Source organism: Delphinapterus leucas, chromosome 18 (genome assembly GCF_059928025.1).
Source record: "Delphinapterus leucas isolate spDelLeu-1000000601 "Yukka" chromosome 18, BTC_Dleu_Yukka2, whole genome shotgun sequence".
NCBI classification, from domain to species: domain Eukaryota; kingdom Metazoa; phylum Chordata; class Mammalia; order Artiodactyla; family Monodontidae; genus Delphinapterus; species Delphinapterus leucas.
The window spans coordinates 28582898-29109883 of record NC_143146.1 but is presented as its reverse complement, the minus strand read 5'-3'; the positions used below and the strand labels follow the sequence as shown (position 1 = coordinate 29109883).

Here is a 526986-nt window from a genome sequence, read left to right as displayed (position 1 = left end):
GAATCTGGCTAAATGTATCTAGCAGAGAATCTGCTGGATGCATGTGTCTGGGCACCAGGGAGGTGGGAGATTTCATGGGGCAAGGACAGCAGTTCTTCCACGGCCTGGACAGGCAGCTCTTAGCACCCGCTCCTCTGCTACTGACCAAGTGAACATTGCTAACTTAACTTCTTGGGGACCCTGATACAGAAAAGGGCTTAAATGGAAGACCCTATGGAATTCTGATCAATGTAAATTAACCAATTGGCATTCTGATTAACTCTCTGTTCTCAAATAATTTGGGTTAGTGTGAGTGAGCCCCCAAGACTCAAGTCAGTCATGGGTGCACTGATAAAAAAAAGACCTGCAAAACTGATAACCAGTCCTGTGAATGTGCTCACGTACCAAGGTGGGTCCATAGCTGATGTCTCCATGGGGCCCAGCCCCAGCTGTCACTTGATGTCTCTTTGTTCTCTCTCTTTCTCTCTGTCTCTCCCCCTGCTCTAATTTCATGAAGCAAGTTTTAGAACTCTAGTTTATCAACCATAAGGAAAATATGCAAACGGAGGACAAGGGGATAAAATCACTGAGACATCAGCAAAATATCCTGCTTAATGGCCTATGCTGAACTGAATGGGGGCAATCAAAGCCACATGTAAGACAAGAAAAGAATACGAAAAGTAGACAATGACAATTATTGGAAGAAGATCATCACACCTGAGAAGACAAGCCAAATGTACGGCACACCCATGGTCCCCCTCTGATGACTAAGTGACCACACAGGTCCCACAGGACCCCAGCACCCCTGCCATGACTGACTGGCCAATCAGCAGACACTGAACTAAGGAGAGAAATCTAGAGATTACCAGTGGTCTGGTGGTGGTTTGATCCAAAATTTCTACCAAAGCGAGATGGCATTGAGTAAACGTGAAGTTCTCTCTGTAGGTTCTGTGGTCTGCAGATTTTTTTTTCTTTTTGTGAGTTAAAACTGTAATATGCAAGCATGGCTGACCATGTTAGCCCTCATATATATATATATATATATATATATATATATTTTGCGGTACGCGGGCCTTTCACTGTTGCGGCCTCTCCCGTTGCGGAGCACAGGCTCCGGACGCGCAGGCTCAGCGGCCATGGCTCACGGGCCCAGCCGCTCCGCGGCATGTGGGATCTTCCCGGACCGGGGCACGAACCCGTGTCCCCTGCATCAGCAGGCGGACTCTCAACCACTGCGCCACCAGGGAAGCCCAGCCCTCATATTTTTGTATCCTGACCAGTACCTCTCACCTTAGCGAAGTTTGAGAACTACCTTAAGATCTGGCCAGGGAGGCCCCATGGTCTCCAAGCCCAGGAGTCATCATTCTAGATCAGGGGACTGAAGGGATGGAAGAGCATCCACCATAGACAGAGTGATGCTGCAGTCAAGAGACATGTCCCAACACTGGTGAGCTGTCTGACTCATGTGGGACTCATCATGAATAAACAGGAGGAAAACCAACAGCCTGAAAGAGAGGTACCAGATGAAGAAGTATTGTGAGTGACCCCAGAAGAAACAGGAAAAAAAGATTATTTTTTTAAATTTTAAAGTAATTTTCTCAAGAAGATTAACTTACAGTAGCCATAAAATAAGAAAATGATGCTATGTAAAATGTTAATCAGAGAACAATAAGAGTTCTTATAAAATAAAATTTTAAAAAAATTATTGCCAAACTAAGAAACTCATTAAAAGAGCTGAAGAGCAGAAGGGCACAAATGAAGACTAAATTAGTGATTGGAAGACCAGGCCATGCAGTCCTATCAGAACATTAGACAGAAGTGTAAAAATATGGAAATTACAAGAAACAAGTGGAGATATGTAGGATAAAGGCAAGAGAAACAATATCTACCTAATACATGTTCAGAAGGAGAATAGACAGGGAACTGAGTCAAGAAAACAACAGAAGAAAATTTCCTGGAGCTGAAGAAAGACTTGATCATCTGAAAAAGAGTCTCCGGTGTGAAATGGGAATATCAAAAGGAAATAACTAGACTTTTGCTGCTGAAATGCTTAACCACATTTCTTTTGAGGTCCACAACAATTCTAGCTTCAAAAGTGGAGGAAGTACTTAGAATCTATTTTGCCTGGTAAATGTGCATACACAATTTCCGAAGGAATATTTTTTAAATGTCTGCCAGATTTCTTCAGATAAGGCATCCATCCATTTTATTCTTCTTTTTGCCAACATCTGATGCAGAGCAATACAGCCTGTGGATAATCATTCAGCATTTACGAGTTAACTAAGAAATATTAACAAGCTATTTTGTGCTTATGAGAAAAGCTACAAACAATACTTTTCTTTGAGGTAGAGTGCTTTAGAGGATAAATTATACCCACCCTCAGCTTCCACAAATGGAAAAATGTTTTCACAAAAAATTATGCTGAGTCAATTATATTGAAGCGATGATTTTACAGCCACACATTCCTTTGCTATTTTGAAGTCCTCACTTCATAGGAACCTAATTCCTTCCTGAGCACTTTCAAAATTCCATCCAAAATTTAATAAGTTGGTAAAAAGTTCACATACACACACAGAGAGAGAACATATAAAGAACATATACACAAGGTAACCATTGACTCTGTGAGACATTCTCTTAAATATTGCTTTAAAACATTCTCTCTTGATGTCTTACTGAAGTTTTCACGTTAAAATTTGGTTTTATCTTATTGTCTAGGGCCTGGGGAAAATGGAACCAGAACAATGGCAGATAGATAATGGCGTAAGGCTTGGAGATTTTGATGGCTGTTATCACTGTGGTGCTGTTTTAAGGAAATTAAATACACTTTACCCCAAAGTTTTCTCCTTTACAAAACGTTCTTATGGTAAGTATGTTTCAATATCCCAAAGGAACTAACAAAGAACTAATCAGGGGAAGGAACCCTGGTTGCTACCACTGTGCTCTCTGATAAAACATAAGCGTTCCCCAGAAATGAAACTTAGTAATTACAATCTGGAGATTGACTCATCAGACTACACAGGAAGGGCAAAGCAGAAAAAGGAAAACCGAAATTCAAATATGCGAAATCAGCTATTCTGGGCAAAGTTGACTGTATTAAATGCTTTTTCCTTTTTAGAAATAGTCTAAATTCATTTGTTGTTTCAAATATTCCTGATTTACTCTGATAGCTCATGTTCACAAGCCATCCCGAATAGGTGGACCTCCTGTTGTCAAGAGAAACAGAAAGATCTGTTCATTGTATTCTACTTGCTGGCAGACCAGCACTCCACAGTAGTATAAAACCACAGACATTATAAAGAATACCTTCCTGACACATTTCCACTGGGAATAAAGAAGGATTAAATTTCATTCATGTGTTAGTATGATTGACTTATAGAAAGCATTGGGTTTCCATTAATTCATTCAACAAAAATTTACTGAGCACCTATTATGTGTGAGACTCTGGATGTAGTGATCAATGGGGTATATCAGTTCCCTTCCTAAACAGAACTTCCCTATCTAATAAGGAATATAAAGAGGGAAACTTTGTGCCCTATAGGTACATGCAGGTGAGCGTGCTGACCTAAACTTGACATGTTTTGGAGGCCTCCTAGATGTAACCTCTACACTTAGGTAGGGGTTTCTCAACTTCGATACCATTAACATTTTGGACCAATTAATTTGTTGTTGTAGGGGGCTGTTCTCCACATCGTAGGATGTTTAGCAGCATCCCTGGGCCCTACCCACTAGATGCCACAACTTGGTGAATGTCTCCAGACATTGCCAAATGTCCCTTGGGGGACAACTCATCTCCGGCTAAGAACCACTGACTTAGATGGAAGATGAGGAGAAGAAAGTTGTGGGGTGAGGGGAGAAGAAAGGAGTATGATGTGGGGAGAAGACACAAGAAGTGGGAGGGAACCACTGGTACAAAGGTCCCTAAGGCATGAAGATCTTGGCCCCTTGGGTGGCCCAATGTGAGAATGAAGAGAGAACTCAGGTCTGATCCTAAGGTCCCGTGCAAGGCATATTAACAGGTTGGAGTTTGTATCATCTATTACTGTGTAACAAATTACCCTCAAGACTTTTCCTCTTAAAAGAACAAACCTTTATCATCTTAACAGTTTCCGAGGGTCAGGATTCCTGGAGCAGCTTAGCTGGGAGGCATAGCTTTGGGTCTCTCAGGAGGTTGCAGTTAAGTTGCCAGCCAGGTCTCTGAAGACTGGGCTTGCTATGGAAAGATGCTCACCCAAACCCACCATTAGCAGGAGGCTTCAGTTCCGCCCCACGTGGGCCTTCATGGGACTGCTCTCTACACTGCTTCCCCTCCAGACAGTGACGGAAGATCAAATTTGCTTTTAAAAATAATCTGGCTTCTACTTAGAGCTAGGAGCAAGGAGGCAACTGGAAGCCATCAATTGTTTTTGATTAGAGAGGTGCCGGTCAATCTACAATTTATCATTTAAGCCCCTAGATAGTTAGAAAGTGATTCTAATTACAGAGGGCTTTTAGTCTTTAAATTGGTCACAGTTCCATAAAAGCACAAAGTAATTAAGCAAGCAAATAATTGAACTAAAGCGTCTTCGAATTCAATATTGACAAAAAGTGAGAGCCCAGAGACGCTACATGACAGCACTTCCATCAAAGCTCATCAGAGTTGATGAAGCTCATCATCACTTTATAAAGTTTTTCCATGGTGAGGCGGTTGAAGCCAGCATAGCCCATTCTTCACTTTCATGTAGAAGTGGTCTTAGGAGTCTCTAAATATCTAAGTAAGCTGAAAACTCCAGAACTCCCAACTGAGATAATTCTTAGAGAGTTCTATTTTGAGTGTTTTTCAAACTAGATGTCTGTTTCCTTTCAACTCAATGAGATTACTCTTAACACCAATTTATGTAAACTATCTACCAATAAATCACAAAATCTTACAGTACGATTGTTCTTACTTGCTGGAGTCTATCCAAATGGCCCCAAATACCCAACTTGCTCCCTATTCCCAAATATTCATTTTACTTTTGGATACAGAAATTCACCCGTCCACTGGAACCTGGGTTTGGAGTCCACTGATCTAAAACAGATTGTCTGAAATGGTACCCTGTTGCCCACAACCAATGTGGGTGCCAATACTGAGCCTGGCTCTGGGTTTCCCCAATCTGGACCATGGTTGGGAAGCCCGCCTCAGGCCACAGTTGGCTTAAGAAGAGAATCCAAACATCCCCCAGTGTCATCCTTTCAAGTCCCTCTTTCTTGTACCATTCAACTAGGTACAATCAGACCCCCTTCTTTTGACTTTTCTACTACTTAGGATAACCAAAAAGTACCTCCACCCCCAGTCTGCTGCCGGTCACTTCTCCCTCTGACTGGTACCCCCAGCCTTCTTTATGCACAAACAACCGCCCTGCCTTCACTCCCCAAAGCATGGCTGACACTAGGTTGTACTATGTAACAAACTTTCCTGAGGATGACAAACAATTATTATATTGTAAAGAAAAAGTTCAAAGTAGATATTTGATTCCACTGCTCCTTAAATCTGTCTGCCTAAGTCCTTCCACATGGGGGTCCCCACTGACCACCTCCCCACCTCCAGCCTCACCCCTCACCTGTGTGTAGTTCTGACTTATACCAGGGTATCACCCCCAACAATCCACGGGGATTCCCACCGACCCTACCCTTGACCCTGTCTCCAGAGCCCCAGACTCTTTCTTCACAGGCTCCAACAAAGAGAAGCAAACCACCTAACCTCTTCTCCTAGAGGTACTGTCTGACCACAAGAAAGACAGCCTTTTGCATTTTTATGCAGAGCCATTTAGTTTCTTTTTGTCTCAAACTCTCCCTTCTGTAACAGGATGGGGGTAGAGCCACAAGGCTCCTGGAGACTTCCTCTAAAATTAAAATACAATCCCCCCTCGAAGAATTCTGCCACTACACCTGGAACAAGCTCAAATTTTAAATAACCTGATTGTTGGTACCCACTGTAAGTACAAACCAGTTGGCCAGGACTAGACAGCCCAAGGGCAATCACAATTCCCTAGAGGACCAGAGCTGCATTCAGACTAGCCAACCCACAGTGACTGATTATAAACAAAAAGGCTTGGACAAGCTGTGTTGAAGCCCACTTGGACAACAGCAGGGCGGCAGGCAATAGATCCCAGAAGCCCGGCAGAGGACCAGCAACCACAGATCTGCATATACTGAAAAAATGCAGTTCAGGAACAGATCAAGGAACACCTGAGAAGAAGTGTGATTAATGCCCAATGCCCTTCTAAGTTCTTAATCGTAAGCTACCAGAAACTTCTGGTACTTTTGTCCCTTGACAATGGTGACTAGCAGATGTGAAATGGAAGGGAAAAATGAGAGTGTACCTTAAATACCGTACATGCCGTATTTTACTTAACCAAGCCACTATTGGGGGGGCATTTGATTTTTTCCAATTTTTAATATTGTAAGTAAGTCTATGAATTTTATTTTATTTCATTTGCTAATTTTTCCCCATAAATCCATGTCTATTTCCTTAGGATAAATTTTTAGAAGTAGAATACCTAGATAAAAGGGTGTGAATATTTTTCTGATTTTGACATATGGCGTCTAGGCACAAGATGCAAGCCTAGTTTTTTTCTTTGTTTTTGTTTTTTTAAATTTATTTATTTTATTTACTTTATTTTTGGCTGTGTTGGGTCTTTGTTGCTGCACGCCGGCTTTCTCTAGCTGCGGTGAGCGGGGGCTACTCTTCGCTGCGGTGTGCGGGCTTCTCACGGGGGTGGCTTCTCTTGTTGTGGAGCACAGGCTCTAGGTGCACAGGCTTCAATAGTTGTGGCTCGCGGGTTCTAGAGCACAGGCTCAGTAGTTGTGGCGCTCGAGCTTAGCTGCTCCGCGTCGTGTGGGAATCTTCCTGGACCAGGGCTTGAACCTATGTCGCCTGCATTGGCAGGCGGATTCTTAACCACTGCACCACCAGGGAAGCCCACAAGATGCAAGCCTAGTTTTGCCATCAATGCACTTTTCTTATATCTGTGAGGAATCATATGATCATCGCTCCCGTGCTTCTTAGGTTTATTTATTTAGTTTACTGGTAAGTTAAACAACTCATGGCAGAGGAAGTTGAAGTAAGTTTAGCTGGGAGGTGTTGAAATGGTGGAAATTTTCAAGTTAGAACAAAGTGAAAGAGAGTGAGTTTGAGAGAAGAGAGGAGTATAAAGACAGACAGCAACGAAATTTCTCCCCAATTCACTCCTGAGACAGACCTCCTCTTTAGAACAACATGATGCTCAAGGTATTGTTTCCTTTTATGTGGCTTATTTAAATTGGTTTTTCTAGCTTTCCTTTTCTTCTCGATTTCCTCAGTTGCCCTCTCCTTTAAAGAGCTACCTGCTTCTACTTTAAAAATGTGATTTTAATATTTCTCATAGCCTCTGGGTGGTCTAATTAACTGCATCTTGCTTTTTTTTATCAATGTTTTACCAAGAATAGACACAATTCTCTGGTATAAAATCAGGAAGAAAATGAATCATTATAAGTTCATAGGATTTTAACCTTCTTGTTTGGCATGTATCCATTATGGCATTGTCAGATTGCTTTTCTAATTATCTGCCTACTGTCCTTAGTGCCCTGGGGAAGATAAGCCTTTTGTGGTGAGAGCCATAACATCTCGGTTTGGTATTCTACAGTGCTTAGCACAGGGCAGACACATAACAAGAACTCCTGAAATATTTATTAAATAACTGCATATTTCACCTTAATTTATACATTAATCATAGTATTTTACTAAGAACAGAGGTAAATGCCAGGAGAAAAATCAAGAAGACCAAAAAGATATTTTAGAAATAGATGGGCACAAGGCTAAAGGCAGCTGAGCAGCTGCATGCTTATTTCCTACTGTTCCCTTCCTCAGGGGCCAGAAGGAGGCTGTTTGCTCTTTGGCACATGGGGTGGTGTTCAGGACTTTTCAGGGGGTCCATTGAGGCCCTACTTTCAGAAGTCACTAGCACCGTGGGATCGTGTGGATGGATGCCCCAATCACCTCTCGCGCTCCATGGTGGCGCCCTGCAAATACATGCTCCCCAGGCATACACGTTGCCCCAGAAGGCACTCCCAGGTCAGATCTAACCCTGAAGAGATGAACAGTCCATCATTAATTGCCTCCACTGTGGGAACTGTGGGGATGGGAAGAGAGGTCAAAAACAGGTAGTTTTGTTTATAAGAAAGGATCCAACCAGTGCTTGAATCTCTAAGTTTTAGTTGGCATATCATCAAGCCAGTTCTTTTCCCTCCTTCCCTTCTCTGTCCCTAAAATGTTTACCCAGATTTCTAGCCACATGAAAATCCAAGTTACTGTTATTCTCCACCCTAACCTGAAACTTGAATCCCACACCCCTTTCTCTGTTCCAACCATCTCCTCTCCTGCTTCCTCCCACGTCAGCCTCCTCTCATTGTTCTAGCAAAGCTTCACAGACATAAAAAGCAACCCATTGTTTCACAAACGGCAAGGTTTCCCTGGCTTGACAGCCTAGGGGTTGAAAATATAGGACAAGTCGACTAGTCGGTGGCCAGGTTGAAGGACTTTCAGCTGGGAACTGGTTCTATCTTTGCACCTCTGCTCTTGCACTGAGCTTAGCGTCAGAGAGCCCCAGACACCCCAGATCCTCTATCCAACAAGCCCCCACCCCCATCCTATAGCTCACGTTTTAAAATGAGTTATCTGATGTTCACAGAGACAAAGAAGTTGTATAATGACGCAATAATCAGAGCAGGGAAGGGAAGCGACATAACATTTACTAAGTGGTACCAAGTGCTAGGCGTATAGTGAAACATGAAAGGATGTTTTTAACTATGTAACAGACATGCTCTTTATCTGGTTTGTGGGTAGAAACATAAGGTCTTCTCGACTAGGATGCCCACACGCACTTCACATTCAACAAGTTCACTATGAGCCCAGCATCGTTGCCCAGAAGTCTGCTCCTCTTCCTGTGTTCCCTCTCACGGCAAATGGCACTGCCGTTTCCCCATCCAGAACCTGTGGCGTCGGTCTCTTACCTGTCCTGTCTACCCCTCCCCATCCATTCTCTACATGAGTACCTACAGAGATCTTTGCAAAACACAGTTCTGATCACGCCTCTTCCTCTCTTAAGACAGCACTACTATGGCTCCCTGATGACGTCACAGTCTTTAGCATAATATCACTTTCACCATTCGGCCCTGGCCTGCAAATCCATTCTCCCTGTCATCTCTGCCCCTTGCGGGCAGCCCTGCGGCTGGAGTTTGCCCAGTTCACGGCACCGCCCCGCACCGACACCCCCAAGCCCCAGCCCATGCTGCTACCTCTGCCTTTAACCTCCATCTTCATTCTCAGCACCTTCGTCTGGCTGACTCCCAGAAGTTTTCATAAGCAGCTCAGGTATCTACTCCTCCAGCAAGTCTCCACCAACAGAAAGAGCAGGCAGTGGTTCTCGAGTGTAATTTTAAAGTTTCCAGTAGCCATATTGTAAAACAGTAAGAAGAAACTGATGGGGCTTCCCTGGGGCTTCCCTGGTGGTGCAGTGGTTTAGAGTCCGCCTGCCGATGCAGGGGACACGGGTTTGTGCCCCGGTCCGGGAAGATCCCACATGCCGCGGAGTGGCTGGGCCCGTGAGCCATGGCCGCTGAGCCTGCGTGTCCGGAGCCTGTGCTCCACAACGGGAGAGGCTGCGACAGTGAGAGGCCCGCGTACCGCAAAAAAAAAAAAGAAGAAACTGATGAAATGAATTTTAATCATATATTTTATTTAACCAATGTACCCCAAATATTATCAATTTCAGCATGTAATTAATATTTTAAAATTATTAATGAAATGCTTTATATTCCTTTGTTTTCCTACTAAGTCTTCAAAACCCAGTGTTTATTCTCCTCTGATGACACGTCTCAGTTTGGACTAGTCACATGTAGTGCTCCATCACCAGATGTGGAGAGTAGCTACCACATTGGACATGACAGCACTACAGCTATCTTAGGAATCACTTAGGAATCACCTAGAGAGCTTAATGGAAACCTAGAACCCTGTACTAAGCTTCCTAATGTTCTGGTTCTGAGAAGGGTCTAATTCTGGAGGTGTGGGATGGAGAACCAGAAATGTTCATTCTCAGCAAGAAATCCAGGTTTCTGATGTATGTGTTCCTCAGGAAATGGGGGCTTAAGAGCTAGATGCATCGATTTTGGAGTTAGACCTACAGGGGTTTGTGTCCAGACTAACTAAGTTACAGCTGTGTGACTTGGGGACTTCACCTTTCTGGGTCTTGGTCTCACCTGCAGAAAGAAACTCACGATACATACCTAGAGCCCAGTGAGTATTAAGTAGACACTGTATTTAAAACATTCAGCTCAACACCTGGCACGTGTCTACCAGTGCCAGCTCCTACCTGTCTGAATGCACCCCACGCCCAGGCGTGCCCACATGGTGGGTGAGACGTCCCTCCCCTGCTCCCCCTCTGAGCCTCTGCGTGCCTCCACCAGAGCCCACCACCCAAGCACACATTATCTGCTTGCTACTCTGTGTCCTCCACTGGACTGAGGACAGAAACTGGCTATCGCTCATTTCCACATCCCTCTGCCTCACACATGTGTTCAGTACACATCATTTTTTTTTTTTTTTTAAGTTTTGGGAAGGATTTGTGACTTATTTGTTGCATGACCTTGGTCAGTGAATTTTAATTAATTTATTTTTTTATCTTTGCTGTGTTGGGTCTTCATTTCTGTTCGAGGGCTTTCTCTAGTTGTGGCAAGCGGGGGCCACTCTTCATCGCGGTGCGCAGGCCTCTCACTATGGCGGCCTCTCTTGTTGCGGAGCACAGGCTCCAGACGTGCAGGCTCAGCAGTTGTGGCTCACAGGCCTAGTTGCTCCGTGGCATGTGGGATCCTCCCAGCCCAGGGCTCGAGCCCGTGTCCCCTGCATTAGCAGGCAGATTCTCAACGACTGCACCACCAGGGAAGCCCAGTACACATCATTTTTTAGGAACTGAACTTAATTTAACCAACTGCGTTTCCTATAGTGGAGTATAAAGTCTTTGCATAAAAGTACCTCCAGTTCTCATGTAGAAAGGAAGTGTGTGAATACAGAGTGAGTGAAGCATTGTTCTAACACTCTTCCCTTTAAAGTCTGTCACAGAAAGCTTTGCCAAAGTGATCCACGGCTTGAAAGTGGGACACCTGACAGATCGTGTTATCCAGAGGAGCAAGAGGATGATTCTGGATACCCAGGGTGTTGGGTTCCTGGGAACCAGTACAGAAGTGTTCCAAAAAGCCAGGGAATACAGTAAAGTAAGAAGCTCAATGTCTACTTTGGAGCTAAAACCAAGTGTGCACATGCGCCTTTTTGTGAGGTGTACCCAGAAGCATGCCCAGGGACGTGCGTTTGTTTTCTACCGCCCTACTCTTCATTTTAGAGATAGTGCTTGGTGTATATAGCATTGTTGTATATAGTTTTATGCTTTTCTATGCTTTATTACCTGAGTCTTAATATTCACCCACACCCTCTACTAAGTCACTATCTTAAGACCAGTCTTAATCTTAAGGCTAGCAAAACCTCAAAGTTGATTACTAGTCTGACTGAAAGCACATTTTTACCTGAGAGTCTTAGCAGCCATTGCCCCAGCCCATTTGTTCATGCAAAGACTTCAAGATTCTCTGGAGAAAAGCCTGGGCCAGCACCCTGAGCAGAGAGTAGGTGATTACATGAGAGATGTAGCATCCACTCTCCAAAGAATATGCTTGGTCTATAGACGATGAGTCCACCTTTCCTAGTATTTATCCTCAAGGAGTAAATAAGAGTAAATTCAGACTTCATTCCTTGGTGCACTATGGATCACAGTCTGGGACTGAGCAACAGCTTCTCCTCTCCCTTCCACAGAAAAAGTTATATATTCTTCTACAAGGAAGAAAGAAATCCAATGACTAGGGCTTCAGTCTAGCACAAAGGGCTCAATAAGAAGTATCAAAGTAATGCCTCCAAACATGAAGAACAACTCTTGAAATGGTGACTTGGCATGTTGGGTTCACACTCTGTATCACTGATTGATACTCTTTTGTTTCAGATCTATAGTTCCAATGTATCCAGCACTGTTTGGGGCCAGCCAGACTTCAGGCTACCACCGACATATGCTGCTTTCGTTAACAGTGTGGCTGTAAGGAGATTTCCATGTCTTTGTAACTGTTCAACAATCAGAACAATTTCAGGGCCAGAAAACATCTCAGAAATTGCCCAGTTTCCATATCTTACTGATGAGATCACTGAAGTTCAGAGAGGTGAAGGGGCCTGCCCTCTCTCCTTGTAGTAATTTCAGTTTTCACGTTTTTACAGTGAATTGATGCTTTTCAAACAAATTGTGAAGTAGAGGAAATAAGAAGGAAGTATTCAGACAAAAATGTCCCTAAGGTATCTCAACTCTAAACTAAATATCCAGACTCAGTTCCTTGTCAGTTCTTTCTGTGGTGGGCAGTATCAGCTTCTATCCAGTAACCAGCCTTTCATTCATTCATTCATTCATTCAACAGATACTTATTGAGAAAGGAACAATGGCCATAAGGTGTCTACATTTTCTGAGTCGAAAATCTGCACTTCTCATCTGACAATTTTTATGCTTTTTCTGTGTGTCACGGGCAGTCTAAAAGGTATAATTTGGACATGAATCTGTTGGGATTTCTGAGATATTTTTATGGTTTATGGGACAGTTCAGAATATTGAAAGTCAAACCTAATGGTGCATTCCAAAGTAAGCATCCAGTAAGTAAGCAGTGGGAAAGGCACCAGCCACAACTAGTAGACAAAAACCTATCTTTAAATGAACTTCTGGTTATCACTATTTCGTATAAGGAAAAACCAAATGATTTTAAAATATAGCTTAATAGTTAAACTGGGTTCAAGAGTTCTTGCAACTTCTCCATAAGTTTGAAATTATTTATAATAAAAGGGTTCAAAAAATATGGTCTGATGTGGAATAAATGACATTAAACTTTTCATGTGACTTGTTTGAAAGGTGGAAGAGGGAGGGAGGGAGGAACAGCCACCTAATTCTACAGCTTTGTTTGTAAGGTAGATAAAGATCTTTCCAAGGGCTGTGGCACCTGAGTAAGAGCCAAGCTCCCTGTGGTTCACTAGCTGCTCCCCAAGGTCGCACCTGATCTGGACAGAAGACAGCCTGTCTAGTGCCAAGTCATGTGATTAAGAATCGCAGCCAGGGCTTCCCTGGTGGCGCAGTGGTTGAGAGTCCGCCTGCCGATGCAGGGGACACGGGTTCGTGACCCGGTCCGGGTGGGTCCCACATGCTGCGGAGCGGCTGGGCCCGTGAGCCATGGCTGCTGAGCCTGCGCGTCCGGAGCCTGTGCTCCGCGACGGGAGAGGCCACAAAAAAAAAAAAAAAAAAAGAATCGCAGCCAGTTCATAGGTTTAATTTTCAGAGAATCAGATCTAAAAATCTCACATCAAACAAGGTTATTATTGAACTAAACCCTGACTGGTCCAAAAGTCATTGCATTCATGGAAATACATTTAGGTTTTGGTTGTTGTTTATGTGTCTGTTCACATAGGTTCACTCAGTGGATTTTGATGACACGTGGTACCCTGCCACCCACCCTTCTGGAGCTGTCCTTCCTGTCCTCATGGCTTTGTCAGAAGCCCTGCCTCCAAGTCCAAAGTGTTCTGGCCTTGACCTGCTGCTGTCTTTCAACGTTGGTATTGAAGTGCAAGGCCGATTAATGCATTTCTCCAAGGAAGCCAAGGACATACCAAAGAGGTATGGAGAAACTGTGCCTCATCGTGAGGCGGCCACATTCCCCTTCATCTGTTAGTCGTTATCTCTGTAGATCTTTCTGACATAGAGGTTGGCTCAGTTGAAGATGTTGACGTTAGTGCTGGCAGATAAGTCAACTCAACCAGTCACATATCAAACTGTACATCCATATACAAAGGTGTGACCTCAGAAGTACGAGTGAAAAGTCTCCTCTGGGTTTAGAGAGCCTATCAAGCAACGAGGACCATGCACTAAATTGGAGCCTCTCACCCCAGGATGATCATGTCATTCAGGCCTCTGTGGGTACTCTGAATATCCCTCATCTCATCTCAAAGCAGAGTCTACTTTGGTATTTGCTAGGGTCCTTCAGACTAATGGGAACATTCAGAATATCCTAAACCCGACTGCTCAATCCACAGATCAAAAGTGGTCAAACGCTGACTGTATCATATGGTTCAATCGAATATTTATTTTGCCCCTTGGTCCAGCCTGCTGGGGGAGGAATAAATCAGAATACTGAGTGAACTTTCACGGTTTCTACAAGGCCCTCAATTGTTACAGTTATTTACATAGGCTTTCAGCACTCAACAACTTTTGCCTTTTGGCAATAATTGCAAAAGTACCATTTATAAATAATTTACTATGTCGGGCACTGTTGTAATCATGCAAATTCGTTCAAAACTCACAAAACCCTATGAAGTAGATACTATTATTATGACCATTTTATATAAGAGAAAACAGATACAGAGAAGTCGAATAACTTTTCCAAAACTCACACAGCTAATAAGGGGAAGAGCTGAGATTTGAACCTAGGCATTAGGGCTGCTCCATTAGCTAAGCTCCTGACCACTGTGCTATACTGCCCCCTGGGGGCTGAGGTTTCTAAGTCTCCAACTCTTGTGTTTTTTGTTTTTCAGATTCCATCCCCCCTCAGTGGTGGGAACTTTGGGTAGTGCTGCTGCGGCATCTAAGTTTTTAGGGCTCAGCATGACAGAGTGCCAAGAGGCCCTGGCTATTGCTGTTTCTCATGCTGGGGCACCCATGGCGAATGCCGCCACTCAGACCAAGCCTCTTCACGTCGGCAATGCCGCCAGGCATGGGCTAGAAGCTGCTTTTCTGGCAATGCTGGGTCTCCAGGGAAACAAACAGGTCTTGGACATGGAGTCAGGGTTTGGGGCCTTCTATGCCAACTATGCCCCCAAAATCCTTCCAGACGTAGATTCACACACTTGGCTGCTGGACCAGCAGGATGTGGCCTTCAAGCTTTTCCCTGCCCATCTGGCCACACACTGGGTGGCAGATGCAGCTGCATCTGTGAGAAAACAGCTTGTAAGAGACAGAGCCCTGCTTCCCACTGACCACATGGAGAGAATTGTGCTTAGAATTCCAGATGTCCAGTATGTGAACAGGCCCTTCCCAGACTCACAGCATGAGGCCCGACACTCCTTCCAGTATGCGGCCTGCGCCATGCTGCTGGATGGTGCCATCACTGTCTCATCATTCCACAAACACCAGGTCAACAGGCCACGGGTAAGAGAGTTGCTTGGTAAGGTAGAGCTGGAGCACCCTCAGGACAACCTACCAAATTTCAACACCCTCTACTGCGAGATAAGTGTTGCCCTCAAGGATGGAGCCATCTTCACAGAGCGCTCTGATACCTTCTACGGTCACTGGAGGAAGCCTCTGAGCCAGAAAGACCTACAGGAAAAGTTCAGAGCCAATGCCTGCAGGATGCTGTCCTGCCATACTGTAGAAAGGCTTATAGAGATAGTAGAAAACCTAGAAGACCTGGAAGACTGCTCTGTGTTAACCACACTTCTGAAAGAACCCGCTCCACCAGAAATAGTTTCAAAATCTCTCTAGCATTTAACAGTTCCATCATGCAATCTCTCCTGAGGCTTAACAACATCTAAATGACTTTATATTGGGGAAAATTCAATGCTTTGCTTTACAGAGCAAGGGTCTGTTCTTGGTCTGCCTAGGAATAAATGCAGCATGCTGAAGAGAGTCCAGACACAGAACTGGATATACATGGAAGAAGTCTTGTCCTGTAAATTTTGCAAGACAGTTCTAGTTACCTATAGCAAGATAATGGTGCAAGAAACACAGAGAAATTTATTTTATAAGCATTCATAAGGCTGAAATTCAGGTCACCTGTGATTTGCTTAATCTTTTCAGAGGAGTTATTTATGAACTTCAAGAGCCTCAAGGCTTGAGAGGGATTTGAACTTCTGCATACAACTTGCTGACAGAAGAAGGGCTCTGGTCTGTTGTGCCACCAATGGACTTCTTACACTATGGCTTATCAGAAGCCCTTCACAATGGAGGGGATGCCACTGGGTTTAAAATAAGGTCTTCATGGGTTCAAATCCTGCCTCTGCCATTGACTAGATGTGACCCTGGCCATGGTTCTGGATAACCCTCTACTTAAGTTTCTCTATCTTTAAAGCATAAATTAAAAATAGTCTAAAAAATAAAGCAGTTTGGCTCTAGAAGTCATGCTCTTAATCACTACAATATATAACCTTTAATTACAAAAAAATTTTTGAGACAAATATCATGGATGTAGAGTCTGAGATGTAATAAAGAATGACAGCCAAAACATAGTATATATGCGGGTAGTCAGATATATATTAAACTGTATAAAGTAATAAAAATGTCTTGTGGGGTTAAAAACTGCAACATTAGTATCAAATACATATTTTATATATATATATATATATATAAAAGCAGGGAGTTATTATAGTTAATGTATTCTAAATTCCTCATGTTGTTCAAGAAAAGGGCAACACTATTAACTCTAGACTTTGATTTGTCAGTATGTATGTTGACATTTCTAGGGTGACTATTATAAAACAGCAGTGGAACGTATCACTTCAGGTTAATAGAGAGAGAAATATGGAATTAGGAAAAAAAATAATCCAAAGAAAGGTAAGAAAGGAGGGGGAAAAGAAATATAGAAAAGGCAGGACAGAAAGCACAATATAAAATGATAGGAGGGACTTCCCTGGTTGCTCAGTGGTTAAGAATCCACCTGCCAATGCAGGGGACATGGGTTCGACCCCTGGTCCGGGAATATCCCACATGCCACAGAAAAACTAAGCCCATGCACCGCGGCTGCTGAGCCTGTGCTCTAGAGCCTGCGAGCCACGACTACTGAGCCTATGTGTCACAACTACTGAGGCCCACGCGCCTAGAGCCCGTGCTCCACAAGAGAAGCCACTGCAATGAGAAGCCTGCGCACTGCAATGAAGAGTGGGCCCCACTTGCCACAACTAGAGGGAGCCCGCGTGCAGCAACAAAGACCAAACACAGCCAAAAAATAATAAATTAATTAAATAAATAAATTTATTTAAAAATAAATAAATTTTTTAAATGATAGGAAAAATCCAAATATATGTATAATTATGAAGTGAGTAAATGAACTAAATGCTCCAGTTAAAAAATACAAAGACTATGAACACATTTTAAAATGTTTGTTTTAACACCTACTGTACATATCATTAATTCATCCATTTTACATTTTATGAGTTTTAGTAAATGTATAGAGTTGTGCAAATATCACTGAAATCCAGTTTTAGAATACTTCTATCACTTCCAAACATTCCTCAGGCCTGTTTGCAATCAATTCCCAATCTCCAGCCCTCAGCAGCCAATGATCTGCTTTCTATCTCTATAGTTTTGTCTTTTCCAACATTTCATATAAATGGAATCATACAATATATCGTCTTATGTGTCTGGCTCTTTCACTTAGCATAATAGTTTTAAGATTTTTCCACATATGTATCAGTACTTTATTCCCTTTCATTGCCAAGTAGCATTCCATTGTATGGATATATCACATTTGTTTATCCATTAATTAGTTAAAGAGCGGCTGGATTGTTTCCAGTTTGGGGCTATTATGAATAATGTTTCTATGAACACACACAAACATGTCTTTCCACGGACGTATCTTTCCATTTCTCTCGGGTTGATTCCTAGGAATGGGAATGCTGAGTCATTTGGTAAGTACATGTTTAACTTTAGTAAAACCTGTTTTCTATAAAGTAGTTCTATCATGTTACATTTCCACCAGCAATGTACAATGGTTCCAGTTTCTCCTTATCCTCACCAACCTTTGGAATTATCAGTCTTTATAATTTTAGCCAGTCAAGTGTGTGTATAATGGTATCTCATTGTGGTTTTAATTTGCATTTCCCTAATGACTAACTCTTGCCCATTTTTGCCTATTATTATAATTAGGTTGTCTTCTTATTGAGTTGTATGAGTTTATTTTATATTCTGGCCATAAGTTCTTGAACAGATATCTCTTTTGCAAATACTTTCTCCTAGTCTGTGGCTTGTCTTACTGTGATTTTAATGGTCTCTCTCTCTCTTTTTTTTTTTTTTTTTTTTGCAGTACGCGGGCCTCTCACTGTCGTGGCCTCTCCTGTTGCGGAGCACAGGCTCCGGACGCACAGGGTCAGCGGCCATGGCTCACGGGCCCAGCTGCTCCGCGGCATGTGGGATCTTCCCGGACCGGGGCACAAACCTGTGTCCCCTGCCTCGGCAGGTGGACTCTCAACCACTGCACCACCAGGGAAGCCCTAATGGTCTCTTTTGAAGAACAGAAGTTTTAAATTTTGTTCAAGTCCATTTTGCTATTTTTTAAAAAAAAGTTTTGTTCCTACTTCTGGTGTTATTAGAAGGCTTTTTTTTTTTTTTTGGTCGTGCCATGCAGCATGTGGGATATTAGTCTCCCAACCAGGGATTGAACCCGCACCTGCTGTATTGGAAGATTGGAGATTTAACCACTGGACAGCCAGGGAAGTCCCTAGAAGGCATTTTTAAAATCCAGTTATATACTTTATTCAAGACACACAAGGATGTAGAAAAGTTGAAAGTAAAAAATATAGGGGAAATGTGGATGGAATATTAACAAAAGAAAGCTAGAATAAATAAATGTTAATATTAAGCAAAAAAGAATTATTAGAAAAGAGATAATAATGATAAATTCAAGTCACCAGGTAACTAAAATAATTCTAAACTTCCATACATCTAAATACTATTAAACTGCAAGGAGAAACAGATAAATCCAACACTATACTGAGAGAATTTTAACATTTCTCTCTTAGTAATTTATATTTCAAGGAAACCAAAAATAAATAGACTATATAAGATTTAAACACAATCAACATGTCTTATCTAATGGACATATAGAGGACTCTGTACTCAAAAACTAGAGAATTCACAATATTTTAAAAATCTCACAGAACATTTACAAAAATTGACCAGGCATAAAGCAAGTCTCAGCTTTTCAAAGCACTGGATCATCCAGATCATTTTCTCTAATCACAGTGTAATCAAGTTAAAAATCAAAATTAAAAAGACAATTAGAAAAGCCTGAAATGTTTAGTAATAAACATTCCTCTAAATAACTCTTGGGTCACAAAAGAAATTACAGAGAAAATTATAAAGCATTTAGAACTAATCAATAACAAAAATACCACATATCAAAATATATAGAATGTAGCAGAAGCACTACTTAGAAATGGGTAGAATTTTTTACTGCTGGCTCTGTATTACATGGATTATATTGTTCCATAGGACACATCATGGTAACACTTATAAATTTGAGCAAGGTTGATAAAAGAGGAGATAGAAGAGTTGGTTTCTACCGTGACCTTGAGATTAAATTTAATTATCCTATCTTGATACATTTCAGAAGTTTCTAGGGTCAAGATCTGAGGGCCATTAATAATATCCTCAGATAACCCCTGTTATAAACAAGACAACAAACCCCAAATGGAGTTATGCTAAGCCCATATCCACCAAATCGAGACTAACTGAATTACACTTTTGGCTCTTCCAAAAATGGAATCTTGAACCAGCAAATCAGGAATCTCTGATCAGCACTAGTTAGGTAATCTGCCTGATAGACCCCTGCCATCCCCTAAGGAAAGGAACCTTGCAATAACCAATTTGTTGTTTGTTTGTTTCTTTGTTTTGCCTAGTGTAACTTCCTTGTTTCCACTCCCTTCTGCCTATAAAAGTCTTTCATTTTGCACAGCTCTTTAGATCCCCCTTCTACCTGCTAGATTGGGTACTGCATGATTCAAATCGATTTGTGCTCAACTAAACTCTTTAAAAAAAAATCTTAATATGACTCAGTTTAACTTGTAACACCCCCAAAGCTTGCTTCGGACCAATAGCAGGTGTTGGGGAAGACAGTCTCTCCTGAGGGGGACAACAGCACTCAAGGTGACCTTGATATTGGCTATTATGCCCACTGAGTTAACTGAAGGCAGGAGAAAATATGGGGGGCTATGGGTCTGTAGAGAGAGTTCAAGGGTCCTCCTCACTGACAACCCTGCACACCATCCACCCCCATCTTACCACATACAAATGATAGAGGAGAGAGAGAAAGAGAGAGATTGGCTCCCCACATTCTTTTCTAGATGATTCCTTTCAAAAAGCTAGGGCCACAGTGCTGGTGGAGACTCTGGATGGAATGAGAGAGTTAAAGCTGAGCTAGCGTCTCTTCCTTCCACGAGGCTGGGGAGCAAGGACAGCTTGTGAGCTATTCTATCCTGAGAAAGCCCAAGATGGGACTCCGGCAGCTCTGATCTGATGTCTAGGCATTGTGGCAAATGCTTGTTTCTTCCCTTCCTTTCCCTTGGGTACAGCAATGAAGGATGCAGCTCAGCCCACTGTTAGTGTGATAGGTCCTGTGTGTAGGCAAATGAGTCCTCCACATGGATCAGGCCAGACAGCCAGGGAGAAAATCCACCATGAGACTGAGACAAAGGCTCTAGCTCATAGAGAGAGGTTTATTCCAGCTCCCTCTCTGTATTTCTGCATCCTCAGCACATACTCATGACCTTGAGCCAAAGTGCCTCAGTCCCCAGGCATACTTTGCCCACTCTGGGGACCCCTGGTGCTCTAGCATATATCTGGGGGATCCCCAAGACCAGGCACATATTCGGGTGCATGCCAAAAGAACTCATGGGGCTCTGCATATAGCTGTGCTCATGGTTAAGATTTACTATAGTGAAAGGATACAGGATCCACAAGGGAATAAGATACAGGCAGAGTCTGGAGAAACCCCTGCATAGGCTTTCAACGCTCCCTCCCTCCAGGCTGAGGAGGGAGGTGAATGTGTTCCTTTCTCCAGGAGAGAAAAGTTCAGTAAAATGTGTTCAGTGCAAACACATGAGAGAATGCTCAACATCATAAATCATTAGAGAAATGCAAATCAAAACTACAATGAGATATCATCTCACACCAGTGAGAATGGCCATCAACAAAAAATCTAGAAACAATAAATGCTGGAGAGGGTGTGGAGAAAAGGGAACCCTCTTGCACTGCTGATAGGAATGTGAATTGATACAGCCACTATGGAGAACAGTATGGAGATTCCTTAAAAAACTGCAAATAGAACTACCATATGATCCAGCAATCCCACTACTGGGCATATACCCTGAGAAAACCATAATTCAAAAAGAGTCATGTACCAAAATGTTCATTGCAGCTCTATTTACAATAGCCAGGAGATGGAAACCACCTAAGTGTCCATCATCGGATGAATGGATAAAGAAGATGTGGCACATATATACAATGGAATATTACTCAGCCATAAAAAGAAACGAAATTGAGCTATTTGTAGTGAGGTGGATGGACCTAGAGTCTGTCATACAGAGTGAAGTAAGTCAGAAAGAGAAAAACAAATACCGTATGCTAACACATATATATGGAATTTAAGTAAAAAAGAAAAATGTCATGAAGAACCTAGGGGTAAGACAGGAATAAAGACACAGACCTACTAGAGGATGGACTTGAGGATATGGGGAGGGGGAAGGGTAAGCTGTGACAAAGTGAGAGAGTGGCATGGACATACATACACTACCAAACGTAAAATAGATAGCTAGTGGGAAGCAGCCGCATAGCACAGGGAGATCAGCTCGGTGCTTTGTGACCACCTAGAGGGGTGGGATAGGGAGGGTGGGAGGGAGGGAGACGCAAGAGGGAAGAGATATGGGAACATATGTATGTGTATAACTGATTCACTTTGTTATAAAGCAGAAACTAACACACCATTGTAAAGCAATTATACTCAAATGAAGATGTTAAAAAAAAAATGTGTTCAATGTTCCTGCCCTGGGAAGAGACTTACCACCCAAGGTTTTTATAAGCAGCTGGTCAGGAAGGCACCCTCTGCCCAGCAACAATGATAATTCCAAACTCCAAGAAGGAAAGCAGGTGTTCAGCATAATTCACATTGTTTGCACCGTCTAGGCAAAGTGGATCATTTTTATCAGTTAGGGAGTGGGTCAAGTGCCAAGTTCCCAGATGCCAGCCAAGTACCAACCCTGTAAAGAGGTCCTAATTAAGATAGTAGCCTCCAGCCTGCTATGTTCTCTCTTTTCTGCACATTTTGTCCCATCCTGAAATGCCTTCCATTCCTGTTCGTGTGGCTTTGTAGGGTAGAATAATGATACAGAAAAACTGGACATTGCCTCCACTTGAAGAACTGTCTCTGCCCTGTAGCACTTGAGGTCTATAAACGGTGTGTTTTATCATTGCATTAACTAAAACTGATATCTCCAGTAGGCTTAGAGCTGCCACAGACCAAAGAGCTGTAATCATTTTAACCCAGGCATTTAAAATGAGAATGTGAGTTTAAAGGGAATTTTTATATGTTATAACAAATTTACTTTGAAGTCCTATCTAAAAATTATCTCAGACAGACAGATAAGTCCCGTACGAAAACTGGGACCGCCTTAAGGTCTGTGATAGTTTATGTAGGGGAACCTCTTTGGGGATGTGAAGTAAATGGTGGGTGTCCATTCAATTCAACAAATGTGTACTGAAGGCTTAATATGTGCCAGAGGATGTGCTTGGCGCAGGTGATTAGAGCAGTGAACAAAATAGCAGTGAACAAAAACCCCTTACAACCGTGAGCTTACAACCTAGGGTGAGTACAGAGACAAGCAACAGGACAAAGAAAGTGCTCTGTGCCTCTTCTGGGCCAGCTGTGCTTCCTTCATTCCTCCCCTGGTGGGAATGTGAGTTTCTGGAGCCTGAGCTGGGTTCAGGGACCAGGGAGCCCAATGCATGTGAGTGAATAGCCCCAGTTCTTCCTGGGAGAATATAGTCTGTGACAACAAAGGAACTGTAGGGGTGTATCTTCCTTGTCAATTCTGGCAGGACTGCCCTGCATGGAGCAAAGCTACAGGGAACTGAAGGAAGGAGGAAACATCACGACCAGATGCACTGTTTTCCTTCCAGGAGAGCTGCACACGTCTGTGCGGGCACCCACCATGGTGTGGGGTCTCTTCCCACCACTGAAATCTATCTGCAGCACTGCAGTTTTTATTATGCACTAGTGAAATTGCCCTATTATTCCTCTCTTCTCCTACCCTACATTTTACAAAGTAGCTTAGTGATAGTTCACAGAAAGTGACCATTCAAAAGGCATCCAAAGCAGGTGTTTCAGAAGCCACTACTCTGGCTCCTGATGAAACCCTGCCCAGCAGTTGACAGCTGCACAGCACATTAAAAGAATGTATGATGCTTCAAGTGTTACGGCTTTATCTGAATCAGACAGAACAGAATAAATACCTTCAGAGAAATAATGAAAATTTGTCTAGTCGCCAAGTTCAGTTGCTAATGCAGATATCTACACTCAGATATCGTTGTCTCACTTAAAAAATTCTCCCTGCTCTTTGTTGGAGTTAATTCTAAAATCAAGTCAACCCACTCCAGTTACGGCTGGTGCCCACATAGAAGCCAACCTGGTGGTTCAGTAAAAAGCCTTTGCAGTGGCCCAATGACCAACTGTTTATAACACGGCATGAAAGTATTGCTTCCGACTTTAACAAATGAAAAATAAAAATGACAAGATGCTTGTCTAGAAACCACGAATATCTGGATAATTCAATGACAGTTATTTCATCGTTGAGTCACGATCCCATTGAAAGCACCTATCAAGTGGTAAAATGTGTAATTCAATTGGTTGGAGCTCAACTATTTTTACTTGAACAATTTCTTCCAAAGACTGTGAAGTATCACTTTTCAAATACATTATAAAGCGCTCCCCACATCATCTTCCCCATTCCATCACGATTTTCACGCGAGGGGCCATGCCACGAAGGCACATGTCTGCACCATCTCGTTGGTAGTATCCTGGCAGGATTCCCTCACATCCCCATAGCTGTGTTTGCATCTAGGCTTCTGGGAGGCAGTGGCTGGGTCTGCATCAGCAAACCTATCAGAAGAGGAGCTCTAACTGAGGGGGAGAAAATGTTTCTTAGGCACCTGACAGCATGACTGTGAAGAGAGTTAAAATTATCAGCTCACACCAGCCTCTCAAACACTACAATATTTGGAACAAAAGCTCACAAGCACTGTGCACATAAGAAATCTGTTCCAACATGAGGCTTCATTGAAATACCCAGTTAGTAAGAGAAAGGAAGGCTATATGGACTAGGGTCAAGAGGAAATAATTCAAGTAAGCACAATTGGATCCATGTAGCTGAATGACATCATACAAGAGAACTGCTACATTGAAACTGTTCCCTTACAGACTAAGCCAGAGTATTTTGTAAGAATACATCTTCTCGATGGTTCAATGCCACCTGGTCTTATCACTTTAAACCACAGCCCCTTGCCATGGCCGCCCTGACCTTAAGGCCAATCACCAAATCCTGCAGCCCCATCATGAAAGATACTTTGTTAAGCTATGAGAAAAGCAGTCACACATATTCATCTGGAAGAAGGGAAACAGGAGAGTGCTTACCTGATGGGAAGCTTTTCATCCTTTTCTTCTCCATCCACAATATTATCCTGACCCACTGTGACTTCACAAGCAGGAAGGTTTCAGCTGCCAGCACAGGGAAAGGCAGCACCAGCTCGTGGGCTTCTTAGCGCAGCGGAAGGGTTGAAATGTCCTTTACAGAACTGTTGACAATGCAGCTCTGGGTCACCCCAAAACCACCTGCAAAGACAGGGGGCCTGGGATTATTTGAGGCAGAACCTATGATCAATTAATTTTTAAGCAAAGAATTAAGGCATATAAGAGCAATAACACGTGAATCAAATGGCAGAAGAGCATTTCTTTAAAGTCTTCTGGAGTTGGTAATGACTTTGATTAATTCATTAACTTAGTTTTTAAAAAAATATTTATCTATGTATTTATTTGGCTGCACCGGGTCTCAGTTGCAGCATGCAGGATCTTCATTGCAGCATGCAAACTCTTAGTTGTGGCATGTGGGATCTAGTTCCCTGACCAGGGATCGAAGCCGGGCCGCCTGCATTGGGAGCCCAGAGTCTTAGCCACTGGACCACCAGGGGGGTCCCTCATTAACTTGGTTTTAAAGTCAGGATAGCAATCTATATTTGTCAAAGTGGCTCAGAGATGTTTTTGTAAAAGTTGGTGCAAAATGCTAGAACACAGACCTAATCATTATGGCTTCAGTGTAGCCCTTGTAGCAAGTGGACTTTATAGACAGACATAAAGGGTTTATATTAACCTAATAATAATAAAAATAATAAACATTTTGCATCAACAGTATGAAATTCTGAATCGCAAGCTGGAATACCCATCATGATGCTAATTTTTGCTAAATATTTCAAGTTTGGTACAAAGTAGAACTATATATATTTTTAAAGCATTTGAGATAATTTCATTTCTCCTAAAAACAAAAACCTCTTTTTAAGTGCTAGAATAAAAGAGTTTTTTAAAAATAGCAGTAATTTTTTTATTGATTTACAAGTAATACTGTCTTAGATGTGAACACACTAATTTTAGCATCAGACCTGCCAGGCAGTAATCTTTATAAAGTTGTCTTAGGGCAAACCTATTTGCAATGGAAGAAAAGAATAAATTGTCAAAACACCAGCAGCTCAAATACGATAATTTCCCTCACCCTCCCTGGGGTTTTGTAAATAGATATTTAAATTTGTTTATACATAATAAACTTGGTGTACACATAATGTGTAGCAAGTCTCCAAAGATGGCGTCCTAGTATCCATGCCTCCCAATGTTCATGCCCTTTTATAGTCTCCCCTCCTTGAATCTGGTCTCACTTTTAACCAATAGAATGTAGCAGAGATGATGCTGAGGAACTCCTGTGGTTTGATAGTAAGAGGAAAGCCTGGTTCTCTTGGAATGTTTGTTCTGAGCGATGCCAGCTCTCACATGAGCAACTTAAGCACCTGAGGTCTATGGGTTATAAGGAAGCCCAAGACTCCCACGTGGCCACACGCCAGCCAATCCCAGCTCAGGCACCAGACATGGGAGTGAAGACACCATTGTGGTGTTTTGCAGCCCCAGCTACTACCCGACTGCACCTGCGTGAGAGATCTTAAGCAAACCCAGCTAAGCCCAGTCAACCTACAGAAACAGGAAAGATGATAAATTACTGTTTAATCCACTAAATTTTGGTGCTGTTTTTTACACAGCAATAGATATCTGGAATACTGTAAAGGAGCAGTAAGCAACCAATTTAGATAGATAAGTATACAAATATTAGGGTTAGGAGCAACACACTCCTAATCTAAAACAATGATCCCCAGTTCTCACTGTGGGACATCTCCAAATTGCCTCCCAAAATATCAAGAATATTGTGAACGTTTAAAATAATCTTAGGGGCTTCCCTGGTGGCGCAGTGGTTGAGAGTCCGCCTGCCGATGCAGGGCACGCAGGTTCGTGCCCCGGTCCAAGAAGATCCCACATGCTGCGGAGCGGCTGGGCCCGTGAGCCATGGCCGCTGAGCCTGCGCGTCCGGAGCCTGTGCTCCGCAACGGGAGCGGCCACAACAGTGAGAGGCCCGTGTACCGCAAAAGAATAAAAAAATAAAATAAAATAATCTTAAAACTGATTTTAGCTGTTGAGTTTGAAAAAGAAATATATAACATATAGCTCCTTATGAAGGGGACTCAATTAAAAGAAATCAAAAATATCTAAGACAGTTATAGTTGTAAATCAATCTTTTATTTTAAAAGATGGAGTCACCTATTTATAAATGATTCCTGCACAGAAAAGGTCCAGAAACAGACAGTCCTCCACTGTGATTCCCAGAGCCCAAATGTGGGCCGCACTCCACGTGCCACCTGTCACCTAGGAGCTGAATCAGAATTGCAGTGTACCAAGATCTCCAGGTGATTCATATACTCATTAGGTATAGATTGGTGGCTCCCAAACTTGCTTGCATATAAAAATCATCCGGGAATCTTAATTCCAAAATCCAGGCCCTAAGGCCACAGGCCTTGATGGTTTTGAAGCCCACCAGGTAAGTTCAGGTGCAGCCATGCCTGAGAACCACTGGCCACTCTAGGTAGAGTACTGGTTCTCAAACTCAACCACATAGTAGAATCACCTGGGGAGCATCAAAAACCACTAATGTCTGTTTCTACCCTCAGAGTCCTATGTAACTGGTCTCAGGTGTTACCTGGGCATTGGGAGGTTTTAAAAATTCTCCAAGTGTTTCTCATGTGCTGCAGACCCAGAGCCTGGAACAGAGGTTCAAAATGGTAGCTGAGCCTGCACCACTCTTTCAGGAAGACAGTTTGGAAGTCAGGGAGCATTAATAAAAATGAACAGTTGGCCTCACAGTTTTCAGCTCACTCACCAGGTATCCTGACTGCATCAAGCTTGCTGAAGTTCAGGTCTGCCAAGTCTTGTGCATCCCCATGGGCCCTCCTGGCACTTTCCTCCGGCATATCTCTTTCTCTTCTGTTGGGCTCTCTTTCAAGTGATTAATAATGTGCATCTGCTCAACATTAGGAGCAAATATCTTCACCTTCAAAAATAGAAATAAAAACAAATGATGTCATTACCTCTATGAAAACAATCAAGCAAATCAATCTCAGATCCTAAACCAGAAAGGAAAGTCAGAAAACTACTAAGTAATTCTGTGTGTCTTCACGGCCAACACCAACTGCAAATATTACAGGTCAACTGCAAGGGAGAAATTGCAGGGGATTTCTAGAGGAAAAAAAAATAGAGCTATAAATTAGCTTCCAGAAAGGAAGCCGAACAGAAAGAGGTTGGTTGCCTGTATTGTGTGTGAGTGTGTGTGTGTAGTTAAAGCATATATATATGCTTTTTTTTTAAATTAATTAATTTATTTTTGTCTGTGTTGGGTCTTCGTTTCTGTGCGAGGGCTTTCTCCAGTTGCGGCGAGCAGAAGCCACTTTTCATCACGGTGCACGGGCCTCTCACTGTCACGGCCTCTCCCTTTGTGGAGCACAGGCTCCAGACGCGCAGGCTCAGTAGTTGTGGCTCACGGGCTTAGCTGCTCCGCGGCATGTGGGATCTTCCCAGACCAGGGCTTGAACCCATGTCCTCTGCATTGGCAGGCAGACTCTCAACCACTGCACCACCAGGGAAGCCCTACGCTTTTTAAACAGATGGATGAAAATATCCAATTTGACAGACCGGAACATATAGGGCTGCAAAACATGGGAGAATTGATTAAATCAGCCCTTGAAATATTTCCAAAGCAGTGATTCTAAACCCTGGCTGCATATTAGAATCCCCTGGGGTGTTTGAGGCCAAATAGACCATTTACATGGGAATCTTTGGGAGTAAAGCACTAGCCTGGGCAATGGTATGTCTTAAACCTCCCCAGGTGATTCCATCATTTGCCAGGTTGGCAATCCAGGATCTAAAGCAAGTGAGATATGAAACTCACAACCTCAGGGCTCTGCGTTAAAATCCCAGGGCTTTTAATACCAAGAGCCCAAAGCAGATTTGGAAGTTCTCACTTGCCCCACTTCTATCCATCTAGCCTCACCAAACTCTGGATTAACACCCACCCTGGCCTGCCATCAGAAACGCTTGGACGGGGAGGGAATCACTGCAGTTCCCTTGCCCCCAACCCTTAAGTCCTGCAGGGGCACTGATGGGGGGAGACATGAGAATTTGGAGGTTCAGGGCAGGCATCTGTATACTGGGGGACAGCCTTTGAGTCATACCTTCTTCACTGCCTTCTTCTCTACTCTCAAGCTTGAGGTCCAGTTCTTCTGGAGGTGGACAGGGCTGCTCTGAGTCAAATGTCCCCTGACTCTGAGAAGGCATCACTAGGGCTAGAAAGCATAAGGTCATGAGTCTCAGCCTTCTGTTACTAAACTTTGTATTTGATTAAAATTTATATTAATATTCTAAACATGCTCTCTGCTCCATAGTTTTGTTTTTACAAAATTGAGTAATATCTCCTACCTTTGATATATGTGAGAGAGATTCTAAACACATACATATCCCATTATTTGTGAAAAGACTTAGAACATTCTGAAGGGAAAGACAGATGCAAACAAACATGAACTGGTTTTTAAACCAATAATTCTGGAAACAGATTGGCCTGCAGTTGCTTCATGGAATTAATTGGATCCACCAGCCCAAGGTGGAGGTGAAGGTCAAACATACTTCTACCACTAGGGTGTCCCTTGGACCCTTTAACAACGTGTTGCATTGTAATCAAGAGTAAACAAGTCTCCAAAACCAAACAACCCAATCCAAAAATGGGAAGAAGACCTAAGTAGACATTTCTCCAAAGCAGACATACAGATGGCCAAATGGCACATGGAAAGATGTTTGACATCACTAATTATTAGAGAAATGCAAATCAAAACTACAATGGGGTATCACCTCACACCAGTCAGAATGGCCATCATTAAAAAGTCTACAGAGAAAGCTTCAAAATGGAGGAGTAAGACGTGGAGACCACCTTCCTCCCCACAGCTACATCAAAAATACATCTAAATGTGGAACAGCTCCTACAGAACACCTACTGAACGCTGGCAGAAGACCTCAGACCTCCCAAAAGGCAAGAAACTCCCTCACGTACCTGTGTAGGGCAAAAGAAAAAAGGAAAAACAGAGACAAAAGAATAGGGACGGGACCTGCACCAGTGGGAGGGAGCTGTGAAGGAGGAAAGGTTTCCACACACTAGGAAGCCCCTTCGCAGGCGGAGACTGTGGGTGGCGGAGCAGGAAGCTTCGGAGCCACGGAGGACAGCACAACAGGGGTGTAGAGGGCAAAGCACAGAGATTCCCGCACAGAAGATCGGTGCCGACCAGCACTCACCAGCCCAAGAGGCTTGTTTGCTCACCCGCGGGGCCGGGCTGGTGGGGGGCGGTGCTGGGAGCTGAGGCTCGGGCTTCGGAGGTCAGATCCCAGGGAGAGGACTGGCGGCGTGAACACAGCCTGAAGGGGGCTAGTACGCCACAGCTAGCCGGAAGGGAGTCCAGGAAAAAGTCTGGAACTGCCTAAGAGGCAAGAGACCATTGTTTTGGAGTGCGCAAGGAGAGGGGATTCAGAGCACTGCCGCGAGCCATGGCTATCAGCGCAGACAACAGAGACGGGCATGAGACGCTAAGGCTGCTGCTGCCGCCACCAAGAAGCCTGTGTGAAACACAGGTCACTATCCACACCTCCCCTCCCGGGAGCCTGTGCAGCCCGCCACTGCCAGGGTCCCATGATCCAGGAACAACTTCCCGGGAGAACACACGGCGCGCCTCAGGCTGGTGCGACGTCATGCCGGCCTCTGCACCACAGGTTCGCCCCGCATTCCGTACCCCTCCCTCCCCCCGGCCTGAGTGAGCCAGAGCCCCCGAAGCAGCTGCTCCTTTAACCCCGTCCTGTCTGCTTGAAAAACAGACACCCTCAGGCGACCTACAAACAGACGCAGGGTCAAATACAAAGCTGAACCCCAGGAGCTGTGAGAACAAAGAAGAGAAAGGGAAATCTCTCCCAGCAGCCTCAGAAGCAGCGGATTAAATCTCCACAATCAACTTGATGTACCTGCATCTGTGGTATACCTGAGTAGACATCAAATCATCCCAAAATTGAGGCAGTGGACTTTGGGAGCAACTGTAGACTTGGGGTTTGCTTTCTGCCTCTAATGTTTTCTTGGTTTTATGTTTATCTTACTATAGTAGTTAGAGCTTATTCACATTGGTAGATTTGTTTATTGATTTGGTTGCTCTCTTCCTTTTTTTTTTTATACGTATATATTTTTTTCTTTTTCTCCCTTTGTGCGTGTGTATATGTATCCTTCCTTGTGTGATTTTGTCTGTATAGCTTTGCTTTTACCATTTGTCCTAGGGTTCTGTCTGTCCGTGTTTTTTGTTTGCTTTTAGTATAATTCTTAGCACTTTTTATCATTGGTGGATTTGTTTTGGTTTGGTTGCTGTCTTTCTTTTATTTCTCATTACTTTCTTATTGTTAATTATTTTCTTATTTTTTAATTTAATTATTTTATTTTTTTCTTTCTTTCTTTCTTTTTCCTCCCTTTTCTTCTGAGCCATGTGGCTAACACAGCCTTGGTGCTCCAGCTGGGTGTCAGGCCTGAGCCTCTGAGGTGGGAGAGCCGAGTTCAGGACATTGGTCCACCAGAGACCTCCCAGCTCCACATAATATCAAATGGCGAAAGCTCTCCCAGAGATCTCCATCTCAACACTAAGACCCAGCTCCACTCAACAACCAGCAAGCTACAGTGCTGGACACCCTACGGCAAACAACTAGCAAGACAGGACAACAACCCCACCCATTAGCAGAGATGCTGCCTAAGAAAATAATAAGTTCACAGACACCCAAAAACACAGCACTTAGACGCGGTACTGCCCACCAAAAAGACAAGATTCAGCCTCATCCAGCAGAACACAGGCACCAGTCCCCTCCATCAGGAAGCCTACACAACCCACTGAACCAACCTTACCCACTGGGGGCAGATACCAAAAACAACGGCAACTATGAACCTGAAACCTGCAGAAAGGAGACTCCAAACACAGTAAGTTTAACAAAACGAGAAGACAGAGAAGTACACAGCAGACGAAGGAGCATGGTAAAAACCCACCAGACCAAATAAATGAAGAGGAAACAGTGGGTCTACCTGAAAAAGAATTCAGAGTAATGATAGTAAAGATGATCCAACATCTTGGAAATAGAATGGAGAAAATACAAGAAATGTTTAACAAGGACCTAGAAGAACTAAAGAGCAAACAAACAATGATGAACAACACAATAAATGAAATTAAAAATTCTCTAGGGCTTCCCTGGTGGCGCAGTGGTTGAGAGTCCGCCTGCCGATGCAGGGGACATGGGTTCATGACCCGGTCCAGGAGGATCCCACATGCTGTGGAGCGGCTAGGCCCGTGAGCCATGGCCGCTGAGCCTGTGCGTCCGGAGCCTGTGCTCCACAACGGGAGAGGCCACAACAGTGAGAGGCCCACATACCATAAAAAAAAAAAAAATCTCTAGAAGGAATCAATAGCAGAATAACTGAGGCAGAGGAACGGATAAGTGGCCTAGAAAATAAAATAGTGGAAATGACTACTACAGAGCAGAATAAAGAAAAAAGAATGAAAAGAATTGACGACAGTCTAAGAGACCTCTGGGACAACATTAAACGCACCAACTTTCGAATTATAGGGGTCCCAGAAGAAGAAGAGAAAAAGAAAGGATCTGAGAAAATATTTGAAGAGATTATAGTTGAAAACTTCCCTAATACGGGAAAGGAAATTGTCAATCAAGTCCAGGAAGCACAGAGAGTCCCATACAGGATAAATCCAAGGAAAAACACACCAAAACACATATTAATCAAACTATCAAAAATTAAATACAGAGAAAAAAAATTAAAAGCAGCAAGGGAAAAGCAACAAATAACATACAAGGGAATCTCCATAAGGTTAACAGCTGATCTTTCAGCAGAAATTCTGCAAGCCAGAAGGGAGTGGCAGGACATATTTAAAGTGATGAGAAAGAAAAACCTACAACCAAGATTACTCTAACCAGTAAGAATCTCATTCATATTTGATGGAGAACTTAAAACCTTTACAGACAAGCAAAACCTAAGAGAATTCAGCACCACCAAACCAGCTTTACAACAAATACTAAAGGAACATCTCTAGGCAGGAAACACAGGAGAAAGAAAAGACCTACAATAGCAAACGCAAAACTAAGAAATTAAGAAAATGGTAATAGGAACACACATATCGATAACCACCTTATATGTAAATGTATTAAATGCTCTAACCAAAAGGCATAGACTGGCTGAATGGATACAAAAGGAAGACCCATATATATGCTGTCTACAAGAGACCCACTTCAGACCTAGGGACACATACAGACTGAAAGTGAGGGGATGGAAAAAGATATTCCATGCAAATGGAAATCAAAAGAAAGCTGGAGTAGCAATTTTCATATCAGACAAAATAGACTTTAAAATAAAGACTATTACAAGACACAAAGAAGGACACTACATAATGACCAAGGGATCAATCCAAGAAGAAGATATAACAATTGCAAATATTTACACACCCAACATAGAAGCACCTCAGTACTTAAGGCAAATGCTAACAGCCATAAAAGGGGAAATCGACAGTAACACAATCATAGTAGGGGACTTTAACACCCCACTTTCACCAATGGAAAGATCATCCAAAATGAAAATAAATAAGGAAACACAAGCTTTAAATGATACATTAAACAGATGGACTTAATTGATATTTATAGGACATACAATCCAAAAACAACAGAATACACTTTGTTGTCAAGTGCTCATGGAACATTCTCCAGGATAGATCATATCTTGGGTCACAAATCAAGCCTTGGTAAATTTAAGAACATTGAAATTGTATCAAGTATCTTTTCCGACCACAACACTATGAGACTAGATATCAATTACAGGAAAAAATCTGTAAAAAACACAAACACATGGAGGCTAAACAATACACTACTAAATAACCAAGAGATCACTGAGGAAATAAAAAAATACCTAGAAACAAATAATGAAAACAGGGTGACCCAAAACCTATGGGATGCAGCAAAAGCAGTTTAAGAGGGAAGTTTATAGCAATACAATCCTACCTCAAGAAACAAGAAACATCTCAAATAAACAACCTAACCTTACACCTAAAGCAATTAGAGAAAGAAGAACAAAAACCCCCCAAAATTAGCAGAAGGAGAGAAATCATAAAGATCAGATCAGAAATAAACGAAAAGGAAATGAAGGAAACGATAGCAAAGATCAATAAAACTAAAAGCTGGTTCTTTGAGAAGATAACCAAAACTGATAAACCATTAGCCAGACTCATCAAGAAAAAAAGGGAGAAAACTCAAATCAATAGAATTAGATATGAAAAAGTAGAAGTAACAACTGACACTGCAGAAATACAAAAGATCATGAGAGATTACCATGTGATAATCTCAATAGATGCAGAAAAAGCTTTTGACAAAATTCAACACCCATTTATGATAAAAACTCTCCAGAAAGTAGGCATAGAGGGAACTTACCTCAACATAATAAAGGCCATATATGACAAACCCACAGCCAACATCATTCTCAATGGTGAAAAACTGAAACCATTTCCTCTAAGATCAGGAACAAGACAAGGTTGCCCACTCTCACCACTATTAATCAACAGAGTTTTGGAAGTTTTAGCCACAGCAATCAGAGAAGAAAAAGAAATAAAAGGAATCCAAATCGGAAAAGAAGAAGTAAAACTGTGGCTGTTTCCAGATGACATGATACTATACATAGAGAATTCCAAACATGCTACCAGGAAACTACTAGAGCTATGAATTTGGTAGAGTAGCAGGATACAAAGTTAATGCACACAAATCTCTTGCATTCCTATACACTAATGATGAAAAATCTGAAAGAGAAATTAAGGAAACACTCCCATTTACCTCTGCAACAAAAAAAATAAAATACCTAGGATTGAACCTACCAAAGGAGACAAAAGACCTGTATGCAGAAAACTATAAGACACTGATGAAAGAAATTAAACATGATACAAACAGATGGAGAGATATACCATGTTCTTGGATTGGAAGAATCAACATTGTGAAAATGACTATACTACCCAAAGCAATCCACAGATTCAATGCAATCCCTATCAAACTACCAATGGCATTTTCACAGAACTAGAACAAAAAATTTCACAATATGTATGGAAACACAAAAGAACCCAAATAGCCAAAGCAATTGTGAGAAAAAAAAAACGGAGCTGGCGGAATCAGGCTCCCTGACTTCAGACTCTACTACAAAGCTACAGTAATCAAGACAGTATGGTACTGGACAAAAACAGAAATATACATCAATGGAACAGGATAGAAAGCCCAGAGATAAACCCACACACATATGGTCACCGTATTTTTGATACAGGAGGCAAGAATATACAATGGAGAAAAGACAGTCTCTTCAATAAGTGGTGCTGGGAAAACTGGAGAGCTACATGTAAAAGAATGAAATTAGAACACTTCCTAACTCCATACACAAAAATAAACTCGAAATGGATTAAAGACCTAAATGTAAGACCAGACACCATAAAACTCTTAGAGGAAAATATAGGCAGAACACTCTATGACATAAATCACAGCAAGATCCTTTTTGACCCACCTCCTAGAGAAATAGAAATAAAACCAAAAAGCAACAAATGGGACCTAATGCAACTTAGAAGCTTTTGCACAGCAAAGGAAACCATAAACAAGATGAAAAAACAACCCTCAGGATGGGAGAAAATATTTGCAAATGAAGCAACTGACAAAGGATTAATCTCCAATATATACAAGCAGCACATGCAGCTCAATATCAAAAAAACAAACGGCCCAATCCAAAAATGGGCAGAAGACCTAAATAGACATTTCTCCAAAGAAGATATACAGATTGCCAACAAACACATGAAAGGATGCTCAACATCACAAATTACTAGATAAATGCAAATCAAAACTACAATGAGGTATCACCTCACACCAGTCAGAATGGCCATCATCTAAAAATCTACAAACAATAAATGCTGGAGATGGTGTAGAGAAGAGGGAACCCTCTTGCACTGTTGGTGGGAATGTAAATTGATACAGCCACTATGGAGAACAGTATGGAGGTTCCTTAAAAAACTAAAAATAGAACTACCATATGACCCAGCAATCCCACTACTGGGCGTATACCCTGAGAAAACCATAATTCAAAAAGAGTCATGTACCAAAATGTTCATTGCAGCTCTATTTACAATAGCCAGGACATGGAAGCAACCTAAGTGTCCATTGACAGATGAATGATAAAGAAGATGTGGCACATATATACAATGGAATATACTCAGCCATAAAAAGAAACGAAGCTGAGTTATTTGTATTGAGGTGGATGGAACTAGAGACTGTCAAACAGAGTGAAGTAAGTCAGAAAGAGAAAAACAAATACCGTGTACTAACACATATATATGGAATCTAAAAAAAAAAAAAAAGGTTCTGAAGAACATAGGGGCAGGACAGGAATAAAGACGTAGAAAATGGACTTGAGGACATGGGGAAGGGGAAGGGGAAGCTGGGATGAAGTGAGAGAATGGCATGGACATACATACACTACCAAATATAAAAAAGACAGCTACTGGGAAGCAGCCACATAGCACAGGGAGATCAACTCTGTACTTTGTGTCCACCTAGAGGGGTGGGATAAGGAGGGTGGGAGGGAGACACAAAAGGGAGGGGATATGGGGATATATGTATACACATAGCTGCTTCACTTCGTTATACAGCAGAAACTAACACACCATTGTAAAGCAATTATACTCCAATAAAGATGTTAAAAAAAAAAAGCCTACAAACAACATGCTAGAGAGGGTGTAGAGAAAAGGAACCCTCCTACACTGGTGGTGAGAATGTAAGTTGGTACAGCTACTGTGGAAAACAGTATGAAGCTTCCTCAGAAAACTAAAAATAGAATTACCATATGATCCAGCAACCCACTCCTGTTCATATATCTGCACAAAACTATAATTCAAAAAGGTATATGCACCCCTATGTTTATAGCAGCACTATTCACAATAGCCAAACCATGGAAACAACCTAAATGTCCATCAATAGTTGAATGGATAAAGAAGATGTGGTACACACATGCAATGGAATACTACTCAGCTACAAAAAAGAACAAAATAATGCCATTTGTGGCAACATGGGTGCAACTAGAGATTATCATACTAAGTGAAGTCATAAAGAAAAAGACAAATTCCATATGATATCACTTATATGTGGAATCTAAAATGACACAAATGAACCTGTCTATGAAGCAGAAACAGAATCATGGACATAGAAAACAGACTGGTGGTTGCCAAGGGGGGAGGTTTGGGGAAGGGATGGAGTGGGAGTTTGGGGTTAGCAGATGTGAGCTTTTATATATAGGATGGATAAACAACAAGGTTCTACTGTATAGCACAGAGAACTGTATGAGATATCCTATGATAAACCATAATGGAAAAGAATATTTTTTAAGAAGAATGTATATATATGTATAACAGAATCACTTTGCTGTACAGCAATAATTAACACAACACTGTAAATCAACTATACTTCAATAAAAAACAAGTAAACAAGTCCCTCTACTTCTGAGGAACTTCACCTCAAGGACAGACACCTGGGTTCATTAAACAACAGCAACAACCCAGAGCTGGTAGGATGTTGCCCTCCACCCTCTAGGAAGTCAATAACACCCTGTTGAACAAATGAATGAATAACAGCCACATAAATTTTAATACCCTTCAAGGTAAATAGGTGCTAGGTTTAAATGGTTTCTTTTCCTAAGTTTTAGAAGCAAGAGACCTGTTTTCTAAAAGGAGGAGCTTTGTCACTACCTAGTAATGACTTTAAGCAAGTCATTTTTCCTCCTGGGGAAACTCAGTGAGTTCCTCATGAATAGACATGTTCTCTGACTTCAAACTTCAAGTCTTGCAGTCAAAAAAATGAATGGGTAGCATATCTTAAGCTATTATTTAAAAGAATGGTGTAGCCACTGTGGAAATCGGTATGGTGGGTCCTTAAAAAGTTAAACGTAGGATTACCGTATGATCCAATGGTTCCACATATAGGTATATACCCAAAAGAATTAAAAGAAGGTACTCAGCAGATACTTGTACACCAATGTTCATAGCAGCATTATTCACTATAGCCAAAAGATAAAAACAACCCAAATGTCTTGGATAGGTGAACAGATCAATAAATGTGATATATGCATACAGTGGAATATTATTCATCATTAAAAAGGAATGAAATTCTGATACACACTACAACCTGGATGAGCCTTGAAGACATTATGCTAAGTGAAATAAGCCAGCCACAAAAGGACAAATATTGTATGATTCCATTTACATGAGGTACCTAGAGTAGTCCAATCCATGGAGACAGAAAGTAGAGTAGAGGTTAGCAGAGGCTGGGAGAGGGGGTAATGGGGAATTATTGTTCAATGGTAAGATTCCGCACCCAACTCCAGCCTGTCCAGGTTTTCTCCACCTGAACCGACAAGCAATTCTCATAACACCTGCTGGGTGTCCTACAATTCAACTCAATTCTGACACCATCTACCTGGAGATAGCGTCAGATCCCACAGGGTAAGGACTCACCCTACAACACTGCCCCAACTTCAGACACTAGTCTCAAGTCCAGGTTGTCACCTGTGCTTCTGACCAACCAGCTATAGATCAGAGACTCCAATGACCGCCCCCCCCCCCGCTTGGATTTGATTAATGTGCTAGAGCAGCTCACAGAACTCGGAGAAACATTTTACTTCCTAGATGACCAGTTTATTATAAAAAGATATAACTCAGGAACAGCCAGACAGAAGAGAAGCGTAGGGCAAGGTATGGGAAAGCCCTCTCTGAACCTTCCAATCTTCCCAAATTGCCACGTGTTCACCAACCCAGAAGCTCTCCCAACCTTGTCCTTCTGGGTATTTAAGGAGGTGTCATTTATAGGCATGATTGATTAAATCACTGGTCATTGACAATTGAGTCAACTTCCAGCCCTTCTCCTCTAACGTGGACATCAGGAGATGTGGGACAGGAAGTTCCAATCCTTTAATCATCTGGTTCGTTCCCCTGGCAACCAGCCCCCTTAGGTGCATCCAAAAGTCACCTTATAAACATAACAAAAGACAACTTTAAAGTTCACTTCACTTAGGAAATTCCTTGGGTTTTAGGTGCTTTGAGCCAGAAACCGGAGGATGACCGTATGTATATTTATAAAAAAACACAGTATCAAAAACGGGTACAGAGTTTCAGTTTGCCATGATGAAAATGTTCTGGAAATGGACAGTGGTATGGTGGCACAGAATTGTGGATGTACTTAATGGCACTGAATTGCACACTTAAAAATGCTTAAGATGGGGCTTCCCTGGTGGCGCAGAGGTTGAGAGTCGGCCTGCCGATACAGGGGACACGGGTTCGTGCCCCGATCCGGGAAGATCCCACATGCCGCGGAGCGGCTGGGCCCGTGAGCCATGGCCGCTGAGCCTGCGCGTCCGGAGCCTGTGCTCCGCAACGGGAGAGGCCACAACAGTGAGAGGCCCGCATACTGCAAAAAAAAAAAAAAAAAATGCTTAAGATGATAAAATTTGTTATGTATTTTTTACTGCAAGAAAACCCAAACCAAACCAGAAACACGCTGTTGGCCATGGGCAACCACGTGGAGGCGCCTGTCAGGCTGCTGCAGATGAAGGACGGGCCTCTTAGGCTGAAGCCCTGCCTTCACACTAGGATGGTTAACATTCCCAGGGGGCCCGCTTTTCTTTGTCTAAAGCGCAGTTCAGTAGCTGGCGACCGAGTGGAGGGGACAAAGGGGGAGAGTTGAATACAGTTCAAAATTAGAAAGAAGTAAACCGCACGAAAGGAAAAAGTCCTCGGATGCGTCTGCCCCGCAACTCCTCAGAGGGAAAGCGCGCCCTCCTCCTGCCCTCGGGCTGTCCTGACCTTGCCCTGGTGCCTCAGGTGCACCAGCCCCGCCAAAGTTTGATGGGCTGCCATAGAAACGCCACATCCGCCAGGACGAAGGTGGGACAGCTGAGCCTTGCTGCGCGATGGGACTGCAGCGGGCTGCACTCGATCGCCGCCTGGCGGCGGATTGGCCTCTCACACAGCCTGATGGAGAGGGAGTTGGCCAGGGGTCACCAGTCCGGCGGGAGAGAGAGCGCGCCTGATGAAACTGCACATCCGGACTAGGGGAAGCTGTAGCTATTGTTCTTTGTGCTGGCAAGGAAGAAAAGGTGTGCCAGGCAGCCATAACCCAGATTTTATTAACCAGAATGTTTCATTTCAAAATTATCTTTAAATTTAAGAGGGAAAAAAAATACGGAATCCTACCTTTAGCTGGACTAAAGTAACTTCCATGCAATTTATTCCAAAAGAGAACATCAATATTTTATATACAATAATTTAATTAAAAAAATTTCAATAATACAAATGAATCTATATACAAAACAGAAATAGACTCACAGACATAGACAACAAACTTACGGTTACCAAAGTGGAAAAGCGGGGAGAGGGATAAATTAGGAGTATGGGCTTAACAGACACAAACTACTATACATAAAATAGATAAGCAACAAGGTTTTACTGTATAGCACAGTAAATGCAACATCTTGTAATAACCTATAGTGGAAAATAATCTGAAATACATACATACATATATATGTATAACTGAATCACTTTGCTCTACACCTGAAACTAATACAGCATTGTAAATCAACTATATCTCAATTGAAACAATTTTTTTCATCGTGTTCAATAGATTTTTTAACTGCTCAGCTCCAAAGGCAGAAGTTGAAGTGGTGTTTTTGACAGAAAAAAACTGAACGAGAAGTGCCACTGCATCCTTTCATCTGCATCAGAGCTGAAGGACAAATAATTTCTTAGGTCACTTAAAATGGAAAGGTTGATGACCAGATACAGTGTGGACTGTAACTGAGAGCGGTGAAAGGAGGCAGTCTTGGCTAGGATGCAGTGCTCCTCGTGATATTTTGCGTTTCACAAATGTAGCAAGCATTTAGAAAGTCCAGTAACCATATCTGTAACCTAGTTTTCTTCTACGATCACAGGAAAGAAACAGCAAAGAATGTGTTTACCTTGTTTAGCTAGAATGCTCCCCGAGTTTCTTTTGTATGACCTCATATATTGACCAGATATCTGAAAGAAATTTAGTTTTGTATTATTAAAGGGTGAAATCTACAATCTCCATCAATTACATCTCTACTTCCCCTGTTAGATCTTTAAATTACTAACCCTATCTTCCTCCAACAAAAATTTACTAAGCCCTTGTTATGTGCGGTGTTATAAATAAAGGACTACATCTACTTTCAAGAAGAAACCTACCTTTCTTGGCCTGGAGATAGATGCTGGTCATAAGTCATAGATGGAAGATTGCAAACCCATGAGGCTGATTCTAACTCTTGACCCAGAAGGACATTTTCATAGCCTAAGACTGTCAGTGATGCCTAAATTTAGAAAGAAGAAGTGTACATGGTACCGACATCAGGCAGGGGAAAGAGCAGCTGCCTATGAAAACGCATAGGCATCCGCTCACATCACTGAGGATACGGAGGAACAGGAGAAGAAGGAGGAGAAGATATTAGTCAACTCGAGAAGCAGGATAACCTGGTGGCCGGAGCAAGTTCCGTGTCTGCCTGTTGGGGATCTACCTTGAGTGATGTTGTGAAAGTTACTAATATCTCTGTGTCAACACTTCCACAATCTGCAAGAGGGAAGTAGCACCTTTTTCACAGAGCTGTTGGGAGGATTAAATATAGTAAATGTCAAGTGTGTCAAAACCTTAATAATGGGCTTACCTGGTTGCACAGTGGTTGAGAGTCCGCCTGCCGATGCAGGGGACACGGGTTCGTGCCCCGGTCCGGGAAGATCCCACATGCCGCGGAGCGGCTGGGCCCATGAGCCATGGCCGCTGAGCCTGCGCGTCCGGAGCCTGTGCTCCGCAACGGGAGAGACCATAACAGTGAGAGGCCTGCGTACTGCAAAAAAAAAAAAAAAAAATTACAAAGAAAAAGAAAAAAACAAAAAACCTTAATAATCATGTATTTCTGCTCACTGAATGGTAGGCACTGCTTCCTTTTGCTTGATATACATGAAAGCAAAGAGATGTTTTTGTTCTGAAGCTGGCTTTCTTGACAATATTAGCAAACTGTTCATAACAGAAGTAAAAATGTATGCAATAAATAACTAGAAGATTGTAAAGAATTGTTTAAAAGATTTAATGTAACAAGTAAAAGAGTATAAATCCGGAATTTCTTGATTTAGAATTAGGGTAGAGGGTTAACTATAGCTCCACAGTCGTTTGTTTTAAAGTATCACATATTAAGTATGTGACACTAATTCCTTCAAGTGGATATAATGTGTAACTTTATTAAATTCACACTAAATTATACTTTTAAGTTATCTTTGACCTAAAATAAGTTATTCTGTAGGTAAGTGAAATGCCAATAAAAATCTGAAAATAGGGCCTATATATTGCTATATAGTTGATTGTATTTGTTTAAGCCAGTTAAGCACCTGTAAAACAGGTACGTGTACCCAAGTTTCATAGCTTTTGGGGGAGGGGGGGCTGTTAATGATTTAACATCAAGATACTATTAACCTCTTGCATTAAAATTAGTACAGGAAATTAGTGTGCCTAGGGCAAGGGCTCTTAACCTTTCTTCATGTTCCATGGATCTCTTTGGCAGCCTGGTTAAACCCCTTCTCAGACTAATGTTTTTTAGTAAGTAAAATAATATTAACACTGGATTTACAATATTGACAGTGCATTATAAGTGTCAATGAAGAAACTAATCAACAGTCTAAGAAAGAAATGGAAAATCTCATTCAAGTCAAACTGAGGATTATAACCCAGGAGACAGTTTCTCAGAGAGCTCTGAGAACGGTTCCAAAGAGTGAAGAGGGGAGGTCAGTATATATGTGATTCTGGGGAAGCCGGTACGTGCAATCAAGCACACACTTGGCAGAAGTTTGTTGCTAGTCACGAGGAACAGATATCTTAGTTAATGGGTTTTTTTTTTAATGTTTTTCTAAGTATGGGAAGATGTAAGAATCCAGGTTCATAAAATTTTTTCTTCTGAACATATCTAACTCTCTGAAGGCCAGTTCTGTCAGTTTTCCCAGAGCACAGAGTGCCTTATCCTATCTTCACCCTTAATTCCTTTTAGGGTGTATTGTAGGTCAGGGACTGCAGTGGCTAACAAAATGATTCTTGTAGAACTGGATGGTGGGCAACATTCTTTGTTTTCCAATCCCTTCCCTTACAGTCTTTATTTCAGCCAAGGTCTGGGAGGCATTTTGTGACCAGTTTGTCCCAAGGTGCTAGGAATGCTTATCCTCAGGTTAGGCAAGGATTTCCTTGGTAGGCCACTCAGTGTGTTGTTACTAAACTAGGCCCTGTTAACCATAGGCGAAAGCTTCTGCACCACCTGTTTTATTAGTCTGTTATGGTCCAGGACATGGTCCCCTCTTGTTGCTTCTTCCCATATCTACAGTTACATTATTACAATCATTGATCTTATGGAACTGTATATTTGGCCAATCATTTCAAGTCACATAATCATCATTAACTTTATCTGAGGCTCATCACACATTTGGTAATGCAAGAAACAATAATCTTGTAAAAGAGGCAGAATATTTACTAACATAGCCAGTGACATTAATAGGTCTTACGTAAGTATTTAAGCTAAGAACTTCCATTAGGTGCAGCCCAGGATCTCCCCAGGTCCTCTGACCAGTCTGTTCTGCACCAATCCCTATCTTTAAGGGAAATGATATATTGGCATTGTACATAAAGTTCATTAAAGATGTCTGCCCATACAAGGCCAGTGGTGAGTCATCGTGACCTCTTACAGGATTGAGAAAGGAATGATATCTTCTAAGGAGTTACAACATGGCTGGTGCCAGAAGGAGAAAAATTGATCTTTATGTTGAGCAGGTATTTCTGCCACCGGAGAGGTCTCGTTAACACATAATGCAGATGCACAGTGCACACTAGAGGGGAGAGAGGAAGCCCAGATGGAGAGAGAAAATATTTACGTTTAAATTTTTCTTGTCTTGCCTTAAAATATGAATTTTTATTTCATCATAAGTGAGAAAGTAAAATTAGCTCGGACTGTAAAAATCTGCCCTGCCATCCAGGAGCCTGGAATAAAAGGCTGATAAAATCAGTTGCAAAATTAACATAAAACAATATTTCTCCCCAAACAGAGCTGTAAAGTGTCATAACCACCTCCTGCTTTCTGACTCACTGAGAAAATTTGTTCTCTAAAGTTAAAGACTTAGAGAGTTTTTGCTGTTGGAAATTACATCAGTAAGAATGAAATATCTCACCTTTACCTGGAGATTCTCAGCCCCTTGACACAGATAAGCAGCTTCAATTTACAACCTTTACAACCCAGGTGCAGAGCTCGCAATAAGGGGTTTCTAGACACAAAAATTCCATCTGTATTTAAACTTCATAGTATCCAAGGAAATAGGACCCCAGGTCCACTTTGTCATCTAAGCTGCACATTGATTCTGTGTGTTGACACACAGCCTTGCTTTGAGCCTACCAAAATACTGCTCACTTAAATTTCACTTAAACTCCACCCTACCTCAGAATCCTATAACTCTGTATTTTCCTTTGCTTGGGGAGATGCCACGCAGTTCCTCTGTGCGCAACCTCCCACGATGCAATGGTTAATAAGCCTGATTTTAATAGACTACAGTATTGTTCCACTATTGTGGTCTTAGGCTAATTGGAAAAGCCTGCAAAATAAACCAATTGGATTAAAATTCAGTCTATTTGTTGGGTCCTCAAAGTTTAAAAACGTCGGACTAGAGAGAAGTAGCAAGTATGATGAGGGATCAGGCAACAATAGTCTGGAAGCATTCTTAGCCTGGGGTGCTAGGGTCATAGCCAAGAAGAACAGAAGGCAGACCAGAGCAGAGCAGATGGGAGCTACCGAGAGACTGAGTCAGGGCTAATATGAGGAAACGCTTTGTTAACCATTAGAGCTCCTTGCACACAGAGTGGAGAGACTGCACACCCAAGAGGGGAGATCCCCACCACTAACCAAGGTAGATCTGAAGCTTGGTTTTGTAGCTCTGGGAAATCCTGAGGATAGAAAGTTCCACTGTGGCCCTCTAGCGTCTGGTCTCCTCATTTGTAAAATCTATACTGTTTCTTCCGAGAACTGCTTCTTTTAGCTTTAAGCCATGCTCAAGTGCGGGCCCACTCAGAATCCTACAGATGCCCTTCAGATCAAGCAGTACCCGTCTGCTGTCACCGCTAGGATGAGTTTCCCTCTCATCTTGGGTGGGTCTTTGGTTTGGTGATTTTGAACTGGGTGGTGGTATACGGAGGAGGGCTAGGGTTGGAGCCATCTAAATGCTTAGGTAAGTGAGGGTTAAAATGAAGCCCTGCCTGAACCTCCCCAGAATCCCCAACCTGCTGTAGCAAGTAGGCAAAGGCGTGTGTGCGTAGAGGGGAACAATTCCCATCGACCCTCAGAAGGCCTGGCAGGCGTGGGGAAGCCAATGACGCTCCCACCTCTCACCATGCGCTCACCCCCGACCCCCCGCCCACCGGGTCACAACAGTCCCCTCTGGCCACTGCAGTCACCCTGCTCATTCCAACATACTTACAAATACTATGCTGGTTCACTCATGTTGTGGGTGACGTGAAAGCGTTGGAAAGCCCTGGTCTGAGTCCTGCAGGCCGCCCTCTTGTGAAACGAGTGACTGTAAGTGACCATAAGTGACTATAAATGATTATGTGTCTTTAATACACTATTTATTTATTTATTTTTGGCCGCATTGGGTCTTCGTTTCTGTGCGCGGGCTTTGTCTAGTTGCTGTGAGTGGGGGCTTCTCTTCCTTGCAGTGCTCGGGCTTCTCATTGCGGTGGCTTCTCTTGTTGTGGAGCACGGGCTCTAGGCGCGCGGGCTTCAGTAGTTGTGACACGCGGGCTCAGTACTTGTGGCTCGCGGGTTCTAGAGCGCAGGCTCAGTAGTTGTGGCCCACGGGCTTAGCTGCTCTGCAGCATGTGGGATCTTCCCGGACCAGGGCTCGAACCCTTGTTCCCTGCATTGGCAGGCGGATTCTTAACCGCTGCGCCACCAGGGAAGTCCATAATGCACTATTTATAGACATACGTCAACCTCTGTCTATGAGAGCAGGACAGGCCATGAGTGCATCAGAAGCAGGGCAGCTGATCCCATTTTTTTCTTCAGGTGGTTGAAGGGTCAAAGAAGACAGAGTAATGCAGAATCTCCTTCGCAACTGAAGCGGTAGATCCAACAAGGATGAACATTGACGGGGGGAGGTGGGTGGATGTGAGCTCCTTGTTAGTGTGGCCACTGTCTCACCGGCTTAGTCAGGTGAGGGCCAGTCACTCCCCCATCATTGTCTTCCTCAGTGCACTCACCTCCCCCATATATTCTCCTTCACTCAAGTGTCTGTCGTCTCCTAGTCTGGGCCCTGAGGGATGAGGTAAGAGCTCGGTGCTAGAGAATCCAAAAGAGACCAAAGCTGGACTTTCTGTTTGCTTGCTTGTGGTGACTGTAGTTGGGGGGACGTCAGCAGAAGCTCCAAAGAAGCGGTGACCTTTAAACTGAGACGTGAGGCCGAAAGAACTCGGCATTAAGAGTCAGAGAAAAAGAAGGCCCACGGCCTGTTTGGGCTGCTCGGGGGAACTGGACCAAAGCGCCTTCCGGGTCGGCCAAGTCCAGAAGCCGCCCGCGCTCGGGACGGGCGCGCCGGGCGCGCCGGACGCGCCGGACAGGGGGCGGAGCCGCCGTCGAGGGCGTGGCTCTGCGCATGCTCTGCTCGCCGGCCCTCCGCCGTCGCGGGGCGCGGGAGGCGCCGCAAGCAGCGGGAAACGCTTCATGGCGCAGGCGGGGAGAGCTGGTCTGGGGGCCTGGGGGCGGCGGTGCGCGGGCGGGGATGTGGCTCCGGTCTGCGCGCCTTGGCGCTGGGCCTCAGCGCTGCTCTGGCTGGCGGCGGCGGCAGCGGCGGCGGCGAGCGGCCCCTCCCGGCGCCAGTGGCCGGTGCCTTACAAGTGAGTGCGCTGGCGCGGAGGGGAGGGCGCTCGCGCGCGCGTCCGAAGTTCGCGGGTCAAAGGCGGGGGGGCGGGGAGGGGATTGTGTCCCGGTCGCGCGGTTGTGCGGGGGCGGCGCTCGGCGACCCTGAGGGCGCGGCGTTGAATGAAGTAAGAGAGCTGTTGAGTCGCGGCTGTTTGCTGTGCGCCGCCCTGGGGTCACCTCCTCCCGGGACCCTTGAGCCAGTTACGAGGTGACCTAGACTCAGGGCTGCCCCGAATCGTGGATGAAAAGGGAGTAATGTTATTTCGTCGCGTGCCTGTCGGATACAAGTCGCTGACACTTTTAATGGTTTGGGGAGACCTTTAATATCGCATTTATTACCGTGCCATGCCCTGTCATTTATTTATCTTGAGTGCATACATTTGCACGTCAAGTGTCCAGTTTACCCAGCTTGCCTGGGTTTGCCTGGGACTTCCCGTTATTTAGCACTAGAAGTCCGGCGACCCGGGAATCCGCTCGGCCCCTTGGTTGGCGACCTCGTTTGTCCACTGTCTTCAGCCTGGAGGTAGGACGCTGGTCATAAGCTGAGGACACGGAGACTGCAGATATGCGAAGCATATTTGAGCCTTTGAACTAGAACAGTATTTACATGGCCTAATTGTCAGAGATGGCTAAGCAGAGAGAAAGAAAGAAACCATGGTGTCAACATCAGGCAGGGGAAGGGCCAGCAGCTTTTGAAAATGCACAACTATTCTGGATGACGAAATAGTGAGTTGGGAGACAGGATAACCTAGGGGTCGCGAGTGAGTTCTGGGCTCCCACCACTGCGGATCAAGTCAGGCTCCACCATCACTAGCTGTGTGATCTTGGGAAAGTTGCTCAGTATCTCAGTGTCCACATGTCCTGAGTCAAAAATTAGGAACAGTAGTTACTTCAGGTTTGTTGGGGGGATTAAATCTAGTAAATGCTAGTCAGCTATTTTCAAACCTGAATACAGTATTGGTGTATTCTGCTCACTAAATGGCTCGCAGTACTTCCTTGTTTTGCTTGATATACATGAAAAGAGAAATTTGAGTTTGAAGCTGGTTTTCTGGAAAGTGTTAATAAAATGTTCAAAAGAAGTAAAAATTTAATATTCAATAAAACGAGGAAGAGATTGGAAATCCAAAACTACTTGATTTAAGGACAAGATATTGACCATGACTTCTTATGTTTCTTTAAAAGTTTGAAGTGTTAAGTACATGCCTTCATCTAATCCCCATCATAAAATTTTAACTTTATTAAGTTCACACTTAAATCATACTTTTGAAATTACCTTTGACCTAAAATAGATTTTGCTGTGGGTAAGTGAAACCTATATGTAGTTGCCCATTTGCTTAAACCAGGTAAGCACCTATAAAACAGTTAAGTATATCCAAGACTCATAAGCTTTTAGGAGGGGGTTGTCAATATTTTTGTCTAAATAAAGATTTTTTTTTTGGCTGTACCGCAGGGCTTGCGGGAACTTAGTTCCCTGACCAGGGATTGAACCCAGGCCAAGGCAGTGCAAGCACCGAATCCTAACCACTAGACCACCAGGGAACTCCCTAAATCAAGATTTTAACTCTTTAAATTAGAATAGACATTTTTGTTGATGCGTTAGGATTGTAAAACAATAGATTGGGCTAGAACCTGAGGGAATCTAGGATTTTTAGAGGATAGATAGAGGCAGCTACTTTCTCTTTCATCTTTCTCTCCAGTGAAAGGTGTGTAGTGAGTGTCTGCTGATCTGAAATCACCACAGTCCCTCCTCCCCAGTCCTACTGCCGTGGCCTTCTCAGGCTGCTTCCTTGCTTGTTGTATTATTGCTGTGACCTCCTCACTGCCCTCTCAGCCTTAATTTGGCCTTTCTCCCCACCCTTTTCTAATTCATAAAGTGAGGCTTATTTAGAGCAAATTCAGTTATATCACATCTGCTACTTCAGATCCTTTAACTGATCTCCCTCCCAGGCTCAGCCCTCCCCAGCTGTGGCACTCTAGAGGGTGCCCTTCACATTGTCCAGACATACCTCTCGTTTTATTGCACTACTCAGATACTGCATTTTTTACCAACTGAAGATTTGTGGCAACCTTGTGTGGTCCGATGGTAGTTAGCATTTTTTAGCAGTAAAGTATTTTTTAATTGAGGTACATACAATATGTTGGGGGTTTTAAGACATAATACTATTGCACGCTGAATAGACCACGGTATGATGTAAACATAACTTTTATATGCACTGGGAAACTAAAAAGCTCGGATGACTCCCTTCCCTTTACAGCGTCATCCGACGTATTGTGGTGGTCTGGAAGCGACCCACGCTGTCTCCGAGGTGCACCTGAATTAGGGCGAAGTGACAGTCCCTGCCTCCCTCTCCTCTCACCGCTGCTGCCTTGAAGCCTGAACTCCAGTCTTCCTTACCCACTTGAGACTCTTCCAGCGTGTCATGCTTGTCTTAGAGTATTTAGTGTTTTGTTTCCTTTTCCGTACTGACTTCCTAAAGTATTTTAAAAACCTAGGCTAGGCCTTCATCTCTTCCTTTGCCTCCTTACCCCCAGGCATCCCGCAGCAGGTAAAAATGATTTCTCCCTCTTTTGCACCCTCAGGCCTTTGTGTATTTCTTTGTAAGCATTCACCATGCTGCGCTTCATCACTTGTTTAATGTCTTACCAGCCCTCACCCAGAGCTCCTTGAGGGGAGGAACAGCATTTTAACTTTTGTTTCCCTCCTTTCTAGTATAGTCGTAGATCCTCAATAATATTGGTTGAAGGGGATGTCGGCTAATCCTCAAGAAAATAGAAAATGCGTTCTATTTAATTATGATTATCTTTGAATAATCAACATATGGATTGTTTGGGAAGTTCAATATCATTTGAAAGCTATTCCTTTATTCAGTAAATATCTGTCTACTAAATAAGGTGTGGAGCTATAAACATTTTCACGTGTGGTCCCTGTCTTCAGAATTCTCACAATGGGAGCAGGGAACCAGGAAGCATGCAATTATCAGTGCTTTCAATGTATCATTTGCTATTAAAGACATCATTGGAGTTTGTTCACAGGATAACATATAAAATGTGTATTTATACACTATGGCTGAGCTTTGGGTGTTTTTTCTAAAAATGTGATTGACAGTGAAATTAAAATCTGGATTCTACGATGTGCGAGAACCAAATTCCTATTAGAATCTAAGTTGATGATTTTTTTTTGTTAGACGCTTTTCCTTCCGTCCAGAACCAGATCCTTACTGTCAAGCTAAATACACTTTCTGTCCCACTGGCTCCCCTGTCCCAGTGATGAAGGATGATGATGTCATTGAAGTCTTTCGTTTACAAGCCCCAGTGTGGGAATTTAAATATGGAGACCTCCTGGGACACTTGGTAAGGCTGCATCTTGATCTTGTAGCTGGTTAATTAAGTGATTTGATTAAGTGGATTTGAGGGAATAATCTCTATTCAGTCACTAGTTTTAGATTATGTTTATTGGTGTTCCTCTTAGCGAATTTTAAATAAGTAGTCCAAAAAAATAATCAAGTTTTATGATCCTGACAATAATCAGTGCAATTGCTTTAATCCATTTTAATATTATGGATCCAAACGCAATTCCTGTACCCAGATCCTGGAAAGAAAGAAAGGAGGAGGCCCCGAGCAAGGGGCAAGGCAGGTGGGAATCACTTCTTCACATCCAGTTCCTGTTGTGCACACTTTTCCTAGGTTAGCTCACCATTTGAGCCTCTCATCACCTGAGAGGTACACAGACTTCCTTCCTGTGTCTGGGGCACGGAGGCTGCTCAACGTGAGAATAGCAACAGGGAAGGGGAATAACTGGTCTGCTCTATATGCAGCTGTGGTATCGCACTTTCTCCCATCTGGCTCCTGAACCAGCGGTTACGTCACAGATGCTTTGATACATGTATGATCTTTACACAGAAAATTATGCACGACGCCATTGGATTCAGGAGTACTTTAACTGAAAAGAACTACACAATGGAATGGTATGAACTTTTCCAGCTTGGAAACTGCACATTTCCCCATCTCCGACCTGAAATGAATGCCCCTTTCTGGTGTAATCAAGGAGCTGCCTGCTTTTTTGAAGGAATTGATGATATTCACTGGAAGGAAAACGGGACGTTAGTTCTGGTAGCAACCATGTCAGGTAAGTTTCAAAACTATGGCAGCATTTGATGATTGCATCAATATCCAAAAATGACAGAAATTACTTTCATTGAGGCCTCTCAGTAACGGTCTGCTCTTCAGAGGTCAACTTATAAAATACACTTCTGGAATCACTAACCTTTGATCCAAACTATTACTCATGCAAAACTTCACCTTATTTACAGATTATCTTTTCTATTTTCACAATAAAAATAAATGATATAAAGCTGTACAATTAAATTGGACTTTCTAAATAAAATAATAGAGGTAAATCTCTATTTTAGAGGTGACCACCAGTTTGTTCTCTGTATCCGGGGGTCTGTTTCTGTTTTCTTTTGTTTGTTCATTTGTTTTATTTTTTAGATTCTACATACCATATGAAATCATATGGTAATTTGCCTTTCTCTGTCTGACTTACTAAACGTAATATCCTCTAGGTCCATCCATGTTGTCACAAATGGCAAGATTTCATTCTTTTTTATGGCTGAATAATATTCCATTGTATGTACATGCCACATTTTCCTTATTCATTCATCCCTCGATGGAAACTTGGGTCATTTCCATGTCTTGGCTATTGTAAATAATGCTGCAGGAAACTTAGCGGTGCTTATAACTTTTCAAGTTAAGTGTTTTTTCTTCCTTTGGATAAATGCCCAGGAGTAGAATTGCTGGATCATATGATAGTTCTATGTTTAATTTTTTGAGGAACCTCCATACTGTTCTCCATAGTGGCTGCACCAATTTACATTCCCATCAATAGTGCACGAGGGTTCCCTTTTCTCCACACCCTCACCAACACTTGTCTTTTTGATGATGGCCATTCTGACAGGTGTGAGGTAATATCTCATTGTGGTTTTGATTTGCAGAATTGGTGTCTTTTAAATGTAATCTGGGAATCTTTTAACTATTTATCATGCTGTTTTCTATATTTCTTCCTATTTTCTAATTGATGTGCCCCAAACCATCCAACAATATAAAAGTCCATTCTCTTTTAGCAATGCTCATTGTGGTAAATAGCTATCCTTCTTTCATTCCAGGCCAGTTCACATCTCTCCTTTCTCCATTTCCACCTACCTCATTATCTACAAAATCTTCCTTCTGACATCAAAGTATGATCATATGAACAAGTGATCACTATTTTCTGTAGAAGAGTTTGCAATATGCTGGTACTTAAGTCTTTTAAGTTATCCATCTGCCTTGTGATTAATCCTGTTCATTGACCTTTTTTCACATTACAGAATAGGGTTTTGAAGCATTCTTATCTCTTCATTACAAGCAGTGGCTTTTCAAAGTTGAAGAACACTATGAACAGTATCTCCAGCTCTAAGAAAACAGGATTTATATTATTTCACCATTTTAATACCATAAAATTGATAAAAGCAGCTACTCTGTTCATTCTGTAGGGCTTTAAATATTGATTTTATGGACTCAAGCTGGAGTAACCTAAGAAAGATTCACACACAGTGACAAAGTGAAATGTTGGGGCCATGCTGTTTTAGGCCCAGATGTGGTTGCAACCATGCAGAGTATTTTGTTAACATTTGGAGAGATCCCTCTGGTCTGGTACAAGGTGGTAAGAGAGAGTGTTAGCCATCCCGGAGTCTGTATAATCCATGAACTTGGTCAAAAACATTTCCAGTTTAGTTGATTCACTGGAAGAATTTGTGTAGTGGGTAGAAAGGTTGTAAGCAGTAGCCACAAGTACAGGGAGCAAAGGGAGATACCAGATATTCAGGGTGAATGGGGCACGGTGCTTCCTTCTCAAGAAGCTGTTCCTCAGGCAGCCATTCATACCTTGCTTTGCACAGAAAAGCTTCGTGTTTCACCTTCCTCAGTTCTTCTTACACTATCTTTGCCTCATTCACTTTTTCCTCTTCCACAATTTTTCCCTTGCTTCTTTTTTCTCTTTTGCCTCTGAATCCAAGATTTGTTGAGTGGAGTAGAGAAAGAGGGCTTTCGCACATGTACAATTTAGCTTTTGACTGTAGCTTAAATGATTATAGAATTCGTATGTAAGACTCCTCTTTATACACCTATTATATCTAATGTTTAGTTCAGAAATACCTTGTGCCTTGAAAAATGGAACAGTAATTGGCTGAGCTTGGATTCCTTTTGTGAGATGCAGGTTTGGAAATTCAAAAACTGTTGTTTAATCATGTAGTCATGGCCTTGATCTGGTTAGAGCATTTTACTTAAAACTAACATGATTAGCTTTGATGTTCACATAGTGTTGTTGTTTTTTTGTTTGTTTTTAACTAGGAGACATATTTAACAAAATGGCAAAGTGGGTAAAACAGGACAATGAAACAGGGATTTATTATGAGACATGGACTGTCCAAGCCAGCCCAGAAAAAGGGGCAGAGACATGGTTTGAATCCTACGACTGTTCCAAATTTGTGTTAAGGACATATAAGAAGTTGGCTGAACTTGGAGCAGACTTCAAGAAGATAGAAACCAACTATACAAGAATATTTCTTTACAGTGGAGAACCTACTTACTTGGGAAATGAAACATCTGTTTTTGGGCCAACAGGAGACAAGACTCTTGCTTTAGCCATAAAAAGATTTTATTGTCCTTTCAAACCACATTTGTCAACTAAAGAGTTTCTTTTGAGTCTCTTGCAAATTTTTGATGCTGTGATTATACACAGACAGTTCTATTTGTTTTATAATTTTGAATATTGGTTTTTACCTATGAAATTCCCTTTTATTAAAATAACATATGAAGAAATCCCTTTACCTAACAGAAACAGAACACTCCCTGGTTTATAAAACCTTAATTCTACTGCTTTTTTTTTCTACTAGCACATCAGTTTTTCAGGGAGTGGTTTTACATGTGTGGATTTCTTAGGCCTTTCTTCCTTGGGACAGAAAGGTAAAAGACACATGGGCAGAATTGCTGCATAATAATATCTCGGGAATTTTTTTGGAAAGAAGCTGAAAACTCTTATTGTGTTGGCCAAAGTGAACCCATTAGGTGATCTTGATTTCAATCTCCAAGGCTTTGTTAATATGGAGAATTATATCATATCATCAGATATACAGGATCTTTGGACTCAGAATGTGAAATTGTGGATATGGTGTGCCAAAACTAAAAATACTGTCAGTGACATTGTCATGGTGGGAGCTACTTTTTGCAGATATGGTAATTACACTTTCTCATTTAGGTACTCTCTGGTAGTTTTGACTGACTTTACAGCCTTTGTAACTTCTAGAGCCAGTCCTAGTAGTTTGATTTTGTTCTATTCACTTAACCTTAAAGAGTAATTTGGACACCACAGCTGGAGTGGTCATGCTTCCAGATGTGGTAAAATCAGTGATAAAGAGCACAAGTTTCTGGCTGGCATTTTAGAACTAGCCAGTGACTGGTATTTTGTGATTTAAGCAACTTATCATTTCCAAACCTTAGTTTCCTTATCTCAAAAATGATTCATCTGTCACGATTGTTGTAAAGACTGAAGCCATGTATAGTTTGGCCTAGTAAGGTCACAGTAAGTGGTAACTATGACGATTAATCAGAGAACAAACTGCCATCATTGATCTTGCCTAATGTGGTTTGCATGCCAGCCTTTCCTGGCTTTGTAATAATCACCCAGACTCTGAGCGGGCAGCATAGTGCTTCTGCGGTTCTTCACACATATGGAACATGGAAGTATCTGACTGCAGGTACATCTGGGTGAACGGGCACCCTTTAACTAACTCCTTCACTGCTTCACACAGTCCCTCCGCCGCCCACTAAAGCTGCCAGCAGTGGAAGAAGGTACACTTCCCAGAGAGAGGGCAGGTTTTTGTCAAGGATCGCCAAGTAGCTGTGCTTCCATTAGGGCCATCAAACAAGGTCTCAACGTCCTTTAAGTGTCTGATAACTGAACACCTTGTTTCTATTCATGGAAAAAATACCTACCAGTCAGGAAAATGATGAGGCAGAGATCAGAGAAAACAGTCTGTATTTAATATGTAAATGTACCAATTCTATTCAGTTTCTGCCCACATTTGAGTGCTTCCTAAGAGGTTAGTACATTGAGTTCTCATAAAAAGCCTAAGCGTAGGTACTCTTTACGTGACTCAAATGAGGAAATTGAGACTTAGAAAGGTTATGTGACCTTTCCACAGCTACCCACCTAGTGGTAATGGAGCCTCATTTTGAACCAGGTTCTGCTGACTGAATGGGATGCACCATCAAGCAGGTTTTTCAGCGCTGCTCAAGTGTGGTCCTCAGACCAGTGCCTGGACCATAAGTTACTAACACCGTATGTTCTGGTCTGTGAGGAGGAACTCTTAAAGCAACTTGTTTGACTAATTTTGTTTCTGTTGAATCCAATAAAAAAAAAAAAACAAAAAACGGGGGCTTGTACTTTTGCTTTTATTTCGTCTAGGAATTTATCATTGTCTTCAAAACTACAGGCACTAAAACGCAGTCTAAAAATAAAAACCCAGCCCTTCAGCACAGATAGCATAAGAAGCACTGCATCATTATGATGCCTGCTGCACAGAGGATGTCTCACGCTCGAGCACAGGGAGAAGTGGCTTTCACTGCCTACAGTTTTGCCTTGTCTACTCATGTTAATAGCGCCAAACATTCCTGATTACTTTAACCTCTTTAACCTGCTAGTTGTCTTCAGAATATGTCACAAGAAAACTTGGATCTTTGCACTGGCACCATCTAGCGGCTAAAATCGGGCAATGTCAGCCTCTGGATTCAGGAAAATTGCTCTGGAAAAAGTGTTTTGGATTTCCAGAACTACATTGGGGTAACAAGCAGAAACTCCTATGCCAAGTTTGTATTAACTGTAAATCACAGAACTTGGTTCCATGGCAACAACAAATGAGGACATCCGTACATGGAACTTGAATATTAAAGCAAGAATCTACTAGTTACATTAAAAAGCGTTCATGATTTTCCACTGTTGCTAAGAATACTGATGTGAAGAAATTCTGAGAATTTGACATATAGACTCAGGATACTATAACAGTGTGTAGCATTCATATAAGTACTTCTTAAGAATTTATCAAACCTATCTATACTTACAAGTTGAAGTAGGGCTTTGAAGCAGAGATGATTCAGGAAAAAGCTTTTAAAATGGTAGCTGGAAAACCAAAACACAAGCTAGGCAGGAATCTGCCAATTAAATTTTGCTGTCCTTTGAACTTCTGTATAACTAACTTAAATGTGATTTCTGTTTTTCTTGTTAAGTTGTAAATGTATAAAATTTCCTCTACAAGAAACCATTAGTTGAAGTCTAAGTTATATTAGGGCTTTAGAATAATCTTATTAATAAGTTATTAATTCTGGCTCCATATTAGGTAAGTATACCCACAGTGTGTCATCAGTTGTAGGTACAGGAAAATAGGCAAAAGGTGAAAATAACTCAAACTGTATAAATATTTGGAACCCTCACTCAATATTGGCTCCTTATTAGAAATCAGAAAAATAAAATAAAAAATCTTAAGAAGTCTCATCCAGTTTTATAATCTGCTCTGGTGGCACTTAACGAATTCCCTAGGACTGTATTTCCTTTAAGATGACTTTTTTTTTTTAAAGAAATTGTTGGTATGTTACAAAAACAGCAACGTTCCCAAACCCCACACACGCTTTTCCCCTCACAGCAAATGAGTTGGCCAAAGTTTGTTTCCAGCATCTTCCTCGTATTTACCCTTTATTATCCAAATAGCATCCTGCTTCTTAAACCTTCTACATTTTCTTTCCCCTATTTAAAACAAGACAGCATGGTAATCATATATTCTTTTACTGGACTGATTATTCTAAGGATAAGCTCTTAATTCACTTTGGAGTAAAAGGCTTTGTGTTCTTTTTTATATATCATATGATATGTCCTTTTTTTTTTAAAGGAAAATTGGGTATCAGCAAGTAGGTAAAATTTTTCTGGCTGCTTGGTAACATTTAAAAACCAGCCCCACAGATAAACTGAGCTGGAATCTGTGCAAAGATTGTGCCCAGCTGTGTATGGGGTAGAGATTACTTTACAGCTTATTAAAGGACCTAGTTCAGGCCTGAGCCTTCTTCATACCAACCCTTGCCTTCTATCCTAAGCTTTTCCATAAATATAAAGAATTCTCCTTTGATTGCAGTAAATTGACTTAATCTTTAGTCATGCCTTTTTACTGATAATATTGTTAATAAAATAGCCCAGTTTAAGATTACCAAGGTAAACTGAAGTTACTTTATGGAAACTGGAGATGAAAATAATTTCAATAGTTTAAAAACTATTCTGATTGTATGGATTTATATAAAGGTCTTTCTCTCTAAAAATGCTAGCCGGGTTCAAGGATCCTGACTAAGAATTCTATTCCTAAACAATCTGTTTTTTAAATTCTTATTCTAAATGCCTAATCTTGTATCTCAGAAAAGCCACTCTACCATAAATATTTAATATTAAACATTACATCCATCAGATATGGATTTGAAACTAAAACTATAAATCTGTAAGTTTAACTTGCTTTAAAATCAAATAAGTACATCTGTTAGGGTAGTTTTAAAAAATAATACAACAGCATTAATAACTATCTTTATTCTAAAATTGATAAAAGCATTTAACATATACTTTACAGTATAAACAAGTGCTATGCATTTTGCTTAAGAAGTGACTTAAAGTTTTTCAAGCATTATATAATTCAATTTGTACAGAAAGTAAATTTCCAAATAAAGCTTTGGTTAGTAGAACTGATTACATACTGTCAAATCCATTTTCCAAAGCTGTTCAAAGAAAAAAGCTTCATCCACTAACACAGGTATTTCTTGTACAAAGTTTTTCACTGTTTAGTAAGAGGGAGGAATATTACAACAATTGCTTTTGATTTCCATGTCTGGACCAGCCTTTTTTCTTCTCATTTATATGCGCTCAGAATACCATCACTTTTGAAAGCATAAATTATGCAGAAAATCACCTTTTTACTTGATTCTTAGGAAGGTAATCTATTTTAAAAATAGATCCGTAAGACTGTTAGCTTCCATATCTACCAAGATGCTTTCTAAGTTTCAAGCACTAATACATCCCACTGGGGGTAAATCACTTCTAATTTCCCTTAGGAGGGTAATATCTACTAGCACTAGTGCTCAGAATCAAGTTTATAATAATATCTAAAAAAAACTAAATATAGCCCCAAACAATATTTTTACAGTTTCTACAATGTATGGATTACTTTTATTCATATGAAAGTAATAAAAATGCTGCCTAACTTAAGTAATATAAAATATCAGTTTAACCAAATTAACTATCACAAAACTGCAGACATTTTTCTATTAAAATTTTCCAGTCCACTGAGCAATATTTACTCAAAAATATGATTATGAACTTAAATATATGCTCTTTTAAATTTACTGTTTATGCTGAACTGTACATTGGTGCTTTTATGATTTTTGAAAATTCTACTTACATAACTATATAATTCCAAAATGTAAAAATAAGCCATCACTAAAATTCACTGGAGATGAATATTCTTTCATGGGAACAATTTATAAACATTTTAAAGTTCTACCTTTAATTATTTCAATTTGGCTTTTTAAAATAGATAAACTTCTCATTTCAATTATTGTGTAATACTTCAAAACTAAGTTTAAACAAAGATAAACCCAAGAAGAACTAGTAAAAGCATTCCTTACTTTACATATATGCCCCAAGTGCCACATACATAGTAATGTATCACAGAAAAGAATTTATATAGTTTAGTAGATTACAGAGCAATCCTAAAAGTTTATACAAAGCTAAACACTGCCTCCCTTTTATTCCACTCATTTTCTTTTAATTTGATCTTGGCTCTATTTATTATTATCTTTCTACAATAACCACTGTGTGACATTTATCAGTTTTTCTAAGTGTTCCAATTAATTGTATATACTTCTTTCAACAGCTTTGTAACATTTTAGAACATTCAACCAAACTTTTTCATTAGATACAATATATCCTACATTTTTCTCACAAAATGCTCACTTTCCTGAGCTATATTAAACACCTTATAACAGGTGTATGTATAACTGAAGACCCTACAATGTCAAGTTTACATTTTTAAAAAATGCATAGAGAACATAACATTTTGGAAAACCTATTAGTACCCACTTATCAGATATTACAATATATATGTTTTGTTTCCTTCAGACTGTAAAATGTTTAATCTTTACTACTTTCAGATCTGAATCACTTTTCTAATTTTTTGAGATTTAACTGCTATTAGGCTAAAGAAATAGATGAAGTTTTCTGACCAAAACTGGTCCATGAGTCTTCCAAAAAACAATCCTAATATACTCAATGAAGATATCAAATTTCTGTGCCACAAAATAGTAGAATTATATCAGACCTACAGGAAATAAACTTTTATTATAATACAATATGCTTAAAATTAAGGTGCTATTATTCATCATGCCCTATGTCATCTGGTCTTTACCAAGTGGGCATCATGTCTGGAAACCACACTCTACCAAGATGCTTAGACACTTCCCAGTGAATCTGCTCCAAACTATACTTTTGGTCAGGAATTAATACTTCTTCCATAATGGATAATTGAGACAGGCGGCCACCACACATCTTCACAAACTCAACAAAGGCACTGCATGAGACTTCGCATTCCCCTAGTCCAATAGCCGACAGATTTTTGCAACGTTCTGCAATGCGAATTAACTCTTCATCAAGTGGCCGTAATCCATTAGCACACACTACTAGCTCAACTAGTCTAGGACATGTCATTCCCACACGGCCAAGCACATCTTTGCTTACTGATCTCCCAAAGTAAAGATGGGTGGCAGGTATTTCATACCGAAAGAACGGATCAAATTCCTCTTCATATAAAAAAAAATACATTACTAAGTTCACTTTGGGTGAATGTCTGATGAAAGCATCCCAGCTGCTCTTCTGAATAGCATGGAAGTGTGTCTGTCCAGGATTCTCACTGACCACGTCAATGCGCAAATGTTCTAATCGAACGTGTTTTTCAGAAGATAGAGCAAGCAGCAACTCATCGCTTAGCAAGTGGTAATTCAGGGCCAGTTCACGTAAGCCATGACACCGATCTGCCACACAAAGGACACCTTGGAAGAAAGAAGACCCAATTACTTATAAAGTTTTCTACGAGTCCACCATCTCCAAGAATTTGACCAAGTACATGGCCTACAATAAAGTTTTACCACGTTTCATTACCACAGAGCTATACAATTTAAAATCTAGTTGTACTGACTGAACCAGCAGGAAGTCACACACATTTAAAAATCTATTACCAATTCTGTCCGTAAGAAAATGAGACCAGTTCTAAATCTGATATCTTAAAAGAAATGAAGCTCACTTACCAACTCAGAAAAATCTTGAATTATTCACTATCATCTAAAAATATACCATGACTAAATAAGACTTATCCCAGTAATGCACAGTGTCATATTTTTTTAAAAAACTGATGACTAACACTAAGTTTATAGGTTAAGCAAGAAAAATCACATGATCATTGTGACAGGCTAAAAGACATTTTTTTGAAATTCAAAATCTTAATGAAAAAATAAGGTAAAACCAGATAAAATGAGATTTATGTAACTAAATAAGACATTTGAAAAATTTTTAAAAAAGACTTCCATCAAATGAACAAAAAGTTTAACTGAACTGCTAATAATAATGTAACAAGCCTGTCAAATTTCTAAGAAAAAAATACCGAGATATCAACTAGATAGATGAATCAAAAGATAACTGCTCAATTCACATTAATGGAAATATACATTATGACTTTTAAAGCTCTAACATTCTCAGAAAGCAATTCCTTATATGGTTCCTTATACTTCGGGCACTATGCTTCAAAAACTGCCCAAAACCCCTAGCACAGGAGCAGGTTTTACCAAAGGTCAGTATCTGATCTCTGAAGTGGTCTAGTGTAAGAACTCTGCCGCAAAGAGACACACCCTGATACTACTTGATAAATGACCCACTCAAACCATTTCTTTCCTGTGTTTAGAAACAAGGATAGGAACAACAAAACAGACAACATATTATCTACTATTTATTGTACAAGTATGATATGTTAGGTTCTAGATATGTTATCCCACAAATACTCAAAAAAAATCTAGAAAAATAAGTGTCTTTTTTAGTTTGAAGTTGAGTCAGCTAGCTAAAGATAGCAAAGCTGGAATTCAAACACAGACTGAGCGACTCTTAAGTGCACGTGTTCACCTCCTGCCTAAGAAGTAACAAGACGGAGGTCACCAATAAGCCAAAGCTTTATACAGCTGTGGGAGGAGAATACAGGCAACAGAGTCAATGACGTGATAAACTGAATCACCAGTATAAGAGAGTCACCAGAAGAGGGAGTAAAAGACATCTGTGCTTCACTATTCAGCCACTGCAAAACTTCTGTTCTCCACAAGGTATGGATATACTTTGAAATAAACCCTGATCATCCAAGGTAACCTGGACACATCTCTGTTCTTCGCAATCCCATAAAGCCTGATATAAAAAGAAAATAAACACATGGGAAATGGTAACCAAAGACGCAAATAAAAGAAACTTTGAGGTATCATTTAATGACTACTAAAACAGTTGTGGCAGGCATAATTCTAAAAGCTGTCCTCAAGATTCCATGCCCTAACCTCCAGAACCTGTGAATGTGATAAGATGATCACTCCCATGATTTTTGTTATGCTATAGAGAGCACAGTTAGCTTTAAAGTAAGATTAGTCAGGCCATCCTAATCTAATCACATGAGCCCTATAAACACAGTTTTCTCTGGCTGGTTGCAGAAGAGGAAGTCAGATTCAGAGCTTCTCTAGCTAAACAGAGAAGCCTGCTGAGCCATGCCTCTAGCTCTGACCTACAGAATTGGGATGCTAATAAATGGGTGATGGTTAAAGCTGCTCAATTTGTAGCTGTTGCTTATGCAGCAACAGAAAACACACAGTTACAAGTGCTTAAATACTTAACACGAAATAGTGACAAAAACTGGTAAACTAGTACAACTCAATAATACAAAGACAAGTAACCTAATTGAAACATAGGCAAAGGATCTGAATAGACATCTCTCCAAGGAAGATATACACGTGATCAATAAGCACATGAAAAGACATCTGAGTCATCAAGAAAATACAAATCAAAACCACAAGATACCAGTTTACATTCACTAGGATGGCTATAATCAAAAAGACAAATAAGTGTTGATGAGGATGTGAAAAAGTTGGGAGCCCTCATACACTGCTAGTGGAAATGTAAAATGATACAGCTGCTTTGGAAAACAGTCTAGCAGTTCCTCAAATGGTTAAACAGAGTTACTATATGATTCAACAATTCTAATTCTTGTTATACACCCAAGAGAAGTTAAAGTGTCCACACAAAAACTTGCATATACATTTTCATAGCATTATTCGTAACAGTCAAAAGGTAGAAACCACCCAAATATCCATCAACTGATCAACAGAAAAATGTGGTATTATCCATAAATGCAATATTATTTGGCAATAAGAAGAAAAGAAACACTGATACATGCTACAACATGGATGAACCTTGAAAACATCATACTAAGTGAAAGAAGCCAGTCACAAAGGACCACATACGGTTCCATTTACATGAAATGTCCAAAATAGGTACATCTACAGAGACAGAAAGTAGGTTAGTGATTGCGTAGGGCTGGCTGGAATGAGGGTTTTGGGGAGTGACAGCTAAGAGGTACTTTTGGGGATAGTAAAAGTTTTTTAAAATTCACTGTAGTGATGGATGCACTACTCTGTCAATACACTAAAAGTCAATACATTGTAAACTGTATGATATATGAATTACATCTCAATAAAGCTGTTATAAAACTGGTACAGAAATCCACTGGTGGTGGTGTATAAACTTATACAACTCATGTTGGAAAAAAACACAGCAAGAAGCATTAAAAAAATCTAAACCCTTCGACCTAGCTCTTCCACTTCTAAATAATTTGTCCAAAAGAAGAAATTAACAGAAGCAAACTATATGCTAAAATAGTTCATTTTTTAAATCACAGCAAATAGTAGAAACAAGTTAAGTGATCAACTGTAAAAGAACTATGAGGCAAATGTTGGCCTATCAACAAGACAGAAAACTAAGTAGCTAAATGTTCATTAGTTCAGCTGATAATTAACGAGTGTCTTATATGTTAACAACTGGTGCTAGGATGGTAAAGAGTCAACAGAAACAAGACATCCTTATCCTAACAGAAGCCAGCAGATAATTAAACAAGAATGCTCTGGGTGTCACAGCAAGGAAATCAGGGAAGAATTTCCAGAACTAACACAGACCTACAGAATTTAGAAGGATCAAGCTAGGGCAAAAGGCGAGTAAAGAAGGAAAGAGAATAGCATTTCTGTGTGAATACTCAGACATGGACGAAAACACAAGCACTGTAAGAAATGAAGGGAGCTCAACATACAGTATGTAAGTAATAGAATATTTTAAAGGCCAAAATCCAATAGACAGGCAAGGACCAGATCATATGGGACCTTGTCAGCCTCAGTAAGGAGTTTGGATCTTACCTAAAGTATAGTGAGAAGTTTTGAAGGAAATTGGAGGGAAAAAAATCAGATGTATATGTTAGAAAGATTACTCTGGCTATACCATGGAAATCAAATTAGAGAAGAGCAAGGCTGCAAGTTAGGAAATCAGTTAAGAGGGTACTCACAAAGCCTACAGGGCTAGATTAGAGTGGACATGAAGAAAGGTAGAGTGTATTAGTTTCAGCTGCTTAACAGAATACCACAGACTGGGTGGCTTACACAATAAACATCTATTTCTCACAGTTCTGGAGGCTGGAAGTCCAAGATCGGGTGCCAGCAAGGTTGGGTTCTGGTGAGGGCCAGAACTCTTTCTGGCTTCTTGCTGTGTCTTCACATGGCAGAAAGAGAGATCAGATCATCTTTCCTATCCCTTCTTAGAAGGGCACTAATCCCATTTATGAGGATTTCTTCCTTATGGCCTAAATACCTCCCAACCCACTTTCAAACACTGGGGAGTAGGGCTTCAACATGTGAACTGGGGCAGTGGGTGAGGGGTGGAGGAGAACAACACAAACATTCAGTAAATAGCATAGAGATTCAAAGCATGTATCAGTGATGGAGTCACTAGACCTCAGTGACTAAAGGGATGTAGAAAGTAAGGGTAGAAGAAATCAAGGGTATCTGTTCGGTCCCTGACAACCAAACGAGCAGTACCATTCACTGAGACAGTAAAAAGGGAGAAGCAAAGAGATTTCAATAGGGGGAAAAGGAAGTTCATTAATCTGACGTACCAGTGAGACATTCTAGAGGCGCTAGGCCATCAGCAGCTCAACACATAGCTCTGGAGTTCCAGAAACACTAAAAGTAGGAGGTGTTAACATATAGAACATAACTGAAGCCACTGATGAAGCTGACACAGCCCAGAGTTTACAGAATAAAACAATAAAGGGCCCAGTACGGAACACAGTGAAACACCAAAATTTAAGGAATGAAAAGAGAAACTAGCAAAGGAAACACAGTAGGAACTATCAGAGAGGAAGGAGGAAAATCAAGTCACTAGTGTCAAATGGTGCTTAGAGGTCCAGTAATAGACAATTATAAGGACTATATGAAATGGGAAACATTTTTTGAAAAAAATTGAACTGAAAAACTGTTCAGTGAAGAAAAAGGCATAGAAAATTGCCCTTAATTACAACTTAGAGAAAGAAACTATCTAAATATACAAAATATGGATAGAAAAAAAATACACAAGTGTTAAATTTTAAATTAAATCCTGTGTTTATACTCTTAAATTAAAAAGTATTACAGGTGCTCTTTCTCTCCCCTTCCCAACAACTAATCCAAATGCCATTAAAGCTCAGTAAGACCAAGCAAGCTTATACTATATTATGAGCATTGATCTGTATATTTAATAAAAATAAATGAGCATGAGATGTACCAGGATAAAGAGAATAATGAGCTCAGTTTCACAGAGAAACCAGAGACCCAAAGGTTCTTGTACAGTGTGGTAAGTGCTACAAGCTATGTTGAGAGTGCTATGGAAACAGCAAGTGGGGCTTCTAAACCAGACGGGAGGAGGAAGAAACTGGAACCGCTGAACTAAATTTTGAAGGCTGGACTGGAGTTAGCCAGGTGAAGAAGTAAAAAAACATTTTTTTATAGAGGCATTCTCCAAGGTACAGTGTACTGGCCACACACACATACAAAGAACTGTTGTTACATAGGGCTCAAATAAAAGCTACACATGAGTAAAAAGCAAACAAGATTAAAGAGAGAGGTGGGGGTCAGGATACAAAGATCTTTGTACACTATGAAGTATGGACTGTACTCTCACAGGAACCTATATACGGTAGACAGTAAAATGTGACCACAGTCACATAAGGAGCTGCCAATGCCCGATCTTCTTAACTTCTATTTTATTTAGATTATCACCTTCAATGATAATCTAGAAGCGGCAGAAAAGGATAGGAAAACACTGCAATAGACCTCACCATTCCCATCACTAGACCCTCCGTGTGGGAGACATGGGAGGATAGAAAGTAATCTCCATCCAAGAGGGAATCATTTTCTAGGGGGAAGGCCAGGCTTTAGTTATGGCAAAAAGGTGGGAGATGTTCTGTAAAGAGATCAAAACAGGTTTCCCAAAGTAACACAGCAAAATGGTTGGGAGAGATGTCAACAGCTGGAGGGCAAGTCAGGAATGAAGCATCAGACTAACAAAAAGTGTAGGTTTATAACTGCTTTATAATACAAACCATTTGGAATTTAAATGCTCTCAAAGTGAATAATCTAGTAATGCTTAGTCTATACAAGAAAAGCTGGGAAGAGCATTAATAATGCTGCTCCTCCATTTGATGCACTCGGCTCTAAAACTCAACTTAGGAAAAGGACTATTTTGCAAAATGTAAGGCGATAACTTCAGCACAACCCCTCTCCCTCCACATAGCGAGACAAAAAGCAACTGTGAGATTTCCATGACTCAAAACCTACCCTGTTAGCTCAACCACAATTAGAGAAAATTCTACTTTACCTAAAGGGCCATCTCAGGCTGACCTCGCAGTGTCCTTTCCTTTTATTTTTTTAATTTATCCATTTTCTAGCACAGGTTGGACACAAATTGCCAAATAAAAAGATTAGAAAATAAGTTGAAAGTAAGTGTCTACACTAGGAATGCTACAGAATTTATGCTATTGTATTATAACAATAAAAATATTTTTATTCAATAGAGAGGAAATAATCATATGAACTCACCTTCAAGGTTAATGATCATAATTCTCCTTAATTTGATAAACACATCAATACATTTTACTAAAATATTATCTGGCAAAAGCCACACATACCTGCTGGAGAGACGTGAGGACAGCTGCTCATTTTTAGCAACTTGAGCGTATCACTGTTGTTGGCCACTAGTACTTTGAGGGATGGATCATCTACTGGGGTGTCATCTATCTTAAGGGAGGACAAGGACTTGGAGTTTACAAACACAACCGTCAGTGCAGAGATAAAGTGAGACTGAAAAACAAAAAAATTAAAACACTGTTTCAATTTTTACAAATGAGAACTGAGGGGTTTTCATATAATACACACATAGTTCATCTGAACCCTAATATATTTCACAACTGTTTTGGGGTAGCAGCCCCTCACTCTGTTGTGGGAATATGGTAAAAAAGAGAGGTGACTTCCCACCATCTTTGAGAACGACCTTTTTACGTGGGGGAAAAAAGATTTCAAACCTCAGGATGGGTGTCTCTGAATCACAACAGTCACTGGTAAGTAAAAAGAGGAACTCTGCAACCCAGAATGAGAATACCTCTCAGACACTTCACCTTATCTGGAAATCCTACTCCAGTGTATTATAACACTGAACTGCATTCTTTTTTGGTGATAGTAATGACCACTAAAATAGTTAATAACTATTAGCAAAATCATCAAAAATTAAAACAACAGTCAATCAACTTAGAAGCTATGAAAGACTTATTTGGAATATGGAAGCTCATACAAAATTTGATTCTAAAATAATAAAAATCATAACTAAAAAAAATTCCAAACTTAAAACTCCTTTAGGGACTTCCCTGGTGGTCCAGTGGCTAAGACTATGTGCTCCCAATGCAGGGGGCCCAGGTTTGATCCCGGGTCAGGGAACTAGATCCCACATGCCACAACTAAGAGTTTGCATGTCGCAACTAAAGATCCTGTGTGCCGCAGCTAAGGGCTGGAGCAGCCAAATAAATAAATATTAAAAAAAAAAAAAACTCCTTTAAATTTGCTAAATTATCTACAATTATCTACATGTATAATATTCTGTTGGACACAGAATCTGACCTAAAGACCACTGTAGGAAACAGGAATTAAAGCACAAAGTACGGGTCTCTGGATCAGAGCTAATAAGCCATAACCAATGGACTCACTACAGCAGTGAAAGGGAGGGATGAGGGCAGGCTAGTAGCCAAGAAAGTACAACGAAACATTATCTTCTTGGTCACATTCCCTAAATTACTTTTTTCCTACTGTGATTAAATAACTACTTAAATTTTGATTAAGTATCTGTTTAACAACTTAAATGTTAACATCTTTCTCCTAATATTTCCATATTAAATTCAACTATATCTGTATTAGTATATGCATGACTCCATCACTGACTTCTTTTTCCCATTTCCCTCAGAGTTAGCTCTGGTCAAATACAGTTGTTTCACGTTCTCTTCAGTTCTCCCAGGATTTCCAAGATATAGCAATATAGGCTTTCAATATTCTACGAAAGCCATAATAAGAAAAGAAAGAAAAACAGCATAAACATCCTAGGCCCATTTAATAAGGAAGGAAGAGTCCCAGATGCACCCATAGTTCCCAAAACCAAAATGACTGCATGTAAGTATAATACTAGTACTAGATATGCATAATGATCATCCTGAGTAATAAAAAGAGAAGGAAGTTATGTTCAACATACCTTTTACTATGGTATCTTTTACATACGGTATGTGTACTTGTATTTTAACTACAATATGTACACAGAAAAATCAATTCAAAATAATTCATTTCCCATATGAAGCTGGAACAAGGCACTACTATACCACATAACTCAGTGCTTCTTAGAGGGCCATGAACCATCTTAATCAGAACCACCTGGACTGCTCTTAGGAAAAGGAAATTTGGAAGGATACCCAAAACTTAGAAGTTCCTCAGATGATTCTTATGCATATTAAGTTTGAGAACCACAGTGATTGAACTCCTATACTTAGAACCTTAAAATGTTGACATCAACAGACTCTTGCTGATTTCCCTCATGTTACACATGAGGAAAACAATTTATCTCAAATGTACATATTTAATGAACCTTTTAAAAAATTAAGACTTTGAAATCAACTGGTGATACATTTGTTACTGATATTCCATTGAACAGCCTGGGTTATAATATAAATTCAATTTAGTAATACAGACGTACCTCGGAGATAGTGCAGGAATTGGTTCCAGACTACCACAATAAAGCGACTGTTACAATAAAGCTAGTCACACAAGTTTTCTAGTTTCCCAGTTCATATAAAAGTAATGTTTACACTACACTGTAGTCTATTAAGTATGCAATAGCATTATATTTAAAAACACAATGTATATACATTAAAAAATACTTTATTGCTAAAATATGCTAATCATCACCTGAGGCTTCAGCAAGCTGTCACCTTTTTGCAATAGTAACGCCAAAGATCACTGATCACAGATCACCATAACAAGTAAAACAATAATGAAAAAGGCTGAAATACTGCAAGAATTACCAAAATGTGACAGAGACATGAAGTGAGCAAATGCTGTTGGAAAAATGGTGCCAAGTGACTTGCCTGACACCCCACAAACCTTCAATTTGTAAAAAATGCATTATTTGTGAAGTGCTGCAATAAAGTGAAGTGCAATAAAAGGAGGTATATTTCTTTCTGAATCATCCTAGTAAATTAAACGATTAGGTGTTTAAAGGGGTGTCTATATTTTAGTTTGTGGCGTATTCTGATAAAATCTTACAGATTACTGCTGGATACTAACCTAACTGAACATGAGCTAACATACACAGGGATTTCATCAGCTGCCTTTCTAATAATGCACACTTCTTATTTTTCTATTTTAAGAGAATAGTTATTAGAGAAAGAGACTATCTTGAATTACATGCAGGATCATGTCAGAACATATATATGAATATAAAATTTATATAAATATAAATTTCACCAAAAAAAAAGTTTTCTTTAAGTAAAGTCTGTAAATTAATCTAAGCTGTACTTATACTAACTCTGCTCAAGAACAAATCTTTACACACTTACCAGAAGACTTTCTAAGCGAGCTCTACCTGCTCTTAATACTGGCACTGTCTACTTTTCTTTGATTATAATCTCACCAATCTGCTCTGAAAGTCCAAAATGGAGCATCTGTATGTCTCTTTTTTTCTAATACGCTTATTTCTCAGTTTTACTTAGTCTCTTTCAGTGCTTCCTATGGAATACTCTGCAAATTCACTCACTCTTTAACATTACCCATAAAGAAACACAAAGTTTTTAAAAAAGGAAAAGTGCTCTAAAAAAAATTCTTAATACTTAACATTCTAAATAGTAACTGGTTTTCCATTTTACATAGCACTTTTCTTACATTCTCATTATCAGTACAAGAAATGGGTAGGATTTCTCAGTAAAAGCTAATAAAACAAAACCAGCAGATACCTTTGGTAAATCCATAAAGCTTGGCCGAGCAGTTGAAATAAGTCCAAGTGTTTTTAAAGAGCAATTCACAAGTTGTGATAATATATCACAAGCTGCTTCAGCTGATTCTTTGCTGCTGTCCACCTGGGAGAAGAAAACATCCTTTACACATGAGTATGGTCGCATTTCTCCGTGCATATTTTAACTTTACAAAAGCAAGAAATACAGTTATTAGTTCACTGCATTATAATTTAAAGAATTAATATTTATCCTTTCAATCATCTACCCTCACATACAATGTCAAGCTTCTCTGAATCTCCCTGAAAAATTGTAAGGGCAACTGTCAAGACTTAACTTTCACTATGATAAAATATCTATTTAATGTTAAAAAGACATGGCTTTTAAGTTGACTTACTGCAAACAGACTATATAACCTAATGGAAATATGAACTTACAATCTTTGAAAAATAATTATATATTTGGCAGTGGATCAGATCATACATGTAAATACAGTGGCTATGGTACAAATGCTTCAAAACAAACTGAATGAGTATTTACTCAGAAGGTTCCAGTGAATCACAACCTGGGATTTACCATTAATGTTATTAATTGAAAGATGAATGTGAAGTGAAATGAGGGTGTCCAACTAGTCAAGCATGAAAATCTGAACCAAACGAGAAGTGGCTGCTCCCATGCACTCTTTTGCATAGACATTTCCTGGGGGAAGGGAAATATGGCCCAAAAACTCCTTAAGGAGGAAATATGGCCCCAAAACTGGCCCAAAAATATGGGGGAAGGGAAATATGGCCCAAAAACTCCTTAAGCTCCTTAAGAAGGAGCTCTTCTATCAAAAAGGAAGCTGTTCCCTGGGCTAAAAAGCATCTTAGAGTAGTTAAAAGTAATATTCCTTTAATTTCCAGATTGACGTAAATTACCTTAACCCAAAAATGTCCTGAAGAGCTCGTTGTAAAACTGATAAACCAATTTACATTACACAGTTTCAGAACTATTTTCAATCCCACCCTTTGGCTACGTTTCTGTACACCAGCGGTTCTTTTGAGAACTGCTCTGGTTCTGGACCAGCAGCATCAGCTGGGGACTTGGTAGAAATGCACATTCTCACGCCCAATCCAGACTATCCGAATCAGTAACGGAGCGCTGGAACCCAGCAATCTTTGTCTTAGTGAGCACTCCAGGCATTTCTGATGCACATAAAATCTGAGAACCATTGTTCTACATTAATAACTCTGACTATAAGACTCTGGCCTACGGTCAGTGAAGAATTAAACACAAATAGTATCAGGAGAGCTCAGAAGAATCCTGGGATGTGGCTCTTTCTACAAATCAGAAATTTCCTCAGAAAAATAATCCCTAATAAAAATGTTTAAGCTTATAGGACAAATGGTTTTGTGAAGGTTACACATGTTGGATACAGCTGAATTGTGTCACAGGTTAACACTGACCCAGCCAATCCACTGGATGGAACTGGTCTTTAGACCTAGGAGATTAATGTATTATACTCATCTTTTTATAGGATTTACCATTATAACACTTTTAGACAACTCAAAGATGACTGAAACCGAGGGGAAGGCTCTTCAGGTTTCCTCATGGGCAGGCGGAGAGGGACAACACATAAGGAGTTCCTGGATTTTTGTTTGTTCTATCCTCCCACTATTCCCCCACCCTTGTCCTCAGTTAGGTTGCAACATAACATCCAGGACATCCAATTAAATAAGTATTAAGTATGTCCCAAATAATGCCAGGGATACTTACACTAAAAATTATCCACTGATTATCTGAAATTCAAATTTAACTAGGCATCCCCTATTTTTATTTGCTAAATCTAGCAATCCTACACTTGGTGGCCTAAGTGCCTTTGTGCATTTTTCTGGAAAGACAGCCGTAATACACCCAACCATTCCCAACACCAGGTCTCTCTCCTCTTGTGACACATATGGAAGAATAAACAGGTAATCCCCATTTTAAAAGGAATGACAGGGCTTCACTGGTGGCGCAGTGGTTGAGAGTCCGCCTGCCATTGCAGGGGACACGGGTTCGTGCCCCGGTCCGGGAAGATCCCACATGCCGCGGAGCGGCTGGGCCCGTGAGCCACGGCCACTGAGCCTGCGCTCCGCAACGGGAGAGGCCACAGCAGTGAGAGGCCCGCGTACCGCAGAAAAATAAATAAATAAATAAATAAAGGAATGACAGTCTTGGAAGCAGACAAGACTTTAGTTTTGGCAAGGGATCTCTGGGTTAAGAACCATTGCTATATATGGGTTAAAGTGACCTGTTTAACAACAGCTGCATATGGCAAATCAGGTATTCATGTGTTACTTTTCAACAATAATTATCAGGTGTATTAAGGATTTAGTGAACATACTCACATTTCATTATTCAACCCCAAAACAAAACACTACAAGCCTCTGTATTCATACAAACCACTATGATTCCTTAAACTATTCTGGACATCTCAAAAAGCCACCCCTCTTCATTTATCTCATCACTACCTAATTTCCAGTATGTCCCTGCTGGCAATGAAAAGAAACAAACAGTTCTCTCTGGCATTCTTCCATGTACCTTTTTCTATTTCTCTCTAAAATATACTCATCCAAACCTTTTACACAGAGTTTCTGTATCTCTTTTTTCTTTAAAAACTCCATATCACAAAGCCATCAATAAGCAAAACTCAGTCCTATTAAATAAAAATAACAATTAAGTTTTAGTGAAAATTTCCACATCTTTTATTTATTTTACTGTATTATTTCTTTTGGTTCAAATTTGTTCACAATAATTCAATGTGACAGCTTTGGTATATGATTATGTTTATTTAATGGTTGCTTCCACTCTTTTAAGAAATTAGTAACATTTATAATAAAATGGAATAATTTAGCTCAATATAGTTATTTATGATAGCCTCTAAGGTACACGATTACTCTAAATCTTTCAGCACTTTCCCTAAAAAGGCAATAAAGACATGAGAAGATGTATTGGTTTAGGACACAAAAGCCACTAAATATGCTTTATTTTTAAAAGAAGGATTTAAAGTATTACCTTGAAGCTGACATATTGTAGATGGTTTGAATGTCTTTTAATAATCTGTTTGATCAGCTCTGGATGTGTTGCTTTCAAATAAGATGTAGCTGGCTGATTCAGTTCAAATTCAAAACATCTCCACAAGTCAGGCATGTGAAATACCTGGTTCCAGTTGCGGCAAACTTGTGAAGCATGAGCCCGGTCAAGAAGAGGCAGATACTTAAACACTTGGAGAATAATGTCCTGAAGGAGATTACCCCAATCGCAAGTCTGAGAACGCTCATTTGTAGTCCTCAGTTTCTTGGATTTCTCTGCTGTACCTTCTTCTGATGAATTATGGTCACTATCTCTTCCTCCTCCTCGTTTCATCCTATTCAGAAAAAATGCATCTTTTTTTATACTTTTGAATAGAAATAAATCCAAAATTCATTCTTCTGTCACTGAGATGTGTACACATGTGCTTACAAATACCAACAGAAACATGCAGGAAGAACTGGATCAGGAATTCAAGGAGAAGAATGTCAAAACAAAATATAATGAAAAACGCCAGCAGAGACCAACTGTCGTTTTACAAACTTATGTCTTTGGTAGGTGCTTTTAAACATTTGTACTGTACTACCTGGGGGGAGAAGTTGATCATAATTTTGAAGCTAAACCAAGAATTTATATTTCAAAAGTTGCAGTCAACTAGAAGGAATATAAAGAGAACCTACAGTGACACTTTCTCAAGATTTCTTAAAAGTCATCTAAGGGTACCTACTATATTTGAATTCCTGAATCCCAGGAACCTCCAGAGAAGACCTGAATTAAGTAATCAACAGATATCTCCACACTGGGTAGCCTGTGATATGTGTTACTGCCAGACCCAATCTCTGCTTAAAATGAGCAAACTCATCCCCACTGTGCGTATTTGGTCTGGAATGTGGCTGCTTCTTCCAACACATCACTTGCTGTTGCAATGTTTTATCCAAGTTGTATTTTCGAATGAGAGTTAAATGTTTATTCTACCTGTTTGTACAACCTTCATTCCATTTGATTTTTTGAAAGTAGTTTTGTTGTTGTTGTGTAAAATAGTAGTACGGTTAAAGAGAATGGGTTCTGGAATCAAGCTCCCTGGTTTAATTCCTGGCTCTGCCTCTCACTGGTTAAGTGGCCTTGAACAAATTACTTGACTTGCCTGTGCTTCAGTTTGTGAAATGGGAATAACAGAAATACACAGGGTTCTTGTTAGGAATTAAACAGTTATTAGGGCTTTTGAAAGGAGATATCGATGATTGCTGAACTCAGGTATAGGAAAGCAGTCTAGTATTAAAGACATTAAAGTGCAACACAAGAAGAAACGGAGGTTACCAACCGAGGGCAAAGAATGATCCTAGATTTGTTTTAAAATGAAGTGTGTATGAGAGAGAATGAGAATGCAAGCTTATGAGAAACATACACTGGAAGTAGATTACCACATTAATATAGTAACTATAATAGTGGGATTATATAATAATAGTGGGACAATAATAGTGGTGGGATTACAGGTGATTTTTTTTTTTGCCAGTATGCTTCCCTATATTTTACACGTTTCTTTTAATGTCAGTGAATTAAACTGCAATCAGATAAAAGGTCTCGTTTTGATTTGGAAAAATAAATATTGCAGGCTCTAACTAAATGGGGGTAACTGCAGACCACTCACTGGTATCCCTATTTAGTTTAGAGCCTGCAATACTTTTGTCTCTAGAGAGCAGTTCTGGCAGGGTATGGTTTGGATTTAGAGTCACAACTTTTTCACAAAGGATGGCTTGTAGCTCTAGCTCCCTTCTTCTGGCACATCAGTATGTAAGAATTCTGACTCCTGTGTGGGACAAATGTACACAAGCATGGCTCTTAACCAACTATGTCTCTGCAGACTCTCTCTCTAGTAGCTAGCTAAAATTGTGAAGGAGGATTAGGGGCTGGAGGAAAATGGCAGAGGACCCTGGCTTTCATGCCATTAAAATCAGCCCAGGAGGTCTTAGTACATGTGCAGTAAACCACCTATTCCTCATTACTCCTACTTCCAACTCTAAGTAAATTAAATTATGTATATAATATTGTGCAGGGGGAGAGGAAGGGAGAAAACAGAATGACAGAGGTGATAGCAAGAGGGTAGTTTTATAGAAGACTAAAACTTACATCTGAATCTAAGAATACATTTTTAAAATGTGTTTAGAGACAAGGCAGTATAATCTACAATGTCATATTTAATATTAAAAAAAAGTCTCTCCTAGGAATAATTCTCACTAGAGGTTGAGATAACAGTGTCATTATGACCCATTTTTCTGCTTTAACTTATCCTGAAAGCTTACTTTAGTTTTAGCATATAAAATCTGGGTCAAAGAACAAAGAGTTTGCTACTCAGGGCTTATAATTTCTCTTCTGACTACCTAAAACTACTCAGAATTTTGAGAAACAGATTAAAAACATAATGAAGTTATCTTTCTAATTTCTACTCCTTATTAAAGAATGCCGATCTATTTCTGGATAAAAGTCTTCTAAAACCAGAACTATTCAACTTAAAGACAGAATGATTCGGGCTTCCCTGGTGGCGCAGTGGTTGAGAGTCCGCCTGCCGATGCATGGACACGGGTTTGTGCCCAGGTCCAGGAGGATCCCACATGCCGCACAGCGGCTGGGCCCTTGAGCCATGGCCGCTGAGTCTGCGCATCCGGAGCCTGTGCTCCGCAATGGGAGAGGCCACAACAGTGAGAGGCCCGTGTACCGCAAAAATAAAAAAAAGACAGAATGATTCATTTTACTTTAAAGTATATGGCCATATAAACAAAAATGACAGCCTTTTTTACACAATTATCTTTGCTGATCCTAACAAATACCTTCTTTTGTCTGTTGCAGTCTTGTTTTAAATAAAGTATATTTCAATACCTTTCCAAATTGAAGGGAGAAAAAAGTTGACATATTAAAAAGAAGTATGCAACATTGAGGAAAAGTATCTCTTGGTCTAGATATATAACACTATATGATCACCAAAGTATATTTTAAGCACTTACTAGTCTATGACTAGCTGAACTAGTCTGTAAATTGTCATATATGACTGTAATATGTCAGAATTACAGTATTAAGCAACAGAAAAATAGTAAGACCAAATGCCAATATAAATGTCTCTGTATTATCCTCATGTATGCATAAAAATGTGAGCTCATAGTGGGCACCTAAGAAAAAATTTTAATGTCTAATTTTTTTCCACGATGATCTCATTTATTCATGCAAAAATTTACATTGCTTTCAAAAGTATTTTATTAAATCTATTTACACATGAAGCTCTGTTATACAGAAAGTTAAACAATTTTGAGCATCCACCAGTCTGCAAAGAATTTACTTCAATGGATTATCTTATCTCCTACTTTTAGTCAAAGTGAAAATACCTCTCACACCTGAACAGGGGTGCAGAGGAGAAGCTGGATGATCAACATCAGATTTTGTACAGCACCCGAACTAGGCCTCTTCATGCCTCCGGCAGTTCAGTTCAAACTCTAACTTTTCCAGGCCCCAAATAATCGATGCAACTTAGGCCCCTAAAAGCATCTGGTGAGGGACTTATACTGCTACGAAGCATCAAAAAGCAAACTAATGAGGAAAGACTCCAGCCTCGCTGAGCAGCACAGGGAATTATGCAATTTACTCTTCACATTTGCATACACTCTGAAAGAAGCAGTCCACTAGAACATCAGTTGAAGAGCAGCAGAAGAAAACACTTAGCCGCGTGCCCCTCGTTGTATTTTTAGTACATTGCACTGGTAGTAATTTTAAAAGCCCAGTTGCAGTTAGCTCTAAAAAGCCTGTTTTGGGCAACACATTTCCTTTCCATTTATGTTCTTCTTTGACTAATATCACAATTAATATGCATTCTTTGGCTGGAACACAAGACTAAAACAGCGCAAAGAGCTTAACTCAGGACTAGATGGTATCAGAGAGTGTGGTGGTGCGATCATTTGTAGATACTAGAAGTTGATGGCGTGTTTATAAAGATTTCAGGAGTAGAAGGAAGACGACTCTAATTAAAAGATCTGGGCCGTTCCATTGGACATGATCAGCAACAAAATAGCTCATCTCTTAGCCTGGAGATACAGGCCAATCATTTAACAGGCTGTTTTCCCGACCCCTGCACGCAACCCCATCTGAAAGGGGTGCTCTTGCTCAAAGCAGGCGCGAAGCTGCTCATCACAAGTTGACCAACTTTTCCACGTGGCTACGAGCGGCCCGGGCGTCCCCTCCTCCCGCGCCACCTCCACGGATTGGCTTTCCCTGACATTTCTGCTGCGCCCTACCCCGGGCAGTCTGTTTTGACATCTTAATGCCCCTCATTTCTCAAGCTACAAGCACGGCCTTAGCCGACGCCGGGAAGAGCCAGACAGAGCGCAAGCTCAACGGTGTCGGTCACCAGCCCCCGCCGAGGGTTAACAAAGTCGGGCGACAGGCTCGGAGGTGTCGCGGGGAGACTGCTGCAGGCCGCCGCCGCGCACGCACCACGCCTTGTTGACTTGTTTTGAAGCAGGCTCTGCGGGGAAATGCCCCGGGGCAGGGTCCGCTGTCCGGCCGCCGCGCCGCGCCCCGCCCCGCGCTCCCAAGGAGCGGCGCGAGCGCACCCGGGGCCCCGCGCCCCCCGGCCCGCCCAGCCGCCCGCCCACGTCGACGACCCTCCCTGGCCCCGCCTACGCCCCGGGGCTCGGGCCCTCGGCAGTTACCTGCTGCCGGGGGCGGCTTCCCCCACACTCCACCCCGGGCTCCGCGGGCGGCTTTGCTCGCGGCTCTCACATGAGGCCCCGCGCCTTGCGCTCCCGCCGCCGCGGCGCCCCGCGCTCCACCCGCATCCGAAGCGCTGGTCCCGGGGCGGGCGCCAACGCGGCTCCGCCTTTGCGGCTCTGGCTGCACAGGGAGAAGCCGCCCTTCTCAGTCCCGCGGCGTCCGCGTCCTTCTCCCAGGTCTCTCGTCGTCGCGCGAGAGACGCCTTCAGCTAGCCGCAGCCACCGTGTAGGTCCTCTACGCCGCGGGCCAGACACTGAAGCCAAAATGGCGCCCGCGCTCGCGGCCGCCCGCTTCCCCCGGCGCGTCTCCGCTGAGGGGGGCGGGCGCGTCTCCGCCGCGGCGCGTCCGCGGAGGGCGAGGCGGGGGGCGGGAGGAGGCCGCGCCCATGCGGGAGCGCGCGCCGCCCCGCGCGGCCGCGGGCTTCAGTCACCTGGTTCAGGCTGGAGTGTCTGCCGCTTTCCTCCCGGATACGTGACTGCGGCTTTTCGGGGTTTTTCGTCTTGAAACCGAAGGTGGGAGGGCTGGAGCCAGCTAGATGCCTAAGAGACTCTCTGCGGTGGAAACTGGAAGTTTAGGGAGGTGGAGCAGCGAGAAGAAAGAAGGGCGAGTCTCTGGAGCCGGCTGTAACCCAGCAACTGGCTCGGGCCGAAGGATAAACAGTAGATGCTGCAGCGGACACATCTCCGCGCGCGAGGCGGGAACTCCGATGGCCACACCTGCGCCGCGTAACCCGAGGGGGTAAAATACAGCTTGTAATAATACACACCATATAGACCATGACAGGTATAGCATAATAATATTCATCATGTATGCATAAGGTGTCTTTTAAAACTGCGGGGAATTAAAGCCGAATGGTGACAGTGTCAACTCTGGGATTACAGGTGATTTTTTAAAAATCGCCTTTATGAAGTAGACTCCTGAAATTTGTAAGTTGCTTTCTGAAACACAATGAGGAAAGTGTAAGGGAGTAGATGGCTATTTAAAAGAAAACTCTGGTGAAGCCTTTTGTAAGTGGAGGCATCTTTTTAACTGCTACCTGGTTAGCTTGTTTTAAACGTTTGGATTTTGGGGATGCTGGGTTTTCTTAAAGTTAGAACTGTCCTTAGGTGCAAAATCATAACTTGAATCATGCACCTTCCCTCCCTCAAAAATAAAGTAATTTTTCATCCAAACATAGATGTCTTTTCAAGGATCTGACCCATGTGTAAGAGACTAGAAGGCAGTGAAGCCCAGGCAGCCCTCCACAAAACTGAGCTAGGAAGCCATGTGCAAGATGACAGCAAGATTCAACGCGGGAAGATGCCACTGTTCTTCATTAGGGCCTGGCTCTCTGATCATCAGGTCACAAGGAACAAAGTCTCTAGCAACATAATAATGTGTACCTGCACTGCAACATTTTTTAGGTTCCTCCGTGACTGGCTGCTGAAGGACAATAGGAAGACAGGCTGTGATAATTATAAGAGGAAGAAAAAACAAGTCAAATACAAGCCCATTTATTGAAAGCTAGGTTAACAGAATAAATGATCAGCAAAACACATTAAACCAAATCAGCAAACATAACTAGTATATATTACATCACATTAAAATTTTCACACTCTAATTGTAGTCCCCTTTTAATTCCTCATTACAGTCTATCCTCTCTCTAAAGAAGGCAAGCATGGGATCTTAGCACACCTTGCCTATCTAACGCTTCCTTTTCTTTCCTGTTTTTGTTATTGAAAGATTTTATTTTACATTTTTGAAAAAAGCATCGTGTGCTTATTTTAAAATCATTCAATACCTATTTAAGTTTACCACTTGTGTTAGTCAATATCAGTCTGGAGGGAAGGGAGAGGGTGGCGGTGGAGTAGTGTGGTCCAACAGCGAAGAATATTTTGTTACCAACCCTGTTGGACAGGGTTGCCAGAATTGCCAGTGCAGAGATTAAGAAAATTTTTCTTGTATGATAGTGAAAATACCATATATATCAGTATTTGTGAAAAACATCTATGCTAACTCTTAGAGTGAAATTCGTAATTTTAAATAGTTACTCAGAAACAAGTACAATTCAACAAAAGCCAAATATTTAACTCAATAAATCACAAGAAAAAGCAACAGAAAAAATCCAAAGCATCAAGGATAGTATAATGTTGTTTACAAGATGGCTACCACCTATTCTTCCCTTGTGTGTGGTCAAATGCTGCTTCTCACATTAAGAGATGAAGTCCAGGGAATTCCCTGGCGGTCCGGTGGTTAGGACTCTGCGGTTACACTGCAGAGGGTGTGGGTTCGATCCCTGGTTAGGGAACTAAGATCCTGCAAGCCACATGGCACGGCCAAAAAAAAAAAAAAAAAGGAGAGATGAAGTCCAGTTCCCTTGCCCTTGAACCTGGGCTTGCCCTGGTGATTTGTTTCACCAGTAGCATGAGGCAGAAGTGACATTTTAAAACTTCTGAGGCTAGGTCTTAAGAAACCTTACAGCTTTGATTTGGGTCTCTTGGGATGCTTACTCTTCAGACAGTGTGCCAGAAGAACCAGTCACCATACCAGAAGAAAACAAAGCATCACAGTGCAATGCTCAGTGAACTCCAAGAGACAATAATAAATACCCGTTTCAGTCCAGTAAGGCGTTAAGTGGTTTGTCATGCAGTAGTAGATAACTGGAAGAGAATTAAATAATAAAGACAAGGACAGGAATCAACAAAATAGGGAAAAAAATAGAGAAGATTATCAAAAACAAAAGCTGGTTCAAATAAAAGTGAATAAAGTAGATACAACTCTAGTCAGATTGATTAGGAAAAAGAGTTGCAAATTAACAAAGTACAAAAATTTTTTGAAGGGGGAACAAATATAGCCACCGTAGGTATTTAAAACAATAAAAGTATGTTGTAAATAATTATTAGCTAATAAAATTGAAAGCCTAGATAAAACAAGTAAAGTCCTAGAAAAATACAAAATGCCAAAATTGGCAGGAAGAAGTAGAGAATTTGAATAGATCAATAAACATTGATGTAATTGGCAAAGCCCTTTCCTCCCAAATAACCCTAGACCCGGAGGGAGTTATAACTGAGCCCTACCAGACTCCCAAGTAAGTTAATCCTTTCTTCTACAAGTTGTTTGAGAAAAAGGTTGAAGAAGAAAAGCTGCCCAGGTCATTTTATGAAGCTAGTATAATCATCGCTCCCAAACCAAATATGGAAAAGAAAGGAAAACCGAAGCCCCATTTCTCTTCTGAAAATAGGTGCAAAAATTCAAAAAGAAATATTAGGTAATCAAATTCAACAATGTACTACCAAAACCAAAAAATAAAACCAGGACAAAACAGTGACAATAACACTCCGGAGCCCCCTTGACCTCTTTTTCCTTTATCACAGCACGTTATCACCTCCTAGCATATTACATATTGTATGTCTGTTATGTAATGTCCCAACTCGGATATAATAAGCACCATGAAAACATGAGTCTTAGTTGGGTTTGTTTGCAGATCCTAGGCTCCCGGAACAGTTCCTGGCTCGGTAAGTGTTTCTCTGAAGCGTGAAAGAACATGACAGGATGGGGCTTCTGTTTGTATTACATGGTGTAGTGTCCCGGATTTGAGCCATGTTGCAACTAAAATAAATCCGTCGTGGGGAGTAGATGGGCAGATAGATGTTGCGGGAGAGGGAGAATCCTAAAAGGTAAATGGGGATAAGCAAGTTTGATTATGGACCAGAGGCTCCAAATCGTACAAGGAACCCTGTGCTTTTGTGATTCACCAGTGTCACAAGTCCCACAAGGAACGGGGAGCCCCCTCACAGAAAACAGGAAATCTGTTAATAGAACAGGAGAAAGGAACTCTATCGTGGTCCTCCTTTCTCCTCCACTGTCTACATGGTGCTTGGTGTAACAGAGGAGGAAAGGGACAAGGTCTGTGTCCTTCTATAGCTGTCTAAAGGGATAACATCCACCAATGAAACAGAAAACACTTGTACAGCGATGTATTAATAAGTTCCTAATCAGGTAGTATACAAGAGTGCTGAGGGCACGAGATGCAGAGTAGAATAGGGATAGATGGGCGGAGCTCATTCGTTGATCAAGGTCAGTTTTGAATCGAATCTCGAAGAAAATAATGGAATTAAAGAGAAGAGAGGCAGGCAGTCTATCCAACTGGCAAGGGAAGCACAAGGCCAGGATTTGGTAAGATGATAGAATCATAATTAGAAGGTCATTGTGTTCAACTACTGCCCAAGACTGAAATCTGTAGTGAACACTTAGTTGTCGCCTAGTAGCTCTTTTGGGGAGAAGCCCCTCCCCATCTGCTTGGTTTTAGTAGTGGTTTCCTGTAGCACGTGAACCTAGGCCCCATCCATAGTTGATTGGTCCAGAAATGGACACGTCATTCAAGTTAAGACAGTCCTCCCCGCTGGGAATTTGGAATTAATACGGAAGGAAAGAGAGTATTCCCTTCCTTGGGTGTTTGGACTGGGAACATACAGACACAGGGGTTATAGGTGGTCACTTTCTACCACATGGCCTGGAAAGCAGAGAGGCGTGGTCTGCAGTGAGAAGGAAGGAGAGCAAGATGGATGCAGAGAGAGGACCTAGAGGAGAGACGAAACCACAGCCCGAGCGCTGGTCCTACCCTGTTCTCAAGACCCGGCGGTATCCCAGCGATTGCCTTTTTTCTGGCTTGCTGAAGTTACTCTGCATTTGCTTTCTTTTGCTTGCAACCAAAACTCCTTACCAGTGCGAACTTGACCTGGAAAGTCTCCTCCTTAGTTCTTCAATGTTTCCTTTTAACTGAAGGGCGATCATGGAATTTGTTCCCGCTGTGTCCTGTGTCTGGGAGTGAGGCTAGGGGTGGCATCTCTCCATAGCTGCCGTTAACCAAGCATGAGTCTGCCGAGTAACACAGGGGTGGCGGCTGGGGGTACGCTTCTCTCGGATGGAGTTCTAGGAAGATGAGTGGGCCTGATGACTGCCTCTTTTTGCAGGATTTCCTGCCTTCCATGTGGGCAGCTCAGACACAGATCTTGTATGAGAAAGATGCATGGAGTTCTCTTCTGAGGTCAGGTAGCTCTCCGAGGAGCAGTTGAGCTGGGGAGGGACAGAACCTTTAGCATTAACGTAGTCATCCCTTTGAATCACACAAGGGAAGGGCCTTGTAGATGTATGGTTTTATAAGGAGGATGCTCACAGTTTCTTTCCCACTCTTTGACCTCTTTTTCTCCTTCCCCAATTCCTCTCCTTTCTCTGAAGCTCTTTCCTTTCAGGTCCCCCAGTTTGGCGTTTCCCCACAAGAGGAGGAACTTGCATCTCCTCAGGCCTTTCTGGGGTCCTGCAAACTTGAGAGCTGTAAGTCTCCACTGCTCAGTCGAAGCTGCTCCAGAGTGGGATGGAGAAGGTCTGGCACCTGGGTCGGGGGCTCAGGTTTTGATCCTTGTTCTGCCTTTACTGGATATGCAAGCATGGACAAGTTACTGCATTTCTTTGTGCTTCAGTTTCCTCATCTGTAAAATGGAATAATAATAATGTTATTATTTTATATCTACCACAGAGTTGCCATTAGAATTGAATGAGTTAACGGTACGTGAAGCACGTACGTCAGTCGCAGGCACATAGTCAACGCCCAGTGAGTGTTAGCTACGTTGCTCTTATTATCACCACTCCAACTCCGCATATGAGGACACTCACGCCTCTGTGGCGTCTTACCTCAGCAACCCCACTTCTCTCCTCTGAGTTACGCCAGCATACCTCTCCCTCTCAGGCATATTAGCCCAATGAAACTACTTCATTTTAGGCTGTCTCTTGGAATTTTAACTCTATCTAGGGCTAGATTGTAGACTCCTCAAAGGAAAGAAGTCTGTTTTAAGAACCTGTGACAAGAACCTTTATCAACTCTTCCTGAGACTTCTCCAAGGGCAGTGTCTTTCAGACCACCTAACCTGCTTCTTGCGTTACCTTCCTAAAGCCCCTGTCTCTTTCTCAAAAAAAAAAATCCAAAGATGCGTGATAAAATCCAAACAGTTGAGAAGGAGATTCTAGGCCAGGATAGTTCATTTAAAAATATATGCAAGCCATATACATATAACTTAAAATTTCTAGACTCCACATTTTAAAAAAGCTAAAAAGGAATAGGTGAAATTAATTTTAATATTAAATATTTTATTTAACTCAGTATATCCAAAATATCACCAGTTCAATATGTAAGCAATTTAAAAAATTATTGAGATATCTTAAATACTTTGTCTTTTGATACCAAGTCTTTACAAAGCCTTGGGCTAGTTATTTAACCTCTGTGAGACTGGAATTGCCCCATCTGCAAAGGGAAAATAAGAGTTAATAGGTTTGTGGGAAGATGAAAATGTCATAATGCATGTGAAGCCCATTGTGTTTGTTTCTTATTACCTCAGACTTAGTGGCTTGAAATAACACAACTTTATTATTGCACAGTTCAGGGGGTCAGAAGTCCAAATGGGCTCCAATCAAGGTGATGGCAGAGCTGCATTCCTTCTGGAGGCTCTGCGTGAAAATGTTTCCTTGTCTTTTCCAGCTTCTAGAGGCTGCCTGCATTCCCTGGTTCCTGGCCCCTTCCTCCGTCTTCAAAGCCAACAGTGTAGGGTCTTCAAGTCTCTATCTCTGAGCTCTGCTTCTGTCACCACATCTCCTTCCGTGACTTTGACCTTCTTGCCTCTGTTTCCCATGTGAGGACTCTTGTGATCCCATCGAGCCCACCAGGTTAATCCAGGAAAATCTCCCCATCTCAAAGTCTGTACCCTTAATTACATCTGCAAAGTCCCTTTCACCATATAAGGTGACATAATTATACCCGCTGGGGATTAGGATGTGGCCATATTTGGGGGGCTGTTATTCTGCCTACCATACCCAGGCATTACACAGAGATTGACCACTGTAAGCCCTCAACAAATGCTCTCTCATATTTTTAGAAAACTTTGATTATAGTTCTTAATAACATTGTGTTACTTACATGGTTCCGTATTTGTGTTCTGTGGCCGTCTCATCCCTAGCACCTGGCCCAGTGCTGCATGTATTTACTAACTTGTACAGTTCACTTATCAGGCAACTTCTGTGTGTTACTCATGGTTACTAAGCAAGTGGGAACACAGTTCCCATCCTTGTGAGCATGTACTGTCAAGTGGAAATAGAACACGTGCTCAACTATTTATTAAATGAATTGATGAAGCAAAACAGCTTACTTCCACTTTGGAGGAACACACCAACACCTTAGTTTTCACCACACTCTCTCCCTGGAATGCCTTTTTCACTTGTGCCTCTCAAAACTTATCCGTCCTGCAAGACTAGGCTGAAATACCAGCTTTGTTCTTTTTGAGGAAATGGACCTTGTAAGTCCTAACCGAACATGCTTCTTGTCCTGCTTTGTTAACTAAGTTGATGCCCTTCTCTCTAGAGACTATGTAAGACTGTGTAACCATAGTTTATACAGTCACTTACTGGACACTCTCCTCTAACCTCAGCTTTGATTTTGTTTCATAATTTTTCTTCACTGTAACTCCCTCCAGTACTTCTTTTATAGCCTATGCATTTTTTTTCTTAGCTCCCTTATGTCGCTTGTGAAATGAAGCAGCCGTTAAGTCAGTCATTTAAAACGTATTATCCTGTTTCACTCAGCCAAGTCCTCTATGCCAAGATAAAGTTAGAAGTGCAAGGAATCTGTTGGGAGTGGTGCCTCTGAAAGATCCAGGTGTGAGGGGGCAGGAGTGGGCGAGGGAGCGTTCAGACTGCCACGCAGGTTTGGCATCCACCCCAGGACAGGGGGAAGGAGTGCCGGGCAGGAAAAGGCTCTGACTGCAGCACAGCTCCAAGGAACTTCTCTTGGCTGGGCTAGCCCGAGTCCTGGTGTACAGATGGCCCACAAAGGAGCGCTTCTTTGGGCAGACACGGCCAGGCCCTGGTACCCTGCCATGCTCTGTCACTGGCCAGGGCTGCAGGGGAAGAGTGTGGCTTTGGATCAAATGCTGTGGCGGATCCCCTAGGTGGGGCAGGTGCAGGCTGGCAGCTGACCCCTTGCTCACACCCGCCATGAAGAAGGTGGGCGCCGGGTCCCTCTGGATCTACCCTGCACAGTCCTTGAGGCAAAGCCTGTCTTGTTCCCTTGGCAATCTTGCCCATATTACCGGTGTCCAGTTTCTGTTTCATGAGTTACTTCTTTTCACAGGACCAGTTGGCAATGTAATAGTAATAGCATGATGGGGTAGGAAGAACTTGGGTTTGAGACACAGAAAGACCTGGATTCACATCGCAGGTTTTTTCCAGCCAAATCTGTATTAGATCAGCTGGCATCTAATGCAAGTTCTTTAACTTCTTTAAGCAGCTGAAATGAGATTAAAGTCATCTGCTGAAATGAGATTGATAACTGTTTTACCTACTCAGTTGTCTGCCTAGCAGCTCTTTTGGGGGAAGCAACAGAGTTGCTGGGAGGATTAAATAAAATGCTTATAATTCAGTGGCAACTGTTGAGGAGGCGTTGAATAAATGTTCTTCTCTTCTTTACTCTTCACTTTCAAATAATGCTTTACGTGGGATAAAGCACTTTTGTAAATGCTTCCTCAACTGATTTAGATTAGGTATTATTATTTCCAAGAAGTTGTGACCGAAAGGAATTAGTGGCTGACTCAAGGTCACACAGCCAAAACCGAGGCAGAATCAGGGCTTGAACCCAAGTCCCCAGGCTTCTGTTTCAGCACCGTTTATGTACTGTTGGCAGTTTTCAGGAAAACAAGAGGCGGTGTTCCATCTGTCAGAAACACGTGTGGCTAGGTACTGGTGGAATTCAGTGACAAAGTGGCCAGGGAGAAATGTTGGGCTGAAAAATCTGAAAAAGAAGGTGAATAAGTAATCGTTATATATGAGAAGTTAATAGTGAACTGTGTATATTTTTCAAGTATGCTTACTGATGGAGGTTTTAGACCTAAACACACTGGCCAGAAAACTGCCTAAGAAAAATGGCTTTTTCCAGGCCTGAAACTATAACAGGAAAAGAGTTTGTTTCCAGATTCCCCAACACCTGCTCTCATGATTCTGCTTTCTGTTTACTGCCTGGTATCCTGCACAGCATTTGAAACCTTTGTGCACGGTATGCTTGAGCCAAAAGTATGCCAAAGCCATCTGCCTTCTGTGCTTTGTCAGAACGTATCTATTCATAAAATGCTTTTCTGGTTTTGAGATGCTTGGAATATGACTAAAAATAGCTTCCTCATAAACGAAGATAAGCTGGAGTCATTGTGAGGATGTTTTAGGACTTTGCTTTTATCCCTATTACCAGCGTATTAATTTGAGACGGCTCATGACTGTCAAGCAATCTCCATAGTTTCCCTTTCTTTTTCCTTCCCATTTACACACTGCAGCTTACATTTCTCAAGTGTCCATGATGCCTCCTATCTGCATGGCATTCTCAAGGTTAGTTTCATTACTGTGGCCGATGAATTTAAGTCAGATATGTTCACAATGGCCTCATCACATCTGGTTTTCTGGGGTAAACCTACGAACTGCTTCTGTCTCTGACCTACTTTGTGTTTTTGGGAAACACTGAAAGCCAATCCTGAACCTGTGCCCTCAGTGTTCTCCCACAGGCTTGGGCATGAAACGAGATTACGAGATTACTGTGAAAGGCAGAGCTTTGCGAGCAGGTGCTGAGAGGTAGAAGCTGGGGCTGAGGGGTTGTCTGGGAGCAGTGTCACCATCCCTTCCTGATGCCTGTTGCCCAACATCCTCATGGTAGAATGATCGTTTTGAAGAAAACAACTGTGTTGCCCTGAAGGTTCTGGAACCTCTTTTGAACGTGGGTAGAGAATCCCAGCTAGCCCTTTGTCAGAAAATGTGTGTGTGTTCGGGGGGTGCGGGGGGGGGGATATAAACAAGCGAGTGCCTTTAGGACCCTTTTCTGTTTCTTCCTGAATCATAAATCCAAAGTATTCTGGAGATTGAAATTGAACTAGCCCTGCCTGCAACCCTTTCAGCTTGACTTGGGACCACCCAGAGTGCCCTCAGTAACAAGAAATCACTCTCCTCGCTTTTGAACCCATTGGGCAGTTAAAAATTGCTTGTAATTCTGGGGCATTGTCATAATAAGGAAGGAAGTTTGCATAATGTCCTTCTCTTGAGAGATTTTAAAAGAAAGTGTTATCATTTTCAGTGTCATCACTTTTTGATGTGATGTCATCACATCAAAAGTGTCATCACTTTTTCAGTGATGGTTTAGATGTGTCTTATTTAGATGGAGAGGGATCTCTGTACTGTTTCAAAGTCCTTTCTTGCTCAGGAAGGCCCTGCGCCTGTACATACAGTGGATCCACAAATTATATCATGAAGAGATCAGTCTTTGTGATCTTCAGATTTTTTTGTGTCTTTGCAGTAAGCTCTCCAACACAAGGAAAGTTGGACTATTCACACTGTTCTATCACATTCCAGAATTTTCTACACACATACCTTTTTCCTCCTGCCTTTCTCTACATCTCCACGCTTGAAATGCTACTTATTTTTCAAGGGAAAGCTTCAGGGGCCTCTTAGCTAACCACCCCCCCTCCCAACAACAATAACAAAAACAAAAAACCACTAATAACCATCTTTCCTAAACCCTGAAGCATTTGGTGTGGACATTTTTATGCAATTTATTAGAAGATTCTCTAAATAGTTATCTGTGCTCAGGCTAGATCTTTTCTTTATATTTTAAGTTCCTTCAAGGCAAAGATTATTTTAAATTTCTCACAAATGCTTAACAAAGTCATTAAAATAATGGTTATTGGGGCTTCCCTGGTGGTGCAGTGGTTGAGAGTCCACCTGCCGATGCAGGGGACACGGGTTCGTGCCCCGGTCTGGGAAGATCCCACATGCCGTGGAGCGGCTGGGCCCGTGAGCCATGGCCGCTGAGCCTGCGCATCCGGAGCCTGTGCTCCGCAACGGGAGAGGCCACAACAGTGAGAGGCCCGCGTACCGAAAAAAAAATAATAATAGTTATTGACAAATGATCTATTTTCAACAGTGGGAATTTAGAACAAAACTGATCAGAACTTTTGATCAGTCTGCCTCATGAAATAAATATAATCTGATTTATGACTCATCATAAGTCAACAGTGCGTCAATTTCATGAGTTAACTGTAAAAAACATCCACTAAAACACACAGTCTATAATAGATAAAGAAAAGACTAGTGATTCTGTTGATTGTTATACATGTTGAAAAAAGTGCTGGTTAATAAGGTGGAGGTTGTTGAATTTCCTAAATATTTTCTTCTATCTTTCGCATATGTCTGTTTATGAATATCTATCTATCCATCTCTCCAGTGTTAAGATTCCAACATTGTACTTCATTACTACTCTTATTTTCCCTAACAAACAGTTTTGAAGGTTATGATTGTGCTATGTTAGTAAATTTCTTTCCAAGGAAAACTGGACGGAGTTTTAGACCTTAGGTATTTAAATTTTGTTTCTCAAGCCAACACCTTACACACTTGTTAGACTTTATCACTGTATAAAAATGTACAGTGGTTTATTGACATGTACATTCCAATATGTTTACAGCTGCAAGATAATGAGGCACACTCAGTATTGCACTTCATTAAAATTTCAGGCTCAAACTTAACCTAGAAGTTTAAATGAAACTGCATTTGTAATTTAGTAATTCTTATACAGGACAAACATTGATATCTTTATATACAGTGTGATACTTATTACATTTATATGCCGTCCTAACACATTTTTTTTTTTTTTAAATAACAGTCTAGGAAATAAACCAGAATATTCCTCTTTTTATCCCCACCCGTGATGCAATTGTACAGGATTACAAAAAGGCAGTATACAATAAACAATGATAATTTTTCTCTTTTGCTTGAAAGCCAGCATCATTCTTAGTCCATGGGCATGGCAATTCTTTGATATCAATTATCTATAAATGTCCAATGCTTCACAGGCCAATGACGATAATGGCCACATGCAAACACCTCACAAGTTTCATGTCTTGGTTCAAAAGAAGATAAACTGAAATAATAGGGAAACTTTCCATAGCAAGAATTATGTACATGGTATTTGGCATCCTTCTTGCACTGTGAATGGTTCATTTTCATGGATGTAAAAATGGTCCCATCTTTATCCTGAGCAGAGTTTAAACTTCACCACATCTGCCTGGGGGGATGAAGGTATCTTTTCTCTCTGTAGACAAAGGAATCTGAGTGTTCTAAAAAGTGTGAGCATTTCTGCACACTCCACAACCCAGGGCAAACTCTTCTCCAGTGGGTGGATGCACAACATGGAGAGGACATTCAGTTCCTTCTAATTGTTTGCCTTTGGGACCTGTATAAATTTTGAAGGAGGCAAAAAAATATAATTAAAACACACAACACATACAAACCTAATGTAAATATTAATCACCTGTAAGTTACTTAGAGAAATAATGTGACTGTAGTTATGCAAATATAAAATTAAAAAATTATTTTCTTCTAACCACAAAAACAAAAACATTCACTATAAAAAATTCAACGTACCACATACATGCAGCAGGAAGGGATAGGGTCCCTATCCCAGGCCAGAAGGATTATCTCCTTCAACTTCTTAATCTGGACTCTTGTCCTCATCCATACAACACCGCCCCCTTTTCGCTCCCTTCCTTCGCTGGCCTCCAGCTCACCACCCTCCTCCTGCTCGTCCTGGCTCACGCCTCTATTCTGGCCATTTTCCTAAACACTCTAGCCTCACGTTATTCTCATCTTGCTTCTTTAAAGCTTCTTGAAAAGTCCTAAAGTACTTCTACTGTAAAGGAAGTGGAGGAAGAATAGTATAACAAATTTTACTTGAGATGAGCAAATAGAAAAGAGTAGCCGTACTTAAAAAAAACCCTATGTATCTTAGTATCCTTGTTTTTGAATAGATAATATACTTTACACGGTTTAAAAATCAAAATGTTAAAAAAAATTACATACAAAAAGAAGTCACCTTCCCCCCATTTTTATCCCATTTTTCCCTGTTTTCCCCAATAGTTAATCAGTTTTATTAGTTTCTTGTCAATCTCCCCAGTGGTTTTTTTAAATGCATATGAGTATATATTCTCATTTCCCCCTTTCTTACAAAAGGTGGCATACTACACACACTGTTCAGTAGCTTGATTTTTCATTTAACAGTGTCTGCTATAGATCTTTCCATATTAGTACACAGAAACTCCATCCTCAGTCACCTTCCTTTTTAATAGTGTGTAGTACTGAGTGTTTAACCAACCTCTTACTGGATACTTGCATTGTTTACAAACTTGTATTATTATAAACAATTATGCAATGGATAACCTTCATATCTGCTCTTTTTTATTTTTCTCACATATGTGGGTATATCCCCGGAAGTGGGATTGTTGAAGGGTAGGTATATTGGCAATTTTGAGAGGCACCACAGGGTTCTGCCATTTGCACTCTGGTAAGCAATGGATGAGACTGTGTGTTTCCCAGCTTTAACAACGTTGTACACTGTGGTGTATGTGCTCTTGCATGTATTTCCACTCGTTTCAGATCTGTCTCTTCTGTGGTCACATTTACCTCTCCTTCCACTCTTCTCACTTCTGTTAAGCCTGGTATGCCACCCCACTGTGATCACCAGCCTCCTGACCTCTTCCAATTTTGTCTCTTTTTGGTTTCATATTCACTTTTTCTCAGCCTGACCTCCATAGACAATCATCTCTCCTGTATTCTCAGTGGCTTCTTTAATTCCCTTGGCTTTCTGATGCTCACTATGCTGCCCATTCCCAGCCATTCTAGATCAAATCACTTGTCCATTTTATGGTGCTGGTTCCAGGCTTCTTAAAAAATATCATAGCTGCTCACAATAAAGGCAGATGTGTGACCAAAAAAAAAAAAAAAATCACGAAATCCTTTTAAATGGTTCTATTATCAATTTATAATTTCAAACTTCTCAGGGCCCTTTAGTGCTGAGCAGCTATCCTTCTACTAATCCTTAGCTGACTTCCTTCTCAGTCCCCACACAATTGCTTCTTACAGCTTTGAGTCCCTCGTTCATGATGGTCATCTTACTTTTTACTCCACTCAGAAAGTCAGACGCTTACAAGGGCCGAGGAATTCCCTTTGTTTCTTTAGTATAGTTTGAACTGGGTCTCTGCCACTTGAAACAAAGTGTTCTCATGTGATCATTAAACAAAACGAGATACCATATACATTATAGCCATATTTATGAATATTAAAAGCATACCTGCAGGACAGTGTGGTAGTTCTTCCTTAGGAATGCTGGTCATTCTCTGAAAATCATCATGACAAGCATTACAAAAATGTGTTGTTCCAAAACAGAAAAAGACTGCCACTGAACAGCAGTAGCGACATTTATATTCCAAAAAGTCTGTGCCATGTTTCGGACACATCTACAGCAAAAGAAAATAAATACAAGATTATGGCAAGTCTATTTCAACGATACCTAAGAAAACCATACACTTAACTCAGTGATTCATATTTTGAGAGTACACACAGCTCTCAAAACTGACTGAAAAACTGATGATACACACATTAAAATATTGAATAAATGTGTGGCTTGGCCCAAAAGGTTTGGACGAAGCCCCAAAATTAAATCCCAGCTCCATAATAACCAATATTATTTAATAAGCTAGCCATTTAATTTCCTTGTGAATGTTTCTTGGTCAGCCAAATTGAAAAATTAATAATATTTCTTCTATCTCTCAATCTCATAGATGTATTATTAAGATTTCACTGAAGACGGAAAAACCTAAAAGTGTGACTGCAGGTTTAAGAAAATGAAGTAAGTAAATTTATTACTTGTTGAAATATGGTGATTATCTTATGGGAGACAAAATTATAAAATGCAAATACCATCCAAAAGAAATAATATATACAAAATGATCTGGAAAATTATACACTGCCCTACAAACATCAGAAAGCACTGGGGAAAAAAAATGTACTATACTATCCCCATCATATTCGTTATATTATTATTTTAAAAACATAGAAGCTTAACATTTCTAAACTGTCCTTTCTAATAAAATGTTCTGCCCACCTGAGCCCTGGACACATCAGAACAGGCACCGCAAATGAGCTCTCTGGGATCATAATCATCTCCCTGTCCAGCCTCAGCATCGCAACGAGCTTCACCACCGAAATATGCCTAAGGAGGGAATGCATTCAGATCACAGCAGGAAACAGAAAACTCTGCCATGGGAGGTTCAGTGTGGGTGCAATGGAAGTGAGATCGAGAGGTCTCAGGAAATACTATTGTCTATTGACATTCCCTTGTAATGCCAAGTGGATACCCATATTGCTGCCTGTAAGAAATAGATCAGGGTATGAAATAAAGCTACTTCAGTTCTGGAATGCATTCATACTTACAGTAGAAAGTTCAGACATTGTACTGTCAAAGCAAAATAACAAAAGAATGTATAATATTCCAAATAAATATCAAGAATAGGATATTAAGTAGTAAAGAGAAGCTATGATTTTCCAGGGCCAAGTTTGAATAGTTTTTCTCTTTTTGAAATATGAAATAACATATTCCCCTCTACTATTCTAAATAAATGCCTAAAATAAATATTAGTATAAAATTATAATCCTGAGGCTAATGGGAAAGAAAAAAATCAATTTTGATCATATAAAAATGTTTAAAAAGGAAAGGCAAATTTGGATATTCTGTTCAGGACATTGCTCATACTTACAGAGCTTCACTACATGGAGGAACTCAACAGTATCTAATACAGATACTTGAATATATGAAGTTATCATCATGGGTAATTCCTCTCTATTTGCTCTGGGCACAAAATAAATTAGACCAATCATAACTGGGGCATTCTGCATATATAACATGTCTCATAGACAAAAAAACTATATCCATAATTGGGTATAAATAAGATGAGTCAATAGAAATCTATTATTTGTACTGGAAAAACAAGATGAAGACAGGCTTCATTGATAAAGAGGCTATAAATGGTCATCCACCAGCTAAATCAGGCCTCAGAAGTATTTCATTTGTCCTGGGGGCCTATTCCAGCTGTTTTACTTTTCTAGATTCCCTGCGTGGCTTCCTGGACATCTGACTGTCATCTGTGTGGTAGCGCAGTATTCATTTATGAGGTTCAGTACATTAAACACACAGAAGAAATAGTATTTTATTATTTGTAACAATTCAAGTTTCACAAATGTACACCATTGGTCTTTCCTTGGGTGTGTGTATTTGTCTGCCTTTCTGGCTACCATCTATCTACTTAGCCTTCCATTCATTATCTGTATTTTCTTTCTGTTGCTTCGGGAGACTATGCATCTTTCATATATTGATTCCTTCATTTATTCATTCTCCAATTAACTTAGTGTCTAATAAGTGCCAAGTACTAGAGATAGAGAACTTAAGAAACATAGTCTTCGTCCTCATGGAACTTATCAAGGGGGACAGAGACACGTGAACCAGTCACCGTTAATGCAGAATAATGAGCGCTTAGACGGACGTATGCGAGATGTCAAAATGGCGTGGCGGTGGTGGGGAGGTCGGGGCACGCTGCAGAGGAGGCGAAACCGGAGCCGAATCCGGAAGTGTGATTGCACAGACCTGGCCGTGCCTATGAGTGTGTGCGTGTGCGTGGGTGGCAAGTGAGAGTAAGATGCAGCGTAGGAGGCAGAGAAGAGCATTCCATGGACAGAAGAGCCCGGGCGACGGCGTGGAGGTGTGGGTGAGTGAGCCAACACGGCCCAGTTTGGGGCACTGCAAGTTGTTCCGTGTTCCGTTGCACGGGGCACAAGTGGTGGCATGCTGGGAGATGAGACTAGAGAGGAGGAGGGGCCACAGGATTAGAAGCTGAACAGTGACACGATCAGATCTGGGATCTAGAAATGTTCATCTGCTAGTGGAATTGTAAGTGTAAAGCATGGAACTGGAGAGGTTAGGGGCTCCACACAAGAAGCCCAGTAAGAAGGCTACTAATAATTACCAAAGAAAATGATTAGGGTTGCTAAAGATATAATACTAGAAAGAAAAAATAACTCAAGAGAGATCTGGAGGTAGAATTGACTTTGTTCATTTGTTAATACAGACTGGAGATTGAGAGAGTCAGAAGTATCTGTGAGAAATCTAAATGTCTGGTAGACAGTTGGGTATTTGTATCCAAATCTCAAAAATTTTGGAGGGTCGGAACAATACAGGTGGTAGGCAAAGGCATGGGTATACAGGTCACCAAAGGTGAGGAGGTATGATCAGGCAAGAATGGAGGGCTGGGGAAACAAATATGTAAGGAGTAGATGAATAAAAAGGAACTCTGTGAGGGGGGTAAAGACAAGTGACCAGAAAGGAAGGAAGATACCAAAGAGAGTCTTGTCCTGGGAGCCAAGGAGGTAAGAATTTTAAGAAGGGAATGGTCAAAAGAGTTAAGCAAAAGAAGTTTATTCCAGAGCCAACTGGATTTGGAAAACAAGAGGGGATTGCTGATGGGAAACAGCTTGTGTAGTGAAACACCTCATGTTTGTTTTGGAAATAGTCTGTATATGTTAAAAAAAAAAAGCGCCCCAAAACAAATTAAGGAAATAAATTCTACTTGAAGCACAGCACCGAACTTTCTCATTTTTAACTTTAGACTTAAAACGTAAGAATAATTAGACATCACTATACTATTCAACTTCTTAATCACACAGGTAATCTTAATAATTCGTAATATGATTAACAGCATACCTTTCTGCATTTGTAGCAGACATAATATGCATATCTATTCATGGCGTAGCCAGCGGGGTCATTATAAAATCTCACACCAGGGGTTGTGATAGCTTCGCTCTTATGCAGACCTTCATATTCCAATCTCATTAGGGCTTTTCTTCTGACATCCTCATAGAGCTCTTTTATAGGATCAAGCAGGTCTTTTAACACAATATGATTTATTTTGTTCTGCAATTTTGAAAAATGAACATTCTTTAACAGAATCATTTATTTATTAATTCAACAAACACTTAGTATTCACCTAAGTGCCAAGCACCGTGCTAGGACAGGAGATAACCAAACATTTCCTAAATAAAATGCCATTTAAAAATAATCCTGTAAAGTCCTCACAAGCCTATAGTTTCCCAAGAGCAGGGAAAGTGGCGGCAAGTGGGGCACAGAACACGAAAATTCCATTTGATTAGCTTCATATTCCTGAGTATGAAATATATCTCCTGCTGCCTTAGCTGTTCTGGGAATAAAGGGTTACCCTGCTGCCACAAATATCCCTCTGTGTGTGTTTTTGGTTCCTTGGGGGTGGGGCAGAATGTTAGATAATAGAAATGAACAAGTAGTATTTTCTGTATCACTCTCATCTATCATTTCCTGAATGTGACTTTTCTTTGTGGCAACAAATGAGAAGGGAGAGAAAATCCTATCATCTTTTTGAATATTGCTCAGTCTAAGCAATGACTGTGCTAAGTCCATGTTATACCCTAAACACCAGTCTGGCAGTACATTCTTAAACAAAAGTTTTTTGTTAAACATCATTAGCTTGCCAAAATAACCTGCTGCTTTGGTTCCTATCTTTGCAGGGACGTGTCAAAATGTCAAGAATTTTCTCATTTTACCGGAGCTCTAAAGAATCTGTCCTAATGGCACTTTAAAAAGTTCAGGTTTCACTCTTTCACGGCAGGTATCAGTACCTACAAGCACCACAGGCTCATTCTTCTTTTTGGTAGTCACCCACTGACAAGTCACATGGACTGAACTCTCAGCGGGTCTCAAAGCAGTGATGCATGCCCTTCAATGCATGATGATATCTAAATGAATTTTCTGATGCAACAGTTTAATTTAATCAGCTTTTAATGGACAATTAATGTCTTGAAATGTAGTATAATAGAAAGATCTTATTCTCAGGTACTACCTGGGTGAAGAGAGCAGAAACTGATGGGGGCTGGTGGTAAAAAGTAGACTAAGAAGGACACTGAGAGATGCTGCCATGTTTATTTTGAAAGATGAAAGATGAAGACAAAGATGAAAATTAATAGAAAGCAGATAATTTCCGATTCTTTCCATACCTTGCAAATGGGACAAGATATAAATCCAAATGTTATCCTTGGACCAAGCCATCTGTTTTCCAAAACTCGTCGACAGCACTGTAAGTGGAATATGTGACTACAATCCAGCTTAAATAAAGAAAAGAGAAGGATATAAGCGAATGTAATAACAACAAACACGAGTAACTGGCAGATTAGTCAATGTAAGGTGCTACTTAGGGCAGGTAAGAGAAAAATCTAGAAATTCAGTACACTGAAACTTCGGCACTTCTCTATTATTCATGTGACATTATGAACGAGATCTTCAGCTTCTCCCAATTTTTACCATTCATGTATTAACGCCACCTTATAGAGAGTAAGCTGGGCTAGGGAGAAATGTGAAATTATTCAATTTTGTGTCTCACAGGAAGAAAAGGAAACTACTGATTTAAAGATTTAAAATTTATTTTTGAGAATATTTATTGTCTTGGAATCACAAGAACTGGAAATATAAACAAACAACCAGTAAATGTTAAAAAAAACTTATTTAGCAAATTGTAACTTCTATAATATTACTAACATAATAGATATATGTATATATATTATATATAGAGGTATGTATCATGCATAGATCAATTACATAATGCTACAAAAGGCCATGCTGGATTCTGGAAATTAAGAAGAGAGAAGCTACTGGATAATCTATTTCTTTTCTCCCTTATGAACATTTTATACTTTCAATTATTATATAGGCTTACACAAATCACAGATTAAAGCTCACTGCACAAAATGGAGACAGAATATAAAGAGACAGCATTTGCTCTGTAATAAACTGGGGGATATTAGTGGGATATTTTCTCCCAATGGTATAAGAAAGATTCAGTCGTTTGTTTATTTGACATGTATATTTATATTTCCTATTGAAAAATCTAGGCACACTTAACACGTTAAAAGCGGAGACAACCTGAATGGCCGGTGCCGCGGAGAGCGCTTCTGTGAAACAGATCATGCACATGTCGTCAGCGTCCTGCTTCAGGGTTACGGCATTTTTATCACAGCCGTGTAGACAGGGCAGACAGCGCTCTTCGTTTTTAACACCTCCGCATGGATGGCCACAAGGATGCGTCTTGCTACAGGCTATCTTAGCATATTCCTGTTAAAGATGAATTACAACGGCACAGAAAGTATCAAAAAAGGCACACATCCTGGTAATTACATCCATTATATTAATTTTCCAAGGTACTTTCCCCCGGGAAATAGATATAAGGCTAAGTAACCACAAAGTAGTTATTTTTATTCTTTGTTTGCATATAACTTAGGATTATTAACAAAGTCTAATGTGATTTAAAAAAATTTCACTCCACATTAAAGGGAATGCTGATTAAAAAAAGTGAGCTGCGATTTTAATCTATTTGTTATCATGCATAGCCATGAAGCAAAAAAAATTCCTGACATATAATCATCCAATCACCACCTACCTCTCACCAAACTGGGGATTAAAAAAAATACAGGTATCCTTCACTATCTGGACACTATCCAAATTCTTGTTAACTAAATTGAGGAATCAAAAATATTTGGATAGCATGGAATGTGTACAGATGTTCATGCATAAACAACTTTAAGGAAACAAGTGAATAAAATGTGTAACAAGCAAAGAAAGGCAGCCCACAGATTTTTATCTGCTTCTAGCACAGAAGTAAATGTTAAATATATATGATGGTGGTAGTTGGGAAATACACACAAGAGACTGATTTGGGTTTGAGAGCTTTAACTGATCCATTTTCCAGCTTTGATAAAGCATTTAACTCTTGACATGGGTAATACACTAATTTAGAAAACAAAAGTGATGCTGAGCTCAGAGTCCTATTTATATGAAGTGAAGGTGTCATGAGGGAACACATGCTACTCCTTACATGATGGCCTAACTAACTATACACGCACCTGGCAATCTGCATCAGAACAAACACTGCCAACAGCAGACAACTCTGTTCCACTCCTGGAACCACAGAAACGGCATGCTTCCGAGCTACTTGTGGTGGGTTTACCTAGGTTCAAGCAGAAAAGGAAAGTCCTCCTTAAGTGTATGTTTTCTACATATTTTAATATAACTAACTGAAGAAAACAAATCAAGCAAGCAGGGATATGTATCAGTTGCTATCACTGAGAAATCAGCCCGGCAGTTTTGCAGCTGAAGGGTTGTAAGCTGCCCTAATTATAAAGTAGATAATCACACACAAAAAAGGATAAGAGACTAAAGAGCTACCTGAAGCCAAATAAATTATTAACTGATTTATTTATACTTCTTCAGTACACAGAAACCGACTAGGCCTCTAGTTAAGACAGCAGGTCGAGCAGCTATGGTAAGCCCCCTCATCACAAAAGCACAATGCCAGACAAAATATAACAACAAAAATTAAATAAAGATACATAGAAGAAAGGGAAATCATTAGGTACCTTTCCCAATGGCAACATTACAAGGTATAGGAGAAAACCTATCAGCAGAGAATATGAAACGTGAATAACAGAAGAATTCCCACCCAGGGAACTAAAGATAATAGAAACATTTCAAAAGGAATTTAAATATGTTTGAAATAGTTAAAGGAGGAATGGAATCAATAAAACAAAGAACAAAAGGAAAAAGAACAAGATTTGAAAAACACAGACCAAGCTCATTTTAAAACACAGGTACAAAATTCTAAATATGATAAGTGAACTTAGCAATATTTACAGAAAATGCTTTTTTAAAAAGGATAGTTTAGGTCATAAATACAATGATGGTTCAAACACTAGAACATTCATTAATGTAATATGGTATGGAGGGAAAATAGGAGAAAAAAAAATCAGCTGTGAGAAAAGAAAAGACCATGCTCTTGCAGCATGAAAAGTTATTCATATTTAAATTTGTCAGATTTACATCTAACACCAAAATCAGAAATTTGTGTCAGATAAACGGCAGACTACAGAGGTGCTGAAAATTGAGAATCTGTAAGATTCAATGTACCTTTAAGCTGGGAATACACCAGACTTTAGAAAAAAAATCAAAATGAAAAATGCATATTTTGGAGATAAAACGACTTGCCCAAGGTCACACAGCTAGTTCATGGCAAACCAACTTTCCCGACTTTTAATCTAATGTTCTACAATAGAACACTGAACACTGTCTAGTAAATATAAAAATACAGTGATCAATGATCTCATCATCACTTAATAGAAAACACTCAAAATTATTCACATTAAATAATTAAATTAAACATCTAGTTTAATCGTAATCAGTAGGGATGGTTCAATCTATTTGTCAGGCACGGTTCACTCTTAAATCCTTTTACCTGTGTGTTCTCGGAATTCCACCATTGCCTTCATGGTTTTAGAATCTGCTAGTGCCATCAACCAAAACAATTTGGTTCTACCACAACCTTCATGAAGGTCAACCTTTATAGCTTCTTCTTCTTCTTTGAAGACCTATTGTATCATTAAAGAAAAGGGGAAAATGTATCACTCTGAAAGAAGTATAAATTTTAATTATTCAATAATGAAAACGGCTTTTATTTATTAAGCAGTCTAAGAAATTCCAGGTATTTCTAGTCTTCTCTTTAATCTTCACAACAGCCCCATTTTTATAAATGTGGAAACCAAGTCTCAGAGGTTAAACAACATGCTTGATTTACACAGCTGGTAAATGAGACAGCTGGGAACTCCACCAGGGTCTTTGATTCCAAGGTTCATTTTTCTCCCATTACGCCAAGTCTCCTTCCCACATTTATTTCTTACTGAATATATTTTATGTTACAGATACTATTCTGCATGTAAATGCAGAAATTTTCACCTGTCTTTGATGAGTTTTGGTTCGCCGATGAAGATGAAGGAATCTGTCACAGTCAGTACATAAGTTTCCACATACGTTGCACAAAATGATTGCTGCAGTTTCACCGTCATCATGGTTATCACACATAGGCTAGAACAGGACATTTCCATACGTTACAAAAGATTAACAAGAAAGTCTTAAATACTCATACAAATTGAATGTGATTTATTTACAACAGGAACAGACTGTTACTCTGAACTCAAATAAGAATTTAAAATCTGAACATTAAACAAGAATTATGGCAAGTGTACTTAACTATAAAAGCCCTCGGGCTTCCCTGGTGGTGGCGCAGTGGTTAAGAGCCCGCCTGCCAATGCAGTGGACAGGGGTTCGAGCCCTGGTCTGGGGAGATCCCGCATGCCGCAGAGCAACTAAGCCCGTGTGCCACACAACTACTGAAGCCCGCACACCTAGAGCCCGTGCTCCGCAACAAGAGAAGCCACCGCAGTGAGAAGCCTGCGCACCGCAACGAAGACCCAATGCAGCCAAAAATAAATAAATAAATAAATAAAATTTATACATATTAAAAAAAAGCCTCAAAATCCCCAAATCAATGATTAAATGCACTATGGGCATTCAATGATTAACAAAATAAACATGTATACTCTTCTTAGCGACTTAAGAAAATTTCTCCCATTATATTCAAACATTCTGTATGCTAAATTAATAAATAATGCATTTTTGAAACTTGGATGTTAAAAAGAAAATGCTGCAAGGGCCTGTATAAAGTTTTTCCTTCCAGTGAAGCGAGGGATACTTATCAAACCCACTTTAAGTACATCTGTGAATAAATGGTATATCATGTTGTTCTCTTACTACTTTATTTCCTTCTTATCATAAAACCGATTACATTTTAGTACAAAATCTAGATATAGAATCAGAGTCTGGCTAAAACCAAACTTTGATATGATGCAAACATGACTCAGAGAAGAAGGGAACAGTTTTTTAATGTAATTAAATCCCCTAATATACTATGAAGAGGGAACCCTAAGTGAAATAGACTTGTGAGATGAACTTGGGCAGTGTGACACAATTTTTCAAGAGTTCCGCTAACTGTGTATTTTGCCACGTGAAGTCTTTTTTTTTTTTTTTTTTTTTTTGCGGTACGCGGGCCTCTCACTGTTGCAGCCTCTCCAGTTGCGGAGCACAGGACGCGCAGGCTCAGTGGCCATGGCCCAGGGGCCCAGCCGCTCCGCGGCATGTGGGATCTTCCCGGACCGGGGCACGAACCCGCGTCCCCTGCATCGGCAGGCGGACTCTCAACAATTGTGCCACCAGGGAAGCCCCTAGAGTCCTTTTTTTTTAAAGCTAAACCAAAGCTTACTGTAAAGAAAAACAAGCTAAATTTTTATAAAATAACTCTGATCTTACCATTTGTTTTTGTTGTCCATCCTTTCCCATCCACCTCCCTGAGGAGAGGCGATCCACGTGGTCCTGGTCGAGAACACACAGCGACGCCAGAGCAAGCCAGAGCTGCCGAAGGGAAAGGCTGTTACACTACAGAACGTGGGGTTACGCCTTACAGAGCACCCACCGCCACAGCTCAGTGAAGGCTAGCTGGACTTGAAAAGACGTAGATCCCCAGTGGCACTCAAGTCTTCCTGGTGTGGTACCAGGTACCCACGCCCTCTACTGTGTGTGCCATGCACAGAGTAGGCACTCAAACACATACTGAGTAAATGACTGTTGCTCTGATGAACCATTCTGTTGTCTACCTGACACATAAAATTAACCTTTATTATTCTGATATGTAAACAACATATCAATACATAAATTTACATATTTAATATACCAATGCCTTCTACACATTTTCCAACTAATATCTGCCTGAGGCATTACATTCCAAGGAAATCTCTATGCCTCTAACAGTCTAGCTCTATGCTGGGTACACTTTGTCAGAAATAAGTAAACATCTTACAAGCGTTAGAAAATTGCCCTCAAAAATACTTTAAAACTTTCTGAGGCTTAAAGAGCAAGCTTCATTTTTACATAGAATAACATATTTCTTCATTACTGAAAAACAGAAAATAATACTTAACTGTCTCAACTCTGAGAAGTGCATGTGAGCATCACTGGACATGAAGAGTAAGGGGGAAATAAAATAGGAAAAGAGAAGCCAGAAGAAAAAGTTATGCAAGGAGAAAGGGGAGAGCCGACTGAAGAACGAGTGCAGCGTATACGTGGTGGGAAAGGGTGACTGTCAGAGCTGTGCTTCAGAGGCACAGTCACTGGCAACATGGCATAAACTGGCTTTTTCTGCCCAAGGGAGATAAAATGTATCTTCTTTTTCAGATTTCTGAGGATTAACTTAAGCAATTTCTACCAGCTTTGACTTCTTCCTAACGCTGTCACAACTGCCCTGCTTCAAGGAAATCTCAAATCTCTTTTGGAAGTATATGGGACATAAAATTTGGTAGATTAAAATTTACAATAGATTGCATCTCATCTGAAGGATGCAATCTCACTTCCTAAGAGATTCTGCCCCATTGTGCCCTGGGCACACACTTTCTGCTTTTGAAAAGTAAGGCCTACACATTCAGTAAGTAGGCTACAGGACTCTATTTTAGGACAACTGAGTTATTACAGAAGGAGTAGGCAGGGGCCTTGCCTTTAAAGGACCTTCAGTCTATCACAACGTCATGCTGACACTAAAATTAACAATAAACACATCATCAGAAAGACAGTACACTTACATATAGGTAATTTAGCTTTTTTTAATGAGTATATCCTTAGCTCCCTAAATAATAACAAAAACAAGTGATAAAGAACACATAACAGTGAACATTAAAAATTACCAGGCTTAGCTTATAATTCAAAAAAGCCCTTCATACTTTTTCAATAAATACAATATTTGGTAAGAAAAAAGAGTGAGGTGGGTAGGGGAGGGATGGATTGGTAGTTTGAGATTAGCAGATACAAACTATTATACAGAGAACTGACAAACAACAAGGTCCTACTGTATAGCACAGGGAACTACATTCAATGTCCTGGGATGAAATATAATGGAAAAGAATATGAAAAAGAATGTGTATATATATATATATATATATATAGATAGATAGATAACTGAATCACTTTGCTGTACAATAGGAATTAACACAACATTATAAATCAACTATACTTCAATAAAATAAATTTTTTAGAAAAGTAAATTAAGCTGGCTTATTGATTTAAATTTGTTCAAATCTATTACTGAAAAAGAACATGCAACAATATAGACCAAATGAAAGGAAACCTACCCTAGTTGTTGCAATACATCTCACTGGAGATCTAAATTCTTCCTCCATCTTGGTCAAGGCAATGATGGTTTCTGCAATGGCATTTTTGGTCACTCGGGACCATGCTTCTGACAAATGACCCTAATGAGCAGGACAGAATAATTTAATAAACAACCAGAGAGGTATAATCAAAGGAGCAGATTCTGTTCTCTGAACATCTCTCACCAAAAAGGAAAATTTATTTGCTCGTGGAATTTTAGATCAAGGGGCATACTTTAATATAAAAATCCTTCACAACTATATGAACAATTCAACTTCTACTTACTATTTTGATGATTCAAAAGAAAAGTAAATAAAAATTTAAGTTCTCAATACTCCTCTCTTACAGTTCAAGGATATTTCATCTTACATGTAGATAAAAACATAACAAATACTAGGTTGTCTATGACTGAGAAATTCTGATCATGAAACCCTGTTATATGACACGGAGCTCATACAGCTAAGCTAAATGCTTTAGAAGAGTATTACTGGAACCTGAGAGCATAAATGGGTTTAAATTACAACTACCTTAATTTGCTAATGTGATTTTTACTGAACACCAACATGTTACTTCTAGAGAGTTTCAGTGTTCCTAAACATCTTTCATAAATATTTTCATCCAATGAAAAGCCTATTTACTCAGAAAGCCTATTTGAGAATGGAAAAAATTCTCCATTTCTCTGATTGAGGAAATGTCCAAACTGTTGGGAAAAGTGACAGAACTTCATATTTCCCCAGAATATCCTTACTCGTCTCATATCCACACGCTATCAATCTTTAAAGGGACAGTTCACATTCCAATTCCTCCTCTTCCAAAATGCTTGCCGTCTACTCTACCTCTCAGGAACCTATCATCCACAGTGTCCTGCCCTCCTCGGGCTGAACTCCTGGAAATACAATGGAATGTGAGGAAACTAACATGGAGCAACCAGTGAGAGCCAGGCACTCTGAGAAGTAATTTCCTTTCCTCTGCACTCCGGGATCTCCCTGCAAAAGCAACACCTAAAGACAGCAGTACAGGACATTCATAAACTGTGAGAACTAAAAGACAGCGAGAAACCTTTGCTCTGAAAAGCCCTTTTTTTCCTTTAGGCTCTTGGGCTCAGGCTGTTTTTTTAGGGTTCAAAGAGTATACTTTTTTTTTTTAAGTTTTAAAATCTAAGAAGACTTATGTGATAATTCTCAAGTAAATTAATTGGGAAGCTTGAAATGAACATAGTTTACACAAAGGGCAAATTTATCACCAGCTGGAAAGACAGATCGTGAGATAGTGAACCTACTAAATGGACCTTGTAAGCAAAGCAAAATAACATGAATGTTCTCTCAATTCAGCAGAATGATTATGCTACTCGTTTTGTTAATCAGGTTCCTACTGTACTTCACTGACATAATGATCAGGAGGATGGGAACTTACTGCCGCCATATCCTTAACGAGTTTAATGATGATCTCTGAGATCTGGGTAGGAGTTGAGCCCTTCATCCACCAGTGACTCTCACCTCGTCGGATATAACTACAAGAAAAGTCAGCGTTTGTAAACCAATCAGTGAGAGTTACAAATGAATAAGAAGAAAACTGTTATTTCAGCATGCAGCATTTTAATTTTTAAAATGATTCAACCAGTCAGGACATTTTAAAAGAAAATTAATGACAACATTATTCAACCTCTTCAACCCCAAGGGAGTAGCTATTCTGATATGTGTTCCCTTTCAAATATTTCACTGTTTACATATTATTTTTGTATGCATCTTTTAGAACAGTACTATTCAAACTAAATCAATAGAACACAAACTATTTGTTACCAGTCCACATAAAGATAAGAGCTTGCACCAGAATATGTCAACTATATCACTGAGCATACAGCAAGTCCCCTACATACAAGCCTTCAAGTGACAAACTCTGAAAGGTGCAAACGTGCATCTGGTTCCAGCAAGGAACCAGAACCTGTGCCATCAGCATCAGGCGTGAGTGAAATTGCAGCTTGCCCTCCGTCTCCTGTTGCTGATGATCCTTCAGCTCTACCACCTCCCACCTCCTCTCCCTCCTCCTGTCGGTAACTCTTCTTGTCTGTTCACTCGATGCCAGCCCATGTAGGCCTGCCAGCTGTTGTACTATACTACTGTACTTTTCAGGGTACTGTACCCGGTAAGATTAAAAATGTTTATTTTTTTGTGTTTGTTTGTTTTTTATGTATTATTTGTGTGAAAAGTATTGTAAACCTATTACAGTACAGTACTATATAGCCGCTTGTGTTAGCTGGGTACCTAGGCTAACTTTGTTGGACTTAACGAACAAACTGGACTTACAAACGCGCTCTTGGGATGGAACTCATTTGTATGTAGGGGACTTACTGTACTACTGTTTAGTTCAGTTCACATTTTTTTCCCCTAGGAAGACTATCCAGATGAAGGACGCAATATACTTATTTACATTCTAGTGCTATTTGCTTAATGTTATGACTTGGCTCTTTGACTAGCATTATTCCAGATGTCTCTAATCTTCTGCTGTTACACACAATTCTATAACAAACAGCCCTGTATATATATCCTTCTGCACATGTATGAACATGTTTGAGAGAAACAGTTCTACAGAAGTAGAATTGGTAGGTCAAAGGATATACACATTTTAAATATAGCGATATGTTATCAAACTGACATCCAAAAAGGTTATGGCAATTTACATTAGATGTCATAAAAACTGTCTATTTCTTCATAATTATGCCAATGCAAAGATATTTTACTATTGTTTCAATCTACATTTCTCTGAATACCAGTGAGGTATCTTTTCATTTACTTATTGGCATTTGTAACTTTTCTTCTCTGAAGTGACTACTCTTGGCATTTATTTTTGTATCAGTTGTTTGTCTTTTGTTTTCATCGATTTATAGTCATTCTTCTAATATTATGACTAATAATTCATTGCCTACTATATAAGTGTTAAATATTTTTTTCCAAGTCAGTTGTTTGTATTTTAAAAGTATTGTCTATCAATTAATTTTCACTTTTATGTAGCCAAATCTCTGAGTCTTTTCCCCTGTTACTTTTGGGTTCTGTGTTTTATTTAAGGACGCCTTCCCAAATTGAAGATTACAAAAATATTCTTCTATAATTTGTCCTACTAGAGTGTAAAAACAAAAATATACAAACCTTTAATTGATCTCATTTATTTTGTAATGGTGTGAGGGCCTACAGTTTGGTTTTTTTTTTCTTTTGTATTTGGGAAGTACTCTAACATCATATAATCAGCAGATTTTCCTTTCCCCACTAATTTTTTTTTTTTAATTAAAAAAAATTTTTGGCTGTGCTGCACAGCATGTGGGATCTTAGTTCCCAGACCAGGGATAGAACCCACGCCCCATGCGTTGGAAGGCGGAGTCTTAAACCACTGGACCACGTGGGAAGTCCCTCCTCCCTAATTTGAAAAGACACTTTTATTATACACAGCATTCTCTTTCATACATGGGCCAGTCATTTATGGCTCCTATTTCTGGTAAATAAGCAAATAAGAGGGAATTTGAAAGGTCTGAATTCTTCAAACAGTAGCTTACTCTGTTCTATTTTTGTACCAAAACATATGCAATGACCAACCTGGAATTGAAAATCATTGGAAGGGTAACTGTTGTAACTCCTTTGCCCACGGAGGTACCAGCTGTTCCTGTGATGGTGGTTCCTTTGGCTTTTAGCTGTACTGTGAGTGCTTTGGCAATGCATCCTAGAAACATGTCCAAGATACCTAGCTTATTCCAATCTCCTTTCTCTGTTGAATGAATAATATCACTGATATCTGCTGGGGGGAGGGATTTCACTCCTATAATGCTGGCCAGACGATTAGGGGTGACTTCAGGCAAAACTCGTCTTAGTAAGGAGGTCACCTGGTACGAAAAATAAAAGAATCCTATTTAAAGATTTGGGATTGACATGTACACACTGCTATATTTAAAACAGATAACCAACAAGAACCTACTGTACAGCACAGGGAACTCTCCTCAATATTCTATAATCATCTAAATGGGAAAAGAACTTGAAAAAGAATAGAGAACGTATATATGTATAACTGAATCACTTTGCTGTATACCTGAAACTAACACAACATTGTTAATCAACTATACACCAATATAAAATAAAAATTAAAAATAAAAAGATCGGTGTTTTAAAGTTTTCATCTTTTTCAATGAGTCTAGCTGCTGTTCTATGACTTCAAAAGCTTTGAGAAGGACAGAGAAATGATTTAAACATGATTTAATTTCTCAAGTGGTAACTACCACTCCAGGGCAGCAAGAAAAAAAACCGCCTCTTACTTGGTCATTATATACATTATATACCTCACGAATAAGATATTCAGTAGCAGAATACTCTTTTATCACAATAACACATTACTAAAATGGAACATATTTTGTTCTTCCATATTCTCATTACAATGAGTCAAAAAGAAAAAACATGGGGTTAAAATACAATCCAAAAACCAAAACATAACAACAAAAAATAACCAAACAAAAACCCCTGATTCTCTTTGCTAGAGTAATTTTTAACACTGTTTCAAGTAACAAAATAAGCCTACAGGTAAGTGGTGTGATCAGTCACCTGTCTCTGGACGCGTGGAGAGGCGGTGTGGAGCAGTGAAAAGAGGTCCTGGAGCAGAGTCAGCTGCTGGGCCAGATACTGCCGGCCCACGTTGGAGCCACTCAAGGCTAACACCATGGAGAGCAGCTCAAAGCAGTAGGCATCGGAGGAGGCATCTTCATCGTTGGGCTGCGAATTGGCATTTTCTTTGCTTGATATGGCATGTTCCCATTCTTCACGAACTCTGGTGGCTTCCATGCGAATAGCCTGGACGATGTGAGCACACACCTATTTGAGGGCAACATAAAGAAAATGTAAAAACATTATTTGTAAGGCCTAGTTAAAACCAAAACAAAACAAGAATACTAGTTGATAATTTAATGCTCTTCCTCCCAGTTAATTCTCCATCATACCATTCTCTTAACTCATCTTAAAAACAATTAAGGAAAACTAGGCAAACCATGATTAAAAATCTGAGTATTTAAATCAACTAGTATAGAAACAAATTATATACTAGTTACCAATTCCCCTGCCTGTGGTTTAAGACATGAAATGAAAACAAATCACCATATTTAATCACTTGTAAGGCACATTTCCCCCCACACGCTAACATTTCTATTCATAATGTGCTTTATAATTGATGCAATTCATAACTTAATTGGCAGCAAATTTTTTTAGCGATACATAAAATAACAGCACATTTTACAACTGGTAGCTTCTAAGATTCAATAAAATGCTGTTAAAAAGATAAAGCACACATAAATTTATGCGATTTATTTAAAAGATTTAATGGTGTTGAAAGTTAAAATAATGACCAATTTAAAACCTAATTCAAAAGTCAATATTTTATTTGACTTCTGAAGGGCTAATTTTGTTATGTAGGCACCCCTAAACGAACCCCCATTATATGAATGATCTAGGGCTACTCCCCCATCTCCTGATAGTTAAAAATATTAACACTGGTTTAGTTAACATTATAATTGCTCAGCAAAATAATTAAAAAAAAATCAACCAACAAACAAAAAAACAGGGGGGGAAAGGAACACAGGAAATGCAAACGAAATCTGATATAGCTGGGTACTTGACACCAAAATGAAACAAGCTACCTGAAAATGAGAAAAACAAAGAGCATCAAGGTAAGAAAGTTAACATTCATAACAAAATCTTTAAAGTGATGCAGGTATGCCAATATGCTCCTTCCTCTCTAGAAAAAGGCAGACACATTCTGCAGGACCTATGAAAGAGTCAGCATAGAAAAGCCTCCATAAAGTTTGGAAAATGCTTTACACCCTAAAAACAAACAAACAAAAATTGATGAAGACAATGAAATGGCTGTTAACCAACCTGTTTTTGTAGGTTAGTCAGTTTACTCCTGCTGAATATGATTCCAACCATATGTTCTTTCAGGTCAGCATCTGAAGTTGCCTTTATACAGCAAAAAGGAAAAAAAGGAAGCGGGCTCTTTCAATAAAATATGTATATTTGACATTTTGAAGCATCTTGAGAAATAATTATGCAGGTATTTTTACAAGGTGAATTTATTTTAAATGGAGATCTGTAATACTAGGACAAAGGAGAAAAAGCTTGAAGAAATCACTGTTGGCTAAGGTGGCTATAAAAGGGGCAAAATTTCTGAATTTAAGAAATCCAGAGAAGTATACTTCATGGATTTCTTTAATCTAGTCAATCTGTGTCAGTTTGATTGAATCTATTTCTCAACTCTGAACATTATTAGTTCATATCCTACATTTGGTTATTAGAAGAGCAACTCAGGAAAATGACATTTGGTTAAAAGGAAAGTGTCTTAAGAAAACTCTCTGATAACGGTGACCTTAAATCAAGCTACTCCAACACCAACAGTAAACAAAGAAGCATATCATAAGAAGAAAAATGAAGGTTGAAGTTTTATAGTGCTTAGCATGTGTATGGCACTCTCTCAAGTGGTGGATAAATATGCAAACACATAAATACACAATCTTATTTAATCCTCACAAAAACCCCATAAGGTAAGATCTGATGTTTTGCCTGTTTTACAGGTAAGAAAACTGAGGCAAACCACCCTTGTATTAGAATTAAAAATAACTCTTGGTTTCACTTTTCTGAGGATAGAGAAAGCCACAAGAGAATATCACTGCCACCTTAACAATGAGAAAAGCTGATAATCTACAAAACCATAACTTTTTGGGTGCCCATCCATCAGAGAGCTGAGATGGGCAACCAGGTAAACTAAAATCTAAAAAGACAAATCCATATAGTCGGACACTTCAAAATTCTTTCTGTACCTGACAGAACAAGAAAATGGGCAAAGAAACAAAAATCAGCAAGGTTCTTACAGACCTGAACAAAACTATCAGCCAACTGAATTAATCAATATTTATAGAACCCTTCACAGAACAACAGCAGAGTTCATATTCTTTTCCAGTGTACACGGACATTCACTAAACTATACCATACTATGAGTCAGAATTCAGGTCTTAACAGTTTTAAAAGGGATGAAATTATACAAAATTTATATATATATTTTACCGTGATAGAAATAAACTAGAAATCAATAATACAAAGCTATCAGGAAATCTCCCAAATATTTAGAAATTAATTACCCAGGGGTCAAGGAAGAAATCAAAACAGAAGTCAGAAAATATTTTAAATTTAATGAAATGAAAAAAACAATGCACCCAAATGTGTGACACTAAAGCAGTGCTTAGAAGAAGATTACAGCATTACTTATATGAGAAAAGAAAGGTCTCGAGTCATCATATTAGGACCTTAGGAAACCAGAAAAAGAACGAATCAAATCCAGAGCAAACAGATGGAAAGATATAATAAAAGAAGATACATCACTATAGAGTCTAAGGATAATAAGAGTATATTATGAACAACTTATGCCAATAAATTCAGCAACTTAGATGAAATGGGCAAATTACTTGGAAGACACAACTACCAAACCTCACTCAAAAAGAATGGGTAACTGCAATATCCCTGTATCTACTAAGGAGAGTAAATTTGTAGAATAATTTTTTTTTTTTGCTACTTAAAATACTAGTAGATTATACATTAACAAATGAATTCCTTTTAGATAGGATGGCCTTTTAGCTTCTTTCATAATTCATTTTGCTTTTCTGACATACCATACTATTCATTCATTTAAAGTGTACAGTTCAATGGTTTATATATTATACATGCACAAATCAGTGCAACCATCACCACGGTCAATTTTAGAGCATTTTCATCGCCCCCAAAAAAACACTGTGCCATTCGGCTATCACGCCTCTAGTTAATCTTCTTTTTTATTAAAGAAAAATAAACTGCATATAAGCAAATACAGCATATCCATTAACATACATAGCAATATATGGATTATTTTACTTAATAAAAGAAAATGAAAAAAGAAAAATACATAAGAAATCCATTCTGATAAAAATTCTCAGCAAACTAGAAACAGAAGGAACCTCCTCAAACTGATTAAGAGCAGTTACAAAAAAACTACGGTGAAAGACTGAATACTTTCTTTTTACGATCTAGAAAAGGAAGACTAATCTCACTACTTTTCTTCAACATGGTAGTGAAGGTCTTAGCCAGTGCAGTAACATAAGATTGGAAAGGAAGAAGTAAAACTGACTTTCTTTGAAGATTACATGATTATCTATAAAGAAAATCCCAAAGATACTACAAAAAAGCTTCCAAAACCAATAAGTGAATTTAAGGGGACCAGAGGATATAGGTTTAATACAAAAAGTCAACTGTATCTTTATACACTAGAAATGAATAACTGGAAAGTGAAATTAAAAATATCATTTACAATAGCATCAAAACCATGAAATGTTTAGGGATCAATTTAATAAAATGTGTAAGACAGGTACACAGAACTGAACTATAAAATACGGCTGGCAGAAATTAAAGAAGATCTAAATAAATGGACAGACCTAAATAAATATCATGTTCATGGACAGGAAGACTCAATATTAAGATGTCAATTCTCCCCAAACCGACTTAGCACTTTGGTGCAATTCCAATCAATATTCCAGTAGGTTTCTTTTTATTTATTTATTTATTTATTTGTTGGGGAGGAAGAAACTGACAATCTGCTTTTAAGCTTTCTATGGAAATGGAAAGGACCTGGAATAGCCAAAACAACTTTGAAAAAGACTTGGTTGGAATCTTATCTCATGATTCTCTATAAAGCTACCGTAATCAAGACAGCCTGATGCTGGTGTAAGAATATATGTGTAGATTAATGAAACAGAATAGGGTTCTTTTCATCAAATGGTAGTAGAAGAATAGAACATCTACATGCCAAAAAAATGAACCTCAACCGTTAGCTCATACTGTATAGAAAAACTTGAAATGTATATAGTTCTAAATAAAAGAACTAAAGTTCTAAGGTTTCTAGAAGAAAACAGGAGAAAATCTTTGTGACCTTAATTAGATAAGATATAAAAATCATGAGTCATTTAAAAAAATAGATAAATTGGACTTTATCAAAATTAAAAACTACCTCAGAACAGAATAAAGAAAAAAAAATGAAGAGAATTGAGGACAGTCTCAGAGACCTCTGGGACAACATTAAACACACAAACATTTGAATTATAGGGGTCCCAGAAGAAAACAAAAAGGGACTGAGAAAATATCTGAAGAGATTATAGTTGAAAACTTCCCTAATATGGGAAAGGAAATTGTCAATCAAGTCCAGGAAGCGCACAGAGTCCCACATAGGATAAATCCAAGGAGAAATACGCCAAGATACATATTAATCAAAAATTAAATACAAAGAAAAAAATACTGAAAGCAGAAAGGGAAAAGCAACAAATAACATACAAGGGAATCCCCATAAGCTTAACAGCTGATCTTTCAGCAGAAACTCTGCAAGCCAGAAGGGAGTGGCAGGACAGATTTAAAGGGATGAAAGGGAAAAACCTACAACCAAGGTTATTCTCCCCAGCAAGGATCTCATTCACATTCGATGGAGAAATTAGAACCTTTACAGACAAGCAAAAGCTAAGAGAATTCAGCACCACCAAACCAGCTTTACAACAAACGCTAAAGGAACTTCTCTGGGCAGGAAACACAAGAGAAGGAAAAGACCTACAATAACAAACACAAAACAATTAAGAAAATGGTAATAGGAACATACATATCGATAACCACCTTAAATGTAAATGGATTAAGTGCTCCAACCAAAACATATAGACTGGCTGAATGGATACAAAAACAAGACCCATATATATGCTGTCTACAAGAGACCCACTTCAGACCCAGGGACACATACAGACTGAAAGTGAGGGGATGGAAAAAGATATTCTCCATTCAAATGGAAATCAAAAGAAAGTTGGAGTAGCAATTCTCATATCAGACAAAATAGACTTTAAAATAAAGACTATTACAAGGGACAAAGAAGGACACTACACAACGATCAAGGGATCAATCCAAGAAGAAGATGTAGCAATTGTAAATATTTAGGCATCCAACATAGGAGCACCTCAATACATAAGGCAAATGCTAACGGCCATAAAAGGGGAAATCGACAGTAACACAATCATAACACCCCACTTTCACCAACGGACATATCACCCAAAATGAAAATGAATAAGGAAACACAAGCTTTAAATGATACATTAAACAAGAAGGACTTAATTGATACTTATAGGATATTTCATCCGAAAACAACAGAATACACTTTCTTCTCAAGTGCTCATGGACACTCTCCAGGATAGATCATATCTTGGGTCACAAATCAAACCTTGGTAAATTTAAGAAAATTGAAATCGTATCAAGTATCTTTTCTGACCACAACACTATGAAACCAGACATCAATTACAGGAGAAAATCGGTAAAAAACACAAACACGTGGAGGCTAAACAACACGCTACTAAATAACCAAAAGATCACTGAAGAAATCAAAGAGGAAATAAAAAAATACCTAGAAACAAATGACAATGAAAACATGACGACCCAAAACCTATGGGATGCAGCAAAAGCAGTTTAAGAGGGAAGTTTATAGCAATACAATCCTACCTCAAGAAACAAGAAACATCTCAAATAAACAACCTAACCTTACACCTAAAGCAATTAGAGAAAGAAGAACAAAAATCCCCCAAAATTAGCAGAAGGAGAGAAATCATAAAGATCAGATCAGAAATAAACGAAAAGGAAATGAAGGAAACGATAGCAAAGATCAATAAAACTAAAAGCTGGTTCTTTGAGAAGATAACCAAAACTGATAAACCATTAGCCAGACTCATCAAGAAAAAAAGGGAGAAAACTCAAATCAATAGAATTAGAAATGAAAAAGGAGAAGTTACAACAGACACCGCAGAAACACAAAGGATCATGAGAGATTACTCAAAGCAACTATATGCTAATAAAATGGACAACTTGGAAGAAATGGACAAGTTCTTAGAAAAGTACAACCTTCCAAGACTGAACCAGGAAGAAATAGAAAATATAAACAGACCAATCACAAGCACTGAAATTGAAGCTGTGATTAAAAGTCTTCCAACAAACAAAAGCCCGGGACCAGATGGCTTCTTCACAGGTGAATTCTGTCAAACATGTAGCGAAGAGCTAACATCTATCCTTCTCAAACTCTTCCAAAATATAGCAGAGGGAGGAACACTCCCAAACTCATTCTACGCAGCCACCATCACCCTGATACCAAAACCGGACAAAGATGTCACAAAAAAAGAAAACTACAGGCCAACATCTCTGATGAACATAGATGCAAAAATCCTCAACAAAATACTAGCAAACAGAATCCAAAAGCATCTTAAAAGGATCACACATTATGACCAAGTGGGGTTCATCCCGGGGATGCAAGGATTCTGCAATATATGCAAATCAATCAATGTGATACACCATATCAACCAGCTGAAGGATAAAACCATATGATTATCTCAATAGATGCAGAGAAAGCTTCTGACAAAATTCAACACCCATTTATGATAAAAACTCTCCAGAAAGTAGGCATAGAGGGAATTTACCTCAACATAATAAAGGCCATATATGACAAACCCACAGCCAACATCGTTCTCAATGGTGAAAAACTAAAACCATTTCCACTAAGATCAGGAACAAGACAAGGTCACCCACTCTCACTACTATTATTCAACAGAGTTTTGGAAGTTTTAGCTACAGCAATCAGAGACAAAAAAGAAATAAAAGGAATCCAAATCGGAAAAGAAGTAAAACTGTCACTATCTGCAGATGACATGATACTATATATAGAGAACCCTAAAGATGCTACCACAAAACTACTAGAGCTAATCAATGCATTTGGTAAAGTAACAGGATACAAAATTAATGCACAGAATTATCTTGCATTCCTATACACTAACGATGAAAAATCTGAAAGAGAAATTAAGGAAACACTCCCATTTACCACTGCAACAAAAAGAATGAAAATACCTAGGAATAAACTTATCTAAGGAGACAAAAGGCTTGTATGCAGAAAACTATAAGACACTGATGAAAGAAATTAGAGGATACAAACAGATGGAGAGATATACCATGTTCTTGGACTGGAAGAATCAACATTGTGAAAATGACTAAACTACCCAAAGCAATCCACAGATTCAATGCAATCCCTATCAAACTACCAACGGAATTTTTCACAGAACTAGAACAAAAAATTTCACAATTTGAATGGAAACACAAAAGACCCCGAATAGCCAAAGCAATCTTGAGAAAGAAAAACGGAGCTGGACATCAGGCTCCCGGACTTCAGACTATACTACAAAGCTACTACAGAAATCAAGACAGTATGGTACTGGCACAAAAACAGAAATATAGATCAATGGAAGAGGACAGAAAGCCCAGAGGTAAACTCACGCACATATGGTCACCTTATCTTTGATAAAGGAGGCAAGAATATAAAATAGAGAAAAGACAGCCTCTTCAATAAGTGGTGCTGGGAAAACTGGACAGCTACAGATAGAAGAATGAAATTAGAACACTCCCTATCACCATACACAAAAATACACTCAAAATGGATTAAAGACGTAAATGCCAGACATTATAAAACTCTTTGAGGAAAACAGGCAGAACAGTCTTAGGACATAAATCACAGCAAGATCCTTGTTGACCCACCTCCTAGAGAAATGGAAATAGAAACAAAAATAAACAAATGGGACCTAATGAAACTTAAAAGCTTTTGCACAGCAAAGCAAACCATAAACAAGATGAAATGACGGCCCTCAGAATGGGAGCGAATATTTGCAAACAAAGCAACTGACAAAGGATTAATCTCCAAAATTTAAAAGCAGCTCATGCAGGTCAATATCAAAAAAAAACCCCAAAAAACCAAACATCCCAGTCCAGAAGACCTAAATAGACATTTCTCCGAAGAAGATATAGATTGCCAGCAAACACATGAAACTGAGTTATTTGTAGTGAGGTGGATGGACCCAGAGACTGTCATACAGAGGGAAGTCAGTCATAAAGAGAAAAACAAATACTGTACGCTAACACATATATATGGAATCTAAAAAAAAAAAAAAAAAGGGTTCTTAAGAACCTAGGGGCAGGACAAGAATAAAGACATAGAGAATGGACTTAAGGACACTGAGGACATGGGGAGGGGGAAGGTTAAGCTGAGACGAAGTGAGAGAGTGGCATGGACATATATACACTACCAAATGTAAAACAGATAGCCAGTGGGAAGCAGCTGCATAGCACAGGGAGATCAGCTCGGTGCTTTGTGACCGCCTGGAGGGGTGGGATAGGGAGGGTGGGAGGGAGATGCAAGAGGGAGGAGATATACGTATATGTATAGCTGATTCACTTTGTTATAAAGCAGAAACTAACACACCATTGTAAAGCAATTATACTCCAATAAAGATGTTAAAAAAAAGACCATATTTAAAAAATAATAAAAAAATAAAAACGCTACTTTCTACAGGGTTCCATTAAATAACACCTGGGAAAAGGCAACATTATAGGGGCAGAAAATATCTCAGTGGTTGCCAGGGGCTAGGAATGAGATGAGGGGATTGAATGCAAAGGAACAACGGGGAAATTCTGGGAGAGATGTGTTTTAAAACTTGCTTGTGATGATTTCACCACTGTATACATTGGCCAAAATTTGAAACGATGCAGTTTAAAAAGATGAATTTTTTGTATGTAAATTTTCCTTCAAAAACCTGACTTATAAAATGATTCCCTTAAATGTTATGTTATCTCACCGCCATCAAACCACTAGCATAACCTTTCCTATTCAATCTTAATGCCTCAGCATACACTCTCCTAGAGTTAGGCCAGCCTCTTCAAGGCGCCCTTGCTCCCATCCTATTAATCTGACTTTCATCCATTCTCTTTCAGGTCTAACACAAAGTCTAATATCCCCCAAGAAGCCTTCTCTGACCACTCCAGGGCACAAACAATAACCTCAATGTACTCTGAAATCCTGATATGCAACTGACATGCAATTTTTCGCACATTTAATAAGTAGATTATATACTGTAGAGTATTCCTGTTGATCTGTTTTTGGGAGGGAGGGGATGGACTGTTCACATCTAAGAACAGAAGGTAAGCTTTTTGAGGGCTTGTTACCAGCTCGTAAGGTTATTTAGCAAAGAACTGACATTTGTTAAGATTCAGCTGATTTAATGAGTAGTTACTCAGTCTTGCAGTCATGCAAATATCTCCTAAAGATGCTGAAAAAAATCACCAGAGTTTATGAAATCCCATTTTTTTTTTTTTTTTTTTTTACAGAACCCAAACAGAAAAATGTGGATGATTTAGATGCTACTGTATCAGAAGGCACAGGGTTAGCCTAGGTAAGTCCTTGAAATTATCTTTCAAAGGGCTGTCAAGTTGATTATTTACAGCATCTAAAGACACAAGAATATGAAGACTAGTCAGGGTTGACCTCTCTTTTTGAAAATGGATGAGGTTGTCCTCTTAGATATAGTGCTTTAGTTTAGACCAAATAAGTTAGGCAAATGAATTTTAGAAGAAATTTCAAAAACAGTATAAAGAACAGGTTATTCCAATAAAAGTTTACTGAACACATGTGTGTTTATGCCATGGTGGATATAAAGACAAACCAGACATGTACTTGGTCTTTAAGAAGGTATAATTAAGTAGAAGATATAAAACATGTATACAGATAAACCTAACAAGAGAGAAACCAAGAAGAGACACAGAAATTACTATGAAGCTTAGCAGAGGACATACTACTTTGTGTCTTCTCCACAACCTTCTTTATGATTTCCCCTGAACAATCATAAAGGAGGCTCATGGAGAAGACAGTATTTTTGAGCTGAACCGTGAAGGATAGAGAAGATGGCGGAAGGCGCACAGCAGAGTCAATGATGAAGCTGATTTTACAAGTGCCAACATTTAAACACAACAGCCCAAGGTTTAGAGCAAATTTTGTTGTTACTTAAAATACCAGCTAGATCATACATGAACAAAAAGTGAATATCTTCTGGTAGTTCCTTCATCTTCTTTCTAAGTAAAGTAAAAACTATTAACTTTAGTTTTAGTTAAAGATACAGAAACTAGTATCCCATATACATTAAAATACACAGCAGTACATGGATTATTTCAGTGAACAAAAGTAACAAAGTGAAATAAGTATTTTTAGAATATAAATAAATACATTGTATACTTTTTCTTCTCCTTCAGGTGATGACAATAGTGCTTTTTCCTCTTGTTCTGGTGTGGGTTCAGCATCTCCAGAGATGAGCTTTCCAAATACCTGGTGGAGAAGAGAAGGAGGTGAGAACAACTCAATGGCAGAACCTCCTCTGAGAAGGCTAGAGAGGAGTCAGTAGCTGGCTCTGTGGGCTTTATGCTACTAGGCTATTCCTACTGCACACCTCTACTCTTCAGGAGGTGAATGCAAAGTGAAATACAAGAATTCAGGGCTATGAGAAGAAAAAAACGGGCCACGTTTGTAGCCAGCAATCTCTAACAAGCTTTCCAAAATATTCTGTTAACCTCTTGATATTACTGTTGAAGTAGTATATTATTTCAATTTATCCTGTGCTAGAAAATGTGTAGTAGGGACACTCACCTGTGATGTGATAAGTCTGAACACTCGTAGAGTCTCAGCTTCACAGTTCCTTTGCTGGGCCACACTGGCTGAAATCTGGCCAGCAATTTTTGTGCTTTCGCCATCCTTCCAGCCCAGAACCTTAACTTGTCGAACTCTCAGTGTATTTTCTGGGCCCTTTAATTCAATTTTGATGATGTGATTATCCCCTCCTGGAAGTTCACTTGTTACCCAACCAATGTGCCTGGAATCCAGATCGACCTAGGAGAGCAGAAAAGGGACAGAAACCTGATACAGGTGTACTACTATTTTATCACTGTCCTAGACTTTGCATTGATAACGGCGAGCTCAAATAACAAATAACTGTAGCCACAGAAAAGCTTATTAGATTAGTTCACACTGGTTATCTTATTTAAACCTTGTGAGGATAATACAATACTATAGTAGCTACAGGTGAAGAAAGTGAGGTTAATTGACACAGATGGCAGACGTCTAGTAAGTGATGGAGTTGAGAATTAAAATGCAGGTCTGCTTACTATATGGCTTCCGAGCACAAGTTACGTAAGTGAAACCACTGCAAACAATTTACATGACTGTACCCACACTGACTGTAAGTAGAAATACTCACATGATCAAACAATGAAGTCCTGTTTTGTGCATCTTCACATGAAAGCACATTTAAAGCAAGGATTTTTGCTGTGCAGTTACTTAATATATTTTACTTTTGAAGAAAAATTACATAATATGTAAATTCACATTGGTCATTACTTATTTCAGTATATTTCATTGAGAATACAACTTTTTTTCAAGGATTAAATTTCAGTGTACTGTAAAATGGTTTTTGACACTATTCACTCACAAGTAAGTGAGTTTATACAGAATCTCAGTCACATGCCCAAATAGGACTTAACTTGTTTCTTCTAGAGTTGGTTTGTAAATTGACTTTCAACCTGGATATAGTCGCAGTGCTGTAACGGAAAGATTTTCAAGCTACAAGACAACAACCTACATCTCAACCTGAAGTGTGGGTGAATCAAGGTGACAGTTGTGAAGCGGATCTATGATGAATTTTAAGGCACCCTGAGTCTCCGCAGGGGAGCAGGAGTCAGGGTGGAGGGCTATAGCACGGTGTACCTGCTCATCACTAGAGAGATTTAGGGAAATAATGGGTAAGATGTTTAGAACAGAGATGGTTGTAACTATTCCTATACATGGACCATTTGCCAATTGAGTGTTTTGTAAATAGACGATTTCCTATAATACTTGTACTTGGGTGGCATGCCAAAATTAGAACTCAACAGTGGATACTGAGAAGAAGAAATTTCTCCTTGGGCAGTAAAACATTTAATGACAAAGTTTTAATTACCTGCTTTATTCTGCACAAATCTTCTACTGCTTTGCCAGTTAAGAAGGTCATCGAGGTAACTTTATTCTAAAATAAACAATTCAAAATAGTTACTATGCCATGTTCCTGGCTCCAGAACTGACAGTGATTTCTTACAGCCTATCAATATAACATCTCTGCCTGTCTTTTATGGTCCTTCCGAACTGACTTCATTCCATCTGTCCAACCAACAACAGTTCCTACAACTCCACTCTTTTCTTATTCTCACAAACTCCATCTTGAATCTCACATTTCAGCCCTTCTCTATGGGCTCTGAGAGAGGAGGTTGGCATTCCCTCTTTTCATCCAAAGTCTAATCATTTAAATTCTATCTTTATCATGAAGCCTTTCAGCAACTTGCCTTGCTACTCATGTGCCATTTTTATCACATTATTCTCATTGTTTCCAGCTGTAAAAAGGAGGAAGACAGGTAGCTTAGGCAACAAATACTTGTGAGTATCATGATGGACCCAGACGGCCTTAGGGACTTGGAGAAGGATATATGAGAGGGATGGGTTCTATCCCCTCGAGATCCTAGGGAAGGAACATTAACACACAAAGTAAAATATCGAAAGAAATTCAATACCTTTAAGTACTGAAAAGAGTCACACTGGTACTAGAGCCAGAGACCTTAAGTTTGAGTAAGTTTTATGCCAAGCACATCAAGAAAGAGACTGATATACTAATTCCTTGGAGAGCTGCATACTTTAAGTGCTATAGGCTGATGCAATTCAAATCAACAAGTGCTGTGTTTAAGGCAGTGTGGTGGGCAGGCTGCGGGGACACAGAGGTATGTAAGTCTTAATGATGCATATAAATTAGAGGAGGTTTCCTAAAAGAAAAGCTGATGTCAGCATACATACTGGGGCTTTTAAAAATGAATATTATCATGATTATCTCTCATAAAAGACAAAAATGTCAAATTGAGTGCAACCATTGTTTTGAGGGAAAGTGTGTCCTAGCTTACAACATGCATCAAAGATAACACTGCACTGAGCAGTGAGTTCCTGACAGAAAAATGTTTTGATTTGTTATACCTGACTTCCAAGCAAGATAAAGTAGTTGTACCAACTGGACTGTTGGGTCTCAAGAGGAGGTAAGCTAGTGATGTATTAGCTAAGCCTTTATTCCTTATTCAATCTGAGCTGATGGACAGAAGTTGGGGTGACCGTGGATGGCAAGGAGTGCTCTGACTGCACACTGAACTTCTGTGGTTGGCGTTCTCCATACAGGAGACCCAAACCCATCACTTTGGCTGTCCCTGGGAAAGGAGATACACAAATGGGATCAGAGAAGCTTGGCAATGGCCCAAGGGGACTTATTAATACTATATCTGCTAGCAAGCCACTTCCATTCAGAGGGAAAAAAAATCCCAAGAAGTATTCTTCCCCAGGAATGGGGTAAAAGCGTGGGAGTTTGGTAGTTGGTGCTACTTTTTTCTCGGCTCTGAACACTCAAGTAAATAGGATGCTTTTTCCTCTTCAGTGCTTTTTGTAGAAGAGTGCTCAATTCAGTGGAAACATGTAGACAAGCTAGAGCTAGGGAGAACATAAAGTATGATTACTTAGGTTAGTCCAGGAACCTCCCCCAATTCCCTCATGATGGCTGGGGGTGAGGATTAAAAACTGAAAGCTAATTACACTATCGGTCAAAGTGTATTAAGTGCCATCAGAGTAATATAAAAAAGAACCCAGAGGAGAGAAAGAGTAATTTTTATAGATGAGGTTCACTGGGAGAGGATTCGTCTATCGGGTCTTAGATTTGGGAAGGATATGAAAAGCAGAGTTTAAGGAGAGGACTTCCAGGCCAAGGAAATAGCCTGAACAGGGGGCATGGAAGTAAAAAATCATGGAATGGATATTTATATTGCTTAGCTATAGCCATGGTATATTTGTAATCAGACCTTTTCTTAGAATTGGTATTCTACAGTGCTCCCAGTCATATTCATCTGTTTTTAGACTTAAGATTTATTTTAGAACTATAAAAATATAGTTTGGTTGGTGAATTCCAGATGAAAATCTCTTTGCTAAAACTCAGAAATGAGATTGCATGATAAATAAAGGTCTGAAAAGAACTAACGAACCACAAATTAAGTTTCCTTTCTTACCCCAAGATCCCGGGAATTGTCCACATGAACAGATACATAGCGGGCATTGATTCCTTTCACACAGTTGATGGTGACGTTCTTGGTTTTGTTTTTATCCTCATCTCCTGATTCCCAGAAGGTTTCTGTGGAACCATCTGTCAAACTGCCAATCATGGCAGGTCGGCTAGAAGTTTTTATGTCAACAATGCTGGTTAAGTCCTTTAAGCACATTACAATGCATAATTCCTGCCAGAAACAAATACACATAATTATAACACTCAAATGGACATCTCCCATGATAATAAAACGAACAGACATGAGATAAGAAATAGCAGCAAGAATCCAATTATTTAGAAGTAATTTTCAGTTTCTCCTTCAATACATCGTTGAGTATTAACAATGCTAAATGACTGACCTGACTCATAGCCTCAAAGCCAGACTGTATGCTGATGCTGAAACTCTCTTCACTGTCTCCATCATCTGATTTTGACAAAATATTGTTAATGTGATGAAAGACGTTGCTCTGATGGAGGAACTGGTGATCAGATTGCTTGAATTTCAGACTCCAGCATCTAAAAAGGCATAAGTAATACATTAAAAAATTCTTTTTCGGGAACCTCTAAGGGATTCCTGGGAAAAAAGCACTCTGTAGCTAATATTTCAAGAAATCTTAATGCTCTAGGTACAAAAAATACAAATTTTAAAAATTCAAGAAACGAAATTATTTCTACTGGCTTTTATTCATTCCTTTTTTTTTGTTTTGAGAAATAAAGGTCATTTCTTTCGAACAATATAAATTCTAAGGAAAGTTCACCCATTTTCAAACTGGATACATGAAGGTCAAGGCTACAGAAGGAAAAAAGGTAACAAATCAGTTTTGTAGACAAGTGTTACCCCAACTATAAGAGCCTCTTAAATGTATTAGTGTTACAATTCCGTACTAATCCATCATAGTATAACACACTTTGTACTTCAAAAATCTTGTGAGGAGGAAACAAAATCTCCTCTCTGCTGGTCTTATCGTTAGGCATGTGGGTAGCCAAAATCACTCCTTCAACCTATTTCTTATAAAAATCAGTGGAGGATTTATTTATATGTGTAGTCTAGTACACGGCTCTAATGACAAGGTCCACAATGTAAAAGTAATGTTGAATCTCAGCAGGTCTGGACTTAAAAGGAGGCGATGCTCTTCAGTGTAGTTTTAGGACTGGCTGCATATGACTAGGCTCTCTTTCTCTTGATATGCTTTTCAATTCAAAATCCTATTTTGATTTCTGTTTTTGAGATTTCATTCCCTCTCCCTTTTTGTGACATTTAAGACGGTACTGTTGAGTAGCACTGAGACACGTGACTTCGGGTAGAAGAGAGGGAAAAGTGAGGAAGACTGTTACAGACTGTGATAATTTAGAGGACTAAGTAGTATATTATCCACATTTTACAGAGGGGCCAACAGGCACGAACTAAGAAGAAGGACAATTCTAAATTATGACAGTCATGAGGGGGGCACCATTCACATAATGCAGGTATTCTTTCTATCTTACTATTTAAAGAGGTCTTTCAAGCATTTTGTGCTTTGACTACTCCACAAAATCCCTTTTCCAGGGTACCAACAATACTTAGATATAAGATTACCTCAGGGCCATTTGCTGTAACGAACTGCCGCTGGGGAGAGACATCATAAGATCAGAGATCGTTTGAAGTAAGCGGTGAAATGTATGTGGTAAAGGATGAGCAGCTTCCCCTGCAATCACTATATCTGAGAGTGGATGTTCACATACTCTTGTATCTTTCTCCTAAGACAGAAATTGAAAGCAAGTTGATCCATTTGCCTGCTGGAAGGAATTTTCCCCCCACACAAAAAATGTATACTTTAAGGATATTCATGTAACAGAAATGTAAACACAATCAAACCATACCCAAGGCATCCGTTAAGATTAACTATGTTTGTATTATTTTAAAGGAAAAAATGATAGGGTCACCTATAAATAAAATCACCAAACAAATAAATGCCACATATGAGTATCAATTCCAGTGTACTCACTAGTCTACCAGCAGAAATGAGCCGTTCCCTTCAGTTGAGCCTCACCCAAATTGCTGACCCACAGAGCTGTAAGCCAGTAAGCAAGCGTTTTCATCCACTGGGTTTTGGGGCGGTTTGTGACACAGGAATAGACAGCTCTCGTGAATGCGTGATAATCTCACATTGTAATTGTGGGGTTTTTTCTGTTTTTACTTGCAGCTCTGTTGATTTTTACTTCTTTAAAGGCTATATTATTAACTACAAACCTACATTAACTACACAGAGCTACTCTTATCATTTTGTAGAAAGCCTCTTTATCCCTACTAATAATTATGTCTTGAAGTCTGTTTTTTTTCTGATGTTCAACTAGCTAAGTTTGGTTGGTATTTACCCAGTATATCTTTTTCTACTTTTAATCTTCCTCTATCCTTATGTTTTAGATGTGATGCTTATAAACAGTATCTAGCTTTTGTTTTTTTCTGCCTATTCTGACAGTCTTTTAGATGGAGGATTTAGTCCTCTACTTTTTTATTCTAGAAATAGAAATGAGGCCCACAAGTCACAGCTACAGGGGTGGAAATGGGGCTGGAATCCAGGCTTCCAGGGTCCAAGTTCAATGCTTTTCCATGATACAGCCTGCCTCCTATAAAATACAAGTCCCTTCTAGCCAAAGGTTTTTGAATTTCATGTCCCTACACAGTATCATTTTCACTCTCTGTACCGTACAGTAATGTTGTAAAGTAGACTGATCTTCTCTGTAATAATGTTGCCCTGTTTGTCTGTCTTATACTGCACTGTGACAGTGCTTATCTTGCAGTTGATTGCTTCGAGGCAGTGATGGCTAGGGAGAAATCAGAATTGACTGACAGCGTTTTTGGAGACAGAAGACTTTCACTCAGCATAGTTAATATGTTGCTCATAGCACTGAAATTTTATTCCTGCCTTTAGGTTATATAATCTGTGAATGACCTCATGAAAATTACTGCACTATCTGAAAGTAGTTCTACTCTTCTATAAAAATATGGACAATTAAAAAAACCAAGAACCTCACTTACTTGTTCTGCATTTTCTTTGTTTGTTTTATTTTCCTCATCCTCTTCTTCTTCTGGTTCCACTGGAGCAGGAGTCAGTGACGCCACAAAATGCCACAGAATATCATGGAGAGAAGTTGTTTGGATGACATTACACAGAAGCCAGTTGAAAGCCTGAATAAATGATGGTTAAATAAGTCCAAGATAAAAAGAAAATACACGAGTGAACATAGCAGGACTTTTCTTATTCGGAAACAAAGAACCTTCCTGGACTAAGTCTTTTAAGGAAAGATACTAGGAAGTCTGATCTTCATTTCACTGAAAGTACACTGAACTTACACAGTCAATAATTTTGGGCCTAATTAAAAAATTAATAATAATAGGGAAAATAATACCTATGAAATGCAATACGAAAATACTTTTTATTTCAAAAATTTGTCTTCATATTAATTTACCCATGCACATTTTTTTTCCAACTTGCATTCAGGATCAACACAGAATGTTTCTTAAGTTCTACACAAGCTACCATTTACTTAAATATACTCATATTGCTCCCACTGATGAAATGGCAGGTTACCTCCTACCCATGATAAAGAAAAAAATTTATTATATACAAGTCTATGATATACAGCAATCCATTTCCAGAGACTCAAATAAGTTATTACTGTTAAATTTACAACTCAAAAGCGCACTTTTCATCCCCTTTGCAGGATTATTCTAACTGAAAAGACGCTGTGATTACAAAAAGCTTTTTTAAAAAGATATTATCAGGATTCAAATAATGAAGCAATGAAGAAATAAAGTTTTTTAGAGCACTTAACTATGAAACTCTAAATTCATTTCTATTCATAAACTTGAGTTTAATTTTGTTGCGAACATGATATTTTCTATTCACTGAAGTCTCTTAATTTGTCACAATTTCTGTTTGGTAGAAAAGTACATCATTAAATAGAATCATCACATGAACTGTATGATGAATGAATCAATAATCCTATTAAAGTATTCTTACCTCCATAGCAAAAACTCGACAAGCAGATTTCCTTAAGGCCTGTTTCATTGCTATTTCAAGACCTTCCAGATCATGATGCTGTATAACAAAGGCTAAAACTGGCCACTGGAAATTTCGTTCTCCTTTGGAAAGAGAGCTGTGGGCTGAGATTAGCCGGGAAAGCTCAGGAGATGGATGTCTCAAGAGGGAAGAACCAACTTCTATTTAAAGGAAAAAAAAAGAAAATTATTAACTTTTATAGGTAATACATATGATTAACGTATTTAAGGTGATATTAATGAATAGTATCTAGCTTATTCACTTTAGAGTCTTTGCAGTTTTTTTGTTTTTATTTTTGCAGGTCTGAATCTAAAGTCCATGCTTTCTAAAGCACTAAACACAAAGTGATTTATTTTCTCCCTAAATGGAATCTACATCTTATCCCCATCATTTTCTACAGGACTGCTTTATAACAAATGTTACTTCAATAAGAGCTCAAAAATACTTGTTGAATGAACGTATAAATCATTAATATTTGATTTATTAATAATATTTTCCTTGAAGATCTTCAATAAGATACATAATTATTTACCTATAAATATTAGGTCAGATCTTCATTTAGTAAGTGGTCGGCCTGATAAATCATTAACACATTATCCTTTTTTTCCTCTTTATTCTTGAGACAGAATCAATCAGCCCTAGTTTGAGGCTGTTGATACCAGTTGGTCCAGATTATCTAACATTTTTACTGATTAAGAGCTAGCCATATCCCCAGTTTTATTATCTATTGGAGTGGTAGTAGCTACTGGAGTTATAAGCTTCTATTGCGAGTGGGAAGATCACTGTGAAAGTGTTAAGCCATTGAAACTGCTGGTTCACTGAAGCTTAGTGGAAGGGAGAATGGTAGCAATATTTGGCTTAGATATCTAACAAGTAATGTACTTTAAAGGTCAATTTATTCTCAAATAACACTGGATGATCTCTGGGTGTCTCTTCCAACTGAGATGTGAAATTTAGAGAGGCACACTTATGGCTAAGTCACATAAAAGGAATGTCTACCACAGTTTAAAATTAATCCATTCCTCTGCCTTCAAAAATTAGATTTTAGGGCTTCCCTGGTGGCGCAGTGGTTGAGAGTCTGCCTGCCGATGCAGGGGACGCGGGTTCGTGCCCCGGTCCAGGAAGATCCCACATGCCGCGGAGCGGCTAGGCCTGTAAGCCACGGCCGCTGGGTCTGCGAGTCCGGAGCCTGTGCTCCGCAACAGGAGAGGCCACAATAGTGAGAGGCCCGCGTACCGCAAAAATAAATAAATAAAAAAATAAATAAATTAAAAAAAATAGATTTAAAAAAAATCTACAAATAAAACCATTTGGATCACTCAATCTTCTTTTTTATTTTATACTTACCAGTGTCTCCACTGTTAACTCTTCTTCTAGGAATGGCTTTAACTCGTGCAGGTAAAATGGAGTGTTGTTTATCATATTCAGAAGCAACAACTGAGTACGATCTTTGGAAGACAGTTCTCTTGGCAAGATCAGTATCAGTTATGGGACTGGTTTCCAAACTGCAGATAGAACAAGATGACAGATAAAAACTCAAGAGAAAAAGTGAATGACGTGACAACTATATTTATTTAGTTTTTAACAGTGTAGTCAAATACGGGAACCCGTATTTCATGTGGAAGAATACAAATTCAAAGCCAACTTGACAATCCCTCTCTAAATCATAATTTGATCTTTCCAAATGTAGCCACATTTTGACTGATTTCAGAACTGCATCTTAAAACGTCTAGTTTTCTTAAATCTACTTTGCATTTCAAATGAAAAAGAAGAAAAGGCTTCAAATGTTCTCAGCTCCTTTCAGAATCTAAAGCACCGTGGTGGAAGACGTGTGTCATGATATTCAGGAAAATCAGGCAGATATATTCATAACAGCACTTAATAGAAAGAAAATGGATATGTACATACAGAGACCTAATAAAATGGAAAGTGAAAGGACGCAATTTTCCTTTGGCGCTGAGTGTTCTGTGAGGTTTCTCATTCTTTGGGGGTGCTGCCCAAAGCCCTATCCAGAGCACGGCTGCACCAAAGTGTACTGAGAGGTGACAAACTGAATTCCAGTGTCAGTTATATTATACTTACATCCATATGAGAACTCAATGGTTTTCATGCGGGCTTTAGGAAACCAACAATTTTCTATTTACTATAGCAGCATTAAAAAACACTTGAAAAAGTATTAAGATGGTTATATAATTTCCTTTATTGAGACACTTTATAAAAAAGAGAAATACCTTTCTTTACTTTCTAAGGCAAATTTATAAACTATTCTTTTCATGTATTCTTTTCTCTGTCACCTCATTCCATATTGGGCTATTTTCGCTCTCACCCTGAGTTCTAGAGTTGTTTCTTTTCCATCATTCAAGCCAGGTTTAAAATCCTATGTCCCTCAGTAAAGCTTATATACTTTCTAGTAAGTGGCTAACGCCCTGGCCATTTTCTTTCCTCACTGCTGGTGTGTGTGCACATTCTTGTTTGAACAGATGATAAATGCTATACATAACTAACTGGGGTAAAGGTGCCTGGATGTCAGTTTCCGCTGTTTGGCTCCAGAATGACCAGAATATAGGGATATGTTAATTTAATTCACTTTATATATGGTGTTACTATAAAGCACAAGACATTTTTTCTGCTTTTAGAGGAAGTTTTATCTATCAACGTAAAAAACTGTTGTACAACCTAAAAAATAATGACTTGTTCTTATAAAATTGATCAAGCTTGTGAAGAAACTGAAGCAACACAAGAAAACCCAAAGGTTTCCTTTCTACTGACATCATGTTCACAGTTACTCATGCCTGAACTCTTGATGCTATCCTAAACTGATCCTTTTCATTATCCAGTCACTCAACAAGTCACACTGATTTTTCCTCCAAAATATTTCCTTTACCCATCTGTCTTTAACAACCATTGCCAACACAATCCGGTTCCACACACACAGCTGAAATCTTTGACTGAAATGTTCAGCTTCTCAGCTGACACTGTGAGACTATTTCTGCATTTGTACCATGTCATTCCTCCTCTAAAAACTCTCAGTGGTACCCTGCTTCCTTCTGCATTTTATATATATATATATATATATATATATATATATATGCTTCTCTTCAGTTTTCAAGAAGCCCTTTACTCTGATACTACAAGGGGGTAGGGTGGGGCCGGGGGGGAGCAGTGCAGGTAATAATCCAAGAAGCTCAAGATCTACTCTCAGTGCTACTTCTCCCACGAAACCTTCTCTAAGTACTGCCTCAAAGTGACCTTTCTCTAGTCTGATTTACTACAGCATTAAATGATATAATACGCAATGGAAATGGAATCCTTTATTACTTCACTAGTTGATCTTTTCTCTCCAACTGGATCTGCCTCTGCTGTCAAGGACCTTACCTGATTCACGAATGCATGCTTTTTCTTACTGCTCTAACAGTTAGCAGAGTTGACACAACTTCCTTCCCGAGATGGAGGTATGTATGAAAGAGCTTCTAGAGCATTCTCTTCTAGCTTACAGTCTTTCTTCCACCAAACACTGGACTCAACAGAAAGACAATAACTCAAATACCTGGGTGGCATGGACTTCATGTTGCTCTCTGGCTCTTCAAATACATTAGGACTCGCATCAGGAGTTACTGATATGTACGGGGCAGGTACAGATGTTGAACGCAGGTATCTCATCTCATCCTGGAATAGGTTGTCATCTTGATAACCCACAAAATTTTCATGATGATGCCTGCATTAAATTAAACCCAATAACTTAAAAAGTATGATGGCAATACAGATAACTTTCTATTTTTAATCTCCTTCATAAAAGTAAAAGCAACTCATTAAGTCTGTAACCGAGGATTAAAGTATTATAAGAGTTGTAGATGTAAGCCAAAGGAGATAAAAGTCTGATAATTTTACACATAGATATTCCTGGTACCATAAACATTTCAAATCCAAAATTGAATTTATTTTCTTTCCTTTTTAGAACTTTTCCATCTTCTAGCTTTAGTGAGTGATCCCACCAGCTATCCAGGTGCCTTACACTGAAGTATCTCGGTGTCACAGCAGGCTCAGCCCTCGACCACGACCAGTCACTTAGGCCTGTGGATACCAGGTTCCCTCTCACTATTCCCCTTCTTGTTCCCCATCATCACTGCCTTGCTTCAGGCTCATGACATTTCTTGCATGGACCACTAAAGCACAGGCGGTGACCGTTTTTTTTTTTTTTTTAAGAGTGAAATTTGAAAAAGATTAGATATATGAAATGTTCCATGGGTTAGAGGGATATCTATTCCCCATAGGGCTAAAAATATAAAATCCATAATTAGAGTATGCCAGCATTTTTTACATGTTTTACCATTTGATTCTATCCTTTTCAAACTGGAAGAGAGAGGTACTAGCCTAAGTACAGTAAACAGGTGACTGAAGCTGAAGGCTTGCTGTACTCGGCATTCCTGATGATTTCCCCTGCAGTCCCAAATGTACTTAGTCTCACATTTTCATTTTTGTTTCCCACTCGTTTTATAGAATAATAAGTACAAAAACAAACAAACAAACTACATAACTCTGCTTCTCAAAATGGAACTGTTGGTTGGTAAGCCACGGCAGCAGGCAATTTCTAGGAATCTTCATTTGTCAGCTGATGAAAAAAATCTGAATTTGGCCTATGAAAGGCTGTTTTAGAGTATCAGTGTACAATGCATGAACATATGGGTTGCACCAGCAAAGCCCAATATAGGAAAAACAGTACACTGTTAACAGGCTTCTCTCCATCTTCACTTATGCCCTTTGATCCGGTTTCCACATTAGCAGCAGAGTGATCTTCCAACTGCAAACCAGTTCACGCATTTCCCTGTTTAAAATTCTTCTTTATCCACTGTTTCCTCTATGGGATAAAAATCCAACCTCAGCATGGGCTACAGAGCCACGCATTACCTGGTCTTGGGAAACAACAATTCATATATTTCTCCTGGTAACCAATACTTTAATAAGCCTGTATTCCTTAAATGGGTAATGCTATTTCATTTGTGTCCTCACATATGTGGTTTATGTCAGGAATTGCTTTCCTCTCATTTCCTGCTTGATTGATTTCTAGTTATCCTTCAAGACTGCTAAAATGTCAGATCCTCTGGGAAACCTTTCCTTATTTCCTTGGCAAGATTCAGGTACTCTCTACCTTTTATGCTATGACGGTATTCTATACACACTTCTATAATAAGTACTCCTCACGTAACATTTTAAATGTTTCCTTTACATATCTGTCTCCACCAGAGTGTGAACACACGAAGTCAGGATTTTATTATATTCATCTTAGTGTAACACAAAGCTGGTACTCAGCTCACCAACATTTAAACGCTAACAGAATAATCTGAAAAATGAAAGGTTTTGGATAGCAAATATCGGTTTATTTCCATTTTAGCATTTCCCACTATTAACACACTGACGTCTGCCTACCAAAGAGTAAAAGATAGCTGAAGCCTTACTAAGACATACTGTGCATTAATAATAAGACAGATCAACATAGTATTTACATATTTTTTCAAATACCTACTACTCTAAAGTTTATACCTCTACCAGTCCTATTTCTGAGTTAAGGCAACTCAGAAAATAAATTCCTGGAGGTCACTTTACTGTATACAATATGTACTGTAGTGTGGAAATTCAGGGCATGATATTAAACAGTAGCTGTTAATCCAAAGTGATTTAAAAAAACAACAGCCGAGTTATATTACCTAGCTAATGTCTGCAGGTAGAGACAAGGCATTTTAACTGGAAGATCCTCAGAAATGCCCTCTTTCACGCTGGGAAGTTGAGACTGGAATGGCTTTGTAGGATGGTAACACAGAATGCTTGGTTCGGCCGCGCTGCTCAGGGACAGCAGGAAGAGGGCGTTGGCTTTAATCACTTGGTGAGCTTCCATAGTGGGCAAGGCACGAGGCGTCTTGACTTGCATTGGCTTCCTCCTAGATTGTTTGACCTGGAAAGGAAATTTGTACGGATCTTTTCCTACTTCTACTCAAATTTTAAATTTCTTAACCTAAATATTTCGAGTTTCCAATAAAAATTATTCAACACCGTAGAACTGCTTTAAAATAATAATAGTGATTCCCAAAAACAACATTCACTTCATGCTTCTCCTGAACTTATTAAAACTTATTAAAACTAATAGCAAACTATATTTTTCTCTTTCCTTGGGAAAGTTAAAAAACCTAAGTAGTAAAATCTAAATGTAGTTATCTAAATAAAAGAGTAAATAATCTGTGTGTGCGTGCGTGTGTGTGTATATTTGGCAAATATTTTTAGCTAGGTGTGTCACTAGTGTGAATGATCCTGACTTTCCATGAGTCCTCAACATAATTAAGGATTAAGAAAAAGAGAGAGGAGATAAAGAGTAGAAAAAGAAGAGGAAAAAGAGAAAGAGAGAGTTAAGAGAGATAAAGGTGAAGAGGGAAAGCTATATACATGTGTAGAATAGCAGACAAATTAATAATAAAAAATTACGCAGTAAACATCTGTCCATGAGGTATGTATGCTACAGGAGGGTTGTTTTGTGTTATCCCAAGATATAATTTGTTTTTGTAATTAAAAACAGCTGACCTGGTACATAAATTAAATGTATATATTATTCCTGTTATGAAGGCTGATCTTTAATATCAATTATGTGCAGTTGTCTGATAATATGATCATAAAAAGAGATTTTTATAAGGTTTATCCTTATCACTAACAGCACAGCCAGAACAAAATAAAAATACCTTCTCCCTTGCAGCAGCCTGTTTTTCACGGAGGTATTTTTCTCTACAGCGATCACACACCAGGTACCACGTGCTTCCCCCTATGCCACCATCACCACAGTTACCAGCCCATCCTCCACAAAAATGCCCAATGCTATTGTAACCTTGTCCACCAGCATACCGGCCACAACCTTGAAGTAAGAACATAAATAAAAATTTAACACTTTAAGTGTCCTTAATAGTTTGCTCCTTGCCACCTGTACATAAATGACGGCTTTTCCTTCTCAAAGTAAGCAAAATACTGAAGCAAATATCTAACCGCCACCTGGGCTGTTAATTACATCAGCAAAATTGCAGGTGTAACCAAAAGTAATCAAGTAAATGATGCCTAAAATACTGACGATACTCTATACAGGCAGATGAGAAGAACTGTTAAGATATGGGTACATTTAGATTTATTTAAGTATGCTAAAAAAATTGGAGAAGACAGGTATTGGGTACAAAACACTCTGTGAGAATAATATATTTTACAAATCATGTATTTTACAAAAGGTTACAGTGTAATATGTAGGAAGAGAAAAACATTTACCCAAATCCATAATAAGTGAATTTTGGAATATTAATTGTTACAGAAATCGTTACATTTACCTAAAACATAAAACTGTCTTCTGATGAAACAGTTAATATCTCTTCCACAGGAAAATGCCCAAAGAAATCAGTATAATCTAATTGAATTTGCAATTCTGAACAGGAAAACAATACAATCAAAGGAGACCTAATGTTGCAGTCTTTCCTGTGTGTATGGACATGTCCTTATTTCTATTGTGTGAAAGGACACCTCCTTATTTCTATTGTGTGAGACACCTTAACAGCATCCTTTGGGTAACACATAAAATATTTAAAAAGTTAACAGTATCTTAGAATGTGATACATTAAAATGAAATAGTACTTGATTGCCTTACCACCATACTATTAGATTTCTTTACCTATTTTTCATGAACCCTATACTGTATTGATAAAGCACTTTAAAAATTACATTGTAAAACACTATAAATTCTGGGCAAACGTTTCCCTGTACTTTAACATAATTCATGGAACAGCTTAAGTCAAAGTGACCTAATTTGTTTTTCTACACAAAGTACTTACATATATTCAATAACATCACTTACCTGGGTGAGCCTGTCTCATGTGGTATGTCACTGGGTATGGATGTGACTCTCCACAGAGCTCACAGATGGTGTCTTTCTCTGGTCCTCCTACCGCCAGCTGGGCCATTTCACCAAACAAATTACCTCTGGGCCGAACTTCCGTCTTTTCCTTTTTCTTTTTTTCTTTTTTGGCCTTTTTGTTCTCTTTCTCACACTCTTTCTTTTTAAGGACTGCACAAGAACCAGGACTTGGAAAAATCATATTCTGGGAAGCTGCTTTGATAGTAGCCAAAGAGATGTCTTCCCAAAAAGCCACTAAATGTTGCAGAGTCAGGGGGAGAGGAGACTTAGACTTCATTGGGTGATGCATGGACATTTCAAAAGTGGCCTCAGTTTTCCCGTCTTCACATTTTTCATGCAGAGGAGGTTCCTTAAGCATAGACAATACCTTATTTTTGTTGATACTACCCATTTTAGATATGTCTGGTCCATGAGGGGCAATGTTAAACATATTCAGTGCGGATGATATCTCCAGTGAGTGTCTATTTTTTAATTTGGTTTCCTTTTCTTCTGAAGGCTGCTGGCTGCTTAAGCTACTTCTTATAGGAGCATGTTCTTTGGAAAGGTCAGGATTAAATTTTAAGAAAGAAGAACAAGCCATTGCATCGTGTACTATGCCTTCGTGCCACAGGAAAGAGGCAAAGACGGCTCTGGCACACTCAGCCACGGAAGGGGACATGGCTTGCTTGGCTGGCTCTAAAGGTTTGGCTCCATCTCCTTTGAAGAGGAAGCTAGATTTTTCCTTCTTGGGCCTGGTGTGCCTATTAGCACATTTCCGACTTGTTTTGGGGGATGCTCTCGTTTCCTGTTCATCTTTCAGTGGTGCTTTTCCTATGCTGAAATGAACTTTATTCGGACCTTCATCCACACTCTTAAACTCACTGCTTTCATCACAGGTGCTGTCTGTTAGGCTATTCGTTTTTAAAGTACTTGAAGTGCAGACTTCAACCACCTCACTGTGGAGGTTTTCTTGTACCACGTGGGGAGAAGGAGCTCTATTTTCGGATCCAGGGGAGTCTTTAGAATCCTTTGGTACTGGTTTTGGTTTCGGTGATGTTGATCGTCCCCTTAATGGCTCTGTGAGGGGCATTTTCTTCTTGCGGAGGGTATCTGGATCAAGGGTGTAAGAGTCCGATTTGGAACGTTCCCGAGGAGGATCAAGTCTCGTCTTAACAGGAGCAGCGCTTTTCTGAGGTAGACTTTTATCATGAGGCGAGGAGGAACGTGTAGAGCTAGCACTGGATGCGCCAGACCTGCTGGCTGGGAGGGTCTTTGGCTTAGGAGATGATGACCGAGAACCTGGTCCTGGGGATTCGGCTCTGAAGCTAGAAGACATCTTCCCATCAGATTTTAGTGTCTGCAAGGTGTTATGGTTGGGGGATAATGACCTACTGTGAGAATCTGACCTCAACTTTGCAGCGTCGGATTTCAACATGAGAGATTCACTAGCCGACAGCCCTTCCGTACCCCTCTGCTTCTTCTGGTCAGCGGTAGTCCGGCTCATACGTCCATCGGGTTTCAGTGTTCTGCTGTGTTTGGAGGACAGTTCTGATTTTCCTGATGTACAGACGGGTCTAGAAGGTGTTGAGATAGTCCCTCGGTCACCTGTATGGTCCATTTCATAGTGAAACTTGTTAATATAATTATAACTTACTGATGATTTAGCCACTAAACAATGAAATTAAAAACATAGCTAAAAAAATTTGTATTGCTTGTCACAGACAAAAGTACTTCAAGAATAAAGAAAAAAGGGGGAATTCTCGTCAAATTTCGATTACATCATTTTATAATTCTAATATTCTAATGTTTGGATTAGAATAATTTATAATTAATGTATGAATGCCCTAAAGCTATTATTTAATTACAGGTAATGCAGGCAGTCTGTTATCTGTAAAGAGGTTATGTTCTAAAAGCTTGTTTAGTTCATAAGTTTAGCTGGTTAGAACTCAGAGCTTGAAGAAGAAAAATGGTGGGATCCTCAGAATTAGAATTACAAGTCTGAATTCTGGGGCCTTTCAACAAGGAGTCAGGAGAATAACAGAAACAAAAAGGAAAAAAAGAAAAATAATCTCGCTCTTTCCTAGGCAAAGCATTAGATGTTTCTACATGAGCACCACTTGTTTTTGGCATCCTGGCCCTCATTCAGTGTCTCTCCTTCCTACTACTTCATGCTTTCCTTTGAGGCATTAGAGCCAGGTCGTCTTTGCTGTCAGTCCGTGGTACAACCTTCAAGATTACCTTTCCTCCCTAAAATCAAAACTTCTACCCTCAGTGCAAGTGATACTAGTTCATTGGCTAGGAGGAAAGCAACCTGATTGAAGTGATTCAAGTGACATGAAAAACTGAAAATCCATAAACCTTGCTAGAAGCATTTATATTTTTTGAAAAAGGATACTTAGTAAATTGAGATGACTCTGGTTACACTGTAGTTCCTTCTTTTTCCTTTTTACAGGGATATGAACAAATGTGGATAAAGCAGAAACGTGTTTTGGGGCTTGCTTGCAATGTGTGTCTGTAGAGTCGCAGCCTAGTTACCTATACGTCAAGAGAGCTTTGCCGTGGCATCTGCCTCCTCACGGAAGGCCTGCAAGGGCTGGCATTTTTGCTCATTACTACACTCCACTGATGTCATGTCAAGAATGGGTCAGCATAGTAAGTGTTTTTGTTAAATGAGCAAACAAATTCCTATTTTCTTAGTTTCTTTCCCTTCTGCTAGTCACAAATCTTCAGATTCTCTGAAAACTCACTTTTTACTTTTATGGCTCCCACGGCCACAGGGCAGAGGCGACAGCAGCCATTGTTGTGTGAGGGTCAGATTTTATAAACCAATGTACTGTATTTGGTAGAATCAAGCATCAGCTTAGTCCTGGCCACTAATTTGGAGTGACTGATGTCTGGAGCACTAGCTTTCGTTATTACTCTGACAGCTGGAAATGCCTTCAACATCACGTTTATTTCATGAGCTGAACCATACATAATGCTGAATCTAGACAAATGAGCAGTAAATCTTTAATATTTGGCACCCCTCTCTCTACAAGATTAATTCGTGAATTGAAAGAGGTTTGCTTTGTAATTCATGATGCACAATTCCTCATAAAGGAAATCTCCACTGTGACTGGCTAAACAATTGAATCTTCCAAATATCAGGAACACCACCTGTCATACGCTAGCAAAAATGTCTGTTATATAGAGAAGGCCAGAGAGTATGGGCAGCTGTGTACCTTATCTCTATGCTTCAAGTAATGGTGAATATTTTTTTAAGATCTGTAAGTGGTGACAGCTGAATACCTGTTGGAGTCTAGGCACATAAATAATGCCAAATTATTTCTTCCCAAGATGTCAGATTACAATTAAATCCTGCCGAAAAAATTTACTTTTCCAAAATATATTTCATATATTTTTAAAAAACAAATACGTCAAGTTAGTTAAGTGTGGTAAACCCACATACTAACTAACTGATGTTCATCTTCTTCATTTGGGTTTCAAAAGTTTTGAGGCGTGCAGTAAGTATTACTAAAAATGGTCATGTGGCTGCTTTAAGTATCAATAAATATCAACACAATTTGTTAAAAAGCTTTAGATCGTAAAAACTTTCACATTCATCACTTTTGTTTAACGTTTATCATATGTAAGTTTAAGCAATAATGGACACTTTTTTAATCTCAAAAGATTCTAAAGAAAAAATAATACAGGACAGGATAAAAATGTAGTACATTCAAACAGATTAGTAAAAATATTAAATATTAGGTATTCATTAATAACCTGCATATTTTTATGCCAAAATTATAAATAAAAGGTTATATAATACCACCCTATAATATAATCATAATATAATACTACTGTAATATGATATGCCATGGTATATACTATATATCAGGTTACACAAGACTATATACTACAGAGATCAGGTTCTATAATTATACTACAATATTATACAGTATCACTGTCAACTGTACAAAGGAGAACTGTAAAACTGTTTTACTCATTTCTAGGAATACAAGATTTTAAAAGTTTAATTAAACATTACACTAAGACAAAAATATGTGACTAGGTATCTACAGTATTTTATAACACCAGAGCATATTTTAAAATCGTCTGGCATTTTATCAATTGTCAATAGTTTAAACATTTCTAAGTTTAAAGTATTAAAACTAAGCAGCTAAGAAAATACTACAAGGAAGACTCATGCCAGACAGGACAGCCCTGAAAAGGTAAGGTAAACTAAAGGATTTAATTATCAAACTGTTTTTCATAAAAAAACTAAAACAGGAAAGTGATTTTTACATTACCTAACAGAAAAAATGAGTTGAAGACTAACCTGTCACATGAGGTACTATATTCTTATAGATCACAATGTGCTTTACGGCTTACACATGTACCACCTCGCTCTGGTAATAATGGTGTTACAATTCCCCAAAGGCATTTAGTTCTACATACTTATTTTATTTAATATCTCATATAGGTTTGAAATTAAGCAAAAGTTCTATTTAACCTACATATAGTAAACAGGCATATCAATTAGGATAATCAATACAATATTGAACAGATACATCACAAATTACCCCAAAATACCAAATTTTAAATAAAATTATAAACTTTAATCTTAAATGGAATGAGATGAAAATGACTGAGGTGAACTAAAACTTCTTTCTTGAAACCTCCTAGGTTTATTAAGAATGGCCCATCCGTGAAGGCACGCATACCCACCCTTCAGTTTGTGAGACAGAGATGAGAGAGCAGAGGCAGGCCCAGCTACACCATAATTTTTGTAAATGCGCTCACGAGAAGCAAGGTTGCGAGATGGAGATTCTACAGTGGAAAACATTGGCAAAGAAGCAGCACAGATTCAATGGAAAAAAAATTTAGCAGAGAACACAAGCAGAAACAAAGCATTTCAAATGGTATGCGCGACTACTAACTTATGAAAAAGTTTATATTCTGCTAAATTTTCCAGCAAGTTTATTATTTCTCTAAAATTAAAAACTGAATACAAAGGTCAAATTAATTAATTTAGACTAACAACGACAGCGCCAATTGTGTTAGCCTAAAAGTTAAATAACATTCATAGCACTGATAAATCAAATTTGAGCATTTCTTTTCAGACTAATATTTCTTTAACTCAGTTTTCTTTAATTTGGTGCTCACTTACTTATAAATGAAAGTTTATAAGTAATTTTTTTTTGTAAATAGTGGGAGATAAAGAGATGTTACTTACAGTTTAACCTATTGTCACCTGTTTTTCTGTATGGACACATGACTATAATTTTTCCAGTATGTATCTCAGAATGGACCCAAGTTGACATTTATGGTCAACTACTTTTCTGAGTCCATCCTCAGTAAAAAATGTTAGTGCTAATCCCAATATTTGGTGTTTGTTTTGTCGATCTTATTACTGAGATACCAAATTCTGTTTATAAAAAGTCTCACAACACAAAGCAAAAAAGATTTACAAGTCACTGAAAATGTTAGACACATTAATGATTCACCATGCAGAAAATGAAGTACTTAAAATTAAAAAAAAATTATCTTTCTTCAAAAAATTAACAGAACCTTTAAAGTGGTCTTTCAAAAGCAGTATGCTAAAAAAAAAATCTCTATCTAAATCTGAAAATAAATCCACTATTTAAAATTTTAACTCATGGCAATGAAAATAAATGTAATCAAGTGAGCTGAAATAAATTCAGGTAATAAGGAGACAACTTTCTTAACATTATTGAAATTAAAAAAATGAATACAACACACAGTTTTCTCAAAACAGAAAAAGCAATAGTTGACTGATTCATTATTATGGCCAAGATTAAAGATGAACTATTCATAAAACCAAGAATCCTTCCATATAAGGTACTGAGTATGTATTATGTGTCAGACATTGTCCTAGGAATTGAGCATGAGATGATGAAAAGAAATGAAGTCCCTACTCTTATGGAACTTATCTTCCAGTAAAAGGAGAGAGACAATGAACAAATACACCCTAGATGGAGCGGTGATAAACCTGAGAGTAATAAGCACGCAGATTTTGGGCAATACTCCATGCCTGGATAAGACAACTTAGGTAGCAAGGCCTAGAAGAGACCAAACCCCTGGGACATTCCTAGGAATACAGAATAGAGGAGGATGTAGAAAAGAGATTGGACATGAAGAGCTGAGGTAGGAGATACCCAGCAGGCAAAGGAAGAAGGTGTTTCAAGGAAAAGAGAAAGATCAATCCTGTCAAACACTGCCAACAGAGCAAGTAAAATGAAATCTTAGAACTGACAGTTGAACTTAGCAAAACAAAAGTCAAAAACTGAATAGAGCAATTTCTGTGGATAAGGACAACTGCAAACACCCCCTGTAGTTGGTTCAAGAGAGAATGGTAGGAGTGGATGGAGGGATGGAGACACATGCCAACAAGTCATGTTCCTCTAAGTTAAAGAAATGTTAAAATTTTAATATTTTTGAGCATTCTTCTTTTTAAAGTGTGTAAAACTCAAAGGCACCAGGAACTGCAAAATGAGGTCTTATGCTATTTCAATCTCATATAATACTTACTCTGCAACTCTCACTGAAAATGTCAGTTAGGAGAGTGCCAGGTTTTGATTGGAATTCAAGGACGATTCAAACTGCCAATGTAAGGATACAGTCTCGTAGCTTGGTCACTAAAATCTGTGAAGACTGGGTTTAGCAGGAGGACACAGGAGCAGGAAATCAGATATTATCTTAATTAAAAGCACCCGTAACATAAATGTACGAAACTACATGGACACTTATTAGATAAGATGTTAGAGGTTTAAGGACAAACTCCTGGAAAAAGTTTTGAAGCCAAATCATCCTTAAAGTCTTTCCAATATGTTACAAAACCTAAAGAGACTGGAGTCCTAGGTATGATTCAGAGTGAATAAGATGAAAGAAACATCTTTTGAAAGTCTACAAAAGGCTACTGTTAAATGCCTAAGTACAGTAAGCTGTGATTTCGCACAACACTTGTTCTAGACATTTAATTTTCACAAGCTCATGTTTAAAATACTTTGAAATAGTTAACTTTTTAAAAGATTTATATCTTTCAATTTAAAAAGGGAAGTAATCCTTAAGAGATACTTTGCTACCTATGCACAGAAGAAAAAACTGATCAACTTTTAGACATCTGATGAAGATTAATCATGCTCCTTTTTACCTTGCTTTGTAGATAAAACAATCAATTATTAAATTAATGTCTGTAGAATTTTGATTTTTTTGTCATAATATAGTTAACTAAGGAGAATAATGTTTAAAACAATATAAAAAGCTGGAATTTTTCCTCCAGTACTCATTTGAAGTCAACGTTGTTTGTCTGGTATAAAGTATCCCCTTATTAACAAAATGGTTCTTTACATGTCATTTATTCTTTGTTTTCTTTGTTTTAAATCCCGAGTATCAAGTTCCCTGGGGTACTTCATTCATTCTCTGGTCATAGAAACTCTGAGCTCATTGTAAATTGTATTTAAAAAAATTGTTCCCTAGGCTAATGATAATAATAAAACAGTATAACTTTTCTTTTTAATAAGGAAAGCATTCTCATTTCAGTTGGACAAAGACAAATTGTGGTTTTGCTGCATCAGGACCTTGACCTTGTTATTGGGACAATACACTGGAAGAATCAAGGCACCTGTCACCATCTGGTGGCAGTACACAAAACTGCAGTTCTGAGATTTAGAAAGGGGCGTATACTCTTTCAGGTTTGAGTCAACAACGAAGTAATGATCTTCTTCATCCATTCATCTGTTGATGGCACTTAGGTTGCTTCCATACCTTGGCAATTGTAAACAATGCTGCTATGAACACTGGAGTGCGTGTATCTTTTCGAGTAAGTGTTTTCATTTTCTTCGGATTATACCCAGTGAATTTGCATTTAAAGCTGTCAGTCCTGGCAGCTGCTGGCTAGAGGACGTAATTATCATCACTATCACCTTATTCTAAATCCTCCAAAACATCAATAGACAGACGTGGGAATAATACTTACACTTAATTGTACTGATTCCTTATCTGCATGTTGTTTGGTTGCTCACATCTTTTGGCCAGGGTGAAGGTATAGTTTATATATTGTCTCCTCACTAACCAATAAACTAGTTTTTTATATTTTTAAAAATAAATAGTTTTAAAATATGTAATTTCCAGAATATCTGAATTATAAGTTAAGCTTAACCATTTACTGCCTGCTTTAAGAGTCTATTTGTCAAAATATCTGTAGTGCTATTCAGAGAAGAATGCAAATGTACAATTACCAGGGTTTAAATTGAGTGAAGAAAGTCAGAAACACTGTTCCTGTCATTCTACTATAAACTTGACAAAATGTTATTATCATTGTTTGTGAAGGATCTATAGAATTAGGTTTCTTTCTATATCTTAAAAAATATATACACACATAAATGTAAATATGTATAAGCACTAACAGAATGTGGAATCCTACTAAATGTATCAGAAGAAAAAGAGCTTAAGACACAGAATAGGAACTAAAATTTACTTATATAAATGTTAGTATACTACATGAATTATAAAAGAATGACAGCTAGAACAAAATTTCCAACTGAAGGCTAAAATAGAAATAAGCTTTTCACTAGAATATAACATTCATCCATATGATACAAATGCAGAAAGGAAGATGGATGAAAATCTGTAATGATGTATTTTCAAACTGTCAGTCAACAATGCCATCTTCAGTTACAGAAATGCTAAGTATGTTTCCCACATTCGAATTATATTACAGCTTACTGGAGGCTAAGTTACCCAACTGAACTCATTTTTTCTTAAAATCTGCTTTTTATTCTGTGTATTGGCATTGGGTAAGCATATAATCTTTCAAAACAAAGACAGAAAAATGGACGCCATTCTAGACTGGCTCCTTCAACTGTGATTAGCAAGTCCTGTACAATTTTACTGCCTACGTGTTTCTAAACTTGTCCCTTCTTCTATACGTCCACTGTAATTTACCTTAGTATAAGCCCTACTCAGCTCTTCTCTGGAATCCCTGCCTCTAACGCTCTCCCTTTCTCCAGAACCTTTTTCATAATATTTTTAGTTATCTTTCACAAATGTAAGACTGAGCATATCATTCTTTTTGTTTAAAATTCTGCAGACGTATATATGCCTTCATCTGCTCCCTCCATTTTACTCACTTTACTCACAGGACAAAGTCTAAACTACTAAGAGTGGCTTATAAGACCCTTCATGATGTGGCCCCACCCTCTCTAGTGTAAGAAACCGCCACTAGGACACTAACACTCTGAGCTACAAACGCGTGAAGTTTCTCAAGTGAATCATGTTTCCTAACATAATCAAATGAGTTGATTCATTTGAAGTGGTTAAAATGGTGCCTGTTATGTGGTAAATGACTGCCATGTGTTAGCGATTACCATTTCATATCTTCTCTTTCCTCAAACCACCAACACTTTCCCCATGCTAACTCTGAGCTGATGATGGCTTCCTATTTTACTGAGAAAACAAACAAAACAAAAAACAAATGGACAACATTCTCAAGCTGCTAACACTAAACATTCTTTCCTCTCCTGTTATGATAGATCACCTATTTCTGCTCCTACTTGGCCAACCTTTCCCCTTTGCGCTACATCCCATCCCCTCTCCCATGGATGAATACTGTTCCAGCAATCCTCCCCTCTCTCCTGCACTGGCCATTTTTCTCTCTATTGGATCATTCTCATTAAAAAACAACCCTGATGTTACCTTTTCTGCATTAAAAACCAAACCAAACAAAAATCTCTCCAGATCTCACATCCTCTGCCCTGGTTTCACTTTATGTGTCTTCCTTCCCTTTACAGTAAAACTTGACAAATTTATCTATAATAACTGTCTCCAATTTCTCTTCCCCCCTTTCTCTTGAACCCACTCTAATGGAGCTTTGGCATCTCATCCGACTAGAGTTGCTCTCATCAAGATCATCAGTGACCTCCACGTTGCTAAATCCAATGGTCCCTTCTCAATCCTCACTTTACCTGACCCATCAGCAACATCCGATACAGCTTGTCACTATTTCCTTGAAATACTTTCTTCACTTGGCTTCCAGAAACACCATACTGACTCGGTTTTCCTCCTATTTCTATGGCCATTTGTCAGTCTCTTTTGCTGACTTCTCCTCCTCTCTCCCATGTCTAAACCCTGAAGTGCCCCAGTGCTCAGTCTTTAGGCATCTTCTCTTTTCTCCCTATACCTACTTTCCTGCTGCTTTAATCCACCCTTAGGGCAACTCTCAAATTATTCTGCCATAAGCCAGTGAACTCCCAACTTATGTGTCCTGCCCAGACAGTTCCCATGAACTCCAGGGTCTTCCATCGATCTCAACTTGATATCTCCACTGGACTTAAAAGGAACCTCAAACTTAACATATCTGATCATTTGCAAACACAGTGACAATTATCCCTATCCCTGTACCATGCCCCTTTGCAGCAACTCTAATCAAGAAGTGAAGTCTATTTCTCCATCCTTGAACATAGGTGTCCTGCTTTGACCAACAGAGTATGGCATATGTGATGCTGTGTCAGTGTCATGCCTAAGCCTCAAAAGACTGTGCATGCTTTTGTTTTCGCAGAATCCTGCAATGTCCATGCAAACAAACCCAGGTTAGCCCACTGAATGACAAGAGATATTTGGCCTAGTCACCCTTTTCATGCCAGCCAATCCCCAAGGAAAAAATACCTGGCTGACCTACAGATGCATGAAGGATCCCAGGCAAGATCACAACAACTACCCAGCTGAACCCAGCCTACTCTGCTAACCCACAGAATTGTGAGCGAAAGGGTGCTTGTTTTAAGTCATTACGTTTTGGGGTGGTTTGTTATGCAACAGTAGCTTACCAATATAATGTCCAAAATTAAGCCTTTGTTATTGCCCTCTGGACCCAGTTCTCCTACAGTCCCCATATTAAATGGAAATTACATTCTTCCAAATGCCTAGGCAAAAATCTTAGATTTGCCCTCCACTATTTTGGTATTCTCATTGCTTATTCAATCTTTAGGCAAATCCTGTCGATTCCCCTTCAAAATATATCCAATATTCCATGATTTAATACCATCTCTTAGGCTACTACTCTGGTAAAGCCACCATCATATCTCACCTGGATTACTATGAAAGCCTCCCAAACTGGACTCTTTGCATGACCAGTACTTAGAAGAGTGCCTGACATGTAGATGGTGGTCAGTAAATATTTTTGAGTCAATGGATCCCCAAAACTTAGCTCATGCTATTCTTAGAGAGGAAAGACACCTGTAACCTCCTTCCCCACCCCCACTGCTGCCTGATAAATTCCTATGAGTCCTTCAACACTCTGATTAGGGGCCATCTCTTTATCTAATGCCTTCTCTAACCTTTCCTAGCTGAGTCAGCAGCTTCTTCTCCTATGTTTCCAATGCATCCTGTGAATATTGCTCCTGCAGACTTAAAATAATACCATCATTTTTTTCAACATGGCTGCCTTCCTCAGTATTCCAAAAGCCCTTCAAGATCAGTGATAATATTTTCTTTACGTTATTGCTCCCTATAGCCTAGCATACACTAGATATTTAACAAACGCAGGTAAATAAATGATGGAAGAATAAATGACCCATCTGAAGAAAAATGGTAATAAAGGGTGGAATAAATTTAGTAGCCAGTAAGGAGATGGGAGCAAAGGGAGAGAGAGACAAAAGGTCAGATCTGGTCAGGAGAAAGCAAACAGATGCACTCGGGCACACTGTCTTATAAACAACAGCAGCGTTCTCTGTGGTCTAAATTCCTAGGATGAAGTGAGGACTGATGAAGAGGGAAAGGAACATGGGTCGAAGCTTTCCTACCACAGAGAAGATGGAGACACTGAGTCAAGATAAATTCTGGCCCGTGACTGAAATGACAAGGATTTGTAGGGATGCTAGAGATGTTAGAGCCCAAACTGAAATAAATATATTGGCCATTGGGACAGACGCTATCGGTTCAAGTATGAAAAGTTTTACTGCACTTGACTATTTGGTTTTACGAAATCTTTGTTGATATCATCCTTTAATTTTCCTTAACAAAAATTATAAAGAGGAAAAGGGTATGAGAAATCAGCTTAGTGTCACAAAACTAACTGGAGGGAGCACAGAGATTAAAACACAGGTCTCCTTCCCAAGTCAAGGGCTCCATCCATGCCACAGCTCACACCAGGCAAGCAAATAAGTAGACAGATTCTGGGCTGGGATTATAATCCAGGATAAAAATGAAGTCTAAGTCTTAGAAAAAAACCTGGCTTTTATACTGATATTCATACTAACATCTGAATGTAGTGTTACCATATGAAGAATTAATCTCAAAGCGAATAATGAAGTTAAGCTGTGAAAATGTACTGAGGAGTAGCTAGGAAACCTCATTTGTGCCTTTCCTGCAACTCACTCCACAGAGAATAGACTGCTCTCCCTGAAACTGTGATTTCCTCCACTTTTCCTTGGAGCATGAGAGATGTTAAATGTTTACATCAAAAGGCAATATCAATATCAACAGATAACGTTTATTAGGCACCTCATGTTATGGATGAGGTAAAAAGGGCTCAGATGCATCAAGTAACTTAACTAAATAAGTGGCTGGAAAGGAAATCTGAGCTTAAGGCTTTCCATCACTACATCTTTATAAGCTAAGTAAGTAAACACAGTGCTTTAGTATATGTTAGTATTCTTGAACACAAACCAATATGCATGCAGATACTCAGGTGGACTCTTTTGTCACATTTAGCAAAAGTTTTGTCTCACTTGAGAAGGTGATTACGGGTATAACAGAAAAACTCGTTGCAAAGTAACCTAGAGCTCTCATATCTGGGCTTGAAAGTACGACATACTTTGATATATATATTATATGTTTACATATTTAAAATCTCTGGGAGAATCGTAAACTGTCTTAATGTTCTATTTACCATTTTTTTCTACAAAAAAAATAAAAGCAAATTATTTAGCTCCTTGGACAGTAGCTAGAAAATGTTTATATTAAACAGAGTCATGTGAAATACAGTTTTTCAGCTGGAGGATCTTTTGTAAAATTCCATCAGTATAAACTCAGAATTATTAGATATCACATCATCACATTATAGTTAAATTTAATTACTACTGAAGTATTCTTCCTCTATTTTGAAGATGTACTCTGAGTAAGGACAGGAATATCAACCATAAGATAACAAGAAACACATGATCTTAAACTCATAGCTTACACTGAAGAAATGATCATCTTAGGCATTTCCAGTCAATAAATACTCCCTGAATGCTTATGATGTATAAGATATTGTCAGAGGATATGGGACAAATAAAATGATGCTTTCAAAAGAAATGAGGAAAAGATAATGAAAATACAGAATGTAATATTCTTAAAAGAAAGCGGGCACCTATATCATTCCCCACCTCAGTCCACTAGAAACTTACTGCCAAATTGCTTACCAATTCTAAAACCTACATAAATACTTTTGAAATAAAAAAGTAAATTATGGAACAGTAAAGGAAAAGTTTATATACACATCTCTCTTCTCTCTCATGCCTTTGCACACATATAAATATGGTTAAGACAAGGAAACTGTGTGACTTTTATTTCTATAATTATTCTATTTCACTAGAATAACAGGTGAAGTAATTTCTATGTATATATGTATGTGTGCATGTATAAAATAATTTTGCAACTTAAAAAAATTACCAAATGAATTTAATGTGCCAGATTATTTTCATTTCCAAAGATTAATTAAAAAAAAAAACCCTATGCTTCAGGGGAAAAAAAAAACTAAAGAAATACTGATTAATAATGCTCATAAAGTTGACATGTAGAGCAGTTTATGTATGTCCCTACTTTATGTATGTCATCTACTTAGCTGGGAACTTGAGTTACAGTATTTAGGAAACCTTTTCCTTTTAAACCATGCTACATTCTTAAACTATGAAGGGGAAAATAACCAATCCAAACCAAGCTAATACTCTGGAGGCTAGAACCAAATGGAAACAGAAATGTAAAAACTATATATTAAAGAACAAATTTTTACATTATTTATTAGTAGGCAAAGCTAGATATTTAAAAACATGGCCTCCTTTGTAGTCAGGAGAACTGGGCTCATGTTCTGACTCTACCATTTACTATGTGTATTTCTAGGGCATATCATTTATCCTCTTTAAGCCTCCGTTTCCTTAACTGTAAAATGGAGACATTATCTCAAATGAGGATGTACTAAAGTGCTCCACAGTAGTAAGTACATAGTGGACTTATCAGAATAAGCAAGAACTAGTAAATACAGTCTTCTATACATAATATTTTATACAATATTTTAGAATCACAAAAGTGTAAGACAAAAATGATTCTCATTTTACTAATTAGTAAAGGGAAGTTCAGTATAAATAAGCCATCTTCTAAAGCAAGATGAAATGCTAGTGTGATGGACGGCAGTGAAATTCAGGAAAGAATATCTTACTCAGGTAGTTTTAACTCTGCCATATTTAATTTTCCTATGATGTACTTACTACAATTCTAATATATCTATAAAACATTAAACTATTTTTAGATTCCATACTTGTTTTTAGTTGTGCTAAAGATTAAGTCTTCTGGTTTCTGGAATTGGGTAGTCAAACTTCAGTGATATTCTGCTGAGAATAAGAAGTCTGTATCATTGGAGTACACGCAAGCAATGATTCAGAAAACTGGTAATTCTGAGACATTTCTAGGCCATGATTTCAAATTTGCTCCAAGATGGTGGTAAAGGAAGTGGTGGTACTGATAACACTTAGACACAATATGAACAAAATTATATTGACACAATGTCAGTTAGAAACCTATTATCCTTTAAAAGAGGCAAATCTGATTTTCTTATGGTCTTTACATTTTGTTTTACAATATTTTATTAAGTAATTTGGTAAAATAAAAACACTAATAAAAATACTTTTTTTTAGAGAAGTTTTCGAGAAGACTTGCAATAACCCTTTAGGTAGAACAAAACGGTTCTTATTCCTTAGTTCTCTTGTCTGCTGCCACTATGACATTATCAGGGTAATTTCTCTTTTACAATTTTATATTTAATATGAATTTTCTGCCTGGTTATGATGTTTTTTTCCCTTTTATTTCCTTGTCCTTACCTTTAAAACTTCCTGCAACCTGGGTACATCTAAATGTAAAGTGTCTGTCACTCCATTAAATGGGTAAACTAAGTCTTCACTTCTCTTTCATTCTTCTATAATGCTTATCAAGGAAGAAAAAACTATTTCACACACATGACACTATTATGTTTCCTTGAAATTCTTCTTTTAAGAGACATTAAAGTGAATATTACACACGAATAGAGATGATTAGCTAGAAATTGATACTTATATTTACAAACTAATTTCATTAATTGAACTTGCCTAATGTATAGTGCAAACCTAAAAAGTATACTCTTGTATACTCTTTTCCAAAGACAGGTAATAATATCATAATGAATAACATCATTTGCTAACTATACACTGCCCTGGTTCCTAATAAAAACTAAACCAGCTGGCATTCTCTTAAGTAATCCTAATAATAGCTATACAAGTATTTTTGTAGAAAAATAACTTAGATCTAAGTGTGGATGTGTCTTACTAAAGTAAAGCGAAGAGGTCATGCATTTGAATTCAAACAAATGGGTGTACAAGCTGAGACTTCCAAAAACTCTCTCAATTCAGTGAGTGCGTTTATACACTGTATAGCCAATATGTGAACTGAAGGCCAAGAAGAGCATACTGTTGTCATACTAGGAGGTTTGAGAAGTTTATGGGGAAGCCTCAGGAGCTTATTAAGAAAAAAGAAGACTCAGGTAAATGTAATTTGTTTTGGGTCTGTTTTCCAGATCAGTATGAATTACTATCATGGATAAAGGGCTAGAACGATCCTAGAAGGCAGAACTGGAATCAACTGATTGGCTTAACTTATTAAGAACAAGAACAAGAACAAGAACAACAACAGTAAAAAGCAAGAGAAGAAACAACACTGTGAGAACATTTGGAAACCTAAGCTGCTATACATTTCACAGACACCAAATTCACTTAAAAGAAACAAACAAACCTGCCCAGTACAGCCTCTCCTCCACCCACTGGTATAGTGAAATAGGTTCATTCTCTTGGGGCATCTCTAAGTAACAAAAATCCGGTGTAAAACAATGAAAGTTATCCTTATAACTGACGCTTACCATAGTCGTGCATATTATAAAAATTTTTTTTAAATCAATGTTTTCTTAATATATTTTATAGTATGATTTGCTTATTCTGGAATTAGAATAGAAAACATAAAAGTCATATTTTAATAACTACACTTAATAAAAAAATGTGATTAAAAACAAATGTCTTAGCTGCAGAATGTCGTAGGTCAGAATAGCTTAAGTGCTTCAAAAATGTGGGAAGGGATAACGTCCTCATTAAATAAAACCAGTTAGGTGAGTTGATAAATAATTAGTAACTGATAAACAACTCAGAACAAAGCTTCAGAAATGGTTTGATGAGGCAGGTAAGGCTGACAAGACTTACTCTGAAGCTGAGGCTGCTGGAAGGAAAGGGGCTGTCCGAACACAAATGGGCTGTGGACTAGGGAAGAGGGAGGTTTTGCAGCTTGATCAAAGATGGAAGGAGCTGGGAGATTGGGCCGTGACTGAATGGAATTCAATATGGCACTCAGTTGGTCACCTGCAGTGGGCAAAACAGTCAAAACTACAACTTGTTATTAATTAACATCCAAAATGGCAAAGTAAATGGTGCTTTATGACATTCAGATAAAGTTAAACACTAAATAAAACAATGCCAGTTCAGAACTGTTGTGGAAGTTGGTGACTGTTATTCTCAAATTAGGGACCGAATGTTGTATGTTGTTTTAATAATGGAAGCACCCCAACAAATTTTATATAATGGCCCACTTACAAAAACAAATCCATTTAAATTCATATACAAACATCTAGCAGCAGCATGAGAGAATACAGAGTCTATGAGGTTAAGTATGATAAGTTGATTCAATACCATACAAGTATAAAGGAAGATCTAAGTCGATGATGTCTTCTGTGCAGTACCTGACATTGACTATTATCACCCTGCCTCATACGCAGTACACTTCATGCAGAAAATATGCAAATAATATGAATAGTTCAATGTAGGACTGAAGGGAGGCAAAGTATATGTTATTAATTTAGTAATACATTTATACTACAGTTATAAATTAATATTTTCTTTTTTAAAGTTGTTATTGCCAGAGAAATTATACATTTTTAAAAGCATGAACTCTTTTGCTCGGATAGGCAATGTAAAAATTTATAAAAGACCTATAAGAAAAAAAGGTATATGAGGTACCTCATTTGAATAGTATCTCAGACATGAATTCCGATATTTTCTTCAAAATTAAATACAAAGGACATTAACAGAAAAATACTTTTAAAAATAAGAAATGATATATTGGATGGATGATAGCTCCCTATTTATGAGAATATAAATATTAAATAGTTTAAATGATGCTTTAGAAGAAGGGTTGGGGGGAACCATATGCAGACTAGCTGATGCAGAAACTGGAAAACAGTACCTTTCCAGGAATATTTTCTAGATATAATAAAGTTTCATAAATAAAATTTTAAATGAAACACCAACAAGAAACAGATTAATATGGAAAGAACTGTGCACATAAGCTACATCTCTTCACTTAAAAAAATTAATGCTGCAGATTAGAAAAGGATTTTAGAGGTGATGAAGAATTTTATAAAATTGTTTTAAGGAAAAAGAATTTTTGCAAAAAACAATTGCTTGATGTTGGATAGCATAAAGAGTTAAAGAAAATGGGAACTACAATTAAAGGTAAGATAATAAATAAAGGTTAGATATATTTAATCGGATGAAAGTTTCTTAATATTTCTTCACTCCATCTAAATATTTTAAAAGCCTATTAAGAAGTACATGCTATTTTTGAACAATATTAGCAATATCACTTTAAAAAAGTAATACATTATTTCTAATTAATAACAAATGTTCTCAGCAATGTTTGTCTCTATTGAAAGTTGGTTTTTATTCTTATGATGTTTTAACAAATTCTGTTTTAAAGACTGATTTAATGTGACAGCTACCAGTACAATTTAGACATTTTAAAGACTGAAAGCGTACAATTTGAATTAAACATGGCTTTAAAACAGATTACTATACAAGTATATAGTGGTCAGTAAACACTGAGATTTTAATTTAAGGACTGGGAGCGGCAGAAGGAAAGGGACGTGAAGAAAACACCACAAAGCATTTACCCTACTTGAGCATGAAGGTCTAGTTTAAGTTAGTTGAAATCTGAGCTCCCGGAAATGAGCAAGCAGATAGTACCCAAGCCTGTAGGATAGAGCAACCCGATGTAGGAGGAAGAGCCAAAAAGAAATCTTGTAGCTAAGGCTTCCTTCTTAATAAAATACTTTGTGGAAAGTAATAAAGGTATCAAACAGAAAGTGGTTTTATTTTAAACTGAATATTTCCTCTATACTGATGTAATTCTGTATCTTGTTGACTATTTCATTATTTCACTTGCTCTGCAAGTCAGGTATTAAAACAACTGTATTTGTGTCTGGAAATCAAATCTCATGAATTAGTTTAAATAACATTTTAAAGTAAAAGTATTTCCATGTAGGCTATCTTCTCCTTCCTACCCATTGTCCAGCTATATGCTACCTTCTGACAATATCGTCGATTTTGAAGCTAAGAGTTAGGAGCAGGTTCATAAGAAAGCATGTCAATGTGTCCAAATTTACATACAAATGGAATTTTGGATGAAATTCGAGCATAAATTACTCCAAAATAACTATAATTTGGACTGTCCATGATGCTGGTCTCTTCTATTAATGCAACCGAAACAAGTTGTATACATTTTATACCCATATGGCTTAGGGGTTTTGTTTTTCTTTTTACAATTTGTTGGTTTCATTATACATACCAAACCCAAAGCTATCATTTCATGTCATTCGAAATTAACTAAGATAACTTGATTAGACATTGAAAACCACACATGTTTAATAAAGCTGATGTGCAATATTACTTAAAAATATTACTTAAAATATTTTGATTTTAAATGGATCATTTTGGAAAGTTCGTTTTTGCTCATTAACGTTTAATAATAACTGGATGATAAAAGTTCTTCTGCTGGATATAGTGACACAGAATCTTTATGATGTGAATTCAAAATGAGTGTCTACAAAATAAGAACAGGTAAGCAAGAACTATAAACTTAAGCTAAAGTGGATAAAACCAATACTGTAAAAAGAACACTGTCGTAAACATTTTGATTGTTAGTTTTCTAGGAACAAACTTAAAGTTTTGTGTGTGAACAGTAATAAAAATGGTTATAAGAGAAGGTAATAAAAATATTACAGTTAGGTTAAGTAAAAGACTCACTTAAAACACCTACCTTTATTATTTCCGAGTCCATAATCAAATCCTTGGGCACTGCAACTTGCCCCTTTATTAAAAGCTTGTACTGAGAAAGGGCTTGGAGGAGGAGTTTGAGAATTTTGATCCAGAAGAACTTGTTCTACAATAAAAAGAACATCTATAAAATTAGTTTCTTATGTGCTATTCTCCATTTATAAAGAGAGAAAATTGCAAGAAAGATTTTTATGATGGTTTAATTTTAAAATAACCTCACATTTAGATTTGATAATAGATCTACCAATTAGGTCACTGACACCAACAAAGTAAAGTATATGACAAAATCTTTGTTTTCATCAATCAAAATCACTATAATATTTAGAAATGGGATATGCTCTTATGGAGTCAATTTGCTTTTATTGTGCTATTAACATTTGCTATTATTGCTTTTTTTTGCTTTTATTGTGCCATATATATATATATATATATATATATATATATATACGGCAAAAAATCATTAAGTGATCACAGAGAAATTTAAACTTCTCCCACACCTCTTTTCGGGTTGAGTATATATCTTAATAGAAACGATATCCTAATTTAAGAAGCATTTTATCTAAAAAGAACCTTCTACCTTCTAAGTATATGGGAATACAACTGCTAACCTTACCATCTGATAGCTTTGTTATTTCTTCACTTAGCTTTCATATAGAACTTATAAAGTATCTTCACTTTGTAAATGAGAAAACCAAGGCACAGAGATATTAGGTAATTTGGACAACTGAAAAGTTAAGAGCTGGCATTTGTACCCTGGCAGTCCAGTCCCAGAGTCTACTCTTACACATTATGCTCATTGCTAGTTAAAATGATTACTAAGCTAGAAAGACCCTGACAGTCACTTAAACCATTCTCAGATTATTTAATTATGTCTTATATAAAGCTGATCTCGCTTTAGGTTATTATCATTTATATCTGAATATCCCTATATAATGAAAATGTTTAAGAATTTATGAATATGTAATAATTATATATATAGTAAGTATACTGTAAATGGGAAAATTGTTTTGTAAAATGTCTGATTTACATGAAATGAAGACTTTTGCTTTTCAAAACATAATGAAGAATAGTTCTACCATCTCAGGATATTATTTTATGATGACATCACCTTTGACTAAGAAAAACTGGTCTGTAAAGACAAGGGAGGAAGTAGCTTCTCAAATTGGGTTCAGTGGATTACTGATGCAGTGTGGTGTAATGAGCACAGCATTTGAAATATGAATGAAGATTCTGGCTCAAGTCTTTCACCTGCCCTGTTTCCAGTGGTATGACCATAGGCAAGTCATTTTAAATTCTATGAGCTTAGAAATGTAAAATGAAGATTATATAACTGATCTCAAAGGCTTGCTGTGGGGAAAAAGGGGAGAATGTTTAATGTACCATGTTAATATATCTAAACGTACTCTGTCATTCACACAAATTCCAAACCTTTCTTGAATCTATTTATATACTATGGCCATATTACCTCTTGGATAATGGTTATTTTAACTTTATACTCTTTTGGATAAAGAAGCATATTCATTTAATTGTCTGACCCTCTCCTATAAATTCTGGGATTTGGTAGAAAAGTCTATGTTTGGTCTATCCACTCATTGTGATGTCCTAACTAATACTTCTGTGACTCAACTTGTATAGTTAGAAAACTTAGTGAGCAACCAGTATGTGCGAAAACTGCTTTAGAACTAGGAATACAAAGATAAAAAACCTCTGCCTGTCCACAAGGGACTCACAATCTGGGTACGAAGAAATAAAAATTAACTTCAATATAATATCAGTTTTGTTCTAGTGGTGAATTCAGTTCTTTAGGATGAGAGGTAACTCTTCACTCTGTGAGAATCAGTTAAAGCTTCACCTAAGTGATGACATGGTCTGAACAAGATTTCGCCACCAGGAGAATGAAGAGAAGAGGATAAAAAGGAAAATCTTTTATTAAAGGAGATCATTGTTGAAAAACGGTAAAATAAAGTTTAAAGCTGAAACTCTAACAACAAAATAGGAATCCCCCAGAAGAAGCTAAGCATATATTCAATGCTCCTTTCCTGAGACAGAATTCAATAGAATGAAATTGCCTGGGAGAAGTACTACAATCAGTGGTTTGAAAACTGAACTTCCATTTAGTGGTAGAAAGAGTAAAAGGTTTAGTCCCGAACTGGCACAGAAGAATTATCATTTAAATTCGTATTAATGAAATAAAAAGTATGTTTTACAAAGACCAATTCATATGTTTCACATTTCCTTCTAATTCTCTTCTTTTATGTGTATTCATTTAGTACCTATGTATTTTACATAGGAATTTTAACAATTGCAAGATTTTTAAACCTTTAGTTTTGATTTTACTTAAAAAGTAAACACACAAAAAAGCTCTTTACAACAAAAGAAATACAGTACAGTTTAAACTTCTGCACTGCAAAGGTAAATTGGAATAAATCACAAATTTAAGCCAACTTGCCATCTTCATGTCGGAGGTACTGGTTTCCGCCTCTGTCTCTAGCTAAGGACCATGCCTCTCCTTCATCACTCTCACAGAACTCTACCATGCTGTTCTTATCCAGCTGCACCCATGTACCTTCAGAATTGGTTACCTAGTACATAACAAAAAGCATGATTGATTGGCTTGATTCTTTCAGGGCATTCAGGCTGAAAACCAGCAAAAAGTTTAAGTGAGTAATTATTCCAATAAATCTCTATCATCAAATTAGTTTCTGAAATTAAGACCACAGCCTGAGGTAAGACAGAAATCAATAAACAGTCTTGTAAAATAATGCTCACTGATGACGTCAGTAAAAATATTTTTTTAAGGCACAGGATAATCCCTTAATAATTTTAAATGCTACTCCAAAACACACGGCTCTTTGTTTGGCACCTGAAATGTCCTAACACAGCATACTCTCTATTATTTAGGTTGGTAGTGCCTAAAATGCAACTTGAAAATAACCCTGACACTGAGAAATAGCATGACACACTACATCTTTAAGCTCATCAGCTGAGGCAAATGCCACAGTTGACTAAAGAGTAATGTTATTTGCTCAGGACTTCAGTGACACCCATATATGGGAACGAAGAAATGAAACCCTTTGAATATAACACATCTCCAAACTGATTCATAGCAAATATTTCAAAGTGCTGTTCATCCATGACAATACAGTACACATTTGCAATAGTGAAAAGATATTTGCAAATACCGAACATTTATATATACAATACAAATCACTTTGTTATATAAATATTGTTTTCACAAGGATAATTATGAGAATAAAATTATTAAAAAAGAAGCACAGAAAAATTGCATTAGTATTTTCAATACAGGTAAAGATAAAGAACATTAACATTTAAAGACCTGGGATGGAAATGGCAACCTTTGGAAGAAAGAGATGCTTTGGTTGTATTATATTAAAAACGAATATCTTAGAAGTCATGAAGCTACAAGAATCCATACCTCTCCCACTGCTTTGACTTTGTTTCCCAGAACTAACATTCCAATTGGGATACCTCTAAGGTTAGGGCAGCTTCTGATGTTGTGACCGGAAGGTCCCGTCTTCACTACCTTGTACATGCCTGGCCCTCCTCGCAAGAACGGCATATCCTGCTCTTGCATTGTTGCTTCCTGTGGGCAGCAGGAGTTTATGTCTTTGAAAAAGTCATCAGTACTAGTTTTAGGTTCCTGAAAATTTGAATAGGAAAACAAAGTAAACAAAATACAATCTATTATCACTTTCAACATCCTTCTTAATTCCTTTTACAGCAAGTCCATAATGCATCAATTAAGAAAAAGAACACATATCCAAAGATAGCTCAAGGGTTGGTTAATACTACTATTAAAGAATCTTTCAGTTATTCACTTCTGAACAATATTTAAAATAGAGTTGAAGAGAAGAAAAGATAGCAGGAGAGGAACTGAACCTCTAGCTTCTGTCCACCATAATTTGAGAAACACAGTAGTACTTGATTTTACTTTTATCTTTTAGTGAAACATTTAACAGTAGGATAAACAAAAATAATTTACTATATGAACCACAACTGAATAATTTTGAATCATTATTACTGCATTACTGCCTGTCGGTGTGGGTTAAAAAGTCTAAATCTTCATTTCCTTGTACTTTTGTTTATAACTATTAATAGAGAAAATAGGTATGAAGATTCTGGAGACTCATCTATAAACAGAGATAACGATGAAAAAATGTGCATGAAATATAGCTACATGTTAATATTTACTAGTTATGAATGAAATAAGAATGCTTATAGAATTTTAACAACTCACACTTTCTTAATACAGTACAAATAAAAATGCCTTGTTAGATTTGCTAGACCATTGTTAAACAGTGATATACTAATGCTTTTAACAGAAAAAGATGATTATATTTTAGTAGAGCGGAGAGATTAACATTAAAGATGTGGTTTTATATAAATATAATACATTTGGATATAAAAGAGTCACTTCTAAAATGAAAGAAAGGAACATACCCTAAATTTCCTGTTGAATCTGAATGCTGTGATGAAATTACTTCCTACGTGAATGCAATAAAGAGAAATAATAACCTTCCCATATTTGCTCTTTTTCCCAATTAAATGTAAAGGAAAGTTCTACACTGGAAATTCTTCCACTGTCATTATTACTTCTTTAAAACAGACTTCAACTGCATTTTTAAATACAGCAATATAGACTCTACAAATTACTTTATTCAAATACAGTAAAAGATCATAATGGGACACTTATTCAAACATTAGGTTAAAATTAAATTAATATTTAGTTATGTTATAAATAGGATAAAAATGAAAAAACCCACTAACATATTATGCAAGATAAAATATTACTGAATAGCTCTATCCCTATGAGTAGTCTCATTCCAAAAGAAATGTCCATTACATAGTGGAAAATTAAAAATAAAGTCATAAGGTTAAAAAAATGTGGATTCAAGAATTCTCCGTACCTGTGACTTTAATTTAATATATGGTTGGTCAGAAAAAATTTTAAATCCATTATTAACCTTCACATAATATCTTATAAATTTCATTGTGGTGATGAATAATCATCAATTTTTACTTACACAAATACGGACAGTATTTATTTACATTTACTATAATTACTGTACCATATTTGTCCAACATTCCTTATTTATATATTGGCAATTTAATGGAAAGGAGAATTTTAAGTACTTGAAAAATTTAGATTTACAATCTAAAATAAAATATGCATTTTATATACCCATGCATGCATATTTGTAAAAATTTATATATGTGTACAACTATATGAATACAAAGAAAGCACTCAAAATAAAAATGGAGAGTAAGGTCTAAACTTTAAATTGTGCTGTTTTACTCATGAGATTTTCAGTAAATATTTAAAAATGTCATTGTGAATGATCAATTTTAGCAAATACATGATGCTATTTCATAGATGGAAGAGTCAAATTAGTCATATGTACAAATGATCTTTTCAAAATTACATGGCATGATGTAAAAACTAAACAAATATTCACAGATTTAGTGAAAAAACAATTTCACTGGTCTTTAATGATACATCTCAAGCATTTAATTAAGTTATAACAATATTTCCAATTTGACCACTCAGGGTAACAGTGAGAGAAAAGTCTTGGCAAACACTAATAATAATTATAATAATTGCAAGTTATTCACTGAAAGGCAATATAGGAGAACTGTCCTAAAATATTTAATATTTTATTGATTAGTTAAAGAAACTATATAAATTAATAAATGCACAGCAAAGTCTATCCTTTTTCTTAATACTAAACAGTATAAAAAGAACTGATAGACCTAAAGTCACAGAACTGTGTCTGTTATTCTCAAGAAATCCTAAAATGCATGTTTTATTCTATACAGAAATTTAAGACCTGGGCACCAGCACATGAAATTGATGAACTGCAATGTTAATTTTTGCTCCCTGCAATCCCACCCCAACATTCAAAAGGCCACTGTGCAAGGCTAGGAAAAAAACAGAAGAGCCATAGGGTTGGAACTCTCCCACCTAAATAAGTAAGTTCTGAAAAAGCTAGACCTGTATATAATTGTTGGAGAAGCTAGTCATAAAGTTAGATATACCAAATTTGAAGTCAAGTAAAAGTTGAACTTACACTAGTAATACAGTCTTTGGCAGAATTAGAGGGGAAAGGTTTATGGGGAAACTCAATTGCAGAACTCTGTATAGATCGTTTTTGGTAAAAAGAAATTTTTTAAAATTAATCTTAAGTAAAGGCTTCAAAGATACAATGTAAAATTTGTTATACAAGCTGAAATACCTGAATAATGTATGACTGTTCCTTACAGTTAACTCACCTGGGGGAAAAAAGCTTTGGAAGTCCATGAAAATACGTCCAAATCCCTGACTCCTTGGCTAGCATTAAAGATATTCTGAGCAACAAAGTTTAAGAAAGAAAAATATCAACAAAGAAAGGGAACAGGATATCATCTGCAGAAGATGCGTTCACAGTAACAACAATGTTCTATACTCTAGCACCAGCACTGGAATATTATTTCACTAAAGGGAAACTGAAGCCACCTGAGTAAACCACACAGCAAAGAAATTCCGATACATAAGTTTTTGTCAAAAGCTCTCCATGGATATAGTGTGTCATGCCATTTACTACAATTAAGAGCCAGACATTGATTTAAACCTTAAGACAGTCAGTGCAAGAAGGACACCTTCAAACTCCTTTAAATGATGACGTGTCTATTCCAGTACAAGCCAGATTTCTTTTATGACAGAAGACAGTCTGCTGTTTTATAAAGAAAATGTGACTAACACAGATTGTATAGATAGAGCAAATATTATTATGAATAATAATGGCATGTAGTATATGTGAATTCGTTATCTCTGTTTAAAGTACAAAAAAAGTCAAAAAGAAAAAAAAATCGAAGTCATTTTTCAATTTTGCTCTCTTCTATAAATGAGAAAACAGTCACTTGGAAATGTTACTGAAAGCTGTTAGCAAATTTGTTAAGAAAAGCATAGAGAAAAAGCATACAATCTGAACTTTTATCAAAAGGCAGACCTAGTTTTCTCCATCTCAAAGTTTAGGAAATGCACAGAGCATTTAGGATCTCTACTTTAGAGTCTAAAAATATTTTGTTACAGAAAAACCAATTCACAGCAACATGGTCCCAGAAAAATCAACATTTTCACAAAATGTTTTCATAAAAATTAAAATGATATACATTTACATAGACATATCATCCTATTGAACATATTTATTTGATCGGAAATTAAAATCCTTCCAGAAACCAGCAATTACACAATTTTACTGCTTATATAAATACAAAAAAGAGGACATTCAAAATGTTAATGAAAGTTGTCATTATCCAAGACTTCAGCATAAAAGAAACAACACAATTCCCAACCAACTGTAAGCCATTTTAGATAATGAGAATTTATTTAATATTCTCCAATTCTGTATTTTCCTCATGTATGTACATGTAGGGACAGATGTAGATACAGACCCATATACATACATATATGCTAATACAGAAATATAAAACATATAAAAGCCAGAAAAAAAATGAGCTTCTATTAGTGTGCCTACAGATAAATGCAAAACAAAAGAAAAAAACAAAAAACCAAAGCCCCCTTCACATTTAAAAATAGACAGCAGACAGGGCACTTTCTCTTTAGGTGAAGTGGAAACATGTTGCAAAGTATTTTGAAATGCTATTTTGGGGGGAAAAAGATGTCCTTACTGGTTCGTCCAAGTATGTAAGAATTTGTGGAGTATTTGCTCAATGGTTTTTCTCCTTTGCAGAGAATAGCGGTGCAAACCTTTTGACATAAAACAATATTAATATTTTTTAGCATATTCTATTTTTTAGCATAAATTTTTCTAGCATCAAAAGCAATTGAAAAGCGTTGTAAAAAGCAATGCAGATGAGTTAGGAATAAAGAAGCAATGTGGTGACTGACAACTTTAAAGCTTGTATCTCTTATTTTTATTTTTTAAAAATTTCTGCTATGCTATGCAGCTTGTGGGATCTAAGTTCCCCGACCAGGGATTGAACCCGCACCCTCGACAGTGAAAGCGCGGAGTCCTAACCACTGGACTGCCAAGGAATTCCCTCTCTTTTATTTCAGTGTGAAAACTCAAGTGTTTCCTCAGTCTGAGGACATGAGTTAACACATACAATGATACCTTAAAGTGATGTAACTGCTAACCATGGTAACAAATTGCCAATAAAATCAATTTTGTACATGTTAATTATATGTGGATTCAAATTTGACTCTTTTTTGCTTTTGTTCTGCATTTGTAGAAAATTCTTTCTACACTGGTTTACTACAAGATTATTTTAAAAATGTGTTATCCTAATAAAATTGCATTTATCAAGTATCAGAAAAGCACCAGACAGAAAACTGGAGTTTAAAATTAAAATGTACTTGCATAGTTTTCTTTCAAAAATTTAGGAAAGTTTAGTCTAATGATACGAACATTCATGAAAATATTAATCTCTCCAAAGTCTCAATTTCTCACTATTAAAATATATAAATTAGCTTTCATATTGTATAATTTTATAGAATAATATGAACACCACTATATATGTATGTAAAAGTGTGTGTATATATATATATACACACACATATACAAATACACACATATCTACAATAATCTAAATCATTTTATTCTCAAAGACTATTGTGAAGGCAAAAAAGTTCTGTCAAGAAAATTAGAAACTGAAGCATGCTAAAAACCTAACTAAATTGATGAGCACCAAATTGCAACTCTAAGACAATAATCTTTCAAGGCATAGAAGAGACCAAATAAGCGAATAATTTTAATGGAGAAATACATGACCAAACATGCCAAATGCTCACGCAAAAGAAAAAAAAGAAAAAAAAAAGATAAAAAAGATAGTAATTGTTTCATTGTGCTGGATGATCACAGAGTTAAAAATTGCCAATTTTGAAGTGAAAAAGATAAAATATCTCAGAGAAATTAAACACAGCATATATACAAACAATTATAGTGTTATTTTAATAGAGGCTTAAATGGAATTTAAGCCTTAATTCCATTCTGTTAGGAAACTTAAACATCAAGCTAAAGTATGAAATGAAGCTTTTGATAACCATCTAAGGACAGCATATTTACTAATGGTGTATTAAGTAAATACTTAGTATTTAGTAGGACTGAAAAACAGGTTATGCACACATATACACACAAATTTATTAACGAGACAAAATCAAGAAATCTGGGGTATATTAAAGCTGTGACTATCAGGCATCATTAGGTATCCCAAAAGAATGAAACTGACATAAAATGCAAGAAACATTTGCTAATTTTACCAATTACCCTGAGTAACGTTATAAGAGAGAATACCAAATGATATCTTTCCTTCATCTCTCCCCCAAATCTTCAGAGCCCCCAAATTCAGAAAAATCAGCCTACTTTCTATATGTGAACACCAATCAGCCTAAGTAGGTAGAAAGTGGTTTAATTGCACGGTGTGTTCGTAGACTCAAGTTGCTTCTGCAAGAATTTGGATAATATGGGCATTATAAAGATATCTTTGAATACTTCTAATGAGGTATCATCTACTTTCCTTGACATAAACTTTCTCTACCACTCAACCTCATTCACAATGTTAAAAGACCTCATTTTTGACAAAGAATCCAAAGAACTGGGCCTATAAGTTTCAGATCAGTAATATCTCCTACTTTAGAAGCAAACTTGCTTTCCAAAAAATTTAGGCTCTATTATAGGCAGTCAAATGTCTCCCAGGTCATGTGCATAACTGATTTTCTCTCTCTTTTTAAACATATTTTCCTTGGTATCTGAAACATTCTATTGGCTTACATTTGTAGTTTCCAAATCTTAAGAATTTTAATTTAAAATCAGCCTTCCCCAGGTATACCTTCAACATACATCACGATATTCATCCTCATTCAGCCATTAAGGTTATTAGTATTCATATTTATTTAATTGTGGAGTTCTAGCTGAAGTAATATGATTCTTATAGCTAGATTTACTTTATCCTTTTATAACTATTTATCCTTATGGCTCCACTAGATTAAGGTAGACTAAACATAAAAAAATAGGCTTTGGAATCACATCACCTGGAGTTCCAGAGCTAGCTCCACTACTTACTACTTATGATCTTGGGAGAATAGCTCTCTTCTGTCACTGGAAAAATGAGAATGATAAAAACTTAACATCAAAGGGGCACAATGAAAATTAAATGAGAGAATTAAGGTATGGAGCATAAGAGGGTCAGAAATTATTTTAAGCAGTATGATCCTGCCAAATGCCAAGAACTAAAATTTAGTATTTAACAAATGTTGAAAGCCTACCACAAGCAAAATGTAATATTTAACACTCTGGAAGAAAAAATATAAGAAGGGATTCTGAATGAGCCCTAACCCTTGAGGAGCTTAACAGAAATAAGAGGTATATAAATACAAATGGGCTAAAGGCCAAAAAAAATCCAAACTAAACATTATGGGTAGTTGGAGAAAGACATTTATAAGCCTTTTCCACTTTTACAGACAAAGTGCTACCTGAGAAAGGAGAGAAAAAGCTAATTTCCCCAGTACTTATATGCCTTTTACCCGCAATTCTTGCTTCACACGTATCGACCATTTTTTAGTCCCCATACATAGCATGCGTCCATAACTTTGGACATCTGACTCTCTAATGTGAAATTACTTTACTTTGTCCTGGCAATTTTTCTTTAAGATTTCCTCAAATGTCACCTCCTAAGTAAAGTCACTCTATAACTTAACACAATGCAACTTAATTATCTGAATATTGTATGTCTATCCCATTACATAGTGAGTACCCCAAGATCAAGAACTGCACTCTTACTTATTTTGTATCCCTCCCCTTTGCCTCTCCACCCAACACCTATTTCCCAGCTTAGTATCTGGTACATAATAAGGATTCAATAAATATATGCTGAGTGAACAATTAATGAACTGATAACTACAGCATTATTGGGATGTACAGGGATGAGAAACGTTGACAGAAACTTTTGAGCCTGGCCAATTAGGAAAATATTAGAAAAGTTAGAAAAAAAAATGGAAGCAAAAGCATTTTAGGCAAATGAAACAACGTAAAGAAAGACTCTAAGATGTAAAATTAAACAGTGTGTTCTAAAAGGGGCAACAAGTTCTAAGAGACCGTGAGCACCTCACAAAAAAGAACCTGCACTCTTCATATTTATCCCTATTCTTCCCACTGATGTAAAAAATAGTTTTTGATTTAAAAATATTCTAAAAAAGACATAGTCATAATATGGATGTCTAATGCTATTTAATCTCTAAACTAGAGCATTACTAAAGTACTAAAACACAGTTAAAGTCATATTTGAACTAAGTTAGGATGTGATTATTTCTTAGTAAAGTAATGATGTTTAAATAGAACTACTGCTAGGTAGGCCAAAATTTAGCTAAAGTACTTATCTACAATGAAAATGATAGTTCTACAGTATGAGTAAATAAATAAGACAGTGCAACAAAAATCATTTTAAAGCTCATTCTAAATATGACTATTTATGGTAATCTTTAAAAAAAAATAGTTCATCAAATATTTAGTCAGCGTTCAATTTCCAATCCCTACCCCCATTCTCTCCAACAGTCTGTTTGAGTCAGGCTCCAAATAGGGTACACGCACTCATGTGAATACAAAATTGTTGTAACTAGAAAAGGCTGAAGAGGTTGATGTAAGGGCTGCTCAAGGCAACTTTTTGGTACTTTTGCATCTCTTTAAGTTAGTGGCATTAGTCCTCGATAATTTCTAATTTTATTTCCAATCTCCTAGCTTTCTCTTTTTAATTGAGTAGTGCTTCACAATGGTTAGCCATAATTTATAGTTGATCTACTCACAAACGAACTGAAGTATAAAAAGGGAGAATAGGTGGCCAGCATTTTTCTAGTAGTAAATGAAGTAAGAGATGTAAAGGAAAGAAGCAGCAAGATGCGTTTGTTTAGCTCTATTAGTTCCTTGAGGAGATGAGATGGAATCATTATCCCCTCTATGTCCTATCATGCTCTGCCCTGTAGAGTAAGGTACTCATTAAAAACTTATTGACTGTATGAGAGGCCTGTCCTGGTCCTTAAAATCAAAACCTTGGAAAACTAGCCTGTTCTTGCCTATGCCAGGCTCTGACTCCGTGGGTCCTCATATAACACCCTCATTGAAGCAACTTTATACCAGATCTATTTGAAGCCCTAGGCCAGTTGTCACACATCCCCTCTGTCCTCTTTGGTCACCACATAAAATATAAACCCTTGTGTCATCTACCTGTTCTCTTTTTATACCAAAACGACTCTAGGCTTCTTCCTGATCCAACATCTAATTATTCCCATGACTTTATATTGTATCTAATGGGACTATTCTTCCAATCGTACACAAACTCTCTTTCAAACCTTGCAGGTCACAGTGTTGCCATCACTGGTATGTCTTCGTGTCGATGTGGATATCATCCAACTGCCTAGCCTTTTAGTTCTTAGACTTGGGCAGTTCCAATGACCTTTACTTCCAACATACTTCAGCTGCCCTCTCACAGCCACATTAATGAGCCATTTCATTCAATAAAATGCTCTAAGTATGAAATCAAATTCAAATATGCTATGTTATCACAAAAATTGCCTATCTCCTTCCAGCTCTTCAAGTATAGCACACTCACTATATTGTTCTATTTTATTAAGTCCTCTAAGTCCCCTGGACCATCCATTTGTCCTTTCACATTTCCACCTTAGGCTGGATCCCACAGTTGGTGATCTCAATTGCTCTTTCATCAGCATCTGAAATTCCCTTTTGTCCCTATTTTCCTGTCATAGCAGCTCAGGAAATTCCAGCCAATGCTATCATCTGTTTTCCTGGCTCCTTTAATGCTGGATACTTAGGGCCATGGGAGAGGAGGGGTATCCAGAATGGATCTATCCAGTGGTCCCACTGGGTCCTCAGTGGCCCAATAATCCCCAAACAAGTAATTTTTTTGTCAGATCCTGCTCCTATTTCTCTCAAACATTACTCCAAATCTTTATGGCATTTTTAAACTCTCTAGCTTAACTCAATTGTTTCAATCTCAACAGATGACTTTTCTCCCTTCTATATGGAAATCACGGTCTCCTTCAACCTCTTCCCTTCCTCCCTCAACCCTAAAAACTTACCCACTGCCATACATACCCCCTCCTCCTTCACAGAAACAACTCTCCAATGTGCCCTCAATTCTATTTTCTCCTCCTCTTTCAGCCTTCAGGTTTCTTATCTACATCTTTAATGTCTCCCTTTTCTACTGGCATCTTTCCTTTAATTTGTAAGGATCTCAAGTCACTACCATCCTTGAAATAAAGGAACCAGAAAAACCTCAGCCTTCTTAATGATACCAGATACTCTGAGTTACTTAACATTAAAAGAGAACTCATGTCATTCTTCAACATAAAGACAAGCTAGAAAATATCAAAAACTACTTCATTTTACTTTCTATCTCCAGTATTCTTCATCTGGATTTTTCAAATAAGTCAGTGATAATCTCCTCATTCACATACCAGTGAAAAGTCATCAACGAGTATTTGTTCGGCTCACTCCATTTAGCGTTCCCTCTTACCTTTATTATGTCCTCTCTCTCTGACCTCAAGACTGCCTACTAAAAACTGTCTCTTGGCTAGAGTTTAAAAGCATCAAATAACAGAACAGCAGTGGTCCAAAATGAAGCCATGGGATTCAGAACTTCAACACACAGCACACTTCTTGCTCTTCCTTTCTACCTTTGTTTATTCTCTTGTTCTATCTGTGTGAATATCTTCCTCTTCCAAAACCACCTCCTCAAATGAGCAAACAAAGGAATTAGGAAGAAAATTTTGAAGTGGGGAAGGTAGTAAAGATAATATAATCTAATATAATGCCTTATTAGGGCCTTAAAATACACAAAACTCTAAATTGGTCAAAAATTTAAAAATATGCTGTTAATGACATAAACAAAATGGCTATTATAATTATCTCATTTAAAATATCATTTTCATAATCCTGAAGAACATTTGGTTACCATAATGAGAGGTGGGTTCAAACCATTTAAGGCCAACTTTCGAGCCACAGATGAAAAAAATCAAAAAAGCAGTAGACCAACACTCTCCAAACTTTCTTTATCACGCATCTATTTGTAAAAAGTATATAGATAGATATATCTCTCCCCACTGTACTATTATAAAACATATACAAAGGAAGAGAGAAAAGAATGAAATCAATAAATTTAAATAGAAGTTCTGTTATTTTCTTTCCCAAAGAATCATCTGTATACACCCCTTTGGAGAACATTACTCTGAACTATTAAGGAGAAAAACAAACAATATATTAAATGATTTGATATAAAGAGCTAGTTTTATATACTGATTTTTAAGAAATTCAACTGTTTAAAACACTAAGGTTTTTTCAAAATAAAAATTTACCTGTTCTATTCATTAGCAGTGTCATAAGGAATACATTTGATGGAAATGAAAAAGAAAAAAATCACATATTTCTGTTTAAATTATAAAAAGAGCTGTGGGTTCCTATCATATTTAGTGATATAGAAAACTTTTGAACACTCTAAGTATTCTACTGCACTGTCAAAGAGGCTCAGTGAATTCTCTCAGACACTAAGATTTAACTTCAACTAGAACACTACAGCACCACAAGTCTAAAAATCCACCTTATTTTAACATAGCAGTATCACATGCCAAGAAAGAAAGATTCAAACTTAAGCAACACAGAATTACAAAATGCCAACATAAAAAAAATACATTATACATATTTCTGAAATGGATAGTAACACTGAATTCTTAAATTTTAGTTTGGAATTCATTCCAAACAGTAGTGTGAATAAGAAAGGGGAAAAAAAATGTAACCGCTCTCGTTCCCTACCTCTGTGTAAGGAATTCAGCAGGCCTAGTTTTAATTTACTACTTCCTGCTTGTGATGGATCATAGTAAGTAGTAAGGTCCTCAGCCTTGCCAAACTCCCTCTTTATTACACAGAAGCTCTCAGAATTCAAGCACTTAAAGTTATTTAGTTGTGGTTTACCTCAGAACTGAGAAGCCTTAATTAAAGAAAGCCCTGTAATGAGGACAGAGTATACCTAGAAAGCTTTTTAAAACCGCCTTTTACTTACGTCAACAGGGACCAGAAGACTCTTCCCAAGATGCTGATTAAAAGAGAGGCACCAGGCTTCAGTGTAACCATTCATGTTAGGAACATACTTCTTTATCGTCTCATCATTCAGCCTCAGCCACACACCATCATCATTGTGGATCTACGGAATACACGCAACACAAACAAGCCACGCCCTCCTGTAACTCCTATGAGGGTAGCAAGGTCTGAAAGGCTACAAAGCAGGCAAATAATGCTGGACATGGAGATTAAGCATCTAGTTTTTGCAGAAGGTAAGAATGGGAGAAGCTTTAAGGAAAAAACCAGCAAGGAATGCCAAACAACATGATAATTCACATGGTGAGATTGTAAAAAACAATGTCACTTAGGAGTAAAAAGCACACAAAAAAATCACACTTTAAGATAAATATTTCAAACATAAAATCAGATGTTTCCCAAAAGAACTTAAGACTTTCTTTCCCTCAGTTTAGATTTTCATAATTGGAAGTTACTTGACTGTATTATTAGAAAAATGTACTGTCCAAAGTTAAGGCAATATAATAAACACATTCAAAAACAAACCACATTTTAAAAATTCAAGAAAAACTGTATTCATTTTCATTGAATCCTTGTACAGGCTCTGACTACCATGTTAAGTGAATTCCTTTTATGCTAAAAATATAATTTTAGTTACTTTTTTTATTGATAAAGAAAAATGAATGCAATGTTTGAAACTCAATGAACAGAATTTTGAAATTCTGTGAAATGATTTCCCAAACACTACCCAAACTGCTTAGAACACATTCTAACAAACAATTTAGTAAACTTACACTGTGCAAACAATGCAAAAACTTTCTGTCCAAAATTTATTACCAAGTGTTTCCTTACAAATTACCTCATCAATGAAAGTGATGGTTCCATTGACCTTCACTATGCCTATCTGCTCACTCTGAAGGGAAGGGTGGCTACGGATACGGAGCCCTGCACTGTCCTTGGCCACAAATCTTCGAACCTGAGAAAGGCAAAGACAGACAGGTGATACAGGGGAAATCACAGAACAGAGACCTTATAAGTAAGTGGTAAGAGAGAAAATTAAACAGAATTGAAAGTATAATTCTGAGAAAGTTTCCAAAATTATTTGTAGCTGGTTTCCCTGTGCAAATAACAGTGGTTAATTTATAAAAACAACAAGAGAAAACATTTATAAAAACAACATTTAAAAAAAATGTTGTTTTTTCAAAATGTGTAAAAATGTAAATTATTGAAAAAAAAATTATTAATATACGTTTATAATTTCTTTTCTAAACTGTGAAGACATGATAAAAAGGAGAAAAGAGCCATTTTTTTCCTTTCAGGAAGGTATATAAATTCTATTATCCACGTTTCATTTTTAATAAGTAGTTTACTAAAATTCCTATAGTGCTTACTCTTTAGATGTTAGGAAATGAATTTTTTCTTTTAACAGCACAGGATACGTTAACCTTGTCAACTTTATACACTCAATTTCGGTAGACGTTTTGTGAATTGTAAACTTTTGTTTTTAAAGGGTAGCTTTTATTTATTCATTTGGCTCCACCAAGTCTTAGTTGCGGCACGCGGGATCTTTCGTTGCAGCATGCGGGATCTTTAGTTGCAGCATGCAGGATCTAGCTCCCTGACCAGGGATCGAAACTGGGCCTCCTGCATTGGCAGTCCAGAGTCTTAACCACTGGACCACCAGGGAAGTCCCAATTGTAAACTTTCAATAACAGAAAGTACACAAGACCTATAAATTACTATAGCATTATACAAAGAAACCAAAAAGTACAGGTTCTACAATTGAGAAATGATTAGAATTACCATGAACTATTGTTCAAGTTCATTTAGGAATACTTAGAATTCGAATACTGAAATAAAGTAAACTATGAGGTGTTTGATGGCTACCTTGAAGCATCAATGAAGAAAATTAATAAATCTCAGACCAGTTCATGCTCTGATTTCATTCTACCCTAACCTTATTTGGTTGAGGCTCAGTCTTTGGTTTGACCAGCTGAGTTCCTGGCGGTATCATCCCTTTCGGCGGGTCTTTTACTTTTACTTCGAGGCCAGCATCTGTAAGAAAAGGAAGGGAACTGTAACTCTTGAGAACACAAGGGAGGGAGGACCCTTAAACCTAACTTAATATACATTCACAGGCTATTTTAAACAATTAAAACAAATATCTGAATTCTGTCCTCTTAAGGTGATTAATATTTAATAACTAAGAGAGAAATATCTGAAAAATGACCTTAAGATTCCAAAGGGGTGTCTCAGGGGTTCAAGGAAAAGAGGAGGGGCTATGGATTATGTAAAATTATACTGAAAAATTCAAAATAATCAACAAGAAACCCTTGTGTGATCAAACGTTATCTCATAACACCCAATCGGAACACTACTCGTCATCTATACCGATCATCTCATGAGTAACAGGCAGCACAGCATGGCATCTAAGAGCTGGGCTTCTCATGTTAGACTCGGCTGTTCCCACATCTGCCACCAACTGTTTGACTCTCTGTGCCTCATTTTTTTAATCTATAAAATAGGGATGAGAATAGCACCTATCTCACTGAGATGCTGTGAGAATGAAATGATTTTAAAAATAAATATATGTAAGGTGTGTACAAAATTTTTTAGATATATATTAAATGCTATTATCATTCTCCTTATTCTAATGAATTATTATCTGTCCTTGACTGCAGTCAAGCAAGATCCTAGTCTACTAACAGTTTGGTCACCTCTGGAGAAAGCTAAGAAGGTGGGGAACAAAATGAATGATTCTAAGTAACTATGAATCTTTTTCCTCAGTGTCTTTCCAGAAAACAAATATAAGTAGATTTTTCTTATCTACTTTGTATCAGTTTCCTTTACCCGCTATTAGCCAAGAAGAAACCATTCTTGACTATCTCCACTTTTGAACTGCTGTAATGTGTGCCCCTTGCACGTCACTACTTATATTCTACTTCATGTGATTTTGTTTGGCTGTTTTACCTGACAATCATCAGTAAGTTCTCAACACTTGCCAGGAACTGTCTTACCTAGAACAATGTTTTGCCCAGAACCAGTGAAAGTTTGCTGAACTAAAGGCTTTAAAGATATGCTGAAATAAAAGAGTGCAGCAAAGGCTGCCACTAAATGTCTCTAGGATGGTATAGATGAATCTAACATATCTGATCCTATAGTTACATTAATGTATATTCTATACATCTATGGTTACAACAATGTAAAGTACCTCTTTATCTTCACTGTAAAAACAAACTACTGAAAGTTTCCCAAAGGGTATTTTGGTGGAATGTTAATCAGTATTACTTTTATCTCTAACCTGTCTCCTCTTCCCTACATGTAAGGTTCTCAAGATAAGGATTAAACAAATTTAGAGAGGATTCTTAATTTCAAGACTTCTTAGAATCCCAAATATGATAATATGAATTGTATTAATGTCTAAGATGAGACTACAATATATTGGGCTTTCTAAATCTGCCTGATCATAGGAATCCTTTTGCTTGAGGAGCATTAGGAAAGACAGTGTTATAAGGAATTCATATTGATAAACACTTATTAGAGCTTTGTTGTCCTACTATTGTCCTATTATACGGATAGTTTAAAAATAAAGAAAAGAGAAAGATTAATGCCCAAAGGAAAAGCAGTATATTTTTCAAAGTTAGTGGTAGGTAAAAAAAATTCATCCTTTCGGCAAGTATTTATTGAGCAGCCATCATACGCCAGGCACTGAGCCAGACTGGGAGATCCAAAGATGAAAGAGGTGTCTGCTCACAGCCAGGAAGGGAAGACAGACATACCACGGGGTAGGGAGATGAGGCATGAATACGGTTATAACACAGCACGGAGGAGATCGAACCTGACCAGCCACATCAGGGAATGCAGGGAAGGAATCATGAGGGCTACAATGACCCATAAATTATTACAACATTTTAAGACCTTAACAATGCACGAATTAAGTACTCATTATAAAGGAGGATATGAAGCCCCCTAAAAGTTATGAAATCTGTCCATGTCTGTGATACATGTTAAAGGACAAACTAGAACAGAAAGAGGATTTTGATTCTAGTTCTTTGCACTAAGTAACTCACAACTTAAAAAAAAAAAAATACCTATTTCAATGCCATCGATTGTAACATGAATGGTGTAGAGTCCAATAGCCCCCGGAGTCCAATTTGCACAGTAAGTGCCATCGTTATTGACCCGAATCAGCATATTCTCACTGGGTCTGAAAGGAAATAAGATGGGTACTGCAACATTTACTTTTGGTTAAACAGCTGACATCATCATTAACATGTATCAGCAAACATAAAATTTCTGATTGTATTATCACAATGAATAGCAATCCTACTGTCATAGCACGTTTTCCTACTCTCCATGATGGAATTTACTTTTTCCTCCTCACCTCAAACCTCTAGCACCAGTCTTCCTCACTCTCAGCTGATCATGACCTCATCACTTTCTTCAGTGAAAAACAGGAGCAATCAGATACAACCTCGAAGTTGCAATCAGATTAAACCTATTTTCCTCTACCTCCTGTTACAATGGAAGGAGTGTCCTGGGTCTTGTCCAAAGCCAGCCACTCCATTTGTGCTGTGAATCTCATTCCGTCAGCACTTCTGTGATGCGATTATCTTGCTGTCTCTCATTCATCGTCAATTTCTCCCACTTTTCCTGGATCATTTCTATTTCTCTTTCCTTTCTATACAAACAAACTCAGAATCCTCCATCTTAAACACCTCCCCTTGATATTACAGCCTTCCCTAATATGGTCTCATATCTTTTTTCCCATTTACAGCAAAACTTATCTAAAGAATTACCTACAATCACTCTCCATTCCCTCATTTCCAATTCTCTTCCAAAGCTTATTACCCTCACTAGGCTTTTGCTCCCAACACTTCATTGTAATTGATCATGTCACAGTCACCAATGACCACCACGTCCCCAAATCCAATCATTGCTTCTTCATCCTCAGCAGTCTCTCAGTAGCATTTGATAACAACTGACAACTCCTCCTTTCTTGAAAAATCTTTTTTTTTTGCTTCTGCAACATTTTTCTGGTTTTTCTTGTACCTCACTGGCCATTCTTTCTCAGTGTTTTGTTGGCTCTCCCTTTCCTGAGCACCCTTTAACTTACGGAATGCCCCAGGATTTGGGTCTAGATCTTCTTTTTTCTTTCAGTGTCATCTCTCTAGTTGACCAGTCATCCATTCCTCAGTTTTAAATACCATATGTATAAAGATGACTCAAACATTTATTTCTCCCCTGAATTTCAAACTGGTATTTCCCGCTGCCCTGGAAATATCCCCACTTGCATAACTAAGAGGCATCTTGGCATCTCAATTTTAATATACCCAAAGAAGAATTATTATTTCCTCCTAACCCCAGCACCCAGCAAAACAAAACACTCTTGCTCATTTCTCAGACTTTTTGATCCTCATGAAAATCATGATACCAGGGGTCAGTAACATTTTCTGTAATGGTATTTTAGTCTACTGCGCCAAGCAGTCTTTGTCACAACTTTTTAACTCTGTCACTGTAGTGTAAAAACAGCCACACGTGATACATAGGCTCATGAGCAAGGCTGTGCTCTAATATGACTTTACAAAGACACGCCTGGTTGGGTCTGCCGGCCAATCTTGGCAAACCCCTCTTCTGCTGGATAATCTATCCTGCTGCTGAAGCTGAAGAAACTTACATTCACTCTTGGATCTTCTCTTTCCTTCACCTCCCATTTCATTGTAGCAGCAGGCTGTTGGCTTTACCTTCTAAGTATATCCCGAATCCATCCACCCCCTCTTCACTTCCACCACTAAGGCCCTTCCACCGCTAGTCCAAGCCACCTTAGAGTCTCTAACTCACCTCTCTATTCCCGCTCTTGCTCCCCTGAAATTCACTCTCCAGAGAGAGCAGCCACAGTGATCTTTTTAAAACTATAAATCAGATTATATCACTCTCCTGCTAAAAGCCCTCCAAATAAATTTCTTACAAGAAAACTCAAACTTAACACAGCCTACCAGTCCCTATGTAATATGGCCATCGCCTGGTTCTCTGATCTCATCTTCCACCATTTTCTTTCCTGCTCACTATTCTCCAGCCCCACTTTCTGTTCCTCAAAGACATCAAGCTCCATCTAAGCCAGATTTTCTCTTCCCCAAATCTTTACACAACCAACTACCATCTAGCTCTCCACTCAAATAACGCCTCCTCAAACAGCCCTCCCCTGCCATCCAATACTTTGGTGACCTATCCCATCCCCATCACTCTCTATCAAATACCCTTATTTATTATTACTATGTAGTTTACTTATTTATAGTTTGTTTCTCCACAGAAATGTATCTGCCATGAGAACCAGCACCTTCTCTATCTTGTTCATGGAAATATCCCAGTGCCTTCCAGAGTAGATGCCTAATAGTATTTGCTGAAATAATAAATGCATTCACTTTGACAAGAGACTTTTAAAATTGAGTTTAAAATGCCCAATGCATAGAAAAACCTATTTGTAGGCAAATGGCCAATTTGTTCTTATTTAACATGCTATACCTACAGAGTCCATATTTAGTTTACAAAAATCATATGCTTCCACTGAATGGACATTTTGTAACTAAAACTAAGCCAGAGACAAAATGCTACTTCCCTATTCCTAGACAAAGATACATTCTCAAAACTTCGCTATTTGGACAGAACACTTTCTAGATTGTGCATTAAAACTCTACTTTGCATACGTACCAGAGTAAAGTCATAGTAACCTGTTAATTTCTAATAAGTCATTGATATATGATAAATACAAGTACTTATGCTGTTTCAGATTCACTTCAGAGCTTTTTCTAAATTCTATGGAGGTGGTCTGTCTAAAGTACAATCCATCTAATAAGTTTTTCCAAGCAACTGTTTTAAAAAGTACTTCTCCTAACAAGCAACTAAAATAGTAAGCCAAAAACTCTGTTTCAGAAAATCTGCTTCAGTCTGGAGTTAAAAGAATTACCCAGGGGCTTAAAAATAAAGGACTTCATAACTGAAAATACAAATACAACATATACTGAAATCGCTCTGCCACTCATTAGGTGAAGGAGAGAGGGAAACAAAAAGAGAAAAAACAAACTAACTAATGTTTTACAAGCCAATTTATATACTTTTAGCTACTAGTTATTTCTTTATTACCTTAGTATTATGTAACATATTGGCAGTACTATAGTTCAATATAAATACATTCTACCTGTGAATCTACACATTATAAAACCTGTTGTAAATCTCTACCAGGGGATATGGGGATATATGTATACATATAGCTGATTCACTTTGTTACAGAGCAGAAATTAACACAACATTGTAAAGCAATTACACTCCAATAAGGATGTTAAAAAAAATCTCTACCAGGAATTTTTAAATCCTATATTTATTTATAGAAAATAAGGTTGGAACGCAGGGTGATCTTAGTTATAAGCAGTTGGCAACACATGTTTTGGCTACGCTTTGAGAAAATGATCCTCACCTCTTAGGAGTTGGTGATGCAAAACGCAGTTCTTCAAATGAGTAATTTTCATAAACCTTTAAGAAAGAGATGAGCAAGAATCACAAAATCATTAGAAACATTCTTAACTAATGCACTGATAGAACATTCAATAAGTGGTGCTGAGACAACTGGTTATCCATACAGGAGAAAAAGAAAAAACTCAATTACCTACATCACACCATTTACAAAAATAAATTCTAGGTGTGTTAAAGACATAGATGTAACAAATAAAACATCAACAAATTCAGAAGAAGAAAAAGATAATATGTTTTGAGCACATTAAAATTTTAAATTTCTCCAAGACAATGACACTATAAAGAAATGGCAAAGTTAAGCCTTCACCTGGAAGAAGGGGATTCGTAATTCATTTAACCTTAACAGGATATGAATCCATAATATATACAGAACAAATCAATACAAAAGACAGAAACAACACAAAAGAAAAGTGAGTAAAGGCAAGTCACTGAAGAGGGAAATCTGAAAGGCCAATAAACATTTGAGAAGTTATTCAACTAGACTGCGGATCAATAAAATGCAAATTAAAACAACAAGATGATCCTATCCCAGTCATCAAGTTGTGCTGGTAAGAACCAAATGCTGGTAGGAACATGAAGTACCTAGCATTTTGATACGTTGCTCATGGGCATATAAATTTTGGCAATATTTAATATAGCTGAAGACAGGTATGTCCTACTATCCAGCAGTTCCACTTCTAGATATGTATCTTAGAAAAACTCTCGCTCATGTGCAAAAGGGGACATATACGAGGATGTTTATTTCAATACAATTTACAGTAGTGAAAAAAACTAGAAACAACCTAAATGCCCATCAGAAGAGGAATGAACAAATTATGGAACAGTAATACACTGGAATACTTCAAAGCAGATAAACTGAATGCACTACAGCTACATGACTAAACCTTAAAAACAATGTTGGACAAACACTGGCAAAGTGATGGGTGCATATGATACCATTTTTATAAACTTCTGAAAAATACACAAAATTCTAAATACTATATTCCTTATAGATTAATTTGTACTCAGTAAAATACAAAAAAATGTATCTGGGGAAGAAGAACCACTAATTACCTTCAGGACAGTGGTTACCTCTAGGGAAGGGATGGGAATGGGTCCAGGGAGAAGGGTTTACAGAGGGTTGCAATTGTACTGTTAACAATCTGTTTCGTAACAGAAATAACAAAAAGATCTGAAAAAGTTTGGTGAAATGTAAAGATAAAAATGGGTTATAGGTACATGAAACTTGTTGCATTATTTCCAATACTTTTATATTCCTGCAGCAATTCCAAATTAACCTTTCAAGGTTCAGGTAAAGTTCTCCAATTGTTCATTCATTTCTAACTACTACTATACTTACAGCAAAGAGAAGCACACCCACACCACTCACAAGCCCCCTTCCTTCGCCCCACCCTCGCTTTTTTCATGAAAGTGATTTAGAAATGACCTAGCTTCTGTCACCTACTAAAAAGTTCCAAGTGAGGAAAATGCAATTTCAGGGTAAGTCTAACAAGATTACAACGGTGTTAATAGCAGGAAAACTCAAGTTTCCAGATTCACAGTACAATGGGTTTTCTACTCCAACAATTTCCCTCAAATACATATTATTCTATTTAACAATGAAAGGATAGATCATATCTCACTTTTACATCCTCCACCATATTTAGTTCACTACTGGGTAGCACACGGTATCTGTGAATGGCTGATATAAGAGAATCCCCTTTCCTGGAACGTGAATTAATATCTCAAAGAGACAGTTTGGAAATGGTATTCTGTAACTGCCTTAACCTGGGCCTCTCAGAACATTCCTGAAATACTGAATTCAGTTCTGGTAACTAGATTTTCAAAAGAAATTACACAAACCTAAGTATGTTCATAGGAAACTAAAAGAATAATTAGGGAGGTAAGGAGTCCAGAAACTAAATCTCTTAAAAAAAAGTTGAAATGAATGAGAATATTTAGCTTCAAATTCTTTAATCGTGGACAACGCATCCAAAACTCTAGCTTTTCAGTTCCTTTATTTCTTCAACCTCAATAATCTCAACTTCAACTTTGTTTCAGCCACTCGTACCAAAAGTCACAGACCTGTGATGTTACTCAGAACTGTTCAATCTCTGATACCAATATAAAATGGCCTGCTCCATTCTCTGCCTCCATAACTCCTACCATATCTATTCTTAGATTTCTAGTCCTTCTCACCTCCTTAAATTTCTCTCTCTGAATCCACTTTTATTTTCCCTTCCAAACCAGCTGGGTTCCGCTGTCTTTTCTTTAACCACCATATGCTCAACTTCCTTCTCAGTCACTGCTCTTTTGTTGAACTATCTGGCACAAGGTCCATGCCGACTCAATCCAAATGATTATCTTATTCGAGTTCATAAGACTCACGCTGCACTGTTAACACAGGATCTTCAATTCAACTGATTCTCCAAGGATGTCTGATAAGTCTTTTCTGATCAGTTTCTCTCCGTTCTCTACAATGACTATTTCATTTTTTCCCTTTGTTTCAAAATCTTGACCCTAAGATTAATCACTCCCATCTCCAATCTAAAACATATAATTGCTATCATAAATAATTCTTTGCTGCACAACCTACAAATTTATTAGCAATTGTATTAATTCTTTTCTTCTCCCTCTCCTGGTACAGTGAAAGATGCAATACTCCTCCTATGTACAGCCAATCCCTCCACCTGAGCAACAGATACTATTATTATCTCTTGGAGTATCTACATTGTTCCCTTCTTCTCAATTGTCTCCTCTTCAGTATTAAAACATGTCTTTCTATATTCAGTCTCAGACTGTAAAGCCTTCACTCAATCCCATTTCCTCTGTTCCTTTTTATAACCAAACACCTTGAAAGACTTATCTACATTCGTTTTGTCTTTAGCTATCTTCACTTCTTCTTCATCTACAAATTAATCAACTGACTATGCCTCTAAAGCTGCTCCTGCCAAGATCACTGATCACTGCTAGATCCTTTTCAGGACTTCACTCTGCAGCCTAACATTGTTAACCCATCTTAAACAGCTTTCTGTGACTTTCAGGACATGGCATAAGGTAGTTGGGGGAAGTACGAAAATCAAATCTGGAATCAGACTCTCCGTCATTGTGTGCCCTTGGGCAAGTTATTCAACCTCTCTGTGCTTCAGTTTCCACATGTGTAACATGGGAATAAGAAATAGTCATTTATAGGGTTGTTATGAGGATGAAATGAGTTGCCATATGCAACATGGGGGGAAAAGTGGCAAAGGTAAGAGCTGGTGTCCTACTTTGTACTAGCCCTTTGGCTAGTATTCTTGCCAATGTTGTTTCCATTTTCATTTCTTTTTTTTTATTTATCTGTCTTGTAAATCAATATTTCTCAAAGTATAGCTTTTGAACCTGAATCATTCTGCATATTTGTTTTATACGTGAATTTTGGAACCTCTTTTCAGACCTACTGAATCTAAATCTTTGGATGGTGGGAAAATCTCCGTTTTAAATAAGTGCTCCACGGGGTTTCCCTGGCAGCGCAGTGGTTAAGAATCTGCCTGCCAATGCCGGGGACGTGGGTTCGAGCCCTGGTGTGGGAAGACCCCACATGCCGCGGAGCAACTAAGCCCGTGCACCACAACTACTGAGTCTGTGCTCTAGAGCCCACGAGTCACAACTACTGAGCCCACGTGCCACAACTACTGAAGCCCGCATGCCTAGAGCTCGTGCTCCGCAACAAGAGAAGCCACCGCAATGAGAAGCCCACGCATCACAATGAAGAGTAGCCCTGGCTCGCTGCAACTAGAGAAAGCCCGCGCGCAGCAATGAAGCAATTATTTATAAAAATAAATAAATAAATTTATTTTAAAAAGAAAAATAAATAAATAAGAGCTCCAGATGATTCTGATGTGGACAAATGTTTGAGAATCACTGATATTGATGTTCCTCAGGACCCGGTCCTGGAACTTCCCTCTCCTCTCGCCACGTTAGATAGAGATCATCTGTTTCCATAATTTCATGAGTAATACAAGTACTGATGATTCTCCAATTCTTTTCTTGAGGTAAGACTGTGATCACTTCAGGTTTGTAGTTCCAACTTCTTTTTATATATCCTCACATGGATATTTCAGAGATATCTAAAACTCATCACATCAAAAGCTGGACCTGTTATCTTCCTCAACCAAAATCTGCCCCTTCTCCAACATTATCAATCTCACTACTCAAGCTCAAAGTGTGAACTCCATTTTTTATTTCCTACCTTTCTCTTTACCCCATATCCATTAGCCACTAAGTCTTAATCTATCCTAAATATCTCTTGAATCTACCCTAATTGACAACTCTCTAGTCCAAGGGATCAGTATATCTCACCAGATTAAGGCAACAGTCTCCTAAAGAGACTTAAACCAAACCATGTCTCTTGATTATCCTCCCAACTACATTCTCCATATTCCACCATGATCTTTATAAAACACAAATCTAATCATGCCATTCCTCCAACTGAAAGCCTTCAATGGCTCACCACTGCTCTCTGAAAATAGCATAATTCCTATCTTCTATTTCAAGTAACAACCATCTTGATAATTTAGACTAACATTGCCTCTAAAGATAACTAAAAAAGCTGGACAAAAAAAATTTTTTTTTTAAATCTATCTAAAGGCACCAAAGAGGTAAAAAGCCTAAAGAAGTAAGAAACCCAAAGAGATGAGTCTGGCATTTGGAAGAACCCAAAGTTAAAGGGGACCTAGGTAACTCTGAATCCCTGAAGGGCTATGTCCTAGGAGTACTGGTAAATTGAAAATTGACAAGTACGCTTGTAGGAAATGAAATCCAGTTTCCAAACATCTCAATCTCTGATTGAATTAACTTGATCTACAACTGGAAACCTCTCTAGACTTCTGCCAAAAACAAATGAAAATACTCTTTGTAGGAAAAGAACATTATCCTTAAAAAAACATTGCAAGTTTGACATCTATCAACAACTCTCTAGACCTGTGATTTGTATCTGAGTTTGAATCACTGAAATGTCTGTTAAATGAATGAATGGTGAAAAAATAAAATTTTTCTGATAAGTAAAACAAATTACCTTCATCATTGTTATGGCAATATATCGAGCCTCCTTCACTATCATTGGTTCATATGAAACATCCAGCTTTGGTGATGCCAGCCCACCAAAAGTCATGTCAGTATTAGAAGGTACAGTTGTTATTGCAGGACTGCCAGGAATCCTTTGAGGTTTCTTTACTTGCTCTTGTTGTAAAGATGTTTTTTTCTGAGAAACAGGAACGGCTTTCACTTCCACCTAACCATGATATTATAAAAACCAAATGTTATTATTATATAACTGTCCGTAACACATCAAAAGAAGCAATTTACACAATTGTAAACTCACAATCCTATACATTTTGTTACCACTAGTCCCTCTTGGGCATTCCTTTCAAAGATTATTTAACATTGCCAGAATGATCAAGATGGTTCCACCTCAGTAGGAATCCTGAACAAAGTGTAAAAGAGAGGCCTTGTTTTTGGGAATAAATAATCAAAAATATCAAAACACAAAATAAAAACAAAGGCAGCCATTAATAAAGTCCAGGAAAGGATAGTCAAACGAATCTACATTCTTGCAGGGACTAACATTAAATTATTTTATCCGGTAATTCAGGTATAATTACTTGCCAGCAATCTTCACATATTTTAAAGCACTGATCTCAATTTTAGCCATACTGTTTTGCAGAAGAAAAAGTACTCCATTGATAGGTATCTTAGAAATTAACAGCTAATAAAACAAATCTTATACCTAAAACTTAAAGATGTTTATTTACTCTGCAAAAAGAGTACTATTAGATAGTTTTGTCACCAACACAAACTATTAGAGCTAAGCAACCTATCGATAATTAAACTTTCCAACTCAGCTTCTTCAACAATAATATGGGGATATCTTTTATCTATACTTTACTGTAGAGATGCAAAGAACAGACTTCCTAAGGCATTTTAAAACACTGAAAGTATAAATTGTCTCATAAACAATATTCAGAAATACTTTCCAGAAATTATAACAAAACATTTTATTGTTATTTATTTGTTTATGCATTGGCAAAATACACTCAATCCCTAGGCAACCACAAAGTTACAAACAATTTAAATACCACTTTAGCTCTTTATCATTCTGAGAGTCACCCAAAATTTCTTCTGTTCTTTTCAGACACTACTTTTGCGGTTGGCAAGAACAGGTAATTCAACATCAAGCTCTTCACAGAAATAGAAAGGATTGCATAAAAGAAAGTGACAATATTACTTAAGTAATTGAGAGAAATGTGGAATGTCTTTTATGTGTATTATTCTTATTAATGCCATTCTAGGGAGTCAGTAGTTTGAGACTCTCAGTGTCTATATATAAAGTTAAGTGTAGCTAGCAAATACATTCCATTAAATAACCACAATCTTTAGTTGCGGTTATGAGAAATCAGTATTTGGGTTGATATAATGCTCTGAAAATATTAAAAACCCATCTTACATTTAAAACACAGAAGTTTAAAGATAATGGTAAAATTCTTCAGCTCATATACATTGCCACCATTAAAAGCTTTAAACTTAAATGTAATAAAAAGGAAAAAAAAAGCAAACGCTTCCAAATTCTAAGACGTTTGATTTTAAATTATAGCCACTATTTTTATAAATACTATTTTGATTTAATCTTTCTTTAAACTATATTTACCCTAAGTAAATTAACAGCAGAAGTACATCTGCCTATGTTCTACAAACCTTGAAGTAAATCACTGAATAATTTCATACTCTAGGAGTACTGAGATATAAAATGATAACCATTCTGCTTTCTTTCATAAACTGTGCTTCTTTGTAAACTTTGTTATTCTTTTATTTCCGACACAAGTTTCTCTTTTCATTAAATAAGATTTCCTTGGAATAATCATTTTATAAGTTAAAAAAAAACCCAATAACACTTGCTGCTTTAAAAAGGATTCTGGATCTCACTGAAATATTACCTGCAAACCAACTTCTTTGTTCCAAATAATTGGTTATTACTACATAAGGATACTTCAATAGTTTTTGAGAAGTCTAAAATGCTCCTAAAACTTCATGTGCTATCAGGCTGAAAACAAAACAGATTGAACTAATTTTGTTTTCAGCTAATATGATAATGTGATATAATAAATTAAACATCAAGAGGTATGCAAATCACTTTTCCTAAATAGTATTTACTGGAGTTTCCTAGATACGGTTTCTAAATTAGACATAAATCTGATATGAACTTGAGCATAATGAGTAAGAGATTTAGGGCTTCTCGCCCTCAAGAAGCAAAATAGGTAGGAAAAAAAAAAAAAAAAAGAGGAAGTAAAGAAAGATCATGTGGCTAAAAAAAGAACCCAAAGGGCTTCCCTGGTGGCGCAGTGGTTGAGAGTCCGCCTGCCGATGCAGGGGGCATGGGTCCGTGCCCCGGTCTGGGAGGATCCCACATGCCGCGGAGCGGCTGGGCCCGTGAGCCATGGCTGCTGAGCCTGCGTGTCTGGAGCCTGTGCTCCGCAACGGGAGAGGCCACAACAGTGAGAGGACTGCGTACCACAAAAAAAAAAAGAACCCAAAGAGGAGAACAAAAGATAAAGCATAAAGTCTGACTCTGAAATGTAAGATGTAAACAACCCAGGTACTAGAATGGAGTAAGAGACAACAAAGCAAGGTGGAAACACAGGAAAATACAGCTGAAGATACACTATAGGCATAACAGTATGAACATTAAAAAGAAATGAAATGTTATGCCTACCTGGAAAATGGTAACTACAACATAGTCACATGAATAAGGAACTTACTGTGGGCTCAAAGACTGGATTTAACAACTCACTACATACACTTAAGTGAGAAATTCATCAGTGAATACACAAACCCCTCAATATATTAATGTATATTGTATTGTGATCAAAACTCTGTCCTTGAGTGGAGTGATTTTTTGTATCACTTTCAGAATTACTTTTTTCTCTGTTCAATTTTTTTCTTATCATCTGTGATGCTTTTTGCATTCTAAAGAGTAATTCTTAGCGGGCCTGAAATCACTTTGATGGGGTGTGATCTTCCTTTAAAAAGTAAGATATAAGGGAAAATATAAGAGTGCAGCATACTGTATGAATGTGTATTATGTATATTGTATGTAACTAAGAGTACATACTCTTCCACCCTATATATGTACGTTTGGGTCGTAATACAAATCCTTGCTGGGGGTCATGGCCAAAACTTTGAAAGCCACTGGTGAAGAGCCTGATTTTTGTTTAGTATCAGGGTCAAATACTTTTCCATACAGTTTTACTTACTGGTCTTAAGACATGTGAACTATATGTCTCTTGTCTTTTTTTCCTATGAGTCAAGTTAGAGGCTCCAGTGGCACTGTGCTTCTTCATGGTACAAATCAAGTAGTTGAAATAGTTCTGGGACTTCCCTGGTGGTGCAGTGGTTAAGAATCTGCCTGCCAATGCAGGGGACACGAGTTCGAGCCCTGGTCTGGGAAGATCCCACACGCTGCAGAGCAACTAAGCCCGTGTGCCACAACTACTGAAGCCCAAGCACTAGAGCCCGTGCTCTGAAACAAGAGAAACCACTGTGATGAGAAGCTCGTGCACTGCTGTGAAGAGTAGCCCCCGCTTGCTGCAACTAGAGAAAGCCCACGTGCAGCAACGAAGACCCAATGCAGCCATAAATAAATAAATTTATTTATTTATTTACTTATTATTATTTTTTTTTTTTGCGGTACATGGACCTCTCACCGCTGTGGCCTCTCCCGTTGCGGAGCACAGGCTCCGGACACGCAGGCCCAGCGGCCATGGCTCACGGGCCCAGCCGCTCCGTGGCATGTGGGATCCTCCCGGACCGGGGCACGAACCTGTGTCCCCTGCATCGGCAGGTGGACTCAACCACTACGCCACCAGGGAAGCCCAATTTATTTATTTTTAAAAATAAGAAGAAAAAAAGAAATGGTCCACATCAAAAAAGTCTTAAAAAAAAAAAAAGTAATATTGAGGTAAAATCAGCTGCTCTGCGAGTAAAAAAGATTTTGTGGCTTAATCAACTCTAAGTTCCAAACAACCAAATCACTTTGTAATACAACTTTGGGGGGCAGGGGCGGCTAGGGATTGCCTATACAAATTTTCGTTCAATATTGACTATTTTCAGAAATATAATAAAAGTTTAAAATAAGATATTTAATTAATAGATTATATCACAAAGGACTTAATATCATGCATTACAATATGCTCTGAAATGTCGTTATTAATTCATGTTTCAGGGAAAAGGTATCCAAAGAACTATATCCTTCAATATAGCACATGACTAGCTCCAATCCTCACTCTTTTACAATCCAAATTTATGTATAAGTATCAATATTATATTTTAAAGCTTGTTTCAACAGTACCAAATGCAAAATGTATTTGAGTCTTTTAAAAGATAGGTACAAAATTTTTAAATGTATTCTTTCATTGATTTATTCAGTCACTTATGTATTAATGGCCTTCCCTCTGTGTGCTTAGCACTCTTTGTACGGACACTTTCTTATCCTTCCTTGGAACCACCACAGCACCTAGCAAAATGTAAAAAAACAAACCAAAAAATAGATACCTTGGAAAGTTGAGTACTGATTAATATAAACAAGCCATTTAAACAATTTTTTGGCTTCCTTCATTACGTATATCTAAAGAGGGTACTGCATATGGTATCTAAGCACTTGCCATTTCTAAAATTTTATTAGTTACAACAGTCAGTACATAGTTGTCTACTAATACAATCCCAATATAATTACCTTCATGTTGGGAACGTGTACCACATCCCCATACTGGTCTTTTGTTTGAACAGTGATGGTGGTAGGCCAACCACAACGAATATCATCCTTATTCAGAATCAAAGATGTTTTCTGAGGATCAGCATAGGAATCTGGCTGAAGCCACCTAGCAGTAATGAAAAAAACAAGTAAACAAAAAACCAAACATTCATCAACATCTTCAATGATTAACATGAAACTAAGACAAATGAATAAAACTTGTATCAAACAAAACGCTAAAGTGGTATCTTCATTTCTGATTCAGTGATAATGACCACAAGTGTATACCTTGGAAATAGTTAATGACAAATTCATTAAAAAATATGCTGAAGCATATAAGATTTCTGATGATTACAAATAAAATATAAATAATTGTAAAATCAGGAAATTTGAAATTTTAACTATAGCTGATTTAAAATAAGCAAGAAAATGAATTTAGGTTGCATATACTTTGAAGTCCCAAATACACTCTTTAAGGGAGGTCTGCTGAATTTGCCAACCTGAAAACCTGGAAAAGAGCAGGGTGTCTGTCAAAGCAGGGACAGAAGTGACATTCTGCTTGCTGGAGAGCAAGCAGGTTAAAGATATGTTGTCTATCTTCTCTCTTTTTTTTTTAACATCTTTATTGGAGTATAACTGCTTTACAGTGGTGTGTTAGTTTCTGCTGTATAACAAAGTGAATCAGCTATACATATACATACATCCCCATATCCCCTACCTCTTGTGTCTCCCTCCCACCCTCCCTATCCCACCCCTCTAGGTGGTCACAAAGCACCGAGCTGATCTCCCTGTGCTATGCGGCTGCTTCCCTTTACACAATTTCTTAACTAGCTTCCCTTACTACCCTCTCTTCCACGTAAATTTGGCCTATTTTCTGTATTTTGTGATATCCATGCCTGAATTCATGATCATCATATCCATGATCTACATTCAAGTTGTCCTGTGAGATGAGTAATGAGTAATTCTGCCATGCATTACATAAAAAGTCCATAAAGATAGCACGGAGGCTGACTTAAAAGATTTTCTAAAAAAAAAAGATTTTCTATTCTTCTCCAATCACCATTTTGGTTTTTAAAAACTAAAGAGTAATCTCTGTAGTTTTAAAATTAAAGCCAGAAAGAAGTCAGATTTCTACATTTACTAGTAAAATCACAAGTCAGCATATTTGTTCTTTTCATCTTCACAAAAAAGCAGACAGCAACAAAATAAATGAGAACTCCATAACCTCAAATGATTTAATTTAAATTCTAAATTTATATTTGTATTAATTGTAGATTTGGAAAAAAACATATTAAAATAAATATAGTGATAAACTTAGGAGGTTAGTACAGATATTAAATACTACCATCAAGTACACAGACTTCTCAATTTTACTAGGTGTTCTACATATTTTTAACAACTATTATATATTTTTAAAATACTTTGAAATATTAACTACCATTTTATACTTCGGCAAGTCCAAAACACATAAACTAGATTATCTTAGGCAGCACTGTAACATCCTAACGATTCCCCTCTCATTTCTCTTCAGAAATGAAGACTGAGGCAAGCCCTGAAAGGAAGTCATTGTAGTACTTAATATACATTACCTCGCAAGCCTTCCACCACTTGATCCTGGGACACAAGCAATAAAATCATCCAGAAAGGACTGTTCATTGCTTTGGATTTGAAGTGGTAAGTTTCCTTCTAGTGCTTCCAATATAGTTGGTGAATGAGAAAGCGCTAAACCCTTTCCAAGAATACCAGAATGGGTTTTGCACACCTGTTGGGTAAAAGAGAACATTTGCATATTTTATTTTTTAAATTTATTTTATATATATATATTCTTGTATCATATAACAGACTTTTTTTTCGAATTTTATTTTTTATACAGCAGGTTCTTATTAGTTATCTATTTTATACATGTTACTGTATATACATCAATCCCAATCTCCCAATTCATACCACCACCACCTCCCCACAACCCCGCTTTCCTCGCTTTGGTGTCCATACGTTTCTTCTGTGTCTCTAATTCTGCCTTGCAGGCTGGTTCATCTGTGCCATTATTCTAGATTCCACATATATGTGTTAATACACGATATTTGTTTTTCTCTTTCTGACTTACTTCACTCTGTATGACAGTCTCTAGGTCCATCCATGTCTCTACAAACGATCCAATTTCGTTCCTTTTTATGGCTAATACTCCACTGTATATAAGTACCACATTTTCTTTATCCATTCATCTGTCAATGGGCATTTAGGTTGCTTCCATGACCTGGCTATTGTACATAGTGCTGCAATGAACATTGGGGTGCATGTGTCTTTTTGAATTATGGTTTTCTCTGCGTATATGCCCAGTAGTGGGATTGCTGGGTCATATGGTAGTTCTATTTTCAGTTTTTTAAGGAACCTCCATACTGTTCTCCATAGTGGCTGTATCAATTTACATTCCCACCAACAGTGCAAGAGAGTTCCCTTTTCTCCATACCCGAGAGCATTTGCTATTTGTAGATTGTCTGATGATGCCCGCTCTAACCGGTGTGAGGTGATCCCTCACTGTAGTTTTGATTTGCATTTCTCTAATAATTAGTGATGTTGAGCAGCTTTTCATGTGACTCTTGGTCATCTGTATGTCTTCTTTGGAGAAATGTCTGTTTAGGTCTTCTGCCTGTTTTTGGATTTTTTTTTTTTTAATATTGAGCTGCATGAGCTGTTTATATATTTTGGAGATTAACCCTTTGTCTGTTGATTCGTTTGCAAATATTTTCTCCCATTCTAAGGGTTGTCTTTTCATCTTGTTTATAGTTTCCTTTGCTGTGCAAGAGCTTTTAAGTTTCATTAGGTCCCATTTGTTTATTTTTGTTTTTATTTCCATTACTCTAGGAGGTGGGTCTAAAGAGATCTTGCTGTGATTTATGGCAAAGAGTGTTCTTCCTATGGTCTTATATTTAATTCTTTAATCCATCTTTAGTTTATTTTTGTGTATGGTGTTAGGGAGTGTTCTAATTTCGTTCTTTTACATGTAGCTGTCCAGTTTTCCCAGCACCACTTATTGAAGAGACTGTCTTTTCTCCATTGTATATCCTTGCCTCCTTTGTCAAGATTAGTTGGCCATAGGTGCGTGGGTTTATCTCTGGGCTTTCTATCCTGCTCCATTGATCTAGATTTCTGTTTTTTGTGCCAGTACCATACTGTCTTGATTACTGCAGCTTTGTAGTATAGTCTGAAGTCAGGGAGTCTGATTCCTACAGCTGAGTTTTTTTCCCTCAAGATTGCTTTGGCTATTCAGGGTATTTTGTGTCTCCATACAAATTTGAAGATTTTTTTGTTCTAGTTCTGTAAAAAATGTCATTGGTAATTTGACACGGATTGCATGGAACCTGTAGATTGCTTTGGGTAATATAGTCATTTTCACAATGTTGATTCTTCCAATCCAAGAACATGGTATATCTCTCCATCTGTTTGTGTCACCTTTGATTTCTTTCATCAGTATCTTGTAGTTTTCTGAGCACAGGTCTTTTACTTCCTTAGGTATGTTTATTCCTAGGTATTTAATTCTTTTTGTTGCAATGGTGAATGGGATTGTTTCCTTAATTTCCCTTTCTGATCTTTTGTTCTTAGTGTATAGGAATGCAAGAGAATTCTGTGCACTAATTTTGTATCCTGGAACTTTACCAAATTCATTGATTAGCTCTAGTAGTTTTCTGGTGGCATCTTTAGGATTCTCTACGTACAGTATCATGTCATCTGCAAACAGTGACAGTTTTACTTCTTTTATTCCAGTTTTTATTCCTTTCATTTATTTTTCTTCTCTGATTGCCATGGCTAGGACTTCCAAAACTATGTTGAATAATAGTGGCGACAGTGGACATCCTTGTCTTCTTCCTGATCTTAGAGGAAATGCTTTCAGTTTTTCACCATTGAGAATGATGGTTGCTGTGGGTTGGCTGTATATGGCCTTTATTATGTTGAGGTAGCTTCCCTCTATACCCATTTTCTGCAGTTTTCACCATAAATCGGTGTTGAATTTTGTCAAAAGATTTTTCTGCATCTATTGAGATGATCATATGGTTTTTATCCTTCAATTTGTGACTATGGTGTATCACATTGACTGATTTGCGCATATTGAAGAATCTTTGCATCGCTGAGATAAATCCCACTTGATCATGGTGTATGATCCTTTTAATGTGTTGTTGGATTCTATCTGCTAGTATTTTGTTGAGGTTTTTTGCATCTGTGTTCATCAGTGATATTGGTCTGTTATTTTCTTTTTTTGAAGTATCTTTGTCTGGTTTTGGTATCAGGGTGATGGTAGAATGAGTTCGGGAGTACTCCTTCCTCTGAAATTTTTTGGAAGAGTTTGAGAAGGATGGCTGTTAGTTCTTCTCTAAATGTTTGATGGAATTCACCTGTGAAGTCACCTGGTCCTGGACTTTTGTTGGTAGTAAAATTTTTAATCCCAGTTTCAATTTCATTACTTGTGATTGGTCTATTTCTTCCTGGTTCATTCTTGGAAATTTATACTTTTTTAAGAAATTGTCCATTTCTTCCAGGTTGTCCATTTTATTGGCATAGAGTTGCCTGTAGTAGTCTCTTATGATGTTTTGTATTCCTGTGGTGTCCGCTGTGACTTCTCCTTTTTCACTTCTAATTTTATTGATTTGAGTCCTCTCCCTCTTTTTCTTGATGAGTGTGGCTAAAGGTTTATCAGTTTTGTTTATCTTCTCAAAGAACCAGCTTTTAGTTTTATTGATCTTTGCTCCTGTTTTCTTTGTTTCTATTTCATTTATTTCTGCTCTGATCTTTATGATTTCTTTCCTTCTACTAACTTTGGGTTTTGTTTGCTCTTCTTTCCCTAGTTCCTTTAGGTATAAGGTTAGATTTTTTATTTGAGATTTTTCCTGTTTCTTGAGGTAGAACTGTATTGCTATAAACTTCCCTCTTAGACCTGCTTTTGCTGCATCCCATAGGTTTGGGATCATCATGTTTTCGTTGTCATTTGATTTCTTCAGTGATCTCTTGGTTATTTAGTAATGTATTGTTTAGCCTCCATGTGTTTGTGTTTTTTACGTTTTTTTCCCTGTAACTGATTTCTAATCTCATAGTGTTGTGGTCGCAAAAGATGGTTGATAGGATTTCAATTTTCTTAAATTTACCAAGGCTTGATTTGTGACCCAAGATGTAATCTGTCCTGGAGAATGTTCTGTGTGCCCTTGAGAAGAAAGTGTAACCTGTTGTTTTCGGATGGAATGTCCTGTAAATATCAATTAAATCTATCTGGTTTATTGGGTCATTTAAAGCTTGAGTTTTATTAATTTTCTGCCTGGATGACCTGTCCATTGGTGTAAGTGTGCTGTTAGAGTCCCCACTATTACTGTGTTACTGTCGTTTTCCTCTTTTACAGCTGTTAGCATTTGCCTTATGTACTGAGGTGCTCCTATGTTGGGTGCATATGTATTTATAATTGTTATATCTTCTTCTTGGATTGATCCCTTGATCATTATGTAGTGTCCTTCCTTGTCTCTTGTAACATTCTTTATTTTAAAGTCTATTTTATCTGATATGAGCATTGCTCCTTCAGCTTTCTTTTGATTTCCATTTGCATGGAATATCTTTTTCCATCCCCTTTCAGTCTGTATGTGTCCCTAGGTCTGAGGAGGGTCTCTTGTAGACAGCATATACATGGGTCTTGTTTTTGTATCCATTCAGCGAGCCTGTGTCTTTTGTTTAGAGCATTTAATCCACTCACATTTAAGGTAATTATTGATATGTATGTTCCTATGACCATTTTCTTAATTGTTTTGGGTTTGTTTTTGTAGTTCCTTTCCTTCTCTTGTGTTTCCTTCTCTTGAACTTCCCATTTAGAGAAGTTCCTGTAGCATTTGTTGTAGAGCTGGTTTCGTGGTGCTGAATTCTCTTAGCTTTTGCTAGTCTGTAAAGCTTTTGATTTCTCCATTGAATCTGAATGAGATCCTTGCTGGACAGAGCAATCTTGGTTGTGGGTTCTTCCCTTTCATCACTTTAAATGTATCGTGTCACTCCCTTCTGTCTTGTAGAGTTTCTGCTGAGAAATCAGCTGTTAACCTTATGGGATAACCTTATGGGAGTTCCCTTGTATGTTATTTGTTGTTTTTTTCCTTATTGCCTTTAATAATTTTTCTTTGTCTTTAATATTTGCCAATTTGATTACTGTGTTTCTCAGCATGCTCCTCCTTGGGTTTATCCTACCTAGGACTCTCTGTGCTTCCTGGACTTGGGTGGCTATTTCCTTTACTATGTTAGGGAAGCTTTCAACTATAATCTCTTCAAATATTTTCTCAGGTCCTTTCTCTCTCCTTCTGGGACCCCTATAATGCGAATGCTGGTGCATTTAATGTTGTCCCAGAGGTCTCTTAGGCTGTCTTCATTTCTTTTCATTCGTTTTTCTTTATTCTGTGCCGTGACAGTCAATTCCACCATTCTGTCTTCCAGGTCACTTATCTGTTCTTCTGACTCAGTTATTCTGCTACTGATTCCTTCTAGTGTAGTTTTCATTTCAGTTATTGTATTGTTCATCTCCATTTGTTTGTTCTTTAATTCTTCTGGGTCTTTGTTAAACATTTCTTGCATCTTTTCGATCTTTGCCTCCATTCTTTTTCCAAGGTGCTCGATCATCTTCACTATCATTATTCTGAATTCTTTTTCTGGAAGGTTTCCTATCTCCACTTCATTTAGTTGTTTTTCTGGGGTTTCATCTTGTTCCTTCATCTGGTACATAGCCCTCTGCCTTTACATTTTGTCTACCTTTCTGTGAATGTGGTTTTCATTCCACAGGCGCAGGACTGTAGTTCTTCTTGATTCTGCTGTCTTCCCTCTGGTGGATAAGGCTATCTGACATTTGTATATTTTAAAATATAAAACTTTAATTTCATGAATTTTTTTGTATTTGCACCCAATTTTAGATAGGCCTTTTTGGGGAAATAATTTTCTTCCCATGCCCCAGTGCTCCTTTAGCCTATAAAGTAGAAAACTTTCAGGAGGGAAAAACTTGGGATACTATTTCCAGTGTCTTTCTTCCCACCAAAAAGAAGTGATTTATCAGAGATCTGCATGCTAGATGCAATGGTGCATCTCCTCCCATTCTAGCTTTCTACATGTGCCACATCCCTCTTTGTCAGGGCCAGGGCTCCCTTTCAAAGACAGCTGTAAAGGTCTCCCTCTTTTTGTGTCTCCATTACTGGTAGCTATCCTGGGTACGTTGTGTTTGTTCTCTTGCGCAGGTGGGTACCAAGGTCTTGACTTGGGCAAAAAGTAGATGGAAGTCTGACTGTGGCTGCACATACGCTGCATTAGCCTGTGTAAGCCTTATTAAAGTTAAGAAAAAAAGGCACATAAAACTGAAATTTTAGTTCTCACCTATATGAGAAGCAAGCCTTATATTTTGGAAAGACTTGCTTTAAGGGCTAAAACTCTAGAAAATTTTTAATGACCATATAATAAATTTCAAAACATAATAGTTTTCACAGAGAAGGATTATATTTCCATTTCTATCAATTTCTACCACAAGTAACTTGTGCATTCTATAAGCCATGCAATTTCAAAGTTGTAATCTTTAAAGTCAAACAGGCTTGAGGTCAAATCCGGACTCTGGACAAGCTATTGCTGTGTGCTCTCGAGCTAACAAGTTACCGACCATTCCTGAATCAGTGAAATGTATAAACTGGTGATCAAATGATATCTCTTCCGTGGTTATTATAAAATTTAAATTAAATAACACATTTAAATGCCCACCATCTGCCTAACAAGCAGTAGGTGTTACACCATCACAGTGACGACCTTACATGCCAAAACGGTGGGTAATTTGGGAAATCACTTTTCTCTTTACAGGGGTACGATAAAGACCTCTTTATATCTGGCCTAAATGACATTCTATAAGCCGTAATAATCCCTGTAATGATAATATGAGGTACTTGATGGTTTTCCTTAGCTAGAATGTTATCTGACACATAGTATGTTTATTAAATATTTTTTAAATTAATTTTTATTTTTTGTATCTTAAGATACAGAGATTTAACTTTTTTAAAAGAAAAAAAAAAACCAAAAGCTGGTGGGTTTTTAAGACACAGACGTTTCTTAACATTATTGAGGACACCATGACTCCCTAATGATTAGAGCACAGTGATCAAGATCACGGACTTTGTCACCAAACTGCTAGAGGTCAAATTCTAGCCCAGCTGCTTACTAGCTGTGTGATTCTGGGCCAGTTACTTAAGTTCTCTGTGCCTCAGTTCCCTTACCTGTAAATAAGAGTCTCTAATTCATAGGGTTGCTGTGAGGACTAAGTTAAAAATATGAAAAGTGTTTGGAATAGTAAGTGATAAAGTTAAGATCAAATAAATGTTTGTTTTTATTATTACTGCTGTGATCAATTCATTTCAGAAAATAAATAAAATATAAACCACTAACTCTAAGTATTGATATTAGAAGACCTGGATATTAGACTTTATCTCCCAGTTAGCTGAATTCTTAGATAAATCACAAAACGTCTCTGAACTGAAGTTATTATAATTGTAAGATACAAGAGAAAATACTGACCTCAAAGTGTAATTGCAGAAATAGACAAATAACGTCAAAGACATGGTAAACTATAACATGCTCTACAGATGTTATTTAAATTACTATTACTAACAGCTTTTTCCCCCTTTTTCTAACTGGTCAATAAAACTTCTTTCAAGATCCAATTTAAATGTCCAACGCTGGGCAAAGCCTTCCCCTGGACCCTTGGCACTTGGTAGCTCTTCTTCCTCCAGCAGGGCTTTCGCCTTACTCCAGAGTTAACACCCACCACACAGTACAACAGGGGCTCATGTGGTGGGTCTCTCCAATCAAGGGGAGAAATTATGAGTTATTTATCTCTATAACTGCCAATTATGGAATGAAATACTTCATGAATGAGTGCTATGTTCAAGAAAAATAAGGTTGATCTGAGTGAAAATTCTGCTTAAAATTAATGTACAAAGTTTACCCTTACAATTATCAGGACAATACCTGTAATGCAGCCTCTTCAAGAATTTCAAGGTCTTCTTCTAATTCATTACCTGTTGTGTAAATGAAAAGGTTTACTAAAATATATTCATCCTTAGTTTATCTTTCTAGTCTTCTGTATTCATGACATCTTTCCCACAAATTTGATATTCCAAATTGAAGAGAACTATTATCATTCTGGATAAATCTCAGTGGTTTAAATTTTCAAATGCTATTTTCAGTGTGAATATAAGCTGTAATTCTCAAGACAATACTCAAAAAGCAACCATCAAGGGATTTTCAAAAGATATATACTATATTTATGTACACAAATGTGTATTTTTGACTTTAGCGTATTTACTTTTAGACCAAAAAAAAAAAAAAAGAAAAATGAGGGACTGAATTTTCAGAATCTGAGCCTTTCTAGTTTGGTTATATTGTAGAAGAGCTTTACCTTTAGTAAACAACAGTTACTTAGAGGAAAATGTAAGATAGTGACTGTATTCTCTAGCCATTTTCTCCTTTACTGCTTTATGTAGAATATATTTTATTTATTGAATTTTCTTTGATAGTTTAATTAATTCATAAAATATTAATACTAAAGTAATATATTCAAAGCGAAATATTCAAAGTATGCAGAAGTGTAGAATGAAAAATTCTGCTACCACTCCCTTCCAAAGATAAAGAGTGTCAACAGTTTCTTACGTATTGTTCTAGAAATTTTGTGTGCAAATAATGTGTATGTACATATGTGTCAACATACACACATGTGTACGTTGTGGGTACATACACATATATTTATATACTTACAATATAATGTTCACAAAAATGGGACCCTCTGCTGCAGCTTGCTATTTTAATTAATATAACTTGGACATCTTCCTTGGCCAGGACATAGAGGCCTACTTTTTTGTTGCTGCTTTTTAACAGGCTGCATACATTCCTACTGTATGGACTTACCATTGCTTATTGAACCAGTTCCCAAATGACAGGCATTTTGGTTGCTTCTAGGTTTTATAATCACAAATACTGCTATATTAATCTATCTTACAACATACCTTTTTTGAGCATTTGTGCAAGTATGCATAAAAAATTGCTACATCAAAAGCTACATGCATGTAAAATTTGAATAGCTGTTGACACATCTCCTTCAAAGAGGCTGTGCCATTTTCCCTCATATGAATAGAACACAGATGTCTCATTGTCTCATTTCCTCATCATGTGTCAACACGAAGCAGGAACAAGGGAACAGAGAAGGGTGGAAGGGAGCAGGAAGAGGAGAAGGATTAGATAGGGAAGAAAGGAGTAAAGAAAGAGAAGGGAAGAAAGAAAGAATAAAGTGGGAAGGGTAGCCCCAGAGGGAGGAGATACAGATGCACTTTTGGAGGTGAGAATTGGGGAAATACAATAATAATGCCTTTTATTCCCAACTACTGTAAAAATAAAATGTTTGACCATGGATAAACATCATGGAATCAGTAAATATTTTAAGCCTTATTTTCATCTTTACAATTCTGATAATAAATCAACTCATGTATCACACAATTCCGTATCCTAGAAATAGGTACTCTTTGGCCATTGCCTCATTTCTCTGTTGTGCATCACGTGAAAACTCTTCTAAAGAGCCATCTACGTTCAACTTGACTCCCCCTCCTGACTTTCCATTCTCTCACCCCGCTCTAAAAGTCCTTATACTTCTCTCCTTTTACTGATATATATGTATTTCTTCTTGAGTATATAAATAGCCAACAAGTTTAACCCAATGACAAATTTTAATTGCTTTCGCAGTTTCATTAAAAAATCCCACCAATATCCACTCTCCTGAGGTTTTACATCTACCTCATTGGCTGCTGCTTCAGTCTTTTCTGCAGCCTCTTCCTCCTGTTCCATCGGTCTTTGAAATTTTGACAAGTGCCAGCTTTGACCCTTGGCTATTTTCTCTTTCTCATTTGCATTCTCTTCCTAGCTCATCTTTCATATGGTTCTTTCATACGGTCTTTAAATGCCAACTACGTCCAAATGACATTTCTATTGACTTGTCCCCTGAGCTCCAGACAATAAGCATCCAATCGCCTATTTGATATGTCCACTAGGATTTCTGAGAGATATCTCAAGCTTTTGGTTTAATACTCTATTTCCAGTGCTTAACCCAGGGCCTGGCACATAGCATGTATGTACATAAGAAAGTGCTTGTATGCATATATGTGTGTGAATAAAAAAACTAGAGAGATACTCCTCTTCAGTCTCCATTTAAAAAACCCAAACAACCAGTATATTAAGCAGTTGCTCATGAATGTATGTGACTACTGAATTCATTTTGCTAATCTATTTTCAGAATGTTCTATGATGAACATATTCTATTCTCAAAATTTTTTTTAAATCATAAACAAACACCGAGTACTTGACCACACTTACCAATAGGAAGTGCTAGATCCTTTTTCATCAAAGCTGCTGCACAAACCCCACCAAGATTGGCTAGTTCTTTTTCCAACTGAATGACTCCCTGGAGAATTGCAAAAACAAAATCAGATGCTTTAAAAAATGTTTGCAAGATGAAATTTTTGAAAGATGATGTGGATTATCAAAAAAAATGTGACTTGCATTCAAGTGTAATGTTTGAAACTAAAAGGAAGCATATGTTAGGAGCTAATGGTTAATTAAGAGTGTAAGAGATTTAATATTATGTCTCATGCTGGTTGTAAGTTTCAGACCTACAGGTTCATTGTCCAAAGAATTTTTCATTCATTACTTTGAAGGAACATGATCAGTCTTTCACCTTGACTTTTTTTTTATTGTATGATTTGAAACATTTAGAAGAGATACTAAGTTAGTCCCATGGTGAAATTAGGTTCTACAATTTACTTAGAAAGGTATAGCTACCAGAGCAGGTTTGGAACAGGCACAACTATACTAAGTCTTTAAAGGCTGGGTCATGTTGCACAGACTCCATTCTCTTCACATATTAAAAGTAGCAAAACCAGACCACTGCACAAAATTAAACTACAGAGTATTTTAAATTATACACTCTAGCTTAAAATAAATTTCAGACTTCTTGAATACAGAGAGCAAACACAATTTAAGTCAACAGCAGCCCTTAGAAACACAATCTTCCTTAACAGAACGAGAAGATAATTCATTCTCACCTCATCAGGTCCAGGGCTAAACTCATATCCAATTGCAAAACATTTGAAACCATAGAAAGCAGCTTTGTCATCTTTCACATAATCTGATGCAGTCTCCAGTGAAAAAAGGGCCTCATTTCCTAAGAAAAAGGCTAACATTGAGTTCAAAATCTGAAACAACTTTATCAAAATTTCCTTACTTTTATCTATGTCAAGACAGGTAGCAATACAAATCAGGTACTAAAAAAAGTCCTTTTTGGGGTCCCTATATCTACTTGAACAAAGCTGTGCTTAAAAAACGACAGTATAAACAATAGAACCATGCCAGTTGTTTGTTTTCTTTATGATCTAATTCTCCTTAATCACATGTCCTAAGTTAAGTTACACACAAGTGATAATTGTCAATTATCCGTCAATTACTAAGGTGACCTAGGTTAGCCTCTTCTGTTTCAGAGTGAGCAATCCTTTCTAGGCTAAACTCTGGCTTTGTCTGATTTCTCCACAAACAAACAAAAGGCTAGAAGAAAGAAGTTTCTAAATTCAAATTGGCTATTAGTTTGAGAGATCACAAAAGTAGTTATGGTTAATTGGTTAAAAAAAACAACAGACTGTAATGGCAAAAGTGCCTCCACCCACCCGGCCACATACACCCTCAAGCTCGAAAACAATAACTTCACATAACTCAGTGTGGGTTCGGTGATTCACCAGTTCTCTTGAAAGGAAGAAGTCCCTGGTAACTTCTCAAATTTTAGCACTTACTGGGAAAATAAAATACCTGATCCACTTTTTCTATAGTTTGGCCCCAACTACACAGACAGCCACTCCTCAGTGTTAACTCTCTGCTTTTGTCAAGCTAATCTCTTCTCACAAGGTCCTCAAAACATTCTCTTTCCTAAAACTTGGTCATGTTATGCCCCATGCCCAGAGAGTCTTCTTTACTACCCAACTGCAATCCAGATACAGAGCAGGTCTTCAAGAAATTCTTCTAAAAATTAAATAAACATTTTCAATGATGTATCCTTACTAAACATAATTATCATAAATGCATATAGTTTACCATATAAAACAAAAACAAAAAAATAATTTACCTGGCAACACTAAAACCATGGTAGGCCACCCAGAGGATCCTGAAAATTTCTTTAATTCTATCCAGGAATTAAGATTTTCATGAACAGATGTCAATTTTGGTCCATATCCTGAATTCTGAACAGTTCTGACAGGAATCAACAAGCGGAGGACATCTTCTGACTGTGCAGTACCACACTGAGGGTCAAACTCGATTGTCATCCACCGTACACACTCTGGGAATGTCACCTGAGGTCAACAGGCAAAAAGTCACTCGCACAAGATGAATCAGATTTTAGCGTTTTGTCTAGTTTAGAAACAGGACATCATACTGTAAAGATGATGCCTTCAACATACTGTAAAATAAGTTTTAAGTAAGGAATTAAATGATCAGAAATCAAGGTATTAATGGTCAGTATCAATTGTCTCGACTCCTCACTTGAAATATCTATTGCTTTCTATCTAATATTTGCATTAATGTTTTTAAGTACACACTGATATCATTAGAAAAACAATTACAAAGCTGCTTAATTTCCATAAACATTCAGCTATCTGACTTTCCTGTGGAAGAGTTTATATAATAAATTTTCCACTTCAGTCAGTATGCATTTAAGGAATGTAAGTCAGTAACTCACAATATAATTTGATAGGTAAAATATAAGGATACATTGATGGAAATTAATAAATCATTAACATGTAAGGTTTTAGTCACTTTTAGGTTATCTACCATTCATAGTATCCATTACAAGTGTTTCTTTTCATTAACAAAAAAACTTTGTAACTTCATGTATTATGAGAATAAATATAAATACACACACACTTATACACTTGATAAAAGCCTAGATTTTTATATTTTCCTAGCCTGAAATTTTACTGTATATATGAGATTATGATGGCACATAATTACATATATTTTTAAGGCCACTTTTAAGCTTCTGTCACCATTATGGTAGAAGGAATGCTGTAATGGTAGTCAAATTACAGTTAAGTAGGACCATGTCAAGTAGTAAACTATGAACTGGTTGTAGGACATGATATAAACCTTAAGAAATTTCCTAAATATTATATTAATCTAAAAAAAAATTACCTCGGACGATGGCAAATATTTTTAGTAGAGGATTTTTTACAATCTCTATTTAAATAAAAAGCTCAACTCTATTCATAATAACATAAACATAAATTAAAACTAAACTGAGACACCATTTTCCCACCATTCCTTCCATTATATTGGCAAAAGGCCCAAAATTTAACAACAAATTCTTTTGGGGAGGCTGAGAGAAAACAAGCATTCTCATACATTGTTGGTGGGACACAAAAAGACATAACTTCTGTGACTTCCCTCGTGGCGCAGTGTGTGGGACTCCACACTCCCAGTGCAGGGGGCCCAGGGTTCGATCCCTGGTCAGGGAGCTGGATCCCACATGCATGCTGCAACTAGGAGTTTGCATGCCACAACTAAGGAGCCTGCCTGCTGCAACTAGGACCCCAAGCAACCAAATAAATAAACAAAATATTAAAAAAAAAAAAAAGACATATGTAAGTCCCTTCTATGGAAGGGAACTGTCAACATCTAGCAAAGCTACATATGCATTCACTCTCTGAATCAGCAATCCCAGATCTATTGAGCACAAGGCTCCTCATTCTATATTTGTTTAACTCAGCCATCCCACTTCTAGGAGTTTACTTTGAAGAAATGCTTCTAACAATACGGAAACAAAAAAACAAACAAAAAACTCTAAACACAGGCACAAAGTTATTCATTGCAAAAAAATGAAAACACCCCAGATGCTCACACACATAAGATTGGCTGAATAAACTATGATAGGTCTTTACAGTGGAGAACTATGAGGCTGTAAAAAAGGAATGAGGGTGGTCTCTTTAAATGGATATGGAGAGATTTCTATACACAGTGTTAAATTTAAAAAGCAAAGTACGAAGTAGTATACATAGTCTGCTACCTTTTAAAAATAAAGATGGAAAATAATACTACAACTAAATCAATCTATCTATCGTTCTGATTTTTTCCAAAAAAGAACGCAGGAAGGATACACCAGGATACTTACTGGAGTAAGTGAGAAGCAGAGAAGGAAAAAGACTTATAATTCTGTGTATGTTATTTTGTATAATTTTATTTCTGGAGGCATATTAATATTTCACATATTTTAAAAGTAAAATTAAATCAACTAGGATAGGAATAAGACTCATAAAAATTAAGTACAAGTAAAAAAATAAGCCTAACTTTACATTAAACTGATCATATACCCACTTACACATATACATAAAATGAACTACCCCAAGCAACTTCTGAATGAAGTACTCTGATTATCCTAATGTCAGTGGGATTAACAAAAGACAAAATTTTTGCAAAGAAACTGTTAATTTTATATAGTATTCAATATTTTTATTATTCACAGTGGTATACGTAAATGAAAAGGGTATAAAGAAAAGACCTCAGTGGTGTTGACTAGAACTAAGAAGAAGTGCTCAAAATCTGATGAAAACACAGAAAAAGGACACAGAATCCAGCTTGAACAGATTTTCCCAGGACAAATCAATTAAAATTTGAGCATCAAACTGAATGACAGCAAAGGATTATAACACTGAGCAAAAAAGAGAATCTTTGAGTCCATACTGATATAAACACATAAAATAAATAAATAAATAAATTTTTAAAGGGGAAGGGATGGGAAAATTCTCCTTTACAACAGAACACCAGCTGGGAGGAATAATAGAATTAGAAAGCCACCGTCTTTATAGTAATGAATGATTTGGGTAAGAATAACCAATGGATACTAAAATTTGTTGAAAGACCATTTTTTTTTTTTTTTTTTTTTCCGGTACACGGGCCTCTTACTGTTGTGGCCTCTCCCGTTGCTCCGGACGTGCAGGCTCAGCGGCCATGGCTCACGGGCTCAGCCGCTCCGCGGCATGTGGGATCCTCCAGGACCGGAGCACGAACCCACGTCCCCTGCATTGGCAGGCGGACTCCCAACCACTGCGCCACCAGGGAAGCCCGAGACAGTATTTTTTACACAGTCTCTAACCCATAGATATCTACCCATAGACACTTTCAAAGGGAAAAAAAGATTTTTTTTGGTGGAGCTATCAACTTAATCAAGTGACTAAGTACTTCCTGATGGGATGCACTGAGGAGAACAGGACAACGCTTACGTGGTGTTGCCACCCAAAACGCACAACGTGAATCTAATCATTAAAAAACAATCAATTACATCTAAATTAAAAGGATATTTTTACAAAACCACTGATTGTGTTCTTCAAAAATGCCAATGTCATAAAAGACGAAGGAAGGCTGAGGAACTACTGCAGATTAAAAGAGATCAAAGAGGCCTAACAACTAAATGCAATGTTTGAACCCGACAGGATCCTGGTCGGGGTTTAAAAAGATTCTGTGAACACCATTGTTGGGAAAAAAGGCAAAATGTTTAGCTTATAACATGATATACTACTACTCTTTATTGTGGTAATAACCCTGTTCCAATGTTAAATTTCCTAAATTCGATTGGTACATTAGGGTTATACAGAAAACTTCACTGTCCTTAGGAACAAGGTGAGGGGTCATGATGTTTGCAACCTGCTCTTAAATGGTCTGACAATAATAAATATAGATAAATAAAACAATCATGGCAAAATGTTAACTAACGAAGCCAAGTGAAGGGCATATGGGGGTGTTCACTGCACAAATCTTATTACTTTTTTATACAGGTTTGAAATTCTTCGAAATAAAAAGTTGAAAAACATGAGGAATGAATACACACACACACACATCTGCATCTGTATTTGTGTGTCTATGCTTACAGTAAAAGAAATAATGGAAGGCTAAACTGTAAAATTATAATAATATGAAATGTTACCTGAGAAGAAGACATGACAGGGAAGAAGGGAGCAGAATGAGGGGACAGAGATAAAAGCTAGATTTCTTTGAATATACTTTGTTTTACAGATTTGACTTAAAACTATGTAACTGAACTATTATCAAACAAAACTTAAAAAGCAATTCCTAAAAATCTAGAATAAAATAAAATAAATGATCCAATGAGCAGCATAATCACAGAGAGAGGGATTATTCCAGTTTACTTTAAAACACAGTTGTTGACCATACCCACTTACTTTGAAAACATGGTCATTTCTCTGTACTTCCTAGTTGGGAATATGCCCAAAAGACAAAACACACACACACACACACACACACACAAAGAGTGAATGAATAATTAAGTGATTTTCTAATTCTAACATTCCCAGTGCCATCGAGAACAGGAACTTTTGGTTTATGAGAAAAGAGATTCAGGTGTAACATCCTGTGGTCCTTATTTTGAATGAGTATCAACAGTACAAACTCATGAGGTATTTTATCTTTAAAAAAATACGTATACACATAGATGTGTCTGTTCATAAATACACCCACATACATAAATATATATACAAATAATATATGCCTGTGTATATAAATACGTGTGTGTTTATGTGTGAGTGTATGTACTAGTTCTATACACTATAAATATCTAGAAACAATGACAACCCAGGAGAAATGAGCATTCCCAGTGCCATATTTTGGCTTTTAAAGACTCATTACCATTTAAAGGAATCACGGCACTTTGAAAAAATGGTGCGTTTCAGATTTGAGGCAGGAAATGTGTAAGCTCTTATAACGTCTTATACCAGAGCCTGTAACATCTTATAACATCTTACACCAGTGAGTGAGGATGTTATGAATGACTACAAGGGGTGTGTCTAAAGGACTCAGGAGTCAAGCTGAAGAGGATCCTATCAAAAAAACACATGATCCAGTTTCTTAAATAAAATTCAAGGAAACAAAAAAGAGAGAGATGGAGGGGGATCAACAGATTAAAAGAGACTTAAGAGACATAACCAATCACAATGTATGAATCTTATTTGGATTCTAATTCAAACAGCTTAAAATGTGCACATTTGATAACCTAAAGGAATTATTCGTTCTTTTAAGTGTGATAATAACATGGTTATTTTTTACAGGCCCTTACATTTTGAGATACATAATGAAAAATCCATGAATGTGAAAGGGACAAAGAGGGTGAGGAATAAATGAAAGAGGTCTGACCAAGAGTTGATAACAGCTGAATCTGGGATGATGGAGAAAAGGGGTAAACTGTACTAGGCTGACCTTTCATATGTTTACCATATTCTACAATAAAAAGCTGACTATTTTACAAGCACATAAAACTTAAAACTTATAATTAATTTAAGTGGACAAATTTTCTTGCTCTCCCTTAATTTAAGTGATACAATTTAGAAAGCAAGGAATAGGATTTTGGATACTCTATAATAACAACATTATACTTATAAATATTTTATAGGTACATTTTAACATTATGTATAGTATTTTAAATCCTACACTGGGTATGTAAATTTTTAGAGCTCAGGCTGTGGTACAAATAATATCAGTTCAAAAAAAGTGGTTTTTACATTTTAATGCTGATATCCACTATTACAATATATAACTGGCAGTTGAGCATTACACATGCCCTGTACTTACAAAAAGTATGAGAACAACTTTCCTAAGCCCTATAAAACTATACTCTTTAACGGTAAAGACTGTCTTAAACCCTGGTGTGTATTTGACAGTGTCTAACCACCTGCTGATTCTCTTTATTTACATATAGAAGTTATACTTGAACAGAGACCAAGTATCCTTTGAGATATCAGTATAGAACATCAAATCAAGTTTTAAGTTTAAACTGTCCCTAGGAACAGGTGCCCACCTTGTAGTGCATCACACATGCAGGCTTATAAGGGTGCTCGCTCTCTATGACAGCATAGTGATTAGAGGTTGTACAGGCAGAGAGGCCTTGTTCAGGCTGGTTTCCTGTGGTGCTATCTGTTGACTGATTAGGATTGAATGCAGGGGGTGCATACTTCTGATTCAGAATGGCAACTGAAGGAAGCAACTGTTGGACAAGGCCAAAGACTTCTACAGCCACCTAGTATAAAAAAAAAATGATTAAATGAGATAAGTGTGAAAGTTGCTTTAAAAAGATTAATTACTATAATTGTTGGTTATACTTATTAATCGGAATTTCTATTTAGAGTTTCTTCTAGCTAAGTTTTCATTCAAAGAGAAATCTGTTCTATGGAAAGAAAAAAAAAAGACTTATCTTAAATTTACCTTAGATGTTACATATAGCCTAGTCCATATTTTTAAACCCTTCTGCCTTTTTGGGACCTGCAGTAAACTAGCTTTTACTCAAATTTAATTATGCCAAAGAATCAGTAGTTTATAATTTCTTCCATGTCTTGAATATTTCACAATTTTACAATACTCCTATCCTTTAACATTGTTATTTTTATTCAAAATGGAGATTTGGCATCGACATTATAACTTTTAAAGATCTCAGTGAATTTAAGCTTTCCTTACATATCATATTCTAAAATATATTTCCTATTCCCAAGTTCTTCAAATGTAAAGCCAATAAGTAAGCATGGTAATCCAGTAAACAATACTAAGATCAGAGAATTAGTTATTTAATAACTTCTACCACTTACATGTCTACCTGCTTGTTACCTGTAACCCAGATGCCTCAAATATTGAAGTATTTTTAAAGGAAAGATATAAAGTCTAAATAAAATTATATTTACAAAAAAGATTCAAAGTTAGAGAATTAAATCACACACCTTGGGAATAGCAGCAGCTACTGGTCCTATGTAGGCTATAATAAGGGGAAGCAGCATGGAAAACAGACTGGAAGAGCTAAGCAGTTCTGGAATGTCATCAGCTAAAAAAGGCATTAAAACTATAGTTAGAAGGTAATTTCATTGTAATGTATATAATGCTGTACTAAGCCTGTATTCTAGTCTCTTGAGTAAAATTATACTTGACATTGATTGAGTGCTTATAAAGGACCTGGCACTACTCTAAGGGCTTTACATACATTATCTCAATTAATCCTTACAATAAGGTACTTTTATTATCGCCCCTTTTGAAAGTGGAAACCAAGGCACACGGTGTTTAAGTATATTATCCAAAATCATACACCTGTAAAATGACAGAGCCAGAATTAGAACTTAGGGTAACGGTCATGATTTTAAACCACTAATCTTGGTGCAACACATAGCTATATTTCTGTCATTAGGCAAACTACGTAATCTTTGTGTGCAGGTTACTCATCTGTAAGACTCATCTGTAAGGATAACAATACTTCCCTCACTGGATGTTGTGATGATCCAGTGAGCTAATACATGTAAAATGCTTAGAACAATGCCTGCACATATTAAGTACTCCAAAAATGTTTGCTGTTATTAGCTATATTGCCTTCTATTTTTTCCAAGGAAAAAGCACTTCGCTGATGAACATTTTAATTATTTCTCCATGAACATGGTGCTGGGAAGATAAGTTGAATCTACGTTATGAAGACCTTTATATTGAAGGCCAATTATTTCCAAATACTTGTTTCTAGATCTGCTGTTGCATCAGAGTAGGCTGGGCAATAGTTTCTTAGTTCAGCCTAAACCCCTAGTTTGGATGGACCAAATATTCTTTATTTTCAGCAAGCTTCTCAGGTGATTCTGATGTGCAACTACATTTAGGAACAAATGTTATAGCTAACAGTAATGTTTTTGTAAATGTAACTCTGCTGCCAGTGTGGAAGATGACTAGATAACTAGATGGGGAGTGGGGGAAAGGTGGCAGGGAGATTATTAGGATGTTATCAACCCATGAAAAAGAGGACATGTGCTTGAACCATGGCAACTTGAACTATGGGAGAACAGATAGAGAGGAGAATACAAACTGGAGAACTTCCAGTGGAAGAATTTACAGAACTCAAATGAGACAAGTGAATCTGGGGAGATGTTTGGGATTACCCAGACCTTTGGATGAATGGTGATACTGTTGCTAGAAATAGAACACAGAGAAAGAAAAACAGGTCTAAAGGAGAAAACGAAATGTTTTTTTGACTACTGAAAGAAGCAAAGACTCAGTTTAACCAAGAGTTTTTCTCTTAATGGGCTAACTAAGAAAACTACAGTGTAAAATCATTACTTCTGAACATTCTAAAAAATTCTGCATTGGTGTATGCAGTATGGCTGATCCCAAATTAATGTACGTATATGTGTAGATCTATAATGAATAAAACCTTCTGGGATTCTACAAGATGGTTCTTCTTCAGTAGCTCTGTGCATAAGCTGGGGAATAAAGAATCTAAAATATGACTATTAAGGAAGTAAAAGAGAAGTCTTACCATCCACGGCAAGAGCTCTGTGCAAGAGGTCTTTTGCAGCTCGAACAACAGTGCTTACCACAGAGAGAGCTCTGCTACAGTTTTTATCTTCTTCATTGGCTTTACTCAGAAGTTGAGATTGTAAATCTCCATCGAATTCACTCCTATAACATAAGTAACACATGAGATCATTTTACATGGTGGGTAAAACACGATCTAACTCTAGGAATCATATCTGGATCACAGCTCATTTAAGTTAAAAAAGTTCCAGTTAAAAAAAGTAAATATAGAGCTATATAGTTTTAAGGAGTAATAGGGCTTCAAAGAAAAATAAAGCCAGATAAGGGCACAAAGTTATTTTAAATAAGATCATGATGGAACTGCTATTTAAACAAAGGCCTGAATTGTGTTAAAAAAGATCTGAGCTGAGAGAAGAGTATTCAGGCAAAAAGAACAGTAAGATAAAAGTTCAGACAGGAACAAGATGGGTGAGTTCCTTGAACTGGAATGAAAGGAGAAAGAGTGTGTGCGACTAGAATGAAAGGAGAGAGAGTGAAGGGTGACAGGTGGGCAAGGTAAATAGGAGTCAGATCACATGAGGTTTAAAAACCACAGTAAAGACTTTACATTTTATCCTGGAATAGGAAGGGGAAGCTATGAGGGGAATGTGAGCAAGGGCAGAACTTGATACGATTTACATTTCTCTAAGGTCACTCTGGCTGTGCGGTGGAGGACAGACTGTAGGAGAGCAGCAGTGAAAGGAGGAAGACTTGTTTGGAGGCTATTTCCTCTAAGATCCAGTTATCCAGGTAGCTACCCAGGTTGGCGTGATGGTTTGGGCTAGACTGTTAATTATGGGAGTGGTAGAAAAGGTCAGATGTAGGACATTTTAAAAGTACGGCTGCCAAGACTTACTGACGTAAAGTGTGAGGGAAAGAGGGATGTCAAGAATGCCCCCAAGGTGTTTGCTGTACCTGTACCTGTGGGTGGGGAGGAGGACTGTGGACGAGTACCACTAAGATGTCTATTAGCCAACCGTAAAGAGGACGTGTGTGTGGTACAGTGGTTAAAGGTAGGTCATCTGGAGTCCAATTTCCTGCCTACAAACCCCAGGACCATAATTTACTATGAGTGAGACTTCAGGCAGGTTGTGGAGCCACTCCAGGCCTCAGGTTCCCTCATCTGTAAAGGAGGGATAGGAAACTGCCCACCTCACAGGGGTTCCTGTGAGGACTGACTGAGCTAAGACAAGGAATGCCCTCAGAGCACTGCGTGGCATAAAGGAAGTGCTCAGTACATAGGAACTCTCATCACCATCTCCATTACTGTCACTCAGATGAAGATATCAGAGGGACCTGGATATTCATTCCAGGGCTCAGAGGAGATGGAAGCTAGAGATATAAACTTGGGAGCCATCAGAGTAGCATGGTTTTAATGGTCAAGTGATTTTAATCTTTTAAAACTTAATTAATTAAAATTTAAAGCTGGGCTTCCCTGGTGGCGCAGTGGTTGAGAGTCCGCCTGCCGATGCAGGGGACACGGGTTCGTGCCCCGGTCTGGGAAGATCCCACATGCCGCGGAGCGGCTGGGCCCGTGAGCCACGACCACTGAGCCCGCGCGTCCAGAGCCTGTGCTCCGCAATGGGAGCGGCCACAACAGTGAGAGGCCCGCGTACCGCAAAAAAAAATTAAAGCTGAAGATATTTAAACCTTGGTGGAAAATATCAAAAACACTGTATTTTGTGTAAGATATAAAGTCTGGACAGCAGATGCTTTTAAGGGGCTCTCCAGCTTTTCGAAACATATAACTCTTCTTTTGTGTCTGATATGGCTTCCAATCTACTTTTTGAGAAAGCGAATAATGTACTGTTTACTGTGGGGCTGTGTAACAGAAAAGGTTTTTCATTAGGGTAAAAAGATTAGAAAGCTTTTGTATCTCAGCAGCAACATGCCACTATGTAGCTATTTAATGCCTACTATTTCTATTCTATTTTACATGGAGAAAGAAAGCAGATCATCTACATCTAGGGAAAAACATTTTGTGCCTAGGCAGTGTCCTCTTGACTGTTTACGAAGGAAACAGAGGAAGCAGTAAGCCTCTGAAAGTGATATGCAACTTCAGTGATTTGATGTCAAGTCAGGTTGAGGACCAATGTGGTGAATGGTACTCACTACTACCTACGATTCCAGCTAAGTTGCTAAAAGAAAAATTCAGACTCAGTGAGAAATGTATATTTAAAAGTGTTTTTTTAACTCAAAATTGTTGTAATTCTTTGTTTTCCACTGTTTACCTAAGGAATGGCTTTAGTTAAAAATATTAGAAATACATCATTATATATTCTAGGGATCCAAGGACTAGATTCACAGACACCAAAATATTTTGCAGACTGGATAACTGGTTCAAGGTAACAACAATACTTTGGTAGAGATGATTTGATCATTAACTTTTGGTATTTAAAAAAAATGAATAAATTCCATTAAAATTAGAAAATGCAGACCACAAAACTATAAGAGTGACAACAAACACATATGCCCAAGCACATATGCCCAGTATATAAACATTTCAAAGATATTAAAGAAATGACAAAGAACATTTTAAAGTAAACATTGAATTTACATATGAAAATGAGATCTTTTTAAACAAATTAGCAAGTGCAATGAAGATACGCTGTATAATACAATTATCACTGCCCATTTAGCGTTTTGTACCTTGGTAGTAAATTGCACATGTTCTACCATTGCAGAAGCTCCCTGATCTCTATACACACACCTACCTGTAGTAGAGGATCTGTGGAATCTGTCCTCTGGTTTGATTTGTGCCATTACTACTCAAGCTGCACGTGCTGAATGTAAACGTCACGCCATCAGGGCACTGAACCGTGGTCATTCCTCCATCTCCGTTTGCTGTGCGGCTTCCATAGTTCCTCAAGCGCACAGCATATTTAACATTTTCCTTCATGATAAAGATGTAAGGCATGTTTATATTTATTCATAATGTACAGAGGATATATAAAACGAGCTCTAGCAGCAAACTGGGCAAATACAGTTGAGCCTTGAGCATCAGAGGTTTCAACTGCCTGGGTTTACTTACACGGGATTTTTTCCAACAGTAGATATTACGGTACTACCCGACCCGAGGTTGGATGAATCCACACATGCGGAACCAGTATAGGGAGGTATAAAAAGGGCTGACTATAAGGTATACTTGGATTTTCCACTGTGAGGAGGGTCAGCACCCCTAACCCCCACGTTGTTCCAGGGTCAACTGTATAATGAATCTATTATATTTATAGACAATTTGGTTAAATGAGTTTTTTTAACGAATCAAACAGGGTGATAACTAACACTTATTGATGTTTATTATTTAACAGAAACTGTCCTGAGTACTTTCTGTAATTTACTTTAATTAAATTAATCCTTAAAATGACCTCATAAGGTAAGTGCCATTATTATCCCTATTTTACAGATGAGGACTCTGCAGCACAGAGAAGTTAAGTAACTTGCCCAAAGTCACACAGCTAGTAAGTGATGAAACTAGGATTTAAATACAGGCAGTGGGGCTCTAGTTCTTGCCTCTAGTTCTTAATCACACTGTAAAAAATATTACCCATAATAAAAGATTTTAAATACATGAATTAATATTTTCCTTTGATGAGTTTTACTTTTGAAACAGTTTTAAATATGGGAAATAATAATGGTGAATCCATTATATTTTTATTTTAAGAGAGACATTCAGAGACAGAAGTAGACAGGCAGACAGACATGGAAAAAAAATATCTGTAAGAAAAAGTTCTCCAAAACAAGGTTCACTGTATATAGAAATCGTGAGACATAGATACTGGCGCCTAATGATCCGTGACATAAACTTCATAATGATGGGTTTCTTTTTGTTTGTTTTTTGGTATCATTTATGCTTTTGATGAAGTAACTGATGAACTTACCTCATCCAAAGTTCTGCTGTATAATAAAAATTATTATAGTTGGATTCAGAATTACTCTATTAATTATTACTTTAATGTTAAGTAAAATTTGTTTTGCTAAATAGTTATTTTCTGCGAGACAGTCAAGTTATATAAAATAATAATAACTTTAATAGTTATTTAATACGATCTGTTAAGACCACTGGCTTTTTACATGAGTTTTGGCACAACAGGAGAAGAAAAACAGGAACTAATATTTATTGAGTTTCTAATATATTGTGCTAGACATTGAGGCAAGTACCTTATTCCATTCCTTAGTTTAATCTGAACAACACTACAATGGAGGTATTATCCTTCCCAATGTACAAATCAGCCTCAGAGTGGGCAAATGATGACATATCCAATGTCTTAGAGCTAATATTTGGAAGAGCAGGTATCTGAAGCTAGGTTTGTTTGACTCCAGAACCTACGGATACTTTCCACTATACCAGACTTGAAGAGATCTTTTGCAAAGATAGAATATAATACAGTACAGTATCAGGAATACAGTTGGTACTCTAGAAACATTTAAAGGGCCACATATAGGAATACTTTTCACTATTTTTAAGTAAACTCATAATAATACATCCTATTTACAAAAGAAAGATACTGTTAAAATTACCTTTAAAGGAACAACTTTGTCAAGTCTGATTTCAGCTATATCACTGGGTGAATCATCTGTTGTATAAGTTCCTTTGACTAATTCTAGAGATGTCCATCTGTGAGAATGAGTGGAATCCCCTGCATGTTCACTCTAATTAAAACAAAACAAAACCCACATGCTCTTAATTTCATTAAATGAACAATTTTGACTTATCAATGACTGTTTTTAAGAGTTTATTTCCTTGCATATAAAATTATCCATTAGCATTTATCCATACGTACTAAAGAAAACATTTTTGGTCCTCTAGAACTATTCATTTTTATCTGATTTCCTGAGACATCTACAAATTATATCATATAAATAGGCTTTTTCATCTGTCTTAAAATGATTCCCCCTTCTTCATAAGGATGCTATATCTAATTATAGAGCCTAGTGAAGTAAGGAAATAATTCAAATTAATTGCTCAAAAGAAGCAAAATACAGATATAATGTTATTTACCAGCAAATGATTTATATGCTACCTGTCTGTCTCACTTTAATAAAACTTTGTAAAACTCAGGTACTTAAAAAAATTTATAGTGGATACAGCAAGATACTGCTAACTCAGTCAGCACCGCTATCTTTACTAAGAATCATCCACTGGCACTCTGACAAAATTGCTTAATCACTGATACGGGTAATAATACCAGTCTGAATATTGTTCTTGTTTTCTGAAATACTACAATAGCAAAAAAAATTACTCAAGATTTATAGTCAGAGGCTTAGCTATATAATTTCTAGTTTTTTCATTTAAAATCCTCCCAGGAAGTGCAAAAAACATGAGGCAGGAGAGATCCAAAATGGCACATGAGCAATTATGTAGAATCGCTCCCTTTCAATTTCTCTAACGTTGTCCATCTATGACTAATCTGCTAAGCCCTCAAGGATGTGGACCACTGTACTGTACTGTACATAATGATGATATGTCCTGACACACAACCCACACAGCAAGAGGAACACTGTAAGAGTGGTACTCACATCATCAACCAACACCTCTAATTCATATTCATGAATTCCACCTCCTCCATAGACAGAAAAACCAACCACAACTATTCCAGGTTTGTCTACTGAAAAACAGATTGCATCTGGGGACCCATTCCCAGTGTTCCAACTTCTCCCCTGACTTGTCTTTGTGAATCGGTTAGCACTGGCTTTAACGGAGTGGAGAGAATTAAGCCCATCAACCTGTGAACAACGAAAGCAACTACATCAGTAGTCTGGACCTGAGCGTTACTAATATACCTTTAACAAAACTATCCAAAGGTTTCTAGGAAGTTCAGTGAAATAACCTACCTTTAACAAGAGGGTTTAAACCTTCCTAAAGGTACATTCCAATAAGAGATTAACGAAGAATAAAATCAGATTTTATTACTCTACATTCACAAATCAGTATCATGTGACAGTATATTTTTTTAGTCATATTAAACTATACTTTTCACTTAATTTATGTCAGAACTATAAACTTGTAAGTTATCACAGTCATAACATATGCATGAATTATCATTCACTTTGCAAAGAGATACCAAAAATTTCATCAATATTTTATAGACCAATAGTTTTCAAACTATGCTACACATAGAACACTAGGAATCCTGGACAGATGGATATTCAAGGCAGGCAGACTCAAGGTTCCCCTCTTCAGTCAGACCACCCTTCCTCTTATTTGTGAGTGTTCAAGCTAAGACGTCATTGCAGAAAATGTTCTGTGCCTTAAGTCTGAATATCGCTAATGTATACTATGATAACTTGGCAGTCAATATGTGAAAATACACACACACACACACAAACACACTTGTACAACATCATTAATTACAGACTTTGATTAGAGAGGATCAGAGCACTTATTCTGGTTTGAAACTATCTTTTTAATTATAGAGCCTGCTTCTTATCTAAGTTGGCTGCAGAAGTCTGAAAGACCTACAAGGGTTAAAAATTGAAGTTTATGATTCTAGCAAGAATGACAAACTCCTCTGAGAAAAAAAAAATGTGGATATCTAAGACAGGACCTTTAGAAACTCCCAAGGGTGTATATTAGGCACTTGCAATTTTGGGCATTCCTTTTCATTAGAAAAGTAAGTTCACAGGGTATTACTACATAGCAAATTTCTGACGGGGACTGAGGCCTTATAAACTTTCTCCTCCACGGCCTAGTACAAGAGGGAAGCATATTATAGACTGAATGAATAAGTGAAAAAGAAAATTAAAATGTTCTGAGCAGGGCTTCACCTCCTAGGCCAGGGTGAGATACTAAAATCTGTTCAGGTATGTGTAATCATTTAGGAATCCTAAAGGCTAAACTCTCACTATGAATCAGTAATGAGTGTAGACTGAATGGATTAATTGAGAATAGATTCTGAAATAAATCTGTTTAAGTAAGTAAAAGCAAAGACTAGGAATTATAGAAGTAAAATAGACGTTCCTTTGCAAGAAACGAGAGACCTGGGGTCAATCAGTACATCCTGGTTATTAAACATTCATTTGAATGATATAAGATATTTCACATTATGACATGATTTTCAAAACCAATCTACCATCTACTTTTTCAGGAAAAAAATAGAAACATCCACCAAATTCAGTCAAAACATTTAGATAAATTATAAAACAGAGTGAGCAGGGCAGTGAACTGGTGAAAAATAATTACTTTACAAAAATGTAAAGGCACTTTAAAATGTTTCAAAGTGGTTTCCTCAAACATATTAATATTTGATCCTTTTAAAACTCTGTAATAACGGCTGTACAACAATGTGGATGTACTTGATGCCACTGAACTATACACATAAACATGATTAGAATGATAAATTTTTTGTTGCCTAATTTACTACAATTAAAGAAAAACCTTTGTGATATAAGTGAGATAAAAATTATTATTCCCATTTTACATATGTGTTTGTCTAGGGTCAATCAAGTTGGCAGAGCTAAGGTTTGAACCTCTTTACCTTTTCCATACCGCATATTCATTAGTAGTCCTACTTCTACTTCTCATTACCCAGCAGTGAAAACTAGTTTGGCTTTTATTGGGGCATGGTGGTGGGTTGTGCAATGGGGCAGTTGAGGGGAAAATGTATGCTTTGTATTACTGCAACATCCTGGGTAAACTGGTGAGAGAGAGGAAGCAAAGAAGAGCAGAGAAGAGTATAAGGAAGGGAGAGAAAAAAACAAAACCCCCAAAAACAGCCTAGCTTCAATGTTTTTTCTTAACAAAAATTAGTTTCTACAAAGCCAAAATATATGAAAAAAGAAACAATGTGGAGAGTTTAAACATGTGCTCATTATCCAATATCAAAATATAACATTACTTCAGATCCCAGGGCTGATGCTGTCAGTTCGCTGACAATACTGGCCAGTAATCCACAAGTGTTGGAGACCAGGTGGGAGGAGAAGAGCTCGTTTTCTCTCCTCAGGCTGTTCCTGACTGGGAGCACGACAATAACCAGCATTTTCTCCAGAACTTCACGGAAGCTTGTCATCCCTGAGATATTCTCTTCATTCTATGATACACGAAAATAAAACGTTCTAAGATATTGCTTTATTTTCCTTCACATGAGTACTCAATTGCAAAATCTTGTCTTTCTAGATGACACCTTTAAAATTCAGACTTGAGTCTATGTCTATGTATCTATCCAGTTGTATGTGGAGTCACTATATCTACTTTTCCCATAGAAGTTCTTTTTTAAGTTATCAGTCCCTGGGCATCATAAAAGTACCACACATTTACAAGGTATCTGTGTTTTTATTAACCTAGGGTCATTTTCACCTACCTTCTTATTTAACTTTTCAGTAAGAATCATATATGACAGAAAAAAACTCTTCCTATTTAAAAAGCTATTTCTATAGGACAAAATTCCAAACTGAGATAATTATTTCTGGTATGAAATAATTTAATGATTTCTGATTTAAAGACAAAGAAACTGAGAAATAGTCTATACAAATCTGTTTTCTAATAAAATTCTTTCTGTACATGCATGTAACAAAAATATGGAGTTGTTCAATAAATACTTCTGTGCAGCTTTACAATTCCTATTGTACTTGATTTCAGAAGTGAAGATAAGAAATTCCAATCTCTACCAATGAAAAACTTTCAAAATAAGGAATTACAGAGTCCCATTAAAGACCAGTGGGAAAATACTTTTTTTTCCAGAAAAAAAAGGGGAAAAGATGAATAATTTAATTGATATCCAGCATGAACACTCTTTATCTCTTTTACCATCCTCAGTATCTTTTAGCTCACTGTGAACAGAGAACAAGATGCATTCAGTTTCATCAGAGGGCCAGTCGTGACCAATGACCCTTTCAGCTGTCCTGTGGACTAGGGAATCAAACAATTTGAGATCTAGTTCCAGTTTTTTCATAGTGCCTCAACCTCATCTGTAAATTCCAGCTTTTTCATAGTGCCTCAACCTCATCTGTAAAATCGGGGAACCATCTGCTATGAGTACGTTATCAAAAAACACTTTGTTGCCCCTGAGCAAGCAAGTTCTTCCATAATACTTACATTCCATATTGCATTACAAGATATCGCAGGTTCAACAGATTTCATAAAGTCATAAAAATCTCGAGGTGGAAAACGGTCTTAAATCACTCTCCCCGAGACAAACCAAATATATAAATGAGTGTACTTTCAATCCATTAGAAAAAATTAAGTAACTTTTCAGTTAAAATCATCATGAGCATTATTATGAATCACTCTCAACAATGTGTACAATTTCTCATATTTTCTTAATGTCCAATCTTAGGCTGAAAATACAAAGTTACTTAGAGATAATCTTTAATTTTTAAGTTATTTCTACTATCTTTGAATAAAATTTCCATAACATTTAGGTCAGTATCCTATGTAATTCGTCTTCCTGGCTTTAAAATAATCAATTCTTGATTCTGTTAAAATTACAATTCTTCTATCCTTTACATCACTTTCATTCTCCAAAAACTTTACTTTTTGGAACATCTCATAAAATTAGCTTTGGATGAAACTTAATCCCCAAGTGTACTCTATAATCAGTAATCTAGAAGGGCTTTCTTTGGGGGGTGGGGCATAGGGGGGTGTGTGGAGTGCATTTATCCAGTTACGTCCACTTAAGTTTCTAACTAGTAATTAAAAGATTAATACGAGAAGCTTCCCATAAAATCTTAAACATGAAATCAAGAGTGCCAATATGTTTTAGTTAAAAGGCCAAAAAAATATATATATATATTAGCACATTACTGTCACTGAAATTTTAGCAAAAGGAACTCTTATTCACTAGTGGTGGGGAATGCAAGCTGACATTAGCTTTCTGGAGGGCATTTTGGCAATTTTAGCGAAGTCTTAACGTGTTCTCCTTTGACTTAAGAATTTTCCACTCCTGAAGATTTATTCTGGAAAAATCACTTTGTATACACATAAAAATATAGTCAATGATATTTTCAGCTGCATTGTTTAAAATACTGAAATATTGGGAAAATCTAAAAATATATATAGAGAAAGGATTGGTTGACTATATTATGCTACATCCAAATGGTAGAATTCTATATTATCCACTAAAAAGAGAGTAGAAGAATATATAATAACCAGCATATATCTTCACAGAATATTAATACAGACATGCAAATATGCAATTATTAATTTTAATAATTACCAAATGTTAGCAGTTCTCAAAAAAAATTTTTTTTAATATTTTGAACTTTTACTATATTTTTAAGGAAAACACTGCAACACTAAAGGGAATTTAAAAAGAAAAACAGATTATCCATAGCTTTATCACCTAAATATTATTTTTACTTCCAGTATTCTTTCAAAATATGCAGGTATTTGCATACATATTTTACATAGTTTGTCATCATAGTGTGTATATATATATATATATATATATATATATATATATACACTTTGGTTTCTGACCTTTTATTTTAAAAACTTAAAAACATCTGCTTTGATATTAAATGTAAATGTAGTTATTTTTCATGGCTGATAGAACCATATTCTATCAAGTTGATATATCCAAATTCAACTATTTCACTTAAACAAGGTTAGCAGGTTGCCTCACAGTCTCACCAGCACAGGAGCTTTATAAGAGAAAAAATTTATTTCTCCTAATTTTTTACAAATATATTGATACCTTGATAGAACTTTCACCCACATTTAATTACTAGTAAGGCTGAAAATTTTCCCATGCTGCCTTACTCTCTAAATTCCCTCTTATATTTACTTTTATTATTTCTACTGGGATACTATAAAGGTATTATATTAACTGCAAATTTTCTTCTCATTCTGCTATTGTCCTGTTTTGTTTCTGTATGTCACTGAAATTTTTCTCATAATTTTTCTGTTTCTTCAGTCAACAGAAAATTGCTACTGTACACTAATTGGGATAACTGTTCTATTTTCTACTCTTTTTTTTTTTGCTTTAATTTTAAAGATTACTTCTCATCAAACGTGTTAGTAGTTATATATGGTTTTCATGTATATTTAATTTTTCTCGACAATGCTTTCTAATAAACCAGAAGCACTTATTAAACAATGTTTCCTATGACTACTGTTTTATAATACTTATCTTAACATAACAAAATGTTATAGAAAAAAATGTTTTTAAAATTATTTATTTCCCTAAAATTCTATCTTGGCAATCTAAAATACTATATTAGAATATAAAAGTTTGCTTATAGTATCTGCAATTTTTTAAATGGTTCAGCAAAAAACAAACATACAGGAATTTATCTCATAACTCTATCAAGTTCTTTATGGGTTAGGGATCATTTAAAATGAAAAATTAGAGAAAAAAGATTGCTCATTTACAGGTAAACAGAGAAATTTTTTTTTCTTAATTTTAACTCTTCTCGTAAAACTCATAATTATTTGGTAAATATACATACTGATACAGAAGAATAAGCACCAAGCTAGGTATGTCTCCATTTACAGTTTTATTGCTTCAACATAAAAGATATTTCAGAAAAAGACCTACCTGGCTGAGTTTTTCCATGTGTGCTACCAGAAGGGGAAAACGGTGAACCAGTGTTGAGTCATTCTCTGTGCTAACTTGTTTAACAATTGATCGTAGCAGTACTTCTCCGTCATATGCAATAGGGAAGATAGAAGTCAGCTTAACAGAAGTGTGACACAGAGCTGACATCACAGCTGCAAGGAGCCGGCTACTTGATGTCTTGAAGTTTGCCTCTTGAATATCCTTTTAAAAACAAAAATATACACCCCACTAAAGAAATACTGCATCAATATAATCCAAGTTTTTTGATATATAAAAGATAAACAACCTTTTAGTGATCTTTCCTATTTCATTCCTGATAATGGTATTTTGTGTTTTTTCCTTCTCTCTTATCTCTCAATCAGACTTCCTAGGAGTTTTAAAATTTTTGTTTTATTTTCAAAGGACCAACTTTTGACTTTGCTAATATTCTCTATTTTCTATTTCATTGATTTTGACTCTTGATTATTTTGATCCTTTCCTTATTACTTTCTTCTTACATTGGGTTTGATTTGCTCTTCTTCTGGCTTCTTAAGGTAGAAATTTAGATCACTGATTTTAAACTTTTCTTCTTTGCTAGTAGTATAAGCATTAAAAAAAATTTTTTTTTCTCTAAGCAACACATTGGCTACTTCTCATAAATTCCGATATATTTTTATCTTCAGTGTGAAAAATTTCTAATTTCCTTTGGAATTCTTCTTTGATTCACTGGTTACTCAGAAGTGTTGTCTATTTTCCAAATATTTGGTGTTTCCCTTGATATATTTTGCATTTAATTTTTAATTTACTTCTATTGTGGTCTGAAAACACTTTCTTTAAGATTTTAATCTTGTGAAATTTACTAAGACTTATTTTATGACCTGGCATGTAATATACCTTTGTGAACATAATATGTATACTTGAAACAAAAACGTATACTCAACTTGCACATTCTATTCCATAAATGTCAGTTAGGCCAAAGTGGTGGATAGTGTTGTTCAAATCTTCTGTATTCCAACTGATATTTTTTGTCTAGTTGTTCTATTAATTACTGATAGTCACCAACTATCAACGTGAATTTGTCTACTTCTCCCTTTAGTTCTGCCAGTATTTTGCTCAGGGTTTTGGAAACTGATTTGGGACATACACATTCATGAGGGTTGCACTTTCCTCATCAGTAAATGAATGATGTTAGCATGCAAATTCATTTGCAGCTCTCTCTCCTGACTGTTTTGGAGATATGGGAGTGGCAGGGGCTACCATGAACTGTCCTTGCTCTCACTTATAGATTCAAAGAACAACCCAGCAGCTATACAATGTGCCTGCCAATTTTATAATTAAGAAATGATAAAGCAAACAGAAAAACAGTTTTTTTAACTTTAATTATTTAAATCACATATACCAAACTGATTTCTTAATTTACCTTTTATACAAGTTAAAAAGATTGAGGTAACTGAAATATATTTTCTTGAAAAGTATTAAGTAGCATAACATATTTTCAACTGACATTTTACAAACTGAAATTACCTGATCCAAACAATTCAGTAGATCACAAAGGCAAGCCCACTGTAAGGCAGGAGTCGGGTAGAAAGAATGAAAACAGGCAGTAAAGGTATTATGACACTCCTGAAGGACAGCTTCTAGGAGACTCAAGGGTTGACTGAGATATCCTTGGGGATCATTATCCAACTTCACCATGCAGTGATCAACTCCTTCTGACAAAATTTTTCTTAGCAAAGTTCTGGTTTTTCCAATACATTCTGCTAATTTGCTAGTTTCTTCTACAACAGCTTTTCCTGCAGCTTTAAGAGAACAAAGCAGATTGCTAATTAAACAGAATAATAAATATGTATGAAAACATTCAATACAATTCAAGTAATTTCCTATATGGCTAAAAATCATAAGTATTAATAACCTAGAAATGAAACAATATAGAGATTATGTGTGGTCCAAAATTATTTCTTTTTAAATAGGACTCTTAAATGGGGAAAAAAACAAAAAAAACCCTGCACAGGTTTCAGCATTTAAGTCCAAATCAGTCATTCAAAATATTTATATCTGGCAGAATCTGTTTATAACAACAACTTATTAGAGTATTTAACTTTAGTCTAACATGACTTTTTGTTATCATAATGACATGTAATCTATTATATTCTTTATAAGTAAATATAAAAGCATCACAGCAAGCCAAGTTTCTCCCCTCAATTCAGGAGCGAGCAGGATAAATAAAGGCAGCTGGGGATCTTAAACTTTTGGTAATCCCTATATAAACCTTCTCAATGTCTCAAAACATTTTCTCCTCAAAAGTCATTTAAAAAATGTATCATACCTGACACTGGGTAAATTTCACAGGTATAGACACGCAATAACCTCAGACAACAGGTACCCACAAAGCGTAGTCTTTCTAAATCTAGAAGTGTGGCTGTAAACTGGAATCCTTTTAATCCTCTTAGTTCTTCAACTCCTAAGACTAAGGTGGTCCAGCTCCAGTGAAGAATACTCAACAATGACTCAAAACATTCCTAATCCAGAATATGAAAAAATAGATAACAATTAGTTCAAATGGTACCATAGGTTGAATCAAATGGAAAGATGACATTCAACTTGAAAAGTTTACCTTGAAGTTTGTACTGAGTTTTGGTAGCCCAAATAATAGACATTCTATTAGTTCATTCATTACATTACCATTAGGAATATCTTTGACAAAAAAAGGTGAAGTAGTTAGGCATCTATAAAAACAACATTCTTCAATATTTACCTATTTAAAAATACATTTTTAAGTTAAAGAAGTTAAAAAACTTTTTAAGTTTTAAGTTGCTACCAACCTATCTAGTTTATCATATAAATAAAGAAAAACACTTATAAACACTTATAAACATGTTTACTTGAAAGAAAAATTAAACTCTATATTGTCAATGTAGTATTATGTATATAAACTAAAAGTATTTTAAGCATTTTAATAATCTTTGAATATAATAAAGTATTCCAGTATTAGATATCAGTGACAATATCAAATAAGTTATTTTTTGTCTACATATTAAATTTTACAATACAAACTACAGCCAAATCTTGATAAACAAGTTAACAGAAGTTTAAAATTGACAAGAAAATACAAAAACACACTTATTTGGATCTTCAAAAATTCTAGAATATGAGTTTAGGGGGGTGAGCATCCCTTGCTATTCTAGTTGGCCTGTGGGTTTTATCATGCTTATGATGACAGATACTTGATGAATCTCAAAGTAAAGCACTTATTCCCTCATCTCCACCAAATATCAGTCCTCTGGTATGGCAAAACCAAGAATAAAGGTTTGTACTTTAACATTGTAAAGAAATGATTGAGTAAGTTTCTTATACAAAGATTACAATTACCTAATGACCACAAAATCACTTAGACATAAATATAAAAGAATTACTACACACAGATAAAAGAGATCACTGAAAAAGACATAACAGAGGCAAAGATACTTATTTGGATCAAAATATACCAAACTGATCTTAATACTAAAAGGATGCCAAGGTACCAAGGAGCCAAATCTCTTAAGAGCCTCTTATTCAAAGCACACCCTCTGTTGGAAGATGAATTTGACATGATATATCAAAATTTAAATGAGCCCACCTCCAGTAGAAATATTCACAGAAGTACGCAAGTATCAAAGACACATATGTACAGATATGGATATACAGTCGGTCCTCTGTATTCACAGGTTTTGCATCTGCAGATTCAACCAACCAGGGATCGAAAATATTCAGAAAAGAAAAAGTTCCAGAAAGTTCCAAAAAGCAAAACTTGAATCACTGCCAGCTATTTACATAGCACTTACATTGTATTAGGTATTATATGTAAGCTGGAGATGATTTAAAGTACACAGGAGGATGAGTGTAGGTTATGTGCAAGCACTGTGCTATTTTATATAATGGACTTGAGCATCCAGGAATTTTGGTATCTGTGGGGGGGCGGGTACTGGAACCAATTCCCCCTCAAATACCAAGGGACAACTGTAATAGTGAAAAATGAGAAACAAACAGTCCTCTGGTAGGAATAGAACTGGATAAATTAGAGTACACCATTCTACGGAATACTAAGCAAACATTAAAAAAATTCAGATAGAGCCAAATGTATTAACATGGAATATATCCGTAGCGTATTTGATGAAATTTTTATCATTAATCCAGAGAAAACCATAATTCGAAAAGACATATGTACCCCAATGTTCACAGCAGCCCTAGTGCTGCTATTACAGATGAACGGATAAAGAAGGAATGTAATAGAATGGAATTGAATGGAGTATTACTCAGCCATAAAAAAGAATGAAATAATGCCATTTGCAGCAACATGGATGGACCTAGAGATTACATACTAACTGAAGTAAGTCAGACAGAGAAAGACAAATATCATGATATTGCTTATATGTGGAATCTAAAACAAAAAAATGATGCAAATGAACTTATATACAAAACAGAAACAGACCCATAGACATAGAAAACAAACTTATGGTTACCAAAAGGGAAAAGGGGAGAGGGATAAATTAAGAGTTTGGGATTAGCATATACACACTACTATACATAAAATAGATAACCAACAAAGACCTACTGTGTAGTACAGGGAATATACTCAATATTTTGTAATAACCTATAAGGGAAAAGAATCTAAAATATATATATATATATATATATATATATATATATAAAACTGAATCACTTTGCTCTACATCTGAAACTAACACAGCATTGTAAATCAACTATAATTGAATAAAAAAATAAATAAAAGAAAAATCATGTCATTTGTGAAGTGTTTTACTACCACTTTAAAAAAAAAAGAAATTTTTAAAAAGTAATAGGCAGAACTTTAAGTATGATCAAAAACAAACAAGGAGACTATATAGCATACAGTAAACAGAGACTAATAAATTTGTTTATGTACAAAAAATAGTCTGGAAGAATATACATCCGAATGGAAACAGCAGTTATATATGGTGATAAAAGGGTGATGGGAAAAGAACTTCAATATAATTTTAGTATAGTTTTAACCCTATTCCCACCAGGGACGTGTATTAATTTTGTGGTTTAAAAAAAAAAAACTAAGAAAAAAAGCCTTCTCCCTATGCATTTTACTAACATGACAGACGACCAGCTACATTAATAAATCATATTCATATAGGGCCTTACAAATTAAATAGAATTTTTATATCCCTTAACTCAGAAATTCATAATGATGCTATGATATAGTTGAGATAACCTTCCTAAGAGTCCTCAACTAACAAATGAAAGAGCAAGAACTCAGACTTCCTGAGCTGAAACACCATGGTGTTTCAATTACATCTTATTGGCTTTCCATTCTACACTGGTAACCCCAATGGCATCATGTCTTTAAATGTACGAAGGGGATGGTCGGGTAATTCAACAAAGTCCTTAGTTAGATATATGACCCTTCTACTTAATTCTTTAGCATTAAAGTAACATTTTTGGTTAATATCACTCAACTTTTCCTTCACTTTCTAACTCCTTCAGCATATGTGTTCATACATAATTTATAAGAAAATTCACCATGTATTTCAGAAATAGCAAGGTATGTTAAAATCAGTCAACATCTCTATTTTCCATTATTTAATGTGACTATTCTTTGGCCTGGGATGTCAAAGCTAATATAAACAAATCTGAATTATAAAGCTATGCTAAGATAAACTCGTAGAAAAGTGGCTAAATGCTAAACATCAAAACAAAACTCAGCACTGGACAGAAAAGCTGAAATTTTTAAAAATGGCTTACCACTGAGACAGTTCTTGCAAAAGATCTCTTTAAAATATGTACAGGTTCACTGGTTTGCTGTTTGCCTTTTGAAGCACTGCCGTCACTGGTTGGAAGTCTGAAGGTAGCATACACACATAAATTTATGTTGGAAAGTCCACCGACATTTTTATTCTCAAATATACATTTTTGCAATGGCAAAACAAATTAAACAGTTAAGCATTTTTGTTAGGAAAAATCCCAATATGGGGCTTTTTACAAACATTTTCCAATGCTAAGCAAAACTTTTAGCACATAAGTACCTCATCTTCTAAATCTCACCTTTGTAAGACTGGGTAGTAGAAACTCTCTCCTCTTACTAGACAACGTTATGTAACTTATGTTCTCTAGTAATGTTACTATTAAATGCTACCATTAAAGAGTTACTCAACCACTGTACCCACGAGTAGTCCAAGCAACTTGCTATGTTCATAATGCTACATATTACAAATACTGACTATAGCAGATTGCATAAAAACAAACAAAAATGTCCTCTTGGAAAAAGTGAGGTTATACCATCTAGATTCTTAAAGTTATTAGTATAAAAGATATAGAAGACAGAGAATCACTGTTCTAAAGGTACTGCCTTTGATTTTTACTATTTAAAGTAAGAATGCCAGTTTTTACTGAGGGTTTATATCTATTTAAATTCTTTAATCTAAATATTATTGCAGTAGGGCTTCCCTGGTGGCGCAGTGGTTGGGAGTCCGCCTGCCAATGCAGGGGACACAGGTTCGTGCCCCAGTCCAGGAAGATCCCACATGCCGCGGAGCGGCTGGGCCCGTGAGCCATGGCCGCTGAGCCTGCACGTCCGGAGCCTGTGCTCCGCAGCGGGAGAGGCCACAGCAGTGGGAGGCCCACATACCGCAAAAGAAATAATAAAATTAAAAAAAATAAAAATTATTGCAGTAATCACCTAGATATAGATGGGCACACACATAGGCATTGTTCCCATGTATGTCTCAATTACCATGAAGTAATTAAAATTCTTAAATAATGTTAAAATATAATAGTATTATCATATGAGCAAGCTGTTGTTTGATATTTTAATTAAAGGTGGAAATTTTTCAGCAGCAAGGGATTTCCCAATTCATTCCATCACAAGATGAACAAGAAATATAAAACTGTAGAACAAATCAACCAGGCCTACATGTAAAATCCCCACCTAACACTCAGATTTCATTTCTCTAAGATAAATTTTATTATTTTAAAGTTTAAAACATTCTGAAATTGGTAAGAAAATCAATAGGTTTAAAAAATAAGTTATTAAAATACTGTTATAGGCATAATACAGATAATCTGAGTCATTAGAGATATTTTATTAAAATTAACTTGAGGTAAAGAAATGTTTAAAAATATACAAAACATAAATTAAATGTTTGTATTAAATGTAGCTAAATGCTTCGAATAATTTCTCCCTTATTGTGCCATATATTTTACAGTGATCCTAGCTCATTATATTAAAAGAATAAACCATGTTGATTATAAATACGCTAAATACCTGTATAGTAATTGAGGTATCTGACCAGCGTTAACATCTGTACCATTATTTGATTTCTTTGAACTCTTAAATTGGAAAACAACCCTAAGAAGAGAAAAAATAACAATATAACCAAAGACAACACTATTCAAGATTCATGGAAGGAAATGAAAAGTTTAACAATCATGCTTTCAAATCTTACATTACTGAAGAGAGATTCATTCTTTAAGGCCAAAAATACACTTAAAAAGACACTTCTGATTTTAATTCTAGCTCTGAATGCCTTAATGGGTTAAATGAAAGAGTTGAACCTGATTGGGAGCTCCTAGGTGAGTAGCTGCTCTGCTCCCTCCCTCCTGGTTAAAGCTCAACTTTAACCAGAACAATAAGCTTTTAACAAAATATTTCAACTTACAGTTTAAAATCTGCTTAAATAGATATAACATAAACTTTATCTTCAAAATGCTATGATATTCCAAGGTTGAATGAACTGTATATGGGAATCATACAGTCCAGGACCAAAGCACTCTCCCCAGTTCTACCATACAATCTTAGAGTAAGCTGAAAAGGATATGTTACAACAATAGATTTAATTTATCTTCAGCATTCTACTTGAACATTCAGGAACACAAGAATTCACCTCATAAATTAGTCTGCTCTTTTTCTGGTCAGCTCTCTTATGAGCTGAATGAAACTATATGAAATACATGATTACATAACTTCTACCCATTTCGAACAGTTTATGCTCAAGAATAATAAAGAATAAATTGAATTTCTCTTATAAATGATGGTCCTTTCACATGAATCAGAGTACAGAGTATAGAGAAGGCTGGACTTAGGGTCAAGAAACTCCAGGTCCAGATTTGGTTCTGCCACACAGTAGCCATACAGTTTGACGCAAATCCTTTCACCTTTTGTCTCTCTATTTCCGAGTGTAAAAACGGGGCTAATAACCACTTCACAAAGTTACTGAGGGCATCAAACAAGATAATATAAACGAAAGTATTTTATAAACTGGGAAGCGCTCTATACCTGAAATTTAAACGGTAAATTTCCCTTTACATTTTATTAAAACTGTAGCATCTCATATCATTAAGGCTTTGCAATTTATAAAGTATTTTCATAAGCACTGTCAAATTTTATGGCATGTATATATTTCTTTTTCATGGTTTCCAAACTCCCTATCCTTGTCATTTTCCTCTGTATAATTTCTAATTTTGCAAACAAGCTTTTAAACAAGGTAACACCCAGAAATACACACAAATGCCAACTGACAAGAGCAAAGAATAGCAGTTCTATTATCTCCACATTCTGTCTTACCTTAATTTGGCATGCGATTATACGAATTTAATTTTTAGCAGGTCATATTATGCTCTAGACCTACAAAGATTTTTTACTCTACTAAAAGACCTCTGAGGGCTTCCCTGGTGGTGCAGCGGTTGAGAGTACGCCTGCCAATGCAGGGGACACAGGTTCATGCCCCAGTCCGGGAAGATCCCACATGCCGTGGAGCAGCTGGGCCCATGAGCCATGGCCACTGAGCCTGCGCGTCCAGAGCCTGTGCTCCGCAACGGGAGAGGCCACAACAGTGAGAGGCCCGCGTACCGCAAAAAAATTAAAAAATAAAAAGACCTCTGAGCTTTCAAAACAATATTCCACTAACAAAAAAGGGAGTTGCTTAAGGAATACTTAAACATTCTGCTTACCCATCATCTGTGGTTATAGAAGCTTGTCCATGAGATCCACAGTCACTGCTGGGTCCTGACACTCGAGCCCAGGCTACATACCACCAGCCAGCTTGCAGGAGGACTGGTTCATCAAACATCATTGCATATTTTTCTCTAAGAGGAAAATTTATGTGTCAAAGACAATGCCTTTGTACTTCTCTGTTACATACATTTATTTTTTAAAATCCTTTATAAACAAAACATGAAATACACTGTATTATTATAAGATTCTTGTCAAACAATATTAAAAACCCTCCATTTTAAAAAGTCTGGACAAGAACACAAATAATGGTTACTGGTGCTACAGTGATGGCATTATATTTCTTCCTCCTCATCCTGAGTTCTAAAACTTGCTTAAATATTATAAAGTTTTCATACTAAAATAAGACAATTTTTTTAAACTGTTGTTAAAAAAAACATGCCAGCTTTGTTGGAAAACTTTGAACTCTAAGGTTCATGTATTCAGTTAAAGACTTTGGAGAGCTCTGGAGTCAGATGGTCTGAGTTCAAGGCCTGACTTTGTAACTCGCTAGCTGGGTGACCTTGGGGAAGTTACTACTACATCTTCTTTGTGACTTAAGTTTCGTCATCTGAAAATAGGGATAAAAACAATATCTAGCTCATAGGATAGGACTGTTCTGGGAATTGAGTTTAGACAAATTGTTTGGAACTGAGCCTGTCACACAGTAACTACACAAAAAGTTCATTAAATTAGCAGGAGAGAAAACACATGTATACAAATAAGGGCATCTGATAAAGATATACCCGAGTTACAAAGTTCTAGGTAATAGCGTGGAAGGAGTGCATATTGGTTGTAGCTGGGACAGAGAGAAGAATAAAGATATTGAGGAAGGGGAAGACTGTCATGAACAGGTCGGCAGGGGTCTGAGAGTACAAAACAGGGTCTGGAAGTGGCATGGTGTCCAGTTAGGCTAAAGCACTGAGACAGATAGAGAAAAGTAGTAGGTGGAAAGTTTAAAAAGACGCTGTGAAAGATTGTGAAAGGCCTTTAACACCAGCCTTAGGAATCTGGGCTTCGTTAGGAGGCAAATGAAGAATATCTAGATGATTCTCTATACATAAAACCATACACTGTATTTCTGACTCACAATCATATCCTCAAAAAAGTGATAACAATGGCATCTTAAGTCTTTGTTAAAAATTAATTAATCAATTAACTTTCCTGAGATTTCCCTAATCTTCATTTGTGTGTAACATTAAGAAGGTACTGAAATAGTATCTCCTGATATTGGTTAATGCCTAAAGTGAAGAAACAGTCAAAATTTTCTTTAGGTTTACTATTTTGTTCTCAAAAAGTATTTGTCTGTTAAAAGTAAACTCAATGCCTTACTACCATCTTCAGAAAATATACATTTTCATTAACCAAAAGCTTATGAATGCCACAGAAGGTTTTCTTAATGTAGTTATTTATCATTGGGAAAGACAGTATACTACCATTATCATGAAGTCCAAATCCGTTCTTTTTCTCATCATAATATTCCCTGATTCAAATCACTAACTTGTCATAACAGTCTTGAGATAATTCTTAAGTTTACACAGAGAAGACTGATAAAATCTAAGTCTCTTTATTATTTAATGAACCTTCATAAATAAACATCCTGATTCTGGTTACCTCCTGAGAGGTTTCAGTAAAGCTGGCCACCTCTCCAAGCGTGTTATAATCAAGCAAATACTATAGGCTTGGTGTCAGAGCATACAGGTGATCTGAAGTACGACCCACTATGACTATTTGACACAGTATACATAACGCTACAGGTAGCAAATAATTGTACTGCATCACTAGAACACTAGCATATTTGGTGTTCTCTAAGTGATGCATGAAAATATGTGTGCAAAATATGTGTATATTTCCATCTTCAATGTAGAAACAGTCAATTTATCTTGTGAAATACAAATATGAAGGATACTATTAGTTTTAATGTAGCATTATTAAAAGTAACAGGTATATTACCTAGTATATAATTTAGTTTCTTAAGCATCTGATCACAGATTATTTAAAACCTTCTCTTTAAGTTGCGTTATTCACTTATAATAAATACGTCATGTTAAGTATGCAAGGATTACACTGAATACCGAAGAAATCTTTACCTAGCAGCACAGTCATAAGCCAACACATCAGTCTCTGCAAGAAGGTCTCCATCAGTTTCATGATCTCCTCCATCAGGACCTAACTCAAACAGCTGGGAGAGGAGAAAAACATATTGTGCCCAGTCACTCAGTCATGCAGACCTGCTGAATAATATGTTTATAATCTCGTGTCTCCAGTAGATGCTGGACACTACAGAATGTAAAAGAGTACCTGCTTTTAAAAAAATGTTATTCAGTGAAATGTACAAATCTATATATCGAAATTAAGAAACACATGTCTTATGGTCTGTACTAACCTCAGTTTTCCTTATTTTATATATTTGCCTACTTAGAGCAAACGCTCCAAAAATGTTCTGTACCAGATATAAACATCTGAAGGTGAGAGAGCTCTAAGTTCTAAGTGAGCTTCCAAATGTAGTAGAATTTTGCTTCAACACGTAACTAGCTGTGAGATCCTAGGACCCAGTTTCCTCATCCATTAAAGGGAGATGGACACTAGCAGCGTCTACTTCATTGTAATTGTGAGAATTAAGTGAAACGATGTTGGTGGAACACTTAGAAAAATACCCAGCGGAAAAAAAAAAGGCTAGAAAAATATTAGCTGAGGAATAATAAAAGGAAAGGATCCTTAAGAAAACAGGTAACAGAAAATAGCTCAAATGGGATGGGAAAAGGAGATAGAGTGAGGGGGAAAAAAACAGTTATAAAAAAGGGGGAGGACTGCAGAGTACAGGAAAAGAATAAAAGAGAAGATATCAAATAGGAAAAGTTATGAAATTAAGTGAAAATAAATGAGAATTATGAGGAAGGGATCTTTTTTAAAAAAAAATGGACTAATACATATTTTTAAAACCCTTATTTCTCTTGATGATTATAGTAGGTGAACTACAAGAAAGGTGAGTAAAAGACTAAGAAGGAAGAGATGGGGATATTAAAACTTACTGGACAATTACTCTGTTAGAGGTCTCCATTTTTCAACTATATATGCTAATAGTTTAAAAGATCTGTCTCCACCTCAGATCCTAGTCTGTGCCTGGGATGCCCCAGGGCAGCTCGATCTCACCAGTTGTAAAGTGACTCATCTCTCCTCCCTCCTGCCTCCCCTGCTCTGATTAATGGCACTATCATTCACCTACTCACTCAGATTAAAAAACCTGGGATAATCCTTTTTTCCAAATCTCTCCACCAGCACTGTGTCTCTCCTATTGCTGGTACCAAAGCTTGTCAGTGCAACCAGTGTTAGCAGTGTTACTAGCTAGAAGAGTTCAATATGAACTAATTAGTTCTTCTCTCCATTCTCTCCTTGCTCTAACCCATATTCCACAAAGTTAAGGGTTTTTGCTTTTCTTGAATAACCCACAGCAGTCTTTTTAAAATGAGTATCTGATTAGAATACTGCCTTAATCTAAAAGTCTTCAATGGTTTTCTCTTCTCCTTCTTTGTAGCATGATATAAAGGTCCTTAAATGATTTGCCCCTAACTTGGCTCCCCTGTTTATGTTCAACAAATAATTTTGAACACATACTGTGTGCCAGGCAGGGTTCTAAGAACCGGGCATACAGGGGTGAACAATGCAAACAAAAAAAAGGGGTGGGGGGGGGCTACTGGAAGTAAGTCTGTGGTAAGGGAGAGGATTTACAGTTTTAAATAGGCTCACCAAGGAGTCACGATCTTAAGGTAAAGAGGAAGTGAGCCTTGCAGGTACCGGAGTGAAGAGCTGCCGTCAGAGGGAGTAAGTAGCAAGTGTGAAGGTCCTGAGGTCTGACTATGCCTGGTATGTCTGAGGAACAAGGGCCGGTCAGTATGGCTAGGTTAGAGTGAAGCAACTAGTATAACATAAGGTCAGAGTCAGAGTGGTGATGCAAGTCAGTTCTGATGTTGTTTTTCAGGCCCTTGTAAGCCCTCTGGTTTTTATTCTAATACTATTAGAATCACTCTGCTATGTTGAGAACAGACCAAAGGGAGCAAGGACAGAAGCAGATACAAATTGGGAGGCTACTGTAATGCTCCAAGCAGCTGTGGTTTGGACCAACTTGGTACCAGGGGCAGTTTTTAGAAGTGGTTAGATCCTGGATTTATTTTCAAAGTGCAGCCAACAATATTTGCTGTGAGAGTGGATGTGGGGTGTGAAAGAAAGAGGGAAGAAGGCAAGGATGACTCCAAGATTTCTGGCCTAAGCAACTGGAAGAATGAAGTTAACTCTATTCTGAGTCAGTTAACTGGGATGGGGAAGGACAAGAGAACAGCAGGTTTAGAGAGATGGTCAGAAGCCTAGTTTTGAGTATGTTACATCCCAAATACCTGTTAGCTATCCACATGGAGATGCAGAGTAGGCAGCTGTATATATATCTTTGGAGGTCTATTAAGTGTGAGAGCGATAAGAGAAAAAATACTTAAAGCCGTAAGGCTGGATCACCGAGGGGGTGAGTAGACTTTAAAAAGATGTCCAAGACTGAGTTCCGGCACTGCAGCGTTTAGAGGTCGGGAAGATGATGAGTGGCCGGCAGGAGACTAAGAAGAGCGGCCAGGGAGATGGGAGGAAAATGAAGTGTGGTGTCCTGGGAGCCACGTGAAGAAACCATATCGAAGAAGAGCTCGACTGGATTAAATTCTGTAGACTGGTTAAGGAAGATAAGGACTGAGACTACAGTAGTACTTAACTGAGAATTTTTTAAGAAGCCTGCTATTGAAATTAAGGCATAAACTCTAGTCGTCTCTCTCACTTTAAGAGCAAAATCGGATAATGTGACAACAGAAAATTCAAGCTATTAGTAAATTTTCAAAGGCTGAGCACATCCTTTGCTTAGTATAACTGTTGCCCTTTCTGAGATGAATAGTGCAGTAAACTTAGGACTTTTGATTGTTTTTTGACTCTCTACCAGATGGAATCCATCCCCTTACTCACTTCATCCCTGGTCCCCACGCCTGTGGTGATGATGTCTGTTTACACAGTATTTGGCAGTAAAAATGCTAAAAACTTTTTAAAGCTACATCCAAATGCCCCTGCATCTTATCATTAAAACGGCTACAAGAGAGTAGGCACATGCAAAGGTGCCTTCTATAAAATAATAAACTAAGTCAAAATACTTATCTTCAAACACAAAAGGCAACAGTGAGAATGAACTGCTTACCTTAATTTTAGCGGTATATTCTCCTCTACCTCCAAACAGACCAAGACCACCAAGTAAAATGTCTGTGTCAGCACTAAAACGTATAGCTTCTACCGAGTGAGCAGAGTAACCCCAGCCACCTCCATGACCTAAAAGATGCAAATGATAACTTATGCTTTAAAATATCCATGTATTTCATTTATAAGACAATATTTCCTAAACATAAATATACATACTTTCAAACCTGTTTACTACACTATAATCTTCTTTGGAATAAACCTTCATTACTGCTTGAGTCTCCTCCTCTGTACTGGCAACACCCATCTTTAAATCTTGCATAGTTGCCAAGGTATCAAGACAACCTAAAAGCAAACAAACAAAAATTCAACTCCTTGAAATTAAAACTTCCCCGAGTACTTATAGTATGAGATGCTGGAGGGGATAAATTAAAACAATAAATTCTGAATTGTGCTCAACAAATTTATTCCAAGCTTTAACATTTCATGGAAGATACTTTTACAACCAATAAAAATTACCCTCTGCCTGGGTAATTATCATATTTAAACATAAGCTATATGACAATGTTTCACACAAAACTCTCTCTCTGAAAAGTTGGAATAGCTTAATCTTTGAGTCCCTACAAGGTTCTTCCTTTTATCAAACTCTCTGAATCACTTTAGATTGATTCTTAAAGTACTATTTGAGGAAGACACAGTAGCCTGAGATAACCTTAATCAGTGCTAGTTTTGGATGTTTACAATGGCTACCCGATGTTGTAAAAGTGCTATATCTCAAATTAATTAATTAGAAGTGAAGTTGATGTGCTGTGGAAAACTATTATGTAAGAAGAAACAAGTGGTAACTATAAAATTCATATATTTTATAGAATTTATTTTAAATAATGTATAAAAATTAAATATTATAATTATACATTTGAATATTTAACCTACATCACTAAAGTTTATATATTCAAGTTCAGCAAAAACATTACTTTACAAGACACATATTAGGAAAATTATATTCAGGGCTGCTTTATATTTGGGCATATATGAATCGTTCAGGGTGTTGGTGTAAGTCTGATGTACTGTTTTCTGTAGGGTAAACCTCTTAAAGTTAGAGGATTTAACTTATTTTGCACCTAGCGCATTACTGTTTAACAAACATGACAGAATGATATACAAATTTAAATACTCTTAAAAAAAAATCCTCAGCACACATTAATGAAAATTAGCTGATCATCAAATACCAACCCTACCTAGAATGTGCAAAGCTGCATGAGACCGGGTGGTGAGAGCCCTTGATCCCGTTGGTAAGGCAAGTTCAGGACTTAGAATACTACATCGGGACTGCATGTCTGCTGCAGAGGGAAGTCGGGCATCAGCAACCACTGCATTGTAACACCATAGTTCTCTAGTGTTTGGTCGAAACCTTTCAAGAAAGAGAATAATTACAGTATAATAAAACCTGTGAAGTATAATTGACAATAAAAAGAGAATAATACGGCCAGCTTAAACAGGACAAAACGTAGCTCATGACTTTCCATATCTGAGCTAAAGATATAAATAAAGTGATTATGTCACTATAAATGAAATAATTTGGACAAAACAGTAATATAGATCACATTTCATGAATAACAGAGCAACAGTATACTTAAAAGTATAATGTGTACTTACAAATGTAAAGCTTTTGTACAGCAAAAACTCCATAAAAAAGGGTATAGACAAAAGATAAGTCCAAAGAAAATACATGAAACAAACATATGAGACAAAACTGCAATATCCACAACCTAGAAGAGCTCCCGCAAGCCAGTAAGAGATAATCAATCCCATATCGAAAGTGGGCAAAGCACATGGAATGCTGTTCTTAGGAAGGAAGCACAAACAGAATGCATGCAGATGCTGAATCTTACTAATAAACAGTAAAGCAGTCACAAAAACCGTGAGGGACCCACAATGCCCTCCTGCCATTATCTCATTCCTTTTATCTCTTTCATAACAAAATTCTCAAAAAGCAGTTTCCACTTCTTTACCTCTTTTATCCTATAAATTCTTTTTGGAAGAGTTGTTTTTATCAACTATCGAGTACACACAAAAGAAAAGTAACAAAATATTTTCAAAATAAAGTATGAAGAATAATGACACAATATACACTAGTAAAAAGAACACTACCATTATCTATTAAGTACTCTGTGTCTCCCTCCCAACTCAATTCCTTTCCTTTTCCTTTCAAAGGTAACGATTATCTTGAATTTCAAAAGTTTATTATTTTCTTGCTTTTCTTTATGATTTTTCAAATGTTTGTATCAAAATAGTGTATTATTTAAGTCTGGTCCTCTCAGTCAATTGCACTTGATGATCCAAATTTACTAAATATAAAAGCACTTATATCCAGCAATCCCACTTTGGGTACATATCCAAAAGAAATGAAAGCAGGATCTTGAAGAGCTATTTGCACACCCATGTTCATAGCAGCATTATCCACAATAGTCAAGAGGTGGAAGCAACCCAAACATCCTTCGATGGATGAAGGGATAAAGAAAATGTGGTAGAAACATACAATGAAATACCATTCGGCTTAAAAAAAAAAAAAAAAAAAAAAGAATGAACCTTGAAGACATTATGCTAAGTGAAACTAGCTAGTCACAAAATGACAGACTATGTATGATTTCACTTATATATATATATCTAAAGTAGGCAAATGCAAAGGAACAGAAAGTAGAACGGTGGTTGCCAGGAGTGAGAGGGAGGGAGAAATGAGCTGTTCTTTGCATAAGTTTAAGTTTTACAAAATGAAAATGTTCTGGAGAGATGCTGTTCAACAATGTGACTATATTTAATGCTACGGAATTGTACACTTAAAAATGGTTAAGATGTTAAATTTTATGTTATTTCTACCACAATTTAAAAATTTTAAATTATTTTTAAAAAACACTTAAAAATAATACTTCACACAGAATAAATTCTATGAAAATAGCTGCTATAATTAGGAGCATTAATATTATTGGTTTATTGCTTTTTAATTTAATCTATCAATCTAAGTGATACTTGTAGTCTTATTTATATAAAAAACAAAATACATGCATTTTAAAAGGTATCAAACAGGGCTTCCCTGGTGGCACAGTGGTTGAGAGTCCGCCTGCCAATGCAGGGGACATGGGTTCGTGCCCCGGTCCGGGAAGATCCCACATGCCGCGGAGCGGCTAGGCCCGTGAGCCATGGCCGCTGAGCCTGCGCGTCCGGAGCCTGTGCACCGCAACGGGGGAGAGGCCACAACAGTGAGAGGCCCGCGTACCGCAAAAAAAAAAAAAGAAAAGGTATCAAACAATATAAACCAAACCTAATACTTGTGACCCATAGCGAAGGTTAGTGGGATTTGGTACGGGGGAAGAAAAAGATTTGGAGAAGGACCACATCATTTTTCCTGTTTGTATTTTTGCTTTGCTTTTTAAAAAATAACACAGATTCATGTGTTAGTTTTGTAAATTTTGACATGGGAAATAAAATTGCTATTAACATTTATCTGCTCTTTTCAAATGTTAAAAGTTTCTAATTGTTCAGGAGAAGTTATTGTTAAGAATACAAAAGGAGGCAGACTCAGGCCGGAAGGAAAGTCAAAGTAAGCTAATACTGAATCTGCAATGTCTGTGATAGCTGTAAAATGCACATACCCTACTGAAAAACACAGAGCACACAAAGCAGCCAGAAGTCAGGATAAAGGAACAAACTCTCCACCTTCCAGCTGTTTTACTCAAACACAGAAGGAGACTGTCCTTCATCTTTTAATCTCTGTTTTAGAATAAAGGGTAAATGATCAAGGACCTGACAAGCATTTGAGATCATCTGTCCCCACTGCTACCACATGTGAAAAAGGCAAGGTTCAAGTAAGCGGATACCGCACTTTGGAGTTCTGTTAAGACCCCAGGGAAATGATTCTAATGTTAGAATCTACTTCTACTGTTCTCTCTAATTTAGAGAATGCATTTCTAATTTAGTAAATGTATCCAGAAACTAATTCCATACTGCCAGTTTTTACTTTATTTTGTTAATGCAAATTTACTTCATTTAAAAATAAAACATGTAAGGATCATAGAAAATCAAACATCAATTTAAACCTAGGTCCAAACCAGAGCTTGCTCTTTGGTAACTAAGTCTCTTGTACATTGACTTCCAATCAGTAAATAGTTGAGGATAATTCTATTTTTACATCATTTGTTTCTCTACCCCCTCCGTTCCACTGTGACCACTCTAATTCTGGTTCTCAGTATCTCATGTCTTCATAAGAATCACTATAAGACTACTCACCTCTAGTCTCTTGTTATCTAATCTACCCTGTATATTGCTGCTACGGAGGTCTAAAAGCACTACTCAACTCAATTCTCGCCTCCAAGTCTTCCCACAAAATGCCCAAGTGAGATAGCAAGCTTGTGAGCAACCTGGGAAGCACTATAATTCCTTCACTAGGAATCAGGCCTCAGGACTGATAGAAAACATGGCCTTTTAAGACTTGGATGGCTGGTAGAAATGAAAGCAGGAATGGGCAGAATAAAGAAGACAGAGGAAGTCTTCCCCCTCCTCACTCATGCCACTTCAACCTTTCAACTTACCTGGATTCCTACTAAGGCTGGCCAAATAAACAACGCAAGGGGGAAAAAATGGTTAAGTCCTGTGATGAGCCACTCTGGTAAGGGCAGTATACACCCCCTATTAGCATTCAAAGCTACAAATCTGAGGATAACTCTTTCCTTTACTCATTATGTATATAAAGCACCATAATAAATTTTAAACAAGTTACAATATAATATCTTGAATCGCCTGTGTACCTGTATCCATCTCTACATTTTTATAATTTCCAGAGTTTGATAACCCTGTATATTTCTCTACCAATATGGGGATTTTGTTACATACATTCCTAAAGGGCAAGCTCATTGATCATATTTATTCTGTATTGTCTTTGGCATAATTTCTTCTACATAGCTGGTAATGATTAGATATTTACGGGACCAGGAAATAGAGTGAATTCTATACAATACAGACAAGAATGCTGACAGACTAAAAATAATTAACAAGAGAACTCTTGAGAGTAAAATTTCTCATTATAATGAGAGTAGCAAAGCCTTCTACAGCACCTACTATGCGCCTCTACCTTAAGTTCTCATAACAGCCTATAAGGTACCATTATTATACCTATTTTATAAATGACAAAAATAAGGCACATAGAGTCAAAGTAACTTGTCCACAGCGACACAGAAAGCAACGTGTGCAGCTGGGATAAACCTAGGCAGTCTGGCTCAGAATTCATGCTTTGAACCACTACACTAAAGGTAGCAAGAGTGAAGGTCCCCAAGAGTCACTGTGATAGAAGTGTAGTTAACAGTTAAATAGGAGAGTTCTCATCTATGAAAAGTCTGCCTATACATGACTTTTATATTCCACAAAAGTACAATTTGATCCAAACTTATTTATTACTCTATTTTATAAACAGAGAAGCTTACCTCCAAATGACATCATACACAGGATCAAGACACACACCAAATCCTTGCAGATCCTCTTGTTCAGAGTCATTAAACGTTTTACAACTCCCATCCACTTTATTTATCAGAAGACACTTAAATGGAGGAGGTTCTGATATAGAAGCAGGTACCAAGCCTTAGGAAAAAGTATTTATATATTTTAAAGATGCATTACCTTTTTATATTCCCCCAACTTACAAGATAAGCATTTCCTATAAGGTAAGTATTATTACTATCTCCATTTTACAGAAGAAGACACTGAGACTGAGGGATTTAAGTAACTAAAAACCTTTAAGTAGCAGAATTTGGACTAAAACCTCAGGCTGTCTAAGTCCACAACACATGCCCTTAATTTCTACACAATACTACTCTATTATATAATTATTCATGATATCATGGACACAAGTATAAATTGACACCTTGGTCTCGATGAAACGTCAAAGTTTGACTGATGTAACCTTCCATAAAACTAATTTCCATCATTTACTTGACAAGAACCAACACAGAAAAATTCCTCTTTCCAATACACTGTATAGGATTTATACCACTACAATTTAGCTCATATTTCCACCACTCTCTAGCTTACAAGTACTTTGGTTTCTACTTTCCTAATTATTTCATTCTTCCAGCACATAGATACATATAAACATAGACACTTAGAAGCTTCTTTTAAACTACTTCAAACAGAAGAAAACAAAAAGCTACAGGACTACATCTCATAAAAGGGAAAGATGACCGTTTACTATCAAGGCTATTTTGGAGGGACATTTGCTTGTTTGGGGTATTACCTATGATGTGTTTACTGGCAAAAATTTCTGATGTAGCGAGCACATGAGAATTAATAAGTGCTTCATCAATTCGTAAGAAAGTCTGGTCCCCACTTGCACCTATCCAGGTAGCTTTTCTTCCATATTTTGATCCAATGTTAGGCATGGGAGCTGGTTTTGCATTCCAATATGGCACATCCAAAATTGGTCTACCCAGTTGTCCTTTCTAAAAGATTAAATAAATCGTATTAACAATAATACTGGATAAACAATTTATAATATTTTATAAAGTTAAGGAAACAGTAGACAAAAATAGCTCTGTGAGACATTATTCTTCATCAGTTGTTAGCTATATTTTTTAATAAATGAAATTCATATGAAATTTGGACCAAACATTTACAAAGGAGTAAAATAATTTCTGTTATTCTTAGGAATTCTCCCCCTAATAAACCACATAGTACATGATTAAAAAAATAATAATACAGCTGAAATATTTCTCCATGTAAGAAATCTCCCTGAAATACTGTCTTTACCAACATTTAAATGAAAAGTATAATAAAATACACAATATGTTAAAAAATTGGTAATACAAATTGTTCATTTAAAAAATCACTTTGCTACTTTAAGTTGACGGTACCATAAAATGTCACTCTCGAACTCACAGAGTCTAAAAATATTTGGGTAAAAGGCCAAAATAATGAATACTGCCACTGTGAATACAATTAGGAAATTACATATTTTTCACATGATCATGTGTTAGTAAGTTATTTCATTTATTTTTCAAGATAGACAGCAGAATCATTATGATGTCTTAAGTAAGTAACTGTGAACTCACTTAAAAAGTATGGCTGTCTCTAGGTACCTGTTTGGTAAGAGTAATAGGAAGTTTCTCACTACTAAGCGAGTAGCTGTAAAAGAATGTTAATGTTGGATTGGGAAATATTCACCCACCCGTGGCTCAGGAGCTCTCTCTCTCTCTCCTAGCATTCCCCTTCCACAACCCCCTGGAAGGCAGACAATGCTGCACCACAGCAGCCAGGGTTCACTACAAGTAACGGGAACGGGAAATCACAGCAAAACACCCAGAGCATAAGGGAGCCAGGAACACTGCAAACAAACACAGCCACAAACTGACTGCAAAAGCAACAGAACATCAATCCCTGGGTTGAACCAATGTCAGGAAAAGTGGCAAGCACAGGATTAGAGAAGCAGCCAAGAAATTTCAATGTTTATCTCAGCTTCTTTCAAGATCCTTATGTTTTGACAAAACAACAACAACAGCATAAAAATGTGTACGTCATATTGAGGGGTATTATTATGCTTTTGGAGGAAAAGAAACTAATTATATTTTTCATTGACTACTGAAATAAATATCTATTCCCATATCAACCAACTAATGTGAAGAAAAGCAGTCTAAAAGTATGACAGCTGCCTGGACAGGCCCCATGGGATTCAGAATGTGGTTATAAATAAGCCACATTTAAATACACAGAGGTTCACAGCTACGGCTTCTGGGACTAGAGGACAATGATGATTGTCTGATTCTAAACATTACCATTCACATTCCCTCCAAAACAACAAAATCCACACAGAGCAGGCTTCTCTGGTAGCGCAGTGGTTAAGAATCTGCCTGCCAATGCAGGGGATGTGGGTTCGAGCCCTGGTCCGGTAAGATCCCACATGCCGCGGAGCAACTAAGCCCATGCGCCACAACTACTGAGCCTGCGCTCTAGTGCCCGCAAGCCACAACTACTGAGCCCACGTGCCACAACTACTGAAGCCCATGTGCCTAGAGCCCGTGCTCCACGACGAGAAGCCACCGCAATGAGAAGCCCGCGCACCGCAACAAAGAGCAGCCCCCGCTCGCCGCAGCTAGAGAAAACCCCTGCGCAGCAATGAAGACCCAACTCAGCCAAAATTAAATAAATAAATAAATAAATAAATAATCCACACAGAGCAAAGAAAACCACACATGACTCAAGCCTTCAGCAGTATCAGGAAAAAATGGACCTCAGGACTTTTAAGGTGCCTGAAACCAGAGGGTGGAGGTAAGGTGCCGGGCACAGAAGGGGAGGCTCAAGAAGGGAACAGAGGGAACAACTGGCGAAATCATCCCCCAAGGGAAAACCTGAACCTCTACGTGAAAATGCCAGATAACAGGCAAGGGCTTGAAGGTTCACAGTGCCAGCCACAGGAAAAAGGCTTCAACGTACGCAGGACGATTGCTCACCCATCAGGCTGACACAGATTAAAAGGTATGAGGGACAACACATGCTGCTGGCAAGGCTGTGGAGAAACAGGCACTCTCGGACACTGCTGGTGAGAATGCAAAATAGAGGGGAATCGTTACTATCTCACGAAACTACACAGGCATTAGCCTTCAACCCAGCAACCTTACTTCGAAAAATTTACCTCAAAGGCACACCTCTAACAATATTCATTGTTATTGTTGCAAAATATTAGAAAATACTTCTTATTCCAAGCACAAGAAATTGATTTAATAAACTACAAGATATATACACAATTGTACTATGCAGATGTAAAATACGAATTGGGAAGATCTCTATGAACTGATGAGGAATGATTTCTAGGAGATACAGTAAAGTGTAAAGACAAAGTACCGGAGAGCATATATAAAATGCTACATTTTGAAAAACAAAGATGGGAAAATAATTATATACATGTATATATATACATACCATATTTATACCTATATCAATGCAGATATAGATAGACGGTGTGTGCGGTTATTTATGTATTAATCTTTAAAAAAATAAACACAGGAAGGAGAAACTGGAAAACAATGAACTTCATAACCTACAAGCACGGCGTGAAGGGGTGGGAAGTAGGGATGCCAGAGATGGGGGAGGGAACGACACTTGGGTGAGTATACCATTTTTTGTGTAACTTAACTTTTGGAAACATGTTAAGGTTCTACACATTCAAAAAATAAAACTCCATCTAAGGATGTGGGAGGAGGGACCCTTAAACTTAAAAGCAAACTGAAACAGCGCACTGGACCACAAACCACTCTCCTTGGAAGTCTGAGAGCTCCAAGTCGGCAGGACATGGTAGGGGTCAGCAGTTAAACCAATGTCTTCCTACAAAGGGCCAGGAAGACTGTTACAAGAGGGAAAAGAGGAACCCCACTCAGTGACAGTCCTTTAATTCGCCCCCTTTCTGCCCTACCTTTGGCATTCCTCTTGAGCCTCATTCATTGTTCAAGGCCAAAGTTATCTCCATGCTGAAAGGTCATCCCTCTTTCTCCCCCACCCGAGATCAGATCTTACTCACTTTACGGAGATGAACCCCTGTCCCAGGACAGGGTGAGACAAAGTGTAACCAGTAAAAGGGCCCGTTTTCAGGAACAAGGGAAGGAAGGTGATCCTTGGCTGTTGTCACCCTTTACAAAGAATCTGCTAGTTCTACCTATTTTTATCCATATTAAATAAAATTTAAAGAAAAAGAAAACAAAAACAAATGAACCCAACTCTATTCCAAAGGAATAACATAATCCCACTGAAAGGGGGTGGGAAGAAAGAATCCAAGTAACTTATGAACACAGTATCTGAATCTATACCTTCGGTCTTGGGGTAGGACACAGGCGAGAGGGGGCGAGAGCGGGCGAGAGGGGGGCAGAAGCAAGAGTGATAAACAAATCCTGAACTCTTTTTAGGGAGTTTGTTTTTATAGTAGTGTGGGCAAAGCAAATATAAAACTATTTTAGACATAGTTTAGGACTGAGTGAATGAGAAATAAATGTATTGATATTGTTGGGATCCAGGATTCTTAATGTGGAGGAAGGGACATAAACATGGAATGAGACAAGGTAAGAAAGAACCCTATGGGAATGGGCTGGAATTAAGAGGTATCAGTGCGGACTTATTATTTCTAAAATATACGTATGTATGTATATATGCACACAGATGTGTACTGGGGATGCAATGAATACACCTAGTGCTCAGCTGGTGTCTAGTACTATTCCCCACTAAAAACAACCTAGGTTTTTTAGAGAAAAGCTGATTCTAGGACTCATACAGATAAGCCTGGAACAACTTGTTATGCCAGGAAGTAAGGAAGTACTCAAAAAAACAAAGAGGCATGTCACCAGAACACAGAAGTCAGCGTGAAGGGACTCCCACTGGCGAAATCTGAGACAATATAAGCACCCAAATAATTAAGTACAGTAATGACGAAAAAAGAGACATGTGTCTACACCAATAATAAGTAGACAGGTAAACAAACAAATATTAAATGGGCTCTTGCTTAGAGTAAAACGCAAAGGGCTGACAGGTAAATGTGAGGAGGTGCTGGGGTTGGAAAAATCATCATTTTTGCAGCCATTATAGTAAAGACTAGCTCAGGCAAGAACAATCAACAGATGCGAAATCTAGAAATTCTGATGAGAAGCAGGTATCTTAAAACTTAACAATGTCAACCCAAAGACTGCTTATTAGTTTCAAGTGAAAAAATTCTAACTCTGCGGTAGTGAAATCAAACAAAATTTTACAGGTGATCAAAATTTACATCACCAGTGAAGGGCAGGTGGGCATTTTGTGCCTCCAAATGTGATTCCCTGAGAAGGACATGATGTCACTTACATGGTATTTCAGTCTGGAATGCACAACCTGAATCTAAACATGAGGAAATATAAGAGAAACAAAAATAAGGAACCTTTTGTTAAAAAAAAGAAGTACCATATTCTTCAAAAATGTCAATGTCATAATAAACAAAGAAAAGGAGCGAAAATGTTACAGATTAAAGGAGACTAAAGAGACATGAGAAATAAATACAAGGCCTGATCCTAGACTGGAGGGGAAAAATGCCAGAAAAGAATTACCGGATCAACTGACAAAACACAAACTATTTAAGGAGTAAAGGATCATAATGTGTGCAAGTTATTCTTAAAGGACAAGAAAAAAAAAGTTTTATACACACATGCATACAGAGTACGTGAGAGAATGAGAGCATGAATGTACAAATGATAAAGCAAACGGATCAAAATGTTACCAATAGGTGAATCTGATTCACGAATATATGGGCGCTCTATGTACTATTCTTATTTTTGGGAACCTTTCTGTAAGCTTAAAATCATTTCCAAGTAAGAGATTGTTTTTAAGTTCACATTTACATTTAAAAAAAATCAAGAGTTGCAAATTACATCCCAGAGACTTAGTTTAGAGGGTTCTGAATAGTTACCCACATCACAGATGGTACAGGTTTATTAGCACAGTCTTATTAAGCTTTTCCTTGAGCTCTACTATGCCCAAACTATACAAAATTCTCAGAGCATCTTCACTCTTTTCAAGCTTTGGCAAAAAAGAGAAAGAGCAAAACAGACAGGCAAACAGACAGAGAGAGACACAGAGAGGGAGAGGAAAAAGTAAACTATAACTCTAAACAAATCTACCAAGAGAACCAGGCCTTTAAAAAGTTCTAAAATAAAAATAATTCTACATGTTAAGAAAAATGATTCTTTACAAACTGTTGGGAAATAAGTTTTCAGTGACAGAATTAGCTCTACTGAATGCTTAACAGATTCTGACCTGGAATAAACATGTCCAGTATTCTAACACAGCTGTTAAATTTAATAAATTCTAATGCTACACTACAAAAGAAAATCATTTCAAAGCAAAGTCTGTTAGGTTTTGTGTATGCTGGATGTGGAGACAGGAAATATGCATATGCAATAATTATAATACAAGAATTTCACTGAAACCAGAAAAAATAGCTAACGTAGACAAATTGCAAGGCAACGGTACAATGCAATATTATTAATGCTTAAAAAATTTCTTACAGAAAAACTTCCAAATGTGAAGACCTGTCCATCCATTAAAAGTACTGCCGTGTGGTTGCTGCCTGCAGTAACTTGTGTGCTAGGGCCTGGCAATGCTTGAACAAGAGTGGGACATCCCCTAGGTTAAAAAAAAAAAAAAAAAAATTAAGTCAATTTCTTACAGGACCCAACTGAAATAAAAAACAATAAACAATGCAATAAAAAATAGAAGAGATAAAAGGCACTAATAAGAATATTCAGCAAACACTTACTTAGGTACTATATGCCTGTCTCTATCCTATGCGTTAGGTACACAAAGATGAAAAAGACATAATCGCTGACTTTAAGGAGATTATTAAAAAGATTTCTTGAGTTTACTACCCTAACTATGGACACATAATTTTTATTTTTTCTGAAAGACTGGTGCTACCTTTGTTTTAAAAGAAAAAAAAAATGTTACCTTATATAGTGAATGGCAAGTTAGAGAGCTCTATAAATATTTGTCAGATGAAATAAAAATCATGTGCTGATTTAGCAGGAATTCAATCCGAGAACCATACAAAACAATTAAATTTATGTCTTATTTTCTACTTTTTTCCACTGAACTGTCAATTATTTTTATGTCTTCTTTTCTACCGTTTTTTCACTGAATGGTAATTTTAGATTTTAACATATACAGTAGTTAATGAACTAGAATACAGTATCATGAGAGGCACCGCAGCAGTGGCTACAAGCTCAGGCTCTAGATGTAGACTGCCTGCATGTGAATCCTGGCTCCACCACGTAGTAGCAATGTACCATGACTTTGAACAAGTTACTCGTCCTTTTTGTATTTCAGTTTTCTCTTCTATTACATGGAGATAATATTAAACAGTATTTACCCCATAGGGTTCCTGTGAACAATAAAGAAGCTCACATATGTCAAGGGCTTGGATCAGTGTCTGGTACACAGTTAACAATTAATAAATGGTAACTATTATGATAAATGGTATCCCCGTATTCATCATATCTATCCTTGTAACCATCCCTATATCACTTTATTTACCACTTTCAGTAATCATCATCTATAATGAGAATAATCACACTACAGAAAGAGTCCACACATAATAGGAGAGCTCTGTTTTTGAGACAATGTAATTATAATACTTAAAATTTTTTTAAATTACATATATTTTTAAATGATTATTCAGGCTGCAATGAAAAATGAACTGGGAAGAGGCAAGACTAGCAGCTGGAAAACTAGTTAAGAAGGTGTCACAATAATCTGGGTGAGTTATGGTGGAGGCCTGAAATAGGAACAGTGTGGACGGAAAGGAATGAATGGATTTGACAGCTCTGTAAGGAACAGAACTGACTAGACTCCGGCAATGACTGACACGGGGCAATGAAGGTTTTTTGCTTAAGTAACAAGGTAGATGGTGGTAACATTCACTTAAGCTATGAGAATGAATGACAGCTGGGAAGACGAAGAGAGAAAAGATAGTTTTCATTGTAAGTCTCTCTAACATTTAGGTATGGACAGAGGAAGAAGAAGAGCTCATAAAATCTAGGACATAACAAAGAATGAACTCTGGAAAAATGTGGTATGTAGACAGTCATTTCAAGAATAGGGAAATAATGTACATGCTGAATGCTCTAGAGACAGATACAAATGACCACCTGATTTTGCAAGAAGGAAGTCTCTTTGGTGGAGTAGGCACAACACGATGTAGCAAAGGAAGAGTTAACAGTGGGGTCAGAGACTAATGCAAAACCCCTTCAAAAACCTCAGCACAAAAGGGAAAAAGGAGAACCAACAGCTAGAGGGAAAATGGAGCTGAAGGGGAAGCTCTGTCCTTTTTAAGAATTTGCAGAAGTTTAAAAGAGTGAGTAAAGATAAGGACATATGGTTCAGAGGGGAGACAAGAAACAGAACTGGATCCCTATGGAAAAGGCAGAGGTTTCACAGCATAGACAAGAACAGGCCCCTCTTTCAGTGTAACATGAAGAAGGAGGAAAGAAGTAGTAATGGACGCAGGCAGGTTGGCAGAGTTGCTGGACTGAAGAATTTCCCGCCTAATGTTTTTATTTTTGCTGTGATGTGAACAGAGGTCAAGTGCTGAGAGGAAGAGGAAATGGGTGAGGAGAGAATTTAAAGATTACGGAAAGGGTACGGTGGTGAATGGAAAAAATAAAAACCTAGACCAGAAGTTTTTAACCCAGATCCAAATGACTTCTAGGAAGTCTGAAAGTGAACTTCAGGAGATCTGTGAATCTTCTAAATCTGGAAGCCAACTTTTAAGTGTATATTCTTATGTCTGTTTTTCTGAAGAGACAGCCTATGTCTTTCATCACATTCTCAAAAGGTCTTAAATCAAACAGTTCAAAACTACAAACCAGGAGGATCACTGCCTATTGTAGAAGGATTGGTCCAATCTACAAATCATAACAATCTGTATAAGTATGATGATTTATCTTCTTCCGGAAGCCTAAGTTAGACATAGAAAATATAGGTAGACCGATTCACGCTTGAAGTTTTGCCATGCCTTAGCATCAAGACCCAAGAGGGTGAGAAAACTGAGGATAATGGTAAGAGTACAGGTGAAGAGAATGAATGACAGTCTCTAACGTGGGTCGGAAAAAAACTGAAACAGGCGATAGACACTAAGAAAGTAGAGGGCTGTAGAGAATGAAGTACTGATAAAGTCAAAGACCAAGTAAAGTAATGCTAAGTAACAGAAGAAGAAATTGTCATCAGATCATGGGTTGTTTAAACTTAAAAATTCAGAGTTGGAGCTATGCTAGATCCATAATGGATCCTGGGGATGACCACCATGAATGTGGAAGTAAAGTTTACTAGATCTAACTCACGGTGTCAAGGTAACTGTATTGTATGGGACCATTCATGAGTGTGTGACAAGACTCAGACTGGGAAAACACTGTGAGCCAGATACTAAATTTTCAGTGAATGAAAGGCAGTGACTAAAACACAGGTAGGCAGTAACCAAAGGGGAGGAGAGCAGAATGGCCCTGCCTCAAAAGAGTAGTTTTTACTTGAGGATACAATAATATGGCTAGGAACAGCAGTGAAAGTTAAGTGGTTCTCAAATCTGAGGTACTGGGAGTTTTGGCAATAAACAATTACCAGGTCAAAGGGCTGTATGGCAAACTAATGTCCTCACAGAAATGTCCAGTTCGATTCAAACAAAGGATTCAAACAAAGGATTAAACTGCAGACAGTTTAATGTTTAAACTGCAGACAGTTTAACTGCAGACAGTACCTAAAACTGTTTACTTGTCTGCAGTTTACAAAGCATTTTCAAATAAAATGTACCACTGGTTATCAAAATAACTTTATGGGTAGATCTGAAGCCCTTTAAAAAGAATTTTCCCAGAGTTAGTGGCAATTCTTCTAATAAACTCTTTTCATGATACTAGAGCCCATTTATTAAATTATTTGGTAAACACAGGAAGAACAGAAAACAAAAATTATATGTGTATGTGTATGCATGCCAGGCATTTTACAGACACTATATTAATTCTTTAACAATGCTATGGGACATTTAAACTAAGGCTTAGTAAATTATAGTCACATAGCTGGTAAGAGATGAATCAAAGATATGAACCTTGTCTAAATGGTTCCAGACACCATGACTGTGTAGCATATTAATGCAGAAGGAGGATATAGCAAGAAAAAGATGAAACTCAGAAACATTATAAGAATTATCCGAATTCTACTGAAAAAAGGAGAATAAAAGCATCTAAACGCTATAGTGCCTTTCCCAACATCCAGGTTTAAGTTTACTGAAAAGAGTAAAAGAATTTGGAATTCAGAGATTTAGGAGCATACTGAAGAAAATAAACGAAAAAGAGGGTTGGTAGACTCATGTCATGAGTGAATGTATTACAGCCCTCAGAAGCTTTTTGACATTCACTTTTAAAAGCAGCAACAGTAACAGCCAACATTTACTGAGCATTCACTACAGGCTAGGCCCTGTGCTAAGTAAACAACACCTATCATTTCACTGAACAACAACCTTCTGAGAGAAAGATACTTATTCCCATTCAAAAGGAAGAAACTGAGACACAGGAAAGTTAAGTAATGTGGTCAAGGTCACATGGGCACCAAGTGATATAATCAGACTCAGTCATCCTGGCAAGACGCCGCATTAAATAAAGAGAATACCAATAACACGTTTCTACCTTTAGCACATGCACATTACGATATTTATCTTACATTAATCACAAATTATTAATGTGTGCTATACAATAAATTTCAGTTAAAAGTGCTTGATTACTAGAAACTTAAAAAAAAATACCTTCCAACTTTATTTCAACTAAATATCTATAAATGTTTTGCTTCGTGGTAGTTAGTTAATATGTATGCTATTGAGGCTTTGTTCCTCCGGGGACTGTTCCTCCATACACATGGGCAATTCCTTTTGGAATTCATAACAGTTCCTGACTCCTGCCTTCCAAGTCCCAGACAGATCCAGACAAACAGGGTAACCGGAGTGTTCACGGCACAGACGGTTCTGGCTGGTTTCCGTTTAATCCACTAGGCACAGTGTGTAGGCATTATTTCACTGCATTACCCAGCCTGGAGCTCCCCACCCCCATGGAATCAGCCTTCCAGTTACAACTCTATCAATGGAACCAGGAGTGAAAATTCACATGCTGGAAAAGAACAACTTTGGCCAGTTCAAAGAAATCCCACCAGAGTTTAATCTCCTTAAAAAACCCTAATTATTTAATTTTCAACATTAGAAGCTATCCCACTTCATGAAGATATATTCGAAACTATTAAAAATACTTAGCATATTGCCATGATACTGTCACCTGAGTGAGTCACTGCAAGTCAAGGTATGATGCCCCCTGGCTGACCATCAGGACCAGGAGGCAAGGCTTTTAGGTAATAGCAGCCTCTTCACTTAAAAGCTGCCTTGAGATCCTTCCCGTTCTTCAGCCGTTACACCTCAACGTGGGGCGACAGGACTTGTGCTTACGCTGTTCGTTCTTCACACTGTGCAGGCACCTTAGGGCTGTGATTTGATTATAGATATGATTTCCACTATTTCCCTCCCACTCAGTCAAGACCAGGAAGCACATACATTTGCTAAATCTTTTCTGTGGAGTGATATACAAGTACAGAGTCTGATTTGTGAGAAAGTGGCCCCCTTGCGGCACACGTGACTGATGCTCCATCATGTCTAACTGTAATGCACCTTTCCCAGGTTGTGTCATGACTCACAAAATAATCTCCAGCTAAATAACAACAGCAATAATGGTGATGATGATGATAATAATAAATTCTCTTCTGTGTCACGAGTCTTCCATGAGAAACAGAACAAAAAGTTTCCAAATTCTTCTCTATGCATATTACAAGCCCTGTCTCAGTCTCTGCATATGAGTGATGTTGTTCAATTGCGACGCAAAGTACCTGCTGCCTTCTAATACCTGTGACAGTAATCACTCAACCCTGCAAAGTACCTGCTGCCTTCTAATACCTGTGACAGTAATTGCTCAACCCTGCAAAGCCACTGATATTCTGAAATTTCCAATGTCCAATATACAAATGCCATACCTGGTGACATCTGATACAGTAATCTGTCAAAGACCTTTTGCTCTCTTTCCAAGCACAATAGTTGTCCTTAAGATTGTGAGTTTTATAAACGTGTTAACAAGTGTCAAACGTATGTTGCACTTGTGTTTTTAGTGAGAAGTTCAACTCAATGGTGTCTCAAATCATCTCTTTTCATCAATAACAACGGTCATCGAAGTAACTAAGGACATTCCTTTCACCTTCATTTTCTGTGCACTGCAAATGGACCTGACCCTGCCTTTTAGGGATGGATGGCGTTTCTTAATCCCGGATGCACAGTAGACTGTGGAGAGCTTTTAGGAAAGAACTGATGCTGGCATCCTATCCAACCCTTGCTGCCTCCATCTCCCATCCCCAACGCCCATCTCCCAACACATACCTCGTAAAAAGTCTAGATTTAGGGTCCAGGCATGGCATTTTTCAAGTTCCCCAAGTAATTCTACTGTGCAGGCAGGATTAATAATCACTGGTCTTTACCATGTAAATGGCATCATCCCTGCCACAGTAATGAAGTGATTTCAGAATAAAGTGAAAATTATGGATTTTATTTAATGACTGGAGTGATTCACTATATGTGAATGAGAAACCATATAGTTCCAATTGCTTCTGGCAGGTATCTTGTGACTATAGGAAGAATCACGCAAGAATAGAGAGACAAAAAGAAAGGAGGTTCTGAGGTAAACTGAATTGGTGAGTCAAGTCTAGCCTGAAGCTGCCCTATATATCCCCAGACTTATAAATAAACCTGGTTTCAGTGGTGGGGCAGCCACACACGTAGACCACTCAGATCTTGAAGACCACCTGCTGCACGGAACATAAATGACTAACAGCCTCAGAGGCTGTTCCTTTTTGTCCACGAGGCCATTCTTCCCCTGGGAAGCTACCAGCCTGGGACTGAGCACTGTGAAGGTATGCGTGCTGGCCCATCCTGCCCAATTTGGGACTCTGCCAAAGGCAACCTTGGCTTGAGGACACCCCACTGGCCTGGCTAAAACTCAATCAGAACTGCACTGTAACCTAACTCTTCCTACCCCATTCTTCCTCCTTCTTTCCTTTCACAGGGGTCAGATCTACATCGGGCCTATTCCTACTCTTTTCCCTTTTATCTTTCACAGCAGTTTTCTACCAATAGACCCTTTGCACATCTAATCGTATCTTAGCATCTTCTTCTTGGAAGACCTGAGCTAACAAAGATGGGTTTTTCTATACTTTTGACCAAAAGCACTCTCACTGTATTAAGCAGAAATGGAATCAGCTGCTGTAATGAAAGCCAAGTAACAGGGAATTAAACAAGACAGAAGTGTATTTCTCTTTCAGGTAAGCACCCAATTATAAGGAGCTGATGTGGCACTTCCATGGTGTCGGGGACCCAGACTATTTCTATCTTGTGGCTCTGCCATTCTCAATACATAGTTTCCAACTTATGATCGCTATGATGACTTTTCCAGCTCCTGCCGCCAGGCACGGACTCCAGGCAGCAAGCTGGGAGGGAAGAGGGAGAAATGGAAGGGTATCCCCCTTCCCTTTAACAGCATGATCCCAAAGCTGCACATATCACTTTAGTTTACTCGGCCATATCTTGCTGCAATGGAGGCGGGAAAATGAAGTCTCTGGCTTCATGGTCATGTCACCAACTAAAACTCTATTACCAAATGAAGTAGGGAAGAATGGATATTAAAAATGTCTAGTAGTCTCTACCACAATTAGTTCTTCACTATTCTGGATAAGTCAAAACAGTTTCTCTGAGTGACCATTAGATTTTGTTTGAAAATTATGGAAAAGCTTCAATGACTTCATGTTAATATTAGACCAAAATTTAAAAACGATAACATCAAGGAATATGAATAAATCTATTGCTGATCTGTTAAAATGCCATTTGGGGATAGTCACTGTCTTATCCATTGCCATGAACAGCCTTTAAAAGGATATTAATTCTTAAGAATGCAGTAAGATTTCATGATAATCATAATCACTCTTACATTTTAAATGTATAAAATGTAAATCAATTTTTCTCCTGAAACTACAAAATCATCTATCCCCACAAAAGCACTCAACCACAAAATCAAGAATAACCAATAATTTATGGGCCACAGTTTGCAAAACAGTGGTATAAATGCTTTTTCAAGTGTAGAAATATATACTTAGAAAGAAAAAAGGAAAGAAAGGAAAGAAGAAAGAGAAAAAAAAACCACACTCAGCATCTTCACACAAAAAGTTAAAGTACCTGGAATTGACATCTCCATGTCCGAGCTGCCCATGCTGCCCGTACCCAAATGTGTAGACATCGCCATTCTCCATTAAAACCACTGAAACCAAAATCCAGAGCTTTATTTTTTCATTGTATGCATTTCATATTTCTATCACAACTATACTGAAGGCAGTGCAATTTTCACTGTTTAAAATTAGTAGAGCCATTAAAAGTCGGCAAGTGAAGCATCGACAAATTTATATTTAATGAGAAATAAATATAATTTCAGTTCTGTAAAATATTTTTGTAGGTTATAAAAATGTATAATGTTTTCATAATGTACACTTTAAACTTCTTACAAATGCCATTTAATAACATTAATATTTAATAAAACATTGGTTTGGGTCAACTGTAAAGTCTTTTTATAATGAGTAACTACATACAAAATGTTCACTCATATCTAGGATAATTATATAGGTAGATGGGTTTGAGCTCTGCACAGATATGTACAACATCAATATGTCTGTCAGAACTTTAGTATTTGTCAATGTCTTATCAAATAAGGAAATATATTGAGTATCAAAAGAAAGAATGTAACATTTTTTATGTTTAGGTTGAAGAGTACAACCTAAGCTATATAATCCAAATGTTATTTACTAGGAACTGAAATTTCTACTTTTTAAAAAAATACAGAAATTTGTTGATGCACATCTCTCACTGAACAGTAACAAAGTTTGTGACCAGATTATAAAAATCACAGAATTGTAGAGTTCAAAGGGACTTCAGGGATTATTTTACCTTCAGGAATTTCATGAACTGAATTATAAAATAAGTCCATCAGAAGACGGATTAGAAGTCAGATCTCTACATGTACCACAATGTTCACTGCAGCACTATTTACAATAGCCAGGACATGGAAGCAACCTAAGTGTCCATCGACAGATGAACGGATAAAGAAGATGAGGCACATATATACAATGGAATATATATTACTCAGCCATAAAAAGAAACAAAATTGAACTATTTGTAGTGAGGTGGATGGACCTAGAGTCTGTCATACAGAGTGAAGTACGTCAGAAAGGGAAAAACAAATACTGTATGCTAACACATATATATGGAATCTAAAAAAGAAAAAGAATGGTTCTGATGAACCTAGGGGCAGGACAGGAATAAAGCAGATGTAGAGAATGGACTTGAGGACACGGGGAGGGGGAAGGGTAAGCTGGGATGAAGTGAGACAGTAGCACTGACATATATACACTACCAAATGTAAAAGAGATAGCTAGTGGGAAGCAGCCACATAGTACAGGGAGATCAGCTCGGTGCTTTGTGATCACCTAGAGAGGTGGTATAGGGAGGGTGAGAGGGAGACACAAGAGGGAGGGGATATGGGGATATATGTATACATATAGCTGATTCACTTTGCTATCCAGCAGAAACTAACATAACATTGTAAAGCTATTATACTCCAATAAAGGTGTTAAAAAAAAAAGAGAACTCAGATCTCTAGACAATCATTTTATAGCTTAAAAGAGATTCTGTAATAAATAGGCTTTCATAGATTTGAGAGATACTGTCACACTATAGCTTTTAAACACAGTTAACAGACTACATGTGTCAAAACTAAACAAATAGGTTATTTAGCACAATTGTAAAAATGCAGTTATACCCTAAAGTTCCAGCCGCTACCTGAATGGTGAAATCCACAGCTGACTTGTACTGCCCGGAGCTCACAGTCAAATCGCACAGAGCCTGGAGGATATGTTGTGATTTTACTTGCATCCTTTTCTCCTCGTTCTCCACTTCCATCTGTTAAGTGTTATAATTTGTAATTAAGCCATTATTCATCTTCAAAATAAAATTTAAAATCAGTTTACTATGGAAAAACAAGAGAAAATGTTAAAAGGAACAAGCAAGAAGAATCTGTAGCTGTTAGAAGTGATAGATCAAGAATCTACCTGCAAAGAAGCAATTTTGAAAAGATATACTATATACTTCTGTTTGCAAATATCACTAAATCAGTAAAAACACAGATAAGGTCTGGTTACAGATAAAGCCTATTAATCTAATCAGTTATGTAACGTAAATGGGTCATTAAGTTATAGAAATAACAAAATTCTAAATGTAATAGTTTATATGGGAAAATTTAGTTTACATAAAAATAACTGCATGCAAAGTCATTTAACAATTGTTTTAAACTCAGTGATATTGTTAGTGCTAGCCATTTAAAAAAAATTTCTAGCTGACTCGCAAATGACTTAGATTTCCCAAACACATCTAGAAAGGCTACTCTGTCCGCCAGTATTGCTAAAACTCAATTGAACTTTAAAAAATTTCTAAAGACCAAATAGCTTTACTCAATGTATTGCAGTTCAATGGTTTCCTGTCGTTCATTTTGTCTGTCCCACCTTGACCCTCAGCCAGTCTGCTCTGCGGTCTTCTTCTGGCCCCCAAACACAACTCTGAACCAAACCCTCTGCTTTTATTCCTTCTTTCCTCCTCCCTTCTTTTCATAATTTCCTACCATAAGCTTGCTTTAAGGCCCTCCCTCCAACCCTGGTTTCTACATTTGACTTTGAATATTCTGGCATTTTGACCATAAAATTTTAAAAACACATTCCAGAATTTAACAACTTTACTTTGGAACGTGTAAATAAGAAAGGCAACTTACTTTTCCTAGTCTAATACTATACATCAACTAAAATACGACCTCTATGTCATCAAGATTCAAATTCCTTACACATGGAATAAATGTAAATCTGGATGGAATTTCAGGTCAGCTAGTCTAAGCTAACTGCTTTGTGATATAGTAAATCTAAACAAGTGTGTATAATATGCAGATACACATGTGGATCTACAGACACACATTTTTAAAAAATTCTGTATTTTCATTACCCATTTTAGAATACTAAGCAGAATAACATCAAATCATTTCATGTTCACATTATCCTTTCTTTTTCTATCTAATATTTCTAACCTTTAGTACTATCCAGGTAAGACAAAATTGGCCTAAATTATGAGTTCCATTTCTATAACTAAATGACTCTAGCATTTCAAAAAGTTTTAAACTCTTTACAACATTAGGACAGTAAAACCTCACTAATTCGGAATAACACAGAATGGGCTGGCCTATATTACTTACTGAAAAGGTCTTAATTATAGAATGTTTAAGTAAAAGTTCAGTTTTATTACCTTCAAGCAGTACAGATTATAGATTAAACTAAATGCTATTGATACAATAAATAAAATGTGGTTACCTACATTATAATTCAAAATAGGCCTATATTACATAAAAAATGTACCATAAACATAAAAGTCCTTTAACATACAAGAATTAACTGCTGGACCCAGAGGCTGAAGGCACGTTGAAGGAATCCTTCATTTCTTGAGCCCTTGGTTTGAAAAGCTAGTGATTTTAGACAGGTTTCCCCTTATAAGTATGACCCTGAAAATTCAGAGGAAGAAGTTATTTTGAATTTTTTACTCAAAAAAGATCACAAATACTGTATCTGAAGTACCATAAATTTTGAATTAGTGAGAGGTTTTACTATAAAAGGAAAAAGAATATGATTCTTCTTTTGCTAAATTATCTAATGTGGGTTTGCCAAATTAAATCTGCAAGAATGGATGGGCTAAAAAAAAAAAAAAATCACAACATTTAGTTTTACTCCATCCAAAATGCAATATACTCTTAGTTCAAAGCCTCCTCATCTTGGAAAGGCAGTGAAATGGTTAAGTATAAACAAGGGCCTACCCATAAAGGAATAAGTATCTTCCAAAGACTATTTAAATAAGATGACAGATATATAAAAATTTTACAGCTTTATCTCAATTGGTAAAAATATCTAATTATTAAAACCAAATCTGAATATAGAAAACAAATCGTGTTCATTTCATTGTGTCAGACCTAACTAAATTCAATGCTACACCTTAATTTCAGTTTATATAAATGTATTGGCGCCTAGTTAAAGCTTTTACCTTTGAACCTGGCATCCTGCCCTCTCCCTCGAATCAGAGATTAAATATAGATACAAAGCCCACAATAGAGACAAAGCATCAGGGAAGGAGGAAAAAAAAGCCTAGTAATTTACTGATAAAAATCACAGTGATTAAAAGAGTACTAGCTATTATTTAGAGGTAAAAAATAATACTAGAAACATTTTGTTCAAGTGAATCTAAACAAACCTTTATCTATATAAAATAATTTTTCATTTATTATAGATGGTGAAAATATTGTTATTATAAGAAAAAAACAGGGATAAGGTTCTTGATCACTAGTAGCAGCAGTGACAGAATTTTTTAAATATACATCTGTATCTGGAATTTTATGTCAGTTCAAAAAATTAAGTACAATTCTAGTAATCTAGAAATTTACAAAAGTTTATCAAAGAAAAGAGATACCTAATAAATAGTCAAGAATCTAGTGTAAATTCAAGAACTAGCAAGTGAAATTCAGCAAGATAAATTCTCCTCAAGCTCATTACTCAGTAAAATGTCAATGAGCAGCAATAAAATTAATCTCACATTTTTAGGAAAGTTAGGCTTAAATATTCTTATAATTGGCCATTTAGGTATATCTGTATTTTTCCCTAATATGAGTATGATATTGAAACTGTGATAGCTACAAAGTTTTGACAGATACGTAACTAAAGTATTATATGTATATATACATTATTTATGCATATTTGTGTACACACACAGAGAAAAGAGGATTCAGTAACTAAAGGACTCTAACTTTTAATTTTTATTTAAATCTATACTTTTTGGGTAATCTTATAAGCATGCGTATCACTGAATGTATTACAGAACACAGTGAGTACTTTGAACGAAATCACGAAAATAAAACAGCAAAGCAGTAGTAATTACAATTTGCTAAACACCTCTGTGCTAAACACTGAAAATTTAAATAGCACAGTGGATAGTGCTTTTGGGCACTGGAGCCTAAGAGACTTGGATTGGAATCCTGGCTCTACTATTTGCTAGTTTTACGATAACTGGACACTGGATCTTTTTGAGTTTTAGTTTCTTCCCATCTATAAGATAGGAATAATGGTATATTACCTCACAAGATACTTATGAGAACTAAGTGCAATAATGTATGAAAAGTGTTCAGTCAATATTCACTATTGTTGCTCTCCTTAATCAATACAATAATCCGATGATAAGGCTATTGTTATTCCATTTTGCAGTTGGGAAAACCAAGGCTTTAGAGGGGTTAAGTAGCCAGCCCAAAGTAATAAATGGTAGAGCAGTTTTAGAAATTGATCAAAAATAAGGCTCACACATTTTACCACCACCAAATGGCTGACATCTTAAATTTTTTGTAAAAATAAATTAATTACACATTTAACAAATCTCAAATTTTGTACCTTTAAGATAATTCTAAAAGAGGATTCAAGGAATTCAATTCAAAGAATTCAAGCTAGTATTCATGGAGAATTTTTATTTGCAAAGTATATACATACACACACACACACACATCTTAATTTAATCTTCATATCAACATATTCAGTTAGGAATTATCATTCCTATTTTTAAAAGAAGGAAACTGAAACCAAAGAGATTAAGAAATTTATGAACGGCCACACAGTTCTAATAAATGAAAAATAGGATTAAAACTGAGGCCTAATTCCAAAGGCTGTATTTCCATTACACCACAGTTTCTTTACGGAAAGCAGGTGTAAAATACACACAGATGTTTTTGACTGCACTTTCAGATTTTCACATCAGTCACTTTAAGACTATCTCCAGAATAATTCAAATGTTCCTAACTAAGAGTAGTACATTAAAATCTTTTTTTTCTATGTAAGGCACTGAATAGTTGAAACAAATGTTAATTCAGATAACTGTTTAAAATACAGTCTACATTAAATTCTTTAAATACTATATGTTATATGGATTATATGTTATACATAATTGATTCCGTCTTATACACTATTTTGCCTCTGGTCAAAATTTGCCTGTATAGGATAGATTCCGTGACCTTCTCTGAATTCTTTCCAATCAGCCAGAAGCTTTCCAACTTTCCATTTTAGAACTCACTCCTGTTAACAATAAATCCACAGTTCTTACCCTCCACACCCCCCTACAAAAAAGTCATAGTCTAGAAAATTTAAATCATTACTATCCTACAATGTGTACCACCAACATAATTAAATGTAAGATAGAACACAGCAATTAATACAGTGAATTTGTCAGTGCAAGATAAACACGGTAATACAAAAGAGAAAAAAAATGTACGTAGGAAAAATAATTTATTAAAAGACTATGACTATATGCAGCAGGAGTAAAAGCAGTGACTGGCAAGCGGATTAAATGACAGGAACAGCGAATGCAAAGGGAGTCACGCAAAGTGAATCTGTGGATGTACAGTGAGTGGTAAGTTAATACTCTAGATAAGATGGGACACCATCTGATAAAGTACTACTTACACTTTAAATTCATTTTGGTGGTAAAGAGATGAAACTATTCCACTCTATAAAACCATACAATCTGACGATTAAAAGAAAAATGGCCTTATACTGTAATACTACAAAGTAAGTCCTTCCAAAGAGGTTACCCTGTGGCAGACAAGATGGAAGTAAGGCTCGCTATTGTTGAGTAATTTCTATAGCTAATCAGTGTGACATCGTAAAAAGTCTGTTTTAAATTTGGAACCTTGGTTTTCTTTAGCATTTCATTTTAAAATTCTGGAAAAAAACAAAGATGACTGTCTATAAGATGCTAACATGGAGCTGAAAAAGTTTTAAAACTGTTTATTGAAATGTGAATAGTTAACCTCCGGTAAAGTATTGGAAGAACTCCACTTTCAAATAATTGGCAAGAAGAAGACACTTGATAAAATCTGTTCTAATACTGGCATAGTAGAAAATGTGAGATCAGAGATTCTAGCAATAACCAAAATAATTTACATAGCACACCCCAAATATTATTTCTTAGATTTAAATATTAATGGCATTGTTAGAGCACCCAGTAAATAAAGCAATCACAAATTTTACTATGGTTATTCACATTAGACTTAAAATATTCTCAATTTTTATTTCTGCAGAATATAACTTGAGTAGTGCTCTATTTGTGTTTTTACTAAAAACAGGGGTTTTTGTCTGTTTTGTTTTGCATTTTTGCTTTGAGTGACAAACTGATAGATTGAAACAGGCAAAGAAAAATAAAGTTGATTATAATATATGGCATATGAAAGTTTAAAAATAAAATTAGTCTATAACAGTTTTGCAGCCCCAAAAAACGATAAAACATTAGTAAGATTAATTTGCATGGAATATGTGATTTTAAAATCTTCTATTTTGCAGGTTTTATTTCAGGCATTTAAGAAAATAGTAAGTCTCAGTTGTACTACTCAAAGAGTGCTTGGTTCCCATGCCAGGATTCAAGGCAGAATTTATACATAAATTTATAAGTTCTCTGCATTAAATTCTTTCCTGATCTTAGTTGGCCCATAATCTGTGGTTTAAGGAAAAATAATCTTACTTTAGGAATATATCAAATATCAAATAAATCATGTGTATAGTGAATATAAACTTTTATATTAAAACAGTGGAAGCGCTGTAGCAGTCAACTCATTATTACTTTATACACTGAATGTAGCAATTCTGTTAATTCTAAAGCAAATAAACAGAACTAAAAAAAGAGAAAAGGACTGCAAAATGCCAGATGGCAGTGATCTAAGAGCAGATAATAAAGTATATAAAATAGAGAGCAATAATTATTTTTTCCACCTTCCCTTAACTTTAGGAAATTTGAAAAGAAATGGAAAAGAAAAAGATATACTGTAAAATGTCTTCTTTTTATTAAAGTTAACCAAAAAAATACAATAAAATAAGATTGACACTTATTGACAAACAGTACACTTTCAGCATGTTCTTTCTCCTCAGGCTATATAATAATGATAGAAGCAAAGTAGAAGAATTAGGTTTGTGCATTTTCCCAGAGACAAAATTCAAATAAGTGGAAGAAATTGGGAAAGTATCCCACCTAGTTGATAAGGAAGACCAAATACCTTTGTGCTTGTCCCGTTTATGCTTTAGCTGTGCTGGATGGGATCTGAGTCTGGCTAGAGCCTGTTCTCGATGGTTCATAAAAATAGGACCAGCAAATACAAGGGGGCCTGAGGAGAAACATTTTGTATGTGCATAGAAAAGCTCACAAAATGAAAACACTACAATGAACAAAAATAATTCAAACTAAAAAGCATGGAAATTAAAGTTTTGGACATGATACTTTTCTCCCAAATCCCCCCCGTTAACCTCCCACTCCTAACCACAACCTACTCACCATTCTACACACAAGTTTTATTATCTTAAATATAGTTAATAAAGTAAAAATTCTGATCTTTTATACTTATAAAATTATTAGGTAGTTACTAATAGTCTCAAATAGATAATCAGAGTTCAAATAGAATAAATCAAATTATCTTACAAATCTTTTAATATCATATATATTCAAACTTGGTAAACCACACATCCATTAAAAGCAAATATCTTTCCTTTTAAAATACCAAACACCAACAAAGTTTTAAATTAATGATTAAATTTTAACAAGGTCTTCAAGATTTAATATCCACATCAATCCTGATACAAAACCAAGATGTTACTGACAACTACATTCTGTCATAGAGGTAAGAAAACAAGGTGGTCAAAAACAAAAAATTCCTATGATCTGAGATATACATATTTATATACATACACATTTATATACACACATATACATACATACAACATACACACACATATACATGTATATATATATAAAATCACTGCTTTATAAAGACAGAATTGTATAAGCTATATTTGATTTGATTTACTAAAAAAGATAAATCTAACTTTATGGTTTTAACCACATACACAAAATCAGACACAAGGATAAGCTGAATTTCATACTGATGATGAAGAGGGGACTCTAAACCCAGTAACATTTTTAGAACATTAACGGTTCTCTCATAAAACAATTTCTTGCTGAAGCTCCTCTATGTACGTATACATACATACATAAATATACACTGACACAGATTACAGTCATTTCTACTTATACAGTATTTAAGAAAAAAATCTGTAGCCAAATTAATTTCAATAAAATTTAAAAACTGTTTTCCCCATTACTGTTTAGCTTGAAAAGAAAACGTTAAATTATGCCTTAAAATTTTAGTTCTTTTCTTATAGAACAGCACCACAGCTTCCTTGAGTTTTAGCAATATCAAAAATGCTTACAAATTTCAAAACACTAAATTTGACAGTTAAGAAGTTACAGTATTTGAAAAGGAAATTGACAGTATATATGCACTGAACATTTTTAATTAAATTTCTGTGATTCTCTATAGATCTTCAGCTTAACTAATTTTTCTAACAATGCGACAAAATGAAACTACTGCTCTGTAATAAAATTTGACAAATGTCATATTAAATACCAAAGTACCCTGCATTAAACATTAAAAAATGGGTAGAAAAAAATATATTTAAATTATGTCTCTAGATATAGAAAAAAACACAAGCAGCATCAATTCTATGAAAAACCAACAATAACATATTCTATGATTATTACAGGTAGAAATATGCTAATTTAATGTTAATAGAAGAATTAAATATTATTTTCCAGTAACGCAGTATCAATCATTTTCAAACTAAGATTATATAAACTAAGCTTCATCTTTAAAATATAATAAAATGAGATACATTTCAAATACGAACACATGTCATTTCTTCAACATGCCCTATTTTTCAATTGATTTACTAAAGCAGATAACATAAATCACTCTAAAAAGCGTAAGACACTTTCCAACTATACAAAAGAATTGTAAATATTAAAATAACAATAATATTAAGCTGTATTACCATTTTCTAATTTCTGTGGTCTGCCTGAGATATTATGTCTTTCCATAAAAATATTATACCCATAATATTCAGAGTAATTTAGCTTCTCATAAATTCAATCTTTTCAGAGTCGTTTCTATACATAAATACAGAAGGCCCACTGGCAATCACACATAGAAAGTACATCACTCGAGCTCAACTTAAGTTACCATTTATAATATCAAGTTACCAGGTTCTAAAATACTCTTGTATCCCATGGACTAAAATAATTTTTCTTACATAGTTAAGTCACTCATTTATTCACCAAACATTTTTGATTATCTTTAATGTAACAGATGCTAGGTATCATAGATATAATGACAAAGACACAGATCTCATTCAAATTCAGTCTACCAGGGAAGACAGAATAAAAACAAAGAGTTGCAATATGTTCTAATAAATACTATAAAGTAAATCTATACACATGATATCCTGAAGGATGAAAAGTGATCAAATCAACTTGAGTGAATCAAAGAGGTTTCAAAGAGGGACTTCCCTGGTGGTGCAGTGGTTAAGAATCTGCCTGCCAGTGCAGGGGACACGGGTTCGAGCCCGGGTCCAGGAAGATCCCACATGCCGTGGAGCAACTAAGCCCGTGCACCACAACTACGGAGCCTGTGCTCTGAAGCCTGCGAGCCACAACTGCTGAGCCCGCAGGCCAGAACTACTGAAGCCTGTGCGCCTAGAGCCTGTCCTCTGCAACGAGAAGCCACCGCAATGCACCACAATGAAGAGTAGCCCCCACTCGCCACAACTAGCGAAAGCCTGCGCACAGCAAAGAAGACCCAACGCAGCCAAAAAAAAAAAAGAGATTTCAAAAAATGAGAAAAAGTTTGCCAAGAGAAAGAAGAGAAGAGAGGGCATTCCAGGTAAAAGGAATAGGATTTATAAAAGCATGAAGACATAAACAACATTACTGTATGGTCATTAAAAACACACACGAGTGCTCACGGCGGCGATGGCAACAGCGGCAGGAGGACTGGTTGTCACCCGTTGGCTGTGCGGCGCTGCGCTCGGCGGCGGCCATTGCAGCTTATTTTCAGTTGCTTTCTAAAGACGCAAAGCTCACGGTGCAGACAGTTATTTCCAGTGCTGGGGCTGGAGGCCTGGCAGAGTGGGTGCTGATGGAGCTACAGGGGGAGACCGAGGCTCGCTACAGCACTGGGTTAGCTGGAAACCTCCTGGGAGACCTGCACCACTGAGGGAATCCCTGTGCTGATCGTGGGGCATCATATCCTGTATGGGAAAATCATCCACCTGGAGAAACCCTTTGCCGTCCTTGTTAAACACACTCCCGGGGGGGAGCAAGACTGTGATGATCTTGGCTGTGAGAATGGCACCCCGTACCTGGTGACAGCACTCATCAAAAACAAGATCCTTTTCAAAACTCGCCCCAAGCCCATTATCACCAACATCCCCAAGAAAGTATGAAAGAACCCCAGATTTTCCTAGAGAGCAGCCAACTCCTTGGACTCATGCTCCACTGTCACCTCGAGGACAGATGGATAGTTCCCTGGGACCACAAGGGGGTCCTGTTTTAAACACAGGCCACTCACTGGGTATGAACTCAGATCCCTTCCTTATGGCAACAGGTTCTCTTGGTGGAAATTTGGCCCCATTTCCAAGGAACCCACCTCCTTTTCCAACTTCATCAGGTTCACTGGCTTCAAATCCAGCACCTTTCCCTGCTGGTGCTCGTGACCCAAGCATGGCTTCTTCTCCAAGAGGGATGAATCCCACTGGCACAGGTGCAGTTTCCTTCCCAAGGCCGGGTGGTCTCTTGGGCCCAAGCCCAGGGTCAGCTCTAAATCCTAGAGCAGGGGCTCTTCCAGGCCCAGGACCTGTCTAACCCAAGGTTAGGGAGTCTCCCAGGGCCAGGTCCTATGTCCAACCCAAGGCCAGATGGTGTTCTGGGAACAGGTCCTGACTCCAGAAGTGGTGGCCCAATGGGCCCTGGATCTGGACCCAACCTGAGAACAGGTGTCCTGTTGAGGTCTGGGAATGGTCCTCCCAATCCTAGACATGTTGGCCTGGGCCCCGGACCAAGTCCCAATCTGAGATCAGGCTTTGTAGGTACAAACCCTGCCCCAAGGTACATTTCCAGGCCCTGGCCTTGGGCCCAACCCAAGATCAAGTGGCCTGAGTCCAGGCCTTGGGCCTAATCCAAGGGCAGGTGGCCTGGGCCCAAGCCCTAATTTGGACACCAGAGCGGGTGGCCTCTTGGGCACAGGATCTGGTCTTAAGAATGGTTGGACCTCAAAGCCCAGATCTTGCCCCCATTCTAAGAGCAGCTGGTCTTTTAGGAGCAAATTCAGCTTCTTTCTCATAAGCTTCTGGAAACGTGGGCACAAGCCCATCTTCCATGGCCAGCACACCTGGCCCCACAGGCCCAAACTTGGGTCCTGGCTCTTGGGGAACTGGCCTTCCAGGGCCAATTCCATCCCCCATGTCGAGGGCTCCTGGCCCCATTGGCCCTAATTCAGCTCATTTTTCAAGGCCTGCTGGCCTCATGGGAGTAAATGCTAATCCTTTTCAAAGGGGGACAGGTTCAGGGGGATTGAACCCAGCTGCTTTCTCTGTCTTCTAACACATTGGCTTCAAACCCAGTTAACTTCCAGAGGTCTGCTGGCCTCCAGGGCTCAAGTCCGGCAATTTTCCCAAGAGCCTCTGGGCCACTAGGCTCCAACCCAGCTAACTTCCCAGGGGCCAATGGTTTACAGGGTCCAAGCCCAGCTACCTTCCCAAGGTCTACTGGCTCATTAGGCCCTGGTCAGGTTAATTCCCCCAGGTCAGCTCCCTAGGCTCTTCACCAGCAGGCCCTGTGGGTATCAACCCAGCTCCTTTCGCAAAGTCAACTGGGACCCTGGGTCTAAACCCAGCTTCCTTTCCAAGGATGAATGGCCCTGCAAGCAAGACTTTGGTCCCATTTCCTAGAGTGGGGAGCCTCCCTGGAACAAACCCAGCTGCTTTCCCCAGACCAGGGGCTCCAATGGCTGCAATGTACCCAAATGGAATGTTACCCCCTTAGGCACCATTTCCTCTCCAGGACCACCGTGGTTTCCAGACACTGTGGTTCTGAGCAGGGGCTGTGTTTTGGGTGAAAGGGTAGATATGGAGCTACAGTCTGAAGTACACAGCTGGGGTTCAAGTTCAAATGAGCCTTTTTCCCCCCCTCTGTGTCTTTCTTGACTGAAGGTAAAATGTTATCTGTGGGACATGGACTTTGGCAGGTGGGAATGATCCCCAGCCTTCCAGAAGCCTGCTGTGCTTCTGTCCCACAGCTTTCTGCCCCTTGTTTCTTACTCGTTCCTTGAATTGTTCTTGTGGACTTTTCCTCAGGGATACATTGGCCTGCAGGTCTCAATTCATATGCGGTCTCCTGCTCACCACTGGAGAATCAGCTCACTGCTCTCTAGAAATGTTGCGTTGGTGAGTTGACCACGCTTCAGCAGCACTGACCTGGCCACCCTCTACCGCCATACCTTCCCCTGGGGGCTGGAACACAGAACAGGGAAGTGCAACCACTTCAGAGAGCCACCAAATACAATTTCTGCTTGCCTGACTGGGCCTGCAGCCCCCTTCTCCTGGGACTTACTTAGAGGAAGCCAGGATCAAGGCTCCACTGCTCACCCCACTCCCTCTCCACTGGTACTCCCAATCAAAGAACCTCAAAATTAAACTGATGTGGATGGGGTTATGTGAATTGGGGTGGGGGTGGGGGGAATGAAGGGGAGAAATCAGTGTGCTTCGTTCAGCCTGATGTGAAAGGACGGTTGGTGTTTTCCTGCAGTGTATCTTTTCTTACTGTTTCTTTAATAAATGGGATGAGAGGGAAAAAAAAAAAACCACACACACATAGCTGAAATGGATGGAGTATAAGGTTATGAGGCATAAAGTAGTGGGAAATGAGTTTGGAGATGAATATACAAAAGAGATAATTAATGTCTTTTGATACCATTACACTTCATTGTAGAGGCGATAAGAAGTCCATGAAATGTTTTCAGTTAGTCAACAAGCACATATTAACTACTGACCAATTTCAGGCACCATGCAAGGTTCTAGGAACACTTGGATAAACAAGACCCCATCTCTGATTCAAGAAGCTCACAGTCTAATGGTTGAGGGAAAGTTTACATAAAACTCAAGAAGAAATTATGATGGTGTGCTATGACAAAACTTAGCACACTGGAGGGGCAGCTGGCAAAACTTGAGGGTGGGAAAGTATGGAGTTACTTTCAGAAAGTTACTGGTGATACATTTCAAGAACCTAAAAATTATTATTATCCTTTGGCCCAGTAATTATACAAACAGAAATCTGTCCTAAGGAAAACTGAAATATTTTTTAAAAGATTTCAGCTCAAAGGTGTTATTATAACCTTATTAATTGTAATGAAAAATTAAAACAATCCAAAAAGAAGAACAGTTAATAAAAAACTATAGTATATTTTCTCACTGGAATAATATTCAGCCATTAAAACAAGATTTATAAAGAAAAAGTACTTCTGTGCTATTTAAATTAGCAAGCACATAACATTGCTCACCGTTTTGCAAAAATTAAAAATAATACCTAATAAAGGTGGTGCTACAGGAAAACACCACTCTCATACATTAGTCTTAGGAAGATAAATTCCTATAACATGTTTTAAAATTTTGAAATATCTGTTAAAATTTAAAACATACACACTCTCTGGCCCAAATATGCTATTTCTGGGAAGCTCTATTATATAAACAAAAATTCCACTACATATGGCTACAAGTTTAAGAATATATTATTATAGCAAAATCCACAAAACCCTGAAAATAACCTTAATGACCATGAACAAAATAATGGCTGAAAAAACTGTGGTACAGACATATTATGAAATGTTATGTAGCTATTAAATAGAATGTGATAGATCCATATTCACTAGTATGTGTTCATGTTGTACTGTAAAATGGGAAAAAGGTGTTGCAAACAACTGTATATTTAATACAATATCCCTTCTGTAAATAAACATATGCCTACACGCTCACATATGTATAGATATCTGCACATGATTATATTTTAATGGAGTAAGATACAGAAATATACCTGTTAGACTAAACCTCATTTGCTTGGTAAAAGAGAATGGGAGGGCAAGGAAAAAACTGCTAGAAAATTTTTAAAAACGTACATAATGTAACATTAAGCAAATATATGAAATATAAGATTCAGTCAGTGAGGGACTTCCTGGTGGAGCAGTGGTTAAGTATCTGACTGCCAATGCAGGGGACATGGGTTTGAGCCCTGGTCCAAGAAGATCCCACATGCCGCGGAGCAACTAAGCCCATGCACCACAACTACTGAGCCTGTGCTCTAGAGCCCGCGAGCCACAACTACTGAAGCCGCGCACCTAGAGGCCGTGCTCCAAACAAGAGAAGCGAAGTCACCACAATGAGAAGCCTACACACTGCAACAAAGAATAGCTCCCACTCGCCGCAACGAGCAAAAGCCTGCATGCAGCAATGAAGACCCAACACAGCCAATAAGTAAATAAATAAATAAACTTATATACTAAAAAAAAGATTCAGTCAGTGATATAACTGGAAATGTATAAAACTCAATTAGAAGATACCGATGAAATAAATAAAAGTAATAATTTAATTAAAGGATAGGCTTGTGGAAAACCTTTAACCTAAATTCCTGTATTAGTTCAATATGGTATTGCAATAAGGCACAAAAAACTTACGATATAATTATTAAGGGGAAAAAACAGTACACCAATATATATCACAGTATGAAATGATGTAAAATGTCTAAACAAAAAAGTATGCATAGAAAACCTTTAAGAAAGTATACCAAAATTCTATAGTGGTTATCTTTGGATGAGAATTACATTGATATTTTTTCTTACTTATGTTTTCCATGTGCTTCATATAATATTTTAATTTAAAAGGAGACTTTAAGGTAGTATTGGAAGATCAGCTACTACTGGATTTGACATGTCAAATCAAGAAAACTTAATGGTTTCCGAGGCTTTAAAATCAATAGCAATAACTTCTCAATCACTCTGAAACTGGAGAGACTATAATAAACTTGTTTTTACATTCTAATTTGTGACTATGGGAAACTGATTTGTTTCTATCAAAATAGAATCATTTTATTCTACAGAAGATGTAGGGGGTTTTATTAATAATAATCAAAATTTCGTGATGAGCATCCCAATGTTGCGAGAAAAGCAATCAAGTAGAGGCCAGAGCTGGAAAAGAATCAAATCCAAAGAGAAGAGAAGTTTACTAAACAGCCCACCACCACCACTAGCATCCTCATCATCACCATCGCCATCATCACCATTTACCCAGGGCTTAGTATAGGTCAGGCATCTGCATGCAAGTCACTTAATCCTCATCCCCACTTAACATAGGTACAGTTGTAATCTCCATTTTAAAGGTAGGGAAACTGAGGTTCAGAGTGGTTATGCTCCAAGTAAAACTTAAGAAGCCAGGATATGAACCAAAGTCTAACTTCAGAACCACCATGCTATATAGCTATGCTAACTATATAACTTATTATCCAAATGAGACTCTCTACCGAGAGCAAAAGGGGGCACTGTAAGAAATACGTCTGAACAGTAGGCATAAAATGGGACTGTCCTAGGCAAACCAGGACGTAACTCACCCCATCGACAGCTCACAATCATGGAATTTTGATTTGACATTTAGGGGAAAAAGAAAGAAGGAAAAATAGGCAACATTATTTGAGCTTAGTTTTTCTTAAAACAGAGCGCTGAGAAGGAATATAAAGATAAGAACACTGATACAATCACAGAAGGAATATAAAGATAAGAACACTGATACAATCACCCAGAAGTTCTGATGACTTAAAGAGTTCTACTTAAAAATCCCACTGAACAAGCACTCCACTTGTAAAGTTAATACAAGTCTCAGAGAACTTACATATCAATCAACTGTCTAATCTAAAAAACAAACTAAAAATGATCACAAACACCACTGAAATAAAATCTGTAAATGAATACTATTGGTACCTAAGAATATATATGTAAGAAAAGTATTATCTGGAAGACTAATAACATAAAAAAATTAAAGTTCCGACTTTATCAAAAAGTAGTAACCACACTACTTTCGGGGGTTTCAACAGCAACAGAAGAATTTGTGTCATAAACAGCAGCTGAACTATATCAATAGGCCTGAGGTTGATGAGCAAGGCTTTTGATACACGAGCCAGGTCCTAAAATTTTGATCAACTTTAAAACAAATAACACAAACTTGGTAAATAGGATGATAGATAAATCAAGTAAAATAATTTAACTTAACCTAATACTGAAAGGCTGAAATTTCAACACAGGTAAATTTCAACAATAAGCATAATTACCAACAGACTGCTAACTGTTAATTATCTAAAAAACACCAAGCAGAAGCCAAGGGGGGTGGGGATATGTGTGTGTGGAGAAAAGACAAGTATGTATGTGCGGCAGTTGGAACACTAAAAATTTGACATTCCTGTTCCTCATGAGGACAAAACGAGACTAACAATCGTCGCTAGCATGGTGCCAAACAAGAGCCCTAGAACACTGTGCATGTGACTCAAATCTGTATCGAGGACCCTCAGGCAGAAATGCTGAAGCACGAGGCCCAGGTGACTCTGATGTAGAAGGCCCATGTAACAAACTTAGAACATCACTGCCCTAGAGCAGCAGTTCTCACACTTCAGCACCCTCAGAATCGCTGGGAAAGCTTGTTAAAGCACAGATACAATAATCTAATTTCCATAAATATTTAAATAATGGAGTTTTTTTTAACTCTTAAAGTGTTAGAGTTTATGTTTTAAAGGTCTATGATACATTTTAAAATAAAAGCCAAAAGAATATTCTGCTATCACAAAGTTTTGTTGAATAACCAGTGCATCATCAATGTTCTTTTACTTCTGATACACAGAAATATATACTATACCTAGAGAAGAATAGCTTTTTATAGAGGGAGAGAAAAAAATAAGATATATAGCATTAGGCAAGTAATTAAATGTCATCACAAGGATTTGCTATACTTTGGTTGAAACATAGGAAATTGCTGTTTTTTGTAGGTCATTTCATATGATTCAACCTAATATTTCAAAAAAAAAAAACAGGTAGTAAAAGTAGCACTAGTAATTAACCTTAAGCAAATCATACTATTAATACAAAAGGAATTATCACTTAATTACCATGTGTCATAAAGACCCAGAACTTAAATTTTACCCTATTCTCTACATAACATTTAATATGCAATTTTCTCATACATTTATACAATATAAATAAGAGTAGATACATTAATCTCATTAAAATATCATTTAAAGGCAATGATTTTATGTAAATAAAGCCAAACAGCAAACATTCACTGTACCAATTCCTCAACATTGCTTATTAGACACTATAAAGAACAATCTTCAAGCTCTAAGCAGATGTCTTATGACCTAAGTTTAATAAAAACAGAATTACCATGTGTGCTATATATTTTATACTCAATACTTACTCCATTTTATATTAAAAAAAGGAATGCCTAAAACAGTCTGTAATGATGGTTAAATGAGTAATAGGTTTTATCTCCTGTATCAAATACCATGCCATTTTAATAAGTATTAAAATATACAATATCACTAAATATTTTGAATCAAAATTTTGCCTAGCAAAGGAATAAAATTACAGACCTTTGTAACAATCTGTCTTAATCTACAAAGAAAAGATTCTATTGGGCAAGAATAACTTTAGTAATACTTATATTTATCTCTGCTTGTTGGATATATACTAAAATACTATAATCACTGTTAAATGTAGTTTTTAGGCTGAGAAATGGTCATAAACAATGAGGAAAAGATAGATAATAAATCTATCTTTGCAATTAAAACCTGCAGACCCTCCAACTTACCCTTCTTGTACATAACCAGAATAAGCTTTTTCCAGAAAGATACATAAAAGCATAATTATGCACTAAATTGGAAGGAAGAGCAGTGAGACTATGCCCAAATGATAACAATTGTAAATGAGTAAGAAATCAGAACTTAAAATACTAAACTAATTTGGTGTTCAGAGTTAAGTAGATGAGTCAAAATATGGGTGAAGGACAGTTCTTCGAATTTGTATTTTTTTAAAGATTGCCATTGCTAATAGTTTTTGATGCTTGGCATATGGCACAATTCTTAATATGGTTGACCTATGCCATAAACACACTACTGAATTAAATGTATGTTATTAGCACAATTGTAATACCCTGAATATTTCCATAATACTTTCATGAGTTACTAGAATGTTACTAATTTTAATTTCTTACCAAATCAGCCTATTCTGTAAACTTTTAACTGGTCTCAGTGTAGGGTAAGAAAATGTATTTTCATATACATTTTCTCTGCAGCTACATCTTACCTCTTCCTTCATCTAATCTGTGTCTCCTGATTACACGCTGCCGTTTTTCTTCTTGTCGTAACTGAAGGTGTTCTTCAATGTTAACCCCGGGTACTGGGACAGCTAGATGATTGACAGTCAGTCAGTCAATTAGTTTTATAATAGATATGACAGAACTATATGAAATTCAAGAAAGTAAAAGCTAGCAAAAACACTGTCTAAAACACAAATGATTTTTACCACAAGGATCTTAGCAAAAAAGAGAAAAAGCATCTCATCCCTTAATCAATGAAACAGTCAGTTACCAAACACGGAGTACTGCATAATCAACTATTATCTTAATTTTTTAACACATATCTAAAAGGAATTATTTAGACTATCAGAAATACTACCTAACAGAAGGTCTAAAGGTATCATCTCCTTCACTGCATCAAGAATCCCTCTTTGTCTTGCCTCTTGACCATCCAATTCTCTTGCACAAGCCTTGCAACATCCACATACAGCACAGCCAGATTCTCCAGAACCACAACCACAGATCCTAAAAATAAACAAATAAATTATTAACTGAAATCCTTCTCTTTCCTTAAAACTCTGTAACATCTTTTCCGCACTTTTAAGATTAACTTAAATGAATCAGCAATGAAATCACCCCTTCAGATCAGGATTTGTCAATTTTAAAGAAAAGGTATGAAGAGATGAATAATTAAAAGGTATGAATAGATATTACACACTCCTGATAGGCATAATTGGTATATTTCTACAGAAAATACAAATGGATTCTGCTATCTTCAAAGCCATTATTAATAACGTCTTTAAAAAGGTTTCACAATTAGCGAGGCACCAGCAGCTTTAGTATTAAGAGGTTAGCAAACAAACAACATGGCTATCTCCCAGATAAGGGAGATGTGGGCAGCCTTCAGTGAGTGAGCCCAGTTTGCCAGCTTCATGAATTCTGTCTCCTTATCCCTCCCTCTCCTTTACACGCCATCATCTCCCATTCTCTTTCACTGCATCCAATTACCTGTTATTTTTCCTCTTCTTTGTCCTTTTCCTATCATTTGTGAACTAAGCATATGGCCTTTGATTATAACATAAAAGAAAACAAGAACACTCCCAGGAGCTGGCTAGAGGGTCGGTGAACACTAATTTCTTAGTCACATATCCTGCCAAAGTCCTAGCTTTAAAGTTATTTGGTTGGATCAGTCCTGAAAAACTTGTGACAGCCTCACTGAGCCTCTCCCTGGTTATCCAGATTTGTGGAGACACAAGACAAAGGATCTACCTGGCAACAGTTTTGAAACACATAGCTAGGTGCCCTGTGAAACTCCTGGCTTTCAAAAGCCAGTATTGGTGACAATTTGGAAGATCACTTACTACAACAGTAACAAACTGATAAAATAATAGGCCCTACTGACTTGGCCATGGGCACTATTTTAAAAATAATGTTTAATTCTAAATTTATTCTAAGATATGTAGTCACAGTTTTATGATATTTAAGTCATCTGTAATAGTGCTTAGTGTCCTCCATATTTATTCCTAAGTGGACTTTATTTGTGTGTTTATTTCTGCTTCAGTAATAAAGAAATTACTGTACTTGGTTAGATTCTATCCATTTAAATCCGTAAATAATTATTGGAAACTGATAGTATATCTCTGGGGAAAAAAGAAGAAGAAGAATTAACTTCAGAAAGGACCAAAGACTTTAGAAATTCACTTATGACATTTATCAATGGCTTAGGTTCAGAGATTGGGAATACTTAATTTTAAATGGAAATAGTTTGGGAAAGATCCAAAAAGATAAATTTCAACTCCAATGTTGTTTTTAAAAAAAATCACAGAATCTTTCTTTAATCCAAATTAAACTTTAAAATAAACAAGTCAGGGGCTTAAATACACTAAACAGAGCCAAATATAGAGCTTTCTAGAAGAAATACTATCCTTTGATAAAGAGAGCCAAAATATTTTTTAACAGGCTAAAAATGCAAAGAAAATTTATTGTTAAAAAATCATAATATTCCACAGCCCAAAAGAAAAGGCCTATTATATATGATCTATTTAACTATGTTAGGTCAAGTATAAACCCAGAAATATACTCATAGGAAATCCAGACATTATTTGGGAAGAAGCACCTGAATACTAACGAGGTGTCAAATAGGGAAGCCAGAGAGGAGGAGGTGGCTGTTCTCACTCAGGGTTTTTTTTCACAATATTCCCCCTACTTCCCAAAGTCAGCTAATTATCATAAATAATCTGATCTTACAAAGATCAGATCTATCATAATACAAAGATGTATGATAATTAATTTGATTTCCCAAAGGATACCCCATTATATTAGCTATAAACGGCAACACAAAAATTGGACTTGAAATTCTCTCCAAGATTCTAGGGGAAAACTTGCATTCTGATTCTGCCAAACTCACATATTAACTTTAAAGTGATAATAACATAGAACCCTGGGGGGAAAAAAGTAGTCCAACAAGAATGAAAAGGGTAATTGTAACAGGAATAACGCAACTTTAGAAGTGACAGCTCCTCGAACTCCTAAAATTGCGAATAATTTATCAATTCAAAAGAAAATTATATACCGCTAATTGAGTATTCTATATGATTTTGATAATTCCACACCGAAAAAATTCATGTTCAACACAAATAAATAGATCTTTGGCATTAAAGCAGTCTTACGAAAAGACTACAAATGAAGGCACAGACCCAAGCATTAAGGAAATTTATGACCTGTTTTAAAATAATGGCTTAAGTCAGACAGAGACAAATATCATATGATATCGCTTATATGTAGAATCTAAAAAAAGGCTACAAATGAATTTATCTACAAAATATCAATAAAAATAGAGTTAAGAGGTAGAAAATAAACTTATGGATACTGGGGGGTAACAAGGGGAGGAGGGATAAATTGGAAGATTGGGATTGACACACACACACTACTGTATATAAAACAGATAACTAATAAGGACCTACTGTATAGCACAGGGAACCCTACTCAGTACTCTGTAATGGCCTATATGGGAAAAGAATCTAAAAAAGAGTGGATATATGTGTATGTATAACTGATTCACTTTGTTATACACCTGAAGCTAACACAACATTGTAAATCAACTATATCCCAACAAAATTCAAAACAAAAACAGAATCTGAATAAATGGAAAGACACATCCTGTTACTGAGTGGGAATATTTAATACCATAAAAATCAATTCTTCTAAAACTAATAGATAAATTAAATGCAATTTAAATTATATTTTTTAATTAAATACTAAGAATAGTCCCCCAAACAATTAAAAAAGACAGACACTGAGAGTAGCTAACCTTACTAAATGTTAAAATACCATACAAAACATAAACCACATAATATTAGCATAAGACTAGATCAGTAGGTCAGGGAAATAATGGAAGGCCCAGAAAATAGATTCTGATATATAAGGGAATATAATAAATGATAAATCTGGTAGCCATTTCACACGTAATGACTGTACAACTGGCTACTGGTAAGAAAATACAGTTAGATGTCTGGCCCACATCAGAACAATAATCATCCATTGGCTTTAAAATTTATTAATGTAAAAAGAAATAAAACAGTCTTTTTGAAGAATATTTGAGATATCATATAATCATCTAGAAACTGAGACCTTTCTAGTCTAGAGAGAAAATTCAAAAATTTCAAAGAAATACGTATTTGCTTCTTAAAAATGTTAAGTGCTTTTGCGTAACAGAATATAACCTAATTTAGTTATATGATCATAAGTAAATTGGGAAACACTATTTGTACAGAAGACAGAAAACAGCTAATATGAAGAATATTCAGAGAACATCTTTCAATTTTTAAGGATAAAAACAATACAGGCAAAGGTTTTTAAGAGAAAACTCACAGAAGAGTATATTTAAATATCCAGGAAAAATGTGAGTCATGGAAATATATATGAAAATAATGATGAGATATCACTTCACATTCACTGAGTTGACAGAAATTAAAGAATTATATGATCTGCTGCTGGAAGTATTTCAAAAGAAACTGCCTTTTACTGCTGTTAGTGAAAACAGAAACCCTTCATTTTTTAAAAACATTAACCACCATAAACAAAACAAAAACAAAAACCAATAGTTTTTAAACAAGCAGTAACAGTCCTGGAAATACACTCCATAGAAATAGATTCACCAATACATAAAAACACAATATATGTACAAGTACATTTTTTTGTGAAATAAAAACTTAAGTAATAAAATGAACTGAGGAACTTGAGGAAAAAAATTAAAATAAGAGAGAACTTCAAGATGTCAGAGGAGTAAGACATGGAGATCACCTTCCTCCCCACAAAAACATCAGAAATACATCTACATGTGGAACAACTCCTACAGAACACCTACTGAATGCTGGCAGGAGACCTCAAACCTCCCAAAAGGCAAGAAACCCCCCACGTACCTGGATAGGGCAAAAGAAAAAGAAAAAACAGAGACAAAAGAATAGGGATGGGACCTGCACCAGTGGGAGGGAGCTGTGAAGGAGGAAAGGTTTCCACACACTAGGAAGCCCCTTCGTGGGCGGAGACTGCGGGTGGCGGAGGGGGGAAGCTTCGGAGCCGTGGAGGGGGGTAAGCTTCGGAGCCACGGAGGAGAGCACAGTAACAGGGGTGCGGAGGGCAAAGCGAAGAGATTCCTGCACAGAGGATCGGTGTCAACCAGCACTCACCGAGAGGCTTGTCTGCTCACCCGGGCGCGGGCTGGGAGCTGAGGCTCGGACTTCGGAGGTTGGATCCCAGGGAGAGGACTGGGGTTGGCAGAGTGAACACAGCCTGAAGGGGGGTTAGTGTACCACGGCTAGCCGGGAGGGAGCCCGGGAAAAAGTCTGGAGCTGCCGAAGAGGCAAGAAACCATTGTTTTGGGGTGCACGAGGAGAGGGCATTCAGAGAACCACCTAAACAAGCTGCAGAGATGGGCGCGAGGCGCGGCTATCAGCGCGGACACCACAGACAGGCATGAAACGCTAAGGCTGCTGCTGCAGCCACCAAGAAACCTGTGTGCAAGCACAGGTCAATGTCCACACCTCTCCTCCAGGGAGCCTGTGCAGCCCGCCACTGCCAGGGTCCCGTGATCCAGGGACAACTTCCCCGGGAGAACACACGGCGCGCCTCAGGCTGGCGAAACTTCACGCCGGCCTCTGCCGCCGCAGGCTCGCCCCGCATCCGTACCCCTCCCTCCCCCCGGCCTGAGTGAGCCAGAGCCCCCTAATCAGCTGCTCCTTTAACGCTGTCCTGTCTGAGCAAAGAACTGTGGCCCTCAGGCGACCTACATGCAGAGGCAGGGCCAAATCCAAAGCTGAAACCCTGAAGCTGCAGGAACAAGGAAGAGAAAGGGAAATCTCTCCCAACAGCCTCAGGAGCAGCGGATGAAATCTCCACAATCAACTTGACATACGTACCCTGCATCTGTGGAATACCTGAGTAGACAACGAATCATCCCAAAACTGAGGCAGTGGACTTTGGGAGAAATGATATATATATATTTTTTCCTTTTTCTCTTTTTGTGAGTGTGTATCCTTAGGCTTCTTTGTGTGACTTTGTCTGTATAGCTTTGCTTTTACCATTTGTCCTAGGGTTCTGTCTGTCCTGTTTTTTTGTTTTTAGTATAGTTTTTAGCACTTGTTATCATTGGTGGATTTGTTTTTTGGTTTGGCTGCTCTCTTCTTTCTTTTTCTTTTTGATTTTTTTATTACTTTTTAATTTTTTTATTTTTAATAATTATTTTTTATTTTAACAACTTTATTTTACTTTATTATCATTATCTTTTCTTTCTTTCTTTCTTTTCTTCTCCCTTTCCTTCTGAGCCATATGGCTAACAGGGCCTTGGTGCTCTGCCCGGGTGTTAGGCCTGTGCATCTCAGGTGGGAGAGCCGAGTTCAGAACACCGGTCCACCAGAGACCACCCAGCTCCGCATAATATCATTCAGCCAAAGCTCTCCCAGAGATCTCCGTCTCAACGCTAAAGCCAGCTCCACTCAACGACCAGCAAGCTACAGTGCTGCACACCCTATGACAAACAACTAGCAAGACTGAAACACAAACCCACCCATTACTACACAGGCTGCCTAAAATCATAATAACGTCACAGACATCCCAAAACATGACCAGACGTGGCCCTGCCTACCAGAAAGACAAGATCCAGCCTCATCCGCCAGAACACAGGCACTAGTCCCTTCCACCAGGAAGCCCACAAAACCCACTTAACCAATCTTAGCCACCGGGGGCAGACACCAAAAACAAAGAGGAACTACGAACGTGCAGCCTGAGAAAAGGAGACCCCAAACACAGTAAGTTAAGCAAAGTGAGAAGACACAGATACACAAAGCAGATGAAGAAGCAACGTAAAAACCCACCAGACCTAACAAATGAAGAGGAAATAGGCAGGCTTCCTGAAAAAGAATTCTGAGTAATGACAGTAGAGATGATCCAAAATCTTGGAAATAGAATGGAGAAAACAGAAGAAACGTTTAACAAGGACCTAGAAGAACTAAAGTGCAAACAAACAATGATGAGTAACACAATAAATGAAACTAAAAATTCTCTAGAATGAATCAATAGCAGAATAACTGAGGCACAAGAATGGATAAGTGACCTGGAAGATAAAATAGTGGAAATAACAACTGCAGAGCAGAGTAAAGAAAAAATATTGAAAAGAATTGAGGACAGTCTTAGAGACCTCTGGGACAACATTACATGCACCAACATTTGAATTATGGGGGTCTCAGAATAAAAAGAGAAAAAGAGAGGGACTGAGAAAATATTTGAAGAGATTATAGTTGAAAACTTCCTTAATATGGAAAAGGAAATAGTTACTCAAGTCCAGGAAGCACAGAGAGTCCCATACAGGATAAATCCAGGGAGAAACACATCAAGGCACACATTAATCAAACTATCAAAAAGTAAATACAAAGAAAAAGTATTAAAAGCACCAAGGGAAAAACAACAAATACCATACAAGGGAATCCCCATAAAGTTAACAACTGATCTTTCAGCAGAAACTCTGCAAGCCAGAAAGGAGTGGCAGGACATATTTAAAGTGACAAAAGGGAAAAACCTATAACCAAGATTACTCTTCTCAGCTAGGATCTCATTCAGATTCAACAGAGAAATTAACACCTTTACAGACAAGCAAAAGCTAAGAGAATTCAGCACCACCAAACCAGCTTTACAACAAATGCTAAAGGAACTTCTCTAGGAAGGAAACACAAGAGAAGGAAAAGACCTACAATAACAAGCCCAAAACAATTAAGAAAATCGTAATAGGAACATACATATTGACAATAACCTTAAATGTAAATGGATTAAATGCCCCAACGAAAAGACATAGACTGGATGAATGGATACAAAAACAAGACTCGTATATATGCTGTCTACAAGAGACCCACTTCAGACCTAGGGACATATACAGACTGAAAGTGAGAGGATGGAAAAAGATACTCTCCGTGCAGATGTAAACCAAAAGAAAGCTGGAGTAGCAATTCTCATATCAGACAAAATAGACTTTAAAATAAAGACTACTATAAGAGACAAAGAAGGACACTACAGAATGATCAAGGGATAAATCGTAAATATTTATGCACCCAACATAAGAGCACCTCAATACATAAGGCAAATGCTAACAGCCATAAAAGGGGAAATCGACAGTAACACATTCATAGGAGGGGACTTTAACACCCCCCTTTCACCAATGGACAGATCATCCAAAATAAAAATAAATAAGGAAACACAACCTTTAAATGATACATTAAACAAGATGGACTTAATATATATTTATAGGACATTCCATCCAAAAACAACAGAATACACTTTCTTCTCAAGTGCTCATGGAACATTCTCCAGGATAGATCATAGCGTGGGTCACAAATCAAGCCTTGGTAAATTTAAGAAAATTGAAATCGTATCAACTATTTTTTCTGAACACAACGTTATGAGACTAGATATCAATCACAGGGAAAAAATCTGAAATAATACAAACACATGGAGGCTAAACAATACACTACTTAATAACCAAGAGATTACTGAAGAAATCAAAAAATACCTAGAAACAAATGACAATGAAAACACAACGACCCAAGACCTATGGGATGCAGCAAAAGCAGTTCTAAGAGGGAAGCTTATAGCAATACAATCCTACCTCAAGAAACATCCCACATAAACAACCTAACCTTACACCTAAAGCAATTAGAGAAAGAAGAACAAAAAAACCCCCAAAGTTAGCAGAAGGAAAGAAATCTTAAAGATCAGATTAGAAATGAAGGAAACGATAGCAAAGATCAAAAAAACTAACAGCTGGTTCTTTAAGAAGATAAACAAAATTGATACACCATTAGCCAGACTCATCAACAAAAAAGGGAGAAGACTCAAATCAACAGAATTAGAAATGAAAACGGAGAAGTAACAACTGACACTGCAGAAATACAAAAGATCATGAGAGATTACTACAAGCACCTTTATGTCAATAAAATGGACAACTTGGAAGAAATGGACAAATTCTTAGAAAAACACAATATTCTGAGACTGAACCAGGAAAAAATAGAAAACACAAACAGACCATCACAAGCACTGAAATTGAGACTCTGATTAAAAATCTTCCAACAAACAAAAGCCCAGGACCAGATGGCTTCACAGGCGGATTCTATCAAACATTTAGAGAAGAGCTAACACCTATCCTTCTCAAACTCTTCCAAAATATAGCAGAGGGAGGAACACTCCCAAACTCATTCTGCAAGGCCACCATCACCCTGATACCAAAACCAAAGATGTCACAAAGGAAGAAAACTACAGCCCAATATCACTGATGAACATAGATACAAAAATCCTCAGCAAAGTACTAGCAAACAGAATCCAACAGCACATTAAAAGCATCATACACCTTGATCAAGTGTGGTTTACGCCAGGAATGCAAGGATTCTTCAATATACGCAAATCAATCAATGTGATACACCATATATAACAAATTGAAGGATAAAAACCATATGATCATTTCAGTAGATGCAGAAAAAGCTTTTGACAAAATTCAACACCCGTTTATGATAAAAAGCCTCCAGAAAGTAGGCACAGAAGGAACTTACCGCAACATAATAAAGGCCATATATGACAAACCCACACCCAACATCATTCTCAATGGTGAAAAACTGAGACCATTTCCACTAAGATCAGGAACAAGACAAGGTTGCCCAATCTCACCACTCTTATTCAACATAGTTTTGGAAGTTTTAGCCACAGCAATCAGAGAAGAAAAAGAAATAAAAGGAATCCAAAATGGAAAAGAGGAAGTAAAGCCGTCACTGTTTGCAGATGACATGACACTATTCATAGAGAATCCTAAAGACGCTACCAGAAAACTACTAGAGCTAATCAACGAATTTGATAAAGTAGCAGGATACAAAATTAATGCACAGAAAACTCTTGTATTCCTATACACTAATGATGAAAAATCTGAAAGAGAAATGAAGGAAACACTCCCATTTACCACTGCAACAAAAAGAATAAAATACCTAGGAATAAACCTACCTAAGGAGACAAAAGACCTGTATGCAGAAAACTATAAGACACTGATGAAAGAAATTAAAGACGATAGAAACAGATGGAGAGATATACCATGTTCCTGGATTGAAAGAATCAACATTGTGAAAATGACTCTACTACCCAAAGCAATCTACAGATTCAATGCAATCCCTATCAAATTACCAATGGCATTTTTCACAGAACCAGAACAAAAATGTTCACAATTTGTATGGAAACACAAAAGACCTCGAATAGCCAAAGTAATCTTGAGAATGAAAAACGGAGCTGGAGGAATCAGGCTCCCTTACTTCCGACTATACCTCTAAGTTACAGTAATCAAGACAGTATGGTACTGGCACAAAAACAGAAATATAGATCAATGGAACAGGATGGAAAGCACACACACACATGGTCACCTTAGTTTTGATAAAGGAGGCAAGAATGTACAATAGAGAAAAGACAGTCTCTTCAATAAGTGGTGCTGCAAAAACTGGAGCACTACATGTAAAAGTATGAGATTAGATCACTCCCTAACACCATACACAAAAATAAACTCAAAATGCATTAAAAACTTAAATGTAAGGCCAGACACCATAAAACTCTTAGAGGAAAACATAGGCAGAACACTCTATGACATAAATCACAGCAAGATCCTTGTTGACACACCTCCTAGAGAAATGGAAATAAAAACAAAAATAAACAAATGGGACCTAATGAAACCTAAAAGCTTTTGCACAGCAAAAGAAACCATAAACAAGACGAAAAGACAACCCTCAGAATGGGAGAAAATATTTGCAAATGAAGCAGCTGACAAAGGATTAATCTCCAAAATTTACAAGCAGCTCATGTAGCTCAATGTCAAAAAACCAATCCAAAAATGGGCAGAAGACCTAAATAGACATTTTTCCAAAGAAGATATACAGGTTGCCAACAAACACATGAAAGAATGCTCAACATCACTAATCATTAGAGAAATGCAAATCAAAACTACAAATGAGGTATCACCTCACACCAGTCAGAATGGCCATCATCAAAAAATCTACAAACAATAAGTGCTGGAGAGGGTGTGGAGAAAAGGGAACCCTCTTGCACTGTTGGTGGGAATGTAAATTGGTACAGCCATTATGGAGAACAGTTATGGAGGTTCCTTAAAAAATTAAAAATAGAACTACCATATGACCCAGCAATCCCACTACTGGGTCTATACCCTGAGAAAACCATAATTCCAAAAGAGTCATGTACCACAATGTTCATTGCAGCTCTATTTACAATAGCCAGGACATGGAAGCAACCTAAATGTCCATTGACAGATGAATGGATAAAGAAGATGTGGCACATATATACAATGGAATATTACTCACTCATTAAAAAAAAACTGAAAATGAGTTATTTGTAGTGAGGTGGATGGACCTAGAGTCTGTCATACAGAGTGAAGTAAGTCAGAAAGAGAAAAACAAGTACAATATGCTAACACATATATATGGAATCTAAAAAAAAAAAAAAAAGGTTCTGATGAACCTAGGGGCAGGACAGGAATAAAGCTGCAGATGTAGAGAATGGACTTGAGGATATGGGGAGGGTGAAGGGTAAGCTGGGACGAAGTGAGAGAGTAGCACTGACATATATATACTACCAAACATAAAATAGTGGGAGGCAGCCGCATAGGACAGGGAGATCAGCTTGGTGCTTTGTGACCACCTAGAGGGGTGGGATGGGGGGTTGGGATAGGGAGGGTGGGAGGGAGACACAAGAGGGAGGAGATATGGGGATTTATGTATATGTATAGCTGATTCACTTTGTTATAAAGCAGAAACTAATACATGATTTTAAAGCAATTATACTCCAATAAAGATGTTAAAAAATAAATAAAGTAAAAGGTTTAAAGAAATCAAATGAAAGAAAAGCACAATAAAATAACACTGAAGTAAATTATAGTAGAATTATAAGAATTATAATTATATGCCAGTGTGCCTTTAAGAACAACACAACAGAATGAACTCTAGAATAACTTTGAAAAGGAATGTGTTTTGCGTAATTTCTACTATTATTTTATCTTGAGTATTAATCATTCTCTTACCCTCCAGGGACTCTGTCCGGACGTCCACTGCTGACACAGCTGGCTCCATAACCGGTACAGTCTCCACACACGGTGCACACCATGCACTGCTCCAGCTTCCACTTATGCATGCCTGGAGGACACATCATGGACTTCTCGTCCTTATCATCTAGCTCTTCTTCCAGGTCCTCATCCATTGCTGTTGCCATATTTTCAACTCCAAACCCTATTTGAAAGATCAGTTTATAATTTTCATCTAGATTATTCCCATGTCTAAAAAACTGGTAATTTTATTTCCCAATTTAAAAAATGTAGAACACATACTAATCCCAATGGATATACACAGGAATGATAAAATATTAGAGGAACAAAAATAAAATTTAATTTAGGGACCACTAATAAATGCTCTCTCCATTTCCTTTCTGCAAAAAGATATATCTAGGGCTTCCCTGGTGGCGCAGTGGTTGAGAGTCCACCTGCCGATGCAGGGGACGCGGGTTCGTGCCCCGGTCCGGGAAGATCCCACATACCGCGGAGCGGCTGGGCCCATGAGCCATGGCCGCTGAGCCTGCGCGTCCGGAGCCTGTGCTCCGCAACGGGAGAGGCCACAACAGTGAGAGGCCCGCGTACCGCAAAAAAAAAAAAAAAAAAGAGGCAGTGATGGCAGGAGTATCTCGTAGCTGTTACTTTCTGTCACTCGTACGTCTGATTTTTTCTGATTTTAGTCCCTACTTTCCATCCTCACCGCCAATACTTTTGTTCAACAGACCAAAGAAAGTCTCCTAACCTCATTCTAAAAGCCAAGAGTTCGTCCACTCTAGAACATCCTCTCATTGTTGGAAATTAGCTTTTTTTTAAAAAATAAATTTATTTAATTTATTATTTATTTTTGGCTGCATTGAGTCTTCATTGCTGCATGCAGGATTTCTCTAGTTGCGGTGAGCAGAGGCTACTCTTGGTGGCGGTGTGCGGGCTTCTCATTGCTGTGGCTTCTCTTGTTGCAGAGCACAGGCTCTAGAGCGCAGGCTCAGTAGTTGTGCGCATAGGCTTAGTTGCTCCGTGGAATGTGGGAGCTTCCTGGACCAGGACTTGAACCCATGTCCCCTGCATTGGCAGCTGGATTCTTAACCACTGCGCCACCAGGGAAGCCCAGAAATCAGCTTCTTAAAGTATGTATTTGATCCTATGACTTCACAATTTACAAACCTCCCATGACTTTCAAAGGTCTTCAAAAGAACAAAACTTCTTAGCAAGATACAGTCAGTCACAACATGGCTCCTGATTTTCTCCAACCTCATTTCCTCCATGCAAACTGTATTCCAGCTGAACCTAAATTCCCTCTGCTTTATAAACATCCTGTGTCCTTTCACATGCTCAGGGCCTTTGCTCATTCCTGCTCCACCTGTATCTCTCTGCCTCATTCATCGGATGCCTCTTCCTATCTCATCTACCAGAGAAACTCCTTTTCAGCCTTCAAAAACTCAACTTGGAGGTCATTTCCTATGAAACCACTTACAGTTTTTTCCAGGGTAAGTGATTATCTCTTCAAAGCCTGTTTATACCTCAATTACAACTTATTTAATTGTGTTATAATTCACTCAACTATTTTTTTTTGATTGAACACCAACTATGCCCCAGGCATTCCTTTATGTCAGAGTCAGCAAACTTTTTTGTTAAGGGCTAGATTGTAAATAATTTAGGCTTTGGGGGCCACATAAGTCTATGTCACATTTTTAAAAAAATAACCCTTTATAAATATAATATACATTCTTAGCTTGAAGGGCCATACAGAAACAGGCCACAGAGAAGGTAAGGCATCAGATTATGGTTTGCAGATCTCTGCTCTAGGCACTGAGGACTATGATAATGAGCAATTATAAAGCTTGCAAGCTATTAAGAAAAACTGACATTAATCAAATAACCATACTGCAAGGTATAAACATACAACTGTGACAGAATTATGAAGAACATATAGTGCTACAAGTCCATAAAATGAAAGAGCAAATCTGTGGGAATCAAGTAATTATTTTTTATGTTTGTCTTTCATAGCAGACCTAGATCCTCAAAGACAAGGTTCTATCTTACTCACTTCATCACTTATTCTTAGTCAACCTTATTCTCTGACCACTTACACTTATAACAGACTCAGTACAAATGAACTCATAGGAGACATAATCTTTTTTATTTTTGCCAATTCTAATCTGTGGACAGGTTGAGAAATTAGATGACCAAGTATTGGATAACTATGTCAAGAGTTAGAATAAAGAAATCCTTAAGAAGGCATAAGTCATATTTTTAACAACAACAATAGCTAAACCACATCGAGCATTTACTTGTAACTGGCTCTATATGTATTACTCATTTAATCATCCCAACAGTACTATAACTATCATGCTCAAATTAATCTCTAAATTCAAAGCAATCCCAATCACAGTGACAAGTAAAAAAACTGATTCTAATTCACATGGAAAATAAAGGCCCCAACCTGACTACATAAAGCAAAAATTTGTAAGGAAAGACAATGAAGAACTTGTCAAAATTTTGAAATTATATATAACAAATGAAACCATAAATAAATGTAAAAGATAAGTCACAGGTTGGTCAAAGATATTTGCAAGGCATACAATACAATATACAAAAAATTCCTACAAATCAATAGGAAAAAAGGCAAGCAAACAAGAAAAGTTTGAAGAGAATCTAACTCACTATTAATAGTTGAGGGAATGCAAATTACAAGAGAGACTCAGTAATTCTACTCCTAGTTAAATACCCAAAAAAGGGGCACTCATATTTTCACCAACATTTACTAGAATGTTCACAGCAACACTAACACAAGCCAAACTAGAAACTACCCCAATGTCCATAATACTAGAAAAGATTTTATAACTGTGGTATAGTCACACAATTTAATACTATACAACGATGAGAGTGAACAATATATAACTAGCTGGCAACAATACGGATGAATCTCATAAAGCTGAATGAAAAGAAACTAGACACGAAAGAACTCATACTACATGATTCCATTTACATAAAGTACAAATGTATGCAAAACTAATTTATAGTGTTAAGTGGAGAGGTAGATAGTAACTGGAGAGGCACATAAGTGGGGGCTTCCTGGGATGCTGGTAATATTCCTGATCTTGGTGCTGATTACATGAATGTGTTGTTCATTTTGTGACAATTCATCAAGATGTGCACTTACGCTATGTGTACTTTTCTGCATGTACGTTATACTTCAATATAACAAAAAATTACAATGAAAAACCATGTCATAGCCATCAAAATGACAAAAATCAGTCTGTCAATAATACTATTAGTGTGATATGGAAAATCAGACTTTCCTTCTAAGAATATCCATTGGTACAACCTCTTTCAAGAAAAATCTAGCAAAGCTGAAATCTACAACACTAGAGAAAAGTCTCACACACTTCTGCCAGGAAACATGAATAAAGGAGGTTTTAAAATTATTTATAATAGTGAAAAACTGGAAATAACTCATCTATCAGCAGGAGAATGGATAAACTGCGATATGTTAGTCGCACGGTTTATTACACAGCAGTTAACATGAGTCATCTAGATTTATATGTACCAGTGTCACTATATTTCAAACACAATGGTGAGATTAAAAAAAAAATTTACAGAAAAATATAAATAGATTAGCACTTATAAAAATCATCTTTTTATGTGTAAAGTATGAGCATATAATATACAAAATATATAAAAACAAGTACAAATACAGGAACATGACCGAAAGGATATTAATCAAAATCATGACCATGACTAACTCTGGAGAGAGATGGAGTACAATAATAAGTCTTAGAAGGGGAACGTGGGCCACTTGAATCTTATCTATATATTTTTTTTACTGAAAAATGGTAAGACATAGTGGTAGATACACAATTTTTTTACACTGCAATATTATTTTCTGTACTTTTCCTGTTTTCTTTTTAAAAACATCTTTTAAAAAATCCTTTATTTCTTTGCAACTCTGCAATCTGTATTCATTATGTGTCTTACGGCTACCAGTCTGCTTTCTAATGCATTACTTACTAACAGAGTGGGTGTGATTTATAAGTAAAAACAACTTTTAACAATTTCATTTTGGTTATTACAAAATTTACCTTAAGAATCCAGAACATAGGTGTAAACATAGTTTCAGGATAATAAAGAACAGTTTTATTCAGTTCAGAACTCTTATAAAATATAATTTAATCTATATTTATACTATATATAGAAAACTAAGCTGCTTCCCTCCTTTATGCCTAGTAGGTGTTATCCAAATCCATGGCTTATGAGTTCAGCAAGAAGAAAAAAAATTTCCATTTTGGAGTAATTCATTTCATTTTGTTCTTCCCTCTTCTTTAAAATCAATATGCTCTAGTAGACTTGCTCTTTTAAAAATTAAAGTATTTTAAATACATACAAATATAAATAAGGTGAAGAAAAAAATAGAGGGCTCCTGATATCCAGATGAGCCTGCCATCAAGAAGTCCCCCAAAAGACTAAACTTGTTTTTGTTAATTTATACAAATATTAATCCTCAAACCCATTCATGCTTTAAACACAGTTTAGTGCTTAATTCTAATAATATGTCTCTATTTCCTATTCTCCATCCATACAAAATTAAAAAGAGAAAACCTGAAATTGGAGTGAAGGGTACAGGACAACACTGATAGCAGCTAGAAGTAAAACCTGAGAGTAAGAATGAGGTAGACACAACTATAACCAAAAAACAAACAAACAAAAAACCCACAACAAACATGGAAAAGGATTAACCCCTCTCATCCTTCTTCAACAGCCTGAATGTTGGGGCAAAGGATACAGTATATAAGGTGCATCTACAATTTCACTCTTGATAAAAGGTCAAGTATTCTTACAGATCACTCTTAGTTGTCAAGAACTGATTAAATTACAGGTAGTACATGCTGTTAAACAGGAAGATAATATTTGCAGATAGACTGCTGCCAAAAATTGTTATAACTAAAACATGGGGTATGAAAGGACCGAATAACAAAGAGTTTCAAAAATGCACTTTTCTGAGATAATTCAACCACTAAAGATGCTAAATCAAGGAAGTGCTATTACATTTCATATAAAATTAAGAAAAAAATACAAGTAAGCAAGCTCATTTGCTCAGAAATTAGAAGTCTAAAGTATATTGATTATTCCAGTGAGTGATAGACTGACAAATAAATAAGAAATTTAGTAGTTTTCATAATTTTTAAGTATGAAATCAAAAAGCCACTTGTTTTTTAAAGAGTAAGATTCTTCACCACGGTGTTCTGAAAAACTATTGAAAAAAACAACACAAAATTTAATATCCACACATTAAACACCTACCTTTCCCACCTTGGTTCATGGCACCAGTGTCTCGTCCACATTGTCCTTTATTATTCACACCAAATGTCCAAACTTCTCCATTCTTCATTAAAACACAAGTATGAGCTTTGCCCATAGCTACCTGAGTTACAAAATGGCCCTTCAAATCTGTTACCAAACCTACAGGAAAGATACAAACTTGGTAAGAAAACAACAAAAGAAGCCTTTCTGGGCCTACTAAATCATCAGTAACGTGAAAGGACCACTTCAACGCAGAACTTTTCATTTCTGGGATAAAATAATCCACCAAAATGGGAAATAGTAGCCAAAAGATGGGCAGGGTATCAGTAAATTAATTTTATAATTTTTTAATGAAGCTTCAAAATCTTAAAATGTTATCATCTAGACTTGGGACAAATCTTTACTCTGGCATTTAGCTCAAGCCTGCTTCTCCTGAACGCTTGCTCTAAGTGGCAGCACCTCTCAACAATTCTCAGAAGGGTCACTAGATTTCAAACTTTCCTGACCCAAGAACAAAGGAACCTTTGAATCATGTACTTTACTTGCTTTGACCTGCCTCAGCAAAACAGAGTAAAATACTCACCAGAGTATTCTGAAATAACATTGTTTTTGTAGAAACCTGCGAGATTTTCCAAAGCAGTATTTTTCGATCATTTTTAATCTACAATGCTTTCTTCCACAATCCAACGTACAGGTAGTTCCTAAATTTCACTTATTCACATATTGCATTCATTATAGTTGCCATATCCAAGTGCCACTCATATTATCTTAATATTTTTTGCGTCAATTTTAAATTTGACTAAAGCATTTTAACCTTATTCAGTAGTAATAACAGTAAAAATCAAAGATTGTTGAGTATTTATAACATACACTAAAATATAAACATTTTTAAAAAGTTGAAGTATTTGTTTTATTTAAATCACAAATAATATAATTCTCATACCACACTTTGGCAAAACTATTCTATATTATTAGTTCAGATACCACTTCCTTAAGGTGACCTTCCCTTTCACCCTATACTAACTTAAGTCTTTTGGTTAAGGATACCTCAAAAACTCCCATTGTTAGTATTTAGCATACTTGAAAAAGATATGTATATACAGAAATAGTATTTACTATTATTAACAGTATTAGCTGACATGTCTTGAGCCCTTACATGTGCCAGGCTCTGTTCTAAGCATTTCATAAGCATTATCTCCTATAACCTTAGAAGAACCATAGGAAGCAGGTATTATCATTAGCTCCCTTTTACAGGTGGAAAAAAAAATGAAAAGTTAAGAAAAGCTCTGAAAAGTTATGTAATTTAAGCTAGTTAGCCAAATAAAAAGTGGCCATGCCAGGGTCTGAGTCTATATCCATAACCATTAGACCACAGATCTCTAACACTTAAGTTCTGTAATGTCCAACTGTCTCTCAGAGCCTCAAAGGGAAAGGGATCATGTCTGTCTGGTCCACCAATCCCTGACAAATTGTTAGTTCTCAATAACTATATGCTGAATAAATGCACAAGTTTCCATAAGCCTTAGCCAAGAGGATTTTAGCAAGCAATAGTTACACTGAATATTATTTTTAAACTATACATGAGCCCACCTCCAAATTTTGATTCACTCTGACAGGTGAGGCCAATTGAGACTCTAGATATTACCACATTAAACCATCTCATAAGTCACCTGAGCACAGTTCAAATTAATAATGGACAGTTATAAACGTTTGATATATGTCATTTCCCCCGCATGAGACAACCACCTAAGCCTCTAATCAGAAACTTCGTTAATTCTGAATTCCTTTTTACAGAGAAATGTATAGGCTTGTTACATATTTACTTCATATAAAATCCTTCCAAGTGGGTTGCCACAATCATTATACTCATTTCTAAATGCTAGAAACAAAATATGACAAGTTTTTGAGATTACAGTTTATAAATATAAAACCCTTTATTTGGCTAGTTCTATCCCTCATATCCACTACTTGTAGTTATCAGTCACTCAGTCACTTAACAAGTAATTCCTGAGACCCGACCATGCACCAGACACTGTGCTGGGCACTGGGGATATAATAGTAAATAAGAGAGAGAGAGCTTTTCTCTAACTACCTAACAATAGGAGGAGATAAATAATCCATCAGTTATAAATTCGCTAAGTTATGAAAACCATGTCCCCAGGGTACCACCAGGAACATGTCACATGAGCGTCTAACCGAGCCTAGGGAGAGCTTTCCAGAGAAAGTAACAGCTAAGGTAGAGCTGCCCTAGTCAAGCCCCATGATTAGCTCTGCAGGAAACTAGTGACACTGTTCCCAGCAATAAGGCAGGAAGGAAGAACAAAACACTGTACTTATAAAGAAATGTGAAAAATGTAGAGAAAGCGTGCTACAAATGTTAATTTTCTAGATATATCTTTTTAATACATAAAGTCTAGTATAGGACTTTCTGTGCATAAAAGTGAAACGGTGTTTAAGGTTAACTTACTTGAACTATCAGAGTAGATGGCATCTTTTCCAAACATGTAGAGCTCTCCATCTTTAGAAATAACAGAACTACTTCCATTATTGCAGGCTGTATACACCACAATCTTCCCTTCCATCTTAATTATCTTTTTAGGTTTATAAGGTTTTGATTGCCGTCTGCTCTTAGCTTAAAAAAAAAATTAATTTAAGGCATCTATGTACAAATAAAAATAATGATTTGTATATAAAGCCCAAGGAAAAACATATCATCTTCACTTATCATACACTTTATTTATTTATTTTCACAAAGGCCTGGGCTTCCCAACATGTCAATTAAATGAGTCAATCTGAAAGCCTCATCTCATTAAATGTCTATTCGGCTGTTGCTATCAGATCCTCTTCTTTGTAGTACACTGAAATTCCCAATAAGAAACACCAATTTTCTACCAAACTTCTGGGGAGCCCAATCTCTAGATTAGCACTTATATTATCAATACCATTCCATTATCATATATATATATTATATTTATATAAAATATAAATATATAAAGTTATATATATATAATAAATATATATATAATTTTTTTAAATCCCTTTACTCTCAAACTCTATTGCACATGTATTCCTCCAATAGATCCTGGAAAGAAAAATCAGTTCCTCATTCATTCAACACATATTTATTAAGCAGCTACACCTAGTCAGAGATTGAAAGGAAATATGCATATGGAGGGAGAGCAAACAAATTTAAACGTAGATGATTTAAGCAGCCTCTGCTCTCAAAAACTAAATCCCTGAATTGAGCAAAAGATGGGAAATGCCAATCTTTTGTTCCCTTAGTCAATCCCAGTTTTTGCATGCCCTTCTGATTAAAAACATATTGCTGTGTTGGGTACAATTCTGGGATTAAAATACCACTATAACTTTTCTTATAACATGATCTATATACTTATATACAACAACTAAGTTATCTGGTGCTTAAGCAAAGGAAGAATGATGTCCTCCAAACGCTAGAAGGAAAAACTGGCTGGGCTGAAGTTTCTGAGGTATGGTAATACACTTCATGGTTATTTGAAGGGATTTTTTTCAGGATAACATTTATTTACACATGATTTCTACATTAGATGTTGACTTCAAACCTAATCCTCATAAGATGCTACCCCAACTGCTACAATGTATAATGTACAAGAGAAGTTACAAAAACAGAAAAATGACCCTTTGAGGAAAACTGAACAGAAGCATAGGAAAGCTAAGAGATAAACAATAAAAATCCTTTAATTTTTCATTGCTTAGGAATTTTATCACAATGAAATAACACCAAGAACAGTGTTTCATAACTGACACTATTATACAATTTACATAAGGTTTACCTCATTGTGAAATATATACTCTTTGCAAAATTTCCAATATATTACTTCTAAAATATTCTTTCTAAAATAATATATTGGAATAAATTTTTAAAAATAACACCAATTGACAAAACAGATAAGTAGCCATGTATGTAATGCATAAGGCATATAAAAATTCATGAATATGAACTCTAGTATGAAATCAGCAATCATAGTTCTTTAATGAACAGTACACTGCAACCATTAACTGAATATTCCTCAATATAAAACCTTCTATTAACTTGGGAGGGTTAGTGCTGTTGAAATTGATATATCTTATGTTAATAAATTCCACAGTATTTTTACTGAATAGTCCACTCACTTGACTCTCCATCTTCTCCTTTACTAGCAGATCCTGTAAAGAATATGCTTCCATCTTCTGCAACTAACAGGGCATGAGAGCCATCATGTCCAACTGAGAAGTGCACAATCTTTGGGGATTTCGTAATCGGTAGCTCAACCCATTTTCCTGCTGAAGGACCCCCTTGTTTGATTCCGAGACTCTGGTATTTGCCAGTGTAATATATCTTAACACATTAAAAAAAAAAAAGGAATTATAGTGCCTTTTGAAGTAGTGCACCAGGTTTCACATGAGAGAAAAAAACCTCCATACTTTATTGAAAATAACAAGAACTCAAACTCTTTCTTTACTACTATTCAACTTCTGAGAGCTGAACAGGAGAGAAATAGGCATATTTTTCCAAAAATATACAGTTCACAATAGTTTTTTCATATCTACTCAGGATACTTATCATCTTTCATAAGTATCCTGAATAGGTATGAATAAATACATGCCATAAATATACTCCAAACATACAACAGAAGGAAATTCATAAAACTGTCAATTCATTTTTCCCAGTGAAAAAAGGCTTACATACAAATATACTGTATATGCCTCATAATTTTAATTTTCAGCATTCTTTTAATTACCTTACTTTATCCTCACACCCACCAGATAAGAAAAAAATCTTCCGTCTCTATAAATAGATCTCTACAATCTATAACTTAATTGTACATGCTCCTACTTTCCCCACCTCGTACTCTATATGTGTCTGCACATTTACAAAAATTGGCAAGGGATAACCTATTCAAAATAAACCCAAATGTGAATTCACCCCAGCTCAAAAAATTACACAAAGAGCTCCATAATTAAAGTAAATATCTGTAAAAAGGTTAAATTTTATAAAGTTTATGAAGTTTTATACTCAAATGTTACAGTTTTCTTTTATATTATTTCAACATAAAATTTTACTATATAAAAAAATTTTAATCAAACTTTAAAATACGATTATGTTTAAACATGTGAACTATGTAAGCTAATCAACTGATTATACCAACTATCTCTTAAAGCAGATAATGTAATTTTTAATCCTAAAAGAATTTACCTTTCCATTTGCTGTTTTCATTAGTGCAAACTCTCGTCCTGCACCAAGAATTGCTGACTCCTCATCAAATCCAGTACCTGATAATACAACAAGACTTAATAAATACTGTTATATTTTTAATATGAATAATTTCAAGCAAAAAATAAATAAATAAATAAAAATAATTTCAAGCACAACTTGTGTTAGTTTGAGTGATGAAAAAGTCAATTCAATTAGTATCACTCAAAAACAAGGATGACAGGGTATGTCATATGCCTCAATTTAAAAAAATATTAACAGTAGCCACATTACTCCAAGGAAAGATAAAGTTACCATAAGCTCCTTAATTTGTTTCAAATTAGTGCCAAATTATTTTTTTAATGTTAAAAAAATTGTTTAAATCAATGTCAGCCATATTTCTTGAATTAATGAATGAACTAATTTTCATTGGGCATCTATTAGCTATCAGGCATTATAGAATGCATGAGCCTTTTCCTATTTGATCCTCACAACTATACTGCTTGGCTTACAAATGAGCAAATATATAAAGCTTGGTGAAGTAAGTCCTGACATGAAGTGTCTGGGCTTGAACAATGCCATTCAGATATCTGAATTAAGGTATTTCAGATTCCCTGTTCCAAGCTTTTTTCTATAGGAGAACATTTCACGTAGCTAATCCATGAATTTGAATACATATGTGTGCACATACACACAAAAACCCTTATGCACATTTTCAAATTGTGAAACTATGAGTAAATAATCATATATAGCACATTTTATGAGTTTGTGCAATTATACAAACTACTAATGAGCTTATGGGATTCTGAAACCCAAAAACTATGAGTTCAATACAATATTTTTCTCTGGAAAAACAAAAATACTACACAAATGCAAAGTAAATCACTAATGAAGTTTAATAAATTTAATAACAGTCAAAAAGTTGGGTCTTGCAAGGAATCCCACAAGTTAATAAATGGAATTATTAAACCAGGAACAGTACGGCAAACCAAAATTGAGACCCTCATGGAAACTAGTAATCCTAACTACTACTATGACACTGCAAGAGTAAGTATACTAAGTCCAAGAAATATTCTGTGGACGTCTGCATTTCTGTATCCAAATGAAAGATTCTTAAATCAAACGATAGGCCAATTACCATTTTCACAATCCACGGGACCATTCTATGACTATCCTGAAAGCCTGTTCAAATAAAAATCAAAGGCTTCAAGTTACTCCTAGTTATTTGTACATATCAATTCGTTAAGTGTGCTTCATAGTAACAGACAGCAAAATAGCTACCTAATATAAGCTACAATGTTGAAAACACAATGTTAGTTTTCTAAAGAATAAAGAATCTGAAAATTAAAATGTAGGAGAAAGGTTTTTTTGACCATCTTACTTATAATATGCAAGTCCTTTTCCAGATCAAATAGTGAGATACCACAGGCATGCAAGCATTTTCTGGCCAGCTTAAGTTGTAATTCTTGTTGTAGCACAGGCTCAGTGCTTGTGGCAAATATTCTGACAACAAAGCCATCCTAAGAGAAATAAAACATCCACAGTATTTTGTTACATGAATTGATCTTCTAAGGCTCTACTTTCCATCTAATAAAAATCAAATGATTTACGAGAAAAAGATTCCATTTATACCAGCTTCTCATGACTCAGAATACTTACATCTCTGGAAGCAGCTATCTGATTAATATATTCTCCATCAGTGAATAAAATATTTTGACCTTCAGTGTGACAATCTGTGCAAGAGGAAGAAACAGCAATTACATTACAATATAAATAAACACCTCACAAAGTGACTTTACTCCTCTGTTGAAGTCAGAATGAGAGTTCTCCACACAATAAAGGTAATTTAAACTCAAAGGGAGACTGTGCTTTTTAATAAAGAGTTACAAATTAGCAGAAACTAAACAATCCAACTAATAATACGCATTACATTTTGTGCTTACATTTATAAATCTTCCATAATCAAGGACCTGAGAGCCCACCTAATTTCAAAATGAACTAGTATTAGATACAGTCTGATAATAAACATGCACCACAATGAACAAACTATAATGTGGTTATAATCAATTCAATACAATCCATGCGAGGTAGGCAACACTCTACCTTCAGACATACATCACAGTCATTAGTGTCACAGAAAAATACAGATAGACCTAAAGCTTCTGCATTTGAGGTCTGTGGTGTCCAACTACAGATATCCCTTGCTTTATAATATAGAACTGGCTGTACCGTTTCCACTTAAGGTTAACGCTTATTCCCAGTATTTATTAGCATTTAGCATGCTATACACTTTTTAAATGTTCACCCTTCATAGAACAAATCTATGGTTATGTGTTTCTTTTTGTCTGAAAGTTTTCATATATTTTGGCTGAAATGCCATATTTCATCAATACTGTATATATCTCTGTGGAACAGTGCACTATATAATTTGATCAAAATAATGCACAAGTGTAATTGCAACAAGGGATACCAGTATTACAGAAGGACCGGTGGGACAGTGTGTTAGTGGTTGCTACTAAATAACATGAAACTACAAGCAACTCAATATCTAAGTATAAACTGTATCCTTTTGGAAAAACAAATGTTCAGCAAGCAAGTCTAAAAGCACACACATTTCCCAAAATAACTGCAGAGAACTAGGATGAATCTCTCCATTAATTACAATACCAAAAAATAATATTTCATTTCTATTTGCACCTGAATCAGCAAAACATAAAATTCCGGTTTTGGAATGCAGGAATGGAGCCCACCCAAGTAAGCTGAGTTACTCTATATCTTTGCCCAGGAGCTTCATACTAGCATACTTCCTTATTATAAATACGCAAAACACAGGCAGACCCTTACCAAATAGAGAATTCAGTGATCACAAACTGGAAATAGAAACTGGGAGACAAGGCCCACTGGTAGCCCAAGAGACTTGGTAATCAAAGAGAGGAGAAATCGAAAGAAAGAGTTCCTAGTCCACTGTACAGAATACAAAGAGGCGCAAGAAAGATGCTTCTCAAGCTCTAAGCTGTAAGATTTTAAACTAAAAAGCAAAGAAGAAAAACTCATTATAATTTCAGATAAACGCAGGGGTGAGGACTGAAGCGGCGCAAGAAGAGTAGCAAAAACCCTCATGATCTGAGGCAACCTGTCACCAGACACGAAGAGTAAACACAGGGATACAATATAAAAGGTATGCCAACATATCAAGGCTAAATGACAACAGGGGAAAAAAAAGTATGTTTTCAGCTCATCAGTGCTGGGTTGAAAATAACTTATTTATAAACTAGTCTATAAGACAAGTTGGAACATGAGGCTCAAGGAATTACCAGATTTCTGTCAATCGTAAACGTGGTATTCATTACCATCTATAAACCTGACAGTTCACTTCTGCTCCTTCTTGATGGGAAAGCTACAGAGCAGAGTTGCCCCTAGCTAGGGAAAAAAGGACTATTAAAGAAACTGCCTCCCAGGTCAAAGAAAAGGAAAAATGACAACAGGCTTCTTCAGGCTTGAAGGCAAGTCTTCCTGCTGCGTGACTTCAAAAAGATTTTTCTCTTTATCCTTTCTGTATCCTTCATGTAACGTTATAAGACAGCATCTTCGGGAAAATATCAAGATACACAACATGGGACTATCTCCCCCAGTCTGGTTCCTTCTTCACCATGAATACGGTACATATTTGTGAAACACAGAAAGCCACATTTGTATTGTTAAAAGGTGCATTTCATATGTTAAATGAAGTAGAGGGATTTAAACTGAAACATTAACAAGTCATTTTTTACCATGATGGAATAAATAAAAGGGCTGTAAGTAGACCATTTTCAAATGGTCTTTCTCAGTCACAATCTCTGTTGAATGATCAGGGTTTTTCAGAAGTAAACCCTTTACATTAGTATTCATCTGTTGCGCAGGGAGTCACGGAAGGATTAACAATTTTTCTTCCAAGACATCCTAAAATGACCTGCACAAAGACAGAGCGATAGGGATGCCCATTTGCAGTGAAATTTATTATACATTGCAAAAAATTAGATGGGACCTCCATTTCAAATATTAATCAATGGAATATATTTTATAACATTAAAATGATGTTACAGAAGACTAGTTAATGGCCTGGAAATATATTCAGAATATTAAGTGAAAGGGGTAGCTTAAAAAAGCAGTATGTAGCATACAATCACTTTTGTACTATTAAGTGAAAGGGGTAGCTTAAAAAAGCAGTATGTAGCATACAATCACTTTTGTACAAGTATGTACATAATATACACAGGAAAAAGACAGGAAGGATATTCACTGATATGTTGGTAGTGTTTATAGATGGGAAGTGGGGTTACAATTAATTTTTATTTTGTTTTGCTTATATAATAGTTGTACAATAAATATGATTACTTTTAATATATGGGGGTACATGTTATTATTTCAAAATATTTTTATTATTATTATTGTTATTATCATAACCATCAGCATCATCGTTAGGACCAGAGACATGGCCTGGGGCTTGTGATGATTAAAAAACAAACAAATAAACAAACAAATAAAACCCTGTAGACATATCTGAAAACAGACAGTTATTTACAAAATGGCTTTAATAAGTTATCTGTTTTCCAAAGTAGCTTTATTTATGAAACACACATGAAATGTGACATTTACCTTAACATGGCATCAGGTACACTAACTTAGATATATGTAGACAAAGTAATATTCAAGTAAATGTTTGATGAAGTTATAAAAATATCTTAAAAATTAACAAGCAGCCAGGGAGCAATTATCCTTTTCAATGTGTTCTTCAGAAGTTCTCAGTCATTTTCAGATGGCCACGTGCCTTGAAGTAATATTGCTGCTTACCATGAAATTGTTGGTAGATACATTAAACATTCAAGATTTTAGTATAAACAAGCTCCTTTAGAATGTATTAAAGATATAAGCAAATTCAAATACCTTACAATGGAGAATATACTATGCATTTGCCCGGTGTTCCATAAAATTTAAGATTCACTGCCTAAGAACTTAGACAGCACAGTGATCTGAAGGATAAATACATATGTACAACCTCAAAATTAAAGCAAAATGAATTCTGTCCAAAATGGCTTACCAGAGTATTATTAAAAAGTATAAATGATAGAATTTTTAAAATTCCTGACCCACCCTAAAATCTGTCTCTGAAAACACTTTAAAATAAAGAGGAAAACCCAAAGTACACTGTTGGTAAAGTCAAAATAAACAGAAGGTTCTTTACATCAAGGTTATTTGAGAGCCAGAGTCGTGGATTTATTAAGAGCAACAAAGCAACATCTCCCCACTAATTGAGGAGTTGAAGCAGTCAGAGTGGGGTAAGGGTGGGGGGGGGGCGGTCAGGCTACAGAATTTGGGCAAGAATTTGAAAACAAGTATTAAAACACTTCATACTATATTTATGGTATCTGTTTTTCTCAGATGCATTAATTTTATATAGACTATAAAATGCTTTGCATGTTAAGATTTCTTTAACCCATTTGTAAGCAAGCACTATTCCTTGCTAACCATTCTTTATATATCTCAGTGGCCTAACATGCACATCTCTTAAAATCACCTGTGAAGAAAACAGATGACTAGTTGAGTAACATACCTGGTAGCATTACAGTACCATCCTGTTCCAGTGTTTCAGGGCTTATTCTTATGGCTGTCATGCTGTGGTTATTCATATCTCTATACAATAAATAACCCTGATAACAACAAAAAATTTTGCTATGTTATATGTTAAAATATTTTTTCATTAACCACTTAGTAGAAAAAGTAGCCATAGAGGTCTGTATTACAGTTTTTTGAGGTACAATAATACATCAATATTGATGTCTAAAATACACTAAAGATTTAAAACAGAAGAACCTGAGTATATTGATACTTTAATAAGAGGAGGTATTATACACCACTGAGTATCAATTTAACCTATTAATTCTCAGATACACCACACAAGACAGTAAAAACATTTTGGTTATTTTGGTCAAAATTATCATATCACTTGCCAAGTAAATAATAGAAATGACTGCTGTTTCCTTCACAAATATTTAGGTTAATATTTAAAAATCAGTAGTGGTTTTAGATAGAATGATATGTCATTGCACATATTTCTGTAAATGTATTTCCCATGTTATTATTTGTTAGATAAAATACAGCAGTGGCAAATAAAAATTTGATATTTTAAACCAGGTTATGTTTTAAAAGACAATTACTGAGTAATTAATTTGATATTTAAAATTTAATTTCAAAATCTCCCCAAAAGTTGAGTAAGATTATTTTTCATGCAACAATAATTTTTTTAATTTTCAGAATGCTTTCAAATATCTTTTTTCATCTGATGCTGACAACAAACTTTGAGCTAGGCAAGACAGGAGTGCAGGGACATCTTTATTCTATATTCTGCCACAAGGAAACTTGGGCTTCACTTCTCAGAAAAGGATAGTATAGAAATAAACACTTCTGGCCCTCTGACCATCATTCATTTGCTTCATCATTCGTTTGCTTCATGCATCCAACTGCTGACACCCATTTGGCCGTGTCAGTCAGGTGATGAGATCACAGCATTAAGAGCAATATGGGCCTAGCTCTTTTCTCTCATTGGTGATACTCTGCATGGTCCTCCATGCAGGCAGCTATCTACTGGGCAGGCCACACACTGTTCCCCGGAGTGTACTGATCTAGACTTAGAATGAAGGAATTTGTGGTAAAAAGCTCTAATTTGGCTTTGGGTCACAGTTACATTCCTAATTCAGATTTGTAAATGATAAAGGTGGTCTCTGATTCTTAACTAGGGGCTCTCTTAAACAGGAACTCCAACAGAAGACATACTTGTTCCCATTTTACAGCTAAATCACACAGGATCAAATAAATTAGCTGAGTTGTCCACAGACACACAGCTAGTAAGAAGCAGGGCCAGACCTAAAAGTAAATCTCTCATGAATTCTAAGTCAATGTTCTTTATACTACACCATACCACTGTTACAGTCATATTATTAAAAAATATGCTCTATCTGTTTAAATAGAAGTGATATTATTTATTGATTAAACAAATATGGACCACATATTTTAAAAGATAAGAAAGAAAAGTTTGGTTTATTGTGGATATTCTCCTACCTGAGCATACCCTAACCAAGACTTTTTTTCTTTTCTGTTTCTGATGCGAGATGTAGAATTATATATATGGCCCTGTGAAACAACAAAAGTTAGTTCTATCAACAATTTTGTAATTAATAATCAGTGAAAAATAACATAAATGGATGAATGACATTTAATATGTATGTTCCATTTTGATTTTCAAAGAAATAATATTACATCAAAATCAGATGGTGCTCTAAAAATAAAGCAAGAAGCAAACAGAACACAATTCAGTATTAGACATGACTTCCACTATGATTAAGAGCTGTAAGGAATCACCTACCCTAACTGTTCCACTGTATCCAGAGCCTATTTTGTATAATCCGTCTTTGCATAACAGATAAAGAAAAAATCCATCATTCTGAAGTAGACATTGATCATCTTCATCAACAGATATTTCTTTTAATGGCCACTTGTGCATTAAAGCTGCTTTCTTAATGCCATTGCTAAACCAGTCCTGAATTTGAATTTTTCCCACCAACACTGCCTGTACACTTCTCTGTAGTGAATTTAGTATCATTGGCACCTAGTCAAGAGAAGAAAAACACAAAAAGACATTTTTAAATGTCTCAAACACAAAACAGACAAGATACTTTATTAATATATCATTTATAAGAAAAAAATTATTCAGAATGATCATGTTTAGCTTGTCAGCAAAAAGTACCAACTAGAAAATCTATAAGAAACAATTCTCAAGCAAGACAAAATAAAAATGTAAATCCAAAGAATATTAATTTGTATTTGTGACCAAAAACACTGAAATATGCATCTTTCTGCAAAACACCAGGCAACCGGTACTACGTATGATTTTAAGTTTCATAAAATAAAACATACTAGATTAGTAAAAAGTATGAATACTGATATACATTTTTTGTATTAGAGTGCACTCAAGCCAAAATGATATCTTTGGTATGATATGTATATCCATTAATATACTTCATGGTAATGAAGTGCAAAATTAAGCATAAGAGAAATACGGCTGCTTCTACAGATGAAACAAAATTTCCAGTATTTCTCTTCTACTTTGCTTCTTTATTACGCCTAATACCCATTAACATCAACAATTTTCCATGATACAAAAATTTAACTGTATGAATTGTGTATTCATTCAGCATTCATTTAACCAATATTTATCAAGTATCTATTGTTTGTTGTAAATGAGTCCTCAAAAGTTACCAGCATGGGACCAATACTCGGCCACCAGAGAAAACTCCCTGGCTCCTCATTTTTTGCCTCTCTTTCACTGCCCAAGGATGGCTGCCACACATCTGACTACAGGGCAAGACCCTGGGGCACTGTACTAGCCCCAGTTCTCCAGCTGCACTGTCCAATATGGCAGCCACTAGCCACATGTGACTACTGAGCTCCTGAAATGGGGTTGGTGTGACTTAAGATGTGCTGGAAATATAAAATACACACTGGATTTTGAAAACTTAGTATTAAAAACAAGAGTATAAATTTTCTTAATAATTTTATATTGATTACATGTTGAAATTATTTTCTGGATATACTGAGAAAAATCCATTATTAAAATTAACTTCATCTGTTTCTATCTTTTTAATGTGGCTAATAGAAACACTTAAATTACATACGTGGGTTACATTATATTACTATTGGACAGTACTGTTCTAGAGGGTAGAGATTTCAGAGGGATAACTAACCCACTGTTCACAGGTATGTTCTCTTCCCCTTCGAGTTTTAAGGCCTCTGACCCAATCAAAATATGGAACTCTTACTTTTATAAAACTTTTATTTATGTATATGGTTGGATACTACAAATTCTCTCCCTAGAAGAAACTACGTTAAACTTAAAACTATTTTATCTAGAATCAATATCCTTATATAATATGTCAAAGCTTCACTTTCAGTTTTTTTGTTTTTGTTTCAGATACTTTCTATTGGGTCTATTATGAAAGATGATGCTCCTCCTCTCTTCCCAAATCCTCAGAATTGAGCTGTACAATAATTTCTGGTTAAACCAGTAGTCAGAGGTCATTTCACTATGTCTGTGTGATCATGGTTCAGAACTGAGCCAACTGCATTACATACTACATTTCCCTTATATAATTTTTCTTTTTCTTCATCGAGTCAACAATTGCCCTATTTTTGCGTTTGCTAAGTTTTTTCTATACCTACCCCTAAGTGCTCCTCATACTCCTCTCAATAGAGTCAAACACATCATTTCTACTTTTTCCCCTTGGCAACATCCCTCAAGAGGCCCTGCTCCAGTCTAGACTACGGACAAGGGCAGGCACAGAGGTTAAAAATGTTCCATGCCTTGCATGTTCAAAAGCATCTTTATCTTCCCTCAAACATGACTGACAATTGAGCTAGATATAGTGACATCATTTTCGCTCAGAACTTTGAAGGCACTGTTTGTTATTTTCTATGCCAATGTTGCTTTTGAGCAGTCCAATGGCATTCTGCCTAATCTTTGGTATATAACCTGTCCTTGCAGTCTGGAACATTATTTTCCCTTTATGGTCTGTTATGATTTTGCAACGTTATACCTGGTGTGAGTCTTTTGCCGTTCATTGTGTTGGGCACTGAGGGTGTGTTCTGTCAATCTGAAAATAAGTATCTTTGGTGGATGGGAACTTTCCTTATAAAGCTTAGGTAATTTCCTCCTCTCTGCTTGAATACCTATTAGATATTGGATTTTCTGGAAGGATGCTCTAATTTTACTTTATGTCACCTATTTTCTTTCTCTCTCTTTTTTCTATTGTCTGGGGACCTCTTTAATCTGAACTTCTAACCCTTCTACTGATTTTCATGCTGCTATCTTATTTTTTTTAACTTGTAAAAACTCTTCTGAGTTTTTTTAAAAATACTGCTGTTTAATGTAAATAATCATTTTCTCATCCCTCTTCAAAATACTAATTACAGTTTTCTTAGAGCTTTTCTGTTCCCTATACTCTTTTCATCAAAGTTTCTTTTATTATTATTATTACTATTTTTACTGATTTGGGGGATTCTGTCTTTCATGTTAGTCTAGTGATACTTGGCTGTGCACCTATTTTTAAAGAGTAAGTGACTAAAAATCTGATAGGAAGCTGCTATGAATGGACAGGGTGTGAAAGGTAGTGAGCTCACCTCAAAATGATCATACTAAGTTTAGCAGTTTCATTGGAGGATCTCCCAGACACCCCCCTGCCCCCGCCAAATGTCCACATCTATACGTCTTTTCTCACTTTTTCTCCAAAGAAGGATCTGCCAGTCTTTTTCCTAGAAACTATAAGCCTCACCCCCAGTGTACTGGGAACTAACTCAGTGAGGATTAAGAAATTTCATCATCGGGCCTTCCCTGGTGGCGCAGTGGTTGAGAGTCCGCCTGCCGATGCAGGGACACGGGTTCATGCCCCAGTCCGGGAAGATCCCACATGCCGCGGAGCGGCTAGGCCCATGAGCCATGGCCACTGAGCCTGCGCGTCCGGAGCCTGTGCTCCACAATGGGAGAGGCCACAACAGTGAGAGGCCCAGGCCCGCGTACCACAAAAAAAAAAAAAAAAAAAAAGAAAAGAAAAGAAATTTCATCATCGATATGGAGACTTTCACTTAATCTCCATCTTCAGCCTGGCTCCTCAATTCCACTCTCAACTGTGCCTGGTTTCCTCTGGCCTCTCTGGCTCAATTTCTTTAGACAGCAAACCTAACTCTTAGGGGTATGAGAGAAGGACAGCTGACTGGCTGGGAAGCGTAGAGGAAGGGCTCTGGGGTTCTCGAGCTTTCATTACACGGACTTCCAATCAATTTTTAGCTCTTCCCCTCACCACCACTTTCCAGGTATTTATTATTTCCAATTCTAAATCCTATCTATAGTTTTATGTGAAAATCAACTTACTTTCTATGGGCACTAGCCTCTTGAGAAGCTTAAGTTTAAGCTCTCCCCAATATTTATCTTCTAAAAATGTGTCCCATTCTTAAAAGTTTATACTTTAAAAAAATCCTTTATTATAATCTTAGTGTAAACTGCAGGGATGGAGGGGAGAGCAGAAACTAAAGTGTCTTCAACATGGCTCTGTTTCTCTCATGCTTTCTAACAGGGTATTAAAGTTTTAAGAAAACCCAGTGCTACAATCAGAAGTCTCAGATATACCCCTTTTCCTATCCTATTGATTTTCTCTCACCGACACTGTGGCAGGACCTAGAGAATTTATTCTGATAAACCAGACTTCCTTAAACTGAGGATTCCAAGTCATTCACCAATTCTGGAAAATCTTAGCCATTATTTCAAATACTGCCTCTCCACAAATCTACCACTGCCTTGTGGAACGCAGGTTGTACTGATACTTTAGACTTTCTCATTCTCTATCCATGTTTCTTATTTTTCATATTTTGTCTCTCTGTGCCGCATTCTGAATAATTTTTTCCTCTTTATCTTTCAGTTCACTGCTCCTATCTTCAACTGTATTATCCACTGGTTAACTCATCCTTTAAGTTTCTAATTGTAAGTATTTGGTTTTTCATTTCCAGGAGTTCTATTTGGTTCATTTTCTGACCTGATTACTTTTTATATCCTTATTCCTTAATAATACTTTTGATACTTAATAATAATACTTTAACTATATTGAATATGTATACACATATATTTTATACTCTATATCAAATAATTTCAATATATATAGACTTGGTAAGATTGATTCCGCTATATTTCTTTCTACTAACTCTCAATGATGGTGCCTTTTTTCTATGTCCTTTTTGTTTGTGAGTTCAGATACAGCAGAGTTGTGTTTGTGGGAGGCCTCTGAAGTAGGGGGTTCATCCCTCCAGAACAGATTTTAGTCTCCTTCAATAAGGCACCTTAAAGTACTACTACCAGCCCTACCTCACTTTAAACTCTCAGCTTAAGCTTGTTGGAACAAGATAAGTAATATGCATTTGGATCCCAAAATAATTTGAGATGTTACAGTTATACATTTTCAGACTTTTCTCCCCCCAGTCATAGCCTGGCCAAGAGAGTTTTGTGAAATGAAGTAGGTAGGTGGAATGGGGCCAAATCATGAAGAACACTATGTGCCATGTTAAGATAACAGGTTTTAATATGGCGTTTGGCCTGCAGTTGGGTATGTAGCGACGGGGCAGGTCTACAGAGAACCTCGGCTGTTGGTTCAGGGGATCAAGGGTTTTGTGCAGCATAGTGCTTGAGCATAATATTGCAGTCAGACAGATACGCGTTCAAGCCCTGTCTCTGCCATCTGGCATCTCGCTACGCTATAACTACACTAAACTTCTTCCAGCCTTCAGTATTCTACTCTTACTCTTATTTTCATGCTTTAGCACATGGATACCAAGAACATTCTCTCTCTACACCACCAATACCAACACCTCCTCCCTCTGCACTGGCTAGTCTCAACTCACTGTTTAGATCTCATGTCATAGCCTCTGGAATAAATCTACATAAAAATAAATCACTGGATTCTAATAGGTACATGTGTTTATGGTCACTATACTTTTAAAATTTGGCATTGATATTTGAATGTTTGTGTTTATTCTATTAAAATTTTGTAAGTATTTTTATATTTTAAGCATATATTTAAACTAAAATTTTGCTGAACCCTCAAAGCACAGCTGCAGAATAATTCGGAAATCACTGAATTAGAGGGACTTCAAAATAAGTAAGGACCATAAAAACGGAAAAGAGGACTTCAGGCAGGACAAAAAGAGGGAAAAGAATAAGAATAGAAACCTAGAGTAAGGAGACTGCTCGTAATTGACAAGGAAAGTTCAAAATCACTGAGTAAGTCACAGAAAATAGCCCATTTACTCCTTTTGCTATCTTTGGCCCACTAATACCGGGACTGAGGCATCCCTTCCGTGTGTTCTGGAGGTCATCCAAGGGGCCAGAGAAAAGCACATAACAGAGACTTAAAACTGTAACTTCTTACTCAATTTCCAGAACAGTCCAAAAGAATTAAATCAAGTTTGCCTATAAGTAGGGTTATATTTCCCACTACTAACAAGGATGAGGAGCTTATCCCACAACTGCATATTAAAAGTTCAAAATGCTATACATGAAGCTGAAGTAGTTCAGAAACAAATCAATTCATGAAAAACTATAATCAACCAATCAAAAATACAGTAAAAATGATATATCCTTTTCTTTCAATACAGAAAAGATATTTAGAAACTATGAAGGAATTCCATACTCGAAAATTCAGGGCAAGATGGGAGGTGGGGGAAGGCAGAGAGCAAGGCAATGCAATGAAAACGGAGGCTGTAATGCTGACACAAAGACCAGGTTAAAGATTTAAGCTTTTGCCAAATTTCACTTTATTACCTTTAATGTCACAGAGTTAAACACATGTAGCTTAACTCAAATAGCTTAGATTATTTATATATCAACCTTGAACACATCAAACCACTATACTGAGTGAGAAAAAGCAGACACTGCTTTGACAGAAACTGAGGTGAAATTGCAACTTGGCATCCTATCAATTTCTAAGCAGCTAGAGATATGAAATACCTGAATAGTTTGGCAAGCATGGCTGCCATTGTTGGTGAGGATAGCAGAGATGGCCTGAAGTGTCCTTCCTGTTTCTCCCCAAGAAGCCACCAGACTAAAGAGACAAGCACAGGAAAGTGCTGTCAGAGACTGTCCTGTGCTGTCATTCATTCCAGTACTTCGAACAGTGATTTCCAAAAGGAGCTGGAAGAGAGACTCTGTGGATAAAATAGAACTCAATTATATTCATTTAACACACAGAACATTATATGGTATCTGTTTGTCTGTTTATACCTTGCCTCATTATAAAAAAATATTTAAGGCAGTTACAACACTTACTTTGCATTAGTTCCTTTCCGGTTACCCTTTCCCCCCAAAAGTTAGAATATTTATATAAAAATGACCTTGGAGAATATTTAGTGAACTCCTTACTTTTGTAAATGAAAAAATGGAATCTATCCAAAATCATTTATAATCATTACATTTGTAATCATACATGTGTCCAACTGTCTGATGCTAAATTCCATAATAACAGCAACAATGTTTATATTGATCACCCCTATATTATACACTCTTAGCACAGAATATAGAAGGCACTTTACATTTAAGTGAATAATTGAGAACATATATTCTAATCTTAAACTGAACAGAAAGATAGATATAAGGGAAGGATTTTTTTAAAAACACTGGACAATTTGTAAATCAAATCCATCTGCAAAGAGAAGTCTGATGGGGCTTCCCTGGTGGCGCAGTGGTTGAGAGTCCGCCTGCCAATGCAGGGGACACGGGTTCGTGCCCCAGTCTGGGAAGATCCCACATGCCGCGGGGCGGCTGGGCCCGTGACCCATGGCCACTGAGTCTGCGCGTCTGGAGCCTGTGCTCCGCAACGGGAGATGCCACAATAGTGAGAGGCCCGCATACCGCAAAAAAAAAAAAAAAAAAAAAAAAATAAGTCTGATGTATAATAATCGTCAAACTATCCCAACAATAAAAGAGATATAACTATACATATATTTCTATGAGTAACATGAAAAAAAGCAATGTGGAAAAAGTGTAACTAATGTGCCTATGATATTAAATCAAAGGAAAAAAGAGACAGATTTCAATACAAATTTCGATTTAAAGAATCAAATTATTACTTACACCTTTGTGCCAATTAAACAAAATAAAAAGTATGAAGTGCTGATAAACGCCTGAACAGAAAAGTAAGTCAAAGCAGTGAAGAGATCAGAAAGGTAAGCATTGAGAAGCAGGAAACATCTCGAAAAAACAACCTAACCTTGCACCTCAAGCAATTAGAGAAAGAAGAACAAAAAAACCCCAAAGCTAGCAGAAGGAAAGAAATCATAAAAATCAGATCAGAAATAAATGAAAAAGAAATGAAGGAAACGATAGCAAAGATCAATAAAACTAAAAGCTGGTTCTTTGAGAAGATAAACAAAATAGATAAACCACTAGCCAGACTCATCAAGAAAAAAAGGGAGAAGACTCAAATCAATAGAATTAGAAATGAAAAAGGAGAAGTAACAACTGACACTGCAGAAATAAAAAAAATCATGAGAGGTTACTACAAGCAACTCTATGCCAATAAAATGGACAATCTGGAAGAAATGGACAAATTCTTAGAAATGCACAACCTGCCAAGACTGAATCAGGAAGAAATAGAAAATATGAACAGACCAATCACAAGCACTGAAATTGAAACTGTGATTAAAAATCTTCCAACAAACAAGAGCCCAGGACCAGATGGCTTCACAGGCGAATTCTATCAAACATTTAGAGAAGAGCTAACACCTATCCTTCTCAAACTCTTCCAAAATATAGCAGAGGGAGGAACACTCCCAAATTCCTTCTACGAGGCCACCATCACCTTGATACCAAAACCAGACAAGGATGTCACAAAGTAAGAAAACTACAGGCCAATATCACTGATGAACATAGATGCAAAAATCCTCAACAAAATACTAGCAAACAGAATCCAACAGCACATTAAAAGGATCATACACCATGATCAAGTGGGGTTTATTCCAGGAATGCAAGGATCCTTCAGTATACGCAAATCTATCAATGTGATAAACCATATTAACAAATTGAACGAGAAAAACCATATGATCATCTCAATAGATGCAGAGAAAGCTTTCGACAAAATTCAACACCCATTTATGATAAAAACCCTGCAGAAAGGAGGCATAGAGGGAACTTTCCTCAACATAATAAAGGCCATATATGACAAGCCCACAGCAAACATCATCCTCAATGGTGAAAAACTGAAAGCATTTCCACTAAGATCAGGAACAAGACAAGGTTGCCCACTCTCACCACTCTTATTCAACATAGGTTTGGAAGTTTTAGCCACAGCAATCAGAGAAGAAAAGGAAATAAAAGGAATCCAAATCGGAAAAGAAGAAGTAAAGCTGTCACTGTTTGCAGATGACATGATACTATACATAGAGAATCCTAAACATGCTACCAGAAAACTACTAGAGCTAATCAATGAATTTGGTAAAGTAGCAGGATACAAAATTAATGCACAGAAATCTCTGGCATTCCGATATACTAATGATGACAAATCTGAAAATGAAATCAAGAAAACACTCCCATTTACCACTGCAACAAAAAGAATAAAATATCTAGGAATAAACCTACCTAAGGAGATGAAAGACCTGTATGCAGAAAATTATAAGACATTGATGAAAGAAATTAAAGATGATACAAATAGATGGAGAGATATACCATGTTCCTGGATGGGAAGAATCAACATTGTGAAAATGACTCTACTACCCAAAGCAATCTACAGATTCAATGCAATCCCTATCAAACTACCACTGGCATTTTTCACAGAACTAGAACAAAAAATTTCGCAATTTGTATGGAAACACAAAAGACCCCGAATAGCCAAAGCAATCTTGAGAACGAAAAAAGGAGCTGGAGGAATCAGGCTCCCTGACTTCAGACTATACTACAAAGCTACAGTAATGTAGACAGTATGGTACTGGCACAAAAACAGAAATATAGATCAATGGAACAGGATAGAAAGCCCAGAGATAAACCCACGCACATATGGACACCTTCTCTTTGATAAAGGTGGCAGGAATGTACAGTGGAGAAAGGACAGCCTCTTCAATAAATGGTGCTGGGAAAACTGGACAGATACATGTAAAAGTATGAGATTAGATCACTCCCTAACACCATACACAAAAATAAGCTCAAAATGGATTAAAGACCTAAATGTAAGGCCAGAAACTATCAAACTCTTAGAGGAAAACATAGGCAGAACACTCTATGACATAAATCACAGCAAGATCCTTTCTGATCCACCTCCTAGAGTAATGGAAATAAAAACAAAAATAAACAAATGGGACCTAATGAAACTTCAAAGCTTTTGCACAGCAAAGGAAACCATAAACAAGACCAAAAGACAACCCTCAGAATGGGAGAAAATATTTGCAAATGAAGCAACTGACAAAGGATTAATCTCCAAAATTTACAAGCAGCTCATGCAGCTCAATAACAAAAAAACAAACAACCCAATCCAAAAATGGGCAGAAGACCTAAATAGACATTTCTCCAAAGAAGATATACAGAATGCCAACAAACACATGAAAGAATGCTCAACATCATTAATCATTAGAGAAATGCAAATCAAAACTACAATGAGATATCATCTCACACCAGTCAGAATGGCCATCATCAAAAAATCTAGAAACAATAAATGCTGTAGAGGGTGTGGAGAAAAGGGAACACTCTTGCACTGCTGGTGGGAATGTGAATTGGTTCAGCCGCTATGGAGAACAGTATGGAGGTTCCTTAAAAAACTACAAATAGAATTACCATATGACCCAGCAATCCCACTACTGGGCATATACCCTGAGAAAACCAAAATTCAAAAAGAGTCATGTACCAAAATGTTCATTGCAGCTCTATTTACAATCGCCCGGAGATGGAAACAACCTAAGTGCCCATCATCGGATGAATGGATAAAGAAGATGTGGCACATATATACAATGGAATATTACTCAGCCTTAAAAAGAAACGAAATTGAGCTATTTGTAATGAGATGGATAGACCTAGAGTCTGTCATACAGAGTGAAGTAAGTCAGAAAGAAAAAGACAAATACCGTATGCTAACACATATATATGGAATTTAAGAAAAAAAAATGTCATGAAGAACCTAGGGGTAAGACAGGAATAAAGACGCAGACCTACTGGAGAACAGACTTGAGGATATGGGGAGGGGGAAGGGTGAGCTTTGACAGGGCGAGAGAGAGTCATGGACATATACACACTAACAAACGTAGTAAGGTAGATAGCTAGTGGGAAGCAGCCGCATGGCCCAGGGATATTAGCTCGGGTGCTTTGTGACAGCCTGGAGGGGTGGGATAGGGAGAGTGGGAGGGAGGGAGACGCAAGAGGGAAGACATATGGGAACATATGTATATGTATAACTGATTCACTTTGTTATAAAGCAGAAACTAACACACCATTGTAAAGCAATTATACCCCAATAAAGATGTTAAAAAAAAAATTAAAAAAAAAAAAAGGTAAGCATTGAAAGGACAGAAGAGAGACCAATGACAGTATAGAAGCATTTGAAACTGTTAGTAAGAAAATAAAAACAAATTAATCAGGAGACCTAAGTTTTGACAGAAAGAAGACGATTAAGCTAAAGCACATATTATAATTTTAAAACCCAGTATTAAGAAGAAGATCTATTTTGAAAAGAATAAAGGAGAGGGAGTATTTATGTATAAACTGAATATAAGAGAAAGGATACAACAAATGATAGAAGACAACAAAATGGCAGAAGATCTAGGAGGAAAGCAAGGATTAGCATGTTGTTCAAAGTAAGATATAGGATATACTGTTTTAGCGGATATTTTAAATACTTCAATTATTTGCTAATTTACAAACCAGAGCTAAGGTTAACTAGCAAAATATTCTTAAATAAAATTAATTAAATCTTCAATAAAATGCCATGAAGTCAAGTAGTACATCATAATAGTAATCGATCACTGGTGCTACAATGACAATAAACAAGGTGCCTGCTTTGTAACATATGCAGCTTTATTTGGTAGTAGTATTTCATAACATGGTGAATTGGGGGGCTGTTGTTGTTTTTAAAAATCCTCAGCTTATTTTCATGGCCAGTACTCCCCCCACCAACTAAAACAAAGCAGTAACAAAACAAATGGAACACAAAAACTAATCACAATTCATGACCAAAAAAATAACAATCTGACATGTAAATTAAAACCATGTAATTAGGTTCTCACATGTGGGTCTAACATAATCCAAATAGCCAAGTAGAGAAAAAGGACGAAACTCTAATCCAGACCAGCAGTGTGGTCCCCAGACCAGCAGCATGAGCATCAGCATTACCCAGAAACTTACTCCAAATGCAAATTCTCAGGTCCCATCCCAAATCTACTGAATCAGATACTCCACACTTAGGGCCCACATATATGACTCAAACAAGCTAATGCTTGAGATTTAGAAAACTCTAGACTCTTTGAAGGCCCACAGTTAGCATCAGAGAAAAGCAATTAGCCTTCAAAATTTAGCTTCCATCTGTATTTCTCTTCCTTAAGAGTTCCCGTCCTGCTTACAGGATTATGTGTTGAGCCTAGGTCACGGGCATGAAAGGCAGGCATTCATAAAATTCAAATGCACTTTACAAAAAGCAAACATTTTTACTTAATGGAAGTTGCTACTAATTCAAAAGCTTTATCTTTAACAAAAATAAAATTTTATTTATCATGAACGCAAAAGAAATGTCCTCTCTGTTTAGAAACTAATTGTGTTGTTTTGGGTTGGTAGTATTTGTTCCCTCTTTTCCTACTTTTTTAACTCTCCAAAGTAACATGTAAAGTTAGACAAAGTCAATGTTAGCTATTTTGGCCAAAGGTTTATTAAGAATGATTTAAGTTCATAGTGACTATAAGGCTTGAGGATTATTTCTGGGTTCCAAGAATTTATATTTTGCTTTTCCCCATCATAATAATCAGGAAATGACTGTGCATGAACTATAACTCTTAAATCATAACTCCAGGGGAACACAGCAAAGTAACTTAAAATTTATACCCCTGCTGTTTCAGCACCATAAACAAACAGAGATTGAATTACAGGCTGCTGTATGTGCTCCATAAGAGAAGCTCTTTACATTTAAAGGCTTCATTCAATGTGCCTAAGCTCTTACCTAGGACCTCGGGTGGCTCTGACTGGAGGCCTTCTGGCTGCTGACCCTGAAGCACGTTAAGCAGGGCTTGGAGACTCCTGAGGCACAGGGATGGATGAGAAAATCGCGTCTCCTTGATCAATTCAAAAACTTCACAGAGTCCAACCTCAATGATCTATTTAAGATGAAAATAAAAATTATACTTTATAGCATGTGAGCTAATAACACTTCTCAGGCAGTAAAATTGGTACAGCTTACTTCCACAGCAAATGAGTAATGGTACAATATTTTAAAGGCAAAAAAGTCATCACATAAAAAAGAGTAAAACCCAGTGTGTTTAATTTCAAGATTTAGAAAATCATCTGGTAACACAGGAGGTTAAAAAATAGTGGCACTCCCAACACAGCCATAAATAAATAAATAAAAGGAAACTGTCAAACTGTTAAAAAAAAAATATATATATATATATATGTAGTGGCACTACTTAAAAAGTAGTTTCAGGATAATGAAGCCATAATAAAACATCATGAAAATGGTTTAACAGTGAACTAGGTACTAGACTGCATTCACTCAGAAAAAAATAAACTATTAATTTACAAAGTTCATTTGGCTGTTCTCAAGTCAAAATTGGCACTCTTCTGTTACGCTGATTGTTACTTATGACCAGAAAAGAAGGCAAGACAGTACATATGGTGAAAAGATTAAAAAAGGAACTTTTCATCTTAGCCTTTCCTATATGGTACAATCACCATATTATTATTTGTAGATGGTGTCCCTTATTCTTGTAGGATTACTTTAATTATCTTATTCCTCATCAGGACCAAGAAAAATATAACTCAGTATCTAGCAAAAGATAGATAAATCTATAACTAAAGACTGAGACAGCAAATGTGATGAACTGGTATAAGGAAATACTTTCAGAGGGCTGACAGAACAATAGACAATGCAATTCCATTTCTCAGTCAATGTCAACATTTTGAAAAGGAAATGTGTAAGATCTTCTCAAGAAGTGTTAAATTATTTGGAGAAGAAGTAAGTAACAGAAAAAGTTAAAACTAGATTAATTAGTAGAAATGCATCAAAGCATTATTAATTCTATTAAGCAAAACAGAAGATATTCTCTCTGCTGAGATCTGTACATTAATTCATATATTACATAAACATTTTAAGTACTTATTTTGTACAACTTGCTACAGGAGATACGAGATATATTATACTAGACCTTGTTCTCTACGAGTTTGTAATCTAACAGAGTAAATGAATCTTCTATATAATGCTTATCCAGTCCAGACCTCTTTTATAGCACTTATTATGTTATAGTGTGACTATTTTTGTTTCCATTTTGCCAACTAAACTGGGATCTCCTTGTGGACACAGAGTATATCTTAACTAATATCTCCCATGACTATCCCACTGCCTGCACATGATAGGCAGACAACAAATATTTATTTACTCTCTCAGCTGTGCGCTAAAAACCACTGCAACTTGTCCGACAAGGGTTAAATCAACTGCAGGCAAGTCAGTTGCAGTTCTGATTACTATCTGCAAGGTTTCTGAAGAATACAGATATGACTGAGAAGTCAAAATAACTAATAGGACTGTCTTCAGAGAAGTTATCTAAAATCCTAGAATACTTGATTATAGCTAAGATTACAGAAGTGCTTGTATAGAGTTTCAATTAATTAAATGGAAATGAAAACTTGCCATTTCATATAGTTTATTTTCCTGAAACAGACTAGAAAATAAAAACATGCTGTCCAAGATTTCTATCTGTTTATGTCCATACAGGAAACAAATCTGAAGTCAAAGATCTCCTGAGTACAATACAAAAGTAGGGCTCTATTCTCAGGCCAGTAGGAGACTACTCTATCCATCAGTCTTGAAGATTGCTTACTCTACCACTACCAATCATGACTTTTCACAATTCAAAGAATTCTTCACGGATGACATTTTTGGCTAGGGTTTCTTTTTGTAGGTAGATTCCTATAGCAACAGAGAAAGTATTGAACCTTTGCAAAAACAGTAAGGCTACTTACTGAACATATTCCCGAGCTGTCTCTCTAATAAGTTTAAGGTATGATAACAAATGTATGAGAACAGGTAACTCAGGTGGGCTGCCCAGGAGCAGAGCACTAGATGGCTTTCGTGAAAAACACTCATAAAACGTTAGTCAAAACGATCAAGACAAGGAATTACCCGTCTGTCTAGGTTAACCACTGTGATTCTCGCTTATCATCTGTATCTTAGTTCGGTGTGGATTTTGTTTTTAATAAGGGGGAAAACTAATTCATTTCCAGAACTGTGATATGTATTCAATACACAACAAAATAAAAATCAACCTCAAGTTTTCCAATCATATTTAGCTTTGAATCATTGAGCAAAGGAGCACAACACGTGGTGAATTAAGACTTTTTTCTGAGGTTTGGCTGAGAGTATTTTACTATATGTACAAACTTTGAAATTGCACTTTACACTTTGAAGCCTGTCTTATAGTCACTGAGAACACACTATATGTCCTCCCTCAATATTAGGAAGGAAGAGTATAAGGACAAAAAAATATGTAGTACTGCAAATACAATATGATTTCATTTGTGCAGAAATAAACATATTTTTAATGTGCATATACAAAAATGTTTACAGTGGGTATTTTTGGTTAATAGGATTTTAGAAATAACTTCTAATGTAAAATTTTCTTTTCCTTTTTATAAAAATGTTCTCCATTTTTTCAAATTATCTACATTGATTATGCACTGCCTTTATAAATAGCAAAATAAATGATTAATAAGTCTGACTGCTAAATAGAATAGTTCATTATAATAAGATAACACACTAAGCACTCAATACGTGCCACGATAAACTATAACTAACCACCAAACACACAGTCTTCCACTTCTCTTCATAAAATAGTCTTTTGTAAATTTACTGAATGTTATCTTTACTGTTACTTTCAAACAATTAAATCCTGAAAGCTCTCTGTTATACTTGAAGGAACACAAAACCCAAATAATTAACTGGTACAGCTAGTCCAATGTCACTGTTGAGAAAAGTGAGGCAAAAACATATTTGGCCAAAAAAAAAGTCTTCTGAGGTTTTATTTTTCTCTCCTCAAATCACGTATTTCCAAAGGTGGCATTATTATTTCACTAACAAACAATAACATAAGCGTTTAGATCCATCATATTTAGATTTAATATTAATAAACTCTTTGCCATTAGAAATTATATCTTCTATTAAAAACTCCTAGAATCAGTTCTAAGACTTACAGAAAACATTTGAACAAGCTCAAAAGGAAACCAAAAGTAGATTTACATATTACTACAGAGTGAAGTATACTGTCTTTAAAATTTTCTTCTCTAAAGTAAATATTTGGTAGCAACATCATTTACAAATAATAAAAAATAAAAATCTAGAGAGGAGTGAGAGAAGGGAGGAAGAAGAGGCAACAGCAACAGACGCAGTAGAGGAGGAAGGCATGGGGGCAGGAAGAGGAGAAGAATTCTGCTCCTCAGAAGATCCAGGTGTGAAATGTCTAACCTCCTAGCCTCTAACGCACAAATTTATCTACGACTTCTACCACCTTCTTCCCTTCTCTTCACACCCAGAGGAAAAAGTGCTCTTACAACTTTTCAAAGCTAATTTAGTTTTTAAACAATGTTCTTGATCCCACCTACTGTTCCATCTCTAACAGAATTTTGTGTCAACTTCTGTCACCACACTAAGTCCCAAAACTGTATGCCTAGCTGGGACCTTTCTTTTGAACTTCAATCTTACATAGTGAGCAAAGGACATCTCACAGCCCCTTCACACTCAGTACGGCCAGAACTAAACTTAATCATCGTTCCAACAAAGCACTGTTTCTCCTCCAGTTCTTTCTCTTTAAGTAAATGGCATCACCACCTAGAAACTTCAGAAATATTTTTACATTCTACCTTCTCTTTCAGCCTTCATAACCAACTAATTAACAATTCCTGACAATTCTACTTCCTTAATATTTCTTTTATGCCAAACACTGCTACTACCCTAGTTGCATCCCCCATGAACACTTCAGACGACTGCAATAACTGGCTCACTGGTCCCTCTGCTCTAGTCTCCCCAGCCTCTAGTGGATCTGCCTTTCCAGCACCCGAGTAACTTTAATAAAATACAAGTCTGATCATAGTCTTTTGCTAAAAATCTTTCATGTTTCCAAGTTACCAGACAAAATCTGAAAATGGCTGCATGACATTTAAGGCCCATGATCCCGTTCTCTACTCTTGCCCTATTCAGCCAGTCCACTCTAGCCAAAGCTGACCACTTGTGCTTTTGTAACAATGCCATTCTCCCTGCCTGTGGGTGCATCTTCAGTCAGTGCTACATCCTTACTCCACCGGGCTCCACTATACCTTGCACACCCCTATCAATCCTTAGGGCACTGGACATGCCTGCTAGACATAACTTTCTTTACAGTGGGGATTGTTTCTCATCATTTTGTTCTCAGGGCCTAATAGAATGCCTGCTACAAACTGAATTTACTGAATTAAGAAGTATATAAATGAATCTGTGTACATCTACATCTTTTAACAAAATATGAGGCATGACTAGCCTCAAATAAGTTTGGATGGGAAATATGAATCCTAATATTCATATTAGGATTTTAATACTACTATTAAAAAATTATGCAGCTATGAAATTTGGAGTGCTTTAGAAGATCTGGAAATCAGATCATGAAAGACAGTTTGAGCTGGGTAAAAACTGTTTTTGGTAAGAAAGGTATACTTTTAAGCGGGTGGGGGTACGAAAGTACTATTTTAAATGATTACTGACCTGCAAAAAACAAAAAGCAAAAAAATCTGACAAGCAAGGTCTACATCAGAGTCAAAAACAATTTAACTAACTTTTAAAAGTCAAGAAGGGAAAACACAGAATTGTATCAAAATGATACCTTGACAACAAATAAAAACTGTCTTCATTATGTGAAATAAAAAAGAAGCAGGAGACAAAGAAACATCCGCAAGAAAAAGGAAAGTGACAGCCACACATTCAGGAGGAGCAAGAGAGAAACAACAAAGAAAAGGGAGGAACTGACATGAAAGAGCATCTGGAGCAGAGGCACAGAAATGGTCAAAAGGAAAAGAAAAAGTCCACATTTCTCACCTGCTCTCACACTCCCATCACCTCAAACCCTAAAGGCTTCATCTCTTCTTCTGTGCCCTGCAAACTGCTGCCTAAGACCTGAAAGTTTCACTCCCTGCCCTGCCCCCACCCATGGCATTCTGACTACCTCTGCATAAAGGCATCCCATTGCTCCTTCTTCTCTGATCTCACTGATTGTCTAGAGGTTTCATTTCCTTGGATATGAAGTATTTCTTAATAAACTGATGAGTTCCCTGAAAACTAATGAAATTCATTTGGACCTACACATTTTCCTGTTTGCACCTGATACTTACAACTACAGCTATCATTTATTGAGCACACGTGCATTTATTAACTCTTTGAATCCTCACTACTACCTATGAGATAGGCATTATCCCCATTTCACAAATGACAAAACTGAGGCAGAGAGCGGTCAAACAACTTTTGCAGCATCACACAGCTAGTATTTTTAATGGCAAGTTTGAACTCAGGCAGTTTGACTCTACTTCCCATATTCATCACTATACCCTGTTTCCTGACAGGTCAGTACTTGATGGAAAACTCAATATTAATTACTTGAGCTATTTGCTTTTCTTCTACTTTTCTTGTAAAGATCCCTTTTTGACTCTGCATCTTTTAACTCTGTTAATCATGCTGAAAATTCACTGTCTTAAGAATGCCTGATATTTTATTTCTTTAATACTCATTCATCCTGATGTTTTAAAACAGCCTAAGAATCAGTTGTTCTTGATTGTGCAGTACCTTTTAAATTGACTATAGTTTATTATTCAAAATCTGCATACCTGTGTGAAAGGTTTCTCTGGGTCTTTATTGTCCTTCCTAATGTTGAACCTAAGCTGAGTGATTACTATAGTACAGTAGGACTCACCCACACACAGAATGGAATTCTTATAACAAAAGTATACTTGATTCCTTCATATCCCCATATCCTAACTTAACAATGTATTTTTCCTCAACCTCCCCTAATTAAGCATAAGAAATCAGAAATTAGAGACCATGCTCTTTACCTGGAGAAACTTATATGGAAAAGATGAGCCTGTTTGTTTTAAGTTGAAGAAAGAAGCTAGTAGAGAAGGTACAGTTAAGGACACTGGAGAGAAAACGAGTAAGGGGAAAAGGGTCCCAAGAGGAGATAAGGACATTTGAAGGTGGCTGATTAAGAGGCTGAGGAACTTCACAAAACCTCTACTACTCTATTAAACAGGAAGCAAGTCAACTGCTGAGAATAAGGTGAGAAGAACCTGACAGTAATGATAAAGGACAGTGGTGAACTTATGAAGAGCCACCATGAAATGTACAAAATAAACAGATCAGGAACACAGCCTCTATCTGGCTTCTATTTCCAAGTAGTAAAGTAAGTATTTACATGATATCTTACGTATGCATATAAAGAAGTTTTCAAGGCACAATTTTAAGGTATCCATTTAGTAAAAAGACAATATACACGAATCATTTATGATAAAGGAAATCATTTCAAAATGTTTGTATTTAGAAAAAAACAAATGCATAAATCATTTATAATAAAGGTAACATTTTAAAATATGTTTATATTTTTACCCATTCTTTTGTTAGAAATACTAACTACACATACTATATAGAAAAATATATACATATATACATATATAAAGTAACATTATAGTCTTAAAATATACCAATGCTTAAATAGAACAGAGTACCTTAAGAACAGTTTGTTCTACTTCAATACATGTTTCCATAACACCAATTAGATTATATGCCTCTGGTAAATATGGGAGTGATATCAGAACAATGCACAATTGGTTCATATGTAATTTTTTTCCTAGGCAAAGGGAGCCAGGATAGCAAGAGTACAATTAACCTTATGCAGAAAAGGCAAAAGCTCTCAGCTCAGCTGCTGCACAACCAGGAGCACAGAGTTCCACTTCCATCTGCAATGGCTCAGTGCCCACAAGGCACCATTTCCCCTGTACTGCTTTTGTACATTTTTAACAGCCCCTGTAACAGACTCCAAGCCACTGAACTCCCTTCCTATGCTTTCCAAGTACTCCCCACTGAGGTACCAATTGTTGACTTTGTTAGCACTCCAATTATAAAGTTGCATAAAGTTTTCCTGATCTAGCTCAAACCTATTTTTACCCATAGGCTCTGTTATTTTTAGTGTGCAATTTTATTAAAAGCAAGGCATTTTAGCAATGCAAACATATGTATTAAAGCCCAAACACGTAGGTTATGCATCAAAGTGGATCTTAGTGACTTACCTTTGGAAGCTTGATAGGGGGCTCTTTGGATTCCTCCTCTTCATCACTATCTGATTCTCCACTCTGCACAGAGTTCTTAGATGCAGCTGCCAACGATGTTTCCTTTTTCTGCCATTCCAGAACGCAATGGCGTACATTGCAATAAATATTAAATGCCGAAGGATTGCTATGTAGTTTGATATCTGGTATGATTACTGTATTCTCCAAGTTTTCAGACTGAAATACAGGATATAATATTTCAATTTTATATTCCTTTCCATCATCATCAATTCTCATTTTTTTAAAAAAATTAAATATTAGACAGGCTAGATGATTTGTAGAAGTCACATAGGTGATACAGCAATAACCAACCTGATAAGGGCTGGAAAGACACCAGCAAAAAACTCATCAGGACTACCCTTTTACCCCACAATAGGAAAAGAGCCAACAAAGCTCAACTGCTGGATTCAAAGGATATTCATTTATTGCTTTTCTAAGGGACACCAGATGTACTGCAGAGTCTCAAAGGCCTACTACAAATGTTGAATTACATTTTGATTTCTTTCAAAAGTAGATATAGGGCCTTAAACAGAAATTAGGACTAAAAAAAAAAACTAATCCCTTAACTTTAGTCAATTCTAATTTCATTCTCATTCAAATAATGGTAATGCTAAGAAAACTACAGATTATGGGCATATGCTTTCTGAAAGCTCTCTCTTAGCTATCTGTCTTAATAAGTACTACAAATCACATGTTTGGTACTTTAATTGTTAAAATTAAATGCTCGGGAATTCCCTGGTGGCGCAGTGGTTAAGAATCCGCCTGCCAAGGCAGGGGACGCGGGTTCAATCCCTGGTCCGGGAAGATCCCACATGCCGCGGAGCAATTAAGCCCGTGCGCCACAACTACTGAAGCCCACGTGCTGCAACTACTGAAGCCCACATGCCTAGAGCCCATGCTCGGCAATAAAAGAAGCCACCGCAATGAGAAGCTGTGCACTGCAAAGAAGAGTAGCCCCCACTCACCGCAGCTAGAGAAAGCCCGTGCACAGCAACGAAGACCCAACACAGCCAAACAAACAAACAAACAAACAAAAAGAACTAAATACTCAATTTGTATTTTGGTCCAGCATTTTATTCATCAGACTCCAACCACATTTTTGAAATCAACATTTACATCATAAATATACAGAACTAGTTTAAGATAGTCTACAAATGCAAATTCCAACAATTAGAGTATGTCCAACAAGTATCCAAGATAAATAAAATGACACTTTGAGTACCAAGAACATTTAGTCTCAAAATTCTACCCTTCTTCCATAAATAATTAGGAAAAAAATGGAGTACTTCTTGTTAAATCAAAGTATACTAAAGTTAACTGACATATAACATGTAAATAGGTCTTCCAGAGATATTAAAAACAAATATTAATAATTCAAATCCGACAATACTCTTAAAAAGATAATACATCATGATCAACTCAAACAAGGATGTACAACACTGGAAAAGCAATCCAAAATCCACACCAACAAAAGTAAGAGAAAAAAAATAATAAGACACTGTAAATAAACATGGAAGAAGCATTTGACAAAAATCAAATACCCATTCATGACAAAAGCCTAAGTAAATTAGGAACAGAAGAGAATTCCAAAACTGGATTAAGGGTATGTATGAAAAACACACAGCTAACATAGTAAAAGACTGAATGCCTTCACCCTAGATTGCAAACAAGGGAAAGATATCTACCCTCAGCAATCATACTCAACAATGTGCTAGATATGCTATCCAGTGCAGTAACCCAAGAAAAAGAAATAAAAGGTATAGTTAGAAAGAAGAAATTATCTCCTAGAAATCAAATGTGTTTATCTATAGGAGACATAAAAAAGAATCTTAAGTCTGCAAAAAAAAGTCACTAGTAACAATGTGTGGATTTAGCAAAGTCACAGGGTACCAAATAAATCTATAAAAATGAATAATATATCTATATCCTAGGAGTAAACAATTAAAATATGCAGTTTTAAAACTAGTAGCAGTAAAGTTACAGACTGGGAGAAAATGTTTGCAAACCACGTATCTGACAAATGACTAGCATCCAGCATATATAAAGAATTCTCAAAACTCAGAGAGTAGAAAACAAACAAGCAAGCAGCCCAATTAGAAAATGGGCAAAAGACATGAACGGACATGTCACTGAAGAAGATATACAGAAGGCAGATAAGCACATGAAAAAAAGTTCAATATCATGAGCCATTAGGGAAATACAAATTAAAATAAAATGAGATTAGTACACACCTATCAGAAAGGCTAGAGTAAAAAATAGTGACATCAACAAATACTCGTGAAGATGTGGAGAAACTGGATCTCTCATACATTGCTGATGTTCGGAATGTAAAATGATACAGAGACTAGAAAAAGTACAGCTTTTTCTTAGAAAATTAAACATGTATTTACAGTATAATCCAGCAGTTGCACTCTTAGGCATTTATACCAGAGGAATGAAAACTTATGTTTATACAAACACCAGCACGTGAATGTTCATAGAAGCTTTATTCAAAATAATCAAAACTGGAAACAACTCAGATGTTATTTAATGAATGAAGGGTTAAGCAAACTGTGGTATATCCATGCCATGGAACGCTTACTCAGCAATAAAAGGTGCAAGCTTGGTATATGCAACAACTTGGATGAATCTCAAGGAAATTATGCTAAGTGGAAAAGAACCAATCCCAAAAGGTTACATACTGCATGAGTCCATTTATATAACATTCTTGAAATGACAAATTACAGAGATGGAGGACAGATTTGTGGTTTGCAGAGGCTAGGGACAGGGTGAGGTTTGGAGGTGTCTTTGTTTATACAAAAGTAGTACAATGGTTCCTTATGATGAAACTGTTCTACACCTTCACTGTAGTAATGGTCACAAACACCCACACATGATAAAACTGCCTAAAACTAAATACACACAAACAAATGAGTGCATGTAAAACTGGTGAAATCTAAAAAAGATCTGTAGGTTCTATCAATGTTGATTTCCTAGTAGTGATATTTACTATAGTTATGCTATACCTTACCAATGGGAGAAAATGGGTAAAGGGTACACAGGATCTCTCTATATTATTTCCTACAACTGTGTTCACATTACAATCTCAAAATTAAAACAAAATTTTTAAATAATAGCATTTACAATAACATCAAAAATATATAATTATTAGTTAAATTTAATAAAATTATGTACAATCTCTGTTCACTGAAAACCAAAATAATGTTGCTGAGAGAAATTAAAGAAGACAAATAAATGGAGAGAGAGACCATGTTCATCAATGAGAAGATTCCATTTCATTAAAATGGCAATTCTTCCCCAAACCTATATTCAGTGAAATCCCAATAAAAATTCCAGAGGCTTTCTAAAAATGGAAATTTACAAGTTGATTCTAAAATTTATATATAGAAACGTAAAGAACCTAAATTAACTATAGCAATTTTTTAAAAAAGACCACAGTTAAAAACATATGACCTATTTCAAAACTACTGTAATGAAGACAGTACAGTACTGGTATAAAGGTAAACATATAGATTAATTAAACAAAATAAATTCCAGAAATAGGCTTAAACAAATACAGTCACCTGATTTTTTACAAAGGTACCAGGATGATTCAATGGGAAAAGATGTCTTTTTAAGAAATGATACTGGATCGACTGAATACCAACATGTGGAAAAATGAACATCAACTTTTATCTCATACCATACACAAAAATTAACTTGAAATGGATCACAGACCTACATGTAACAGCTAAAACTATAAAATCTGTAGAAGAAAATATAGAAGAAAATCTATGCGACCTTGGGGTAGACAAAGACTTAGAACACGTGAATCATAAAAAAAATATCAATTCGTTAAATTTATAAAACTTAAAAACCTTTGCTCTTATAAAGCACTCTACAAAAACAAAAAAGGCAAACCATAGAAGAGGAGAAATTATTTGCAACACAGCTGACAAAGGACTTTGATCTAAAATGTATAAAGTACCCTCAGAATTCAATAAGAAGACAATTATAAAAAGGGGAGACGAGCTGAAGAGATTTCACAGTAAAAAGACATAATTGGTGAAAGGCACATCACATGACGATTATGATGCTCACAACATTAGTCATGAGAGAAAAGCACAGTAAAACACCAATGAGATACCCCTATATACTTATCAGAAAGACTAAAATTTCGTGTAACACTCTTATAGAGTGAAAAAACAGTGATATCTTTTCAGGAGTATTTTTTTTTCCTAGCATACAAACTTTGACCATAATTATTCCCTAGGAAATAATTTTAACTGCTTTAAAATCATTCATTTTCATCTATGATTCTAAATGCCCCTTTCTTTTACAAAAGAATAAAATTAATGTGTTAAAAAAAAAAGAATGACTAAAATTTGAAAAGCTAACAAGATCATGTGTTTGCAAAGATGTGAAGCAACTGTACTTCTCATACACTACTGGTGGAACAGTAAAATGGAATAATCACTTTGGAAACAGTTTTCAGTTTCTCAAAAAGCTAAACATTCATCTACTACACCACCTGCGAAGAACAGTTAACACTGAGTTAACACTGCTTATTTACTCCTTGTATTTCTCCAAGGGAACCATCACTGCCCCCTGGCCAGTACTTAGGAATGTGGTCTTTAGAGTTTCCTTTATATTAGGTATTGATGATTTTGTTACATACTCCTAGAGCAACCATACCCACTGGCTTGTCCGACTGCTTTGCAGAAACATCATGACTGACGATGTGAACCCAAGTTTCACTTGCTATGGCTGGCTGCATATTAGGATGTGTCTATGTGACCAGATCCCCATAAAAGGTTCAGATCCTAAGACTCAAACGGGCTTCCCTGGACAGAAATGTTCCACACATATTCCTGCAGTTCACCACCAGAGAGAAATCATGTCCTGTGTGCTCACACAAGGAAGGACCAGGAGGCCTAGGCCATTACTCCCTAACCACCAACACATTTATTTTTCCTGCTGTTTACTCTGTACTTTTTGTTGTAATAAATCTTAGCCATTAGTATAAATTGCTTTCGAGTCTTATGAGTCCTTCTGGCAAATCATCGAAGAAAACATCACTTAATCATCCCACTCCTAGGTATTTACCCTCCCCAAAAAACAAAAACTTATACCCACACAAAGACTAGTACACGAATTGTTCATAGCAGTTTTATTTGCAAGGGACAGAAACTGGAAACAACACCAAAATGTCCATCAACAGATGAACAGATTAACAAATTGGGATATATCCAAACAATGGGATACTAATCAGAAAAAAAAAAAGGAAAGACTATTAATATATACAACTACATCAACACAACTCAAAATCATTATGCTGAGGGAAAGAAGCCAGATACAAGAGTATACCCAGTATGATCGCATTTATATGAAATTCTAGAAAATGAAAAATAATCTATAATGACAGAAAGTATACCTGTGGTTGTGTACAGCTAGGGCTGTAAGGAGGGATGGAATGCAGCAGAGGATGAGGAAAGCCTTGGGGATGATGGAAAATTTCTAAACCTTGATTGTATCTTTCAAAACTCACTGAATTGTACACTTTATATCCCTGTCTCAGGTTCTACTATTAAGGAACCTGATCTAAGACAGATACATTTGGTAGCAGGATGCTGAGGAAGTTTCCTGTGTAATGGATTTGACTTCTCTTATAAGGCAGTGAAGTCATTTGCTGGAGAGCAGAATTTATCAGAAGTTTGAGGAGACTGGCAAAGGTCTGAAATAGCCACAGGAAAATTGGAAGAACTATCTGACCAGAAAAAACAAGAAGAGAGTCTGGCTATGGATGGTCCATTTGATACTGGTAATCATGAAACTGTACTGGTATCAATAAATTCTTGTTTAACTCCTTTTAGCAGTACATGGTACTCACCTGCAGGGAAAGAGGGAAAGATGGCTGGATTTGTACAGGACTGAGTTTTGTCAGATAAATCCAACAAATGTACATGAGAGAAAGGAAGATGTGGTAGGCAGAATAATGGCCTCCAAAAATATATACCCCCTAATCCCTAGAACCTGAGAATATGTCATCTTACATGGCAAAAGGGAGCCGGCAGATATGACTAAATTAAGAATTTTGAGATGGGGGATTATTATGGATTATCTAGGTAGGCCCAAAGTAATCTCAAGGGTCCTTATAAATGGGAGAGGGTGGCAAGATGGAAGGAAGCACAACCCAAAGAATGCAGGCAGGCTCTAGAAGCCAGACAAGGCAAGGCAATGAATTCTCTTCTAGAGCCTCCAGGAAGAATATAGCCTTGCTGACACTTTGATTTTAGCCCAGTGAGATCCATTTTAGACTTCAGACTTCCAGAACCATAAGATAATTTATATTGTTTTAAGCGATAAAGTTTGTGTAATTTGTTACAGCAGCCATAAAGAACTAATACAGGAGATTAAGCAAGAATTTTTCTAAAAATACTGTAGCATCTATACTGGATAAGAAGGAAAGTAAATGAAGGAGATGGCTAATGGAGAAACAGAGGGGTCAATGACAGCAATAAAGAAGGAGATGAAGAAGTATAGCTAAATGGCATTTTAAAAATAACTTTTATAAAAAGAGAGTGGATAAAAAATACTCCAAAAACAGTAATAGAGGGCAAAGAGACTAACACCACCATTTTATGAGCAGTAAATGTTTCTTACTCCTCTTTGCATCCCAAATACCAAGCACAAGGCATGCACAGAGTCAGCGTGCAATTAAAGTCTGAGGTGTAAATGAAGTTTTTTTTATATCAGTCTTATCACAAGCTGCTCCTAAAAAAGCAGATATAAAACCTGAAGGCCAACAGAAGAAAGGTGAATTATGAAGGGAGCAAAGCTAGTTAGAGACAGAACTGAAGTGGAAGAAAGAGCTTGACGTCCCATATCTTCCTGGATATCACATGCCACCACTTTTAGGAAAATCAACAAATGAAACCTTAAAAAGGGCTTTAAAAGATTTTCAATATTCCCATATTCCAACTCTGCACACAGCAACAAAAAGTGGAAAAGGGTTAGAAGTAGTAAATCTGAATGACTATTTACTTGTTAAAGGTTTTCATATACTAAGTATAGTAAGAATGCTTTCCACTTCCCTCTTCTGTCCCCAAAGCAGGAGTACGACATGATATAGTGAACATATATTATTTATCTTCCACCCAGCAACATTTCCCTTAGGGCAACCACCCCTCCCATTCCACATAGCCTGCTAATCAGGGTGCTCACCTATAGTCCATCACAAGGTTACAAACATAACTCAGTCTAACCAATCAAAGTACCCCATCTTCCAGGTCAAAGTGAATGCTGCAGGTCAATCAAAAACCCTATCCAAGATTTTCTGCCACAACTAGTAGAAGAAATCGCCTTTTGCTTAAAGAAAATAAAGCTGGAGCTGCCAGCAGCCTTAGTCCTCAGCCACAGGCAATAAACCCACACTCAGAGGAAAAGAGAAGCAAGAAGATTTGATGACATTATTATAATCCCTGGGTCCAACTGATCAATTCCATGCCTTATCCTTCTATTTTTGGTTCACTACTTTAAAGGAGATTTCTCTCAGTTACAAGAGCAAAAATACTCATTAAAAAGTGCAGGAAATAATTGTCTCTAGAACTTAAATATGATATACAACCCAAGCTAAGTGACTGTTTCTATAACCAAAAGTAGAGCTCTTCAGAAATCACAAGTATGATTGCTTTCTCCCTCCTGTCTAAGCTTCTTACTACTGTTCATTAGAAAAGAGATTCTTTTACAAAAAGCTGTATCTGGTCCCTGAAAATGTTTAAGAAAAAACTAGATGGATTTTATAGAGAAGATATCTGCATTGGGTAGAAGAACAGATCCTTGATCTCTAAGGTACCACCTAATTCAAATATTCTCTATTGCCTTTTCTTTGTACAGCCACCAACAATCTAAAGAATCTCAGAACAGTCAAAAGTCTATAGATGCACCAAGATACTCTCTAATTCATAATGTATGCATAGGTATGAGACAAACCCAAATCCAAGTCCCAACTCACAAGCCAATTTTACTCAGTTTCCAGTACATATAGTCAGAGTGAAAAAAGAGAAGAGAAATATATATCTTCCCCCAAAGGACTGATCAAAGAAAACAAGAATAAATAATAAATAATTTTCAGCACCCGGATAATAACTTCCAGGTTGCTGGTCAAAAAAATGCCAAAAAGATGAAACTAAACAGTGTGACCAAATAATAAGGGGTTTTTAAAAATTACTTTAGCACACAGAAATAAAATGGTTTGCTAATTATACTCATACCTTATTTTTTTTATTGAGGTATAGTTGATGTACAATATTATACAAGTTTCAGGTGTACAACACAGTGATTCACAATTTTTAAAGGTTATATTCTGCTTATAGTTATTATAAAATATTGGCTATATTCCCTATATTGTACTATATATCTTTGCAGCTTGTTTATTTTACACATAGTAGTTTGTACCTCTTACCAAAATTAAAATTACCTTTTTAATTTTGGCATTTTTATTCAAATTAATAAAAAAGTCCTTACTCCCTATAAATTGCTAACAGTTTTACCTTGCTTCTTGTCTTCACTTTTGATTTGCTCTTCTGTTTTCTTTTCAACTTCTTCTTACTTAAAATTTTCTTATTCCTAAAAATGTAAAAAAAAAAGTAGAATAAAAGAATTATGGAAGTTCATATTTTAGAACATATAAAGCTATTAAAAATAGGTACTTCCAAAACAGATGAATAATTCTTGTATAAACTTTCTATGAAACAATATACTCTAGATGTACATATAAGATACTAACATACAATATAGCTATTGACATGACAGCAAAATACTGGATAGCTAAGAAATACACATTAAATTATTTTTTAAATGTGAATTCTGCAAATACTTTTATAAAATTTAAAAATTGTAAAAAGCCATCAAATGAAAATTTTAAAACTTTATTCAAAAGTGGGGCTGCTAATAAATACCAGTTATGTTCCCTTCCCAGAAAAATCTGCTCTTTGTAGTAGTCAGGGCTACAGTGCAAAAAGGGTCAGGAGTCCATTTTTACTAAATTACTACAGGAAAACTCCAACTCATACACTTCTCATATCCAGCAGCCAGTTTTTCATAACATCACAGCCCTAAGACCAAATTATTCTTTAAGAAAAAGGAAGCCCCTGAATGACTTTGAGAAAAGTTTTTAATGTGGCTAAGAATTAATGGAAGAAACCCAAATCGAGGAAAATGTATTTTCATCTCATTTAATATTTTTTTACATCTACCATGCTGAAGTGCACACTGCTAGGTACGTAAGACATAAGATGGAAAGGACAGTTCTTTTCCTCAAGGAGCTCAGAGACCTGGATGAAAAGCACAGTTTAAGGATCCAGCAAAAGGATGCTACTGCTATAACAAAGACAAAAGGTGAAGTGGAGGAGGAGGAGGAAGAGGAAAAGGGAAAGATTTGCGGAGGAGGAGAAGGGAGAGACTCCAGATGCTACAGAGGTCAGGTCCTTAACACTTGGTAACTAATGTAGTGGAAGCTGTGACCAAATAAAAAAGTCGTAAGGCTAGGTCACTTGGAGGTAGGGATGTCATTCACAAAACAGGGAAGTCAAGGGGAAGAATTAGTTTGCAGAAGGAAAAAATGAGTTCGATTTTGAAAATGTTTGACTTCAAGACACTAAAACGTCAACAAAATACACATGAACAAGCATATGAAAAATTTATCCTTGACACTATCTTCAGCTTCATACTTTAAACTAAAAAAATCACAAAATCTTATCAGTTATATCTTGTAAGCAGTTCTTGAATCTATCTACATCACCTCTACTGCTGATATGCTAATAATGTAAGTAACCCCTACCTCCTGCCTGGACCACTGCGAAAGCTTCATAAAAAAGCTTCATTTCTGCACATCCACGTCTGCCCCTCTTCAATCCATTTTTCATATAAGCACTCAAGTCAACTTTTTAAAAAACAAACGAATAGGTAATTCTCCCACTATAAACTCTATTAATATATTCTCAGTTCTCTTAGATAAAGACCAAAAGCACTGACGTGGTTTAAAAGATCCTCTACTAACATCTGACTTCCACCAGTCTCTCCCACCTCGTTTTGCATCCTTCTCCAACTTGTACATCACATTCCAGCCACAAGGACTATTTATTCCGTTGTTTGAACCTGCTAATAAGCTCCTTAGCAGCTTTTTCTTAGGGGCTTTTTCTCCCTCTTCCGAGAATTCTATCCCACATCTCTTGCTAACCCCTATTCATCTTTGAGGTCCCAGTATAAGTGTCACTTACTCAGGAGTGTCCCAGACTAGGCTAGTTTCCCTAACATCCGTTCTCATTTCATCTTATACTTGTGTCTCATTGTGTAACCTACAACTGTATGTTTGGAATTGCTGGTTTAATGCATCACTCTCACCAAGCTGTGAGCTCCAAGAGAGCAGAGGCCAAATCATTCTTGTTCACTGCTCCAGCCTCTGTGCTCAGAAAAGTACCTGAAACAAAGTACTCAACAGTACTTTGAGAGACAGAGAAAATGGGAGGAAGGAGAGAGGACAGGGAGAAGAGAAGGAAGTTCAGAGCTATAGCTACCAGCCTTACTTAGAGAGAAAAATAAGCAGAGGGCCAACGATGGATCCATAGATACATCAATACATTTAAAGGATATCTAGGGGTTGGCGGCGTGAACACAGCCTGCAGGGGGTTAGTGCACCACGGCTAGCTGGGAGGGAGTCCGGGGAAAAGTCTGGAGCTGCCGATGAGGAAAGAGACGTTTTCTTCCCTCTTTGTTTCCTGGTGCGCGAGGAGAGGGGATTAAGAGCGCTGCTTAAAGGAGATCCAGAGACGGGCGTGAGCCGCGGCTAAAAGCACGGACCCCAGAGACGGGCATGAGACGCTACGGCTGCTGCTGCCGCCACCAAGAAGCCTGTGTGCGAGCACAGGTCACTATCCACACACTCCTTCCGGGGAGCCTGTGCAGCCCGCCACTGCCAGGGTCCCGGTATCCTGGGACAACTTCCCCGGGAGAACGCAAGGCGCGCCTCAGGCTGGTGCAACGTCACGCCAGCCGCTGCCGCCGCAGGCTCACCCCGCACTGCATACCCATCCCTCCCCGCGTCCTGAGTGAGCCAGAGCCCCCGAATCAGCGGCTCCTTTAACCCCACCCTGTCTGAGCGAAGAACAGACGCCCTCCGGCGACCTACACGTAGAGGCGGGGCCAAATCCAAAGCTGAGCCCCTGGGAGCTGTGAGAACAAAGAAGAGAAAGGGAACTCTCTCCCAGCAGCCTCAGAAGCAGCGGATTAAAGCTCCACAAGCAACTTGATGTACCCTGCATCTGTGGAATACATGAAGAGACAACGAATCATCCCAAATTGAGAAGGTGGACTCTGAGAGCAAGATTTATGATATTTTTCCCCTTTTCCTCTTTTTGTGAGTGCGTATGTGTATACTTCTGTGTGAGATTTTGTCTGTATAGCTTTGCTTCCACCATTTGTCCCAGGGTTCTATCCGTCCGTTTTTTTTTTCTTAAAAAACTTTTTTTCTTAATAATTATTTTTTATTTTAATAACGTTATTTTATTTTATTTTCCTTCTTTCTTTCTTTCCTTCCTTCCCTCCTCCCTCCCTCCCTCCCTCCTTTCTTTCTTTCTTTCTTTTTCTTTCTTTCTCTCTCTTTCTATTTTTTCTCCCTTTTATTCTGAGCCGTGTGGATGAAAGGCTCTGGGTGCTCCAGCCAGGAGTCAATGCTGTGCCTCTGAGGTGGGAGAGCCAACTTCAGGACACTGGTCCACAAAAGACCTCCCAGATCCACATAATATCAAACGGCAAAAATCTCCCAGAGATCTCCATCTCGCTACCAACACCCAGCTTCACTCAACGACCAGCAAGCTACAGTGCTGGACACCATATGACAAACAACTAGCAAGACAGGAGCACAACCCCAGCCATTAGCAGAAAGGCTGCCTAAAATCATAATAAGTCCACAGACACCCCAAAACACACCACCAGATGCGGACCTGCCCACCAGAAAGACAAGATCCAGCCTCATCCACCAGAACACAGGCACTAGTCCCCTCCACCAGGAAGCCTACACAACCAACTGAACAAACTTTAGCCACTGGGGACAGACACCAAAAACAACGGGAACTACGAACCTGCAGCCTGCAAAAAGGAGACCCCAAACACAGTAAGATAAGCAAAATGAGAAGACAGAAAAACTCACAGCAGATGAAGGAGCAAGATAAAAACCCACCAGCCCTAACAAATGAAGAGGAAATAGGCAGTCTACCTGAAAAAGAATTCAGAATAATGATAGTAAAGATGATCCAAAATCTTGGAAATAGAATAGATAAAATGCAAGAAACATTTAACAAGGACCTAGAAGAACTAAAGATGAAACAAGCAATGATGAACAACACAATAAATGAAATTGAAAATACTCTAGATGGGATCAATAGCAGAATAACTGAGGCCGAAGAACGGATAAGTGACCTGCAAGATAAAATAGTGGAAATAACTACTACAGAGCACAATAAAGAAAAAAGAATGAAAAGAATTGAGGACAGTCTCAGAGACCTGTGGGACAACATTAAACGCACCAACATTCAAATTATAGGTGTTCCAGAAGAAGAAGAGAAAAAGAAAGGAACTGAGAAAATATTTGAAGAGATTATAGTTGAAAACTTCCCTAATATAGGAAAGGAAATAGTTAATCAAGTCCAGGAAGCACAGAAAGTCCAATACAGGATAAATCCAAGGAGAAATACGCCAAGACACATATTAATCAAACTGTCAAAAATTAAATACAAAGAAAACATATTAAAAGCAGCAAGGGAAAAACAACAAATAACACACAAGGGAATCCCCATAAGGTTAACAGCTGATCTTAAAGCAGAAACTCTGCAAGCCACAACGGACTGGCAGGACATATTTAAAGTGATGAAGGAGAAAAACCTACAACCAAGATTACTCTACCCAGCAAGCATCTCATTCAGATTTGATGGAGAAATTAAAACCTTTACAGACAAGCAAAAGTTGAGAGAGTTCAGCACCACCAAACCAGCTTTACAACAAATGCTAAAGGAACTTCTCTAGGCAAGAAACACAAGAAAAGGAAAAGACCTACAATAACAAACCCAAAACAATTAAGAAAATGGGAATAGGAACATACATATCGATAATTACCTTAAATGTAAATGGATTAAATGCTCCCACCAAAAGACACAGACTGGCTGAATGGATACAAAAACAGGACCCATATATATGCTGTCTACAAGAGACCCACTTCAGACCTAGAGACACATACAGACTGAAAGTAAGGGGATGGAAAAAGATATTCCATGCAAATGGAAACCAAAAGAAAGCTGGAGTAGCAATTCTCATATCAGACAAAATAGACTTTAAAATAAAGACTATTATAAGAGACAAAGAAGGACACTACATAATGATCAAGGGATCGATCTAAGAAGAAGATATAACAATTGTAAATATTTATGCACCCAACATAGGAGCACCTCAGTACATAACGCAAATACTAACAGCCATAAAAGGGGAAATTGACAGTAACACATTCATAGTAGGGGACTTTAACACCCCACTTTCACCAATGGACAGATCATCCAAAATGAAAATAAATAAGGAAACACAAGCTTTAAATGATACATTAAACAAGATGGACTTAATTGATATTTATAGGACACTCCATCCAAAAACAACAGAGTACACATTTTTCTCAAGTGCTCATGGAACATTCTCCAGGATAGATCATATCTTGGGTCACAAATCAAGCCTTGGTAAATTTAAGAAAATGGAAATTGTATCAAGTATCTTTTCCGACCACAACGCTATGACACTAGATTATCAATTACAGGAAAAGATCTGTAAAAAATACAAACACATGGAGGCTAAGCAATACACTACTTAATAACGAAGTGATCACTGAAGAAATCAAAGAGGAAATCAAAAAACAGCTACAAACAAATGACAATGGAGACACGATGACCCAAAACCTATGGGATGCAGCAAAAGCAGTTCTAAGAGGGAAGTTTATAGCAATACAATCCTACCTTAAGAAACAGGAAACATCTTGAATAAAACAACCTAACCTTGCACCTAAAGCAATTAGAGAAACAAAAAAACCCCAAAGTTAGCAGAAGGAAATAAATCATAAAGATCAGGTCAGAAATAAATGAAAAAGAAATGAAGGAAACGATAGCAAAGATCAATGAAACTAAAAGCTGGTTCTTTGAGAAGATAAACAAAATTGATAAACCATTAGCCAGACTCAACAAGAAAAAAAGGGAGAAGACTCAAATCAACAGAATTAGAAAAGAAAAAGGAGAAGTAACAACTGACACTGCAGAAATACAAAAGATCATGAGAGAATACTACAAGCAACTCTATGCCAATAAAATGGACAACCTGGAAGAAATGGACAAATTCTTAGAAATGCACAACCTGCCAAGACTGAATCAGGAAGAAATAGAAAATATGAACAGACCAATCACAAGCACTGAAATTGAAACTGTGATTAAAAACCTTCCAACAAACAAAAGCCCAGGACCAGATGGCTTCACAGGCGAATTCTATCAAACATTTAGAGAAGAGCTAACACCTGTCCTTCTCAAACTCTTCCAAAATATAGCAGAGGGAGGAACACCCCCAAACTCATTCTATGAGGCCACCATCACCTTGATACCAAAACCAGACAAGGAGGTCACAAAGAAAGAAAACTACAGGCCAATTATCACTGAACGTATATGCAAAATGAATATAGATGCATAGATGCAAAAATCCTCAACAAAATACTAGCAAACAGAATCCAACAGCACATTAAAAGGATCATACACCATGATCAATTGGGGTTTATTCCAGGAATGCAAGGATCCTTCAATATATGCAAATCAATCAACGTGATACACCATATTAACAAACTGAAGGAGAAAAACCATATGATCATCTCAATAGATGCAGAGAAAGCTTTCGACAAAATTCAACACCCATTTATGATAAAAACCCTGCAGAAAGGAGGCACAGAGGGAACTTTCCTCAACATAATAAAGGCCATATATGACAAACCCACAGCCAACATCATCCTCAATGGTGAAAAACTGAAAGCATTTCCACTAAGATCAGGAACAAGACAAGGTTGCCCACTCTCACCACTCTTATTCAACATAGTTTTGGAAGTTTTAGCCACAGCAATCATAGAAGAAAAGGAAATAAAAGGAATCCAAATCGGAAAAGGAGTAAAGCTGTCACTGTTTGCAGATGACATGATAGTATACATAGAGAATCCTAAAGATGCTACCAGAAAACTACTAGAGCTAATCAATGAATTTGGTAAAGTAGCAGGATACAAAATTAATGCACAGAAATCTCTGGCATTCCTTTACACTAATGATGAAAAATCTGAAAGTGAAATCAAGAAAACACTCCTATTTACCACTGCAACAAAAAGAAAATAAATCTAGGAATAAACCTACCTAAGGAGATGAAAGACCTGTATGCAGAAAATTATAAGACACTGATGAAAGAAATTAAAGGTGATACAAATAGATGGAGAGATATACCATGTTCTTGGATGGGAAGAATCAACATTGTGAAAATGACTCTACTCCCCAAAGCAATCTACAGATTCAATGCAATCCCTATCAAACTACTACTGGCATTTTTCACAGAACTAGAACAAAAAATTTCACAATTTGTATGGAAACATAAAAGACCCAGAATAGTCAAAGCAATCTTGAGAATGAAAAATGGAGCTGGAGGAATCAGGCTCCCTTACTTCAGACTATACTACAAAGCTAAAGTAATCAAGACAGTATGGTACTGGCACAAAAACAGAGAGATAGATCAATGGAACAGGATAGAAAGCCCAGAGATAAACCCATGCACATAGGGTCACCTTATCTTTGATAAAGGAGGCAAGAGTATACAATGGAGAAAAGACAGCCTCTTCAATAAGTGGTGCTGGAAAAACTGGACAGGTGCATGTAAAAGTATGAGATTAGATCACTCCCTAAGAGCATACACAACAATAAGCTCAAAATGGATTAAAGACCTAAATGTAAGGCCAGAAAGTATCAAACTCTTAGAGGAAAACATAGGCAGAACACTCTATGACATAAATCACAGCAAGATCCTTTTTGACCCACCTCCTAGAGAAATGGAAATAAAAACAAAAATAAACAAATGGGACCTAATGAAACTTCAAAGCTTTTGCACAGCAAAGGAAACCATAAACAAGACCAAAAGACAACCCTCAGAATGGGAGAAAATATTTGCAAATGAAGCAACTGACAAAGGATTAATCTCCAAAATTTACAAGCAGCTCATGCAGCTCAATAACAAAAAAACAAACAACCCAATGCAAAAATGGCCAGAAGACCTAAATAGACATTTCTCCAAAGAAGATATACAGACTGCCAACAAACACATGAAAGGATGCTCAGCATCATTAATCATTAGAGAAGTGCAAATCAAAACTACAATGAGATCTCATCTCACACCAGTCAGAATGGCCATCATCAAAAAATCTAGAAACAATAAATGCTGGAGAGGGTGTGGAGAAAAGTGAATATTCTTGCACTGCTGGTGGGAATGTGAATTGGTACAGCCACTATGGAGAACAGTATGGAAGTTCCTTAAAAACTACAAATAGAACTACCATATGACCCAGCCATCCCACTACTGGGCATATACCCTGAGAAAACCATAATTCAAAAAGAGTCAGGTACCAAAATGTTCATTGCAGCTCTATTTACAATAGTGCGGAGATGGAAACAACCTAATTGTCCATCATCAGATGAATGGATAAAGAAGATGTGGCACATATATACAATGGAATATTACTCAGCCATAAAAAGAAATGAAATTGAGCTATTTGTAATGACGTGGATGGACCTAGAGTCTGTCATACAGAGTGAAGTTAGTCAGAAAGAGAAAGACAAATACCGTATGCTAGCACATATATATGGAATTTAAGAAAAAAAATGTCATGAAGAACCTAGGGGTAAAACAGGAATAAAGACACAGACCTACTAGAGAATGGACTTGAGGATATGGGGAGGGGGAAGGGTAAGCTGTGAAAAAGTGAGAGAGTGGCATGGACATGCATACACTACCAAATGTAAAATAGATAGCTAGTGGGAAGCAGCCGCATAGCACAGGGAGATCAGCTCGGTGCTTTGTGACCACCTAGAGGGGTGGGATAGGGAGGGTGGGAGGGAGGAAGACACAAGAGGGAAGAGATATGGGAACATATGTATATGTATAAATGATTCACCTTGTTATAAAGCAGAAACTAACACACCATTGTAAAGCAATTATTCTTCAATAAAGATGTAAAATAAATAAATAAATAAAATTAAATAAAATAAAGGATATCTAGCCAGAAATGTCCATTAAGGAATTATCCATGGGAGTATTTTACTCAGATTTTGGTGCAAAGGAGGTAATGAAAATCATGTATGTAGATGGGATTTCCCCAAGATAGCATGCTACAAAAGAAAAGAGAAAGAGTAATAGTATCAAATGCTACACATGAACAGATATACCTCCTCACATAATATATTCAACTATGAGCAAAAAATATTTATTTCAACATTTTCCCTTTCAGCACCTGCATCAGTGCCTGACACATCATGGATGTTCAAGAAATATCAGGTGAATAAACAAGTTGATGAAAAGCAATGAGTATTTTTCATGTGTGGTTTAGGAAACCAACTTTCCTTTATACTAAAAGTTTACTTAAGTGAAATCAGTTATTTGAGCAAAAGGAATATGTAAATGCTAAAAGGTTAGCCCTTTCTATACAATTTAGAAAAGCACAAAGGTTCATTCAAAACCAATCTTCCGAGAAACAGAATTTATAAATATAAATTAAGATGAATTTCCTGAAGCCTACTTATCACGGACTTAAATTTTCCAAAGCATATAACAATACTTTTGTCTGTTTTGTTTAACAGACCTTCTTAAAGTTCAAATGACTTTATACATATTCCTAAAATATTTCTTTTTATGCATTTGGCATTTAATTAAAATTAATTTAATTTGGCACAATTTTAATGAATCTGGACCCAACAAATCCTGCATACAGATCAACTGAAAAATCAGCTTTCCCCAAATCCCCACAAATTGATTTTACTGTGTTTTTTGTTGATTTGGCTGTTTTAGAAGTAGAGAGTTATCCAAAAGAGCTAGTAATAAGCTAAAAATTATACGTAGAAAATCTGTATTCAACATTAGAAAATAAAAATGCTATTTTTTAGTAATACAACATCCCAGTACATGACTGCATTTCAGAACTAAGCTTAAATAAACTTTTCATGGTTTCTGAGGATGGAGAGATAAAAGAAAAACTCTAGAAACAAGTCTTACACATTAAAATTTCACCGTGGAATTTCTGATGATTTAGGACTTTAAATCCTAAATCAATAGGAGCTTAATGAAGAATGTCTGGAATTGGTCCTATAAGATTTTTAATCTTCTCATAAAAAAAACCCTCATACCCATGAGATTTGAAAGAATTATGGGTGGTAATGAAAGGCAAAGGTTATTAACATGCTCTAAATATTTATTTTAAAATATTTACTTTAAAAATTCCAAAGAAGAAATTCTCTTAATAGCTACCACTGTTTAGTAAAACCAAATACTTCTGTAATAAGAACAAATGAATTTTGCAAGTTGTTCTGTGATATAGATCATTAGTTTCTATATCAACTTATTACTGAGTCTATTTTCTAACAAAACAAAAATTAGTCATAATTTAATTTAAAACTTCTCTGACTCTAAATCTGTTTCTTCATTTGCAAAATAAAGAGATAAAAGAGATTATCTCTGAGGTCCCTTCCAACTCTAAAATGCTAGTATTTAAATAACTCAAAATTCAAAGAACTTATGGAATAAGAGGGTTTCAGTCTTTTGTTCAATTTCCCTTAAAAATGAGAAATGAAAAATTCCTGAGTCTATGATCTAAGACAGGAATAGGCAAATTTATTTCTACAAAGGGACAGATCATAGATATTTTATACTTTGTGGGCCATAAGATCTCTGTTGCAATTACTCATCTGTTAGCATGAAAGCAGCCATAGACAACACAAAAATAGATGAATGTGGCTGTATTACAATCCGATTGTAATTTCTGGATATTGAAATTTGAATTTCATACAATTTTCATGTGTCACAAAATATTTTTCTCCTTTTATTTATATAGCTATTTATGTATGTATGTATTTTAAAAATGTAAGAACCATTCTTAGTTCACAGGCCATACAAAAAAAGGAACTGAGTCGGATTTGGTCTGTGGACCATAGTTTGTTGACCCTTGACATAGAGTATATTTTGATATACAGGCTCATATCAGAAGGAAAAAAAATTGTTATGCAACACAGATAAAAATATTCAGAATATCACTATGCTTATATCAATAAGCACCCTTAAAATTATCTGCCTTTCTTTCTGCAAAGATAAACTCCTGACTTTCACTTTTATTTTACTAAAGTAAGATACCAGATAGAAGCAACAATTGTTTTTCCTTCAAAAACTAGATTAATATAGAAAGATCTGGAAGCAACTGAGGATTGGATGAAGTAAAAATCCAGAGATGGAAGAGCACTTCCAAGTTGAGCAGAGATCGCTGGCATTTTCTTGCATGAGGGCATTTGCAGAGTTTGGGTACAAGTGAGGATTGAGCTCACTAAAGGAAACCAAAAACTCGGGTGCTTTATAGATGTCTGCATGGGCTGGAATGACAGACTGGAATCTAGAAAAGCTCCGAATATGTGGCCAGGACATCTAATAGTACATCTGCTCAGTGGTGGGGCACTGAAGAAAGATAGGGAGGCTGGGCCAAAAGGGCAGGGTCGATTTCCCATAGTTGCCCAGTTTTAGAAGACAGAATCTCAGCAGATGGAGGAATCGACTTTATCTCTGATTTGGACTGAGGTAGCCAACACCTCACGCTATCTGTCTAGCACAATAAAGAACAAACCTTTCTGGAAGAAAATATCATCTGAAATAAATTAACTGTTCTTTTACACATAATGTTAGGCATAAAGTAAACATATTAAGAGACATCCAAAGAAGCAAAATAATGTGATAGACAGATAATCAAGAGAAAACCAGACAATCAGACAGACTCAAGATAACCCAGACGGACATTAGGAGGCAAGGACCTGACATAGATGCAAAGTTGAACAAAATGGATGAAATGATGTAATTTTCAACAAAAAAATAATTTTTTTAAAGCCAAGTGTATTTCCTGGAACAGAAAAATCAATATTTGAAATTAAGAACTTGTCAAAAGACTCTAATAAGCAGAACAGACCAGAGGAAAACAGAACTCACTGACTTGCAGACAGGCCAAGAAAAAATATCCAAACTCCCCCACAGAGAAAATAATGTGATGAACAAAAAAGAGAGTATGAAACATGCAGGACACAGTCAAATCGTCTCATATTCATGTAATTGTAATCTCAGAAAGAGAGAGAAAATGAGAACGGAACAAAAGCAACAGGTGAGGAAATAATTGATAATTTTACAAAAGTAAGGAAAGAAGTCAACCCAGAGATTCAAGAAATTCAGGGAACTCTCAAGCAGGAAAATGCAAAGAAAACCACACCTAGGCACACCAGATGCTTGGCACAGTCAAATTGCTGAAACAAAGGATAGAAAGAAAATTTTAAAAGCAGCCAGAGAAGAAAAGATATATTTGAAGAAACAATAAGATTGATACCTCCTGTTCTTTGTGTTGAAAGTGCTGAGGGGTGGAGAATAGGGGGGATTAGCAACCTAGAATTATATATATCTATCAAATATATCCTTTAAAAATGAAGACAGGGCCTTCCCTGGCGGTCCAGTGGTTAAGACTTTGCCTTCCAATGCAGGGGGTGAGGGTTTGATCCCTGGTCGGGGAGCTAAGATCCCACATGCCTTGCAGCCAAAAAACCAAAACATAAAAACAGAAGCAATATTGTAACAAATTCAATAAAGACTTTAAAAATGGTCCACATCAAAAAAAAATTTTTTTAATGAAGACAAAAATAGAGATAATTTTAGATCCACAAAAGTTGACACAATTCCTTGTCAATATACCAACACTACAAGAAATACCAAAGAAAGGTCTTCCTTTAAAAATTGCTATGTCAAAATTTTAAATGAAAGGACACAGACTAAAAGTAAAAGGACTGCAGAAGATATATCTTGTACACACTCACCGGCCTCCCAAAAAAAGCTGGTGTGGCTATATTAATATTTGACAGAGTAATTTTTAAGGCTAGAAGTGTTATTAGAGATAAGCAGAACATTTCATAATGCTGAAAGGGTCAATTCAATAGGAAGACACAAAAATCCTAAATGCGAATGAATCTAATAACAAAAGCATAGCTTCAACATATATAAAGCAAAACTGAGAGACATAAAAAGAGAAAAGACAAATCCACAGTCAAAAAAATCAGATTTTAACATACTTCTATCTAACTGATACAACAAGTAGAGGACAAAACAGCATGGATGCAGGAAAATGTAAAAACATGATTAATCAACTTGATCTAACTGACATACATAGAAAACCACATCCAACAACTGCAGAATACACATTCTTTTTTAAGGCAGATAGAATATTTACCAAAATAGATGATATGCTGGACAACAGACCAAGGCTCAACATGTTTCCAAGGACAATGATCACAGAAAAATTAAACTATAAACCAACAACAGAAAGAAAACTAAGAAATTCTCAAATGTTTGAAAATCTAAAAAAACAGATTTCTAAATAACCTATGGGTCAAAGAGCTATAATAGAGACTTACAATGGAAATTAGAAAATATTTTCAATGGAATAAAAATTAAATATGACATATCAAAACTTGTGGCATGTCACTGAAGCAGTACTTTGGGGAAATATATAGCTTTCCGCATACAAATGCATACAATGAAAAAAGAAAGCTTGAAAGTAAATGATGTAGGCTTACAACTTTAGCTAGAAAGAAGAGAGCAAATTCAATGTAAAGAATGTAGAAGGAGATGGGACTTCCCTGATGGTCCAGTGGCTAAGACTCCATGCTCCCAATGCAGGGGCCCAGGTTCAATCCCTGGTCAGGGAACTAGATCCCACATGCCGCAACTAAGAGTTTGCATGCCGCAAGTAGAGTTCACGTGCGGCAACTAAAGATCCTGCATGCCGCAACTAAGGATCCCGCATGCCACAACTAAGACCCGGCACAGCCAAATAAATAAATAAATTTAAAAAATAAAAGTAGAAAGTAGAAGGAGAGAAATAAAAATAAGAGCAGATATCAATGAAACAGGAAGCACCCATTCAATAGAGGAAATCAAGGAGTCAAAACGGATTCTCTGAAAAGATTAATAAATCTAATAAACCTCTAGAAAGATTGGTCAGGAAAAAATAAAACCACAAGTTACCCATATGAGAAATAAATTAGAAAGGGGACATAATTACAGACACTGCCCATAAATTTCACAACTTAAATAAAAGGACAAATTCCTTGTAAAAATATAACTTCTTGACACTAAACAAGGAAAAAACACAATATCTGAGTAGTCATATCTGTTAAAGAAATTGAATCCCTAGTCAAAACCTTCCCACACAAAAAAAAAAACCTCTAGACTCAGATGGCTTTACCAGAGAATTCCTTCAAACACTTAAAAGAATTCACTGGTACAGTCTTTCAAACAATATCAGTCTTAGACTAACTCTTCCAGAGACTATAAAAAGAAGAAACATTTCCCAACTCATTTTGTGAGGTTAGCATAATTCTGATACCAAAGTCTGAAAAGGATATTTCAAAATAAGAAAATTTCAGGCCAGTATCTCCCATGAACATAGAAACAAAAATACTACATAGGCAAAAAGTAGAAACAACCGAAATGTTCATGAACTGATGAGTGGATTAAACAACGTGTGGCACATCCATATAATAGAATATTATTCAGCCATAAAAAAGAATGCAGTAGACACATGCTACGATATGGATAAACCTTGAAAACATTATGCTAAGCGAAAGAAGCAAAGTCCACAAAAGATCACAGATGGTATGACTCCATTTATATAAATGTCCAGATAGGCAAATCCATAGAAACAGGAAGCTGATTACTGGTTGCTAGGGGCTGATGGAAAGGAGACGGAGAGTGACTACAAGAGGATATGGGATTTATTTGGGGAGTGAATAAAAATGTTCTGGTTGCACAAAGTTGTGAATGTATTAAAAATAATTGAATGATATACTTTGAAAAGGTCTATTTTATGGTATGTGAATTTCATATCTCAATACAAAAATTATGAAGAAAAAAAGCCATTGACCTAAAAATAATTTCAGTGTCCATCAACATATAAAAAGGATAATAAATAAAATGCAAAATTTATTTTTTAAATGTTTCCCCTTATTCTGAATAAGAGGAATAAGGGAAAAATATTATTATTTCAACAGAAGCAGAAATGTTATTTTATAAAACTCAACAATCATTTGTGATGAAATGCCTCATTAAGTAGGAAAAGAAGGGAAGCTACTTAATCTAATTAAGATTATCAACAAAAACCCTACAGCTAACATTATACTTAATTATACTCGATGATGAAAAATTAAATACTTCCACTAAGAATGGGAAAAAACACAAGAACTTACATTGTCACCATTTCTATTTAATACTGCACAGGAAGTCAGTAAGTCAAGCAAAAGAAACAAAAGTCATAATGGTTGAAAAGGAAAAAGTAAAGCATTTTTATTTGTAGACAACATAACCATGTTTATAGGAAATGCAAAATAATCCACAAATAATTAATAAATAAATTATCAAGGTCAGTAAATAGAAGACCAATTTAAAAAAATCAATTAATTTATAAAACACCATATGTAAACTGAAGTTTTTCTATAGAAGCCAGACATTTCTCCTGTGTAATTAATGTAATGATACTCTCACTGTGTTCATGCAACACTGAATAAATTAGGGAGGGATAGTAGTCTGATTACTAAGTAGAAAACTTTTATTTACTTAACCTAGGCTGATAATTAGTAATAAGAACAGAGATTTTAACAGTTCAAGTTGATCTGGGAGAGAGAGGCAAACAATTTCCTATATATCTTCAGTCCCTTCATTTTATTTGGAAGTCTTTAGGTTGGGGATAGGAATGGGAGGGTGTGGGAGTGGTAAGGACTATAAATGAAGTTACCTTGGCAGTGGGCAGAGCAGCATAAGAAAAAGAGAGTGGGGGAGAGACTGGGAGTAGAGAGTGAGGGGAGGAAAAGACTCTGAAAAGTTATGACTTTATTAGACCATGCCTCATGCAGATTTATAATCTAGGTACACAGAGCCTAGGTGGCCAAGCAAAACTCAAGCCATGGAGCAACTATAAAACTTTCTGAAGACAGTCCACTTATCCTAGGACTAAGAGAGCCACCAGAAGGGTAATGAGAGTTAGCAGTCAAACAACCAGGCACACAAAGATATAAGGCACCATGAGTGAGAACTAGCGGAAAAAGAAAACAGAAGGACAGACTCCATATAAAAGCTTCAGACACAACTATGCTTACCAACTTTACAGAAAAAAAAAAAAAAAAGACTAGCTTTAAAATATCTGCAGGGTATGGGGAATATGGCACATCTGAAAAAGAATCAAATCCCACTTCTAGACATGAAAACTATAACTGCAACTAAAGACTCAGTAGGTGACTTTACAGCATTAGACACGGTGAAGAGAGAATTTGAAGAGATCAGAAAAAATTACTAGAATTCAGAGAGAAAGATAAAAAGAGGGAAAATATGCCCCTGAGACCTCTTCCAAAACTTAAATCTCCTCCTTCAAGTCCCTCCATCCCAAAAGAGACAGCACTTACCATATCCAAGTATACCCTTCCTACCATACACTGGACCCCAGCTCATTCACCATCCTTGGGATTTTGCTCAACCAGTTACACCCTTCCTTTGTTCACTCTTTAATCTCTGTCTTCTATGGCTTCTAACCCTAGAGGCCCACTGGCCTCCTCCAATTTAAAAAAAGAGTTTAAATGATTCTCTATCCCTCTGCCCTCTTCATCACTAAACTTCTTGAGGAACAACTGTCTCAAACTTTTTCAATCCCCTACCATCAAGCTCCTACAAGTGTATGAGACTTCTCAACATCACAAACTTTCTTGTTGCCTACTGAATTCCTTACCTTCAGTCTTCATCCTTTATATTCTTCTACATATGAGTACTATCAAACAGTCTACTTCTTTAAATACTCCCCACCCTCAGCTTCTAGAAGAACCTCTATTTTAGTGTTCCATCTCCCTTGATGATGATTCTTTCTCAGTCTTCTTTATTAGCTCCTTTTTCTTCCTTTTCCTGTTGCTTAAATCTTTAGCACATATATTACTTCTCATGAGAGTTATCTGTTCATAATTTATATTCATTTCTATATTGGTAACTTACATTGTTTTCAATAAGCTATAACAACCTTAATAATAGCTACTGGGAGTTCACAAGCATCATCAGAATGCTGGTCTAGAGCCAGTTATGTTCTCTGACAATAAAGGTACATCCACCATGAAAATCTACCACCTTTCAAGCCACTTCAAAATCCCACCACTACCCATTTAGCTCAGTGCACATAATCTAACCCTCTACTTAACTGCTGAAAGGGACGTCATTTAGAATGTACTACTTCCTTTCACCCACCTCAAAATAATCTCCATGAGGGCCTTACTCCATTAATTGTCCTCACTCTCTCTTTTTCGCTCATTATTCCTGCTCTTCTCCCTTAGCCTACCAGCTGACGAGGACAGAATTTAGAGACATACGGCATAGGTTCAAATGCAGGCTCTGTCATTTATTAGCTCTGTGATCTTGGGAAGGTTAATCAACTGCTCTGTGCCTCAGTCGGCTCATCTGTAAAATAGGACTTATCCCATTAGATTATGAGGCACTTATAGTTATGCTTACTATTAATAAGTGCTAAACAAATTTTATTTCTTTTTATTACCATGCTAAAGTGTCTACTGTGGTTTGGGTTTCCCCAAAAGCAGACATGATTTAAGGATTCAAGAACAAGTAGTTGTTTGAGAGGTGATCCAGGAAAAACACTGATAGGGGAAATCAGAAGTGAAATAGGGAAGCGAAGGCAGTCAAGAAAGAGTGCATTATTAAGCCAGTTACCCTGATGGGCAACCAGAGTGTGATCCTACTGGAGAACTCTAATGGATGGTATAGAACACAGCTCAGTTATCCCAAAGAAGAGATGTGAAAACGAGGTATTTATCCACCACGTCCCCATCCATCAGTGGCTGAAAGCCTTTCTGACAGCATTAACTCCCTGGCATTTCTGGCTTGCCCTGCACACAGGCCAAGCATGTCTCTATGGCCAGTAAGAAAGTTCTCAGGCAGAAATTCATAAATGTAAGTAGACAATATCGAGATGAAAGCCAAAGAAATATGGCTAGGACACTAAGAACATCTGCTACAGTGTCTCTTATCCAAAAGACAGATTAATTCTTTGTCCCCTTCCTCAAGCTACCATCTTCCTTCTTTCCCTCTAAACACTAATTTCTAAATGCTGTACTCCCTTCTCCGTCTAACCTCAATTCACTTTCCCACTGAATGTGACTTTCTCAGCCTTCTGAAAAAAGGAGGTGGGGGTGAGAGAGTGATAGGTCATTATCATCTCTTAATGCCAACTTCAAGATGATGTCTCAGGCTTCTGTTTAGCTGACCTATAGGAAAAGAGTCAGTATGTAAGTAACAGTATGCTCATGAGGAGCCTCTGAATATATTGTACATAATATATTTGAGACAGGATTGAGAGACTCCTAGCAGGAGACTTTTCAAAATACAGGTCTAGAGACCAAGAGAAAGGTTTTAGCTACAAACCACAGACCAAGAAGTCCAAAACAATTAGGTAATTACTGAAATCTGAAGACTGACTGAAGTAACCGACAAAGAAAATGTAGAGAGAAAGGTGTCAAAAATGGACTCCTGAGAAACTAGTTCTTCCTCCCTCCCTTAATACCTAGAGGAAAGGCATTATTATTTCTGTATTTGACATCTAGTCACTTGCTATACCTGTCATTCTTTCATCATCTTTCTAACACCAAAATGTCTCTCAGATCTGTTCTATTTCATCTATTCCCATTGCCTTCTCTCAGGTTTTATTATCACTTGTCAGAACTACTACAATTGCTTCTTTAAAGGAACCCCTGCTTTGGGGATCTATGTCTTTTCATCCCTTATAGCACTGCTACAGACATTTTTATAAATTGAGAGTTTAACTCTATCACTTCTGTCGTCAAATAAAGCAATACAGGAACATAGTAATCCAGTCCTAACATACCTTTCAGTCTCTTCTCCTACACCCTTATTCTAATTTGTCCAGTTCACCCACATTTTAGTTATTGCCAATATCTGTGTTTTACACTTCTTTGATTTTACCTCTATATTCACAACGTAGCTCCAGCAACTATTACTGTCTACACCTCAGGAGTCAGCAAACTATGGTCTGTAGTCCAAATCTAGCCTGCCACCTATTTTTGTAATACAATTATACTAGAACACAGTCATGCTCATTTGTTTAAATATTACCTATGGCTGCTTTCAAGCTGTAACAACAGAGTTGCAATAATTGCAAGGGAGACTAGAGAGCCTGCAAAGCCTAAAGTATTCACTATCTGGCCCATTACAGAACAAGTTTGCTGACCCTTCAAACATGGGACAACATCAAGCAGCCTCATGTGTGTATAAGTGGATTCCCAGAAGGAAATGAGAGAGACTAGGTTTGAAATAATATTGGAGGAAGTAAAGGCATAATGTGTGAAATTAAACAAAAATTATATCACACATATCTAAGGAGTTCAATGAACACCAAACACATGATAAACACACACTAAGAAAAAACATATTTAGGAAGAGCATGGTCAAATTGCTAAAAATCAAAAATAAAGAGAAAAATCTTAAAAGCAACCAGAGGAGGAATTTTGATTCCAGTATGGTGGCATAAACCAAATACAGTCTATCTTTCACACTGTTTACAACTATAAACTTTGGGCAAAATACAAAAAAAGAAAGAAAGAAAGAAAGAAAATATTTGAGGACTCTGAAAAGGAAACAAAAGCATATTGTGGAGGGGAGTCAAACTTGGAAAAATGACCCACAGGATAGTGAGCTTCCCGGCTCGGCTATTTTCTTCTCCTTTCTCTAACAGCTTTGCTCTAAGGCCAGGAAGCAATCACTGCATACAGAGAGCAGCAACACACAGGTTAAAACTCCAAGAGAAACCCTATCTTTCTGGCCACAGGAATTGGGGAAAGGGGCTCCTGCATGCTGGAGAATGTGGAGAAAATCCTGGAAGGGAGAAAGATTGGAGAAAGGGATTCTCTAATCCTGCCTATAAGCCCACGTAAGTCTTAGGCTTGCTCTGGAGCTGCACAGGTATGAGACAAACCCATACCAACATAGCAAAGTCTCTGAGAATTAAAAACCACCACCCACAAAAGGCAAGACCAAATCTGCAATCTGAAGCTAAACGGGTTGAGAGTCGGCTAAAAGAAACAAAGATCAACACTCCAGAGAATTATGGTAAGACCCAGAGTTTTCAAAACAAACACTCATAATGTACAAGATACAATCCAAAATGTTCGCAATGCAAAAAGAAAATGTGATAAATTTCAAGGGAAGAAACAACAGATGCCAACCCTGAAATGATCCACATGTTATAATTATCCAACAGTACCTTTAAAGCAACTATTATAAATATGCTCCATGAAGTAAAGGCAAACACAGTTGAACTGAACAGGAAAAAATTCTAAGACAAAGAGAAATTATTAAAAAATGAGCCAAATGTAAATTTAAAAACTGAACAATGAAGTATGTGAAATAAAATTCACCTGGATCAGCTCAATAAATGAATGAAGATGAGAGAGAAAAGAGTCTGTGAACTTGAAAATGGATCAATAAAAATTATCCAATCTGAAGAACAAAGAGGAAACAAATTGACAATAGAAAAAACAGTCAGAGACTTGTGGGACAATCTCAAAAGTTTTGTCATTGGAATCTTAGCAGGGAAAAAGACAGAAACTAGAGCAGAATATTTTAAGAAACAATGGCAGAAAGCATCCCAAATTTGGTAAAAAGACAAATTTATAGATTCAAGAAGCTGAGCATTTTGCAAAGAGGAGAAACTCAAAGAAAATAAAGACTAGATACAACAAATCTAACTGCTGAAGAACAAAAACAAAAAAATTCTTGAAAGCAGATAAAGAAAAATGACATACTACATAAAGGGAAATAAAATTGGAATTACCAAAGGTTTGTCATCAGAAATCATAATGGTGAAAAGACAGTGGAACAACATCATGAAAATGCTAAAAGGAAATAAGCTTTTACTCAGAAGTCTATGTTCCCCTAAAACATCCTTTAAAAATGAAAGCAAAATAAAGGCATTCTCAGAGGAAGGAAAAAAAAAGAGAGTTTATCCCTAGTAGACTAGTTTATAAGAAATGCTAAAGTAAGTCCTCTAAGCTGAAAGGAAATGTAGCATCTTCAGGAATGAAGGAAGAGTAACAGAAATAATAAATATATAGGTAAACATATTTTTTTCCTTTAATTTCTTTAAAATATGTATGACTGTTGACAGCAAAAATTATAATACTGCATAGTGAGGTTTTCAAAGTGTGCAGCCATAACATACATAAGAGCTGTAACATAAAGGAGGGAGTGGGATGTAGCAGAGGGGAAAAAAAATCATCTGTATGTTTGTAAGGTTTCTCTATTTTAAGTGAAGCAGTACAATAGTAACTCTAAGTAGGTTGTGAAAGGGTAGGTTATCTATATTGTAATCCCTAGGGCATTAGAAATTAATACAAAAAGATATAGCCAAAAAGTCCAATAGCTACATTAAAATGGAATACTAAAGAATAATCTAAAGAGAAGGTAGAAAAGGAGTAAGAGAGGAATGAAAAACAAAGAGGGAAAGAGAAGACAATAAAATGGTAGACCTAAAGTCAACTATATCAATAATTAATTACATTAAATATTAATGGTCTAAACTCTCCAAATAAAAGGCAAAGATTGACAGAATAGATTTAAAAAAAAAAAAAAAAGCAAAATCCCATGTGTACTGCCCAAAGGAGAGAAACTTTAAATATAAAAACATAGATAGGGCTTTCTTGGTGGCGCAGTGGTTAAGAGTCCGCCTGCCGATGCAGGGGACACAGGTTCATGCCCCGGTCCAGGAAGATCCCACATGCTGCGGAGTGGCTGGGCCCGTGAGCCATGGCCGCTGAGCCTGCGCATCCGGAGCCTGTGCTCCGCAATGGGAGAGGCCACAACAGTGAGAGGCCCGTGTATCGCAAAAAAAAAAAAAACATAGATAGATCAAAAGTAAATGGACAGAAATAAATTTACCAGGCAAACAGTAAGCCTAAGAAGTCTGAACAGGCTATTTTAATATCAGATAAAGTAATTTCAAGACAAAGAGTCTTACTGGAGATAAAGAAACATGTATCATAATGAAATAAAAGAATAATTCATCAGGAGGTTTTAACAGTTATACAAATACATGTATATAATAGCAAAGCCCCAAATATATGAAGCTAAAACTGACAAAATTACAGGGACAAAGACAAATCCACAGTTACAATGGGATATTTTTAATACCCCTTTTCAGCAACTGATAGAACTAGACAAAAAATGAGTGTAGACATAAAAGAGCCGAACAACACTATCAACCAACTTTAACTATATGACATTAATAGAACTCTACATGCAAAAATGGCAGAACACATATTCTTTTCAAGTGCACATGGTCTAATCACGAATGTAGACCATATCCTGGGAGATAATGCGTATCTCAATAAATTTTAAAAGACTGAAATTATATAAAATGTCCATTGGAAAGTAATAATAATATACATTAAAAAATCAAATATATGAGGGTTAAATAAAATAATTCTAAGCAAGGCATGAATCAAAGATGAAATTACAAAGAAAATTAGAAAATATTTTAAGTTAAATGACAAAGAATATACTGAATATAAAAATTTGTGGGATACAACTAAAGAAGTGCTTAGATGAAAATCCATCACTTTAAATACCTATATTAGAAGACAAGAAAAATCTAAAATCAATGACCTAAGATTCCATCTTAAAAAACTAAAAAAGAAAAAACAGAGCAAAGTAAAAAAGAAGTAAATTATAATAAGAGGAAAGTCAATGAAATAGAAAATAAACCAATATTAGAGAAAATCAATAATGCCAAAAGTTGATTCTTTGAACTTATAAACAAAAATGACAAACTTCTAGCTAATCAAGGAAAAAAGAGAAAACACAAACATGAAGAATGAAAAAAGGATTATCCCCACAGACCCCCACAGACATTAGAGAATAATAAAAAGAATGCTATGAACAACTTTATGCCAAAAATTTCAACAATTCAAATGAAAGGACAAATTTCTCAAAAAAAAAAGTTACTGAAATTCACATGAGAAATAACAAAAAAATCTGAATATCCCTGTATCTATTAAAGAAAATGAATCTGTCAAAAGCCTCCCCCAAAGAAAATTCTAGGACCAGATGGTACCCCTAGTGAGTTCTGTCAAATATTGAAGAAGTAATAAGACCAATCTCATGCAAACTTTTTAAAAATACAGACAAGATTACTAACCAACTGGTTTTCTGAAACAAGGATAACTGTAATACCAAAACCTGACAAAGACATTACCAAAAAAAAGATTATAGACCAATATCCTTCGTGAATATAAACCCCAAAATTCTTAACAAATAAAAGCAAATCAAAGTCAACAATACATCACATATGAGGTTTTATCCCAGGAATGCAAGGTTGACTTACCATTCAAAATTAATTAATTTAATTTTTCCTTTTATTCTCTTAATATATGATCATATTGATAAATGCAGGAAAAGCATTTGACAAAATTCAATACACATTTATGATAAAAACCATAAGCAAAATAGGAATAGTAAAGAACTTCCTCAAACTGGCAAAGGCCATCAAAATATCTACAGCTAATAGTGAAAGACAAAGAGACTACTTTGTCATTGTTTCTCCCTCACATTAGGAACAAGGAAGGATGCAACTTTCACCACTTCTATTCAACACTGAACAGAAGTAGAAAGGTTCTTGTCATTGGAATAAAGGTTGGGGGAGCACAGGGTTATCTGGAGATCAGAAAGAATGATGATATGATTTTACAGAACATCCCAGAGAATCTATAAAACAGTTAAAATTAATCCACAGCATTCACTACAGGTCACCTATTATACTACTAGCATTCACTTGCTTCAAATAAATTCTGGACAATGTTCCTGCAGAATTCTGGTTAGTCTCATTTCCTGGAGAAACTTTCCAGAGGAAGTAAAGTAGGACAAACTACAGCCTCCACCACTGGTTTCAGATGGTTTCAAGGCCAAAACTTATAGTCACAACCTCTTCTCTGCTAGTCATTCTGGATTCCCTTCATCTTTGGCTAGAATTTCTCCTGGTCCAGTTGGCTGATCCTGTGAGGTGGCCATCAGGCCTTTCTCATGTCCATTTACCATTCAAGTTGGAAAAGAAAGTACCAATAGACACCCAGTAGATCACCTGTGTGCCAAACTCCATGTTCCATTGCATAACAGCAGCCCTACCTCCTTCAGATGATCAGGTACATTAGCCCTGTCAAAATGGTGACTCCTTATCTTGGAAAAGAAGCACCAAATCCCACCAGTAGCAGTGTCTTAAAGTATAACAGGACTCTTACAGTGTCTCTGTTGAAAATGTTTCCCTTCGGAGAACCAGGACCTTTTAACCCCCAGTGCTCAGAGCTACAGGGATGGGAAGCATAAAGTCCCCAGTAGATCACTGACAGTGATGCTAAGTGGAGGCATCCCAATTTCCATGTGTTCTTCCTACTAGGAACACTGAAGGATAGGACCTTACGCTCATCATCAGTTGTGCCATCAAAAGACTGTCTTACGGGGGCTTCCCTGGTGGCGCAGTGGTTGAGAGTCCGCCTGCCAATGCAGGGGACACGGGTTCGTGCCCCGGTCCGGGAGGATCCCACATGCCGCGGAGCGGCTGGGCCCGTGAGCCGTGGCTGCTGAGCCTGCGCGTCCGGAGCCTGTGCTCCACAACGGGAGAGGCCACAACAGTGAGAGGCCCGTGTACCGCAAAAAAAAAAAAAAAAAAAAAAGACTGTCTTACTATCTATCAGGTCAGCAGCTTCTGGGCAGTTATGGTGCACAACAGGACAAATGGATGTGTGGGATTCATTTGCTATAAAGTGGGTCCCTTACTCTGCAATGATGTTATGTGGCACCCTGTGCTGATGGATCACTCTGTAAGCCCCCAAATATGGGCACTGATTGAGCCCCGGCAAGTTGCAAAGGGAAACTCATAACACAGAATATGCATCAAATCCAGTCAAAATGAATCACGGTCCTTTCCAAGGCACAAGGACTGGTTGGTATCCTTGAAGGAAAGTTAGTCTCTGCTATTGTCAGGCTGGACATTCATCAGTTCAGTTGCTAGATCAGCACTGATGAACATAAATTCATTACTGGGCCCTTGCGTAGCCATCATCAGTAATTTTTCCATAACCCTTGTAGGCCAAATGGAATAACCTAACAGTAGAGCTTATTATGTAATGAGTTCCAAATAATTAATAAGAATTTACATTCTAACAACTTAGTAGCCATTTGAAAAATTAATACACATAAACTTAAAGAAAAATATTTATATCTCACCTTAAGCACAATTACTTAATTATAGGACACTGCACATTCTGAGTACTGCACAACTTCTCAAACTTGTGCAGATTAAACATGTCACCCTCCTCTTCTCTTCCACACTGATTTCTGTGCAGTGCTTTGTTGTATCACAGCAACAACCAAAAATTCAACTTTAAAAAGATATGACATCATCATGGGCTTCCCTGGTGGCACAGTGGTTGAGAGTCCGCCTGCCGATGCAGGGGACACGGGTTTGTGACCCGGTCCGGGAAGATCCCACATGCCCCGGAGCGGCTGGGCCCGTGACCCATGGCCGCTGAGCCTGCGCGTCCAGAGCCTGTGCTCCGCTATGGGAGAGGCCACAACAGTGAGAGGCCCGCGTACCGCAAAAAAAAAAAAGATACGTCATCATCAAAAGGAGTGCAACAGGATCTAATGTAGAAACCGTGAACTACCTCAAGTTAGTAGTTTGTGACAGATATTTCTGTGTTTCCTTTAAAATTCTGAACTATCCCATGGTATTCTTGTGTGTCTGCTGGGGTGTTTGGGGGTGCCTCAGTGCAGTATGGGAATCAATCTGTGTGTGCGCGCGTGCGTGTGTATATGTGCACTGCAGTCTCTCTCCTCCCTCAGCAGACCCAGCACCTCTCAGTAGGCTTTGTTGTGACTTGACTCTAGTTAGTTATTGGTTTGGTGATAGACAGCAGGGGAGAGGAGAATAGATAGGGGTAGCAGGGGCAGCATAATCTTCAAGTAACTACCCTCTAGACAGGAGAAGAAGGTCACTTCTGTAGGCTCAGAGGGTTCAGAGGAATTTGGGGTTTCAAGGTTTTCCAGTGCATCAACTCAGACGTCCCATCTTAAAAGCCAGGGTCTCATTCCTTCCTAACCAGAGGACAGACACACTGGCTTAGCAGACTTGTTGAGAAATCAACCTGCCCTGGAGCTCTGCTACCCCTGAAATTAAATCTTGGGCCTAATCCTTAGTTTTTTCTTTCCTCCTACTGCAGAAGATGAGTTTCTTTACATGATACCAAAGAAAGAAATTACCTAACTTTCTCATTTTGCCCCAATTACCTTCAGCCTTTCATTGTCTTTCTCCAACCTATGTCACTCACCAAACAGCCATCTGACTACACCGTCCGTATAATTAATAACTCCCCTAAATGTCTCAAAAGCCTAAGATACTGTACCCACAAATACTTTTTATTCTACAGGAATGCCATTCCAATTTGCCACCACTTAAAGTTTTAACAGGTGCACAGCTACAGTGCATGCAAAGGGTTATCAGTATCAGTGCTCCATCTACACCAGTAGCGGGGTTCTTACTACTAGCCAGCCAGCAGATAATCTAGCTCCAAAATTCCATTTTGAAGACTACTTCCTCAGACCACTGCTGATACCACAACTGTCTTGGAAGAAAAAAGGCTCTGAAATGAAGATCTGCACAACCGAAGTACTGGAGAATGCCCTCCAAATCAACGCCTGTGGGAGAGTAAAGGAAGTGAGACTAAACAGAGGAAGCAGTTGAATTGAAATGCAGTCACAGGAAGGCCTCAGCCAATCCATGGGGAGCTCTGGAGTTGCGATGGATCTTCAAAGTTGTCCTACCTTAGGGCAAAAGGGCCAGGCATTCACACCCCCACACAATAGGCATTGGATGCAGGCTGATCCTGAAGAAAACGCAAGACTTTGAGGAAAGCAGGTCTGTTGGCTCACAGCAATGCCTGGAGAGACTCAGTTGCAATCAGTTTTAGCTGCCAATATTCTCAATGGCTGGGGGAACTTGTAACTGAATGGAGGGACATGGGTGATGAACTAGAGAAACCACCACACCACTGCTAGACTATTATACCAGATGGGCTAATGAGGGGAGAAAATGAATCATTTACCCTGCTTTCTTAGGAGGAACTAAGTTTACCACCAGTTGATAAAGGAAAACTCTTCTTTGCAGAAGAGCATCAGCTACTAAAAATTCTATTTTAACAGAAATATAAAAATCATCATTTTGTAGCCCCTAATGAAATTATTGCCTCAGTCAAGGATTATCAAAAGATGCTAAAACCGTTAGGTGGAAGATATTCACAGTGTGCCAAAGTTATTACCCATGATTACCTGCCTAATGCAAATGGAAGAAGCATACATTTACAGAAAAGAGACCTAGTGGGTACCATCTCATCCAAGTAATTCAAGTAACTAGACTGAGCATTATTAAACAATGAGACAACCTGAAAACCTCTGGATGGGATGTAATGTGCAGTACTCAGCATTATATACAAAATATTCTTGCCAAAAAATGTTTAACCAAAACCTGTTGAAGCTTTAAAGCCTAACTTCCATTTAGAGGAAATATGGGGATAGATGACATAAAGGGGAACAGTATCTGGGGTCCTGTCCTTAAGGAGCTAGTTTTATAAGACATTCTAGAAAAGGTAAAATATTAGTGACAGAAAACTGGTCTGTGGTGGCCAGTGGCTAGGGGTAGGAAAAGGGCATTAACTAAAGAAACTTTTTAGAATGATGGAAATATTCTATACTTGACTGTGATGGTTCGGAGACTCTTCAAATGGACACTTAAAAAGGGTGAATTTTATTATATGTAAATTAAACCTTGATTAACCTGTCCCCTCCCCCCAAAACCTGAATATTTAATCTATTCTTGAATGAAAAAGTGAGACTATTCTGACGATTTTTTAAAATGCAAAACTATTTTTAAATTAACATTTTTATTTTCTTTTTAAGCCCAAAGGCAAGATCTTCTTTTATCTTGATCTAGGAAACGAATTCATTTCATATTTCTACTTGCTAATATGCCAACAGAGCAATTTTTGCCTTAAAATGTGTTTATATAGGATTCCATAGATGTAACAGCTATATGAAGCAAATTACTACCTATCCACAAATATACTGATTTGATCCTATATCACTTACTAAAACACTCCTACAATAATGTCTCTTCATAGCTCAAAACTATCAGTGTCTCCTGAATAAAATCTAACTCTTACCTGGCAGTTCAAGCTGCCATACCCTCTGACCAAAGCCTCCACTTCCAGACTGAATTCCCATTGTTCTCCCTCATAACACCTACATTCTAGCTCTAACAGAATTCTTACCATTACCTACACACAAACTGTGCTTTCTCACCTCTTGCTCATGCTTTTGTACCAGCTCAGAATGCCATCCCTTGGTCACAATAGGCTATGCTTTCTTAGTCATTTCATTTAACACTTTTGTAAGTACCTGCCTTTGTACCTTTCACACCCATCCAGACAATAAACTCAACGTAGAAACTGTCTTACAAATCTTTGTAATGCTAATGGTTAGCACCAAGTATTAATCCCGGAATCTTTGATGGATTAACCTCTTCTAACCGAAATTCCATGCATCTGAAGGATGGGCTCAAATAGCATTTCTAACAAGAAAGAGATAAAGAAGCTGAAGGAAGTAAGTGGGTTTAGCTTGGAGAAGAAAAGCCATTTCCCATTTTAACCACAGTCCCCTCTATTGTTTCCACTAACGCTGTTCTTCTACCACTTCAGCCCAGATACCCTGACTGTCTTTATCTCCCAGTCTATCAGTTCCCTCCTGGCATCACTTTCCTTTTTACCATATGTTCAATCTTTGTCACCAAAAACCTTCACTTTCTTTTTTTCTTAGACCTCCAGGCACACTTCAACCTTGAATCAACTAGCAGTTTTTTTCATTTCTCTTCTGAGTGGAAAAGCTTACAACATCATGCTGACTGGAATTTTAAATATGTGATTTTAATAATAATAACAGTAGTAGTAGTAATAGTAATACCACGACCACCAACAACAGCAGCTAACATTTAATGAGCACTTAACAATGTTCAGACACAATGTCCTTTCAATAGCCCTATAAGGATACAAGTAAAGAAACAGACATGGAAATGCTAATTAACTTACCCATTTTAAGACAGAAAAAAGCAGAACTGAAATACTAAGATGGTCTGACTCCAGAGCAGATTTAGCCACCATGCTATGGTTCTTCCCAAATGCAATCAATGCTGTACTACCATTCCCACTAAGAACTGATCAAACATTCTTTTATTCATTTCCTAACAATCCCTTTCCTCAAGCAAATGTTCCAACTTTGACTGATTCATTCCTACAAAAATATATTTATTCAGTCACTGAACAAATGAAATAGTTATTCCCACATTCAACAGTCATTGAGACCAAAACATAAAAGAATAAGACATGATCTCTGCCTTCTCTTTAAGTCCCCAAACTCCATCTGCCCCTTCACTCTCAGTAATCATTAATTAATATTTATTAGCACTTAATGTGCCAAGCACTTTACATATACAGATTCATTCAATCTACAATACGATCCTCATTATTATTATTCCCATTCTACATAGAAGAAAACTGAGGCATAAAGAAAAGCAAAACAAAACAAGTGGGACTACATCAAACTAAAAAGCTTCTGCACAGCAAAGGAAAGCAACAAAAATGAAAAGGCAACCTACCAAATGGGAGAAAATACTCGCAAACCATATACTACTGGTAAGGAGTCAGTATCTAAAATTAAGAACTCACACACCTCAATATCAAAAAACAACAAAAAGCAAACAAAAGAACACAAACAATCCAATTCAGAAAATGGAAACAGGCTCTGAATAAACATTTTTCCAAAAAAAGATACATGAATGGCCAACAGGTACATGAAAAGATGCTCAACATCACTAATCACTAGGAAAATGCAAATCAAAACTACAATGAAATATCACTTTACACTGTTAGAATGACTATTATCAAAAAGACAAGAAATAAAAAGTACTGGCAAGGATATGGAGAAAAGGGAACTCTTACGCACTGTTGGTGGGAATGTAAATTGATGTAGCCACTACGGAAAACAATAGGGAGGATCTTCAAAAAATTAAAAATAGAACTACCATATGATCCAGCAATTTCACTTCTGAGAATATACTCAAAGGAAATGAAAACACTAACTTGAAAAGATATCTGCACCCCTATGCTCACTGCAGCATTATTTACAATACCCAAGAAGCCACCTAAATGTCCACTGATAGATGAATAAAGAAGGTGTGATATATATAATAAATGGGATATTATTCAGCCATAAAAAAGAGGGAAATCTTGCCATTTGCAACACCAAGAATGGATCTTGAGGGCATTATGGTAAGTGAAATAAGTCAGACAGAGAAAGACACATATACCATATAATCTCACTTATAAGTGAAATCTAAAAAAAAAACAAAACAAAACACAAAACTGAACTCATAGATACAGAGGAGAGATTCATGTTTGCCAGACGCAGGGGGTGGGAGATGGGCAAAATGGGCAAAGGGAGTTGAAAGGTACAAAGAAAAACTTCCAGTTATAAAATAAATAAGTCATGCGGATGTAATGTACAGCATGGTGACTATAGTTAATAATACTAGACTGTATATTTGAAAGTTGCTAAGAGAGTAGATCTCAAAAGCTCTCACCGCAAGAAAAAAAAACTTTCAACTATGTGTGATGATGGATGTTAACTTGACTTTATGTGGTAGTCATTTCTCAAAATATGGAATGGTTATGTTGTACACCTACAACTGATAGAATGGTATATGCCAATTATATCTCAAAAATATTTTTTAAGCCAAAAACTTAGGTATAGGAGTTATGTAATGCACCCAAGGTCACACAGCTAAAAAGTGGCAAAGCCAGCATCTAAAACCAGTCCAGCTTCAGAATCCAAGCATTCACTGCAAGGCCATCAAAGTCACTGACACCATTAGGCTGCCATCCCTTAACTTCTCTACCTACACCTAAAACATAATCCATAGTAATTAATTTATTCAACACTGACTGATAACTCACTCGCCTTGTTTTCATTCCTTGAACACAACCTTGTTTCTGCGTCAGAGACTATATTTTCCTAGAACACCATTCCTCTAGTTCTGCCTTCCAATCATTATGACTCAACTTAAATGCCAACTCACAAAGAGACCCATCCTGACCACCCTACCTAAAATACACCCCCAGCTCCCGCCAACTACAAATCATCTATCACGTGCAACTGGGTTCATTTCCTTCCTGGTTACTTACCACTACCTGAAATGATCAGTTGCTTATTTCTCCCCATTGGAGTGGAAGTTCCAAACAGAGTAGAGACCTAGTCTATCCTGCTCACTGTTACAGCTTCAGCACCTAAAACAGTGCCTGGCACACAGTAGGCACTGGATATTTACAGAACAGATGCCAAAAATTGTGCTAGACACTGGGATTACCAAAACGAATAGGATACAGTTCTTAATTCCTAGTCTTTAGATTTATCCTCCCCTTCTATATTAAAGGATGACTAGCTCCTAACGTTTTCTTTAGTGGCTAACCTCTCCACCTGTCATGTTAAACCTGTCCCTGAGATCTCCCTTAGACTTCTCACCATCATTTAGCCCCTCTCTAACTTCTTTAATTTCTCCTTCTCCACTTACTGAATGTTTCCCACCCACCCTCCCATACTCAAATATCCTTCCCTCAACCATCTCCCCATTACCCCAAAATATCCCATTGACTCCGCAGCCACATCTCTCTTCCACAGAATCTTGACCACTTCCTCAAAAGTCATCAGCGACCTGGAAAGTGTTCTCACTTTCTTCAACATTTATCCCTGTCGAGGACTTTCAATCCACTTTCTTAGGACCGGAGGTGCCACTGTCCCACAGTTCTCTTCTTAATTTTTTAAATCTTTTTTCAGCTTCCTTCACTGTCTCCTTTCTCTCACAGCTTTAAACTTGATTCTCACTAGAATTTCACCCTCTATTCTTGCTCCATTCTCTGTCTCTGAAACATTTCATCTTCTCCTCTAACTCAACTAGTGCCCCATACAAATAATTACATCATTCAGTCAGAACCGAAATCCCAGCTCCAATTTCCCCATTCAGAGTTAATAAGAAATGTGACTGAATTCTTAAGCAAATCCTCAATAAAGAATAGCTGCAGGCCAAGACTTAGAAAAAATAATGTGAAGTATAATAAACAATCATGTTCTGAACAAGCACTAGAAGGCAATATCACACAACTTAAGGCTCGTTTCCATTAGTACTTCTTGAAATACAGTACTTGAATTAATTCTTCACTAATTTTAATTGACAGCTTGTACAAAAATTGACCAAACACTAAAAATCATTCATAGACTTTATATATGTGGTTAATCTATATTAATTTTGTCTAAAACAGTTTATACAGTTCTAAATACACAGAAACTGTATTATTACACAAGTATAGTAGTACAGAGTTAAAACAGGGAACATACCAGTCACAAATTATTGCATAAGTCTGGAAACAACACACAAAATAAATTCAAATTCTTTGAGAGGAGTTTGTAAAGATGTACCTATGATGCCATAATATACAGACTCACAGCTCCAAATTATACCTAATCATTAGAGCAAACTGTCTATTGAGATTTTTGTGCTATTTTCAAAAGCATCAGCAAGAAACAGACGTGCCATTGTGGCCTTCAGTTTACATAGCAAAGGGTAGTTAGTTACACACATTTATATCAGTATGATAAAACTACTCAAGTTCCAATCCTGTAAACAATTATACACACGAGAAGAGTGGTTTACCCAGAAAACGTGTGAAGAAAGCTCCATCTTTACAACTCTCTGCAGTGGATAAGAGCCACAGTACATACTGGTCAACCACAAATACCTGACTCACAGCCTAGCCCCTCTCATAATGAGAGAAAACGGCATCTGGTTATTACCGAACAAACTACATATTCAATAAATACAGTAAACTGTAACTTATTTGACAAAATCCTACTATGCTTTCCCTATGTATTGCAAGAAGGTGTGAGAAAAAAAAAAGATGAAGCCAACTCCCAATTACCACTGCCAAAGGTAAGCTGGTGAAACAAGTCAGTCACCATCCTTCAAGGTATGTGGCATGTAAGAGCACGGAAAGGAAAACAACAGGAGAGCCTTAAGCAAAACGACACCCACATTTTAAGAAAATGAAAGTGGTTTAACATCTCCTCCATCGCGGGAGCTGAAGGTGCACCAAGCCTAGGAAGAGATCTAGGAGCTACTCAAATTTTCCAGTTGGTGTCAGTTGATCACTACACCAGCTGTCATATTTTGAAGTTCTTCAGGTTTCCCCTTTTCCCCATAAACCACCCTCCTGCACTCTAAAGCCGAAAAGTGGCAGAGGAAATAGAACAGAAGATGAAGGGAAATGGCCGATGGGACAACAGAACACAAGCACTGCTGCAACCACATCTCTAGAGGACCAAAAGGTCCACTTATCAAAGTACAGCTCTAAAAATCTGTATCAGACAGCTTTCACAGCCACCTAAACCTCCAACTGCATCCCTTTCGCATAAATCTCTTAAATTGAAACCCCATGCCTTATCCTACAGGCTGATTATCTAAAACTCATCCTATATATATGACATTATCCTTAACGGATACCATCACCCCCCTCAGTGAAAGGCAGATTTTTTTTTTACAGTAGGCGGAGAGGTGAGGATGGAATGTCATGAAGGGGTGGGGGGAGGGGTTATGAGAAATCCGTGCAAATACCATTGCGGCAGAGACACTGGGAACAACACTTCCCTCATCGCTCTTGCAAATTCTCTTGGTGCATTACCCTCTGCTCATCTCTCCTCCTTCAACAATACACATACACGTGTCATAACCGACCCGCACCACCACCATTTCTAGCATCACAAGCTCCCCTCCCACCCTCTCTTGCCCCCTACAAAGACAGTTACACACACTTAGAACAGAAACTGCCGCCACCGCACCCTCCTATCTCAATAAGTGATTCTACCACCTAGCATCAAGCGCTTGCTGAAAGACAGCTCAGTGAATACGTATGTAGACAGACAGACACACACACTCGAGCGCACATGCAGCATGTGGCGCAACGAAGGGCACCCGGAGACGCACCTGGAGGCCGGGTGTCCAGCGCTGCTACCCCCCTGGTCCCTGTCACTGAGCGCAGCTGTGTAAATCCTCCGGTAGCGGTCGGCCAGGGCCCGGCCTGACAGCAGCAGCTGGTAGTGACCCCGGGAGTCCGCGGCCGGCAGCCCGAGCCCCAGCCCCGTGGCCGCCAAGGAGCCCTCGGAAACCGGCATGAACAGCGCCCCCGGCGCCGGGGAAGAAGAGATGGTGGCGGCAGGGAAGAATCCGTCCCCACCGGCCCCCGAAGAGGCGGCGGCGGGAGAGGCAGTCGCTGCGCACATCATCATCCTTGCAGCCGCCGCCGCCTCGTCCCCGCGGGACAGGCAGGCAGACACGCGCGCGCACACACAGCCCTTTTCCAACGACGACGGCTCCGGCGGCGGCCTCTCGCTCCACAGCAGGGAGACTACAAAGACAGAGACCTCCTCCTCCTCCTTCTTTTCCTCCCCCCCCCCGCGCTGCCCTCACCACTACTGGGGCCGCTCATCTAACCTCGCCACCCCGGGAGTATGAGGAGGAGGCGGTGCCGCCGCTGCTGCCGCTGCCGCTGCCGCTGCCGCCGCCGCCACCGCTGCCACCGCCTGAGCCACCCGCAATGGGAAGCTGCCGGCCGCACTGGGCATGCGCCCCTCCTCGCACATGCTCAGTCACTTCGGCCCCGCTCCCTCCCCACCCCCTCTCTGCTACCACTCCCTCTGCCTCAGGCCTCTGGGCGTGAGGCCTGAGTGTCGGGCCGGATCTGAAAGAAGGCCGCTTCTCCGGGTTTTACTAGCAACTTGAGGAAGAGTAAGGAAAGTGCTGGGGAGGCTGTCAGCTACAACCAGTCGGCTTCAGGTACTGGGTTCCCTCCAGGTGGGAGAACTGGGACCTGAAAGATAGAGGCCCCCGTGCCCACTGCCAGAGGTTGACGGTACGCACTCCTGCTACCGTTCCCCAAAGTGTGTGCTGCCAGCGGAAGATGTACTGTGAATGGCGCTGGTTGAACTCAGAATTCTAGGCAGAGGAGCCCCGGCGAATCAGAAGTCCCTTTGGCGATCTTAGTTTGGAATTTTTATCATTAGGATTTAAGTCTGTTTAAAATAGTTTTTACTTACGAAAGACAGGGAGTAATTTAGCGCATTCTTTTTTTTTTTTTCTGTGAAAGTAGAATTCCCAGGTATGAGAGTATTCACAAGTCAGAGGCATTCCAAAACTCTTGTTTGTAACGTTTATGTCAGCGCTAAATCTTAATGCAACAGTACTTTTCTTAAATATTCTTTTTTTTTTTTTTTTGACTCCACGCTCACCCTAAGAGGGCACTCTTATCTCTTGACAGTGGTCACTTCATGGCTTATCTTTTTACTCCCTGACTTACATTACTAAAGATAATTCTTGAATATGACCTGAAACTAGTTGTGACTGACTGTGTAACATCTGAAAATGCCATATCTATCAACGATCTTATCACTGTTATGCATAAGAATGTAATATTTGCTGAGTCCCCTGTTCCAAGCTATTCTACCAGCTCCTTCTAAGTAAATGCCGTAGAAATGTATGCGCCAGTGCACCCTGATTCCTATTAAGTTTTATCCTTTTGATTCTGAATTTGAAGAGTTTGCCCAATAGTCCTGGCAAAATCATTTTTAAGTCCTATCATCCCAGTGCTATATCCTTTATATACTTACTGGCTCTTAAGCCTCTTTAAATGTCCTGCTTTAGGGGAAAAAAAAATCAAGCCCTGTTTACTGTTTAGAGAAGTACAAACAGGGAGTGGGGAAGTAAATTAAACTAATTCTAGTTTTTGCGGGGAGAGAGTGCTGAAGGAGTGCATTTATCTGGGGCTCTGAATAATAAATGGATGTCATTTTTATTTTAAAAAGTTGTCTTTTTTAAAGACAAGGAAACTTGTTTCCCCAACTATCTTATAAGCTCCTTCAGAGCTTGTTGTTTATCTTGGTGTCTACCTCAGCCCCTGTCTAGAACCTCCTGTATGGTAGATAGCCAGTAAGTATTTGTTGGTCGAAATTCCTATCCTCATGCTTCAGCACAGTTACACACCTGTGTCGAAGAGAAACCGCCCCGCCCCCGCTCCCCCTCCCCCCGCCCCCAACTCCGGGAGGAGAGCCAATACACAGGTATGGAGGCCGCTAAAGGCTGGTGGAGTTAAAGGCCCGAACTCTTAGCAGCTCTAAGGGCTGTAGCTGTTGCAGGAGCCAGAGAGGCCCCCAAAAGGAGGAGGGGTTTGGATCCTGACTCTGATACTTGTATGTCTTTGGGCAAGTTTCATCCTCTGAAAAATGGTCAAAATAATACTTCTGTGGACTGTGGACTGTGGACTGTGGGAGGGCTTCAAGCGTCTAGGACAGCCACCTTGTCACACGGCTTTTCACAGATGGTTACACACAAAGCAAAACATGAAGACTGGAATGATGCTTGTGTCTGTTCCCCCATCACGTTGCCAACTCCTAGCACAGGCTCTTGCCCTAAGCAGGAGGGAAGTAGATACTGGTTGAATGAATGAATATGTCAATGAATAAATGTTGCCGGCACAGAGAAACATTTCCAGCTCAGGCTTAGGTGGTGGCATGTGCAGTCATTGCCCGTTTAGAGTTTCTAGTGGACACTGACCTGGAGCACTTGTCTCCCCAAGTCCCCCCTTACCCAGTCCTGAATTCCCCTTTGGTCCTTTCGATACCCTTCAGTCCCAGACAGGCCCCTTCCCGAGCCTTCTGGGTACACACAAAACCCGGTAGGTGGATAAATTTCTAAGAAACCCGTTGTCATTGAGGGGCGCAACTAGGCGTGCGCAGAGTCGCACACATGCTCACTTAGGTATCCGAGGGTGGCGTTTCTCTTGCGGTTGGCGGCGTTTCCTTCCACGGCAGCGGTAGCGGCCGCTTTACTCTAAATTGTAGCCAATGCAGCGTTTTTTCTCCTCCTCCTCCTCTTCCTGCCTCCGCACTGTGCGCTCCCGGGTCACTGCGACTGCTACTCCTCTGCTTTGGCAGCTGGGCACCTTGGAAGGCTCCGTGGGGTGGCAGGGCATGGGGCGCAAGCCGGGAAGGAGAGGGCGCTTGGACTCACCCTTGATTCCACTGTCCAGGCGACTTGAAGGGGAGGGTGGTCCCCAAGGCAAGTCGCGAGGGTCACCTGAACCACCGCTGCAAACGGGAGAAGTGGATTTCTCGAAATGTGCAAAAGCAAGCGTCCCCTGCCGCCAATACTGCGCGCACTACTGCAGAATGCCTTGTGTTGGGCAGGGGGCCAGGGGGCTCTTATTATTCAGAGAAATGTGCAGAATGAAGAAATATATAGAGGCCTTTGCTTTTGTTTTTCCGGCCACACTGAGCGCGGCTCCAGTACTTTCCGCGCTGCCATCTTAGCTTTATCTTCTGGCCGGGCTGGGTGTGTGTGCGCGTTCGTGTTGGGAGGGAGGGCAGTTGGCGTGGAGGAGAGTGGCGGGAGCATTGGGCGGGTTGGGTGTCAGAATTGGCTAGACAGGAGTTGAGGACACAGTCACCCTCAAATAATAACATTGAACTACGGCAAATCCTGACTTTGCCCATTTTATTAGTGAAACACATGCATACTATTTTTTAGTCTTTGTGGTTGATATCATGCTCATTTCTCAAAAGCATCTCTCTTATCTATGACCATATAAGACCATGGCTTCATCTTTTATCCCTATGATCACAGATTTTGCCGCTCTTCTCCACTTGAAATTGCAAACCTGGGACTACAGTTTTCTGAACTCTTATCAGATTTACATTTTTTCTACTCTATCTTTAAGTAGTTTTTTTTTTAAAGGAAGCCATCAGCACTGGTGTAGCAAATAACAGGCAGAAACCATAAAGTGTTTGTAAGAGGACAATGATTGATATTGTTAGTTTCATTTAAAAGGTTAATATTGTACTAATGCTACACAAGACTACAAACACAGGAAGCATGTACATTATCAGAAACATCAAGACTGCTGAAAATGTGATCAAAGTCAAGAGTCTGAGTTTGTTTCCCGGATTTGTACAATAATGCATGTAAAAAACAAAATTGGTGGCCGAGAGCATCTTAAAACAAGCTTGGTCGCTGAGAACAATTTGGAAGGAAAAAAATGCTCCAGCTTCACTCTTCAGTAGCCGCTTTCTAAGGACCACAGGGTTCTGCTGTCTTGACAAATGTGATGTATTGCACTTTAAAATGAAATATATTTAATACTGCAAACTGAACAGAAAATGTAAACATGGCAATTTAAATTCTTTTAAACAAAAATTACATATAGGATCACCTAGATACCTTGACCTCTTCCTTTAAACAACTATTTCCAGAGCCTTGGAAGAGTCAGTAATTTGTAGGCATGAAGAGTTAATGATTTTTCCTCTTTATTCATATTAGTTTTAAAAGATACAAATTTTATGTGCAAATTTTCCTACAAATAAAAATTTCAGATTCTAGGGGCCCTGAGTTAAATTTTTCTCCCTGAAAAATTATTCTAAAATATCTGTTAATGAGAATATTCTTTGAAGTATGTAAATTCAATAACATATACTTGAATGCAAATCACAGTTTTAAAAATCTCATTGTTGTGATGTGTTTTAGCCCAGAAGAAGCTTTCACAACTGATACAGAAAGTCATATAAAGTATAACTCTGGGTGCTTTGTGACCGCCTGGAGGGGTGGGATAGGGAGGTTGGGAGGGAGGGAGATGCAAGAGGGAAGAGATATGGGAACATATGTATATGTATAACTGATTCACTTTGTTATAAAGCAGGAACTAACACACCATTGTAAAGCAATTATACCCCAATAAAGATGTTAAAAAAAAAAGTATAACTCTGAAAGAGAGAAGTGTAAGAACCACAGAATTTTAATCTTGAAAACTTCAATATAGTTTATACGTTATTAGGTTGGTCTTTATTACTAAGGTTAAATAGTTTAATAATTAAATCATATTTCCTCAAACCCTAAAGGACTATTGAAATTTTTATATAGAATAGCAATTTTACAATGTCTAAGTTTCCTTGAAATATATTATTTTTAATAGGGTTCTTGGCTAATCCAGCTATCAGGATATATCTAAATGGCTCTAAACTGATTATACTAGGCATGCTCTTATTTTAAAGACATTTAGCCTCCCTCAGGCTAAGTTTTCTCATCAGTAAAATGAAGGTAATAATAGCACCTACTTCATTAGATTCTTTGAGAATTAAGTTAAATAATATGAAACACTTGCTTAGCACATTTTCTGGCAGGCAATAATTATTATTATTATGTGTGGTGCTTTATTTGAGGTGTGTCCCAATCTTATGCTAGAAGAAGTAACAAAATAATTATACAGTTTGAGTTTTATACACTTGGATTTAGAAGTTTGTTTTTTTACAGTGTTCTCTCCACAAATACAGATTTACTATATCTTGATATGACAAGAAGAATAGAATCTTAAGACTATTCATTTCCCTAAAATACCCTTGGATGATTTGTTACTTCAACAGAACATATTGCTTACTTTCATAAATTCAGTGAGTTTTTGGAATTTTAACTGATGGCTAAATTTTTGACACGTAATAGTCAAAACATTATAGTTTCTTCTCAAGTGGCTGGTGACACTGGTACACTTCTAGGGTCAAATATTATAGATCATCCATGGCTCACATTCTCTGTTAATTTATCTGTAATGAACATCAAAATCTTAGTCCCACCTAGTTAAACTTCCTGTTTTGATCAGTATTTTTACTTTCATATTTTGAAAGTAAAAAGGAATTGATTCACTAGTTCTTCATAAATCATTCTCTTAAAAATATTTTGCTCCTTCCTTATCATGTCAGGTTTTTTTTTTATATCTTTATTGGAGTATAATTGCTTTACAATGTTGCATTAGTTCCTGCTGTACAACAAAGCTATATGGATACATATATCGCCATATCCCCTCCCTCTTGAGCCTATCATGTCAGGTTTGTCCTCAGACTGGGCCAGAAGCTGTTTAAAAAGTTTTTAGAACATGTATTTCATGAAAAATAGTTCACGCTTTTCCTAAATTAATTTGTGGTGAGTAACGCTATTTTCTTAGTTCAGATCGAATAATCTTATCTGTATGATGTCAGATGTTGGGAACTATATTATTTATGTGGTGGAGCAAAGACAACACTGCTTCCTGAGAAAAGCTGTGGCTTCCCTGCAGGTACTCCTAAAGTCCATCTCCACATGCATGTGGGATGGCGTGCCAGTAATTTGCTTGTTTGCTCTTGAGTCCATTCCTTTCCGTTTCCCTGTCCTGCTCTGTACAACAAGGGAATGAGCCCCGCAAACTTCATTTTCCAGGCTCTGTTGCCAGCTAGCCTGTGCGATGAGATGGGTGATAGGAAAGTCGGAAGGAGGAGAAACTGTGCCTCTCCCATCCCCCACCCTCCCTGCTCTATTTTGGGCAGCATCTCCTCTGTGATTCCAGCTTCTCCTGGACAGCTTCTCCTTCCATGATCCAGCTCCAGCCAGGTACCCGCTGTTGCAGAAACTGTTCTCACGGGGCAGCCCCAGATCCTGGAATCTTGTAACAGTATCTCCTCCTTTGGGATCTCCAACCCTAGGGATTAAGAGTAGCTTCCTGCTGATATTAATCCTTGAGATATCTCTGTCCCTTCTTTGGCTTTTCAGCTCCTTCAGTACCCTTGCAGTTAGTTCCCCGTATTCAGTCCCCTCTCTTAAAGACCTCGCATGCACGTGTTTGTTTTCCTGATTGGACTTGGAGTGAGGCAGATAGTCTCCCATCCACATAATAGACCTGAATTGGCTCCTCAGCCAAATGATGGCATGTCATCATCTTTCATTTGGTCTTTAAAGCTTGTAGATCTGACCTCAATTAGCAAAACAGAAACCTACTTTGAAAACAGTATTGACTGACTCACTGCACCCATTCCAAATCCCCTTTGTCCATGCCTGCCTCTGCTCTAGAGACAGGAAATAATGAAGTATTCTCTCTGTGAGACTCCTACATCTTAGGTTGGCTTTGGGACACAATTCAGGCCAGCAGGATGAAGGGAAATCTTCTGGTACTGCTCTCTTGTCTTTCTCTCTTTCCACCTCAAAGGTGGTCAGAATGGCTGATGTTTGTAGCCATGAGATGAGAGGTATGAGATAAATGCCAAGGACATCACTGACATCATCCTTGGCATTGTGGAACCATTGAACAAAGTTTCAAACTTATTTTTTATGGTGGCGGGGGGAACCCTTCCTTGCTTTTCAAGTCAAACATCAAAAAGTTCACTGAATTGTATTTTATGTCATTCCTTTTGCGTTTATAAAAGATTTCTACAGGTGTGCCTCTCAGGTATCCTCCAGGTCTGAGGCACTTATTCCACCCAGCTGCTGGAAGTATTGACTTGCTAGCTGATCACAGCTAAGCCCCTTCTCATAAGCTACTCTTGACCTCTTGACCTTAGAGAGCTGTCCAAGATTCCAAGGTTCCAGCCCCTCCCCAGGGGGATCCCGCATCCATTAATTGCTCAATGTGGTGTACAGAGACCTGGCCTTCTGACCATACTTCAGGATGACTCTGAGGAGCCATGCTAGCTCAGAACTCTGCATTAGCTAAGACCTTTGTTCCAACTGCATTGCATCAATTTCTCTTTCTCACCTGCTTTCCTCACTCATTCATAGGCAGTATTGTTGAAAGGACTTATTGATAAACTTTCTTCACACAAGTCTCCATCTCTGAGTCTGTTTCCTAGGAAGCCTGACCTGTCAGTTGGTATGGATAGTGGTCCGAAGAAGCAGACTCTAAAATGGGATTTCGGAGGTGGATCATCCGCTGGTTGGGTGGCAATAAGGACCCCATCTGTGGTGGACAGTTTCTAAGGTGATCCCATGATCTCTGTCTCCTAATATCCCTGCCCTTGTATAAATCTCTCCCCTTGTGTGTGTGTAGGACCTGAAAATTCCTTTCAACCAATAGAATATGGTACAGTGACAGGATGTACATGATTACATGTGTGTGACTAAGTTACATAATATTACAACTCCCATCTTGCTGAGACCCTCTCTTTTTTGCTGACTTTGAAGACTCAAGCTACCATGTTGTGAGCCACTGTATGGAGAGGTCCACATGGCAGGGGGCTGATGGTAGACTCTGGCCAACAGCCAGCAAGGACTGAGTCTTTCAGTCCAGCAGCCTATAAGGAGCCTAATTCTGCCAAAAACTGAATGTGGGAGTGGTTCCTTTCCCAGCTGAGTCTTAGATGAAACTGTAGCCCTAGCTGACACCTTGATTACAGCCTTGCAGAGGACAGAGCTAAGCCGTGATAATAATGTGTGCCATTTAAGCCACTAAGTTTGTGGTAATATGACACTGTAGAAAGACAATGAAATGCTGAGTTAGGGGTCCGGTGGTCTGAGGCATGCCAGATACCTCCTACAAAGTAAAGGGTAGGTTATCACATCTTGCACTTGCTACACAAGGGAGGGACAACACCTGCTAGGCTTCTCTGAGTTCTGCAGGTAAAATGTTTACTTGAGAATATTTAATGACACATTTCCTGAATGACACATATGGCTGCCAGTTTTAAGTGGTGCCCAGAGCAGAAAAGGGTTCTGCATCATCTCTTAAGTGTGGGGCAAGCACTTGGAACATACAGCATGACAGAGTGTACGATATTAATGTATTAGTGGTGGGGAAAGATGCTGTGGAATGAATGGAAAGTTTCAATGGGAAAATCACAAAGAGAAATCCAAGGGTTCTGGAGCAAGGCCACATATGTGATCTTTAGAATAAAAAATCATAAACTATTGAAAAATAGCTCCTGGCACCCTATTTGAGCCAGGATAATGACAGAGCACCTCGCCGTGAGATGTCAGGTGGCTAGAACTGCCCAACAGGAGCTAGGTTTTGTCAGATCCACCAACTTATAAGGTCCAGTGGGCCCAGCAAAAACCTATGGTAAGATGGAGGTGATATACCCAGGACTGGGCATGAACAGGGCCAGAGAACAAGTAAGCTGCATGAGTGTGTGGCCAGATGTCATCAACCATTATTGCACTGGTACCTGCCTCTAAGCTCAGACATATGGCTGCATGGGACCGAGGGGTCCCTTATGATTGATGTAGAAGAGGAAAAAGGCTGAGCTTGGTTCAAGCATAAGATGACTTGGTAAGTAAGTGCAAGTTGACATGAACTGCTGCTATGCTATGATCTGATAGATAATGATGAGGCAAAATCCTCCCAGTGGTTCAGACTTCATGCATTGCACATAGTCATCCATTTTGCATATAAGGAGAAGTGGCCTGAAGTAAGAATATGTAAGGCTAATGGGTAGAATAGCCATGGTGCAGAGATGGAGGCTATGTGTGGTGGCAAGGATGGAGGTTACGCATGGAACTTACAGGGAGGGCTCTCCCTTAACAATGCTGGTCTAGCTGCTGCAGAATGTGCAATCTGCCAGCAAGATTAAGCACAATATTTCAAGGAAACCAACCAGCCACTTGCTGGATAGTTGATTACATTCTACCCTGGAAGGGTCAGTGATTCAACTTGCCTGGGACTGATGCATATTTTGGTATGGATTTACGCTCCCTGCCCACACTGGCCAGTGCCATTATCTGAAGGCTTGCAGAGTTCTGTTTCACAGATATGGGATCCTGAAAAGATTGTCTCACACCAAGGTGCCCACTTTGTAGTAAATGGTATATGTCTGTGTTAGACTGAATAATGATGCACCTCCAAAATTGTCCACCTTATAATCCTCAAAACCTGTGAATACGTTGCAGTACAAAGGGGTATTGCAGATGTGATTAAATTAAGGATCTTCAGATGAGAAGAGCATTCTGGATTATCCAGGTGGGACTAATAGAATCACAAGAGTTCTTATAAGGGGGAAGCAAGAGAGTCCCAGTGAGAGAAGGAAATGTGTCAGTGGAAGCAGAGTCAGAGAAGAGGTGATGGCAAAAGCAGAGAAGAGAGAGAAAAAGAAATTTGAAGATGCTATGCTGCTGGCTTTGATGGTGGAAGGAGGGCTGTGAGCCAAGAAATGCTTATGACCTCTAGAAGCTGGAAAAGGAAAGGAAACAAATCCTTCCGCAGAGCCTCAAGAAGAAATAGAGCCCAGCTGACACCTTGATTTTTAGGACTTCTGTCCACCAAAAGTATAAGATAATAAATTTGGTTTGTTTTAACCCAGTACATTTGTTACAGCAGCAAAAGGAAACCAATACACTATCCATTGGATCCACTTATCCTATCATATAAAATGCCACCCAGAACCTGCTGTTAATATCAATAGAATGATGGTGTGGTCTTTCGAAGGTGAAGTTGGGGCATAAGCTGCACCTAATGTACTTTAACAGCTATTGCATGGTGCTGTGTCCCCAGTAGATAGAATCTATGAGTTCAGGAACCCAGAGCAGAAGCAGTAGTGGGCCTACTCCCAGTAACCCCTTAGAGAATATATGCTTTCTGTCCTGCTTGGGCTCTGTAGCTCTAGAGCTTCTGGTTCCCAAAGATGTAATACTTCCACGAGAAGGCCCAGTAAGAGTCCCGTTGGACTTGGGTTGCTCTTAGTCATTTCAGGCTCCTTGGTCCAGGAGACTAGCAGACCAAGAAAGGAGTCCCTATGCTGGCAGGAGTAACTGACCCCTATCATCGGGAACAGATAGGGCTGCTGTTACACATGGGAGCAGGGAAGAGTATGTATAGGTGAGCCATGGGTGTGTCTCTTGGTACTCCTAACAAAGTTTTGATGTTAAATGAGCAAGTACAGTCCCCATGGCCCAAGAAGGGCATGGTGACTAGGACCTCAGGGATGAGTATGTGGGTGGTCCTACCAGGTGGTCCACCTAGACTAGCAGAGATTCTAGCTGAAGTTAAGACAGTCTAGGACAGATGTGGAGGAGGGTCATTATGAATTTCAGTTGTAGCATCGAGACCAGCAGTAACAAGGGCTGTGGCTCACCCCACTTATCTTCCAGTTTTAGGTTTCCACAGGAAAAAAAAAAAAAAAAAAGACTATCCAGAATCCTGGATATGGGGTGAACTCTCTAGAGAAGCAAGTGAATCTGAGCAATGCTGCAGGTGGACTGTCTTAGATACTATAAGGTTCTTGCCCAGATTCATTGCCCCTTCGGGATTGAGTCATTTATTTCCCAGTGGTCAGAAGTGTTGGCGGCTGACAACTCACAGCTGCGCTCTTCTCTGAGAATTGGGCTCAGAAGTCAGCGGAGGGTTGCTGCCTGGACCATGGTTATGTTATGTCCCCTCCCTGAGGTGCAGTTTGCATCAAATGACTTAACATTGTGGTGGTACCAGGGTCTAGCCCAATTGCCTTAATTTGGGTACAACGCTAAGGGCATCTCAACTTTAGAGTTCTTTGTAGGTTTGGCTGAAGCATCTCTTTTTAACTGATCTCTGTTCAACTTCTCCCTTTACCTAATCCTGCTTCCCTCATTTCTTTACAGGTTTTGTTTCTTAGTGTACTCCATAATAAACTTCTGCATGCAAGCTTTTATTTCAGAGCTGGTTTCCTGGGAAACTTAAACCAAGACAATTACTATGATTAGAAGACATAAAATGTGTCCTTGTATTTGCTTGAAATATTGATGACATTATTCATGACATCATGCCATGTTCCAAATCTGATTTTACAATTAAGTACTCATAGAAACAGGTTTTACTGTTCTTTTCCTTTTTATTAATAAAAGTTGCATAATTGATCACAATTCCCCTTACATTCGGCTACTGCAAAACAGTAAACATAGTATTTGCTGCAGTCCTTTCTCTCAAGTTCTGAAAAAAAAGCTGTAAAAAAGGTTTGTAGCAAATGGAAGCAAAAATTTATCTTTATTTTAATAATGGCTAAGTGAGAGGACAGGCCTCAACGTAAAGCCAAAGAAGCTCTGTTCTCTGAACCCCAGATGTTAACAGTTTTAGCCACACACTCCCTTTAAAACTGGCAGGGCAGTCCTCATTATGCTGTTGGGAAGAGAGCACGTGCTCCCTGAAGGCACCTAACTCCCAATTGGATGAAAAGAGGAAGGGGCCAAGCTATAAACACCTATGTATTTCTGCTTCCTAACTCAACAGTGAGATAAGGCACGGCACCTCCCCCATTCATCGTTCATCTATCTTCTGTCATGGTTGCTCCTCCTGGTGATAGATGTAGCTGGGCACCAGGAACAAAGGATATTAGTTAGGCAGTTGTTGTAGTTCAGCATGACCCACTGAGGGCCTCAACTAAGGCAGTCAGCACGGAGCGGAGAGGATCATTCAAGACGTAAGACCCATAGGAAAAAAGTGATCTAACGTGAAGGGCGAGGGAAATGGAGGATCCTAATGTCGCTCCCAAATTCTGTGTGGACAGTGGTGTCATTCATTGAAATGGAATCCAGGGAAAGAAGGCTGTTTCAGGATGGGAGATGAAAAGTGCTGTTTACCTTCTCTGTTTCTGGCTCTGAAGATAATTTGAGAGAATGTTTTTAGAGAGTGGGATCACTCCCCAACTTATACACATTCCTCTGCCATTGATTTTTGGCTTACCCCGACCTATTCTCTACACAGCTGTCATCTTTGAAAATTGTATCATATGCAATGAAATATTATCCAGCAATAGAAAGGAATACATGCTACCACATGGATGAACCTTGAAAATACTATGCTAAACGAAAGAAGCCAGACAAAAAAGGCCACGTATTGTGTGGTTCCATTTATGTGTAGCATTCAGAATATGCAAAACCATTGAAACAGAAAGTAGATTTGTGTTTGCCAGTGGCTGGGGAAGTGGGGGATGGAGAGGGACTGCTGGTGGGTATGGGATTTTTTTGGGGGGGAGGGGAATGTGATGAAATTGTTCTAGAATTAGATAGTATAGATGATTGCACAACTTTGAATATACTAAAAACTATTGAATTTTATACTTTAAAAGGTGGAATTTTATGGAATGTAAATTATTTTTTAATGAAACATTTTTAAAATCTGCTGAAAATCCGTCAGTGATTTTGTATTAGAGTAATTAAAGCTAGCTGCCCCAACAGGCAAACCTCGTGAACTGCTTGTTCTTTCTACCCCCAGAGCCATTCTCCTCCCTTCACTGACCTGCTTTTGCGCCTGGAGGCTAGGACCTGGGCTCCCTTGAGGCTGCATTCTGATTGGGCTTGGCCAGTGGGGATACCCTCTCAGGAGACTGAAGCACAGGAGAAGTGGAGGCCAGGATAGTTTTTTCCCCCGGGCTCTCCCCCTTCTTCTGGCAGTGGCTGTATCGCGTCATGACTAGAGTTCCTGCTGGGCTCCTCCTCCTTGGCGCCAGCTCCCAGGGCTCTGATAACTCTTTTCCTCTCTGCCCCTTCAGTTCTAGGAATGAAACAGCTTCCTGCCTCCCGTGTTTCTTCCCTGACCCTGCCCACACCTCTGAAAGGATTTCCTTCATTAAAGTCTCTTCATTTGAACCATCTGGGGTGATTTGTTTTCTGACAGAATTCTGATCGATACTCCCCAAAACTTGATGGATTAGGACAGTAAAAGCTTACTCCTCACACACTTGATACAAGTCAGATAGCCCTCTTTCATCTTGGAGCTTTGCCATCTGGACCATGTGGCCTCCAGCACAAGGCAGGAAAAGAATGAATTGGAAGATCGTAGGGGCTGCTATCAAGGGCCAGCCCTGGAAGTGGCTTACATCCATTCCACCCACATTCTTTGCTGAGAACAAGTCACAGGGCCACAAGCTAACTGTGAGGGAGGCTGGGATTAGTGGTGTGGTGAACGTGTGACATTATCTCTGGATAGAATTACAAAATCGCCTTCGGGTTTAAATGGACTCTTTAGCAGGACATAAAAAATACACCACCATCAGGGCCCAGCCCATCTTACTACCTTTATGACTGCTAGTGCCCCACGCTGTGCTTTGCACAAGCTGTTTCCTCTGCTTGAGTTTCTATTCTCCCTCTTCTCTACCTGGCTGCACTTCAAAACTCGGCTCAATAATTAACTCCTTCAGGAAACTTACCCTGACCCTTCCTAAGGCTGATTTAGCTACCAGGTCTCTGTACTACCACAGTGCCAGGAAAACAACTCCATCATAATGTTTATCATTTTGTGTTATTTCATTCATTTCTTGTCAGTTGAACTGTGACTCTCTTGAAGGCATGGATTGTATTTCATTTCTACCTTTTCCAGTATCTATCATGTAGTCACTATACAAATAATTATTTTAGTTAGTTCTTAGCAGAGTCAGCATCTAGAGAGCATTTTGAAAATTTGTAGAAGTGTCTTTGGTTGTCATAATAACCAGGACCCTACTGACATTTCGGGCAGAGGCTAGAGATAATGAACATCCTGCATTATACAGGACAGTCCCTCATAATAAAGAACCATTCTCTTTCCTGCAGCATTTTCAAATGTCCCACTAGATTTTCAAATAGATGAAAAATCTATTCATAGCAACCTAAGCCTAGAATCTCATTCAGCTTTATATATAAATGCTGTTTTAGTTACCTACTGCTGTATAGTAAACAACCCAAAACTTAGAGGCTTAAAACAATAGAAGTTTATTATTTCCTAAGATCCTATGGATGACTGCCTCATCCAGGTAGTTCTGTTCCAGGTGATGTTGACTCTTGCTTCAGTCAGCTGGGCTCACCTGAGCTTGAACCTCCAAGATGGCTCACTCACACTGCTGGTCCATGGGTGGGAGTTGATCTGGAGCTGTCAGTTGGAGCACCTCAGACCTCCTTCATGTGGCCTCTTCACATGGCTTGGGCTCTCATAACATAGTAACTGGGTTCCAAAAGGCAGTAAGTGAAAGCTGCTATTGCTTTTCAGGTTTGGCGCTTAGAAGTCCCAGAACAGCACTTGGGCTGCTTTCTATTGGGAAAGACCCGTCCAGACTTAAGGTGAGGACAAAGAAACTCTGCCTTTTGTGAGAAGCAGCTTGCACATACAGGGAGGAGAAGAGCATTGAGGGCCATCTCCAGAGAGTAGCTACCTCAGACACTAAGTGACCGTTGTCTAGTTCTAAGAATTTTCCGGAAATATAGCAAAGGTTTAAACCAAGGGAAATTTAACCTTTATGTTTGGAATTTTATTCATTATATTTGAGTCACCAATATAACACACCTGCATCAGTCTGTCTTTGTAGTTATCCCATTCATGGTGAGTCAACATTTAGATTCACGTGTCTGATTGCTTCTTTATATCTTCTAGTGAAATCTTACCAAAGTATTTATAAATATGTAGTATATACATGTATATATGTACTACATAGATGTAAACATATGTACATGTATTTCATTTTAGCTTAAGCATATTTATATATTCAAGTATATTAAAATAATTATAAAATAGAAAGTATATTTCAATATATTTATATGTGCATTTTATTTATTAAATATATATATAAAACACCAAGATATTGATAGGATAGATAAATTTAAAATTTCATTTTAGTTTTCCTTTATATAAAGGCATTATTTTTTTCAGTACATATGAAGATGAGTTATATTATTAATTTAATATCAGGGTAGTAAAGTAGTTGTTACACAATATTTACTATAAGGAAGAGGTTTGGTAATTGAGTTGAAAAATCACTGGTCTGTGTAAACTGAACTGATATTCTGGCATTTCCTTTTGGTTTCCATATTTGCCTTCTCCTTGATCTTAATTTTCTACTTTGATTTACATTTTGTTAACTGAAAATATGTACTCCAGACACAGATCAGCTCAAATCTCTGAGCAATAACATGGGGAATATAAATAAATGAATGACTAAATAGCTAGTTCTGTGCTTTCTCCAATTATTAAAATGTATAATTCTTATAGAATATATAGCACTTATCTTTAAAAATGACTTTCTCCCACAGAGATAATTCCGTTATTTTCTAGTTTGAACCAGGTTAGTAAGAATGTCTAGATATGTGTTATAGTAACACTCATATTTTACTGATGTACCTTACTATGAAAATTTTTTAAATTTATCTACTACATAATCATGTTTTGGGAATAAAACTGAAATTTTATATAACTATTTTAAATTTGACATTGCAAAGTGCTTCACCTCATATTATGATCTCAAGAAAAAAAAAATCATTAGACCTTTTAGTGAAGCCAGCCTATGCACAAATGTATTTATCCCATAGCTTTCCTTAAAATACTGTACTTAGAATATATTCACCATTTGAAACTAAATTCTGTAGAGCTGTAAGTACTGGTAATCTGTTCCTGTGACCTCTTACTGCTTATACAAGTGTAGTAATTCATTACTCTGCACTCAAGAGTTTGTTTTCTAATATTTTTACGTTTATACCAAAGTATATAAATGGGTCTTTGATTATTAAATCATCAGCATTTCCCATAATATGATTTTTAAAACAAGTAAACAAATTAAAAACCAGATAAATTCAGTTAAGCTCTGAAAAATGCTACTCTCCTGGTCTGGTCGCCAGAGGCTACCCTCCTGGCTCTTGGATAGACAAAACTTCGGGTTCTAGTAGACAAATACCATCCTCTTGATCTAGTAGGCAGGTCATACCCTCCTGATCTGGTAGATGCTACTCTCCTGGACTGGTCAACACATGCTACTTTCTTATTTAATAGATAGATGCTACTTTCCTGGTCTAGTAGACAGATGTTGCCCTTCTGGTCTGGTAAGGCAGCAGAGAAACAAGGTCTCAAAACAGTCCTATAAATCATCATTCAGCTTCTGCTCAGGAAACAGTAAATGATTCTCTGTTCATTACCACTGGTGTAAGGTACGAATGGCCCCTGAGAAGTATATCAGGGAAAGGATGTAAGAGACATAATTACTTAACTACTGTTGCTACAGTAGGCTCAGGTGAACACTATCATTTTCCTTCTTTATTTTAAGGAGGAACAAGAGAAATCTAGCTTCACATCAAGCTCTATCTACATGCTTTATAAAACTAAAGACTTGTGTGGGAACCCCATGAATATTTGACCACAGAGAGAAAATCCCCACTCTAAGCCAACCACTGTGTCTACTTCAGTTTTGATTTGGGGAACTAGGTCAGCCTCAATTCTAAAGTGGCAAGAGAAAAATGAGTATGACTCCTAAGTGCAAACAGTGACTGATTTAACGGTTAATTTTTTAAAAAAACTGGCAACATATACAGTATTAAAAAGTATTACAAATTTTTTTTTGACATACTCATCTTCTTTGTCACCCTGTTTTCTTCCAACACAAATCATAGAGTCTTTCTTCAGTGGGTGAAAAGTTAACTTTACTTAATCTTTGCACCAAGGAAAGTATAACAAGAATACCACATAATAGTAAATTTTAGAAGTCAACCCACCACTATTGTTTATAATACAGGTGCACAGTCTATTTGGGTTAATATCATCGCTTACATTCTTTAATTTACTCTCATTTCAAAGTAATATAAGGTTCTAAAAGTGAACATTGGCCTGTCCTAAGGATGTTTACAGAATGCAAGAGAAAGCTATTTCTGTTGACAAGCAGAAGCATTGCCTCAAAGTGTGTGTGTGTGTGTGTGTGTGTGTGTGTGCCCAGTACCTTGCCCCATGATTCCATTTTCTAGCCACAAGCACAGAACTGAGCACAACCCCTAAATTTCTTTCTTTACTCGGACATCAAAGCATAAAATAGTACAAAGGAAAGAACAACTTCTTATTCTGCCCAAGAAAACTGCATCCCCCAATTTAAAGTGTACCATGAGACACATTTAAAAATACTAAACACATTAGTTAGTAGTAGTAGTATTACAATTGCAGTGTTCAAAATAATAGGGTTTTTTTATGAAATTTTCACTTATTAGAGTTATTACTTTTTCAGAGTTGTACAAATCTGATAACTATTGAATAAACTATTGTAAACTCTGTAAACCCCACTGCTCCGATTCCATACTTTATATAATCGGTGATAGGACATAACAGTTGTAGAATACCACAGTAACGGTTTGTCTTATATGAAATGAATTTATACCACGTGGGATCATAGTGTAACTCTATTAATAAATTTTAAAAGCCAGAATACTTCTGGGACCATTGTACTGTTTATTTGACTACTTTAATATGGCTAACATTCATAAGGAAAACAGCCCTAGTTCCTAAAGTGAAATAATTGGATTGGAAAGATAATATGTGAGAGGATGGGGCATAAAGATAACTAGAGGATTAGCAGGATTTTGCAGAATCAGTGAGAACTTTCCATTCTTGTTCTTCCTCTTCCATTCTGCACAAAAATCATAACAATGTCAACCTATCCTTTATGAATATGATAAATTATTTCTGAAAAGGGACCTCAATAAGCTGATTCATTGTTACTGTTCCCTTTCCAAGAGAGTGAACTTGGAAGGCTGTGACATTTAAACTCTTATAACCAGCTCTGATGAAATGCATATTTACTTACAAATCTTCATGCATACACACATGCATGCATGCATGCATAAATACATAGCTTAGGAAGAATGAAAATAATCGGCTAAAATAAATTTTAAGTTGATATTTGGCTTTATTTATTACATGCCTCCAAATTTAGGATTTTCTAAATTGTACTTTATAGCTATCCTATTTTTTTAAATTCCACTTTTGTAGCACATGAGTGAATATTAATTTCTCATATTTGTATTAAACACAATTTCCAAAATATAATTTAAATAATAAAGCACCATAATATGATGGTAATGAGAACCATAGCATACTATGTGTTTGATCTTTTGTGTTTGTTTTTTATGTATTATTTGTGTGAAAAGTATTATAACCCTATTACAGTATAGTACTATATAGCTGATTGGCTAGTTGAGTACCTAGGCTAACTTTGTTGGACTTATGAACAAATTGGACTTACAAATGTGCTCTCTGAATGGAACTCGTTTGTATGTAGGGGACTTTTACTCTATATTTTAAATATTAATCCTTCATTCGTTGCAATAAAGGACTAATTGGTTGCAGTATTGCAAATATTCATGACTTGCCTATTAACTTTGAGATGTCATTGACAAAAAGAATATGTGTCATTTGCTGAATCCACTTGTAAGTCTTCTTTGCCTCAGAGGTTGCATAATATTATGTGGAATCTGGTACATTCTCAAAAGAACTTCTCCATCTAAGATTGTTGTGAGACTTGTTCATATGGCATCTGCTGCCAAGTTCCAGTAATACACATCTAGGCTGCACATAGAAATTTGTGTGGCTGTGAAATGTTATCACATTTCTGCTGCCAGCTTGCATTATTTCCTAGGAAATACTGATTGAGCATACAGCTCAACTGAGTGTCCACACACTGAGCAATACGGTTCATTTGTAACAGAATGGGGACTTTTCTTGTTGCCTGAGAATTAGGCTCAAGATTGCATAGCAGCCACAGAACTGGCTCTGAAATAACTGATGCCTGACATCCTTTCTCAGTCTACATAATAAGTCTGAGAGTCAAGATAATGAAAGGCAGTTGGGGATTGTCAGCCTGGTGGAAGTGGTGGGGAGGACAGGGACCAAGAGAAACTCTTCTAAAAATGGGGAATAACTGGCTAGAAGAAGAGACTGCAATCTCTTTCCTGGTAGACATCTGTCTCTGTTGGAAGAAATTCTTCCCATTCTTCATGAGTCTCTCACATATCTGCTTGTCTCACAAGTGAAGCATGGACTACACTTTGTTCTGCCCTATCTTTTCAAGAATGTTTATATAGCACACAGCCTTAGAAGTCAGGGATAGTGTTTCCCTCCGGAGCAAAGGGCAAGAATGCTTGCTGTCTAATATAATGAAGATGTCTCCTTCTGGAGCAAACGTCAGGCTCAACAAGTACCTGTCTTAAGAGATTTGGGTTCCCTAAACTCGAAATTCCTCTCCTGAAATACAACCCATTTCATATGCAGGTATCATCTGGCCCTCTTCATCATTCCCTGTGGGAATTGAGGCTTGGGGAAGAAGCACAAAATTAATGATACTGTGGCTACGCTCTTGCTGTGAGTCATAAACTACAACTCTTCTCTGATGCAAGGGTCTTGTGTTTTCTACCAGCATCCTTGAAACTGGCAGGCTAAGTTGTTAGCTTGCAAGCAAGGTAAAGTCTCAGACTCTTCACTGTTCTTGACAATCTGCTTAGGCAGTGGATGTATATTGCTCTTCCCTTGTGCTTATTTGAGCATAGGAAAAGGAAATCAGAGAAAGATGGCAAGACTGAAGAAGGAAATTTAATAGACCAGCTTCAGCATAACCACCACTGAATGGAGTATACAAGTTATCTCTTGCCAAATAATGTCATACAACAAACAACAATGAAATTTTATTGAACAAATATTTATTTCACTCAAAAGTTTAAGATATTCAGCTGATTTGGGCTGAGTTCACTAATTTTCTGGGGGTTGATGATTCTTGAATAACCTAGGATGGCTTCAGCTAGGATGGCTTTGGCATTTCTGATCCTGGAATCAGTTGGTTGACACAAACATGGACTTCTCATGGTGAAGGCAACATGCAAGAGCATGGAAAGCCCAATTGTACCAATGCTTTTCAAGTTCCTCCTTGTGCCACGTTTGCTAATTACCCATTGGCCAGAGAACAACCCAGAAACAACACTGATTAAAGAAAATAAAATAATTTTGACACAAAGAAATATCAAGGCAAGTCCCAATTCAAGGAATAAAGAAATAGACTCTATGACTTTGATGAAAGAATCTGCAAGTTTATGTTAAAGGGCAAGGGTAAAAGGAGGGTAAATAACTGGGGCTCTGAGAAACCAGTGGATCAAAGAAGTTAAAAGGGAAATTTTAAAGTTTCTTGAGACAAACAAAAATGGAAACACAACTTACCAGAACTTAAGGGGTGCAGCAAAAGCAGTTCTAAGAGAGACGTTTAAAGCAGTAAAGACCTACATTAAGAAGCAAGAAAGATCCCAAATAAACAGCCTAACTCTATGCATTAAGGAACTAGAAAAAGAACAGCCTAAGCCCAAAGTTAGCAGAAGGAAGAAAATAATAAAGATTAGAGCAGAAATAAATGAAGTAAAGAACAGAAAAACAGTAGAAAAGATGAACCAAACTAAGAGTTGGTTCTTTGAAAAGATAAAATTGACAAACCCTTAGCTGGACTAACCAAGGAAAGAAGAGAGAGGACCTGGGTTCAATCCCTGGTCAGGGAACTGAGATCCCGCAAGCAGTGCGGTACAGACAGAAAAAAAAAAGAAAACTAACCCATAATCATAAAACCTGGAAATAATACCTGTTAGTATTTTGGTATATTTTCATTTAATATTTCTTCTCTATGTGTGCATATACTTCTAAAGATATTTTAAGATTATACTGTATATCCAGCATTCTATCTTACTTTTTTACTCAGAATTATGTTGTAGTAATTTTTGTATAATTAATAATTGAGAAATTCATTTTAATGACTACATACTAAGCAACATAGGAAAGTACCATGCATTATTTAATAATTCCCTTTTTGTTATTCTGTTGTTTCCATTCTTTCACCCTTATAAATAATGTTGAGTTGTACATCATTCTGTACAAAAATTTGTGATTATCACCATTTTTTTTTCTGTTGGGCTAGATTTCTAGAAGCAGACATATCAGATGAACAGGTTTTCTTTTTAAAACTTTTACATACTGTACATCGCTTTCAAGAAAGATAATGTCAGTCTTAACTCCAAGAACTATGGTATTAGACCTGTGTCATAGTACTCTTGCTAGCATTAAAATAAAGTTACCAAGCTGATAGACAAAATAAATGTATGACTGTTTTCGTCATTTGTGCTTACTAGAGTTCTATTTTTTAAGTGCATGTGTATATATATATATATATATATACACGTACACATTTAAAGTGTTTATGTGTGTGTGTATATATATATATATATATATACACATACACACACACACACATATAAATTTTTTTGTACTTTATCTTCTGGGAACTGTTTGTTCTTTCCTTTTCTAACCACCACTGGCAATGCTTAAAAGTTTATTAAGTTCTAGTTTTCAGATTTGATTAAATAGTAATCAAGTTGTCTAATCGTATACGTGTTAACAGTTCAGAAATCCCATGTCTTCTGAAGGTAGGCTTCACGTATGAACCCCTATTTAGGCCGTTGAGATGGTTTAGCCTAGCAAATGAAAAGCATTAAGTTGGAGCCAGGGAAACAAAATTTACTTTTATCATTTAGTAGTTCTGTGATCTGTATCCATACTTAACTTCTCCGAGCCTCAGTTAACTCAGTTATAAAATGGAAAGCATGATTCTAGTCTTCTGAGGTTACTGTGAGAATTAGAAGATACATGAGATAATCCAGCACTTAACAGATGTACAACATTCTATCATCGTTTAAAATCAGACCACGAGAGAGCATCTAGATACACAATGGAGAACTTATTAATGGGAAAGTATAATTACCTTATGCTTTAACAGTTTCATCCCATAATGTATTAGCTTTTCTGTTCTTGTTTTTTTTTTTAGTGGTGGCTCTTATATTTCCCGCCATTATAGGTAAAACTCAAGTTAATATATAAAAACCCTCACTCTATAAACCACTTCCTTTTCTTATTTCCTCTTTAACAGTACTATAAACTTTGACTCAAATCTTTCTTCTCTTTTCTTTTTTTCTTGTTTTTTTTAAAAAAGCTTCTTGTTCTTAATCATTCAATGTTCTGCTAGGTTCACTCCATTTAGTAACTAAAATACTTTCTTTATCCTTGAGTGTTAGCTACTTTATTTATTTATTTTTAATTATTTATTTATTTATTTTTGGCTGTGCTGGGTCTTTGTGCTGTGTACGGGCTTTCTCTAGTTGCGGCGAACAGGGGCTACTCTTCATTGCGATGTGCGGCCTTCTCGTTGCAGTGGCTTCTCTTGTTGCAGAGCACGGGCTCTAGGTGCACGGGCTTCAGTAGTTGTGGCACACGGGCTCAGGAGTTGTGGCTCACGGGCTCTAGAGTACAGGCTCAGTAGTTGTGGCACACGGGCTTAGTTGCTCCGAGGCATGTGGGATCTTCCCAGACCAGGGCTCAAACCCATGTCCTCTACATTGGCAGGCGAATTCTTAACCACTGCACCACCAGCGAAGTCCTGAGTATTAGCTACTTTAATTATCAAATTCAAAGACTGTTAGTCTTCTGATTGGTATACGTGCTTTCCATTCAACTGGTCCTCAGGACAGAGAACTAAGTTTCATTTCTGTTTTACCAGCTTATTTCACAATAGCAATGAATTAAACTGAATGAAGTACCAGAACAGATTCTTCAAGGTGATGCTAGTTATAAAAGATATTTTGTATTTCATATTAAAAATCTATTTGGTTTTGTACAGAAAGAAATATTATATCCAAAATAATGCTGTATTTTAGAACTGGTCCCAACTGAAATAAGAGTGTATCCTCAGAAAGGTTAAGAATTGCATTAAGGATTTCTCCTTCTGATATTATATTGGTTTAATATCTCTGAAAGTATCTTCCTTTACAGAATTTTAAACTCCTGGACAGTATACACCTTGGAGGTGTTTCTGTTTTTGCAAATGGTAAGGGAATTCTCTAAGGATAAACCACTAAAATATGAAAACAAAACTGCAAATCTGGGGCTAGAGCTTTTGTGTATACTTGAATATTTCCATAATGAATCTTAAAAATATCAAGATAGTTGGGGAGGAGTTTGGAAGATAGGATGAAGAAGAAGAGCATATATGTAGATTTATTGATATTGCTAGTGTTCTAGATCTTGGGTGGTATATTTATGGGTATTTATTATATTATGTTTTATAACATACCTTTACTCAATATATTATTTAGAATTATTTTTTAATGAAACAACATTTAATTTGCCTTTCTGACAACTTTTTATTTTAAAGTATCAGATATGCAGAAATGGTGAAAGGATGATACAGAAAAGCATTCATATATCCCCAGTAAGTTCAACAATTTTTTTTTTTTTGCGGTATGCGGGCCTCTCACTGTGTGGCCTCTCCCGTTGCGGAGCACAGGCTCCGGACACACAGGCTCAGTGGCCGTGGCTCACGGGCCCAGCCGCTCCACGGCATGTGGGATCTTCCCAAACCGGGGCACAAACCCGTGTCCCCTGCATTGGCAGGCGGACTCTCAATCACTGCGCCACCAGGGAAGCCCTAAGCTCAACAATTTTTAACGTTACCAAATTTTTAAATATTTGTCTATATACATGTGTAAATTAATTTTCTTATGGAAATATTTGAAAGTCATTTGCAGACATATGAAACTTCCCTCCTTAATATACTTCATCATACAGCTTCCAAGAATGTTCTACTTTATCCCAATGCCATTATTACATGCAAGAAAATTTTTAATAATTTCATAACGTTATTTAATATCCACTCCATATTCAAATTCTTCCGATTGTCTACAGATACTATATATATATATATATATATATATATATTTGAATGTATTGAATTTGACATATTGAACTTGATGTTTGTCTCTTTTATTTTCTTTTTTTATTATTATTTTTTTTTTTGCGGTACGCGGGCCTCTCACTGTTGTGGCCTCTCCCGTTGCGGAGCACAGGCTCCGGACGCGCAGGCTCAGTGGTCATGGCTCATGGGCCCAGCCGCTCTGTGGCATGTGGGATCTTCCCGGACCGGGGCACGAACCCGTGTCCCCTGCATTGGCAGGTGGACTCTCAACCACTGCGCCACCAGGGAAGACCAATGGTTGTCTCTTTTAAACCAGAACAATTTTGACCATTTTTTTATGACATTGACTTTTTGAAGAGTCTAGGCCAATTGTCTTGTATAGTTTATTCTATACCCTGATTGTTTCTCATGATGTTATTTAACCTGTTCCCCTATTCACTTTATTTTATGTAGACTGAAGTTTAGATCTGGATTTGATTAAAATCAGATTAAGCATATTTGTGAAGAATACTTCATTCACAACACAGTAATGTTGTGACTTCACATCTAACTAGGAGATATATAATGTCAGGTTGTCCCACTACTAGTGATGCTAAGTGTCATCATTAAATTCAGATTGTAACTGCCAGATCTTTATGTTGGAAAATTAATAAGTAATCTGAAAAGTGATACTTGGGCACTGTGGGGTTATCCTATTCTCCCGGCATTCTTCTACTCAGTGGTTTTAGCAGTCATTTATTTCAGAATCTTATTTTCTAATACTGTCATACTAATAGGAAATTTTTTCAGTACCGCCCCCCTTTATTTTTAAAGAATTGCATCAGGGTGCTAGATCTTTAGCCAATATAAATGGATTAAATTTAATATAATTATCATTTATTAGAACCACTCTATAGTTAGACTGACTTTGAAAGATTATTCTTTATTATAGTGGTATGGACTGAATTGTGTCACCCCAAAATTCGTATGTTGAAACCCTAACCGCCAAATGTGATGGTATTTGGAGATGGAGCCTTTGAAGATAATTAGGTGTAGATGAGGTCATGAAGGTGGGGACCCCATAATGGGATTAGTGCTTTTATGAAAAGAGATACCAGAGACCCTGTCTCTCTCTTTCCCCATCATGTTGAGGTCTCAGAATGAAGATAGCCATCTGTAAGTCAGGAAGAGAACCCTTACTAGACACTGACCATACTGGCACCCTGATCTCAAATGTCCAGCCTCCAGGACTGTAAGAAAATAAATTTCTGTTGTTTAAGCCACCCAGTCTATGACATTTTGCTATGGCGGCTTGAGAAGACTAATACATAGTTTTCTAAGTATTATAAAACCCTTTGTTTGTCCCACCCCGAGTCCTACCAAATTTCTCACATATTGCCAGACATTTTCTTAGGAAAAATGACCCTCTGCTCTGAATTACACAAGCTGAAAAACATTGATTAGCATATTTATTGCTATTTCTTGTGTACTCATTACAGTGCAGACAAAGGTGATCTTAGCAAAGGATTCTCATGGTTGCCTTCCCCATGGAAGACTAATGGGGCCAACTTTTCACTATTATAAATAGTGAATATTGTTGACTGTATATCTTTCTCCTTAAGGTAGGTTCTCCCCCCACCCTGGACCTTTATTGAGATATAATTTACATATTAATTTAAGGTAGTCAACAATGTTTATTTTATACGCTTACACATTGCAAAGTGACTATAGCCATAGCACTAGCTAACATTTGCAACACATCACATAATTACCATTTCTTTTTTATGGTGAGAACATTTAAAATCTAGTCTCTTAGCAACTTTCAAGTGTGTAATACAATCACTGTGTTGTACCTTAGATCCCCAGAACTTACTCATCTTTAACTGGAAGTTTATACTCTTTGACCAACATCTCCCCTTTCCCCCACCCTCCAGCCCCTGGTAACTACCATCTAGACTCTGTTTCTATGAGTTTGGCTTTTATAGATTCCACATATAAGTGAGATCATGTAGTATTTGTCTTTCTCTGTCTGACTTATTTCACTTAGCATAATGCCCTCAAGGTCCATCTATATTATCACAAAGAGCAAGATGTCCTTCTTTCTCATGACTGAATGATATTCCATTGTATGTATGTTCTTTGTCCCTTCATCCACTGATGGGCACTTAGGTTGTTCCTATATCCTGGGTATTGTGAATAATACTGTAATGAACATGGGGGTGCAGATATCTCTTTGAAATCCTGTTTTCATTTCTTTTAGATGTATACCCCAAAGTAAGATTGCTGGATCATATGGTAGTTCCATTTTTAATTTCTTGAAGAACCTCTATACTGTTTTCTGTAGTGGTTGCACCATTAGTGTAAATTCTTAAAAGTAGAAAGCTTGGTCAATGTTATAAACCTTCTTAAGGCTTATGATCTGAATTTCTGGCTAGCTGTCTATAAAGATTGTACCAAGTTCCATTTACACAAGCTGTGTTTGCGAGTGTTCACTTAAATATCACACTCCTCAGTGCTGATCATTATAATTAAAACTCATTTCTGAATATTATAGGAAAATGTTTTATTTTTCTTTGATTATATTTTTTCATTTTAATTAAACTTTTTTTTTTTGGTAAATTGTTTTGGTCATGCCATTGCCAATTTCTCTACTGCAGTTTCAGCATTTTCTTGATGAATGTTGAATGACCATAAATCAGGTTATATTTTACTGCAGATTATTTTTTACAGTTTGACTTTTGAAGAAGGCTGTTTTACTAGGGATGCCATGGTCCTGCTAGCATTAGTAGGACACTGGGAAATGTGAAAACAGTGTTTCTCTGCATCTTATTTCCAGAAAGCTTATTTCTAGTACATATGTATGAGAATCAGACAGGCTAAGTGATTTAAAAATCAATGCCATTTATAAGTGGATATTTGATTTTAATAAATATTTCAGAAATAAATATGAATGTATTTACCAAGTATCCACAGCATAGCACTGAACATGAAGCAAATTTTAAAACCCTTCTTTCATTTTTACTCAATGATTATGTAGAAATTTTCTTATAGTATTTTTTATATGGTCATGCTTTCAACTACCAGAGTATATACATGGACATACTGTAGAAACTTTAAAATTATAAATATTCTAGGTCTGTTTTGAAATTGAAATTTTTGAACTGTAAAGATCCTTCTTTAAGCACATTTTCTTCCTTCTGCAAGTTTTCCTAACTTAAAACCTTGTACACTTGGTCAACCTTGTACACTTGGTCAAAGATGTGAAAACCAGTAATGTTCAACTCTGTTTACCAAATTGTGTTAAATGATATTGCTATATTGCATAGCCAAATGGCAACTTCTTTTTATTTTCTATAGTTAGTCCATCTTATGGTTACTCAACTAATGCTCAGTTCCACTTTGAGGAGCGAACGCAGCCTATGGGCTGAGACATCTGAATCTCAGTTTTTGTCATCAGTGATATAACCTGATAAATTGTCATTACAGTGATATGCTCTGCAGAAATATAGGATTTTGTTTTTATCAGTTATACTTTGCTTTATTTTGCAGTTACTTTTATATTTGGCTAAATCTGCTCACCCTCCTTTCAGTATTGTAACTCTCAGAGGGCAGAGATATGTCTTCCTGTATCACTCCATCCCTGCAAAGAATCTTGATGTGAATTTAAGTCATCCTGTTTTGTTTGTGTTAAAATTACTTGAAAATAACTATCAACTCTACCCTGTTTAAAAAAAATAAAACTCTATAATCCTGTGACAATATATACCCACATTTCATAATCCTTAGAGCTCTTCTAATTTCTAGTTTAAATCCTCCCTGCTGTAATTTCCATCTGCCACATGGGACTGAGAGTAATTGTTTTCTATCTTTTATGTAGGAAACCTTTTCGTACTCAAAAATGAGAGTCAGTTTCTCTTAAACATTCTAACCTTCAGGTCACATAAAATTCAACTTGTTAACTCACACTGCTTACTACCGAACTTTGAATTATGTCTGTCCTTTGTAGCGGAATTTCCCAAAATTGCCACAGAGAACTTTACCAAATTTCTGACTAATACATTGTTGTTTGCACAGTGTGAAATCATTTGTATGCTTGTGGCATCCAGAGGTCAAGGGAATCATGAAAACAATAGCAAACTTAGGACATGAAAGAAATTAGTGAAGACCAGATAACCACCCCTATCAGCCCTCTGGAAAAAGAATCAAGTACCAGAAGTTTTGTTTAATGTGGTATCTTTTCTGTTATTCATCCTGTGAGCCTAATAGAGGGAAATGTTTCTTCTTCCCTCCTAGTGTACTGATATAAGTAGCTAGGTAGTAACTGCCAATTCAAATTCCATGAAATAAATTGAGATTTTCTATCAGATTAGGTTTGAGGGACAGAATTAGTCAATGGACTCTAGTTTGTGTACGTGAAGACACTGAAACTGATACACTGAAATGTGCGTTTAGAGTATGATCTTAATATTGACGTTGACACAAATATTGTCATTTCCTGGGACTATAGTATGATCACTTTCCACCTCTGTCTTCTATCCAATGGTGTGTGACCAAAAAACACAGAACAGCTGATTTACCTTTATGGCCTGTGAAATAGTGACCATGGTTTCATTAGTTCAGGCTCTACTACCCCAAAATAACTGACCGAAGAAAAGTCTGTTCTACACTCTTCCAATATTTTCTCTCTCACATGGCAAAAGTGAATAAAAATTTACTTTGAGCATGTTCATTTTGCCACTTGACTTTCCTGTGCGGCAGCAAACCCTGTTTCCTCTTAGTCATGACCAGTCACTGTACCAAGTTCACCCAGGGGATATGAAGAGCTGGGCTCCACAGCTTCCAGCTCCAATGCCAATGACACTGCTAGGTATTCCCAGGTGCTGCTGCGGCCACTGAATACTGGTTGCTACCCCAGCTCCCCATGTGGCTCTTTGTCCTGCCCCTGACACTGCCAGATGAATCTACCACCTCCCTAGAACTTTATGTCACTAGCTCCAGATTGAAAATCCTGAAGAGTCTGATCCTGATAATTGGCTGAGCCTTGCTCACGTGCCATGTTCTAACTACCACACTTCCTGGGAAAGCAAGGATCCATCCTTTTCAGCCTCTTTACTGAGAGGTAGACTCTGCCATCTATGAAGATTCAAAAGGTGGGGAAGTTCCCCAAATGTGAAAAAGGGATTCAGACAAATACACTACAAGTTGGGAAATGATATGTACGTTCTGAGGTTGGAAAGCATGGAGAAAAAGTGGGGGAAAAACTCTGGAAGTTGGACCCAGAACAAGGGGAACCCTGGAAATCAAATGAAGGTATTTAGACTTTATCTGTTAGGCAGAAGTCACTGGAAATGCCTGCACAAAGGGATCAAAGTGGGCTTTAGGAATATTAATCTGCAGCAGTTAGCACAGAAGAACATTTGGAGAGAGGAGATTTTGGAGACAGAAACCAATGAGCAGTCCAGGGAGTTATCTGTATATAAAGCGATACATGTCTGATCTTGGATAGTGTTTGTAGCAATGCAAGTGAAAGAATAGGTGAGAGGATTGTAGAGATAAAATTCTCGAGCTCCCTAAAAGAACCCACTTCTTTCCAATTTTCTCAACAGCATAAATACCAACATCTTATTCAGAAGTATTCTATTCCAGGGACTTCCATGGCAGTCCAGTGGTTAAGACTCCACACTTCCACTGCAGGGGGCACAGTTTCGATCCCTGGTCAGGGAACTAAGATCCCACATGCTGCACTGTGTGGCCAAAAAAAAAAAAAAGTATTCCAATGTGAACTAAGTAGTTTGCCTAGGGTAGTAGTCCTCAGAGTATGGACAGCTCTGGTTCCTGAGACCCTTGCAGCAGTTCTGCAAGGTTAAAACTATTTTCATAGTAATACTAAGGTGTTATTTGCCTCTTCCACTATGGTAACATTTGCACTGATGGTACAAGAGAAATAGTGGCTAAAATGGCTCCTTAACAGGAATCAAGGCAGTGGCACTGAACTGTATCAGTAGTATATAGTCATCATTGTATCTGCATATTTGTGTCAAGCAAAAAAATAGTCATTCTCACTTAAGAATATCTTTGATAATGCAGTAAAATGTATTAATTTTATTAAATCTTGATTCTTAAGTACACAGTTTTTAATAATCAGTGTGATGAAATGGGAAGTACCTATAAAACACTTCTACATATCGAAATGCCTAGTTCTTCCAAGGAAAAAGTTTGCATGATTGCTTGAATTACAAGCCAAACCAGCCCGTCACACCCCCACTACCCTGTAGCACATCATTTTTACTTGAAAGAACAATTGACAGACAAACTATGATTTTGGGGGGCCTTAGCTATTTGGCAGATATTTTCTTGAAAGTGAATGAAATGAGTCTGTCACTTCAGGAAAAAATAGTGTATTTTTTGCCAGTGATAAAATTAGTATTTTGTAAAAGTTGTATCTGCCACCATGAACTTGACAGCTTCCTAACATCTAAAGATTTTTCTAATGAGATTGTTGGTTAAATTAATGGATGTGATTTTTAAAAATATTATGTCATGAACTGAGTCAACGTTTGGAAGATCTGTATAACTCAATGAGCCAACAAGTGCCAAATGGCCAATGCAGGATGTTACAAAATCATGGGAAAGAAATCTATTCGAAGTGCAAGATAGACCAATAGATTTTAATGTAACAGAGAATAAAAAATTCACTGGTATGGTTTTAAATTCCATATTGCATCTAACCTCTTAAAAACTACCACTGCCCAGTTATCAATTGAACAATATCTGTAATTATCTGAAAAGGCTATTAAAATACTCCTCCCTTTTCCAGTCACACAGCTAAAACTGGATTTTCTTCATCTACTTCAACCACAACCTATCATAGCCGATTAAATGTAGAAGCAGACATGAGAATCCAGCTCTTTTCTATTTTAAGCCAGATATTAAGCAGATTTGCCAAAATGTGAAACAATACGACTCTTCTCATTTTCCAGTTTTGGAAAATATGTTATTTATGTTAGCATACAAAACATTTACTATTGCTATTTTTTCATAGAAATAACACTTTCCTAATTTTTATTGTTATTATTTTAAGTGACATCATTAGTCACCAGAGAATACAAATCAAAACCACTTCATATGTACTAGAATAACTATAATAATAATTTTTAAAAAGTAAGAAGTGTCAGTGAGAATGTAAAGAAATTGTGCCCCTCATACGTTGCTGGTAGGAATGTAAAATGGTATAGCCACTTTGGGAAACAGTTTGATAGTCCTCAGAAAGTTAACTGTAGAGCTACCACATGACCCAGCAATTCCATTCCTAGGTATATACCTAATGGAATTGAAAACATATGTTCACAGAAAAGCTTGTACACAACTGTTCATAGCAAAATTGTTCATAATTCCAAAAAGTAGAAACAATCCAGGTGTCTATCAACTGATGAATGGATAAGCAAAATATATCCCCACAATGAAATATTATTCAGCCATAAAAAGGAATAAAGTACTGATTCATGCTGTTGATACATTATGGATGAACCTTGAAAACATTATGCTAAGGGAAAGAAGTTAGACACAAAAGGTCATATATTGTATGATTCCATTTATATGAAATGTCCAGAATAGACAAATCCATAGATACAGAAAGTAGACTAGTGGTTGCCAGAGGCTAGGAGGAGGAGGGACTGGAGAGTGACAGGTAAGGAATAGTGGTGATATTGCACAACCTTGTAAATATACCAAGAAAAAAAGTGTAATGTTAGTGATTAAAGTTATCCCCATTGCAAAAATGATTTGAGTAGTAGCCACAGAGACTAGAATGATATTGTTGAGCATAAGGAAAATCTCATTTTAGGGGTTAGAGATTCCCAAAATTTGTCCTAAGTTCCAAGCTTAGTTTCCAGAGCTAACTCTAGATCCAATCAGCTAGGATTTTTTTTTTTTTAATCCTAGCCTTGCATTTCAGCTTGGGAGTAATTTCTAAAAGTGTTAAATGCTTATTCATCTTGCATGTGGACTTTTGTTTGCTTTTTGTACAAGTTTTAACCAATAATGGGATATTTATTATTACTGAAAGACAAAAATTACTAAATTACTGAATATTACTGAATGACAAATAAAATAACAATACAAATTGTGAGACAACTGTCTATTGACAACATAGAAAATGGGGTCACTGAAAAGTGTTAATTATAGAAAAAACACTTCGCAATTTTTTTTGTTTCATTGTATCATTTAAAATTGGTTTAATTTCCATTTTTGAAGATAAAAACTTTTCTCCTCCTCTTTCACTGAGAACAAATTGTAATTAACAGAAACACAACAGCTATTAGCATAACAATAACTTCCTTGGCATTAGAGAAGCTTGTTATTTGGTTTTCTTTAAGTGTGTCTCTGTAGGACACATCAATATTTTTATCTTAATATTTTGTGATCTTTCCATTATTTTCTGAAATCTGAATTTGAGTACATAATATACCATCATGTTTCTTGCCAGCATACCTATGAAAATCCCTCTTAAATTTTTACAGTTTGACCTCACCTCACTTTCCATTTGTACCAGCTGCCACTTCCTCCTATGCTTTAGCTAGAGATTGGTCTTCTCCACAGTACCCAAATTAGCTATGGTCTTTAATGTTTGTCAAAAGTGAGTGCCACTCTTCTTCCTTTCCCTGGAGTTCCCTTCACCTTCTTAGCCTGCCCAATTCTGTTCTTTGTGCTTTTCTTTGTGAAGATAGACCTGGCTCCACCACAAAGAATCCATCATTCCTAGCTTGCGTTACCACCACACTCTACTGCCAACCTCAGGCCTGGTGTCCAGCAGTAGTTTTTCACACTGCATACACTCTAGGGTACTTATGCAGAGGTGCCTCAAAATTCTCCTCATGTGCCTGAAGATTTACCTCTCATTGTGGAGAGAAAAGAAAATAAACTCTGGAGTCAGACAGATCTTAGTTGGCATTTAAACCCCACCCCTCATTAGCAGGGTAACCTTGGTGACTCATTGAGTCTCCATGGCTTTAGTTTCCCATTTGTAAAATTGGTTGAATAATACCAAGCTCATAGGGACATTGTGAAGATTAAATCAGACTCTGTATATATTGTGCCTGGCCCATTAATAAATGTTAACTCCTGAGTTCCCCTTTCAGCATGTAACATGTATAATTTTAACAATATGTTTACATTGTCCACTGTGTTATACTAGCAGAGAGACAGACAGACAGACAGGCAGACAGACACAGCACAGTGTCCGGCCTAGACCAGGCACTCAATAAATCTTTGATGAATGAATGGATAGCTGTGATTTCTTTCCAGTTTTTTTTGGAAGTTGTGGCTTTGTGCCTGCCTTAAGTGAACAGTTCTGTATTCATCAGACATGTGTCCGATTCAAATGGAAAATTGGATGAGGTTGCAGCTATTTCACCTTCTCCATCATCTCCAACTTGTTTTGGATTCCAAATGGTCATACATTTTAGAATCCTTAAAAGAAATTTAAAATTAAAGATACTTCTTCTGAAACTAACGGAACATTGAAAGCAATTATACTCCAATAAAGATGTTAAAAAAAAAGAAGAATCCGCCTGCCATTGCAGGGGACACAGGTTTGAGCCCTGGTCCCGGATGATCCCACATGCTGCAGAGCCACAAAGCCCTTCTGCCACAACTACTGAGCCTGTGCTCTAGAGCCCACGAGCCACAACTACTTAGCCCGTGCACCACAACGACCGAAGCCCATGCTTTTAGAGCTTGTGCTCCACAACAAGAGAAGACACTGCAGTGAGAAGCCCGCGCATCACAACGAAGAGTAGCTCCGACTCACCGCAACTAGAGAAAGCCAGTGCACAGCAGTGAAGACCCAACACAGCCAAAAATAAATAAATAAGTAAATTTATAAAAAAAATAAAGTCTACATTATCAGGAAGAGCAGTTAAGGTAATGATATACAAAAAAACGATGTATGCAAAAGTGGAAAACTGTGGTGTCAGATGTTCCTTTATTATAAAATTTTATAAATTGAAAAAAAAAGATACTGCTTCTCATGTTTGTACCCCTTTTATTTAGCTTTTCCTTCCATTTAGATTATATTGTTCCATGAAGTTCCAGAGCAGACTTTCCTCAGTTTCATCATGGTTAGTTTTCAAATAATTTTTCAGATAAAAAGGTATCTATTGAACATCTATAAGCACTTCTGTTTTCTCTCTTAAAATTAGCCAGGCTCAACGATGGCTTGTTAAGTCATTCGATCTCATAGGTATGCTTAGAGAACAAAAAAAATGACAATCTTAATTATTGCTATGAAAAATCCATAAAGATAAATGGTTGGTAGTTGGATAATAGCTTTTTATTCAACAAAGGATGAGATATTTAATGGGAAAAGAGGGTTTTTCTTTCAATGCTGTATTAAAAGTTTTCATACATTCAAGTGTAGAGTTATTGTCTTAGAAGTTACAATAGTTATTGCAAGTTCTTTTCTTTTAGTAAATTTTATTAACCATGAAAAGATCTCTCTGGGCAATGCTTTTGATCCTGAACAAAGCTAGCCATATGTGTCTTTTATGAAATTTTTATACTGGAATGAAATAGTAAAAGCAAATATTAGGTAGCTTCTTCAAAAGTAATTATACGAACCAGGATACTATTGAAAAGTAACTCATTTTAATCATTTTAGAGGTTAAAGTTCAGAGAAGGATCTGGCTTTGCCTAGAATACTCAGAAAATGCTAAGCAGAGTCCATGTTTGAGTGGAGTCTTGAAGAATTAACAGGAGTTTGCACGACGAGGAAGTGAGGAAAACATTTTAGGCAGAGGGACTAGCCTTCACCAGTTGATGTTGGGTTTGGCTTTTATGCAACAGCCGTACAAATGTTGAAAACAGCTATTATGATAACTGTCAGTCTTTGCTCTTTAGAGAAATGTACATGTTAAGACAATGGAAAGAATAGGCAATTTCTCTCTTTAGCCTCCTTTTCTCTCCTGGAACAGGTTGCCTAGCAAAATAGGCTGAGTAAAGTTCCAGTTTGCTACCAGAGTGTTTCTAAGGATGTTAGGTTACTGTCATTCCCCCAAAAAACATCTGTACTCTTCAACTTTCTTTTCCTACATTGTTTATAAAAATTATAAAAACTGCAACTCACACATACAACCTGCCTTAGAGAAGGTAACTGGTCTTTCCTGAAGCCAAATCTTCAATATTTTCTATGATCTACAACTTGTTTTCTATATTATCTTGTTCCCATTTATTCCAGTCTTTATCTTGGGGGAAGAATCCGTGTCTTGAACTTCTTTATATATATATATTTTTTCTAGTTATTAGGCTTTTTTTTAATTGGGGTATAGTTGTTTTACAATGTTGTGTTAGTTTCTACTGTACAGTGAATTGGATTTCCCTGTGCTATACAGCAGGTTCTCATTAGTTATCTATTTTATACATATTAGTGTGTATATGTCAGTCCCAATCTCCCAATTCATCCCACCCCTCTATGTTTTTCTATAAGACTTTAATATAGTGCTAGAATCTAGAGAGATCTATCTAGAAAGTTTGAGTTTCCTGAATACCTATTAGATTGCTTCTTGACTTGCCCATCATGAGGATGAGAGAAACTGCTGAAAAATATGTAAGGCTAATGAAACTGTAATTACAGTGGTGGAAGGGAATGTGTGTTGGATATTTCCCAATGCCCTTCTAGACCCTCTCTCTACCTACTCTGTCTGGTCCTTATGGATTGTATTAATTTTCTCCCTTGCCCTCTGGCTTCTACTGGGTTCAGACAATACGAGGCACTGGAAGGAAATCTGAAGGGCAGAAGGAGTGGAGATAGGGTATTTATTCACCCAGTTCCCTCTCTGCAGGGCCTCATAGCTGCTTTCTTCTCCCTGAGTCTACAGCTTCTTCTGAGCATCCTTCTCCTGCACATACAGCTCCAACCTTCTTCAGGTTCCAGTAATTGCCTACTCCTTCGGATCTACGGATGGTCATGACTCCCAATTATTTAGCCTTGGAGTGCTTCACTTTCACTTGTTGATTTCCTTAACCCTGCCCACCCCTTCAAAGATCTCTCCATTAAACCCTCTCCTTACTAGTCTATATCCTGCTGGGATTGTTACTGATACAGGTGGTGGCATAACTTTCTGACTCACTCTGGAAATCACAATTTGCATTTTATTTGTTTTTATAGAGTGAAATGTTTTCCAGTCCAATGTGAATATTTATTTCTTAGAAATAAAAACAAAAACCCCCCAAAACACAGACATATAACCTTCTGAGATAGATGTTTGAGGAGACTGCATATAATTTTAAGCTATAACCTTCAGTGATTTGTGGAGCAAACCAGATTTCTTACTCAACACTGCACTTTTATAAGCTTGTTTATGTAACAAAGATGTTTCCTGCACAACGATTCAGTGATCCCTTATGAACCAGCCTTGTTCATTCTAACACATTGTTTTGGGAGCTTAATTGACTCAGTCCTCTCATACAAGGTAAAATTGCTCAGGAACCCCTTTGACTATTAGGGTAGTTATCTAGATGACAGTGAATTAAATGTTTGTGTGAATAACAAATAATATTTACACTGACTCTACTTTTTTTCCCCAATAGAGAGCGAGTAATAAAAAAGATCACAATATTATTAGAAATGACAGAAATATTGACCTTTAGGTAATTCTTTTTAAAAAAATAAATTTATTTATTTATTTATGCCTGTGTTGGGTCTTTGTTGCTGTGCATGGGCTTTCTCTAGTTGCAGCGAATGGGAGCTACTCTTCATTGTGGTGCACGGCTTCTCATTGTGATGGCTTCTCTTGTTGCAGAGCACAGGCTCTAGGTGTGCAGGCTTCAGTAGTTGTGGCACATGGGCTCAGTAGTTGTGGCTCATGGGCTCTAGAGCACAGGCTCAGTAGTTGTGGTGCACAGGCTTAGTTGCTCCATGGCATGTGGGATCCTCCCGGACCAGGGATTGAACCCGTGTCCCCTGCATTGGCAGAAGGACTCCCAACCACTGTGCCACCAGGGAAGTCCCTAGGTAATTCTTGATTTATGGAAGAATAAGGTAATTCTAAAATATTACCGCTGTTAAGGTTTTTTTCTTTTGAAGAAGAAACTTTCTCTTTCAGTTAAGGTCATTCATTCATTAGCTATTTTATATTATGTTCTATGACTTTTATACTCATGCTTCTGCAAATAAGAGAAATATTTAGTTGATAGAAATGTTACTCTGACAATAATCTTAATTCCTTTTTAAGGTTGTTTTGTAATTAGTACTAGGAAGTGTATACTTTTTGAAGCATATTGAAAAATAATTTCTCTAGGATCTTCTTTCTTCATTTTTCTCTTGGAGCCAATTTTTACCTGAGTTAATGAACAAATCCCTCAACATGGCTGGAAGCTATCATAGCATGAGCTCTAAAAAATAAAAGGTAAATGAATGAATGAGATTTTTCTATATAACTTTAAAAATAGTTTAATGAAGCAATATATAATTTATGCATTCATCTGTTCTTTCAGAATATATTTGAATGCCTTCTCTGTTTCAGACACTGGACTAGGCACTAAGGATACTCTGGGTAAAAGCCAACGTAATGGCAATATTTCTTGTAATCAGGGGTTATGTTCAAATATTTAACAACTCACACATCACAGTCCCATACAATCAGAAGCAAAGCCAGCAGTAAACAACAGATTCTGCTGGATCAGCAGTAAACACACTGCATCCCAGCTGAGTGTCTCCAAGACCTAACTCTTCTTGGTTTCATCCCTTGTAGCCTCTGGACCATTCACTGGGGATTTTCACTTGCTTCTCAGTTGAAACCAGGACAGCTGGGTCTCCCTTCCTTGCTCCGTGTCCTCTGTTCCTGTGATTCTGGACTGTACCAGGCCCTTTGACCTTCCACTGCTCCTTCAAGAACTTCGGCCCGTCAGTCCCAGGTGCCAATTTGAATTTTGAGTCTTGACTTTCTCAGCTTCTGGTGATCCCCTTGATTTTTTTGTTACACACTTGTTTCTGGGTTCCTGATTGTATTCTAATATATATTCTACTTTTTCCGTCTCCACCATCGTCTCCCTCCTTGGACCATTCACATGGCACTTCATCTCTGTTTTTCTTATGGTGTTTGTTTCTCTTGCTTATTTAAGTAAAGGTCTTAACACCCCTTCTAGATTTAAACTCTTTGATATAAGGGACCAAGTCTTATAGAAATGGAAATATACCAACGAGTGACATCTAATATTAAGGAATTATTGTTACTTTCTTCAGTATTATAATGATATTATGATTATGGTTTTAAAATTCCGTACCTAATACAGATATACAGTGATATATTTATAAGGTGAAATATGATACCTGGCATTTATTTAAAAATACCCCAGGAAACAAGCTTTTGGGTATGGAGAAGGTAAAATAAGGATAATTAAAAACTGGTAATTATTAAAGTTGGGTGATGGGAACATTGAGGGGTCATTGTATTTTATCTCTACTTTTATGTGTTTGAAAATAAACATAGATAATATAAATTATATATAACTATAAATATAAAGAAATAAAATACACAATAAATATAATTAAAAGTCTATATGAAAATATTTCTTTGTTAACAGAATTGACCCTGAAATTGCCCCTTCCCCTGCTCTAACATGATTGCTGGACAATATAAACATCTTCCCTATGTATCTAAAGGGGTTGTCACCTGGGGTGGCCACTTTGCTCAAAATAGTTTCCTTTTTTCTGGGAATGGATCAAAACACAGAAGTGGGCCTCTAGTGACCATGCCTGTACTGTGTGACACTGCCACTCCAGTCAAAGTTGATTGATCCAGGTGTAGGAGGACAGTTGACACAAGTTGGGCCAATTGTACCCTCTCTTCAGACAATTTGAAACTTATAGGAGAGAAGCACAGACTGGTCTGATTGGAGGCCTGCTCTATTAATGGCAGTGCCCAGAGATAAGGCCTCTTAACTCTTGCTCTGAGGTTTCCTACCTTGTTACCTTTGCACCTGCCTTCCTGTGGTTTTGTTGTCCACTATTCCGCTGATCTTGTGAAATGCCTCAGTATTCATCCAGTAAATCCCCCTCCCCATTTTTTAAATTTGTTATCCAGAGTTTGTTTGTTACTTAGAATTTAAAAAGTTTATCTCATATACCATTTGAATGAGATGAGCTCATTCACGTTACAAGGAATAGAATGTCTGAATGCAATGCAGTTCTGCACATGAAATATTATCATATATTACTATGCAGAGGATTTCCTGTCTTCTGTCTTACTTTCTCACCTCAACAAATAATTATTAAGTAATTATAATTACTTAATAATAATTAAGTACCTACTATGTGCCTACACTGTGACAAGTGCTGACTATTCAATGAGAAGAAAACAGAGTCCCTGCACTCAAGGAGTTTACAGTTTTATGGGGGAGACAGATATCTTCAAATAATGATACTAGCTGTTGTATTATTATAGAGATGAGTATCCAAAATGAAAGGAATGTGTCTCTAAGAAGGTGTAGAACAAGAGAACCTGATTAAGCGTGGATGATGGGGGGTGGGGAGTGAACTTGAGTTGAGGGCTTATTGAGCAATTTATCATTATATGAGAGAGCAGTGGAATAGATATGGGAGTGTAAAATCATTCCTGAAACAATGACCTCCAGAATTCAGTCTAATCAACAAAACAGAAGGAAACAGAATCCCTACATTCAAAAAGATGTTTGTAACTGTCTGATTAATAATTAAGACTAAATTGCAATCGGTTTAATTTTCACCATTAGGGCAGTAGTTAAACTAACCAGTACAATCACTTTATTATAAGTACAAAAGCTCCCTCAGGTTTATTGGTCTGAATTGTGACACATGTATGTCCTTCCTAAGCCAGCTAACAGTAAGAGCCATGGTGGTAGGGTGGATGGCTTAGAGAATAATCATGATTCCTGACCCTCAGGCTAGAGAAAGGCCCAAGTCCCCTAAAGCACATGGCTGTTTTTTGAGCAATGAAGTTGGTAGAAAGAAATGGCTATTGCCTGAACAACTAACAATATGTGAGGCAGATAGGTCAGGTAACCTGGACAGGAAGGATTCTACAGAAGCTGTGGGGAGGAAATCTGATTGGACAGCGTTCAAGAGAGAACGGAAAGAGAACAATTAAAGCAGTAGATATCAACAGCTCGCTTGAGAAGTTTTGCTATAAAAGCTAGAAGAGAAACAAGGTAGTCGCTGGAGAGGGATATAGGGGCCAAGAGAGGTTTGTATGATTAGATGTAAGTATGTATGTATTTAAGATTGGAGAAATTACTGCATGTTTAATGTTGATGGGTATGAGCCTATGAAAAGGCAAAAATTGAGATGCAGAGGAGAGAGGAAAGAGTTGGAATGATATTGTTGGTTAAGAGAGAGGTGGAAGGCATGAATGAATGCACAGGTGGAAGGGTTGGTCTCAGGAGGAATATAATTCATCCACAGTAATAGCAGGCAAGGAAGAGTTCGTGGGCCCAGATGCGGGTAGGTGTAGAGGGTGTGGGAGGCTTGTGTAGATTCTCTTCTGACTGCTTATGTAAAATCCCGGTATATAATGCAGATTAAAGAAATGAATAGGGGACTTCCCTGGTGGCAGAGTGGTTAAGAATCACTGGCCAATGCGGTGGACACGGGTTCAAGCCTGGGAGGCTTCCCAGGCCAATGCGGGGGACACAGGTTCAAGCCTGGGAGGATCCCACATGCTGCGGAGCAACTAAGCCTGTGCACCACAACTACTGAACCTGTGCTCTAGAGCCTGCCTCATTAGCCCAATTAGAGTCTCTGAAAAATTTTGCAGTTTATAGCTTACTAAACTTACTTGCCTAAGTAAGTTTTTTAGATGGCAGAATATTTATTAACATCATAAAGGGCACTTGTGTTCCCCAGAATACAGTTTGCAAAATGCTGCTTAACCATCATAATGCTTGGAATTCCTTGAATGCTGCTCATGCCATTTATGACCGGAATAACAGTTTGTTTAGAAAAAGCCCCATCATCACAAAGATATACCAAGGCATTTATAAGAAGGAAGCCACAGAAGATAGGGATGACTTGTGAACTATTTCTGTGACTTAAACCTATGTCTATCTGCCCTCCAAGGCCTGTGATCTACTGTGTAATGAAGTTAGAAGCACAGTCTTTATACACAGTTTTCTTTATTTCTTTATTTTGACTAATTTCAGTCTCAAAATTCTGTGTCATTTGCGTTTTTGTCTTTGGGATAAAGATTTTTAGAATCAAGAGATATGTACAATAGTTCACGTGTGAAGTGATGCAGTGATATTTGAAAGAAACTGGTTCCATCAAGTAGACAGCATTTGGTAAGTTTAAGAGTGTCACAGGCTTCCCTGGTGGCGCAGTGGTTGAGAGTCCGCCTGCCGATGCAGGGGACGCGGGTTCGTGCCCTGGTCCGGGAGGATCCCACATGCCGCGGAGCAGCTGGGCCCGTGAGCCATGGCCGCTGAGCCTGTGCGTTCGGAGCCTGTGCTCCGCAACGGGAGAGGCCACAACAGTGAGAGGCCCGCGTACTGCAAAAAAAAAAAAAAAGTGTCACTTGTTAAGTTTTGTAGGATTTATTCAAAGGAGTGCCAATTATTTGAAAGAGCGACATACATTTAAATTAAGAAAATGAGAATCTTCCTTGGTGAGCAGAAATGACCTTTGCTGACACATGCTTGTGTGCTTATCTAGAGTAGAGAATTGATGAACAATTTGTATCGAGTACTCGTTACTTTGCCTCTTTCTCTAAGATGTCCGTAAATTGTGTCATTCATTCATTTATTCACTGACTTTTTCAGCTTCCTGTTAAGAGACAATTTTTCACGTGTTTCTCGTGTTTCTGAACATCTTGTGAGCAAAGGTACTGAGATAGTCTTTAGTTCTGGATGATCTTTTCAAAGATGTTTGATAGCGAATAGAAGATAGAGATGGTATCTCCCTCTGGAGCAGAGGGCAAGTTCTTTTGCTGTCCAGTATAATAAAAATAATGTCTCTCTCTGAAGTAACTTTAGACAGGTTTTCTTGTCCATTTTTTATGATAAAAGATCGGAGTTTCTTAAGCCCAGAGTTTTTCAGCTGTGATGCAAATGCATTGCATGAGCAGCATCTACCTAGGCTGTTACATGTAACTCCCGTGGGACTTAAGAGGTAAGGAAGAACCTTACCTGATGGAGAACATTGGCTGAGCCCTGAGACCTTCCTTTTTTTAGGGTGTGTTTTTTAGGGTGTGTTGGTTCCTGGTGCCTGTTGTCTAAGCTCTCTCCAAGACAGTTTTCTGCTCCTGGGACCAGTCTCTCTTGAGGGCTAGGTAGAAATATGGCACTTTGGGCCATAAGAGATCACTCTGGACAAACAAAACCCAAGTTGATAGTGGCTTAAATAGTAACAAATTTCCAAGCGATGTGTCATTCAGTTTTCTCAGTATAAACAGTTATGGTTCCCTCAGGAATTTGGAACTGTTGGCTGTGCTCTTTCTAGAGGCAAATGTGGTTAAAATAGCCGCAGTCAGTCCAAGCTGGCAAGCCAGAGAAGTGGTGGCTAAGCCTCTTTGTACTCATAAATAGACTTATAAAAGTGGATATGCCATAAAATGCAATGGACATGGTGTGATCACATGAAAGTTTGTGGAGACTATAGTTCTTTCAGATTCTTAACTTTGGTGCAATTTATAGTGCCCTTCTAAATGGTTGATCAGCTCTTCTCTTGAAGTTATTGGCAGGATCTACAAAACATAAAAATTTTTATTACCTTAAGGGAAACACTTATGAGCAGTTTAAGTAATTTAGAAGTGTTTAATGTCCTATGTTGCCCTTCAGCTTGATTATCCTTATCTTCAGTGGGGAGTATGCTTCTGGATGTTGAACTTGGAATAAAAAAGGCAAACACAAGTGAGAAAAATCCCAAGCAAAGTGCAGGTCCCAGAACAGAACCAGGTTCAAAAGGAGGTGTGGAAAATGAAGGGCCAAGTTGGAGGGCAATCCAAGAGAAGCTGGTAGAAAGCGACAGCATCAGGAACTCTGGGCCACACTGGATTTCAGGAACATCTTGTTAAGAGGGAAGACCACCTGACTGGAAGTGCAGGAAAGCAAAAGAGAAGTTTAGCTTGATGACAGAGAGACTGGGAAAAGTGAATATGGATTATTCAAGCATATTGGCATCTCAGGGTAGGTCATATAACTATATAGCAAAACAAAGCACCAGACCATGAGTGTCTGACCAGACTATTTTAACAAAGCAAACTAGATGGAAAGGGAGCTACTAATAACCTGCTAAACTATCATCCAGTTGTTCTGGGCTCGGGTGGAACTATGCCTGATAAAGGCTGTGATGTAGGAGCAACTAGAATAAGAATGGGGCCATTTGTATCTCTTTCCTTTGGCTGGGGAACAAAGTTTCCCTGACTGGGAGAATCGTACCAGGCTTGTTTTGGTCAAGAGTCTCTCAACTAAATCCCAGGTGAGATTTAGTTAGTAGGGGTAGAACCAAAGCTAGATGAAGGCATTCAGAGAGGAGATTTGTACACACTACCAAACTGATGGGCCAGACGGCATCAGAAGTTCTGGGATGGGGTCAGGGATAAGCAGTCCTCCTTTCCTTCATTCATTCAGTGTGCCAGGCTCTATGATAGATTTGGGGAATACAAAGGTGAAAAGGTATAATTTAGAGTCTTGTAGGTGAACTAGGCAAGCTGATTACAATCAAGTGTGGTCAGAACCACAAATAAAGATAAGCACAGGACTCTCCAGGAGCCTACAAGGCAGTGGTACGGAGTGCAGATTGTGAAAGATGGCTTTCTGGAGGAGGTGGTGATTGAGCTGTGTCAAAAAAGGCAAGTAGACCATAGGCAGGTAAATGTGAGGATTGTTTTCAACTGAGGTTTGTGCAAATCCTGTAAATTGAAAGACAGCATGATGCCTTCAGGAACTTTCAATATTTCAGGGTAGCTGAGGCTGGAAAGCCATAAAGAGCACCTTGTGCATCATGATTTCTCTACAGAAGTGGAGGAACTCTAACATTCACTTTTAGGTCTCTCAGACCAGCTCCAATCATGGGTGACAGTGTTCTCTTAATTATCTTTGAGTCCTTCTCTAGGCAAGTGCAACCTTGCTGGGATTCCCTCTCATTAGAGAATAGAGTCTAACCTCTCTCTTCAAAGGCTGGGGGGTGGGGTGGAGAGGGAGAGAAGAAATGGCCTCTTTATTGCACATAGACCCACATGCTGAGATTCTAGTACTCTTCCCCCTTAAATCTTTGGAATGAAGTTATAGACCAGCATACCCAGGTCAACCCAGGGTGACTTCTTCCATAAACTCTCCCTCTAGCAGAGGGATATGGACCCATGCCGATCCAAACAAATAGCCGACTCTGGGGCATGCGCTTATGACAATCTTTGGGCCTTTTTTCCTGGGAGGAATTTTTTCCTTTAGGTCCTACAGTCCTTGGGATGAATTCATATTTAGCGTCTTCCTTTCTGTTTTAAAGATGTTACAGAAAATGTCATGTTTGTTTAGATATTATCTATGGTGATGGATTGTTGCTATGAATATTTGAGTTGCTATGAATGCTTGAAGAGGCAGAGTGTGTGTGTTAAAGTGAAAGTACTAGAATGCTGTATTAGCCACAAGATTCTGATGGTTCCAGTGCTAGACTGCAAGTAATGAGTCTTGCCTTGTCCACCTCATGTGGTTATTTGAAAGATTAAATCACAGAAGGTATGTGAAAATGAAGTGTCACTAGGATGCTATACAAACATAAGATGTTATTAATTGACTTGCTCCTTGTCTAGCTTTCTGAAAAAAAAGCATTTACTGGTTATCTCATAACCAGAAATGAGTGACCATGGTATTAAAGACACTTTAATGAAATGTGGACAAATACATTTTTAAGAACTGATAAAATGTCATTTAGGACTGTGTTTTTTAATTAATTTTTTTTGAGTATAGTTGATTTACAGTGTTGTGTTAGTCTCTGCTGTGAATCAGTTATACAAGACTGTTTTTTCATAGCATCTCAATGCATTGAATAACATTTAGGGTTCGTTCCTCTATCTTTATTTAGGGCTCTGCTTGCAAACTGGCAGATATTTGATTCCGTAATTCAACATATTTTGCTGTAGGAACACTGAAATAGGTGGCAATTTTTTGAAAGATAATTGCTTTAAAAGAGAGGTTTAGCTTTGACTGAGAGAAAAGTATTGGTAATTTCCAAGGGTGCATTAAAAATGGGTGTGCAGAATTCAGACAGGAAGCAGTCCAGATCAGTAGGAGTGAGCAGAATGCCTGTTCTAATAGTTTAAATGTGCAAAGGGAGATGAGACATGAGGAAACACATGGAGGTGGAGAAAGATCTGCAAGATGCTCATTATCTTTCAACAAAGGGTGGTGCTCAATATACAAGTATTGCAGAAAGGGTACAGATCTTCCCTTTGGCAGCCATCCATGTCTAGGATTAAATATCTGCCCCAAGCTCCTCCTATCCAGTCATCCTCCCTGCTTGCCAGGGGCACATCTCCCTCTGTCACAAACCTCTGGAGGGAATCCCCTGGGTGTTTTTGTGGGCAGAAGGAGTATCACTCACAGTCACTCGCAAGGCAGTGGACATTGACTCGGGGCTTGGAAACATCCCAAGAAGAAATGGCAGAGACTTATTCTTTTTTTTTTCTTCTTTTTTCTGATTTTCCTGCCCTGATCAGAGAAGGAGTCATATTAGTGGCTGCAGCGGCAACCTGCTGCCACAGGAACTAGGTGCAGGGCAGGGTGTGGTTGCTTTGTCCTTCTGTGCTCAAGGAAGTACATTACTTACACTCAATGAAGAGGATTGACCTCAGATTTATCGAGTATCATTTCTCATAATATTTCTGTAAGTAGGAGACCACGAAATAAAATTAATCATTTCATTTACCAAAACTATATAAATGGACCAGTGTCACACTAGTGTTTGAGAAGGAAACAAGGAAATTTTAAAGCCCTTGAATATTTAGTGTGGCCGGGAATTATATCATATTGATAATATGTTAATCTGATGTTTTCAATGAAGTCTTTCAAATTAGTGCTCACAAATCATCTAATTCTATTTATGGGGGGAATAACTTTGAATACCTTTACAATATATACACATCCACGCCCAAAATACTTTTTCAAATGAAAATTCATAAGTACATTATGAAAACTCTCTTTCAGTACATTAGTTATTAAGCTCTAGAACTAAAATACTAAATTCATTGTTTTCTCAAAACAATATTAAGTTTCATGAATAAGGGACAGGAATCATGTCAATAGCAATAGATGATAGTAATGAAATGTCTGCTGCTTGATAATTTAGCAAGTGCAATGAATGAGTTTTAACTTTGTATTTTATGATGTTATGAAAGGAGGTCAGAAACTTTTTGAAAATACTGCCTGTGTAATTTTGTACTTAGCAAATCCTGTTTTAAGGCTAGTGTGATAAACACATATGTGGAACAGATAGTTCTTGCTGAATGGGTGTGGTAAATCCTGCAGAGTAACTGGTTTTTTCTGTCCGCCCAGGGGCTTGTGTCTGCCTGTTTCTGGAAGGGTGAGTCTGAACCACAGCATGTTTGGGCATTCTTTTCTGCTGCAGAGTGGTTCTAAAGAGGCTAATCTGACATTAGAGCATATGCAAAATGGAAAAGAAAAAACCTCACCAAAAAACCTGTCAAAACCCTGGGAGATTAGGATATGCATAGGATTTTAAATACATGCTCAGTAGGGGCTAGAGCAGACTGGCTTATGAAGCACATTCACAGACTTTCAGATCCACTGAGTACTTGTAGAATCAGAAAATGGACCTTGTGAAGTTTCTTTTTCTTAAAAAAAGATTTTAAGTAAACTTTTAAAAATTGAAGTAGAACATTCATACTGAAAACTGCTCAGATCAAAAGTATATATTTATTGAGATGGATACTTAGATCAGTGAACTGTAGCCCTATGTTTCCTTAATGTCAGCATTCAAAGCTCTAAATTTCACCCTAGGCACAGTTTTAGTTGCATCTTACACATTTGATATTTCACATTTTCTGTTATAATTCAAAGTTTTTATTGTGAACTATTCTTTGACCAATAGGTTCTTTTTAGAAGTGAATGGCTTTTCCCCCCAAACATTTGGACTTCTTCTAGTTACTTTTAATAGTTGATTTCCAGCCTCATTTCATAAGATTAATGATTTAAATTCTTTGAAGTTTGTTGAGACTTGATTTATGGTCCAGCACGTGGTTAATTTTGGCAAATGGTTTATGCACACTTGAAAAAAACATGTATGCTGTTGTACATACCAGTCAAATGAGGCTCATTAATCATGTTTGTTAAAATCTTCTAAATCCTATGATTATTTTTTTTGCTTGTTCTTTGCTGAGAGTGATGCATTCAGGTCTTCAAATCTAATCGTGATTCATCCATTTTTCCTTTGGTTCTGTCAAATTTTGCTTCTTTTGAGGCTCTGTTATTAGAAATACACACATTTATAATCATTAAGTCAATTTAGTGGATTGACCCTTTTATCTTGATCATATATTTGCTACCTCTAGTAATGCCTTTTTCCCCCCGATATTAGTACAGCTCTAGCAACTTTTTTTTGTTATTGCATTGTATACATTTCTCCAATATTTTGTTTTTAATGCCTCCATGTCCTTATGTTTAAGGTGCGTCTCTTTTAAGGGTATATAATTGAGTTTAACTTTAAAGTCTAGTCTGATGGTCTCTCTCTCTCTTTTTTAAATAAATTTATTTATTTTTGGCTGTATTAGGTCCTTTTTTTTTTTTTTTTTTTTTTAAACCTCTCACTGTTGTGGCCTCTCCCGTTGCGGAGCACAGGCTCCGGACACGCAGGCTCAGCGGCCATGGCTCACTGGCCCAGCCGCTCCGCGGCATGTGGGATCTTCCCGGACCAGGGCACGAACCCGTGTGCCCTGCATCGGCAGGAGGACTGTCAACCACTGCGCCACCAGGGAAGCCCGATCTTGCCCCTTTAAGTGTTGCTCTTGAGTGCCTTCAAATAGCTGATTTCTTTTATAGGATTTGACCCAGTTTCTTGGTGAGAGTGTTGGTCTGATACATAGTTGGGGGTGGATGTCCTCTAGATTCCTTTAAGTCAGGTTAAAGCTAGAATATGCAGATTCTCTTACCTGGAAATTCAGTCTGATCAGAACTCGTAGGTGGTTGTTCATCTCCCTAGAATGTGCCATTACTAAGTTTTATTTCAGTGGGAAAATGGGTAAAGGACGCTCATTAATATAAAAGCTAATATAAAAGAAATAATAGAAAAGTGGCCAGGAAATCTATAAACAAATGTTCAACCTCAACAAATATTAAGAAAATGGAAATTGAAACAATGAGATGATTTTCCTTCATCAGATTAAAAAAAATTATTTTCTTGCTGTTGGTGGGAATGTAAATCAACCCAATCTACATTAACAGTAATTATAACTGACATTTATTGAGAACTTCCTATGTGTGTCATGAGCTGTTTTATAGGAAGGAAAAAACTCTCTACACCAACTGAAGAAAAACTATTTTTTCCTACTCACTGCACTCACACAGAATACTTCTATGACCTGCTGTGTGGACTTTTTCCCACACTAACCAATTCTCTGACACCAGCTAGGTGTCCTACAATTCAGTTAGTTCTGACACTATTAACCTGAAGTTAGCATTGGATGCCACAGGTTAAAGGCTCAGTCCCACAAGACTGCCCCCACTTCAGACATCAATAGCAAGTCCCAGGTTCTCACCTCTAGTTCTGACCAATTGGCTATAAACTGGAGGTTCCCAGGACCCCCTCCTTGGGTTTGATAGTTTCTAGAATGGCTCACAGAACTCAGGGAAATACTTATTTACATTTACCAGTTTATAATGAAAGATGTAATAAAGGATACAGATGAACACCCAGATAAAGAAATACATAGGTGAGTTCCGGATAGATCTCAAATACAGGAGCTTCTGTCCCCATGGAGTTGGGGTGTACAACCCTTCCCACACAAGATGTGTTCATCAGCCCGGAAGCTCTTCAGACCCTGTGCTTTAGGGATTTTTATGGAGGTTTCATTATGTAGACGTGATGGATAATACACTCAGTTTTCAGCTCCTGTCCCCTTTCCAGAGAATGGAGAGTAGGACTAAAATTTCCAACTTTCTAATCATGCCGTGGCCCCATCCAGGAGCCCAACAGGAGTCACCTCACGAGAACAGAAGAAGCTTCTATTACCCAGGAAATTCCAGAGGATTTAGGAGATCTGTGTCAGCCACTCCTTTCACTCAGGAAATTACAAGGATTGTAGGAGCTCTGTGTCAGGAAATGGGGTCAAACACCAAATATAAGTATATAAGTAGAAGGAACCAGGGACAGAGACCAATATATATATTTCTTATTATTTCACAGCTATTCTAAATACTTTATATGTTATTTATTCTCACAATAATGTTATCAAGTGAGTATGATTATTATTAATCCTATTTTCAGGAGACAAACTGACATTCTGAGTGCCCAAGATCACTCAGATTGTCAGTGACAGCACTGAAATTAGGACCCAAGGATCCTGACTGCAGTGTGCACATCCTTGCCCACTAATTTAGACTGCCTCTCAACCCTACTCCTAAAACTTTATTCTACTGACATGGTCACACAAATGTACAAAGAGACATGTACAAAGAGTTCCCTGTAATTTTGATTGTAATAGTTAAAAACCAGGAACAAATGAAATACTCATCTATCTGGGATTGTAGAAATAAAGTCATCCATGCAAACTATCCAAGCAATGGAATTATCTTAGTAAGAATAAGGTAGATCTAAACTTACTGACATGGAAAAGTGTCCAAGATACAGTTTTAATGAAGAAAAGGTTAAAAAGCATTTTGGTAAAAAAAATTAAATATGTATATATATAGGTATATATGTAGATAGAAATGTCCATATTGGTATACACACCAAATTGTTAATAGTGGTTTCCTCTGTGAGTAAGATTTATGGGCGGTGGTGAGGGAGGACTTCTGCATTTTAAATTATACATGTCATATTATTTGTACTTTTACATATTGAATATGTGTTACTTTTTTATTTGTTAAAATATTTTTATTTTAAAAGATTTAAACATATACAGAAGTAGAAGATAGAATAATGAATCTCCATATATGTATACCATCTAGTACAGCCAACAATTATCAGGGTTTTTACCTTACTTACTGCATGTATTCCCCACCTCTTTTTACTTTGCTAAAATGCCTTACAGCAAATCTCAGACAGCATACCATTTCACTCCTAACTCAGTATGCGTCAATAAGAATTATAGAAATTTTATTTCACAACCACAGCGCCATTATCATACCTCACAAATTGAAAATAATTCCTTGGTATCATGTAACACCCAGGCCATAATCAAATTGTCCCAATTGTCTCAAAAATGTCTTTTTACAGTTGGTTTGTTTAAAACAGGATCCAAATTAGGTTCTCACATTCTATTTAATTATTACATTGTTTTTGACTCTTTTAACTTGGAACATTGTCCCTCACTTATTTTTTTCACACCATTGACTTGTAATTTAGTAATTTTAAAAGAATTCAAACAGGGATTCCCACAGCTACTTAAGTCAGGTGGCAACCCATGTCACACATTAAATCCTATGGAAATAAGACATTTTAATCCTATTTGTATTTCTTCCTCCCATCGTCCATCAATATTGTACTTCTCAATTAACCAGTATTTGCTGAATGTCTAAGATGTCAAGCAAAAGACATTTTGAGAGAATAACAGTAGAGGAGAGGAGAAATACAAAAGGAAAAAAGACAAAGTCATCAAATTTTTAAGCTCATTAAACATAGCAACTGGACTAATTTTAAAGTTCTGATAGTTTTGCTTTATATTAGAAATTGGGTTAGTCAATATCATAGTTAAAATGGCCATAAATGTATTTTGTGTTAAATTTCACTTTAATGTTCTTTGGTAAATCACACTTTTTTCTTCTCTCTCTTCCTCTCTCTTCTTCTCAGTCTCTGTCTCTCTCCTTCTCTCTGTCTCTGTCTTTCTTCTCTAGATATAATCAGAAGTCATGGGTGTGGGTGCTGACGTTTTCTTTAATATTCTAGTGAATTTTAAATACCTTGCCTTTGAAAAGATCAGAAAGTTTGAGAACTTTCAAAGAAGGCCAAGTCAGCATAATTACAATCTCAGGCAGAATTATTCAGGACAATTTAAAAGTATTCAATGCATAATAAATAAAACTGTGCCTCATTGTCAACAGCATTTGAGAGAGAATGCCAAGATGGAACAGTATTATTCTCCCTGATCCAAGGGGATCTAATTAGCACTAAGGTGGGGAAAATAGCAAATGAGAGCAGGAGCTCAATATTATTTCAGGGAAAATAACCTAATGGACAGATTGATCAGTTAATGGAAAATTCCCAAGAGAAATAATGCAATTGAAATACATAATTAAGAGGGCAGAGAACAGTGGAGGAGAAATAAATGTACTGTTTGTAGTTCTCTATGCAACCCTGCACAGATCAGTTCCTGTTTGGAACATTTTGTCTTTATTTTGGAAAGAGAAAAACTAGCTGTATTCCTAGTGAAGGAATATCTAGAAGGGAACAGAATCATGAAAACTAGGTTTTGTTTTCATGTTTCTTGTTGATGTTAGAGTATGCCTTCTAGAAATTCCCAGAGGAGGCTCACACTCTGTTATTCACTCACTTCAATACCATAAAATTTGCTTAATTATAATATTACTGTGATATTACAAAACTGCACTGAGCAGCACCATGCATTCAGTTTATAAGCCAGTTGAAAATAGTATACCATGTATTCAGTGCATTAGCAAGTTGAAAACAGTTGGAAAACTGAAGTCAAGTTGATGTCTGTTTATATTAAGAATATACTCCAGAAAGTTAAATCAGCATGTACTGATTTAACTTTGTTTCTTGATGGTAGAAATAAGTTTTTACAGCATCACTGTGCTTGCCGTAATTGATGTTGCCTAAGGAGAATGAGAAAAGTGAAACAAATTCTTTAAGAACTTTTTAGGAGTATGATCATCTAGGCTAGCCCAACTAATCTTAGTCTCAAAATAATAGGTTATTTTGTATTACTAAATTCAGAATATAATTTTACTATTGTACTTTCTTTTTATATTATTTGGTGGAAAATCTGAAATTGTAGAATAAGACTGAGACTCCTCAACAACTTCACCAAAGCCCTTTTAATTAAGCTTGGGCATGTTAACCAGAGCTACAGTACATAATAGTGCATAATTCTTTCCCGTTAGTATTAACTGAATCAAATATTTTACTTTTAGTGAAAGAGACAAATTTAGAACTAAATAGTGATTTTGCTTTCCTAGGTTAGCAATATAGATGGGAATTATTCGATCTACTGTATCCAGCTTAACTTCCCTAGATCTTCATTTTACTTTCTGTTGTGTAGATATAGGCAGAGCATATTAGAATTTAAATCAAGTTCCAGAAGCAGGGTTAAGTGCATAAAAAATAATAACATATTAATAAGAGTGAGGGTTATTGTGAAAAGTTACAAACTAATGATAGGGAAGTGCCTACCTAATTATAGTCACTATACTTGTACTACACCGACTCTCTGCATTTGTTTATTTAAACTTGCTAACCACAATCTAGGACACATCTAAGTGAATGATGCAAAACAATTTCTTATTTGAGAAATGATCACACAGGCAGTTAATCTTGATTCTGGAATTTGCCAAAAAAAAAGCCTGAAAATAGAATTTGAAGTCTATCACCAAGGTAATGAATCAACCTGAAACAGCCTACAGATGTCAAAAGAAAGTCTAGGGCTTCCCTGGTGGCGCAGTGGTTGAGAGTCCGCCTGCCAATGCAGGGGACACGGGTTTGTGCCCTGGTATGGGAAGATCCCACATGCAGCAGAGCGGCTGGGCCCGTGAGCCATGGCCATTGAGCCTGTGCTCCGCAACGGGAGAGGCCACAACAGTGAGAGGCCCACATACCAAAAAAAAAAAAGTCTATAAGGAAACAGCAGCCTTCATATTTGACAAGAATAAATTCAAATTAAAGATGATTTAGGCCAAGTGAACAGATAATTTGCTACACGGTGTTATATTTTCCCTCTTTCTTTGTACCCAGACATGCACTGTGCTTGATCTCTTTTGTGTCAGTGTCTGATTCATAGGGTGTTCACAAATCACAACCATAATGCAGTACTCTTTATTATTCCATGGGCTTAAAGCCATATTCCCTATAAATTCAGTGTAATTATTTCTGCAATTAGAGAGTTACATCTTATTCTTTAGCAATACTATGGTAAATTACGTTCATGATGCAATAGTAATGCTTGTTGATATCAAGATAATACTAAACTATGAGTCCCTTAAGACCTTATAATTGCTCTTGTATGCCTGTTATACATAGAAAGCCTGGCACATAGTACAGTGAACAGCCTGTAATATAGATTTGATAAAAGTGTTATCATCCTACTAAGTCAACAGATGTCTTTACCCACTGAATGGCTAGAATGCTAGGTACCTAATGGTGGTTTAACACCTCCAGAGGTTGCGGTTACTAGCAGGACCCGCTGAAATACACTGTGTTCCATGCGTTTAAGCTAAAACTTCAGGGAAAGTGGACTCCTACTCCAGGATCCCTACATATAGTCCTTCTCAAATCAATTCAAGTCTTTCACGTTAAAGAGTACTAATTTAACATTTCCCTGCTTCAAAAAGAGTAGTGATTTAACTTTTTACTGTGTCACTGTGGTGCAAAATAAGACTATTAGTGACTTAAAGTATTGTAATTCCAAATATCCATTTATTTCAGACTTTTGGTGAATGTCCATTTATTTGCAGACTGTTTAGAAGGTAGGAAGTTGATACAAATGTTAGTAATTCTTACTGTTGGTGCCAAGTTTGAAGCTTCAAGTGATATTTCCCATTCGATAACCTGGGGAAAGTATTTTTCGTGTGTTCTGTTTTTACGAGCATTATTGAGGTATAATTGTCATACAATAAATTGCATGTATTTAAAGAGTAAAATGTGATGTTTTAGCTTATTTATACACCTTGGAAAATGTCACCACAATCATGATAGCAAACACACGCATCATACCCGGAAGGTTACTTGTGCCCCTCATAATACCTATCCTCTCTCCCCTTTCTCCTCAAGAAACCACTGATTTCTTTTCTGTCACTCTAGATTAGTTTGGATGTCTTAGAATTTAATGTAAAAGGAATTGTGTAGTATGTACTCTTTTTTTGTCTATCCTCTTTCACTCAGCGTAATTATTTTGAATTCACCTATGTTGTGTGTATCAGTAGTTCATTCATTGTTATACTGAGTAATATACCATTATATGGATTTACTACAATTTCTTTATTCATTAACCTGTTGATGGACATTTGAGTTGTTTCCAGTTTGGGCTATTACAGTAAAGCCACTGTGAACATTTTTATATAAATCTTTGTATGGACATGTACTTTCATTCCTCTAGGTAAATATTTAGGAGTGGAATGGTAGGATCATATGGTAAGTCTTTGTTCAGCTTTTCAAAACTTGCCAAACTGTTTTCCAATCCATTTTACATTCCTAATTACAGTTGGATAGGAGGTGTAGGTGTCCTGCCATCATTTGGGATGGTCACTCTTTTTTTTTTTAACTTCTTTATTGGAGCATAGTTGCTTTACAATGTTATGATAGTTTCTGCTGTATAACAAAGTGAATTAGCTATATGTATACATATATCCCCATATCCCCTCCCTCTTGTGTTTCCCTCCTACCCTCCTTATCCCACCCCTCTAGGTGGTCACAAAGCACCGAGTTGATCTTCCTGTGCTATGCAGCTGCTTCCCACTAGCTATCTATTTTACATTTGGTAGTGTATATATGTCAATGCTACGCTCTCACTTCGTCCCAGCTTACCCTTCCCCCTCCCGCTGTCCTCAAGTGCATTTTCTACATCTGCATCTTTATTCCTGTGATGCCCCTAGGTTTATCAGAACCATTTTTTTTTAAATTCCATATATATGTGTTAGCATACAGTATTTGTTTTTCTCTTTCTGACTTACTTCACTCTGTATGACAGACTCTAGGTCCATCCACCTCACTACAGATAACTCAATTTCATTTCTTCATATGGCTGAGTAAAATTCCATTGTATATATGTGCCACATCTTCTTTATCCATTCATCTGTTGATGGACACTTAGGTTGCTTCCATGTTCTGACTATTGTAAATAGTGCTGCAATGAACATTGAGGTACATGTCTCTGAATTATGGTTTTCTCAGGGTATATGCCCAGTAATGGGATTGCTTGGTCATATGGTAGTTCTATTTTTAGTGTTTTAAGGGACCTCCATACTGTTCTCCACAGTGGCTGTATCAATTTACACTCCCACCAACAGTGCAAGAGGGTTCCCTTTTCTCCACACCCTCTCCAGCATTTATTGTTTGTAGATTTTTTGATGATGGCCATCCTGACCAGTGTGAGGTGATACGTCATTGTAGTTTTGATTTGCATTTCTCTAATGATTAGTGACGTTGAGCATCTTTTCATGTACTTATTGGCCATCCATATATCTCTTTGGAGAAATGTCTATTTAGGTCTTCTGCCCATTTTTGGACTGGGTTGTTGTTTTTGATATTGAGCTTCATGAGCTGCTTATATATTCTGGAGATTAATCCTTTGTCAGTTGCTTCGTTTGCAAATATTTTCTCCCATTCTGAGGGTTGTCTTTTCAGCTTGTTTATGGTGTCCTTTGCTGTGCAAAAGCTTTTAAGTTTCATTACGTCCCATTTGTTTATTTTTGTTTTTATTTCCATTTCTCTAGGAGGTGGGTCAAAACGGATCTTGCTGTGATTTATGTCATAGAGTCTTCTGCCTGTGTCTTCCTCTGAGAATTTTATAGTGTCTGGCCTTACATTTAGGTCTTTAATCCATTTTGAGTTTATTTTTGTGTATGGTGTTAGGGAGTGTTCTAATTTCATTCTTTTCACGTCGCTGTCCAGTTTTCCCAGCACCACTTATTGAAGAGGCTGTCTTTTCTCCATTGTATAATCTTGCCTCCTTTATCAAAGATAAGGTGACCATATGTGCGTGGGTTTATCTCTGGGCTTTCTATCCTGTTGCATTCATCTATATTTCTGTTTTTGTGCCGGTACCATACTGTCTTCATTACCTTAGCTTTGTAGTATAGCTGAAGTCCAGGAGCCTGATTCCTCCAGCTCCATTTTTCTTTCTCAAGATTGCTTTGGCTATTCCGGGTCTTTTGTGTTTCCATGCACATTGTGAAATTTTTTGTTCTAGTTCTGTGAAAAATACCATTGGTAGTTTGAATCTGTAGATTGCTTTGGGTAGTATAGTCATTTTCACAAAGTTGATTCTTCCAATCCAAGATCATGTATATCTCTCCATCTGTTTGTATCATCTTTAATTTATTTCATTAGTGTCTTATAGTTTTTCGCATACAGCTATTTTGTCTCCTTAGGTGGTTTTATTCCTAGGTATTTTATTCTTTTTGTTGCCATGTTAAATGGGAATGTTTCCTTAATTTCTCTTTCAGATTTTTTGTTGTTAGTGTATAGGAATGCAAGAGATTCTGTGCATTAATTTTGTATCCTGCTACTTTATTCATTGATTAGCTCTAGTAGTTTTCTTGTAGCATCTTTACGATTCTCTATGTATAGTGTCATGTCATCTGCAAACAGTGACAGCTTTACTTCTTTTCCGATATGGATCCCTTTTATTTCTTTTTCTTCTCTGATTGCCGTGGCTAGGACTTCCAAAACTATGTGGAATAATAGTGGTGAGAGTGGGCAACCTTGTCTTGTTCCTCACCTTAGTGGAAATGGTTTCAGTTTTTCACCATTGAGAATGATGTTGGCTGTGGGTATACATCAGTAAAGGTATGACCTTTATTATGTTGACGTAGGTTCCCTCTATACCTACGTTCTGCGAGGGTTTTATCAGAAATGGGTGTTGAATATTGTCGAAAGCTTTTTCTGCATCTATTGAGATGATCATATGTTTTTATCTTTCAATTTGTTTATATGGTGTATCACATTGATTGATTTGCATATATTGAAGAATTCTTACATTCCTGGGATAAACCCCACTTGTTCATGGTGTCTGATCCTTTTAATGTGCTGTTGGATTCTGTTTGCTAGTACTTTGTTGAGGATTTTTGCATCTATGTCCATCAGTGATATTCGCCTGTAGTTTTCTTTCTTTGTGACAGCTTTGTCTGGTTTTGGAATCAGGGTGAATGGAGGCCTCATAGAATGAGTTTGGGAGTGTTCCTCCCTCTGCTATATTTTGGAAGAGTTTGAGAAGGATAGGTGTTAGCTCTTTTCTACATGTTTGATAGAATTCATCTGTGAAGACATCTGGTCCTGGGCTTTTGTTTGTTGGAAAATTTTTAGTCAGTGTTTCAATTTCAGTGCTTGTGATGGTCTGTCTATATTTTCTGTTTCTTCCTGGATTAGTCTCGAAAGGTTGTGCTTTTCTAAGAATTTGTCCATTTCTTCCAGGTTGTCCATTTTATGGGCATATAGTTGCTTGTAGTAATCTCTCATGATCCTTTATATTTCTGCAGTGTCAGTTTTTACTTCTCCTTTTTCATTTCTAATTCTGTTGATTTGAGTCTTCTCCCTTTTTTTCTTGATGAGTCTGGCTAATGGTTTATCAATTTTATTTATCTTCTCAAAGAACCAAGTTTTAGTTTTATTGATCTTAGCTATTGTTTCCTTCATTTCTTTTTCATTTATTTCTGATCTGATCTTTATGATTTCTTTCCTTCTGCTAAATTTGGGGTTTTTTGGTCTTCTTTCTCTAATTGCTTTAGGTGTAAGTTTAAGTTGTTTATTTGAGATTTTTCTTGTTTTTTGAGGTAGGATTGTATTGCTATAAACTTCCCTCCTCTTAGAACGGCTTTTGCTGCATCCCATAGCGTCTGGGGTCATCGTGTTTTCATTGTCATTTGTTTCTAGGTATTTTTTGATTTCCTCTTTGATTTCTTCAGTGATCTCTTGGCTATTTAGTAGCGTATTGTTTAGCCTCCATGTGTTTGTATTTTTTACAGGTATTTTCCTGTATTTGATATCTAGCCTCATAGTGTTGTGTTCAGAAAAGATACTTGATACAATTTCAATTTTCTTAAATTTACCAAGGTTTGAATTGTGACCCAATGTAACCCTGGAGAATGTTCCATGAGAACTTGAGGAGAAAGTGTATTCTGTTGTTTTTGGATGGAATATCCTAAAAATATCAATTAAGTCCAATTAAGTCCATCTTGTCTAATGTGTCATTTAAAACTTGTGTTTCCTTATTTATTTTCATTTTGGATGATCTGTACACTGTTGAAAATGGGATGTTAAAGTCCCCTACTATTATTGTGTTACTGTCGATTTCCCTTTTTATGGCTGTTAGCATTTGCCTTATGTATTGAGGTGCTCCTATGTTGTGTGCATAGATATTTATAATTGTTATATCTTCTTCTTGGATTGATCCTTTGATCATTATGTAGTTTCCTTCTTTGTCTCTTGTAGTAGTCTTTATTTTAAAGTCTATTTTGTCTGATATGAGCATTGCTACTCCAGCTTTCTTTTGATTTCCATTTGCATAGAATATATTTTTGCATCCCATGAGTTTCAGTCTGTACGTGTCCCTAGGTCTGAAGTGGGTCTCTTGTAGACAGCATATATATGGGTCTTGTTTTTGTATCCATTCAGCCAGTCTATGGGTTTGGGTTGGAGCATTTAAGCTGTTTACATTTAAGGTTATTATCGATATGTATGTTCCTATTACCATTTTCTTAATTGTTTGGGGTTTGTTATTGTAGGTCTTTTCCTTCTCTTGTGTTTCCTGCCTAGAGAAGTTCCTTTAGCATTTGTTGTAAAGCTGGTTTGGTGGTGCTGAATTCTCTTAGCTTTTGCTTGTCTGTAAAGGTTTTAATTTTTCCATCGAATGATGGAAATGAGATCCTTGCTGGGGAGAGTAATCTTGGTTGTAGGTTTTTCCCTTTCATCACTTTAAGTATATCATGCCACTTCCTTCTGGCTTGCAGAGTTTCTGCTGAAAGATCAGCTGTTAACCTTATGGGGATTCCCTTGTATGTTATTTGTTGCTTTTCCCTTGCTGCTTTTAGTATTTTTTCTTTGTATTTAATTTTTGGTAGCTTGATTTATATGTGTCTTGGCGTGTTTCTCCTTGGATTTATCCTGTATGGGACTCTCTGCACTTCCTGGACTTGACTGACTATTTCCTTTCCTATATTCGGGAAGCTTTCAACTATAATCTTTTCAAATATTTTCTCAGACCCTTTGTTTTTCTCTTCTTCTTTTGGTACCCCTATAATTCAAATGTTGATGCGTTTATTATTGTCCCCAACGTCTCTGAGACTGTCCTCAATTCTTTTCATTCTTTATTCGGCTCTGCAGTAGTTATTTCCAGTATTTTATATTCCAGGTCACTTATCCGTTCTTCTGCCTCAGTTATTCTGCTATTGATTCCTTCTAGAGAATTTTAAATGTCATTTATTGTGTTGTTCATCATTGTCTGTTTGCCCTTTAGTTCTTCTAGGTCCTTGTTAAACGTTTCTTGTATTTTCTCCATTCTATTTCCAAGATTTTGGATCATCTTTACTATCATTACTCTGAATTATTTTTCAGGTAGACTGCCTATTTCCTCTTCATTTGTTTGCTCTGGTGGGTTTTTACCTTGCTCCTTCGTCTGCTGTGTATTTCTCTGTCTTCTCATTTTGTTTAACTTACTTTGTTTCAGCCTTCCTTTTTGCAGCCTGCAGATTCGTACTTCCCATTGCTTTTGGTGTCTATCCGCAATGAGTGAGGTTGTTTCAGCAGCTTGTGTAGGCTTCCTGGTGGAGGGGACTGGCACCTGTGTTCTGGTTTGTGGGGCTGGATCTTGTCTTTCTGGTGGGCAGGGCCGCATCTGGCAGTGTGTTTTCGCGTGTCTGCGAACTTAGTATGATTTTTGGCAGCTTCTCTGCTAATGGGTGGGCTTGTGTTCCTGCCTTCCTAGTTGTTTGGCATGGGGCATCCAGCAGTGGAGCTGCTGGCCGTTGGGTGGACCTGGGTCTTAACATTGTGACAGAGATCTCTGGGAGAGCTCTCGCCAATTGATATTACATGGTGTCGGGAGGTCTCTGGTGGTCCAATGTCCTGCACTCGGCTCTCCCACCTCAGAGGCTCAGGCCTGACACCAGGCTGGGGCACCAAGACCCTGTCAGCCACAAGGCAAGCCTCCACTTCCAGCTGGACCCAGTGCTGGTCCTTTTCCCACAGCTGAGTCGGTGAAGCAAAACCGGTCAAGAGGCGCTGTTCTCAGTCCAACTTTTCAGCTGTAGATGTATTTTTGATGTACTTGTGGGGAGGAAGGTGATCTCTATGTCTTACTCCTCCGCCATCTTGAAGGTTGCCCTGCAATAGGAGACTCCACTAAAGACGCCAACCTCTGCAAGAGCTAGAGGTGCAGAGACATTTTTTTCAGAGGATTTACAGCTTGCTTTTTTTTTTCTTTTCCTTTGTGCTTCGTCTAGTTTCTCTTGTTCACAGGGTACTTCGTGCAGAGGCCTCTCACCTGGCACTTCAGATCAGAGTGCTTAGTGCGAAATGGCTGCATTGACACCTCAGCTTGGTGGGCCGGGCTGTGTGTGGAAGTGCTTCCCCTGACACTCGGTCAGTCTTTTTCATGTTAGCCACTCTAATAGTCGTGTAGTAGCATCTCATTGTAGTTTTAATTTGCATTTTCCTAATGACTAAAATTGTTGACTATTTTTTATATACTTATTTGCCATCCACGTATCTTCTTTGGTGAGGTGTCTCTTCAAATATTCTGACCATTTTAAAATAATTATATTAATTTTTATTACTGTTGAATTTTGAAAGTTTGGATTTTAATATTTTTTCCTTGTAGGTTTTTTTTCACTTAACCATGTCTTTTTAAGAGCAGAAGTTTTAAAATTTGACAAAGCCAATTTATCTTTTTTTGTTGTTGTCATTGATTGTGTTTTTAGTGACATAGCTAAGAAATCTTTGCCTAACCAAAGGTCACAAATAGTTTCTCCTATGAGAAAACTATTTGCCTAGAAGTTCTATAGTTTTAGATTTTCTATAGAAGTTCTATAGTTTTAGATTTTACATTTAGACCTTTGGTGCATTTTAAATTAATTTGTATATATGGTTTGAGATATGGATTGAAGCTCAATTTTTTTGTATATTAACATCCATTTATTTCGGAACCATTTATTAAAAGACTGTCCTTTCTTATTGAATTGCCTGTGCACATCTATTAAAAAATCAGCTGTCCATATATGTATGGATCTACTTTTGGAATCTCTATTCTGCCCTATTAATCTATTTATCTACCTTGTACTAATATCACTGTCTTAATTGTAGATTTATCGTAAGTATTAAAATCAGGTAGTGTTAGTCCTCCAAGTTTGCTTTTCTTTTTCAAAGTTGTTTTGACTATTCTAAAGTCCTTTGCATTTCCATATAAATTTTAGAATCTTGTCAATTTCTATACAGAACCTCCTATTTTTGATTGGAACTGATTTGAATCTATAGATCACTCAGGAAAACAGACATCTTAACAACATTGACGTTTTCAACCTATGAACATGGCCTACCTCTCAATTTATTTAGGTCTTTCTTAATTTCTCTGAGCTATTTTTGATAGTTTTCAACATATCATGCATATCTTTTGTCAGAATTATCCCTAAGTATTTCACTTTTTTACGCAATTGTAAATGGTATTCTCATTTCAATTTTAATTTCTGATTGTTGCTGGTATATAGAAATAAGATAGATTTTTCTATGTCAATCTTGTATCTCACAACCTTGTGAAACTCACCTATTAGTTTTAGAAGCATTTTTTGTAGATTTCATGGGATTTTCTACATAAATAATTATGTATGTCTTATCTGAATAAAGACAGATTTTCTTTTCCAGTATTGAGTTCACTTCTTTTTCTTGCCCTTTTGCACTGGCTAGAATCCCTAGTTTAGTGTTGAATAAAGTCCTGAATGTAGACACCCTTGCCTTGATCATGATCTTAGGGAGAAGGTGTTTGGTCTTTCATCACTAAGTATTATGTTAGCTTTAGGGGTTTTTTTGCATTATATATAACAATCATCTTGTGAGTCCATCTTTTAAGAGCATATTTATAAATAGATAAATATTCCTTGTGCTGATGTTCTAAATAATAGAGGCAAAGGGATTTTCCTAAATGATTGTGAAAACTCACTTTACCTTCTACATTCTCAATTCAGCAGACCATTGTTAGCCTTTTATCTCACGCTGGGTATATAACAATAATTGAGGATGGCTGCCAACTTTTACAGTTCTTTCTGAGCACACTGGGAGCACCACTAGAGTGTAAGCAGTATTTTCCTCCTAGGATTCAGCATGTCTGGCTGTCTGGTTGAGTGGGCCTGCAAGAGATCTATTTACATGAATACATGAAGCTTCCTGGGAAAGAACTCATGCTTAAGAAGGAAAAGTCAGGCAGGGAAGACTTGGCATAACAAATGCCTCAGGCATCAAAGGTAGCCTTGATTTTATGTGTAGCACCTTGTCAGACTCTCAGCCAGTGTCCCTGGTCCAGCTCCACAGAGGTCTTACAGAAAATAGGAGTTGAATATACAAGTGTCCACAACCTCACTCTAAGACATGAGGACACTAAGCGTCTCTAATTTGGTGTCTAGACACAAAGTCAAAAAGTAAGAGGTGCATTTTCCTTTCTATGGAGGGAACACAGCATGGCTTTGACACATGTAATTTTCTAGAGAGCGTGCCACATTTAGCATCATGAGGGCTGGGTCCTGCAGATGCCGAGTCTCCATGCAGGTAGTAGAGGCAGAATGGATCTGCTCCTGGGGACTCCCAGGTAAAACTGGAGGGATTTTGAGTGAGTCTGGACATCCCAAAATTGTGGTTAGGGGACAAAGTCAGAAGAAATATAGGTTGTTGGTATCAGTGCACCTTAATTCTGTTCTCTAGGTGGGTGTTATATGGTGAAATATGGGCAACATATCTTGATTAGGTTAATTTAAAATACTTTTATTTTAATTTTGAGTCCAGTTTAATGAGAGAAAAGAAAGAAAAAAGATGATAAAATCAACTACTAATCAACATATCTTTATAAAAAAGGCCTCTTGTTTGGCACAATAATTATTTTCCTGCTATTCTTGACTATTTTTAAACGATGAAAACTTTGCTGTGATTTCTAAGTGCTAATTAATTCTAAAACTCTCTCAGGTAGGTAAATGATAAAGAGTGCAGGGGACGTGATTTAGAAAGATATTGTCTACTTTAAGTTCTGTTGCTGTATAATGGATTATTTTTCTACTGCTATGCCTTTGTCATTTGTTTTTGAGAAATAAGACATAGCCAGTGACTTGAAAATGGTAAACTAAAGAGATTTTGTATTAGAACATACTATTAAGGGTGGTAGCCTGTAAATGCTATTATCCATTTCTTTGTGAACAGATGCAATCTAATTGTCATAAACAGTGCTGGCGGTGCTCCAAGCATGTGTCACCTGGGGCAGGCATTGATTTAGTGACACAGAACTCGACTTGCACAAATCTTCATTCTGGAGACTTTCACAGTGGCCTTTAGTGCCCAGAGCCAGTGAGAGTAACTAAAGAGGAAAATGGTGTATTAGATATATTTGGGTTGGCTAAGAGGGTACTCGCTCCAGACACCACGATCCCATACAAAATAAGATTTTGCATTGTTTGAGGACAAGAATATTTCTAAAATGGGTATAGTATTATATCAAAATACTAATAACAATGAGTGTGTCATAGTCATACCTTCTTAGAACTTTCAGATACTGTTTTCCCTAGGTGACTCTATTATTTTGATATGAACTGCCATTTCCTTAAAACAGATTTTTTTAAAAAAAAATTCCTGATTTTTCAAACAGTCTTAAGATTTTTAAAATTTCTACTGGCATCTTAATTTTCACTGTTGAAAAAGAAAAATATCTCTCTTTCCTTCTAAGCTATTATTTTTCCTCTTATCATTTCTCTGTCATTCTCTTGAAAATATACTGTTTTTGCTTGTGTTGTGGAAAAGAAATGGAAGGGACCTAGTCTGGAATTGAGACAACGTGAAGATTCTGGCAAGTAGATAAGGGTCTAGGGAAGTATTTAGCAACTAAAATCCTTGGAATTGCATCTAAGAAAAGTAACGCGCTGCAATATTAAGAAAAAAAAAAACTTTCTAGCTCTTTTTAGCTTAATCGTAGGCTATACTAAACTATTAGATTACTCTTTCAGAAAGAGTTATCAAGAACTATGAAAGGCCCAAACTTTTACCCTTTCTGCCAGCTAACAAGCAAGCCTGCCACAGTTTGATGGAGTCTGGTAGAAAACACGGAAATCCTGGGCCTGAGAGTAACAAAAATACAGCATAGCAAATAGTCTGAGCATCAGCACATAATTGTCTTTGTTTCCTTTGCCTCCAAGTTCCATGTAGGCAACACAGATAGGCTCAGATGAATGCCTTCATGGAAGTGACTTGAGTTACAGGAGAGGAACCCTAAGCTTAGGGAACCTGGATTTTTTTTTATAATGGGCAACAAGCATGCCTATAACCTTCAAGGCTGTTTGCTGTACTAAATCCTTGAAGCGATAGTTCAGAATGAATGACAGTGCCTTGTTTCACAAGAGGTGTAGAATCATGGGAGACTCATGGAGAATTGTCTCCCAACAAGGTTATATATAGGACCTAGCTCTTTCCCAAAGCCAGGAGTTGACCAGAATTTGTGTTTTTCTGAAAGCAAAACTGAGACCAATACTCACTGGTATGCTGACAGATGTTTAACAACTGGTTCTCTGAAAAGAAAAAAAGCCCTAATTTGTAGCATTTGCTGATTTCCATGGTGCAAACATTCCTACCATGGCTGATTTTAAACTACCAATAGGACCACTGAACATGGAGTTAGGAAGAGATGTACAGTAGCACGCATTTGTATAGTATTTCTGCCATACACATACAATAGACGTAAATAATCTCAAGAGACTGGATAACACTAAAATTTAGTAAAATAATTAGGAAGTGATCAGTTTTGAGTATTTACCAACTTTCAATTTAATATAATATGTTTAATTGTAAGTTTATGTAATTTATTTTTAATAATAACTATCTTTAACAACTGGCCTGCAAAATTCCCAAAAATTGAACAATTGGCTTTTGCAAGCCAGTCTTAGCCGGCTCAAGCACCCCACTGTCAGGACTCCTCCCTGTCTAATTAATCAAGTTACATTGGACATTCTTCAAAACCTAGTCTCTTCTGTGTTTGTTCTACTAGCTTATTTAAAAATCCTTTTTCTCGTTTTATTTAAAGCTAAAATGATATTCATATAACCTGTTTATTTTTCAACACCATCTGGTTAACATAAATAAATCTGATCTACTGTATCCGAACTTAGAATATGTTAGAAATAACATAAATTAAATAACTTTGGGGGTTCTCTTTCGGTTGTTTTTATTACTATGGAGTGAGTGTGAGTAGAAAACCTATTTGACTTTTTCTTGGAATTTGATATTTTTAAACCATCTTTTTTCTGGGATTATATAATGAGAATTACTTCTGTAAAGTCTGTCACGAATTCTTGGGAAATTTCATAGGCTTTAAGCTGGACGAAAAGCAGTGCTCTTGCAGATGGCTAAATCAAACTCATGCAAAAAACAGTAACTGAACACTTATGTGCCACATACCAGGCTAACTGAATTATTTCACTTTTTTTTTTCATTTAGTAATTAAAAAAAACTATGTGGCTTCCCTGGTGGCGCAGTGGTTGAGAGTCCGCCTGCCGATGCAGGGGACATGGGTTCGTGCCCCGGTCCAGGAAGATCCCACCTGCCGCGGAGTGGCTGGGCCCGTGAGCCATGAACGCTGAGCCTGCGCGTCCGGAGCCTGTGCTCCGCAACGGGAGAGGCCACAGCAGTGAGAGGCCCGCGTACCGCAAAAAAAAACAAAAAACAACAACAAGAAGAAAACTATGAAGTAGGTATTCATTTCATTTCATGGATGGGGATGCTGAGGTTAGTCTTGGGTTCTTTATTTATATTTTGAGAAGGGAATGTGATTATCATGCACCCCTCTCTTCTCATGATCAGTATATAATCATTAATTATCAAACATTTTGTGGCATTTTTAAGTAGGGAACCTTGCTTGACAAAACTGCCCTAAGGGCTCCAAGAGAGGAAAGAATATCTACATTCTGTTTTAATTGGTTATATATTTTTGGCCATAGTGATAATCCAGAATGAAACTGTGGGTCACACATTACTAAGATATGCAAGAACATTTCAAATGAAAGTAATCAAATAGTATGTTCATCGAATAGTAACTATAACTCAGTTTCAGGAAAAGTCACTGTCAATATCATTAAAAATGGTGCATGGAGCTATATAAATGCACTGACGAACTTTTTTTCAGGTGGTTTAAGCCCAGACTAACAAAAAATATCAAAGTTTTCATAGGTGATCATTTTATCTCAGTGAAATATCTTCTCTTTCAAGAAAGAGGAAAAGACCATCGCCAACTAATAAAGACTTTGGGTTAAGTACAGCTTCAGCGAGTTTTTCAAGAGAGAAAAATATTTTGACCACTTCATTTGATAAATCTAAAACAAATGAAAAAATCAGCGTTATTCACATCACTTGGTTTGTTGTACTACTGTCACTTACCTTACCAAGGAGAAAATAAATTGCTCTCTTTCCACAAGTAATAAAAATGCTGCAATTGTATACCATAATTGCATAATATGAGTCTGGGTATAGCTTAGCAAGCTTTTGTTTAATTTGTGAGTGTATAGAAATCACCGTTTCAGTGGATTTATTTTGTGTCCATTTCATAACCACCATTTCAGTGGGTATATTTTTAATGATTAATTGTCATCTGGGGATAGCAATTTAAAAACTGTAGAAGACATTTAGTATCTCATGTACACAATTTAAATTCTCAAGATAGAGCCTGTTGCTTAGCTTATTTTGTTGGTCTATATTTATTGCTGGACAATCTGTTCCTTTGGGGAGATATCTACCTGAAGCTGGGGTGATGCGCTGGTATGGTAAGTTTCATAAGGTAGAGGGTGTGGATAGGGTAATTTCATTTAGAATGACCTAGGCAGATAGGCAGCATAAAGTAATTTTACCAAGGAAAGATTAGGCACCAGAAAATTATAAATGGTTTGAAAAATATGTATTTTTCTTTTTGTGTTTCTCTATTTTCTAATTTTTCTTTAATGATTATGTATGATTTGGGAAATAAGGAAATAATATCACTACAATGTGATTTTTACTTTTTCCTCTGTAGTTTTATAGTTTTGGTCTAATTCCATTTAGCAGAGAAATTTCAAATTCTAGCAATATGATGTTGCTTTAGAAAAGATAAAATATACTGGCAAAAAAAAAAAAAGAAAAGAAAGAAAGAGAGAGCGAGGAAGAGAAAGAGAGAGAAAATTTTAAATGTATTTGTTTTTTAACCAATCAGAGCTGGTACCAAGTACCATTTTGAGTTGTTTAGGTTTATAACAAGGCATATGCTGGGGCTGTTAGGGCTGGAGAGGTACAGAGATGTATACTGTAAGACAAAGCCTCTGACTTCAAGTTCAGTTCTGTAAATCTTTATTGAGCATTTTAATGTAGAATAGGGATCCACAGGTGATAAGATACAATCACTGCCTTCTCAAAGAGCTAGCAATCCAGTTAATTATAGGAACAGGAAAATAAAATTAATAATGCAGGGAAATATATATGAAGGTTCCAGTGAATGACCTGAGAGTTCAGAGTGGGAAATCAATTCAATGTGGGATAAATGAAAAAGACCTCATGAGAGGTGTGGGATTTGAATTGGTCTTATTGGATGAAGAAAGCTTGGGTAAATGGGGGTATGATAGAGGGCTTTGTTTGATTGGGGGAATCGCTGCAAAAGGTGTATAGGTAGGAAAGCACAAGGCATGTTCGGGAGCCATGAATAAATTTGTTTATGGGCTCATGGTGGAGAGTGGTGGCAGATAAGATTGGTTAAGTACGGATAAGATTTCACTGAAAGCTTTTCTAATATGCTTTCATAAAATGCTTTGGATGTACTTTTTTTTTTTTTTTTTTTTTAAGCTTCAAGTTCATTTACTATTTAGACTACTTTGGGGCTGACTAGCTAGCCAGTGTCTGATAAGGAGAATAATGTGTTGTCCTGCATCTGCTTCTCAGCCATGTCTTGCCTATGAACCCAAAGCCTTAGAATTCTCTGTAATGAATGAGAGCCCAAAGACCGTCTTAATTTAACTATGACTTTATTATGTTGTCCTGGCCTTCTGACGTGGAATCGTTATTGGGAGTTTCACTGTAAGCTAATAAATGAGCTTACAGAAAATTAATTTCCTAGAATAGGCCCCAAGGGAAGTGTTATACTGACATCCATTTCATACACTTGTTTATAAAGTTGATGCACATTGTATTATGGTAGTAATTAAAAAACATAAAACCAGTTTTACAGGTATTTTTAAACATTTTCCTATTTCCACCTTTTCTCCTTGTTAATCCTCATCAACTTCTACCATTTTCAAAAGATGATTGTGGTGTTGTTGACAATAATTATTCAAAATAAATATTTTAAAAGCAGCGTAACTGTGTTTGAACTTGTTCACACAACACTAAATTATCCTGAGGAGATGGTCCCTGGGTATGAGTGGAGTAGTGGAGAGAGAACACAGTCCATTAATGAAGCTAATGCTTTGGTCCGTTTCTGCCTATCCCAGTCCCATTCAGCTACGGATATAGAGGACCTTCCCTACGCCAGGCTCCTTTCCTGCCCAGATTTTGAACTCATCCTGTCCAAGGCAACAATATATCACTGGAATCATACATACCTGATGATGGGATCTGGAGTGAATATAAATTGAGTAGCATATTCCTGTGAACCACCCCCTCAGCCTCTGTCCTCCTCTCCCTCCACTGTGTTCAACACAGTCTTAAGAAAAACTTCTTACCATGACTTCCTTTTCTGTACTCCAGTATCACCTTCGGAATGGCTGTTACGCTTCTAACTTCAGCCTCTTGTCTCTGACCCTATATTCTTCCTAAGCCTTGTCAACCCCTTTCCTGGGAATTCTTGCTAGAACCCTGAGAAGGGCATAAGACTGGGTCAGAACCACAAAGCTGATATGGCTATGGCTCTAAGGAGGGCCACCTGAGTATCCATATCAGATTAATTGACCTGGAGTTTGTTACCTTTCTTTGAGGTGTTTGAAATGTTACTTCCTTCTTAATTCTAAGGGGTGTATAAGGAAATATACATAAGAACACATCTAGTGTAGTAACCGTTTATTAAATTCTTAATGTGTAGACGAGCAGGCAAGTATATGTTTAAGGACTTAGATGTGCATTTCCTTCTTTTGGTTTGTAACACAAGAGCTGTTATTAATCTGAAAGCATCTGAGACCTAACTAATTCACCATTTATATCTGCAAACTGTATGTCTTTCTTTATAGTGGCTTTTAAATATCTGATAACTATATCTTTAAACCTTAGAGTGACTATTATATTTTCAAATGAGTACTAACTTTTTATATAAATCAGATTGGACCAGGTGCCCACCTAGATCATACTATTCTAGAGAATATTTGATGCTTCATGTAGTTCACCCACTAAGTCTACTGAACACCTACTATGTGCAAGTCAATATGCTATAAGGGATATAAAAATAAGTAAAGCATAGTCCTGGCCCTAGTGTGGAAGGATTAAGACAATGGCACATAGACATGGGCACAGAACAGAGTAGCCAATACAGCCTGTAAAGGACAAGAAAGCAGTTTTAATAATAATGACATGATCTTAGTTTTTTATCCTTGGCTAAGATAAAGAATAATTATATATTCAAGATGCAAATTATTCCTGGCTTAATTATCTCTATCAATTTGAAGGAACAGACACTCAGGTGTGCAGACAGATGCCATACTCCGTTGGGAGCACTTAACCTATGTCTTTTTATTGGGGCAGAGGTAGGGAGGATTCACTGATTTAAAATGATGTTACATTCTTTAAGAACAAGGTAGCAGAAGACCTTTTCTTAAACTGTATTTCACTATGCATGACCTTTGCCTGAACGTTCTTCGTAGCTACAAAGACAGCCTAGCTGATGGCAAAATCCACATTTTCATGTCAACCTAATTTAGGGAACATTTCATCACTTAGCTTCACAGTGTGAAGAACATTAATAATTCAGTGGTTTGTGTACATTTCCATTCATTCTCCTTGAGAAGATGTTTACACTGCAAAACAATGGTGCAGGGATGGCGGAGTTGGGAAGACCTGCCTCTTGGGTTGGAGACATGCTCTTGTGGTGTCTTTTTGCCACCCTGTCCCCATGCTTCCCCACAACCCCCAGCTCTTTTAGAATATCTGTGGCTTCAGCAACAGTGAACATTCAGTGGAGCTGAAGAAGTGGTAGGGTTTATTAGTACCTTATGCCTTTAGCAACCCCTCATTGATACCCTTCATGCCATGTCTGTTTAGGTTGTTAAATAATTTTTTTAAAGTTTCTTTTCTATACTTTTCTATACTAAATTGTTTATCCTGGGTCAAAACAAAGATTTTTTTAAAATGTAGACTTCTAAGGGAAGATTCCGGAGACTTGGTCCCTTGGGAATTACCCCTCAGTGAAAAAATTCTATTTCTTTTGGACTAGAGACCTGGCAATGGCAAAATGGACTGCCACTGTGAACCATTTATTCTGTCTCACTGGACAGAATAAATGGTTTCCTAATTGAAGCTATGTCATGACATGAACTGTAAAATGTGGTAGCAATAATTTACTCTCAGCTTAAAGAAAATTGTCTGCTCTTTTTTAAAGCTTTTTTTCCCCAACTAGACTGTGAGATAATGTTTAAAAAAGGAATACTCTTTGCAGTACTATTTACACATTAATTTAAGCTACATATTTTGCAATATTTTAAAAGAACTAATTAAAAAGCATTGTGTGTGTGCTTTTGAATAGCATCATTTTTATAAGTACATCAGAGTTTCTTAAGCATAATTTCATTTATTGTGAATTGTAAGTTCATTTCTTATATCCTATAGCCCATAGACATTATATTAAAACGTGTATATATGTAACAACTACACACACACACACACACACACACACACGCTTTGTTTATATTAACCACGAAAACATATGGAAAGTTAGTATAATAATAATTGTGGGATTTCAGAAATAATGGGCAAAATAATTATTCCAAATGATGTTAAGATATTTGGTAATCTAGTTAGATACCACACCTTTCACAAAAATACATTCCAAATAATTAAAGGTATAGACACTAAAAAATACCTCAAACTAGAAGAATGCTAGAAGAAAAGGAATGAAATATAGGTTTATAATTGTGGGATGAGGAAGGGCTATCTCAGCATGTTGTAAACCTAGAAACCGTAAAGAAAATCAACATAATAAAAAATTTATTTGAAAAGATAAAAGTAAATGTAAAAGATAAGTGAGAGGTTGGGAGAAAAATATATGTAATGTATGTAAAGATAAAAGATTAATATCCAGATTGTCTTCTAACATTCTACTAATAAATATTAAAAAGACAATCAGCCAAATAGAAAATTGACAAAGAACTCAGAGTTCCTTTAATGAAAGAAGGGGTAGAAATGTCCAAAAACTTATGAAAAAATGACCCATTTCAATAATTATTAAATAAATGAAAATTAAACAATAACAAGATATCTTATTCACCCACTTGATTGGCAACATTTCAACAGATTGATAACATGTGCCTTTAGTGAGGAAAAATGGACACTCATAATTGTATTGATGGGAGTGAATATAGGTATAGCTTTTTTTTAAAAAACATCTTTATTGGAGTATAATTGCTTTACAATGGTGTGTTAGTTTCTGCTTTATAACAAAGTAAATCACTTATACATATACATATGTCCCCATATCTCTTCCCTCTTGCATCTCCCTCCCTCCCACCCTCCCTATCCCACCCCTCTAGGTGGTCACAAAGCACCAAGCTCATCTCCTTGTGCTATGCAGCTGCTTCCCACTAGCTATCTGTTTTACATTTGGTAGTGTATGTATGTCCATGCCATTCGCTCACTTTGTCCCAGCTTACCCTTCCCCCTCCCCATATCCTCAAGTCCATTCTCTACTAGGTCTGCATCTTTATTCCTGTTTTGCCCCTAGTTTCTTCATGACCATTTTTTTTTTTTTAGATTCCATATGTATGTGGTAGCATATGGTATTTGTTTTTCTCTTTCTGACTTACTTCACTCTGAATGACAGTCTCTACGTCCATCCACCTCACTACAAATAACTCAGTTTCGTTCCTTTTAATGGCTGAGTAATATTCCATTGTATATATGTACCACATCTTCTTTATCCATTCATCTGTTGATGGACTCTTAGGTGGCTTCCATGTACTGGCTATTATAAATGGAGCTGCAATGGACATTTTGGTACATGACTCTTTTTGAATTATGGTTTTCTAAGGGTATATGCCCAGTAGTGGAATTGCTACGTCATATGGTAGTTTTATTTTAAGTTTTTTAAGGACTCTCCATACTGTTCTCCATAGTGGCTGTATCAATTTACATTCCCAGCAACAGTGCAAGAGGGTTCCCTTTTCTCCACACTCTCTCCAGGATTAATTGTTTCTAGATTTTTTGATGATGGCCATTGTGACTGGTGTGAGATGATACCTCATTGTAGTTTTGATTTGCATTTCTCTAATGATTAATGATGTTGAGAAATCTTTCATGTGTTTGTTGGCAAACTGTATATCTTCTTCGGAGAAATGTCTGTTTAGGTCTTCTGCCCATTTTTGGACTGGGTTGTTTTTTTGATACTGAGCTGTGTGAGCTGCTTGTGAATTTTGGAGATTAATCCTTTGTCAGTTGCTTCATTTGCAAATATTTTCTCCCATTCTGAGGGTTGTCTTTTGGTCTTGTTTATGGTTTCCTTTGCTGTGCAAAAGCTTTGAAGTTTCATTAGGTCACATTTGCTTATTTTTGTTTTTATGTCCATTACTCTAGGAGGTGGGTCAACAAGGATCTTGATGTGATTTATGGCATAGAGTATTCTGCCTATGTTTTCCTCTAAGAGGTTGATGGTGTCTGGGCTTACATTTAGGTCTTTAATCCATTTTGAGTTTATTTTTGTGTATGGTGTTAGGGAGAGTTCTAATTTAATTCTTTTACATGTAGCTGTCCAGTTTTCCCAGCACCACTTATTGAAGAGGCTGTCTTTTCTCCACTGTATATTCTTTCCTCCTTTATCAAAGATAAGGTGACCATATGTGCGTGGGTTTATCTCTGGGCTTTCTATCCTGTTCCATTGATCTATATTTCTGTTTTTGTGCCAGTACCATACTGTCTACATTACTGTAGCTTTGCAGTATAGTCTGAAGTCAGAGACCTGATTAGTCCAGCTCCATTTTTCTTTCTCAAGATTGCTTTGGCTATTCGAGGTGTTTTGAGTTTCCATACAAATTGTGAAATTTTTTGTTCTAGTTCTGTGAAAAATGCCAGTGGTAGTTTGATAGGGATTGCATTGAATCTGTACATTGCTTTGGGTAATAGAGTCATTTTCACAATGTTGATTCTTCCAATCCAAGAACATGGTATATCTCTCCATCTGTTTATATCATCTTTGATTTCTTTCATCAGTGTCTTATAATTTTCTGCATACATCATTGTCTCCTTAGGTAGGTTATTCCTAGGTACTTTATTCCTTTTGTTGCAATGGTAAATGGGAGTGTTTTCTTAATTTCACTTTCAGATTTTTCATCATTAGTGTATAGGAATGCAAGAGATTTGTGTGCATTAATTTTGTATCCTGCTACTTTACCAAATTCATTGATTAGCTCTAGTAGTTTTCTGGTAGCATCTTTAGGATTCTCTACTTATAGTACCATGTCATCTGCAACAGTGACAGCTTTACTTCTTCTTTTCCAATTTGTATTCCTTTTATTTCTTTTTCTTCTCTGATTGCTATGGCTAAAACTTCCAAAACTATGTTGAATAATAGTGGTTAGAGTGGGCAACCTTGTCTTGTTCCTGATCTTAGTGGAAATGGTTTCAGTTTTTCACCATTGAGGATGATGTTGGCTGTGGGTTTGTCATATATGGCCTTTATTATGTTGAGGAGAGTTCCCTGTATGCCTACTTTCTGCAGGGTTTTTATCATAAATGGGTGTTGAATTTTGTCGAAAGCTTTCTCTGCATCTATTCAAATGATCATCTGGTTTTTCTCCTTCAATTTGTTAATATGGTATATCACATTGATTGATTTGCGTATATTAAAGAATCCTTGCATTCCTGGGATAAACCCTGCTTGATCATAGTGTATGATCCTTTTAATGTGCTGTTGGATTCTGTTTGCTAGTACTTTGTTGAGGATTTTTGCATCTATGTTCATCAGTGATATTGGCCTGTAGTTTTCTTTCTTTGTGACATCCTTGTCTGGTTTTGGTATCAGGGTGATGGTGGCCTCATAGAATGAGTTTGGAAGTGTTCCTCTCTCTGCTATATTTTGGAAGAGTTTGAGAAGGATAGGTGTTAGCTCTTCTCTAAATGTTTGATAGAATTCGCCTGTGAAGCCATCTGGTCCTGGGCTTTTTTTTTTGGAAGATTTTTAATCACAGTTTCAATTTCAGTGCTTGTGTTTGGTCTGTTCATATTTTCTATTTCTTCCTGGTTCAGTCTTGGAAGTTTGTGCATTTCAAAGAATTTGTCCATTTATTCCAGGTTTTCCATTTTATTGGCATACAGTTGTTGTAGTAATCTCTTATGACCCTTTGTATTTCTGCAGTGTCAGTTGTTACTTCTCCTTTTTCATTTCTAATTCTATTGATTTGAGTCTTCTCCCTTTTTTTCTTGATAAGTCTGGATAATGGTCTATCTATTTTGTTTATCTTCTCAAATAACAAGCTTTTAGTTTTATTGATCTTTGCTCTCGTTTCTGTCATTTCTTTTTCATTTATTTCTGACCTGATCTTTATGATTTATTTCCTTCTGCTAACTTTGGGGTATTTTTGTTCTTCTTTCTCTAATTGCTTTAGGTGCAATATTAGGTTGTTTATTTGAGATGTTTCTTGTTTCTTAAGGTAGGATTGTGTTGCTATAAACTTCCCTCTTAGAACTGCTTTTGCTGCATCCCATAGGTTTTGGGTCATTGTGTTTTCATTGTCATTTGTTTCTAGGTATTTTTTGATTTCCTCTTTGATTTCTTCAGCGATCTCTTGGTTATTAAGTAGTGTGTTGTTAAGCCTCCATGTGTTTGTATTTCTTACACATTTTTTCCTGTAATTGATATCTAGGCTCATAGTGTTGTGGTCACAAAAGACACTTGATATGTTTTCAATTTTCTTAAATTTACCACGGCTTGATTTGTGACCCAAGATATGATCTATCCTGGATAATGTTCCATGAGCACTTCAGAAGAATGTGTATTCTGTTGTTTTTGGATGGAATGTCCTATAAATATCAGTTAAGTCTATCTTGTTTAATATATCATTTAAAGCTTGTTTTTCCTTATTTATTTTCATTTTGGATGATCTGTCCATTGGTGAAAGGGGTGTGTTAAAGTCCCCTACCATGATTGTGTTACTGTTGATTTCCCCTTTTATGGCTTTTAGTATTTACCTTATGTATTCAGGTGCTCATATGTTGGGTGCATAAATATTTACAATTGTTATATCTTCTTGGACTGATCCCTTGATCATTATGTAGTGACCTTCTTTGTCTCTTGTAATAGTCTTTGTTTTAAAGTCTATTTTGTCTGATATGAGAATTGCTACTCCAACTTTCTTTTGATTTCCATTTGCATGGAATATCTTTTTCCATTCCCTCAGTTTCAGTCTGTATGTGTCCCTAGGTCTGAAGTGGGTCTCTTGTAGACAGCATATATACGGGTGTTTTTTTTGTATCCATTCAGCCAATCTATGTCTTTTGGTTGGAGCATTTAATCCATTTACCTTTAAGATAATTATCAATATGTATGTTCCTATTACCATTTTCTTAATTGTTTTGGGTTTATTATTGTAGGTCTTTTCCTTCTCTTGTGTTTCTTGCCTAGAAAAGTTCCTTTAGCATTTGTTGTAAAGCTGGTTTGGTGGTGCTGAACTCTCTTAGCTTTTGCTTGTCTGTAAATGTTTTAATTTCTCCATCGAATCTCAATGAGATCCTTGCTGGGTAGAGTAATCTTGGTTGTAGATTTTTCTCCTTTATCACTTTAAATAGGTCCTGCCACTCCCTTCTGGCTTGCAGAGTTTCTGCTGAAAGATCAGCTGTTAACCTTATGGGGATTCCCTTATGTGTTATTTGTTGTTTTTCCCTTGCTGCTTTTATTTGTTCTTTGTATTTAATTTTTGATAGTTTAATTAATATGTGTCTTGGCGTGTTTCTCCTTGGATTTATCCTGTATGGCCTCCCTGTGCTTCCTGGACTTGATTAACTATTTCCTTTCCCATATTAGGGAAGTTTTCAACTATAACCTCTTCAAATATTTTCTCAGTCCCTTTCTTTTTCTCTTTTTCTTCTGGGACCTCTATAATTCGAATGTTGGTGGGTTTAATGTTGTCCCAGAGGTCTCTGAGACTGTCCTCAATTCTTTTCATTCTTTTCTCTTTATTCTGCTCTGCAGTAGATATGTCCACTATTTCATATTCCAGGTCACTTATCTGTTCTTCTGCCTCAGTTATTCTGCTATTGATTCCTTCTAGAGAATTTTAAATTTCATTTATTGTGTTGTTCATCAGTGTTCATTTGCTCTTTAGTTCTTGTAGGTCCTTGTTACATGTTCCTTGTATTTTCTCCATTCTATTTCCAAGATTTTGGATCATCTTTACTATCATTTTTCTGAATTCTTTTTCAGGTAGACTGCCTATTTCCTCTTCATTTGTTAGGTCTGGTGGGTTTTTACCTTGCTCTTTCATCTGCTGTGTGTTTCTCTGTCTTCTCATTTTGCTTACCTTACTGTGTTTGGGGTCTCCTTTTCCCAGGCTGCAGGTTTGTAGTTCCCTTTGTTTTTGGTGTCTGTCCCCAGTGGCTAAGGTTGGTTCAGTGGGTTGTGTAGGCTTCCTGGTGGAGGGGACTAGTGCCTGTGTTCTGGTGGATGAGGCTGGATCTTGTCTTTCTGGTAGGCAGTTCCACGTCTGGTGGTGTGTTTTGGGGTGTCTGTGGCCTTATTATGATTTTAGGCAGCCTCTGTGCTACTGGGTGGAGTTGTGTTCCTGTCTTGCTAGTTGTTTGGCATAGGGTGTCCTGCACTGTAGCTTGCTGGTCATTGAATGGAGGTGGGTCGTGGCGTTGAGAGGGAGGTCTCTGGGAGATTTTTGCCATTTGATAATACGTGGATAATGGAGGTCTCTTGTGGACCAGTGTCCTGAACTTGGCTGTCCCACCTCAGTGGCACAGCCCTGACACCTGGCTGGAGCATCAAGAGACTGTCCTCCACACGGCTCATAATAAAAGGGAGAAAAAAGAAAGAAAGAAAGAAAGAAGATAAAATAAAATAAAATAAAGTAAAATAAAATAAATTTATTTTAAAAAATTATTAAGAAAAAAAACTTTAAGTAATAAAAAAAAAAACAATGGACAGACAGAACCCTAGGACAAATAGTAAAAGCAAAGCTATACAGACAAAATCACACACAGAAGCATACACATGCACACTCACAAAAAGACAAAAAGGTTAAATAAATATATATATATATCATTGTTCCCAAAGTCCACCTTTTCAGTTTTGGGATGATTCGTTGTCTATTCAGGTATTCCACAGATGCAGGTACATCAAGTTGATTGTGGAGATTTAATCCACTGCTCCTGAGGCTGCTGGGAGAAATTTCCCTTTCTCTTCGCTGTTCACTCAGCTCCCGGGGTTCAGCTTTGGATTTGGACTCGTCTCTGCGTGTAGGTCGCCTGAGGGCCTCTGTTCTTCGCTCAGACAGGACGAGGTTAGAGGAGCAGCTGATTCGGGGGCTCTGGCTCACTCAGGCCGGGGAGCGGGAGGGGTAAGGATGCGGGGCGAGCCTGCGGCAGCAGAGGCTGGCCTGACGTTGCACCAGCCTGAGGCGTGCCGTGCGTTTTCCCTGGGAAGTTGTCCCTGGATCCCGGGACTCTGGCAGTGGCGGGCTGCACAGGCTCCCGGGAGGGCAGGTGTGGATAGTGACCTGTGCTAGCACACAGGCTTCTTGGTGGTGGCAACAGCAGCCTTAGCATCTCATGCCCGTCTCCGGGGTCCGCGCTTTTAGCCACGGCTCGCGCCCGTCTCTGGATCTCCTTTAAGCAGTGGTCTTAATCCCCTCTCCTCGCGCACCAGGAAACAAACAGGCAAGAAAAAATCTCTTGTCTCTTCGGCAGCTCCAGACTTTTCCCCAGACTCCCTCCCAGCTAGCTGTGGCACACAAGCCCCCTTCAGGCTGTGTTCATGCTGCCAACCCCAGTCCTCTCCCTGGGATCCGACCTCCGAAGCCCGAGCCTCAGCTCCTAGCCCCGTCCGCCCCTGCGGGTGAGCAGACAAGCCTCTCGGGCTGGTGAGTGCCGGTCGGCACCCATCCTCTGTGTGGGAATCTCTCCGCTTTGCCCTCCACACCCCTGTTGCTGTGCTCTCCTCCGTGGCTCCGAAGCTCCCCCGCTCCGGCACCCGCAGTCTCCGCCCACGAAGGGGCTTCCTAGTGTGTGGAAACCTTTCCTCCTTCACAGCTCCCTCCCAGATGTGTAGGTCCCCTCCCTATTCTTTTGTCTCTGTTTTTTCTTTTTTCTTTTGCCCTACCCAGGTACGTGAGGGAGTTTCTTGCCTTTTGGGAGGTCTGAGGTCTTCTGCCAGCATTCAGTAGGTGTTCTGTAGGAGTTGTTCCACATGTAGATGTATTTCTGATGTATTTGCGGGGAGGAAGGTGATCTCCACGTGTTAGTCTTCTGCCATCTTGAAGCTCCTCCATCAGATGTAGCTTTTTGTAAGCCAAATTAACATTAGCTATCAAAAGTAAAATATGCATGACATTTGACCTAAACATTTCACTAGAAGTTCTACTTCTAGGGGTCTATCCTACAGAAGTACTAGCTTAATTATACACAAAATAAATGTCCATGGATGCTCATTCATTGCAGTGTTGTTTATTAGCCAAAAACAAGCAGAATTCTCAATTAATAGGAAAATGTTTAAATCAATATAGAATATTCATTAAAGGAAATTCATATAGCAATTAAAAAGAAAGTTGTAGACTCATATGTATGGACTTGCAAAAATATTCACTATAAGTAAAACAAAAAGCACATTGCAAAACCATATTCATAACCTGATTCTATTTTCATTTGGGGAAAAAAATCAACAAAAATATATATTCATATAAGCATAGAATAAAATCTGGAAGAATATAAAATGATCTCTTGATGGTGACTACAGAGCTGCATGCTAAAGAGAAAGGAGAGAAGGAAGGAGTTTCACTTATTTCACATACATTAAAAGATAACAGTGGGATTATGAGTGATTTTCTTTTTTTATATTTAACATCTCTTCTGTTACAGACATGTATTACATGTCTTACTTTTGTATTCAAAAACCAAATGTAACCCTGAAAAGATAATTCTTGAAGGATGGAATGAAAAGATGAGAGACCAGAGACAGGAAGATAATTTAGGAGACCTTAAATGACCTTGGGAAGGACATGAGCAACTGGCCCAGTGCCGAGACAAAGGGGTTGAGAATGAAGGGCTGAGGTGAGACTCTGGGAGATGGAAGTTGAATGGAGAGGTGGGGTCTGGCTCACAGGTGAGTTATTATATATCTCGAACTCCCAGTCCGGAGCTCTTTCCTGGAGCCATGAAAGGTCCCATTAACCACCACACTGGTGCCACACTGAGACCTTCAAGGATCAGAACATGGGCATGGGCACACCCAGAGCACACTTACAGCAGATAAAACACCCAGGTTGTCTTGTTCCTAAGTAGCCAACCATTTCAGTTCTGATTTCCCACTTACATGTTTCCACATGAGACCAGATGAAAGCAGCACCATCTTTGCCAAGGGCCCCTTGGGCTGTTCTCTGCAGCTCAGTGACCTGAAGGTTATACATCATTACATCAGCCTCCCCTTCAGGGACTGGCAAGCAGCTCTCAGGCTGTCTCCAGGGAAGCCAGCTTTCCTTCCTTCACTCTGCTTGATCCTGACGTTCGTTGTGTGTAGCCTGCTCAGCCTGTAGTAAAATCTTCTGGTTCCTTTTTACTAAGTCATGCTCATAAACATGAGACTTAACCCACCTGCAGTCTGCTCTGACCCCAGCATTGTCAGTTGCCCTACATAGTCATCGTGAACATTGTCTGTGGCCAAAGCATGTCTCACCTTTGAGTTATTTCAGGCCTCTGGCCATACCTTCCAATATGCATAAGTGACTGCTCAGCACAGAGTAAGCAATGTCACATGATGGAACCTAATTTCATGTGGGGAACCTCTCTGAAAGGCCTGCTTACTTGTTGTTTGTTTACTCAGAAGCAGATGTTTAAACATCTGCTTAAATATTGTGAAATCTTTTCACCGATTGAACCTTTGGTTCTTGCAGCATAACGGGGAAAGCTCATGTTACAAGAGTAGAGGCAAATTGTATGTTGAAAAGGGGAATTTGGTAGAAAAGCTTTTCTAGCACTTCTATGAAAACAAGTACAATGTTAACAAAAGCTTTCATGTATTTGAATAGAAAATACCTTTGGTTTCTTTAAAGCTCATTAGTACACTATTACCTTGAATCTTTATTTATTTTATGGATATATTATATGGAGTGCTACATATAAAAATTTTACAGAAAATTTTGAATAAAATTTAAAATATATCCAAGAACTGAACCGGTATTGTAGAGAAAAAGCATTGTCCTTTTTTCTTCTCCAGTAAAAGGTTGGATAATCTTTCTGATTTTAAATTATTATATTTCCATATCAACATCTCCAAGGAGCTGCATACTGACCTACGAACATGCAACAGCAGTCCTGCTGCTTTGCTTCTCTAATGCAATAGACAAACATCTAATCTGGTTACTTCACAGAGCTAATGTCTTATTTTGAATTTGAGTGATTTCTGTCTGATGTCACATGGAAGAAAATGTAATTTTTGCCCGTCTTTTAGCAGCAGATAATTTGTTGATTTTGTTGCTCAATGGCTTATCTTTAGAAGGAATTTTGAAATTGCACCTTGAGACGTACCATTTTGCATATGAGATAGTTGAGACTATTTACTGGTAGCTTTTTTAGGCAGAAGCATATAACTAGATGAAAATTTAATCAGTTGTTTGTCCTCCCTGATCTCAATCACTGGTTTTAACGGAAGTATCTAGTTGCTTAGGCATCTTGGAGAGCAGTTTGGGAATGAAGAAATTATTTCTAATTCAATCTCTCTGTTACCTTTCTGGACTGTTTTTCCGGTACACACACATGCATACACACACACACAAAATGAAATAACAGGGAGATTTCAATCCATTTTAAAGAAAAATAAAAAGCAAGGATGAAATATTATTAAAACTCTCTCTTTTTCTGTTTGAATAATATGCTACATCAAGGGTGAAGCTTAACTGGTAGCTTGAAGGTGGGTGACCTCCAATATGACAGTGCTTTATTGCAGGGGTCCCCAGCCCCCGGGCCATGGACCGGTACCTGTCTTTGGCCTGTTAGGAACTGGGACACACAGCAAGAGGTGAGTAGTGGGTGAGTGAGTGAAGCTTCATCTGAATTTACAGCCGCTCCCCATCGCTCGCAGTACCGCCTGAGCTCTGCCTCTTGTCAGATCAGTGGTGGCATTAGATTCTCATAAGAGCTCAAACTGTACTGTGAACTGGCGTGCGAGGGATCTAGGCTGTGCGCTTCTTATGAGAATCTAATGCCTGATGATCTGAGGTGGAGCTGAGGCGGTGATGCTCGCGCTGGGGAGTGGCTGCAAATACAGATTATCATTAGCAGAGAGGTTTGAGTGCACAGAGACCATAATAAATCAACTGCTTGCAGACTCACATCAAAACCCTATCAGTGAGTGGAAAGTGACAATTAAGCTGCGTCTGGTGGCAGGCTTTATAGTGGCAAGTAAGTTGATGTATTTCAATTGTACAGCTGCATCTGGTGGCAGGTTTTAAGTCAGAATCCCACACTTATTTTAGTCCACATGTGACCCGCACATTATTTTATTTACCACTCCCGTCCGCACCTCTTTCCCACACTGCGCACTTGTCTCAGTCACAGTTTTGGTAATCCCACAAGCTAACCCTAGCGAAGATGAGTGTCTGCACTGAGAGCATCATTCTTAGTGGCTAACCACATTGCTAAAGCTAAGAAGCACTTTACTGTTGGTGAAGAGTTGATCCTGCCTGCTGCTAAGGACATTTGTTGTGAACTTTCAGGAGAGGCTGCAGTTCAAAAGGTGGCACATGTTCCTCTTTCACATAGCACCATAACTAGACAAGTTGATGAAATAGCAGAGGATATTGAGGCACAATTATTAGAGAGGATTAATGTGTCACTGTGGTATGCAATCCAGGTTGACGAGTCTACCGATGTTAACAACAAGGCAACAATGCTTGTTTTTGTGTGATATATTTTTCAGGAGGATGTGCATGAGGATATGTTATGTGCACTTTTGTTGCCAACCAACACCACAGCTACAGAACTATTCAAGTCTTTGAATGATTCCATATCAGGAAAACTGAACTGGTCATTTTGTGTCGGTATATGCACAGACGGAGCGGCTACCATGACTGGACAGCTTTCTGATTTCACTGCTCGGGTCAAAGGGGTCGCTTCTGAGTGTGAGTCTACGCACTGTGTCATCCATAGAGAAATGCTGGCTAGCCGAAAAATGACACCTGAACTTAACAGGATGTGATTAAAATTACCAACCACATTAAAGTACATGCCCTTAACTCACATCTGTTTGTGCAGCTCTGTGAGGAGATGGACACAGATCATACATGTCTTCTCTTATACACAGAAGTGAGATGGCTTTCTAAAGGCAGATCACTGGCCAGAGTTTTTGAGTTACGAGAGCTGCTCCAAAGATTTATTTTAGAAAAAGCCACCACCGGCAGCACATTTCAGTGACACAGAATGGGTTGCAAAACTTGCTTACTTGGACTTCCCTGGTGGTGCGGTGGTTAAGAATCTGCCTGCCAATCCAGGCGACACAGGTTTGATCCTTGGTCCAGGAAGATCCCACCTATCACAGAGCAACTAAGCCCGTATGCCACAACTACTGAGCTTGCACTCTAGAGCCCTCAAACCACAACTACTGAGCCCGCAAGCCACAACTACTAAAGCCCTCGTGCCTAGAGCCTGTGCTCTGCAACAAGAGAAGCCATAGCAATGAGAAGCCCGCAGACCACAATGAAGGGTAGCCCCCGCTTGCCGCAACTAGAGAAAGCCTGCGTGCAGCAACCAAGACCTAATGCAGCCAAAAAAATTAAAATTAAAAAAAATAAAATAAAAAACGTGCTTACTTGTGTGACCTATTCAACCGGCTCAATGAACTAGCTGCATTCAAAGCCAAACTGGAATTATGGGGGCGACGAGTGAACACTGGGATATTTGACATTTCAAACATTTGCAGAGATTTTGAAAGGGACTGAGCCAGGGCCTTCTTTCTCCTAGCTGGTGCATGATCACCTGTCTCAGCTTTCAAAGGAGTTTGAGTATTACTTCCCAACCACAAAAGACCCCGGAACTGGGAAGGAATGGATCCGCAACCCATTTCTGAATAAGCCAGGTGAAGCAACTTTGTCCATGCTAGAAGAGGATCAACTGCTTGAGATCACAAATGACGGTGGCCTTAAAATATGTGTGAGACAACTTTAAATCTCCATGTGTTCTGGATTAAAGTCAAGGTGGAATATCCTGAGATTGCCACAAAAGCACTGAAAAGCCTGCCTCCATTTCCAACATCCTGTCTTTGTGAAGCAGGGTTTTCTGCAGTGACAGCAACCAGAACAAGATTACGGAGTAGACTGGACCTAAGCAACACACTTCGGGTGTCACTGTCTCCCATCACCCCCAGATGGGACCATCTAGTTGCAGGAAAACAAGCTCAGGGCTCCCACTGATTCTGCTTTATGGTGAGTTGTATAATTATTTCATTATATATTATAATATATTATATAATGTATATTACAATGTATTATTATATATTATGATGTATTATTATTATAGCAGAAATAAAGTGCACAATAAATGTAATGCTCTTGAATCATCCCAAAACCATCCCCCCACCACTGGTCCTTGGAAAAATTGTCTTCCATGAAACCAGTTCCTGGTGCCCCAAAGTTTGGGGACCTAGGCTTTATTGTTCCTTCATGCAGATATCTGGTGGCCTTGAGTCCTAGGTCAGCTCTTCAGCACTCATAGACGATCATCACTAGTTTCAGTTGATTTGAAAGCCTATTGATCTTTCCTTAGTTAGAAACATAACCTAGCCATACTCAGGTTTCTACTATAAAATGTTTAGCCTTGAAGACCCTGCTTCTCAATCATTTTCAAAAACTGCATTCAGAAGAATAAAATTAATAATGTGAATATCTAATATTTAAAACTGTCTAAAGAATGATATCTACAGATATATGAATATCTAATATTCATAGGTATGCAACTGCCTGCAGGATATGCCATTTATCTCTCTTCATGGACACTGTAAGCCTCACCACTGGGGCAAGCCAGGCCATGAGAGAGTTGGATCTTGCCCCTCGTGAGTGCCTCACACTTGGGTGTTGGGATATCAGCCTACCTTTTGAGACCTAAAGTTCTACGATACTGCAAAGCTGCAAAAGTGTTTGGGCAACTTGGACTTCTGCCTGTATCTCTCAGCTTGCCTTAAGCAGATTCTGAGCAACTATGTTCAGGACTGATTGCCTATGTTCTTTTGGTTTTATGTTCTCTAGCTTCCCTTGTAATTGGCATACCAGGTCTCAGGAAGAATACCTATCCATTAGTAAATGTGCCACACTTGTCCCTGAAGTCAGTGATGAGGTGATGAGTAACAAGTCAGAAAAATGAATGAATGACATTTTCTTATTTGGAGCTCACTAGAGAATGTGGTTTTTCCTGAAAAACTGTAGACTTCCTACCATGTGATAATGGAAATTACCTAGATTTTCCACATTATATACCTGATTTAGAGAGGAAAAAAGCAAATATTTGTGGTCTAAGCAGCTCAGATGATGCCTTTGGTAAAAATAATTAGGTAATAGCTTAAATTTTGCATTTGTTTTGTCTATAAAACCATGGTCTTCATCATGGGTCAAACTTTGGTTAGTGGTCAGGGGATATGTTGTTTTTAATAGGCTTTTAGTAGCATCCGTGGCCAAATTTGTTTTATTTTAGACATTCTTGAGTGAAATAAAGATGCCTTCCCCCACCCTAATTCCCAGACACCCAGTTCATTAACTATGAAATCTAATGAAAGTCATTCTCAGTTGGTTATAGAAAACGGTAGATATGCTGTAGATATGTTTACTGGCTTTTTGTAATTAAGAGGACTAAAGTATATAGCTTCCAGTTATGCATGTGAAAGGGGAAATTGGTGATGTTTTTGCTTTGTCTGAATAGAGTGATTCCTTCAGCTCATTTTCTAAACCCTTCTGCGAGAACAAGCTGGTTCTTCTGGGAAGACAGAACTGCCTACGGGCATATGCACCCATCTGTTCTTCTCTGCAAACATGCTTTGGTCTTTTCAACACACAGCCAGTGGGTACTAGGGGTACCCAGTGCAGGTGGCCAAGCCAGGCATGTCTCAGCCAGGTAAGGGAGCATTTATAGTTAAATATGTAATTATAAGAAAACAATTACAAAAAAGAGTTTGCCATAACAAAATTTCTCTGCCTCTGCTAATGGCTCACAGTCTTCTGTGGGCTCTATACTCTCAATGCTTCTTCTTATTTTTTTTTAAGTTTTTTTTTTTTAAGTTTTAAATTTTTGGCTGCATCGGGTCTTCGTTGCTGCACACAGGCTTTCTCTAGTTGCGGCGAGCGGGGGCTACTCTTCATTGTGGTGCACGGGCTTCTCATTGTGGTGGCTTCTTTTGTTGCAGAACACGGGCTCTAGGCGCACGGGCTTCAGTAGTTGCGGCACTTGGGCTCAGTAGCTGTGGCACATGGGCCTAGTTGCTCCACAGCACGTGGGATCCTCCTGGACCAGGGATCGAACCCGCGTCCCCTGCACTAGCAGGCAGGTGCCCAACCACTGTACTACCAGGGAAGTCCCTGAATGCTTCTTTATAAATGCTTTTCTTGTCACACATGGTCAAAATAGCTTGTTTGTGTGCTGTTTGCATTGTAAAACTAATATCACGCTCATATGTAGTTCTCGAATTCTTTTGTCAAAAATGTCAACTAACAACCATTCTTCCATTTTTGCTTTCTTGCCTCACTTATATTTCAACTCTTACTGGGAAAATATGCTTGAATTCCCAGAGTACCCACTACACAGGCAGCATCCAGGAGCTTGTAAGAAGACAGACTGGGACAGAAGGAAATTGATGTTCCTTCCTTTTTAATAAAGGGCTCCAAGACTTCCTTTTCCCTTAATAATTTCTCTCTTTTGGCTGTTTAGTCTCTAGGTTCTATAGGAACAATATGTGAATTCTAGTTTTGAATTCTCATCTAACATTTTATTTTGACTAAAAATTGTAAAGCTTATATGAAATTCACCACAGTGGGATTTTACTATGTGGGTAATGAGGACACACAGACTTAAAATCATAGAACTCAAGAGTCAGAGTGATTGAAGCAATCCCCTAATTCAATCCCTTCATTTTTCAGAGGAGGAAACTAAGGCTTAGAGCAGTTATATGAGCTGTTTATGGTTATTCATCTATTAAAGAGTTAAAACTGGGAAAAAAGGAACTTCCCTGACGGTCCAGTAGTTAAGACTTCACCTTCCAATGCAGGGGGTGCAGGTTTGATCCCTGGTCGGGGAGCTAAGATCCCACATGCCTCACGGCCAAAAAACCAAAACATAAAATAAAACAGAAGCGATATTATAACAAATTTAATAAAGACTTTTAAAAAAACTGGGAAAAGAACTCCTATTTGCTACTCTACCCAGTGATATAGAATATTGAATTTTGTCTATTTATTCATATATATGTGTGTATATATATATATATAATAGAGACTGTTTTAAAAAGTTCTGGTGATGTTTGGTATACATGTTATACTTTAAGGGTTTCAAAGTTATTCAGATGCCCACTTTTTAGTAGGTTTAACATTCTCTAGGTCATAAGTATATGATTTAATTTTATATTTAATAAGAAACTTAAAACTCTATAGTTGGTAAATAAATACTGGTAAAAAGATCAAAGAGATTCATAAAGTATGTTCACTTCCTATGGCTATAAGGTGGGACTTAATGAGGAAGAGAATGGATCGGGGAAATTGTAACAAAACAAAACAAAGCAACAACAAAAAAACCAAATTCACCATTTTTTTCCAAAACCAATATTGCTTTGGTTTTTACTTATTTGTATTTGTTTTGTATATGCATAACATCCCACCTAGAATACCTAATTGATCATGGTCTCTGAATTAATTATTAAACTTTATGCTTCCTACAAAGATACAATTATTATATAAAGATCTCTGAAATTTAATGGTGTCATTTCTCAGCAGCTCTATTAAAAGTGATAAAGCTACATCAAATAGTGTTTTAAAAATGATATCTCTGTACAGTTAAATGCTTTTTAGGACATTGACCTGGAATGATTGCCAGAATTCATGGTCCGAATGGAATTAATTTTCAAATTTAGCAGACACATACTTTCCACGTCTCCATCCCACTAAATAAATTAAAAGTTAATTTACTGTGATAGAGAGCCTGATGGAAACTGAGAGTAATCTTTACTTCCATATGGTTAGATCACACCTGAGCTTGACATGTCTTTTTACACACTGGCCTTCAGCCTGCCCAGCTGTCTTTCCTGGTACTCACTTCATAGTAAGTTCCCTTCTCCCTTTCCTTTTCTGTGCAGTCCCTGAGGCTGTCTTGACCTCTTCACTTACCTCTATTACAGCATTACTAGCCCCAGAGCCTGCCCAAGTTTGTGGCAGGCTGACTATTGGTCCTCCAAAGATGTACACGCATAATTCCTAGGACCTATGAATATGTTACCTTACATGGTAAAAGAAACATAGCAGATACGATTAAATTAAAGATTTTGAGCTGGAGAGATTATAATGGCTTATCTGGGTGGGCCCAATGTAATCACAAGAATTTTTATAAGAGGGAGGTAGGAGGACCAAAATCAGAAAAAGGAGATGTGATGGCAGAACCAGAGGTCAGAGAGATGCCCTTTGCACATGGAGGAAGGAGCCAGAAGCCTAAGAATGCAGACGGCAAAGGGAAGAAAACAGACCCTCTCCTAAAGCCTCCATAAAGAACTGGTCATGCCAACACCTTGATTTTAGACTTCTGCTTCTTGAACTGTAAGAGAATAAATTCATGTTGTTTTAAGCCACTATTTTGTTACAGCAATTAGGAAACTAATATAATAATCACATATATTAAATCCCTCTGAAGATCATAGCATGATAATAGGTATTATTCATTGCAAAAGATAATAATACCATTAAATCCTTTTCCTTAGTACTGTATTTAAATAAATGTCTTTTTAAACGTGTATTTCTAAGCTTGTTTCAAAATATTTTTGTAGATAAATCTCATACCATTTCCATATTTTATAATTAATTAATAAATGTATTCACTGAGTTTATATTTATTAAATATGTACTGTCTGCAAAGGAGTGCATTGTAGAGGACATGAATATTTATGACATGGACTTTGATTCCAAAGAATTCGTAAGGTTAATATCTAGGAGCTAGTATATATGCATAAATAACTGTTGCCCAAGGTGGCATACGATATTTGTTTTCCAGGGCTGCCATAACGAAGTACCATAGACTGGGCAGCTTAAGCAAAGAAATTATTGTTTTACAGTTCTGAAGCCTAGAAGTCTGAGCTCAAGGTGTTGACAGAGTTTGTTTCTTCTGAGGCCTCTTTCCTTGGCTTACAGATGGCAGCCTTCTACCTGTGTCTTCACATGGCCTTCCTTCTCTGCATGCCTGCATCCTAATCTGTTCTAATAGGGATTCCAGTCATATTGAATTAAGGCCCACCCTAATGACTGCATTTTACCTTAATTAGCTCTTTAAAGACCCTGTCTCCAAATACAGCCATAATTTGAGGTGCTAGAGATTTGGACTTCAACATATGAATTTTTTTTATTGACGTATAATTTACAATGTTGTATTAGTTTTCAAGTGTACAGCAAAGTGATTCTGCTTTATATATATATATATATATATATATATATATATTATTTTCCAGATTCTTTTCCATTGTAGGTTATTGCAAGATATTGAGTATAGTTCCCTGTTCTATACAGTAAGTCCTTGTTGATTATCTATTTTATATATAGTAGTGTGCATTTGTTAATCCCAAACTCCTAACTTACCCCCACATACACACTGTTATCCCCTTTGGTAACCATAAGTTTGTTTTCTATATCCGTGAGTCTATTTTTGTTTTGTAAATAAGTTCATTTGTATCATTTTCTTAGATTTCACATATAGGTGATATCATATGATATTTGTCTTTCTGTGTCTGACTTACTTGACTTAATATGATAATCTCTAGGTTCATCCATGTTGCTGCAAATGGCATTATTTCATTCGTTTTTAATGGTTGAGTAATATTCCATTATATACATACATATATATATATATATATATATACACACATACATACACCATATCTTCTTTATCCATTAATCTGTTGATGGATATTTAGGTTGTTTCCATGTCTTGGCTATTGTAAATAATGCTGCTGTGAACATTGGGGTGCAAGTATCTTTTCAAATTAGAGTTTTTTCCAAATATATGCCCAGGAGTGGAATTGCTGGATCAAATGGTAACTCTATTTTTAGTTTTCTAAGGACCCTCCATACTGTTCTCAGTAGTGGCTGCACCAATTTACATTCCCACCAATAGTGTAGGAGTGTTCCCTTTTCTCCACACCCTCTCCAGAATTTATTGTTTGTAGACTTTTTGATGATGGCTATTCTGAGCAGTGTGAGGTGATACCTCATTGTAGTTTTGATTTGCATTTCTCTAATTATTAGGGATATTGAGCATCTTTTCATGTGCCTATTGGCCATCTGCATCAACATGAATTTTGAGGGAACATAATTCAGCCCACAACACATACTAAAGGTCATAAAAGAGATGCAAATAAATTGCTCTGGGAAAATTCAGAGCAGAGTGAGATAGTCCAGATACTGCAAATGAAATTCACTTAAAAATCAAATGATTAGCAAAGATCTCCTTGCCATGTATGATAACTTTTAAGACTGAGCCATCCCTCCCAGAGCACACAGAGGCAAATGGAGCAATCCTGATGAAGTAATATGGAAATGGTAAATAAAATTATAGAACATGTATGTGTCCTTTCATGAAAACACTCATAATTGTGCAGTTCCTGAATTCGATTCCCAGGCAACAAACAAAGCCAGCAGCTAGCAATGATGAATCAGCCCTTTAGAAGTAAACGAATTCTGTTGTGCTCTTAGGAACTATCGTGCCTAGGCTTACACATATGAATGCATCTTCGCTGAGGTGAAAACAAGCCAACAAACAAACAAAAACAAAAATCCACAACAAAACATTTTGAAAAGCTTATTGTTCTCATAAGAGAACATGTTCCAGCAAAAAGAGGATGACATATTAACATGTTAGGTGAGTAAAGCACGCTATGTTCCTTGGAGTCCTAACTGATATGTTCCAAAGAAAAGGCCCACCCCAAAGTTAAGGTATAGTCAGCTGCAGCCAAGATGTAATCCTGTTATGAAAGCAGACAATGTTCATAGCAATATTTTCATTGCCTTATCAGCAGAGCAAAAATGCTCAGGAACTCACTGGAGCTGGTGATTTAATCAACCTAATTTGACCCATCATTATTCTAGTGCTGCATATGGAAAAATGTGGACACGGGACAGGGAAGGTCCCTGGTAAGGGAGATAAGATGCGCACACAAGATAACTCACTCATTAGACGGTCATAATACATGATAAAACACTATGTAGAGAGTCTGAAGGAAAAATAGATATGAGCACCTTTGAATTTCTGGGCATAGAAAAAAAAATGAAGAAATTCCACTTTTAGGTTATTCATTTGCATAAATATTTGCTAATTTTGTACCTTAAACTTTTCTGTACCTTATACATCACTGTACTCTATTATTTCAGACAAATTGTGTACTAGAAATTTTGAAAACAATTTAGTTCTCAAATCTCAAATAATAGTAAGAGTGGGGCAAAATGAATGCAAAGAAATAAAGTGGGAGAATGGGAGGATGCTTAGTAATGACAGTTAAAATGCTGTTTTTTCTAATATAGTTCTGTTTCCATTGTAAAGTACCTAAATTCAGTTGTCTAAAGAGTGTTTGCTAGCAGCACATTGATTTAATGATTTTTAGTACAATTTTTAGTAGGAGTTACTGGAAGTTTTCTAAGGATGTTGTTTCATCTCAAATCACATTGTTTTCCAGATGGAGTCTGTTGGGTTTTAACAAAAACCCCATGGCTAATTGCAGGTAGGAAATAGCTATATGCGATAACTATTTCATTGATGGTGTTGGGTATTTTTTGTGTTTTTTTTTTTTTTTGGTACGCGGGCCTCTCATGTTGTGGCCTCTCCCATTGCGGAGCACAGGCTCCGGACGCGCAGACTCAGCGGCCATGGCTCACGGGCCCAGCCGCTCCGTGGCATGTGGGATCTTCCCGGACCGGGTCACGAACCCGTGTCCCCTGCATCGGCAGGCGGACTCTCAACCACTGCGCCACCAGGGAAGCCCTGTAGTGTTGGTTTTTGTCTTAGATCCAGTACAGCAATGTGCTTCTTAGCAACACACTTCCTGTAGTCAAGGAGACGTTGTCACACACTTAGAGGAAGAGATGGAAATGGATATCTAGGGCTATCCTGCAGGTAATGAGAGGATACTTGCCTAGAAGTAACTGTTCTCTATTTTAATTAAATTCAAAGCAATTTAAATCACAACTTAAATGATTGAGATTGGAAAACAAAATTTTTTTACAGTAAAGATACCTAAACTTGGTTAGAGATATTATAGTTGGAGAATGATTCACCTGAGTCTTAAGGCCCAAATTATTGTTTTTAAGGGGTTAGAGTCAATTCTAAGACTCTATGCCAGAGAGGTGGGGAAGCTTTCTGAAGGAGGTCTTAAGGAAAGTCGAAAAATGTGAAAAAAAGTAAAGAAAAGCCTGAAGGGCAAATTTTCTTGTTGCCTTACCCGTATATCTCAGTAATCACATAAAAGTACCCAGCCAATGTTTGTGGATTTGCCCTGCTCTGCCCCAAGCCAACAGAAGAGCATGTAAAACAGCAACAAAATGACCTTGTGCTTTCACCTAATTGCAGAGAAGCTTCAAGGAAGGTACTCAGCTTTTTCATACTGCAGTGCAGGGGTTGGCAAAATACAGCCTGTGAGCCAAGTCTGGCCTGCTGCCTATTTTTGTATGGCCTGTGAGATAAGAACGTTTTCTATAGACAAACATTTGCGATTTATTTGATGACAGGCACACTAATTTTGACCCCCAGCTCAGCAGTCATTACCAAAATAATTCCATTCATCTCATTAGAAGACCTGTATTACAAAAAATTATACTCTATTATGATTATTATATTTTATATAGATATAGATATAGATATAGATTTTTTTTTTTTTGGTCACTCCACACGGCTCACAGCACCTTAGATCCCTCGACCAGGGACCGAACCTTGGGCCCTCGGCAGTGGAAGCACAGTCCTAACTGCTGGACCGCCAGGGAATTCCCATACTTTGAATTCTGAATAAAAATTTTTATAAGTTTGTTTTCTCACTTATGTAATTTATATATAATATCCTTTGTGGCCTCTTGACTCACAAAGTCTAAACTATTTACTGTCTGAGACTTTGCACAAAATGTTTGCCAACTCCTGTTCTAGTGAAGGAAATAGATGAATTGTGTAATTGTAGCAGTTTCTGACATCTCAGATCTTCCATAGCTACTCAGAAAATAATTGGTAACATTTGTCACCCCATCCTATTTAAATACAAGATGTACTTGACTTTTCATCAATTGCTATATTTTTAGTGAACATAGCCCTGTGAAATTCTTTTTTTTCATATGATATTGAAGGAGGTAACTTTGAGGTATTCAGCTGGTGGATGGCTTCTCTCACATGTATCTTCTTGGTGGGGATGGCTGGAAGGCTGGGCTCATTTGGGAGAATTCACCACAGCACGCACCTATGTCCTCTACAGCATGGTAGTCTCAGGATAGTTGACTTTAGATAGATGGCAAGGTTCAGAAAAGCTTGGGTGGAAGTTTCAAGTCTTCTTATGATCAATCCTAGAAGTCCCAGAATGTCACTTCTATCATCTTCTATTGGTCAAGAAAGTCACAAAGACAAGCCCAGATTCAAGACAAAGAGATGTCTTCTATTTTTGGCTTGTTAAATTTTTTTAAATTACTGTTTATTTAAATCACCAATGGGTACTGAAAATTATCAACTTTTTTTCTGAATCTACTATAACATTCTTTTTCTTCTTTGGTCTGTAATACAGTAAATTACATTTATTGGTTTTCAAATGTGAAACCACCTTTGAATTCCTAGGGAAAAAACCCATCTTGGTCATGATGTATAATAATTTTTATATATTGGTTACTATTTTATAATACCTTATTTAAACTTTTACATATGTGTTTCTGAGAGAGATTCACCTGTAATTTTCTTTCTTACAACGTCCTTGTCAGGTTTTTGCATAAAAGTTATGATGGCTTCATAGGTGAGTTGCTACTTGTTCCCCCTTTTATTGATTCCCTGGAATAGTCTGTATAAGCTTGGTGCTATTTCTTTCTTAACTTCACTTGTTAGGCTGTTTGAACCTGGAGGTGTTTTTGTCTTTTGTTTTCTTGGAAGGGTTCTTAATTTTGGGTTCAATTTCTTTAATACATATAGGACTCTATTCTATTTCTTCTTGAATCAGTTTCGGTATATTGTGTTTTTGTAGGATTTGACCACTTCATGTAAATTTTCAAATTCATTGACAAAAGTTCTTAATAATATCCTCTTATTATCTTATTAATGACTCTAGTATTTGTACTGATGTCCCCATTTTCATTCCTGTAGTGATTATTTGTGACTTTTTTTCTCATTTTCTTAATTAGCTGTGCTAGAGGTTCACAAATTTTATTTTTTTCAAAGAACTGTTTGACTTTAAAAAAATTTTTATTAACCTCTGTCTTTAAAATATTTTCCCTTTTTATTTGTTTATTTTTTGTTATTTTTCTAAATTCTTGATATTGATATAGGTATCATTGATTTTAGTCTTTTTTTCTAAATATGTATTTAAGGCTATAAAATTTCCTCTAATAATTGCTTTAATGCATTTCACATATTTTTGATACATTTCATTTTAATTATCATGTAGTTTAAAATATTATCTAATACTTACTGTGATTTCTTCTTTGACCCACTAGTTATTTAGAAGTTTTAGAGATAATAAATAGTTTCGGGTTTAATAGTTTTTATTTTTTTATTCATTTCTTGCTTAATTCCACTGTAGTCAGAGAACATTACTGTGGTTTGCTATATGGCCCAGCATAGCGTCAATTTTGCATGTTTGATGTGCACATCAAAAACATGTATATTTTTATTTGTTGAATCCAATGCTTTAAATATGTCAATTAGGTCAAATTTATTGTGTTGTTCAAATCTCCTCTGTCTCTATTAATACTTTCCCACAATTATTCTATTAGTAACTAAGAGAGTGGTGTTTAAGTATCACACTCTGTGGATTTGTTTTATTCTCCTTTTAGTTCTGAAAATTTTTGTTTCTATATTTTGAAGCTATGTTATTTGATACATACAAATTTAGCTTTTTTATATATTTCTTGTCAGTCGTCACTTTTAACAGTAGGAGCACTCTATCTCTAGGAATGCTTCTTGCCTTGAGGCCTATTTGTCTAATTATCATAGCTATTACAGTTTTTTTTTTATTGTTTTGTTTGTGATAACTTTCCCATTCTTTTAGTTTCAATATTTTTATGTCCTTATACTTAAGTTATAGCTCTTATTTGAAAAAATCCACTCTGTCCTTTAATTAGAATATTTAGTCAATTTAACTCTAATGCAAATAGTGGCATATTTGAGCTTAAATTTACTACATTAGTGTTGTTTTCTCATTTTCTCCCTGATCTAGCTTCCTTTTCCTCTCTCTCTTTTTTGTTTTATTGTTGACAAGAAATTGCAATTCATTCACTCTTTTATTCATTCATTAATCAGCATTCTGTTCTCCCTCAGCTATTAGCTGTGTGCCCATTCTTTTTCATTCTTTTCATAGTTACTCTAGAGGTTATAACATGCATCCTTGACATATTAGAGCCTAATTTTTTTTTTGGGCAAATGCTGTTATGTATTTAGGCCCCAGAAAATATTTTTAAATTATTCAATATTAACTTAGATTTATCAACAAATTTCCCCTTTTTATGACTTTTTTTTCTTCCCTGAATTTTCATACTTTTAATCTGGGATTATTTTTCTTATGCCTGAAGAACTTCCTTCAGTACTTCTTTTAGTGTGGTTTACTGGAAATTAAATCTTTAATTTTTTGTTTGTCTGAAAATGAATTTTGGGGTAACTTATAAAGAACATTTTCCTTGAAAAACAGAATTTTCTTTCAGTACTTTAAAGATGTCACTTGTGATGATTAATTTTATATGTCAATTTGCCTGGGCCATGAGATGCCCAGACATGGTCAAACATTATTTTGAGTGTGTATTGGGAGGATGATTCTGCAGGTCATTTGTTCTTGGGTAGACTTCCCTTCTTATCTTCAGAACATTGGCATCTTCTTGTACTCTCTTCCCAGTACCATGGAAAACAACTTGCTTTGCTTCCAGTGGAAGGGTCCTTGTTTCAGGTACTGCTCTTTTTGTTTCTAATGGAATTAATCCCTTTATTTTCAGAATGAATTGATAGGTCTGGATCTTTTTTTTTTTAAAGTAGAGTAAAACTGCTTTAATGTGTGTATAGGACGTTTTAATAATTTTGATAATTGCCATTATATTTTTTGAAAATGAAACTTTGTTCTTGAATAGAATCAAACTTGGCCAGATTTTCTTAACAATTTGGCTGCAATATTATGCTACTGGCATATGTATTTTGTCACTAGCTTTCACAAGAAAAGAGTAGGTATAGATTTAAAGCAAATCTATATTTTATTTCAATAATCTGAAAAATTCATATATTATTCTGTGAAATGCTTGAGACACTGTAAGTCTTACCTGACTAATGTCTAAGTAGCTAAGCAGTTGGAAGACCAAATTATATAATAGTAAATAAAATGTAAACCATTTATCACTAAACAATATCACTGAGCAGGTCAAATTTGTCTTTTGTAATTCAGAATATTTTGGTTAATTAAAAAATTTTAAATTAAATAAATGTATTTAGTATTATGCAGGTCTTTGGGAGAAAGTGGGTCATGCCTGCATTACTTTACAGCATAAAGAAAGCATAAATATATCTTATTGGGAAGTCAGGACTTACTTGAAAATGTTTTGAACATTGTTGGTCTTTTAGACTAAAAAAGTCTCTGTCGGTGTAACAAAGACTCACAAAGACTAAGAACTGTCTTAGCAGCAGATAACTCCTTAATAGTTGGCCACATTTTAGCCATAAGAATGAAGATATCTTTGTCAAAATCATATATTAATTTGTCAACAGTGCCTATCTTCATAAAGCCTAGGTGGAAATTGTTCTTTCAAGATTTATCATGTTTTCCAGTTCAAAAACCTCCCATAGCCAAAATGGCACTGAGATCTGAAATATCAAATTCTTGCCTTCAGTGCTTTGTCTGATTTGCCAATTGCTCCCTGAACCCTGGCAAATTTCAACAAGTCAAGTTGATGACTTCCTTAAATTTCTGATTCCAGTCCCATTAATTTACATGGATGAAAAGTGCATTGTGAAGATGAAAAATTTATTTTCACTAGACTTATGGAAATCATTACCAGTTATTGCTCTGTATAATTTTATTAAAAGTAAAATTGAAAAAAAATTAAGAATTTTGTGGGGTAACTGTAAATTATGTGAGTGCTAGTTTTTCCTAAAGTTGCCCTTTACTAATTTTATTTTTGACAATTTCCATCACCAAATCTATAGTACAACATTCTTTTCCTACATTTCAAAACAAATTTAAAAAAATAAGGAATACTATGGAAAAATAATGGTTAACAATCTATTATTATTTAGCATAGGAAGTCAAATGGTTGAAAAAAATTGAAGGTTTAAAACGATGATTTTGTAAATGGCAAGTCATGATTAAAGTCTCCAAAATTTGTTTTAAAATTTATACTTTAAGTTGACATAAAATTGTATATTTATCAATGAAGTTCTTTTTGGTTTCAAAGTAACTTTTGGTTTTCTAGTATAAATTTTTTATTGTACATATTTTGGTTTTCTAGTGTGTAGCTTCTCTTTTCCTTTCTGATAAAATTCACTTACATTTTTCACTTTAAGATTAATTTTTTTTCACACCACATTTCTCTTCCATGTTGTCTAATACCAGCCACACCTATTATTATCCTTTTCATTTCATTCGTGACTCCTTCTTTTATTCCCTCTAACCCTCTGTCTTGGAGCTTCTGTTGTGTATTTATCTGTGATTGCAGCAGGCTTTTTGCAATAATAATCAGGCCTTCCAGGGATTCACCCAAGATTTATTGAGCATCTAGTATGTGCCAATCAGTGTGCTATATTTTGGAGATAAGATAAAGATAGTCCCTCTGAGCTCTTTAAGGTTAGGGGTTATGTCTTTTTCATCCTGTATCCCTAGTGCTTGACACATGCCTGACCCATAGCAGCCTTCCATAAAATCGTTATTGAAAGTAACCCCAAAGCCCATCTGCTCTGTGAAGTATTCCATCTATATTAACTGTTTCCTCTTAGTTCCAATAATGTTTGTTCAAATTTTGGGGACAATTCCATGTAGCAATCAGTAAAATGTGGGGGGGGCAAATATTGTTCTTAGGTTTCCAAATAAATTCACTACTATGGCAATAATTGCCTGAGTACCAGAAACACACACTGTGCAGACGTTGCTTCAAGTACTTCATTGCTGCATTGAGCCGGGTTGTAATGCAAATTTGGGTGAGTTGCTGGCTTTCTGGTTAGATGTCTGCTATAGATAAAGCAATCTGTGCAGTGCTAACTTCATGAGGCTGCACCTTAATTATACATTCTGTTTTGTGACCCAGAGACCAAAAAGTTGACGAATGTAGAATGTAAGATGAAATTAGGTTGTGTATTTTAAAAACGTACAGTATAATTATTTGTATTCATTACTGCAAATGAAGAGAATAACAAGTAGTAAGACATGTAAAATCAAGACATTTGTGAAATCAATTGGACTTTTATTTCTGAATAAAATAACACAAAAATATTTTTAAACTTCAGAAATGCATTCCAGAAAAATCTTAATCGCTATTTCCTGATCCTTCTTCTGTGGGTAATCAAAATGACATATTCACATTCAATCATTCAATTATTCACTGCCTGACCTTGCAGACTTGGCTTAATATAATTTCTTTTCAGCTAGACTAGTTCCTAGAACTGTGAAACTACTGGATTTATGATTGAAAGAGTCAATTTGTGTATTGTATGGCATTGGGTCAACATGTCCTTCTGAAATCTCATTCTTTGTTTTGCCCAGTTTTCTTGTGAAAAGTGAATTGCTGACTAATTTTAACACCCCCCCTTTTTTTCCAGATAATATGTGAGTTAGTCTTCATGCTTTGCAGAATTTTGCCTTTTTCAAGATCAGACTTGTTCAATGCCATTTCCTTCCTTCCTTCCATTTGTTTCCTTTGTGAAGAAATTACCCCTTTCAGGAGCAAAGGAGTTGATAAAAGATAACTCTCACAATCAAGTCTGTTTTAGGTTTACCAAAAGAGGGTATGAAAGGAGTCCATCTCCAAGGGGAGGCTTAAGTGACTGAGAAGAGAAAGGAAGAAAAAATAAATCTAACAACCCAAAGAACAAAGATGTGGAATTTGAAATAAAAAATATACTTACCTATACATTCCTGACATATTTAATCATAATTTTGACCAAAGTTCACTGTCCATAAGATTTCATGTAAGTTCAATATATTGTTCAGTTAATTTTGACTTTCATCGAAACTAAATTTTGTCAATCATCTTTTGTTAAAATGTTTTAGAACCAAACCCACAACACAATTACGTCTCCAGAAATGCCGTTACATTTTCTAAAGGAACATCAATCTACTTAGAAGTGTGAGATCCATATTTTTAAGCTTGTGTTACATAGATGCTCTTTTTCTACAGGCAGCATGATGTAGTGGAAAGAATATGAGATTCTGGAATTAGAAAAACTGGGCATGAGTCCCAGACTCTGCACTACCAGCTGTGTGACCTTGGGTAAGTCATTTAATCCATCTGAGGCTTGTTTTTCTTGCCTATCAAATTAAAAATAAAAGATACCAACCTTTTAGGTTGGCTGTGCAGATCAAATGTGTGAAAGTGCTTTATAAGTCATAAAGCATAATGCAAAGGCTAGTTATTTTATTTCAGATTAATTCAAATATTGCTCTAAATTGGTATGTCCCCTAACAAAACCAATGACTGCTAATGCCCGTTGTATCCCCGGTTCTATCTTAAATTTTTTTTTTCTTTGGAGAAAATTTTTAATTAGCAAATTGTCCATGGGTTTCAAAATCTTTTTTAAAAGAATTATTATATACTTGAATCTTTCAATTAGAAAAAATATATAAGCCTCCTTTAAGAGAACCCCCCTAAGACTGAATCATTTTACCCTTACCTCAAGTTTGGTTCTATCCCCACATTCTGAAACCAAACCTATCTTCCTTCAGAGAGGCCCCTTTAGGCTGTGGATTATATAAGTGAGAAAAATGTTTAAATGAGAGCACAGACACACAGGGACAGCTTACTCATTAGACAAAGTGGGCACGGTGCCAAGGGTCCACTCTACTTTTAAAGGTCAATGAAAATGTTTTACTCTCTTTTGAAACTGGCAGAAAGAAAAATGAACTTTTAGGTCAAAGAAAATGTTTTAGTATACAATATTAATATATTCATCTTTATACCAATGAGTCAGATATAACTTTTAACATTTGTTGTAGCCCTGCGTAACCTCAGATGAATTCTTCGAGGAGTCCAGGTATCTGCATCAAGGCACACCAGGGCACTGCTCCAACCAAGGTGACGTTGCCAGGAATCACAGATGTGGAGCGATTAGTTCTATCTTGGGAAATAGGGAAGGCTTCACAGAGCTGATATTTAAATCAGCCTTTTGAAGATAAATATGTTCTCTACAGGTGAAGACGATAGGAAGGGCATTTCTAGGAGAAAAAGTAACATGAACCAAGGGCTGTGGAGAGAGAGTGTTGGAACTTAGCAGTAGTCAGTAACCAATGATAGCTTCTTCAATATAAAATCATGGGGAAAAAGCCTGTTACTTATACTGCTAAATCTTACTCAAGTTGTTCTTGTCCAGTATCTTGCATCAAAATATTTTAGAGCTAAACCACAAATTACATGAACATCTGTAGAAATACCTAATGAGTAAGCAGTTGGTTGTTCAAAGAGCTAATGAGCTTAGAAAGAATTACTAGGGATATTGTGTCAGGAATAAGGCAAAGTATTTTATGTAGCAGTTATTCTTTGATTGCAAGCAATAGCAACTGATGCTATCTAATTCAAAGAGAAGAGAAACAAAAGGAGGAAGGAGGAAAGGTTCCTGCTCCTACAAACACATATGATATTCATTTTGAAGTCTGAGTGGTTTTCTCCTTTCCCCACAGCTGAACCGAGTAATCTCCACCTGCAGGTTCTATTTAACCCCAGAGACCACTGGACGAATCCCATCCTTTGTCAGTACCTCTAGGTCAATACTTGGGTTATCCAGCACCAAATATGCAAGTATCTGATCTCTGCTCAGCCTTTTTAGTAACACTTGTGCCTTACTACAAGACTGATATGGGTTATGAGGTTAGCAAACTGTGCTCTATCCTATTCCTCAAAACAAGTCCTCACATTAGAGCCTGTTCTGTGGTCCTCTTTCCTCTTCGATCTCTCTCTACTCCTCACCTCCAAGGACCTATGAGCAGGGCTGTTATTTATGCCCTACACAGTGCATTTGACTGGTAATTTATACTGGTGTCTGTTCTTACCTATTGAGGCATCCTTCTGCTGGGTCATGATGTCTGTCCTGACTAGTTTGTACTTATATGTACCAGTGGTTAGATATTTTCATGTCATTCCTGCCCATAATCTACATTTAATTTGACATCTGATAGCATCATTGGAATTGTATTATGAAAATAGTAAATGTAGATATTTTGTGTGGTAAAACATTACCTCTCCTCTTCCTTTAAGGATCAGTCTAGAATTATTTGTCCACCAGAAAATGTTATTTTCAGAATTGGACTGTTTCTGTTACTTAAAAGGTCAGTCATGCATGACTCTAATCAGAACTGTTGACTGATTAGACTTTCAATATATGTTTGCCAAATATGTTCAGAGGCCAGATAATAGGGACAAAGGGATGAATTGGCCATGGACTGTGTCTGCAAGGAACTCACTATGTAGGGCTTCTATTCATGAGTCTGCCACTTATTACTTTATTCAGAACCATTCAGCTTATATTTGTTAAATTTAAAATTATGGTAGATTTCTTATTAACTTTTTAAAATGTATATGATTAATTCAATTTAGAAATATGTTTGAGAATATCACAATTCACTTGAAAGGTAATTGGATAGACCCTTGGAAAAATCCATTCAAGTAATCTCTCAAATGCTCATTTATCCATCCATCCATCCATCCATGCGTCCATCCATCTATCCATCCAGTCATCTGACAGCTTGTTGGATTCATCTGTCTTCCAGGAAATGCGCTTACAAATACAAAACAATTCCCAAGAAGTTTACAGACTAGTGCAGAAATAGATACACAAATAAACAATTACAATGCCATTGTGAGGATAATTTCACATGTGGATGAGCTCATACAAGTTCCAGGCAGTGTAGTGAAAATGATCCTAGATTCTAGAGGGACTGTAGATTGGGGTTTGAATTCTGGCTCTGCTCTTGTTTGTTTGGTTTTTTTGAGTTTTATTTCATTTATTTTTTATACAGCTGGTTCTTATTAGTCATCAGTTTTATACACATCAGTGTATACATGTCAGTCCCAATCTCCCAATACATCGTACCACCACCACCACCACCCCGCCACTTTCCCCCCTTGGTGTCCATACGTTTGTGTGTAACCTAGAAAAATGGTACAGATGAACCAGTTTGCAGGGCAGAAATAGAGACACAGATGTAGGGAAACAAAAGTATGGCTCTGCTCTTGTTAAAGCTATGGCTTTGAGTGACTTAATTAACATCTTTATGTCTCAGCCTCCTCATCTATTATATATGCATAATGTCATTTGTCTGACACACAATGGGTGCCCACCATGTTAGTTACCTTCTATCTCCCCCTCTTTCCTGTCATTCATCTCTAAACTTTGGTTTCTTTATCTCAAAAAGGAGAGGGTTTATGATTTAGGAATGATCCCCTAAATCTTGAAAGAAGTGTGTTCAGTACTTATGGTCAAATACGCAGTATGTTTTGTAGATACAGTAAAGCTTTATGAATAGCACTGATTAGTGTCTAACACACCCTGCTCTTTCTCACCTTCAGGACCTGGTACTTCCTGTACCTGCAGATCTCTTTCTCCTCTGTGCTTACCCAGCTAACTCCTGCTCATCCTTGAGGTCTCAGCCTAGAAGTCACTTCCCCCAAAATGATTTCCACAGGTGATCTCCAGGGGGCTGATCTGTGAATTTCTCTGGACTCTACTCATCCTGTCAAAATAGCCATGACAATACAGCAACCCCCTACTCACACATAAATGCCAAAATTTGAGATCTCTAATCGTCTAATGTGTTTCCCTTAAAAAAGTCAGTGATAATGACTCTTCCAGTAGACCCTTCTGGGAGCAACTTTATGGTTTACTGCAGAGAAAGAGAATCTATTTATATTTCATCCTCTCAATGCAAAATGTGGATACAAATTATTAATGGCTAACATGTATAAATCATTCAGTACATGCCAGGCACAATGCCAGGCACCCTATATGCATTATTTTATTTATTTCTCATATTGACTTTAAGGAACAGGTTCATGAGTAAAATAGGTTTACGGATGAAGAAACAGTGACTTAAGGAGGTTAAACAAATTGCTTACCATTACACAAATTACTATTTCCTAAATGTTAAGACACTATAGGTTGTAAAAATAAAACAAAGCAAGGCCAAGAAAGCCCCAAACACCAAAAACTCAAAACAAAAGCCAAAACACTATTGGTTTAACAATAGCTTTTCAGGGAGAGAAGGAAATATGGCCTTATATACACACAGTAATTCTAAGATGATCCTAATGTAAGATGCATTCGAATTGAGGAGTGTCAGAGGCAAGTTTGAACTCAGAACTGTATGGCTTCAGAACCAATACTTTTACTATTATTCTTTGCTCTTACAATTCAGAAAATCAGTTCTCAACTACCAAGATACTTGAGAAAGCCTCATGAGGTAAATAAAAATTTTATTGAAAATTTTGAAAATAGGAAAAATATAAAACCAAAGGAAAATATAAAAAATCTCTCCCATCCACAATTTACAAAAAGCTCATGGGTCTTAATATCATCAAAACAAACAACCCAATCAAAAAATGGGCAGAAGACCTAAATTTCTCCAAAGGAGATAAATAGATGGCCAAGAGGTACATGAAAAGATATGCAACATTGCTAATTATTAGAGAAATGCAAATCAAAACTACAATGAGATATCATCTCACACAAGTCAAAATAGCTATCATCAAAAAATCCACAAACAACAAAGGCTGGAGAGGGTGTGGAGAGAAGGGAACCCTCCTACACTGTTGGTGGGAATGTAAATTGGTATAGCCGCTATGGAGAACAGTATGGAGGTTCCTTAAAAAACTAAAAATAGAGCTACCATGTGATCCTGCAATCCCACTCCTGGGCACATATCTGGAGAAAAACATGGTCCAAAAGTATACATGCACCCCAATGTTCATTGCAGCACTGTTTACAGTAACCAAGACATAGGAGCAACCTAAATGTCTATCGACAGAGGAATGTATAAAGAAGATGTGGTACATATATACAATGGAATATTACTCAGCCATTAAAAAGAATGAAATAATGCCATTTGCATCAACATGGATGGACCTAGAGATTGTGATACTGAGTGAAGTAAGTCAGACAGAGAAAGAGAAATATCATATGGTATTTCTTATATGCAGGATCTAAAAAGAAATGATACAAATGAAATTATTTACAAAACAGAAACAGACTACTGGTGAGGGGAAGGGATAGTTAGGGAGTTCGGGATTGACATGTACACACTGCTATATTTAAAATGGATAACCAACAAGGGCCTACTGTATAACACAGGGAACTCTGCTCAATATTATGTAACAACCTAAATGGGAAAATAATTTGAAAAAGAATAGATACATGTATATGTATAACTGAATCACTTTGCTGTATACCTGAAACTATCACAACATTGTTAATCAACTATACTCCAATATAGAATAAAAAGTAAAAAAAAAAATCCCTCCCAAAATCAAAACAATATACCACCCATTAAATTCAAACTTGCCAGCAACATTAGATTTATAAACTTTAAAATAAATGCGTAAAATATAGAATCCAGTCACTTTATATGATTTATCTCATTTAATCTTCTTAACAATTCTATATTATTATAATCTATTACTTAACAAGTGAGGAACTGAGGCACAGAACATGCCCAGTTCATACACTAATAAAGGATGGAGTTTGTATTGGACCTAGAGAGTCCACAGATTGTGAACTGGTAGGAAATTCTGTAGTTTCCCAGATCACAAGGATGCAGTAATTTTTTCTGAATAATTGGAGAAAATTAGTCAAGAGAAATGTTTGCTGTTGAAGCAAGGTTTTTAACATGGGGGAATCTGGTTTGCTGTGGAAATGAGCTATTCCCTTCCATATTCCCTGTTTTCTGCCACATGTTATTTTGCCAGCTCCAGTTTTGATAGTCATGGTAATTTTAGGAACATAATCCCACAAAAGCCTAAAAGGAACTATGCATTGTAATCTTTGGGTACTTGTCTCCATGTACCTAGACTAAAAGCTCCTTGTGGTCAGGTGCTATGGTTTGTTCCTTGGTATATCAGTGTCTGAAACAGCTAAGGGACTGTTGAATGAATGAACAACATACGAAATTGCACATAGCAATTTTAGAGTTAAAGAAAATGCGTATCATGAAGAATGTGGTCTTTCCACCAGATGACAACCAGGCTCTACAGGGCCTTTTACAAATTAGAAAGAGTGCTCCCTCTGGCTGGGTAAATTAGAGAAAGGCATCCACTGGGTAGATGTGTTCTTTCTGACTTGCCACCCCCCATCCCCCTCACAGAGAACCTCCCCTGGAGAGCCATGGAGTCCAGCTAGGCAAACAGAGCTTAGATTTCCAAACTCATTTGCCCCCGCCTTGGTCATGTGTGTTTAAGCAGTGCACAAAATATACAACTGTATGGGATGCTCTAGTTTATCTCATCTTCTCTTTGATTTTTTTTTGGGGGAAGGGCAAGCGTCCTTTTGTATTTCTTAATTGAGAAAAGATTAGTCTGCCTAGTTTGAAAAGATGTAAAATGATTACATTCTATTGATGTATACCTTATTAAACATCCACGTCATTATTTCTCAAGGAAAGTGCATTAGGTAGATTAGTTCCTTCCCTTCTAATATTGTAATCTATAAATAAATTTAATAAGATATTTTGAGATTTTGAAAACCAAAAACATTGAGCCCTGAACCTGGATATTTTAGTAATGGAACATTCAATGAATTTTCTGCTTTTCTTGTGCATTCTTCTTATTTTGTGTTAGATGAGCCACTAGAAAAAAGAAAAATTAGCTAAAGCCAGAGTCTAAAAACCTTAAAATCATTTTTTTTTCTCTTCCAGACACATACACACAGCTTTTCTGTGCTAGGTAGGATTTAGGGGCAACCTGAGTCATAGCAAGAAAAACAGGAATTCTGCTGGAATTAGTGGCTCTCTAAACAGCTCCAGTTAATTGCAAGTGATCATCATGGTGATAGTTCCTCAAGAGGAATTTATTAAAGCCGAAGTCTTAAAACTCCATTTCATCTCACTTAGACATACGCAAACTCCGAAAATTAAGGAATTACAACCAACATTCCTTTCTTGACCAAAGGAAAGGCCAATTAAAGCCCTTTTGGCCTTGATTATAGCTCTGCTATAGCATGCCTTTTAAGAATGATATTTGTATTTACTTTTAATAAGGACTACAGAATCATTCTTCAGTTTTAGACATTGTGAGGGGAAGAAAATGTTTCAATTCAGTTTGCAAGTCTTCAGGTTAGAATATTGATTTCCTGTCCCCAAATACATTTAGAAATGTGATCTCTGTGGATGGATCTTAGTATCAATTGTTGTCCTTTTAATCATCATTTTCTCCTTTAAGTTTCTCATTCATTAAGCTGAAGCAACAAAGTGGGAAAAATCTTGATAATGATGAAGAGAACTTCACCACCTCTGAGGGTGATTCACTCTTGTGCGGGTGGTGTCTGGATAGAAGTAGGCTCTGCTTTCCCCATTGGTAAGCAGGGCAGAGCCAACTCTGTCAGGAGAACCCTTGTGAGCATTAGGGAAAAACATAGATAAGTGTTTGGAAGAAAAGCTAATCCTGGTGTTAGGATTGCTACTGCCTACCAATATTGGTTACCCCCTGCTTTAATAGAAACATTCATTTGTAGCACATTTAAAATGATGTGGTTTCCTGATGTCAAAGCACTTTCTTTTCTGGTTCATGTTGGTTTTACCATTGGCTTTACCACTAAGAAAGTGCACACCCTAGACTGGCCTCTAAGTGAGCCAGCAGGCCTGGAAAACAGAGGGTTTGGATTAGCTGGAACACAGTTTTGAATGGTAAAGAGCAAGGATTTTAGAGACATGACTTTGAATCCCATCTTGCGTCTTACTGAATGAGCTTGGGCAAAGTGTTTAACCTCTAAAAGGCTTTGTTTCCTTCCTTTGCAATGGCCACTACCTTCAACGATTCTTGTAGGACTAAGTTAGATAACACAGGTAAAGCACTTAGCACAGTACCTGGCACTTAGTTCTTAGTAAGTGACAGCTTTTCCTGCAGTTGACGTATGATCCTGGAGAATCTCTTTGGGTCTGAAATTTCCTTCTCAGAGGTTGAATTATAAGTCCTAGGAATAGCTAAAATAAAATAAAATTTTGGAGACTTTTGAATTTGTGCAAAATAAAATATATTGCCAAGAGTAGCTACCAAATTAGCGGTAATATGCCTTAAATTGTTTCCAATGAACTTGACTACATATATACTATAAATAATAATGATAAAGCTCATAAATATAGTAACATTAAAGATTTCTATTTGTTCAATGCAAACTTTATTTTCCAGGGACTTTAAATATACAATTTTAAGTACTTATAACAATGGCACAAATTAAGTATCATTTTTCATATTTTATAGATAAATCAGAGGCTCAGAGAGATTAAAGAATATCTCAAAGGCTGCACAACTAGTAAACAGAAGACCTGGGATTCAAAACCAGGTTTGTTTTACTCCAGAGCCTTTGTTCTTTCTACTACACCTGCTGTATGCTCAGAGAATATGCCAAAAGGTCTGGGAAATTTGTCCTTCCAATTACAGGGAGCGATAATCAGAAGGTGGTTTTGTCTCCTTAGTGAATACTAAATATTTTGCTGCCAATTTCACAATCTCTGAGGGAAATCTACATTATCTTCTTTGCTAGAATCCAGAATCCCTTTAGCTGATTAAATTATTTCCATTGATGTGGATTTCAATTCAGTCTAATAGCAACAAGGCCCCCTTTTGACAAAGGATGTGCTGTTGTTAGGGGTTTTTCTGAGATGCAATTCTTTCATAATGTTTTCAGTCAGATGAATCTGAGGACAGCATTATTCATATCTGTCCAGTCCATGGTGGATAAAAATTCTATTGTAGAGAATAGTTTTGCTTCTAGTGGATCTTATCATGAGATTTGAAAAATGATGTAAAAGAAAGAAGAATCAATACAGAGAGAACAGATCACAGTGTTAGGAGGACTGATTGAAGATGAATAAGACATAGACTGCTTATAAGGAAGAGACAGAGCTAGCAATAAGATTAAAGGTACCAGGAGAGAGAAATATGTGCAATATAGTAGGGGCAACAAGGAGGGTAATGGTCCCACTTATGGAATTCAGGAAATTCTTCAAAGAGTTAAAAAGTACTTAACTGAGTGTTGAACAGTGAATGTGTGCTTCCAAATTATGGAGGAGAAGAAAGGAGTGTGCAGACGAGTTAAAGCTCATATGTCAAAGTAAAGTGTCAGGCATCTTGGAAATAGATCAATAGAAATCATCCAAGAGGGACAAAAAACAGAAAATAAACAAAATGTAGACCTACGTCCAACTGTATCAGCAATTACTTTAAATGTTAATGAACTAAACGTGTGCTGTTTAATATGGCTGCCACTGCCATATGTGGCTATTTAATCTTAAATTAATTAAATTAAATTAAATATAATTAAAAATTCAGTTTCTCAGTGTATTAGCCAGATCTTAAGTGCTCAATAGCTACACGTGGATAGTGGCTACCATATTATATACTACAGAGGTAGAGCATTTCCAGAAAGTTCTACTAGACAATGTTGGAAACAGAGAAGGTCAAAATGAATTTTAAAAAATTACATTTTGGGCTTCCCTGGTGGTGCAGTGGTTGGAAGTCCGTCTGCTGATGCAGGGGACGCGGGTTCATGCCCTGGTCCAGGAGGATCCCACGTGCCGCGGAGCGGCTGGGCCCGTGAGCCGTGGCCGCTGAGCCTGCGCGTCCGGAGCCTGTGCTCCGCAGTGGGAGAGGCCACAACAGTGAGAGGCCCGCGTACCAAAAAAAAAAAAAAAAAAAAAAGTACATCTTGTCTACAAGAGATACTATTCATTTATTTATTTATATTGAAATATAGTTGATTTACAATGCAGCATTAATTTCTGCTGTACAGCAAAATGATTCAGTTGTACATATACAAATATTCTTTTATATATATATATATATAAATTCTTTTATATATATAAATATTCGTTTCCATTACAGTTTATCACAGGATATTGAATATAGTTCCCTGTGCTATACAGTAGGACCTTGTTGTTTATCCATTCTGTATATACTAGTTTGCATCTGCTAAATCCAAACTCTCACTCCATCCCTCCACCTTGGCAGCCACAAGTCTGTTTTCTATGTCTGTGAGCCTGTTTCTGTTTCATGGTTAAGTTCATTTGTATCAGATTGTAGATTCCACCTGTAAATGATATCATATATTTGTCTTTCTCTTTCTGACTTACTTCACTTAATCTGATAATCTCTAGGTCCATTCATGTTGCTGCAAATGGCATTATTTCATTCTTTTTATATGGCTGAGTAGTATTCCATTGTATATATGTACCACATCTTCTTTATCCATTCATCTGTCATTGGATTTTTAGGTTGTTTACATGTCTTGGCTATTGTGAATAGTGCTGCTATGAACATAGGGGTGCATGTGTCTTTTTGAATTATAGTTTTGTCTGGATATATGCCCAGGAGTGGGATTGCTGGATCATATGGCAACTCTCTTTTTAGTTTTTTGAAGAACCTTCATACTGTTTTCCATAGTGGCTGCACCAGCTTATATTGCCACCAACAGTGTAGGAGGGTTCCCTTTTCTTCACACCCTCTCCAGCATTTGTTATTTGTAGACTTTTTAATGATGGTCATTCCGACCAGTGTGAGGTGGTATCTCATTGTAGTTATGATTTGCATTTTACAAGATACAAAAATATATACTAAATGTAAAGATACAAAAATATATACTATACAAATGTCGGATAAACATCCTTCAAGATGAAGAGTTTTATTAGAGACACATGGGAATATTTCATAATGATAAAGGGATCAATTCATCAGGAAACTGTAACAGTCATAAATGTTTATATGCCTATGTGTTTTTTCTCTTGAAACCAACTTATTCTCTTATTCTCTGACACCAACTATGTGTCCTACAGTTCAAGTCAATCGTTTTAGTTCTGATGCTAACTACTCAGACTTGGTCCAAACCATACAAGTTAAGGGCTGAATCCTAGAAGACTGCCCCCACTTTAGACACCAGCCACAAATGGAGTTCCCAGGAGACTTATACTTCTGCCAGACTGATCACAAATTTAAAGGTTCTCATGACCCTCCCTCAGAATCAATAATTTGCTAAAATGAATCACAGAACTCAGGAAAGCACTTTACTTACAATTACTGGTTTATTATAAAGACTACAACTCAGAACAGGCAAATGGAAGACATGTATAGGGCAAGTTATAGGGGGAAGGGGTGCAGAGCATCCCTGTTCATTCTGAGTACATCACCCTCTGAGCGCATTAGTGCGTTCACCAGCCCAGGAGCTCCCCAAACCTGGTCTTTTAATTGTTTTTTTTTTAAATGAAAGTTTTATTATGTAGATGCCATTCATTAAATCGCTGGTTTATTGATGACTGAACTCAATCTCCAGTTGTCTCCTCTCCCTGAGGTCTAATTCCTCTAATCATTTGGTTTTTCTGGTGGTGCACCCCCATCCTAAAACTACATAGGGCCCTCCCATGAGTTATCTCATTAGCATACAAAAGACAGTAAATTCCAGGGGTTCTAGGAGCTCTAAGCTAGGAACCAGGGACAAAAACCAAATATTTCTTTTTTATTATACAACAATAGTAAATAACTGTGTCTGCAAATACATGAAGCAAAATTAACAGAATTAATGGGAGAAACTGACAATTCCCATCATATTTTGAGTTTTAAATATTCCTTTCTCATTAATTCATAGACAAGACAAAGGAATCAGTAGGGACATAGATAAAATGAGCAACACTATCAACCATCATAATCTAACTGATATTTATAGGACGCTACACCCAACACCTGCAAAATACATAGTCTTTAAAAATGTATATGATACTTACACTATGCTAGGCAATGAAATGAGCCTCAATAAATTTGAAAGGATTAAAATCGTTGACCTAAAACAAATAGACTGCCAGTTATTTCTACAGCAAAAATGGGTTTCCTTGGGATCGATAAAGAATGTCACTTCAGGGTCTGCAATCATGGTGAGCCGTGGTGCAATTCCCCAAACAGCAAGGGAAGGAGACATCTTTTATAGAGGGGAAAAGGAAGTTATGAGAGGGCTACAGTAAACAAAGAGTCCGTTGGAGGAACTGAGAGTTCAAAGCATAGTGGCTTTTCACTGGCTAAATTGTGACAGTCTCTCATTGGCTGAGCTCCTGCCAGGTAAGAAGAGGAATCCTTCCTTCTTCCTGTTGGGGTTTGCTGTCATCATAGGGTGTGAGGGCTCCCCCTTCTGGCCTCACGACTGTATTTTAATTGAAGTTTCTGTTTATTAATTTTAACAAAAAGAGTATGATTTCGAACCACGACAATTAAATTAAGAATCAATAATGACATGTCAAGGAAAATCCCAGATTTTTGGTATTTTGGACTTCTAAATAACTTACGGACCAAAAAAGTAATAAGAGAAATTAGGAAATATTTCAAACTGAATGATAACAAAATGACAATGTATCAAAATGTGTGGAATGCAGCAAAGGCAGCACTTAACAGAGAAATTTAAATTTTCTTTGAGGATATTTATTGGCACATTATTTATAATAACAAAAAATAGCAGTAATCACTAATAGTCCACTAATAGTTGGTGGTTAATAAATTATAGTAGATCCATACAGAGAAATACTGTGAAGTGAAATGAGTAAAGCTCTGTAAATATGAATATGGCAAGATCTTCAAGAAACATCATAAAAGTAGAGTGCAGAAGAGTATTTAGAGTTTTTCTTTTAGTTATGGAGTAGGAATGGATTTTTTTGTTCGTTTGTTGGTTTTTTACATCTTTATTGGAGTATAATTGCTTTACAATGCTGTGTTAGTTTCTGCTGAATAACAAAGTGAATCAGCTCTATGTATACATATATCCCCATATCTCCTCCCTCTTGCGTCTCCCTCCCACCCTCCCTATCCCACCCCTCTAGGTGGTCACAAAGCACCGAGCTGATCTCCCTGTGCTATGAAGCTGCTTCCCACTCGTTATCTATTTTACGTTTGGTAGTGTATATATGTCAATGCTACTCTCTCACTTCGTCCCAGCTTCCCCCCGCTGTGTCCTCAAGTCCATTCTCTACGTCTGTGTCTTTATTCCCGTCCTGCCCCTAGGTTCATCAGAACCATTATTTTTTTTTTGATTCTACATATATGTATTAGCATACAGTATTTGTTTTTCTCTTCCTGACTTACTTCACTCTGTATGACAGACTCTAGGTCCATCCACCTCACTACAAATAACTCAATTTTGTTTCTTTTCATGGTTGAGTAATATTCCATTGTATATATGTGCCACATCTTCTTTATCCATTTATCTGATGATGGGCACTTAGGTTGTTTCCATCTCCGGGCTATTGTAAATAGAGCTGCAATGAATATTTTGGTACATGACTCTTTTTGAATTATGGTTTTCTAAGGGTATATGCTCAGTAGTGGGATTGCTGGGTCATATGGTAGTGCTATTTTTAGTTTTTTAAGGAACCTCCATACTGTTATCCATAGTGGCTGTATCAATTTACATTCCCACCAACAGTGCAAGAGGGTTCCCTTTTCTCCACACCCTCTCCAGCATTTATTGTTTGTAGATTTTTTGATGATGACTATTCTGAACAGTGTGAGGTGATACCTCATTGTAATTTTGATTTGCATTTCTCTAATGATTAGTGATGTTGAACATCCTTTCATGTGTTTGTTGGCAATCTGTGTATCTTCTTTGGAGAAATGTCTATTTAGGTCTTCTGCCCATTTTTGGATTGGATTGTTTGCTTTTTTGATATTGAGCTACATGAGCTGCTTGCATATTTTGGAGATTAATCCTTTGTCAGTTGCTTCATTTGCAAATATTTTCTCCCATTCTGAGGGTTGTCTTTTGGTCTTGTTTATGGTTTCCTTTGCTGTGCAAAAGCTTTTAAGTCTCATTAGGTCCCATTTGTTTATTTTTGTTTTTATTTCCATTACTCTAGGAGGTAGGTCAGAAAGGATCTTGCTGTGATTTATGTCATAGAGTGTTGAGAAATTTAAGTTTTTAAATGTTTATTTTAGGGAAGAAGAAAGGTAGGTCTAAAATCAATGATCTAAAGTTCCATCTTAAGAAGGTTGGAAATGGAAAGCAAAGCAATGTAAAGTGAAAATACATAGAAGGAAAGAAATAGCGAAGATAAGAGCAGAAATCAATGAAATTGAAAAAGAAAAATAGTATAGAAATTTAACAAAGGCAAAGTTCAGAGGGAAAGAAGCTAAGTGGTCTGGGGATGCCAACTGTGAGGATGAGGGGTCTGAGAGGGGAGATTGCCCCACAGTGTTATCAAGTGTTCGTGGAATCACCCGGTCATGTGAGGGGTCTTGCTGACACCGTCGTTTTGCCTGAGTACAAATTGTGTTGGGAAGCAGATATTATTTTTAACAGCATTTTGAAATTTAAAATATTAGCATCATCTTATGTTCAAAATGAAGGCAGTACCTGCCACTTTCCTGTGCTTCCAGTTTCTGCCATTCAGCACGGTTGACAAGAACCTCTTTATTTCTCACACCATTGCCTTTGCTTTTTGGAAGCAATATACAAACCTATGGAGATTTCATTCAAGACACAGTGCCTGTAGGGCTGGGTCTCCAGGAGAACAACCTCTGGAAGAGAGAGCTACCTGTTCTTGCTTCAGTTTAACAGGTTGTTGAAATTTGCAAATGCTATGTGCATTTGTAAGAATGTAAGTTACAATTTAGTTTATAGGAAATGGTTATTCAATCGATAAATTTTTGCTGTTAATTTCCATTTGAATTTGGACTTTTTGTTTACTTTTGTTTCTTAAATGACATTCATAAAGCAATAAAAGTTTCAATAGGTTATGCATAAGCAATAGCATTTTATTCTTATGCTATTTGACCATAACATTCTTTTGCTCCATTGTGCCTTTCCTTTCTTTCTTTTTTTTTCTCCATGCAAGTAGAATAAGAAAAAAATACATAGTTTAAATGAGAGGTGTGGCCTCTAATGAAAACTAGAAAATAGAGGAGAACTTTATCATAGAGCAATTTGTGTTGTATACAGATTTGGCCACACCATAGGTCAAATATTATCCTCTGAAAATAACTATATTCAATTAAAAATTCTAATCTAAGATGGTATTTATTCAATCCATAAATACCAACATTATCTAAAGACTTCACTTTGTAGGAGGTGGGAAGGTAAAGCAGAAAGAACATGCGTTTGAGTTAGACAAACCTGATTTCAGGTACTAGCTGTGCCACCTAGTATTTCTGTAATCTTGATTATGTCCCTTAACGGGTTTGAATGTCAGTATTCTTACTTCACAACGTTGCAGTGTGCTTTCGAGGAGGTAATGTATGGAAAGTGCCTGGAACACAGGGGTCCTCTGTTTTCTTACCTCTTTGACCCACATTATATACGTGTACTGCTAAGAAATCGTAGCTTTCTGCATTTTCAGAGAGCAAGTATGGCAGAGTGGAACGAGCAGGGCCTGTGAAGTTGCACAAAAGCATCCTTATTCTCCTTTGTCACTCCTTGACCACAAGCGACTTTAAGCAAATTATTTAACCTCGTTGAGTTTCTGTTTCCCCATGTATTAAAAGAAAAAGAAGACTGCATCTGCCGACACATGAAAATTAAATGAGTTACGATCTGTAAACATCTAGCATTGTGCTTGGCATAATAAATGCTCAATTAAGAGCAGCTTCAGCTATATTATTTTTGTGCTATTAAGATTTTTTATTGCTTTTTTTTAAAGGCACTTTCTATTTTAAAGATCAAAGCCCTTAGGATTACAATCAGCAATGCTAGAGCTCAGATCAATTTCTGGGTCAGATACTGGTTATTTAAGGTGCTCTCTGCCTCTGTTTATGGGGACTAGAGAAGAAATCTCATTGTTCCACATGCTGCAGAGTAGAAAGATGCTCATGGGCTCAGTGGAGGTTATTTTTTATGGCTCCAAGAACCGAATCTTTATGATTGATGCTTGCTGTTTTTAAGATTTTTTTTAAAGTTCCCTCCAAAAAATTCATCTCTCAGATTATTGATTTCTACTGAACTTGCCTACTTTTCAGGGCAACATAGTATATGATCAGGGAGGTAAAGAGCAGTATTTATTTGATTAAAATTTCTTCAGCTTGATTTTCTTGTTGCTAGTGGCAACCAACAAAAGAATAGATCTAAAATGACAGGCAACAACCACAATGATTAGAGTCTGTGTTTTTATCTTTCCCCAGCTGTAATTTTACAATAGCCTCTCTAGTGCTTGTGGTCATAAAAATGATTACTATATACACCACTTTAGACATATTGACAAACCACCCACCTAAACAACCCTATTGCAGTTATGAACATTTTCCCAGGGCTTGGAGAATCAACTTCAGGCCACGTGTGCTCTTGCTACCCTAACAGCTATAAGGAAGATGGTACTGTGTATTTTACAGAAATTATTTTCCAAAGTGAATTTTCTATTAACTGGTATATCTTAGATCAGCATAACATTATGTGTAGCAGCAGAATTTATACAGTTTATATCTTTTTGAAAACAGTATCACTTCCTAAACACATACACACACACACACATATGCACACGCACACATACACACACACACACACACGCAAACTGTATGTAATCTATTTACGAATTTGATGGTTCTGGTATAGATATATACTAAAGCCTCTAAAGGAAACTAAAAATACACCCTTGGCCGAGCTGTTCATTGTCGTCGTCCTTTGCCCTTGAAGCACCATTGTCCTTGGAGCACCACATTCATAATACAGTTAAATTCTATTAGATTACTTTCCAAGGACAAAAGAACATCGTTGTAAGAAGGAAAATAATTTTACAGAAGCATGACCCACCTTTGGGATGTTTGTTGGATATTCCAAAATTGAACCTGGTATACAGGAACACACTAGAACTGCATGTGACGTAGTAATAAGGTTCACTCTCTTCCTCTCTCATCTTGTTCATTTGCCAGCCAATTGAACCTTTTAGTGCAGGGTTTGATCTCTGCATGCTGTGATGCTATTTGTCTGACTCCTGGAGTGTTATATTCACACGGACAGGACTTCCTGAGGGGTGGCCATTATCAACCTTACAATAAGACTTCAGCTGGATGAGAAGCCTTTTTGATGAATATCATGTGTGCTAAGCTGCATTTCTTGAGGCCAAGGAAATGTTTCCATACACCCCATGTTAAAGGGTAGGATTTCTTAGGAGGAATACCTTAGGCTGCTAACAGCACAGTTGGGGATGGAGCTGGGGAGAAAAATATTTTGTAGTCAGCTGGGAAGTAATGGAGCCAGTACTCCCAATGAGGGAAGGCCCTTAGCAGCCAGATTTGATACTGGAAGCCAGTGCAGGGAGAGCGTCTCTCAGCTGAGCAAGGTGAGAGGGCAGGGAAACCAAGGCGAGGCTTAAGAGGATCAAACATATTTTGTCCACTTCATAAAACTTCTTTGGGCTGGCACGCAAACCATCTTCTAATTAAAAAAAAAAAAGTGCTGTTAAAACAGTTTAGTCTAGCCAAAGTCACGAGATTCAAGAAGCAGTTCCCCATTTACTTTTCTTCAAATCTGTAAAACACTGCAACTTTCCGCTCATCTCCTTGCTTAAAATTGCCACAGGCCTGAAGGCCTGACCTTCCTGGCTCTGAGTTGGAGTTGGCTCTGAGTGAGCGTTGCCAGGGCCCAGGTTGGTAAACTAAAGAAGAAATGACTAAACTGTTAACCAAATGCTTAACTCTGCTAGTCTTCTCCATCAGCATTCAAACCGGAAATGGATTAGAGCGCTCCTATTCTCTAGGGCTCCCAGTGGATATATTATTTATTAAACCAGAAGACAGGTTTGTCTCTGGGAAGAAGAATTTGGCTCCAGCCCCGACCATCAGGCATTCATTCATTTATTAAGCATGTACACGCTGTAGCACTCTCCATTGCATTGGGGTATCCTGTGAATGTAGCAAACCAGCTACACTGAGGGCATGTGAGAATATGTTCTCTAAATTCAGTCATTCCCATCCATGATGTTCAATAAAATTCATTCACTTTTCTTACATTCATTTAAAATACTTTCCATTTTCTTTGTTCTTGGAGCATCCATTTTCACTGTATTGCCTGGGTTTTCTCAACTTGTTTCAACCCATTGGGGGTGATGGAAACTCTAGAGCTAAAGGCAGAGGATTCCCTTGAGGACTTGGTAGACTGGAACTTGATCCATTTTTTTTTCTTTTAAATAGAGTATGAAAAATGCTCTTTAAAATAACTTGGCTCCATTGGCACAAGCTGGGAAGTAAGTAAATCCTGGCTTCAAATAATTCAGATTCTTGAGAATATAAAAACCTGACAAAATGAAATAGTAATTTATGAAATTAAAGCTGTATCTCCCTGGGAAACTGATGTCACAGATACTTAAAGGTTGGAGGGTATTTGTAGGCAGAGGAATTTTTGAAGCTCTGTGTCAGCAGGGACTGTATTTTTCTTATTACTCTTTCACATGGCACAAAATCGGCGCTGAACAAATATGTTGAATGAATGAATGGATGGATTTTTATTTTGTATTGCTCTCTCTCTTTCTCTCTAGATCCTACTTCTCTAGAGCCTATATTTATTTACGAAGCAAATACTTATTAAGAGCCAGCTTCACTTTATAAGTGCCACTGGCACTTATTAAGTGCCGGTGTTAGGTACTATGGTAGGGTAAGAGTATAGAAAAATGAATAAAACTTGAGGCATGTCCCCAAAGAGATCTCAGTCCACTATTGCAATACTTAGGTCTATTGAGCAATGCCGTTTATCTGTACGCCTTTTTCATCTCATTCCTGTTAAATTTAAAAAATTTAATTTGTTTTATTTTATATTGGAGTATACTTGATTTACAATGTTGTGTTAGTTTCAGGTGTATAGCAAAGTGATTCAATTATACATATATATATATCCATTCTTTTTCAGATTCTTTTCCCCTATAGGTTATTACAGACTACTGAGTAGAGTACCCTGTGCTATACAATAGGTCCTTGTTGATTATCTATTTTATTTATAGCAGTGTGTATGTGTTAATCCCAAACTCCTAATTTATCCCTCCCCTCAACCTTTCCCCTTTGGTAACCATAACTTTGTTTTCAAAGTCTGCGAGTCTGTTTTGTAAATAAGTTCAATTTTTAGATCCCACAAATTTTTTTTAATGTTTTTTTCAGTTTTAAAAATTTTAATTACTTACTGGGCTTCCTAACATTTCTCCTCTCAGTAGCCCATTTCTTCAAAATGCCATAGGCTTTGAATTTTGAGCAACCCTAGTGTTTTTGTGAACTTGCTAACTTAGATTTACTTCTTTCCTTCCTTCCCTCCCTCCCTCCCTTCCTTCCTTCCTCCCTTCCTTCCTTCCACATTGATTTCCTCTAGGTATAACTTGTGCACTAATCCTTTCAACATTTTTATTATGGTGTGATTATCAAGTGTTTGGGCAAGAGTTTTGAGGGCTTAATGACCTTGTATTAGGTTCTTACTGTTGCTGTAACAAATGACCACAAATTTAGTGACTTAAAACTATATAATTTTATTATTTACATTTCTGGAGGTGAGAAGTATGGAATGGGCCTCTTGGGGCTAAAATCAAGGTCTCATCAGGGCTGTGTTCCTTTTAGAAACTCTGGGAGAGAACTCTTCCTTTTGCCTTTTCCTACTTCTAGAGGCTGCCTGCATTCCTTCAATGGTGGCTCTTCCATCTTCAAAGCCAACGATGGCCAATCAAGTCTTTCTCATGCTCATCACTCTGACTTTGTTTCCCTCACCATATCTCCTTCTCTTGACTCTTAAACTCTTGCTTCCCTCTTTCACTTATAAGCACACTTGTGATTACATTGGACTCGCCTGGATAATCCAGGATTATCTCCCCAGCTCAAGATCCTTAATATAATCACATTTTCTAAATCTCTTTTGCCATGTAAGACAATATATTCACTGACCCCAGTATGAAGACATGGATATAATTGAAGGGGTCATTCTTCTGCTTACCACACATCTAATGGGCTCTTAAAAAATAAGGTTCTTTATCCTTTTTGGTTGAAAGCATAGCTGCATCTAACCCAGATTCTGACTCTAAGTCTTGGCCCAAGTGCTTGGCATATCTTCTCTGCCTTAAGTCCAGTAGAAGAACACCTGATGTAATACTTTTGTGGACGAGTATATTACATTATAGACCAGAATGAATTCTTTATGTGTGTATGTAGGTAGGTAATGTACACTTTAGGGTGCTAAAAATGAGCTTGACTCTGGAAAAAGTCACTTTATATTTTGGCACTTTTGTACTTTTTTCACACAACTGTATGATTTTAGTAATGATGTATGAGTGCTATTTTGTGTACTGTAATACTTTCCAACTTTTGTCCCTATGTCTTTGTACCTCTTTTTCTTTTTCCCAGGGAAAGTAGAGGAACATTTTATAATATTCTCTTTGGAATAGAAGATACAGATTTTAATCACTGAGATGATGTAATCACCATTATTCTGTTGAATTTCAGACCAGAATGGTTTATAAGCTGTAGTAAATCATCAGTAAACATCATTTAGTCTGCCAGTCCCTGTGTGTTCATAGGAATAAAATGTTACTTCTGTCCTTGAGGAAACCATAGTTTACAAGAAAGAGAGCACACACAGAAGAGAGACTTTACAATCTATGAGGTCAAGACTCCCATCAGAAAATTAAATAAGGGTGACCCAAGTTTTGTTAGCAGATGACATTCAGACTTTAAACATGCAAGCAAAGATATTTCCTCAGGAGCTGGAGGTAAATGTCACTTGCTTAAATTCATATTTGGAACAGAGGAGGTTGACAATTATAATACATGTCAAAATAAAATTTCTAATTTGAAAGAAGTTTTAATTGCTTACATATTTCTTCTTAATGTCATATTAAATTGGTGCTATTAATGAATGGAACATTAAAACTGTATTTAATGAGGTATTTCAGAGATTAGAAAAGAAGTAAAAACAATTGAAATATGTTTTTTTGACTTGGGGGATTTTTGTTTATAAAATACCTTTGAGTGTATATATCCCAAAAGAGTGTGGAAGACATAGGTCAGTGGGGAAAGAAAAAGATCAAAGTTCTCACTCTTGATGAAGAGAGATGACAGGCAGGTCCATAACAATTAATCATGGTATGAAAATAATGTAAGTGATTAAATCTCAGAGATACATAGACAGTTACCTATAGTGGTAAGGTGCTAATTACATTAAGACTTAGTTATTGGGGAAGAGGGAAGAGTAAGAGACTTAAGAGTGCTTCTTGAGTGACTGCTAAGAAATTCCCATTTTAAGAAAAATTCTCCTTTAAAGATATATTGTAATCATGAACAATTTTGTTGGAGTTGACTCAGGTAGCTTTAGTCTGGTCCTTCAGTAGAAGATATGATTAGATTTGTGACAAGGCTTTGTGATCATCTCTTGCTTTTGTCTACCCCACACAAGTTGACTTAGATTGTAGCTATGGGAAAATTCTTATCATTCGATCAATATAGAATTGCTATTTCTTCACCTCAGAGGATTAAAAATTACTCTGTGTGTATATGATTGAGGTTGGGTTGGGAGTCTAATGGCTGGAGCCAGGGCAGAATTGAGGATATTTGAGGACCACTACCTTGGGTCATGAGACCTACATCCACTTGCTGCTCTTAACCAAGCCATGCTTTATTCCACTTGAAAGTGTGCATGGTGGTTTTGGGTGGACAATAAAATGTAATTACGGTAATTCCAATCTTGTTGGGAGATGGTCAGCCTTTAAAATTGTATCCATATGACACCAAAATAACTGCCTATTTGCTTTTTACTCGCCTGGATTTGTTATTTTGGCTACATAAAGTCTCGGTAGTCAAATCCATGTTGAAAATTAGCCAACATTAAAGGCTGAAAAGAACTTTAAGGAAAATTTAAGCCAAACTTTTCATCTTGGAAATGACTATTGTGATGAACTGAAGAGACCATGGAATACTGTTCTGTGTCTGCGAGTCCTGCTGGAGCCCTGTAGTGACAAACAGAAGCAGGAAGACTGATTGGCTGGCATAACTAAATCTTTGATTTGCTTAAGACATGAATGTCTGAATTACATGAACCCAGTAATACCAAATACCATTCTTTAGGGAAAGCAGTAGGCTAAGTCATTTGAAATATGGATAATAGACTATTGCTTGGACAAGCTAAGTCAAAAGTTTTATCCTTAAAAGAAAATTGGGGGGTTAATGTGATTTCCAAGCAAGAAACAATTTTTTGCTTTTAAAAATAACCTCAAAAATAGCCTCATTTGTTAAGTTGATTTTTTTCATTCCAGAAACTTATTTCTAAGGCAATGTCTTATGTTTACTATTATATGTGTCTCAAAGAATTAAAGGCCATGAAGGACAGTAAGACTGAGAACATATGGCTGACATGAAGAGGGCAGCTGAGGCAGTACAGAAGTCCTACTTGCAAGAAAGTTGTTTTGGCCTAAATTTTCCAAGTTAGTTGTTTTATTTACTAGATTATTGTTCATGTTCCTCTTTGTTTTGACTGGGTCCACTCACAGGATGGTAGAACTGGAGAGGCTAAAACTCTGACCAGTGATTTATTGAGGCCAGTCTATAAACTCAATGAATGGCAGGAGCCTGGGACTATTAGTACCTATGCCAGGCAAGGTGAACTTTATCTTTGCTGTAGCTAAATCCTATAAACTCTGGTCGTATCTCATTATACTTGTTAATATACAGCCACACTTAGACATCAGATTTTCATTGGAAGTGATTGTATAGTCATAGATTCTTAATTAAATTGGAGCTTTTATGTGTATGGTGTGAAAATTTAGTGCATAATACTATCCATTGTTCAGAGAAAATTGACATGTTAGAAAGCAAAAGTGAATGCTAAATTAGCAATGTTATTGTAAATTTAAAACATGCTGTTTTAAGTGTCATAAGGAGTTAGTGCAAGAGTTTTGTATAAGTGTTTTGTTTTTGCTTTTTAAAAGGGACCTGGGGTAATTGATTTGCTTCAGTAACCTGTGTTTAACCTGTGTTTTTCCGTATACTTATCTCCCCCTCTGCTTAGTTCTGCATCCTTTCAGTACTTCTGCACTTCAGGTGGGCTTGTTGATATACTGCTTCTTATGTGTTTCTATGTTAGCAGTAATTAGATTGGAGCTGGGGTTTTGCAAGATATTTAGTTTCTCCTTTTCATTTAAGTTTTTTTTGAAAATTAGGATAATAATATTTGCCTTGCAGATTTATTTAATGATGTAAATAAACGTATGTAAAGTTTCTACTGCTCAATAAGTCCTCAGGAAACTAAGTAGAATGTATGTTCATCCAGGGAAATGTCTGTGGTTTCTCTTTGTTTCGCTTTAGGGTGGATATTCAAGAAATGTTGCCAAATAAGAACTACTCAGATGCAAACACAAGAGCAAATGCTGAAACTGGCTTATAAATGCAAGCCAGCTGGCTGCTCTAGACAAAGTCTTAGGAAGAAAGCTTTCTTCATCTAATTCATAAATGGAATTGCCAGGCTTAACTGGCTTTTTAAAAAAAAATTTTTTTTGAACTCTGCATTGCTGTATAACTGTGACAACATTAAGAAGAGCGTATAAGAGTAAAATAAGGGGGTGACAGTTCGCAAAGCAGTGTTATAACCATCTCTGTGGAAGAGCCTAGAGATGGTTCCATGTAGGAAGCCATCTGTCTGGATGGTGTGACCTCAGACTAGGACAGTTGATAAGCGAGAAAGGGAAACCCTTTACCTGAGGTAGGAGATAGCTGGTGTCTGCTAGTGGAGTAAAACTGAAGCTTTGTTTTCTCCCAGACACTCCAAGGACAAAGCTAGTGGCAGAAGCTGAGCTCTGCTGGAATAAAGAGATAAGATGACCACTCCTGAGGTCAAGGAAACTTCCCCGACTTCACAGAATGACTCTTTGGAGGTCAAAGCGGGAGGGTGCCACCCCATAATAGGTGATGCCAAGACCCCCACAGGCCTCTGCGGTGGAATCCATCTTAGCAAAAAGTTGCGCACGCATGTTGGAGAGGTTCCTAGGGCAGGTCAGTTGTGAAAAAAGATTATTTGGTGAAAGGTAATCAAAGACCTGGAAGAATTGTCCTATATAAGTGATTTAAATCTCCTCTTTACTGCACTCCCCCTCATTAGGGGGGACGTCCACATCCTTTCTCTCCGGGTGTGTATCTCTGCCTTGCTTCAGTCTCAAATAAACAAGCTGTTTCTCTGTGTGCTCTCCCACTTGTTGTGCTGTGTCTCTAATAATAATAAACTTTGTACCTGTTTTTACAGGTTTTGCCTCCTTGAAATATTTCTTGCTTTCAAACGGGGGCAAGAGCCAGGGCCATTTTGCTTCTAGCCTCTAGCCCCTGGTGGTCTAGCGGCTAGGATTCCTGGGTTTCATCCAGGCTACCCAGGTCCAATTCCTGGGCAGGGAACTAAGATCTCTCTTCAGGACTGCTCACTGCTGTGTCTCCGAGATCATACATACCCAACTTGGCAGATGTGTGTGTGTGTGTGAGACGAATATATTCTATATTATAACTCTCTCCCTCCAGTATATATATACACATAAATTCAGCATTTATTTCCACACTTTTATGCTCTCCCTCTTATCACAGGACTGGAAACCTGAGAATATTATTTCCCAGACTCCTTTGCTTTTGCTGTTGTGGGTGTAATTTATATTGTCAATGAAATGAACTCATGCAAGATTTCAAAGGCTGAATCGAGGCTTAGTGAGTCCATATATGAAAAACATAAAAATTCCTTTGTGATATAAATAATAATTTCCCTAATTTATTGATTTTATAAATTTGGAAGTATGAAAAGTTGCTTTCCACCCCCATGCCCCGACTTAAAACAAAAAATACCTGTTTGTTCAGCATTTGCTGCAAAGATTGAATCCTTTGTTAGACAAAAAAGTACGACTTTTCTTTCCCTTTAGCTTGCTTTTTATGTGACATTGTTTGAGAGACAGAGCACAGTATTTTTAAACAGATGACAAAATGTCAGCTTTGAGTGGCACAAATTTAGAAGCAACAGTGGAGTGTTGTATTACGATTTCTTTGTAGTATGAAAAAACTCCAGAGTTATTTCTCTGTGCCTTCGTGATAAAATCACACTGAGAGGCAACATTAGGACACTGATTGGGAGGAAGGGCGAGCGTGAGGAGGGCAGGACCGTAATTTTCATCTAAGGAAACAGCACTAGACTTGCGAGAAGGGAATTGCATGTATTACTGAGCAGTGTGATGGTTCTCCCGGATGAATAGTTCATCTCCAAGAAGCATTCGATCAGGTGAGCTATCAACAAGATCTGGCCTTTGATAACCACATCCACTTTAATAGCAGTTCCTGAGATGAAAGGTTTGGATACCTTCAACTTCATGGCACTCAATCTCTGCAGCCTGAAAATATGAAATGATAACTTCCTAGTGTGCTGCCTTGAAAACCATCAAAGTATGCTAGAATCATCCTTTTAGACATAAAAGGAGACATAGGTTGTTACTAATTAACTCATCTCCCTTGTTATTCCTAAAATGATTTAAGGCAACGGGCTATATGATATAATGGGAAAATACTCCCTCTTGGCCTGATGTAAAATGACGAATTGTCCAAGATAATCTCTAGGTGTCTTCCATATTACACCTTTTATGAGAAAATTTGGGGAGTCATTCATTTAAAACTTCATTGCAAGGGACCATATTAAAGTGAAGTCTTAATAATAAACCTCCCAATGTGGGGTTTAGGATAGACATAAATTCATCCTATAATCTACTTGGTTTTTGGACTGTTTTGATTCTGAAGCTTACATGTATCCACAGAGTTGATGTCAACCCAATTCCCTGGAAAATTGGAAGACAAGGATTTTTTTCTCTGTTCTTGTTACTATCTTGGTGAATTTGGCAAATGATTGTCTTTTCAGTGGCACAAATTTAGTAACAATAGGAGGATGTTTTATTACAATCTCTGTATCACATGAATTCTAAAACTGTTTGGTGATCTGGAGGGAAGTTGGTTAAGAGGATAGTATACTTTTCATCTAATGAAACAACCCCTAACTTGAGGGAAGGTGATTGTAGGATTACCGAATAACTGAATAGGTTTTCACTTGAAGCATAGGGTGTCAGTTTTCTCTTGTTGAGAAATTTTTCTAGCCAATATTTTACAAGAAATGTTTCCTTTTACAAGACATGTTTTTAAAAAAGTGTTTAAACAGCATAATTCACAATAGCCAAAAAATGGAAGCAACCCAAGTGCCCATAGACGGATAAATGGTTGAAGGAAATGTGGTATGTACATACAGTGGACTATTAGCCTTAGAAGGGAACGGAATTCTGACACATGCTATGACATAGATGAATGTTGAGGGTATTATGCTAGGTGGAATAAGCCAGTCACAAAAGGACAAATATTGTATGATTCCACTTGTATGAGGTACCTAGAATAGTTCAGTTCCAGAGATGTAAAGTAGAATAGTGATTGCTAGGGGCTGGGGGAGTGGGGGATGGGAGTTAGTGTTTAATGGGTATAGAGTTTCAGTTTGGGAAGATAAAAAAGTTCTAGGGATGGATAAAGGTGATGGTTGCATAACAACATGAATGTACTTTAAAGTCACAGAACTATGCACTTAAAAATAGTTAAAATGGCAACTTTTATGTTATGTATATTTTATCACAATTTAAGAAATAAATTTAAAAAGAAAAAAAGAGTTTAAAATGACTCTAGCTGCATCTCCATGTTTATCCCTTTTCCTAGTTTAAGAGGGGTATAAGTTACGCTTCTCTAAAGTTCTCTGTCTCTACTGATTTAAGGCTGAATAAAATGTCACCAGCAGTTCTTTTGCCTCTTTTAATATGTACCTCTTGGTAGGCCACCAGCTCTGAGACATATCTATGTGACTCTGACTTCAGATAAAATAAAGTTGCATCTAGCATTTATTTTACAATTACAAATATGGAAGGAAAATTAAGAAAAATAATGTTGTTGTCTTAGAAAATTGCTTTTTTGGAGATAGTGTACATGATGGTTAACATTAAAGATGTGATATTATCATGTCTTTTTACTATTGAACATATTTAAAATGTACATTTGGGCATCAAGTTAAAGATATTTATAAAATACTTTCTTATTTGCGAAAATGAACCCCACCTATTGGTGATATTCTTCTTGTTCCCTTATGAATATTTGACTGAATCTTACTGTTCTTTTATTTTTTTTTGAAGTAGGCTAATAGAAGGCTTTTTAAAAGTAGGCTAATAGGCTAAAGTAGCCTACTTACTTAAAGTAGGCTAGTGATGCCTTCAAAGGTTGTTTATTTTCTGACATAATAACTATATGGTATAGCTATCGTAAATACCTTTATGTGTCAAAGATTCATGCCAGTAACACTATAGTGAGAATGATTTTTCCATTTTTTAAAGTAGAGACACAGTAATTTATCAGGTGTTTTAAAATCCAGATTTTCATCCAAAAACTTGCCTGAGATTTATTTTAGAAGAGTTGTTTTCCCTCACAGGATGGTGGTAAAAGGCAAGAAGGTGTGACTCCAAGAACCTAGACATATTTTGACAGACTATTAAGCATCTTGAATTTCCCCCCTTAATTAGTCCATTTTTATTATGAGTCTATTGTTAAGTGTTTTTTTTTGGTTTCTTGTGGGGTTTTTTTGCGGTACGCGGGCCTCTCACTGCTGTGGCCTCTCCCGTTGTGGAGCACAGGCTCCAGACGCGCAGGCTCAGTGGCCATGGCTCACGGGCCCAGCCGCTCCGCGGCATGTGGGACCTTCCCGGACCGGGGCATGAACCCGTGTCCCCTGCATCGGCAGGCGGACTCTCAACCACTGCGCCACCAGGGAAGCCCTATTGTTAAGTTTTGACAGAAAAATTTCATAAATACTTAATTATTTTATGGATAAAGTAATTTAAAATAAAACAGTCATTACAAAGAATAATCAATAACGTGTAGCATTGTGTTGAATTTAAAGGTGAAAGCATTTATAATGCAAGCACAAACACACTTGAAAGTTTCAGGAAAGTTATTAGCATAGAAGGCGAATAAGCCATGATCGGGGGCAAGGGCAGGGATGGATGAGGCATAACTTTTATTGTTTTTTTAATTAAAAAATTTTTTTATTTGTTTTTTAAATTTTTATTGGAGTATAGTTGATTTACAATGTTGTGTTAATTTCAGGTGTACAGCCATTTCTCAGCCATAAAAAAAGAACGAAATAACACCATTTGCAGCAACATGGATGGACCTGGAGATTATCATACTGAGTGAAGTAGGTCAGACAGAGAAAGACAAATAGTGTATGATATCACTTATATGTGGAATCTAAAAAAGGGGAACAAATGAACTTATTTACAAAACAGAAATAGAGTTACAGATGTAGAAAATAAATTTATGGTTACCAGGGGGTAAAGGGAGGGAGGGATAAATTGGGAGATTGGGATTGACATATATACACTACTGTATATAAAATAGATAACTAGTAAGGACCTACTGCATAGCACAGGGAACTCTACTCAATACTCTGTAATGGCCTATATGAGAAAAGAATCTAAAAAAGAATGGTTATATGTATATGCAGAACTTTTATTGTTAAATGCTTCTCAGGCCGCATTGATCCTGGCTTTGGACAGATCCCTTAATTATTTTTTCCTCCCAAATCATCTGTTGCAAAATGGAGAGTTTCAAGTGCTCCCAGGAGGTGGTTAGTTCAGTGAGAGTGAATTTCATGGTGGAAAGTCCGTGTAACTGGAGTCCACTGAGAGTCAGTTATTTCCTTGTGAGTGGTTTGAATTTATTTTGGGTCGTTCTGAGTAAATGTCAAGTGTTTTATCACATGAGTAAAGCGAGCTTTTCTGTGGCACCTCTTATGAAAGCCAGAAATCATGGCAGGGATGGAGCAACTCCTCAATCCTTTATGGGCAATTCACAAATCCAAACTCTTCTGAAAACTCAAAGACTTTGTTTCCATAGCTTCACTGGTGATAAATTTGGACCTGACTTGATGTGGGGCTATTTGTAGTTTTAACTGGTTCTACTTATTATAAATATTTGTACATTTAGCTGTGGAAATATTAGTGTTTGATTACAGTTGCTACCCCAGATCCTGCCGGGATTCTTCCATAATGTAGTATGTGTACCATGTTACTCCAAAAATCAGAACGTTTCTGAATTCCCAGACACTTCTGGTTCAAAGGCTTTAAAAAAAGGGATTTAGGTCTATACTACTATAAACATTTTTATTACTACTACTAAGTAATGATAATCTTTTATTAAATAAATATTTATTGTATGCACATTATGTTCCAAGCACTGTGCTAAGTGCAGGATATATAATAGCAAGGAAAACATATATAGTCCCTGATGTCTAGTTGAGGAGACAATCACATGTACAGCCATATAATTACAGATACATATATATGTATGTGTATATTTATATATAATTATATCAGATATATAATTACATATATGTAAGTTTACATATATAAAAATATAAATATATAATTACATATAATATTGTATATATTAATATTAAATATATTAATTTATATTATAGATAATTATAGGTAACTATTATAGATAATCAAATGTACAGCTAAATAATTACCAGTTGTGCTAAATAGAGTTCAGGAAAAACTGGGAGAAGTTATAGTTTAGATTGGTGAATCAAGAAAATATTTTAATGGAAATCTGCATGGTTACTCAGAGGAGGCAGGTAAAGGGGATGGGAAAAACATTCTATCCAAAAGAAACAGGTTGTGCAAAGTTGCAGGGGTAGGAAACATCTTGGCCAATGTAAAGGGTGGAAGAATACCATGTACTTGGTGCATGGCAAGGGATGAGAAACTGAGATGAGATGAAGCTTTAGAAGTAGGCAGGGGCTGGATTATTTGAATGGGCCATGGAAAAGACGAATTTTATTCTATTTGCTGGTGAGTGATACGATCAAATTTAATTTTAAAATGATCATTCTAGGATATCATAGGAATTCTCAGAATGAATTGAAGATGCACAAAATTTTAAGGAAAAAAAATTCAGATGACAGATGTTGGAGGTAAGACCAGTGTAAAGGAAGTAGAGGTGAAGAGAAAAAGAGTCAAAATTTCATTTGGAGAGAAGATTGGCAGGGCTTAGTAATGAATTGGCCATTACTTGGTTGAGGAAGAGACTTGCTCTTTTCTGCGTGAATGGAGGTCTCATCTGCCAAGATGGAGAAGACCGGAAGAGGAGTGTGTTGGCTATGACTGCGGTGAGGGGAGGGCAAGAGTTCTGTTTTGGACATGTTAAGTTCGTGATGTCTGGAGGATATCCAAGTGGACATGTCAAGGGGACATTTTGCTACACAGATCTGGAGCCGAGATCTGTATTTGGAGGCTATTTGTTTGGAAGTTGGAATATAGATAGATTTAAAACATACGAATGGATACAAATATTTAAAGAATGAAGATAGAGAAGAAGGTCAAAGGCTGATCTTCTGCACTGTTGAGGAATTTCCACATTTAAAAATCAGGTAGAATAGGAAAAGCGAGCAATGGGGAGTGAAAAGGAGTGGCCTAACCATTGGGAGAGGAGCTTGGTGAGTGTGACGTCAAAAAAGCTGGGAGAAAAGAGGTTTCAAGAAGCAAACGCTTAAGAATTGTGAATGCTGCAAAGCGGTAGTAGGGAAGGGTCTAAACAAGCTCCTTGTTTGTGACAGCAAGGGGTTATTGGTGGTCTCAGCAAGAGCTCTTATGTAACTGGATTGTGGTGGGCCAACCAGTGATGGGGTGGGGATTTCTTTTCAGAAACAGAAACAAAATGACAGAGATAGAGGCAGGGACAGAGATGATTTAGAAGATGGAGCTATGGGAGCTTGAGATGGTAGATCTTAATCGGGAATTTATGATGACCACTTAAGCAAATAGTAAAAAAAGGTTTGGCTTGAGCTGGAGAGTCTGGAGATGGTGATGGCTTCAGGCATGGGATGACCCGCATCAGGGGTCGGCAAACTCTGGCCCTCAGGACAAATCTGTTCTTGTAAATGCACGTTACTGGAACACAACCACAGACATTAAAAAAAAAAAAGAAGAAGAAGAAGAAGAAGATGGAGCTATGAGTGCACGTTTGAAGAAGTAAAGCAGATGCAGAAGATGCCTGGGAGAGGAGAAATCCAAGGAATTAAGGCTACTACTTATTCTGTATAAGGGTACTAAGGGTTTTATACACTTCAATCCATTTTAATTCTCACAACACCACTAGGAATAAGTATCACAATTGTAACAACTTGTTACATTCCTAATGGCTAGAAAGTCTAATAAGAATGGTCCCAGGCTACATTCCAAATGGCTAGGAAGTCTAATAAGAATGGTCCCAGGCTTAGTCATATCTATTAGAAATATCCTCGAGTACAAAGTAAAGTGAGATGCTCCTCTGCTGCTCCCTTTGCTTGCCTTCCAGTCACTGCCAAGTTTGCTCTCAGCAGGGCTCACACAGTCTCATCCTCATTTCCACCTGGTCCTCTGCCCTGTCCCTCAGTCCTGACTTTATGTCACTGTGCTACTTTACTTACCTTAGTTAAGTTCTCTTTGTATTGTATTTTCCCATTCTTGGGAAGCACCCATAAGACCAACAAAAGCTAATATTGATCACTTTTCACAGCACATCTTGGATTTATTCACTTAATTATTAAGTGACTACTGTGTGCTAGGTACTATACTATTGATATATAGTGGTGAACAAGCAGACATGGAGATTATGTTCTAATATATATGTATGGATGGGGGGCGCAAATGGCTGGCGAGTGAACCAATACCTTAAAAAAAAAGATAATTTTGGGTAATGATGAATTCTATGAAAAAATAAATCAGGGCATTGTAATAGAGAACTGAATGTTTCCTTTAGATTGGAAAGTCAGGAAAGTTCTCAATATTATGCTAAAAGACCCCTCTCTACTGAAGGTGGGGATGGAAGCAAAGAGAACCCGCCTTGCCCCATGGGATGAAACGAGAAGAGCCTAAGTGAAACGGTGCACCTCAGACTGGAACTTGAACCTACGTGCGGGGACTCAACACAGCTAAACCCCAGATTGGGACTTGAACCCAGGGTCTTTTAATTAGAATCATTCACCTGGTGTCTGGATTACTGAGGTTCAGATTCTTTGTGTCTCAGCACAGAAGGAATTCAGCGAGAGGCAAAATGGTAGGCAAGAAGTAGATTTATTAATATAGAACGCTTGTGAGGAATACAAGTGGGCAGGCGAGGGGCCTCTGTCCCGAGAGCTAGCGGGCTCTGTTCTTATAATCAGAGGAAAGTGGGGAGGGGGGAAAAGACCACCTTCTTCCTCATTCTTTGAGTAGACATCAGGCTTATATCACTAGCTCCTCCTTCGCATCATGCAGGAGAGTGTTTGACCCTATGAGTCAAACTAAGACTGTCATGATGCTTATTCAAATCAGCAGAAGGGTGGTAACATATACTAAAATATGTTAAATCATCTCAGGTTTCAGTATAATGAGGATCTCCTACATTGGAATGTTACCTTTCCCTTATGTTCCTGTCCTTGGTTCTAAGGATCATTATCTTGCTGGACTTGACCAGCAGGATGCAGGCCTCATTTTTTTCACTTCATGACCTGGGGCATATCTCATGCTTTTATTGATGGCTTTATAGTTAAGTAAGCCTGCTTCCTTCCATGATGTTCCAATAGCTTTCTTGAGCGATCATTAACTTACAGTGGTCTCCGCAAGTTCCCTAAGTTTCCTTCTCTATCTATAATACCCTAGTGGGACTTCTGAAACCACCTGTGCAGCTATCCTACTCTATACCTAGCAAAAGGAGTGAAGGGGAAAGGAACCTGGTACAGGTCCTACCCCCATTTCAGAGATAAAGATCCAGAGGGCAGAGTTACCTAGGCTACTCAAGCACATTTGACTCAAAAGGGATGACATTAAGATTCCAGCCTCTTGCTAGTTATTCTTTGAACAAAAGCACTAGTTCTAGGCCTACAGTAGTCTCTTGGAAGCCTTGGACAAAGTAATCTACCTGGCTCTGCAAATGAGGCTATTACTAGCCCTATTATCTTAGAACTAAGTGATGTATGTACAAAGGCGCTGTGAATGGTTTGAAGACAGTGGGCGATATCAAATCAAAATTTTCATGACCCTACCATGTCATCATTGTGAAATGTAATTTTTTTAGATAGTTAGGTTTAAAAGCCTGCCAAAGTTCACGTAGTCCCTCCCTTCTTTTCAAGGAAGGAATGTGCCTAAATTTTCCCAGGAAGATGGGAACTCCCTTCAGAGAAATAGATTGCTCAACCTTGTTTGGTGGCAGCCAACTCCAGAGAATCACAAAAATTAGGGCAGGATTTTTTTTTCATGTCTTACCAAAAGTACTGCATAGAAATTCAAGGCCCTGCACAATGGTCTGTGCTTCACTGTGGCAGGAAAGGATCCAGAAATTGCTATTGCTTGATTGGTGTGACAGTCCCCTCAAGATTCTGACAAGATACCTGGGGTGTACCTTGACCTGTAACTATGGAGCATGGCTTGGGAAAGTATGGGGAGGTACTTCTCCTGATTAGTCTTTCAGCTTGTATCCAGTTTAGGGGACTATAATTGACAAAACCAGGAAATAGACTATCTATTTTAAAAGAAAGCTAAGGGAACGAAATGACAATTAAATGGTTAGAAAATAAGATTTATGAGGGAAAATTGAAGAAGATGGGGAGTGATGATGAGAAGGCTGAAGGGATCAGATCCAAGACTGGTGCTTGTTCCTATTTTCTCCTCATTCCTGAGCAGGACCTCAAGGTCCCTTTGAAAATCCTCTGGAATGTCTCAAGGAATCTCTCCAAGCCCTGCTTCCTACTCCCATCCTGAACCTACTTCTTCTCGTCTTCCTCCTCCCTTTCTCCCCCATTTCTTCATACCTGGTTTGTTTCTCCCTACCCAAGCCTTTTGTTAATTTTTTTATTAAGCTGTGCATTTTCTGGGTCTCCACCCTTTTTGTTAAGAACTATTTACCACTCCCATCTAGTGATTAACCAAAGGAAGACTTCCTGTTGGTTTCTGGCACATAGCTTTGCTTACCAAATGTTTTTTTGAATTGAGTATTCACAGTAGCTTTGCCAGGGCTATCTTAAGTTAGTCTGGAACTTTGTGAATGAGTGACAGAAAAAGGGAGAAAACAGTAGGTCTCTGTATTCACACCAGTTGTTAGCAGCTTGGTATCCCATTTCAGCTCACGCTGATGAAGATCTATAGAAGAACATTAACTTTCTCAGACTGGTGTATTAGTTGGGACAGGCCAACTGCTCTAATACAGAACTTTAAAGTTTCAAATATGGATTAGAAATCCAAAATAAAGTTTACTTGTCACACATATTACAGCCTTCACCTGGTTGGCTGGCTCTACTGGACAGCTTTACTCCAAGCAGCAGTGTAGGCTCTGGATCCTTTTCTTTATTCTTAGACTTCTCCATTCAATGGGTGCAAGGGGGGAAAAGAGAGAATATTGTGTGTGTGAGCCCTGGAATACATATATATTACTACCCATACACTGTTCATTCTATTCATATTACATTGACCAACACCCAGTCGCAGGGCTACATCCAGTGGCGAAGCCGGCTATGACATGTTGCCCAAAAGTGTGCTTGGGAAGAAAGAAAAATTCATTTGGTGAACAACTAACTAGTTGTTGGCACAGATGCTATGAGTGATTCTGTTTCTATTAATTACAAACAGCTCTAACTAAAAGCTAAGAAAAAATACTGCAGCCTCAAAGGGTATATACAAAGTCCTCAAAGATTCTTTCAGTTGGGAAACCATTATACTTTGACATATTGAGTTATGGAAATGGAGTTAAATATATGAACGTATATTGAAGGTTATAATATACATGGTTGACATAACAGAATTGTAACTCTGCCAATATATTCCATTTTCCCATGGCAAAACAATGATCAGTATTTTAGTGTACACTGAAGACAGTTCAGTCACACTTTGCCATGTTTGCAGGGTGTTTGACCCCTTCCCATTTGCCTCATTTTTCATATTTTTAAAAGACGAAAAGCTCCTGTGTTTTATCTGCTTACATGTGTGATCATGAAAGAACGAATGAACAAATGAAAGAGTGAGGAAGAGGGAAGAGAGAATTTTCCTTGTATACTAAACGGGAAAATCAGGCTTAGTGTATAAACATCCCTGCACTTATTTCATATGACCATTTCCTGTGCCATTTTGTTAAACAATTGATCCCATTAAATTTTGAGGTTTTCCTGCCAACTGTGAAAAACAGGCAGAATTTTATTTCAGTGTTTGTTTTCGCACTGGTTTAATAATTTTTCTTTTCTTTTAGTTACACCAGATTATCCCTACGTCTATTAGCCTTCAGTCCCAATACAGGAGTGCTATGAGCTTCTGGGTAGAGTACATATTAAAAACAATGAAAGTGCAAGCAATTTCACAAACACAATAACCTGGAGGAGGTTTGGGAAGAAAAGCAGAGCCTGGAGAGAATAAGTAGAAATATAGCTACAAACCAGATAAAAGATCAAAGAGTCCAACTTTTTCCTAAAACATCCAACTTTATAAAACTATCCTCATGGGAGCTACATGGCCCATTCCAGTGGCATTACTGAGTGTGAAGATGGAAGAGACAGGAAGGGCTTCAGAGTAGAACAACAAGTGGTCTGCACTAGCTCTGGCAGATTAGGTTTTGAAAATTCTATATATATTCAAGAAACTAGAGCTTACTGTCTTTCCATATAGTCATTCTTTCCTTCCTTCCTCTTGTAGAGAGTATCTCCAATATGAGAGATGCTGTGCTAGACATGACCCGGGCCATACATCCTATGGAGGAGTATCACTTAATATTGTCCAGCAGCTCAAGAACCAGGAGGTCGACTATCATTGGTGCAGAGGTTGAATAAGTCATGCTTCAAGATGCCATAGCCTGAGGCAGCACCAACACCTGTGAACAAGGTGGAGACCACCTCTGGAAGCTCTGGGTCTTGCCTCTGGATGGAGGTTTACATTGCACTAGAAGCAAAGTGCCCAGGGAATTGTGTTGGGTGAGTCCCATCCCTTGCTTACCTTCTGTCTTTGCAGTCTCATTCATCGGGTCAACATTCATTGAATTTACAAATGTGCAAGACAGTCTGGACAATTGAGCAGTGCGTGAGACGCCACTTGGCGTTTTAAGACTTTACAGTAGTTATAAGATGCACAGGGCCATCTGAAAGATACAGTTAGAAACTACAGGGTTGTATATCTCTCCTGATGAGATTAAAGAAGCTTCAGAGAGGAATCTCTAGAATCTATTCCACTGCATTTTAACTGGGTGCCCCAAGTCTCAAACTTGCAGGCACTTTAGGATCCGAACTTTCACCCTTACATATGACTAATTTATTTTACAGCCTGCCCTGAAATTTACATAGTGTAGGCTATATTCTTTGCCTGCAGTAGAACCTGATATACAAAACCCCTTTGGTGCTCAGAACCCTTGTAGCTTATGAAAGCCTCTTCAGTAATCTTAGGAATCACTACTCCAGATTCCCCTGTCTCTTACAGTAAGTAGAATGACTCCAGTGATTCCAAGTGGCCACATATTTAAGGCATGCCTGATTCTACTGCTCCCTTGCAAATCTGCTCTGCAGAAGGAAAAGAAAAGGCAAACCCAAGGTCACATAGATAGAGAGGAGTTTAGAATAAAATATGGTCAGAAGAACCATTGTAAGATGGTTTACATTAGACCAAATGATTTACTTTTCTTTGCATTCATATGAAAAATACATATTTCCTGACAAAAATATAAGTAAATATGTTCAATATATGAATTGCAGCTATGTTTTAGACAAATGGTTAGAGAAACTGTCTTAGACCTACTATCACACTTATTCCTTTTTACTGCCAACAAGTTAGGATTAGTCATCTCACCCTGAAGGAACAAGGATGAGGTTATTTCCCATTGTCTCAGCTTGAAGTGCCTTTTTCCCCCAAGGAGCCAGGGTGCTGTTCAGGGAAGTCCCAACACCGGCTGGCTGAGCTCTGCTTGAGGAAATCAAATGTGTTCTGTCCTTATTCATTACATTCATGCCTAGAATCCCTAAAGATAGTTTAGTTAGTTTTAACCTTTGCAAACTATATTTTATAACCACAGTTCCATGGTCAATTGAACAGAAGCTGATTTGGGAAAAGCCTCTTGCATGAGATATCACAGTATACAGATTTTTTTTTCTACTTTAAAATGGCTAAGAGAAAAATTATAGACTGGAAGTAAAGGAAAATATTCTATGCTGAGGAACTTAAAATACTTTTTATCTGTAACGTCTAGGATTCTACATAATGCTTAGAATTAATTCCTGTTCATACCCTCCCCACTCCTAGGCCCAGTTCTCCTTTTGGAAAGATTTTTAAAGAATAAGAACTGAGTGCTTCAGTGTCTGTCACCATTTTATCTGCATTTTCACAAGCATTTTAGCAATTTTGTGAGTCATTTTTTCCTCACCTCCCACAAATAGTGTGGGCTAAATGGAGCTATAGGATTTTTTTTTTTTAAGTAATAATTCTGACTTCGGAATCTAAAAAGACATCGCTTACATTAAAAACACACGTAGATAGCAAATGATCCACCAGTACAGCTGCCTCTGATTGTTCCATAAGGCTGATGCCAGTGACTTCTGTTTTGGTGTGTTATCCTTGATCTCTTGCTGTTTTGGAAGCAGTGTTAAATCAGAGCGTATTGGGGGACTGACCTCATTGCATCATATGTGCTGATTCACTGTCCTACAACTGTTGTCCCTAAGGCACAGGGCAGACTTCGAACTGTCGTCACACTGCCATGGAAATGTGTGCCAGTAAAAATCCTTGCAGGCTTGTGTGATATTTTTACTGCTGTTTCCCATTAATGTTACATTAATGCAATCAAGGAGACACTTTGTTCTCTCCCCCCACCCCTGCTAAACAATCAAATGCTTTTAAAATCCTGCAAAACAGCTTTCATTTTAAGGTTCTGATCCAGGGACTTGCCTTGCTACATTACCCAGTGTTTTTACTGTCCCCTAGTGGCTGTTTTGAATATCTTTCAAAAAGAGAATTTGTCTTGCTTCTTTACAGCGTCTCAGATAAAAACCTGTGTGCTGGGAGCTGTCCTTGAAAAATGTGATGCTTTCCTCTTTGAAAAGAATAAAGGATGAATTTTAATCTCTATTTTGCCTTACCTTTGCTGCAGTTTGAAAACCCCAAACCTCTGAAGTGTTAAGTAAATTAACCCATGTCTGTGCAGCTTCCATCGGTGAATGCGATAGTTTAAGAATAGTCATTCTTTGGCGAACAAACTGCTTTTGTCTGTGCCACTCAGTTTAAGGGAAAACTACTTTTGGAATCCTATCCAAGCTCTTCATACTCTAAATGATTTCTGCTGTCCCTCTAATTATCAGCCAGTATGCTTATGTGTAATCACCAGCTTTCAGTAATTTAAATAGGTAGTTTTTCAGCCAACTATTTTTATTCAAAATGGGACAGAAGCTAAAATTGCATGTTGAATTTTATCCAGAAGCTGTCTTCTTTTAGTTCGTGCCAACTAATGCAGAGCAATTGTTCATTTTCTTATGACATGTCAGAAGCACATTTTTACTTTATGAATCTAACCAACAATCCAATGCGAAGTCTACAATTTATGTATCAGTTCAGTTGCTTACCAGAACCAGCAGGCAGGGCATTTTAAGATTTAATTCAGCGTACCGAATCGTCAAACGTAACCACACCCAAGCTCTGTTATTTTTCAGAGACTTTAAATATTAGCTTTTCACTGTCTATTTGAATTTCAATGAGGATCATCTTGGTAGTTACATTTTTCACCAATTATAATAAAGATCATTTTGAATAATTTGTCAACATGAATAACACTACTACTTACTATTTCTGTAAGGACCCTAAAAGTCTTTGGTCTAAACTTTCTTTTATACTTTTGTGTACAAAGTGGACTCATTTCTTAATCTCAAAAAGAACTGAATCAGACAGAATCCAGATGCCTTAAGAAAAAAAAAATTCTCTTGTTTCAAACTTTCTTTTTTGGTCCAATAATGTTTGCCCTCTGGGCCAGCAAAAGAGGTCATTCTGAAAAGTCCCGAAGCAATTGCAAAATTGAGAAGCGAGGTTAAAGGTCTTCTGTTCTGTGAAATTTGCTATATTTTGCCAAGTCCCTGGTTTTGTATTGAAAAAGTTTCAGAGAAAGCGGTGTTTTCCTTTGTCTGGGTCCTTGTTCAGAGCATGTCTATGAAGTGGGTAATTGCTATTAGCAAATGCAAATAGAAACAGTTGCCTCAATGCAGTTCAGTGGTCCTTTTGCCAGTTCCCAGGAGGCCCCTCTACCCACTTCCCTACTGTGGTTTTTCCAAGTCTTCATCCCTCTCTTCAAATCCTCCCCCGAACTCCCTACTCACCATCAGCAGGTTACCTTGGCTGTTACCTCACAGAGGAAATAGACTCTATTTACAGTAACCCCTTCAGGTCCCTTCCACTGAACAAAGACGCCTACCTCTGCAGTCTCAGGAGTGAGGCTGGGGAGAGGGGCAAGGAGACTCCCCTGGTTTTCCAAGACCCATCCCTCCACCTCGCTCCTGTCTCCTCGGGGGTCTTGCTCCGTCCTGGTCTCTTCTCTCTCATGTATCTTCACTCTCCGACTCGTCACTGACTCGATTCTCTCAGCATATAAACCTGACACGATCTCTCGCAGAGTATTTACTTAGGGTCCGTGAGAGTCCAAGCGACAGCTCCCAGCTGCCTCCTGAACAGAGAGGCCACAGGTGGCTCCTGTGACAGAAGCTGCCATGCCTTCAGTTCTGTGGCCCTGCCACCCTGGCCTCAGGGGACTGCATTATGATGGGGGCTATAGCCAAAGGCAGCTCTGATGTGAGAGCCAAAACTACATGGTGTCTGTGTCCTGTTTGAATTCCTGTTTGCAAGCAATAGGAAATGATTCTGCCTAATTTAACCTCAGCAGGATGTCCATGACTCACATATCTATAGGGGCCTAGAGGACCTGGGTTAGAGAAGAGGCAAAAGCCAAGGTGCTCTGAAGAGCTCTGCTGTGAGGAGGACAGCAAGTTACCCAGGAAGAGCAGTGTGTTCACTCAGCAGCTTCTGCTGCTGCTCCTTTGTGGGGGTGGTGTGCAGCTGTGCCTACAGTTTTCTGACTGGTTTAGGCCGAGGACAGGCTTGCTCCTGGCCTAACCACACTGGGTGGGGAGAGGGTGCATTGGCTCATTGGCTACCGTTTGGGAAGTGGGTTCCATCCCTACAGCTACACGCGGTAGGAGATTTCCCCCAAAAGGAGATTGGATTGCTCCCAGGAGTCTGGTGCTGGACAGCCAAAACCAACAACTGGGGACTATAGATGGTTCTCCAACACAGTTGTTACTGAGTCCAAGCTTGAGCTGCTCACTGCATAACAGGCCAATAAACTGAGAGACGACGTCGTTGGGGCAAAAGGACTGGGACTTTATTCGGAAAATAAAGACTGAGAAGATGGTGGACTAGTGTCCCAAAGAACCGTCTTACTCGAGTTGGGATTCAGGCTTCTTTTATACTAAAAGGGGTGGGAGTGTGGCTGTTTGCTACAAACTTCTTGGTGCCGGAATCCTTTGTTCTTGCAGCTGTCCACGTAGGTCTGGTCACAGTGTTTCTATAAACCTCCAACAAGACAAATGCTATTCTCTGTTCTGCGATTTTTTTCTCTCTCTATGAATGGAAAAGTGTTATACCTTTAAGGGTCAGAGCCCTGAAAATGGGCTATGCTGTATATTTCAGGCTAGAGGCAACATTCTTTTACAAAGGTGCAGAGCCAGCTAAGCACAGGCAACAGAGCACAGAGGTTACAGCTAAAGGAATAGATCCAATATGGAGTCATGTTTGTTCTTTTCTGTTACACAATGACATGCTCTCCTGAAGAGCATGAATAGGAGATGCACATAACAGAGAAGCAGAGAGCAGTAGAAAGAGAGAAGCAATAGCAGAGAGAAGCAAAGATGAGATAGACTCGAAGAGCTGGTGGGGCACAGAGAAGCCGTATCATGAAAATGGTAGACTCACGAGAGTAGATGGGATAGATTGGTGTCCACTCTCAGGAGGTGGTGAGACAACTGGTGACCATAGGTGCTGGGTTTCTTGGGACACTGGAACTGGCTTGATTCTGGAAAAGCATGTAGTGTTTCCTAGCTCTTAGGCTTTGGAGTCAGAGAATCATGGGTGTCCCTGAGATTCAAATCCCAGCTTCACCACTGGGTGACCTTGGACATGTTTTTTAACCACTGTATCCTCACTTTCCTCATTGGTAAAAATTGTACCTACGTCATTTAGTTGAAATAACAATAAAATAACAATTCATATAATGACAATGCATAGGCTTAGCATAGTTCATGGTACATTATATGTTAGCTGTTGTTATTACTATTTTATATCTCCCATGATTTTTCAAATGCAATTCTATTCCTATATCTTCATAGGAAATTCCAACTTACCTTTCAAGATCCAGCTCAGATGTTACCTTCTCTGCAAATCCATCCATGAATTTTCCCCTTGCCCCACGTGGAACTAATAATTCAGGTCAACACTTATTGTATGACTTCTATATGCAAGATATAGTATTTTTCTAGATGCTAGAAATATCAAAGATGTCAAAGACATAGTCTGGTTGCTCAACATCCTATAATCTAAAGGGAGAAACAAAGAAGTAAACACACAATTTTAATATTGATATATTCCAGTAAAAACCATGATAGCACTTTGCTTTGCATTTTCTTCCACCTAAATCATATGTCTATTGCAGCAATTTTGCCATTGTAATCTAGTTATTTGCATGTCTACCTCTCTTAGTAGGCTATGTACTTTTAAGCTCAAGAATATATCTTTTTCATCTTTTTATCCCTAGAATATTAGGCACTCAATGTTTGTTGAATAAAGTATGATTCCATTATGTTTTCACCAAAAAACTTAATTATTGATTTTCAGAGATGTCATTCCCAATGCATAATTACTATTTAAGAGTAAAAGTTTTATTCTGAAATTCCACAAGTTACTTCCTTACCAGAAATGAAGGTTCAGTCACTGTTCAATGTATCACTTCTAATCTGGTTGAAATTTGAATGAGGGGAGGGAAATGTGTCTGGGGATTACTAGGTTGAAGCTTGGGATAAAGCACACATTCCAAGATAAAGCTCCGGGTTTGGGGAGCCATGAGGGGGAGAAGTAGGGCCAGAGGAGCAGGTGAGACAGAGATGGAGCTGGAGAGACATATGATGGGTGGGAGTAGTCCAAGGAGGAGGAGGGGGGAAGGGGAGGACACTCGGAGGCGTCCACCATGTGTGAGGGGGAAAAGAGTCCAGTGTGACTGGAGCAGAACAAGGGACAGAGCAGAGGCTAGAAAGGCAATGAGGATGAGGGAGAAAGATTTTGATAATTTATTTATTTGGGGAGTCTTGTGAAACATTGGTACATCTAACAAATGCTTGGCGAAGGTTGGATGAATTATGTAATTGTAACAAGGAGGGATGAATGGGAGTGTCAGAATAGTGGTCGCTGGTGTCAGGTGGGAGAGTCATCATCCCAGCTCCAGGTGAGGCAGGATGAGTGGAATAGACAAGGGACAAGGACCCAAGAAGTAGGGCTCAATCCGAATTGTGTCATCCATTGCCTATGTGAGACCCATACCAAAAATACGTGTGGCTCCTCCAGTCACTCATGGGATCATTCATTCACCCATTTAAAATGTCACTTTCTCTGCTTTTGACTGGTTGGATCCATTTTGTCAATGACAATTTCTTTCATCTCTGGGTCTCTGGGTCTTTTTTTTTTTTTTTTTTTTTTTTTTTTGCGGTACGCGGGCCTCTCACTGTTGTGGCCTCTCCCGTTGCGGATCACAGGCTCCGGACGCGCAGGCTCAGCGGCCATGGCTCACGGGCCCAGCCGCTCCGCGGCATGTGGGATCTTCCCGGACCGGGGCACGAACCCGTGTCCCCTGCTTCGGCAGGCGGACTCTCAACCACTGCGCCACCAGGGAAGCCCTCTGGGTCTTTTTAAGTACAATTTGTGTTCATGGCCAAACATTGTTTGGAAACATAATAAAGCATTATGAGAATGCCAAATAACCAGATTGTTTTTTGCTTATGTGACTGAGACTTGGCAATTTTACAATTTTGTTTTATCATCTTTGGCTGATTACCTTGATTAATCAAGCCAAACGGAAACAGAGCCCATTTTAGGTGGGAGCAGAACATGGGCGAGTGGACTTTGCCAAGGAGAGCTGACAATCTTTTAGATCTGGAAATAACATTGCTCAATTTCTTCATTTTGCAAATGTGGAAACTGAACTTAAAGAGGCCAAATGACTTGCCAAGGCCATGATGTGGGAATAGCAATAGGAGGCCATATTCCCTCCTTATAGAATCATTGATATCTGCTAGAGACAGTTGAAAAACTCTAGCACTGGGTAAGTGGAGGAGGAATTTTTTAAAACTTTAAATCAGATTTTATTTACCTGTTCTTCATGTATAATCTCCATTCCAAGCAATATAGGGCCTATTTTGAGGATCAGTGAGGAACTTGAGGAGGACAATGAAATGATCAGATTTATACTTTAGGAAGTTATTCTAGCAGGAGTATTCTTCAGTACTATAAGTGACTTAAAACACTGTATCTATAAAAACCTTTTCACTGTTTTTTTTTTTAAATTAATTCAAGCCAGTTCTTTTGGCATGATTCACATTTTGGATGTGTACCAGAAATATATTACCTTTTCTACTATCATATTATTTCCAGATATGGCCATATGTTTCTCCTTGAGTTGACTTGATTTAGATAGTTGAAACTTTTGAGTTGCTTGTAATAGTAATGACCTGTTTGGTATAATTCATGCTCAGTGCTCTTTTAGAGCCCTATATAATATGTACTAATTAATGTACCTGTCACTTGTAGTCGTCAGAGGAGGAATCTCCTTCAAAGTTAGAGTGTGATATACCCTGTACTTACATAGTCTTTGACTTACTGCTATAGAATGAAACATTGCTATTTTGATTTATGAGGTCTGGGATATTAGTTTATTTATTAACTGTGTATGTGTGGGTAAAGCTATGGGAATAACAGTGGGACAGTGGAATAACAGTGTGGGACAGTTTGGTAGCAAAAAATCACAAGTTCAAAGTTCTTAATTCTCAGCTCAAGGCACCAGATGAATAATCTGTCAGCCACAGTTGAAATGTGCACTCAAAGATTTAGCCTCCAAGTTGTTTACATCAATTTTATAGCCTTCCCTTGTCTCTTATGTAGAAATTCCACCTTCAACTAATATAGGAGACTAAGGAGAGGTCCCAGCATTGGGTGGAGACCTGTGAGAGGAGCTGGGTTGCTCAGCATTCAAACCGTTAAATGCCACTGCAAATCCATTCTGACCCCACCAGTGTGAGCACGCCCCAGGGGCTTTTGCAAAGACAACCTAAAAGAATTGCAAGATTTTATTCACTTATATTTGCAAAAAACTGGCTGATACACATAGGACTGAATTCAGAGGACTGTTAACCAAGGATGGAGGCACGCGATTTTGATGAAGCAGAATGTTTCACAGTTTGTGCATGCACCTACGTGCAATTCTATATTCAGCTGGCAGTGATTAAAGTTACTTTAGTTTAGTGATAAAATTTGGGCTCAAAGGTAGCCTAGACATTCCTGGTATAATATAAATAAGAAGAAATTAAGACTTAGAGATGGGAATGAGTTTCCTGTGTGCAATCCATTCCCATAACTCCCAACTGTGGCCCCAAGCCCTTTCCACGGAGCCATGCGTTGAGAAATTCATCCAAGCCTTTAAGAAAATCGCTATAGAGGCTGTTCTTTGTGGACCTAGAATGCAGTGAGAGGAGACACAGTTGAAATGAGCTCTCTGATTTTACTTTGATACCAGAATCCCAGAGTGGCAGAAGCCATGTAGCAGCCATGGAGGCAGCTGGGGTTTGGATAGCTGGGGGAGGAAGGAGAGGCTGAGTCAATGTGGTAATCAGGGTGGTCCTATCCCTAGAGATCTCGTATTTGCTAAACACTCATGGGCATTCTAAAAATGAACTATACATACAGCACACCGAGAGAGTATTTGATTTGTAAAATAATACCTACATCAACTAAATACCCAACACTCTAGGTACAGTAATCAGAGGTCCAACTTGAACTACCACATAAGAAAGTGTTGGCCTTTTTTACCCAATTTCCAAACTTAAATTCTCGGTACTGAAAGGAAGGCTATGTAGTCTTGAAAAAGAATTCACTTTTTCACGGTATATCTCTTCCAGCGTCTTCTGCAAAGGGGCCTTCAGCTATTGGGATGACTGGACTTTGGGAAAGGGAAATGCCTAGACCTTTCAGGTTTAGTACAACAGTTGCTCTGAGCAACTAGTTTCTGAGGGTCCAGAACCCTGCTGTGACCTATCGGTCAGTGTGAGGGTTTATGGGGATCAGGTAATAAACGGAGTTTTGAGCTGAATCTACATCAGTAGAACCTGGACTCATCTCTGTTACTCTGCTCTGTTCCTGATTTTATGATTGGAATGAAAACCCTCAGCAACTACAAAATCCCTTTGTTGACCCTGACACATGGAAAAAAGGCTATTATGATAAAAAGAGGCCAGTGGAAGCCCCTGGAATTCTTCCTAATGGTTTTCAAAAAATACTTAATTCACCCATTAAACAATTCGTACTGATTGCCTACTCTATGTCAGACACTATGCAGTGGTCATTTATTAGTGAACAAAACAAACAAAAATTTCTGCCTTGATGCAGTAAAAGTCCTGGAGGAAGAACACAAATTAATAAGTGAAATATATGGTATGTCAGGTAGTGCCATGGAAAAAATAAATTGGGTTTGGGGTCAGGGGGAGGGATTGCTTCATTTCTCACACAGCCAATTAGGGTTAGAATTGAGGGACTGGGGGCTATTGTGGAGGTCCTGGACCTCCTGAGGTGACCAGTGTAAACACAGATTGAGAGAATAATGAAATAATACATGATACAAAATGCAAAAAATAATAAATAAAAAAACCAATTTCACATGGTGGAAGGAATCACAAAATCACCAGCAGGGACTTGAAAGATGCAAGGGTGATGATTCCCTATCCCATGTCCATGTTAAATGTGTCATTGTGGCAGATGCAGGTGGCAGATTGGTGTTGGAGGAGAAAGTATGTTTCTCTAACAGGATTTAAGCTAAGAATGCAACATAGCGAATCGAGCTCATCGTGGGTGGTCAGTCAATACCATGTTATGTCTTTGAGTTATCATCCTACTTGATACTGTGAACGTTTGCATTGATACATTTGATATTAATCTTTTTTTAACATCTTTTATTGGAGTATAATTGCTTTACAGTGGTGTGTTAGTTTCTGCTTTATAAGAGTTAAAGTGTTTGGCAGCTCAGCTGGTCTCCATGGAGTGGTGCTAGAGAGTCAAGTATAATATTTGACAGTGTTTGAATACTATCAGCCATAGCTTGATTGATTGTTATATTGTTTCATGAATGGCTTCCTTTTCCACTGTTTTATCATCATTAATCAGTGGGGTAACCTGCTGGGTGTTGCTGTCTAAACTGAAATTAAAATCTGTTTGTTCAGGATGGTTTCATGGAAGCTTAGAGAAGAATGATTTATGCAGAGGCTTATCTTTCAGCACATTCGTTCTCAGAACCCACTCAGTTTGATTATATAGAGTGAAGCTTTTGTCCTTGAGCTGGGTAACTTTGGAGTTGATTCCAAACATTAAAGTACAAAGAGAAGATTTCCTCCTCTTTAATGTAGTTCTTTGCTAACAACATTAAGAAAAATAATGTCAGTTCACTTTTCTGCAGAGTATGACTTGGCTGACTTAAATTATCTATGCTAGTTTTATTTTTGTTATAAAAAGTTTTTTCTTCTGTTATAAAATAAATATATTTATTATAAAAAATCTGGAAAATTCAGAAAAGTGGGAAGGAAATGTACTCATTTTCTATCGAAAATTTAATTGCATGACAATTTACCACAGGCTTAGTAGCTTGAAACAACATACATTTATTATCTCACAGTTTCTGCGGGTCAGGAGTCTGGGCACAGCTCAGCTGGGTCCTCTGCTCAGAGGCTGCCTTCATGGTGTCACTAGGGACTGTAGTCTCATCTGAGGTTTATGGTATGATTCCAACCCAAGTGGTTGTTGGCCAAAATTCATTTCCTGCAGCTGTAGAGCTCATTATAGCTTACTTCTTTAAGCCCCAGGAATTCCTCCTTTCAGGGAAGATCTGGGCCAGCTTTCAAAGGGCTAACCTGATTAGGCCAGGCCCACCCAGGCTCATCTTCCTTTTGATGAACTCAACTCACTGGTAAGGGGCTTTGATTATCACTGCAAAATCTCTTCACCTTTGCCATATGATGTAACTTAATCATGAGTGAGGTATCCCATCATATTCACAGGTCCAGCTAACACTCAAGGGGAGACGACTAAAATCACGGGTCATCTTAGAATTCTGCCAACCACAGCAAAAATATTCAAACAATCTATAATTACAAACTCAAAATTTTAAGGTATTTCTTTCCTGTGTTTGTGTGTGTGTGTGTGTGTGTGTGTGTGTGTGTGTGTGTAGAGTGTTCTTTACATAAGTGGTATTAAATTTTGCATAACGTTTTTCTAAGCTTTACATTATTGAAAGTTTCAAATACACACAAAAGTATAATAAAAAGAAGACTAAATTCCTATGAACCCATCACCCAGCTTCAACATTATCATCATTCTGCAGTGCATAACATTTTGAAGCTTACTCCTTTATCATTAGTATTATCGTTATAGCAATTTTCTCGATTTAGTGAAAAATCTTCAAAACATCATCCATCTATTTATGGAGTTAGCATATTTATGGAGTTAGAATCATTCATCATTCATCTATTTATGGAGTTAGCATAGCATCTATTTATGGATTATATACTAGGGTAGACTACTAAACAAAAGAGATAAGGCCCTGCCTTCAAAGAGCTTATTGTCAAAAAGTATCTTGCCGGGAAAAAGGCAATTTCAATATAGTATGATGTGTATAACTTGTAGTATGAACTGAGATTGCTAAGGGAGGGATAGATACCAAACCCAGTATTGAAGAGTCATAGGAGGTTTCCTAAAGGAGAAATATATGGCATATCATATGCCGTATATATTACTCTAAAATTTTTTTGTTGGTTGTTTCCTTATCTGGAACTTAAGCTTCATGTATCCATGGATTTTTGTCTGTTTCTTTTTTTTTTTTGCTGCTGTACGTGCAGTGTCTAGACGGTTGTCTGGCACATGGTAGGCAATCAAAAAATATTTGAAGGATAAGTAAGAAACACAGTAATTAGACAAAGGAGAGGAAGCCACAGGGACAGGGGACTGGAGTGCCAGAGATGGTGTTTTCTGAAAAGTACAGAGTATGAGCAAAATTCGAGAGACAGGAAAGCAGAGCTATTATTATTATTATTAACATTAGCATTATTCCTCCATACAGAATGAATGTCCTATAATTAATTAGTCCCCATTGTTGATTATTTAGTTTAAAATTTCTATTATACAACTATGCATACTTTTGCTTATAAATCTTATACTTCTTAAGTATTATTTAAATAGACTGGAGTCCAGAAGTGGAATGATTGGGACAATAATATGAACATTTTAGAGACTTTTGATGAGTGTATCTGAACCAGGGTTCAGTCAGAGAACAGAACCACAGAGAATAGTAAAAATGATTTATAATAAGAAATTTTAAGGCTTACAGAATTTGCGGGGAGAGTCTATGTTGAGCTTCCAGGAATAATTCTCAATTCCACACTCAGAACCAGGCTAGCGAGGGGACTGATGCCTCTTCTAGGAATGGCCAGGAAGCTACCACAGTTGCCATATGCAAAACCACACTGCGTCAGCTGAAACCCAAGCCAGCAAATGGATGCCCCATATTTGACACCTGTAAAAGAAGTGAAGGAACACTAGCAATTCTCTTCATGCTGTCACTGTAAACCCAAATGCCTCCACATCTATGCTTGCCAAAAGAAATGCGGAAGCAACCTAAATGTCCATTGAAAGATGAATGGATAAAGAAGGTGTGGTGCATATATACAATGGAATATTACTCAGCCATAAAAAAGCATGAAATAACGCCATCTACAGGAAAATGGATGGACCTCGCGATTATCATACCAAGCAAAAGAAAGACAAATACCATATGCTATCACTTGTACATGGAATCTAAAAAAAAAAAAGATACAAAAGAACTTATTTACAAAAGAGAAATAGACCCACAGACATAGAAAACAAACTTATGGTTACCAAAGAGAAAGCAGGGGGAGGGATAAACTAGGAGGTTGGGATTAACATATACACACTGCTATATACAAAATAGCTAACCAACAAGGACCTACTGTATAGCGTAAGGAATTATACTCAATATTTTGTAATAACCTATAAGGGAAAAGAATCTGAAAAAGAATATATATATATATATATGTATAACTGAATCACTGTGCTGTACACCTGAAACTAACACAACATTGTAAGTCAATTATACTTAAATCAAAATAACAAAAATGCCAAAGCAGCCAAGGATGGCCACTGCCTCATGTCTGCTTTCCAAATCTTACCAAGGGTGTAGACTTGTACCAACTTAAATCATATTAGAATCACAGCTATAAGGGAATATGGAAAATGAATTTTCAGTTTTCCGGCTTTGGCAGTTTAGCAGGTTACGAAGCCATTTTAGTGAAGGAGGTAGGAGTGGCTGCTGAGCAACAATCTACCACACCCACCAAAGTACAGGTCGTCAAATTGCTTCTAAAAGAATTATACAGGTGGTGGTCCTGTCAGGAAGCGACCCGATATGGGAAAGTGCTGGTTTCACAGCACTGTACCCATAGTTGTGTATGGTCTCCTAAAAGCCTCTGTACGAGGTAGAGTTTTGGATGAACTATAGTAGTTCCATACTGCTTTTGGCATCGTTTGATTACTCATGAGGTTGATCACTTTCCCAAACATTTGATAACGAGTACTGTTTTGTTTTTTGAAGTGCCTAGTCATCTCTTTGCCATGAATCTATTAGGTTCTCAAAATACTTTTCCTAGTGAATTTGCATATGTACAGGCATACCTCAGAGATATTATGGGTTTGGTTCTAGACCATTATTGCCTTATTTGTTCACAATAAAGTGAATATCACAATAAAGCACATCACATGTATTTTGGGGTTTCCCAGCACATATAAAAGTTATAAAAGTCTACACTCTACTGTAGTCTATTAAGTGTGCAATATCGTTGTCTAAAGAAACTCATGTATATACCTTAATTTAAAAATACTTTATTGCTAAAAAATACTAAACATCGTCTGAGCCTTCAGCAAGTTGTACTCTTTTTGCTGGTGGAGGATCTTGCCTCGATGCTGATGGCTGCGGATGATCAGGGTGGTGGTTACGGAAGGTTGGGGTGTCTGCGGCAATTTCTTGCAATAAGACAGCAATGAACTCTACACATCGATTGACTCTTTCATGAACAATCTCTCTGTCACATGCAATGCTGTTTGATAGCAGTTTACCCACAGTAGAACTTTTTTCAATATTGGAGTCAATCCTCTCAAACCCTGCCACTGCCTTATCAACTAAGTTTATGTAATATTCTAAATCCTTTGTTGTCATTTCAACAGTCTTCACAGCATCTTCACAAGAAGTAGATTTCATCACAAGAAACCACTTTCTTGGGGCCTCCCTGGTGGCGCAGTGGTTGAGAGTCCGCCTGCCGATGCAGGGGACGTGGGTTTGTGCCCTGGTCTGGGAAGATCCCACATGCCGCGGAGCGGCTGGGCCCGTGAGCCATGGCCGCTGAGCCTGCCCGTCCGGAGCCTGTGCTCCGCAACGGGAGAGGCCACAACAGTGAGAGGCCCGTGTACCGCAAAAAAAAGAACAAAACAAAAAACACTTTCTTTGCTCATCCATAGGAAGTTCTCCTCAGCCATTAAAGTTTTATCTGCGAATAAGATCATCTATACACATTTTTTCAGATTCCATATGTATGTGTTAATAGTGACCTAAATGGGAAGGAAGTCCAAAAAAGAGGGGATATATGTATACGTATGGCTGATTCACTTTGCTGTACAGTAGAAACTAACACAACATTGTAAAGCAAGTATACTCAAATTTTTAAAAAATTTTTTAAGTAAAAGGAAATTAAAAAAAAAGTTTTATCAGCGATGGCAGCAATTTAGTCCCATCTTGAGCCTCCACTTCTAATTGTAGTTCTCCTGCTATTTCCACCACATCTGCAGTTACTTCCTCCACTGAAGTCTTGAGCCCCTCAAAGTCATCCATGAGGGTTGGACTCAACTTCTTCCAAACTCCCGTAAATGTGGATATTTTGACCTCTTTCCATGAATCATGAAATGTTCTTCACGGCATCTAGAATGGTGAATCCTTTCCAGGAGCTTTTCAATTTATTTTGCCTATAGATCCATCAGAGAAATCACTATATATTGCAGCCGTAGCCTTATGAAATGTATTTCTTAAATAATAAGACTTGAAAGTAAAAATTACTCCTTGATCCTTGGGCTACAGAATGGATGTTGTGTTAGCAGACATGAAAACAACATTAATCTCATTGTACATCTCCATCAGAGCTCTTGGGTGACCAGGTGCCTTGTCAATGAGCAGTAGTATTTTGAAAGGAATCTTTTCTTCTGAGTAGTCGTTCTCAACAGTGGGCTTAAAATATTCAATAAACCATGTTGAAAACAGATGTGCTGTCATCCAGACTTTATTGTTCCATTTATAGAGCACAAGCAGTGTAGATTTAGCATAAATCTAAGGGCCCTAGGATTTTCGGAATGGGAAATGAGCATTGGCTTCAACTTCAAGCCATCAGCTGCATTAGTCCCTAACAAGAGAGTCAGCCTGTCCTTGGAAGCTTTGAAGCCAGGCGCTGACTTCTCCCCTCTAGCTGTGAAAGTCCTAGATGGCATATTCTTCCGATAGAAGAGTATTTCATCTACATTGAAAATCTGTCATTAATTATCTTCATTAGTTATCTTAGCTAGCACTTCTGGATAACTCGCTGCAGCTTCTACACCAGCCCTTGCTGCTTCATCTTGCAATTTGATGTTATGAAGATGGCTTCTTTCCTTAAACCTCATGAACCAACCTTTGCTGGCTTCAAATTTCCTCCTGCAGCTTCCTCATCTCTCTCAGTCTACATAGATCTGAACATCCAGCCTTGCGCTGGATGAGGCTTTGGCTTAAGGGAATGTTGTGGCTGGTTTGACCTTCTACCCAGGCCATTAAAACTCTCTCTGTATCAGCAATAGGCTGTTTCTTATCATTTGTGTGTTCACTGGAGTAGCACATTTAATTTCCTTCAAGAACTTTTCCTTTGCTTTCACAACTTGGCTAACTGACATAAAAGGCCTAGCTTTTGTCCTATTTTGGCTTCTGACATGCCTTCCTCACTAAGCTTAATCATCTAGCTTTTTTTCTTTTTAATTTTTTAAAAATAAATTTATTTATTTACTCTTGGTTGCCTTGGGTCTTTGTTGCTGCATGCAGCCCTTCTCTAGTTGCAGCAAGCGGGGGCTACTCTTTGTTGTGGTGCGTGGGCTTCTCATTGCAGTGGCTTCTCTTATTGCAGAGCACGGGCTGTAGGCTCACGGGCTTCGGCAGTTGCAGCATGAGGGCTCAGTAGTTGTGGCACAAGGGCTTAGTTGCTCCACAGCATGTGGGATCTTCCCGGACCAGGGCTCGAACCCATGTCCCCTGCATTGGCAGGCGGATTCTTAACCACTGCGCCACCAGGGAAGCCCAATCATCTAGCTTTTGATTTAAAGTGAGTGACATGCAACTCTTCCTTTCACTTGAACACTTAGAGGCCACGGTAGGGTTATCAATTGCCCTCATTTCAATGTTGTTTTGTCTCAGGGAATAGGGATGCCTGAGGAGAGGGAGAGAGATGGGGAATGGCTGGTCGATGGAGCAGTCAGAACACACATTTATCGATTAAGTTTGCCATCTTATATGGGTGCAGTTCGTGGCACCCTCCAAACAGTTAGAATGGTAACATCAAAGATCACTGATCGCAGATCACCACACAACTATAATAATAATAAAAAAGTTTGAAATATTGCAAGAATTACCAAAGAGTGAGCAAATGCTGTTGGAAAAATGGCACCAATATACTTGCTTTACACAGGTTCTCTTTACCTCAAACAAGAAATACACAGTAGTATAAATTTTAGTACCTTTAGGTACTATATTTACAAAGTACTGAAATGAGTCCTATTATTTTATTTAGGAACGTCTCATTTACAAGGAACAGATGCACTAAGCTGTCCTATGTAAGGACATAATCAGGGATTTCATGGGAATCTGAGAAGAGGAGTAAAATATAGCTGGGAGCTGGATGCCTCTTGTGCATCACAGGCTCTCTCTCCACCCCTGTTTCCGCGTCTTTGTCTCTTGTGACTTTCTGCTTCTCTTTGCACGTGTGTTGCCATTTATTATCTTCTCTATGTCTGTACACTAAGCTGCCTTTATGTGAAATCAAATTTGGCTGCAAGGCCACATGGCCTGGGTTTCAGTCTTGCTCTCCCAGCTAGTCTCACTAGTATGTGATCTTGGACAAGTTTCTTAATTCCTGTGAGCCCTGGTATTCTCATCAGTAAAACGGTGGTGGTGGGGAATTGTTAACCACAGTAATAACTTCATAGGGTAAATAAACTAAGAGTATGCAACACATAGTTAGTACCATATAAATGGTGGCTCTTATTATTTATTCATTTGATTTTCATTTCCTCAGAACTTCAGCTTGCCAGTGAACCGTCATGGCTGTCCTGATGCTTTCTACAAGATAGCTCTGACCCTGCTGCTAAGTCAGTCCCACATTCTCAAGGGAGGAATCTCTTTGACTCGGTTCATCTTTTTAAGCGGGGCCACATTGGCATTGGTTCCTAGCAGGCCAGTGGATTGGCTGCCTTTCAGACAAATGTCTTGCTCTGGTCCAATCCCATGTACAGGGGATGGGGGTGGAATCCATGTACACAATATGGCTGCTGTCTCTCACCAGGTATGGTCAATCAGTTTTCCAGTTTCCAACAGAAGAGAGGGTGGGCAATGGACACCATAAAACTTACATTGGCCAAAGATGTAAGTGAATGTGTTTATGGAAATATTGCTTGAATTTTTAGTGAGTTTTTAGAAATTGAATCATGATTTTCATTGACTCTATAATCTTAAAGATATAACTCATGGACTTCACCTTACCATTATAACATAGACCCTTTAATTCTAGTAAAGGCATGACACCACAGTGTTACAGAAGGAGCACAAAATTTGGAGTCAGGAGATCTGAATGAGTTCTGGTTCCTGCCCTCACCCACTGGTTAGTCCTGGGAAATGCATGATATCTCCCTGAGCATCACTTTCTTCATCTGCAAACAGGGACCAAAAAATCTACATCACAGAATGTAAAATATCAATTATTGTTATAAATATACCACTTTACAAGGAATAGCTTCTGTTGATAATGCCTTTCTGAAAGACTCAGCATCAGAACTCAAAAATATAAAGTATGTCATGATCACAATTGATAAAAAATCTTTTTTAATGTCTGTATTTGTCAAATTCAAAAGGCTAGAAGCACAGAGAAAAAAAATCAGTGGTAGAGTGAAGAAAATAATGAAATATAAATAATATAGAAGAATAGCAGCTCAATACTAAGCAGGAAATAATAAAATTCCAGAAGTTTCCTTAGATCAAAAACTTGGGCCTCATAAAAGAGAAAAGGAAACCACTTCAAAAGTTTTGAATATATTATTGGCTCGGGTATAGCAGGGCTCTCTCTTACCAATCTCATTTTTTAAATTGCAAAATTAACTTACTTTCTCATGTTCATATTGTATGTTAGTAGCTCAAGCATAGTCACACATAGGATTCTGATAGAAGACCAGCTTGTACGAACTGGTTGAGTGTCCAAGGAGAGTGATTTGGGTGATACAAATAGCCCCCTTCCCAAAATACTCTTCCAATAGACTGATCAGTTCTGTATTATTGATTTTCCTTGAGAAGACACATTTTAGCTAGGCTAAGGAGTGGCGTTTTGTGGAAGATGTAATTATCTGAGAAATGCCAACAATTTTCATTTCACAAGTATTCCTGAGGAAATGGGATATATTTGTAGAACAAATTCACATTGAGCCAGACTGCCTGTGTTTGGATTCCAGCTCCAAAATTTACTAGGTCAGCAACCCACACTTTCATCTTTAAAGTGGGGATAATAAGGGTACCTTGTAACCACGTACTTCATAGGTTTGAATGAGCAAATATATAGAAAAACTGTATAAGTATCAACTCCTATTATGTTAATGAGATGAGAGAAAAGGTATGGAAAATGGAATCATATCTTAGTAAGGATGTGTGTGTGTGTGTGTGTGTGTGTGTGTGTGTGTAGGGAGCACCCAAAAGACATCATTAGAACATTGCACTGAAAATAGTGCAAGTGTTAGAAAATAATATGAAGAGACCACCCAGAAGGGTGCTGGGTGTCAATTATTAATTTTCCTTCTCTCACAGCTTTTCAGAGGATCATCCAGTCACTGATTAAAGCACCTTTACCACTGTGGCTGCCAAAGAGAGATTAGTATAAACTTTCTCTCTCATATAAACTTTCTCTTTCATCTTATGGTCCAGTAACGCTTTTGTTTGTCAGTAGGGGAGTTTTCTGGTTCCCAGTTATTTATTTTCTTCTTTCAGTTCCACTAACGTAACAAAACTTTTTGCACTAAGCAATAGGAGTATGCAGGTTGTTCAATGTCTATCTTATATCTATGTAAAAAAATCTGGTGACTGTGGAAGTTTCGCAGAGAAATAGTGACGGAAGTAATCTAGGAATGTTAATTTCACCACTCAACTTGTATATTCCGTGAGGCAGAATGTTAAATGGCTGAAACAGATCATCTGACAACTGATTTCCCACAGGTTTCCCCTCATTTCTACCATTTTATATGTTGATAGTCACTGTAACCACTTAGCATTAGTACTTTTTTCTTGATGTGACTTTTACAGAGATGACAGCAACAAAGCAAATTACTTAGAGTTGGGTTTGGTTTCTACTGTCAATCAAACTCAAGTGCTTTAATAAAGAAAGTTCATTTCTCTCTCCCATTAATGCCTGGATGTAGGCATTCCATGGCTGTTATGGCAGGCTGTCTGCTTCTTGAAGTGGTCATGGACCCAGGCTTCTATCTTGGTGTTCCTCCATCCAGGGTCTCCATTTCTCAAGTCATGCCACCATGTCCCCACCCAGATACTGGGGGTGAGGAATTGGAGAAGGGCATGTTCCCATCATTTAAGGACACTTCCTGGTGCTTCATAAAGTATTCTACTCACATCCCATTGGCCAGACTTAGTCACAGGGCTACGCTTATCTGTAAGGGAAACTGAACTACACACTTTATTCTGTACAGTGATGTGCCCAGGAAGAAGGGAGACCAGTTATTTTGGGACAAATAGCAGCCTTTGCCATCCTTAGTCAAGGCTGACTATGAGTCAACCTGTAAAATAAGATACGATGTAACATGCACTTAAATGTTCATCTGAGTATTTCAGAGACATCTCCAATTGCTCAGTTTCTTAAAATATAGTATTTAATTAATTATTGTGAAAGAAGCTCTTCTATTTCAATCAGTGAATTAGAAATTCAGGCAAAGAAGATATAATTTTAATGATCTGCTTGGTTTCCTGAACCCATATTTGTTAAATTCCCATAGTGGATTCCCCACAGGATCAGGTGTGTGCCTGACTGAGGATTAATTTCATTCTGAGCTAGAAGAAAATTAGGGAAGAAAATTAGGGAAATGGCATGGACGCTCAGTATCAGGTCACATGCTGTGACTTTCCCTCTTAGACCTTTACTTGATTCTAAACTTTGACTTTTTTTAAAAAGAAACAAGCCCTTGCCTTGAACTTCACTAAGTGGGTCCTGTAGGGCCAAAGTTCTCATCATTACTTTGGCGGGCAGTTGCCCTAAGCCTTTCTCCGAGGTCATATCAGCATCTGTCCCCAGTGTCAACCACATCCAGCTCTGTGTTCACTAGAGTTCCCAGTACTGTGGGCCTAGTGCTGAGACACTCACTGCTGAACCATTATGCCACTCTGGGCTTCTGGGCACTGCCCAGAGCTTTCTGGACTGCTTTTCCCAGTGGGGTGTCTTTATCCTATAGGTTTCTGCTTCCTTATTCTAGCCCCTTCTAGAAAGCCTATGTCTTCATATGCCTAATGATACAAATGGAAAGTGAAAGGCTTCATGACTCGTTCTAAAGTCCTATTTGCATGACGTAAAAACAAAACAAAACTAAGTACTTATATACTTGTCATTGTAGAGACACAGGCCAAAATGGAAGAGTTAGCAGTGAGAGGACACTGCTTAGGGTAGCTGCAGCTACACATTAAATTTGGAGCTGAGAGATGCACAGTGTAAAAGAATTCCCCACAGAAGCAAACATGCACACTGCCAGAATCCACCATCATGTAAATGAAAATCAGGTACACTTAAGATTATTGGTGATCCAGACCAGGACAAGCAGCATCACTTCCCCCAGCAAGCCAGAAATGCCTTCTTGGCTTGACAATGGCTTATGAAAAGAATCCTCTAACTTGCTCTTTACAAATATTCAAAAGAAAATGTACTCCTTTCTTTCAGAAAATGACTTCTCAGGGTATAGTGAATAAGAGCTTTGGCTTTGCATTCTGACAGATCTCAGGGAATACTGACTCTCAGTAGCCAGCTATGTTACTTTGGGAAACCTGCATTATCTCCTCAAACCTCAGTTTTCTCACCTCTAAAATGGGTATAATAGTAGTACTTATGCAATTATTGTGTAGAGAAAGGAAATAATTCATTTAAATATTTAGTGTACTATCTAGCCATTGTATCCCCTTAATAAATATCAGATTAAAAAAACAGGAAAGATCCCACTGTAACTTCATCGCTGTCTTTAAAATGAGCAGGTGGGGAACCACACATTAAATTTTAAAAAATAATATGATCCTTCATCGCACTCTAAGATGACATGGAAAATCATAATTCTCCCCCACCCAAGTTTTATCGAGATATAATTGACATACACCTCTGTATAAGTTTAAAGTGTACAGCATAATGATTTGACTTATATATATCATGAAACCATTACCACAATAAGTTTAACATCCGTAATCTCATATAGATACAAAGAAATAAAAGAAAAAGAAAAAAAATTTTTTCTTGTGATGAGAACTCTTAGGATCTACTCTCTTAACTTTCATATGTAACATTAAGGAGCGTTAACTATAGTTATCATGTTGTACATGACATCCCTGGTACTAATTTATCTTGTAACTGGAACTTCGTACATTTTGACCACCTTCCTCCAGTTCCTTCCTCCAATTCCTCCAATTCCTTCTCCTCTGAACCCCTACCTCTGATAACCACAAATCTGATCCCTTGGAAATACCATGATTCTTAGCATGTTCTACCATTATACTGTACTAAACTCCAATACTGTGGTGTTTATATTCTAGTTTATGGGTGGTGAGAAGTTGAGGGAATACACCAGGTTCAATAAAGAAACTGGAGGGAGGTGTTCTGGAATAGTTGCATAATTATTATTCCATCTAAACCCCAATTCTAATCTCCAAAATCTTGCTTTAAGCCTGTTGTGATTGCTTTGATTTCTGGTACAACTGGCTATTACCATACCTGTTTCAAGCTGGTGAAACCTGAAAAGGTCTTGCTTCATTTGACAAAGGAGAGAGATATAGTTCTTACCTGGTATTTCAAACAGGTATCAGGTAAAGCTTTGCCATGCACAGAGCAGTCTGTGGACCCATAGATCTGCATCCTCCAAGACTTTAGAAATGCTGAGTCTTCAACCCCACCCCAAGCCAGCTGACTTAGAATCTGCTTTCTTTCTTTTTTTAAATTGAAGTATAGTTGATTCACAGCATTGTATTAGTTTCAGGTATACAGCAAAGTGATTCAGTTATATATATATATATTTTTCAGACTATTTTCCATTGCAGGTTATTACAAGATACTGAATACAATTCCCTGTTCTATATAGTAAATCCTTGTTGCTTATCTATTTTATGTATAGTAGTTTGTATTTGTTAATCCAATAGTCCTAACTTATCCCTCTCCCCTCTTTTCCCCTTTGGTAACCATAATTTTGTCTTCTATGTCTGTGAGTTTGTTTCTGTTTTGTATATAGATTCATTTGTATTATTTTTTAGATTCCACACATAAATGATATATAATATTTTTCTTTCTCTATCTGACTTACTTCACTTAGTATGATATTCTCTAGGTCCACCCATGCTGCTGCAAAATCCCCAGAGGCATTGTGGTGAAGAATATTTATCATCATGCATTTCATTTACATTTTAGAAATAGTTATACCAGAGTGATGCACTTCACTATCTGTTTCAACCAATTTGTTAAAAATTGTGTGTTCCCTAATTCTGCCTTCTCTCCCATTCATTAGTCATGACCTTTTGTCTTGGCTTTAGTGAGAAAGTAAAATCACTGTTTAAATTACTATTCCCCATACTTTTCCCCTCATCTTGGCTTGAGCTGGAATAGAAGTAAAGCCTACAAACCTTGGGTTCAGAGAGATGGAGATTAAGTTCTGTCTCCACCAACTTACCTCTGAGTAAATCAGTTTTCTCATCTATAATGAGCATAATACTAAATGGTTCTTTCCCCATTTCATCTGTCAATGACTGTCACAGCTTTGGTGTCAGATACAAGGCTCTGTGTGATCAGTACATTTCCTAAGGAACCCTGAGCGGCTAGCTCAGGTTAGCCTATACGTGAGTCAGAATATTTAGAATTTATGCAATTTAAACTCTCCTGTTGATTTCAGTGTTTAAGATGAAGACAAAAGTTTCAATTTTCATTGCTCAAACCCAAGTTGTATTGATTCAACCAAGACTGAGTGCCCTGCATGTACTCAGCACTGCCCTAGTGACAGGGACAGCATACTGGCAAGGCAATGGCAGCCACTACTCTCATGGAGCTTACATTCTAGAAATAACTGCAAACTGTAAATGTGTTTGCAAGATTTTATTATGACATTCACTTTCCCTTTCTGTTTCAGGCAAATTTCCATAACACATGGCTCCCTGCATTTCTACAACTTTTATCTGAGCATCACAAAACACTAAACTTGAAGATGAAAAGATTAAAAAATGCTGCCATTGTTATTATTATCATCATCATCCATAGGATTTATGAGAGCTGTTAAGTTTTGAAACTCAGGGATAAATAAAACACAAGTGTAATACTACTTTTTCAAGGTGATTGTATTACTATATGGAACAATTTAGAGGCATCAAACACTATTGAACTTATACTCCCCCAGATTTTAAGGACCCAGAAAAGACTGACTAACTTTATACTCATTCAGCCCTGCAAATAAAAACCAAATGTGCACCAGCACTTAAAGTACATATATTTGGTTTTCACAAAGATTATTCAAATACGTAAAAAAATTGGCATTTATCACTTTGTTTTTTCTATTCTAACAATGGCTGGCTCTTAACTATAATACACACACATTACATGTATACATTTAAAAATCAAGTATTACTTCACCAATTACTTTGAGTAAATTTACTGGTACCCAATGTTTAAAGTTTGTTTGGAAGAGGCCAGTTACAAGTTCAAGCTCAAACATTATCATTATATCTCAATATCAAACTAATTCTAAAATTATTCCATATGTAAAACATGATTATAACTGATCACTGGGGTAGCACTTAGAAGATGAGCCTTCCTTCACCTGAAATTTTGCTCCATTTGAAGATGGAGGTGAACAGCAGATGGAAGGGTTCAAGCCTGGGAACTCCCAAAAGGGCTTAATGACACTTGTTATTATCAACAGTGAAAATCCCAGACACATTTTCTTTATGGGAAGAAGGCGATGAAGTGTATGCACTAAATTGTAATACTTCTTTCTCTTTTGTTTCTGAAAGCCTTGACCTTCCTATTGGTGTACTTGAAAGCCAAAGTCAGAAATGGGTTGTTCCCTCCTATTCTTCATAACAGTGGAAAATGTGCTACTACATGTAATTTGGGAAGTAATTTCCTGAAAAGAATTTAAGTAGGTCTTTAATAATAAGCTTGTTATTCTCGAACCTTCTCGAACCTGACTTACAGCTTCACTTTTTTTTTCTGCCTTCATGGGAGTTAATGGATCTTCTGAGGTTCAGCTGTAGATTTATTCCTGAGAAGTAGGATTGAAATATTGTGAGATAAAATCCAAACCAGTATACTTTGAAGCTAGGCCACTATATGCAAACTTTTTTTTCTCCTAAAATAGCAGAAGAATGCATGAATAAAATGAAGTGTTTTTAATTGCTTAATTAGACCTCATAATTTTTCTTACTTTGTCTCTCTCTAGTGCCCAAAGTGAAAAGTGCAGGGGGATTTTTCTAGGAAGATATCCAACTCAAAGGAATTTGTTCAATTAAAAAGGAATTGGTACAGGACTGGGGGAAACAGAGACTCCACTCTTGGAGGGCACACACAAAGTGGTGTGCGCATCAGAACCCAGGGGAAGGAGCAGTGACCCCAGGGGAGACTGAACCAGACCTACCTACTAGTGTTGGAGGGTCTCCTGCAGAGGCGGGCGGTGGCTGTGGCTCACCGTGGGGACAAGGACACTGACAGCAGAAGTTCTGGGAAGTACTCCTTGGCATGAGCCCTCCCAGAGTCTGCCATTAGCCCCACCAAAGAACGCAGGTAGGCTGCAGTGTTGGGTTCCCTCAGGCCAAACAACCAACAGGGAGAGAACCCAGGCCCATGCATCAGCACTCAAGCGGATTAAAGTTTTACTGAGCTCTGCCCACCAGAGCAACAGTCAGCTCTACCCACCACCTGTCCCTCCCATTAGGGAACTTGCACAAGCCTCTTAGATAGCCTCATCCACCAGAGGCCAGACAGCAGAAGCAAGAAGAACTACAATCCTGCAGCCTGTGGAACAAAAACCACATTCACAGAAAGATAGACAAGATGAAAAGGCAGAGGGTTATGTACCAGATGAAGGAACAAGATAAAACCCCAGAAAAACAACTAAATGAAGTGGAGATAGGCAACCTTCCAGAAAAATAATTCAGAATAATGATAGTGAAGATGATCCAGGACCTCGGAAAAAGAATGGAGGCAAAGATGGAGAAGATGCATGAAATGTTTAACAAAGACCTAGAAGAATTAAAGAACAAGCAAACAGAGATGGATAACACAATAACTGAAATGAAAACTACACTAGAAGGAATCAATAGCAGAATAACTGAGACAGAAGAACGGATAAGTGACCTGGAAGACAGAATGGTGGAATTCACTGCTGTGGAACAGAATAAAGAAAAAAGAATGAAAAGAAATGAAGACAGTCTAAGAGACCTCTGGGACAACATTAAATGCAACAACATTCGCATTATAGGGGTCCCAGAGGGAGAAGAGAGAGAGAAAGGATCCAAGAAAATATTTGAAGAGATTATAGTCGAAAACTAACCTAACACGGGAAAGGAAATAGCCACCCAAGTCCAGGAAGCACAGAGAGTCCCATACAGGATAAACCCAAGGAGAAACACGCCAAGACATATAGTAATCAAATTGGCCAAAATTAAAGACAAAGAAAAATTATTGAAAGCAGCAAGGGAAAAATGACAAATAACACACAAGGGAACTCCCATAAGGTTAACAGCTGATTTCTCAGCAGAAACTCTACAAGCCAGAAGGGAGTGGCATGATATACTTAAAATGATGAAAGGGAAGAACCTACAATCAAGATTACTCTACCTGGCAAGGATCTCATTCAGATTCGATGGAGAAATCAAAAGCTTTACAGACAAGCAAAAGCTAAGAGAATTCAGCACCACCAAACCAGCTCTACAACAAATGCTAAAGGAACTTTTCTAAGTGGGAAACACAAGAGAGAAAAGGACCTACAAAAACAAACCCAAAACAATTAAGAAAATGGTCATAGGAACACACATATTGGTAATTACGCTAAACGTGAATGGATTAAATGCTCCAACCAAAAGACACAGGCTTGCTGAATGGATACAAAAACAAGACAAATCTATATGCTGTCTACAAGAGACCCACTTAAGACCTAGGGACACATACAGACTGAAAGTGAGGGGATGGAAAAAGATATTCCATGCAAATGGAAATCAAAAGAAAGCTGGAGTAGCAATACTCATATCAGATAAAATAGACTTTAAAAAAAA

At 37.6% G+C, this 526986-nt stretch overlaps 5 protein-coding genes, 1 long non-coding RNA gene and 2 pseudogenes across 28 annotated transcripts; 5 read left to right on the top strand and 3 right to left on the bottom strand.

Annotated features, from left to right (window-relative positions):
* Window positions 1–10952: 10952 nt before the first annotated feature.
* ACOD1 (aconitate decarboxylase 1) lies at window positions 10953–18396 on the top strand. The gene is made up of 4 exons (XM_089899265.1): window positions 10953–11244; window positions 12018–12107; window positions 13509–13714; window positions 14629–18396. Exons 1-4 carry the CDS (start codon window positions 11167–11169, stop codon window positions 15572–15574), a joined length of 1320 nt encoding a protein of 439 aa, XP_089755391.1. The 5' UTR covers window positions 10953–11166; the 3' UTR covers window positions 15575–18396.
* Window positions 18088–33039, bottom strand: LOC111176484 (uncharacterized). The gene is made up of 3 exons (XR_016388619.1): window positions 28670–33039; window positions 27322–27492; window positions 18088–24686 (listed from the first exon to the last, which is right to left on the bottom strand). It is a non-coding gene; the product is annotated as an uncharacterized LOC111176484 (long non-coding RNA).
* Window positions 33040–46330: 13291 nt separating this feature from the next.
* Window positions 46331–57186, top strand: CLN5 (CLN5 lysosomal BMP synthase). The gene is made up of 4 exons (XM_022577005.3): window positions 46331–46544; window positions 49755–49920; window positions 50470–50695; window positions 52954–57186. The coding sequence occupies exons 1-4, from the start codon at window positions 46372–46374 to the stop codon at window positions 53463–53465; spliced, it is 1077 nt and encodes a 358-aa protein (XP_022432713.1). The 5' UTR covers window positions 46331–46371; the 3' UTR covers window positions 53466–57186.
* Window positions 57187–57208: 22 nt separating this feature from the next.
* FBXL3 (F-box and leucine rich repeat protein 3) lies at window positions 57209–77322 on the bottom strand. 3 transcript variants are annotated; one of them, XM_022577004.3, is made up of 5 exons: window positions 77066–77322; window positions 72357–72708; window positions 69324–69446; window positions 65970–66141; window positions 57209–59733 (listed from the first exon to the last, which is right to left on the bottom strand). In XM_022577004.3, exons 2-5 carry the CDS (start codon window positions 72705–72707, stop codon window positions 59090–59092), a joined length of 1290 nt encoding a protein of 429 aa, XP_022432712.1. In that variant the 5' UTR covers window position 72708; window positions 77066–77322; the 3' UTR covers window positions 57209–59089. The 3 variants fall into 3 exon arrangements, with proteins under 3 accessions (XP_022432712.1, XP_089755392.1, XP_089755393.1); XM_089899266.1 differs by lacking the exon at window positions 77066–77322 and adding an exon at window positions 75197–76922; XM_089899267.1 differs by lacking the exon at window positions 77066–77322 and adding an exon at window positions 75755–76922.
* Window positions 72820–108003, top strand: LOC111176481 (uncharacterized). Its single transcript, XM_089899287.1, has 5 exons — window positions 72820–72925; window positions 76694–76807; window positions 76876–77909; window positions 91793–91860; window positions 95601–108003. The coding sequence occupies exons 1-3, from the start codon at window positions 72820–72822 to the stop codon at window positions 77628–77630; spliced, it is 975 nt and encodes a 324-aa protein (XP_089755413.1). The 3' UTR covers window positions 77631–77909; window positions 91793–91860; window positions 95601–108003.
* Window positions 88572–364683, bottom strand: MYCBP2 (MYC binding protein 2). 21 transcript variants are annotated; one of them, XM_089899231.1, is made up of 86 exons: window positions 364520–364683; window positions 329937–330012; window positions 321367–321582; window positions 314018–314171; window positions 307843–308039; window positions 301663–301905; window positions 301359–301430; window positions 299854–299950; window positions 295923–295996; window positions 295645–295783; window positions 294267–294343; window positions 293204–293408; window positions 291519–291683; window positions 289052–289210; window positions 283730–283934; window positions 272507–272652; window positions 272136–272237; window positions 260916–261023; window positions 254591–254710; window positions 252938–253019; window positions 245154–245271; window positions 239378–239582; window positions 238572–238725; window positions 234336–234508; window positions 233317–233442; window positions 233102–233229; window positions 229971–230062; window positions 227841–227975; window positions 226156–226239; window positions 224637–224733; window positions 221197–221389; window positions 220395–220669; window positions 218871–219092; window positions 215232–215423; window positions 212914–213120; window positions 211915–212046; window positions 210108–210286; window positions 207356–207498; window positions 205791–205891; window positions 204881–205099; window positions 199148–199373; window positions 198081–198199; window positions 197353–197440; window positions 194962–195011; window positions 187545–187717; window positions 185938–186082; window positions 181228–181443; window positions 176137–176192; window positions 172757–172872; window positions 170623–170720; window positions 169525–169641; window positions 168652–168792; window positions 159859–159933; window positions 157004–157228; window positions 156017–156149; window positions 153551–153673; window positions 150664–150843; window positions 138899–139000; window positions 134153–135796; window positions 133005–133174; window positions 131985–132229; window positions 129830–129997; window positions 127630–127787; window positions 126244–126443; window positions 125259–125408; window positions 123816–123976; window positions 122599–122755; window positions 122205–122429; window positions 120080–120145; window positions 118735–118974; window positions 118318–118416; window positions 109065–109145; window positions 107742–108008; window positions 106749–107032; window positions 104578–104674; window positions 103146–103265; window positions 101278–101379; window positions 99868–99996; window positions 99371–99503; window positions 97986–98089; window positions 97009–97197; window positions 96087–96194; window positions 94765–94974; window positions 92116–92223; window positions 91303–91468; window positions 88572–89409 (listed from the first exon to the last, which is right to left on the bottom strand). In XM_089899231.1, the coding sequence occupies exons 1-86, from the start codon at window positions 364666–364668 to the stop codon at window positions 89294–89296; spliced, it is 14241 nt and encodes a 4746-aa protein (XP_089755357.1). In that variant the 5' UTR covers window positions 364669–364683; the 3' UTR covers window positions 88572–89293. The 21 variants fall into 21 exon arrangements, with proteins under 21 accessions (XP_089755357.1, XP_089755348.1, XP_089755349.1 ...); XM_089899222.1 differs by having other exon boundaries at window positions 364013–364613; XM_089899223.1 differs by having other exon boundaries at window positions 118327–118416; window positions 364013–364613.
* Window positions 263089–264221, top strand: LOC111176480 (chromosome transmission fidelity protein 8 homolog pseudogene; annotated as a pseudogene).
* Window positions 264200–265789, top strand: LOC149746836 (decreased expression in renal and prostate cancer protein-like; annotated as a pseudogene).
* Window positions 364684–526986: the final 162303 nt, after the last annotated feature.

Bases quoted from the DNA above. Each gene is read 5' to 3' on its own strand.
- ACOD1 (XM_089899265.1), top strand. From the start codon at position 11,167: ATGATTCTGGATACCCAGGGTGTTGGGTTCCTGGGAACCAGTACAGAA. The intron at 12,108-13,508 runs GTAAGGAGATTT...CTGTTCACATAG, and splicing joins CTTTCGTTAACAGTGTGGCT to GTTCACTCAGTGGATTTTGA. The intron at 13,715-14,628 runs GTATGGAGAAAC...TTTGTTTTTCAG, and splicing joins GCCAAGGACATACCAAAGAG to ATTCCATCCCCCCTCAGTGG.
- CLN5 (XM_022577005.3), top strand. From the start codon at position 46,372: ATGGCGCAGGCGGGGAGAGCTGGTCTGGGGGCCTGGGGGCGGCGGTGC. The intron at 46,545-49,754 runs GTGAGTGCGCTG...TTTTTTTGTTAG, and splicing joins CAGTGGCCGGTGCCTTACAA to ACGCTTTTCCTTCCGTCCAG. The intron at 49,921-50,469 runs GTAAGGCTGCAT...ATCTTTACACAG, and splicing joins GAGACCTCCTGGGACACTTG to AAAATTATGCACGACGCCAT.
- FBXL3 (XM_022577004.3), bottom strand. From the start codon at position 72,707: ATGAAACGAGGAGGAGGAAGAGATAGTGACCATAATTCATCAGAAGAA. The intron at 66,142-69,323 runs GTATCTGCTGGT...TTTGTTTTTCAG, and splicing joins GCTTTATGGATTTACCAAAG to TCTCACTTTATCTCTGCACT. The intron at 59,734-65,969 runs GTATGTGTGGCT...CTTTCTTCCAAG, and splicing joins TCCTCACGTCTCTCCAGCAG to GTGTCCTTTGTGTGGCAGAT.
- LOC111176481 (XM_089899287.1), top strand. From the start codon at position 72,820: ATGCAGGAAGAACTGGATCAGGAATTCAAGGAGAAGAATGTCAAAACA. The intron at 72,926-76,693 runs GTAGGTGCTTTT...TCATTTCTCAAG, and splicing joins TTTACAAACTTATGTCTTTG to CTACAAGCACGGCCTTAGCC. The intron at 76,808-76,875 runs GTCGCGGGGAGA...GTTTTGAAGCAG, and splicing joins CGGGCGACAGGCTCGGAGGT to GCTCTGCGGGGAAATGCCCC.
- MYCBP2 (XM_089899222.1), bottom strand. From the start codon at position 364,314: ATGATGATGTGCGCAGCGACTGCCTCTCCCGCCGCCGCCTCTTCGGGG. The intron at 261,024-272,135 runs GTAAGATGTAGC...GTTTCTCCTCAG, and splicing joins CAGATTAGATGAAGGAAGAG to GCCCCCTTGTATTTGCTGGT. The intron at 150,844-153,550 runs GTAGGTGTTTTA...AACAAGTTGTAG, and splicing joins TGGACTCGGAAATAATAAAG to TTTTGACTGTTTTGCCCACT.